Genomic DNA, 576,716 nt, shown 5'->3' with positions numbered 1-576,716 from the left:
ATCAGCATATAAACTGACGTTTGTTGCTAAGCCGGTGGATCAATGGAGGGGACTGGCGCCCATAGCCGAAGCTTTGTAGGCATCTAAATTTGTTTATATCAGTTTGTTACACCCTACACGAATTTTAATGCATTGCGCTATTTAATTTTGTAAGAATTAAAATGCACATTCAGATTGGGATGATTTAATTCGGTGATTTTATGATCCACTTAACTTTTTAGGGCTAATTAATAAGTCTACAGACCGAATATTGACATACTCATCTTAATAATTAGAAGACCGTGAAGCAATTGCCATAAATGAATAGGAGATGTGGTGAGAAAAAAGAACGAGGAAATAATGCTGAATAATAAATATATACAACGTTTTCAGAACATGTATTCACAGAAACAGCTGAAAACTGTGATAGAGCTTTCTGCATATTGTATATTGAAAATGTTTATGCTTGATATACTTTTCCGAGAAAATGTATTCCGTGTTCTTAATATCCTCGCCATAAATACGCCTGCATTGTGTACCGCGAGAGCTTCGAGTCTAAAAAGCAGATCTATCCAACTGCAAAACTTTGTTCATAGTTATTTAGTAATAGACTAGGGGAGAATCAACTCATGTCTTTGGAAGAAGACATCTTCGTAATAGATAACGCTACTGGACAGTCTGTGTTTAATTGTAATATATCTCAATTAATGTACCGTAATATTGATCAGGTAATGCGTTGGATCCCAGTAATTACACGAAGTGGTATCCTATACCGTAATTGTGCTAAACATCACAATGTAATAATATAGCGTGTTTTATAATACTGATGGAACACCTAAGTGGGTGGAAATTTTTGCAGAGATGCATTTGTAGAGAATTTAATTATAGTGTCAATGTGATCAGCTGTGCAGCTGGCAATACGTAGAATGCTTGCATTCTTAGCGTTAATGTAGGCTGCTGATAAAGCATGGATGGGTGCTGTCTGACACGCTTTTTAACTGCCGATGTAATTTGTATTATTACGTGACAACAGTAATGAATTTTACCATCTGACACCATTGATTTTATATTGCCTAGCAATATTACAAATACTGATGTGAAACAGATGATGGTCCATGGACATAAACTGTTTGTTCAGTAAAGATATTTTATTGGGGCCTCTCTGCGGCAAATCATGACATTGTTCCTTAGTCTTCATCGATTTATTTATTGACCCAGCATCGCCTTTTCATTATCACGGAGACGTATTTCAGATAACACTCCTGCAAAGCCATTTCCTAAGACAGTTGTATGATTCTCTGAAGAAAATGAGGAAAACAAATTTTTATTTAATTCAGTCACTATATTTAGAAAGATATTGTTAAGTAGTGTACATATATTGACTTATCAGCAAAAAAAATTACTACTTACTGAATTTATTTCCTCGAACTTAGGTTGCTGGCCAGGCACTTCCTTCAGGACTGAGCATATGGTTCTAACTTTATCCTGAAAATTGGCTACTGAATTTACATACCACTTGTTTTTGCGTACCTAATAACATTTAAGCATCTTACAGTACTGTTTGCAGCAGGTTACTGCACCTCTATCGTGACTATTTATAACAAATTACTACTTACTGAATTTATTTACTCGAACTTAGGTTGCTGACCAGACACTTCCTTCAGGATTGACCATATGGTTTTAAATTTATCCTGAAAATTCGCTATTGTATATACACACTACTTGTTTCTGCCGACCTAATAACATTTAAGCGTCTTACAGTACTGTTTGCAACAGGTTACTGCACCGCTATCGTGACTATTTCTAACATTTTCATGTAACTCCTACTTTGTTCTATATGCCATCCTAATCATATCAGCCAGCCACCGAGAATACCTGTGGGCTTTAGTATCCTGTTACAAAAGTTCTAGAGGAAAGAAACTACCAGAGAGCATAAGATATGTGTTAAGGAATACATTATACATATTATCTACGTTATTAGTATATTCTGCCACCCGTGTTCTTTAATGAGATTAGGTCTCTGTTGCTATTGGGTTATCATTTCAAAATAGTTTTTAATTACATCCATGCATATTATAAAAATGGATATACGTATGTATGTATTTTCTACGTCTCATCCTAAACCACTGGACCGATTTCAACCGAACATGGTACGCACATCACTTACTGTCTCGAAAAAAATCACTGTAGTGGTCAGAACCATTTACCTGTCAAACGTGTGGGACTGAGAGTGAAAGATCATTGTAGCCCAAGATGCACGAATACCAATATTACAGTTGTCCAGTATTTGACAATGAGAGCACTTAGTTACTTGCTACAAACTTTACACATAATTTCAGACCTTTACGAACCTTCTTGCTGTAAACCACCAAAAAATGATGAAAGGAAGAATAGTCTATCACTTGCTACAAGTTTCGCTGGTCATGCAGTTAAACTGCCGCATGAAGCATGACATTTGAAGTTATTACTTCTTTCCCTAACTGTATTCGCGACACATTTTTCAGACAGTATTCTCATATACCACTGAATTAACCTACAAAATAAGTCATTGTGCGACGCACAGTTTAGAAGAATGAGTAAAAACTGCCGCATCTTGCATGACGTTTAGATTTATTTTATTTATTTTGTTACTTCTTTGCTACTAAATCTATTCACTACACATTTCGCAGACAGTAGGCACGTTAATGTCATGTAACTGTCAGGTCCACTGATTAGCTTATCTGAAGACGGCATACGCCAAAGCCCGTCAATTTGGGTCAGCAAAGTAATTTCGTATTCAGTTAATGACTTATTACCTTGCGACCCACTCAGCTCTCTACAGACTACATATATTGTTTACCATGGTCGCTATCCTCCTTCGTGACTTTGTGTCAAGGCTTTTAATATACCACTGGATGTACCTCCAACATTACATCATGGTTCAGCACTTAGCTATGGAGCTACGACGTCATAAACATTGAGCTGCATGAAATTCGCCAGGGATCCAGGTGAAATATGCGTACAAATACGTGTCAAATATGTTAAACAAACATAAAATGTATACGACATGTGGATACATAGGTAAGACCACTCATGAACAGCTCGTCCTAAACCACTAGAACTATTTCAAACAAAATTGGTACACATACGATTATTAGTAAGATCTGGAAGGAAATAATGTGGGGATAAGAACTACCAGTTCTCCTACCGTGGTGAGCGTGATAATGGGGAGAGAGAAGGGGGGAGCAGATGATGGAGTGACAGCGAGGGGGAAGGAGGAGATGGACACAGATAGGGTGGAGAAAGAGATGGACAGAGAGAGGGAAAGGAAAGGGAAGGAGATGGAACAGACAGTAGGAGGAAGAGACAGACAGATAGAGTGAGGAAAAGAAGATGAACAGAGAGAAGGGTAGTAGGTAATGGATTAGAAAGGGAAGGAGATGGACATAGTAAGGGGAGAGAAGGAGACGGACAGAGAAACGAAAGAGGAGGAGATGAATATGGAGAGGGGGAAGAAGAGATGCACAAAGAGAATGGTGAGGAGGAGATGAACGTAGAGGGGGGGGGGGGAGGAGGAGATGGACCGAGGGGAAAGAAGTAGGTGCTCAGAGGTGGGGGGGGGGGGGGGGAGAGCAGATGGACAGAGATGGTGTGAATGGGGAGATGCCAACTGAACACACGTTAGTCTATCCATGACACTCTCTCCCCCGCTTCGCGATAATAGAAAACTCCACTTTTTTGAATAAATACATGCTGAAGCATTTTCGAAACATCTAAGTTTATCAACTGTTCGCATGTAGCCCAGATTAAAGCATAGCGTGCATGGCAAACTGGTACTATCCAAAACCGTCACCCAGTAACTGTGGTGCACCACAGTGGTGAATGACGTCTGTGAAGACGTGTTCGGGCGAATAGATGTGCAACTGTTGAAAAACTGACGGCCCAGAAGAATCAAGAGGGTATCAACAGTGTCTCCTCAACGATTGTTCAGCGAACGTTGCTACTTTTGGGTCTCCGCAACAGGCGTCTGTTTCATGGTTCAAATGGCTCTAAGAACTATGAGACTTAACATCTGAGGTCATCAGTCCCCGTGACTTAGAACTACTTAAACCTAACTAACCTAAGGACATCACACACATCCATGCCCAAGGCAGGATTCGAACCTGCGACCGTAGCAGCAGCGTGGTTCCGGAATGAAGCGCCTAGAACCGCTAGACCACAGTGGCCAGCCGTCTGTTTCATGAATCCACGCTGACTGCTCTTCATCGTCTGGGTGATCTTACCATTCTGGAAGGCACGAGGTTCGAAACAAGTATGCAAAGATCATTGGGATCATGTCTACCCCTACATGCAGTTTGCTCCTCTATGAGAAGGACAATGCAACGTGTCACATAGCTCGCAGTTTACCGTACTCCCCTAGCCAAATTAAAACCCAGTCGGGAATCTGTGGGACCACCTAGAGCGGGCTGTTTCTCAATCGAAAAACATGGAGTCGGCATGGCTTCACATCTCTCTCTTCCTACCCGTCTAGCAGCGGACCGCGCTGCAAAAGGTGTTGTTTCAGGCTTTTGACGGGTGGTCACATTAAGATGAGTGAACAGTGTATAACGCTGCACGAAGCAACACATCTCTCACATACCGGGTGTAAAAGGGCAACTAAGTATGAATGGAGAAACCCTTTCCGACTAGGCGCCTGAACATCCATTCAGGAGCTTCTAACCTATAATTGCACAAGAATCTCTCTATTTTCGCCTGTGATGTAAGGGAAAAGGATTACCCGCTGCCTCTGTATGAGCTCTGCTGTTTTCTTGCACTTACTGACATTGCTCGAATATATGTCGCTGATAGGAGCACAGTTCCGCCAACTGCCGCAAATGCAGCAACCCTGAAATATGTCGGTAGTGCTTCGCGGAGGGGGCGTTTTCTTCCCTCCATACATTCCACTATACGTCCACGGAGCTTATACTGTATTGTGAAAATACAGATGTTGTTCAAAAACAGACACTGACACCATCAATGATGTTCTCTTAATTTATTACGTGTTCAGTTCTTACTATGAAGGTGGACATCAAAAAGTATTTTCAAATTCAGAGGAGAAAGTTGGTGATGAAAATTTCATGAAAAGGTCTAACCGCAACGAAAACCACCGAAGTTTTAATAACTGCCAACTGAACACACGTTAGTCTATCCATGACACTCTCTCCCCCGCTTCGCGATAATAGAAAACTCCACTTTTTTTAAATTTTTCGATGTTCTCCATCAATCCTATCTGGTACCGATGCCGCATCGCGCAGCAGTTCTGCAGAAGAAGACGGTGCACGTTGTGTAAGCAGTCTCTTTAGCAGGCCTGTTTTATCTTTTAAGTGTTTTGCCAATAAAATGAACTCTGTGGTTCGCCCTTCCGACAACATTTTCTATGGAATCGTTCAAGTTTAAGCTGTCCGTAATTGTACTCTGAGATATTTAGTTGAATTTACAGCCTTTAGATTTGTGTGGTTTGTCGTGTAACCGAAAGGTAACGGATTCCTTTTGCTACTCATGTGGAAGACCTCACACTTTTCATTATTTAAACCCAACTGACACTTTTAGCGCCATACAGGTGTATCGCCTAAGTTATTCTATAATTGGTATTGAACTTATTTACCGTCTAGTAAAGTCATTATGAGTGCATCAGCGGGAAACAATAATATACGACGACTGCTGAGATTGTCTCCTAAATCGTATATGTAGCTTACGAGCAGCAGATGGCTTATAACATTTCCTTATTGAACGCCGATATCACTTCTGTTTTATTCGATGATATTCCGTCAGTTAGTCAGTTACTACAAAATTTGACCTTGCTAACAGAGAACGACGAACCCAGTCACACAACTGGGACGGTACTCCACAAGCACGCAAGTTGATTAGAAGACGCTTGTGAGGAACAGTGTCAAAAGCCTCATGCAAATCTGGAAATATGGATTGAATTTAAGATCTTCTGTCGAAAGCACTCATTACTTCATGTTTCGCAAGAACGACATTTTTCGGAGTCGCTACTGACTATGTGTCAATAACAGGCTTCCTTCGAGATAATTCGTATTGTTCGAACACAATATAAGTTCCAAAATCCTACAGCAAATCAATTGAATGATATGAGTCTGTATTTCAGTGTATTACTCCTATTTATTTTCTTGAGTATTGGCGAGACCTGTGGAACTTGCCAGTCTTAACGTACAGATTTTTTCTCGACTGCGCGGTTATGTGTGACTGCTAAGTATGAGGCTATTTATCAGCATAAGGAATAGAATCTAATCCGGAAGACTTGCATCTATTGATTTGAGCTGCGTTGTCACACTGTGGATATCTACTTCTGGGTTACTCAAGTCGGTACCTGTTCTTGAGTCATATTGTGTAATTCCTACTTGGACTTCTTTGGTGAACCAATTTCGGTAAACCGAATTTAGTTACTCCCCTTTAGTGGCACTCTCACTGATAACATTACCATAGCTATTGCGCAGTGAAGGTATTGATTATGTCTTGACGGATGGGTCCATTATTTACGATCAGTGGCTCTTTAGATTTTCTGCCAGATTTCGAGACATACTGTTAAAAGCATCTCCCATTGAAGTCCACACTAAGTTTCGAGCTTCAGTAAAACATCACCTAGTTTGATGATTTTGTGTTGTTTTAGATTTGGCACACTTTTGTCGTTGCTTCTTCTAGAGTGTTAAGACCTTGTTTTTCTACCGTGGGGGATCCGTTGCATCTGTTTCTAATTCATGCGGAATTTAAAAAATAATGGTTCAAATGGCTCTGAGCACTATGGGACTTAACTTCTGAGGTCATCAGTCCCCTAGAACTTAGAACTACTTAAACCTAACTAACCTAAGGACATCACACACATCTATGCCCGAGGCAGGATTCGAACCTGCGACCGTTGCGGTCGCGCGGTTCCAGACTGAAGCACCTAGAACCGCTCGGCCACACTGGCCGACTCATGCGGAATAAATCTCTCAATTGTCGTCGATATTGTTTCTTTGAATCTAAGCCACATCAGATCCACACTTACATAGTTGGTTTGGAAGGAGTGGAGACTGCTTCGTAGGAAAGCGCCAACTGAATTTTTATCTCCTTTTTAAAATATAAATATCTTCCGTTTATTTTTGGTGTATTTGGATGTTTCGGTATTCAGTCTCCCTACAAACTAAGTCACTAAACGGTCTATCCATGATGATGCTCTCTATTGGCTTAGGATTATTTGTTCCTAAAGGTCAAGTATGTTTTCGCAACCACTTACACTTCGACAGGGCTCCAGAAGTAAATGCTCAAAATAATATCCCGAGACAGAATTTGGTAAGGAGCCCGTTTTATGCCTGCCACCGATTTTAGCATGTATTTTCGCCATCACTATAACTGTATGAATGGGGAGACTTTTTGAAATGACTAGTTTTTTGAGTCTTTCAGTAACTATACCATCTGGGACGACGATCGGTAAAAAGTACCATTTATTAACTTATTCAGGTAGTGAAATATAACATGTACCCTCATTAACTCAAAGGAACTATCTACTTTAGTTTCGCTACGAAATAAACTGTATCTAGCGCCAACTCAATATAATCTGTCCTTTGTAATCATTTTGGATCATTTGTAAAAAAATTCTGCTGAAATCAATTTCAGCTTTATCCAGATTTCAGTACCAATAAGGATTTGAATTTCAATGATTTCTACTAGCGCTTGGAGCTCTAATTCTATGCCAATACAGTTACGACAATTTAGAATCAATAGTTCGTTCCTCCTGGTTCTACCTTCATCCTTTGTTTGACCTGCAGTAACTATACAGCCTTTTCACTTTAAACATACAGTAAATCTCCAGTCAATTATTCAAAAACTGTACCCCGTACACTGCGTATGATATAATACTGCACTACAAACACCTTTGACTCAGTCTGACGTTTAATCAGTACCTACTTAGGTCGACCGATCGAGATGGGCCGGTGATTAGCGCGCTTGACTCTGATCACGAAGGAGAGATATTCAAATCACCGTTCGTCGTTTCCCTAAATTGCTTAATGCAAATGAGGGCGTGGTTCATTCTGAAAATGACACGGTCGGTTTCCTACCTTATACCTCCTCCTATCAAAGCTTTTGATCCATCTCTAACGTCTTCCTCGTCGACGGGACGTTAAACACAAATGATCCTCTTTTTTCTTCACTAACGAGTTGCTTTTGTTTAACTCGATCGATGATTAGCCTTTCCGAGGGAACCTTCCCTTCTCTCACCACAGTTCGCAACACTCGTAGAAAGATACAGCAAATGTTTGGCTTCTCTACTGACAGCAGGGATTGTAAGGCGAGAAGGCGAGAGCGCGTAACAGCTAATGTAGTTGGAAATCCATCTCGACGTAAAAGAGATATGTGACAGTCAGCTGAACGGGGCCGGTGATCTAACTGAAACCGATATCAGGGGGATGGAAGGACGAAGAACGGGATGCTGGAGAAAGGGAGGGATAAGGTTTTGTATGTTTCTTTTTGAGTGTGCAGCGAGCAGGGAGATAATAGTGGAAATGACACGAACTGCCTTACTCTTTTCAACCCTGCTTGAAGAAATGGAATCGACTCAGGACTGAACTGCCCATTATACTATACTAACGAACCCGACAACGTTTCGCAATTGCTGAATATGTACGGGGAACGGACATCCATCCTAATTAGGGGTATCCGTGTGAATTGTGCCAGGACGCAAATTTTTATTCTTTCACCCATTTTGATAGTATGGAATTCGAATATAATAAATTGTGTAGAATACAAATTCAATATCTGCTTTCTTTTCGTTTTTGGCTTACGTTATTTTTAACGTTCTTCTTATATTTTGTACACAATATAATTACAATACTTATGAACAAGCAGCAGTTTTCGTTTTTTGGATACTCTGTGGTAAGAGCATGAACTAACATAGTATGAAGTACCGGTTCATGAAAGGGCAACATATAACTGACCATGAAAGAAATTGGTTGCTTAAATGCCCTGCTACCGCAGTTAAAAACGACTGCGAGGAAGAAAACAAAGCATCACATTTTCGCGGAACAATATACAGAGTTCTGTATACAACTGTTGTTTAAAAAATATATAAGCTTTTTCCTAACATTGGATGGCGCACGATAAACAGGCCCCGAACACAGACGGCTTGCCAGTAGCGCACGAATTATAACTCGCCACGAGCAGATACAACAACAAATAGGTAAACATGTTATATAATAAAAAAATACCAGATAAGCTAATGCAAAGGTCCATATTTAATTAACTGATTTTCTCTTTTACATGACACTAGGTGCTGGAAATGATTTATGTCTACTTCATTGCACTTTTGCGAGCGCCCGAACATGTTAATATACACTTGAGTCAAAATCAATACTCAAAATTTTACTACAAACTTCGTGTTTCAAATCTTTTAACGTACTTACGTCACCTATCCGAAAAATTCCACCAAGATTCGCGTATATGCATCAGTGTTCACTGTTGTTTCAAAAATATGGGACTCACAATCAGACTTACTGACACAGTACACCACATTCCTATTTTTTCACCGTCGAAAGATTCCTCATTAATCGTATAGGGATTTCTTGTTGACCAGTGTTTGGTGTTATTGGAGTTCATACATCCAGTCCGATTAAACCAGGCTTCATCATTCATGAAATACAGCAGAGGACCCACCATTCCACTCCTAGCTGTTTAACACAGCCACGTACACTAATTCATTCGTTTTGCCTTATCCTCCTCCTTCAGTTCATGGCCATGCGTCGTTTCGTAACGCTCCATCCCTGTACAGGGAAAAACACATCGACAAGACCTACGTGAAACGTTCACCACTTGCGACAATTTACATGTCGAGTTCTTTGGATTCCGGATCATCAATGATCACAACAATTATAGGAATGAAGAGGGCTCCATTGTTTTTTGAATTTGAAACTGATGAAGTAGTACTGCACTTTGTCCCCTAATCTTCTATTCTGGACTTTGCTGGTATGGAAACGCCAGAAAACTTCCTTGTAAAAATGTACGTCGTTTCATTAAATGAACCGGTATACACTTACGACTCCACTACTGCGATTCTTTCTTGTAGAGGTTACGTCTCTGTGAGACGCACTGACCACACATAACGCAGTCCCCCCAACAGCTTCGAAACGAGAGATGACAACTTGTGGGCGACGATGAGCACTTGGGGCTGGTTTTTCATGTGCCTCCCTGTAGTAGAGGGTATAGTTTTAGCTTTTTGAATACTGCGTGGTAGGAGTTGGTCAAAGGGCACACACAGTTGACCATGGTAAATACTCTCTGGTCGTAGTTCACTTCTAACATTCCCTGTATTGAGTCTCCATTGTTGTTACTGCAAACTAAACCTTCATTCGCTTAAACTGAATGACTAAACCGGTTGGATCACTGGTATACAGCGTAGGAGAGGAAGACACAGCTGCTGGATCTTTGGGATAATCACATAAGTGACTTTTATTCACTTTTTTGCTATATTATTTCAGTTCTTTATCTAGATACAAGGACAGATCAAATGTAGCACACGATTTGGCGTGAATATAACACATAATATTTCAATTAGATTTCAAATGTGTTGAGCATTATGGTCTTTAGAGTGCAGGGAATTTACGTAAAATTTCTAAATCAAAAATAAAATTTTTTAAGAAGAAAAAGAAGTCTACATGTTGCCAGTTGTCTATCTGGCGTACATAAACATGTTTATCGGGAATCCAGAAAGCACACGCTATTGATTTACTGTACTACGCTGCATTGCCGGTTAACACATTTTGTAATATATAGTTCTAGACTCACTACCATACAACAGTACAATACGTAGCGCATCATTATATTACACTTCACAACAGTACCGTACTTGGTATCAGAATCAAGCGAGATTTCTCATGTGCCTGGATAACTAATTCTTGGCGTGCTGAGGCACATCTCAGGATTCATAGTGGCTCTGCTGCTGTGCCTGACAAGCTGTATAAATTGGGAGATTGCTCTCAGGGTGTCAAAAAATCCTTCCTGGATCTACCCGAGGTTGATCTCTTCACTGCTTCCAGAACGTCGTTGTAGGTTGATGCTCTGCCGTGGTGCGTCTTGTAAACTCTTCATAGTCGTCTCTCAGCCATATAGGCTTGCAGTAGTTTATGGGCTGATGTTTTAGCTGTCGTAGGGTTCAGCTTATGCCACAGTTCCCTATTCTCCATTATTTTATTCACTGTTGTGTTACTGAAGACGTCCCTGCCCTAGTCTGTAACATCTTGTCTAATAGCAAGTGTCTAGACGATGTGGTCTGAGGCACAGACAGCTCCACATTCGCAAGTGTCTGTGGAGCGTTGTCGAATTTGCAGTAAGTAGCTGGGATATGGACCACGTCCTTACAGGTGGTGTATAGCTCTCTTGGTCCGAAGGGAATATGACAGTCTGTATCTTTCTTTTATGTTAGGGAGGAACTGGTACGTTCCTGTTTCTGGCCTTACCAGATATCTTGCATGCATGCCTTTCATTCCATATTTTATGTGGCTCTTGTGCTCAGTATCACCTTCACCTTAATATATTCGTCCTTTTTGAGCCAATGGTGCGCACCCATCTTCCTTAAGGCTAGGTGTAGGAATAGCAAGCAGCCCCTGATCGGGTTTGTTCTACTCGCGGTTGTCAGGCTAAGATGTTCAAATGTGTGTGAAATCTTATGGAACTTAACTGCTAAGGTCATCAGTCCCTAAGCTTACACACTACTTAACCTAAATTATCCTAAGGACAAGCGCACACATCCATGCCCCCTCCGCCGGGACCAGCCGCAAAGTCCATGACTGCAGCGCCCAAGACCGCTCGGCTAATCCCGCATGGCGTCAGGCTAAGAGTACACTTCTCTGTGCTCACCGTAGAGCCTGGGCTGTCCTCAACCTTCTGACTCCAAGAGCTCAAACGTTCTACCCTTTGCTTACAATAGCAATTGACAGTCAGTTGTGATACGTTCTTATTGCACTTAGTGGCAACTGAAAACCTTTTTGGCCAGATGTTGCTATTTTGTTCGAGATTTTAATGCCTCTCTGGCAGACGATTTCTGTATTTGCACTTAACGTTTGCTCTTCGTCGGTGTTTATACGAGGTACCTACATACGTCTTTTCTCTTCACAGGTTGGTCGTTTATTCCGATTGTGCGGTTTGTCGATTCTGATGATGTTAATTTTAGTAACTTATAAACTGTTGGTATACTGTTAACGTTATTTTGTTTCTTAGATACATAGTCTTTCAAGAATTACTCTAATTCAGTCATTGTGTTGGCAGATAGGACGATTAGCAGACTGTCTGCGTAGGCGGTGCAGCCACTAACGTTTGCTGTACACTGAAGCTGGTTCAGTAATTGTTCTGCGCCAAAATTCCAGAACTCTCGCCAAAAAACAGAGCCCTGTGGGCAACGCGTTGCTGATACTTTTACAATTTTCGTTCCGGTACATTCTAATTGCACCTGGCTGTCTGTGCTTTAATCTCTTATAGTGACGTCTAGTGCAGTCCATATGCTTCAGTCATTTGAACAGGGCGGGCCCGGCTACATGAATCATTATACCTATGACATACTTGTCGTGTGAGGTATTGACAGTATTCACTGAATGACTTATCGCGTCCTTGGTGGATTTCCCTTTCCTGAAACCGTACTGCAGGGGGCTCATTCCTATTACGTGTCTATGGTTCCTTAGGCGGCGTCGTAGAAACTTTTCCTTTACTTTGGGTAGAATATTTACTGAACAGTAAGATTTCGGTCCTCTTGCGTCTTTGCCTTCCCACTTTTTGGTGTAGTGATATTCGAGATCCTGAGGACCCGTTCCAGCCACGAAACACATCTGCCATAATTCTATCAGACCCTGGTGCGGTTTTGTTCCTTAACTGCAGCCTCATTTCCTCCTGGGAAAATGTGATTGCAACATTATCATTCACAAGCTACTTCAGTAATTCAGAGCGAAGTTTCTGATGCTACTTTGTTTCTGCCATTGTTGTTCCGTCCGCCAACATAGTTCTGAGTAGGTACTGCACTGGTATCTCGCGGCCTCTCGTCATCGTGTCATAGCATCTTTAACGAGCGGAGATCCAGTGAAAAATTTCGCACAGTTTTAGCATTACAAAGTTTCGGACGAATTGTTTTGCATTGTATTACTCTGTTCACGAGCAACGCTTTTTTATAAACCTTCTCTTTCTCCATTTCAACGACGAGAGCAGGCGGTTCGAGATTCCACTCATTAAAAAGGCGCGATTCTATTCAGTCAGTTATGAAACAAGCTGATATGAAGTACCTGGCGTATGCAAGTTGGGGATAAATGGTGGGGGCTTACCAGTGCCGACATACGCCTTACAATGGATTAGAAAATATAGTAACGTGTGTGAATTCCTAAGGTACCAAACTGCTGAGGGCTTCGGTCCCTAGATTTACACATTACTTAAACTAATTTATGCTAAGAACAACATGCATACCCATGTCCGAGGGAGGACTCGAACCTCCGGCGGGGTGGGCCGCGCAATCCGTGACATGGCGCCTCGAACCACGCGGCAAAAGATTAGAACCTCTTCGTTAATTTATTTCTGGAATACTGTCCTTCTTAAAGACGTTGGCCTAGTCCTAAATTTAAAAAAATGCGAGATAATATCGCATCTAAATTGTATGTATGTATAAGTGTTTGAGTCACTTAGATAAGCTGTATGAGTAGGTACATTTTCCTGCACGCAGTAACGTATACAGTGATGTGCAACAAGCACAACTTTATTAATATACCGGCTTTCTGCCAAAACTGACTGCAAAAATGAAAAGAAAATAGCACATTCTTATTTATACAATTTTTGTCTGAACTCGTATACACGAAAACGGCACGTTTTCACAGCACAACATTTTATTTCGATCAGTCGGTGTTAACAATCCGGCTCATTTTAGTTAAAAAATATGAAGCCTATGTACCCTCGAATGTTTATTAGAATATAGCGTTAAAATTAGAGGTAAATCGGTCAAGAACTTTTCAAAATTCTTACTAAAAACGTTTTCCCTCTACCTATATAGTGTGTCCCACCTTTAATGGTCAGCATTCACAGACATGCCAGAAACTATCACTCGAAACAAAAATGTCCATTAAACATGGGGTATAAATACGTACTTTAAGCGGTATGACACTTGTTCATCTTATATTCTGTGAAATACATCTCGTTTGCTGTACATGTGTTCATAGCTCTTAAGGTATGAATTTTAGAGCCCATGTTTACTACACCTTTTTTCTTCGAATGGTCGTTCCTCTCATATCTCTGTAAACTGACCATTTATCCTGGTACATCCTGTATACATTCACATTATATACACACTGCCGGCACAAAAATGGTACACCCTTTTAGACGTTTCCAATAAACTCAAGAATTATAGTTGCAACACTGCTTGTGGAGTACATGAAATGATAACGTTTACAGATCAACAGCACAAGCAGTTATGAGACACCAAGTATCGACCAGTGCTGCAACACCCACATTAGCGCATGATGTAGCCTCCACGGGTGGCAATGCAGCCGCTAACTGGTATCCAGTCGATCGTACCGATCGCGAATACTATCCCAGGATACTTTATGTCACACCTGTTCTACCTGTTCAAGTAGCTCAGTAAGAGTTGTTGGTTGACGAGTCGCACGCCTCACATCTCATCTCATCATATCCCACATGTGCTCGATTGGACACAAGCATGGAGGTCGTGCAGGCCGGGGAAGTTGCTGCACGTCATGTAGAGCACGTTGAGTTTCAGGAGCAGTGTCTAGGGAAGCATTGCCCTGTTGGGAAACACATCACGGGAAAAGAACTGGTTTAACAATATTTTACACGTAGCGAGTGCTGGTTAGCGTCCCCTCAAGAAACAACAAAGGTGATCGAAAGTTGTAGCTCATTGCGCCCCAGATCCTAACCCTGGAGTGAGACCAGTGTGTCTTAAAGGAATACACTCTACGAGACAGTGCTCACCCGGTGAACGTCGTACACGAAAATGACGATCACATGCATGGATGCAGAATCTGCTGTCATTGCTGAAAACCACGGCGCCCCATTCCAACTGGTCCACTGACATGACGCGTCGAATCTGTGCAAGTCGTTGCTACGGTGTGCCTGGAAGACGGGCTAGATGTGTGGGTGCCTGTAGTCCCACCGCTAATAACCGGTTCGCAACAGTTTGTGTTGATATGTCTGGGCTCATAAGCCGTCTTATCAGTGCTGTGGTAGCCGTAAAGTCTGCCGGTGCTGCCCTAACGATACGACCATCCTGGCGATCGTCTGTGCCGTGTAAACGTCCAGAAATTCGTCTACGGTTGTGGGAATGTTCTTGTGAGCATTGATGAAAGCAATGTTGCACAACTGACTCCGAACGTCCAACCTCGTGGTAATTCTCCCAAAGGGCCTTCTCGCTACTTAGAAACCACTGTCTGACCCCATTCAAACTCGCCCAGTTGCCTGTAGGAAGCACGAGTGCGTCTCCAGGGCATGGCTACTGCTTGCTTCACACAGGGCCTTAAGACTGTGAGCATTCCCTATTAAAGGATCACAGGTGATGCTCTGGAATGTAGAGCATTGGAAACTCAGACATTCTGCAATCACTGGCGTCGGATCGCGGAAACGAATCAGTCATGCTAGGTATGTAATATCTTTACCTGTGAGTTCCTTATCTTGAATCCGTGCCAACCATAGTTCATTGACATTGTTTCATGCACTTGTAAAAAGTCTTTGTGAATGATAGTATAAACAAACACGTTCATACTGTACTTCAGAGCAACGTCTGCACACGTTTGTGTCAGGTTTTGTAATAACCAATATAATTTACGGTAGTTACGTAGTTGCTTAACGTGTCCATAAACTTAAATTGTAGTGTCATTGTTCTGCCATCCTTTTGAAGTCTCTAGATCCATAATGTACATATATACATGTTACGTATAAAAAGATGTGGGCGATGGGGATAGTACACACTTGGGATAAAATTGTTTGGTTCTATAACTCAAAACTGATGCATGATAACTTTGTAAACGTTTTTATTCTTTTTCAACAAGAATACAGATCATGTGACGTTCGCTGTTCAATTCAGGTTATGCAAAAACCTTACTTAAAAATTAAGTTTGTTTTGTAATGAACTGCCAAACTGGCAAATGTCCAAAACTATGGAACATGGTGGTGGTGTGTTGGGGCTTATGGGCGCTCAACATCGAGTTCATCAGCGCCCTGACACACATTAAAAGGAACGAATGTGGACAGACCTAAGAAAACTAAAGCACACTCTCAGAGAAAGCAGGAAAAGAAGGAAAATGCTACATAAGAAAGTAAAACATAAGGAAAGGGGAAACATAGCAACAAGAATGTCACAGGAAATTGTTATTGGCTTGCCACTTACACAAAATATGGGAGAGCTTGTCACACAGTGAGCAAATTAATATCCTCTCCCTAAAATCTTTGTAAAAACATTTGACAGGGCACAGAACTCTAAAACTTTAACCACATTCGTCGGAGTGTGGCCTAAAAGAGATGGCAGGTCCGCTGGCAAGTCAGTCGCGACCCGCTGGTCAGAAAATAAAACGCAATCCAATAAAACGTGGCGCACAGTGACCTGGACGCCGCAAGCACCACACATTGGAGGGTCCTCTCGCCGGAGCAGGAAGCCATGCGTCATAGGGCTGTGGCCTATTCTAAGCCGCGTGAGGAGAACCACGTCCCGTCGATGGGGCTGAAAGGAAATACACCACACACGCGTTGTGGGCTTGACTATACGGAGCTTATTGTCAGTCACTTCCAGCCACTCATCCTCCCACCGACGCATGACCCGTGAGCTCAACAGCGAGGTGAGTGCGTGCAAGGGGATAGCACACTGAGATACTTGTGGGGAAGACACGACTCCTTGGCTGCGAGATCTGCCCTTTCATTCCCAGCAATGCCGACATGCCCCGGAACCCAGCAGAAAGCTACAACCTTCCCCAGTCGCTGTAGTTGGAGGAGGGCATCCTGGATGGTCTGGACAATTCTGTCTGCCGGATACAAACGTTGCAATGAGTGAAGGGCACTGAGTGAATCGGAACAGACAAGAAATTTAGGAGAGGAAGAATGTCTCATGTGCTCCAGTGCCCGCAAGATGGCAAACAATTCTGCATCAAAGACAGTAAGAGTCTGAGGCAGTCTGACCTTGAGGACACAATATGGAAAAACAACTGAGCAACCAACAGAATCCCCTTGTTTCGACCCATCCGTAAAAACAGCTACATAGTCGTGGTGCTCAGATAAAACGGCAGAAAATGCTGCACTAAAAACGGTGGCTGGAGTGCAATCTCTCTTGTACTGCGATAAATCTAAAATCACTCCGGGCCTCTTCAGCAACCAGGGTGGCAGGCGGTTAAAACCCTGGATTTGGGGTTGTATAGACTCCACACCGAGGGACTCTAATACACGTTGCACACGGATCCCAAACGGCAATGTAGCCCGGGGACGACGGGAAAAAAGGCGGTCCAGAGGTGGATGGGCAACAAGATGGTGAGCAGGCGAGCTGGGAGCTGCAAGAAACTTACAAGCCCGGCGCACCAGCAGGAGCTGCCGCCGGATGGTAAGTGGCGGTTCGCCAGACTCAGCACAGAGGCTGGGTACGGGACTGGTCCGATAAGCACCCGTGGCCAGTCGGATCCCAGCATGGTGAACAGCGTCAAGAATCCGCAAATAAGATGGCCTCGCTGACCCATATACTGTGCACCCATAGTCCAGCCGTGAACGCACAAAAGCTCCATAAAACTGTAGGAGACGCGCCCTGTCCGCGCCCCAAGACCTGTATGGAACATTCCGTCACCAAGGCTCATCATATGAGTACAAAAATTTCTTCGTCATGTATTTCAACATTCCTTACAAGTTTAAAATTGTACCCACAAGCACTAGAGATCACATAATGTACTTTCTAAAACTGTCAAGCTATTGGTTTTCTCATTATAAATATTTCTATAGTTGAAGTGGCTTATCTTGCTCTCCACCTTGGCACAACTTGTACCAGAATCCACCCCCTATTCCTAGGAATATTTATTCTATTTGACGATGGTGAACCACATGAGGAAGATTCCTTTCGTTCTCGCACAGCTGTAGATCACATGAGGCATTTTGCTTACGAACTGGTAACCCTGCTCCCCAACACAAACATCTACCAGTCTCAAAGTAATTTCCGTCGAAATGTAAGAGTTTACACCAGCGTAGTACATGAAAATATCAGCTGGTGAACTGTAATCTGCTGTTTATGTTTACACTTTTTCAGTCTGCTTATGGCCGCTTGAGTGTTGCAATATATGCCGAAGCGCGGACACTGTAAAGCCCTCCTCACACGGGACAAGACAGGTAACTTTATGTGGAAGCGGGCGGGATATCGGAAAGTCACAAGACACAACTTCTGAGACACGTGGAACGTGATATTTAACGTGCCTTGTTGACTGTAGTGGTCTCCACCAACAACCATCAGCTGTACCTGGCTGGCAAACCACAAAGTTTGTTTATAAAAACAGACGTCGATAAAATTCCTTTGTTGGCCCTATTAATACGCACAGTTCCCCCTTTGTCCATTCGCTTTTTATGCTGTTTTGTCTGTGTAACACGCAAATAAGAGCTTCAATATCTAAGATCGTGTTATAAGAGAAGAAAGCTCCGTGAGCAGTCAGTGAGGACTTCAGGTTATAAAACTTCACGTCAGACAAACTCACCCCTGAGTGCGAGCGGAATTGAATTTACATAACACTAAATATTACAGGAAATAGTTATATTAGTTTACTAAGGAAGTCCCACAAACTTTAAAAGTCGAGAAGGTGAAAAAAAAGTGGATGCCCCAACACACGAACCTGATAAACGTTTTTTCTTAACTAGGCCCTCTACCAGGTATGCTATGTCGAACTTCTACAAGAAATGATCATTTATTTAACGCCAAGATCATCTTGTTCTTCTTCTTCACTTTAGGGAGCAGACTTATAGTCTGTTTCGTCATCGGAAAACCCACCTTTGGTCTTTCTATATCTCTGATTGCTACTGGTCTGTAATCTGTTACATATCTGACTGTACTTTCTGGTCCCTTTCTCTCAATATGCTTCACGCATTTTGTTAACTTGTTTTCTTTCCCTCATTCATATGATCTCTAAGACTACGTCGTTCTTCTTTCCCACAAAATTTCATTACAGCTGACTATATCCTTCTTTGGTCATTCTTAGTTATCGCCCATGTCTCAGTTCCGTAAGTGAGGACAGGTGTTGATTGCCATTACTTTGTAGAGTTTTTCTACCTGTTTTTCTTGATTTTGTTGGCTAATGTTCTATTTAACTTATTGGAGATGTCATTATCGTATTCATAACTTACACCACATACTAACAGCTGATAGTGAGATACCCGTTCAACTCGTTTTCTCACGTAGCATTATTTTAGTTTTATTTTATGATATTTTTGGGTTACAGAGTTTGCATCTTGAGTCCAAACGACACAGAGCAAATAGTAAATCATCCTCCATCTTTCGTAAAATCATGTAATCATCAGCAGACAAAATAGTATTTAAATATGTGTTTCTAGGAACTAATTTTTTTCTTCGTTTAACTTCTTGTTCCCATTGTATAACAATGTTGCCAAAATAAATATATTAATAGTCGAAAGTCGATGATAATCTGCACCTTTGTCGTACTCTTCTATAAACTGCTATTCGATTTGTTCTTTCTTTTTGTGTATTAATTATAATTTCGTTATTTTTCTTTCCATTGTATTCCACAGGATGTACGTATTGACTCTGTCGAAGGCTTTTTCATAACCTACAAGTGCATTATGAGTATCCTGATTATGTTCTCATCTCTTTTCGGTTATCCGCCACACTACTGAAATACTGTCACTGCATGATCGTCCCTTCCTGAAACCATTTTGTTCTTCCGATAAGAAAGCATCAGCCACTCTTTTTAGTCTTTCGTTGATTATTCGTGGTTATAATTCATAGCTAGTGCTCAACAGTCATATTCTTCTGTAATTTACACAAGCATTTCTGTTCCTTTTTTTATAGAGTGATATTACTTCCTCCACTTTCCAAGATTTCTGTATCATCTTTAGTTTAAAACATTCATTTAATAAATGCGACAGTCTCAATTCTAACATTAATGCTCCGTTGCTCGCGCGGATGACACTAGTCATCCACATGAATTTGCCGCTCTATTTCGCCTAACTGGGCTGGACTGAATCAGCGCTATTTTCAATACCTTTCCATTGCCTCAGTTTGTTAGTTTCAGCTATCTTTGGCCTTCATTTACTCAGGGGCGCATTGTTTATCAAACAAAATTATAGCTCGGAGGACATTGGTCATCCATGCAAACACCACTGTCACAATCTGAAACAAAGTAGGGATGTGTTACTTTACAGTTTTCCTAGATTCAATCCAATTTCATGCGCGTGGTTATTTTAGGCAAATAAAACCTAATTACAATCACTTGCTTTTTACCTAGAATTCATAACCAAGATAAGTGAATATTATCTATGCCCTTAGATTGCGGAAAATAGTAGACAAAATAAAAATTAAATGAGGCTAGGAAAGAGTTCAGCAGAGATCCTAATGTAAGGCTGGAATGGTTCTGTGAGCTGGGTGATGAAGATCCTGAGGGTGATATTGCCGAGTGTGGCCTGTGTACGTGGAAGTGCTCATGATTCAGGGGTAGGACAAGAAGTGTCACGAAATTATGAACATGTATCACAGGCAGAGGTAATTCAAGAAGACGTATTTCTTTTAGGAAAAGATGGAATAACTAAATGGAGAAAAAGTAAATATCCTAGTAATGTTAGAATAAGATCTTGTAATATTATTACTCAATTACCTGGACGCAAAAATGAAGCTCCTACTGCAAAGACAGAAATAGGTATTACTAAGTTATTTTTGGATGAGAATATAATACCCATTGTTGTAACACATACTAATATTTACATCGATGAAGTTGGTGATAACTTTTCTAGGGAAAGGAATACTACAGAAACAGATGTTATACATACCAAAGCTTTCATTTCAGACGTTCTAGAAAGAGTCTGTGAGAATTGTGAGATAACTCAAAGGGCAACGCACTTGAATCATACTACATACGCGTAAGTGAAACCTGACTGAGACGTGTGCGGTTTGATAGTAGCCTTGATACAAGTGTTCTCAGAGACAATGGCAAGTAGGCAGCTATCGGAGAGGTACTGCAGCTATTTACGAGCAATTGCTAAAAATACTTATCACCTAGTATTTACCTTACTATATTTAGGTTTTAAGTAGATTATATGTAGTTTCATATAAATCACTCCTAAAGTCATTGATATACGCCGTTCAAGGTGTCCACATACACCGTCTATGTTGTGGATGACACCTGTAATCTGCGCGAGTTATTACTCCAGCAAGCATTTGAAAGTAATGGTGGGTAAAACTTCCATATTACGGTTTTCTGAAGGTTTTAATTCCTCAATAGGTTATTAACTAGAATTCAGAGACAATGAACAATACCAAGAACGACCATTTTTTGATGAAAATTGAATTATTTTCCATTGCCTTAGAGTGGTGTACTTTCATAACACGCGAGCTATATCGCGAAAATAAATAAATACGAAAATTGACTAACAGTCAATATGACGTTTCCCGTAATTTTATTACAAAAAATTGTACCAACAATTACACATTTTCGAGAGATCCTCGGTGTGTTGGTGCGTAGAAATAGCATATACTCACAGGGCGTAATTCATAATATAAAACCCACGATATGTGGGTTTCAACTGAAAACGAAAAAATACAATACGGTGTCTCGCTAGTTTCGCTTGTGAGACAGAGAGCATGTGACTTTCCGTAGCATAGCATTTGTTTTGTCTTTGATGTGAGTCAGTGGGTCTGTAATAACATGAAGAGAAGTTATAAAACTCGTAAAGCCCCACGTCAACGTCAGATAACTCGTCGTGTATGAGGAAGGGTTGGCAGTCTGCTGCGAGACTAAACAAACAACAACATTGGGCGCCCGAGGGATGAAGAGCACTGCGGGGAAACAACCACGTTTCCCTCTCGCAGGGCTGGCAGCGCCCATCTGTGTTCAGTGCTTCTTAGTAAGCAGAACTGATGTATGGTCAACGCGGTCGCCGGTCCCTTCTAGTCTTGTGAAAGTCGAATTCGGAAATCGTGATCGTCGAGGATAAGCCTCTTCACTTATTTCAAAACAAGAAAACAACGAGCAATGCACAACCCAAATCAAAGCAGAGTACACTGAAATGTTGGTAGCTGCCAACTGCGAAACTGCGTGCTGAGGTTGGCAGAGTTGTGAACAAAATAGGTCAGGTCTGACCTAAACCAGTACCCTGCATAACCCCAGTTCATTTCCTCCGGCCCTACGTAAAAAAGTCACATTACTGTTTCCACATAATACACAGTGCTTGAATTCACTTTATTATTCTCCAACGGAGGGTACGAAAGGGGCTGTTCTATTTGCCATGATGCTTTTCAGTAAGTTCTGACCATAAATGTGAACGAAGTCGTGAATTTGATAAATATCCTCATCCTCTGTAATATCGACATAATCATATTCTTTGTGAGACTGTGTTTAACATCAATGATGTTGGTCAGAGAGGTCAATTCATTCTGAAGAAAGCAGCAGTGTATATTTGGCTGTCTGGCAATATATTTGGTTTGAAAAGGATGGAAATTGCCCTTCCGTGTAATGGAGACAGCATTGTTTAATAAGGGATTTGTAATAATACGTTTTAGGGAAAGATATTGAGCAAATATTTATGAAAAAATGACAAAAAACAACTTTTGAGGTAACGCATTTCTTTATTTTTGTAACTGTGTAGCTTCTTATTGTTGGAACATAGTGTATGGTTGAAGACTGCTGCAGCAATTATATAATGCAACGCCAAATAAATCTGGCTAACATCAAAGTTTATATCCGTTGCAAGGTACTGTGATTGTCAGAGTGTATCTGTGAAAATAATTTCATCTCAGTTCGGACGCTTAATACTAGTAAAAGATTTCAATGAGATGGTATATTGTGGATTTTCAAGCAGTCTTATCTGAAATTCAGCTGCGATAATTTTCATGTTCATTTGCTGTGTAATTACAATAACAGTTCTCTTACAACGAATTCATTGCAAGACTGAAGATAAAGGCTAGCAATATTCAGGGCCGAAACTTTTATCTGAGCCATTTTGTTTTGCAATCAGATAGCACACGGAAATTTCATTGAAAACGGATTGCTTGCTGTCTTGCAGACGAATTGTTTGATGTGCAGGCTAGTATGGATTTCGAATCATTAAGTGCGAGCTCCACGAATTTCCGTCCGACATTAAGTTTTCACACAATTCTCTTGCCATGCACTGAAATTTACAGAATTCGAAATCAAAACAAATTTTACACATTTCTCAGATATCAGATTGCTACTTACAAACACGAGTTTGACTGACACTAAACCTTCCCCTGTCGACGTTTTCTGCTAGCAAGCGTATTGATATGTTAGTCTGCTGATTTACCTAGTCAGATAATGATCTGATCTGTGACCACATATACATACTTTGATCAAGCAATAGCATTCTGGCTTTGTGATGCAACAATTTATGTACTCATACACTGTATGCCATTACAGCAACACTGTTTGTTTTGCATATTTACCAGTGAACAATATAGACAAATTTTCTGATGAACAATTACGGTTTGTTTGTGCAGATATAGAGTTTTGTGTTTTCTTGAACACGGATTTTGTGAGAAGTATTTTATTCTGCATTGTGAACTTTTGAAATTCTACAGACTATAGTGCAAGTGAGATTTTCGCATTTTATGCATTTTTTATGTTATAGTGCGGTGAGGATAACTTATTTTGCTATTGATCTTCGCTATTGCTAATTACATAATATCGGATAAAAGTATTCCGTATTTCTAGATTTCCGGAAGGCTTTTGACACTGTACCACGCAAAAGGCTTATAGTGAAATTGCGTACTTAAGGAAAGCCGTCTCAGCTATGTGATTGAATTCGTGATTTCCTGTCTTAGAGGTCATAGTTGACAGTAATTGACGGAAAATCATCGAGCAAAACAGAAGTGATTTCGGCCGTTCTCCAGGGTAGTGTTATAAGCCCTTTGCTGTTCCATACCTACATAAACGATTTAGGAGACAATCTAAGCAGTCGTCTTAGGTTGTCTGCAGATGATGTTATCGTTCATCGTCTAGTAAATTCATCAGAGGATCAAAACAAAATAAAAAAAAACGCTTTAGAAAAGATATATGTGTGGTGCGAAAATCGGCAATTGCCCTAAATAATGAAAAATGTGAGGTCATCCACTTGAGTGCTAGAAGGAATCCGCTAAGCTTCGGTTACACGATAAATCAGTCAAATGCCGTAAATGCAACTAAATACCCAGGAATTAAAATTACGAATGACTTAAATTGGAAATAACACACAGAAAATGTTGTGCGGAAGGTGAACCAAAGACAGCGTTTTACTGGCAGATTACTTAGAAAATGTAACAGGTCTACTAAAGAGATTGTCCTTACTACGCTTGTCCGTCCTCTTTAGAAAAACTGCTGCGCGGACAGGGATTCTTACCAGATAGGATTAACGGAGTGCCGGCCGGGGTAGTCGAGCGGTTCTAGGCGCTACAGTCTGGAACCGCGCGACCGCTACGGTCGCAGGTTCGAATCGTGCCTCGGGCATGGATGTGTGTGGTGTCCTTAGGTTAGTTAGGTTTAAGTAGTTCTAAGTTCTAGGGGACTGATGACCTCAGAAGTTGAGTCCCATAGTGCTCAGAGCCATTTGAACCATTTTGATTAACGGAGTACATCGAGAAAGTTCAAACTTGGGCAGCACATTCTGTATTATTGCGAAACTGAGGAGAGAGTGTCACTGAGATAATAAAGGATTTCGGATGGACATCACTAAAATAATGACCTTTTTCGTTGCAGCGAGATCTTCTCACTAAATTTTAGTCACCAGCTTTCCCCACCGATTGGCAGGTTAATATGTTTGCAAGGACTGAGTTACAAAACATGAAGAAGACATCGGCTGTTTGAAATTTTTATCTTCGTCAAAATCATAACTGCTGCTGAAATTATTGGTCATAGATCAATACTTCTCAGCAAATGGGCAGTCTCTGAAATTATAATGTTACAGTAGACAATGTAGACGATACTTGTGAAGTCGATAGACAAGATTTGTTCCATATCTTACAGTCATTTGCCGCAGTCTTTGTCAACATACGTAGTACCATAAAAATACGAAACTAACAATCCTCAGATATTGAATACTGGTAAAAAAGAGATATGAATTGGCTATTGCAGCTGAATCTGTATACTGTGGGAAAACAGGACGCAATGCAAAGAATGAAAGAGAAATGGTAAGTATGACGTTCACGAAAAAAACGTTCAGAAACCTGCCTAGCCGTCGAGTGTGGGGCGTCTAGGAAACCTGCTTTCTCGGATCGCTAGACAACAGTCAAACAAATCGTATTAATGAGTTTTATTACGAAAAGCAAATGAAAATACTGAACTTTGAATACGAGTATTACACAGATGTGTCGCAAGCAAAGGGCAACACGCTAAATAAACAAGCTTCTTCTTCTTCTTCTTTCGAATAACCCATTTGGAGGGTACGATGAATCAACTTTGGCTACTCTTCATTGTATTAGATTTCTTCAGTTTCCAAATTTCCTTCATCCTTTTAGAGTGTTGTTCCCTTTCTTCTTGAGTCCACTTTCGTCTAGTCATTTTCTTTCTCTCTTGAAATTCTGCCTTTTGAACTGCCTTTCTGAAATGTGTTCTGTTTTCTATTGTGTCTATTGTAACTCCAGCATTTTCAATGTCCTTTTCAGTCTATATGAACCATGCTGGCTTGGATTTGTAGCTATTGAGTAATGTGAATATCCGCTTGGTTAGTCTGTTGTTATCCATTCTGAATATATGTCCCAAAACTGTAGTCTCCTCTTCCTCGTTCCATCAGTTAGTTTCTCCGTTTTCAGATATAGCTCTCTGTTTGGTCTTAACCTGTATTCAGCATTATCGTTTCTTTTAGCTCCCAGTATTTACCTTAAAATTCTTCTTTCGACCTTCTCTAGTTTCTCAAGATCTCCATTTCTTGTTAGTTTAAGTGTTTCTGCCGCATAGAGAGCTTCAGGTCTGGCCACTGTTTGGTAGTGTCTTAATTTCGTGTTCCAGGACAAGGATTTTTTATTATAAACGTTTTTGGTCATATGAAACACTCTTTCCATTTTGTGCACTCTAGTTTCTATAGCTATCTTTTCTTTGGCATTGTATGTAATCCACTCTCCTAGGTATTTAAAGGAATCTGTTTTGTGTATTGTGTTGTTGTCAACTGCAATATTTTGTGGAGCATCACAGATGTTTGTCATAAACTTTGTTTTTTCATACGATATTTGTAGTCCTACTTTGGCTGCTTGTTTTTGTATTTCTCTTATTTGTTCTTGGGCATTGTCTAGTGAATCTGTAATCAATGCCATGTCATCTGCGAAGGCTAAACAGTCGACAGTGATCTTGTTTGGATTTCTCCCTAGTTGAATCCCTTTAGTTTTGATGGCCTTCCTCCATTCTCGAACTACCTTCTCCAAGACACAATTGAAAAGCAGAGGTGACAGACCATCTCCCTGTCGAACACCTGACTTTATTTCAAACGATTTTGAGAGCTCTCCCCTAAATTTTACTTTCGATTTTGTATTTGTCAAAGTACCTTTAGTTATTGCAGTTGTTTTAGCATCGAGTCCCAATTCTTTTAAGATATCAAGCAGTGTATTTCTGTCAATTGAATCATAGGCTTTTTTAAAATCCACAAAAGTAATTACATATTTTAAGTTCCTGATTTTCCTCATTTCTATTATGTTCTTTAAATTTAGTATTTGTTCTGCACATGACCTTCCCTTCCTAAATCCAGCCTGATACTCTCCTAGCTGTTTGTCAAGTATCTCTTCTGCTCTTTTTAAAAGCGCCTTAGTCAAGATCTTGTAGGTCACTGGTAAGAGGGAGATTCCCCTATAATTGCTAGGATCTGTTTTCTTCCCTTTTTTATGTAGTGGATGTATTAATGCAGCTGTCCAGTCCGGTGGTAATCTGTGTGTTGTCCAGATTTCTTTTAGTATTTCTGATAGACACTGTATCATGTTGTCACTAGAGTACTTCCATAGTTCAGCAACTATATTATCCTCTCCCGGGGCTTTATTATTTTTAAGCTCTTTTATAATTTCTTTTATTTCTTCTGTGGTTGGCGGCTTGGAGTCTGGTGGTGTTGGGTTTACAATATTGAAATTAAGTTTTTCTTTCGGTGGATAACAGTTATGTAGTTCTTCAAAATATTCAGCAAGTATTCTACAGTTCTCTATGCTATTGTATGCAGTTTTCTGCGTTTTGGGTCCGTGAAAAATAGACTAGGAGGAGAGTATTTCTTTAAGTTACTTTTGAAAGTTTTGTAAAAGTGCCTAGCATTGTTCTGTTTGAAGTTGGAGTCTATTGATGCTAGTTGGTCTTTTATGTATTGAACTTGGATCTTTTTAAGGCCTTTTGAAGTTTGCTTCCGGGCTTCTTTTAGGGTGTTCCTATTTTTATCATTTTTGTTGGCATTCCAAATGTTCCAAGCTCGTTGTCTTGTTAGGATTAGTTTTCACACTCATCATTCCACCACGCATGTTTCCATTTTTTGGTAAGGAGAATGGTTTCTTCTGCTGTCTGTACTATATCTTTTTGAAGTTGTTCCCATGTTTTAGGTGTTTTCTTTTGCAAAAGTGTCCTGAAATTGTGTTCCTTTGTTAATTTATGAGTGTCAAACTTTCTAGGTTGATATTCTCTCTTTCTTTTATATATTGGTCTAATTTTGAATTTAACGACAGATAGATAGTGATCTGAATCTAAACTTGCACTCTTAGCAACTTTTACATTGAGTATCTCTGATGCAGACAGTCTGCTTATAGCAACATGGTCAAGTTGTTTTTCCCCACAGACTGGATTCGGGGATACCCATGTAGTTTGTTTTCTAGGGAGTTTTTTGAAATATGTAGACTTTAGAGCTATGTCATGTTCTCTGCATAAACTAATAAGTCTTTCTCCATTTGCATTGGTTCTTTTATGTGCAGGGAATTTGCCTACTATGGATTGGTGATGACGTTCTTTGCCAATTTGAGCATTAAAGTCTCCCAACAATATTATTGTGTTTTTGGATGAAATCTGGTCTAAGGTGTTTGACAGTTCCTGCCAAAAGATTTCTGTGTGTTCTTTTTGTGTTCTGTTTTTCTCATTTGTTGGTGCATGTGAGTTTATAATGGTATACAGTTTGTTTACTGATTTGAAGGTTAATGTTGAAAGCCTTTCATTGACAGATTTAAATTCAACTGTCAAGTTTAATATATTTTGGTTTACAATGAATCCTGTTCCAAATTGGGGTACATTCTTCATAACTCTTTTTCCTGGCTTCCCTTTGGAGATTCTGAACCCCTCTGAATCAAATGAATGTTCATCAGTATACCTTGTTTCTTGGAGTGCAGTTATCATTATATTTTTCTGTTTTATAAAATTTATTAACGTTTTAAGTTTTCCTGTTTTTAGAAGTGAGTTTACGTTGAACGTTGCCAAGCAGTTTATATTTTTGTGTTTAATTTTATTTGTTGCTTGCTTAAGGCAGGTTTCAGGATGCTCCCACTCTTCCTTCGCACATTGCTGTAGGCCCCCAGAATCCGAACGCCTTCTTTTAATTTCCTTAGAAATTGGAGATTGGTTACTCCCTGGGGTAAAATCTCTTACAAGGTGCATGTCCATTGTTGATTGTTTGTTGGGTTAGGGGAACAAGTCCCCTAAGGATTCTACTCGAGGTTATTAGCTCCGAGGAATGGTTTTCAGCCGCACCACTGGTGGACAGACGCTGACCACTCAGCCGCTTGTTTCAAGACAGACGCCAAGTGGATTTTTTTTTCTTTGGTTGCCTCTTCCGGTAGTTCCGCCGTACCGAGAACTATTCCCTCCGCCTTCACTACCGTTGAGATCTTCACTGTAGTCCTAGCAAGGAGCCCTTACAAGGTGCTATCACCCAGGCCATGTGAACCTTGGTTTTTTAACGAGGTTGTTACTCCTCCCCCTCCTCCTTCCTCACCTCTTGTATGGTGAGACCCCGGGCTTGGGACTGGCGTAGCGGAGTTCTTCAATATATACAATTCCTAACTTGCTGCTATACCAGTGCCTAATCTTGATGCTGCTATTCGACTAGGCCGCGATGAGTCGGACGCGGCGCTTATGTCCTTCTCACATAGAGGGGACTGCTGTCGCGTTGTCGTCCTGGAGAGGGTTCGTTCTGCGTGCAATTGGCTGACGTCTTCTTCACAGATCTCTCTGCTCTCACGTTCTCGACGCTTGACTTTACGCAATGACATTCCTCCCCCACCCCAAAGTGACGGACCATCGTCGTATAAGGACGCTCTTCTGGACCGGAAGCTGTGGCTGCATGAGGCTTCAGGCTTCCGGTCGTACCCAACGTTACGGCCTTCGCTCTGGCGGAAACGTCCCCCGGAAAACGACCAGAAGAGCACACGTCCACCTCCTGAGGCCCATAACCAGGTGTGGAAGGCGTCGGTTGTAGCGGTGTAGGCGGGTGCTGCTCGGTAGGACGAGAGGAGGCGGAGGAGGCGAGGGCTCTGCCTCCATGGGGTCGTCCTGTGGTGTCGTGATGACACTGTCTGGCGGCTGCTGTGGCCGCGCTCTCCTCGGGATTCGTGAATCTGGAGGAAGGCGCACAGAAGGATCATCGTGCACATGACTGTGGTGAATTCTATTGTGATGTCGGCGTTGTAATCCGTCTGGGCCTGAAATGAGATACATGCATGCGCCAAGTCGACAAAGGATCTCGCCTCGCGCGCACCCTCTGCTGCCTTCCTTCAGCGTCGGATGCTGAGGAGGGTGGAGCAATGTCCTGCGGCGGCGGCCGTGAAGCAGTTCGGCCGCCGATGGTCCATCCCGAGGATGCGAACGATAGGAGGCGAGAAACAGTTGCAGTGCTTGATCCCTGGTGTGTGCGGAGTGAAGTTTGGCCATCTGCTGTTTGAAGGTTCTGACAAAACGTTCCGCTTCGTCGATGGAACAGAGGATGACACGCGTAAAGCTGAAATACTAAACACCTTTTTCCAAAGCTGTTTCACAGAGGAAGACCGCACTGCAGTTCCTTCTCTAAATCCTCGCACAAACGAAAAAATGGCTGACATCGAAATAAGTGTCCAAGGAATAGAAAAGCAACTGGAATCACTCAATAGAGGAAAGTCCACTGGACCTGATGGGATACCAATTCGATTCTACACAGAGTACGCGAAAGAACTTGCCCCCCTTCTAACAGCCGTGTACCACAAGTCTCTAGAGGAACGGAGGGTTCCAAATGATTGGAAAAGAGCACAGGTAGTCCCAGTCTTCAAGAAGGGTCGTCGAGCAGATGCGCAAAACTATAGACCTATATCTCTTACGTCGATCTCTTGTAGAATTTTAGAACATGTTTTTTGCTCGCGTATCATGTCATTTCTGGAAACCCAGAATCTACTATGTAGGAATCAACATGGATTCCGGAAACAGCGATCGTGTGAGACCCAACTCGCTTTATTTGTTCATGAGACCCAGAAAATATTAGATACAGGCTCCCAGGTAGATGCTATTTTTCTTGACTTCCGGAAGGCGTTCGATACAGTTCCGCACTGTCGCCTGATAAACTAAGTAAGGGCCTACGGAATATCAGACCAGCTGTGTGGCTGGATTGAAGAGTTTTTAGCAAACAGAACACAGCATGTTGTTATCAATGGAGAGACGTCTACAGACGTTAAAGTAACCTCTGGCGTGCCACAGGGGAGTGTTATGGGACCATTGCTTTTCACAATATATATAAATGACTTAGTAGATAGTGTCGGAAGTTCCATGCGGCTTTTCGCGGATGATGCTGTAGTATACAGAGAAGTTGCAGCATTAGAAAATTGTAGCGAAATGCAGGAAGATCTGCAGCGGATAGGCACTTGGTGCAGGGAGTGGCAACTGTCCCTTAACATAGACAAATGTAATGTATTGCTAATACATAGAAAGAAGGATCCTTTATTGTATGATTATATGATAGCGGAACAAACACTGGTAGCAGTTATTTCTGTAAAATATCTGGGAGTATGCGTGCGGAACGATTTGAAGTGGAATGATCATATAAAATTAATTGTTGGTAAGGCGGGTACCAGGTTCAGATTCATTGGGAGAGTGCTTAGAAAATGTAGTCCATCAACAAAGGAGGTGGCTTACAAAACACTCGTTCGACCTATACTTGAGTATTGTTCATCAGTGTGGGATCCGTACCAGATCGGTCTGACGGAGGAGATAGAGAAGATCCAAAGAAGAGCGGCGCGTTTCGTCACAGGGTTATTTGGTAACCGTGATAGCGTTACGGAGATGTTTAATAAACTCAAGTGGCAGACTCTGCAAGAGAGGCGCTCTGCATCGCGGTGTAGCTTGCTCGCCAGGTTTCGAGAGGGTGCGTTTCTGGATGAGGTATCGAATGTATTGCTTCCCCCTACTTATACCTCCCGAGGAGATCACGAATGTAAAATTAGAGAGATTAGAGCGCGCACGGAGGCTTTCAGACAGTCGTTCTTCCCGCGAACCATACGCGAGTGGAACAGGAAAGGGAGGTAATGACAGTGGCACGTAAAGTGCCCTCCGCCACACACCGTTGGGTGGCTTGCGGAGTATCAATGTAGATGTAGATGTAGATGGACTGTGGATGGAACGGTGCACTAGTTAGATGCTGTATGCCATTGCGTTCACAGATAGTGTCAAATTCATTTGACGTGAACTGAGGGCAGTTGTCTGACACTATTATTTCAGGTAAACCTTCGAGGCAAAAAATCTATGGCAACACCTGAATTGTGCTACGTGTCATTGTCGGGTTCATTGGCACAGCAAAAGGACGTTTGCTATACGAATCTATCACAATCAACCAACGGTGCTACACAAAGGTCCTGCAAAGTCTATGTGCACACATTGCCATTGTGATTGTGACTTAGGCCAAGCAGAGAATATTTGTGGCGGAGCGGACTATTTTCCGCATATGAGTGGAACTGTGACGTCATCCTTCCTATTTGCGTGTCCATATCCTGCCAAGTACAGTGTCGGCGTGCTAACTGTTTCGTACTGAAAATCCACCAGTGTCCTTGATGAAGTAACTGAAACATTTCTTCTTGCAAAGCTTTGGGGTCAAAACCCGTGACAGTCCACTGTCATTTCGAACACGAATCACACCTTGCTGCATAGCGAGGCTATGCCGAAGTGCCATTTTCCTGTAGTTCAGAGGAAAGAATTAAAGCAATTTAGAATTCTGAGCATCGATGTGACAACAAGATGCTGCAGAAGCGTGAAAGGCTGTATATGGGCCAATCGGAAGACGGGAAAGTACGTCCGCATTACCATGTTTAGCTGTCAGGCAATACAATATTGGTATTGTGACAACAACAAAGCCCATCTCTACAATTTTTGGGAACCTGATTCATCTGATGAAACAAGGACTGCAATGGTTCGTTATCTGTTACTAAATACAATTTTAGGCCATACAAATATTGCTGCAAATTTGTGGCAACATACACATTAGCCAACGCTTCTTTCTCCATTTGGGAATAGTTACACTAGGCTTTGGACAACACTTTAGATGTAGAAGCAATAGGCCTGTCTTCATCACCAAATCAGTACGAAAGCACGGCACCGATTCCTTAAGACGAAGCGTCAATTTACAACACAACTGGCTTGTCAGGATCAAAGCGAACCAAGCAACGGTCACCGAACAACCGAACAACGCATCTTTCATTTTTTGAAAAGTATCTTGGCACTCAGCTATGTAGCTGTCCAAAAGCGATGCAGAGGAGCTACGATCTATGCAGCATTCGCTGTGAGCCGAATACAATAGTTAATTTTCCCTAAACCTGACTGCAGTTTTCTGACACTGCAAGGAACTGGCAGGTCTCGTATGGCTAACACATGTGACTGGGGAGGATGTACACCTTGACTATTTATGACACGATCAAGATACTGCAACTCAGATATTAAAAATCACACTTGTACAGTCTACACTTAAGTTCTGCATCAGAATACATGCTAAACAAAGCACGCAAATTTGCAATGTGTTCTTCAAGTGTACGACTTGCAACGACAATATCGTCTAAATACTTTGAACAGTTTGGTACTTGAGCAGCCCACTATTCCAAGTACCGTTGGAAAATGGCGGGTACGGAAGCACTGCCAAAAGGCAAACGCAAATATTTAAACAAGCGCAAATGAGTGTTCGTAACACAAACTTTTTTAGATTCTTTATTTATTTATTTATTTACACATCATGTTACGTAGGACCAAATTGAGGAGCAAATCTCCAAGTTCATGGAACGTGACAGTACACGAAATTACACAAAAGTAATAACAGATAAAAATACAATGCTTATGAGCCCGAAAAAAGTCAATCCATAAGTTTTTGTAAACGCAATCAACAATACAACAAGAATCAGCTTAATTTTTCAAGGAACTCCTCGACAGAATAGCGGTGACCCATGAGGAAACTCTTCAGTTTCGATTAGAAAGGGCGCGGATTACTGCTAAGATTTTTTAATTCTAGTAGTAGCTTATTGAAAATGGATGCATCAGTATACTGCACACCTCTCTGCAGAAGCGTTAAGGAAATCCGAACCAAATGCAGATCTGATCTCTGTCGAGTATTAACTGAGTGAAAGTTGCTTATTCTTGGAAATAAGCTGATATTGATAACAAGAAATGACAGTAAGGAATATACGACGTTTGATTGGAAAGTTTTAAGGATGGATTAACTACTGCTTACTGGTTTGGCGGGCAGGTACACAGAGGGTGGGGAGTGAGTCACTGCCTTGTCTTTGAACGCCTTCTGAGTTCGTTGTGGCAGCTGGTTGAGTGAGGAAACGAATGAAAATGTTGTGAAAGTTCGTGACTTAACGCGCGCTGATCGTAGATTTACAATTAGGGAGATGGCTGATGATCTTAATTAAAGTTTCTATGCAGTTCAGTCAGTTTTAACTGAAGATCTGAACTTGCGTCGAGTGTTCGCAAAATTCATTCCAAAAGTATTGCCAAGTGACCAGAGAAGTGCGCCAAGAACTGAGTAATCGGACTAATCCGAGGTGACGAATCGTAAGTATATGGATATGATCCTGAAATCAAAGTGCCGTCTTTGCAGTGGAAGGCTCCAGGTTCACCACGATCGAAAAAAGAACAGCAAATTCGGCCGAAGGTGAAGAAAATATTGGTGATTTTTTTCGATTCCACCGGTATTGTGCATCATAAATTTATCCCTGGAAGACAGACAGTTAACCAGGAATACTACAAATGTGTCCTCCTGCGTTTGAGCGAAAAGGTGCGTAAAAAAAGGCCTGCATCGTGTAAAGACAGGAGTTGGGTGCTGCACCATGACAATGCTGCAGCTCGTCGTGCCTTCTCCATAGTTGAATTTTTGACCAAACTCAAAATTCCTTTGCTTCCACAACCGCCGTATTCGCCTGATTTGGCCCTTGTGGACTTCTACCTGTCTCCTAAACTGAAGTTTTTAGTGATAAGGAAGCTATTTGACTCATTGAAGACGTCCAGGCACATACGGAGAGCGTGCTTAACACACTTCACGAAAAAAATTTCGAGGTATGTTTCCAAAAGTGGAAACACCGTTGGAGTCGGCGTGTTCAGTCAGAAGGGGACTATTTTGAAGGAGGTGCATCGTAGTAGCACGTAAGTACCAACCTTGTACAATTAGAAGCCCATTCATAAAACTTTCCAATCAAAATGGTTCAAATGGCTCTGAGCACTATGGGACTCAACTGCTGAGGTCATTAGTCCCCTAGAACTTAGAACTAGTTAAACCTAACTAACCTAAGGACATCACAAACATCCATGCCCGAGGCAGGATTCGAACCTGCGACCGTAGCGGTCTTGCGGTTCCAGACTGCAGCACCTTTAACCGCACGGCCACTTCGGCCGGCCTTTCCAATCACACCTCGTATATAGTGAGAGGCTAATCTCAAAATACCCAGACGCGTGAGCAGGGGTCGACAAGAGGTTCGTGAACTTACACCACTTTTTGCCCGAACCGCCCGTTTCTGAGCCAAAAATATCCATTTAGAATGGGATGAGCTACCCTAAAATATAATATCGTATGACATAAGCGAATGAAAATAAGCAAATTATACTAATTTTCGTGTCGAACGATCACTAACTACAGATACCTTTCGAATAGTAAAAATGGCAACATAAAGTTTTTGAACAAGATCCTGAACGTAGGCTTTCCACGACTGTTTACTATCTATCTGAACACCTAGACATTTGAACTGTTCAGTTTCACTAATCATATGCCCTTTCTGTGAAATTAAAACGTCAGGGTTTGTTGAATTGTGTTTCAGAAACTATAAAAACTGAGTTTTACTGTGATTTAGCGTTAGTTCATATTCTACAAGCCATGAACTTAGGTCACGAATTCCATTGTATGAAACCGAGCCAATGTTGTACAAAACATCCTTTACTACCAAGATAGTGTCATCAGCAAACATAAATATTTTAGAGTTACCCGTAATACTAGAGGGCAAATCATTTATATAAATAAGGAACAGGAGTGACCCCAACACTGATCCCTGGGGCATGCCACACTTAACTGTTCACCGCTCAGACTCCACATCACAGCCATTCTCAACATTGTGAATAATGACCTTATGCTGTCTGTAGCTAAAGTAAGAGGTGAACCAATTGTGAACTACTCCCCATGTTCCATAATGGTCCGACTTCTGGAGCAATATTTTGTGATCAACACAATCAAGCTCCTTAGTTAAATAAGAAAATATGCCTAGCGTTCGAAACCTTTAGTTTAACCCATTCAGTACCTCATTAAGAAAAGAGAATATAGCATTTCAGTTCTTAAACGCCTTCTGAAACCGAACTGTGCAGTTGATAGCAAATTGTGTGATATCTAGTGGTATTTGAAGATACGTACCTTGCAAAACAATTTTTGAGAAGTAACGTCCCGCACCTGATCTGTCCATGAGATCATCTGGACGTCGCCATGGATAAGTATCCACCACAGTTGGTGGGTTGACTGTAGACTTGAAATCAACACAGAGGCGAATGCGACCTGAAGGTTTTTGGAGCAAAACTAGTGTACTTGCCCATTGACTAGCTTGTATGGGCGCTAGAGCTCCGCTATCTTGCAATTTTTTACGTTCTGCCCCTGCAAAGCATTGTCTTTTATAGTAATATGTGCAACAAAATTGTTCGCCTTGCCTAAGCCTTCAGAAAAGAGTTCAGGCAATTCTTTCAACAAGCTAGCTACACTATCTCTAGTATTGAACGCAGTCACTGACAATACATTGTCCTGAATTTGAAAGTCAAACAAATCGAACGAATCAAGGTCAAATATGTTCTTACAATCGCATGAGTGTAGGACAGTGAAAGTCACAGTTCGCGTATGCGAACGATACATGGAAGGCAAAACACATTTACCGAGAACGGGAATTTCTTGTCCAGTATGAGCCGTCAGGTGCGCGCAAGTTATAGACAGGCCTGGGAAGCCTAACAGTTCATATGTGTTATGTGTTACGATTCAGCAATGTAACTGAGGCACCCGTGTACAACTCGAATTCCGCACGTTTTTCACTAATATGCAAGTGAACAAAAAGTTTGTTGGACTGGCGAACTGTTCGCTTGCTAGTTTTGCTAATGCGTGCAGTACGCTTTGAATACACTGCATTGATTACATCGGCCTTGTGATTTTTGTGGCTGGGCAGAATTCTTACGTTTGTTCCATTGCAAACATACGGGTTGTAAGTGACATTTCTTGTCACAAACGTAACACTGTGCTTGTCTGGACGGGCAGTCGTGGTGTTAGTGCTGTGAATAGCACCGAGGGCATGACTTAATTCTGTTCGCCTGTGTAGGGAACTGTTTACGCGGCATGGCGCACGCGGGCTGTCACTGCCTAATGGATCGCCAAATTGATGGCTGCTTAAATTTGTCGGCCTACATCGCAGGTAGGTTAGAAAATTTAAAAAGGGAAATGGATAGGTTGAAGTTAGATATAGTGGGAATTAGTGAAGTTCGGTGGCAGGAGGAACAAGACTTCTGGTTAGGTGACTACAGGGTTATAAACACAAAATCAAATAGGGGTAATGCAGGAGTAGGTTTAATAATGAATAGGAAAATAGGAATGCGGGTAAGCTACTACAAACAGCATAGTGAACGCATTATTGTGGCCAAGACAGATACGAAGCCCACACCTACTACAGTAGTACAAGTTTATATGCCAACTAGCTCTGTGGATGACGAAGAAATTGAAGAAATGTATGATGAAATAAAAGAAATTATTCAGATTGTGAAGGGAGACGAAAATTTAATAGTCATGGGTGACTGGAATTCGAGTGTAGGAAAAAGGAGAGAAGGAAACATAGTAGGCGAATATGGATTGGGGCTAAGAAATGAAAGAGGAAGCCGCCTGGTAGAAATTTGCACAGAGTACAACATAATCATAGCTAACACTTGGTTTAAGAATCATGAAAGAAGGTTGCATACATGGAAGAACCCTGGAGATACTAAAAGGTATCAGATAGATTATACACTCCTGGAAATGTAAAAAAGATCACATTGACACCATTGTGTCAGACCCACCATACTTGCTCCGGACACTGCGAGAGGGCTGTACAAGCAATGATCACACACACGGCACAGCGGACACACCAGGAACCGCGGTGTTGGCCGTCGAATGGCGCTAGCTGCGCAGCATTTGTGCACCGCCGCCGTCAGTGTCAGCCAGTTTGCCGTGGCATACGGAGCTCCATCGCAGTCTTTAACACTGGTAGCATGCCGCGACAGCGTGGACGTGAACCGTATGTGCAGTTGACGGACTTTGAGCGAGGGCGTATAGTGGGCATGCGGGAGGCCGGGTGGGCGTACCGCCGAATTGCTCAACACGTGGGGCGTGAGGTCTCCACAGTACATCGATGTTGTCGCCAGTGGTCGGCGGAAGGTGCACGTGCCCGTCGACCTGGGACCGGACCGCAGCGACGCACGGATGCATGCCAAGACCGTAGGATCCTACGCAGTGCCGTAGGGGACCGCGCCACCACTTCCCAGCAAATTAGGGATACTGTTGCTCCTGGGGTATCGGCGAGGACCATTCGCAACCGTCTCCATGAAGCTGGGCTACGGTCCCGCACACCGTTAGGCCGTCTTCCGCTCAAGCCCCAACATCGTGCAGCCCGCCTCCAGTGGTGTCGCGACAGGCGTGAATGGAGGGACGAATGGAGACGTGTCGTCTTCAGCGATGAGAGTCGCTTCTGCCTTGGTGCCAATGATGGTCGTATGCGTGTTTGGCGCCGTGCAGGTGAGCGCCACAATCAGGACTGCATACGACCGAGGCACACAGGGCCAACACCCGGCATCATGGTGTGGGGAGTGATCTCCTACACTGGCCGTACGCCACTGGTGATCGTCGAGGGGACACTGAATAGTGCATGGTACATCCAAACCGTCATCGAACCCATCGTTCTACCATTCCTAGACCGACAAGGGAACTTGCTGTTCCAACAGGACAATGCACGTCCGCATGTATCCTGTGCCACCCAACGTGCTCTAGAAGGTGTAAGTCAACTACCCTGGCCAGCAAGATCTCCGGATCTGTCCCCCATTGAGCATGTTTGGGACTGGATGAAGCGTCGTCTCACGCGGTCTGCACGTCCAGCACGAACGCTGGTCCAACTGAGGCGCCAGGTGCAAATGGCATGGCAAGCCATTCCACAGGACTACATCCAGCATCTCTACGATCGTCTCCATGGGAGAATAGCAGCCTGCATTGCTGCGAAAGGTGGATATACACTGTACTAGTGCCGACATTGTGCATGCTCTGTAGCCTGTGTCTATGTGCCTGTGGTTCTGTCAGTGTGATCATGTGATGTATCTGACCCCAGGAATGTGTCAATAAAGTTTCCCCTTCCTGGGACAATGAATTCACGGTGTTCTTATTTCAATTTCCAGGAGTGTATAATGGTAAGACAGAGATTTAGGAAGCAGGTTTAAAATTGTAAGACATTTCCAGGGGCAGATGTGGACTCTGACCACAATCTATTGGTTATGACCTGTAGATTAAAACTGAAGAAACTGCAAAAAGGTGGGAATTTAAGGAGATGGGACCTGGATAAACTGAAAGAACCAGAGGTTGTACAGAGTTTCAGGGAGAGCATAAGGGAACAATTGAGAGGAATGGGGGAAAGAAATACAGTAGAAGGAGAATGGGTAGCTTTGAGGGATGAAGTAGCGAAGGCAGCAGAGGATCAAGTAGGTAAAAAGACGAGGGCTAGTAGAAATCCATAGGTAACAGAAGAAATATTGAATTTAATTGATGAAAGGCGAAAATATAAAAATTCTGTAAATGAAGCAGGCAAAAAGGAATACAAACGTCTCAAAAATGTTATCGACAGGAAGTGCCAAATGGCTAAGCAGGGATGGCTAGAGGACAAATGTAAGGATGTAGAGGCCTATCTCACTAGGGGTAAGATAGATACTGCCTACAGGAAACTTAAAGAGACCTTTGGAGAGAAGAGAACGACTTGTATGAATATCAAGAACTCAGATGGAAACCCAGTTCTAAGCAAAGAAGGGAAAGCAGAAAGGTGGAAGGAGTATATAGAGGGTCTATACAAGGGCGATGTACTTGAGGACAATATTATGGAAATGGAAGAGGATGTAGATGAAGATGAAATGGGAGGTATGATACTGCGTGAAGAGTTTGACAGAGTACTGAAAGACCTGAGTCGAAACAAGGGCCCCGGAGTAGACAACATTCCATTGGAACTACTGACGGCCTTGGGAGAGCCAGTCCTGACAAAACTCTACCATCTGGTGAGCAAGATGTATGAAACAGGCGAAATACCCTCAGACTTCAAGAAGAATATAATAATTCCAATCCCAAAGAAAGCAGGTGTTGACAGATGTGAAAATTACCGAACTATTAGTTTAATAAGTCACAGCTGCAAAATACTAACACGAATTCTATACAGACGAATGGAAAAGCTGGTAGAAGCCGACCTCGGGGAAGATCAGTTTGGATTCCGTAGAAACACTGGAACACGTGAGGCAATACTGACCTTACGACTTATCTTAGAAGAAAGATTAAGGAAAGGCAAACCTACGCTTCTAGCATTTGTAGACTTAGAGAAAGCTTTTGACAATGTTGACTGGAATACTCTCTTTCAAATTGTAAAGGTGGCAGGGGTAAAATACAGGGAGCGAAAGGCTATTTACAATTTGTACAGAAACCAGATGGCAGTTATAAGAGTCGAGGGGCATGAAAGGGAAGCAGTGGTTGGGAAAGAAGTGAGACAGGGTTGTAGCCTCTCCCCGATGTTGTTCAATCTGTATATTGAGCAAGCAGTAAAGGAAACAAAAGAAAAATTCGGAGTAGGTATTAAAATTCATGGAGAAGAAATAAAAACTTTGAGGTTCGCCGATGACTTTGTAATTCTGTCAGAGACAGCAAAGGACTTGGAAGAGCAGTTGAATGGAATGGACAGAGTCTTGAAAGGAGGATATAAGATGAACATCAACAGAAGCAAAACAAGGATAATGGAATGTAGTCGAATTAAGTCGGGTGATGCTGAGGGAATTAGATTAGGAAATGAGACACTTAAAGTAGTAAAGGAGTTTTGCTATTTGGGGAGCAAAATAACTGATGATGGTCGAAGTAGAGAGGATATAAAATGTAGACTGGCAATGGCAAGGAAAGCGTTTCTGAAGAAGAGAAATTTGTTAACATCGGGTATATATTTAAGTGTCAGGAAGTCATTTCTGAAAGTATTTGTATGGAGTGTAGCCATGTATGGAAGTGAAACATGGACGGTAAATAGTGTGGACAAGAAGAGAATAGAAGCTTTCGAAATGTGGTGCTACAGAAGAATGCTGAAGATTAGATGGGTAGATCACATAACTAATGAGGAAGTATTGAATAGGATTGGGGAGAAGAGAAGTTTGTGGCACAACTTGACCAGAAGAAGGGATCGGTTGGTAGGACATGTTCTGAGGCATCAAGGGATCACCAATTTAGTATTGGAGGCCAGCATGGAGGGTAAAAATCGTAGATGGAGACCAAGAGATGAATACACTAAGCAGATTCAGAAGGATGTAGGTTGCAGTAGGTACTGGGAGATGAATAAGCTTGGACAGGATAGAGTAGCATGGAGAGCTGCATCTAACCAGTCTCAGGACTGAAGACCACAACAACAACAACAACATCATGGCACCTGAATCGTCCTGATCTACAATTTGCACTAAGTTCTCAAACGATGGAAGAAAGTATTTGAAAATCTATTCTCTAACTGTGACATCAGTAACATTGTACACGGTCGCATCACGCAACATAACATCTGAATATAAAGCACCACAAGCACATTTGAATTTGCATTTCCTTGTCAGACACTGGAGATCTGTTACCCATTCGCGATAAATCTTTTCTGATCGTTTATCGCAATTACACAATTGGTATCTAGCTCCCACCACACTCACTTGTTGGCCATAATAGTTAGAATCTACAACCGGATCATAGGCAAGTTCACTTGGGGTAGCGTCAGGGAACAGTTTCTGAATGAGGCAAAACACTTCACTTCCTAGTGTAATGTAGTTTCGCAGTACCTGTTACGTTGTGGGCTTCGTACTGTTGCAACCACTCAAGCCACTCCTCATCTTATACGTTAAACTGGTGAAAAGGCGGGATGGAACTCGGAAATAAGATGGTTGTCTGTTGCACTGTATTAGTGGGGTAAGTCGTCAGAAGCCGTTGCACGGTGTTCAGCAATTTGCTGAGTCTGAAACTGAAGCATCTGTCTTAGCTGCGTTGCATCTATTGCTTGCAGCTGAGGGCCTGCTCACGGGATAGGAGAGGTGGCCCGTTCATTTGGGAAGTGACTAATGCAATAAACAGACATTGCAAGCAAGAAAAATAAGCGCACGAGCAAAGAAAATTCCGGTAACAACCCACACTGATTAGCAAAAACGCTATAAGAGATACTGTTAAAGCAAATAAACGCATCCCTGCGACGAAAAAGACAAATTAGAATTAAGGCGCCAGCGAAACACGAAAGAAAATCCGTGGCAGCCAGGCACTGCGTTTGCCACCATGGGATCAGTAGGCATTCTCGTCGTCGAATGTTAAATCCTGCCTAGTCGTCGGATGTGGGTTGTTTAGGAAACCTGCTTTCTCGGATCGCTAGACAGCATTTAAACAAATCTTATTCAAGAGTTTTATTACGAAAAGTAAATGATGAGTAACTTTTCAAAACGTGATTATTCCACACATAAAAATTTTATAGGAGAAGCAGTAAACAAATACTATGCAAAGTGGAGGAGTAAATTATGATTTGTGTATGAGAATCTATTAAGATTGAAGAATTTAGGAGAATGGGACTGAGACAAATTTCGCTCTTTATTTAAAGGCAGTGTTGCCAACAGAATTTTTGAAATCTATGGACTTTTCTCGTTTCGCACCAACCAAATGGACGTAATGTGATCTTAAACAAATTTACATAACAAAAAAACAATAATCCAATTTTTGTCTTTTATTTATATCAATAAGAAACAACATAAATGAAACACGAAGGTGTGTCGAGTTGTTGTTGACAGAAAACTATCAAAACTAGTCATTTGATTGAAAGGTTGCTTACTATAAAAGTTTACATATTGCCTTTTGTAAGAAATTTACATAAGTGGTAAACTGTGTTCAGAAAGGATAGATTAAATAAAGTAGACGGTGGCTTGTTTGTGTCTGTTGCTGGCAGTTTATCTTGTAGTGAAGTTGAAATACATAGTTCCTGCTAATTACTATAGGCAGAGGTTACACTGAACAGCCGTACCAAAATAATAATTGGTTACCTCTACGAACCACCCGACTCACATGATATAATAGCTGAACGGTTCAAAGAAAACCTGAATCTCATTACAAATAAGTACCCCACTCTTACAGTTAAATTGGTGGAGACTTCCATCTACCCTCGATTTGTTGGCGTAAATAAATGTTAAAACACGGCGATAGACAGAAAACATCTTCCGAAATTGTACTAAATGCTTTCTGTGAGAAATACTTTGAACAGTTAGTTCATGAGCAAACACGAATTGAAAATGGTTGCAAAAACACACTTGTCCTCTTAGCCACAAATAATCCTGATCTAATAGAGAGCGTCATGACAGATACAGGGATTAGTGAACATAAAACCATTGTAGCGAGGCTCAAAACCATGTCAACTAAATCCACTAAACTTAAACCAAAAATATATGTATTTAAAATAGCAGATTAAAGTTCGCTTGATGCCTTCCTAAGAGAGAGTCTTCATTCCTTCCATGCTAGTTATGTGAGTGTAGGCCAGATATGGCTCATATTCAAAGATACAGTATTGGCAGCAATAGATAGATTCATACCACATAAGTTAATAAGAGATGGGACTGATCCACCATGGTACTCAAAACACGTCAGAACACTGTTGCAGAAGCAACGAAAAAAGCATGCCAAATTGAGAAGAACGCAAAATCTCCAAGACTAGCTAAGTTTCACGGAAGTTCGAAATTCAGTGCGGACGTCAATGCGAGGTGCTTTTAATAGTGTCCACAATGAAACATTGTCTCAAAACATGGTAGAAAACCCAAAGACATTCTGGTCGAATGTAAAGTACACCAGTGGCAAAAACAGTTAATACCGTCACTGCGCGATAGCGATGGAAATGTTACCGATGTTGGTGCCACTAAAGCGGAGTTGCTAAGTACAGTTTTCCGTAATTACTTCACGAAAGAAGACGAAGTAAATATTCCAGAATTCGAAACCAGAACAGCTGTTAGTATGAGTGACGTAAAAGTAGATATCTTAGGCGTTGCGAAACAAATCACTTAAGAAAGGCAAGTCTTCCGGTCCAGATGGTATACCAATCAGGCTCCTTTCAGCGTATGCAGACGCAATAGCGCCTTTCTTAGGAATCATATACAACCGCTCACTTGACGAAAGGCCTGGTCCTAAAGACTGGAAAGTAGCACAGGTTACATCAATATCCAAGAAAGGGAATAGAAGTAACCCATTGAATTACAGACCCATATCACTGACCTCAATTTTCAGTAGGATTTTGGAGCATATACTGTACTCGAACATTATGAATCACCTTGAAGAAAATGACTTATTGATAAATGACGAACACGGATTCAGAAAATATCGTTCTTGTGCAACACATCCAGTGTAGTAATGAGCGCTTTCGACAAGGGATCTCAGATCGATTCCATATTCTTAGATTTCCAGAAGGCTTTTGATGCCGTTCGTCACAATCGTCTCAGTTGTGTGACTGGATTCGTGATTTCCTCTCAGAGAGGTCACATTCGTAGTGATAGACGGTAAATCATGGAGTAGAACAGAAATGATATCTGGCGCTCCGCAAGGTAGTATCATAGGCCCTCTGCTGTTCCTGATTTATATAAATGATCTAGGTGATAATCTGAGCAGCCCCTGTAGATTGTTTTCAGATGACGCTGTAATTTACCGTCTAGTAAAATTATCAGATGATCAGTTCCAATTAAAAAATGATCTAGAGAGAATTTTTGTATGGTGCGAAAAGTGGCAATTGGCACTACACAAAGAAAAGTGCGAGGCCATCCACATGGGTACTAAAATCCGATATATTTTAACCATACTATAAATCGCACGAATATAAGGGCTGTCAATTCGACTAAATACCTAGGAATTACAATTACGAGCAACTTAAATTGGAAAGACCACATAGATAACATTGTGGGGAAGGCGAAACAAAGACTGCGCTTTGTTGACAGAACACTTAGAAGTTGTGACAAACTCTTAACAGGTACGACTGACGGAGGACATCGAAATAGTGCAAAGAGGGGCAGCTCGTTTCGTGTTACAGGACAACAGGGGCGTGAGTGTCACTGATATTATATGCGAATTGGTGTGGCAGTCACTGAAACAAAGGCGGTTTTCTAGGCGTCGAGATCTATTTACGAAATTTCAATCACCAACTTTCTCTTCCGTATGCGAGAATATTTTGTTGACTCACACCTACGTAGGGGGAAATGATGATCATAATAAAATAAAAGAAATCAGAGCTCGAACGGAAAGATTTAGGTGTTCCTCTTTCCCACACGCCATTTGAGAGCGGTATAGTAGAGAAGTAGTATGGAAATGGTTCGATGAACCCTCTGCCAGGCACTTACGTGTGAATTGCAGAGGAACCATGTAGATATAGAGGTAGATGTTGATATAGATGTAGAATACTGTAGTCCTTAATCAATCACTCAAAAGTAAAATTAAGCATGCCATTTTCAAACATTGTTAAAGAGTACAGCCGTAATTTTTATCGAACATCGTTTTTCTCAAAATTATCTAAAACTTTTGTGAGCACTTAAATTGAAACTATTAATTTCACACCTTAGTTAATTCATTATTTTAAAATAATTGTAAAATTAATTTTTACGAGATATTGAAAAGAGAGTCATTATTTGGACATCACTATCGAAAACATCATTTCTGTTTTCCTATTATTTAATTAAAAAATAATGTTCAGAATTTACTGGGTATTACTCTTTCAAACTGTCATCGTAGCATTTGGTTCCTGGTTCCTCCTCCAAGCAATCACACTCTGCATCTTCAGCTTCGTCTTCCACAATGTCTGCCACACAATCTCTCTGAAGTATGTGAAAATAATTTTAAATAATCATCTTCATTCCAACTATTAGAAAATCATTATTTCAGAAGGTAGAATATATCCTTCCTTTTTTCTGACTTTATTGGGTGTAGTAGACTGACAACATATGGGTGACGGATCTGATCTGTTGCTACACGTCTTTTTAGTAAGGTCATATAACTGTTTCATGTATCGTCCACTACAGTCTGGAACCGCGCGACCGCTACGGTCGCAGGTTCGAATCCTGCCTCGGGCATGGATGTGTGTGATGTCCCTAGGTTAGTTAGGTTTAATTAGTTCTAAGTTCTAGGGGACTGATGACCTTAGAAGTTAAGGCCCATAGTGCTCAGAGCCATTTGAACCATTTTTTTGTATCGTCCAAACCATACGAGGACTCCATCCTAAAAACAACAAGGATTCTGTTCCCCCTCAGTTTCGTTTTGAATGTAACCCGTTTGATGTTGCTTACCCCCACTGGCTTCCTCAAATTTTGACAGAGGTCCTTGAAGTTCAGAACATCCCGGTATATTCCTAGTCTTCGAACATTCCCAATTTTCTGATAAATTCTATGATGTTGTTCAGGAGTTATTGTTTCAGATTGCTTCCGAAGGCTATTTTTCCGCATTACCAAACAGTCGGTCTGCAGGTAAGTAGGAGCGACCACGCACTGTAAATCTAGTGCGTAACTCCTTTACTGAGTCTGGAAATTTTTTTAACAGCAACCAGTAGAGAGAATGAACAACTTGCACGATCCTGTTTTGTCCAGCGCAGCCTTCGCAAAACAGTCTCACTGTTGAAGCGTTTACTTCATATCTACGCTTACTCACAGCGTCTATTAAGGCTACTTCATTTCAACCTCTACCAGCCTGGCCTTCAGTCCAGCAGTAAAAGTTTGGAGATTTATTGTCAGTATCTGTAATACGGAGAGCATAAAACGGCAGTTGCCGCGCGTAATAAGCCTCCCCAATAGACAGTTTTGGCCGGGGTTGGACTTGCTCCTGATCAATGCATGAAGACAAGCTGCTGGAAAGTTGCTCTTTCATAATTTTGTAAAACAGTTTAGCTTTCATTTTATGATGAGCAAGCTCTGGTCGCGCCGTTTCTTTTGACCAACTCTTTAGTTACTTTAATTTCATGTTTCTGTTTCATTCTCCAGAAGTAACTACAAAATATCTACTGCAGGATCACCAAACCCTAAATTAAATATTTTTAGAGTATGTTGCTGAAGAACCCTTTTCTGCCGGCCGGAGTGGCCGAGCGGTTCTAGGCACTACAGTCTGGAACTGCGCGACCGCTGCGGTCGCAGGTTCGAATCCTGCCTCGGGCGCCGGCCGCGGTGGCCAAGCGGCTCTAGGCGCGTCAGTCCGGAACCGCGCGACTGCTACGGTCGCAGGTTCGAATCCTGCCTCGGGCATAGATGTGTGTGATGTCCCTAGCTTAGTTAGGTTTAAGTAGTTCTACGTTCTAGATGACCACAGAAGTTAAGTCCCATAGTGCTCAGAGCCATTTGAACCATTTTGAACCTTTTTTAACATTTAAGGAATCAGGGATACTTCCATTATACATTTTAATACGTTTTGTGATATTTAAGTCTGAAGACAGATACAGCAGTTTACTTTTTTGTCTGCTAGAATGACCTTCTCTAGACTTAAATTTGGGATGAATTGTATGACACTATATTTCATTGCAAATTTTTTTCTGCAATCCCCTCCACTTTTTTTTACAAGTGACATTACCAGCAACCACCACCGAGGAAGGGATGCTATTAAGTCGAGTTGTTCCTATACCAAACAGAACTCTAAAAAACGTGGAACACGCAGAAACTTGCATGCTGTCTGCTCTCACCTGAAACTATGTAGTTTGAGTCTTCAGTTTTCCACCCTCTTGCCGCGGACGTCGTGTTTTCGGACTGGAGACAAATATAAATGAAGACAGCCTCCGGTCCTGCTGTAGTTTTTTTAAGTGTCTGTAGACTTTCATCCTGATTAGGTGGTATGCAGGGATAGTACAGCATTTGAGTCTTCCCTCTTTGTGTCCAGAAGGAGGCTCAACCTCCAGCGTTTCAGGGTCCATATCACTGCATGTGAAAGAGTTAAATAGTACACCTTTAAGTGGATTCCTGTCCTGAAATTAAAGCAAAACACGTAGTTAGTATGTGTAGTAAAATCAACTTAGTACACAACCTCACAAAAAATTGTCTTTTAAAACATCTTCCCTCTCCATCTACTCAATCTCCCTTTTCAAAACGACCTTCTGCCGCTTTCTAGATCCAGAGTGGTTCTCTACACATACAACTCCTTCCACGTCAATCATATTTTTCACTGACAGCAGTCTCCCACATAAACAAGATACTGGCCAAATAATCTGTTTCATGTGACAATGCGCTGGCTACAAAAATAAAGGGTATGGGTATACAACAGATATATTGTAGTGAAGATTTAAAACGCTTTCTGTCTTGGCGCCGCAGCTTTTATTTGTCTTACTGAAAAAACTTTCGTTAGCAATTGACAGTAAACGGACTACAAGCGATTTCAACGAATTTGACTGATGGACTTACTGCATTTGGAACCGAAAGTCAAATTTTGTGCCTGATTTAAACGGCTAAAAATATCATTTTGAATGAAAACAACACCATACCTCGATGTAGCACACCTTGTAGAGTAGAAATTCGCTTCAACCTAATGTTTCACCGCGAGTGGATTTAGTGTGTAACATAGTGCTTGTGATGTAGTTGTATTTGTGTGATGAAATGAGATATTGATATCAGCAGTAATGAAGGAATAATATGCACTGAACTATGATTTGTATATAGCAGACGAGATGTTTCAGGAATAAATATTTCAGGTGCCATTTAGTGTAGACGATGATGTTATTTCACTAGTGACGATGTAAGTGGATATTTTTGTGGATTATTATTTTAGGTGGGCAGTGAGGGGTAAAGGAAGATATTTGTCTCAGTAATAATGTTGTACGTGATTTAACGTTAACTTAACACATATACTGTGTAGTACGGAAACAAGAAACAAAATGCATTTAACATTAACATTTTTGTTCAGAACTGTGCTCTGTGTTTAAGTCTTTATGAGGAATTCACTGAAAGATAATATAACTACAGTGTGGCTGATACCTGATCTTTGAATTTTCAAGACACTACACGTTGTTAATGAAGCTATAGTTAACATAATACTGTTTTATCACCGGGATTGACAATGATTTTTTAGTTTTAATGATACCAGTGAATTTGACTTATGCTAAGGTAAAGTTAGATTTTTGCTCAAATAGTGTACCTTAAGAAACTGAATTCAAGTCTTTTCATTTACCTGAGGTAATTTTAAAAATTGAGATACGTTTTCAAGATTAACTATTTGACACCAGATTGATGATTCACAGTTCACTTGCTTATGCCATTGGTTGAAATGACATCAGAACTTTACTGACAAGCCTAGTATGATTTATATGATACCCACGTTATTAAATAATCATTTATACTATATGTACATCAGACAAGGAATTTTGAATAAGGCACATGCACACGAAATTACCATACTTTTCAGGAAAATTTTCTGGCACTAAAATGTATGTAACTAGTTATCTAATTTCTTCATGAATTTTGTTCATGTAATCTCGACATGCATGGGAGATGATCTTGGTTAACATGCATACACAAAGCTTAATGGAAACATCATGCTGTATGGTTTCATTCGATTTTCTGTTCCACTAAGTTGATAAAAACCTTGAGGTTCGCCGATGGCATTGTAATTCTGTCAGAGACAGCATAGGACTTGGAAGAGCAGTTGAACGGAATGGACAGTGTCTTGAAAGGAGAGTATAAGATGAACATCAACTAAAGCAAAACAAGGGTAATGGAATGTAGTCGAATTATGTCAGGTGATGCTGAGGGAAGTAGATTAGGAAATGAGACACTTAAAGTAGTAAAGGAGTTTTGCTATTTGGTTAGCAAAATAACTGATGACGGTTGAAATAGGGAGGACATAAAATGTAGACTGGCAATGACAAGGAGAGCGTTTCTGAAGAAGAGAAAATTGTTAACATCGAGTATAGATTTAAGTGTCAGGAAGTCGTTTCTGAAAGTATTTGTATGGAGTGTAGCCATGTTTGGAACTGAAACATGGACGATAAATAGTTTAGACAAGAAGACGAAGAGGAGTTTGTGGCACAACTTGACCAGAAGAAGGGATCGGTTGGTAGGACATGTTGTGAGGCATCAAGGGACCACCAATATAGTACTGGAGGGCAGCGTGGAGGGTAAAAATAGTAGAGGGAGACCAAGAGATGAATACACTAAGCAGATTCAGAAGGATGTAGGCTGCAGTATGTACTTTGAGATGAAGAAGCTTGCACAGGATAGAGTAGCATGGAGAGCTGCATCAAACCAGTCTCAGGACTGAAGACCACAACAACAACAACAATAAGTTGGGTGTCGGTCTGGCGGTCCAGTTGGTTTGAAAAAGATGGAAGTTGACCTGCTGTGTAGTGGAGGCAGCATTATTTAAAAACGGATTATTTTGGTAATATGTTTTCAGGAAAGATATTGAGCAAATCTTAATGAAAGAATTATAAAATCCAACTTTTAAGGCATTGTTTGAGTACCTGGTGGTCTGGATTTCGCATCGTTTAGCGTGAGTTTCATATATTTCCGTCCAAAATAAAACTTTCAAACAGTTCTGTTTCCTGCACTGAAATTTATATACCTCGATATCAAAATAAGCTCTACACATTTCTCATACATCAACGTGACACTTACAAACACGAGTTTAAGTAAAAGACTAATCTTTCACCTGACGACCTTTTCTGCTAGGATGCGTAATTATATGGTAGTCTGCTGATTTCTACAGGCAGATACCGATTTGTTCCCCACCACATGCTAATGCTTTGATCTAGTATTTGCTTTCAGGCTTTGTGACACAACGGTTGAAGTAGTCAAACAATGCATGTCATTGCCGCAAAACAGCTTCTTTTGCACATTTACCAGTGAACAATATATACTTATTTTCTGAAGAATACTTACAGTTTGTTTGAGCAAGAATGGAGATTTGTGTATCCACTGCCACTATGATCATCGATTTTGTGAGGAGTCCTTTATTCTCTGTTGTGAACTTTTAAAATACTACAGACTGTAGTTCAAGTGAGATACTTTCATTTTATGCATTTTTGTTTTATATTGTGCTTAGAATAAGTTACTTTGCTATTGACCTTTGCTGTTGCTAATGATATACTCCCATTTATAGTACTCTTGCTTCTTGATTCTTGGAATATTATGTGGTTAGACAGGCAGAGATTTTTATAGTATATGGTACCTTGTGTCCTTTACTGAAGTGTAGGTATTTCATTTCATGGTGATACTATCAGAAGCATTGATTTGCATTTATTCAGTGAATTCTTCGGTGGTAGTTTAAATACACTCCTGGAAATTGAAATAAGAACACCGTGAATTCATTGTCCCAGGAAGGGGAAACTTTATTGACACATTCCTGGGGTCAGATACATCACATGATCACACTGACAGAACCACAGGCACATAGACACAGGCTACAGAGCATGTACAATGTCGGCACTAGTACAGTGTATATCCACCTTTCGCACCAATGCAGGCTGCTTTTCTCCCATGGAGACGATCGTAGAGATGCTGGATGTAGTCCTGTGGAACGGCTTGCCATGCCATTTCCACCTGGCGCCTCAGCTGGACCAGCGTTCATGCTGGACGTGCAGACCGCGTGAGACGACGCTTCATCCAGTCCCAAACATGCTCAATGGGGGACAGATCCGGAGATCTTGCTGGCCAGGGTAGTTGACTTACACCTTCTAGAGCACGTTGGGTGGCACGGGATACATGCGGACGTGCATTGTCCTGTTGGAACAGCAAGTTCCCTTGCCGGTCTAGGAATGGTAGAACGATGGGTTCGATGACGGTTTGGATGAACCGTGCACTATTCAGTGTCCCCTCGACGATCACCAGTGGTGTACGGCCAGTGTAGGAGATCGCTCCCCACACCATGATGCCGGGTGTTGGCCCTGTGTGCCTCGGTCGTATGCAGTCCTGATTGTGGCGCTCACCTGCACGGCGCCAAACACGCATACGACCATCATTGGCACCAAGGCAGAAGCGACTCTCATCGCTGAAGACGACACGTCTCCATTCGTCCCTCCATTCACGCCTGTCGCGACACCACTGGAGGCGGGCTGCACGATGTTGGGGCGTGAGCGGAAGACGGCCTAACGGTGTGCGGGACCGTAGCCCAGCTTCATGGAGACGGTTGCGAATGGTCCTCGCCGATACCCCAGGAGCAACGGTGTCCCTAATTTGCTGGGAAGTGGCGGTGTGGTCCCCTACGGCACTGCGTAGGATCCTACGGTCTTGGCGTGCATCCGTGCGTCGCTGCGGTCCGGTCCCAGGTCGACGGGCACGTGCACCTTCCGCCGACCACTGGCAACAACATCGATGTACTGTGGAGACCTCACGCCCCACGTGTTGAGCAATTCGGCGGTACGTCCACCCGGCCTCCCGCATGCCCACTATACGCCCTCGCTCAAAGTCCGTCAACTGCACATACGGTTCACGTCCACGCTGTCGCGGCATGCTACCAGTGTTAAAGACTGCGATGGAGCTCCGTATGCCACGGCAAACTGGCTGACACTGACGGCGGCGGTGCACAAATGCTGCGCAGCTAGCGCCATTCGACGGCCAATACCGCGGTTCCTGGTGTGTCCGCTGTGCCATGCGTGTGATCATTGCTTGTACAGCCCTCTCGCAGTGTCCGGAGCAAGTATGGTGGGTCTGACACACCGGTGTCAATGTGTTCTTTTTTCCATTTCCAGGAGTGTATATTTCCATTTTATTGACATTTGTAGGAAGTGATTTTAGTAGTTCTGTGTGTGAGAGATTTCTTTTTTTTTGTTTTCTGCTTTGCTATGATGCATTAAAATGTCAAATGCTACAAGATCTAGGTTAAAAGCTAGAGCAGCAGCTGATGTTACTTTCGGTATCTCTGTAGACAGAGAAGGGAAATTGGACAGGGATCCTTTCATAATACAGGTTTAACTGAGGAAAATAGGATGGTCCCTGACAGGAATGATTACAATAATTTTTCAGTGTAGAACATGGAACAGGAAAGTGCAACTCAGGATTTTGCTTTGAAAACTGAGTTTGTAGGATGTAATTAGCTACAGTAGCCAGCTCCTGTGTGTTTTGCACGCACAGCTGTTAAACTAAGGCATTCTCTAATCCTTCCAGAAGTAGTGCCGTATGCAATGACATGATTTTTTGCAGATACTATTACCATGGTTTAAAAGCGTTAACGAAGACAAAAGTCTTAAAGAAGAGATTAAAGAATGTTTTAGGGAAGAGGATGGGATGAAACAGATTAGGCAAGATGTACATGAGGAGTTCAGCCCTGTAATAAAAAAGGCACATGTGACAAATGACTCGTTTGTAGATACAGAGAATTTTTTCGTTCATACAATAAAAATCACACATTGTGAGTCCATTAACGCAATAATTTAACAGTGTGAGCCTTTCATCGATGAAAATTAGGAATAGCTGTTACGTGAAACCGATCACATTCCTGTTAATATAGGGACTGTTGGGGACCATTCACTGAACACAAGGGATATTAGTGTTTTTGACTGGGTAACTAATTACATGTCATGGTCAGATGATTGTAGTGAATATGAAACAGATGCACGTCCATAATGGTAGGAAAGATACCAAATGTTATGGTAGTGGATTTTGGTGATACTTTACTAGGAAAATTTTTTATTATCTGCACAGTATAAGAAGCTTTACTTTCCACATGCTGCTATTCCACTGGTATACAGGGAAAGAGTAAAGAATGAGATCCAGTGCAAGTTAGCTCAAAGTGTCGTTGAAGCTGATTTGAGTTCATACAACAGTCCACTTCATGTTGTTGGAAAATGAGTAAAGTAGGTACAGGACCCATTACTCTATAAGGGTACATTAGCTAGCGACTGATACCTCCTCGAGCTGCGTCCTATTCCTTCGTTTTATTCACGGTGCACTCGACTTCTTCTACCTCCCTATTTAGGTAATAAGTGTAATAACTCTCTCCTACTATCCTAGTGAAGGTGTGGTGAAGTAAGTTTCGAGACTGGCTATCCCTTCACTACAAGAAACTATTTTTCTAACAGGTGATAAAGGCAATTTGCTACTAATATTTGGTAGTTTGTGAATGGTGTTTCGGAAGTCTACTCTATTGATGCCATTTATTAGAGGTTTGAAAATAGTTACACGAAGCTAACAGTCCTCACCTATTAACTACTGGTAATACAGAGATATAAACAGACTGTTGCAGCTGAATGTGTATATTGTAAAAAACCGGACACAGTGTAAAGAATGATAGAGAAAGGGTATATATGACTTTTATGGACCTGCTGTGTAGTTGAGACAGATTATTTAAAATGAGATTTTGTAATAATATGTCTTGAGGAAAGATACTGAGCAAATATTAATGGAAGAATTATAAAAGCCTATTTTTAAGGCAGTCCAGATTTTTATATTTGTAGCTGCGTAGCTTCTTATTATTAGAACATTACGTTTGGTTGGAGATCGCTGCAGAAATTCCATAATGCAACATATGATCTTGATTTACAGTTGAAACAAGAGTCAAGGGATGCAATTATGCACATGAGAGCTATTGACAAATATTTCTGCTAACATACCTAATTACGAGAACGTTATGAGAAGGTGTATTCTTGTCATGGCTTAATGAAGCACAGTTAAATTGCAGTCTTTGTTCTCATTCATCAGTAGTTATGTTTATTTTCCCATTTTTATTTACCTTTTGACAGTTTGTACACTCGCAATGCCCATCGCGAGTTGTGTAATGAGAAGCTTTTTCTGAAAATTTGTAAGGTACCTCCTTGCATTGCACATCATAAGTATGGCAAATGAAATTTAATTTTTGACGGTCTTATCACCAGCCTAAAAGTGGCAGGTTGCAGAGAAGATTGGCATTCAGTGTGCACAGGTAGTCCACCAAACTTGATTATCGTCAACGTTCTGTGAGTGTCAGAGTGTATTTGTGAAAATAAGATCATGTCAGTACAGACGCTTAATGCCAGTAGAAGATTTCAGTGAAGTACTGTCTCATGACTTTTCAAGCAGTGTTATCATAAATTTAGGTTTTGCACCAACAGCTGTTAATCAAACTAGGACAGTCTCTACTCCCTTCAGTAGTGGTGCCAAAGATAAAGATAATGATCCTTTGCAGGTACTATTACCAAATTTTAAAATGGTTAAGGGAGACAATAAAAGATTTAAAGAAGAGGTTAAAGAATGTGTTGGGGAGAAGATTAAGTGCTTCAAAGATGAGAAGAAACAGATTAGTCATGATATACGTGAGGAGTTCAACTCTATAACAAATAGGGCCTATGCGGCAAAAGACTCGCTTACCGATGCTGAGAATTCTTCCATTCATACCATAAGAGTCATTCATTGTGAACCCTTTAGTTAACAAAACGAAGAGTATGAGTATATCATTGATTAATATATGGAACAGATCTCAGGAGAAACAGACCATAATCCTGTTACTGTAGAGACTTTTGGGGACCAAGTACCAAACTTAAAGGAAAATGTGTGTGAATTTAAAATCAAGGATCATATGAAGCATTCCGTTCTAATGTATGCTATTGCAATGGTGTCTGGGCGCACAGTAAAGAATCAGATACAGTCCTAGTTAACTCAAGGTCTCGTTGAAGCAGCTGTGAGTTCTTACAAAAGTCCACTTCACGTTGTCGAAAAATGAGTAAACTTGGCAGAGGATCCATCTCTTTGTAATGGTATATCAGCTGGCGACTCATACCCCCTCGAGCTGCGTCCTATTCCTTCGCTTAACTCGTGGTGCACTCCGCTTCTTCTGCTGCCCTATTTAGGTATAAGTGTAAATAACTCTCTCCTACTATCCTAGTGTAAGTGTAGTGAAGTAGGTTTTGAGACTAGCTGACCTTTCACTACAACAAACAATTTTCATAACAGGTGATAAAGACTGTTTGCTACGAATTTTTGGTAATTTGTGGTTGGTGCTTCAGAAGTCTCCTGTAGTTATGCCCTTTATAGGATGTTTTAAGATAGTAATACAAAGCTAACAACCCTCAGCTATTGACGACTGGTTACACATAGCTATTAATTGAAAGTTCCAGTTGAATATGTATGTCATGACAAACAGGACACAGTGTACAGGATGATACAGAAATGGTTAATATGACATTTGCATAAAATAAATACTGAGATAATAGGGTAAGAAATGATGTGCTTATGATGTAGTTGTATTTGTGTGATGAATTAAGGTGTTGGTATTAGGCATTAATGTAAATGGTAGTTATACTTAGCAGTAACGGAGGAATAATGTATATTGAACTATGATTTGTATCTAGGTGAAGGGTGTTTTAGAAATAAGTATTCCAGGAAGCCAATGAGGAGTAAGAGGTAATGTTATTTCAGTACTAATGATGTATGTTGGCGTTTTCATGGATTATTGCTTTAGGTAGCCAGTGAGGAGTAAAGGAGGATTTTTACCACAATAATAATGTTGCATGTGGTTTATGATTATCTTTACAGGTACACTGTGTGGCAGTGAAAACAAGAACCAAAATACATTTAATACGAACTTTTCTTGTTGAGAAATGTGCTCTGCATTTATGTCTTTATGAGTAATTCACTCAAAGTAATATAACTACTTTGTAGCTGATAACTGATCTTTGAATTTTCAAGAACTTGCAGGTTTTTAATGAAACTATAATTTACATATTGCTCTTTATTGCCAGGGATGACAACGATTTTGTAGTTGTAATGATACCAGTAATTTCACGTAGGCTATGGTGATGTTACTCCTCAGATTTCTGCTCAAATAGTGTAAGATATTGACTGACAGATGACCGAAATTAATTGTACTCTGATAAGGTTTTCTATTCTATGAATGTTTACAGAACAATTAGCTCTTTTGATGATCACATCACTTATTCCTGGTATTATCCCACATGAGGTAAGTGGTAATTGTCTTTGTCGCCAAATAGAGATACGTATGTAACTGAAGAAACTGGATCCAAGTCTTTTCATTTATGTGAGGTTACCAGGTTAATGATTAACTGTTCACTTGCTTAAGCATTTGGCTGAAATGACACCAGAACTTTACTGGCAAGTCTTATATTCAATTTATATGATGCCAATATTATAAGATAACCGTTTCTACTGCATGTATATCAGATAAGAATTTTTGAAAAAGGCAGATGTACAGGAAATTACCATGTTTTACAGGGAATTTTATTATGGCACTAAAATGTATGTGACTGGTTATCTAATTCCTACGTAAATTTGTTTCATGTATTCCTGACATGCATGGGAGATGGTCTTGGTTAACATGCACACACAAAGCTTAACGGGAAGATCATGCTGGGTGGTTTCATGCAGTTTTCTGTGGCTGTAAGCTGAGTGTTATGCCATGAGTCTGCTTATGAAAGACAGACCAGTGGAAACACACCTAATTATTACAGTTCTGCAGCAGTGATTGTCACTCTTCAAAGGCTGGGGTGGAGGTTGTGACAAGACACCTCATACTTACTTAGTTTGCTTGGATATCGTAATACAAGTAACAGTTCATACATGCAAACAAGTGTACAAAGTTTCTAGTAATAAGTTATTTTTCGTACTTACCGTAATACAGAATACATGGTATAACCTGATGCTTCCTGTGGTAAATCAGTAATCTAGTTCAGTCAAATGCAGTAACGTATATACACACAGTTTTACAATAAGTATTACAAAGTAGTTCCAATTAGCTATATAAATGTTCAAAAAAGTCTATAACAAGAAATAAGAACTCCGTCAATTCAAATGAACATTGTACAATACTTTGCAAAGTAGTTACATTTGTGTGTTCAAGTATTTAAGAAAATCATATGAAGGCTAGTGAATATTACCGTCAGTTCAAATAAGGCAAGACATATACATTTAAATTCTGGTAAATATACTTAGAATTGTCTCTTCAAAATTATTAAGAAAATCTAAGACTATAAGGTCATGAAATAGGAGGAAAAAAAGTATCACAGCAAAATGTCACTGACACCACTGTTCAGTCACACAAACGCTTATCACAGCTGCGCCAACACGGTAGTGCTAACGCATTGATGGGGCGGACTAAGGTAGCGTAGAACTTCGCCTTCAGTTTCTCTAACGGTAACAATTCACAGCGCTCAAAATAAGTATCATATTCGTATCACGTTTTATCTGTTCTCTGATAATTTGTACGCATTGTCACCCATCCCATGTATTTCTAAACTCATATTTTGTACCATTATTTTGTGATTCTTTCCTTTGGAGAATTTATTGAGTGTCTCCTGCTTTAGTATCAGCAGAATACATTCTGGAATATTGTTTCGTAATACGGGAGAGTTGATGAAAGGGGACTGTCCTATTTGCCATGTTGATTTTTCAGGTACTTTTGGCCATAAATGTAAATGAAGTTGAGAATTTTATAAATATATTTAACGTCTATAATACTGTATTCTTTGATCAATTAGGTTACTTGCCTTGAAGAGAGTAGCAGTGTGTGTTGGACAGTTTGGCTATAGCAAGAGGAAGAGAACAAGATGTCGTCAATAACTGCATACACTGCCAGTTCAGCTTTTATACAATATGCTGACCGAGCTGTTTGTTCTGAACTGTGTAGTAGCACAGAGCGAGTGAGCCTCCCCCTTTCCCGCCCGCCAAAACTGCCAAAGCTACACCTCCCTCTTCTGCCAAAGCACTACTTATTTATAAGTTTTTTTTCCATCGAATTAAAAAAAATTGTAATTTTGTAAGTGAATTTCACAAAAATGAAGCATTCATACAAATATTATTTAAATGACGTACATTTCACACGAAAATCGTAAATAATGTACTAACTCTACAATCTTCCAAAAAGGGTGAAAGTATAATATAATCCTTATGTTTTCACTGTGATATATAACCAAGAAAAGGTTTTATTTGGTTTTATTAGAAATAAGAGAAAAAGGCTGTAATTAAGAGTTCATAAAATATCCATTTCTAGTAAGGAATCTTTTGTTATAATTTTACTTTGAACTTACTTGCTTTGAGCGAAGGAAACGCATCTTTTATGCCACTTAAGTAAGGTTTTACAGATTTGACTTATTCTTTCGACAAGATAGCAAAATTTCACAATTTGCTTTCACCAGTAGCTGACCATAAGCAGTTTATTATCTTTATTTTGCTGAAATTACTTTCACAAGATGATGGAGTCACTGAAATTATCGTAAAAATCTTCAAAGTTATTTAGATGTTTTGATAAGCTTCTCTTTATATGTGCTTCGAGAGAGTCTTCGAAATTAGAAATTGTAAGTGGTGTCAGTGCTTTTCATCCAGATGAAACTTGGATCTATTTCGTTAACAAGCAATGCTTTATCAATAGCTCTGTTCCATTTGGCACTAAAATAAACAGCACTCTTTTGAAGAAAACCTTTCTCGTCAGGTAAAAATGTGCTTCGGGTTCAGCCACTTCTGTATCCCACTCGTCAAACACAGAAATGCTTACTTGTATATGTTGCTGTTCTACATTTTCCGACAAACTCTTAGCGAAATCCACGTTGCTTCAACAGCGGCAATTTCCTTGTAGGGATTTGTTAGTGAAGTCCAATTTTGTTAATGAATCTGACTACACATCTATAATTCAAACAAATTACCAATCTGTTTGTAAGTGCCCGCCTGTTGCCGAGACATTTTTACGTTTCACGTAACATTCTCGTCACGCGATCGGTTGAATGAATGAGTGGAGACAACAAACTGGAAGGACGGATTCCTGACTGGGAATGGACGAGGAACGGTCCTATGAACATGTGTCTGGAAATGCATCGTTGTCAGGGTACACACCACCACGCACCGTCAGGTGGCTTGCGGAGTATGGATGTAGATATAGATGTAGATAGCGCTGACGAATGAAAGTTCCTCTGACCACACGATATTTCAAAACCTTTCCGGGCCTTTGTGTGATCATGGTTCCTTTCATGCTGTGTGATGTGGTTCGTGACTGTGAGGGCACTTGTTTCGGCATAGCCGTGCTGCCTCTCGACCGTTTCCATCTGCTTCGTTGTACAGAAACGCCATTTCGGCTTGATCTCGACGTGAATACCGGGCCATTGTGCTGCTTACAGTTCGCTGCACCGATGACACAGCCTGAAACACACAAGGAACACACGGCACGTGTTCAGAGGAACTTTGATTCATTGGCGCTATCTACCGTGGTAACAATGTTTATCCGGATACGTTCATAGGACCCTATTTCCTCCATGTCCAGTCAGTAATCCGTGCCTGCAGTTTGTCGGCGTTGTTAATGTTCACTAAATACAGACATGATTCCAGAAGGAATTTTTTTCTTGTGTTAACGTGATTAAATACATGACAGAGTTGTGGAATACTTGCGGCCAACACCGTCAGTCACGGCCTTGGAATTGAGTACCTAGCCACTGGCGGAGTATATCCGAAGGCCGCTCGAGATTGCTACAGACGCCAAACATAAAGGTTATCGATGACCGCCACATTAAATGAATATAAGATATAAAAATTAAAAGAGACAGATATGATACGTCATATTCGTGTAGAGACAGAATAGCGCCGATTTTAACTATCAGGAATTTCATAATTGTTAATGGAGTGTAGAATAGTTAGGGAGTTGACGGTATACTCTTGGAAATACAGGATGGCGCAGGTAAAAGTAGCCCATATAGATATAAACGAAATGCAGTGAAATTACAGAAACGATGAGCTGAAATGGAATTGCCATTTATTTACAATGAATAGAGCAGTGAGAAATACATGCTAAAAGTGGCCCCTGCAACGTCAGTGCACAACTCTGCACGTCGAAGCATATTGGTATACACCGGGTTCGGTTATCGACAGCGCAAACATGACGGCAGATGTTATTTTTCTGTTCCGGTATTGTGTGTGTATTTGTTTCATAGACCTTGCTCTTCAAGTGTCCTCATAGGAAAAAAATCACACGTTGTCATTTCCGGCGGACGACAGGAAAAATATCACACGTTGTCAGTTCCGGCGGGCGGCAGGAAAACAATCACGCGTTGTCAGTTCCGGCGGACATGGTGGCCACAATTGTTTGCTGACAGTTCGTTCCTCAGTGAAGACATCATGGACTCGTTTCAGGGATACCTTAAACGTGAGGCATGTTGCCGCCTCTTACTGGAAGAAGCAGTGAGTTGAGAACAAAATGTGTAAAAATTTCCATATATGCAACTGTGTTGCAAGAAATATCGGTCCAATGATGCGCGTTCCTATTACACCACACCACCCTCCCATTTTTTTTCTTCATGGAGTGGTTGCTGACACAAAGTGTTAGGGCTCCGCATTCCCTAGTACTTCGTGTTCTGTTAATTCACATGACCGGAAAGATGAAACCATGTGTCATCACTCATGATGTAATGGATAGAGTCTAAGAAACCTTTGCTGATGTTATTCAAAAGCCACATGCAGTAATCTACACTTTTCCGAGTATAATCCCCCAGTAATTGCTGAACAACCGTCACATTATATGACTTCGAATTAAGACTTTAAATATCCCCTGCCAACGCCTCCTACTTACATGCGCCTATTGGGCCAATTTATGACTAGACTGTTTTCGGCTCTGAATAATGTCTCATTGAATGGCTGCAATAATGTCTGGTGTGCGAACTGGTGGAATTCTCTGTCGTCTTATATTCTGCACAGATCTGAGAAGCGCCAATTTTTGTACAGACTCTATATTGGTCTCTTTGCTGCTAGTCCTCTATCAGGACACTTGACTCCGAAAATTTCGCAAGTTTCCAAAATCTAACCTGTGTTTACATATGCTTCCGCAATTTCAGTTTTTTCTTTTATTGAGAAAGTCATTTTGCAGACCACAAAGAAAGACGTCTTAACTTCACTGATGAAATAAACTGTAATGCGGACAGAAGGACGCAAAAAATTGATTATTTTACAAAATTGTCCAGTGCTGTAGATGTTTACTCTATTTCAGAAGTCCAAATATTACATTCGCATTCAAACGGGAGGAGTGCTGGTTTTAACTGCGCCGCCTCGTGTAACTGTGTTATTATGAATTTCTTTTGAACGTAATGATCTGACTGCCTGTGTGGCGTGGTATATTATGTCTGAGTTTTCCAGTGTAATTCTAATTAATTGAGTCATGACGAATGATTTAGTGAACAGTTTACGAACCGTACTTGATTAATTTTGAGAAGCTGAATTATGCCTTGACTTCTGCGACATTTTCCTAGCGTGTGGTTAAGATAGTAACGTATTACACTCGACTTCTTCTGATTAGTCAGAGCAGTCACGATAGTTTATTGGCAGGGGACTACAGGGTGTTACAAAAAGGTACGGCCGAACTTTCAGGAAACACTCCACACACACAAATAAAGAAAAGATGTTATGTGGACATGTGTCCGGAAACGCTTAATTTCCATGTTAGAGCTCATTTTAGTTTCGTCAGTATGTACTATACTTCCTCGATTCACCGCCAGTTGGCCCAATTGAAGGAAGGTAATGTTGACTTCGGTGCTTCTGTTGACATACGACTCGTTGCTCTACAGTACTAGCATCAAGCACATTAGTACGTAGCATCAACAGGTTAGTGTTCATCACGAACGTGGTTTTGCAGTCAGTGAAATGTTTACAAATGCGGAATTGGCAGATGCCCATTTGATGTATGGATTAGCACGGGGTAATAGGCGTGGAGCGGTACGTTTGTATCGAGACAATTTCCAGAATGAAGGTGTCCCGACAGGAAGACGTTCGAAGCAATTGATCGGCGTCTTAGGGAGCACGGAACATTCCAGCCTATGACTCGCGACTGGGGAAGAACTAGAACGACGAGGACACCTGCAATGGACGAGGCAATTCTTCGTGCAGTTGACGATAACCCTAATGTCAGCGTCAGAGAAGTTGCTGCAGTACAAGGTAACGTTGACCACGTCACTGTGTGGAGAGTGCTACGGGAGTACCAGATGTTTCCGTATCATGTACAGCGTGTGCAGGCACTATCAGCAGTTGATTAGCCTCGAAAGGGTACACTTCTGCTAATGATTCATCCAACAATGTGTCAATCCTCAATTCAGTGCAAATGTTCTCTTTACGGATGAGGCTTCATTCCAACGTGGTGAAATTGTAAATTTTCACAATCAACATGTATGGGCTGACGAGAATCCGCACGCAGTCGTGCAATCACGTCATCAACACAGATTTTCTGTGAACATTTGGGCAGGCATTGTTGGTGATGTCTTGATTGGGCCCCATGTTCTTCCACCTACGCTCAATAGAGCACGTTATCAACGATTTCATACGGGATACTCTACCTGTGCTACTTGAACATGTGCCTTTACAAGTACGGAACAACATGTGGTTTATGCACGATGGAGCTCCTGCACATTTCAGTCGAAGTGTTCGTACGCTTCTCAACAACAGATTCGGTGACCAATGGATTGGTAGAGGCGGACCAATTCCATAGCCTCCACGCTCTCCTGACCTCAACCCTACTGACTTTCACGTATGGGGGCATTTGAAAGTTCTTGTCTTCGCAACCCCGGTACCAAATGTAAAGCCTCTTCGTGCTCGTATTGAGGATGTCTGTGATGCAATACGCCGTTCTCCAGGGCTGCATCAGCGCATCAGGGTTTCCATGCGACGGAGGGTGGATGCATGTATCCTCGCTAACGGAGGACATTTTGAACATTTCCTGTAACAAAGTGTTTGAAGTCACGCTGGTACGTTCTGTTGCTGTGTGTTTCCATTCCATGTTTAATGTGATTTGAAGAGACGTAATAAAATGAGCTCTAACATGGAAAGTAAGCGTTTCCGGACACATGTCCACATAACGTATTTTCTTTCTTTGTGTGTGAGGAATGTTTCCTGAAAGTTTGGCCGTACCTTTTTGTGACACCCTGTATACTTCAGTAGATTAACCTGTAATTGTATGGGTTCCCCATGAGTCGATAATTACAAATAGAAGCCCTTAGGTTTCCAGTAAGTCGGACGAAGGACAGAGCAAGTACTAGCGAAGTAAACAGAAGACCGACTGGTAAGAGAAAACTCAACACTGACGGCTCTCTTTTGTCAGATTCGACTAGGGGACTCATTTTCGAGTAGAAGGTGGGTAGTGCTGTAGCGTCTGGTTGGAGACGGCTGACGGAGAGTATTGACTGCAGGTGCCACCTATAGTGCCTGATGTGCGACGCTGACCGTGCCGAGAGTCTGAGAGCAGCCAGCCGTGAGGAAGGTGGAACAGCAGTATGTGGGCCGCAGCTGCAGGTGAGACAGAACGAACAGTGGTGCTGCAGAGGCGTCGTCGTTCCTGGCGGCGACTTGATCACTCGTCTGGGCGGTCAGATCTACCCTGCACAGTACGGTACAGATACAAGGACACCTGGGCTGTCTTGAATTGTAATAGAGCTAGGCGCTCGAATTATGCGGTTAGCAGCGGCGAGTACGACCCGATCGAGAGCAGCTGGAAGCGAAGCCGCAAGCACAGGTTGTTGACCGTTGTTGTCCACGGCATCAAGAAATCCGCCACAGCAGCGAGCAGTCGTCAGGCGGCGATTGTTGTGGTACGACTTCTTAAGCCAGTCCACCTCTTCACGAGTACATCATTATCATTATCACATCATCATCATCAATATCATCGTCAAGTGACGTGGACTGACGTGCCATATGTTTTAAGGTAAGTAAAGTCGGAAGTTTGCTAAAAAACATTGTGCTTTGTTTAAGGGGTCCGCGATCCCTCACCCCAAGAATAAACACTTTTGTGGCTCACACAAATCGATGGTAGCCCAAACTCATTGGCAAACGCATCTGGCGCTAAGTTAGTTAAGTGTCAGTAGATTTCGAGTTTCTGGTCTGTCGAGTCGGAGTGGAGCCGTGTGCTAAGCGTTGTGTCGTACCGTCGTACCGACTGAGAAAGTCCACATTGCCGTGAGTTGACCCTCAGCAAAACATTACCTATTTGTGACCAATGATATTTATTGACGAGTGTCTTAAATGTGCCGAATATCCGTGTATGGGTGAACAGCAAAAACATGGTTCAAATGGCTCTGAGCACTATGGGACTTAAGAGCTATGGTCATCAGTCCCCTAGAACTTAGAACTACTTAAACCTAACTAACCTAAGGACAGCACACAACACCCAGTCATCACGAGGCAAAGAAAATCCCTGACCCCGCCGGGACTCGAACCCGGGAACCCGGGCGTGGGAAGCGAGAACGCTACCGCACCAGCACGAGCTGCGGACGGTGAACAGCACCGGCAACAGAATGAATTGCAGCGAGGATTGTGTGTGTGTTAACCATTGTTATAGATTGTGACGTAATATCAAAAATATTGGCCTGTGATGAAATTAATTTTAATTACACGTATGACACGAAAGTAATGTCTGCCTGAAAACTGTGTTTGATCAAAAAATATCAATCAAACAGTGTAAAACATCTTGGCATTAGTTACTGTAAGAATTCTTCATCACTGTGCTGTACATTGTTGATCAGCCGCATCCTTTTCCGAAATGACTCTCAAAGCAGATAAATTCTATTAACATCTATCTATTCGGTCAAGGTCACATCAAAATTAAAACTATATTGCTATTTCGGTTAATAAAACACGACTCCATCTTAATCGGGAGTACACGACACCCAGGTTTAAGGCTATTATTAGTTTACTAATCACCATACTAGAAAAATTAGAACCTGATCATATGTTGTTAGTTTCTAACTTAAAGACCCATAAGGGAGGAGTTACAAAAGACATTAAGGATGAATTAAGGGCTATGCCACGTACAATGGAAGCAAATAAATTAAAGATATCCGAACAATGCAAACGTCAAGTTACTGATATAAATAAAGAAACTTTGATAGAGCAAACAAACACTCAGCAAGTTGAGGTTAGAAAAAGTTAATCCACTATTGTCGAAATAGTATCTGATCGGTTAAGCCAGTAATAATCTAAAGTATGTATTCATTTTAGACCTGCATTTAAGACATAGTCAATGAGTAATGATGAACCGGCACTAACCAAGATAATTATATACAGTCCTCTTGGCTGTATACACCCAGTTACGTTCCTCAGATCGTTTGAGAGAAAATTTCCCTATCGTTAGAGTACTTTTAAGAAAATTGAGCTCATTGTTGAACGTTTAAGGCAGGAGGCAGAAATATGAGACACTGAACACCTGGGTAATTGTATAACAGTGGTCGAGTTCTAGGTAGCTATTGTGAGAGAATTCATATGTCCTAGTGAATATACTAAAATTTATGATGCTCGTAAATCTAAGTATTAAAAATATTTACGTTGGAATGAATATGTAATGGAAGAATTACGTTTCGACTTCACAATCTTCAAAGGAAGTAGGCTTTTTACTAGAGATAGTTGAAAGTTTACTGGTTTTAAGCTTTATACTAATAAGCGTGTGAACACTAATGAACACGAGAAGGTGCTTTGAGCTACGGACATGTATATCTTAATATACCGGGTGTCCCAAAATAATGTATATACTCTTTGAAACAGAATATCTCTTTAATTAAAGGAGACAGAATACAATTTTTTTGGTGTAATAATTTAGAAGGAGGTGAAAATCATAATAATGCTTTCTTTTGTTTCACGATTGTCAGAAAACATGGCGCCATCGTTTCAACAAAGGAAATGGGTGCTAAACTGTTACTGGAAAACAGAGAACGTGAGTGCGGTACGCCGACGTTGGAGAGTTGAATTTGGAACACCACCACCGAAAAGAGTAACAATTACAAGAATCAGTTATAAATCTGAAGTCGAAGGAACGGTACACGATGTGGAGAAGGGACATAGAGGACGCAAGAAAAGTTCAAAAGACAATGAGCGTGTTGATGCAGTAATCCAGGCAAACACCTGAAGAAAATGCTCTTGTGAGGCTGGGATCTGCAGAAGCAGTGTTCCTAGAGTTTTGCGCCCTCAGAACTTCAAGCCTTACATTCCAAGACTTCTCCATGCTCTTAACGAGGATGATCCGTATGGGCGAAGCGAATTTTGTGAGTGGTTCATTAACAGATGTGAAGAAGAGCAACGTTTCTAAGATCGAATTCTTTGGTCAGGTGAAGCGACGTTTAAACTTGATGGGTCAATTAACCGCCATAACTGCGTGTACTGGGCGAGGGAGAATCCATACGTAACCGAACAAAGGGATCTTAATCTATCAGGAGTAACAGTTTGGTGTGGTCTGTCTTCTACAGGGTTAATCGGGCCGTAATTCTTTGACAACACTGTCATGGGTGACTCGTACTTGGAAGTGTTGGAAATAATAACTCCTGGTCTTAGCGTTGTGTCTGGAAATGAAGACTATTACTTTCAACAGGATGGGGCACCACCTCCTTTTCACCTGGATGTCAGGGCATTTCTCAATTGTACATTCCCTGCCAGATGGGTAGGACGACGAGGGAGTGGGGAGAATACCACTCTATCTCATGATTTAACTGCTCTAGACTTCTTTCTGTAGGAGACAGTTTATGCTGCAAGACCACACACACTGGATTATCTTAGAGAGCAAATTGAGCAAGCCTGTGATGCTATTCCGTTCTAAACAGTAAAGTTGGCATGTCGCTCAGTCGTAAGTCGTTGTCGACGGTGTATTGCGATGGATGGATACCAGTTTGCGCATCTACCATCTTAAGTCGAACCAAGAGGTACCTAACACCACTAAAATTTTATTTCTAACCCATTTCGTTAAAGAGATGTTCAGTTTCAAAGAGTGTATACATTAGTTTGGGACACCCTGTATTCTGTGAACTATTGTTTGTTGGAAGTATGAAGAGTGGTAGTAGAGTAGGCACAGTAATTTCGTGCATATTACGATTACTAGCTACGACGTATTTATTAGTAAGAAGTGTACCAACTATTTTCACAGTTCAGATGGTGGTCGGGTTATTTTGTGGGGCAAGCATTTGTCATTACAGGTGTGGTCTTCCCACACTACTAGACTACTAGACTAGAATAAAAGCTTTTAATTGAATTATGATTTTAATTAAGATTTTTGTAACGACGTTATTTACTTTCATATATACAATTATTCGTTTGTTATGGAAAAAGAAAATTTGCATTCACTATATATTGACATGATCACGAACGTAAGAAATATTGTCAAAGTTTCCAATTATTTGTTTGTTGTGTATGTTTAACGCGGATTTTCAAAATAATCGCTAATTAACGACAGATTACGACGTTATTTCTAAGCTTAACCTTCATAGATGCAAGAACGTTATTGTGTTTAGCTACGTAATTATATAGCTGAGTTTTAATATTGAATGCAAATATTATTGTTGAGAGAATGCTTTGATAGTGAATAGGGCATGGTTTAGTAGCTGAGTCTACTGAATTGTTTTTTTTTTATTGCAGCATATGTTGTTTGATGGTAACGGCTGGTCATGAAAAAGATGCTATTGTCGATCTTATATAATTACGTGGATGGATTCGCGTTAATTCCTTGTTTGTTTAGTATTATAGGAAGGTTAAATTTTTTTATACTGTGAAAAACAGTTGATGTTTTGTTGTTTTTAGTCAGCTGATGCTGAAGTCTAGTGGAAATGTAATCGCTGGTTAAACAGGAATGTGGCCAAGCATCTGTAGAACCAACATTCTAACAGGGTCCTTTTGCAGACTACGTAGAGAATGGTAGTCATGTTAGCTGATCCGTTAATATGACGAAAGAATAGTGAGCCACTGAAGTGGAGATATTTAATAGACGAGCGCCAAATGAAGTTTTTACAGTGCCAGCCTGATAAATAAAAAATATTAATGTTTTGGGGAGGAGCTCATGTATTTGCGAAAAGGAAAATAGTTATAGTTACACTTATCCTGTGTTACAGGTATACTGTTACAGTAATAGGACTGGCAAATACATGGAGTGTAATTTTAGTGTCCCTACGGGCGTCCAAAGTAAACCAAATAACATTCAGGCACTAAATTATATTAAATGAAAGACAAGGAACCACAATTACCATACTTGTATGATCGGAGCAGAAGATTTATTGCCGTTATCGTCGTGTAATAGCGGTGTGGGAAAACAAGTACGGAAATATTTTTGACCTAAAGGATGATATCTATTAATTTGGAGTCACTTGTGTAAGACACTTAAGTTACGTGGACTTATGGCGAGTGTTTACACCAAAAGAAATGTAATTTAATTTAAATTAATGATTGTTAGTGGTGAATACTATTCAGGCTGAAATACCAATAAGAATATGAATCTAGTATTGATGACGAATTATGAATAGTATTACGAATAGTACTGCTGATGAAACAAGGAAATGAGTGTGAATATAGTATTGATGATGATATTAAATAGTATAATTGTAAGCACGTTATGCAGATGGAGGAATAAAACAGGCGGTCAGCTTGGGGAATATGTATGCTATGAGTATTATAGCTTGTTGAAGTAATAAAAGAATTAATGTTAAAGAAAAGAGCGGCCGTACGAGCCGAAAACATAAGTAGACTATATTTTATGACTTAAATGAAAATATTATTGACCACTTCGTCCATGTCTCTGTAGCTTCAGCTGTATCCAAGTGTTAAACTGACTCTAAACGGTGAGGGACGTAAGAGAGTACCTATTTCCGAGATGTCTTTACGTTTCACGTAACATTATAGTGAAGGGATCGGTTCAAAGAGATTGTGAGAATGTCAGCCGAATATTTAGATATGATCCAATAGGAGAAATTTCATTGTGGTAACGTGATGAAATATGTTACAGAGCGATGAGATACTTGTAGGCGACGAAGGGATTGAGTACGTAGCCACGGGCGGCGTGTAACCGACGGCCGGTCGAGGGTGCTACTCACTCCAAAGATTATCGACGGCAGCCGGTGAAAATTAATACAAAACATTAAAACGAAAAAGAATATTTCTGTTATGACACATTTATCTGGTGATCGAACAGCGTCGAGTTTTCTTTATCGGAACTTTGACTGATGTTAGTAGGTTTCAGTCTAGTTAGGAATTTGACGGCGTACTTGTACGACTTATGTGTAAATATGACCGTGTTTTTATGTATTCCCTTTGCATATGATTTGTAGTTTACATCATACTGATGCGACTGTATGAACTGCCTCATATTTTATGCCAAAGTTTCTCAGTGCGATTCTAATGAGTTGACGCACGGTAAATGAAAATGTGATCAGTTTACAAACTGCATTCGATTTATTCTGAGAAGCTGAATTATTCCTTGACTCTTGCGAAATTTTCCTCGCATGGGGTTGAGATAGCATCGTATTACAATCGACTTCTTCTGGTTAATGTGAGCAGTCACAATTAATAATAAATCGGTTTTTTCCAGGGAATTATATCTTAATAGCTTTCCCTTCAGTCATGTGTGTTCTGCCTGAGGCGATTATTACAACGATAAGCCATCAGGTTTCAAGCAGGTCTGACGGGGGAAGGGGGGGGGGGAGGGACAGAAAACCACTCCCGAAGGAAATGCAAGGTCGACTGGTACAGGAAACGTCACGAGTTTGTCTGAGAAGGATCGTAACATCTGTTGCTGTTTACTCGTTCATTGTCTTTGTTGTTCATATCTTTTAATATTTTGCGTACAGTTGCTAAGTTGTTCCATTAAGTTTCGGGTGTGCAGTCGCAAGAATTCTCCTTCTTCTTCTAGTATTTCGGCTGTATAACGTTCAGCGGACTGAGGTCTGGGGACCTGGGAGGCCAAGCATGACGTAAGTGGCGGCTGAGCACGCGATCATCACTAAACGACGCGCGCAACAGATCTTTCACGCGTCTAGCAATTTATTTTTCGATTCTAATAAAACCCCATGTCATTCCAAGCATGAGTGTCAATTTTTACCTCTCTATCTACATTATTTCATTGTTTATTAATTTTTCAAATCTAAACTGACTTTTTGATCACTCGGTACATAGTTTTGTATCCCGCCTGCATAGGTGGTGCGTGGGTCTGCTCCTGTAAACTGAAGGGTAGGCCGAATGTAGGAAGTGAGTAGGAGCCGGAAAAGATGAAATGCTTAGGTTGTGCGTTTAAATTTAAATCACCTTTACTACAGGAAGAATTAGGTTTACATTAGGCTTACGTAACTTTGGCTGAGATGAGCACGTAGGTGCAAAGCCGTACATCAAGTTACAAAGGCAACATCTGTAGTGGCTCGCCCACTACATAACAGAAACAATATTGCTTGGTCGTCTCCTCGGAATCAACTGGGCTGAATCTGGAACGGCGCTCGTGGAGCTGCACAGCGCCGGCTAGAGGGCGATGTCGTCTGTGTCGGTGTCGCAGTGCCAACCTACGAGCTTGTACCTACGCCGAAAATTTATTTATACGCCGGGTATGGAGCCCGGATCTTCTACTTACAGGGCAGGTGCATTAGCCACTAACCCTTCTTGGCCCAACAATTCACAGAACTGCACTTATTACTCTGGTATACCTTCCTCCTCGATCTAAATTCCCACTGACGACCAATCTACTTCTAATTCCCCCTTACATGCGAACAAAATTGCCGAGGCTCTCCGTGCTCTGGAATAGCAGAAAATGGAGGAGCCAGCCTGAAACTCAGGAGCAGGTACTTCTGCAAATGAAATGACGCTCTCAGCTATTGTCTGTATATATAAAATCACATCTGTTTGAGGTCAGTAAAGTCTCTTCAATTGTGTCATTTAATTTGTATGAATATCCACTCCTGGGTTTCAATATGGATCCCCCATTTACGTTCGATGCTGAGATGCTACTCCAGAACACGGAGGGCCTCGGCAATTCTGTTCGTGTGTAGGTGGGAACTGAAAGTAGACTGGGGCGGCAGTGGGAATTTGGGACAAGGAGGGAGGCGTACCAGGGTAATACGTGCAGTTGTCTGAACTGCTGTGCCAAGTGGCTTAGTGGTTAACGGACCTTTCTAGTAAGCAGGAGACCTGGGTTCGATTTCCGACCTCTGTGCAAACTTTCACTCTCCGCGTCAGTGTCTAAACATAAAGTTTACCATTAAAAAATGAGAAAAATTTTTTTTATTGCCTCATTCCTCCTAGATACATGACGTATGCCCCCACCGGATCTGGCGTTAAATTTTTCACTTAGGTAGCGTTAATTTTTTCAGTTCCTTTGATGAGAGCATAAGTAAAGTTATTATAACATTGCACACACGAAAGTAGCACTTTATATTTCAATCGGTATTTTTTCAAAAAAAAAAAATGGTTCAAATGGCTCTGAGCACTATGGGACTTAACTTCTCAGGTCATCAGTCCCCTAGAACTTAGAACTACTTAAACCTAACTAACCTAAGGACATCACACACATCCATGCCCGAGGCAGGATTCGAACCTGCGACCGTAGCGGTCACGCGGTTCCAAACTGAAGCGCTTAGAACCGCACGGCCACACCGGCCGGCAGGTATTTTTTTCAAAGAACGTAAGTCACTACTTAGCCAAGATCATATATTATGTGGGCAGGTGTATCATTTTTGTTTAAAAGGACGTCTTTAATACATTCGGTTTCCTTGTAAATTGGAACTCAAAATCACTTTTTTTGTAATGGGTGTAAGTCACTGACATGCGCCCTAACTGAACTCTTGGCAATAGTGCAATCATGCATAAGATGAAAAAAAGTCAACCACTTTGGATGTTTATCATGAAGAAACCGGTGGGAAGGATGCCAATTACGTCTGACCCTTTTATTTGATTGTCTGAAATCCATTCCCTGAAATATCATAGAACTTCGACTGTTCTGTTCATGGGGCAGAACAAAAACCAAACGCTCTCTAAAATCCTGTTTCACTGACAGATTCAGGACGTTCCTAACTTATTCAACAGTGTCTCCCAGTGGGACGACACAGAATTTCATCGTGCGTTCGAGTCTTTGGTATCGTTTAAAAGAAGCTTCAACAGAATGAGAGCATATTCGTTGTTCATCAAACAACACAGCACATTCTACAAAGTAGTACAGAACCTGGAACATTACAGTTACAGAAGTTGACACATCTAACAATTTAGATTTTAAAGGATGGTGGACAAAATAATATAAGGAAAGTACAGTTTCTGAAGAAACAAGGAACAAGCCGAAACGTAACGGATATAACTTTGCAGTCACCAGTTTCTTGCGTTTCGAGTGACAGAGTTGGGTTCATCAAAGGTTCGACGTATATCAACGGGTTAGTGAATGACACATTCTTCATGACGCATCAGCGAGAACCTGTTCCTCCACTACAAAACCCGCGCAACTGGCAGAACGGGTGCCAATTAAAGTGCAGAGGAATGAACACAGAAAATATGGATCAGTACATTCCAAGTGACCTTATGCGTTTCTACGAAGAATTATTGAGCTGAACTACTGACAGCACAGTATATGACTAATCAACAGTTCACCAAAAGCGAAAAGACTTAACGTTTTACGTACCTTTTCTAATATTTATATATGTTTCTTTTGCAAGTTAAAAAGTATCGTGTGGGTTTTCTGTGGTTCAGAGTCATTTTCGTAGCATTTAGTTCACTAATGTGGCCAAATATCAACATTTTGTCGTGTCGTCTTCCTATGAGAACAATTTTTAAAAATGGGCGATGTTTTCACACTTTACAAGCCCATAACATTGTACGTACCGGTAATTGTATTTATGTAACAATTAATATATACCCCAAATTAAGGGACACCTATACTACTAGTTCATATAAGCAGGCTTTCTAGTTTACTGATAATTTTCTTCTAAAACAGTTTATTTTTAAATTTCTCACTAAGTTGGTTACCTTGAATTATGGTCTTTTAAAAAAGACCTAATTATTTATACATTCATACTTTAGAAAAATCTTATAGTTTAGGAAAAAAAGTTTTTCTTCTTAAACCAGATACCAGATTATTTATACATTTTCTCTTTGATATTTCATCAGAATTGTGTTATGGTGCTGGAATTTATTCCTTTACTGCTGGACCAGAGAATGTTTATTGGTTGTTAGAGTTTATTTTCTCACTGGACACGGTTTAGCCCTTTTTGATGCGTCAAACTTAAATTGTAAGAATATTGTTTTACAAATGATCCCTATACATTTCATAGTTACTGTTATACCGGAGCCAAGGTAGCCCCTGAGGGCACGTAACCAATATTATATCACAGAGGACGAGGTAGTCTATGTCCAACGCGTACCAACAGCACCATGGTAAACACCGGCTATTTACATAGAAGGTAATGGAAACGGACATTCCGAGCACTGCTTCCTGCAGGGGGAGCTCGAGCCACGGCGTGCAGGAAGTATCACTACGCCAAAACCAGATTGGCTGGAGACAGCTAATTAGGGGCTAGAACAAGCCACTAAGTTCAGTTCACTCCGGATGCCGATCTTGTGTACTTCGACAGTTGAAGATTACGTCTTCGTCTCTGAATTGGACTCTTACTAGTGTATGTGTGTTACGACGAGCCTTTGTGGAAAATTAGAAGCGAACTTCTGTTCACCTCAATTAGGAGACTTTTACTGACATCGTTATTGTTACCTTTAGATTGTTGTTCAGTCATCAACCTTGTGAACTTATATCAATAAAAGTTGTGTTTGTGAAAAATTGCGAATTGTCAGTCTAAGCAGTTACATAAAATTATCTCGTGTTTAGTATCATATTCACAAAATTGGTAATTACATGATGCCGTCGTCCTTTTTCTCACTGAGGCGTTATTATATGTAATTTATCGTCTATATTTCATTTGTAAAAATACTTATGCCTTATTTGTCCACATAGAGGAAGATCGTCTTGCTGGCAATGGAAACGTGTTGTTCGACTTTCAGTAAAATCAATTTATTTGCTCCAGTCGCCCAAACAGCAGTGTTGTCAGCGCGTTGGCTAACGGTATTAAGCATGCAGAGCAAGCCCGTCCGGCTGTATGTCTGCAGTTATCTTGTCTCCTGTAACCATTTCTTCCAAGGAACACGGCGGATCACCTGTGGCCGAACGACCGGAAGAAGACACCAGAAATGGTACATGCAGCCAAAACCTTTATAAGGTAGGTTTACCACGTGATCACAAGCAGTTTTCTAAAGTAACGTTCCTTCTTCTGATAACGGTCGGAATCGTGCTGTCACCCAAGGCACACTTCGTCGTACTCACTTTGTTGATTGTATTACTGAAATCTGTATTCTCTACTGTAAATCAGAAATGTATGAGGATGGAAGTTTGTTGATAATGTTTGGGTAGGGGAGTTATTGACAACTACATAATTTTTGGAACTGGATGTCACATGAGTAATGTAAAATTTTCTAAATACATTGTTTGCACTTCAACAAAATCTTTCTTTTGCTAACCATATGCCTCCTAGTAGTAAGAGTCTATAGCAGTTAGAATCATTTCATTTAGCTGGCTGTAGTTGCTACTAGCTGTAGTTCATGTTCTGAAGCTTTTCTGTGAGGTAAGGGACTTATGAAAAAGAATGAGATTTTCACTATCGGTATTCGTGACTGAAATGAGCTTAGGCAATTAAGAGTTGGAGGTAGTTTCATATCTCTTTAATTTCATATTTTTGGATTTGTATTTTTGTTAGGATTTCTTGTAATTCAGGGCCATTCTTTTGTGTTAATTATTGGAACTCATGTTTTCAATGTATAGCAGTCGGATTGCGTTGGGATTGTATGTTGTGGGTAATAAATGAATAGGTTACGTTTCAGTTGTCTTTGTCACAGAAAATTCCTTTGGACAGTGTTTAATAAACAAATAGTTAAAAAGCTAGTTGCAAACGTATATCATGTAATTCCTTCAGCGTTCATAAGTGTATTACATAAATATGCAAATGATCGCATCTACTTGACATTAGACAGAGTTGGCATTGCTCTATGTTGCAAAATAATTTCTGTTCTGAACTACTAGGCGAACGTTCCTAAGTGGTTGTAGCTCAAGGTTTTCGTGACTTATTGTGTTTATCAGTTCTTACGTAACTCATTTCTCACTGTCACTACAATTACTGATACTTTATGAATAATAAGTATTCACACGTTCTTCGATGGTCCACTTTGCATTAATTTTCACACACATTCACAAATTCACGCGTAAGTGCAGGGTGATTTTTTCTACCGTCTACAAACTCTAGAAACTGATCGATGAGAGGATACAGAACATAAAGGGTCTAATGAACTTATGTCCCGAAATGCATGGTTTCCATGCTAGAGAACATTTGTTCAGTCATACTTTGTAACAGAGACAGCGGTGTAATACGCGCTGTACCCTGAAGCCACAGTTAAAATATGTGAACTTGGGCCTCGGACTCAAGGGATTCCTTGATGTACATGTTAGTTAAGTGCTTACCCTTATCTTCTCTTCTTATGCATATTTACCCTCCGCTTAAAACTAATATTTACATCTGTAAATTTTCTGTATATAACTCTTCTCTCACACCTAGGTCTTTGTCGTAAAGTAAAAAATACATGTTTTGGTGTTGCGTGCCTCCATTTTCCCCTTCGGCCGTCGCCAGGGGATCTAACGCAAGTTTTCCGGTCGTGGCGTCGGGATATCACCGTTATCGTCTAGTATCTCGACTAAATGTACTGTGTGCTCTGGGTTATGCTAGTCTGTGTCCTGGTTGTTACGTAAAACCTGTTCTCGTTGTATAGTTTCTATACCTTGTACTAGATCAGCCCGTTGCTGGTCTGTACTCATTCAGTCAGTTACTAGTCTGTACTCATTACAGGTCGCTGTATTTGTGGTCAGTAGCACCTTACCAGTCATTATACCTACCTCTGTTATTCGAATTTCGTTGGTTCCGGTAGGTTGGTTTATTACCAAGGCCACCTCTATTTTGATAACCATTGTTCCCACGATTACCGAAATTTCTGTACCTATTATCCGAAGATGGCACGTACAGATGCAAACCGTGGTAGTTGTTGTTATTACCAGTTTGATTGTTTTCACTTCTTTGCATTCCAATTCTCCCCTTGACCTCAACTTTTCTCATACTTGAGATCTATAGAGTCCAATACCGAGAGAAAATACTCCTGGTCTGTCTCAGCGACAGTGACTAATTTCTTTCGTAAATTCGGAGGCAATCAACTTTTCAAGAGCTTTAATACGTTTACATGTGTGATAGGATTCATCCAGTATTTCCTTTTATTTATACATTTCTCTAAATACACTCCTGGAAATGGAAAAAAGAACACATTGACACCGGTGTGTCAGACCCACCATACTTGCTCCGGACACTGCGAGAGGGCTGTACAAGCAATGATCACACGCACGGCACAGCGGACACACCAGGAACCGCGGTGTTGGCCGTCGAATGGCGCTAGCTGCGCAGCATTTGTGCACCGCCGCCGTCAGTGTCAGCCAGTTTGCCGTGGCATACGGAGCTCCATCGCAGTCTTTAACACTGGTAGCATGCCGCGACAGCGTGGACGTGAAACGTATGTGCAGTTGACGGACTTTGAGCGAGGGCGTATAGTGGGCATGCGGGAGGCCGGGTGGACGTACCGCCGAATTGCTCAACACGTGGGGCGTGAGGTCTCCACAGTACATCGATGTTGTCACCAGTGGTCGGCGGAAGGTGCACGTGCCCGTCGACCTGGGACCGGACCGCAGCGACGCACGGATGCACGCCAAGACTGTAGGATCCTACGCAGTGCCGTAGGGGACCGCACCGCCACTTCCCAGCAAATTAGGGACACTGTTGCTCCTGGGGTATCGGCGAGGACCATTCGCAACCGTCTCCATGAAGCTGGGCTACGGTCCCGCACACCGTTAGGCCGTCTTCCGCTCACGCCCCAACATCGTGCAGCCCGCCTCCGGTGGTGTCGCGACAGGCGTGAATGGAGGGACGAATGGAGACGTGTCGTCTTCAGCGATGAGAGTGGCTCATGCCTTGGTGCCAATGATGGTCGTATGCGTGTTTGGCGCCGTGCAGGTGAGCGCCACAATCAGGACTGCATACGACCGGGGCACACAGGGCCAACACCCGGCATCATGGTGTGGGGAGCGATCTCCTACACTGGCCGTACACCACTGGTGATCGTCGAGGGGACACTGAATAGTGCACGGTACATCCAAACCGTCATCGAACCCATCGTTCTACCATTCCTAGACCGGCAAGGGAACTTGCTGTTCCAACAGGACAATGCACGTCCGCATGTATCCCTTGCCACCCAACGTGCTCTAGAAGGTGTAAGTCAACTACCCTGGCCAGCAAGATCTCCGGATTTGTCCCCCATTGAGCATGTTTGGGACTGGATGAAGCGTCGTCTCACGCGGTCTGCACGTCCAGCACGAACGCTGGTCCAACTGAGGCGCCAGGTGGAAATGGCATGGCAAGCCGTTCCACAGGACTACATCCAGCATCTCTACGATCGTCTCCATGGGAGAATAGCAGCCTGCATTGGTGCGAAAGGTGGATATACACTGTACTAGTGCCGACATTGTGCATGCTCTGTTGCCTGTGTCTATGTGCCTGTGGTTCTGTCAGTGTGATCATGTGATGTATCTGACCCCAGGAATGTGTCAATAAAGTTTCCCCTTCCTGGGACAATGAATTCACGGTGTTCTTATTTCAATTTCCAGGAGTGTATTTTGGCGATCCATCTTATTTACTGCTGAACGGTTGCGTATCGAACACTTCTCATCGCAGTTGTTCCTGGATACCAGTAGACCAAAAAGTTGTCTAGAAAGTCTTGTTCAAACTTATCATATGTTTGACAACGTTCCGCCACATCCGCTGCCCACTTCCATGTACCTCCTTCAGTGATTTTTATGTAATTCGGTCCCCGTACGTGAGTGTGCGTCACGAAACGCTGTTTTAAGATCTGCTGGCTGGAACGTGTTTGTATCCGTCGAAAAAACGTGCGAGTTTTACATCTACCAGTATTGATCAAAGACAGGGTCCGGTTTCCAACGAGTGTGATACTGGCGGGGGGGTTGTGTAACCCCTTTTGGTCTGGTTTGTCACTGGCGTTGCCGGTTTGATTACACGTGCCGAAAACTCTTTTAGTGAAATGGTGGACCTGCAGAGATGAAATGGTATTTTCTCTTCCTTTTATTAAAGTCTTCTGCATGTTTCCGTGTTTCGTTTGGTTCGAACTAACTCTGCCATTGACCGGTTCCGAACGAATTTATCATTTTCGACGCTGCAACACAACTTTTCCGCGAGTGTGGTGTCCCTGTCGAACGTCCTCATCACCGCGTGGTCGTTCATCTCCATTACGTCAGTCAGCGTCAGCACGTTTTTGTTCTCGTTTCATAAATCCAATCTATCTCTTCCGACAATTTTTTTTCACTTCTTCGGAAAGATGATTGCTAACTGAATGTAGTTTTGAAACATCTGTCTGAATTATGGATACAGTCTAAGCTTACTCGACACGTGCAGTTTACGTGTTGTTTTGCTTTTCGGTTATCTCGTCTAACCTACAAGAAGTTTCCTTTTGTTCTTGGATTAATTGTGACTGTCACTTAGCTATGGTGAGGACACGAGCATTCACTTGATATTTTATACGATTAACATGTAATTAAACTCAGAGATGCATAATTATCACTCTTGAACTTGGGTGCATTCATAAATACTCTTTCTTCAGAATCGCTATTAAGCATTTTTCATAGTCAGTTGCATTAACAGACCAACATTCATTGTAATGATTTGCCTCATGATTGTTGGTGAGAATTTGTGTATGCAAACGTGTTCATAAGCGACGTCGGAGGAACTGCGGTACTCTGTGTGACGCATCGTAACGCATTTGTCTAGGTGAACTATGTACAGTTTGGAACGATGAGCAGACTTGGCTTCACGCTCCTGCAAGTGAAACACATGAGGTGTACTTAGCACACAGACGTTACCAAAGTTTGTGCTATAGCAACTGATATGCAACTGATGAATCCCTATAGTACACTATCCACGTTTTGAAGTGTCACAGAATCACACAGTCATACGCTCGAGTTGCAAGACGCCCGTAAGCGACAACTGTACTATCTGTGTCACTGCTTCACCAGTTCTGTGAAATTCAAATCTCGGCGAGACACCGACGCCAATACTACACTGTTAAATACCCGTACTGTTTGTGTTTCTTTGCTTGTTTTGTTTGGTCACCAGAGTTAATACTCTGTCTAGCAATCGAGAGCAAATGTTTACACACAATACGTAACTGTGTAAAGCAAATAAAAAAAACGGATATTTTCCGAATTGAAAGCTGAAGCCATCATTTTTTTCACAAAAGTTTAAAAAATAGAATGATAACCAAACTAGATCTACTTATGAAATTAATTCATATTACTTTTTGAATTTAATAATGAGTGATATACAAATGAAATGTCATACAGATATTGCCCACTACTCTTAAGAAAACTGACAATCAGTTTATACAGACAAATGTGTTTAGATACCGAAAGAGAAGACACTGATGGATGAAGTAACCCATACTCATTAAAGGCCTCAGAAATTTCGATCGTTCACTATCAAATTTGGAACACGAAAGTTAGATGTAGTTTACACCAGATTCTGACTCGGAATCACACTCCCATGCAGGGGAATCGCAAACATTGATTCTATATAGATGCGGACGAAACGAAGTATGGTTAAATCGAAGTAAGTCGAATGGTGGTGGTGGTGGTGGTTAGTGTTTAACGTCCCGTCGACAACGAGGTCATTAGAGACAGAGCGCAAGCTCGGGTTAGGGAAGGATTGGGGAGGAAATCGGCCGTGGCCTTTCAAAGGAACCATCCCGGCATTTGCCTGAAACGATTTAGGGAAATCACGGAAAACCTAAATCAGGATGGCCGGAGACGGGATTGAACCGTCGTCCTCCCGAATGCGAGTCCAGTTTGCTAACCACTGCGCCACCTCGCTCGGTAAGTCGAATGATGGTGGAAATCGTAGATCGGTAGAAATTCGTCCAAGCAATCCACAGCCCTGTAGCAGTTTGAGGTTGTAATGCTGCATAATATCCACCAATCGTTTGTTGACACACATTCGACATGTCTTGCCACTGCTGTTTCCGAGGCTCTTGACTTCACGTAGGTAATACGTGTTTAGAAATTTGTGGTAAGGTCTTATGGGGCCAAACTGTTAAGGTCATCGGTCCCTAAGATTAAACACTACTTAATCTAACTTACTCTAACTTACGCTCCGGACAACACACGCACCAATGCCCGAAGGGAGGACCCGAACCTCCGAGGGCGGTGGTGGTGGTGGGTGGGGGGGGGGGGGGGGGGGAGCCTCGCGGACCGTGACCAGGCGCCCAAGATCGCTCGGCTACCACGCGCTTCGGTAATCTGTATGCCGTAAATTCGCATCGAGAACAGTCCCTGGAGATGAAGCTAGCTTCGCTGAGACGTCGGCTTCCTGATTATGCGTATGACTGCGTGGGACTGCACCCAGAGCAGAGTGATCGTCTGCCCTCTCCATTTACTGCGAATTTATTGGAGTACCACATCCAAAATATAACGTATGGTAATTTTAGTCCATCTTCGGAGTTAAATACTTTTAAGAACACTTAGGGAGTCGGGCACGACTCATATCTTTTGTAAGGTGTCAGGCAAATCCAACACCTTCCATGAAAACCCTGACATGATAAGCAAATCCAGTAGTATGTCACATAGCTCCGAATCAATCGTGACATTAAATTAACAAAAGTAATACGAGTAACGAGTGAGCAAATGGAATACCACAGACTAACACAATAATGCCTAAATGCATGTCATACCTTCCCACCGTGAGACAGACGCAGTTCCGAGGGGAGAAACGAGAACAGAAACCGAGAGCAGAACCGTGTTAAGCTGGAAGGCCCTACGATAAGGGACGGACACCCACGTCGCCAGCTGACCGCTAGGACCAGCCCCAGCCCATGTTAAAAGCTAGAGCCCTCCAGAAGAACGGTATTGATCTTACGTTAACACTAAAAGGACCACACCAGCAGCAAGTTTTAGTGTGAGACCTTTTCGCGTCTCTGTCACGTTGCAAACTTTAAAAACATTGCCCCACCACGAAATGTTTAACGTTTCTCATTGGATAGACTGAATTTTTGTAGGCAGAGCTTAAGGTTAACATTGAGAACCTGGTTGGTCAAATGAAAACACAGCCAGATAGTTTTTTTTAAAACCAACTTCGGTAAATTGTAGTAAGGAGAAGTTAGAGGAGAGTTGCTTCCGAGACGGCGAGGTGAGCGGAGCTGTGCTGCCAGCCGCCCCCTGACGAACACCGACAAGGTAATGAACGCAGGCGATGCCGCATAACAGCGCATAAAGCTTCACTCAGAACTGCAGAAGTCTCATCTGTTACACCCCCTTTTTGCGCAATACTAGTGTCGATCGTCAATTAAAGCTCATGGTGTTCACATTTGCCACTTGAAGTAAAAATCTGAAACGCGATAATTTTTCTATTATATAGTTATTGAGAAGCCACATCAGCCACTGTAATTTACGACAAGTTAGATAAGTAATTAAAGATAATTGAGGGTCACTGTAGACCATTTTGACAGTTTTCTCTTTTGTGAAACTTAATTTAAACCTAGATTATACACTCCTGGAAATGGAAAAAAGAACACATTGACACCGGTGTGTCAGACCCACCACACTTTCTCCGGACACTGCGAGAGGGCTGTACAAGCAATGATCACACGCACGGCACAGCGGACACACCAGGAACCGCGGTGTTGGCCGTCGAATGGCGCTAGCTGCGCAGCATTTGTGCACCGCCGCCGTCAGTGTCAGCCAGTTTGCCGTGGCATACGGAGCTCCATCGCAGTCTTTAACACTGGTAGCATGCCGCGACAGCGTGGACGTGAACCGTATGTGCAGTTGACGGACTTTGAGCGAGGGCGTATAGTGGGCATGCGGGAGGCCGGGTGGGCGTACCGCCGAATTGCTCAACACGTGGGGCGTGAGGTCTCCACAGTACATCGATGTTGTCGCCAGTAGTCGGCGGAAGGTGCACGTGCCCGTCGACCTGGGACCGGACCGCAGCGACGCACGGATGCACGCCAAGACCGTAGGATCCTACGCAGAGCCGTAGGGGACCGCACCGCCACTTCCCAGCAAATTAGGGACACTGTTGCTCCTGGGGTATCGGCGAGGACCATTCGCAACCGTCTCCATGAAGCTGGCCTACGGTCCCGCACACCGTTAGGCCGTCTTCTGCTCACGCCCCAACATCGTGCTGCCCGCCTCCAGTGGTGTCGCGACAGACCTGAATGGAGGGACGAATGGAGACGTGTCGTCTTCAGCGATGAGAGTCGCTTCTGCCTTGGTGCCAATGATGGTCGTATGCGTGTTTGGCGCCGTGCAGGTGAGCGCCACAATCAGGACTGCATACGATCGAGGCACACAGGGCCAACACCCGGCATCATGGTGTGGGGAGCGATCTCCTACACTGGCCGTACACCACTGGTGATCGTCGAGGGGACACTGAATAGTGCACGGTACATCCAAACCGTCATCGAACCCATCGTTCTACCATTCCTAGACCGGCAAGGGAACTTGCTGTTCCAACAGGACAATGCACGTCCGCATGTATCCCGTGCCACCCAACGTGCTCTAGAAGGTGTAAGTCAACTACCCTGGCCAGCAAGATCTCCGGATCTGTCCCCCATTGAGCATGTTTGGGACTGGATGAAGCGTCGTCTCACGCGGTCTGCACGTCCAGCACGAACGCTGGTCCAACTGAGGCGCCAGGTGGAAATGGCATGGCAAGCCGTTCCACAGGACTACATCCAGCATCTCTACGATCGTCTCCATGGGAGAATAGCAGCCTGCATTGGTGCGAAAGGTGGATATACACTGTACTAGTGCCGACATTGTGCATGCTCTGTTGCCTGTGTCTATGTGCCTGTGGTTCTGTCAGTGTGATCATGTGATGTATCTGACCCCAGGAATGTGTCAATAAAGTTTCTCCTTCCTGGGACAATGAATTCACGGTGTTCTTATTTCAATTTCCAGGAGTGTAGATGTGATATGGCATAGATCATCCTTCGATCCATTGTAGAACTTGGAAACCCATTCAGGGAACATTCGTTCACATTTTTGTTGAACGCAGTTGGTTTTTTCCATTCTGTATTAGAACATGTCTTTTATCAATAGTGCAATTTACAAACAATGTTTTGTGAGTAGAATAAAATTTCCAATGGTAAATTTAACTGCTTTTTCGACGTGATTTTACCAGCTATCTAAAAATTCGAAAGCCTTGAACCCCTTCCACTAAATTTAGTTAGTATTAAGATTCTTTTACAGGGAGTGCAGTGGAGCTGATTCTGAAATCATTATACAGGGTGAGTCATCTAACGTTACCGCTGGATATATTTCGTAACCCACATCAAATACTGACGAATCGATTCCACAGACCGAACGTGAGGAGAGGGGCTAGTGTAACTGCTTAATACAAACCATAACAAAATGCACGGAAGTATGTTTTTTAACAGAAACCTAGGTTTTTTTTTAAATGGCACCCCGTTGGTTTTGTTAGCACATCTGAACATATAAACAAATACGTAATCAGTGCCGTTTGTTGCATTGTAAAATGTTAATTACACCCGGAGATATTGTAACCTAAAGTTGACGCTTGAGTACCACTCCTCCGCTGTTCGATCGTGTGTATCGGAGAGCACCGAATTACGTAGGGATCCAAAGGGAACGGTGATGGACCTTAGGTGCAGAAGAGACTGGAACAGCATATTACGTCCACATGCTAACACCTTTTTATTGGTCTTTTTCACTGACTCACATGTACATTACCATGAAGGTTGAGGTACACGTACACACGTGGTTTCCGTTTTCAATTACGGAGTGGAGTAGAGTGTGTCCCGACATGTGAGGCCAATAGATGTTCAATGTGGTGGCCGTCATTTGCTGCACACAATTGCAATCTCTGGCGTAATGAATGTCGTACACTCCGCAGTACATCTGGTGTAATGTCGCCGCAGGCTGCAACAATACGTTGTTTCATATCCTCTGGGGCTGTACACATTATCCTTTAACGTACCCCACAGAAAGAAGTCCAGAGGTGTAAGATCAGGAGAACGGGCTGGCCAGTTTATGCGTCCTCCACGTCCTATGAAACGCCTGTCGAACATCCTGTCAAGGGTCAGCCTAGTGTTAATTGCGGAGTGTGCAGGTGCACCATCATGCTGATACCACAGACGTCGACGCGTTTCCAGTGGGACATTTTAGAGCAACGTTGGCAGATCATTCTGTAGAAACGCGATGTATGTTGCAGCTGTTTGGGCCCCTGCAATGAAGTGTTTGTTACAACACGCAACTGAACGTCGGATGTTTCAAGCGTCAACTTTAGGTTACAAAATATCCTGATGTAATTAACATTTTACAATGCAACAAACGGCACTGATTACGTATTTGTTTATATGTTCAGATGTGCTAACAAAACTAACGTGGTTCCATTTAAAAACACGTAGGTTTGTGTTAAGAAACATACTTCCATGCATTTTTGTATGGTTTGTATTAAACAATTACACTAGCCCCTCTCCTCACGTTCGGTCTGTGGAATCGGTTCGTCAGTATTTGATGTGGTTTACGAAATATATCCAGCGGTAACGCTAGGTGACTCAACCTGTATATTTTGTTATTATCATCGTTAGTCTCACTGAACTCTTCTGAACTCTACATGTCATGTGTGGTCTGGAGTCTCCTTACCAGCAACAGGTCCCAGGTTCAAACTAGTCAATTCCCTAAAAAACACGCTCAGAGCGTCGTTGCGCGAAAGTGGTAGGGAGACATGATATAGAACAAACAGACACCACGCAGTATGTTAGAGAATGGCGACCCTGCCAGGATGGTAAAATACCATGATTGAAGGGGGACCACATGCCTAACTAGGTCAGAAAAATACCTTTTAAAAAATTTTCGTAATAAAAAAAACTTTTTTTTAAAGGCATAAATAGTTGACAACAGTAGCTGCAGCGATAGATAGTGAGACATTCTAGCAGAGACAATAGCATAATTAGGTTATGAATTTAAAAAATTGTTAGAATTAAGTTTTCTCCTCAATCGCACATCGTTGACAAGTTGGTTCTGAGCCAACAAGTAAGTGAATGGATTGTCAGTCTTGACTATAATAAGTGTCTAGTCGTGTGAACAAAAAGTTTATGAAACGCGTGAGATCGTATGAGCGCACGTTGACTCAAAGTAAGGAGCGTGAATTGCTTTTAAAGCAGAAAATAAGGGATTCGGAAAGAGTAGCAATGGCAAATCGAGACCTTGACCGAATCAAGGTAGAGACCCAGCGTGAAAACGGACAGAGAATAGAGGACAGTACAACAGACGATGCAGTATCGCGAGAAATTGGGCATATAACGCACCATAACGAGGATAATGTACGTCAAGGCATAGAAAACATAAGTCAGCATACGACAGAGGAGCAGGAAAGTAGAGAAACAGTCGATGAAGATTCTAACTTGCGTCTTGAATACATAGAACCCATAGTACAAGTAATCAGAGCTCTCTCACAACAGAGTACAGGGAATGCGAGCAGAAACGTGTCACAGCACAGTTCAGTGCAATCGGTTGCGATCCAAAACTTGGGCGAAAACACAGAGCGTAGGACGTCGGAAGTAAACGGAATAGGACCCACCAATCTGGCAGAATTATTACAACAAATTACGGAAACCATGACAAGGTTGGTTGGTTGGTTGGTTTGGGGAAGGAGACCAGACAGCGTGGTCATCGGTCTCATCGGATTAGGGAAGGATGGGGAAGAAAGTCGGCCGTGCCCTTTCAGAGGAACCATCCCGGCATTTGCTTGGAGTGATTTAGGGAAATCACGGAAAACCTAAATCAGGACGGCCGGACGCGGGATTGAACCGTCGTCCTTCCGAATGCGAGTCCAGTGTGTAACCACTGCGCCACCTCGCTCGGTCACCATGACAAGGCAAAATAAAGACATAACGAACCAAATTCAAATTCAGAATGCAGAAACCACGAGACAAATGCGTGAGATTAAAGAACAAAACAAAACAAAAAATCAGTTACACCTAACTCGTATTGAAGACGAGGCAAAAGAATGTCGAGAAGTGATAAGAAACTTAATAACAGGTCACAATCAATTGAGAACAGACACTGATATGGTACAAGTGGACGTACAAACATTGCGTAATGACATTCAGGACGAGATCAAAACATTGCGTAACAACACCCAGGGAGAAGTCAAGAAACTAGAGAAACAAATAAACGAAATTACTAGACAAGCAGCAGGTACAGCGCGTGAAGTTGTTGGAGACAGTGTGTTACACAAACGTATCACAAAAGCAGCGCTGAAAAGATATGATAACCGCAAAATCAAAATAGAAGCGCAAACGAAGCGACAATTTCAGAAATTGCGAACAGAGTTGTTGCAAACCATCGAAGAGCGTTGTGAACAGGATCGAACAAGCACCGAGTCTGCAACCACATCCGTATCTGTAACAGCACCGGAAAAAAACAAGCAATTTACGAAGATATCATGCATTTGCGATTCCAATCACAGGCGGAAAGTAACATACGTGACAATGGAAAGCCAGGTCGCGAAGAGTACAGTGCAATGCATTCAGCTATACGTTCACAACCGATGGAAGAAAATTATTGCGTACCACTCCAACGATACTACGCAAGGGTAGGCGAAAGTTACAGTGGACAATATCCAATGGATCTACCACAACCGGAAAGAACGACGGGAGAAATGATCAGAAACAAAAGTGGCGAAGAATCGCGAACTTCATATGGAACTATGACGAAGTACGACAATGATAATTTCCTTACAGTCAGAAAATTTCAACACTTTCGAGAAGGAAATTCATTACATACACGAACTTTTATTGATCAATTCTGGGTAGGATTACCAGAACACTGGACGCTAGCACACAAATTAGACTTTATATATGCACACATGACAGGAACAGTCGCAGAAACCATGCAGAATGTTGCAGCGACATGCCGATCGTACAAAGATTTCAGAGAGAAGTTTCTCTCACGACATTGGTCCAGCGAAGCACAGAACAGAGTGAAGTACGAATTGTTACAGAACCCATATTTTGAAAATTCAGGAGAGAAGAGTCCCGTGAAATTTTTCGAATTAATGGCAAAGAAAAATCAATGCTTAGACGTATCATACAGTGACAGAGAATTGATTAAATTATGCGCGATGAAGCTATCATTGAAATGCCAGCAACCATTAGTAGGTCGCGGAGGCAATGACGTCGAAGCATTTAAAGATGTTCTAAGGGAACTAGAGTTCATATTTTCGGAAGATGACGCAAGAAAAAGACGAAGCGCACTTGAAAACGAAAGCAAAAAGCAGTGGAATCCACAAGACACAGTACGAAGAAACAATAATTAGGAACCATGTGCTAACTTCGCACCAAGAAACGACAATAGATTTCAACAAAGAACCGGTTATGGATGTAGAAGAGAATATGGCAATAAATATAATTCACCCAGGAACGGCAACAACTATTACAGAGGGAATAACGACAACCGGAACGGGTACTGGAGAACCAATAGACCGACAAATTATCAAAAAAGGAACGAGTGGGCACACAACCCAACGTATATAATGAAGCAAGTTATGAAGCGGTAATCAGAGCAGTTAGATGCGATTATGTGGAAGTAGCGACGAAGAATGAGAAGATAGACGAGGATGAGGAAAAAGTAGAGGATGTTGAAGAAAGCGTAAATGAGGGAAGAAATAGATAAGAGGAAATAAAAGAGAGAGAAGTAGCAGTCGAAGCTTATCCTACAGGAAGTTCGAATTCACAAGGGAAATTCCTAAAAAGACTCATGTATGATTCAGTAGAGGATTCGTTGATGCAAGAAGAAGAAGAACAGAACCAAACCTTTCAAATTCAACCAATTGTGAAGGCCATGGTAAAGCATATCCCAGTCAATATTGTAATTGATAGCGGAAGTGAACTGACTGCGATCTCAGAAAATTTATTCATGCAGTGTAATGGCAATGAGGAATTGCCAGTTCTGAAAACATGTAAGATTAAAGTAAGAGATCCTATTAGAAACAATGCTGCGGAAGTTACGAGACAAACAAGGTTAACTCTTTCGTGGCAAGGTCAAAAGATCGAAGCCAACTTCGTGATTATACCTAAACTAACTGTAGATTTGATTATAGGTGCATATTTTTTAAATGAGAGACGAGTGATAATAGATATGGGGAAAGGTAGCGTAACATTCGGGAATGTCACACTTCTCTTTGAGCAAAAGCTGAAATTTGAAGAAATACTAGTTATAAACAAACAATTAAGAATGACGCGAGACAAAGAGGATGAAGAATTAGAATGGTATGCACAAAAGGGGGAATCGCCTCAACTCATGTTAGAAGTCCATAAAGAATTCGACGAAAAATTGCAAGAAGTTCAAGGAATTTCGGAACACAGTAAAAGAGAATTAGAGGTTATTTTAAGAGATAAATCAGAGATATTTTTACCTAAGACTGGCAGTATTAAACACTTTTAGTACAAGTTTGAAGTAAAACAGCACAAACCATTTAGAGTGCCACCCTATACAATCCCATTAAGCTACAGGAATAAAGTATTCCAGGAGATATCTAAAATGGTAGATGAAGATATTACTGAACCAGCTACCTCCACATATAACAGCCCGCTCCATATTGTACAAAAACGAGATGGGAGCATCAGGTTAGTGCTTGATTCCAGACAGATCAACACTATCGTAATCACTGAGACAGATCGCCCAGAAAAAATTAGAGGAATTGATATAAAACTTCCACAGTGCTAAGATATTTTCATCAATTGATTTACGGAGTAGTTTCTGGAAAATAGAATTGGCCCCAGAATGTATAAAATTTACAGCATTTATCGTATCCGGTAGATGTTACCAGTTTAAACGATTGCCATTTGGTTTAAACATATCATCAGCAGCGTTTATTAGGGGATTTAATACTATACTCAATCCTGAAATTTTACAAAAGATTACTTGTTATGGTAATGACGTGATTATAGCACAACCCTTTTGGAAACATCACAACGCCACATTAAATCAGTTTTTACAGATCATGAAAGAGCATGGGGTCACAGTAAATATAACAAAATCCAAATTTGGAAGGCGAGAGGTCAAATTTTTAGGACACATAATTTCAGAGAAAGGGGTAATGCCGACCCAGAAAAACTAACGGCAATCAAAGAATTCTGTACTCCATATAATAAGAAAACTCTCAGAGGAGTTTTAGGTCTCACCGGATTCTATAAAAAATTTATTTGGATCGACTCTCTCGCAACACCACGCCTATGTGCATTGACTGGAAAAAACACGCCATGGGTATGGGATCAATAAGCCAATGAAGAATTTTTAAAAGTGAGAAACGCACTAAAAACAGCACCGATTTTAGCACATCCTGATCTAACACAAAAACTTTGTATGGCCACTGATAGCGCGAAAACAGGTTTAGGAGTTGTTTTATTCCAAGAATACGAAGAGGCAGGGCTAAGATCATATAGAACAATTGCATTTGCCAGTCGGGTACTCACAAAAAGCGAGAAAAACTATTCAGTCACGGAGCTGGAAGCATTGGCCATTGTATGGGGCTTCCAACGTTTTCGATACTTCCTATTCGGAAGAAAAACAAAAGTATACACTGACCACAAAGCATTAGAATTTCAGTTATCCGCCAGAGTAACTCATGGGAGGTTAGCCAGATGGATGTTGAAACTACAAGGATTTGACTTCACTATTATACACATACCAGGACCAGCGAATGTATTAGCAGAAGCTTTATCACGATGTCCACAGGGTGAATCCAATAACATAGGTTTGGAAGCATCAGAAGACCAGTTTACAATGTACTATATGAAACAAGTACCTTTCGAAAACTACATTGCGACAGCATTGAAAAACATAGGCAAAGAACAGGACAAGGATCCCGAAATACTAGGAATCAAACACAAGTGGAGAAGTAAGGATTTTCCAGACATTCGACAGCACTATCTCGTAAAAAACAATGTTTTATTTTTTAGACGAAATGTTGCAATGAATGAATGTTTAATTTATATCCCAGATGAACTAATTAATAAGTACATATGGTACACACATTTAAGTAATGGCCACTTTGGACCAAAGAAATGCTTTTTAAAAATAAAACAAACAAGCCATTTTCCTAATATGGAAAGACAAATTAGAACAGTATTAGTCAAATGGCAAAAAAGGTATGAGGGCTAAAAAGTCACTTTCCAAACCAAACCGCCTATGTTTCCAATAATCTCTAAAAGATTAAAACAAATAGCTGCAACAGATTAGACGGGGCCCCTCCCACGCACAAAAACGGATATATTTTCATATTTGTCGTTTTGGAACTTACTACTAAATATGTTACCTTGACACCATTAAAACGGGCAACAGGTCTATAAGTAAAGCATTTAGACAAGATTTTCTCAGACAAGTAGGTCTAGTGGAACGAATAATTTCGGATAATGGCCCACAATACAAATCAGTGCAATGGCAGAACACGTTAAAACAACACAAACTAAAACCCATCTACATATCTAAGTACAAACCTAGCGTAAATCCAGCAGAAGGATCTATGAAGGACATAGCCACTTTATGCCGATTATATGCAGGCAAAAGACACAACACTTGGAATATATAGCTTAAAGATTTTCAAGAAGTAATAAATGAAATGCCACATAGCGCTACACTACTACCTCCAGTTACTGTACTTAAAATATTGAACCCCCAAACATAACAAGAGAAAATGTTAGATTTCCTATTGTACCACGTAGACAGCACAAACAAGTCATAGCAACACCACTCTCCAACATCAGAAAGGCAGCCATTAAAAGAAAAGAAAGAGGAGATAGAACAGCAATTAAAAGAACATTCTCAGTAGGCCAGAAAGTATTTGTAAAAACACACCACCTCTCCAGCAAACAGAAACACAAAATACATAAGTTTTACGCTGCATACAAAGGACCTGTCATAATTAGCCGAATTGCTCATGATAATGCTGTGGAACTAATGAACCCAAAAACGGGCAAAAAGTTTCAAGATTAATTTTATTACTGGTAAATAAATAGGAACATTATTTCAAGATTATGTTGCAGATAAGATCGTCAGGAGAAAGAAGAATGAAGAGAGAGGAAGGTGGGAAAAAGAAAGTAGTTTCAATAAAAACAAAAACAAAAATAACACAAATAGTACCATAGATTAAGGTGAAGGGATAAAGTGTAGATAGTCTAACAGCATGAAATACTAAAATGCTATACACCACGACACCACACAAAAATAAGAAACGAATTTGAGGATTCTTGTAAACGTTAAGACTCAAAATATCTTAGAATTGTAACATGGAAAGGGCGCCGAAATTTGTAAAGCTTTTAAGAAGGCGTAAAACAATGTAGGTACTAGACATATGTTAGATGATTATAACTTTTTGTAAGAATCATTGTAAAAACTCCAGCAAGGACGAGATGCAACGACCCCCAAGTTGCAATGCGAGAAGTATCAAGAAAGGAAAGGACGTAATTAGCAAGTCACGATTCCTACAAGGCTACGATGGAAGCAGGGGTGGTGGGAATGCTATGTCTCCACCATTGGTATAGGGCTCTCGCGCTCTGGAGCATATCTACTACTGCATAGGTGGGTCCTTCCTCATCTGTAGTGATTCCTTAAGCAACCTACAAGCCCTTGACCAGTACTTCTGTGGTGTCACCGCCAGACACCACACTTGCTAGGTGGTAGCCTTTAAATCGGCCGCGGTCCGTTAGTATACGTCGAACCCGCGTGTCGCCACTGTCAGTGATTGCAGACCGAGCGCCGCCACGCGGCAGGTCTAGAGAGACATCCTAGCACTCGCCCCAGTTGTACAGCCGACTTTGCTAGCGATGGTTCACTGACAAATTACGCTCTCATTTGCCGAGACGATAGTTAGCATAGCTTTCAGCTACGTCATTTGCTACGACCTAGCAAGGCGCCATTATCAATTGCTATTTATCTTGTGATGCATGTGCCGTCAGACCAATGTTCACCACTTATGGATTAAAGTTAAGTATTCCAGCAGCTACGTACTTTATTTGCTAGTCTCAATTACTTTACCTGTTCCAGACCTCACGCCAGTCTGCGTGAGCTTAAACGCGTGCCTTTCGGCTTCCTCATAGCGGCTTGGCTGTCTTGCCAAGCCACAACAGTTGGCGACGAGCCAAATCGCGTTCGTAACTATACTGTCCTGATTTACTTGTACAATGGCTTCGCCACAATCTCCAGATGTACTGTCCGAATTTTATCGCTTACAGAATCAGCAGACGCAGGCCTTACTGGATGCCCTTGGACAGCTCGTCCAGGGTCAACGTGCAATGCAAATCGATGCGGCAGCCGCCGCTTCACCGCTACCGCAGCCACAACACGCAGTTGCACCACCTTTTCGTCCTTTTGATGCGGCACTGGAAAGCTGGACGGGGTGGTCACGCCAATTTGTATTCCATCGCGCCGCCTACAGAATTCAAGGTAACGAGCGGCAGCCTTTCTTATTATTGTGCGTCGGAGTGTCCACGTACCTTGTGATAGTCAAATTATTTCCCCGACGTGACGTAGCAACTCTGTCCTACGACGAAATTTTGTCTGTATTAGATGCATATTTCAAAGAATCAGTCAATGTAGTTGCAAAAAGGTATACCTTCTTTCGTACAAAACGTACGGCCGGTCAGACTAATAGGGAGTGGGTTGCAACCTTGCAAGGCCTTACTAGGGATTGTGCTTCTGAGTGTCAATGTGGACTCCCTTATTCAGATACTATGGTGCGTGATGCAATTGCACAGAACGTTTCCGATGTTCGTATACGGGAACAGATTTTGAAACTAGTCAATCCCTCCCTTCAACAAGTGATGGACATATTGGATCGGCAGGACACCCTTGACTTTGCTCAGTAATCATTTGCCACTTCGCCACCCATGTGTCAGGTTAACCGGCCCGCCGGGCGAGCTGCACGGAACAGTAAACAGTCCTCACACCCGGCCGCGCTAAAGCCGCCTGGCTCTCAGCCACGTGTACCGCGCCGGCAAGCAAATGCAGTGAAATCATGCCCGCGGTGTGCTACTAGACATTCGCGTGAGAACTGCCCGTCACACCAGGCTATTTGCTTTTTCTGTTATGAAAAAGGACATGTTCAAAGTGTTTGCCAGAAAAAGCTCAGATCAGACACTCACAACCATTCCAGGCCCTTTGCTTCGGGCCGGAATCGGAATCGAACCAAGGATACTCAGGCTCGTGAAACTTCGCCTATGGAAATTCATATAGTTCATGCCACTCCACCCAGTGCCAATCTCTCTAACAGTGACTGTGTTCGTCCCACAAATCGTGTGTGTCGACGTCGCCGGAAATCCCGTCAAGTCGCAAGTGATTCTGTACCAGTGTCAGTTCATGTTGCACGAGACAGTTGCTCTTGTCGTCAGCAGGACAATAAACTTTTTGTAGACTTGGACATCAACGATAAAGTGATACTATTCCAGCTCGATACCGGAGCTGCAGTTTCATTGATCAATCACGACAGGTACAAACAGCTGGGCACACCTCCGTTGCGTGTCGCAAATGTTAAGCTAACTGCATATTCGGGTCATGGGCTCCCTGTGTTATGTCAGCGCAGCCTTCTTGCAACATACAAGGGACGAACACAACTTGTGTGATTTTATGTCCTTCGTTCTTCTTCTGCAGTGAACTTGTTTGGTCTCGATTTATTTCAGTTGTTTAACTTGTCTATAGTAAATCAGGTCCTATCAGTGAACCAGACTGTGCCTTCAGACAGTGTTTCTCGTCTATGTGAAGAGTTTGCTGACATTTTTGCACCGGGCCTTGGTGTGCTAAGAACTATAAAGCACATTTTGAACTGAAAGTAAATGCGCAACCGAAATTTTTCAGGGCGCGCAATGTTCCACACGCAATGCGTGATGAGGTCGCAAGAACATTACACGATTTGGAATCACAAGGTGTGATTGAACGTGTGCAGGCTTCTCTCTGGGCATCACCCTTAGTAATTTTGCCAAAACCTTCCGGAAAATTGAGACTTTGTGTGGACTTCAAGGCAACAGTGAATCCACAACTAGTGATTGCAACTTTTCCTTTACCCCGCCCAGAAGATCTTTTTGACAAACTGTGCCCGGGTCAATATTTTTGGAAGTTGGACCTAGCAGATGCGTACTTGCAAATACCGGTGGTCGAAGAATCCCAGTGCGTTTTGGTGGTTAACACGCATCTTGATTTGTATCGATTCAAACGACTGCCATTCAGGTGTGCATCCGCCCCTGCGTTGTTTCAGCAATATCTGCAAACAGTTTGTGCGTCGGTCCCTACTGCAGCAAACTATCTGGACGATATTGTGATCTCCGAAAGACATAAGAAAAACATTTAGCCAATCTCAGAACATTATTTCAGATCTTGCGCCAAAATGGTTTTCGCTTGCGGAAGGACATATGTGTGTTTTTTGCTCGTGACTTACCCTACCTGGGACATGTACTCAATGCCCAAGGCATACATCCCAGTCCAGAGCACCTCCGTGCCATACAAGACTTGCCTTCGCCGCAGAATTTGAAGCAGCTACAAAGTGTGCTGGGAAAAATCAATTACTACCATAAATATGTGCCCCTCGCCTCTTCCATTTCAGCTCCGCTTCATCACTTACGCCGTAAGGGTGTTCCGTTCGTCTGGACAACGGAATGCGAACACGCCTTTCGCCAGTTGAAATAGGCGTTGCTTTCCAATACTTGTCTTACGCCATTCGATCCCAGCAAGCCCCTTTTGTTGATGGTGGATCCATCGGATTTCGGGATCGGTGCTGTGCTTGCGCACAAAGATTGTTCGCATGATCGCCCTATTGCCTTTGCGTCCAAATTGCTCTCGTCTGCACAAAGAAATTATTCACTGATCGAGAAAGAAGCTTTGGCTCTCGTATTTGGTGTTACAAAGTTTCATGACTTCTTGTATGGTCGTCCCTTTATCATAATCATAGACCACAAACCTTTGACATAGCTTCTTCATCCGACCACGCCTGTACCTCCACGTACAGCGCAGAAATTCATTCGCAGGTCTATTTTCCTCTCGCAGTACCGCTACGATATCTTGTATCGGTCCACTGCTAAGCACAGAAACGCCGATGCGTTGTCCCGTTTGCCTGTTGCTGAGGATAGCGCATTCGATTCCTCCGAACTTGCTTGCATGTTCATTGATTCGGTAACCGATGGCGTGGTCGAATCGTTTCCGATTGATTTTCGTCGGATAGCTACGGCCACAGCTGCCGACCCTGTCCTTGCTTCCGTTCTGCGTTTTGTTGCTACGCAATGGCCCTTGTCAAAGTCCCGGATCGGGGATGCGTTGGTTCGCCGATTTTTTGCTCATAAGGAGAGACTTTTTGTACGACGTGGTGTTTTGCTGTTGCGTTCTGATAATGATCAGTCCAGGGTCGTGGTCCCACGTTCGTTACAGTCCTCTGTCTTACGGCTTCTCCACCAAGGACATTGGGGTATAGTGCGAACGAAACAACTTGCTCGTCAGCACTGTACTTGGTTCGGAATCGATGCCGCGATTGCGAATATGTGCTCTTCTTGCATGGCATGTGCCGAACAACAATCCGCACCACCGCGGAAATTCGTTGCATGGCCAAAAGCCACTTCCCCTTGGCAACGCTTACACATCGATTTTGCTGGTCGATTCTGGAATGCTCGATGGTTGGTTGTGGTAGATTCATTCAGTAATTTCCCTTGTGTTGTCCGGATGTCTTCCACGACGTCATCTGCCACCATCCAAGCATTATCCGCTATCTTTTGCATTGAAGGTCTTCCACAGACTATTGTTTCCGACAATGGCCCCCAATTCATGTCCGCAGAATTTCAGTCATTCTGCAAGGCCAATGGTATTCAACATCTGACGTCCGCGCCGTTTTCGCCACAGTCAAACGGTGCCGCTGAACGTTTGGTCAAGACTTTCAAGTCACAGATGTGACTGTTCTCCCGCCGGCGACGCCAGCAGTGGACGCGTCGCTGCAACCGCCGGGCGCCTCCCTGGGTCACGCGCCGCCGATCGCTTCCCATGACCCGTTGTCCTCCGCCACGGACTTCTTGCCCGCTCTGGACCATATGTCGTCTTCGCTCGTCGGGTGCCCCGGCCCGATGGAGGTCGACCCTTCGGCCCCTCCTGTTTCTCTACGGGTGCGTACACCGCATGTTGGCGAGCACCCTGAAGCAGGTTTTCAGGAGTTTCCTAGCACCCCTCGGGCCCAATGGCAGGGTGCGGGTGGCACAGCCCCGCCTGTTGTTGGGCTCCCCACCTCGTCGCGTACGCCAACATGGGGTCCTCTCCACGGCGGGCGGAAGCCTTATACCACAACCGTCCGCCGATTTGCGGGGGAGGAATGTGGTGTCACCGCCAGACACCACACTTGCTAGGTGGTAGCCTTTAAATCGGCCGCGGTCCGTTAGTATACGTCGGACCCGCGTGTCGCCACTGTCAGTGATTGCAGACCGAGCGCCGCCACACGGCAGGTCTAGAGAGATTTCCTAGCACTCGCCCCAGTTGTACAGCCGACTTTGCTAGCGATGGTTCACTGACAAATTACGCTCTCATTTGCCGAGACGATAGTTAGCATAGCTTTCAGCTACGTCATTTGCTACGACCTAGCAAGGCGCCATTATCAATTGCTATTTATCTTGTGATGTTCACCAATTATGGATTAAAGTTAAGTATTCCAGCAGCTACGTACTTTATTTGCTAGTCTCAATTACTTTACCTGTTCCATACCTCACGCCAGTCTGCGTGAGCTTAAACGCATGCCTTTCGGTTTCCTCATAGTGGCTTGGCTGTCTTGCTAAGCCACAACAACTTCCATTGCCATATTTTGGTAATGGCTGCTGCAAAGTTTTCGAGATCTGGAACTGAATGACACACATTAAGTACCCCAAACAAATTATGTGATATAAAGGAGAAAACGAATGTGTGGAGGTCATCCAAGCGAGCTACTCGTAGAGACTCCATTGTCCAATACTGGCTCCAAATTGGCAATACTTGCCTGACTCACGGTTATCTACTCCGTCGCTAGGACCCACGCCAGTGTCGATCTGTTCTCGATTGACAGTAGCCCACATCATGTTGGACTGTCCCAAACTAGCCGCACTGAGGCTCTACCTACCGTATGGCGAGAATGTCGCAATATCCGATCTAGTTTTTTAAATTTTATTCGAATGGGGCTTCTATCCCTCTACTAAATGGAGTTCAGCAAAAATATTTTTATTTTCATTGCAGCAGAGGAATAACGTTTTTATTTTGCTACCGACTCAACGTCCCTTTACTACATGTAATAAATCTTCCTCTGTTTGCTGCAAAAGTGCCAAAATTAACACCTTTATTTCCTAATTTTGCATCCGTTGGGATTAATTTCTTCTTTTCGTTGCATGTCTTGCTTTTTCTCAGAACTTGGCTTGCAACTCTGGGATGGATATACTTCATATACAACTGTTCTGTCAGTGCCTGAGCGATATTTTACCTAAACACCAAACATGGAATCTTTCTACACAGCTCACAGTACAGTTTATATGCAGGTACAAAAATTATTTTTGGATAATCTTCCCAGCCAAACAGACATACCCGTCTGCATGGTTCATAAATTCCATATTACCACAAAATAGCACTGAATGTTGATTTAAATGCAGTCCTCTTGCTGTATGGAGGCAAATATGTCTTCTTATCCGTCGTAATTGGAAGCCAGACACAGTTTCCTTGTCTTTCAACAAAGTATCCCAATTCCAGAGGATGACGGTCTGTAATAAAACTCTCCTCTTTTCATTCCCTTAGAAGCTGAAAGGCCTGGTCATAAAAATTTCCTATTAATGCTCATTATGCCACAAACAAACATTTTCTCTAATTTTGCCCTCCAATCATAAAAAAGTAAATAAAAAGGTTATCAAAGGGTTCTCCTCTACATTTGCCGCAAAACATCTTCGAAAAACCTAATATTACCCTAAAACATTATTTTCAAATTCCCTGTCTAAAGCTTCATTTGCTCCTGCATAAAAATCAAAGGCAAGGATGTAGCCCTTCATGCCTAGAGTACGTCACAGTTTGTAATTACGTTGTACAGGCTTCACTGCGTTGTATTGTTTCACGGAATCTCTTCCCTTGACGGAAATGAGTTATCTACTCTTCCTCCTTCTTCTGTAAACTCGACCCTTAGACATCTTTTTACCTTTGAGTGTGATTTCATGTAAGGTGTCACTTATGCCTTGTTTTTCACATTTCCCTATAGTTTCAGGTAAACTGATTTCGAGTTTCAGTGGTGCACTGTCTATCAAAACTCTTTCAAAAACTGGACGGAAATCTACTTTTCAAAAATCTCGGCAAAATGTAAACCTTAAGGATTCTTAGCATTATTTGCATCAGTATCGTTGTCTTCTATATCCGCTGCCTCCGTAATACCAGTATTATCTAGCAAGTATTTTAGAGGAGGTGTAACAATTCCGTCATCTGCTAGTATTACTAATGGCAAAAAAGAGGTACTTTTATGTGAAACGTCATTTTCGATACTGAGAACCGTTCTAGGATTAATATGGTTCTGACACAGCTAGATCGATAAATCTAGTAAAAATCAGGAGAGGTGACAGAAGGTATTCTGAAGTAGCACTTGTTTTCGGCTTATCTCGTAACTAAAAACTACATATTTAACAAAAGAGTGGCACCAGAAGAAAATAGAACTGAATCTTCATCATATCTACGCTAATATACACAAAAATTACTAGCAATTGTATGACAGTAAACGAAACAAACACAATCTCTCCAAGGCAAACCTTCAGTAGTCAATGTTCATACAGAAATACTCTTTGACTTCTAAATGAGATCTAGAAGGCAGTCAGATGTTTCCAACTCGACATAGGCATGTAACTAAACGTACTAACAACTTAGAATGTGGAATGAATGTGTGCAATCGCAATAAACAGTGCTCGAAGGAGGTGGTACTTAGAAGTACCAGCAGACAACAGAAGGTTATGTAACTACTACGATCTTACAATGAAATCAGACGGGCAAAGGTTATGAGGTTAAGACTGATATGGAAACGGAAAAGATTAATTGTGGGATTAAAACATGAACAATTTGTTTTTATCACAGTACCTTTTCCACGAAATTACATGTCTCAGAGCGAATTTCGGCGGGTGTGAACACGCTTACTAAGGGGAAGGAAGAGAGAATGAATAATCTCAACATGCTTCGTAGTTATTCGCCGTGTGGCGTTGCGGCTGCAGACTATGTGTCACAATAACGCGACGCGTTGTGGTTTTGCGGTGCGAGACAGCAGCTCTCAATGGTGTCGCGGCTCTGCAGGGAGGTCCCAGACTGCTAGCTATGGGTTGTATAGCTGAAGCAGCGATATTACGGTGTCGGGAGGCAGATGATAGGCAAGGATATTGCAATGCTCAGTTGAGGGGTTTATTCCGAAGCAATGGCCCACAGAGATTAGCCCACTTAACATGGAACGGGAAAAGAATTAGTCACAAAGTGTAGATGGGAGTACGATCATCTACATCTACATCTACATCTACATGATTACTCTGCAATTCACATTTAAGTGCTTGGCAGAGGGTTCATCGAACTACAACCATACTATCTCCCTACCATTCCACTGCCAAAGAGCGCGCGGGAAAAACGAACACCTAAACCTTTCTGTTCGAGCTCTGATTTCTCTTATTTTATTTTGATGATCATTCCTACCTATGTAGGTTGGGCTCAACAAAATATTTTCGCATTCGGAAGATAAAGTTGGTGACTGAAATTTCGTAAATAGATCTCGCCGCCACGAAAAAGTCTTCGCTTTAATGACTTCCATCCCAACTCGCGTATTATATCTGCCACACTCTCTCCCCTATTACGTGATAATACAAAACGAACTGCCCTATTTTGCACCCTTTCGATGTCCTCCGTCAATCCCACCTGGTAAGGATCCCACACCGCGCAGCAATATTCTAACAGAGGACGAACGAGTGTAGTGTAAGCTGTCTCTTTAGTGGACTTGTTGCATCTTCTAAGTGTCCTGCCAATGAAACGCAACCTTTGGCTCGCCTTCCCCACAATATTATCTATGTGGTCTTTCCAACTGAAGTTGTTCGTAATTTTTATACCCAGGTACTTAGTTGAGTTGACAGCCTTGAGAATTGTACTATTTATCGAGTAATCGAATTCCAACGGATTTCTTTTGGAACTCATGTGGATCACCTCACACGTTTCGTTATTTAGCGTCAACAGCCACCTGCCACACCATACAGCAATCTTTTCTAAATCGCATTGCAACTGATACTGATCTTCGGATGACCTTACTAGACGGTAAATTACAGCATAATCGGCGAACAACTGAAGAGAACTGCTCAGATAGTCACCCAGGTCATTTCTATAGATCATGAACAGCAGAGGTCCCAGGACGCTTCCCTGGGGAACACCTGATATCACTTCAGTTTTAGTCGATGATTTGCCGTCTATTACTACGAACTGCGACCTTCTTGACAGGAAATCACGAATCCAGTCGCACAACTGAGACGATACCCCACAGGCCCGCAGCTTGATTAGAAGTCGCTTGTGAGGAACGGTACCAAAAGCTTTCCGGAAATCTAGAAATACGGAATCAACTTGAGATCCCCTGTCGATAGTGGCCATTACTTCGTGCGAATAAAGAGTTAGCTGCGTTGCACAAGAACGATGTTTTCTGAAACCATGCTGATTGTGTATCAATAGATCGTTCCCTTCGAGGATTCATAATGTTTGAATACAGTATATGCTCCAAAACCCTATTGCAAACCGACGTCAATGATATAGGTCTGTAGTTCGAGGGATTATTCCTACTATCCTTCTTAAACACTGGTGCGACCTGCGCAATTTTCCAATCTGTAGGTACAGATCTTTCGGTGAGCGAGCGGTTGTATATGATTGCTAACTAGGGAACTATTGTATCAGCGTAATCTGAAAGTAACCTAATCGGTATACAATCTGGACCTGAAGACTTGCCCGTATCAAACGATTTGAGTTGCTTCGCAACCCCTAAGGTATCTAATTCTAAGAAACTTATGCTAGCAGCTTTTCGTGTTTCAAATTCTGAAATATTCCATTCGTCTTCCCTGGTGAAGAGATTTCGGGAAACTGCGTTCAATAACTCCGCTTTAGCGGCACAGTCGTCGGTAACAGTACCATCGGCAGATTCAAAGTCGGCGTACTAAGTAGTTGATGGGAGGAGGAGACACCATGTCGTCTTGCTTTCCAGCTGTCTTCTCACTTCTCATCATTTTCTTAGCTCACTGACTCCTTTAATATTTCCTCGTCTCAGCGTAGTCATTGTCTGACTAAACTTACAATGCCACCCAGTGATGATCACCATTTCTTGACCAAGCCTAGAACGGAGCGTCAAGATTTTCAGTCTTGCGCGGGTCCGTGTGAATCTCAGGAACAGGCGTCTTTCCCACTTGTTTACTGTCGTGGTTGTTCCCAGCGTTGGAGGCACCATGGTTCCAATGTTCTTTCTCGTTCCTAAGTTTCTGTAAAACCAGCCACACAATACTTCTTTATAACGGCAATCTCTACGTGAGACCTGTACAGTCTTATGATTGCTCTTCGTTCAAGAATCTGCTGTTGTTCGTGATGTATAAGCAAACTTCTTAATATCCAGCAAATATTTTTAAGCAGGCCGACTTTTCTTCCACATTTCCATAGCTTCGCCTGCCTGTCTATAAGCATTCCTGTTACTTTGTGTCAAAGTTCAGTCTAATATCCAGCAGGTGTCTACGAATCATGCGCAAGTTTCTCGCTTTTCTAAGGCAGCCCTAATCACTTGCTGCCAGCCGATAGCTTCACACACCTTTCTGTGTGCACTGTTTACGCTTTTGTGTCTACAAAATCTCTCGGAGCCTGCAGGAGTCCCTGAATTATATGCACGTCTCTCGGTTTTTAAGGCAAGCGGAAACGGCTGCTGCCAAACAGGAGTTTCACATGCTTCCACGTGTGCGTTCTTGACGCTTTTGTATATAAATTTTCCTTTAGGGGTCCACGAATTATCAGAAAGTTTCTCATTGTCTACCATGCCCTTCTCAAGCCGTTTATTCTTAAGCGAGCTGAGAGCGTACTCCAGCCGACCCTTTGAGTGGGTGCAGAGCGTGCCCATGACCATATCCCTTTCAATAGCTACATGAGGTCCGACACTTTCCTCGTCCTGGCCTGTTGGAACTGTGAGTTGATGAAAGTAGCCTCTGGTGGGGGTATTACAAAGTCCATTGTGGAACATGAACTGCTGTCTAAATCTTTTCTCATCGCTATATTTGTGAGCTGATTTCTCATTTTTGTAAAAAGAAAAATGTATGATTGTCAGCTGTGTCTCTGAACGGAATGTATTAATTGATTCTAACGTTCTAAGGTTTATTGGATGAAGACAGTGGATGATACTGATTAAAAAATTACGTGTATTTTGAGAACGAAGATAGGCTGTTGCTCACATAAATGGATGAGACTTCTATATTGGTGAATAAATGGTTATACAATTATGGGATTTACTCTCAATTGTTTTCAGCTTTACCTGAACATCATGATACCTAGTTCCTTTGCACTGTTAGAGAAGAGTTAATGAGTCTGCATCCAACTGGAGCGCTATAAATTGTGGGTTTTTCAGGATGTGTTATCTATGATTGCTCCTTTCTTGTTGTGTTCCAACGATTGGCCTTAATCTCTAGCAGAAATGTTCTATAGCAGTACTGCACACAGATGATGCCAGTACAATTGGCACAATTCAATCCTAGAAATCAATAGCATAGAATATCGTGTTACAGAGAGAGTGAAATCAAAGTTCACAGCTAATCGGTTGTGTAAGTACTGCAATGAGGCAATGTATGACGATGTTGCGTAGGCCAGAAGGTATAAAAGAATATAAAATAGAAGTATTTGTAAATGACTGATGCGGACTTAGCGGCTAGTACCGTTCTGCAGTAATAGCCCTCATTAAGAGCTTCTGGCAGCTCTCTAAAGTCCGCTCACTGGTCTTTCAAAAATTACAATAAACTGCGTATCAGCTGAAACTTCAAAGATATCATTACGTCAAGTGTGTTAAAGACGTTATTTCATAATGTGCTGTAGTGTTCTCACTGACGCTTGTTAATTATATGTTTTATGTTTTTGTTTTACAGTTCTCTGGTTTGGCTCTAGAGGTATTCGAACTTTTGTGTGTGTGTGTGTGTTTATATTAAATGTTTTTAATTAGATATTCGTACTAAAATTACAAGACGTGGAATCTTATAAGGATCAGAGACAGAAAATGTGCGCTCACACCTCTGCTGACACACTATACTTCAAATTAAAAGGATAAGTCAATATAATATAATTTATTTAGTAATCAGTATAATTTGGGGTTACATACAAGTTTTGTATAATGATATTTATAGTATTAGAACTTATAACAACAATTACAGATATATAATCACGTGTTAATGAGCCCACAAATTTTCCCAACACAGCATGTGCATAAAAATATTAGCATAACAACAACAACAACAAGCATATCGCCATTACACACAAATAACAACGAACAAAATAAACTCGTTCACCGATGTAGAATAGACATTAAATTACAAAAGAAACCTATATGACTCGCATAAAGGCTACAGAATTACAGTTCTGTTCCGTTGTGTTCCTTGAAGGACTGTATAACTGTACAGGTAACCATTACAGTCACTAAGTCGTCTGGAGAGCTAGAAAGTACATCACGACGGTCTTCTCAGTGTTGTCCGGGGTATGGTGCTAGACTTGAGTTTAAAATGATAATTTGAACTATGATGTCACTATATTTGCAAAATTTTGTAACACCCCCCACGAGAAACATGGTTAGTCGTGGAACATGGTATCAATGCTGACTTTAGGTGCGGTTTGATGAGTTGTGATTTACTTGCAAGTTTCGTTTGATGTTTGCATATTGTTCGAAAATAACAGTGTTCAAAAATGTAAAGAGTTTTGAATCAGACATATTTCAATTGTTTTATAGGAATAGTAAAGTTAGACGTAGAATTCTGGGCTGCTAGTTTCCATGATTTGTTTCTTGCTGGTGTATGTCGTTAGAAATTCAGTAGCAGAAGACACATTTTACTCCTTCGCTATATTATACAGGTGTAATTATTAGAAGGATATTTACTATAAAATAACGCAAGAACTGCAGGGGACTAGAAAGGAATCCCAGTTGCCATTAACTTATTATGTATACACCCTACCCGTCTGGTTGAAACTCTACATGAATACCTTAACTTCAGCAAATAAACATTTGTGCATTTGAATGTCATTTGCATACGGTTCACGATTGCTGAACGCTTTTATCCATGACACACACGAAATGTCTTATGAATTGAACAAGGGAGCTATAAAAGTAGTAACCTGAATTTACTGAACGATTATAGGCAGTTTGTTGCTTGAAACAACGGTATTTCGATTTACTGAGTACAGTATTTTGTTGCTCCTGTTAAGATATGCAGCTGTGTGTCACGAATGATATATTCTGCCACGTGCTTTGAACAAATAAGCCCGAAATTTATTTTTCCGCTTCACAACAAATCGCTTGTTGCAGACACAATGCTCCTAAAACAACACGATACACTTTTCGGTAAATTTTTACTCGTCTCCCGAAAATATATGGTCATATCGTTTTATAATCTCTCGCTTAGTTAAACTTTTATTCATAAAAATAATCTGTCACTAAGATACGGACAAACTATCAGTTTTGAATTTGTTTAGGTTAACTACAGTGCACTAGGCTCGTGAGGGACATTCATCCAGAATCGATACTGAGGGAAAACCTCTGTCAACACTATCAACTCCGCCAAATCTTATTGTTTTTCGCAGTTCCATATAATGCCTATAATCCTTTGGTTCATTGCGTGTGAACACTGTAATGAAAGAAATGAAATGACAATGTTTGTACTTATAGGCCACATTTGATTTCAGTTCCCGTTCACATAAATCGAAAAAAGGGATTGTTTGAAAAGTGTCACTGGAAACTTCGTGTGTTCACGTATAGAGCAGCTGAATGACATTAATTCTCAGAACATATTTAAGTATGTGAAATACGCACGTACCCTTTCCTGTGGTCTCCTGTTACAGAAACTTGATTCATTTAGACGATGTTGATTTTAAAAGAAAAATAAACGATTCACTTATACCTGAAATCCTTATGATGTGATTGGTATGAATGTCGGTATTATTAAATAAAAGTTGAGTCGGTAGTGTAATCATAAGCAGGACCAAATAATTTATTGTCAACTGTTTGTCCTTTGATGACCACTTCACTATGGAACTGCTTAGTCTAGAACGCGACAGCTTTACTTGTAGAATTTGTTAATGTTTTCTAGTGACTTGTGTGACGATGTCGAAATACAGAGGAGCTACTGGCAACTACTGTTAAACTCCAAGACTGTCTTTAATTGCGCAGGCAACAGAAAGATTCACAAACAAATACAGAGGTGTTAACAACACTTGAGAAGGTAATTGGAGTAGAAAGACTGCTCGAAACAGTGCTGGCTGAATAAATGCGCGGGAACACTCGTACGTTGTTGTTTCCCTATTCCTTGTTTTATTTGCTCACTTATTCGTTTATCTTTGGTAACTGGCTGTAAACTAGCATAATGAAACACCAAACAAACTACAACGGAAGTTAGTGTTCCCAGTCTATGACTATCATAGAAGTTCTAAGTAACTACACCATCTCAGCAGCAATGAATGGCTGCAAGCGGCTTCCACGCAGTGAAGTGGCGAACAGCTGCCAGTCCTTGAACATAAGTATAGGCAGCGCCACACAGTTCGTAAACATCCAAAGAAATTATTATGTAACCTCATAAGCTACCTAATAAACCTTTATTTTGGAACTGGCCATAGTTCAGTCGTACTGTAGACGCCAATAATAATTATTTGTATGGCAAAATCGCAACAATTTATTAATATGAAATTACCTCTTGTTGTAATCATCGGCCATCTTCAGGTCATAAGGCGGATGTAGCGGTTCGCTCCATGCTCTGCGGACACCACATAAAAATTGTGTATGTTGCAAGATGATGGTGAAATAGACTGAAACTGGTAGCAAATAAAGATCTCTTCGCAAATAATGAAGTATATTTCTGATTAATTGTCTTCTTTTATTTACTAATGACGATAATCCCGAAAGTATTTCACAATAGAGTAAGCAGTTTCGATCAGCCAGTATTCGTCATCGGACGAAAAGCACTTGCTGGAAGCAGTGACGTATCGTTGCCCTTTGATTTACGAACTTAATTATTTCAATTCGACGAAGCAATTGTAACAATGTCAATGCTGTCAGTATCTGCTTACAGTAGGATAAAGATTACTGGATGGTCCATACCCGTAACTGCAACAAGAAAGGCTTTCGTGATTGTTGCCACAAGAAAATGAAAGAAGATGGAGGTTTGCTTGCTGGCAGCTGACAGTGTTATGTAAAAACTACTGTGTTGAGCTTGCGCTCCCAAGACGTATTGTGGGAAGACAGAGCGTGGTTCAGTGTCCGCCGGAGACGCCGACGCGGTAGTCGGTGCCCTCGAGGTGTCGGCGCGTCCACTCCTCGAAGCGCTCGGCCAGCTCGGGCGTCATCTCTGCACGCCAGCCGCCCGCCTCGCCACGGCGCACGAAGCGCAGCTGCCCGTCGCGGTCGTCCATCTGGTTGCGGCGGATCTCCTCTTGCACGTACTTCTCGTTGTTGACGGCCGGGTTGTCCTTCATGTTGCTGAAGCTCAGGTGCTGCGCCAGCTGCTCCACCTGCTGCTCGCTCAGGTGGCGGTCCAGGAAGCGCGCCGTGCGGCGAATCACCCCGGGCAGATCCTGCAAGCAGAGCAGTGGATCTGTGCAGTGACTGACAGTAGAGGTGACACACGTAGAATAATTTAATTTTACTATAGGCCCCTCTCGACCTAAGGATATGCTAAAAAGGAGAGCTCTAGTGAATGAAGAGAGAAGAACATCATGATGCTCAGAATAGAACAGGCATACAGACCACAAGCAAGCGAATTTGCCATGTGATCATTCTTCTCTGGCAGAAAATGTGTAAGTAGGCTGTTTAGGTTTTTATGTTGGTAACGTCACGTAGCGCTCTGTATGAAAATCACTGTCTGTACTGTGTGCAGTCTGTGGCTGGTTGGCATTGTTAGAATATTCGCTATTGTAGTGTTGGGCAGTTGGACGTGAACAGCGCGTAGCGTTGCGCAGTTGGAGGTGAGCCGCCAGCAGTGGCGGATGTGAGGAGAGAGATGGCAGAATTTTTAGAGCCGACGATCTGGACGTGTGTCCATCAGAAGGAATAAATTTTTAATATTGGATATCATGGACTGATATATATATTATGACTTTTGAACACTATTAAGGTAAATACATTGTTTGTTCTCTATCAAAATCTTTCATTTGCTAACTATGCCTATCAGAAGTTAGTGCCTTCAGTAGTTAGAATCTTTTATTTAGCTGGCAGTACTGGCGCTCGCTGTATTGCAGTAGTTCGTCTAACGAAGATTTTTGTGAGGTAAGTGATTCATGAAAGGTATAGGTTATTGTTAGTCAGGGCCATTCTTTTGTAGGGATTATAGAAAGTCAGATTGCGTTGCGCTAAGAATATTGTGTGTTAGTTTAGTGTTGATCAGAATAAGTAAAGGGCGAAATGTCTGAGTACGTTCAGTTCTGCTCAGCTGTTTGAAAACCAAATAACGTAAGAGGTTTATCAGGACAGTCATTCATACATTTTCCAAAGGGGATGTTTCAACTGTAGGATGATATCCCTACAGTAAGGATATCACACAGTTTCCTCCCGAACAATAAGCAAAGCCAGTGAATGAAGCAACTGCTCCATCGACAGGACTGACGTATTTCTCTATCGATCATGGCTCTAGCACCATCTACTGTTATCGAATCAGGAGAGGAACACCTCCGAGTGTGCTTCTGGAGATGAAGGCAGGTCGGAACAGACTATCTGGATACATCCGCTGTATGCAAATGAAGTTGACAATGACAAGCACCAACTAAATTATTAAGTAAGACGTGACATCAGGGAGAAAACATGGCACATTCTGGGTAATACCGCCGACGCCATTGCAAGAAAGTTTTGGGTAGAGCCACATGTTATCTATCAACATCGATTTGATTGCTATAGGTCGCACCGGAAGACCGAAGTGCAACACAGAGAAGACATTCCAGGTCACCAGTTACTGCAGACGGATAGCTAACAGGCCATTCTTGTGAAGAAACACAGAAATTTTAACACAACAGCATCGCAGTCATACGTCCCAAGTCTCGCCACCCGAGGATCCATGATCGGAATGACGTGGGTAGGCATGCCAGAAGCAAGGCCGCTTCTTCAGAATAGTAGAGTAGTCTCCTGCACTCAGGGAGCTAGCAGACAACGGCAGAGACAGATTCCACCACAGTGCCCACCGAAGCGCCCAAGAAACTGGCAGGACGTTCCCACGGACCGAATAGCGATGGAGTGTCTTCTGGAATCTGACACACAAATAACTTGTTACTGCTAAATTGAAATTGTTTATTAATAATTTGTAGTCAACAGAGGTGTCAGACATTAGTGAAATTACTGTGTTTCAATATCAGCCACAACTGTAGGTTTCTGTGGTAGTATGTCCAGTTTTGCAGTAAAGATAGCTATGGTTAGTGCAAGTAGTACTATGTTAACTGTTGGAAAAAGAATGTTGTTTGCCAAGGTTTTCTTTTACAAACCGGTTTTCGGTTATTACTTGATGATCAGATACAAAAATAAATACGTGTTACTGTAAAACATTTGTACGCTCAAAGATTTTAAACTAGTACAGCCGCTGAGTACCTAAGTTCCTTTCCAATGATGATAATTATTAGTGTTCGTTTTAAACTAAAATGAGAGAAATTAGTTGAGTGAAAATGCAATGAATAACTATTGGAGTTAGATAAAATACGTGACACGTTAAATAACGATCAATGTGACAAATTACAACAGTTGTTCTGGAGAAGAAAATAAATCGAACAGTAAACTTTGGTGACGAGTCCCAAATGAGTGGCTGAACAAAATAATGTTGTCTTTAACGGATATAATACTATAAACATGTAAGATATACTGAGATGAAGCAGGTAAGTGATGAAGCCATGATTACAGAAAGTAAAAGCCTTTTAACACAGCAACTGGACTATAGTAGATGGAAGACAGGAAAAGCGGGACTTATGAGGATGAGGGAAGGGTTATTTACGATATGGTCTAACTACTATTATGGGTAGTATCTGCAGTTACAAGCTGTGCGTAAGTGAACTCTGATTATTCAGTACTAATCTAGGGCGAATGAGCATATGTTCATTAACTACCATTATTTCAAGCTAGTTCAGTAACCTCCATTTATTGGTATAATGTAGGACTTCTTGTTGTACCTTGTAACTACGGCCTTCTTTAAAGAGGTGGTCTGCAAAAGTAGAGTCTTCTTTACTAAGTTTTCAAACGGTTGTATATTGCCCTGTCAGACTGACCTAGACAGAATTGGCCAGAATCCAAGTGACTCTATATATTCTAATCTTTTTCAAAGCTGAAGTTTTGTCTTTACCATTGGGCAAAAAGTTACCAATACTATTGTGCACATAAAATTATGTTTTAAGTTCCTGGGTTTAAGCTTTCTGACCACATTCAGGGAAATGTTTCCTAAAAATGATTTCGTGCACCATTTATTGACGTCTTCAGATGGTGGTTCGAGAAAATGTTCAAAAGAAGAGGAGACTTCTCGTTTCTGTTCTTTTAGCCATTATGGAGTCCACCATGTCAGGAGGGTAGCCACTGTCTGGTGCTATTTCACTGTCGTTAATTGGGGTTGTGTAGAAGACAATTTGACATCGAATAAAAGGCACCATTTTTGTAGGTCACTGGAGTGTTCAGAATCGTCATTACAACGTATGGAGTGGTATGTTTCCCGAAAATTTTGAAAGTATGAACGTGACCATTAATATTTATGAAATTATATTGAAATAAGAACTTTGTAGCTGCTTAGAGGCGTTGATAAATATCAACGGGGACAGGTGGAAATGTGTGCCCCGACCGGGACTGGAACCCGGGATCTCCCGCTTACATGGCAGACGCTCTATCCGACTGAGCCACAGAGGATAGTGTTTCTGCAGGGACTTATCTCTGACACACTCCCCGTGAGACCCATATTTCCAACTTATTGTCCACACAATACATCTGTAGTGCCCCTGCCCACTATACTCATTACCCGCGGCAGTCAATCTACTGAATCCCGTAAGAGTTTAAGCAACGTATCTCGTACGTTGAGCATTGGCCGGTAAGCCTCATCTATATGAATATGAATATGTTGGAAATATGGGTCTCACGGGGAGCTTGCCAGAAATAAGTCCCTGCAGTCGCATTATCCTCTGTGTCCTCGATGGTTCAGTCAGACAGAGCATCTGTCGTGGAAGCAGGAGATCCCGGATTCGAGTCCCGGTCAGGGCACACATTTTCAACTGTCCCTGTTGATATTTATCAACGCCTGTAAGCAGCTGCAGAGGTCTGATTTCAGTGTAATTACATTCTTTGAGAGCTGCAAGATCACCAATGGTATGTGTTCTATCGGACACCATATTAACATCCATAGTTAGATCTAAATAATTCATGGAGTTATCCCCAAACTCTATTGAGTATCTCTTACTTATCTGTAATATTGGCTCTGTTGAAGGCAAGGTTATTTTGTTCAGCCAGTCATTTGGAATATTTATCCAAAGTTTATTGTTCAATCTATTTTATTTCAACACAATAGTTGTAATTTGTTAAATAGTTCATTATAAAGGTGTGAAATATTTTGTCTCAATTTAATATTGCTTCATAGAATTTTCAGTGAAGTAATTTCTCTAGTTTCAGTCCTAAATCGAGCAATAACGATTGAAATCCTTGGAAACGAACTGTGTCTAAACTATGGACGACAGGATAAAATATAAGAACAAAATAATAAACAGATGAGTAACTACCAGACTGTCAGAGCAGTAAATGAAGTTATGGCGCGATGTTGATGCATTAGGCGAAACATTATGAGCTAGAAGGGCAACTGGTCGGCTTGATAAGAGTCGAAATGTCATTGCTGGTGTGAGAACGACGGAACTGGAGGAACAGAAACTAGCGGGAAATTATGTACTTGCAAGTAACCTCCAGAAAGAAGCAGAATAGAACTGCAAGATTTGTAAACATCTCGTTTGTTGACCTGTGAACATGTCATGGCTGCTCGGAATTACGGAACCGGCGTAGCACTACTACTGTTTTTTTCCACTGAGATTAATTACTATCGAATTATTTATTTAATGTCGACATATTCTCTAGAGTTTTATACTATCCTTTGATATACCAGATACTGAAGCTGCAATACACTGTACGGTAGTTTCTTAGAGGCAGTTAAGCAGTGCTATGTCCCGTAGGAATGGGTGATGGCCAGAAAAGGACGGTGTTGTGGGTCTTTACACAGTTGCAAGTTATAGTTGCCTCTTGTGGATATGTGGTGCTGATATTCCTGAAATCAGTTGTGACATGTTCCGGGCTCCCTACCAGTCTTCATAATGATACGTTCGTCGTGATAGTCCCGTTTTGTTGTGTAAGTCTTCTCAGGTGGTCCTGTGCAGCACCATCCGACTACTTCCTCTTGTATGCAAACCTTTTCCCCTCAGGGTAGTATTCAAAAAGAACGTCCTCAGTTTTTTGTTGGTTACTCTCAAATTTCGTCCTCTCCAGCACTTTTTGCATTTTTCAGTTCCTTCTAGCACCATACCCTGGCGTCTTAACACATGTCCTATCATCTTGCCCTAATCTACACTGTATTTTGTACTTGTATCTTTCCTTACCGATTCTCCAGGGCACCTCCTCAATTGTTAATTTATTGGGCCAAATATGATTCCGCGCCCTTGTGTAACACGGTATCTCAACCGCTTCTATTTCAATCATTTCTGGTTTTCCAGCAGTCCATGCTTCACTTCCAAACAATGCTGGGCTCCGGACGTACATTTTCAGACATGTTGAATACTGGTAGACTTCCATAACAAGGAATGTCCTCTTTGGCTGTGCTCACCTACTTCTTTTGCTTGAATGCTTCATGAGTCCTGTATCTCGTCTTTTTGCCTGCAATGTAGCATACTTCCAACACTTCATCTTTTCCTCGGACCACAGTTTAAATATTTTTATTGAAAATTGTATTTCTGCCACGCTCATGACTGTCGTCTTTCTTTGGAATACTTTCAATCCAAATTCCACCACCTTTAGATTATTCTTTCCATTCAGATACTATAATTCCCGATCGAATTCACAGAGCATAGCGGTCGCCATCGAATCGTACAACTAATACGTATTATTTCTTGTATTTAATTGAAGTGCTGAAACTTAGTTCAATATCTGTCATCTCTTCTTCGATATACTATTATACAGTAGCGGAGAAAGACTGCAAACCTCCCTTATGTCCTCTTGAACCTGAGCTGTTCTATCTGGGTCTTCTGCCCTTATAGTTCCATAAAAGTTCTTTTACAAATTCCTTACTACCTGTCATGACCTGTCGCATGCATCTATTTTCACACCATATGGGCAAGGCCCTTTTTAACCATAATACAATAAAAAAGTACTATTGGGATCAGAGTGTGGCAATCACATACTATAAAATATATTTCCTCTATATTCCCAATAAAGGATGGACTCTAACATTTCAGTAATCAGATTGAAGTGTTAGAAAAGTCTATATCCTAGCATTTAGTACAAAAGTACTTCTCAAAGCACTGTGGTAGGCAGACAAACATGACAAGTGGTATACTACGTAATTCATTTTGAACATCAGTGAGTTGCACATGTCGCTGTTTGTTTTATCTACATCACTGTGAGACTGTATGCGCATCTCAATTACGATTGAGGCTGTCAAAATTCTCATCGCAGTATTAAAATTCCACTGACTGTTTTTGATCTGTGGACTGTAAATCAACTTAAGCCCTGTTGATCGTGGTGAGTAATTAACCAGTATACCTCGCCATTTATAATACTATTGATATGGCACCTTTCTTTTTGGCAAAACACATGGATTCTACGTCGATGCAGCAGAATGACATCATAAGGAAGGTACTGCAAGTCAGCTAACTAATGATGTGCTGCTACACAAGTACACGTATCCAGAATGCAAAGAGCAGTATTCAGCATACTGACATTGGAGAAGACGCTGCCCAGCGCCTCAGTCAGAGTTGTGACACATTACTGTGTTGACACGACTTGTGAAGGAGTTAGTAATACAGGAAAGCCATGGCAAATATCATGACTTCACAATGATTACGCCCAGCAGCTCCCGTATTTTATGACTTAGAGGTCAAAAATGATGCAGTTTGAGAAACCCCAGTAGTCTGGCTTGTATTGTAAGACGTATGCTTTGCCGGCGATGGGCGAGGAATGACAGAATCTCCTCTCAGAGGAGGAGGAGGAGGAGATTAGTGATTAACGTCCCGTCGACAACGAGGTCATTAGAGACGGAGCGCAAGCTCTGGTGAGGGAAGGATGGGGGAGGAAATCGGCCGTGCCCTTTCAAAGGAACCATCCCGGCATTTGCCTGAAGCGATTTAGGGAAATCACGGAAAACCTAAATCAGGATGGCCGGAGACGGGATTGAACCGTCGTCCTCCCGAATGCGAGTCCAGTGTGCTAACCACTGCGCCACCTCGCTCGGTCACCTCTCAGATAGTAGCTAAGCATACACAGTTCGGATCATACGTAGGCAACACGATGAAACAAATTCACACTACGCGATTTTGTACCCATCATTAATTATTTCTCCTCGTCACATGGAGAGTTTAATCATTGTGTACAATATATTCTGCTAGTTGGCTATAATGATCTTCCTCCGAGTCTCACCTTCTTCATTTCTTCATATGTGTTGAAAAGAATGTTTGGTTCATGGCGTAGACTCCAGTAGTCAAGCACGTGGCTCCAAAATGGACTGAAGAGCACTGTGAAAAAAAAAAAAAAAAGAGCGTTAATAAAAGTTTTCGGCAAACGACATAATAGTTTAAGTACGTGCAAGAGCTGTGGCACTAAACATTTATTTATTTATTAATACACCAGGGTACAATCTGAGCCATTAGGCCCACTTTGACACTTCACCAGGAATTATACATATTTTACGTTACAAACGTTACATCACATACGTTATAGGGGGTCTTACATCTACAAAATTTAATAGTCTCCAATACCCTAAATTAGAGCTAGTATACACAGTGGAAACTGAAAAGCTATACCGGAAAAAGCCATTGTTATATTTCTGTGTGAAAAGCGAAACAACAAATTAATTTTCAGAAAAATAGTTTTTGATGGAGGGCATTCCCGTGTTGTGACTACTTGGAGAAAGAAACTAACGTCTCACGCTGGTAAACGAAAAGATAAAGAAGTCCAGCTTGGAAAAGATGTCACCATTTTATTTCTTGCGTGAAGAATTGAAACGGTATTTTTCAGGGGAAGTTGTGAGAGTGACAAAATAAAGTTCAAAAATGGTTCAAGTGACACTTAGTACTATGGGACTTAACATCTGTGTTCATCAGTCCCCTAGAATGTAGAACTACATAAACCTTACTAACCTAAGGACATCACACACATCCATGCCCGAGACAGGATTCGAACCTGCGACCGTAGCGGTCACGGGGTTACAGACTGAAGCGCCTAGAACCGCACGGCCACAACGCTCGCCCAAAAGAAAGTACCTCATCGTTTTCTTAAAAGTAACAGAACACTCATTTGTTGCAGACTACTTGGTAGATTACTCCAGAAAGGTCAGCAGCAATGCAGTAGGATATAGCGGACATATGTATTTCATAGATAGCCCCAATTTGAGAGCGATTAGGTGGAAAGAGTACATTGAAACCCTCTTTCAGGGACAGGACTTACCGGATGACGTGACAGAAGATGAAATTGTAGACAATATGGAAGACATAAGGGATCCAGTATTAGAGTCAGTATTTAAGAGGGCTCTGGAAACACTGAGATTAAATAGAGACGAAGGAGTAGACAACATTCCATCGGGATTTCTAAAATCATTGTGGGGAAAGTGGCAACCAAATGACTATTCAAGTTTGCATAGAATGTATGAGACTGGCGATGTACCATCTCACTTTCGGAAAATAATCATCCATACAATTCCGAAGATAGCAAATGTAGGTAAGTGCGAAACCTATCGCATAATCATCTTTACAGCTCATGCATCCAAGCTTCTGGCACGTATAACACACAGAAGAATGGAAAAGTTCTGTTAGATGACGATCAGAGAGACAGTTCTTACGTTGCGGCTCATAATGGAAGTAAGACAAGAAGAATCAAGATACTTCCACTGGATATGTCGACCTAGAAAAAGTGTTCCACAACGTGAAATAGAAAAAGATTAAATTCTGAGAAAAATAGGAGTAAGTTACAAGGAATGATAGGTACCCAGCCCAGCGGTCTAAGGCACTGCAGTCATGGACTGTGCGGCTGGTCCCGGCGGAGGTCCGAGTCTTCCCTCGGGCAAGGGTGTGTGTGTTTGTCCTTAGGATAATTTAGTTTAAGTAGTGTGTAAGCTTAGGGACTGATGACCTTAGCAGTTAAGTCCCATAAGATTTCACAAGCATCTGAACATTTTGATGGGTAACCCATATATACTGGGTGAACATTAATAAAAACCGAAAAACTGCAGGATCGGGTTCCTGATTGGAAATGAACGACTCAGGGTCCTATGAACGTGTCCAGAAATGCATCGTTGCCACGGTAGATGGCGCTGACTAATGAAACTTCCTGTGACCACATTCCGTGGGTTCCTTGTGTGTTGCAGGTTGTATGAACGACGTTGTGTTCTGGAAGCAGCATAATGGTCCGGTATTCGTGTCGGGAAAAAGCCAAGATGGTGTTTATATACGACCAAGCAGATGGAAACGGTAGAGAGGCTGAACCCGGTCCTCCAGATCTGGTGTACGCATAGTCTGCCGCCTCCCTACACGTACGTCTGTCTGAAGAGACCCACGATCCCACAAACGGGGCTGAAATGTTGTGTGGTGTGGTTGGCATCTGTGAGGGTACTTATTTTGGTATAGCCGTGCTACCTCTCGACCGTTTCTGTCTGCTTGGCCGTATATAAACTCCGTCTTAGTTTGTTCCCGACATGAATAACAGACCCTTCTGTTGCTTACGGTGCGCTGTGTCAGTGACACAGCCTGCAACACGCATGGTTCAAATGATTCAAATGGCTCTGAGCACTATGGGACTTAACATCTTAGATCATCAGTCCCCTAGACTGACTACTTAAACCTAACTAACCTAAAGACATCACACACATCCATGCCCGAGTCAGGATTCGAACCTGCGACCGTAGCGGTCGCGCGGTTCCAGACTGTAGCGCCTAGAACCGCTCGGCCACTCCGGCCGGCTAACCAGCAAGGAACACACGGCGCGAGGTCATAAGAACTTCAAATCGTCAGGGCCATCTACCGCGGAACCGTTGCATTTCCGGATGCATTTTCGTATAACTTTTTTCCTCAATTTCCAGCCACGAATCCGTCCCTGCAGGTCCCCGGTTTTATTAAAGTTCACCATGTATAAAGAAGGCTGTTTGTTTGTTTGTTTGCAATTCTACATATACATCTACATGAATACTTTGCAAATCCATAAGTAAGTGCCAGACAGAGGGTTCATCGAACCACCGTGCCACCCTCGAATGGCCCCCGGGAAAAAAGAGCTCGTAAGTCTCTCTATGTGACATTTTATTTCTCTTATTTTATCATGATGATCATTTCTCCCTATTTATGTCGCTCCCAGCAAAATGTTTTCACAATCGTAGGAGAAACTTGGTGATTGAAATTTCGAGAGAAGATCCTACAGTTTTTTTTCGATCTTGAGAAATTTTGCACAATTTAGCTTCAAGACATAAGATTTCGTAATGTGACTTGAAACATTTGTGTGTGTAATATACGAAGGGGGAAGGTTGTTACCTAAAATCTTAGGATCGACTTACTTCAAATTTCTACTTTCAAATGAAACAATGAGAAGATTAATGAAGAATTAAACGTCTCGCAGTCGAAATGTATAGTGATAAACACTTTATTTCCTATCACAAGAGTAAAACACAGCTGCAATACACCTCTTGGAGATAGAACCGTCAGAAGTCACCAGATCGCGGGACGAGCGAAAGCTCGAGAATTTGACAGAAACGTAATTGCAAACTCTTATTTATTGATTAGATGCTGTTGTTACATATGACCTATAACCTAGACACTATTTCAGTCCGTGTTTCATAATTTTTTTTTTTTATTAAAATCTACAGTGCCATACAAACGCTACAAAAGTCACTAGATCGTGGCCCGAACAGAAGATCGAACAGAATCCGAGATTTCCGGAACTGTAGCGTAAACCGTCCGAACAGTTCGAGTCGTGCTCAGAGCCCTACTTGCAACAGTGAGAAGTAAGCTTAAGCAATAGAGGACGAAAGCTCCAAAAAAACACAACAAAAAACGCAAATTTGAACAACAGTTAGTGCAGCTAATCATCTTACCATATAGGTGGAAACACATTCAATCACAGTATTCCGTTGACACCCAGTGGTTCAAATATGCCCTTCGATTTAAAGCTATAAGAGTGTCAAATGCGGCTTACATTCGCCATGAGTATGAACAAGGAATAGGGCCTATCACCCCGGGTAGCACCGGGCACTATATGAAGTATATGATATGGACAATGAACAAAAGGGAGTAATAAGATTCGTGGAGCAAGAATAGTGGCGTAACTGAGGTTTTGGAAACGCCTGCAAATACTTTCTAGGGGCCTCGTTTACTAATAAACCTTCAAAGAACAAATATGACAACATCAGACATTCACACACACAGCAGTTCATGTTAAAAGCGAAATGAACTCACAGGTTGAGGCCTTCCTTTGCAGAACAAACACCGACCACACTTTTATCAAAAGAGTTTACACTATAAAGCAAACGTATTTATCCAGTTCTCATACGCTTAGCTATCAAACACTTTTCGACAATGTAATCCAAGTTAAGAAAGTGACAGTTTCATGTTCGGTGCTTAGAACCGCTAAAGCACTTAATATAGAACCGTACATTGAGTTGCTAAGACAGGTTTCGATTAGTTTCAATTTAGAGAGTGGACTTTCTGTCGTAGCAAGTGTAACTAGCAGCGTCAAGTACAACTGAAAACTGTGCATACATCAGCAAGAATAGCTGCAAAAAAATATTGTCAACCAGCATAAATTTTGCGAGATCTTGAACTGACAACATGTTTCTTTTCTTTCCAAATTCTTTTCCGGCTAATGGTTTCAGGTGAAAGATTTATGGTGAAATCTGATTCGCACTTTCTAACCAGCTTTTCTGCTCTTTCTTGAATTAGTTCATTTTCTACCTTAAAAAACTGAACGGGGTATAACAAAGAAAAATAAATTACAGTATACTGAAAAGCATCTCGCTTTAATTTGGATACTAGATAAATACTTTTCAAAATCTTAGTCTGAAATACGAGAAGCAGAACATAAAAATTTTCGTATGTTTAATCATATTAGAGTTTTGTTCCCACTCCGCTTTCTTTTTATTGATACTCTGCATCCATATGGATACTCTGCAATTCACACTTAAGTGCCTGGCAGAGGAGTTATCGCAGAACCTTCACAATAATTCTCTATTATTCAACTCTTGAACAGCATGCGGAAAAAACGACCACCTATGTCTCTCCGCGCGAGCTCTGATTTCTCTTATTTTATTACGACGATCATTTTACCTCCATGTTGTTCGGCGTCAACAAAATGTTTTCGCATTAGGAGGAGAAAGTTAGTGATTGCGATTTCGTGAGACGATCCCGCCGCAACGAGAAACGCTTTGGTTTTAGTGATGTCCATCCCAAATCCTGTATCATATCAGTGACACTCTCTCCTCTATTTCTTATAATACAAAACGTGCTACCCTTCTTTGAACTTTCCCGTTAACCCTGTCTGGTAAGGATCCCACGCCGTGCGGCAGTACTCCAAAAGATGTCGGACAAGCGTAGTACTGGCAGACTCTTAAATAGGTACATTGCATCTGCTAAGTGTTCTGCCACTAAAACTGTAATGGATAGGCACTGCAAAATGTGTAGAAATTCTGTTTGATTGATAACAATGAATCAAATGTGGAAAACCATGTAGTTTCTTCAGAGTCTTTGTAGCGCGTCTGTCAGTCGCAAAAAATTATTTATTTGTTGTCACCGAACAACAGAAGGACTAAAGCAAAAGTAATGCATTGTATATTCACATAAAACTGTTGCAATTCCGCTATATTCAGGACGGAATCATTTAGTACCAAATTTATATTATGTTTTGAACAATGTATAAACTCAGCATTTGGGATCGGTGCTTCAATTCTTGACGGCAAACATAGGTATCTGCCACTCGTAAATGCAGTAGCACCGTATCCAAGAGCGCTGCAAATATCCAGTTGTATATTCATCTTCTCTAACTCAGTTTTTACTATTTACTTTTCAAAGCTCTCAGCACCGTGGCCCCTTACCTCGAGGAATTATGAAAACGATTCCTTAATTTCCAACTCCTTTCTTTCTGGTTTGCTTACATCTGAATGCAAATATCTTACAACACTAAGTACTCTCGTGATATATTGGGGATTGTGTCTACAATAATTAAAAAGAAAGGGCACCGTTAATTTCACCGATAATCCGCTCTACAGCATTTATATCATCAAGTTTTAAATTTGTGGGCAAAAAATTTGGTTTTAGTTTTTTTCAGTTGGAAGGTGTGCCTCAGAAGAGGATCATCATGTCTGTAGAGGAGATCTATTACATTTAAAAGTTTGCCACTTTGTTCTCTTATTTCAAATTCACGATGGCTGCCGAAAATAATTTGATATAGAACTAATGCGCTTGTTGTATCCAATAGAAATTACTGATTGCGTTTGGTCATGTCGTTCGTCAGAAAGTGTATTAATTGTTTTGCCATGTTTCTGAACGCTGTAGGTAATCCACACATTTAAATGTGTAGCCGAAGTTTCATGTACTTACATTTTCTTGCTTAGAACTTGCCAATCAGTAACTTGTAATCACGACGTCTATTTTATCTACCTCTGAATAATCAGCACACTACACAATATACCGCATGTAAAGAAATGAAATAGCAGAATCAAATAACTGAATTTTTTTGACCTGTTTTAGTATGATTTTCATAATGATCGCATCTAAACGATATTTTGTTCGAAGTGTCTCTAGACAAACGACCCTGAGGCTTGCACGGGCTGCTATTTTAATTTTTAGTTTAGCCTCTTTATTCATTTTACCTCGGAATAATCTTCTGTCAGTGCAAAAAAGTGCAGTTCGCTGATTATCTTGAAGTTGAGTAGAACAACCTTTTGTTGATAAAATGGCGTCTATAGCTTGTGGTCCGTTTCCAGATTGTGCTACACCAGTATTTACACACGATTCAATTTCACAAATGGTACAGTGTCCACTATGAACCTGAGACCTGTCAGAGTCTTTCCAGGCTCTGTTACTGTATCCATATTGACCTCCACTTTCAAGCGCTAGATCGTCAGACTTTTCTGAATTCATTTTGGTTACCACTTGTAGTACGGAAGACCAGGGTTATTTGGAATAAGGGGATAGTTGGTACAAAATTGCCACCATGCAATTACTGCGTTGTCATCGTGCTTTTGGGGAGTGAACGTAATTTCAATCTGCTTGGCTGAGTCACGAAGAAACGACCCCCTGTTTAATCGTATATCTGACTGCTGAGTAAATATTTTCGTCGTCAAGGTCTTAGTGCTGAACTCTCAAATTGCTATTATGATTCCGAATTATCAGTATAATTTTTTGATTTTGAGAACAAATGAAAATTTGTGCCGAACCGGGCCTCGAACCCGGTTTTCCCGCTTGCTGTTGCGGGTGCCTTAACCTCTCCAGCTACACGAACATGCTTCCAGAAGTGGCTCAAACCTCCATTTGTCCTGGCGGCTGGTCTCCGTTGTGCTGATACGATATTGCCATGATTGCCGCACAAGATAACACATTGTTTTCTCTCTTCACTACCATGCTATGGCATGAAATACTGTAGTTTAGAGACACATACTGTGTATTAAACACTGCACTACAGTATTTCATGCTACATCAAGGTAATGACGAGAGAAAACAATGTCGAACCATCTGCGGCAATCGCGGTAATACAGTGCAAGATATTAGACACCAGGACAAATGGAGATCATACTTAAATTTTCATAACAGGGATTCACAGTCATGTGAAATTTCTTGAAAGACATCATGTTTACGCCAGTGACTGTTAAACTTTCTATTTCCGCTATTGCAATTTCAGCCTTAGGTCATTATCAAGTGCAGATGTTTTGACTTTAAGCCATGTCTACTTTATATAAGCTGACACATTTATATATCCTTGTCATTTGCTGTTATATACATTCGTAACGCTGCTAAGTAGTGCGAGCACACATGTCCACATATCGTAAAACAGCACAGACTGTACATACATATGTTCGTTCCACCTTCACTAGTAATTTGCACTAAATCACGGCAGTGTACTACCCACCGCTGCCGTGGTTTAGTGCAAAAGTTACTAGTGATGGTGGTGCCTCGTTTCTTCTTTCCAATGAACCAGTCTCCCGCGTTCGTCGATCGGGAGGAATAAACAATCGTCGTGATGGATAATGCCTGTTAGAAAATAGACCCCTGTACAGCCCATCAGCAGCGAGAGCATTGCAACTTACTTCCCGATACACAAGGTGCATGTCAGTGAGTTCTGAGAAACTGTACCGGAACTGCTCCATAGTATTGTACTGTACGTCTGTGAATAGCACTGAATAGTAAATGGGGCTGACGTTAATTCATAGCACGTTCTGTATTGGAACAATGTAAATAAGATACAACAAAGACACCTAATGGACATGGAAAGTAAACAAAACCTGCATCATGACTTCCTAGTAATCAGGCTTGTCCTCTTTATTTTCTTGAAAGAAACAAAGAATGTACATGTAAATAAACAGCACGGTACGTGTAAGGTTGTACGCATTTTAGTTTGCAAATAAGCTCGAAAACAGTAATCCTCGACAAAGCGGTAGACAAATTTATTTCCATATCTCCTTAAGCTGGTTTTCCGACCCAAGGTTCCTTACCTCAAACTGTTCAGTGGCGCTTTCTCTATGTCCTGTTACATTTTTGCACGCTTTTTACAGAGAAACCCAGTATAAGAGACGTCAACGAAGAAACTTTGAACTAACAACTCTAAAAAACAGATGTGCATTCGATCAGTCAGTTTTGAAATGCATTATTATATAGGGGACACCATGGAGCAACATCTGTGAAATAAGGGTTAAAGACATGCTCCACAATGTTTCGAAGAAGAGAATAGTGTGCATAAAGTTTTTCCTGCACACCTGGACAACCGAACAAAAACAATGACCATGGATGTCTGCCCTGACTTGATGGAAATAAAAAACACCGACAATTCATTTGAAAAAATCATCACGGGTGTTATCAATATGAACGCACCAAAGAACCCTTTGACGATGTAACTGACGTTCAAGCCAGTGACGTGCGAGTTGAACTACATCCCAAAAGTTTTACATGTTTCTATGAGCTTCCTGCGCATTTTACTCAAATGGAGAAATACTATTTAAACTACGTGAAGCATTAAAACGACTCTTTTAACTTTTCTCAAAGTCTTACTAATCTAGTGTCAAAACTGCTTCGGTTGATTGGGTATGTAAAAAAAAAAACACATTTAGTGACATGCTTTTGTGGGGGGTGGGGCATCATGTCCCGGTAACCACTTGGAAGTGGATCCATACTGGCACTCATGTCGTGAAGATGTTTTGAACACATGCATTCACGGTTTGTTGACTATAGCAGCATAACACACTCTGACTATGTGCACAGTAACCAGCAAGAGGACATTAAAGCATTAAAACACCCAATTTAATTTAAAATTTATATTATCTTTCCAGTACAAAATGTCAAAATTAATTTACTACCAGCCCTATCTGTGCTGCATTAATAATATCATAAATGCTGCATCCAGAATTTTCTACAATGCTACAATTTCCAGTTGCCTGGGAATCAAATAATCGAACAATGGCGGTTAGTTAGTACCGCAAATATTTTTAAAGGTAGCCTTCGTTGCCGTTACAAATGGCTCTGAGCACTATGGGACCTAGCTTCTGAGGTCATCAGTCCCCTAGAACTTAGAACTACTTAAACCTAACCAACCTAAGGACATCACACACATCCATGCCCGAGACAGGATTCGAACCTGCGACCGTAGCAGCAGCGCGGTTCCAGACTGTAGCGCCTAGAACCTTTCGGCCATACCGACCGGCTGCTGTTACAGCGAGAGTAATTATACTCCTTTTGATTCAAACCAGACCTCAGTAAAGTATGATAAACGTGTCATTTAAATAAGTACGCGTGCGTTGTTGATGGAAATAGGAAACAATGGTAGCTTATCAGTGCATTAGATGCTGGAGATTGGCTAAAATCAATAACTCATCGTAGATACGAAAGTAAACTCGCAGATCGAGCATAATTCGCTGAAAGTGAGCCGTCATATCTATCTCCAGTCACTCGCAACAGCTTGGCAGTAAAATGTTAAAGTGAAAATAAAGTGTTTTCGAAAATGCAGCTCTCGTAACTTCGTTATTTTTGCAACGGCTACCATTCATTGAAATGTTACTGTTGTAATTGATAGAATAGTTTTAAGTCCTCTTACGCCGGCCGCGGTGGTCTAGCGGCTCTAGGCGCGCAGTCTGGAACCGCGCGACTGCTACGGTCGCAGGTTCGAATCCTGCCTCGGGCATGGATGTGTGTGATGTCCTTAGGTTAGTTAGGTTTAAGTAGTTCTAAGTTCTAGGGGACTGATGACCACAGTAGTTAAGTCCCATAGTGCTCAGAACCACTTGAACCATTTAAGTCCTCTTACATTCCTTCGATATTCAGGAGTTGCTTTAATTTTACAAAGTTGTAGATATATGCACTATAACATACTTGTGGCAGTAAATTTGAAAATAAGAAGAAGCATTGGTATACTGATGACGTCTGTATTGTAGTTATTGAATGCTACAAGTCTATCGTGTGATACACCAGACTGATACAAGCACAGCTAGCCCAAAGAAGTCTACGTATCAAATATCGGGCTTCGGAGAATGTACTTTTGGGGAGCAGTATTGCACGGATGTGAATCATGGAATGTGGGGGAACAGGAGAGGTGTACCGATGTGTTTGGTATGTGGCGCTACAGAAGCATGTTGAAAATTAGGTGGGCCACTGAGGTAAGAAAGGAGGAAGTTTTCCGCTGAATTAAAAGAAGGGGTTGGATGGTCGCTGATGTATTAAGGGGATCCGGACTTGAAAATGGCTGAGAAATCGAAAAAAAATTGCCGCCATCTGAAAGACAAATTTCTCCCGTTTCCAAAAATGTATGGTTTATTAACTTTTCAGTTGTTACTATAGTCTTAAACGCTCGTTGAATAAATGTCTGCACACTGGCTTCAGGCAAAGAATATCACCATAAACATTCCATGCCTGCCACAGTCATGGAAACAATAAAGCCAATATACAACGATCTGTAGGATACGAAATTACTTACCAAAAGTCTACATGGCCGTACACAAAACCCTAATGAGAGTTTCAACTGGTGCGTGTGGCAACGAGTACCAAAAACAGTGTTTGTTGGATGGACAGTTCTCAAAATGGGTGTGACGGATGCTGTCATCTGTTTAAATGATGATGTAATCGGCAGGACAAAAGTAATGGATGCATTAGGCATCCAGCCAGGAAATAATATGATAGCTACTCTCACTGCCATAGATCGTCAGCGACTAGTTGAAGCTGAATGGGCTGTGTAAGCCAACACTAAAGAGTCCAGAGTAAGGTCTACAGAGGATAAAGAAGCAGCTGGACAGCTTGATTATGCTGCTGGAATGTTCTGAAAGAGGCATACGGTGAGTCAAAAACACTGTGAACATTCTTTTCTCATTTTCTCGAAACTACATTTTCAGAACATTAGGTACATATAACTTCACAATGGTTTTATCCATGTTCCCCAAATTTCTCTCAAGTGAAGAATGGGATTGTATCTTTGTATTATGCCTAATACATCGCAGAAATGATCTATGTTTGTCATTCTGTATATAATTTTAGTGGTATTTTTTAGACAAAATAGTAATGTGGTACAATAAGGGTTTTTCTGTTTACTAAGATATACTACAACCTACAAAACGAGAGGTATAATGTATTCCTATGAATGATGACAGCAGCCTGCCACGGTTTGAATGCTATTAGACTGATGATGGACCAGAAAATGGTAACAAATGGGAACGTGTATTATAGAAACATCTTTTAGGCAAAAAACTGTAATTCTTAAACTATGACAGATATTGAAATGAATTTCGTTTTACAGCTTGAGTTAATTTCATTCATTGTTTGTAAAACTCCACAACTTCCTCGGCATTGGAAATCAAGAGTAATGTGCACTGAGAGCGAGGTATAAAAATGCAGCCCGTTCACGTCCGGGTTCGCATAAGACATCAGAAACTGCCCACGGTAAAGCTGTAGTACGGGTGCTGGTTGTCGCTGAAGAAAAAACAATTTTCGGTTACACCGGTACTTTTTCTCTCCACTTCAACTGACTTTGAAAACGGCTCAAAATAACTGGTTTCTGAAATAATAGGTTTTCGCTTTTTTATTGCCATTACTTCCAATGACAAACACATACCTCGAACAAAGACTGGAAAATTCTGATGAAGGTGGACTAGGAGATCACGATCGATACGGGATTGACGATGCGACAGAAATCGGTCCCATTGTCCCCAGCAAAGATAACGAAGGTGAAGAACATGAGCGCAGCGATAGCGATAGCGAGAGGTCACAAGTTGACGACTTCCCTGCATCGTCGCTTTTGGATAGTAGGAATTTTTCACCCTGAGGCAACCACATTAATAGGGGTTCAGTTATTATCCATTGTTTGCAGCACGTCAATAACATTACAGGTATATCGTCAAATTTTACCTTCTCTTCCAATGAACGTAGAGGATGTTTTCTTCTTACATGATGTCCCAAGTTTGTTGTGCCTCGCCCCATTCTTAATCTTTTAAGGTCAATAGAGCATTGTAGTCTCTTGTTAACTCACTTCCCAAAATGATTCGACGAACTACGGGTGGTACCATTGCGCAATACAACCGACGTCCGAATACACCAGTGAGAAACTACCTTGTAGACCAGGTAGGTGCAAGTGTCGGTAACTGTACGTACACGAGAACCGTCTAACAGGCCACGCCACTAGGTTTTGCCAGGAGTACGGCTTCAACCAGACGTGTCTGGGTTTCTATGTCCGTGTCCGAACAAATAGGGCCTATATGCGGTCTTTGTTAGGTATTTTAGCGATCAAGTAGAGAAACCACAACTAGGGTCTGTTCCAAGCAAATGACGTAAGTAGGGTAAAAAGTATTAGGAATGCGGGGATATACTAAAGCGATATATAATTATACGCTGGATTGCCTAAGAAACTGGTATAGTCAGTCCTATTCAAATACAGAGATGTGTAAACAGGCTGAATACGGTGCGTCGGTCTGAAACGTCTATGCAAGAAAGTGTCTGGCGCACTTGTTAGATCGGTTACTGCTGCTACAATGTCAAGATTTTGAACGTGGTGTCATAATAGGCCCACGAATGATGGGACACAGCATCTCCGAGGTAGCGACGAAGTGGGGATTTTCTCTGACGACCATTTCCTGAATGAAACGCGAATATCAGGAACCTGGTACAGCATCATATCTCCGACATCGCGGCGGCCGGGACCAACGACGACTAAAGAGAATCGTTCAACGTGACAGAAGTGCAACCCTTCCGCAAATTTCTACAGATTTCAGTGCTGGGCCATCAACAAGTGGAAGCGTGCGAACCATTTAACGAAACATCATCGATATGGGCTTTCGGAGTCGAAGGCCCACTGGTGTACCCTAGATGAGTGCACGACACAAAGCTTTACGCCTGGCCCGGGCCAGTCAGCTGTGACACTGGACTGCTGATGTCTGGAAACATGTTGCCTGGCCGGACGAGTCTCGTTTCAAATTGTATCGAGCGGATGGATGTACACGGCTACGGAGACAACCTCATGAATCCATGGACCCTGCATGTCAGTAGGGGACTGTTCAAGTTGGTGGAGGCTCTGTAGTGGTGTGGGGCGTGTGCAGTTGGAGTGATATATGGCCTCCGATACGTCTAGATACAACACTGACAGGTGACACGTGTGTAAGCATCCTGTTCGATCACCTGCATCCATTAATGCCCGCCCCATTCTGCATTCCGACGGAATTGGGCAATTCCAGCAGGACAATGCAACGCCTTACACGTCCAGAGTTGCTACAGAGTGGCTGCAGGAACACTCTTCTGAGTTTAAATACTTTCTCTGGCCACCAAACTCCGTGGGGATGAACATTATTGAGAATATCTTGGATGCCTTGCAACGTGCTGTTCAGAAGATATCTCCATCCCCTCATACTCTTATGGATTTATGGTCAGCCCTGCGGGATTCGTGGTATCAATTCCCTCCGACTTCAGGCATTAGTCGAGTCCATGCCACGACTTGTTGCAGCACTTCTGTGTGCTCGTGGGGGCCCTACATGATATTAGGCAAATGTATCAGTTTCTTTGGCTCTTCAGTGTAGGAAAAATTGCTATTCTTATGTCTATGTCCTATGTTTTCTTCGTTGGCCAAAGCACGGTGCGCACAGAGCGACCGAGGGAGGTAATATGTGAAAAACATCTGATGCCCACTCGTCCCGGCTCCCGCCACGTTCGCGCGTCGCGGCTTCCCGTATTGAGACACGCAAGTGTATAATGAAGAGTTTTACAACAGTATTTTGCAGTTCCAGGCCATAATGCCAACGTCGAATGGTGTTCTATTTCATAAATGCCCTATGAATAAAAGAACATCATAAGTTGCAAACCGGCACAATCACAAAGAGTTGTTGTTATGTAGCTTAAAATTATCCTTTGAAGAGTCCCGAACAATGATTTTCTGGAAATAAACTGGGTTCAAATGAGATATGCTAATAATTAACTAGTTATTCCCGATATATTTTATAAGCCTACTTGAAATAAAAGTTATTGAATATCTTTTCACTTTGTGACCCAGAGGAACGTACAATTGTTTATTTTGCTCACTGAAGAACTTTAAGATTATTTTTACGCACACCTTAGGAAGAAAAAAGAAATTAAGAAGACTGAGCGCTTAGTTGCTACCATAATTGCCAAGTTATAAGGACGTTTACTGATATTTTTCCAGTTTAGGCAACTTTAAGTTTATTACTTAACGATTGAAACTATCTAAATGACATTATTTCTATTTAAAATAGGTAGTCCGTCATTTAGGGCAAAAAGTCTAGCTGAACGTAACACCAAGTCTGGCTTTTCTGTTTTTGGGAGCTGCCAATTCTACACACCACACTGCAAGATGTACAGTATTGTCTCTGCCATAATTTACCAATTTACCTATTGTTATGTCATGTGTACGTTGCTATTTCTAACTGTAGACATTGTTATTAAAATAGTGCTAATCAGTTTTCCTATTTCTATAATAATCGATTATTTCAAAGCAATGGAAATTTTACTAATGAACATCTCTCGTTTGTTAATAAAAATTCTCCAGAATGAAATTTTCGCTGTGAAACTAGTGTGAGCTGATAAGAAACTTCTTGGCAGATTAAAACTGTGTGCCGGAGCGAGACTCGAACTCGGGGCCTGTGCATTTCGCGAGCAAGTGCTCTACCAACACTTGCCAGCGAAAGGCAAAGGTTCCTAGTTCTAGTCTCGACACATAGTTTCAATCTGTCAGGAAGTTTCGTATCAGAGCACACTCAGCTGCAGAGTGAAAGTTTCATTCTGGAAACATCTCCCTGGCTGTGGCTAAGCCATGTCTCAGCAGTATCCTTTCTCCCAGAAGCGCTAGTCTTGCACGGTTCGCAGGAGAGCTTCTGTGAAGTTTGAGAGGTAGGAGACAACGTACTGGCGGAAGTAAAGCTATGAGAATGCGGCGTGAGTCGTGCTTGGGTAGCTTATTTGGTAGAGCACTTGCCCGTGGAAAACGCGAAGTTCCTGATTTCGGGTCTCGGTCCGGCACACAGTTTTTATCTGCCATGAAATTTCAATAAAAATTCTGTTTACTAACCAAACATTTTAACACTTCTGATGTGGTAAATTGATGTGCCTTTTATAAACCCTATTATTAGTAAAAAATTAAAATAAATCTTGTACTACCGAAGCCAAATAAATACCAAAAAAACACCGGTTATTCAGGACTAAAATACCGGCATCGGTTTTAACTGGTCGGTTTTCCCATGACTTAGTTGTAGAGGGTAAAAGCTATAGTGGACCAAAGGGCGAAACGGAGCTTTTTGTACATTCAACAAATACTTGAGAATTTTGTGCGTAAATGCTATTCCGTTTTGAAAACGTTGGCTGCATTGAAATAATCAGAAGCCTCAGGAACAAAAATAAAAAAGACGCCATATAGTTACTTTCTTTATGCTAATGAAGCCAATGCAACTAAAATTTTTCGTCGTTGTTTTGTTTGTTACGTCGTTGCATTGGTCGGCAGTGGAACAATGAAAAGGGAATTACGTTGTTATTGCAAGCCTTGGGACTGCAGCTGTAAGGATTAAACTGAGTGATGTCGGCAGAAAGGCAGGAGGTGAATCAAAGATGTGAGAGGGGGAGGGGGGGTGGAGTGGAGGCGTGTGCGACGTTGAACTTTGAACTGGGTGCCTGTTACCTTACCCTAGCTACACCACTGTGTGAATATAGTGAACGATAGGGACCTGCAGGGAATTTCTTTTCGAGGGTGGCACCGACATATTATGGGCCTTTTCAACATTCTAAGGTTTTTACCATAAATTGATATATGCGGTTGGGTTACTATGCATTAGCCGATATAAAACTTTTCCACTTTTCTAGGAAATTTCAAATATTTAGCTCTCGTAGCATATAGAATGGGAGAAACCATCCGCACATCACTATACATCTCTGAGAAATTGTTTACACTGTTATGTGGGAGATACACATACAAGAAGATCTAAACTATTATCGTTTTTCAAGCGGAAATTAGTAGACATTCCTCCGTTTGTTTGCAGCGGCCAACGTTTCAGGATGCGGTATGCTTTTATTATGCGGTGTCTGATTCCATTAATTTTCTAGTGCTATTTCCAGCGTCGTACGATAGCTCGCCCGATACTGCTCACCATAATTATATTTTGCTCCAGACCTCTTTACAGGATTCATTTACGATGATGGTTTGGTAAGGTATGTTTGTCTCTCTGATCTTAGATTCACGTCTCGAAAATCATCGAGATCGTTCTCCTCTGTGACAAGCGCATATAAAGAACAATGCTGCTGAGAAGTAATCGTATTTAAGCCTTCTAAGTTGTTACCACCCTACTCGAAATACAATTCATCACGGAACTGCAGAAAGATGAATTACCGAGATTCTCATTGTCAAAAGATAAATAGTTTTTTGTCTACTGTACTGTGCCTGTACTTATGCCCAATAATCTGCCATATACGAAGCTTCCTGTCGTGACTCTGTCCTCTGTCACGGTGTTCTCCACAAACTCTTTAGAGCATCAGTTGTGCAACTTTGTGCAGGATATCAGCTGTTTCAAACATTTTAATTGCATCAATCGATAAGGCGTCCATTAGGAATGTTGTTTTCTGACTTCAACTGCATCTGGTCTATATAACTGACATTAATATATGTGCTGTTGAAACTTCGTAACTATCTTCAGTATACTGAAAAAAACTATGTCACAGAAACCAGGGATACTGCTTTCTGAATTTCGTTGTATTTGTTTTGTGAATTTGGCAGAAACTGATATGGCATCGAAATTCTGTATTTTGCATTAACACCGTGCGAAAAGTATGGCAAATAAAACAATTATTATTTCATTTGTGTGATACATGACTCCAAAGGAAACATTGTTTCTTGTCAGAGTTTTTGATGAGGGTGCTAAATCAAATTGTATATGATTTTTGAAGGTATATCGGGTAGCGAAAAGAAAGTTTATTGAACGGTTTCGGAACTTTGTGTTGTGACGTGGCACACATATTGATTGTTGAACACTAGGCACAAGTTCAGTTACACGAATTACAAGACCGATGCGCAGAATCGAGTCCACGGGTAGTCAAGGGGAAATAGCAAACGAGAATCCGGCCAACACAAAGATCTGTAGCAGTTCTTGGGGATAAGAAGGATTTATCGTCGGTGATATGGTCGGAGCGTAGCGAAATCGGTGGTGTCTCACATTATCCAAAAAGCCGAGCATAAAAATGTGATTCTCATAACTCTGGTTCTGTTGGTGATAGGAACGTAGGGCCAAGTGTTTCAGATAGGCGTGGGGATAGCGACCATTTGTATACCAAATAGAAGGACCATCATTGTGTCACTACCCTACAGTATAGGGAGAAAGTGTGAATGTTATACATTTTCTCCCCTTAGCTAAATGGAGCAAATCGGTCAATTCCTTTTGCAGTGGGTGTGTCCTACGATGTGCCTTAAGGGGCTTATAGAGGCACAAGTAATCATAGGCGCTTCCTTAGAAAACCCTGAAATGATTTTCCTTTTACCATTTTTTTCCAAAATATAGTTTCGGGTACCAAAACGGTTAAGTACAGCGAATAGCAGACATATTTACGATAAATTTCTAAGATGCTCATCTCCAACAGCCTTGAAAGTCTTCTAGGCATCTTCGTCCGTTTCCGGGATACAGAGGTTCAAAGTTGTCCTACACCTTCACGTAAATTACGCATGTAAAACCCGCTGTGAGGTAAAAAAGTAAAGTAACGTAGCACGCAGAAAAATGCTGTTAAGTGTTTCCTTTGTCATCAGAAGCCTTCTGGGAAATCTATGTTATAGTACACATAAAATGCGGTCAGAATGTACAATTAATTTTGCGTTATTTCAATTTCGCACAAGTAAACTACCACAATCTCACTGACGCCAAAAAGTTTTTTCATATGTGTGACATGCCCTTCTGTGGCATGGAAAAGAAAGGAACCAACGAAAAAATCTCCTGCCGGATGATAAAAAAAGGCGAGTATGGTCCAGTTTAAAAGACTAACCGAAAAGTGGCGTGGAACATAGTTGACAGTGATAGAACAGTACTAGAAAAAGAGGGAAGAAGACAGTACCAGTCGGACAAGAATAAAGAGAAGTGGGAAGTGAAAGTGAGTGAGTGACACTGATAATGGGGCAGACACAACGAAGAAGTGTGAGATAGTGATAGTGAGAAGATACAGCAGCAATGGGGAGGAACGAATGAGGTAGTAGCAGTAAGAGAGAACTTGAAGAAGCAGTAACAATGAGTGGAGACAATAATTGCAGGAAAGAACGAAGGAGACGGCGGCTGTGGGACAGAAGTCAGTGAGAGTTAGTAATGCCTCACAATGTTTTACGTGAGAACTCTGAAAGCTTTTTAAATAAAACAACCGTAACTAACTTTCTACATTTTTATCCTCTATGTCTACTATTTGCAGCACTCTGCCGCTAAAGAGCTCCGAGGTGTAGCATGCAACATGGTTGTGTGTAATGTAACTATGTTGGTGCGAGAAAAATAGCGTGAGATGTTCGAGGTTCTAACCATCCACACGTGGAGCATCCTACCCTTCAGCATGTCCATGCCAGGCCACACACGAGCGCTGCGACATAAGCAATAATCAGACGCCTGGTGTTCACTGTCATCGATCGTCATGCATAAATCCCCGACTTGGTCTCATCCAATTTTCATCTGTTTCCAAAAATTAAAGAACATGTTCCACGATTTCACTTTGAAATGATGAAGCGTGCGAGCAGATGTGAGATTGTGGCTCCAGCAACAAAGTCACTGTACAGTGATAGTATTAACAAGCTGATCTCTCGCTGTATTTGTTGCCACGGAGATTCTGTTGAAAAATAAATATGTAGACACGAAGAATAAAGATGCAGAATGTTAAAAAAAACGTTATTTAAGAAGTTTTAAGAGTTTTCTGAGGCATTACTTTTCAGCATGTCGTCGTAATAGTGGAGGACGAAATTGAAAATTTGTGCTGAGCTCTTATGGGACCAAACTGCTAAGGTCATCGGTCCCTAAGCTTACGCACTACTTAATCTAACTTAAACTAACTTACACAAGGACAACACACAAACCCATGTCCGAGGGAGGACTCGAACCTCCGACGGAGGGTGGAGGAAGTGCAGCCTTCCAGTGCTGAAATCAATTACTATGGGGCCTCTCACAAGCGACAACAAGTGGGATGTGATCCATGCTGTGTTTCGGTTTGTGCTACTGTTGCAAGGCAGGAGTACTGTTAATGCGCTACACGAAGCAGTCAGTACTATTTCTCTGCGTTCAAAATTGGTAGCAGCGAATACTGTCGGCTGATTGTAGTTGCTGAAGAACGAAATGACTTTTGTTGATGTCGAAGAAGCGTATTGTGAAGAAAGTGCCGGTAATATAGCGGTAGGTGACGAGACTAATGAGTCTGAAATCAGTAGTTATATTTTTGATGTGTCCAGTCGCAAACGAGCCATGCCTTATCAGTTCCGGGTGAGTATTATGAATCGGTTGACGAACGATCAAACTACGGAGCTATACCCGTCGAAGTAAAGGTAAATGCGGTAGCGTTAGCTAGAAAACATACAAATTGGAACTCAGAAACATTGCATAAGAATAGAGCAGCAAAGGCCCTGGGAAGGAAGATGGATTTAAAATTCTGCGAAAATGATATCGTTGAAGGCGGGACAAGATACGACAAACACCAGACGATAAATAAATGAATATTCGAACGATTTGTCGAACCTATTCAGCTTGACGAGGACGTACGAACAGTGGGCCGCAGCTGCAGCGTTTCAGTGTAGGACCAACGGAGATTTTACATTTGCTGTATCATTATCTAGAGCAAAGCATGTTTCTACTGGAGTATAAAAGCCAGCCGGTGTGGCCGTGCGGTTCTAAGCGCTTCAGTTTGGAACCGCGCGACCGCTACGGTCGCAGGTTCGAATCCTGCCTCGGGCATGGATGTGTGTGATGTCCTTAGGTTAGTTAGGTTTAAGTAGTTCTAAGCTCTAGGTGACTGATGACCTCAGCAGTTAAGTCCCATAGTGCTCAGAGCCATTTTGAGTATAAAAATCGTCAACGGCACGTCACGAAATAAGTCTGACACAAGGAGACAGAAAATATCGAAGTTACACGGAGACTAGCAGTGCTTACCAACATGCTTGCAATGTCGCTTATTGCTGGGTTTAATCGTGAGTATGCGATCAACACCGACCAAAGACGATGAGAGTATCGGACGAACATTCGATGGCAGTTGTCGTACGAGGGGGAAAAACGAGCCCTCGTCGCAGTTGGTAATACAAACAAAGTAACGTATTCGCACATGGCGTAATATTCAATCAAAGCGTCTGAAACATTATTGTCTAAGGTTTCCTCAGCTTTCAAGAAACTAATGATAATTTAGGACCTCGGGTTGTAGAAGAGTTCAATCGTTTAACTGACTAATTGAAAATTATTTATGTCGCTTGCTCCGAATCTGAAAATTTTAGTAATTTGGTTCAGAAACTGAACATTTGACAAATTCGGTTCACAAAACATGATGTATCGGCAAATGTGCCAACACCTTGTAGATAGAGGAGGCCGAAATGCACGGTATCTAACGCAGACGGGCGTGAATTCTGGAACAGGATAAGTAGTGAATTCTAATAAGAAAAGTATGCAGCTCCTCGAATACTTAACTTTTATCTATCCTTGTTGGTTTACAACGTTCTTGATGAGACATTTCATACGATAACTATCAAACTATGTAAGGCTAATGCCGCCTTGCTGGGTCATAGCCATGGACTTAGCTGAAGGCTATTCTGTCTCTCGGCAAATGAGAGAAAGGCTTCGTCAGTGTAGTCGCTAGCAAAGTCGTCGTACAACTGGGACGAGTGCTATTCCGTATCTCGAGACCTGCCTTGGGGTGGCGCTCGGTCTGCGATCACACAGTGGCGACACGCGGGTCCGACATGTACTAAATGGACCGCGGCCGATTTAAGCTACCACCTAGCAAGTGTGGTGTCTGGCGGTGACACCACAAAACATACCTTAAGAACGTTTTAAAATTGTACATTGTCGATTAAGCTTTGTCCGAAATTGGATTTCTTGGGTGGATAAACGAATGGTACCCTCTTTATTGATCACGAGGGTCAATTGACCTGAACGGTAATACTCGCCTATCGAGAAAAGTAAAATTGTCGTTTCCCCCTTCCCACCCAATAAATAATCCTAAGTGCGAGATGGCGGACGCTACTAGCACTTCCCCTGCTATCACCCGCAGCAAGACTGCAACACAAGAGGCGCGAGGATCGACTGCACCCGCCGAAACTCGCGCCCCGCCCGCTACCGAAGGCAAGGGAGCGGCTGGCGACGCTCGACAGCTTGGCGCGAAAGCGCAAAAGCAGCTCGAGTCGCGCCGGCTAATCACCGAACTTTTCGGGGCGGACGTATCTACCACCAAGACAACTACACTTAACAACACTTTACACTCACCTGTCACTGGACAGTCATGTACCATTCTCCCACCGGCGCCGCAGCCTCAAGAGACCGAGGGTGCGGCGGCGGATGTGGATACAGAAAACCACTACACAGAGCCCTGGCAGGTGGAGGGCCCAAAACGCAGACCCAAAAAAACACCAGCACAAACAGCTCTATCCTATGCTCAACAGGCGTAGCACACTGAACAGAAGGGTGTCGAGGTCCATGTACATGACACTTATCCTGCCCCTGATGACGTACGAAGCTCCTGTCTGGGGATACGCTGCGCCTACACGCCTGCGCCGTCTGCAGCTCATACAAAACAAAGTACTCAAAATCATAAGCAATGCTCCACGATACACACGCATCGCGGACCTTCACCGGGAATACCGACTTGAGACTCTCACGGAGGTAATCCACAAACTCACCACAAGACTATACAGAAACTCCAGACATTCGCAGAACCCGTTTATTCTGAATCTGGGGAACTACGACCACAACCATAGATGGAAACATAAAAGACCAAAAGACATACTTGCAAGGACATAACATCTCTGGCCAAGCATACGCAAACATAACGGCACAGGCGAGCCCCTGTTAATCAGACGCCATTACTGGATATCCAGCTGGAATACACTGTCGAATAACTGGCACCACACAGGGAAGCCGTACCGTACACTGCATGCAAACAAGCTCCACACATCCCCCACACAGTGAGATGATCTATGGCCGATCTCCCACTACTGTATAACAATCTTGATTGTTCCAGGAATGTAGCAGCAGCAACAACTGAGACACATCGCCATCGCTTGTCATGGTAATGATGCATGATACCTATACTAACAAATCCAACCTTGCATGAGCTATCGCAGCTAGTAAGCCACTATTGCTCTTACTACCCATCCCACTGTCGCAGAGGTTTTTCTCCCACGGCACGAGCCATGGCACTTTTTTCCCTCTGCTCTTCAAATTGCTACCCTCACTCGCGTTTCGTCCACTATCTATCACCTGATGGACCGTGTTAATGCGTAGCCTTACCCAGACGCACGGACAACATCACAGCCCAGCATCCTGTGATCCACTTACTAGACAACTAACATGTTTACGGAGGTGACAGTAGAACTTTTGGTTTGGTCACCACGTTGGTGCGGGCGTGGAGGGGCCCCATCTCTATTTTATTGTTGTGTGCCAGCTGCGTGTCATTTATTTTTATCGCGAAGTTAAAAACTTTATTTTGCGGCTTCAAACCAGCAATGTGCATCTGGAAACCCAGTAAGAATTGCACAGCTGCCACTTGGTTTACAATCAAAAATATTTCTTATTACTTGATGGGGGCGGTGTTGAGCCAGAATATCCTACATTCTTTCATTTTAGGTTGTACACAAGCAAAACTGTTCATATACGAGCCAAAGCGGTTGGCCTCGCCCTTGTTATCGCGCCGCTGTTGGTGGAAGCCAGCCCAGCGCCGCTTGTGATGTGATCTCGCGACCATGTTGTCCATTTCATTCTTTACAGCTCGCCCGATTTATATTGTTGTCGCCCTAGACACAACATTTCAGAGGAAGTAATTAAGAATCAGTCAACAGTACATGGCAGAGAGTGAGCGCTAGTCAATGGAAGGGTGTTAAAGAACATATACGCGGTCAAGTCACGTTAATGTTACCACCGTCTATGTTCTACTTCATCTTGCAATTACCTCTCACAAACGGTAGGTGCCTGCTCTAGAAGTGGACAGTATATGAAGCGTGTCGGGGAGGGGGCGGGGGTTACGGAAGAATACACTGTAGGCGTGGTCGTTACGGGAAAACGGAGAGATTTTAATGAGATGCAAAAGGACGTGATCATCGGCTTCTGGGCCAGAGGTGAAGCATTGCCGAAACGGCTAAATCTGTGAAATGCTCGCATACCCCGTTGTTAAATCTCACCCACCATACATGGCAAAATAGCGCTATCCAAAACCGGTGCCGAGGCAACTGTGGTCAACCGCGGGCCATAGATAAGAGTTGAACGACGGCTGCGGAGATGTGTACGGGTGATTATTCGTGCAACTGTTAACAACTGACCGCTCAGATAGGGACTATCGTCAGTATCTCGTCAAGACCGTTCAGCGAGCATTGTTGCATATGGTTCTCCGCAGCAGAGTGCTGCTTGTCAAAGTGGTCCGCCTCAGTCAAGAAACCTGGTTCATGGCCCTATACTGATTGCCGTTCATCGGCGACGGAGGCGCGCCAATACCGAAAATGGACGCCTACTAAGTGGAGACAGGTAAGCTTTTCAGATGAATCGCATTTTATGCTCCATCGGAAGAGTGGCCGTGGCATGTACGGCGTGAAACAACCACCCTACGACAATCATTGGAACGCTCCAGTTCGAGGGAGGGAACATGTTCTCTGGAGAGATTTTCGTTGCATTCCCTGAGAGATCTTGTCATTCAGGAAGACACATTTTATCAGCACAAATATGTATCTCTTCTAGGGGAACATGTAAGCACAATGCACCACACAGTTCGCAGTGTACTTGCATGGTTCGAAGAGCACAAGGATGAGTTTACCGTACTCCTCTGGTCATCAGACGCCCTGTATTCAAACTCAATCGAGAATCTGTGGGACCACCTAGATTGGCTATATGCGCCATCGATCCTCAACCGAGAAGGGCATTTGGCCACAGCACTGGTGTCGGCTTGGCACCGCAGCCCTGTGGGTAACATCCAGAGATTCTCTTCCTGCACTTCTAGCAGCAGTCCGTGCTGCAAAAGATCGTTATTCAGGCTTTTGATAGGTGGTCATATGAAAGTGGCTGGACAGTGCAAAAAGTTTTGAGTTGCTCATTATAGGAAGTACAAATACATCGTAAAGGTTATCTTTCATATCTTTCTTTTGCTGAGCATCCTCTGTCTTGAATGTAATTTGATCACGAAAAGTAACGTAAGTCCATCGGACAGACTGTGCTTTCAGTGTCAGGACTAGACATTTCGATCAGGGGAAGCAGTCTGAGCCCGGGATAGAACAACTATACCCCAAGTCTTAAATTGTGATGGGTTATCTGAAACTGACAAAAGAACCTGTCCCTCACAACTTTTAAACAGTTCTAACAGCTGTTAAATTTTAACCATGCGACACCGTTATATGTTGCTGTAACGAAACAATGTAAATTTATGTCTGTCTCTGAGAACTACAACCTTCGGTTATCATTGCATGACGTTTATTATATTCAGTTAATGCACATGTACCTAGTTTATCACCTCATAAACATAGTCCTGAATGTATTTTAAGGTCATATGGGCGGTGGTGGGCCGGCCTCTGTGGCCGAGCGGTTCTAGGCGCTTCAGTCTGGAACCGCGCGACCGCTACGGTCGCAGGTTCGAATCCTGCGTCGGGCATAGATGTGTGTGATGTCCTTAGGTTAGTTAGGTTTAAGCAGTTCTAAGTTCGAAGGGACTGATGACCTCAGATGTTAAGTCCCATAGTGGTCAGAGCCATTTGAATCATTTTTTTGGCGGTTGTGTGAGTCAGCCATGACCCCGTGTCCTACTGAGCGCGCCTTCGAATCTGCTGAGACGGATATACGCAGCTCGAATCGAGCTCCTTCCAAACTCATACTGTTGCGGACGGTTACTGAACGGACGCAGATGGACCGCCATGCGCGCACAGCAACAGTTCAACTGCATTGTGAAATCCCTACCCGACCAGCAAATTTCGCCTCTAAATCATTGCGAAAGTGTGAATCATTCAACTACTCGTCTTCTATACACAGTATAAAAGGCAATTAAAGGTGTATACTGAAACTGATTCCAGAAAGCACCTGTAGCTGTACTAGATAAAAACACAGTTCCTTCTTAACAAATCCATAAGGAGCAGCATCGGACGACAAAATAATTTTCAAAGCACGTCATGATCAGGGTCCTACAGGAAGATTAACACGTAGAGTGCAGCTTGTCGAAGTGGTCCGCCTCAGTCAAGAAACCTGCACATACAACTTACCCAAGTCGTCGAGGAAAGCGTCCATGAACTCGTTGAAGGTGCCTGTGTATCCGCTCCAGAGTCTGTGGTGGTGGTAGTACGACACCGCTGCATCCTTCGGATCACGAGACACGTAGATGATCTGCAAAAAAGCGCGTTCGTTGTGGTACTGAATTGGAGAATTTAATCGCTAAAGGTAAGAACATAATAACATGCACGATGTAAGCTGAATGAAATTTTGAAATACACTTCTATGCGAGTTACCAAGTCACCACAAATGCCGCTCCTGTATTTCTGTAGCCGGCCGCGGTGGCCGAGTGGTTCTAGGCACTTCAGTCCGGAACTGCGCGTCTTCTACGATAGCAGGTTCGAATCCTGCCTCGGGCATGGATGTGTGTGATGTCCTTAGGTTAGTTAGGATTAAGTAGTTCTAAGTTCTAGGGGACTAATGATCTAAGATGTTAAGTTCCATACTCCTCAGAGCCATTTTTTGTTGTGTTTCTGTACTACTGACCAACGTACAATTTCGGTATCTCACTAACAACCTTCAGGACCGTCAGATGCCATTTATTGCCGTTTTTAGATCTGCGTTTGTTAGATTACTGGGATCAGTTAGTTAACCAGCTCGTTAGATAATTCCAGTTGTATAGATTCGTGGCATATTTCTAACGAAATGGTAGAAAATGAATCAGATTACAGACTAAGAGCGAATGAATCATTTATTTGAATCGATAAATGGTAATCATATTACAGGTTACTGAAGAACAAAATATTTTTCATGTAGAAAAAGAAACACGGTAGTCTTAACTCATATTATCATTGAGATATGCGTACACCTGACAACTTAACTAACCAACTTAGTCTTCTAAGTTACACATGTAATTATTTTTTATTTAAAAACTTAACTATAAAATAGAAAGTACAGTCTCGATTTAACGACTTCAGTTTTGATTTAAAATCTACCGGACCATGTGTCAGAAATTTTGTTGTTGCTGAATACTGAAAGCCATTCTGAGCCACCAATTTTAGTCACAAGTATGGAAGGACATGTAATTCTTGTGATGCTGTAGTTATGAATATTACTAATCATCTTAGATTTGAAACTCTCTTTTGTCCGTGTTGGCTTTAACAATACATATGTTTTTGGATGGAGTTTGACTTTACCAAAGCACAATTTTGTTTTTTGTCCCAAACATGTTACACTGCAGTTGCAGCATCATTAGTGTGCTTCTATTTTATGTCTGTTAAACTTACGGAACGTTCTTTACTGTTTGTATACATGCAAATATTAGTTTTTAAATTGTAATTACAGATTTTCGAAGAAACACACAAAATTATGTATTCAAATCTTTTTACTACGTTGTGTGTGCATGTGTGTAAAGGGAGAGAGAGAGAGGGAGAGAAAGAGAAGGTTTGAGAGTTTTTCATTATATATACAGGGTGAGTCACCTAACGTTACCGCTGGATATATTTCGTAAACCACATCAAATACTGACGAATCGATTCAACAGACCGAACGTGAGGAGAGGGGCTAGTGTAATTGTTTAATACAAACCATAACAAAATGCACGGAAGTATGCCTTTTAGCACAAACCTACGTTTTTTTTAAATGGAACACCGTTAGTTTTGTTAGCACATCTGAACATATAAACAAGTACGTAATCAGTGCCGTTTGTTGCATTGTAAAATGTTAATTACATCCGGAGATATTGTAACCTAAAGTTGACGCTTGAGTACCACTCCTCCGCTATAAGATCGTGTGTATCGGAGAGCACCGAATTACGTAGGGATCCTCAGGGAACGGTGATGGACCTTAGGTACAGAAGAGACTGGAACAGCACATTACGTCCTCATGCTAACACCTTTTTATTGGTCTTTTTCACTGACGCACATGTACATTACCATGAGGGGTGAGATACACGTACACACGTGGTTTCCGTTTTCAATTACTGAGTCGAATAGAGTATGTCCCGACATGTCAGGCCAATAGCTGTTCAACGTGGTGGCCATCATTTGCTGCACACAATTGCAATCTCTGGCGTAATGAATGTCGTACACGCCGCAGTACATCTGGTGTAATGTCGCCGCAGGCTGCCACAATACATTGTTTCATATCCTCTGGGGTTGTAGGCACATCACGGTACACATTCTCCTTTAACGTACCCCACAGAAAGAAGTCCAGAGGTGTAAGATCAGGAGAACGGGCTGGCCAATTTATGCGTCCTCCACATCCTATGAAACGCCCTTCGAACGTGTACCTCACCCCTCATGGTAATGTACATGTGCGTCAGTGAAAAAGACCAATAAAAATGTGTTAGCATGTGGACGTACTGTGCTGTTCCAGTCTCTTCTGTACCTAAGGTCCATCACCGTTCCCTCTGGATCCCTACGTAATTCGGTGCTCTCCGATACACACGATCGAACAGCGGAGGAGTGGTACTCAAGCGTCGACTTTAGGTTACAATATCTCCGGATGTAATTAACATTTTACAATGCAACAAACGGCACTGATTACGTATTTGTTTATATGTTCAGATGTGCTAACAAAACTAACGGGGTTCCATTTTAAAAAAACGTAGGTTTGTGTTAAAAAAACATACTTCCGTGCATTTTTTTATGGTTTGTATTAACCAATTACACTAGCCCCTCTCCTCACGTTCGGTCTGTGGAATCGATTCGTCAGTATTTGATGTGGTTTACGAAATATATCCAGCAGTAATGTTAGGTGACACCCTGTATAATGGAAGACCCTCAAACCTACGCTCTCTCTCTCTCTCGCTCTCTCTCTCTCTCTCTCTCTCTCTCTCTCTCTCTCTCTCTCTATATATATATATATATATATATATATATATATATATATATATATATATATATATCACAAAAGCTTCCACATAGAATTAATTAATTTCAGGCATACCCATAACAGTCTCCAAATCGTAATTTTTCCTTAAATAATTTTGTCTACACTAAGTTGTATGTGGTTGCAGATGGCAAGCTGTGAAAGAAATCAGTCACTGTGAAAACATAACACATCAGGAAAACCTCACCATGCGGTAAAAAGGTATGAATTCATAATTTTGTGTGTTTCTTCGAGAATCTGTAATTACGATTTAAAAACTAGTATTTGCATGTATACAAACAGTAAAGAACGTTTCTTAAGTTTAACAGACATAAAATAGAAGCACACTAATGACGCTGCAACTGCTATGAAATACGTTTGGGACAAAAAACATAATAGTCTTTTGCTAAAGGCGGACCTCATCCAGAAACATATGTTTGAATTTTAGTACTTAGCACAGCGACTTAAAAGTCGTCACCTACAAGAGGCTTCACGCTAGTGCCATGGATCATAGTCTCTATCCTCGGTCATGGCCTCAAATCGTTCACAGTTTTCTTTAGGTAGGCCGCATCCAGCCGAAGCTATTCATCGATAATTAGATCCCATAGAACTACCAAACTACTTGGATGTTCATTGCTACGTTTCATCCATTGTTACAAATAGACCCACCCTCCAAAACCACCCGACCACCAATTTGCTGCTGTCCACTTTTGTATTGTTTTTCGTACTGAAGAGTTGCAACACTGTGCGCTGCTGTAAGCTATAGCATTTTACGAGGTGTCTTTTTAAATGTTCTCAAAGAAACTGAGCGACTTGGACATCCATTCACTGACAGTAGGAAGTCCTGTCAGATTTGAAACCAAGCGTCAGTGAGTGGTCCCTATCATCCATTATTCTTTTTTACCGCTTTGCAATGTTGTCTGGCTGCTTGTGATACACTATTCCTTGCACAAAGACTGATCAGTCTTCGTTGACACATTAACAAATCCGAACATACCAAACCATGGTGTGGTGATTGGTGCGTCCAGGTACGATAGTTCTTTCCCGGCATTCTGTAATGTCTTCATGTCGATCCATCTAACTGCGGTCATATACATCTACATCTACATCCATACTCCGTAAGCCACCTGACAGTGTGCGGCGGAGGGTACCTTGAGTACCTCTATCGGTTCTCCCTTCTATTCCACTCTCGTATTGTTCGTGGAAAGAAGGATTGTCGGTATGCCTCAGTGCGGCTCTAATCTGTTTGATTTTATCCTAATGGTCTCTTCGCGAGATATAAGTAGGGGGGCGCAATATACTGCTTGACTCCTCGGTGAAGGTATGTTCTCGAAACTTCAACAAAAGCCCTTACCGAGCTACTGAGCGTCTCTCCTGCAGAGTCTTCCACTTTCGCGATTACTAAATGATCCTGTAACGAAGCGCGCTGCTCTCCGTTGGATCTTCTCTGTCTCTTCTATCAACCCTATCTGGTACGGTTCCCACACTGCTGAGCAGTATTCAAGCAGTGGGCGAACAAGCGTACTGTAACCTACGTCCTTTGTTTTCAGATTGCATTTCCTTAGGATTCTTCCAATGAATCTCAGTCCGGCATCTGCTTTACCGACGATCAACTTTATATGATCATTCCATTTTAAATCACTCCTAATGCGTACTCCCAGATAATTTATGGAATTAACTGCTTCCAGTTGCTGATCTGCTATATTGTAGCTAAATGATAAGAGATCTTTCTTTCCATGTATTCGCAGCACATTACACTTGTCTACATTGAGATTCAATTGCCATTCCCTGCACCATGCATCAATTCGCTGTAGATCCTCCTGCATTTCAGTACAATTTTCCATTGTTACAACCTCTCGATATACCACTGCATCATCTGCAAAAAACCTCAGTGAACTTCCGATGTCATCCACAAGATCATTTATGTATATTGTGAATAGCAACGGTCCTACGACACTCCCCTGCGGCACACCTGAAGTCACTCTTACTTCGGAAGACTTCTCTCCATTGAGAATGACACGCTGCGTTCTGTTATCTAGGAACTCTTCAATCCAATCACACAATTGGTCTGATAGTCCATATGCTCTTACTTTGTTCATTAAACGACTGTGGGGAACTGTATCGAACGCCTTGCGGAAGTCAAGAAACACGGCATCTACCTGTGAACCCGTATCTATGGCTCTGTGAGTCTCGTGGACGAATAGCGGGAGATGGGTTTCACACGACCGTCTTATTCGAAACCCATGCTGATTCCTACAGAGTAGATTTCTAGTCTCCAGAAAAGTCATTATACTCGAACATAATACGTGTTCCAAAATTCTACAACTCATCGACGTTAGAGATATAGGTCTATAGTTCTGCACATCTGTTCGACGTCCCTTCTTGAAAACGGGGATGACCTGTGCCCTTTCCCAATACTTTGGAACGCTACGCTCTTCTAGAGACCTACGGTACACCGCTGCAAGAAGGGGGGCAAGTTCCTTCGCGTACTCTGTGTAAAATCGAACTGGTATCCCATCAGGTCCAACGGCCTATCCTCTTTTGAGCGATTTTAATTGTTTCTCTATCCTTCTGTCGTCTATTTCGATATCTACCATTTTGTCATCTGTGAGACAATCTAGAGAAAGAACTACAGTGCAGTCTTCCTCGGTGAAACAGCTTGGGAAAAATTCAGTATTTCGGCCTTTAGTCTGTCATCCTCTATTTCAGTACCATTTTGGTCACAGAGTGTCTGGACATTTTGTTTTGATCCACCTACCGCTTTAACATAAGACGAAAATTACTTAGAATTTTCTGCCAAGTCAGTACATAGAACTTTACTTTCGAATTCATTGAACGCCTCTCGCGTAGCCTTCCTCGTACTACATTTCTCTTCGCGTAGTTTTTTTTGTCTGCACGGCTGCCGGCTGTGGTGGCCGTGCGGTTCTAGGCGCTGCAGTCCAGAACCGCGGGACTGCTACGGTCGCAGGTTCGAATCCTGCCTCGGGCATGGATGTGTGTGATGTCCTTAGGTTAGTTAGGTTTAATTAGTTCTAAGTTCTAAGCTACTGATGACCTCAGAAGTTAAGTCGCATATGGTCAGAGCCATTTGAACCATTTTCTGCACGGCTTCGGCTATGTTTATGTTTGCTGTGAAGTTCCCTTTGCTTCCGCAGCAGTTTTCAAACCCAGTTGTTGTACCACGGTGGCTCTATTCCATCATTCCATGCAACTGACTGGCGTATTCACACCACTTCACTGCCATGAGTGATGTGAGCGTTGGAGTGTCAGACGCCCGTCTGGTGCCAGTTCTATACTATCTACGCCTCTCCAAAGTGGCCAGAGTGCATTGGGGACTAGTACTTTGTCTTGGGAGCTCATTTTAACAATGGCTCTGAGCACTATGGGACTCAACATCTGAGGTCATCACTGCCCTAGAACTTAGAACTACTTAAACCTAACTAACCGAAAGACATCACACACATCCATGCCCGAGGCAGGATTCGAACCTGCGACCGTAGCGGTCACGTGGTTCCGGACTGAAGCGCCTAGAACCGCTGGGCCACAACGGCCGGCGTTCATTTTAAAAGTTTTGTATATTACTTATGGTGAATTTTAGAAGCAAATATATACACTCATGAGCAACTGAATGAGAACAACCACTTAGCTAGTTTTGATGACGCTTTGCTTCGAGAATCACGCTAAACACGAAATATTGCGGGGCGATGTGATACATGAACACTCAGTCTCTGGTGTATTGCAAGGCTGCCACTGCACAGTTCGATAACCACACTTCCGTCTTTGTTTAGCAGACCAGGGGCGACCCCTACCTTCTCGAGGTTGTTAGAAAATAGAAAAAGCAAGGCACTGTATACAGTCGAGCAGGCAGCAGCTGCCACAGCGCCCCGTGGCGCCAGCTTCGCCACCACGTCGTGGCGTGTGAGTCGCGGCAAATAGCGCTGCGATCGGCGGGCACTATTTTACGTTCGCACGGTCGTGTGTTCATGAGGTGCCGCGCAGAATCCTTTCTCAAGAGGCTACATAGTCAAGCTTCAAGTCACCACAGCGGACATCGCCTGCCGTGACCGCTGCCCGTTGAGTTGTGCCGTCTTCGCAGTGACCCACAAACGCCGCTGCGTTTCCAACAGCCGCTCACGAGTCACGGCTTCGCCGTGGTTACCACTGGCTCCATACGAGCTCCTTCCCTCGCAGGACCGAGATGTACTCTTCTTTCCTACTTCTCAGGCTACACTTTTTCAGTTATCATGTTGTGAACATATTCTCTCGCAGAAGTGTACTATTTTTTACTTCCTGTAACAAACAGTTGTCATTTGAAAGTGTGTCTCATCGATTCTTAACAGAGAATAGAACACAACCGCCTTCCGCAACACATAGTAGTTTGTAGGACTCAAGAGGCGCTCCATAGGCTCCATACGCGCTCAAAAGATTTAGTGCTGATTTCAGGTGATCTTATGAAACCCCAAGAGTATCCTCACTTTCAGGGAATGTTCATCAGCGCACTCTGCTTCAAAGAAGGAGAAATAGAGTTGTGCGCTGCCTTGATCACATTACAGGTCGCTTGTCTGCCAACAACAGATGCACGTTGTCGGACACTAAGTTCGTGAATCTCTCTACAGTAGTAGACGGCAGATGAATGAGTAGTACCATTTCATTCCATGTGAATACCTACTGGAAAGAGTGATGTTCTACTCATACCCTGGCCCCACTGGGTAATTACGTATAAAGCGACTTATATGCTTTGAGCGTCCATGGGCGGGTTTTCAGGCGCCATGCGTACTGTTCGCTCTGTGAGCAGAGATGAACCAGTGGAGCCGTCAGCTGCGTGTCCTCGAGATCTGGTCGCTACAACCGTCTACCGTTTGTTTTCATCCGGAATTTAAACAGCCAGTGACTTGCATCACAGTAGTCTATCTATCACTAATTCTTTAGAATAAAAGAAAATCAGCGGTTTAGTAAAAATTCTTTGAAAATGGATTAAAAACAGTCTTGACCGCAATTAAATATTTATTCGTAGTGTCCGGTTTCGGTCAGAATGAGACCATCTTCAGTGATGTGGCTCCACGAACGTGTAAGCAGTTGAAGTTCGCCACCACATACCATCGTTACAAAAGTGGTCTGAAAATTGTCACATTCTGACCGAAACCGCTCATATTGAAAAAAAATATTTTATTTCTGTCAAGACTGTTTGATAGCCTAGCTGTCAAGTATTTGATTTATCTATTCATTCTAGACGACTCTCTTGATAACAGTGGACTTTTGCACGTCAAATTACATTTACGTGACTCATTGATGACAGTTACTTGTAGTCTGCTTTGTTTCTACACTTAACCTTGAATAATTTATAGCATTTGTGATATTACTATTTCGTTATTTCTGTTTTATTATGCTGTTATCTCTATCATTTCGACGAATATTCATTAACCGTTCCTCTTTTAGTTTTCCTATGACCTCTTTTCCTGCTCTCCGTCGGGTATTGCTTTCCTGTCACAGGAAGATAGCAATAAGATTTCATCATGTTCACTTTGTCTCAAATAATATTGCTCTTAGCTGTGTCACCTATTGCTATTAGTGCTATTATAACTATGTTTTATATCATTGCACTCATAAAATTTTCACTAGAAACTGAAAAAGAGACATAGGTTTTGATATTACTGGGTTGTATAGTTTCTCTGGTTTCTGCGTGTACTGGATACCGAACCGCTAATGCTGTGAGGGCCAGCAGTACCTCGCTGCCTCCTGAACGTACGGCGACGGATCAAGGGACACTACTAATCTTTCACTGAGAAGGACTGAGTTCCTCGTCCTTCTCGGGTACTCCTGCACGCAGTATTGTTTATCTACCGTCATCATCTACGCGAGTAGACAACGATCTACCTCGTCAGCACGCTGTTGCTCACAGACTCTGGCCACGGTGTTTTCCGTATGCAGCAAGCAACTCGCTTGCAGTCGCAATTCTTCTCTCTACTTTTCAGCCGACTTTCGTTACATTGGCTGATAGACTATGAACTTGACACGTCGAACTACACTCCTGGAAATGGAAAAAAGAACACATTGACACCGGTGTGTCAGACCCACCATACTTGCTCCGGACACTGCGAGAGGGCTGTACAAGCAATGATCACACTCACGGCACAGCGGACACACCAGGAACCGCGGTGTTGGCCGTCGAATGGCGATAGCTGCGCAGCATTTGTGCACCGCCGCCGTCAGTGTCAGCCAGTTTGCCGTGGCATACGGAGCTCCATCGCAATCTTTAACACTGGTAGCATGCCGCGACAGCGTGGACGTGAACCGTATGTGCAGTTGACGGACTTTGAGCGAGGGCGTATAGTGGGCATGCGGGAGGCCGAGTGGACGTACCGCCGAATTGCTCAACACGTGGGGCGTGAGGTCTCCACAGTACATCGATGTTGTTGCCAGTGGTCGGCGGAAGGTGCACGTGCCCGTCGACCTGGGACCGTACCGCAGCGACGCACGGATGCACGCCAAGACCGTAGGATCCTACGCAGTGCCGTAGGGGACCGCACCGCCACTTCCCAGCAAATTAGGGACACTGTTGCTCCTGGGGTATCGGCGAGGACCATTCGCAACCGTCTCCATGAAGCTGGGCTACGGTCCCGCACACCGTTAGGCCGTCTTCCGCTCACGCCCCAATATCGTGCAGCCCGCCTCCAGTGGTGTCGCGACAGGCGTGAATGGAGGGACGAATGGAGACGTGTCGTCTTCAGCGATGAGAGTCGCTTCTGCCTTGGTGCCAATGATGGTCGTATGCGTGTTTGGCGCCGTGCAGGTGAGCGCCACAATCAGGACTGCATACGACCGAGGCACACAGGGCCAACACCCGGCATCATGGTGTGGGGAGCGATATCCTACACTGGCCGTACACCACTGGTGATCGTCGAGGGGACACTGAATAGTGCACAGTACATCCAAACCGTCATCGAACCCATCGTTCTACCATTCCTAGACCGGCAAGGGAACTTGCTGTTCCAACACGACAATGCACGTCCGCATGTATCCCGTGCCACCCAACGTGCTCTAGAAGGTGTAAGTCAACTACCCTGGCCAGCAAGATCTCCGGATCTGTCCCCCATTGAGCATGTTTGGGACTGGATGAAGCGTCGTCTCACGCGGTCTGCACGTCCAGCACGAACGCTGGTCCAACTGAGGCGCCAGGTGGAAATGGCATGGCAAGCCGTTCCACAGGACTACATCCAGCATCTCTACGATCGTCTCCATGGGAGAATAGCAGCCTGCATTGCTGCGAAAGGCGGATATACACTGTACTAGTGCCGACATTGTGCATGCTCTGTTGCCTGTGTCTATGTGCCTGTGGTTCTGTCAGTGTGATCATGTGATATATCTGACCCCAGGAATGTGTCAATAAAGTTTCCCCTTCCTGGGACAATGAATTCACGGTGTTCTTATTTCAATTTCCAGGAGTGTATTATGTAATTGAAAGTGGCGAGGGGAAGAAAGCAAAGGAAAGGGAAGGAACTAATGATAAGAGGTACAAAAGGAATTTGTGCATAATCAGCGTCGACGATTGAAAATGTGTGCCGGTCTGGGACTCGACCCCTGGATATTCTACTTAGTAGGCAGATGCGTTAACCACTGCCCCCCCCCCCCTCCCGGCCAATCCACCAATTCACATTCCCACCTAGCGCCACCTATCCATAGTTCTCATTCATGTCTACATCTACATCTACATTTATACTCGGCAAGCCACCCAACGGTGTGTGGCGGAGGGCACTTTACGTGCCACTGTCATTACCTCCCTTTCCTGTTCCAGTCGCGTATGGTTCGCGGGAAGAACGACTGTCTGAAAGCCTCCGTGCGCGCTCTAATCTCTCTAATTTTACATTCGTGATCTCCTCGCGAGGTATAAGTAGGGGGAAGCAATATATTCGATACCTCATCCAGAAACGCACCCTCTCGAAACCTGGCGAGCATGCTACACCGCGATGCAGAGCGCCTCTCTTGCAGAGTCTGCCACTTGAGTTTATTAAACATCTCCGTAACGCTATCACGGTTACCAAATAACCCTGTGACGAAACGCGCCGCTCTTCTTTGGATCTTCTCTATCTCCTCCGTCAAACCGATCTGGTCCGGATCCCACACTGATGAGCAATACTCAAGTATAGGTCGAACGAGTGTTTTGTAAGCCACCTCCTTTGTTGATGACCTACATTTTCTAAGCACTCTTCCAATGAATCTCAACCTGGTACCCGCCCTACCAACAATTAATTTTATATGATCATTCCACTTCAAATCGTTCCGCACGCATACTCCCAGATATTTTACAGAAGTAACTGCTACCAGTGTTTGTTCCGCTATCATATAATCATACAATAAAGGATCCTTCTTTCTATGTATTCGCAATACATTACATTTGTCTATGTTAAGGGTCAGTTGCCACTCCCTGCACCAAGTGCCTATCCGCTGCAGATCTTCCTGCATTTCGCTAGAATTTTCTAATGCTGCAACTTCTCTATATATTACAGCATCATCCGCGAAAAGCCGCATGGAATTTCCGACACTATCTACTAGGTCATTTATATATATTGTGAAAAGCAATGGTCCCATAACACTCCCCTGTGGCACGCCAGAGGTTACTTTAACGTCTGTAGACGTCTCTCCATTGATAACAACATGCTGTGTTCTGTTTGCTAAAAACTCTTCAATCCAGCCACACAGCTGGTCTGATATTCCGTAGGCTCTTACTTTGTTTATCAGGCGACAGTGCGGAACTGTATCGAACGCCTTCCGGAAGTCAAGAAAAATAGCATCTACCTGGGAGCCTGTATCTAATATTTTCTGGGTCTCATGAACAAATAAGGCGAGTTGGGTCTCACACGATCGCTGTTTCCGGAATCCATGTTGATTCCTACATAGTAGATTCTGGGTTTCCAGAAATGACATGATACGCGAGCAAAAAACATGTTCTAAAATTCTACAACAGATCGACGTAAGAGATATAGGTCTATAGTTTTGCGCATCTGCTCGACGACCCTTCTTAAAGACTGGGACTATCTGTGCTCTTTTCCAATCATTTGGAACCCTCCGTTCCTCTAGAGACTTGCGGTACACGGCTGTTAGAAGGGGGGCAAGTTCTTTCGCGTAATCTCTGTAGAATCGAATTGGTATCCCGTCAGGTCCAGTGGACTTTCCTCTATTGAGTGATTCCAGTTGCTTTTCTATTCCTTGGACACTTACTTCGATATCAGCCATTTTTTCGTTTGTGCGAGGATTTAGAGAAGGAACTGCAGTGCGGTCTTCCTCTGTGAAACAGCTTTGGAAAAATAGTATTTCAGCTCTACGAGTGTCATCCTCTGTTTCAATGCCATCATCATCCCGTAGTGTCTGGATATGCTGTTTCGAGCCACTTACTGATTTAACGTAAGACCAGAACTTCCTAGGATTTTCTGTCAAGTCGGTACATAGAATTTTACTTTCGAATTCACTGAACGCTTCACGCATAGCCCTCCTTACGCTAACTTTGACATCGTTTAGCTTCGGTTTGTCTGAGAGGTTTTGGCTGCGTTTAAACTTGGAGTGGAGCTCTCTTTGCTTTCGCAGTAGTTTCCTAACTTTGTTGTTGTACCACGGTGGGTTTTTCCCGTCCCTCACAGTTTTACTCGGCACGTACCTGTCTAAAACGCATTTTACGATTGCCTTGAACTTTTTCCACAAACACTCAACATTGTCAGTGTCGGAACAGAAATTTTCGTTTTGATCTGTTAGGTAGTCTGAAATCTGCCTTCTATTAGTCGTGCTAAACAGATAAACCTTCCTCCCTTTTTTTATATTCCTATTAACTTCCATATTCGGGGATGCTGCAACGGCCTTATGATCACTGATTCCCTGTTCTGTACATACAGAGTCGAAAAGTTCGGGTCTGTTTGTTATCAGTAGGTCCAAGATGTTATCTACACGAGTCGGTTCTCTGTTTAATTGCTCGAGGTAATTTTCGGATGTGCACTCAGTATAATGTCACTCGATGCTCTGTCCCTACCACCCGTCCTAAGCATCTGAGTGTCCCAGTCTATATCTGGTAAATTGAAATCTCCACCTAAGACTATAACATGCTGAGAAAATTTATGTGAAATGTATTCCAAATTTTCTCTCAGTTGTTCTGCCACTAATGCTGCTGAGTCGGGAGGTCGGTAAAAGGAGCCAATTATTAACGTAGTTCAGTTGTTGAGTGTAACCTCCACCCATAATAATTCACAGGAACTATTCACTTCTACTTCACTACAGGATAAACTACTACTAACAGCGACGAACACTCCACCACCGGTTGCATGCAATCTATCCTTTCTAAACACCGTCTGTACCTTTGTAAAAATTTCGGCAGAATTTATCTCTGGCTTAAGCCAGCTTTCTGTACCTATAACGATTTCGGCTTCGGTGCTTTCTATCAGCGCTTGAAGTTCCGGTACTTTACCAACGCAGCTTCGACAGTTTACAATTACAATACCGATTGTTGCTTGGTACCCGCATGTCCTGACTTTGCCCCGCACCCGTTGAGGCTGTTGCCCTTTCTGTACTAGCCCAAGGCCATCTAACCTAAAAAACCGCCCAGCCCACGCCACACAACCCCTGCTACCAGTGTAGCCGCTTGTTGCGTGTAGTGGACTCCTGACCTATCCAGCGGAACCCGAAACCCCACCACCCTATGACGCAAGTCGAGGAATCTGCAGCCCACACGGTCGCAGAACCGTCTCAGCCTCTGATTCAGACCCTCCACTCGGCTCTGTACCAAAGGTCCGCAGTCAGTCCTGTCAACGATGCTGCAGATGGTGAGCTCTGCTTTCATCCCGCTAGCGAGACTGGCAGTCTTCACCAAATCAGATAGCCGCCGGAAGCCAGAGAGGATTTCCTCCGATCCATAGCGACACACATCATTGGTGCCGACATGAGCGACCACCTGCAGATGGGTACGCCCTGTACCCTTCATGGCATCCGGAAGGACCCTTTCCACTTCTGGAATGACTCCCCTCGGTATGCCCACGGAGTGCACATTGGTTTCCTTCCCCCCTCTTGCTGCCATGTCCCTAAGGGGCCCCATTACTCGCCTGACGTTGGAGCTCCCGACTACCAGTAAGCCCACCCTCTGCGACTGCCCGGATCTTGCAGACTGAGGGGCAGCCTCTGGAACAGTACAAGCAGCCATGTCGGGCCGATGATTAGTATCAGCCTGAGACAGAGCCTGAAACCGGTTCGTCAGACAAACTGGAGGGGCTTTCCGTTCAGCCCTCCGGAATGTCTTTCGCCCCCTGCCACACCTTGAGACGACCTCCCACTCTACCACAGGTGAGGGATCAGCCTCAATGCGGGCAGTATCCCGGGCAACCACAGTCGTAGTCCGATCAGGGGATGCGTGGGACGAGCTGGCCGTCCCCGACAAACCCCCATCCGGACACCCACAGTGATGGCCATTGGCAACAGCCTCAAGCTGTGTGACCGAAGCCAACACTGCCTGAAGCTGGGAGCGAAGGGATGCCAACTCAGCCTGCATCCGAACACAGCAGTTGCAGTGCCTATCCATGCTAAAAACTGTTTTGCAAAGAACGTCTGAACTAATCTACAGAGAGCGCAAACAAATCGACAAAATTTAAACGGTTATTAAAATACAAGATTGCCTAGTAAATGCAGTAATGCTGCTACTTGCGCACTGCTGACACTGCTCGGCGGCGGAAGGAGACTACGAGAATTTACACTATTTAGGTAATAAAACGCGATGCTACACTCTCAAATACTATAATACGCCCGAAATTTATGAATTAAACAATGCAAGAACCAAAAACACGCAAAGAAATTAAGAATTAAACTATGTAACAAATGAGTGAGCTAGGAGTATACGACTTGCTGCTGCAGCTGCTTATCCAACGGCGGCAGGGAGCACACCATCACTAATTTTAGATTTTCGTTGTAGGTCGAACGTTATGTGCATCCGCACTGAAGGCTGTGGATACAATGTTCATCGAGGCGAATCAGTTATATGGGCGCGTGCTGTCTGGTTTTCGGACATGTCCGAAATAACAGATACCACGCATTCATATAACGTTTAGCTATAGATTACACAGTGCAGATGGCTAGGATCATTTACCAATTGGGGTACTTTTTCAATTATTCACTTGCGTATAAACTTCGAAAACACTGCTGGAATGTTTAACTCCAGGGAGAATAGTCAGAAAACCTCTCTGGGTGTGATTCTTGCCATTTTGCAATAAATACTTTCTTTCTAAGTTGCCATTTTATACACTTCTTGGACGACATAATTTTCCTACATGATGCTGTATTTAATTTGAAATAAAGACTTCATTACAAAAATGAGTGTTAGTTAATATTACCACCTTGGACATCATCAACCTTTTAGTGATAAGACCAATAACAAATGTTTACGGCAGCTTGAACTGAGACAAGATTAAATAAAAGACAGAAATAAGGATACATTAGAAAATACACGCCCTTGTTTCGTTGATATTCTTTTGACATTTATTATTCTCGTTTTACTTAGTGCAGCACTTAACATTCCGTCGTTCATATGACGAAGCAGCTTGATAGTGCCTAAGCGACCGTATTAAAGGTAATCGCTAATAATTTTGTAAAGGATTTATTTCAGACTAAACAACAGCCATATGCAGGAGAATGACTTCTTTCAAGAAATGTATGGTTAAGAAAAATGGCTCTGAGCACTATGGGACTTGGCATCTGAGGTCTTCAGTCCCCTAGAAGCGCCTAGAACCGCTTGGCCACAACGGCCGGCAAATGTATTGTAGATACGAAGTAACATATAGAAGTTAATAAGATGTTTATGGATGAAAATATGAAAATCTTGTTAAGATCCTTTTGCGTTCGATTATATAACTAACTTGTATTGAATATTTTTGTGAAATGTATACGAAAAACCAAATCAAATATTTCTCTACCGACTCAATCCTGTTCATTTCCTAAATTAATCGTTGGTGTAATTGAACTTGTAGGAGAGAAGTGAATCTATTCTTACGTATTGAAAATACGCGGGATTAGCCCAGCGCTCTGTGGCGCTGCAGTCATGGACTGTGCGGCTCGTCCCGGGAGAGGCTCGAGTCCTCTATCGGGCATAGGGGTGTGTGTGTGTCATTTGGGTCATTTAGGTTAAATAGTGTGTAAGCTGGGATTGATTACCTTAGCAGTTAAGTCCCATAAGATTTCACACACACATAAAGCAGTCACGGTTGCAAATTTATTTTAATTTAAAAATAGCGCTTTTTGCCATGGTGAGGCATCATTACATTATGTAAAACTGACAATTAAAATTCACTGCGCCGACTACCAAAGCTCTACGTCAGCCACATACAAATAAATCCGTCTCGATGAAAATGCGGTCTTCAGAATAACTAAAACAAACTGTGGGAACCTCTGACGGTCAGACAGCTCAGCTGTTTGGCATCCAGGCCGACACGTACCCCTGGCTTTACGCTGTGCTCTACTTGACGCTGTAACAGTTCAAATGTTCCCATAGTTTCCTTTGTTTATTCTGACGACCAGATTTTCATCCAAACGGTTTTAAGTGTATGTGGCTGACGTAGAGCTTTGGGAGCCGGTGCAGTGATCTTAATTTGGCAGTTTTACATAATCTGATGAGGTCAAACTACGATTAAAGGCGTTATCTTTAAATAAAAATAACTTCGCGAATGGGACTGCTTGATTCTCATTATGTAACAATGAAAACCGATTGTTACATCAATAGACAACGATGGAAACATATGGGTACTACCATGAATATATTGCTTTGTTTTCTTTTTTTTTTCTCTGTCGTTCTTTTAATGTAATGGGGTTACAGTTTGCAGAAAACTGTTTAATTACTCTTTGATAAACATTGTTAACAATTTTCCCTCCACAGTAACTTTAGCTGTGCATGACATATAGGAAACTGTACTGGGCTTAAAATTTATGTTTATGATATCAAGCTTAGAAACGAAAAAATAACGGAGTAGGGTGAACATTCCTCGAAGAATGGTCACTGATATTGGAGCTGAAGCTCTGATTGTAGGATGATGGGGAAGGAAATCTCTCATGTCCATTTTCAGTGAAACAAGACGACATATGCATTCATTTTACCGTCTCAGTTCCACTGACTTTCATCGCATGCATACTTTCGATCTATATTTGATCGTCTTCAGTTCTGTTTAGTCGCGTTAGCAACGAGTCGCCCTCAGATGAAACTACACGTCAGAATGCTGTACAGTCATCTCACAAAAATAAATGTACAAATGTGAAACTTAAGTAAAGAATACATTTTGAATTATTGTTAAACTAACAAAATTTCTGATATTATTTGCTGTGTTCTTTGCAGAGCAATGTAGAGAAAGGATTTTGCCCAATAAGTACTTTGTTTACACGACATGTAGCAACAGTGTTTCTGTTTTGTATGTTAAAGCAGTGCGTGAAAGTTTTGGATTACCTTTTACTGAATGCACGTAAAAGCTTTGTGAAAATGGCAGTTTCGTTTGCATTCTTCCTTCAATATTACGAACCATAACAACGGTCCGGCCATAGTGGCCAAGCGGCTCTAGGCGCTTCAGTCTGGAACCGCGTGACCGCTGCGGTCGCAGGTTCGAATCCTGCCTCGGGCATGTATATGTGTGATGTCCTTAGGTTAGTTAGGTTTAAGTAGTTCTAGGTTCTAGGGGACTGATGACCTAAGATGTTAAGTCCCATAGTGCTCAGAGCCATAATAACGGTTTTTTCGTTTTGAGAACCTTACGTACTTTCTTATTTGCCTTGGAAGATGGAAAACCTGCCAGACACTGATCGAACACACGCGTTTATACTTCTCAACTTTACTGCACAAAATTCTTTTCTGCATGATGTTTTCTTTACAAATTTTTATTACAATCTTTCCTTTGTCCATTTCACATGTCGATTATAATGTTCCTCTGACGCTTGAGGTTCTCCCAATATGATTGATAACGTTAAAAACCATTCAAAAGCCAAGACCGCACAAAATACTTGTTATTCAAGAAAACCGCTTTCAACAGTCTTAGCTGTCATCTTCAGGTCTTAAATACTTTTCTTTCTAGCAAACCATGTTGCTACCAAAAAAAAAGATTCAGACTCGAAGACGACAGCTAAGACTGTTGAAACCCGTCCTTTGATAAAAAAAATATTTTGAGTGATCTTTGCTTTCGAATGGTTTTTAACGATTAAAACAGAACTCCCTTCGATACACTCATAATGAGAAAATTTAATGATCGCTAGAAGACATATTTGAGGGTGCGAAGATAGATTTACATTACACATTTTTGCTCAATATTTTCTCCACTGATCTAGCCGATTACATGAGATCCTGTGTGTGATAATCATGGACACGATCCGTAACTGTATTCCGACCTACCTCTCTCTAGATGCCAAAATATGACAAATGTACTTAAGTTGTTTTCGGATGGGATGAAAATTAAAACAGGCAGTTGATTCAGGCACCGAAAAGAGGAACAAACTATCTAATCGAGAGACGAGCTTAAAATGGAATACTGAAATTTTTCCCATAGAGTGTCATTTATAAGTTGATACTTATAAACAGGATACCACGGGGACGCGCTGAAAAGTAAGGCCTCCGAATTTTCTCTGTGAAAGCTCTTAACGCTTTTTAAATGAAATGAACTTTATTAACATTTTAGAACTTTATTATTTATGTTACGTATTTATTTCTCGACGTAGTCACAATGGCGATGAACACTTTCCTCCCTGTTTTTAGGTACCGTCACTGTAGAATGTGAACCTAAAGCGTTGAAGTGTTGCAGATGTCGCAGCGTTCGTGAGTGGTCTGGTTATCATGCTGAAGGAGACGGTGCTTCATGTCTGTACGAACTCTTAGAAGCTGAAATCGAGTACACTAAGTTGTTTCTCATGCACCGGCATAGTTATCTACATCTACATCTACATTGATACTCGGCAAGCCACCCAGCGGTGTGTGGCGGAGGGCACTTTACGTGCCACTGTCATTACCTCCCTTTCCTGTTCCAGTCGGGTATGGTTCGCGGGAAGAACGACTGTCTGAAAGCCTCCGTGCGCGCTCTAATCTCTCTAATTTTACATTCGTGATCTCCTCGGGAAGTATAAGTAGGGGGAAGCAATATATTCGATACCTCATCCAGAAACGCACCCTCTCGAAACCTGGCGAGCAAGCTACACCGCGATGCAGAGCGCCTCTCTTACAGAGTCTGCCACTTGAGTTTATTAAACATCTCCGTAACGCTATCACGGTTACCAAATAACCCGGTGACGAAACGCGCCGCTCTTCTTTGGATCTTCTCTATCTCCTCCGTCAACCCGACCTGGTACGGATCCCACACTGATGAGCAATACTCAAGTATAGGTCGAACGAGTGTTTTGTAAGCCACCTCCTTTGTTGATGGACTACATTTTCTAAGCACTCTCCCAATGAATCTCAACCTGGTACCCGCCTTACCAACAATTAATTTTATATGATCATTCCACTTCAAATCGTTCCGTACGCATACTCCCAGATATTTTACAGAAGTAACTGCTACCAGTGTTTGTTCCACTATCATATAATCATACAATAAAGGATCCTTCTTTCTATGTATTCGCAATACATTACATTTGTCTATGTTAAGGGTCAGTTGCCACTCCCTGCACCAAGTGCCTATCCGCTGCAGATCTTCCTGTATTTCGCTACAATATTCTAATGCAGCAACTTCTCTGTATACTACAGCATCATCCGCGAAAAGCCGCATGGAACTTCCGACACTATCTACTAAGTCATTTATATATATTGTGAAAAGCAATGGTCCCATAACACTCCCCTGTGGCACGCCAGAGGTTACTTTAACGTCTGTAGACGTCTCTCCATTGATAACAACATGCTGTGTTCTGTTTGCTAAAAACTCTTCAATCCAGCCACACAGCTGGTCTGATATTCCGTAGGCTCTTACTTTGTTTATCAGGCGACAGTGCGGAACTGTATCGAACGCCTTCCGGAAGTCAAGAAAAATAGCATCTACCTGGGAGCCTGTATCTAATATTTTCTGGGTCTCATGAACAAATAAGGCGAGTTGGGTCTCACACGATCGCTGTTTCCGGAATCCATGTTGATTCCTACATAGTAGATTCTGGGTTTCCAGAAATGACATGATACGCGAGCAAAAAACATGTTCTAAAATTCTACAACAGATCGACGTAAGAGATATAGGTCTATAGTTTTGCGCATCTGCTCGACGACCCTTCTTGAAGACTGGGACTATCTGTGCTCTTTTCCAATTATTTGGAACCCTCCGTTCCTCTAGAGACTTGCGGTACACGGCTGTTAGAAGGGGGGCAAGTTCTTTCGCGTACTCTGTGTAGAATCGAATTGGTATCCCGTCAGGTCCAGTGGACTTTCCTCTATTGAGTGATTCCAGTTGCTTTCCTATTCCTTGGACACTTATTTCGATGTCAGCCATTTTTTCGTTTGTGCGAGGATTTAGAGAAGGAACTGCAGTGCGGTCTTCCTCTGTGAAACAGCTTTGGAAAAATAGTATTTCAGCTCTACGAGTGTCATCCTCTGTTTCAATGCCATCATCATCCCGTAGTGTCTGGATATGCTGTTTCGAGCCACTTACTGATTTAACGTAAGACCAGAACTTCCTAGGATTTTCTGTCAAGTCGGTACATAGAATTTTACTTTCGAATTCAATGAACGCTTCACGCATAGCCCTCCTTACGCTAACTTTGACATCGTTCAGCTTCTGTTTTTCTGAGAGGTTTTGGCTGCGTTTAAACTTGGAGTGGAGCTCTCTTTGCTTTCGCAGTAGTTTCCTAACTTTGTTGTTGTACCACGGTGGGTTTTTCCCGTCCCTCACAGTTTTACTCGGCACGTACCTGTCTAAAACGCATTTTACGATTGCCTTGAACTTTTTCCATAAACACCCAACATTGTCAGTGTCGGAACAGAAATTTTCGTTTTGATCTGTTAGGTAGTCTGAAATCTGCCTTCTATTACTCTTGCTAAACAGATAAACCTTCCTCCCTTTTTTTATATTCCTATTAACTTCCATATTCAGGGATGCTGCAACGGCCTTATGATCACTGATTCCCTGTTCTGTACATACAGAGTCGACAAGTTCGGGTCTGTTTGTCATCAGTAGGTCCAATATGTTATCTCCACGAGTCGGTTCTCTGTTTAATTGCTCGAGGTAATTTTCGGATAGTGCTCTCAGTATAATGTCACTCGATGCTCTGTCCCTACCACCCGTCCTAAACATCTGAGTGTCCCAGTCTATATCTGGTAAATTGAAATCTCCACCTAAGACTATAACATGCTGAGAAAATTTACGTGAAATGTATTCCAAATTTTCTCTCAGTTGTTCTGCCACTAATGCTGCTGAGTCGGGAGGTCGGTAAAAGGAGCCAATTATTAACCTAGTTCGGTTGTTTAGTGTAACCTCCACCCATAATAATTCACAGGAACTATCCACTTCTACTTCACTACAGGATAAACTACTACTAACAGCGATGAACACTCCACCACCGGTTGCATGCAATCTATCCTTTCTAAACACCGTCTGTACCTTTGTAAAAATTTCGGCAGAATTTATCTCTGGCTTAAGCCAGCTTTCTGTACCTATAACGATATCAGCTTCGGTGCTTTCTATCAGCGCTTGAAGTTCCGGTACTTTACCAATGCAGCTTCGACAGTTGACAATTACAATACCGATTGCTGCTTGGTCCCCGCATGTCCTGACTTTGCCCCGCACCCGTTGAGGCTGTTGCCCTTTCTTTACTTGCCCAAGGCCATCTAACCTAAAAAACCGCCCAGCCCACGCCACACAACCCCTGCTACCCGTATAGCCGCTTGTTGCGTGTAGTGGACTCCTGACCTATCCAGCGGAACCCGAAACCCCACCACCCTATGGCGCAAGTCGAGGAATCTGCAGCCCACACGGTCGCAGAACCGTCTCAGCCTCTGATTCAGACCCTCCACTCGGCTCTGTACCAAAGGTCCGCAGTCAGTCCTGTCGACGATGCTGCAGATGGTGAGCTCTGCTTTCATCCCGCTAGCGAGACTGGCAGTCTTCACCAAATCAGATAGCCGCCGGAAGCCAGAGAGGATTTCCTCCGATCCATAGCGACACACATCATTGGTGCCGACATGAGCGACCACCTGCAGATGGGTACACCCTGTACCCTTCATGGCATCCGGAAGGACCCTTTCCACGTCTGGAATGACTCCCCCCGGTATGCACACGGAGTGCACATTGGTTTTCTTCCCCTCTCTTGCTGCCATTTCCCTAAGGGGCCCCATTACGCGCCTGACGTTGGAGCTCCCAACTACCAGTAAGCCCACCCTCTGCGACTGCCCGGATCTTGCAGACTGAGGGGCAACCTCTGGAACAGGACAAGCAGCCATGTCAGGCCGAAGATCAGTATCAGCCTGAGACAGAGCCTGAAACCGGTTCGTCAGACAAACTGGAGAGGCTTTCCGTTCAGCCCTCTGGAATGTCTTTCGCCCCCTGCCACACTTTGAAACGACCTCCCACTCTACCACAGGTGAGGGATCAGCCTCAAAGCGGGCAGTATCCCGGGCAACCACAGTCGTAGTCCGATCAGGGGATGCGTGGGACGAGCTGGCCGTCCCCGACAAACCCCCATCCGGACCCCCACAGTGATGCCCATTGGCAACAGCCTCAAGCTGTGTGACCGAAGCCAACACTGCCTGAAGCTGGGAGCAAAGGGATGCCAACTCAGCCTGCATCCGAACACAGCAGTTGCAGTCCCTATCCATGCTAAAAACTGTTTTGCAAAGAACGTCTGAACTAATCTACAGAGAGCGCAAACAAGTCGACAAAATTTAAACGGTTATTAAAATACAAGATTGCCTAGTAAATGCAGTAATGCTGCTACTTGTGCACTGCTGACACTGCTCGGCGGCGGAAGGAGACTAAGCGAAATTACACTATTCAGGTACTAAAACGCGATGCTACACTCTCAAATACTATAATACGCCCGAAATTTATGAATTAAACAATGCAAGAACCAAAAACACGCAAAGAAATTAAGAATTAAACTATGTAACAAATGAGTGAGCTAGGAGTATACGACTTGCTGCTCAGCTGCTTATCCAACGGCGGCAGGGAGCACACTGACTGCGACCAACCGACACTGGCCGTTCAAAACAAAACAGTAGACAAACGACTACGCGAATTTACACTATTCAGGTACTAAAACGAGATGCTACAACTCTCAAATACTATAATACGCCCGAAATTTATGAATTAAACAGTGCAAGTACCAAAAACACGCAAAGAAATTAGGAATTAAACTATGTAACAAATGAGTGAGCTAGGAGTATACGACTTGCTGCTGCAGCTGCTTATCCAACGGCGGCAGGGAGCATACTACTACGATATACGCCACAATTTGGAGCACTCTACCGGCAAAGGGCTGCAATTATGTAGACATGGAGAATAAAAATGTAGAACGTTAATATACGTTTGTTTTATTTAAAAAGATTTGGGAGTTTTCACATTAAACGTTCGTACACAATACTTTTCGCACGCCCTTGTATCTATCAGCATCATAGATACACAAACACCGGACGTATTTTATGAGCTACCATTTGAAGCGATTCGCTTCCATGTAATTTAACAATTTGAGAAGCATTAGTTACTGAGAATTCATTAAACGATAAACGCAAGGAGCAAATATTTAAGTGCTCCCTTCATTGCTAAGCTGCCGGAAACGTTTTAATAATTTCATTTCGAGGGCTCTTTTATTTCACGCACCAGTTGAGCATCTCAAATTTCCACCGTCCGCTAAGATTAGTAATTCATTAGCATGTATTATGCACGTTAATAAGAGTCTTCTGCAGTTGGCCTGTTACCCCGCATTGATAAAAGCTAAGTGGTTTACTGCTTTTACGTAATTTGCGGGACCGTCAGAACGGAACCGACGCTTTTTCCGCTTAGCTGGCTTCCCGAGGGGCTGACATGTTCCATGAAAATATAACATTATCATTTAACTCGTTATTAGGTGACCTTACTTACGTACTGCATGACAACACAGTACTGATAAAAGAACCTAGTCAAAGTTAAATGCTCCAATAAAAGCTGCAGGGCGACAGAAGTGCCCGGATACCGAACTAAGAGTTTTTTTCGAAATAGCTTCTTTCTTCCTTCTAGCGTTGCTGTCGTATAAATTGGTCGAAGGAATTACTGGGTACCTGGTGGATGTTGAGCAGAGATTTGACGACTACTCTTGTTGTTAGCCACTGCAGCACGACTGTAGTAGTTAATAGTTGACCACAATATTACTGCACCAGTGAGTGAGAGCACTTCGTTCGGCATATCCTGAACCTGTGCGTAGTCGTGGCTGATAATATTTGCGTAGTCGTGGCTGATAATATATGCACATCTGACGTGAAAGAGTTGACAGTGTGATGCGTTTTCCTTAGTCATCGCGGTACTTGTTTGCTGTAATGTCATCGCGGTTTTCCGATAATGGTGAAGAGTCTAATGTAGCAGTATACGTACAGTACTGAAGGGTCACGGAATATAATCCCGTCTCTACTCTCAATCCTACAATGAAATAGAAGTTGCATATTGTTTTCATGTCTCCATGCAAGGTGCTACACAACTGGTGTATCGGAATGCTTTCCAGTACGACTGCGCATTTCATTTCATTTACCTCAAATATCTTAATAGATTAGCCAATAATTCTTAGTTTATTGACTTAGCTTTACGTTTCCATTGATGAATTTCACTGGAGAATATCTCTCTTATAGTAAACACGGCATTCTTTGGAGTTCTGTGGGACTTTTCCGTATTCCTGTGATTTTTCATAGATGAAGAATTTATTTATTTACAAAGAAAAGAAATTTGTAATTCTCTAATACGTACCTACAGAGGGTAAAGCTGCTCAAGTCGTATCCCTTAAGGAACAATTATTATATTTGTTGGCGTAATTTAAATAACAGAACTTGTTTTCTGTACATTGTACCTTTAGTTTTTAAGCTTTCAATCAGCTTCCAGACAATACAAAAATATTTCCTCAAAATGAGTTTTCAACCTTTTTCAGATCTGGATTATCGCTATGATTAAGACGCCTGGTTTCACAATCCCACAATCCGTCCCCCTTTGTAGCCTGAGTCGTGCTTAGGAGAATTAGTCAGTAACGACATAATAATAAATCTATAGAATAATTTAACAGAATGTCACAATAACAAACTACAAGCTATAAACGATAACTTACTCACAAAGTTACACGTAATGAAATTACACATAGAAAACAGAACATAAATTCTTAGCAAAGTAAATTACTTAACTTTGTGTATCGAAAATCAATTTGTTTGAATACAGATATCACAGAAATATTTCTTAATTTTACTTTCCATGCCAGCCTATGGGTCACGCACCCAACCCCCACATTTCATTCACAGAATCATGTCTTCTTCTCGATCTTCTACACAACTGACATAACCAATTCGTTCTGTAATTTATTTTTTTCTTCTTCTTAAAGTTTTTATCTATTTGTGTCCTTTTTAAAAGTTTCTGTTCGGTTTCTTCCTTTCATTTGATTTTTCTATGGCTTCTATTCCCTTTCTGTTAGTAGTTGACATGAAAATGGTGTTGTAAGATTAGACAGCCTTCCATACTTCCGCGTTGTTGCATCAATTCCATCAGCCGATCCTTGGTCTGATAAATCAACAAGTAGCTACAAAGTCCTCTTCTTTGACGACATTTCTATTACTTGTCCAGATGCCTGCCGCCTTAAAACCGTTTAGTGCTGTGTCTATACAAATTGATCTAGGGTAAGAATTACCCAGGAACTCGGCGATGTTAACTTATTCTCTGACAATGCCAGGATTTGAACTTAGCGAGGAAGACGTTTTAAAGAATAATCTGTCCAGTGGCTGTAAACGATAAGTCATGTGAGCGGGAAATGACAGCATTATTATATCATCATCACGAGCCAACTGAAATGCCTCTAAATTTTTGATCTGCGTGCTATGTCCATGCAGAAAAATTTCTTTCTGGTCCCTTTTTTCCAGTTTTGTACATTTTATGAAATGTTCTAGTCATCGGAAAACTGTTCTGATGTGTCGAACATCCAAATGCTTTGTTTGGTGGAGCTCCCTTTTTCAAGAAGCTCCTCATTCTGCTGCACTTAGATACCAACATCTGATGTATGAACTCACCTGCTGCATTCATTGCACATACTCAAGTCGTTGTAAGATACCTTTCCCCCGCTTGTAATTGCATCCACTTGTTGTTTGCCTTTTTGAGGTAATTACTTTAGACTGTTTCCACCATGTTATACAGTATATTCGGTCAGCAGTAAACTTAATTTCACCTAGTATTTCTTCATATTTACCAAAACACTCATTAACTCGCCCTTTACTGAGGCCCTTCTCATGTGCCATCGAAATTGCTTCGGGTACTCTCAAGGGAAAAGTGGGATGATCCTTAATACATCTGTAATATATTTTTTTACGGGCTATTCTTTTATTCAAGTGATGCAGTAGATGATATGTCTCAGCGATTTGGTAGGCAAGTTCCCATCATTCAGTAGTAGCTACTCAGAGGAAGTTTGGAGATTTGTGGTAAGATCTTACGGGACCAAACTACTGAGGTCATCGGTCCCTAAGCTTACACACTATTTAGTCTAACATAAACTAACTTACGCTAAGGACAACACACACACAGAGACACACTCGTGCCCGAGAGAGGACTAGAACCTCCAACGGAGGGAGCCGCGCGGACCGTGACAAGGCGCCCTAGACCGCGCGGCTACCCCACGCGGCTTACTCAGAGGAAACTAGACTCTAAAGTAATTATATGCTGTGCTAATTTGTCTTAAATCTCTGCTGTCACATCAACAGGTCTTCCAGATTTTGACGTTTTATTTATGCCTTTCAAACGACGACTCACTGTCGACGACTTCGTTATAATATATGTTCCACGTGTTTCGTTAAATCCAGTTTCACCATTCAGATGGTTCAGTAGAGCTTCCATCACATTATCCAGGTTCCACTTATTGCAAGCTCTCTTCGTCATATTGATCAGCTAAACAGACAACTTTCAGTCGGTAAGTAATTTCCATTAATGCCTAAGTCGTACCGGCAAGATTAACGAATTCTCCGCAGGTACGACTTAGGCAGTGAAATCTCTACCGTTTCAGGTCAGAACTAAGTCAGAACTAACCGCATATTCTCAATGTTTTCTACTGTTTCATTATGCTTAAATGTATAGCATAGCGCACGACAATAGACATGATACAAAACAGTTACTTAACGTCACATTGGTCTCTGAAATTGCTTCCATATGTGCGAGAGAGTGTAATAAAAACAGACTTTCATGTTAATTATTTTTCTATCACGACAGCTATCGGTCCGCTCACATGTTTATGCTTACAAGCCTAGCTATTGCACTTTAGAAACGTGGGATCATATATTACAGGAGTTCGACTTAGGCTGTGGTACGACTAACGCAACTTTACCCTACATACTTCCATTTCTTCGGGATGATAGTACACCCCCAAATCGTATGTACAGCATTAGTAATATCCGATATTCTACTTCTGCCTCTCCTGCACTTTTGTATGGACAATTTTATTAACTTGTCAGATGACAAATGTTCTTCCTTACCAGGATACACGTTTGTGCTGTTGAGTTTGGTGTGGCTTGGCTAGTACTGGCACAAAGGTTACTGCGGACAAATTTTTACCTTATGTCTAGTGTCTGTATCAGAAATTATTCTTTCACTTTGCCGTGTAACTCACTGATTAACATAATCTATGACTTGAGCAATGTGTAATTGAACTAGTCTACCCTGAGCGGAACCCAGTCGCCAACAAATTACAGGAACCAATATGAAGGTCTAAAGGCTGACATGATTTCATCCTCCCCGTCCACAAGATTTCAGTCTATTTAATAAACGACTCTATTCATCTGTTTGTTTAGATGTTCACCGACATAGTTTCTCTCTTCTTGACTTCAAGATTACATCTCCCGGTTACTAGTTCTCTCACCACAATGATTCCACACAGCCCTCCCCAACCCCCTACCCTTTTCTTTCTAACGCTGTCTTCCTCTGTGGACGAAAGGATCGTTAGAAAAAAACCCGATCTCTACTCCGCGGGTTCAAGTAGTAAATTGTGTGTTATTCTTTCCTACATCTGGTCTCTTGCTGGGCTTTTAGTGATCTTCAAGCAGGAGTGCAAACATCACTTCATCTAATAACATAAGTAGGGTACCTCATAAAGATAAATTCTTTGCTTGTTTTAATCAAATTATCGTCACATAAATGCTAATACATGTGCCAATTGTAACATAATGCATCCGATATCAAAATCTTCCTGCCAACGAAATTTAGTAAAGTTTTGTATTGTACAGAACGTATTTTGTTGTTATATGGGCGCGCGCATACACACACATACACACACACACACACTACACACACACACACACACACACACACACACATACACACACACACATGCATGCATGCATGCACACGTAAATAACATGTTCCCGAACACACGCACTTAAACAACTCACTGAAGAAAAACGTGTGAGACAGGATTAATTCATTAGGAAGAATCAGTAAACATTATTCATCTACATAAATATTCACCAAAATGGCATTCTGATACATGTCATTCTTTGACAACTACAAGTGCAATTTGTAAATATTAAACTACCAGTATTAGATGAACAACTACTATTTAATATACATTTTGTGAATGTTAAACTACAAGTTTAGATAAATATCTGCTAATTACAATTCTAAGGCATCACAAAATTTTATGGAAGTAGTAACTCCTCTGAAAATTTTCCGCTGTTCATTTCAGTCTGTTTAAATATAAAGTTGTTGTTTCCTGATAGTTAACCATTACTGAAGTATACCGAATTGGTTTGCATTTGACAGAAACGATTTCTTATTGTTATTTTAATTCATGAGATTATCTTCAGAAAAGTCTCAGGGAATGTATGAATGAAGTACTGGTAATATTTAACGGAGTGAAGAGAGAGAATAAAGGAACTACATAATGAAATTTAGGACGCAATGAATCACTTCGTGTTGAGGAGGCATTTTATATCGCTCTGCATTGCTGTGAATCGGTATCATGTTGATCGTAAAAGTCAAAGTGATATTTTTATATATAAGTAATGATCAAAAACTTTCCGTTAGAAGGTCGTATAACACTTAATTGATATGTGAACCATGCAAAATTGTCGTGAGCACTGAGCCAAATATCCCACCGACGCACCAAGTTGAAATACCCGTTTGGTAAAACGCCTAGTCCTGTTGCATGAAGAAGTCTGTAACTGACCGCTGCATGTCCTTATTTGACAGGAATCTTTTTTTGTTATGGTTTTAGGGCGAAAAACTGCTACGGTCATTAGTGCCCGGTCTGTGACTCAGGAAAAGGTAAAAAAAACCAAACTGGAAACCAGCAGCAATGGGAGCGAATCTCAAAAAGAGTGGGGAAACTAAAAACAGAAGGAAAGCTTAAAAAACCACTACAGAAGGGGGATTGTTTGCCCCAAAAACAGCTTCAAATGACTGACGTCATCTCACTGACACTAATAAACTCGAGAACGCGATCGGCTGAGCGCGTGTCATCTGCTAAAATGGAAGATAGATCAGGCGACAGCTGTAGACAGGCGCGTAACAAATAGGGGCACTCAAGTAAAAGGTGTCTCACCGTCCACAGTTGAGAGCAGTGGGAACAAAGCAGGGGAGGATCGCCACATAAAAGAGGCGATGGCTAAAAAGACAGTGCCCTATCCAGAGTATAGTTAAAATTACCTCCTCCCGACGACGAGTTCTGGAGGAAGAGATCCAAGCAGAGGGAAGAGCTTTCACGTCCCGCAATTTATTATTTGGAAGTGTCGATCAATGTATGTGCCATAAAAGAGCAACACGACGACATAAAAGACTCCGTAGATCGACGAAGGGAACCATGCGAACAGCAGTCTGAAGAAGAGAGACTGCAGCCTTGGCCGCTATATCGGCCGCCTCGTTTCCACAGATACCAACATGTCCTGGGATCCAGAGGAACGCCACAGAGACGCCCCACAAGTGGAGCAATTGGAGGCAGTCCTGAATCCCGTGGACCAGAGGGTGGACAGGTTAGAGAGCTTGGAGAGTGAGGAGAGAGTTGAGCGAATCTGAGCATATAATACACTGTATCCGCTGATGGCGACGGATGTTTTGGACAGGCTGGAGAACAGCGTAAATCTCCGCAGTAAAAACCAAACACTGGTTGGGAAGTCGAAATCGATTAGGGGTGTCTCCAACAATACAGGCACTCCCAACACCAAATGATGTTTTTGAGCCATCAGTATAAATAAATGTGGCAGCCTTCATTTGTGCGCATAGAGCAGCAAATGCCCGACGATAAACAAGAGAAGGGGTACCATCCTTGGAGAACTGACAAAGGTCACGGAGCAGGTAGGTCCGGGGCCGGAGCCAAGGCGGTTCTGTAGCCCAAGTTGTCAAGTAAGTTTTAGGCAAGTGGAAGGAAAGAGAACGTAGCAGTTGACGGAAGCGGAGTCCCGGTGGTAGTACAGAGGAAAGGCCTGCATACCCTAAATCCAAAGAGGCGTCGAAAAAAATGTCATAGGCCGGATTAGCGGGCATGGAAGACAGATGGCTAGCATAAAGACTCAGAAGGACAGCGCGCCGATTGGACAGCGGATGTTCAGCAGTCTCAGCATAAAGGCGTTCCACTGGGCTGGTATAAAAAATCTCCAGACGCTAAACGTAATCCACGGTGGTGGACAGTGTCGAGACGCCGAAGAATAGACGGCCGAGCAGAGGAGTAAACTATGCTTCCATAGTCAAATTTCGAGCGCACTAAGGTGCGATAGAGGCGGAGAAGGACCACTCGGTCGGCTCCCCAAGAGATACCATTCGCATCACGGAGGGTGTTGAGGGATCGCAGACAGCGAGCCGAAAGATAGGAAACGTGGGAGGACCAGCACAGTTTTCTGTCAAACATATGACCCAAAAATTTAGCGACGTCCGAGAACGGAAGGTTGACAGGGCCTAGATGTAAGGAAGGCGGGAGAAACTCCGTACGATGCCAAAAATTGACACAAACGGTCTACTGGGAGAAAAGCGGAAGCCAGTTTCGATGCTCAAAGAGTGAAGGCGATCGAGACATTCTTGAAGACGTCGTTCAAGAAGGATGGTCCGTTGAGAGCTGTAGTAGATCACAAAATCGTCCACAAAGGGGGAGCCCGAGGCATCGGGAAGGAGACAATCCATGATTGGATTTACGGCAATGGCAAACAGTACAACACTTAGCACGGAGCCCTGGGGTACCCCGTTTCATTGGGAGAAAGTACGGGAGAATGTAGTGTTCACCCGCACTTTAAATCTGCGCTCTGCCATAAATTCACGAAGAAAAAGGGGCAGCCGACCTCGAAAGCCCCAAGAGAACAGTGTGCGGAGGATGCCTGACCTCCAATAGGTATCGTATGCTCTCTCCAGATCAAAAAATATTGCTACTGTTTGGCGTTTCCTGAGAAAATTGTTCATGATATAAGTGGAGAGAGCAACAAGATGGTCAACAGCAGAACGATGCTTTCGGAGACCGCATTGGGCAGGTGTTAAAAGACTTCGGGACTCCAGCCACCAGGCTAAACGGCAATTCACCATACGCTCCAAAACCTTACAGACACTACTCGTGAGAGAAATGGGGCGATTGCTAGAGGGGACGTGTTTGTCCTTTCCAAGTTTCGGAACAGGAACGACGCTAGCTTTCCGCCATCTTCTGGGAAAGGTACTGCCGGTCCAAATTCGATTATAAAGCCGAAGTAGGTAGCGCAGACTGTGGTATGATAAATTCAGCAACATTTGAATGTGGATACCATCCGGTCCTGGGGCGGAAGAGCGAGAAGAAGAGAGTGCATGTTGGAATTCCCGCATGGAGAAAACAGTATTATAGCTTTCGCGATTCTGAGAGGAGAAAGCAAGAGGTCGCAAAGTGTTGACCCAATGAGTAATTAATGGCGACGGGGTCCACTAAGGTATCATGCGCAACAGTGAGCCCAGAGACCGGGGAGAAACTACGCGCGCCAGATAACCGTCGAATCCGACTCCAAACTTCCGAGGAGGGAGTGAAGGTGTTAAATGAGCTAGTAAAGAAGTTCCAGCTTGCCTTCTTGCTATCGCGGATGATGCGACGGCATCGCTCACGGAACTGCTTATAGCGGGTACAGTTGGTCAAAGTAGGATGGTGGCGGAAAACGAGAAGAGCACGTCGCCGCTCACGTATTGCGTCACGGCATGCATCGTTTCAACAAGGAACTGGGGGGCGCCGGGGCAAATCGGAGGTGCGAGGTATTGAATGTTCCGCAGCTGTAAGAATAACTTCTGTAATATGAGTGACCTCATCGTCGACGCTAGGAAAGTGACGGTCATCGAATGTCGCTAGAGATGAGAAAAGGGTCCAATCGGCCTGGGCAAACTTCCAGCGTCTCGGGAACATATATGGAAAATGTGGATGCAGTCTAAGGACACAGGGAAAGTGGTCACTGGAGTGTATATCAGCAAGAGCGAACCATTCAAAGCGCCGAGCTAGCGGAACAGTACCGACCGAAAGGTCCAAATGAGAGAAATTTGTCGTGGAGGCAGACAAAAATGTGGGGTCCCCAGTGTTGAGGCAAACAAGATCCGCTTGGTGGAAGACATCTGTCAATAGTGAGCCACGCGGACAGTGACGCGTAGATCCCCAAGGCGGGTGGTCGGCACTGAAGTCCCCAACCAGCAAATAGGGGGGCGGAAGCTGACCAAGAAGATGAAGGAGATCAGCTCTTGCCATTGGTGTGGAAGATGAAATGTATACAGTACAAAGAGAGAAGGTGTATCCAGAAAGGGAAAGACAGACAATAGCAGCTTGGAAGGAACTGTTTAAGGGAATTGGGTGATAACGGACAGTGGAGAAGAATTGTGAGTCCTCCATGTGCCGGAGTGCCATCAACAGAGGGGAGATCAAATCGGACTGACTGAAATTGAGGGAAAACAAAGCGATCTTGGGGACACAGCTTTGTTTCCAGAAGACAGAAGATGACCGGCGAGTAGGATCGTAAGAGGATCGACAATTCATCCTGATTGGCTCGAATGCCGCGGATATTCCAATGGATAATGGATATAGGGTGGACAGAAAAGGGAGGATGTGACCAAGGTTGCCCTTAACTCAACGACTGCTCAGAGCCGGCGGCCGACAGCGTGTAACGGCATTCAGCCAAAGGCAGAAGATCCTGATCCATAGGTTGTTCGGGAGCAGCTCCTGCCACCAGCGATCGTCCAGTTGAGCTGCCGCCAGCAGTGCGCCTTGGCGACATAGAACACAGCCGAGGGCGGTTACCGACAGGTGGTGCTGTAGATGAGGCACACCGTGGCGGAGAAGGAGAGGAACTGGGTTTTGTATTAGCCTTCTTGGAAACAGGACGTTGAGATGAGGGAGGAATCGATGGTTGTGAAGTCAGGGTGTGTAAAAAATCTTCACGAGTAGGCTCTTCTTTGGAAGTCCAGGTGTCTGATTTTGGGGCTTGTGATTTAGCAGAACCTGATGAAAGGTGAGCTATAAAGTGAGCTGGTGATAGTGGGGAGGTTGAATGGGTGAATTGAGCTGGCCGATATGACCCTGGCACTAAAGGTGAGATCACAAATGTGCGTGGCTGCCTCCTTTGTAGGCCGAGGAGAGGCAAGGACAGTGCTGTATTTACCTGCGTGAGGCACAGTGGGCTTTCGACTGGCGAATAATTTTCGAGCAGCAAAGGTCGACACCTTTTCCTTCACTCTGATTTCCTGAATGAGCGGTTCGTGTTAGAAAATGGGGCAATCTCTAGAGGAAGCAGCGTGGTCACCCATACAGTTGATGCAACGAGGGAATGGAGGTGGACAAGCACCCTCATGGGCATCCTTGCCACGCATAACGCATTTGGCCGGATTGGAACATGACTGGCTGGTATGGTTGAACCGCTGACACCGATAGCAACGCGTAGGGTTTGGGATGTAAGGGCGAACGGAAATTATCTCATATCCCGCTTTTATGTTCGATGGAAGTTTGCCAAATGTCAAGAAAACAGTACAGGTTGGAACCAAGTCCTTATCAACCCTTTTCATGACTCGATGAACAGCTGTTACGCCTTGGTCAGACAGGTAGTTTTGAATTTCCTCGTCGGACAATCCGTCGAGGGAGCGTGTATAAACCACCCCACATGATGAATTTAAAGTGCAGAGCGCTTCCACCCGGACAGGGAAGGTGTGTAGCAGCGACATACACAGCAATTTTTGTGCCTGGAGGGCACTGACTATTTCTAACAACAAGTTGCCATTTCGTAATCGGGAACAATACTTCACAGGACCAGCAATTGCGTCGACACCTTTCTGACTAATGAAAGTGTTGACTGTGGAGAAGTCTTGACCTTCGTCCGACCGAGAAACCACAAGGAACTGTGGCACTGATGGAAGAATTGTCCGCAGCTGAGACTTATTTAACTTTCGCTTGTGAGCAGACATAGTAGATGATGAGGAAACCATTGCAGAAGTATCCCCCATGATTACCGGCGTCTCCGACGGGGGTCCTCTCTGAGGGCACTCCTGCCTTAGGTTATTGTTCACACCTCAGGTCACACCTCCCAAGAAACGGACGGAGGGACCAATCGGCACATTCGGAAGCTACCAGCTAGGATAATCATCCCTCCCTGGGCCTGGCCGTTAACAGGGGGTTCGTACGTGTCCTACCTGTCTACCGGGATGGGGTATTACGCATTACCCTGTCACCGGCTACACGTAGGAATGCGTGGGTCGGCCATCAGACACGCACAGAGAGGAAAAAAGAGAAAGGGATGGACAAAGAAAAGGAAAGGAATGAAGAGAGGTCTCAAACGCCGCAGTGGAGAAGAGGGTAAAGAGTAGAGGTAAGGACAAAGAAAGGACAGAGACTTGCCAGCAGAGAAAGAGAAGAAGAGAGACTGTTTTACAGTTTCGAGCGTCCGTCTCCGGATGTAGGCACTAAACATACTCCCAGAGGGGGAGAAAGAGAAGGGAAGAGGCGGAGGTGAGGGGGGTGGGAAAGATGGGGGATGGGGAAGGATGTGGAAAAGGAAGGTAAGCAGCCTGGAAAGGAAAGAGGGCCACACTAGTTTGGGGTCCCGTGCTCGCTACGCACGTATCCACAAAAGAGTTGTGGACCCCCTGGGGGGTCGACAGGAAACGTGAACGCTTTAGGTCACTTTTTAAGGGAACTGGAACAATCACATAGACAATGAGTGAGGAAAGCAAAACAAAGACGGCAATCTTCTGACAGAACACTTAGAAAATGTAACAGGGTTGCTAAAGATACTGGTGACACTACCGTTGTCCGCCCTCTTGTGGAATAATGTTGTGTGGTATGGAATCCATATCGGATAGGATTAGCTGAGGACATAGAAAACGTTCGAAGAACGGCCGCTCGTTTCTAACTATCGAGAAATAGGAGAGAGAGTGCCAATCTTATGATAAATGAGATACACGAAATGGGATGGCAGTAATTAAAAGAAAGGCGTTTTTTGCTGCAGCATGACTTTCTTATGAAATTTCAGTCACCAGCTTTCTATTCAGAGTGTGAAAATATTTTGTTTGCGCGCACCCACACAAAGAGAAATTATCACCATAATAAAGGAAGAGAAATCTGAGCTCGCATGGAAAGATTTAAGTATTTGTTTCTCCCGCGCCCTTTTCGAGTGTGGAACTTTTGAGAAGAAGTTTAAAGGTTGTTCGATGAACCTGCTGCCAGACACTTAATTGTGAACTGCGAAGTAATCATGTAGATGTATGTAGGTGGGACTGAAGGCATGATAATTACATGGTTAGGGGCCATGACTGTACGGCGTGTGCTCGACTGTCTCCCACTTGAGTTAGCCGACTTCTGCGTTACGACGTTTGCTGAATGCGGATGTGCGTATCACGAAGTGACAACAGACTTTGGCGCACCATTTCACAACGGTGGTTTTAGATAGAGAGACTGCCTCATACACATTCTTCATTCTTCACTATCAGGGTTTGTCCTTCTGCAGCCAAGAATTGAACAACGACACGTTTGTTCTATTTGGTAATAACTTCGCCATTGCTCAAGTTTCCGCATTTACCGCAAGCGTATCGGTCAGACACGAATGCTAGACTGATCCCTGGCCTACATATCTGTGCTTATGTACCCGCATCGGATTCGCATTACTTTGCACACACGCTGAAGCAATGGAAATTTTTTCTCGTCCTTCGTACATTACACATCAGAAGATCGATACCAGTCAGAGACGTTCATATTTTGTAGAATAGCTGGGCTTATCCGATGTGCATTTTATTATCTTGTTTACGAGTTCTATTAAGTACAGCAGTGACAAATACGTAACAGGAACTTAGGCACATTTTATGACTTCAACTGAGATTGTGAAATACAAGTTTTGGCTTAAATGTCATTTTATGGTTTGGACAAGACTCTGAAGTATGCTAATATAGAATGGAGGATTGACCAATGAGGTTTCTGCGCCATATAACGTGCGGTGAATTGAGGTACGCTTCATTCACGTACTCGATACGCTACCGTGTAGCCGATGGCAGAGGGCATCTTGTGCACAGAAACTTTATCCCTTCATCATTCGTTGGCAAATGGACCGAGAGAAAATTGGCTGCTTGTAATTCTTTGCGGACGTGTTGATCACCATTACTTTGTTCTTTGGTTCTCATGAAAAACTCATATTCTTCCCTTGAGGAATTCCCTTGCAAAGCTCTTGCTAATCAAAGCGGACAGCTAAAAATCTGTCAGAAAGCCTCTGAATCGGTTCTATGTTTTCCTTTAATCGGACCAGGTAACGTTCCCAAAGACTCTAGGAGTAGCAGAATGGGCCCGCATAAGTGTCCTGTACACGATCTTCTTTATAGTTCCACCATATTTTCCTGGCAGCTCCCACAGAAAGTTGTCGTAAGCCATTTGCCTTCCCTACCTTCGGCCTCATATACTTGTTTCATTTCACGTCGTTTTGAAACGTGTCCCGTAGACAAGAGCGAAGCCAGCCATGAACAGAGGAGGGTAGCTGCCATCCGCAGTGTCGCTGATCGTTCCTTTACAGTACAGCAGAACACTTACCTCTGATTGCATACCGCGAGCAATGTGACCTTAACTGGTCTCTAAGTACTCGTTAAGCTGATGTTCCGCGGGAGTATACAGCGAATGGACCGTAAGCTACTCTAACCGGTGCCTTCGCTGGTGGTAGTTGAAACAGCTTCGAATTCTGCACTAATGCTTGCCATTATTAATGGGAGATGCGAATATGTCATACACACGTGACATTCACCTCTCCCCACCTCCATCTTCATAATAAAACATCAACGGATACTGAACTTGCTTACTGTCCCATCAAATAAACAGACATTTTAATTCAATAGCAGTTTGAAAACCAAAGGAACACATTTAGGACACTGATTGGTAACAAGTGTAGGCAAGTCATTTCTCGTGAAACCTGAGAACTGTTTCGTCGCTGACAACAACTAACTTGAGTTACGCCGCACCTCCTCGTCAAAAATTAGGCCCCGGGTTTGTCAGTACCTGCACATAATTAATCAACGTAAAAGAGTAGTCAAACAGTCAACAGAGTAGTCAAACACAAATCCCTACCGGAATCTTTCTGCTACACATCTGCAATAACATACATCTGCATTTAACGTTGGCTGCAATTCATTCAAATGCTTCAAATCGCTCCAAGCACTATGGGACTTAACACCTGAGGTCACCAGTCCCCTAGACTTAGAACCACTTAAACTTAACTACCCTAAGGACGTAACACACATCCATGCCGGAGGCAGGATGCAGGATTCGAACCTGCGACCGTAGCAGCAGCGCGGTTCCGGATTGAAAAGCCTAGAACCAATCGGCCACAGCGGGCGGCTGCCATTCATACCAGTGACTAGAAGTTTTAATCAAGTTATCCTGGTTCGCATAGGGGCATTCAACAGTGACACTTCCCGGTATACAACAGCTCCATCAGTACTCTGTCCAACCAATCCACTCGGATTCGGGAGGACGACGGTTCAATCCCGCGTCCGGCCATCCTGATTTAGGTTTTCCGTGATTTCCCTAAATCGCTCCAGGCACATGCCGGGATGGTTCCTTTCAAAGGGCACGGCCGACTTCCTTCCCCGTCCTTCCCTAATCCGATGAGACCGATGACCTCGCCGTCTGGTCTCCTTCCCCGAAACAACCAACCAACCAACTAATCCGGTGAATTTTGTACCCCATAGTGAGGAGTTTGTAGTCCAGCACCGAATTAACGTCCGATTTGACGCTCTGTAGCTGGTCAATCATCAGGATTGGGATGGGAATACAGAATGGGCTTTCAGGTTTGTGAGTGGCTCGAAGATTTTCCAAGCAGCACGTTGTAGTCGACAGCGGCTGCTCACCACAGACGATATCGAGAGCAGTGCCCCAGGGAAGTGTGATAGGACCACCCTTGTTTTCTATATAAATGAAAGATCTGACGGATACAGTCAGCAGACATCTGCGACTGCATGCTAATCACGCTCTAGTATGTGGGAAAAAGCTACGCCGTTGAATGAATGTAGAAGCACACAGGGTGACTGGGACAGAATTTATGTATGTTGCGATGAATGGTAGCTCGTTCTAAATGTGGAAAATCTAATTCAATGCAAATTTGTGGGAAAAACGATCTTCTAAGCCTCGAATACAGTATTAGTGTTCTGCTGCTTAACACAGTCACGTCGATTAGATACCTAGTCGCAACGGTGTAACGCGACGTTACATGGAAGGAGAGCGTAAAAGTGGTAGTAGAGAAGGCAAATGGTCGGCTTCGGTTTTTTGGGAGAATTTTAGGTACGTGAAGCTCATCTATAAAGTACACCGTATATGAAACACTAGTGCAATCATTCTTGATTTCTGCTCGAGTGTTTGGCATCGCCACTGACTCTAATTAAAGGAAGGCATGGAAGCAATTCAGAGGCGTGCTGCAAGATACGTTATTGGTAGGTTCTATCAACTTGCGAGTATTATGGAAGCACGCAGTGAACTCAGATGGGAATCAGCCTTTTTCTACACGAAAGACTATTCAGAAATTTTAAAAAAATTACAGTTACTTGCTAGAGACTGCAGAACGCCTGAACAACCACCAACGTACATCTCCGGTAAGGCCCTGGAATTCGAGATAGCCAAATCAGGGCTCGTAGTTTAGCGTAAAGACCAGTGGTAGACAAAAGTGCGGCCTGCAGTCCACATGATGCTCGCGTAAGTACACGTGTCGCCCGCGGTTGTATTTTATAACAATATTAGTATCACCTGTGGTCGAAATTCAACCTACTGTATCAGTTGACCTGATCTGTGATAGCAAATGTCGTGTATCTTAAAGCATATGAAATTTTAGCCGCAGAACTGGTCTGTGGCAAATCCTGCATTGTAGTTACGTGTATTCTTGAAATGATTCATTGATTTCTCTTTAATTGTTCGATCATTTGAAGTGAGTCCTCGAAACACTGTGTTGAAAAATAGATTTTGTGTTACTGACGGCAAATTAACTTTACCCTTATGACAACACAATGTGAATCCGTTGTGTCGCGTAAAGTCGCTTCACGAAGTCCGCACTGTCAATTCTTTGAAACGCAATTACAGCTATGCGGATTATTTGCAATTATATTCAGTGCACATTTAAATGTATCTTTCAGAATAACAGTAGAATTATCGTTATCAACATCTACACCATTCCTGTTACTTTCTCTAAGCAAACATTGTGTGTCTCCTCGTCTTTCTGTCCGACCTGTTAATGTTCTTCTTCGAGACATAGCCTACATCAAATATAGTTTCCTTATAATACGGGACGTTGTAGCTGCTCAAAATGAAGATACTGAAAATTAGGAACATACAAAATTTTCTGTCGACGGCGGCAAATGAACACATAGCTAATTCCGTTTACTGTTAGACGAAAGCACGTGAAGAAATGACGCTAATGAACGACGTTTGTTGTCCCCAACGGCTTCGTTACTATGTTTCGTTTTCCACTGCTCACAACATCAACTAAGTAGCAGTCGCGGCTTTATAGCTGTCTGGTTGCTTGTTACTGCAAATGAACTATATGCAGCATTTAAAAATGAACGTCCCTAGAATACAACTTCACGAAACGTTGTTACTGTCGTGCGTCGTTTCTGCCATAGCACTTGATTGTTACACGTCGTAAAATTTGGTAGCAATGTGAGAGACAAAGAAAAATTTCTCACATGTGTGTGTCTCTTTCCCTTTAGCTACCCTAATGGCTGTGTGTATAAATGATTCTTTTTTCTTTTGTGCACATCTAAAGCAAAGTACCTTTGGAATTATATAAGCTTCATTCACCTCCTTGTATAATTATTATTATTATTATTATTTTAAAACTCGGTATTTCAGTTTTATTGCCTCACATGTTAATATTATGATAGTTAAACAAAACAGATTCATTATAATTACGAATATCCCTATTGCTATACTTTCTCTACGCAAAAACTGAGCCTCTCTAGCTCTGCGTCTTTCATTATGACGCGTTAGCATTCTTCTTCTGGGCATACCATACAACAAATACAGGTTCCACATAATAAGCGAAGTCAGAAGTCGTAGTCATTCAGAATGAAGCAATTAAAAATCAGGAAGTTACGTCAAGTTTACTTGTTGTGGCAGCAAACGACCACACAGTTATTCTTACAGAAAAGTAAGCGAAATAACCACGCCATTATTCAAAGTTATTTATAGACTTTGGTACTATGATATGTTAATTTTCGCTGTTAACAACATCATTGATCTAGCAGTAGTCGCATTGTAGATGCCAGATATGCATGTTTTACTGCAAATGTACAATGCAAACATGAACGCCCCTACAATGTGATTTCACGAAATGTTGTTACTGTCGTGTGTTATTTCTGCCCTAGCACTTGATCGGTGCGCACGGCAGAGGTTGATAGTTCTTCAATTTTCGATGTTCAGGTACTGTATATTGTAATGGCTCTGACCACTATGGGACTAAACTTCTGAGGTCATCAGTCCCCTAGAACTTAGAACTACTTAAACCTAACTAACCTAAGGACATCACACACATCCATTCCCGAGGCAGGATTCGAACCTGCGACCGTAGCGGTCTCGCGGTTCCAGACTGTAGCGCCTAGAACCGCACGGTAACTCCGGCCGGCTTTATGTATATTTTAATAAGTGATAGCGAATTAAACATCAGTTTTATGGGTGTGAAAGCTTCTACTCCCTTTTACCACTCTCAACGGCTACATACACAGATTATTTTTTTTCTCTGTGCACATTTATAGCAAAATAACTTTCCAATTACATACGGATCATTGGCCTCCCTGTACTTACTATGAAACTCAGTACTTCAGTTTATGTGTTCACGTATTACTATTACGATGGATGTAGCAACTAACGGCTGAATTCAGAAACGTCAACTAACGTTTTGAGATTCTTAAGAGTGTAGATTTCCTGTTTAGTAACGAAGAAAAATTTGCAGGGACAGTAATGTTTTAAGATGTGTTTAATTTCAATTAGCGTTTGTGTATTCAGCCGGGAATTATGTGTAATTGGCCGCTTACCTACATTGGCAGAGGTGTAAGTAGCGCGGCCACTCTGGGTTAGAGAGTATAACAGGGGGAATGTTTAATTATTTGTCTTCCAGTACTGACAACTCACGGACGTGCACGACTCATGCCGATAAGCGGCCACAGTATAAATTTTGGTATGGAAATAACGTGGATTCGTGAGTGCTTATTACAGAGACGCTTATCTTCAAATGCATTTCATATTTGTAGCAAGGAATATGAAATTTAATGCAGGCTGTTGTAATGTAACACAACGAATAGAAAAAAGGTACAGTTAAAACATTTAGTTAACATTTGGATCCTGTCTCATATTGCAGGATGCATTTAAAGATAAGTAGAGGTATTATTATTAACAAATTAACTCGGTTCATTTGCACAAAAGCCTGTTTATTGCTCTCAGACCATGAACTGAAAGGAAAACGATGCACGTTCACGCTTGACGATAACCACTTTGCTAACAATGGTGGCTGCCGGTAAGTGGCACAATGAAAGGTGTCTAATGGGTCCGTTGTTCGTTTTCCTCATATCGGATTTGTCAGGAACACTTTTACTTCTCGGTTGTTTTCATTTCTGCAATCGCCAGCGATCTAGTAGCTGTAGTGTCCTAATTGCGTAGTGAAGTTAAGGTTTACAGTTTGTGTTGGTAACGCCGACTGCCGATTACGTTAATCAGTTTCAAGAAATTTTTTTGAAGAATGCCAATATGAAGAAATAGCACACTAGTTGCGTTAAAAATTAGTGTGCTATTTTTTCATATCGAATATCTTGTTATTCCATTCACACCTCCTCCCGGAGTGCAATCGGACTTCTTTGTGCTATACTTCCTTCGCAAAGTCAAAGAGGAGGACTGGAAGTGATGAAAGCTAAAAAAGTAGTAAGACTCCTTTACACAGCGAAAGTAAAATCATGTTCTTCTAGAATTTCAAAAGAACAACTTCAAATATTTATCGGAAAATGTGAAAAAAATAGAACATAAAAATATGGGCACTCTATATATCCATTTCGATACCAATGTCGATGCTAAAAGTATCGCCGATGTATGTTGACGTGTTTGGAAAAATATCAATGTATGGATGTGTTGTAGTTTTATCAACAGCCCTACGAGGTACCCTCCAAGAAGCACTATGTCGTGGCATGCGGAGTGTAGTATGTAAATGTATGATGTAGCTGTAGTGGTGGTTATCCCCGTACGTTACATTTTAAAGGTGGGGAATGCAAGAGTCAATGCCTGCACGAACTGGGGAGGAAAATTCTCTCATTTATCTTGTTGAGAGTGATATCGAAAAATCACAAAAACATGTATAGAAGTTCCACAATGACGGTAAAATAAACGACGCAGGACACACGATACGAAAGATACGTAAAAATGTATATTTGGCACGGAGACTCATGCAAAATGCGACCTCGCTGTTAGATATTTGCAACTTGATTCTTACATGGAGAAACTTTCCGTTTCTATCAACTGAGTGATATGTTTCTGAAATACCAAAGGAACAATCATTAAATCTATTAATACTTAATTCTTTGCCGTTAAATATATCGCTAAACCTAAAAAGCGTTGCCGTGTATCGCAACGGTTTTTTTCAACGTCTGTATGACCTCACGTCAATCATAGCCGAGGAAGGCCTTTGCCGCTATAAGGCCGTAATCACTGTGAACCAGAGGCTGTTGTCCAAGGTGGGAAGTGATGAGCTAAGGGAAAGTGGAAACGTGACTCACCTTGGGTTTTTTGGTCCATATCTGCTTGGGTAGCAGGTCCCTGGGCAGGTGCGTCTTAAAGTAGCGAGGCCGTTTGATGTTGCCGCTGTAGGCGCCCTTCAGAGCCTCGTCCGTGATCTCCGGCGGCAGTTCCAGCACCGTCATCATCCTGAAAATTCAAGTCTTACGTTACCGGGGTAGACTCCTAAAGTGCATCTCCACAAAAAAATCAAGTTTTTTTCAGGTAGACCCAAAATAATCTAAGAAAAACTGGAAAAGACGTGTGAATTTTAAGGGTTTCTAGACATGACTGACTAACGTCATAACATTTGATGTCGGATATAGTAATACATTCCATTTTTTACTAAGTATTTTCACGTCCAAGCTAATCGTCTTCTGCGCGTGTTGCAATTGAATTAATTACGACGTGCCACTCTGTATTCAGTCAAAGGCTAGAAGACAAGCAATCAATTTAAATTTCAGTTCATTATCAGCCTTTTTCTTGGAATAAGTGCTAGTGAGAACTTGGCATGTATTGCTGATACATAACCGTAAGTTACACACACACACACACACAAAATGTGGAAATGTACGTGAAATCTTATGGGACTAAACTGCTAAGGTCATCAGTCTCTAAGTTTCCACACTACTTAATCTAAATTATCCTAAGGATAAACACACACACCTATGCCCGAGGGCGGACTCGAACCTCCGCCGGGATCAGCCGCACAGTCCATGACTGCAGCGCCTTAGACCGCTCGGCTGATCATGCGCGACAGACACACACACACACACACACACACACACATATATATATATATATATATATATATATATATATATATGTTATTTTTTGTGAAAATCTGTGGATGGAACTATTAACTTCAGCTATGAATCAAAAGCCATAATCCACGAGTCCTACATGGAAGTGTAACTTCAGTTCAGGCTAAACTCCACTTAAGTTCATAAAATATCGCCAGTTCGAACAGCTCTAACCTCACTGAAATCCTTAAGTACTAGCCAAAGACTTTAGTAACGATAGCTCACAAGACGTCGAGTCTTTCGGAAATGTGTTCCGGAAAATGTTATGCGAATTCACGTATATTACAATATTTTCGATACTTGACGTGCACGAAAATTTGTAACTGCGAGACGTCGAGTAACTTATAACTTCAAAAGGTAGCGAACTCTCTGCCCATAAGCAATTCATTTCTCAAACAGATCATTTATATTTGATCTTATAACCTAATTTTTACATAGCAACTAAAAATACAAGCTTAGGTGTATTGGAATACTGCATCTAACGACATCAAAAACTGGACAGATACGGCCTTTAAACTACGCTTAATTGGTGCTCTAATATTTTTGTCATTACTAGCGTGTTTTTACGAGTAACACTTCAGATGTTCAAATGTGTGTGAAATCTTATGGGACTTTACTGCTATGGTAATCAGTCCCTAAGTTTATACACTACTTAACCTAAATTAGCCAAGGACAAACACAAACACCCATGCCCGAGAGAGGTCTCCAACATCCGCCAGGAGCAGCCGCACAGTCTATGACTGCAGAGCCCCAGACCGTTCGGCTAATCCCGCGCGGCATTAACACTTCAACAAACGTTGACACATCATATGAAATAACAATTTCATTGGATTTCTCCACTTTTATTCCGTACTGCCCGTTAATTATTGATAATAATTCAGCTTTTCTGACTTTGTTACTGTTAAATCTCGTGAAACACACTAATAATAACCTATATAGATTCATTCAAGTTCTTTCTTCACTTGTGTCTGATGGTAGTTAGTCATTAATGATAATTACTGGAAAAATGAGCCTGGTGTGTAAATGGAAATAGTGATGAATAATTAGAGTACGTCATTCCATCGGTCTCGTGTGGTGGTGAGCTTGTCTGACTGCCGTGCCGACGAACGTGGGTTCAATTCTAGATACTGTCAGGGCTTTTTCTCATGGTGTGCGGACGGACATAGCCCACCCAGTTCCGTAATGTCTACCGTTGACGTATTTTCATGGGAAGTAGAGGCTTGAAGGCCTTTGGGAGGGAGGTGTACTACCCCTTGCCCCTCTGCACCGCATCCGATTTTTGGTATATTGCAGACAATGACACGGCGGCATGTCAGGATCGTTGGGTCCTCTTGGCCTGATCGCGGAATTTAGCTTATCTTTGTTAAATCCTTCATATGATGGAGATTGAGACGCTTGTTACATCAATACTTCTCGGGCTTTCTTAGTCTCGTAGTTTGGCGGTTATTAATATTTGTATATATGGTAATTTTATTGAACTTCTATTCGCTGGTTCTTACTAACTACTGTTTCGTCAGAATGTGCGGGAAACTCATTTATTCAGGCTTGGAATTCTCTTTCAGAGAATGGTGTTGTTTATTAAATATCTGTTATGGTTAAGTTTCTAATTCGTCATTTTTATTCTAGCAGCTATGAAATTTCCCCACTCTTATGTGTTAAAGTGTAGCGACAGTTGCTGTCTGCGAGAGCCGCTAGCAGTCCACATTTTGCGCGGTGTTCACACACATTTCATCGTGGCTACATTACTGACATGTACACGGAGAAAGAGCGCCTTCTGACAGCCGTCATCGTCTCCACGCTACCTCATACAGTGGTTTGTCTACATCTGCCAGAGCTCGCCGAGCGTACCTTCGCTTGGACACACTCGCGTCTCTCTGTCGCTAGGAAGAGCACATCATGTCACATCTGATGGCTCTATTGTCTAGAAATACACCAGACTAAAAGCTGCGATCCGTCGCTGACTGGTGTTTCCTTTCGTTGTTTCTAGTTTAGTGCAAAATAATTTATCGTGAAAAATATTTTATTGTAAAGTGGGGAAATAAAAAAAAATACATGTCTTGGGAAATCTGAGAGGAGACTTCAATAAGTTGATTGATTACTATCACTTGGTGTATTACTTTCTCTGGCGAGCTGTAGCATCTTACAGCGATTTCCAGATTGTCCGTAAGTTTAGCCCTATGTTATAAATTCAAATAAATTGAAAAAATTTTGTAATTTTTTATTTTGCCAGTCTCAGTTGCTTGCATGTATAATTTTTGGTGCGGGTGGTTACACGTGGTTACATGTCTCAAACCATACACCTTGTTATTAACCGCCGGGCGCGGTGGTCTAGCGGTTCTAGGCGCTCAGTCCGGAACCGCGCGACTGCTACGGTCGCAGGTTCGAATCCTGCCTCGGGCATGGATGTTTGTGATGTCCTTAGGTTAGTTAGGTTTAAGTAGTTCTAAGTTCTAGGGGACTGATGACCTCAGATGTTAAGTCCCATAGTGCTCAGAGCCATATGAACCATTTTTGTTATTAACCGTTAGCAGTCATACAACATGGCGCCAAAGGGCACGAATAACTTGTGTACAGAAAATCAAACTGTGGGCGACAAGTACTCTCATTGATAAGTTAGCCTCTGTGTCATACTGTTACACCTGAACGATGTGTCGTTAAATTATCAAATTTCCTCAGTACGAAACGTTGTCGGCCTGCCATCCTGAGGCAGTACGTCTCGAATCAGCGAAAGAAAAGGCTATAGAAATGGAAATTGTAAAGGCAGCTAAAATGACAGATACAGGAGAGAAGGCATTGTACCCTCTAAGGTTTTGAGAACAAACTCAGGGGAGCTGGTTCAACAATAAAGCAGGGCCGAATCAATAAAGATCGATCGACATAAATATCGCTGAATGATTAGAATCAGCAATTTGAAGTACTTGCAATTTCGTGACATCAAAAGTGAGCATGTTGTAAGGTGTCAGGCAAATCCAACACCTTCCATGAAAACCCTGACATGATAAGCAAATCCAGTAGTTTGTCACATAGCTCCGAATAAATCGTGACATTAAATTAACCAAAGTAAAACGAGTAACGAGTGAGCGAATGGAATACCACAGACTAACACAAGATCGCCTAAATTGCATGTCATACCTTCCCACCGTGAGACAAACGCAGTTCCGAGGGGAGAAACGAGAACAGAAGCCGAGAACAGAACCTTGTTAAGCTGGAAGGCCCTACGATAAGGGACGGACACCCACGTCGCCAGCTAACCACCTGGACCACCCCCCAGCCCATGTTAAAAGATAGAGCCCTCCAGAAGAACAGTATAGATCTTACGATAACACAAAAAGAACCACACCTGCTGCAAGTTTTAGCGTGAGACTTTTTCGCGTCTCTGTTACGTTGCAAACTTTAAAAACATTGCCCCACCACGAAAAGTATAACGTTTCTCATTGGATAGACAGAATTTTTGTAGGCGGAGCTTAAGGTTAACATTGAGACCCTGATTGGTCAGATGAAAACACAGCCAGATAGTTTTTTTAAACCAACTTCGGTAAATTGTAGTAAGGAGAAGTTAGGTGAGAATTGCTTCCGAGACGGCGAGGTGAGCGGAGCTGTGCTGTCCACCGTCCCCTGACGAACACCGACAAGGTAATGAACGCACGTGATGCCGCGTAACAGCGCATAAAGCTTCACTCAGAACTGCAGAAGTCTCATCTGTTACACCCCCTTTTTGCGTAATACTAGTGTCGATCGTCAATTAAAGCTCATGGCGTTCACATTTGCCACTTGAAGTAAAAATCGATGATTTTTCTGTTATATAGTTATTGAGAAGCCACATCAGCCACTGTAATTTACAAGTTAGATAAGTAATTAAAGATAGTTGAGGGTCACTGTAGACCACTTTGATAGTTTTCTCTTTTGTGAAACTCAATTTAAACCTAGATTATAGATGTGATATGGCATAGGTCATCCTTCGATTCTTTGTAGAACTTGGAAAGCCATTCAGGGAATACTCGTTCACATTTTTGTTGAACGCAGTTGGTTTTTACCATCCTGTATTAAAACATTTCCTTTTATGAAAAGTGCAATTTACAAACGATGTTTTGTGAGTAGAATAAAATTTCCAATGGTAAACTTAACTCCTTTTCCGACGTTATTTTACCAGCTAACTAAAAATAGGGAAGCCTTGAACCCCTTCCACTAAATTTAGTTAGTATTAAGATTCTTTTACAGGGAGTGCAGTGGAGCTGACGCTGAAGTCATTAAGTATTTGGTTACATCATCGCTAGTCTCACTGAACTCTTCTGAACTCTACATGTCATGTGTGGTCTGACGTCTCCTTACCAGCAACAGGTCCCAGGTTCAAACTAGTCAATTCCCTAAAAAACACGCTCAGAGCGTCGTTGCGCGAAAGTGGTAGGGAGACACGATATAGAACAAACAGACACCACGCAGAATGTTAGAATGTAAGTCGCTTATGTTAGGAGCGGCAGTGCAAACGATACAGAGGTATGAACTAGCATGTCGTTAATTTTTACGATGTCCTAATCGGGCACTAGTAGTATATTCAAGGCTCTGAAAATTTGGAAATTTGTGGTAAGGTCTTACGGGACCAAACTGCTGTGGTCATCGGTCCCTAAGCTTACACACTACTTAGTCTAACTTACGCTAAGGACAACACACACACCCATGCTCGAGGGAGAACTCGAACCTCCGACGGGGGGCAGCCGCACGGACCATGACAAGGCGCCTTAGACAGGGGCTGTCCAGCGCGGCAAGGCTATGAAGGAACTGTCGATAAGCTGAATGTAAATTTGCGATAAAAGGTCAATGAGCGTTTTGTTTTTCGTCACGGAGCAACAGTATTTCTACAAGGTGAGCCAGAACGCCACGACAAACTTTCAGAGGTCGTTCATGAATACCTTTTCAGTAATTTAGTGTGAGGGACCCACGGTCTTCGGCAGCTCGTTACATCACCCTTGTTTCTGTGAAAAATAACTTCACAACAATGAAGATGCCTGTAATATGCTATCACCAAAACGTACTACACGCAACTAAGAGTAATGCAACAAACAACAGACGAAACTCATGCAACTGCCGTCGGTGGGAGGAAAGCTCAGCATCGTGCTGCTGCGCCGGTCGTCCTTTGTATTCAGCGAACTCATACACGAGCTGCACCACGGCCTACTCTTCATCAGTAAAGCTACCCGTAGCACTGCTGTGCGTCACTGTTAACGTACAACTAACGTTACAGGGATACAAAACTCTAGACCTTAGCGACAAGTACTGAAAGCACATCTGAGCGCCATGAGTTTGGGAGGAAATTTTTGTTGTCTTAAAGTTGGTATCGTGAACGAAAGGAAGCAAAACATACAGCACATAACGTCGGCATTTTAACCGTTGTACAATCGGTAACTATGCACCAAAGGCTGTGGGTCCCTGATACTAAAATAAATTATTCCTGAACCATCTCTGAAAGTTTTTCAGTACAGTTCTAGTTGACCCTGCATACTCCTTTATCCTACAGATGTGGGAAAATTCCATCTTTTACAACTGAATGTTTTATTTGTGTGTACCAAACATGTTTCACATTTTCTTGCAAGACATCAACAGTGATCTACGCGGTCTTCACAATTCATGTTACACACTTCTATACGTTGTAGAGGGGACTCAATAGATCAGGTTTTACATGACCGGAAATGTCAGGCGACGATGTGACAGAACGTCAAACTTATAGGCACCGGCACCAGCAATTGTACGTTCATACAGGGCAATTTTCTGACGATGTTACAAACTTTCTACTTTGATACAGAAGGATAAATATATCAAACTGGGGTAAGGGCCCATGTGCTGGAAATGAACGAGTCGAAAGTAGTGAGGGAAAACCGTTCTGATACCTCTGACAGTGGAACGCATGTACCGCTGCTGTTGTTGCTAAGAATGTAGGCTACGCAACTTCGAGAGGTAGCAGTATGGCCAAAACAAGAAAAAAATGTCCAGTAAACATGGTCTCTATAATTCATACCTGAGGCGCTATGAGCACTTGTACATCTTCGCTAGGGTAAAATACTTCTGCTGTACTGAGCAAGTGCTCATAGCTCTTAAGGTATGCATTTTAAAGACGATTTTTATAAAAAAATCTTCTTGTTTAGATCCGTACTGCCACCTCTGAAAGTTACCTTCCGTGTAATCCTAATAACGACAGTATCAGGACGTGCATTCCATTGTCACAGATATGAGAACGGTTTTCGCCATTAACTTTCGACTCGTTCGCTTCTAGTCAAGGAACCATGACGTGAAATTGATACATTTACCCTTCTCAATCATACTTGAAAGTATGTAACGTCATCACGGAATCTCTCTGTATATACATACATTTTCAAGCGCCGACGCCTATAGCTCTGCCGCTCTGTAGTGTCGTTGTATAACATTTCCGGACATGGCTTCCCAAGTAAATGCTGATCTACGATGTCCCGTCTACAGCCTCTACAAGCTAGTAACACGAATTGTGAAACACCCTATATAATCTTAAGAAAACTACTTAATTGTACACTTTTGATAGGAGATCTGTAGTGATTCTTGGCAGCTCATTTAAATTATCTAACTGTTTTAAAATATAGGCCTTTACACGTACTTTCATTTCGATATTCTTTGTTATTTTTGTTTATACGTGTGTTCTTCTGTATGTACAAGTACAGTACTAGTACAATACAAGTTTCTTCGAACTGATAGGTCAGATTTAAGAATCTCACCTATTCCGTAGCACACTGCACAAGGTCTTTCTCGCATGCTTAAGGCTGAAATTTTTATTTACTGCATTATTTTTTAGGTTTTTTTAAATTTTCGCCATGTTGTTGTTGTGGTCTTCAGTCCTGAGACTGGTTTGATGCAGCTCTCCATGCTACTCTATCCTGTGCAAGCTTCTTCATCTCCCAGTACTTATTTTCACCATACCGCTCACGTATCCCACAACCACCATCGCACCTCGTACTGCCTTGTATGCACCAGGCGGCCAGTCGGAACAAGGATAAGGCCTAATCAAATAGTGGTGTTTCCTTTACTTTGTATGTTTAATTTTTTATGGTGAACTGTGAATTACTTTTAATATTATTCTTACGGTCGTTGAGAATATTTTCAGTGTTTTTTATGGCTTCTGTATGCAACTTTTTTTCAGGAGGGCCAGAATTACTTTGCCTTTGTTGTTACAGCGTAAGATTTAGATATTCTGAGTAAGTTGAGAGGGTACCTTCATTTTTCAGTGCCCTTATGCATCCTTGTAGGTAATATTAAAATTTATGCCAGTCATCTCAATATATTTAAAGTTATAGTAATTATATATTAACGCACATATTACGAAACTGCCATATTTATTCTTCCCTACCGTCCTCGTTTTTAATTTCGCTTCTGATGTGATATTTTCCTTGAAGAATATATTAATTTTATGTTTTTTGAAGACGTTACTAATTTTATATGTGAGTTGGTTGTGGCATGGTAGGGAGTGCCGTTTTTGCTTATGTTGAGGGATGAGTTTTCTGATGTGTTTTTCCATCGTGTGTTACTACCCAGTCTTCGAATATCTGGACCTCTCTTAATCCTGTTCTATTCTGTTTGCACTTGCATTTTTCCAAAGAGGTATTCTACGTAGTCGATGTACTACATTCGTGACAGCTGCCGCTTTTTGTGAATGTGGATGGTTCGATTGCAATTTTTCTCATTGTATCTGCAAGTGTTTCCTTTCTGAAAATGTTGAAGCTGGGGAGCGACGAAGATGACCTGAGTTTATGGATGGCTGAGATATACTAGATTCTACGCCAATGTGGAAAGACACACACTGGACAAACGTTGTGCACCATCAAAGACTGACGCCTCCAACACCTGGGAACATTCTGCGAAACTATCATAACATGTCAGACGTCGCAGAGCACTCCTTGTCCGAGACTCACGTTATGGAATACAAATGCACCAGGTATTTAGCACAAATATCGAAGTAACAGGCGCCAGGGACAATGAAAAGGAACAGCAGCTGTAGGCTCAGTAAGGACTGGGAAGCAGCGCTGGGCCTACATAACAAGATACTCTGCAAACAACGACGAGCTGGCGTCCAGGGCGGATTGATTGCCTACATGCACGCTACTGCAGTCAAGGTGCGCCCTCGAGCATCAGCCGCCACAGACGCCGATATTATCGCATCTTTGGCCGCCAACGTGCGCCCTTGGGCGTGGACCGCATAAGGAGTGGCCCACAGAGACAGCGGAATTAAGTCGTAAGCGCGGCCCCATGAGGTCCGTCAGTCGGTACACTTGACGATGGTGACATCTCATCAGAGAAATACTGGGCCTCTTGGAAACTATGAAGCGGCAGTGCACCCGGGGATATTCTGTCAACTAATACGCCAGGAGAGACGGAAGGATCTCAACAACGGCGAATGTTTATGTTTGCGACACTTCTTATTGAGAACAGCAGCGAGAACATTTCTTTTAATAACGGATTATTGCACTGAAATAACGGCGTAAAACCTTCCGTGATGCATCAGTTATGATGACAGTTAAATCAATTTGAATAACCCACGGGTAACTCCATCTTGTGAAATATGGTTTTCATCCGGTAATCCGCGCCATGCTTCACGATATTCTGATCGAGTAACTCGTAATCTGCGTCGTTTGCTCCCTAAAGCTGAACGCGGGTTACATGCAGAAAACCCCATTTTCCAAGATGTAACGCCTCACCGGGAAATCCTGAAGATCTACACGTATGGGTAATAATTGACATAAGGCTACGTCAAAACAAGCGATGATCCCTATTTTCATGAAGCTGCTGCCAGACGAATTCTTCTCCTGTATATGAAGATAGTAACTGTTCTCTAAAGAACAGATACTATTGATGACCGTGCAGCTACTCCAGAATACATGATAATTAATTGAAACCCTCAGCTGTCGACAGGTGTTGTTGATACACCTCGATGGGGACAGCTGAAAATGTGTGCCCCGGCCTGGACTCGAACCCGGGATCTCCTGATTATATGGCAGAGCTCTATCCATCGTCTATTCTAGAGAAGCTACCTGGTCATCAATGGTATCTGTTCTTTCGAGAGCAGTTACAATCCTTATATACAGTTAAAGGCTACCCAGCCATTGACCTTCGTCCGTGCGAATGCGCACATGTTGCCCGGACCCATACGGGAATCGTCACCTTAGTGTGCGCGAGTAATGAGTGGATGGGCAAGTATCTATTAGGTACATTACGTATGTAGATTGTAGACAATCGGGAATGTGGTTCTCACGGGATGCGTGCAAGGGATAAGTCCTGGCAGTCGTGCTATTCATCTGTAACCTCGGTGGGTCAGATGGACAGAGCGTCTGCTATGTAAGCAGGAGATCCCGGATTCGAATCCAGGTCGGGGCACACATTTTCAGCTGTCCCCATCGAGGTATATCAACAAAACCTGTCGGCAGCTGAGGGTTTCAATTAATTGTCGTCAATTCTTCTCCACTTTTAATATGCTCCTGGTACCTGTGTGCCATTTCTTCTACATATAATAGAGGATTCCAGTTTGTATGTAGTAGTTCAAGTCATTTCCATTCTGCTTCTACGAAATTATAATTAATTTTATTCTAGGCCACATCAGACTTTTTCCATGATATATTTCAAGTATCTTTACGTGTTTCTGTCATCCATTCTGATTTAAGATGTTTATACCTTCTGTTAATTCCTGGGTCACCTATGGCTTGATTGCCTCTTCTACAGCTGTACTTACCTCTTTGTTTCAGGCCCTAAATCTTTATCATATTCCACTCCATTTCTAGTTAGTCTATTATTCACTCCCACACAACAGAATGACACAATGTGAAAATTTTCTAGGTACTGAATATTCGATTTCATTGCATATCCTTTATTATCCATCCTATCTAATTTGTAACTGTTGTCCATGTGAACCAAATTACGAACTTAATCTTGCTGCGGAACTTGCTATACTTGAGAGTTTAGAATTATTGTTTCTAAATTTTTGCCTAACCATGTAGCATACCAAGTGATACGTATCATCCTGCTGTTTCTGGTCTTCGTCAAATATACCTTCTTCTCTTGTGATTTGGGATCGGAGTATTAAATACAAGTATAGAGGAAATGTAGAATCTTCCCTCTGGCTACATTCCTTTTCAATAGCTCAAATTTTCAAGTAATCCTACATTCAATTTTTTCCCCTGCAGTCTCTATGACAATAAAATCTTAATCCCCATTCACATTCATCACCAATTACTATACTTTCTCACGACCCTCACTGTTTAATTACGGTAATCATTAAAAAAAGCCAACCCCAAGCACAAGAAAATGCCCTGAACCTTTGTCCGCTCCTCTGCCCTCTTTGACAAGGCCATTGGCAGAATGAGGGTGCCTTATCATTCTTCGGCCGCCAATGCTGGTTTTTAATCAAAATTTGATAATTTTGGATTATTGGAACCCAAAATATCTTGGTGTCATCCGGGCCGTACACTATGCTTCAAAAACCTTCTTAACTTAGCTCAAACGTTGGGGACTCGAAACAACATCCTCCATAAGCTATGAGGAACTACCTGGGGATTTTCAGCAACCGCCCTGCGATCTTCAGCTCTGGGTTTGGTGTACTCAAGTGCTGTTTGGTTGTACAGTCATCATACAAGGCTTGTTGACACCCAGCTGAATGCATAATATTGGCTTCCACTGTTAACTGGTATAATGCCTACTGATCTATGCAGATGTACTGCCCTTATGAGGGAATTCCACAAGATCTCGAAGAATTCTAATCTACCTGTGCATAGCGACCTACCACTTTTAAGTCGTAGGAGACTGAAATCACACAATCCTACTACACTCCTGGAAATGGAAAAAAGAACACATTGACACCGGTGTGTCAGACCCACCATACTTGCTCCGGACACTGCGAGAGGGCTGTAGAAGCAATGATCACACGCACGGCACAGCGGACACACCAGGAACCGCGGTGTTGGCCGTCGAATGGCGCTAGCTGCGCAGCATTTGTGCACCGCCGCCGTCAGTGTCAGCCAGTTTGCCGTGGCATACGGAGCTCCATCGCAGTCTTTAACACTGGTAGCATGCCGCGACAGCGTGGACGTGAACCGTATGTGCAGTTGACGGACTTTGAGCGAGGGCGTATAGTGGGCATGCGGGAGGCCGGGTGGACGTACCGCCGAATTGCTCAACACATGGGGCGTGAGGTCTCCACAGTACATCGATGTTGTCGCCAGTGGTCGGCGGAAGGTGCACGTGCCCGTCGACCTGGGACCGGACCGCAGCGACGCACGGATGCACGCCAAGACCGTAGGATCCTACGCAGTGCCGTAGGGGACCGCACCGCCACTTCCCAGCAAATTAGGGACACTGTTGCTCCTGGGGTATCGGCGAGGACCATTCGCAACCGTCTCCATGAAGCTGGGCTACGGTCCCGCACACCGTTAGGCCGTCTTCCGCTCACGCCCCAACATCGTGCAGCCCGCCTCCAGTGGTGTCGCGACAGGCGTGAATGGAGGGACGAATGGAGACATGTCGTCTTCAGCGATGAGAGTCGCTTCTGCCTTGGTGCCAATGATGGTCGTATGCGTGTTTGGCGCCGTGCAGGTGAGCGCCACAATGAGGACTGCATACGACCCAGGTACACAGGGCCAACACCCGGCATCATGGTGTGGGGAGCGATCTCCTACACTGGCCGTACACCACTGGTGATCGTCGAGGGGACGCTGAATAGTGCACGGTACATCCAAACCGTCATCGAACCCATCGTTCTACCACTCCTAGACCGACAAGGGAACTTGCTGTTCCAACAGGACAATGCACGTCCGCATGTATCCCGTGCCACCCAACGTGCTCTAGAAGGTGTACGTCAACTACCCTGGCCAGCAAGATCTCCGGATCTGTCCCCCATTGAGCATGTTTGGGACTGGATGAAGCGTCGTCTCACGCGGTCTGCACGTCCAGCACGAACGCTGGTCCAACTGAGGCGCCAGGTGGAAATGGCATGGCAAGCCGTTCCACAGGACTACATCCAGCATCTCTACGATCCTCTCCATGGGAGAATAGCAGCCTGCATTGCTGCGAAAGGTGGATATACACTGTACTAGTGCCGACATTGTGCATGCTCTGTTGCCTGTGTCTATGTGCCTGTGGTTCTGTCAGTGTGATCATGTGATGTATCTGACCCCAGGTATGTGTCAATAAAGTTTCCCCTTCCTGGGTCAATGAATTCACGGTGTTCTTATTTCAATCTCCATGGGAGAATAGCAGCCTGCATTGCTGCGAAAGGTGGATATACACTGTACTAGTGCCGACATTGTGCATGCTCTGTTGCCTGTGTCTATGTGCCTGTGGTTCTGTCAGTGTGATCATGTGATGTATCTGACCCCAGGTATGTGTCAATAAAGTTTCCCCTTCCTGGGACAATGAATTCACGGTGTTCTTATTTCAATTTCCAGGAGTGTATGTGCGATACTGCTGACATGGCTGCTAAGGATTTCAAACCCATTGAAGAATGGAAAGGTCATTGGGAAGCAGTGATAGATGAGTGCCTGCGTAACATCTTCTCAGGTGCTAATCTTCCAAGTGGTTTCGACCTACCACGCAAGACCTAGACTTCTCTCAACAGAATCCGTACCGGCCATGGCCGATGCGGGGATGCTCTCTGTGAGTGGAAGAAGCTGCCTAATCCCGCCTGTGACTGCGGGACTCCATACCAGACTGTACACCACATTGACAGTGAGTGCAGGATTCGAGCCTATCACGGTGCTGAAGAGGACTTCCTGCTAGCACTTCCAGGTGCAGTGCGCTGGATTGAAGGACTGGATATTCAGTTGTAAAGCCCAGCTTAAGTTTCTTGTGCGTAAATATGTACATACGTATATGTAATTTAATTTTATGTTCTGTCTGTATTAGCCATACGCTAAATAATAAAATTATAACAAATAAATAAAATCTCCTGCAATAAATTATCCAGATACTGGGCAGATCGTGGAATATGATCCGCAAGAAATTCGAAAACTATTCACCAATCTTGGGGTTCTTCACAATAGCACAATGACGATCGTTTAAATAGTTTCCAAAATCCATGAGCCCTATGACGCCACCTCCAAATAAATAATGAATCTCGTACCTATGATCCAAGTGACAGCGTTGTGTTTCGTCCTCGAATAATAAACAGCGTCCGGAGAGAGGAGAGTGCTGGAATGGAAATAAGCGGGCGACGTCCATAAAAAGACAGCCAAATTTGACGCACAAAATACAAAATCCCTTCCGTTGGCCCACATTGTAGCCGGTGATCGTCCGTATCCTCGACGTTGCAATTTACATATAAAGGCGAAGCTGCAAGATGGATCCTATGGAGTCTCTCTACAGTAATTTGTTTTTTGTTTATTATCAAGTACCTGGTCGAACATACGTCTACATCTAGCGCTACCCCGTTGGCAGTGCGACATACTACGTTCCAATGCACAGTAGGACATGTCACTTTGACGACGTTAGGCGACTGGCGGCGTAGAAGTGCGTAATAGATGTCACTGGACGTTGGTAAGCAAGAGACAGGGAGAACGTCCCGTAGGTAGCTATACTCCAGATAAAACCTCCCAAAATGGGAAAAGGTCACCGGTATCTCAGTAAGCGCCAATGGAGGGTGAAGGGTGCGTGCCGGAGCGTCCATCAGTAGCCTGTAAGACTGGTCGGGCATCGTTGCCAAGGCTCGGGGTGCATATTACCGCATAGAGACACTGCTCGATCATGAACATTGACAAGGCCAAGTCCGCTCCGTTCTTTAAGAAGAGTGAGGGAGTCGTATTGAACCTTAAGTATCTTTCCAGCGCTGACAAAGGGACCGCATGCCTCCACGATGTTCTGAGCTACGTGTTTAGGCATCGGTAGTGTTTGACCTTCATGCGGAATTCGTGATGGCTGATAGACATTAATAAATACGGTCCGTTGATGAAGGTCCAAAGAGCAAAGACGACAATACACAAGGTCAGCACGGATGTGTAGCAAGAACCTCCTATAATTAAGGGTTGTCATGCGTGAGATGTCGTCCTCGATGCCTAGACAGGGGATTTTATCGCACAGGCTGAGTGGGGTGACGCTTGTAGGTGTCATCCCAGTGATAATATCAAGGCTATCGATTTATGTACATTTATACGGCTCCCTGAAGCTGCACCGTAAGTGGCTAATCAACTCAGTGCTCTGCGTACATGTTCGTCACGAAGAGTCAACATCAGATCATCTTCATACGCAGTGCACCTATAAACGAAGCCAGCAAGAGACAAACCTTGAGGCAGTGTCGCAAACCGCACAACAAAGGTACTAACGCTAAAGCGTACAGTATTGTCAATAATAGGCATCCTTGTCTAACAGAGTGGCGAATTTCGAAGTTGTTCGACAGTGTACCGTTGACAACCACTTTCGATGCTGTGCCAAATAGGAACGCAGTACCACCTCGACGAAAGCGCCCGGGTAATGGATATTCTGAAGAACAGCAGTTAAGTACATACCGTTGACGCGATCATATGCTTGACTGAAATCTATCGCAGCAAGCGCTCCCGGTACATGACGCATCTTAGCGAGGCAATCAGGTCCTTGTAGGGGCACAGGGCAGCGTGAATTCTATGTTTCCCACCCATCGATGCCTGATCCACTGATACGATACTAGATGTCATACGCCGAATTCGAGCTGCCAGTAAACTTGTGAAGATTTTCATATCACAGTACGACAAAGTAAAGGGTCGTTAGTCCGTAATATGTGATTCTTCACAATGGTTTACGGTTTGGAATGATGATACCTTTCACAAATGCAGTCGGGAGTTGCACCACTGGTGTCATGAGCTCTTGATATAAAGTTGTCCAATAGGGCACCAATAGTCTCTGGACCGTCCTATAAACCGCCCTGTCCTGGTGACTTATTGGGTGCCCCTGTCCCTATGGCACCCAAAACTTCTTCTTCAGTCATCGGTTGTAGCAGTTCCTGTCGGAGTTCCGGAGTGACCGTTGCATGTGTCAATCCAGCGACAGCGGTAATAATCTCTGATCAGATCTCTTCTCCGCGTGCCGGTCAGTGTGGCCGAGCGGTTCTAGGCGCTTCAGTCTGGAACCGCGAGATCGCTACGGTTGCAGGTTCGAATCCTGCCTCGGGCATGGATGTGTGTGATGTCCTTAGGTTAGTTAGGTTTAAGTAGTTCTAAGCTCTAGGGGACTGATGACCTCAGATGTTAAGTCCCATAGTGCTCAGAGCCATTTGAACCATCTTCTCCGCGTACAGGTGAGAATAACAGGTAAAGTTTGCATTGCTTATGTCTCTTTCTGCAACGTCTAGGACCCATCTTCTGTCGTCACCTCATGTATCAATGTCCTCTGACTGCGCTTTGTTTCCGTGGCTATATGATATACGGTGGGCCGTTCGTTGACGATTCCGACCATCTGACGTGCACGAATGATGGTCAAGTGTTAACGTGTCAACGTCAAAATCTTCGATTTTACTCGGTTGATAGTCATCGGGAGAGACGGCGATTGGGGGTTTATGGAACACTCTCTGAGGATGGCGTATTAGAACTGTAAAGCTGCACCTCCATGCCGCAGCTTCCCTACTAAAAGTCTTAACTATGTCGTAGGTTCGTCTTTGCAGAGTCCAGCCACCATTGTAAAACAGATGTATACGCTTCTCGTCGTCCTAGGCACAGTCTCCACGTGTCTCCCACTGCCGCTTGATATTCCAGTGAGGTCAGGTGGGCGGTGTTAATTTTCCATGGCTGCAGCTGCGCCACATTTGTCGGCGTTGAAGAGTGATGGTAGAGATTGAGCAGTGTGGTCAGTAAATGCTGCTGCCCACAACTCGCCTGGCATGACCGCATGCTTTAGAGAGCTGGAGGTATATATCCTATCAATTCTGCTAGACGAATGTTCCGTAAAGTGTGAAACCCCATCTGTCAGCATAGATGATATCCCAAGTGTCTACCAAACCGAACTTGCTTGTGCTGGACATGGTGAATGCTGAGGAATTTGGTTCTTGGGAGATTGTGTACAATTAAAACCGATCCCGATAACCATATCATTTACCCGGCCTTCGCATAACTGTGTTAATTCCACAGTAAAAAATAGCGAACGTCTACGCCTCCTGCTGGATCACGATTGACAAGGTGTATCACCTGGACCATTGCCATTCGGTAGGTAACGTGTATCGGTGGCTGTTAAACATTCTTTGAGAAGTATTGCGACTTCACTGCCCGTATCCGACGCGTGCGATGTTTATGTCGTGTACCCGGAGATGTCCTGGAACCCAATAACGTATACCTCTTGCAATAAGGCCACGTCAGTGTTGGTCGCAGAAAGTGAGTCGCGTAACAGTGATAGCTTCTCGCGCAACCAGAGGATACTGATGTTAATCGTCATCGGTGTAGGCAGTGGCGACGAGCTTCGTCACTCCCATGCCACTCTGTCGTCTCTATTATCATGCCGTCCGCAGGAGATCGGGAGGATTGTGTAACTTCCTCTCTTCTGCAAGTGATGTGGCCGCCAAAGTTTTCCAAGTCGTCCGCCCACGAGTCACTGGAGAGAGGCTATCGGTGTGGTTCATCGGCTACCCAAAAGGCTTTTTTTGTGATTCCTCGCGGCTGCGACGATGTTCCATCGCTCCCTCCATCCCCGGACGAGTGTCAAGGAGAAGGAGACTCCATCGCCTCAGTTTCTAAAGAGGGAGCATTGTCGATCGAAGCCTGTGTAGAAGGAGTGTCCCCGGCAGTGTCGAAATCGATACGATCGTGTGTATCTGTCCGCAAGAGCAGTCATCAGATTGCGTCTGTCGGCGTTTCTTGTGCTTGCGGGGCGAACATTTCATCCGGACGTGCGTCTCCGTGTCAGAACGTGGGTGTAAATCCGACTCCTTTGCGCCTTTCGAGAGGAAAGCGTAGGTTGGCACGACTCGAGCGTCAACATCTATCCGCTCGTTGTTCTGTGGCAGCTGCTATTCAGGTTTATCCAGTTACTCCTTCTGCAGAAAAGACTGCAATTTCAGCCTTAGGCCATTATCAAGTGCAGATTTAAGCCATGTCAATATAAAATGAGCTGATACATTTATATGTCGTTGTCGTTACTATTAAATACATTCGTGTCCGCCTGTCTGCAGTGTTAACCTATTCCGATCCCCACCGCCCGACGTCGCAGGTGCCACCACTTGTGTTCCAGAGGTCGTAAATACCGTCACTTATGCGCCAGACGTAAGTACCGTCACGTGTGCATAAGTAACTGGTAGAATCGATGGGGGAACACGTTGTACCAGTTCTCCTCATGGAATTTGGGTGATCCACCGCTATAAACAATCAGAGCGAGCATGACCCTCCTGTCCATGTCCTGAGCACGTTGCATGGGGGCTTAATTAAATATTTATAATTGAAAATGATTTTTTTTGTTTTAGTATGTCTGTCCGATTACGCAGTCTCGTAATCGGCTGGCCCTGACTAGAATTATTACGCAATCTGACTGCAACAAACAATGTAAGAAGATTTTCGTAAACACAGTTAATTAATTAAGTCCCCAGCAACTATAAAAATCTACGAAGCCAACAAGCACAAGAGTAACTGTTCTGTATGTGGGAGTGTGACTCAACGTCCACATCTGGCACGGTTCTTTTCCAACAAGACAAGAATTTTTTAAATACCAACTATGCTGACTTGACAAAAGAAATTTAGAAAAACTGTAATTGCGTAAGAAAACCAGAATTCACTCTAATACAAGAACACAAGCCAGATGCTTTGTTGACTGAACCTGTAGTGACGCATTATTTCAGATACACAATTAATAAAAGAACATTGTAGTGTTTACCTTCATATATATTGACGAAATGCACTCATTACAATAACATCTGCTATCTCTCCCATCAAATAACTGCATAAGACATGGAACAACACTCTTTACTACAACATCTTACTCCGACTTCACGACACGACAAGCACTGACTTCTACGATCTCTCGACAACCACTGACTGCCATGAACTCTAAACACACACTGCCTGCTACGAACTCTAAACACGCACTGTCGAGGCGGCTTAATAGTACTCTTTGGCGCAATCTCTGGCGCAGTGGCACAGTGTAGCCACCTTTCAACGTGCGCGGACGTCCATCGTAGATCATAATTGCACGACAACCGGCTTGATGATTTCGATTTTGACCTGTATTACTCCGTCGAGTATGGGATACGTTGTAGAAACCTGCCACTTCTCAACCATGAGGCTAATGACAGTCCCGTACGGCTTAAGAGCGGAGATAATGGACTCGACGGGTACCTCAAAAGGTAGCTCGAATACCCGAAGGGTCCTCTGGTCTAGGCCTGCGTGTTCAAATGGTAAAAGCGCCGATGTGTTCATCTCAGTGCCTAAACTGGAGTTTCGTGGCCGCGCCGTAACCGCCTTCGTGCATCCTAATATTTGCACTGGCCGTGATCTAAGTGAGTAGCAGTTATATCCTGTGGATCTACAAGTAGTTCATCACGCAAGAAGTTTTCTACTTCAGATGCTTGCGGTCTTGCATATTCAGCTTGGAACGTGATCTTGATAGCGTTCTTCCTATATGAGTTCGTTATGTTACTTCAATAAGCTTGTAGTAAGCGACTCCCAGTCGCGGGAAGTAAACAAACTCGCGTACACCACTAGACCGGTGGGATGGCAAGCACACGTCCTTGCTGCTCCGGCTCCAATGGTCAACTGCTCCTAGACCACTGGTGCAACATTTCGTTGCCCTCTCCCACGGAAGTCGAGCTAATAGCTTCCACAACAACTTTCATCTAATACCGTAATACATGACCTGTCGAATGCATACAGAGCGCTTGTTTCCAGTCTTTGCTGCCGTTAACACGACCCACCTTATCTATTTCCTTTCACTCTCATTGGTCTTGTGCACGGTGGCAACTGTCGTTTGTTCCGTAACAGTTGTAGTTGTCCGTTAGCAAGTGTCTTAGTAAGAGTCAGTTGTTCCTTAGCGATTGCTAAGCAGTGTTTATTTTTTTTCTCTTTTGTTTACTCTCACCAACATATAAATGACCATCCAAGCACATGGACGTAAAGTGCAGAGTGGTGACTTAGATGCAGATGTAGCTTGTCATGTTGGCATGTAAACTTATACAGTGGTGGTTGAGACTGTCTGAGGTTGAATCCTTATAACTAAAATCAAGCCACTAAATTCTTTCTAGTAAGGCACAATGATACCTTCTTTCTGTCCACAATGATGTTGGCTCTGAGCACTATGGGACTTAACATCTGTGGTCATCAGTCCCCTAGAACTTAGAACTACTTAAACCTAACTAATCTAAGGACATCACACACACCCATGCCCGAGGCAGGATTCGAACCTGCGACCGTAGCGGTCACGCTGTTCCAAACCGAAGCGCTTAGAACCGCACGGCCACAACGGCCGGCTCACAATGATGTTACGACACTTCAGTACTCACTGATGACATTGATATAACTCTATCATTATATGATCGTATATTTCCGACATCTACCCATTTAACTACAGAACTCCCTGCAAAGTTTAACAGCAGCATGCTCAACTCTCTTTTTACAGTTTCTTCGCTTTCCCGAAACGTTTTGGCTTCTAATCCGTCATGCTGCTGTTTGTACAACGTTTGTCCTGTACGTGCCCCCTTGGTACCCGTCTTAGAAATTCCCCACCAGAGATACAAAGTGAAGAACTAACTTATCTTTAGAGTTCTCTATGAAGGAAGTAGCTACCATGAGTTTATTTCTGAAATAGTGGGTTCTTCTGAATCCACAATTTTAGTCTAATACATTGGTTCCTGTTCCCTTTTGCATCCTCAATTTGTTGATCAGTGGCGGTCTTTCCTCCTTTGGTGGCAGATTCCCATTTCAAAAGCAAGGGTGTGCTCCGAACCTTTACCTATTGCGTCACCCGCCGAGGCAGTTGACCATGAAGGACAATAGCGGGCCTAGAATATCCTCGACGTACCACTGTGCTGTAACGGAGCCGCTGATGACAACCAAAGGTGCAGGATCTCACCGCTGACTGGGGCGTCTCCACACACGTCTTCACCACTCATCAGGGCCTGGAATCTCAGTGAATGGAGTAGAACTGTCTTCAGTGATGAGTACCACTTCAAACTGAGACCCGATGAACAGGGAAGATGTGCCTGGCGACGCTCCGGCTGACAGTGGGATGTCAACCTGACTCTTTATACAGCTTGACAACCATGGGTGATGGTCAGGAGCAACATTTAATTTCGCAGCAGGACTCCAGACCCTTACAGAACGGCAGTAAGTCAACGGTATCCTACACCCACTTCTGCTCCTGTTTATGACAGGCCATTCTGGGCTTACGTTTCAGGAAGACAATGCCCTTCAGCACACGGCGAGAGTTTTTGCTGCTTTTCTTCGTGATTGCCAAAATTCTACCTTGGTCAGCAAGTTCACCAGATCATTTCCAGATTGAGAGCTTTGTAACCTTATGGGCAGGTCATTCAAACACCTTGACATTTTGTCAACGTAACGCGCCAATTGGACATAATATGGCACGATATCCCTCAGGACATACAACAACTGTAACAATCAGTGCTAAGCCCAATAACTGCTTGCTTAAGAGCCCGAGGTGGACCAATGCATTATCGACTTGCTCAGTTCGTGAACATCTTTATCTGGAACTATCATCCATTTCTTTCGAAACTGTAATCATTCGTCTATACCTGTACGCCGCACTGCCCATTTCCGTCCCATCCAAATAATTTCTCCGTGGTGCGTCCTAAGTAGAAACAAACTTTTTAAATTACTCCATTATTGGTTCAAATGGTTCAAATGGCTCTAAGCACTAAGTGACTTAACATCTGTGGTCATCAGTCCCCTAGAACTTAGAACTACTTAAACCTAACTAACCTAAGGACATCACACACATCTATGCCTTAGGCAGGATTCGAACCGGCGACCGTAGCAGTCTCGTTGTTCCGGACTGAGCGCCTAGAACCGCTAGACCACCGCGGCCGGCTACTCCATTATTGAATATTTTTCCAGTCATACAAACAATGTTCTGTAATAAATTCACTTGCTTAAAAACGCTACAAATTAAGCAATTTAATACTCTCATACTATAAATCTGTGTTTATGATATTCTGTACTTCAAGAGTGCAGTGTCTTGAGAGTAATCATTGTATATGAAACACCACGTTCACCTAACAGGCTCTTGATTCTTTGTCCATTTAGAGACGGGTGGTAGAGAATAAAAGCTAAGCAACGTATTTGTTTGTGTTCTGTGTTCCCCCAGCTAGAAATAGATTAAGCACTTCCACTGTGCTTATATTACAGTTTTTGTTGTACTATTTAAATAACCGAAAGACAGCATGGTGAAATATATGTAGTATGTTTTATTCTGATTAGAGTAGACATTTAGCATCCAAAATGAACTACAAACATCCAGAAGAAACACCTCATTCGAAAAAAATGCATCTTATGATGACATACGGTCACTTGAAGTTCGCAACTGCCGAAACGTGCCTTGGTAAGCTATAATTAGAACTAAAAGCGAATGAAGAAAATCTGTAAAGTTCTTAAGGCAGTCAGATATCTACATCAATTTCAGTATGATATGTGGAAATTTAAGAATAACGTACACCGCAGTTTTTGTTGTCATAACTTTATCACATAGTCATGTATTATTCCAGAAGTACTTCATTATATTGAGGTCGGTGTTTCTTTTCTCTACATCAGTACTTTGGCCACCTATGATTAATCAAATTGCGTCTTTGCACTAGTCATGACCATTTCACTTTGATGCGGTATCGCTGCAGGTCCGCACCTGATAATACCAATGCACTCTTTGATGAAAAACATGTTCTTAATTTGAAAACGAAGTTAGTGAGGCCGTACGACTTGGAGGCAAACATTGTTGCTGGCATGTAGAGTGGAACAAACTGCATGCTACTAAGTGAAATACATGAACATGTGGGCGGTGTAGTAGCAGAAACACCTTTGCCTGGATTCGGGAAATTTTATCAGTTATCCTGATTGCTTGAAGGCGAGACAAAAAATAGAGCGCTGTAATACTAGAAACACGAAAGAAATAGTGATATAAGAAGGAAGATTGAGATAATCTGGAAAGTTCGAGAACTTTTTTCGTCTGCCTTTCATACAGCCTTGTATCAGTGGGAGGATGAACAATATTGACACAATATAGCCCTACTCGAAGGAAGGTGCTATCGTAGCCTTCGGGTTCATTAATTCCATAACAAGCTGTGCAAATTGTGTTTCATTCATGGTACTACCTAACATACATTTTCATTCATTATCATATGAAACGAATATTATATCTCAAACATTTTTCGACGAATTTTCTGCCTTTTCTGCGGTTCCTAACGCGCTAGTACTCGATGCAAAAACGGTTTAATTTGTTATGAAACTGAAAGCACATTTAGAGCGACAAGATACAGGATAAAGGAATTTTATCTTTCGACTGAAATTTGGAAGACTGGAAAGCCTAGCACATCGGGCGTGGGGGCTTTCGAAAATAACAACATTAGAGCAACAAGTCGTCCAATTAATTGTTTAACGCCGTGATCTTACGTTCAGCTGAAGTTCAGATAACTTATATTTCCACATGTGACGGCGAGCAGGAACCCAAAAAAGAACATTCTGTTGGGCAACACAGAACCAAAGGATAGTGTCATATACAGGGTGAGTCACCTAAAATTACCGCTGGATATATTTTGTAAACCACATCAAATACTGACGAATCGATTCCACAGACCGAACGTGAGGAGAGGGGCTAGTGTAATTGGTTAATACAAACCATAAAAAATGCACGGAAGTATGTTTTTTAACACAAACCTAGGTTTTTTTAAAAATGGAACCCCGTTAGTTTTGTTAGCACATCTGAACATATAAACAAATACGTAATCAGTGCCGTTTGTTGCATTGTAAAATGTTAATTACATCTGGAGATATTGTAACCTAAATTTGACGCTAGAGTACCACTCTTCCGCTGTTCGATCGTGTGTATCGGAGAGCACCGAATTACGTAGGGATCCAAAGGGAACGGTGATGGACCTTAGGTACAGAAGAGACTGGAACAGCACATTACGTCCACATGCTAACACCTTTTTATTGGTCTTTTTCACTGACGCACATGTACATTACCATGAGGGGTGAGGTACACGTGCACACGTGGATTCCGTTTTCAATTACGGAGTGGAATAGAGTATGTCCCGACATGTCAGGCCAATAGGTGTTCAACGTGGTGGCCATCTTTTGCTGCACACAATTGCAATCTCTGGCGCAATGAATGTTGTACACGCCACAGTACATCTGGTGTAATGTCGCCGCAGGCTGCCACAATACATTGTTTCATATCCTCTGGGGTTGTAGACACATCACGGTACACATTCTCCTTTAACGTACCCCACAGAAAGAACTCCAGAGGTGTAAGATCAGGAGAACGGGGTGGCCAATTTATGCGTCCAGCACGTCTTATGAAACGCCCGTCGAACATCCTAGCAAGGGTCAGCCTAGTGTTAATTGCGGAATATGCAGGTGCACCATCATGCTGATACCACATACGTCGACGTGTTTCCAGTGGAACATTTTCGAGCAACGTTGGCAGATCATTCTGTAGAAACGCGATGTATGTTGCAGCTGTTTGGGCCCCTGCAATGAAGTGAGGACCAATGAGGTGGTCGCCAATGATTCCGCATCATACATTTACAGTCCACGGTCGCTGTCGCTCTACCTGTCTGAGCCAGCGAGGATTGTCTACGGACTAGTAATGCATGTTCCGTAGATTCACTGCCCCGTTGGTTGTGAAACCCGCTTCATCGGTAAACAGGTAGAACTGCAACGCATTCTCTGTTAATACCCATTGACAGAATTGCACCGAGCGAGGTGGCGCAGTGGTTAGACACTGGACTCGCATTCGGGAGGACGACGGTTCAATCCCCCGTCCGGCCATCCTGATTTAGGTTTTCCGTGATTTCCCTTAATCGCTCCAGGCAAATTCCGGGATGGTTCCTTTGAAAGGGCACGGCCGACTTCCTTCCCCGTCCTTCCCTACCTTCCCTAATCAGATGAGACCGTTGACCTCGCTGTTTGCTCTCCTACCCCAAAACAACCCAACAGAATTGCACTCGATGATTAAAGTCATCACCATGTAATTGCTGATGTAGCGACACATGAAACGGGTGAAAGCGGTGACGATGCAGTATGCGCATGACACTACTTTGACTCAGTCCACCGGCTCTCGCAATGTCCCGTGTACTCATGTGTGGGTTCATGGCAACAGCAACTAACACACCAACGGCACCCGCTTCTCCTGTGACGGGCCTGTTACGGACCCGTTTGCGTGCTACGACCATACCTGTTGCATACAGTTGGCGGTAGATGTTTTGCAATGTGCGGCACGTTGGATGCTCTCTGTCCGGGTACCGTTCTGCATACACCCTGCAGGCTTCAGCTGCATTTCGTCGACACTCGCTGTAGATGAGTATCATCTCCGCCTTTTAAGAGTTCGAATACACCATGGCCACAGTTCCCACAACACTACACTATCACAGACGTCTGGTAACACGGTGTACGGCAGTTGGTCTGCGTGCGGAGACGAATTCAGAATAACAATAGCGGCAAGCGCTACATGCGGACACTGCGACAGCTAGACCAAACCACAACAGTGCACTACAGCCACACTCGTAAACACGGTCGTCATCGTAAACATGTTCCTGCAGATGCTGCTCGCCGACAGTGGCCCGTGTTTGTTACAACACGCAACTGAACGTCGGAGGTTTCAAGCGTCAACTTTAGGTTACAATATCTCCAGATGTAATTAACATTTTACAATGCTACAAAGGGCACTGATTACGTCTTTGTTTATGTGTTCAGATGTGCTAACAAAACTAACGTGGTTCCATTTAAAAAAAGGTAGGTTTGTGTTAAAAAACATACTTCCGTGCATTTTTGTATGGTTTGTATTAAACAATTACACTAGCCCCTCTCCTCTCTTTCGGTCTGTGAAATCGGTTCGTCAGTATTTGATGTGGTGTACGAAATATATCCAGCGGTAACGTTAGGTGACTCACCCTGTATACGTGAAGGACTGATATTTGGAACTCAATGTCCAATACCTTTTAGAAATTAGGTGAAGCTGTATCGAAGCACGTCTCGTTTCAGCCTTTTTTTTCTATATAAAAAAAGAGTATAATACCATAACGATAACAACTCTTTTAACAGGAGGCTCGGTGATATAGCTTACAGCTTACATATTTATTCATTACATTTGTTAATCAAACATTTGTTTTTTCACTTAGGTTGCGGTTTAATAAAGAGACATTAAGACCTCTGACAAGAAATGAATTTCCACAGCGGATAAAAGTTTGTGCAGAATATCTAATGCATCATGTACCTCGATGAAATTTTTACAATTAAAATGTAAAAAAGCGCTGCGTATTGACGGCAAAAATATAGAGCGTTGGAAAATAACAGATCGTTTATTCCTTTCTCTGGAATAGTTACTTTAATACGCATTCGTCAGGATTGTGCTTCCGAAAAATTTCCTATCCTTTTGACAGTACAAATTTTATACGTCACAGTGTTTTTTGTGCCAAATAAGATGAGAAATCTCGTTTATTATCTTCAATAAACGTCCGGTATAGTTTGAACAGGAAAAGATGCTAGGGAATGATCCTAGGAGAATTTTGCGCTTCTAAGAACACGGAATATATAATGGGGAGACAAAACTCATACTTCAAAGGATGGTTCAAGCAGAGGATAATAATATCTAATTCACGAACGGGCTGTGCTATTTCAGAATAATGGTGGGGTGCCATTCTGTTTCCATTAACTGTCCATTGCGTCAGAAGTGTTTATGGAAACTCAGAATTCCGGGATTCAAGTGATTATCGTTAGCGTCTAACCTCGTTTAACGTGCTTCTGATAATTCAATATGTCACTAGGGTGATGTTCTACTGACATTCTGATTCTCCTTCTAACTATCTAAAGTATGCTAGGAGCGTTCAACTATAATCATCAATGAAACCATTCTTCATTACGTTATGCTTGTTACCTGATTGATACAGGAAATAAGCCAATAGGGACGAAAGCTGATATTTTACACTAAATGCTCAGAATGATAGAGTGTCAAGAATTGAAGAAGAAAATGATTAAATGCATCGTAAATGTAGACTTGACTGTGTAAAGAGAGGCTATTGCTAGAGCCAGCATAAATAAGATCTTCTCTACATTTTTTACGTACACTGACGAAACAAGAAAAATTGGCAGTAGTCGAGATGTTCATGACTATTTTCACTTTTTTCATTGCCGAATGAGGCAATCTTTGGAAAAATAAGGAGGAATGTTGACAGAATACCGCTTCTCCAGCAATTCTTTCTGCATGATTGTAATGCGGACCGACTGCCTTACGATTCTTGAGTGTTCGCCTCACACAAGTTTAAAATGTATTTAGAGCACCGAATCTTTCAGCTAGGTACTAACCGAACACTCAGTTGGGCGATCGTGCATCCGAGAAGGACAGTGCGAGTAGCTAGATGGGTGAGGAGGGCACCCATGTTTCATCTTAAGCTTAAACATATGCGAGGGACAGAGAACGTTTTTACATAAGGTCTGCGCCGTCCTACGGCTAGTGATTCACATCGACCAGCTGAAGCGTTGTTTTGACGGGACTTCTTCCTCATGCTTTTAAGGACGTCGCTCACAAATAAGGTTCAGACGCCGAGTTGGCTCTCATTAAAGAGTGTTTGTGAAAGGGAGAGACAGTGAGGCCTTCTGTCATGAGGGGGATTTTTTCGTGTTGTCTGGCATGGGGACGCCCCTTGGGGATAAAAATGGCTTGTTTAAGTATTAACATGAAACATCTATAGGGGGGCCTTTATGTAAGACCAGGATTAAGAATCACAGGAATGAGCAAGTAGATCTGTAAGTTGGTACAGTTCTGTAAGGCTTGTGGGACCCCCGAGAAGTCGCACTGAACTCCGACATTGTTCAGGTCCCGATTCACAAAATGTGCACTGATCACGTCGGCCCACTTCATAGGTCAAAGGAGAGGTACCAATTTGCGCTGTGGCATAGTTGTGTGTACGGATTTTAGTTGGGTACTCCACTCAAGGAACTTTAATGCGCTGACCGTTATGAAATGGCCGAAGAATGATTGTGGAATGTTAGGACGGTGTAGGACCCTAACGTCAGATAATGCAACAGTTTTTGCGTCAGTGGCGTTTAGAAACTTTGCCTTCGAGATATTAATATTACTACAGCATCTTACTATCAGAACATTTCTTTTTCAGAGCATGTTAACCGAAATATAAATGCAGCTATTGTCACCATCCGTCTCAATGCCCACACCAAGCGCTATGCGACTTCGTCTTGGTTGAACAACGTATTAATAACGCTGTCCATGAAGCAAACAAGGACATCCCGAGCAATCTTATATTTCCAGTCAAGAGTGATTCACCGCTTTCCAGTCTGTGGTTCGTGAATGCTTTATGCCGGAAAACATTGACACTGTGCAAATCTAAGACTTCTGGAAATACTAAAGGAAAAATTTAAGAATGAATAATGAATGAACTGCTTAGTGCTATAATGGGTGGTACAATGTGGGAGATGTCACACGTCATTGAAGCCAGGGGATCAGATTTTTGCTGAAAATCTTGGTGCAGTGAGTAAAGGCACCTATAATGTAACGAGCAACCTTTCGAACCAAAGAATCCGTATCTTCCAGGGTAAGTAATATCCGAGGGTGACAGTTTCTTAATGTTAGTAATTATAAGATGCAACTAGCTAATTTTTATTGCAAATTTACTTTTTTTGTCCTGTGACCTTGACCGTTTACCCTACTGTTTTGTTAAAAACAAGATCTATAATGAGTCAATTTGACGGTTGTATGTAATGTAAAAGTTGCGTGAACTGTTGACCTTAGGGCATCATTAATGTTAGAAGAGTGTCCTGTCCGAAAAGTGTAGGTACGTCACGTGCTGCGCTGTTTGCTATCGGCCAGTCTTTTCCTGGAAACCAAGAATTTGGGCAGCGTCTTGGCCTGTGTGGTTTTGTAGTCATACAGCGCTTCCCTGATTCCATGCGTAAGTTGTTGTTAACTCCCTCCATTAGACGACCGATATCATGTAATAGGAAAACTGAGGCACAGTTATTCGCGTCCACGCAGGTTTTTAGTCGGTGGACGAGCTCTGTTTATTACTGCGTGGCTGCTAAGTATTTTTTGTAACAGATTATCTTTCGTTCTGAGTACTTGCATTACAATCACTTCCGTCCAGTTGTGCAGTAGTATCTTGTGATCCACCGGGGTATGTTGGTTCAAATGGCTCTGAGCACTACTGGACTTAACTGCTGCGGTCATCAGTCCCCTAGAACTTAGAACTACTTAAACCTAACTAACCTAAGGACATCACACACACCCATGCACGAGGCAGGATTCGAACCTGCGACCGTAGCGGTCGCGCGGTTCCAGACTGTAACGCCTAGAACCGCTCGGCCACCCCGGCCGGCCTGGGCGATGTTATTGCACCTTTGCCAGGTGATGTTAACACATCGAAGTAAAGTAAATCCATGGCATTTTTGGTGCTTTCGATTTAGTGTTTTTGTAATCACCACTCTGCTTCATTTGCAATGGGATGAGTTATGAGCGTTGTATATTCTTGTTGATGTTCTTCTCCATAATGCCGCTTCGGAGTACAAGGGCTAAAACTACTTTTGGAACATATTTGGAAATGTTTTTTCATTCTGTTGCCTAATTTTGAGTTCTAACCAAATCCTTATGCCTTGTTATATTTCTGATTTATTGTCACAGTGTAATTTGGTGTAGTATTTTTGGGGCCCATTACATGTTCCTGGATTTCACTTAATTATAACGGTTCTTAAGTTTTGCATTGATTGAGACGGCATTAGTCTATTAGTGAATATCTTACCATTTACAGTGTATGGTTACCCATTACGCTGTTACACCATTACCGATCATTCATTACCTGTTACACTGTTACTCGTCACCCAGGATGCATTACAAATTACCTGCTACACCATTACTCTGTTACACCGTTACAATTTTACTCTTTACTTGGTTACACCGAAAAATAGCTCCCTATAGCTGACACCCCTTAGTAGCTGATACCCCTAGTGTTAATAAATTGTACAGTGCTTCCAGAACAACTGTAACATATAAAATGTCTGCAAAATATCCAGGTCAAACGCAATAGTTCCCACCGTAGTAATAATTTCGTGTGGCACATGTACCAGCAGCACGTGCAGAGTTTTCAACTGCAACATAAAATTAATACCCCAGCTAGTTTTCACTATGATATTTGGCTGACGTCGGTAGCAGTTTTAGACACGAAGTTTTGGCAAAATTAGATATGGGAATAACGTTCTTTACTTTGATTATTCTTGTCGACAAGTGCGCTTTGAGCTGTAAGTTATATTGGCAGTAATAGCCATGTGAGTTTGAATGCGACTTGCGTGCAACGTTACAGTGAGCCGACAGTCAAATGTATTGCATGTCAACAAGACATTGCATGTTTATTTATTTACACGTCAAATTCCCAACTGAGGAGCAAATCTCCAAGGACATGGATCGTGTCAGTACATGAAATTACAACATAAAAGTAATAACAGATAAAAATAAAATGTTTATTAACCCGAAAAAAAATCAGTCCATAAGTTTAAGTAGACGCAATCGACAACACAATAAGAATCAGCTTCATTTTTCAAAGAACTCCTCGACAGAATAGGAGTGACCCATGAGGCAACTCTTCGGTTTCAATTTGAAAGTGCGTAGATTATTGCTAAGATGTTTGAATTCGAGAGGTGGCTTACTGAAAATGGATGCAGCGGTATACTGCACACCTTTCTGCACAAGAGTTAAGGAAGTCCGTTCCAAATGCAGTTTTGATTTTTGCCGAGTATTAACCGAGTGAAACCTGCTTATTTTAGGGAATAAGATAATACTGTTAACAAGAAATGACAATAAGGAATATACATATTGAGAGGCCAATGTCAAAATACCCAGACTAGTGAACAGGGGTTGACAAGAGGTTCGTGAACTTCCACCTCTTATTGCCCGAACCGCCCGTTTCTGAGACAACTGCTCAGTAAGTAAGGTCAGTCTTTCCCACGCCTGCCTTCCTGCCCTGTGATTAGCATCGTAGAACAAGTTAGATGTGCAAAAAAATTAATCTGATACTCCAGTGTGGCTTACTGAATCTATGGTACAGAAATAGAATTTTTCACTTTCGCAAATACTGCGTTACGTAATGTTTTAGGATAAGTGCTTTTGAACACGATGCAAAAAAGAAATGTAAAGAAAAACTCAGAATATTCCAGGAATTCTGAATACCCACAAGACGGCTAGGTTGTGTGTGTATGTGTGTGTGTGTGTGTGTGTGTGTGTGTTTGTAGGTACGAAATTGTTAAATAATCGAATACTTTTGAAAGTGGCTGCCAGAGAAGCTTGTGGAAATGCTGTAGTATATCTGTATACTTTCTGGAACGGCCTATACATACTCGTACGCAAAATATACAACACTGTCACTGCCAGCTCCATTTTACCTTCTTTAAGCGCTGCTAGTGGGCGAAATGTATTTCTCGCCAGTGCCATCTTGCGTTCTTCAAATTTACCAGTATTCACCATCTTAGATTTTTAACAATCCAGTCATCATTCATCATTAATTATTAAATCTCGTTCCATCCTTCATCTAGAATTTCTGGCTTTTTCGCCTCGGTCATTCAGGATTTTTTGTCGACTGCGGTGATTCACACCGCCCAAAGTATTCCTACTATAATACATTCAGCAAAGACTTCCTACAAGTTTAATTTAAGATAGATGTTAACAAATATTTCTTTCTCAGAAACGCTTTTCGTGCTGCTGTCAGTGTGAATATCTTCTCTACCTGACCCATGGTCCTTTATCTTGATGCCCAAAAAGTAAAACTCATATATTACTTTCAGTGGTTGGTTTGATAACCTAATCCCTTCAGCATCACCTGATTTCATTCGACTACACTCCATTACCCTCGTTTTACTTTCGTTAATGTTCATCTTATAACTTCTTTTCAAAATAACCGATTTAAACAAGCCATCACAACATCTACTCGATTAGAATGCCATTAAATGATGCAGGGGTATTCTGAGTAGATGAGTACTTATTACAGGCATTCCGTAGCACGTCATAAACCAGTGAGTAACCCGCCGTCTGTAGCAGCGCCCCAACATTCTGCTCAAAGCAGCGATACCCTTTTCACCGACGTTACATTTAGAGGTGGACGCTGGTCAGCCCGTGCAGACGTACGTTTCAAAGTCGACTACCCACGACTTGCACGTGCGGGACGGCCTTTGGGGACCTTAATCACATGAGGCGGCAGAGGCACATTCGTGTAGGTGGAACGTTCACCAACGCTCAAAGACCGTAACTTGATAATGCGGCGTCCTTTGGTGTCGATGTGGCGTACTGACATCCCAGGCAAAGCAAGTGGCTAGCAGACCACCGTTAGCAACGTCCAGCGCTTTCGAAATTCCTTTTGTATATTTGTTTGACCACTCAGACCACTCAGAGGGCTCTCTGAGGCCTACAGTTGCTGCTTTTCCTCCGCTGGGATTTCAAAGCCAGCAAGTAGATATAAAATTCTTAACAAACGATATTAAGTATTTTACCAGTACCATTGATGAATATCTTGTGAAAACTCGAGAAATGAGTAGACCTCAGCAGAAACAACAGCAGGGGAAGAATGCTGTTTCCGTAATAACACAAAGAAAGTAACAGCAGTTCATGTATTCCACTGCTATTTGTGCCAAACAGCAGCACGTCTCGGAGTAATTCTAGGAACATTACAGTGAGACATATTTGAAACTGACTCTACCCCATGTTGGTGTTTGTTAACGATTGAAGGGAAGTTATTAAATAAGTTATTAAATAAAATTAACATAAAGAGTGGTAACTACCTCCAAACTATTCTTTGTTAGCTGTATTAATGGAAATTAAATGGTTCTGAAGTCGGATCTTGGACGCGTATGCTCATACATTCATAATAATTAGCTCCCATCTAGTGTTCCTATATTGATTCATGGAATTTTATTGTTACCAATGACATCGGACGAACCTGTGGAGTGGTATATCTATCGGAAAGCGTGATTCTTGCACCGCTTTGGTTCAGTTTTGGAAAATACATGATAGAATGTCATAAACTTTTGATAAATGTAGTCACTAATAAGCGACCGGTTTCCGCCGAAGATCATTTTTCAGACCAGGTAGGATTATCAGTGAAAGTTGCATTAGAATGCAATGACGTCAAAAGAGGAGTAGATTATCAATGCAGCGACCAGTCAGGTTTCATCATTTTCTGCATTTCTTATGCCATTGCATTAGAGATAGAATTTTCCTGTTAACCCAAGCTGTGCCCGGAAATGTCTTTGACATAATCCGGTTGAAGAACAATTTCAACGGCAACTTTCGGTGTTACGTGATGCTGTTTCTTTAAGCTTATGACCGCTGTGCAGCCAAATCAGCAGAAAATATTTTGCTCTTCTCAAAATTTCCATACATTAATCGTGATTTTGTTACTAGGTCTCTGCGTTAAGTGACCTATTTTACATTTTTCGGTAGACATGGACGAGTATCACACACCCACATAAGCCTTTAATCTTCAAACAGGTGCCTGTGGTCCAGACACAGACTGAGTCAAGGGTCCCTGTAGCAAAACAGAAGGTCGTTTACTTGTATGATTACGAGACGAAATTTCTTAGAGCATAAAGGCATTGTAAAAGAATTTCTTGCGCGTTTATTCCATTATGCAACCGTCTAAACAGCTCCAAACGTAACTAAAAAAATTCGCAAACACCTAAAGGTTTCCGTTAGGTGTCACCTGGAGGCACGCAGAGCGTGTTACCTCCTCTGAACTTTCCTTCCTTTAGATGTCGTATATGTGCCAAGTCTGATTGAAAGTGCCGAGAAATTAGAGACTTGCTAATGCTACCCCAAAGGCTTTCATGGGTGTCACGAGCCCTGAACAGTTTTTCCGGTTATTATAAGAAATAAGCTACATTTGGTTATGGTTGCGGTGGGAGATATACAATAGATACAGTTCACCATTTACATACACATACGTGATTGAACGTGATCGTAAGAACACTTAAGGTTTGACTCGTCTGAAAGGAGCGTCGAGGATTGGATGGCAACATTCATGATAATGTGGTAGAAGACCGTCGAAATGCAATTGGTGAGACTGTCAAGGTGATAGGAACCCCATATGTGTGGGTACGTAATGAAGTTCCTTATACATGGAAGAAAAATGGACGTTTGGAGCCCCATTCCTCGACTTCACGCCAAAGAATACTGAAGGTGTGATAGCTCGAACAGTGATTGGAAATTCCAAAGCATTATTTCACTTTCAGCATCATCTTGTGACTGTAAATCCATCATTACGTTCTAGGCACCACACTGCAATCAGAACACTGTTTTAACGAATACGGAAAAAAACTCGTTACGACTAGTTTTTCAGACTTGTCTGTTATCAGCATGATTATTTATTGAGCAAAATGTAAAATAGCGTCACATTCCTCTTATACGTTATTGCTGGATGGCTTTATTATAGAGTTGAAAGAAAGTGACCAAAAATATGGTCTTGCAGTAGGATAATGAATAGCCTCATTCACCAGCCTCTGCGATGTTCCTCTAAGATGTTCCTAATTTTTGACCAGCGCAACTTTAGGTTTTGAAACACAAAAAAACCTGTTTGGAGGAAAGAACTTTCATCAGAAAAGAGGTTACCTATAGTGTAAGTAAAACTTAGGCCAACTCATATTCAAATTTGTGAGGCCAAAGACTGTGTTTATGTGTGAAACAGAGGTCTGGTTGCGAGCGGCGTTTGAATGGCATGCGCTCCATGACGTAGAGGCTGGCCGTGGTTGCGGCTGGGCTTGTGTGTGAGTCGGCTGCAGCGCTGGATTTGGTCCGTACTCTAACTCGTGTTGTCCACATTTCAACGGTCCGATGGCTGCGCCATGCGTATCCATCAAAGTTGAAATATACGGCCGTGACGTCAGCTCAGCCGCTGAACCCACTAAGGCAGCTGACTATTCTGAGCGTTCGCGCTTATACAAAGCAAACAGTTAATCATAAAACTGAGAGCGATACGTTATATCAAAGAGAGGAGCACCACGATTCTGCCAGCGTGCAGATCCTGTTTGTAATCATTGTGCGTAAAAAGACACAATATCGAAAAGTCTTACCGCAACCGCCAATCAGTAAAAGTATAATAATTTCTTTGCTAATTAATATACAATGAAGACCCGACAGTCAATTTGTTGGGCGAGGTGCTTTTACTGGTACATTCACACGATTTATGATTTTGCCGTAGATTTTATATCAATTTTCAACTAAAGTCCAATTAAAATGTGTCCAATTGCTGAATTAATTAATTAGTTGAAAATTGATATAAAATCTACCGCAAAACACATACAGCAGGGAAGAATGCGTTGGCGGAGGTCGTAGCACAAAACTTACAATAATTAGTTGTTAAGATCTTCAATTTTTATTGTATGTGTGTTTGTTTGTTTATAATTTTGCGTATTTTAGTCCATAACTAATGAAATATTGCAGATATGTAAATTTGAGTAGTTTCCTTAAAATTGGTTCTATCTGAAATTGTTCGTGATCCAGGCCCTAAGCCGTTAGTTGTTCTAAGTGTTATGTGTGGCTTTCAAATGGTTCAAATGGCTCTGAGCACTATGCGACTTAACTTCTGAGGTCATCAGTCGTCTATAACTTAGAACTAATTAAACCTAACTAACGTAAGGACATCACACACATCCATGCCCGAGGCAGGATTCGAACCTGCGACCGTTGCGGTCGCTCGGTTCCAGACTGTAGCACCTACAACCGCACGTCCACTCCGCCCGGCGTGTGGCTTTCAGCCGAGGATTTACGTCAACTCCTTTTAATAAGGCTTTCAGTCATGTGTATTCTTTAAAGGAAAATGTTTAGATTGTGTACAATTAAAATCGCATTAATTAATTAACGATTGTAATAATATTTAATGGCACAAACTGAAATAATCCTTTTCGAGCATCGTAATGAAGTTTACAATTAGTCAGCTTTAATCATTGGGCGAACTGTTACATGTACAACTTAATAAAATATATCGTATTATATTATAATTTCAGCTCACAGCTAACGGTGCAGTAAAATCAGTCTAAGTACCCTGTATAGATGATGTAAATGAGGCTGCATAAGTGCGATGGCCATCATGATGTGGGGAGAATTCGATACGATCTGGTTGGTGTGTGCTCTGAGCGAGCTCGTTGAAGCAATATCTTGATCAGGCTGAGCGTTGATTCCAGCCACACGCACTTTAGGAAGAGGAAGCCTTACAGTTAGTCCAGTAGTTAGATTATTTCCTATCAAGTGACCATCCGGACGACTATCGTGTGAAGTAGATTTCGGACTCCTTTTCTGATATTTGGACCTTGTCTCAGTTTTACTTGTGATGAACTCTTATGATTTTTGCTACAAATCGGCGCTTAGAATTTACCTTCGTTTGTCGGTTTGATTCTAATTAGGTGCGAGTTATTTTGCGGTTTATTTTCCTTTAATGATTAGCAATGAACGTAGTTAATGTGTTTCAGCAGTTTTTCAGTTTATTAAATTTTATGTTACGAGCTTATCTTCTGGTATATTGAGAGCTCGAGTCACTTTTAACCACTCAGTGAAACAGTTGGTTTTAACAGTCTTTGAGGTTGTGTGAAAATTTTGAAGAGAATAAACTTTTACTAATGAAAATTGAAACATTGTAGTCGCAGGTCGCCATTTCAAGTAATTTGCACCTGGGTAATTCTAGTGATTAACTGTCTTACTGGTTGATAGCATAAGACTGATTTAATTTCATCATTTCAATTACTAATGCGCGTGGGAAAGGGATGACAAGGAAAACAAACGGATTCTAATTTACAGTACAGAATCGGCTTTTTCACATTTTCCCCGTACCGTCACAAATTTCTGTTAGATGTTAAAAAATTGTGTGTTAGTCTAGCTGCGAGTGGCACTTGAGAAACACATTCTTGCCCGCTAAAAGAAACTTTTTCCCATATTTTGCAACCAACTTTCGTAAAAAGCGAACAGAAAGAACAAAAAACAAAAAAAAAAACGCTGTGAATTTCGGTATGAAAAATTCAGATGCATGAAAAGTCGCGGTTGCAAGTGCCGATTGTCTCATAACAAATATGAGCATAAACGTATGTCAGTGTGCTTCTGCTTCTTCATGCCCACTGTGTGTATACGAAACGACATCTGTGGAAAAAGGTCCATAAATATTTCAGATCTGCAACGGGAAGCACGATGCGCAACCAAGCCGAATTTTGTAGCTCGTGATCTTTCGTAACGCGGCGCGTACCAAACAGGAGGAGATGACTACTGCAGCTTTCCTTACGGGCATCCCACTAAATGGGAGGGAGGCAGTTAGTGCTAACTTTCGCAGAGTGCAGTTACCGGCATGAGTGACCCATTAACGTGTTCACCAAGTTTTGATTTACGGGCAATCCTCGGTCCTCTTAAGCATTTCTCCCTAACACGTCGCCAGCACACCTCACGCCATTAACCGCAAGCGGAGTCTCACTCAGTCTACAGAGAACCCAGAGAGCGCGAGCGTCTGTAGGACTTCTGTTTTATAGGTACTCACTCAAAAAACGGTACTCGGTCGTTCAGAGTCTTCTCCTTGGCAGTTTTAAAGTCGCAATCGTTTGCAATCAGCCAGACCATCTCCTGTGTCCATGTTGTTCCTGTAACAAGAATTTGATGAATGTTAAAAAATTTAAAAAACGCATTTATAATTAACATTTAATCTAGACATTCTTCCATTTTTGCATTGTTCAGGCAGTGATTAGAATTGAGAAATGAATTAATGTGCATTAGTTACAATAATAATAATAATAATAATATTGATTTGTCATCAATGGGTACAACACTGTTGTCTTTTTTTGTCATGGAGAACAGAGGTTATTCTTCAAATACTAGAACCAACTTCAGCTTCATCTTGAGACAGTTCGCCAGAGTTATCAATGTGATATACCGCCGCAAGGACATCCTGTTAATATAGCGCAGCATCCTGTAGTGTCATGTCAAAACTATGTGAATGTAAAGTTGAAAAGAAAAGACATTGTTACATCACTAAGGGATGCTGGGATACAATGAGAGGATATACCTGCAGTAGCGTGTCACACCGAAGCAACGGTAATGTGGTAATATAGCAGCATTTGCTACCCATAACAATACATTTCACAGCTGACCTCCAGAATTTCCAGCACTACAGAAGCAACAATATTTTCTTCAAACGTGAGAGATGGATTCTGCATTTCCACAAGAAACCAACCTATCATTCAGAAATTGGAACATTCAGGAAAACATAAATTATGATTTCAGGGTGCGACAGTGAACTGAGTCCCTCAGTCAAATACAAATCACACAAAATCGCACAACGGAATAAGAGAAGGTACTTCGATCTCTAAATCATTTGATTCACTTAAATTAGTTTGATGATTCTGAAATCTAATTGCAAGAGGCAACGCGTGCTCCCCCGTTCCTTGTTTTCACTGACGGAAATATTTCGTAATTCCCGCGTGGAAACACCCACATCACATCAGTCATTTATTTGTCATTTATTTGTGCCATCTAATTGAAAAGAATCGCCTTGACTTAAGGGTATAATCAAGTAACAGTCAACCTCGTCGGGAGAACAAGATCAAATTTATGTACGTTGAAATTTTCTGCCAACTACACTATGTTATCAAAAGTATTCGAACACCTGGCTGATAATGTCTCACAAGTTTGTGGCGCCCTCCGTCGGTAATGCTGGAATTCAATATGGTGTCGGCCCACCCTTAGCCTTGACGACAGCTTCCATTTTTGCAGGCATACGTTCAATCTGCTGTTGGAAGATATCTTGGGAAATGGATCTTGGGAAATGGCACCCCATTCTTCACGGAGTGCTGCACTGAGTAGAGGTATCGATGTCGGTCGGTGAGCGCTGGCACGAAGTCGGCGTTCCAAAACATCTCATAGCTATTCCATAGGATTCAGGTCAGGAATCTCTGCTGGCCAGTCCATTAGGGATGTTATTGTCGTGTAATCACTCCGACACAGGCCGTGCATTATGAACAGGTAATCAATGGATCGTGTTGAAAGATGCAATCGCCATCCCCGAATTGCTCAGCAACATTGGGAAGCAAGTAGGTGCTTAGAACATCAGTGTAGGCTTGTGCTGTGACAGTGTCACGCAAAACAACAAGAGCTGCATGATCTCCTCCATGCAAAACACGACCACCCCATAATACCAAAGTCTTCGAATTTTACTGCTTGCACTACACACGCCGGCCGCTGTGGCCGAGCGGTTCTAGGCGCTTCAGTCAGGAACCGCGCAACCGCTACGGTCGCAGTTTCGAATCCTGCCTCGGGCACGGATGTGTGTGATGTCTTTAGGTTAGTTAGGTTTAAGTAGTTCTAAGTTCTAGGGGACTGATGCCCTCAGATGTTAAGTTCCATAGTGCTCAGAGCCATTTGAACCATTTGCACTACACATGCTGGCAGAAGATGTTCACCGGGAATTCAACATACCCACACCCTCCCCTACAGGGAAGTTAAAGTCCAAGGATAGTGTCTATCTTCGAGTAGAATATACAGGGTGTTACAAAAAGGTACGGCCAAACTTTCAGGAAACATTCCTCACACACAAAGAAAGAAAATATGTTATGTGGACATGTGTCCGGAAACGCTTAGTTTCCGTGTTAGAGTTCGTTTTAGTTTCGTCCACCTACGCTCAATGGAGCACGTTATCATGATTTCATACGGGATACTCTACCTGTGCTGCTAGAACATGTGCCTTTACAAGTACGACACATGTGGTTCATCCACGATGGAGTTCCTGCACATTTCAGTCGAAGTGTTCGTACGCTTCTCAACAACAGATTCGGTGACCGATGAATTGGTAGAGGCGGACCAATTCCATGGCCTCCACGCTCTCCTGACCTCAACCCTCTTGACTTTCATTTATGGGGGCATTTGAAAGCTCTTGTCTACGCAACCACGGTACCAAATGTAGAGACTCTTCGTGCTCGTGTGGCGGACGGCTGTATTACAATATGCCAGTCTCCAGGGCTGGATCAGCGCATCAGGGATTCCATGCGACGGAGGGTGGATGCATGTATCCTCGCTAACGGAGGACATTTTGAACATTTCCTGTAACAAAGTGTTTGAAGTAACGCTGGTACGTTCTGTTGCTGTGTGTTTCCATTCCATGATTAATGTGATTTGAAGAGAAGTAATAAAATGAGCTCTAACATGGAAAGTAAGCGTATCCGGACACATGTGCACATAACATATTTTCTTTCTTTGTGTGTGAGGAATGTTTCCTGAAAGTTTGGCCGCGCCTTTTTGTAACACCCTGTGTAGACTTTCGAAATCAGATGAAATTTATTTAAATAACGTGCATGGTTATGAATCTGCAAAAAGTGACGCAGCAAAAATAAAAGGAGAAAATGTTCCCTGCCGACAGCAATTCTGATATCGAATTAAAAGGACTCATTTAGAAATCTAAATTTGTACGAGGAAAAATCAGGAGGGAGAGACGGTAAACACAACTGAAACGAATGAGTTTTTCATCTCAGGAGCTATCAGACGAGGATCCTCAGTCTGAATGCGGGTTGGAGCTGTGACGAAAGCGGAGCGCTTTAAGCGGGCCCTAAGCGCCGGCAATTAACTAACATCAGCTCCAATTAAAAGACGACTCCAGCTCTCCAGCGGCAGTCATACGAGGGAGAGATGGTCGCAGTTTCCCACACAACGCTGTGTCGGACGTGAATTTAAATAACTTGTAGCGAAAGAGAGATCTGTACCATGATTTGAAATATCATAAAATTTGCAACTATTATCAATGTCAACTAGTAATTTTGTGTTGTTACTACTGCAAGTAAACTGAAGTGTAATCTACTGTCAAAAACAATTGTCTTTTCGTATCATGTCCATCCAGTTTTCAAGGACGTGATAGCACCAGTTTCCAGAGCTTCCAGGTTGCTTTCCTTAAAAGTCACTACCCGTGAAGGATCAGTGACAAAATCACACGGTATTTCTGAACAGAGATAGTTTTCGTGACTCTGTATTACTGTGAAGGAAAGGTCCAGAGATGACTGAAAAGTAAAGAACACAAGGAAATATGTCTGCATAGAGAATGTGACTCTAGATGTTACGAGTACATCATAAATAAAAATCTGTGTTATAAAATAATCAGCTACGAAACTAATGGAAAGGAGGGGACTTCAAAATGTAAATCATAGATTTTTTTGTAAGTGGCGATATGCCATGGTGTTTAGCTTAACAAGGAGCGACTTTATTTGCTAAGTCTATGACCTGATTCAATTTCTAACACGAGTGCGAATCTTACAGTGGCTTTTTTTAGGAGATCTAAATATCTGTCATACCACTGTTTCCCTTGTAAACCAGCTTTTCGCAGAAAAATCAGAATGGGCAAATAAGAGCAAAATATTTATAAATAAACTGAGAAAAAGCATTCGGACACATATTCACGCACTACTACTTTTCGCAATTGACTCTTGGATGTTAGGAGAGGCGAATCGGCAAGTGTAAAGTGAGGTGGGGGGTGTGCTGTCAGTAGAGAAGCAGTAACAGCGGACTGTGTTGCTCGGGAGAGCTTATGTAATGTTAACCGGGGCCTGGAAACGACGGAGAGGCTCCGCCCCCGCCACAGTCGCAGCGGTCCGCAGCCCCATGACGACTACCGCAGTCCACTTCACCCCTCCGCCGCCCCACACCGAACCCAGGGTTATTGTGCGGTTCGGCCCCCGGTGGACCCCCCAGGGAACGTCTCACACCAGACGAGTGTAACCCCTATTTTTGCGTGGTGGAGTAATGGTGGTGTACACGTACGTGGAGAACTTGTTTGCGCAGCAATCACCGACATAGTGTAGCTGAGGCGGAATAAGGGGACCCAACCCGATTTGCCGAGGCAGATGGAAAACCGCCTAAAAACCATCCACAGACTGGCCGGCTCACCGGACCTCGACGCAAATCCGCCGGGCGGATTCGTGCCTAGGATCAGCGCTCCTTCCTTCCCGGAAAGCCGTGCGCTAGACCGCACGGCCAACCGGGCGGGCCCGGGGGAGCTTACTGACTTTGAAAGTGATCTAGTCAACTTTTGTCACATCAGTAACAGATCCATCAGTGAAATTTCAGGCTTTGTAAAGCTACCCAAGTCGACGGTCTTTGGCGTGATTGTGAAGTGGAAACGCTAAGGAACAGCCACAGTCAAACCAATATCATCAGACTTCATTTACGGGGACCGTTAAGGTGGGTGTTTGTAAATAATAGCATGAAACCAGAGGACAGAATCTCCCATGAGTTCCACAGTGCTAACAGCACAACATGTAGCGCAATGACTGTACGTAAGAGTTAAAAAGGGTGGCTACGACGGCTGAGCAGCTCTGCATAAGACAGAGGTTACTGTTGTCCATGCCAAACGACACTTGAGTTGGTGCAATGAATAGAAACTAGTGATCTATCACTCTATACACTGCGTGAATAGCATGGAAAGGGTTGAGTTTGGCGATTGCGTGGAGTTCGTTATTTGTCATCACGTGTAGTGGCAAAATGGAACTAAGTGGTTTTAACGATATGGTGGTGTTTCTCGTGGTTAAGATATTGTCCCCTTAGTAGGTTTAACGAAATGGTAAATGCGGAAGGACACTGTGCAACGAGTGTGCATATTTGTCTCGTTAATACTTCTCTAATTCATGCAGCCAGAGGCTGTAAAAAAATGGAAAATAAAGAAATAAACGCTCTAGGTAAGCTGATTTTACCGCAACTCTCTATCAACAATTCGTTCGCCATACGTCCAGAGTCATACCGGACTCTTACTACATTCTGCAGCATTTGAGACTTCTGATTTTGGATAATCTGTCTCAGCAAAGTAAACGCAACAGAAACGCTAAAATTCGGGGTGACCACGTAATGATGAACCTATATTCTTTACTTCAGCATACATGTCAGACGTATTTGACATGTTCGCTCCGTAGAAGGAATGGCAATCGTGATCATCTCGATTGACAAGGAATTAAGCTTTCATGAATCATTAATTCACAAAAAAGTGAATTCTGGCAAGACCATTATCAACTCATTCATTGATCAATCGTAACTGCTATAGGCCCATACTTTTTACGAGATACGACAATAACGACAGCCTGCATAACTATCAGCATTGGAAAGCTTTGTTATAGATAAGGATTATGATTCACTTGATGATGGGTTTATCGTCAGACCCAAGCGTTGGAGTATGAGATTAAAGGTGAAATGCAACAGGTGAGGACTGTACATTCTTTGCTTCATGGGAGTCTACGTTGTCTTGTTTCTTTCTTTCTGTATACTCGTGTTTATACACGTAGTTCGTGGCGGAAACGTCTTATTGTTATTGTTTGAGACAGATTAATTTTGATAATAGCACAATGTCCAGTGAGATTAAAGTGAGCACCTGCCAAAAGATTGAATAACCACCTTCTACAAGAGGTAGCTGCCTTAGCATCACCTGATTTAATTCTACTACATTCTATTATCCTTGTTTTGCTTTTGTTGATGTTCGTTTTATTTCCTCTTTCAAGACACTGCCCATTCTGCTTAACTGCTCTTCCAAGCCCTTTACTGTCACTGGGAGAATTACCATGTCGTCGGCAAACCTCGTTGATTGTAATTGTTCTCCCTGAACTTAATTCCTGTTCATATTTTTTTCTTCTTTCTCTTCACTGCTTCCTCAACGTACAGATTGAATAACATCTGGGATAAGCTACAACCCTTTCTCACACCCTTCTTAATCACTATTCCCTTTCATGCCCCTCTTCTCTTATATCTGCCGGTTGGTTTCTGTACAAGCTATAAAAAGTCTTTCACTCCTGTAATTTACCCCTACCTTCAGAAATTCAAAGGGCGTATTCCAGTCAACATTGTCAAACTCTAGCTCTAGGCCTGCAAATGTTATAAACCTAGGTTTGCCTTTTCTCAGCCTACCTTCTGCGATAGGTCTTACGGTCAGTACCGCCTTGCATGTTCCTACATTTCTCTTGAAATAATAAAGCATTATTTTTATTTATTTTTTTTATTGTCTTTTTCAAGAAACAAAAGAAAACACAACATAGTTGCTTAGTTTAGTGACTACAAGTAAATTTTAAGTACTTTATATCTGTATATAAAACTACAAATTCATTATTTGAGGTCAGAGATTTACAGCCAAATTTTAATGGTAACGCGCTATTAACCAGTTAATTATGCGGTTGCTGTCACTCATTAGAGCTTTAATACTTGTTTCAGTTCCAAATTTAATTATTTCTTTAATTGTGATTACTTCTGCAACTTAAACGATACTTCATTGTGACAATGAAAACATTTTAGCTACCCGCAACCTATGGCAATGATATACAGAAGCAGTTCATTCAGGTGTTTTGTATCCATCAATATACACGTGCAAAAACTGGTTATTCGCTTTCCATTATTAGATAATTATTAGCATTAAATTTTTGACCCAATGTGACTGGTAAATATAAGGCTTCAGGTTTAGTGACTGTTGTTTCGTATTCTCTACTGAACACTGGTAACATTCGGACTTTCCGTGTCAAAAGATTTGCTTGCTCTCTTATGAGCACCCCCTTTCTTTCAAACACAATGACAGGACTCTTAATTGCTACTTACCGTTGAAGCAGAAGCTTTTAGCAAGTGGTTCTCTATGTATGTCAAGCATATTTTGCCGCCCCTACCGTGTCTCATTTATATAAACTCCATGAAATTTTAACATACACCGCTTTGTAAACCCTGTGGTTCGCACGAGACATATCTTCTTCTTTTCCTTCAGCGTTTTTCCCGCGTTCCTGCGGGATCCGCTACATGAGTGTCTCCATTTCGCTTTGTCACGGGCAGCATCAGCATGGATGTTCACGCATTTAAGGTCTTTATGAGTTTTATCAGCCCAACGTTGCTTAGGTCGTCTTTTGGGTCTACTGCCAACTACTTCAAGTGTGTAATCCGCCTTGGCAGTAGAGTCTTCACCGGCCCGTAAAACATGCCCACAGCGTCGAAGACGACTCTCACGCATCTTGTCTTGGATCGGTGCAACACCAAACTTTTCTAAAGCTGTCATTAGGAACATGATCTAAGTTAGTGAGGCTCTCTGTCCACTTTAGTATCTTCGTTTCCATTACACTTAGGCGGCATTCTGTCTCAACTGTAGTCGGCCAGCACCCACAACCATACAATGCGACTGGTCGGATGACAGTGCGATAGATCATTGATTTTAAATTATCTATCATCCTGCGGTCGCAAGTGATTCACGTTGTTGTTCGCCACTTCATCTAGGCTGTCTGAGTTATGGTGTTGACCTCTTCGGTGAGTCGGCCGTCAACGAAGTAAGAGGTATGTGCTGCCTGCGATATGTAAGCTATAAGAGAATCTGAAACCAAAGAGCAGTGTTGACTGCAGTACGAACTGTGTAGTAGTAGCAGTAAGTTGTTGCTAGCGAGCAGTCGTCTGTCTGTGTCTGTCAGTTCTGTCTGGTGTATCATGTTGGCTGGGCCGGTCGCGGTGCAGCGATGCCGGAGCCTGAGTATTATTGTATAAGGTAAAAAAGCAGCCTCGCGCATATCTAGAAGTATTATGTAAACTCACATGTAAATCTTTTAAAAATGTCGTAATAATAATCTTTGTCTAATTTCTAACAAGCATTCATTTCAATTTAAAGAAAAATCATTTGCTTCCTTTCATAAATAACAAATGTATAGGTCAGCATTGCACAGAGCTGTGCCGGAAAAGAGCTATTGTAAGAGCAGATAGTTGCCGACTTTACCGAGGTGAGAATTTTTTCTTTTTATTCAGAATGATCTTACAGGGCCATGACGCAGCACTGCTGTCGTCCAAATTTTACCAGGTTACTGAATTTATTTTTTTATTACGAGGTTTAGGAATTTTTCTGTTTCGAGCTTATATTAAATGAGAAAAGAATTTTGTGGGTACATTAAATGGGAACCAATTTTGTTCAGAGGTTACACAAAAAAAATAAAATCATATTATTATTATTATTAATTAAGTTTTTTTGTGAGGTTACACAAAAACTAGAATCATTAAACAAATAATAATAGTTTAAATTATTTCGTGTGGGGAGGTTACAACGATTATCGTGGAATCAAGGTACTTAAACTTACTCACACGAGTCACATCTTCACCATTAATCGTGATGGTTCCCACTTCATTTGTATCTGACGTCATGTTCTCGGTTTTCTTCAAATTAAGGCGCAGACCGTGTTGCGCCAATCGATCACTTCATTCTTGAGTTAGGTTCTACAGATAAAGTTTGTTTTGTGCTGCCAGCATCATGTCGTCAGCGTAAAGTAGGGTCCATGGTAATGGCCGGTGCATATCAGATTTCATGGTGTCCATTATGAGAATGAACAGAAATGGTGATAATGCAGAACCTTGACGGACACCAACTATGATGGGGAAGTCCTTGGTTAGTCCTGAGGTTGTACAGACATAATTTCTCGGCTGTACATAAAGTAACTGCTGCCAGTTAATAAGCTGCTCCGGCACATCATACTGTCGAAGTGCTAGCCAGATGACACTGTGTGGCATCCGATCAAAGACCTTTTAGAGATCCGGGAATGCTAGATGCAGCGGCTTGGCTTTCTCACGATGTTTCTCGGCTAAGAGTCTTGCAGCATGAATCGCATCAATTGTGCCGCAGTTCTTCACACTTCCAGCTTGGTTTCTGGCCCTAGCCCTTGTACCGGATCCAGAAGACAAAATTCCATAAACATGTGACAAAATTTTTTACGGTCGGCTCGTCACATAGCCTGTCACCAAGCATTTTAGAGCTACTGCCACTAGTAGTCGCACGAGACATATAACTAACGTATATTTTACATTATCGATGCTGATTTTATATTAACTGAAATTAAAGGCACTACAATTTACAGTTTGTCAGCAAAAGTATATGAATGTCACACACATAAAACAGCATCGCACTACTGAAGACTGCAATTTTTTAAGAAGCAAATGCCGGTTATAACAATAAGAACAAGAAAGGACCTGTTGTTAGCTGGAACTTTGGAATCGGTATCTTAGCACACCACCACAGCGCCAATAATATGGGAGTATCAAATGGAACGTCGGTTCCCGAATGCTGAGTTAGCGTCTGGATTCAGCGCCGTTATAACGTTTTCCGAAAACATTTCTCGTTGCTTTGTAAGGAGCATTCGTATATTAAGCGATGAAGCACCTTCCAATACACAGCAGCTCGTGAATAATGCAGCTGCCTGAATCCCAGTGAGTGCAGTAAAATAAGAAAGCTCTTAGAAAACACGTATCATACACTACTAGCGAGCCAGCCCGCCGTCGCACGGGTAGCATTAAGTATCTAAGAACATACGACTTCACTGGTGGAGTGTATTTACTCTTTTGGCCGCGAAAAAAAAAATCAGAGTACAACGTTACTTAGCTGAACACCAGCACTTCCATATAATTTACGAGATGTAAGCAGCACATGCCAGGAAAGATATCTGGAGGCGTGAATCTTATGTGTTCATATTCAATGGGCGTTTGGAGTGATATGTCATGACAATCATGGGCACACATCGTGATGTAAACAGTACTTCTACAACCTGTGTAAATATTGTATGCGAATCATGGTTGTATGTGTGTGTGGGTGAATGACTCAATATCTGACTGAATGAGCTGGCACAAACAAAAGATAAAATATGAAAAAACACGCATGCTCTACATGTTTATGTCGTCTTCGTCACTCATGTCTTGAAGCTTAGTATGCGCTGTGTTCCATTGTTGAGACTCATTGCCGTAATTCATTGCAGTGGACTCTTTATGGCAGACTTCTTCACCGTGCCACGCAAAGAATCATCTGGCCTTAATTCAAGGGAAGCAGAAAGTTGAAAGTAGGTTCATCCTCTCCACTGCTGCAGAACATTCTCTATATAAACGAAGTAAAGTTGCGTCACACGCTGCGCTTTAGTCTAAGCACAAATAATTGTAAACCACGGTTTTGGAGGCGCATGTTTCTTCCATAGAGTACAAATATCTCTGGAATGACCATTCAGATGCGCACAATTGGTTTTCGGTTGTCATCAAACATTGCCGTCTTGGCCACTTGATTTTGCGACGAAATACGAGTATGTTTGGCCGTAATGCATCCCATAAATTTAGAATATCGTCATATCGCTAGTACAGACATATTCCCTCCATAGGTGCTGTGGTTTTGCTACAAGCGTTTTGTAGACACCATAACGATTTGCGTTAGATACATAAACTAAACAATTCTCGTAATTTTTATGAGCAAAATGAATGGGTATCACGTCACGAAACCGTCACGACAGCATGTATTCACACTTTCCGTTACGTCATTTCACGTCAGTTCGTTTAGGCCAGTACGGAAAGGCGAAAGTGATGTTACGACCGGAAACAAAATGTGAGATTATAGTATCGGAATTGAGGAACTAACAACGACAAATATTATTAATGTCCAAAGCAAACTTCAAAACGTGTGTTTATTGATCAGTTTTTTTTATTTTTATTTTTTTTATAAAGAACTGAGAAGTGAAACAACATTTCAAAACATTTGCCAGCGGAAGTATATACGTACAAACACGTCAGAAAATAGCTGTAGAAGAGTAAATGGAGCCTTTGAAAGTTAGACGTTAATACTTATTTGCAAATTTGACCAATGATTCTGCGGTGGTGTGCATGCACAAACTTTGGTATTAATTGAGAATTCTTGTAATTTGTCTTTTTGTTGCATGTAGTAATTGCTAACTTGCGCACCAGAGGGATTTTGACAGATTTTTGTATGCGTACGTTGAGAGTAATATTCGTATTTTTGCTGTGGCCAGAGACGTGTTTATTAATTATAGACTTAGTGGAATAATTAAGATCTGTGTAAAGTTTGTCTGTGTTTAAATGATCGATTTTGCCAATATAGTAAAATAAGGTCTTTATTGATTTCTTTAATTTGTTTATACCGTTTAAGGCTAATTGACCAAACCCGTTCTGATCCTTCAATCTATCTATAAAAATTGCAGTAGTTATTGCAGTGATTGTGACCATGTATTGCACTCTGCGTGGATCACACTGTTGCCTTTGAAATATTTTTAGCATTTTGCTGATCACGCAGTTGCAGAGGCAAGACAAGGTAGTTTGACATTGCGTACAGGAGCATTGTAGAACAGTTACTAAGAGTTTTTACTGCATATTTCAAAACTTGCAGTCAGATACTTGAGAAATGATTCATTTTTGATTTGTATGAAGATAAAATAATTTCGGTTTTTTTTTTCTCAGTCAAAATTCTATTATAGTCCGAGATATAACGTCACATATTTCCATACGTCTTTCAGCAGAACAAACCATATTTACAAATATGGCTTTAAAAATACGCTTCTAGGCGCTACAGTTCGGAACCGCGCGACCGCTACGGTCGCAGGTTCGAATTCTGCCTCGGGCATGGATGTGTGTGATGTCCTTAGGTTAGTTAGGTTTAAGTAGTTCTAAGTTATAGGGGACTGATGACCTCAGAAGTTATGTCCCATAGTGCTCAGAGCCATTTGAAACATTTAAAAATACGGCTTTAAAAATAATTACGAAGTGGTTTCAACTGTTTCCCTCGTCAATTTTTTTCTTGAACAATTAATAACCTCATAAAGAACTGTATTTTGTCTCCTTCGTTAAAACTGACCTTTTCACTTATAATGTTACGTAATATAATTACTTTGTCAACTTGTGTCATACTTTTATAAATTCCGGGTGCTAGGTTTGTTGTTTAATTGTAAAGCCTAAATAATTTTTGGCTTTCAGATATCCGACTTCGCTCAATGAAAAAGTATCAAAGTCTTCATAGAACATTTGTTGTTTGCCACTAAAACAAAGAATAATAATAAAGTAAGGATTGAGAAGATTAAGAAACTCAAAATCCACTAGTATAACGCGGCAAAAATAGTTTAAGTTACGATGCAAGCAAACTAAAATACCGTCAAAACTTTCATCCAGAGAAGTTTAGTGCTGTGACGTGATGTGACAGTCTATTGACGTGCTGTATGAATGCTGCCATTTGAAACGCATTGTGGAATGTTTTGAAGCGATGTGACGCCCACTGTGAATTGACCTGAATCCAAAAGTGTCGCCCAGAGATCGTGTGACAGTTCCAAGTTAATGTTGACAACATGCGCAGAATGGGATTCTGACTCCAGAGATAATTCTTCTCTACAGTTTTTCGATATGCAGTTGTTCTGTAACAACTGCAATCAATTTACGTTACTTAGCTGACTTGCATATGACTAACCAGTCATCCAGCTGAGGAAAGCTGAGCTACAGTGTAACATGGAAACCGAGACACGTTTCGTTTCTGGTTAATCTCTACATCACTAGGGGGGGTGACTTAGGTTAAAAGGCACAGATACACAAAGGGACCCTACCAGGATTCGATCCAAAAGCATTACAGCATCCAGCCAAACACTCTACCACTTTTACTAACAAAATAAGTTTAATAATATATTCGTTTACAATATAACGTACGTCAGAGTGAACCCAACGCTAAATTAAAGACAAAAGATTTCTTATAAGTTTTGTCAGTATTCATTTGGACGCTAGATCTAGTTGACAGCAGGCATCCATAAATGTATTTTGGAACTCTTCAGCGCATCTATAATTTGCTATCACAACTAAACTGAATACATGCTACAATAATCATTTTTGGAAACTCTGTGATACTAATGCTCTCGACACACACAAATATTAATGCGTGATACTAATGCTCTCTACATATTCAAAAAATTAATTTTTTAAATTAATTTACAACTTTAAAGTTCAACCCGATTGCTGAGTGGTCAGGGTGACGCATTGCCGTCCTACGAGCCCGGGTTCGATTCTCGGCTGCGTCGGAGATTTTCTCCGCCCAGGGACTGGGTGTTGTGTTGTCTTCGTCATCATTTCATCCCCGCCCGCATGTCGCACAATGTAGCGTCGAATGTAATAAGACCTGCACCGAGGCGGCCGGACCTGCCCCGCAAGGGGCCTCCCGGCCAATGACGCCAAGCGCTCATTTTTCATTTCCACAACATTAAACTCTTAAATCAGACAGTTTATTGGCCCAACAGCATCGTGAATCTTGTGAGCCTGGACCACAATTGTCAAGTATTAGTCACTTGAAGAAAACGCTTTCACATGAAGGGGTTATTGTTTACAGCATAGTATACAAATGAAGCTGATATAATAACTTGTTTATAATGGAAAAGAGACTTAGCAGTCACATCATACGTATAAAGAGATAACGTATGTGACTGTGCAGCGACCATCAAAGTTTCTTTCTTTGAATCACAAATTCAAAATTATAGTAAGAAATTGCAACTGACCAAGAAAAACATATTAAATTTAATGTTTCCAAATTAAGTGCTTAATTCCATGAAATAGAGCTCTGTGGGTTGCATTTGAAAGACCCAGTACAAAGTGTGATCCACTTTCTTACTTTTCTTGCACTGTAAATTATGTTCATTGACGAGGGATACTTTTGAGTATGTACCTCTGGTGCTACAACTTTCCAATTATAAAGCAAACATCGCCTTACCATAACACCGTGTCGTATATGGTATCCTTATTGTTTTTACTGCCTATAATAATTACACTGTATTCTCATTCAGTGGCTATCCAAATACTCCCTGGTTCACGGCAGTAAAAAAAAAGAAAAAAAATATAAAAAAAAGAGTAACTGAGCCTAATGTACCGACCTGAAATGAACACAGTTTAGCAGCAGAGAGATCATGCACAAGTTCAGTAAATAATCAGAAAAATTAAAAATATGTATTTTATTTGCAAACGTATTTTTACATCTTAGCATCATCTTCACAGCATTTTTCGTAATACATGTTTTGAAGGGGTATTGTCTTTGGTGAGCTAACTTGAAAAGAATAGCATTTAAAAAGACATACAAAACATTTTCAGTATACTTAATGAGAAAGGAAGGAGTTGTCAGATGTAATCATGCCTACCGATTGAAGTGAATTACGAGTGGAATCTGTGTACGAACTTGGTAAATGCTTCGCAACTACTTCAGCTATTTAATATTGCTGCGTTCTCAACATTTAGATTCAAAGTGCCCTGTTCCCTCTATCGAAAAAGTATTCCTGGACTTTCAATCATTTATGGAATCTGGATTTGCTCTAAACATGGAAGCTATCTATGTAAAAAGCAGTTAATGAAGACGACAGATATTGAGTACTAACTATACTTGCAAAAATAAGCTTAGTGTTCAGTACTGTACATCCATATTTTATTTATGGAATGAACTACCGCATACTCATATACACCTTTATGCATTAAGCATATCACCAATCACAGATAAAGAAAATGACTGTTTTATATATATGTTATCACTGGTATAAAATCATGAATAAAAATATTTTCATAACATTTAAACAGATCTTCATAATACACAATTATCATGCCTCAATTTCTGCCTAGACTTTTGAGTTTAAGCTGTCTAGATCTTAACATCAATGAACTTCAGTGCTGTCTGCAACTTCCCCTTGATCATGCACCAAAGCTCGAAGGCCCTTGAAAATCTGGTTTACATGCAGTATATCACCCCCTGCTGATGAGTGACTTGTTCTTGCTCTTCTGTAAGATGCAATAACTTCCATCTTGCAGTTGGGCTTGTTGTCTTTCTGAACTATGTTGCCAGGATTCGAGCACAGATATCCTGCTCACTAGATGCACTAACCACCATGTCACCCTTGCACAGTGGCGCTGCACAGCTACATGGCCTATCCTAGCATCTCCTTCCTTAATCCAAATTCCCATTCATGCCTCATCCCACTTAGTATTTGTTGGAAAGCTGCTGCAATACTGTTCGAGTTTAGGGGATATGCCGAGTGGGCTAAGGCATGAATGGGGATTTGGACTGAGGAGGGAGGTGTGCTAGGGCAGGCTGTGCAGTTGTTCAAAGCCACTGCACTAGGATGATGTACGGGTTAATGCATCTCTCTATGAGCTGGAGACCGGTTGGTAACCCGGCCTTGGTACCTGGCCTTGACGCAAATTTTCATTCGTCACTGCACTCTGCATATGTGTACATCATATCTGATTGAGATTTGAAAAGGTCACTGGAACCATAACGTTTCATATTATAACTGTTTCAACTAGTCAGAAAAGCGATCTTCTCCAAATGGATTTGCAAGCCCAGAATCGTCACAAACCCTCTCCATTTGCTCTTTTTCGTTTTTAGCAGGGCTTTCTGTGTCTCTAGAAACTTGTTAAGAGCTGTAGTGAATTCATCCGACATGAGTTATTTTTGCATCTTTCCCTGTCTCTGTTTAGTTTGTGGAGCTGGAGGCGATAATCCTGCAAGTTCCCTTCAATTTCAAGTAGTGTCTTAATGAGAGGCCTTGTGTAGCGTTGTAAATGCTTATGTAAATCCTTAGAAACGATGCGTCCTCAGTTGTTTAACCGTCTACTTTATGAGTCATCAGTGTTCTGACTGGTTTCATGAAGCCCACAAGGATTCCTCTTCTGAGGCATCATTTTCATCTCAGTTTATCAATTGCAACGTACATCTTCAATAAATTGATACATGTGTTCCAATTCCTGTTTTTTCCCTTTGCAGCTATTGAAGTTATTACCTGACGGTTAAACAGATGTCCCACCATCGTATTCCTTCTTCTTAGTGTTTCTCATACGTTCCTTTCCTCGCCGATTATGTGGAGAACCTCCTCATTCCTTACCTTACCAGTCAACATAATTTGCGGCATTCTACTGTAGAGCCAAATCTCAAAGTCTTCGATACGCTTCTGTTCCAGTTTTCTCATAGTCCATGTGTCACTACTACACAGTACTGTGCTCGAGACGTGCATTCTCAGAAATTTGCCCACGAGATAATTAACATGTAACAGGCCATTGGATCATCACACCAGATGCTAATGTCACCATGTGTTCTACTGCCGCAAGGCACTACTGCTGTCTCGAAATAAGGGCCTGTGTGTTAGGTGCCAGTGGCATCGCTTAGACGAATCAATTTTAATACATCATAATTCAGAATATTTGTACGTAATATTTGTAAATTAAATATAGAAACCTTCCTGGTGAATCAGTTTATCTACTAGTCAAAAGTGGATCAAAATTCCTTAGCCCGCACATAAAGTTGCACACAAAAAGGGGACTTCAATTTATTTGCAAGGAAATCTCGTTGTTATTTCTTTAGGAAGAGATGGGCAAAGATATGGATTATAAATATTAGCTGACGAAGTATTGGAATTTGTGAGCATAACATAACATGCCCATAAAATCTTCTCGGGTTGACAGCCGAGTCAGTTCGTTGTTCTCCGGCAGCGTTTCAGCGAAGATGGCAAGTAAGAAACTTGCTGAAACGTTGCCGGACAGCAACGAATTGACTCGGCTGTCAGCCCGAGCAGATTTGATCATCAAGATTCGCCAAGAAAACCTGTATTGTAACACATCACGTCACAAAACCGATTTTCTGTCTGAAGTAATTTATTGACACATCTGAAAACCAAGCGGTAAAGACTACAGCAATCATTCGGAAATAACATTTATTGAAAATCCATATTTAGATCACTGTATGGCCATTTTCAGTGCAGCTAATGTAAGTTAAGACATTATAGCCACCAACATATTCATGTCAAAGGTTGAGACTGTGTGTGTATACACATTGATCATTCGGAACATTATGACCGCCGACCTACTATCGATGTAAGCCCGCACAGACGATAACAGCGTCACCTGGCGAGGAAAGAAGGCTAGTCAGAAACACGCACGGTGCATGTAATATCAGCGAGCGTGCTGTCCGTGTGTAGAATTGGGAAGGCGCACGATCCATCTGAGTTTGACCGAGGTCAGATTGTGATGGCCCGGAGTCTCGGCACGAGCATTTAGGAAATTGCACGACTTGTTGGGTGCTTGAAGAGTCCTGTAGTGAGTTTCTTCAACACCTGGCGAAACCAAGGTGAAATCATGTCCAGTCGACGAGGGTTGAGCAGCCACCCCTCATTACAGACGTCGGACGTCGTATGTTGGGCAGACTCGTAAAACAGGACAGGAGCCGAACTGTGGCCGAAATAGCGTCAAGCTTTAACGCTGGTTATAGGACAAGTGTGTCCCAACACACTGTTCACCGAACACTCCTAACGGTGGGCCTGTGCAGCCGACCACCATAGGTCGTGCTAATGTTAACACCACGACATCAGCAACTACGACTGAAATGGGCATTGGACGTTGGCGCAGTGGCAGAGCGTTGCATGGTCTGATGAACCTCGATAAGTTCTTCATCATGCCGATCGGAGAGCGCGAATCCGTCGTCTTCCGGGGGAACAGCTCCTTGACACATGTACTGCGGGACGAAGGGAAGCTGGCTGTGGCTCCATTATGCTCTGGGAAACATTCACGTGGGCATCCATGGGTCCAGTGCAGCTCGTCAAGGGCATCATGACAGCAAAGGAGTGTCGTAGACTGGTGGCAGACCACATACACCCCTTCATGACGATTATGTTTCCCGTCGGCAGTGGCATTTTTCAACATGATAATTCGCCATTTCACAAGGCCACAAGTGTGATGGAGTGGTTCGAGGAACACAGTGACGAATTTCAATTGATGTGGTGCCCCCAAACCACCCCCCTCCCCCCAATCGCCAGATCTGAAACCAATCAAACATGTCTAGAACGTGATTGAACATACCGTCAGAGCTCATTGCCCCCCGCCCCCTTTCCCAAAATTTACGGGAATTGGGTGCTTGTGCATTCAGATGTGGTGCCAACTTCCTACAGCGACCTACCAAGGCCTCATTGCTTCCATACCACGAGTGTCACTGCTGTTGTCCGTGACAAAGGTGGACATACTGGCGATTAGGTAGCTTTTCATAAAGTTCTGGCTGGTTCAATGTAAGTAGTTACACTGTTTTACATTTGTTGCAATGAAGATTATCACACAGTGACCGAAATCTAGATTTACAATAACTTTATTTGCGACTGACTGCTGCACTCTTTGCCACTTGGCGTAAATACAATCGCTGGACACATCTATTTCTAGATGGAATCAGACGTCTCTGAAAATGTTCGATTGTTCGCCATTTTGTTGTGATTAAGATTTACTACTGTTTTAAAAAGTAACTTTTATTACAGTGTTGTCTGTTGTAAAGCTCCCAGACTGTAGCTGACCATAATTTCTCAAAAGGAAAAAAATGTGGAATACATTGAACCACTCTTTTGGAACAGCTATGACGGAAACGGTAGAACAGCGAGGATACGGTTTAGTGTGAGTAATACATGATGGTGGGTAACAACATTAGCAAAATCCGATATTCGCTGTAACGACTGACCATGAAACCACACATGGCAAAATCAGTTACGAGCTATAAGCGAAAACTACTTTTAATTTTCCACAGACAGAAAACAACCAAGCAGCAAACTGTTTATGTACCCCACATTAATAAAATGTACAACTGGTAGATATTTTTGTTGCCTTTTGTTTGCGTTTTGAGGACTGGAGGCAATTGTAATCGTTTAAGGTTTCAGTACATCGTACCTGAGATAACGATTATCAATAATTACATTCGTTTTACATTAGACGGAAGGCAAGTTAGTATAGTGACTTATGTCAATAGTTTGAAAAACGAGACCAAATTTGGTTCTATATAGAATTCACAATCGTAATAATTTCAAACAGGCACAAAGATAAAATAAAAATTTATATTGTTTGGGGTGGACTGCAATGAAACTGGAAATATTCTGTCAGTCGACTATACTACAACGGAAATAAAATCTTTATTGCAAGAGATTAATCAGACAAACCGACTAAGACGTCTTGAAATTCAGTCAAGAGGAAGTATAGTGGTGCGAGATCGTATGCATGAGCTAACGTCAGAGTTATTAATCTGTACTACGACTTCTCTCTTGGTGTTTGAAGGTTCAAAAGTGAAGTTGATAATTTAATTTCGAAATAAACTTTGGCGACATTAACTAGGTGGACAGTTACACACAACAACTGCAAGCACATCATTATTAGAGTATTCGAAATTAACTGAATAAAGAGACTATTGTTCTCAGAGATTATAGCTGATTTTTGTGTTGAAACTTTGTAAAAGTATTCCTGCATTAAAACTGAGTTACGCTTTCGTATGAAGCAGCTGCACAATGATTGGAATCCGCGATATCCAGTTTTATGGCACTTTACGATAAGTTCGTTGATTTGAAAAAAGCGTATGGTTTCTGAAGAGGGCAAAATGAGTTGCCGAAACTGGATGCTTTCAGAATAAAATAAAATATCTTAATGTGTACTGCTGTTGGTAAAGTTTATTGAATTGGAAAGTACATACCAGCCGATGTCCGCTGGCCACAATGGACCAACAGAGACACCTACATTACGTCGTGAGACAAAATATCATCACCGGTAATCGTAAGGGAGCACGATCTACTGGTTATGCAAACATCGTCCGATAGCCCTGAGTATCAGAGTGGTGAGCACCACACTGACCTACTTTTTATTGATATCAAAGAGACTTTAAAATGTCTCGCCTTTACGTAAATCACATCTAAAAAATAGTGAGTAGAGGCAACAAGATGGAATATACCAGACCGTAACTGTAGGTAGGACTATGAAACAAAGTACCCTCATCAAACAGATACAACTATTTTGAAATACCCTACTACAATAATGCTTGTTCTTGTGGTACAATTTGCTTTTTCGTATCTTACTTTACAAATCACTGCAAACTTAACAGATCTTGCGACTAATTAGTACATGACACAGACATTCATGCACATTTAAAATTGTGTGAAATACAGCGGAATAAATATTGTTACGCTTTATGGAACTGCGTTTGCTAAATACAATCAGTTTGTCGTTGTTCTCTCGGCTCATTTCCTAAATGCTGCTTTGCCTGCGGACACTGCTTGATAAATTTTGACTGACGTGTTTCGAGATTAACAGCAGCCAATAATGTGATCAGTTTGATTACAGACTTTGGCATCGCGTCACACGAGGCAAACCTGTGCTTTCAAACGTTAACACGCAATCTGGAGTGATTTACACGCGTCAGCTGCTATTATGAGACAGGGGGCAGCCTGTCGTGGTTTACTATTAGATTAAGCGACTAATTCACAACGTATTCTAGGGCAAATAAGCCGAATATTTTTTCTCATTTGGCTAATGTAAGCAAAGACATAGAAAACAATTGGACACACACACACACAGAGAGAGAGAGAGAGAGAGAGACAGAGAGAGAGAGCGTTGTATTGGAAGCCAGCGACAGACCAGCCTTCAACAGCTTTATAAATCAGCAGCAGCTACACACTGAATTTCCACTATCCATTGCATGGGCTACGGAAAACTTAAGATGCTGGCCACGGTCTCATCCTACGGAGATTCAGTGGACTAGGAAGATGTGTAAATGACTATTTGCAGACAACCTGCTCAACCGAGACCACAGTTTCTGTATCGACATATTACGTGAAACCCTCATTTCAAGTCTGCGCTCTCAAAGCAAATATTCTAAGTCTTCATGCCATCCATAATTAGCAACAGCATACATCTTAAAAACTGTGGATTCGCTAATTCTGCGGTTGCTTTGTTTTACACATCGAGTTCAATCTGTTTAGTGTAGAAATAACTCTGGAATGAGCATTGCGTTGTGTGCACGTTGTCATTATTAAACTGGAATTTTCATTTGATCTCCGGAATATGTTCTTTGTTTTAAGGCCAATCCACAATGGCCACCATGTCAATTCGATTCACATCAAAATATTTCACAAAGCGTTTCAAATGGCAGCACGCACCCAGGCTGTCAACGGACCGTCACGTCACATCACGGAACGTCGAGGTTTGCGAGAAGGAAGTTTTGACAACATTTTCGTCTGCTAACTGTGTAAGCTAGCCTACTTTCACCGTGCTTTCCCATTACATAGTTGCAAATTTTGTGCATTTCTGTCTTCTTAATCTTCGTCTATTATTTTGTTTTCATGACAAATTGCAAATGTTCCATGAAGACGTGGCTGTTTTTTCTATGCATTGTTCTTACACAATCGATGTCAGATATCTGACAGCAAGAAATTGTTTATGTTTTATACTCACAGAATAGAGCTGATATTCGCAATGTGTGTAAATAAGAACGTAAGTTAAAGAGGCAATCTCCATTAAATAACGTTTTAAGTGAGAAAGACCGCTTTAATTAAGGAGAAAAATACAGCCGTTTTGGCGTTATTAGTTAAGTAAGGGAAAAAACCATTATGGAGAAGGTAATCAGGCTCCATTTATTCTTTTACAGGTAATTTTTGAGGTGTCTGTTTTGTATATAGATTCCCCAGCAAATAAATGTCGATGTTTCAAAATTTTATGTAACTTCTCAGTTCTTTAACAAACAAAATTGCTTATGAAGTTTGCTTTGGCCATTAGTAAACGTTTTCGTTGTTAACTCCTCAATTCAGACTCAATAATCCGATTTTTGCATCGCGGATAGTGATTCATAACCTCCCATTCGCAGTTCGATACTGGGCTAAGCGAACTGACGTGTCTTGACGTGATGGGCAGTGTATATACACGCTGACACAACGATGCCGATACGTGATGCTCGTTATTTTGCTCTTCAAGCCTAAAAACCCACTTAATGGCAGGTATCAAGTGCTAAGTGTTATAGTGTTTACATTCCGCCCATTCCAAATTCACAGCACCTACGAAGGGAATCTGTTTATTGTGTCGATATAATGACGTCCAAAATTTATACGTCCCATTACTGACAAACCATCGCCGTCCCGAGATAACGTGACCACGGTGGCTATGAATTTTGACAACACAAAATCAGTTCTGTGCATCTGAAGGCTAACTCCAGAGAAGTTTCTGCTCTACGTAATTTGTGACTGACGCTCTTCATACCTACAGTGTTATCTCTGACGCATGAGCATTTACTCCATAGTTCGTAAAGTGACTTACAAACGACCCGTCTTGAGAATGGTTGAAAAGTTGTCAGCCGAAATACCGGAACACGAATTGAAAACAAGGCATACGCACACCCGGAAAACGAGGCAATATTCGATCCGCCGGGGAAACTTCAACAAATGTAATTTCCTTTCTTGTTAGTACAATGCAGGAAGTAATAATTGGAAATGGCAAGACAGAGGTTATGACGACGGCAGAATCACTGCTTAGCATAGTTTCATACGGGAAAAACTAAAACCAACACAATTTGCAGTGAAGATTAAATGCCTTAGCTAAACGTATTAGAAATATCATAAAAATCTTTTAGAATGCACGGTGTATTGTAATGCAGTCTTGGAGATTAAATGTAATATGAGAGAATGTGATGCTATAAATAGACAATAAATATTGATATAAGTCGTCTTGTGCATTTTTCAAAGATGTTTTTCCAAGTTTACTTCACAAAATATTTTTCTCAAGAATATTGTCTTCTGTCATGGACAGCTTCATTTCATTTTCCTCTGCGTAAATAAGATGAGACGTCTTCTTCAGTGCGAAGACATAATTTCAGTATTCACAGTGAGGTTTATTTCATTCTCTTTTTCTTCGTGTTTCTCACAATACAAGCGCTTAACGACAGGCCCTATAACTCTTCCAGGGTTAGTACTAAAGTTCTTCCTATATCAGCTTCGCGGAAAAGGATTTGTAACAGTGACTCAGACCAGACCGGCCTCTTAACCATTCTGAAACGGCCCAACGGTGCAAAGTTGTTTCTATAGTTTAAAGATTCACCGATAATTTGAAGGAAGTCTTTCGCATTTCCTGTTTACACCATAATACACACATCAAAAAACGTTTTGCATCATTCCGGTTCCCATATCTCCTGAAGATAGACGTTGACTGTGGATATTGTTTCACAGACATAGGCCCTTTGACTGTTCAGAGATGTCACTAAACCCGCTCAAAGATGTAAACAACCATGCAAGAGCAGCGCCTATTAGACGAAGGGGGTCAGACAGCCGATTAGTTCCAGTCGTTCCACCAGGAACGAGGTACACGGCACGGTCAGTACCGTGGTCCGATCGCGTCCGCATTGGTCATTTGTGCCAGGAAGGGCTCTCAACAAGGGAAGTCTCCTGGCGTCTCGAAGTGAACCAAAGCGATGTCGTTCGGACATTGAGGAGATACAGAGAGAGACAGGAACTGTCGATGAAAAGCCTCGCTCAGGCCGCCCAAGGGCTACTACTGCAGTGGATGACCGCTACCTACGGATTATGGCTCGGAGGAACCCTGACAGCGGCGCCACCATCTTGAATAATGCTTTTCGTGCAGTCACAGGACGTCGTGTTACAACTCAAGCTGTGCGCAGTAGGCTGCATGATGGGCAACTTCACTCCCGACGTCCCTGGCGAGGTCCATCTTTGCAACCACGACACCATGCAGCGCTGTATGGATGGGCCCAATAACATGCCGAATGGACACATCAGAATTGGCAACCCTGTCAGGCTAAACGCCTTAGACACCATCCAGCGAGTGCAGAAACGTGGGAGGTTTCCTGCTGTTTTGGGGTGGCATTATGTGGAGCCGACGTACGCCGCTGGTGGTCATGTAAGGCGCCATAACTGCTGTACGATACGTGAAGCCCATCTTCCGACCGATAGTGTGCAACCATATCGACAGTATATTGGCGACGGACTCGTATTCATGGACTGCAATTCACGCTCCCATGATGCACATCTTGTGAATGACTTCCTTCAGCATAACGACATCGCTCAACTACAGTGGCCAGCATGTTCTCCAGACATGAACTCTATCGACCATGCCTGGGATAGATTGAAAAGGGCTGTTTATGGACGACGTGCTCCACCAACCACTCTGAGACATCTACGCCGAATCGCCGTTTGGAGTGGGACAATCTGGACCAACAGTGCCTTGATGGACCAATGGATAGTATGCCACAACGAATACAGCCATGCATCAATGCAAAACGACGTGCTACTGGGTATTAGAGGTACCGGTATCTATAGCAGTCTGGACCACCACCTCTGAAGGTCACGCTGTACGGGAGTACAACATGCAGTGTGTGGTTTTCGTGAGCAATAGAATGGGCGGAACTGATGTTTATGTTGATATCTATTCCAATTTTCTGTACACGTTACGGAACTCTGGGACCAAGATGATGCAAAACTGTTTTCGATGTTTGTATAATGGGACGCTCCATCGACTTTTAATTTTAGATTAGGTGACTTGATGTGTACTTAGGTCCCTGTTTGTAGTGATATGCCAGTATGTAACACAATTACTTAATTTTGTGAAATCTTTTAGTTTGTCAGTATTAATATTACATACATTATTCCACAATAAATTAATTTTCAGATTTCTCATGAATATACTCTCTAATGGAATAGGAGGTGGTACTCAACAGACATTTATTTTAATTTTCCTACTTAATTGCACTATATAAATGAAGAAATATGTAATATTCGATGATACCCAGGGTGTGGCAGCTAAGTCAGGCCATCCCTAAATGTGCCCAGGACGAGGATTAGTTGTCTCTATGGTCTACTAGGAAATGTGACGAGTTATCTGTGTGAGCAACAAATTTTTAGCGATCATAGAAGCTAAATGATGTCACCGAGCTCGTCATTTTTTATAATGATATTTATTTCTGTGGTGTGGGAAAGAAGAATGAGATCACACTACTCTCTCCCGATAAACACAGTCAGCGGTGTCACAAAATTTGCATTTTGCATAATATATTCCCGCAGGTGATAAAAGATTTAGAAATCATCAAGGCATCGATGTTCTCTTGCAACAATAAGTTTTTATTACAACGAAACTCTTAGTGCATGTATAGTATTCCAGTATCACGTACGTCTCATTAATTCCATGGTTGTTTTGACTCCCTTTTGCATTTGGAATTCATTCTTAAGGACTCAGCCTTGAATTCCAAATGCACGACGCCTTGGACAACCCACAATACTTAGAGCACGACTTTTCCTGCTGATGACACGGTTTTAAACTTTTTCGGCGTAGGTGAACCACTGTGGCGTAACTCCATTGATGTTCTATTGTTTTCGGGTTAGAAATGTTTGAACTAGCTTTTATCACCTGTCACTATGCTCAAAAGGCAGAAAATTTTTTATTTTAATAACACAAGTATCAGCATTCTACATATCTGACCTAAAGGTAGCATGTCATGAATGAATATTCGAAGCACGCACTGTCCACATAATTTTCTGTACTGCAGTTCTGCAATGATGGCTTGTTGACGCTCTCGTGTTATGCCACACTTATCTGAGATCTGTGTCTGCGTTATCCGACGATTTCCTCTGATGAGTTCACCAGCATAATTGCGATGAGTCTCGTCGTATGCCGTAGTCGGTTATCCACTACGAACTCTTTCATACAATTTGAGATTAGCTCCACAATTTCCATCGTTACGAGCACCAACAGCCCATCGTCGCCTATCAGTGATATCGATACAGTCGTCACCGAACACACGCTTCATTTTTTAAGCATTTCAGTTGGAGCCCTCAGGGCACATCATTCGTATGCTAGGTACGGGCTTTGAGATCCAAGGGTACCTGAGCAATGGAATTATAAGCTCTGCCAGTCCACTGCCACCGTAAACTCTGGGCATGCTCCAGCGACCACTGTACATCGTGGCAGTGGGACGTTATGTGCCACAGGAGACGGTGATCTTTGCTGGACCGCCTGGATCTCGAGGGTGGTAAAAACCTCTACAAGAAAGCCCTCAATCTCAAGATGTGCTGCGCTGTGATGAGATGCAGGGCGGTTGAGGTGGAACAGTCGTTAGCGGGCAATCTGTGTGATCATGCCGCACTTGTATAAGGTTTACCTAAGCAGTTGGGGCTTTGTCTAGATGGACTTTTATTTCCGCAGCTGGTCGTGGAACCCCCTCCCTGCGGAAAGGGTGTGCCACGGCTAGGTACTAACACCTCGGTACTAATACCAAACAAATAGCGCTCGTGTAGTCAGTCCTCCTGACTCAGGAGTAAAGTCCAAAATTTTACTAACAGAGCACATGGTGGCAGCCAGAATTTGTTTTTAGTAGTAAAAAGTGAAGAGCACAGCTTTGAGAGAGTTTGCCCTTTCAATATTCAAAGAGAAGGCACTGTTGGCGGTTTAAAATGAGTTAAGCGACTGCGTAATGGGACGCTGTTGATGGAAACATCTAGTTCCCAACAAGTTGAGAACCTATAGAAAGCTCAATGCATTGGGGAATATTCCATAGAAACTGACCTGCACATCTCCTTGAATTATAGCCAAGATGTTGTTACGTGCAGGGATGTGGTGGGCAATCCCCAGGGAGGACTGAAAGATGAATGGGTTCCAGAAGGTATAATTGGTGTGAAAAATACCATGAAGACGGTGGATATGGAGATCTTGTGAAGTCTGACTCGTTTATCCTGGTGTATAAAAGCACAACTTCGTAAGCACGTTAAAACACGTTTCCTTTGCCTATGTTGTGGCCTTATGTCCCCACCCGAATGCGTGTATTCAAATGCCAGCGCTCTGGGCATAGTACTCTTGAGTGTCACGGAGAAGCTACATATGGCAAGTGTGCCACGGCCACCCATGAAGATGTCCCTCGTCTTCTCCGCTGAGTTTTCTGAATTGCCAAGCAGCTCACCCTGCCTGGAGTCGGGACTGCAGCGTGTTTCTCGAAGAACGGAAGAAACAAAAGTTTATGACTAAAAAGTTCATTCTGTAAGGTGAGGCCAAAATATGTCGGGAGCCATGCTGCCACCAACGTTCGCTGTCTCGTTTGATTCAATTCTTAAACAGCCAGTGCAAGAAGTTGATGCTATTACACAGAGATTACGTGTTTGTATATGCACGTGTGCTGCTGCAGTCATTTCGAAGCCTGTCCTTCCCCCAGAACTTCAGAAAAGGCCACGGTTGCTGACATAGTGGATCCTCTCCAAAGATTCAGTTTGGGACGCCGTAAAGTGCCGCCACAATCAGAGTCGTAGTCGTGGCACCAAAGCCTTCCCACGGAAGAAAACAAAAGCAAAGCGTACACCACTGATTGAATCAGGAATTAAAAAATTTGACGACGTCAACGTCATCCTCGCCGACGTCTCTCTCGATTCTTCTTTAGAGGCGATGGAACTCGATGTCAAACTAGGGTAATCATCTCTCTCCAAGACTGAACCATTTTGGGTTCCCTTTCACGGCAGAAAGTGCGGATTAAAGTGCTACCCCTAAGCTTGATGTCTCCTATCCTGTAATGGAACGCTGATGGGCTCAGCACACGTACTGTGCTTATGGTTGCAGGAAATTAATTTCAAAGCGTCTGATGCCCTATTCTTTGGGACTATACCCTGTATTTCACGAATGGCCTAACTCAGGAAAGGGCCAAGGAACTAGTCGCCCTGGTTTGTCAATAAAGCGTATCTCTCCTCTGCTCTCCCCCTAACTAATGAGCTGCAAGCAGTTGCAGCTGCTGTTAATGTATTTCAGAGGATAACAGTTTGTTCGCTATATTTACCTCTACGCTCTGAGGGTCTAATAGGTGCTATAGCACCACTGTCCCGACCATTTCTCCTACAGGGACTGCCCATCATATATTGTGGGGTTCAATTTATACGTGCCCTCGCTGTCATGTTTTGGAGAGAATCATGATGTCTCACGTACCGTGAATTCTCAACAGAAGCACTTCCACTCATTTCTGTGCTGCTACAGGTTCATTGTCAGCGATCAGGATCTAGTTTTCCTCCTCAGCCCTCACGTCCTTTGTTCATTGGGAAGTCAGTGATTACCTTCGTTACAGTGATCATTTCCCACTCCACATTCGTCTCATGGATTGAGCGTTACTTTCACAGAAGCTCCAAAATGTATTTTCAGTGGGGCTAACTAGAAACTGTGCAGCAAGTTAGCTGTGTTTGAACACCACGGCAGCATCCAGAAATGCATGGACAACGCCACACACGTCATCCATCATGCCGCTGACTTATCGATCCCAGAGTCTTCAGGTCGTCTTAGGAGGCATCCTGTTCCTTGATGGACCACTGATTGTCTAGTACCTTCCGCCGCGGAAGTCGAACACGCGCCAGAACAAATGGGCATGGTCAGCCCGTAGAGGGCTCTCGAGCAGCGAGGGCGCCACCGCTACGCCACGTGCAGACAGCGGCCAATGGCCGCTCCCTCCGGTTTCGTATATAGGGACCCGCTCTGCCCTACTCCAGTCAGTCTGGTACTCGCTCTGGATTTCGTTTCTATCTCGGCGGTACTGCGTTCTGGTCGTTGCTCGTTGTTGACATTTGCCTGGCTATGAATCTGAGTGGATTTACTGTTGGTGTTTGGTGTTGTGGTTTCCACAAGCCTCCGTTGTCTATTTCTTCTTTGTTGTGTCGGTCATAGTCGGTCGTGGTCGGTTGTTGTCAGTTGTCGTTGGTCTGTTGCCCGACTCGTCCTGTGTTTACCCGGTGGTGCGTGCTCCACCGCCGGCGGCTTCCCCGCCTGGCGGCTCCGATCCGCAGCCCAAGGCGTTCCCGCAGTTGGTTTTGCTTACTACAGATTGCTGCTCTGCAAACTGGGACGGGAGTGCGGCTCTTTGACGGTTTAAGTACAGCCCAAGATCAGACAACCTCACAAAGTTTCGGATCGCGAGAGCCAATGCTCAATGTACAATTAAGGAACGCAAGAAAAGGTCACCGCAAAGGTTTCTAGGCTCAATCATCCGTTCCACGTAAGCATAGGAAACCGTCAAGAGGATTTCCGGTAAACTCAACCGTTTACCAATAGGAGCAGTGCTGAAACAGGGGTATCTGGAAACAACAACCGGAGACATCGATTAGTTGGTGGCAGAGCATTTTGCAGCGACTACTGCCGATGCCATCCAGTATCCAGCGTTTCGCCGTGGCCATGCGACTGCAGAGAGGGCCAAGTTCGACTTCAGATCCCCCAATTCTGAATCTTACAACTGCCCTTTCTCCATGCTGGAGCTGGAATCGGCACTGTCGGAGACGCATAATACTGCACCCAGTCACGACCAAATCCAGTACTGCATGCTTCGACATTTGCCAACAGCGTCAAAAGAAATATCAATTTTGTATGGCAGAGAGGCAACTTTCCCAACTCGTGGACAGTGGCAATTCTGATAACTCTCCTCAAACCAGGAAATGACAGCACGACTGCCAGTAATTACCGGAGCGTCCCCTTAACGACCTGTGTAGAAAAGACCCTGGAGTGAATGGTTAACCTCTCCAGGTCTGGTCGTCAGAGACCAGGAAACTCCTCAGCCGCTCACAGTGTGGCTTTCGGAGATTTCGGTTCACTATCGACAACCTGACCCTATTGTTCAGCAGGCTTTCCTACGTAAATATCACTATCTTCGCACATTCATCGATACTAGTAAGGCGTATGACACTACTTGGGGACACAATATTCTCGTGCAACTCCATCAATAACGCTTTTGTGGCCACCTCCACACTTTCATATGGTACATCCTGCCTAAGCGCTTTTTTAGATCTCGAGTTGGTGACGAGCTGTCGTTTTGAGTAGGAGAATGGTGATCTTCATTGTAGCATTTTAAGTGTTACCCTCTTTGTCACAGTTATAAGGAGTAACTCGTGTACAGCACGGAGACCCTTACAGTGCTCCTTATCTGTTGATGATTTTGCTGTTTTCTGTTTCTCCTCCAGTGTTGCGACAGCAACCCATCAGTTGCAACTTTCAGTGCAGAGGTTAGAGGAGTGATGTGCGTGGACGGGTTTTCAGTTCTCTTCAGATAGTGTGTGTGTGTCTGTGTGTGTGTGTGTGTGTGTGTTCATTTTAATTGCACTCGTAGTATTTTTAATTTACATGATTTGCTTATGAGGGACACCACTCCACATTTCAGAGACTCAATGAGGTTTCTGGACCTCATTTTCTACTCCAACGTGTCATGATTGCCACGCCTGAGACACCTGAAAGCAAGAACGCTGAACGCACCGAACATTATAAAGTATCTAAGTCACAGGTCTTGGGTAACTGACAGGCCGAGTCTACTGCAGTTTTATAGAGCTTTCTGCGAATAACTATTGCAGCCTACATCCTTCCCATTCTGCTTACTGTATTCATTTCTTTGTCTCCCTCTGCTATCCTTCCCCCCCCCCCCCCCCCCTTCCACACTTCCCTTTTATACAAATTTGTTGATCTCTTAATGTTTCAGGATACCGGTCAACAGATCCCTTCTTTTGCTAAAGCTGTCCACACATTTCTTGTCGTATGCTTTTATCTGACAGTAACCCTTGGAAACGGATAATACGAAAGAGAGAGTTCACCAATCTCACTTTTCACCCTTTAGCTATGACAGTTCGGAACGCCCAAATATTCGAATGATCATCGCTTAAAATGTGATTTTTGAACAGGGATTTAAGAAACTAGAGTCGGTAGGAGTATACTGGTGAATTTTTTTGTAGTGTCGAAGCTGTTAGTTCTTTCCGAGAATGCAGCTAATGGTGGAGGTTCTGCGTTTTCTCTTATTTACGTATTTTGTTTTATATTTTGGTTCTAAGTTTTTTGAAAGGTACAATGCAAAGTCTGACAGAGCCTTGGAATTTTCCATATTTGGTTTACGTTGGAAATCATAGAAACAAAAAGTCGGAAATAGGTTACTTCAAAAATGTTACTTTCAGCGTTTTTAACAGGTTGTAACAATCCGGAGAAGAAAAAAACCGGTTCTTTCAGCGACAACCACCATTGCTAACGCGGAGGTCGGAGGCATGTCCACTCTGTTGGGGGGTTGGGTTGATTTGGGGAAAGGGACGATACAGCGAGATCATCGGTCTCATCGGATTTGGGAAGGATGGGGAAGTAAGTCGGCCGTGCCCTGTCAAAGGAACCATCCCGGCATTTGCCTGATTTAGGGAAATCACGGATGGCCGGACATGGGATTGAACCGTCGTCCTCCCAAATGCGAGTCCAGTATGCTAACCACCGCGCCACCTCTGTTGTCCGTTTTCTGATCAGGACAGGTAGCAATCTGTGGCAGATACGACGACCGAGCACAATGGTCTTGTGGGCACAATAACTTAGGAGCTCACTGATCAGCCCACAATGTTGAACATGAGGCTCTGCAACAAAACACCCTTACCTTTTCGCATGCTGACCGATCGACACCGTCACTTACGATAGCATTGTAACGGGTTCATCGAGACTAAACTGTAGATGAATGGAAACGTGGCACCTGGTCCAATGTATCACGTTTTTTGGACATCACATAGATGTTCGTGTCCGGACACATATTGTACTTTCGTTTGTTTGTCTCCAGTCTAAAAAAATTGTTCTAATGGCTCTAAGCATTATGGTACTTAACATCTGAGGTCGTCAGTCCCCTAGACATAGAACTACATAAACCTAACTAACCTAAGGACACCACACACATCCATGCCCGAGGCCGGATTCGAACCTGCAACCGTAGCAGCCTCGTGGTTCCAGAATTATGCGCCTACAACCACTCGACCACAGCAGCCGGCTATCTCCAGTCTCCCGCCTGGTCTGATGTGGTGTGCCGCAAATCCCCCACCCTTGCTAACCTCTTCGTTTCAGACTAGCACTTGAACACAAAGTCCACAATTATTTGTTGGATGTACTCCAGTCGGCCTTCCCGTGTATTTTTTGCCTTCTGCTCCGTTTTTCCCACTGTCCATGATTCACTACCGTAAAATACCGAGCTCCAGACGTAAATACTCTGATATTTCTTCCTGAGATTAACGCCTATGTTTGGCACCAGTAGACTTCTCTTGGCTACGAATGCCCTCTTTACCTCTACTGGTCAACTTTTATGTCTTGCTTGCTTCGTCCGCCATGGGTTATTTTGATTCCAAGGTAGCAGAATTCCTTAACTTCATCTACTTCGCGAGAAACTTTAAAACAAAACTGATGATTATCAACATCTGTTTAATTTGATTCTTACATTTCTCGCTATTCTTATTTCTGCTACTTCTCTGTACTTTTAACCTCTTTCAGATTACCCTCAAGCAGCTGTTTCCTCTATTCAACAGATCCTGTAATCTTCTTCACTTCCATTTCAGATATCGATGTCATGTGGGAATCATCACTGATATCCTTTCACTTCATTTTTTAACCTCTCTCTTGAACCTTTTTTTTATTTCCGTCATTTCTTCATCGATGTATACACTGAACAACAGAGATGAACGGCTGCCTCCCTGTCATACACCCCTTTTATTCCGAGCACTTCGTTCTAGGTCTTCCAAACGTATTTGATCGTGTTTTATACATTGTGTTTTACCTCCCTTTCCCTATAACTTACATCTGTTTTTCTCAGAATTTCAAACATTTTGCAGCATTTTACACTGGCGAATAATTCCTTCCATGAGGTCAAATCTTTTGGAAGCTTCTAGATTTTTCTTGAGTTTCGTTTCCTCTATCAGGCGCTATCTCAAAACTCCCTCTCCAGTGCGTTTGTCTTTCCTAAAACCAAACTGATCGTCAGCTGCAAGATCGTATGCTCTGTTTTCCACTCTTCTTTATCTTAATCTCATCATCAGCTTTAATAAACGTGGTGTTAAGCTAACTGTGTGATAGCTCTATTACTTAGATCCCCTTGCTGGCTTCAGAATTGTTTGAATGATGTTTTTCGGAAAGTCTAGAACTTCAGTATCCCACTTCATTCCACTATAGTTCGTCCCCAAGATCCTCTTGAATTTAAATCCACCATTAGTATATGTGCACCTAGGTACACCTTATCTGATTCCGGAATTTAGTCTGACCATGATGTAATCCAGCTAGCATTTTTTAGTGTCTCTGGGTCTTTGTGCGTAAACTTTGGCTCTTTAGTTTCCTGAACGGAGTATTCGGTATTACGGTCTGAAGTTTGTAGTGGAGCAGTTCTCTTCCTTGTTAGCCGCGCGGGGTACCCAATGGGGGTACCAGCGCGGTCTAAGGCGTCATTCCACAGTTCCGGCGGCTCATCCCGTCGGAGGCTCGAGTCCTCCCTCGGACACGGGTGTGTGTGTCTGTTGTTCTTAGCGTCAGTTAGATTAGGTAGTGTGTAAGCCTAGGGACCGCTGACCTCAGCAGTTTGGTCCCATACGAACTTACCACAAAATTTTTTCCTTGTTACTACCGAAAAACCTACATTCTCCCATAACACTTTCTTCCGTTTCTTCCCTTACATTCTCTCTCATTATTAGATTTTAATCTCGCTTTACACAGTAAATTACCAGTTGAATATCTTCATATACTTTCCCTATATCTTCATGTTTGCTTGGGATCTTGGCATGTATGCCTATACTTGTTGTGGCGTACCTATTAGCGCCGGAACGAAGACGACGAACGTAAGACCAGAGAAGGCGGTGAGGAAACGTCAGCCAATAGCCCGCTGACAAGGATCGCGCCACGACAGGAGCTCACTCTATCCCAAGTGAATATAAGCACCGCTCTTGCAAGCCTGGGCCGGACATTAGCGCTCAGATCGGCTCAGTATATGGACATCAGTGGACGGTTGTCTAGAAATAAAATTACTAATGTTATTTGCTTGAATTGTTGTATAGAATTCCGAGAACGCAGCATCCCTTAGGCACCCTATACACCGCCCCAATGAGATGGAAGCATCCTCTCTCCGAAGTTTCAGCGGCGGGTGTACTTAAGTTGGAACATTCATGTACTGTTCCCATTTTGTGTGTTTGGCAGTTGAATAATATTTACAGACTTTCACAGTCACCAGGACTCGACGCCTTCTGAATAGACATCATACTGAAGAGTGACGGATTTATAAATGTTTGGCATCTGTATATATTTCGACATTCAAACCTACTGTTAGCAACTGACGCTGCAAATATAGCAACGAAGTTGTATATTATTTATACTATTTCGTATTAGATATAGAATAAATAAAAATCTGAAATCTCTATTCATGAAGGGCATCTGTTCCTAGCTCCTGTACTCACTAAAGAACCACACAGTCTGCAAAGGAAGACACAATACTTTCCTATACCAACGAATCGTACTCCCGTATACAATTTCCTGCTGCTGTTAATACTACCCCATATCCGTCTCATCGGAAATTTCCTCATCTTTGCATTTCACTTTACTAATCCCTATAAGATGTAGACTGAGTCTTTGCATTTTCGTTTCCAGACTTTCCGGCTTTCCTACCATATTCAGATTTTTCACGTTCCGTGCTACGTCTCATACAATGCTATCCCATCGTTGGTTAGTCCATCTTTTTCTCATGGTCGCCTCCCTCTTGAGAGTTCTCTCGCGTGGATCCAAATGGGGTCTAGTGCCGAATCTACTGCCAATGGAGAGATCATCATTGCACTTTTTCACGTACAGGCCACATTTCGTGTGGACCCACGTTATGTCATTCAGTTCCATAGCTTTCTTCATCCTCGTGTTGTTAACACTACTGAGTTATCCGCCTTTTAGGGGCAGATTCACAACCCAACGGTAAGAGAGTGACCCTGAATCTCTGTCAATTCCTCCGCGCACTGTGAGAAGGCCGTTGGCAGAACGAGAGTGATTCCTCATGCCGGTAGTTCTTGTCCGTCATTGTTGATGACTTTTATTTAAAATTTAAACATTCCATGTGTTCCAAACCTGGACCGAAATACACTATCCCTAGGGCGAAGGTCAATTCTGTACTTTAGGGGACATTTATTTGTTCTCCCATGGTTCCTGTGGTAGTTATCGGATGCACTTTGACCAGTGCGGATTCCGTGATCATTGTTGTGAACAATGCTGCGATTGATAACTGTCCGTGTCACAAGGCCACCAGAATCGTGCTACAGTGGCCTTAGGATAGTGAACTGTCTTTGATTTGCTGGCTACCAAATGCACCTGATGGTATAACTATGTAACGCTGTCGGGTGCAAAATCCTGGCCAACAAATCGTCGGTCCGTAAATCACATGAACTGCTTGACCTGTGAGTTGACATCTGGTGTCACATAGCTCCTGGAACCTATCAAGTACAACTGGAATAATTATAAGCAGCTGGAATCATTCTAAGCAGCAGCGCTGCTGTACAGCGATCCAAATGCGTTACAACACGCTATCAACCAGGTTGAAATATACGAGGATAATAAGGCAATTGCCACAACCTGATTTCCCATCTACTTCGCTCAGTAGAAGAGGAGTCACAATAACTTAACACGTGTCTCGGCTGTTCCGTAGATACTTGACCGTTTCTGAGAAGACGACGGTAAATTTTTCGCCGCATTTTCTGTGCTTTTAGCGCGCGTTACTTTCAGTAATAATAGTGGTACAGTGGCTATCGTTGCAAATTCTCAAGTTCGATCCTCGTGTTCGAAATCTTGTTATTGTTTTTATTTGGTTTATTTTATTTTATTTCCATTTGTCTACCCATGTCCATAGAAGGTTACTGCAGAATGTTTCCTATCAAGATGGGGAATACATGGGCGATATATGAATTGTAAAATTTTAGATGGATTTCATTATAAGTGTCATACTTATATAAGTGTGGGTTGTATTTTGAGGGATTACAATCTTTTTATATTTTAATATCATTCTTATATCAATTCTTATATTAATTATTATACACAGCCGGAAAAAAAATTAGTACACCTGGAAAGACGACGTCAATTTTGATCCGATGTCGGCGTATGAAATCTGGTGGATACTGATAATGACTTCAACGTCGTCCGCCTACAGGTAGTGTAGTGGCACAGCTACCAGAGCGCCATCTGTGTCTATCTTTTAGCAGCGAATGCTCGCAGCCAGAAGGCTGGAACCATGCCACGGAGACGCACTCGTTTTTCCTGCTGAACGAGTTTGAAATGTGTCGAACTGTGGGATGGCCCTTACGGAGAACTGCCACACAAGTTGTATGTTCTGTGTGAATTCTGAAACGATCCTAGTATCAGTGGTCACGTGAACGTTCTCACACACGCAGACGAGATTGTGGATGTCCACGCAGCACAGGCACCAGCCAGGAGCGTCGTCTTGCAAGGACAATAAGTGACAGACCGCACAGTTACCACTGCACAGGCACGAGGGCCCTTGAGCCCAGACCTGTCAACATGAACTGTTGCGAACCGGTTACTGGCAGTGGGACTACGGGCAGACACATCTGTATCCCGTCATCCCCTCACGCCGCAGCATCAACGACCCCGGCTCGTCTGATGCCGTCAGAGGATCGCTTGAGAGATAGAATGGCGCGCTGTGGTCTTCAGCTATGAAAGCAGATTCTACCTACAGGCAAATGATGGTCGTTTGCGAGTACGACGCAGACCTGATGAGAGCTTTCTCGTAGAACGCATTTCTCCAAGACATACTCGTCCGATCCCAGGCGTTATGGTCTGGTGTGCGATAAGCTACAACTCATTTGGTCTCTCTGAAGGGGACGCTAAGCAGTACGTTGTTAGATGCGTTCTTTTGCCGTTCGTGCATCGTGAAGGTGGTGTGTTTTTTGCATCGGGATAAAGCTCTGCCACGTACTGTCCGTGAAACGCAACGTGCTCTGGAAGATGTGCAGCACCTTTCCTGGCCAGCACGATGTGGGATATGATGGGATGAGAAGTGACACGTGTCACTCGTCAACCAACAACTCTCACACAACTGCCTGAACAGTTTGATCAGGCAGTGCTTAACGTATGTCAGAACAACATTCGTCATCTGTACGATCGACTGGATGCCAGAGTCCACGCCTGCATTGTCGCCAGTGGCTGCTACACCAAGTACTAATATGAGTGTTCCAGCATGGATTGATATCTGGTACCTCATAACAGCTTGTGCTATTTGTCTGTAGATGTAATTGTTTCACGTACTCCAGAAGCACTGTTAAAAGGATTTAGAGTGATTTGTATACCTCTAAAAGTATATAACAATTTCTGTCCCGGCAGTGTATTTTAATCTTATGTTTATTCTTCAGGAAGATCTGGTGCATGGTCTTAAATGACACCGATCGAAGAAGCGTTCGAAACATAGAAATTCCAAACACCACGAGCATCACGTGAGGGCAGATTTAGTACAGCGATATTTCTACGTATAATCTCCTCTTAGGAATAAGTGCCGTTTACACTGCTGAAGGTTTCCAGCATTGGCAGTAATTTCGCGGGAGACCATCACTTCACGGGAAACTGGCGACTGTAGTTGTCTACGAAACAAGATACACAGATACCTACAGAAATTTCACTGAAAAGAGTTGTAAGTAAATTTATCAATTATTTATTGTTTTTTGTTTAGTTGATTCACTAGACTTAAAGCTGGTAGGTGAATAAAGACAACGTTATTTCAATATACACTGGACAATATTCGTGTAGTAATCTTCTACGGATACTGGTACGTAAGCTGAAAAGATAACTAAAATTAATAATCTGGGTTCGAACATGGTAAGCAAAAATCGTGAAGCCTCGACGCTGTCTGTGCAACCGCTCAGCTTGAAATACGTATTAGCTAAAAGGTAGAAAAAGTGCCTCGAAAACTTTGAACGTCGTTTTCTGAGAAATGCTTGAGGGCCTATTGACAAACGGAGACACGTGTTCGCATACTTTGACCCCCTCCTGCATTGAGTAAACATTTCGGGTAATGGGGTTATGGAACTTGCCATGGTCTTCTCGTTAGCAGAATAGAGACAACAATTTAAGGACGGACGCAAATGCCTGTAGCAGGAAGCATAGACATTGTGTAGTGAACAGTCCGAAGAAACCTACCGCATTTGGGGTAGGAGGCGATCCAGAGGTCGTCTTCGTAGATGTCGAAGTCCCTGAGGGCCTGCGCGTGCTGCGGGTAGAGGTCGGTGACGATGCAGCCGCTGGGCCGCACGCGGTAGGCGCCCGGCGGGTACACCCTGCTGCGGCAGGCGGCGGCCAGGCGCAGCGCCGCCGGCTCCGCCAGCTGCTCCAGCTTCAGCGACATAGCGCGCCTGCCGGCAGACAACCAGCGCACAGTTATGCACACACACTCCCCTTCCCAGCCGAAGCACAACACCTCAGCGGCTGCTCCTATACGCCTGGAAAATGATATCAAAAGTGACTGACAAACGAATACAGTTGAGCATACAAAGTGCCAATGCTGTCCGCTCCTTTTAATGCACTTACTATGGTTATGTCTTTTAAGGAATTTAACGAGATGGGACCTGGATAAACTGACTAAACCAGACGTTGTACAGAGTTTCAGGGAGAGCATAAGGGAACAATTGACAGGAATGGGGGACGGAAATACAGTAGAAGAAGAATGGGTAGCTCTGATGGATGAAGTAGTGAACGCAGCAGAGGATCAAGTAGGTAAAAAGACGAGGTCTAGCAGAAATCCTTGGGTAACAGAAGAGATATTGAATTTCATTGATGAAAGGAGAAAATATAAAAATGCAGTAAATGAAGCAGGCAAAAAGGAATACAAACGTCTAGAAAATGAAATCGACAGGAAGTGCAAAATGGCGAAGCAGGGAAGGCAAGAGGACAAATGTAAGGATGTAGAGGTTTATCTCACTAGGGGTAAGACAGATACTGCCTACAGGAAAATTAAAGAGACCTTTGGAGAAAAGAGAGCCACTTGTATGAATATCAAGAGCTCAGATGGAAACCCAGTTCCAAGCAAAGAAGGGAAAGCAGAAAGGTGGAAGGATATTACAGAGGGTCTACCCAGGGGCGATATACTTGAGGATAATATTATGGAAATGGAAGCGGATTTAGATGAGGATGAAATGGGAGATATGATACTGCGTGAAGAGTTTGACAGAGCACTGAAAGACCTGAATCGGAACAAGGCCCCGGGAGTAGACCACATTCCATTAGAACTACTGACAGCCTTGGGAGAGCCAGTCCTGACAAAACTCTACCGTCTGGTGAGCAAAATGTATGAGACAGGCGAAATACCCTCAGACTTCAAGAAGAATATAATAATTCCAATCGCAAAGAAAGCGGGTGTTAACAGATGTGAAAATTACTGAACTATCAGTTTAATAAGTCACGTCTGCAAAATACTAATGCGAATTCTTTACAGACGAATGGGAAAACTGGTAGAAGCCGACCTCGGGGAAGATCAGTTTCGATTCGTTAGAAATGTTGGAACACGTGAGGCAATACTGACCTTACAAATTATCTTATAAGAAAGGTTAAGGGAAGGCAAACCTCCGTTTCTAGAATTTCTAGACTTAGAGGAAGCTTTTGACAATGATGACTGGAATACTCTCTTTCAAATTCTGAAGGTGGAAGGGGTAAAATACAAGGAGCGAAAGGGTATGTACAATTTGTACAGAAACCAGATGGCAGTTATAAGAGTCGAGGGACATGAAAGGGAAGCAGTGGTTGGGAACGGAGAGAGACAGGGTTGTAGCCTCTCCCCGATGTTATTCAATCTGTATATTGAGCAAGCAGTAAAGAAAACAAAAGAAAAATTCGGAGTAGGTATTAAAATCCATGGAGATGAAATTAAAACTTTGAGGTCCGCCGATGACATTGTAATTCTGTCATAGACAGCGAAGGACCTGGAAGAGCAGTTGAACGGGATTGACAGTGTCTTGAAAGGAGGATATATAATGAACATCAACAGAAGAAAAACGAGGATAATGGAATGTAGTCGAATTAAGTCGGATGATGCTGAGGGAATTAGATTAGGAAATGAGACACTTAAAGTAGTAAAGGAATTTTGCTATTTGGGGAGCAAAATAACTGATGATGGTCGAAGTAGAGAGGATATAAAATGTAGACTGGCAATGGCAAGGAAAGCGTCTCTGAAGAAGAGAAATTTGCTAACATCGAGTAAAGGTTTGAGTATCAGAAAGTCGTTTCTCAAAGTATTTGTATATAGTGTAGCCATGTATGGAAGTGAAACATGTACCATAAATAGTTTGGACAGGAAGAGAATAGAAGCTTTTGAAATGTGGTGCTACAGAAGAACGCTGAAGACTAGATGGGTAGATCACGTAACTAATGAGGAAGTATTGAATAGGATTGGGGAGGAGTTTGTGACACAACTTGACCAGAAGAAGGGATTGGTTGGTAGGACATGTTCTGAGGCATCAAGTGATCACCAATTTAGCATTGGAGGGCAGCGTGGAGGGTAAAAATCGTAGAGGGAGACCAGGAGATGAATACACTAAGCAGATTCAGAATACTGTAGGTTGCAGTATGTACTGGGAGATGAAGAAGCTTGCACAGGATAGAGTAGCATGGAGAGCTGCATCAAACAGTCTCAGAACTAAAGACCACAACAACAACATGGTTATGCCGTATGCCTAGAACGGCACAGAAATTTGAGTCTTAAGCGCCGTTACTTCTTCTCTAACATGAATAATTGTAACAGCGGCGTTGATAATCTCTAAAGTGTATAATATTGTCAAGACGTTGTGGTAGTGGTTCAGAAACACCTTTAGCTACAGCAATCGTTATGGAATTTTGAGAAATTAACAGACAATACAAGGTGCTCGGAAATTTCCGTTACAACGTTGTAAGACTTGTAGAGGGAAGCTAGTACATCATACAGGAGCAGTTCATTAATAATGCACTCTTTCTTTTTTACTCAGACTTTTTTTTATCTCCTTACAGTCGTTCAATATAGTCTCCATGCATCTCTATGATTGATTCGAAACGTCTCGAAAGCTCTGTTATTTCACCCAAGACGCCACTTCTGTTCATCTGTCAGATGGCTCGGGTAATGGTGGTAGAAAGCACTTCCACGGAAACATAACAAAGTCCACGATTAAGTTCTTTCAACTTCGGGAACAAGTCGAAGGCTGGTGGACTCATGTATGGGCTGTAGAGAGGAAGAAGCAACACTTCCCATCCGTATTAGCCCAGATTTTGGACTACAACAGTGCCGATGTAGGGGGGGAGAATTGTCGAGGAGAAATAGTGGCCCAGTATCGAGCAGCTGGGGCAGTATTTTGGGCATTTTTCTGCGCAGATTTAGCGTCAAGTTACAATACACTGCTGTGATACTTGTTCCACACAGGACTCCATTTGTCACAATGATTCCTTGTTGATTATAAGAAAAAATCATCATTAACGTGAGATTTGATTGAGAGAATCAAAATGTTTCTGGACGGGGAAAATTTGAAGTTCTCCATTCATTGGACTCTGATTTCAACTCCAAATTCTTTAATCCATGTTTCATCAATAGCGCAATTCGACACAACAGTCCTTAACCCTCATGGTCCAATCGTTGTTTGAGTGTGGTTGTAATATCCACGCGTTTCTGCTTTTCTTCAGCCGTCAAACAGTGTGGGACCCACCTTGCACCAGTTGTTCTCTTCTTCAAATCATTTGTCAAAATACGGCATACTGATGTTGGGGGCAATTCCCGTGGCCTGAGAGAGCTTCACAAGTAGCACTACGATCTTCTTCAAGAGCGTCTGCCACAAGTTTCGCACTTCATTCATCTGTTGACATTTTTGGCCTTCCGGACCTTGCACTATCGTTTATACGATAAACACGAGAACGATTCACCAGCTTGAAACAGTACTAAGTTAAACTCACCACAAACTTCACTTAACGCACTGAGCATTTCTGCCGGGATTTTGCTGTCTTAAACACTGATAGTACCCGATACTTCTTCAGGGTCCACTACTTCCTCCCGCCAATTTTATGTTAGAGTATACAGCGAACAAACAAAAACACGTGCTTCTTCCTCAAGACCCCATATATATCTCACGTAATTTTCATTATTGTTGCATCAAACAATCCACAGTAATAGCAGCCGGTGCATTATTTACTAAATGTCCCTCGTATTTTGAACAGGAACCTATGTCAGGAAACATACCGTTTCCGTTCGACGACAGTTTCTATTCAGATTTGTAGTGCATCGACGTCTGCTGAAGGAAAGAGAAATACCTCAGAGTTTATTGACCTGGTATGCAGTAGCGTAGACAGGATCACGTGTACTACACCAGACGGTCACCTGAACTGGGGTCGCATGTAAAGTTTAATTTGAGAGACTCCTGTAGAGACAGAAGGAGTTCTACCGTCGCGAGTTGTGGGCGCTGCACTAGAAACTGAAGAGACACCGGGTGGGACGGAGACTGCGACCATAACATGGTTCGTAAATACAATGTCTGGAACAAGGTATGTGGTCGACACAGAGAGCCTTTGTTGTAATGCATCAGTACTGTTCTGTACGTATTGTATGCTGGGTCTTTTTTTGGCCTGGAATAATTTAAACATGTAATGATTTAGTGTTAATACAAACGAATGTGATTAAACGATAAATAGATATTTCATTAATTGTTACACAACAATTGTTCTGCGTCACGCCTAATTCAATTCCTAAAACAGAAGTGGATGAGTTAAACATCTTAAGTGAAATCCTATTCAAACCTTTATGTACTCACTCATCTGTACAAGTTCAGAAAGTTTGTAACGACAATTTCCGAACACTCCATATAAAATAAGGTATGTTTTGTATTTTGTAAAGAATACTCATTCGACGTCACACCATATCAGCAATTGGTGATGAAAGTACTTGATCGCATACACACTACAACAAAGCTAGAATATGTAGAGACCATCAGGTTTAACTGAACATGAAGAAGTAATGTCTGCTTTAAGTTGATTTGCAAACATTTCAGATTATTTCTCTCCACTATCTCTTCCTGGAAGGTGATAAAGAAAAAGTATTAATATAGTGCATATGTCGTTACCGTTTTCCCAAAAGTTTAGTAAACACAACATATACACATAAGCAGAGACTTTGGTCATCGATGATATAGTATCTTCACTATCTAAAAGTCTGTCAACGTCGGAGTAACTTTTAGATTGAGCGAATGTATCAATCACGCGGTTTTGAGGTGAAGAACTCATCGAGCGATGTTCGCGTATCTTCATCCTGAAAGGAGGTTCCTTGAAAGTTGTTCGATACAGAGCGGAAAAGTGAAAATATGACAGCGTAAGATGGGTTCGAAGTGACTTCCCAACTCAACTCCTGTATAGTGTTTTTATCAGTCTAGCAGAATGCATGCGGGCGATATTTGGAGTAGCATCACTTGACGCAGTCTTCCTGGTCGGCTTTTATGGATTGCGTCTGCAACGTCTTTGTTCTTGACAATAAACGTTAGCGGTGATGGATACATCTCTGGGAAGCAATTCGTAGGACACTACGCCGTTGCTGTTCCACTAGATGCATAACAAATTTTGTGGATGGAGTTGCTGCTTTCTTTGGGCTCAACCATTCCATTCTTTTCCTTACGGCAGCCCAACCACACATTTTTTCGTCACTACTAACTACACAGGATAGGAATGGAAGGTGGTTCTAGCGAGCCAACTGATGACGAGCAAGCAGAAAGGCACATAGGCACATAGGCACATGTAGCCACCTGCTCATTTTTTGGATATGGCTTATAGCGTGCGGTTCCCATACACTTGATTCTTTAGTGTCCCCCATTACATTAGCACGATGGTGGGATGAACACAGTTCATAACATTGGCCAATTCTCGAGTACACTGACGTGAATCGTTGTGGACTAAGCGTTTAAACGATCTTCATCAAACCCCGAAGTTCTTACTGGACGCGAAGAGTGACTAATGTCAAAACGATCCTCTTTAAAACGAGAAAACCATATTCTTGCCGTGCCTTGTGCAATAGCTTTATCCAATACATGGCGCAAATGTTTTTGGTTACCTACACTGCTGTCACTCCTCTAATTAAAAGCAGAAGAATATATCGGAAATGTTCCGTTTTCTCCACTTGGCACTCAGTTTTCTAGTTCCACTCACTATCTCCCAATGACAAAATGATAATATGTAAACTCAAGCAGCAACAGCGGACTACAAATAAAAAAATAACAACTGATACAATAGCCCATAGCGAACGGAATATCAGGATGGAAAACCACAATCACTACGAACTTCTGCACCAACCTAACAATAAGGTTTACTGAACTGTTGGTAACATACGATTCACGGTTTTCATTTTTCTATGTCACGTCATTCCACCCATCACTTACAATCCTTTGTGTGAAATTATGCTTTGTTCGCCACCGCTGTTTATGTACGCTGTCGGTAGCACAAACTGTTCTTTCACGCAGAGAACATACTGCCAGTATCTTCGATAACAATTCATTTGGCAGCAAATTACATTCAAAATGGTTCAAATGGCTCTGAACACTATCGGACTTAACATCTGAGGTCATCAGTCCCCTAGGCTTAGAACTACTTAAACCTAAATAACCTGCGGATATCACACACATTCATGAACGAGGCAGAATTCGAACCTGCGACCGTAGCGGTCGCGCGGTTCCAGACTGAAGCGCCTAGAACCGCTCGGCCACACAGGCCGGCAATTACATTCAACACATGACATGAATGCAGGTAGCGCACCAATAGCAAAGCTAAAAATGATGTATATCACTATTTACGACGGCAGCAACTTATTTCATTATATCCAAATGGGGTTCCCAACTACTCTGTATTTCCCGGGAAATCCCGTATTTTGGATTTTTTTTTTTTTTGTTCCAGCTCTAGTTCCGTATTATTTGGCATTCAACCGGTGGTAGTCAAAGTAATTTATTTCGCCCGACACGTCACTGCTTTTCCTACGCTCTCTGGTTATGGGATGGAAAAGTAAACAAGCAGACCGGCAACAGCGTTTACTTCATGAGTATGCTCTGCCGGCCGGCAAGCCGGTAATCTGGAGTAAGGACCACATTACTCTAAACTAAAGGACGTGAGCCTTGTAGCGATGAAGATAACACGAAATCTCCCCCGAGGAAAAACAACTAAAAGCGTTTGTATTTACCATTCATGTTGGGAATAAACATATTCCAGGCTTTGTTCTGTGAAAGATAATTGTTTTAAAGCCTGCTGTTTTATATGCAAACAGGAATTTAGTGTGGCATAAAGCGGAAATACCGACTGTTTGGAGCATACAAAAACTACGGGTAAGCCGTAACTAATTTTGTACTAACATTATTTTATTTTGTTTGGTGCAATTTAAAATTACGTAAACATGAATCTGTAATATATAAAATTTCCGTATTATTACAGACTCTCACTTTATCTTGTACACATTGGTAACTCTTTCTTCCTTGTTTCAGCAGGAATCCGTATACACAAACATTGTTGCATGACCGAAATTTGAAGTAAGCGTCTAGCGCAAGTGGATTTTGTGCGGGTTGATAACAAGCTATTGAAAATGGTAGCAGCAGTCTGACGCAATACGTATTAGGCAGATCCCATCAAACCATATGACTGAAGAATTAACTGACAGAATGATGCCTACCAGTCAGGCTTCTTAATTATCGTAATACTGCTCATTACTAACACATTGATCATGACCAAATAAATGAAACTGGCAATACAAATGTTTTATTAGTACAAAGACGGTAAATATGCACTGTCTATGACATCCAGAAACTATTGTGATCAGAAGCATGTCGAATTTGTTGGCAGTTCCGAGGCGGCAACGCCTATGGGCATGAAGATGACACGAACTAAGTATAGTTTACTTCCGATCTTTGGGGACAAAGAGAAAATCTTCTTATGATTTTTTAATGGAAGGACTGGATATTAGAGTTAACACGTCCGCACCCTGGAAGGAGAAAGGGTTGAAATGGTTCATATGGCTCTGAGCACTATGGGACTCAACTTCTGAGGTCATTAGTCCCCTAGAACTTAGAACTGGTTAAACCTAACTAGCCTAAGTACATCACATACATCCATGCCCGAGGCAGGAGTCGAACCTGCGACCGTAGCGGTCTCGCGGTTCCAGACTCCAGCGCCTAGAACCGCTCGGCCACTTCGGCAGGCTGGAGAAAAGGGGTTTAGAGGTTATCGTCCCTCCGATGGCAAATCCTCATTATTGGAACATAAGTTTCAGTGTGACAGGAATGAGGCGAGAATTCGACCACAGCTTGTTCCAACGTATCATCGACGAGCTCGGTCTAAGTGATTTGGGTGAAACGCAAGGAACCTAAATCTTGATTTATAGACAAAATGTTGAAGGCCACTCCTTTCCACTGTTTAAGTGCAATAAAGTAGCAACTGCTCCATTGGTAGCTAGTCCAGCTCAGTACCACTGGATAAGAATGGAGACTGAATCTTGATAGATGTACCATTGTGACACTCCCATGAAGTGGCTGAGGGAAATCGCTATACCTTAGACAAGTATAACCTAATGCAGATCAACATATATGCTTCCAAGAGGACTCTTAATAACTATGCCAGGTAACTAAGTGGGATGTCATTTACTGTAAACCATGGTCCTAAGTATCTGATATGCAAAAAGTCTTGGTTTCAGGAGATACTATCCTTGAAACAAACGTATCTAAAGGAACATTTTCTTTGTTCTAAAGAGTTTGCAAGAAATTACTAAACGAATCTCCATTTTGTTATGATAACCTGCAAGTCTAGGAATTCACATGACTGATTTACTGCACTAATAGTTCCAAATATGAATAATAGTAGACCTTTTGGCTGACAGCATCAGGAAATGCTGCACCAATGATGCAACGGTTGAGACCAGACGCATTGTATTGCTTCGACTTCAAAAGTGTTGCGGCTAATCGCAAATTCACTAGCTTCTGACAAAAGAGGTGCTTCTGCAGGTCGACAGTCAGCAAAAGTTGACGCTGCCACAACTTACTGTGCTGGGACATGGCGTCTTCCAATCGGCCTTTGACAGATGATTTCTCATTCTTCTGTTATTTGACCGCTGTTTCTTTTCTTCCGTTTTTCCACTGTCTGTAGAATTACAACAGTTTCCTTTTCGCAGAATCCTATGTCCCAGCTTCCCAGAGCGCCGAAAGTAATTCCGAAAATGCAGGGAACGTAATGACGACATTACATTTACCACGTATCAAAAATATTTTAGGAGTTTTGGATATATGTGTACGTATCTTCTATTAAGGCCAAGATTTTTTTTTAAATTTTTTTAAAAGTCTTACAAGAAATTGGAGAGTACCCGGAATGCGCTGAGATGCCACTTAAAATCTTGTTTTCCTTTGCTTCTTTATTTCAAAGATACTGTTTGAGCAGTGCTTACTCGGAAGGCTTGCAGTATTCCCGTTGGATATCTATATCTGGCGTTTGTGGTAACTTTTCTTTTATGCTTGAGGGGCAGATCGATCAGTCGTTTATCATTTTGGGTGACATTATTGAGTCGTGAGCGAAACTGATGTTTTGTGATGACTACTACCAACTCGCTTCGAAAAAGAAAAGAAATTTTGGGTGGTATCTATTATATGATGTCGACTGGTAATAGGAATTTCACAATAAACACCTCGTACTACGTCGCAAACGAAATTAAATGTTGCTGTTTATATTTGATTAAATTCAATTATGTCATGTGTGCGCAATCGTACACTGATAACACACGAACTGACGCTAAACTATAAAATGCGTAGATTTGTTCAAACGATTTGCACGCCACCGACTGTAAAATAGATATAGTAGTTCAGAAACCTTAGCGGACGTCAAACAACTACTCAACAAATGTTTTAACTATCAGATGAATGCTATAAGAACACGAACGTGACATAGAAAGAAATATTCATTTTATGTAGATAAGCATCAAGAATTCAAAGCACATAAAAATGTATTATGTCGGCTGCAGAGTGTAGGGTTACCATTTATGATTTTCCTATAGTCTTTCACATATCAATCTACTACAAAACGCAGTAATATGTCATGGTCTACAACAATACGGTGCTTACAGTTATTAAATAACGACCCGAACTTCACAAACGCAGCGAGCGTAGTTCATTCTGGAATCTATATTTCTATCATATTGGCAACACCAACAAAATTACGTTATTTAAGCTTGTGTGGGATACTGTCGCCGTCAAACATCCAATTTACAACAAAATGACATTAAATATTATACTTAATTTAAAATAAAGGAAACATTATTATTCTAATGCTAGTGTGGACGAAAGAATGTTGTACATTATGCCACGTACAATGACACAAAGACTGTGTTGTGACAAAAGTACATGAAGGGCTTATTTCAACAGTGATACAAGCAGATTCAGAAGGATGTAGGTTGCAGTAGGTACTGGGAGATGAAAAAGCTTGCACAGGATAGAGTAGCATGGAGAGCTGCATCAAACCAGTCTCAGGACTGAAGACCACAACAACAAACAACAACAAGTACATTACCTCCACTTTTCTGTCTGTAATGCTTCTGAAATTAATGAGCCAAACAAGCAGGAAGAAAGGTTCATCTCTAGCAAGAAGCCATACGCTTGAATATTTCTGGTATTTCGACTGCAGATTTTCCAGCGCTAATTTAACTTTAGGACTCAGTATCTCAATATGAACAAAAATGGACTTGTACCATTACTGAAATAAGCCATTCACATAATGACTAACATTTTTCAGAAAAAAATTGTCAAGAAAAGCGTAACAAATCTTGTGTTCCTCTCATCAGTACTACAAATATTATCATACTGGAAAAATACCTCTATGATAAATTACCCGTAATCAATTGACTGAACCTAACACACAGACATGTGGGCTGTCGTCTGTATTAATACTCGTATGTTTCATGAAAGAAGCAAACACACAGAAACGTCTTCTCATTTACTTAAATGTTTACAATCAGATGTCTTGGCATAAATTTACCTAGTGTAAAGTGTTAGCCAATTCGCAGTCGTATTGATGATTTCGCTATTCAAATGGCTCTGAGCACTATGGGACTCAACTGCTGAGGTCATTAGTCCCCTAGAACTTAGGACTAGTTAAACCTAACTAACCTAAAGAGATCACAAACATCCATGCCCGAGGCAGGATTCGAACCTGCGACCGTAGCGGTCTTGCGGTTCCAGACGATTTCGCTATTCGTGTGAGTTCTTAAACCGTATAGATGTGGTATGACTGTTGACCTTCGTAAGCTGTCAAGAAAGGAACATCGCACATAATTAGACGTATTTCATGTATCGCCGGCATCATCACAGTCCCATATTTTTTCGCATTGACAGCACGAACGTATAGGAAAGTCAGTTATCTTACAAAATGGAAACTAAGAATAAGTGAAGAGCTTACAAAGGCGGAAGACAATGGGATTCCTAAGTTAGTCCGAAGCATAAAATTATTTTTCCTTCTACTTTTCTCGACTGCGAAATTCTGTTCATTTCAGATTCATTGAAACTTCTTTGTAGAGTAGCGCCAAACAACGAATGCAGATATCTTTAATGATGAGGGTCATACGTGAGCTAGGCCATTTACGGTAACAACTACATGGTCATTGGCTCATCAGAAGCGTAAAACAATTTGCAGCTCTCGCTCTTTGATCAGACATCCGTGCGTATGGATAAGTTTTTCCTAGTATGCCACCACTCTACATACAAATTAATACTCCACAGGCCACCTGTCGATGTGTGGCGGAGCGTACTTCTGGCAGCACTGACTGATTCTCCCCGTACCCTGTTCACTCACGTATAGCGCGTGGGGAGAGTGATGGTCTGTAAGCCTTGTATTAGCTCTAATTCTCGAGTTTTCTAGTTTCGTGAGACGTTTAAGGGTGAAAGTAATGTGTTGTCGGACTTCTTTCGGGAAGTTTCAATAGTGACCCTCTCTTGCAGCGTCTGCCACTGCAGTTTGTTGAGCATTTCCGTCCCGCTCTCTCGCCGACTACGCAAGCCAGGGACGAATGCACCACCGTTCATAGATCTTCTCTATCTCTTCTGTCTGCCTTACCTGGCAGGAAAACCATACTGATGAATAGTACTCAAGAATCGGTGTGACAAGCGCCTTATGAACAACTTCTTTCGTGGTGAGTCACATTTCCTTAAGACTCTTTCTATGACTCTCAATCAGGCATCTGATTTTCCTGCTATTTGTTTTATTTGGTCATTCCACTTAATGTCGCACTGGATAGTTACTCCTAGTCATTTTACGGCGCATATTGTTTCCAGCAGTTTGTCATCAGTAGTGTAATTATACAGTATATGATTTCTGTTCCTGTTTATGCACTACATGTTACATTTATTTACTTTCTGGGTCAGCTGCTAGAGCCTTCCGCACTCATCAGTCCTCAGTATCGATACTGTCTTCTAGCATTTCAACTCCCTTACAGAAAACCACATCGTCTGCGAGCAGCCTGAAAGAGCTTCCGACGCTCTCTACTCGTTCGTTTATGCGCACTGTAAACATTGACGGTCCTGTCGTAGTTCCTTGGGGTACTCCAGAAATTATCTTTACATCAGTCGATGTTGCTGAGAGAGACGTGTAAACATGAGTCCAGTCGCAAAGCTGGTCTGATACTCGAAGAAACTCGTAATGTTTTTCACTAAACGGCAGTGCAGGAGGGTGTAAAATGCTTTCCTGACGTCAAGGAAACCTACGATGAACCTGAGAGCCGTTGTCTGCAGCGCTCATGCAAGATCCGAGTAGAGCTGAGTTTCTCAGGTTCTCTGTTTGCAGAAACCATGTAGATTCTTATGGAGGAGATTTTGGTTCTCTAGAAAAGTCGTAATTGTTGAACATAGAAGGTATTCCATGCTACAACAAAATGACGTCACAGGTACAAATCAATGATAATACGCGTTTATCCTACGACCCTCCTTCAAAAACTGAACGACATGCGCTTTTTTCTAATCCCTAGGTATCTTCGTTGCTCCAGCGAATTACGATAAACTGCTCCTAGAATGGGAGCATGATCTTTCTCATAATCTTTGTAGAAACTCACACATATCTCATCCGGTCCTGATGCATTTTTCCTACTAAGTGTTTTTAGTTTCATTCGTACTCCGTGATTGGTATCTCAGTATCTGCCATTAGTTTCTATTGTAGGCAGGCACCATATTAAGATCTTCAGCGGAGAAATATTTTCCGATACCGAATTCAGCATTTCCCTCTTCTCTTTGTCAGTTTCCGTTACGGTGCCGTTTTGCTCAGTGAGTGGCTGAATAAAGGACTTCGAACAGCTTACAGATTTTATGTAAGACGAAAATCTCTTAGGTTTTCAGTAAGATCGGTAGACAAAATTTTACTTTCAAAGTTATTTAACGCTTCATTTAAAATTTCCGGGCTGAGAGGCAGCGGTCGATGTATAAAATTTCCACCTAACGTTTCGTCTCCATCTGCGGGAGACATTTTTTGAGGTCGTCCGGACGACCTCAGAAGATGTCTCCCGCAGATGGAGACGAAACGTTAGGTGGAAATTTTATAGATCGACCACGGCCTCTCAGCCCGTAAGTCTTAAATAAAGACAACGCCGGCCGTGACAGCCTACATTGTATGATTATTTAACGCTTGTCTCATTTCTCTCCTTATAGTCATTCTCGCTTCATTCAGCTTATTTATCAGTTGTATTTTGACTTATCTTGACTCCGTGATGCAGCTCTCATTGTTCACGTATCCAATTTCTAGCACGGCTGTTAAATGACGGCGTGTCTGTCTCATTACTTAAAACATTGCTCGGACGATGCTTTTGAATTATTTTCAATTGGTGTTACACACCTTCGTCCTCAGCAGAGAATATACGAAGTTTCATACTCAGATGGTCTGCAAATTCTAGCTCATCACTCTTGCTGAGCTAAAATATTTTCCTACCTATCTTGACATTCCTTCTAATATCAGTAGTCGTAGTTACTATCATAGCCTTATGATCACTGATAATTCCCTTAATGTTAACTAATTCGATACGTTCAGCTGTGTTTGTTGCTAGGAGGTCTAAGACGTTACATTTTCTGGTTATGCAATCGACGTCATTTTCGGACTACACATCGAGCTTAATGTCACACGAATCCCTGCCGCCGGCACCAGTTTTGACAGCGGTACTCTCCCGATCTATACTTGGCAAGTCGAAGTCACTCCTATTACAACTACATGATCAAGGAAGTTACTAACGATATTCTGCAAGTTCCCTCTTAGGGGCTCTATCACAACATTACCTGATCCAGGCAGTCTGTAAAATCATCCGACTTACCATTTTCAACCGATTTCAACCAGATTAATGCTTCAGAATCCTTTACAAACCTGTCTAGAAATTATCAGATTCCTTACTGCAGGAAATACTCCGCCAACTATGGCGCGTAACCTATTCTTACAACAGATATTCCAATATAAACTTAGGATTTCGTTGGTATTCACATCCGGTTCCAACTAAAGTTCTGCCCCTAATACTAAGTGGGCATTATAGCTTTCAATAAGCAATACTAATTCTGTGATCTTTCTTTGGATGCTCCTGAAGTTTATTGATATTGTATATCCCTTCTCTATAACCTATCTGCGAGGACGACCGTTCTGTGAAAACAGTGTGGCTTCCTTTCTTCTTTTATTTAAGTTCGGCCTTTTGCCCATTTTCAAGTGGAGCTGTAAAAGATACAAAATTAAAAAATTAAGCACAAATTTTGTATGTAGAAGTGGACAAATATGTTATACAGTCTGTAGCACAATACAAAAGTGGTGAAAATAATACATCACTTACATTTTTTCAGTGTTCTACTGTCCATGTACCATGTTTGTGAAGTTCTATACATATACTCTGTGCTTCGTTTTTATATTCTTTTAGCTATGATATGAACGAAAGGCTGAGATTATAGTTGTAAAATAAATCAAATAAATCGCTTCCTCATTTCCTTGGTCAACAGGGACTAAGATGCCCATTAAAAAACCTACATGTGTGTGAATCCCAGAACTTTAGGATTTAATTTGATGTATCTTATTTTGGCACGCTATTCGTCTCTGATCCACTACTCTTATAGCCGCTTGCTGCACATACTGCAGGTCTGGTCTATTAAGGCGAATCATACTCTTTTTCACCGGACAGTGGAGATCGAGGCATTCCCATCTGGTACGGTTACAGAATCGTCTGAGCCTCTGGTTGAGACCTTCCGCACTGGTCCAAACAATAGGACCGCGGTCGACCCTGGGAACGATGCTACAAATAGTGAGATAAGCCTGCACCCCGCCTATGCTATTACTTGCCTTTACCCAATCAGCGATCCACCAAAAGGAACCGAGTATGGCCTCAGAACCAAGCGGCAGGCGTTATTCGTGTCGTCGACATGTGCCACTAATTGCTGCCTCTTGCACTCACTGTGCTCCACAGCCGCCAGCAGAGCATCCTCCACGTTTCCGACGAGAAGCCACCCCTCCTCTACACTCCCCCCCCCCCCCCCCCCCGCCCTCCCCAGGCAAAAATACCGAGCACACTTTGGCATTCTTTCCCACCGTGCCTGCTATTTCCCTCCAGCCATATGGAAAACAGACTCGATGTGCAAGAGCGAGTAACAGCCGCGCGTGTTCACAGCGCACACGCGGCGACAAAATCGCGCAGCAGTACTGGATTGGAACATAATTGGACGTAGGCATAAGAAAGCGGGCAGTATCGCTGCTACAGAATAAATCAGTGAGTGAACTGAGCAGACTTAGTTTAAACTGTTATTATGGGCTGAAAATTTAAACACATTCAGAAGAAAAATGTACCGGTTAGGACTTTTTCAGGCCCTCATTCGAGCAAAATCGCCACCACTAGACCAAAAAGTAGTTTAACAGTTATACTTGCCCACATCCGTTCTCTCCTGATCCGCTCCCGCTGTAACCCCCGCACAAAACCTAACTCACAGTTGAAACAATGCAGTATTCTTCTTAATGTTAACGTGGTATTCCTTGTGTCTTGCGTCCCATTTTTTTCCGGGGATTACTTCAATACATCCGTAAAATGTTTCACATCCGAGGTGGCAGTATCCATTAGAGACCGACGGCAAATGTTGCTAGGTCTGAGAACACATGCGCAGTAGTCAACTGACCTGCTGCTGCGTTGCGGGTATCAGCGAGTTCGGTGCGAAGCAGCGGTGGTTAACGAGCACAAACTTCGTAGCTCCATTGCTGTAGTGTGCGTGGCTCCATTGTACCACACGGATTGCTAAAAAGAGCTACCAATAGTAAATCACTCTTGTTCATCGAGCCTTAAGCTAGTTTTACTCGAGCGACTTGCTGGTAATAATCGTTCCTACTTGTAACTCAGCAGCGAACCACGTCGCGAGTGTGTCTGTGACGTCGGTGGTGTATAGACTGTGCTGAGCATGAAGTTCTAAATTACGGCTTGTGCTGCACACTACGGATGCGCACGAACAAGGACATGTTGAGGACTGTGTTAACATCGGTAGTTACTCTAGTCTGATCGAGTTCACTCCCATTATACAAATGGATTTTGTGCTTTAGTGTCTTCTTAATCTTTGTTGTGTACTTTTCTTTGTTTTAGTGCCACAACGGAAAGGGTTGCAAGAGATCGTGGTATTTTCCATTCTGATATTCTCCTACAAGAAATACGAAATATGTGAAGGCAAGGAAGTGTTTACGTTTGACAGAGAAAAAGCCTGCGCTATCCATAAATAAGAACATAAATAAACAACCGTGATTTAATGACAATTCTTTTTAAGGTGGAAAAATCAGTATTATTGCCAATACGAGTAAAATGCATCAGACATTTTGATCATATGTAAAATCTCTAAGTGGGTCAAAAACATCTATTCAGCCGCTCAGAGAGTGAAACAACACCAAAACAGAAAATGACTAAGAAAAGTCCGAAATATTCAATTCGATCTTCATAAATTGTCTCATGACGGAAGATCGCAATACAGTCCCTCGTTTCAATCATCGTACGAACATCGAAATGACAGATATTGAGATGAACGATCGCGGAATAAAAAAGAAACTACAATTGCGTAGTAATCGAAAGGCATCAGGACCAGATGAGAAATCTGTAAGATTCTGCACACGCTATGAGAAATAAATAGGACCCAATCGCTAGAATGAATTATTTTGTAGTTCGCAGGAGCAACGAAAGTAACTGCCACTGGAAAAAAGCGTAGGTCGTTTCTCTTTATGGCAAATGCATATAATTATAGGAAAATACCGTTTATGAAACTTCCTGCCAGATTAAAACTGTATGCCAGACGGAGACTCGAACTCGGGACCTATCCCATTCGCGAGCAAGTTTCTGTGCAGTTTGTGGGGTTGAGGGGGGGGGGGGGGAGGGTAGAAGACGAGTTACTGGCGGAACTGAAGCTGTGCGGACGGGTCGTGGGTCGTGCGTTGTGCGTGGGTAGCTCAGAGCTCAGTTGGCAGTCTGCTGCTGCAGTCGTGCGGCTCGGACGTCTGTTTATGTCCCTGCCGCGAAGCTTCGTGCACACGTGTTTGTTTACTTCGTGTTAGCCTTCACTTGTGCTTGCACTTTCTAACTAAAATGGCTCATTCGTACCGACATTCTGCTATCAAGATCAACTTTAATAATGAATTTGTACGACCGAATGCATTTGAAGTAGAAAGATTTGTACTTGAAGAAAATAATATTGAACAACGATATATGATTGGTATCCACTTCTCCATCACAACCAGTGTGGTCTACGTCAAACTGATCAACAGCACGAAGTGTCATAAGATCATACGCGACCATAAAGGTGGACCTAAATTTAAACACTCTCACGGCCATGTCGGAACGGTATCTATTGATCATGCGGGCCTTATAATCGAATCAGAACTGTCAGAGTATTCGAGCTACCATTTGAGGTTCCAGCTGAGATCGTGGTTAACGCGCTACAACCCTATGGTCGGGTACTAAGTTACACATACCCGGTACTTAATGGTGTGCGACAAATATGGATCGAGCTATCAGAACATGTACCGTCTTATCTCACAATTGGAGGCTGCAGAACGATAGTCATTTACGGTGGTCAGACGAAAACTTGCTCAAGTTATGGTCAGGAATGCTATGTTCGCTCAGCGTCCCTCAACGAATAATTGTACAAATACCGACGGGTGAAGATGTAGCAACACCTACGGCGCCGTCTCTTCCTCTCACATGTGCAGATTTGTTCCGGTAGGATGGACCAATGAACAGTGACAGCTCCCAACAGTTGGATAGGCCAGTGGAAAAGCCGACGACGGCGGATGATGACACGAGCATGATGACGGCGGCGATGCCCTCCACCGAGCAGCACCGACCGATACCACCACCAGTGGCGTCAGACTGCAGTGGCGACAGAGACACTCGTCCACATTCGGATACAGAAACGCACACGCGTATGTAGCGGTCTCCGAAGGGGCGCAAGAACGTCTAACCCCGTCGGACGACTCCTTAATACGTATGCAGGGCGACGATCAAGAAACGACCAAGGGCGACGGCCGCCTTTCAGAAGGTCCCGAGACTCCCCATACAGAACACTACCGCCTTTACAGCAGTATACGTCCAGAGAGAACGGAAAAACTTGGCAACGCATGGCAACCAGCAATCCACTGCCACTCACAAGTTGTAGAAGAGACACGGAGAGACGGGGCTGGCGAGTCCCGACCGACGGAAAATTTGTCCCATGGAGACTGGGCAGATGATTTTGAAGGGGATCCACCGATAGTCACAACAAGAGGCACGGCAGGAGCGGCGCCCCTCTGAAGTTAACCTTGTAACCAACGACGGCGGGCAGGACGGGGTTACGTAACGTGCCCGAACAACAGCAACGGCCCAAGCTCCCACCGCCAATATACATGCGACGGGACGAAGACGACCATATTGGCTTGCTTCTATCGATATCAATAACATGAGGTCGCAGATTAAGATGTCCTTACTCTAAGGTATGCTACAAGCAACGGACATCGACACCGTCCTCCTACAAGAAGTTTACGTCGATGAATTTCCTATTATGTCGAATCCTACATATTAGACGCCTCCGCAACTGGCAGCGGCATAGCAATACTTCTTAAAGAATGCATCACGGCAGGGGATGTACTGTACCTACCGTCGGCACGGGGATTAGCAATGACAGTACTTGACGTACGACTCAACATCTACGCACCGTCCGGTAGAAATAGGAGGCGAGGGCGTTCCCGTTTCTTCGCAGATGAAGTTGCCCCTCTCTTCCAAGTTTGACAACATCGATTAACCCTAGGCGGCGATTTTGATTGTGTACATGCACAGAGAGATCAGTTTCCTGGATATACCCCTTGCCCGGAACTACGGACGTTGGTACAGAGTGTGCATCTGTTTGACATCTGGGAGCGCGTTCATGGCCTTCGTTGTGGATACACCCATACAACGAGTCATTCCGCTAGCCGTCTCGGCCGAATATATATTACACTCAATCTTAACGCTAACGTCCTGGAACTGGAGCTGTGGCCTACAGCCTATACAGAGGCGGTGCAACGAGCAAAGGCCAAAATTATGTCCATCATTCAACGCCACCTCGAAGGTACAGTCGTGGACAAAACGAGCGAGACCCTTCGCCTTTTCGTTATGCTGATCCGCACAGCTTTAAAGTCTGCTACACAGCATAACAGGCAAGGAGACGAAATGCTACCAACATACTATGCACAGGCGTGAAATTGAAAAACCATCTGAACTGTTTTCAATCATGTGTAAGGCTATATTAATGCTGATTAGTGTGTTAAACACAACAAGTAAATATAAGATATAAATAAAAGAAGAAACGCTAATTAGTATGAACTGTGCTAATGAAAATGAATTTCAGCTTATCGAGATAACATAACTGTTTTATTAACACAAAGTACCCCGGATCGTTACGAATTAGCAAAATAATATGCGCATGCGGCCGCCAAACGGTCTGAGCCAACGTTCAGACCAGTCATACTGGATTACCGTTGCTTACCTACCATGAAAGTGTGCAAATTTAGCAATGCGTGAAGATTCATAACGAAATTCAGTTAAAAATCATTCAGTGCCACACTTAAGTCGATTCAGTTATTGACAGAAGAGGAAAAAGTAGGCGGTAACAAGTATGAAATTCTACGAGAGTTTCATATTGACATCCACAGGGCGCCGCTACAAAACAAAGGTAGCAATAAAACGTATTGGGCGTGCGAGAATTTCTTAAAATTGCTTTACTGATAGTGTAAGAGTGGAACGGTAGAGAAATAGTCCGAAGTTTGTTCGATGAACCCTCTGCCAGGCACGCAAGTCTGGATTGCAAAGGAATCCTGTAGATGTAGTCATGTAGATTTAACAACGAAATTATGTTGTAATTGCGACATGAGTTACATGTGATTTGAACATCAAAGTTGTTTGCTGTTTATTTACTTTTTGTTCATTATTTTCAGCCACAGACGAACAGCTAGGTGCGTTAAATTGAGACTGAAATAATGTGTCATGCATGGACCAATAACAATAAACTCTTAGCTACTTGATATAGTACTGTAGTATCTGCCAGCGTCTTCAGAAGTGGATATCGCATACGACGTTCCTAGGGTGTTTATAAGTGGCTATTGCAGAAGACTTCGAACAAAATTTGAATGTAGCTTCGTAAAAGTCCCGCGATCAAACGATCTGAGTTGCTGGCGAATACAGTTTAGCCTCACAAGACAGTATATATTATCATTATACATGAGGCGAAAAGAGTTTAGCCGGGTGCGGTGGCCGAGCGGTTCTTTTTTTCCATCTTGTTTGTTGTGTTTAGTCGTCGCGGACGTCACAAGACATCCGTTAAAGTTCGTGTGTTGATCCTTCCATGCAGTCTTTTTTTAATTACAGAGGCTAACCAGTTCTCTGACCGAACACGCTCAGCTACCGTGCCGGCGTTCTAGGCGCTTCAGTCACGAACTGCGCGGCTGCTTCACTCGCAGGTTGGAATCCTATCACGGGCATGGATGTGTGTGATGTCCTTAGGTTAGGTGGGTTTAAGTAGTTCTAGGTCTAGTGGACTGATGACCTAAGCAGTTTGGTCGCATAGTTCTTAGAGCCATTTTTTGTGCTTTCGCGTAAATTTTCTTCACATAAACGGCCGTATCTTTAGATTGCGTTCACACAGAAGCTCGCTTTTTTACACCACGAAGGGACCATATACCGCAAGAAGTGTGATACATTTCCGCTTATTATGTCTACCCGTTCGAAATAAAGAGGTTTTAAGGGTTGGGTAGACAGATAGACGGTCAAGAAAGTGAGACTAGTAGGGTTCCACTTTTACCGATTTAGGTGACGAAAATAGCTACGACAGTTACTGACGATGACGGCCGCGTCAATAAGTACCCCTACTCTTTATTCGAAATGTTCTAGTTGCAGTCGATACCTCAGCATATTACTCGTAGCTACGCTTTCGATGCAAATCACGTTTACAGGAATGCAAATAAAAACCATTTGCCTACACACGTGGTAATTCAGATCCCAATATTAATGCCACCGCGTTTGAGAAGTGCGAGCATTCCCATTGCTAGCTAGCTTAAAAAACACTTGGCTAATGAACGTTTTCTGGTTTGGCGATTGTAATGGAAAATTCGAAACCTTGTGTAACACATTTGGCAGCTTTGTAGCCGTTTATTTCCTGGAGTGGTGCAGAATTATCCTACTAAATTCACTCGCTAATAACAGTATTTTGTTATTTCGATAAATATCCGAATGATTGTCACATAAGCGGTGACATAAAGGTAGAAAATTCACGTTTTTGAGGCCAGAAAGCTCTATGCAACAGAAACTGCAGATCATTTTGCCATTTTCATTGCGAAACTGCCGACTTATTCATGTCTGGGGTAATAATAGAGGGCTGTTTGCCTGGGTTGTCTGCTAGCGTAGTGAAAGGTGTCTTCTGCTGCAAGGGAGGTCTGGTTTGTTTTCGGTTCTAATCTCGACGGAGGCAGATAGACTATGAGTAAAGCAATTTTAAGAAATTATCGCGCCCTCCAATGCCTTTTATTGCTACCTTTATTCTGTACCGGCGCCGTGTGGAAGTCAATAGGAATTGAATTTCGTTATGAATCTTCACGCATTGCTAAATTTTCACACTTTCATGGTAGGTCAGCAACGGTAATCCAGTATGTCTGGTCTGAACGTCGACACAGACCGTTTCGCGGCCGAATGAGCATATTATATTCCTAATTCGTAGCGATCTGGGTACTTTGTATTACTAAAACAGTTATGTTATCTCGATAAGATGAAGTTCATTTTTATTAGTACAGTTCATACTAATTAGCGTTTTTTCTTTCATTTATATCTTATATTTACGTGTTACGTTTAACACACTAATCAGCATTAATAGAGTCTTACACATGACTGAAAACAGTTTGACATAGTTCGGATAGTTTTTCAATTTCACGCCTGTGCGTAGTATTTTGGTAGCACTTCGTCTCCTTGCCTATTATGCTGTGTAGCAGACCTTAAAGCTGTGCGGATCATCATAACAAAAAGCCAGGGGGTCTCTCTCGTTTTGTCCACGACTGTACAATGGTCCGGGCGCGGACACTAGACCTGGTTCCAGGATAACGCATATCTATGTATCACATTATCAACGAAAACAAACGACGACGAAGAACCCTACAACATGCTGTGGACACGGACGATGACAGGCACCTAACATCGCATTGCCTTTCCAGAACATTACACTCAACTTTACACCGAAATGGATACCGATATGCTGGCCATTAACAAAGTTACACATAGAATTTTAGGAATCACTGAACCAGAGGCGGAAGCACAACTGATGGAGGAGATTACAGAGGAGGAACTGACGGAGGCCATTGGTAGGGGAGCGGCGAACAAATCGCCGGGACCAGATGGCCTCCCTCTGGAATTCTACACGACCTTCAGCTATGTAATAGCACAACGATGCACTACTATCTGCCGCGAATTAATATTCCTCACCTCCACTTTCTGCCGGCTTTTGTGGAGGGGCTTATTATCCCGATACACAAACCGTAGACTGGTACACTGACATGGGACTACTGACCACTGAAGATCTTCAACAGCGGCTTTAAAATATTCACCAGATTATTAACAGCACGCCTCCGGAAAGTATTGCGCTCTCACTCAATCAATCTTCGCTCGTCGGGGAGAACAACATCCAGACGGCGCTTGTTGAATATCGAGATTTGATCGCCCTAGCAAAGACGTTCCGCCTCCGTGCAGCACTAGCGTCAATAGAGTTTGTTTGATCAAGCCTTTGATAGAGTAAGCCACAACTATCTTGCAGAAGTCCTGACACACATGCGATTTCCACGTCTATTTATCACCGTCGTGATGCCCCTACCCAGCGATGCCTCCTCCAAAGTGCTCGTCAATGGACATACGACATAGGCTCTCGCCATAGCGAGATCGGTCAGACGAGGATGTCCCATATCAGTGGCATGATATGCACTGGCTCTCGATCAGTAACTCTGCGTCCTACAGCACCGCTTGACAGGACTGACCTTGCGAGGATATTTACGTGCAAGTCGTATGCGGATGACCTGGTGCTGATAATACGGAATGAAAACGATATGAGTGCATCTTTGGATTGGATACGCAAATGTGGAACGGCCACAGGCAGCCGTATAAGTATGGACGTCTGTCGCTATGAATATTGGCGTTGGACTACCGGAGGAATGTGTAGCACCCTTAAGGCTCATGGATACCTTGAAAATTCTAAGTATTGTTTTTACCAATGACATACGTCGCACAGCAGCATACAACTACAAGATACTATGAGAGTCAGTCCGGACGGGCATTAGAGAGAACATCACGCTGGCATGAGGCATGATCCAGCGGGCCACACATGTTAACACATACCTGGAGTCATTTTGCTCACGTACTCCCAGTGATGGTGATGACAGCATCACGGATACTGGCGGCGTTCGGTTATTTTGTGAGGGCAGGTCTACTGTTAACAGTAAGATATGACGCATTTACCTTCCCTATTAGTAGGAGTGGGCATGCTCTTGCGCATGTTGGTGATCGAGCACCAGCACTATATATCAGCACAATGTTTAAACTGTGGAGACGACATCAGACTTGTCTGACAGGGATCGTAATAGAAGAACTAGCACCAGTTTATCGAATGGCACCAGAGGCGGTCCAGCATATTTTCCAGTCACTCCAGCATATACGCAGACGGCTCTGTCGGCACCCAGACCTGCAAAGGCGCGTGACATTCGTCGTATACTAACGACCGGACGACACAGAAATCCTATTGAGAGGAAGCATCCACATATCAATTGGCAAGTACACTACTGGCGATTTAAATGGCTACACCACGAATATGACGTGCTACAGACGTGAAATTTAACCGGCAGGAAGAAGATGCCGTGATATGCAAATGATTATCTTTTCAGAGCATTCACACAAGGTTGGCGCCGGTGGCGACACCTACAACGTGCTCACATGAGGAAAAAAAAAATGGCTCTGAGCACTATGGGACTTAACATCTGTGGTCATCAGTCCCCTAGAACTTAGAACTACTTAAACCTAACCAACCTAAGGACATCACACACATCAATGCCCGAGGCAGGATTCGAACCTGCGACCGTAGCGGTCACGACAGTATTTCTCTAACTTCCCATGGAGTGCATTTCAAGAGCCCCTTCATAGTTGGAATGTACAGGACAGTAGAAGTTAAATCATCGATGCCAAGAAACAATGAACGGAAGATAGAATCGGTGGATACCATATACTTACGAGAAGACACACACGGATGACAGAACAGCGGAGGGGATTCGAAACACGGTTCTCCATTGTGACATGTTTCTTTCTTCATGTAATGTCAGAATAATTTTCAGTTTACTAGCTATCAAGCAATAAAGTAATATTATTTGTGAGATGACAATGAAATGGTTGTTGCCGAAATTTAACACTTAAATGTTATATGTGAACCAGGATTTGCTTTAATTTGTGAAAGATATTCACTGAAATTTGAAACATAGTTGGAGATTTCTTTTTGATATAATTTTATTCTGTTTCTGATTTCTGACGCATGTCTAACTTTCCAAAGCTTATTACTTATTACAATGTTAATTTTAGGCCAATCTGGCTTATTGTCAATCTCATTTTGTAATTCCAACAAGAAGGTAATTTTTTCTATTGTTCCTGTTTAAATTTAAAAAACAGATGGTACAGCACTTGCCTCAAAAAGAAAAATGTTAAATTTTAGAGATAGGGTTTGCCGTCTGTTGCTGGGTACGGGAACTAAAAAGAAAAACTTAGTCTGACAGGAAGTTTCATATCAGCGCACACTCCGCTACAGAATGAAAATCTGATTGTATACCGATTACGTCAGTCCTTTTGTAGAATAATGTAACATGCTTTATGTTCAAGAATTATGGCATTTTTTGGAGAGTAAAAATGTCCTTCGTTAAAAGTTAACATGGATTCTGCAAACAGAGATCCATCGTGCGAAACTCAGCTCGCTCTGTTCCACCATTAGATCTACGCTGCTGTAGACATCGGTGCTCAAGTTGTCGGCACGCTTCCTCACCTTCACGAAGGCATTTGACACCGTCCCGCAATGCTGTTTTGTGAAAACGTTACGTGCTTGCCGAATATCGGGTCAGCCTGGCGACTGAATTCAAGAGTTCCTTGCTAATGTAAATAACACGTCGCTCGTAACATGAAGACATCGGCAAATGTAATTTCCGGAGTACCACCGGGAAATGTGATGACTATTACTGTTTACAATGTATACAAATTATCTAGTAGAAAGCGTCGGAAGCCCTTTAAAACTGTTCGTGGATTCTATGGTTGTTTGTAAGAAACTAGCGACGTCAGAATACATTTCCGATTTATAGAATGGCATACAGAGAATTGATGAATGACGCAGACTCTGGCAGTGGACCGTAAAAATCCATAAATATAATATATTGCGCATACTTGGGAAAAGAAATCCACTACGGTACGACTACAGTAATGATGACAGATTGCTGGAAACTATATCTACCGCAAAACATCAAGGAGTAACTATGCAGAGCGAGTTTATGAGGAATGATAAAATAAAGCAAAGAGTAGGAAAAGCACACGCGGGGTTGAGATTCACAGAAACAGTAATTCATCCAAGGAATAATTAGCTTATAAAGCGCTTGCTAGACCGGTTCTATCCGTCAATGTGGTATTCTTACCAGATAGGACTGACAGAAGAGGTGGAGAAGATCCAACTAAGAGTCGCGAGATTTGTTAAGGCATCGTTTACCCGGCAAGAAAGCGTTACCGAAATGTTCAACAATCTCAATTGGCAGACGGTACAAGAGAGGCGTTGTAAATCATGAAGGTGTTTACTGTTGAAATCTCGAGACAAAAAGGTTCATATGGCTCTGAGCACTATGGGACTTAACATCTGAGGTCATCAGTCCCCTAGATCTTAGAACTACTTAAACCTAACCAACTTAAGGACATCACACACATCCATGGCCGAGGCAGGATTCGAACCTGCGACCGTAGCAGTCGCGCGGCTCCGGACTGAAGGATCTCGAGACAGCAGTTTCAGGGAAGAATGGGAAAATATATTATTTCGTCCTACGCACATCTCGCGAAATGACCAAGGAGAAAATTCGAGAAACATTCATCTTCTGAATTTACACCTCTTGTTCTTTTTCCGTGTTTGCAGCTGAAATTATTAGATATGGATTTCACCTTTTATGCAAAACAGTTTTTTCTTGGTATCCAAACATGTTTCGGCACCTCTGTGCAATCATCAGTGGGTTTTGTTTATTGAAAAACTGTAAATAGAGAACACACAGTAGGTTGTAACTTAACTAACAGAATAAGTCCTAAAGACAGTTTTAGTTCGTTTTTGTTCTTACTTAATTGGACGTTTTACGGTTTAGCAGGATCATCTGTATGGTGTCCTGCACTGATAACGTGTCAACTGCAAACCTAAAGATGTAAATATGAATTTTATTAACAAGTTAACATTTGCCTTGACTTTTGAAAACATGATTTTGTTGTGGTAAAAGGCTCTTCACTTCGCAAAACGAGTTGTAAACGATGTTGTGCGTCCTAGCACCGTCGGCGTTCATTTGTTCCCGAGTGAGTTTGGCATCGAACTTGAATTTTGTTTATTTTTATCTCTCTTTCTGTGTGTGTGTGTGTGTGTGTGTGTGTGTGTGTGTGTGTTTAGCTTTTTGTGTTACTTTTTCTGTAAATTTCCTATAAAGTATTAAGTAATTTGCTGTTACAGAGTGCAGTGTATACATTTAGAACTTGTTTGTTTTCTGTCATTGATGTCTGTGTGTGGAAGATCTATTCTGCTGTTAGCTTAGGGTATAGGCTATGGCTGGATTTCCGTATTTTTAAGTCTGTTGCTATTGTAGTTGTGTGGTGGCTGTGGACTATTAGGTTGTCAGAAAATGTGCTATGGGAGCTGTTACTATTTAGGGCTCTGAGCAGGTGTGAGTATCTTGTTTTAAAATTCTTGCTTGTTTATCCTACGTACACTGATTAGCAAAGGTTGCATGTGAGTTCATATATTCCTAATCTATTAAATATATCTGTCGATGTTTCCTGTGTTCTGAGTTTTCTCTGGGTTGTCCATCCTGGTTTCTTCATTATGTTGCCTATTCTGTGGACAGTTTTGTTACTGTAGGTGTGTGTGTCCCATTTTGTTTTGTGTGTGTGTGTGTGTGTGTGTGTATGTGTGTGTGTGTGTGTGTGTGTGTGTGTGTGTGTGAGCGCGTGTGTGTACGCTTGCGCGTGTGTGTGCGTTTGCGCGTGTGTATGTATGTGTGTTGATGTGTGTGGTTCATCTGTCAGGCATATTATGTCATCGATGTAACGGTATCAGTATATAACTTCGTATTTTTTTGGTTTTATTATGTGTTTGAAGATCTTGTTCTGCAATTTATTCATGAATATATTGGCTAGGATATCACTAATTGGTGATCCCATTGTCAGTCCTTCATGTTGGGAATAAAATGGTCTTTATTATGGTTGCTATTTTATTAATGTGTGGGTCTGGCGTGTTTCCTTGCTGGTTTAGTCTCTGATGATGATATTCATTGTTTCATTTATCGGAAAGCAAGTGAAGAATGATGTAACATCAAATGATATAAGGTTTGCTGTCTCTGGTATGTGTACGTTCTTGATTCTCTTTATTAGTTCCATTCAGTATTCTAGATTCCTTTTGTTTTAAAGTGTATATTGTCTTTAGCAGTGTCAGTGTATGTTGGGCTAGGTGGTATGATGGCGCATTTCTGCAGTTGATGACGACTCTTAAGGGAATATGTTCCTCGTCCATCCTTGGTAGTTATTTTAGAGTGGGTGTTTTTGGATTTTTATATCCTTCTTTTTATGTGACCTTTTAAGAAAATATATTTTTGATGCGTGTCTGCTCAATGTTTCTCAGATACTTTGCTGTTGGGTCACTGGTCAGTTTGGTGATGTTGTTGTCCTTCAGAAAAAGTAATGTTTTACCTAAGTTTTACATTTTATTCATAATCACAGTAATGTTCCCTTTGTCTACCCTTGTTTGTGCGGCATTTTTTGTTTTAGTTATTGTTTTAGCTTGGTGGCTGTTGTTTGATCTGGTGTTTTCTCATTAGAGATTATGGTGGATTTGTGTGTCCCTATTATCCCTATTATCTGCGTTATTTCTGGAGCAACTAGTTCTCTCGTTAAGTTTGCATTAATATTTTGTGTACTCAGTCTATCTCGTCCTTTTATAATATGTTGTGATTCTATTATGAAATCTTCTATTGTTTTGTGCGATATGTGTGTATTAATGTTGTGTTTTGGTCCTTCTTGCAGTAGGATTTTTTCTTGTTTAGTGAGATTAATGTCAGCTAAACTTTACAGAAAAGGCAACACAAACAGCTATAGGAGCTTACACACACACACACACACACACACACACACACACACACACAGAAAAAGTAAACTCGAATTCGGTGCCAAATTCACTCGAGAATAAATGAACGCCGACGAGGTTGGGAGACACAACATCGTTTACACCGCGTCTTGCGAAGTGAAAAGGCGTTCATTAAACAACAATTAAGGAGAGTACATTTAATATGTGTGTGCAGTGCTCTTAGAACGCGAAAGAAGAAGGATCTGCCACATCAAAACTTGAGTAATAACAGGTTCATACGTAAGATATTTTGCCACACCAAAATCACGTATTTAAAAATCAAAGTATTTGGTAACTCGATGATATTTACATCCTTTGGTTCGAAGATGACAAGCTCTCAGTGCAGGATGGTGCTGAAAAACCACATAACGTAAAATCAAGGTAAGAACAAAAGCGAACAAAAGCCTGATTGTGTTACATTAGTTATAACCTAAAATATGTTCACTATTTAGTTTTTTAATAAACAATACTCACTGATGATGGCACAGAGGTCCCGAAACATTTTTGGGTAACAAGAAAAATCAGTGGTTTGCATAAAAGACGGAACCTGTATCCAGTAATTTCGAGAAATTAGAACTGATACACTTACCGACAATATATGTTACATCACGCCATTCGCAAGTTGGGCATGGTAGGGGTAATGAGTGATACGAGAAGTACCCTTCGCCACACACACAGTTAGGTGGCATGTGAAGAATGATGTAGATGTAAATTTGATGAGAAAAGTAACTTTCGATGTTGTTTGGCACTTAACAAGAAAACAAGATACAATGGATAAATTAAATAGGCGATATTTATTACTTTATATACGTTGTTTGATGTGTTCGGAAGTATATGTTTTCTCGTCGAAATAAATGTACATGTTCTGAAGTATTAGAACCGCAAGTGACTCCCATGTAGCGGGCCCGGGTTCCATTCCTGGTCGGGAAATGGAGATTTTCTCCGTTCGTGGACTGGGTGTTGTGTTGTCCTCGTCATCATTTCATCCTCATTACCAACACGCAAGTCGCCCAATTTGGCGCCAACTGCAATAAGACTCGGCGGCCGAACTTCCCAGGACGGGGCTTCCCGGTCAACAATGCCATACGACCATTCTCATTGTTTGTTAGTCTATGCTGTTACTATATTGCCATTTTCACCGTTCAGATACTAAACTGCACAGCTGACGAGTCTTACAACGCACGAAATTTTGGCACCGACGTCTAAGCGAAAATGACCACTCGAGACAGATGAGCCAGAGCAGGAATAAAACGCCAGAAGCGCTGCAGTAGACTCACTTGTCGCGATTTGTCAGTTGAAAGAAGAAGGTCGATTGTGTAGAAAGGGCTTTAAAGATTGGCGGGGATAATATCCGTGTACCAGGCAGTTGCATTGTCAGCGCTTGCTAGTTCGGGGGTTGCAGTGATGATGGCCGTTGGCCTGCTGTCGAAACTAATTCCCGGTCCAGAATCGAACGCGGCACTTCCTATCTTGTTGATGAATCCCCCTCCAGGCCGATCTTGAAATACAACAGTTGTGTTCCTTTGTGGAGCCACGGTTTGATTCGGAAATGTGCTTGTGTTTTGCTGTTGTTAAGACTATGGCTTTACTTAGTGGAAAATAAAATGACTAGTGGAGGTGTGAGGTACTCATACCAGCCGTAAGCGTACTGCGGAGTATCGATGTAGATGTAGATATAGATTTACTGATTTGACTTAAAGTTCGTTGCAGGTGTGACATTTTCTCTCTACTACATTTTAGCCCTCAGGCTTAGTGTTGGCCTTGGTTTGCAAACTGTACATGGTCCGTGGTTGTGCGTCAGGCTATGACACAAAACTTGTGCCAATCTCTAATCCTATTTACATATCACAAAAGTGCAACTATTTTTTGTAATTTAGAATCGAGACAACCCGTTGGAAGACAAGTGACATGTTAATGGGTGCAGATGAAGCGCCACCACTCTTTTTACAGTGGTAAGATAGTTTGACGTCTTGCGCAGACCTGCGTGATATGAGCCGGGTAAGTAATCAGAACTGTTTTTGTACTCGTAAAGCGGAGACAAAGAACAGCGAGTGCACTTTCATCCGATGTAGCATCATGTGTGGTGTCCTGCTTTAACATTCAGATGGACATTTATTTAAATTTACTACTGAAGTGGGCCACTAAAGACGCTACGGGACGTGCTACTAATCTCGTTGACTAATGGAGTGCAATTAGGCGCTACGCTAAGCACCCACAGTGTGGCACACTAAACAGGCAAGTCTGTGACATCCACCTTAAGCATAGCACAAACTGCTGCTCTGCTTATTATGATCTTCATTTTCTCTGCATTCACCTATACCTTTCGCTTTTCATGATAACTTTCTCGGAACTTTCGTTGTCAGAATTTATTTATCTACGTAGTCCCTGTAGATACGCCATTACAACCATATTACAGCTGAATTTCCTAACTTTTTACTACTTATCATTTCATTTTGGCATCTGTGCAACACATAGTGTAATAACAAAACAATTCCCACTCCATCTGGCACACCGGTGCAGCAAGCACATAAAGATTATTTTTTAATAAAAACGTTTTGGTTGCGGAAAATATTGCTTTAATGACGAGTTCCGCCTTTGCTGGACATCATCAGATTATCTACAAAAAGACTACAAGGAAAATAATACTTGCAGTTTGGTCCTATGATGCATGGCTGCAATAACATATCTGTGGTATTTTCTTAGATGTCCTATTACAGTCGTGCACTATTATTTTAACACTTTTAGTTGGCTCACATATTTGAATCTGTTATATGTGTTTTAAGGCGCCAAGTATATGTCGTATAGAAGCGTTCGGTGCTTGCGTTACCCAAGTGTATGTCGTGCCGCGTCCAGACTAGTGGGCGACGCCGGTGTTTGAATGCTATCTCCCGATGTACTGTTGTAGAGCGGGCCTATTGTGTACTGCTGAAGCAGCAGCTCTCTGTAGTATTATGAAATTGCTACTTTGTGTACTTAATGCAGTCCTGAGATATCTAATAAAATCTGCTATTGCTACGAATGGGTCTTGCGAAATTAGCCAAGCGTTCTGGGGCGCTGCAGTCATGGACTGTGCGGCTGGTCCCTGCAGAGGCTCGAGTCCTCCCTCGGGCATGGGTGTGTGTGTTTGGATAATTTAGATTAAGTAGTGTGTAAGACTAAGGACTGATGACCTTAGCAGTTAAGTCCCATAAGATTTCACACAAATTTGAACATTTTTGCTACGAATGGCGTTTAATTTCGTATTTCCCAGTCCCTCCACTTTGCAAGCAACCACTAAACAGCTGGTCTGGCCAAGTATCAGAACTGTCATGGCTAACCGATTCGGCATATCTTAGCCAAGTCGCCTGCGCATCACGTAAAATGAAAGACTATGATATATTTAGACGTTCTGGTTTTCGAAATGAAGAATTCCCGGGATTGAAAATTTTGGATTTATCGACGAATAATTAGGGTCTGCAAGTGCATATTTTCGAGAAACCTAGAAACGAAGTTTTACGACTGCTACTTATGTATTCAATGAAATCGACGCTGACTGATCGACCAAGGGAGACCAGAGGTGTAATTCTAGATTCCGATATACAATACGCATTTTTGTCGTATGGATTTTTCGCCGTATGTAAAGTGGTAGGAATAGGACACTTGGTAGGGTAAATAAATCAACAAGGAATAATACAAAATAGGCAAATACATTTATCATCAACTTGGATTAAATGAGAATTGTAATTTCAAAGCTCGTTTTATGGTAACAACAAGGACGCGTCTAAATTCTTCACGAGTGGCCACGAACAGCTGACTATGCGACGTCTTGTTTATTGCTGAGGTTGGCACAGAATGCTCTCAGGTACAGAATTCCAGTGTTATCCTCGTAGCCTGTGCGTCACTGGATAGATCTTAATTTCGATGAATGATGCTTACCAGCAGTTACGTTATATATGAGAATCGGAGGCCGCTGTTCATCAATAGTTTGTTGCAATCATCGAGTCTACTTGTAGTGCATTTTTATCGCATATCTGCAGAATAAAATGTGTTTTGTGAAAAATATCGTTAGTAATGTATGCCTCGTGCAGTACGTAATTGTTTCTAAATCACATTTTTGTTTATGTTGTAATGTCAAGCTGTTTATTCTGATTATTCAGTTGCACAATTTACATCCTGTTAGATGCACAACTTTTGAACAGAAGAAGTTGCAGAAGAAATCAATCAGAAATTAACCAACACTGTGTTTGAATACACTTCCGCCTGTCTCTGCACTTTCTTGCAAATGGGAGCTTACGTCATCAAATTTTTGGTAATACACTTCCGCATGTGCCCTGCAACTTCTGTTACAAGATGGTGCACCATAACACTGTGGGCAATTTATTCGTCAGTTGTTAGATGAGACATTTCCACAGATGCATCGGTAGAGACAGTCCAATGTCATGGCGACACGTTCAATCACATTAACCTGTGATGAATTTTTGTGTGATTTTATTAAACCGTTCAGGTCATCAGTTCCTGATGTGCAAATTCTTGCGGCAGGAATGCAAGATGCCGTACAGGCGGTGACGGAAGAGACGTTGAGAAAGACGTTGGGTACACATTAATTGTTTCAGTCTGAGCACTGTCTACAGAAATATCAACCAGTGTTCTCCCATCTTGTTGCACATGAGATGGAAAAAAATGGTTCAAATGGCTCTGAGCACTATGGGACTTAACATCTATGGTCATCAGTCCCCTAGAACTTAGAACTACGTAAACCTAACTAACCTAAGGACATCACACACATCCATGCCCGAGGCAGGATTTGAACCTGCGACCGTAGCGGTCGCGCGGTTCCGGACTGAGCGCATAGAACCGCTAGACCACCGCGGCCGGCTGAGATGGAAAATTGGCTACTGAAATTATACTGAATCACGCAAATAAAGATGCTAGTTTAATTTTGCTACACGTATCTTATAATAAATCTAAATTGAAATCCCCACGAACTACTGACTGTTTCTTCTTGTCTGACAGTTAGGTCAGAAATGCATCTGGATTTCTCATAAACTGTTGAAAGTTTCCCAGAAAGGATTTGTAGACAGTTACAACTACCAGAGAAGTCTTCTACTGAAAGAAGTCACAAGCACATTAGGTTCTCATCAGCATAAAATGCTTCTGTCTCAGTATTTTCGACTTCGAGTACAACTTTTACATATGTTTCAATTACTCCTTTTTCCATGTTAATTCTGCATGAAAATGAATCTGATACCTGATGTTTAACTTCTCCGTCCCTATGGTTACGTGGTGTTCAGAGAGGCGCAGAACGTTTATCACTTCAGAATTATCCACATCTACTAGTAGTAAAAGAAGCTTCTCTATCTTGTTTATAAACCGCCAATGTTATGGCGAAACAGATTACTTTTATTTTTCTTGAAGCTTTTGCATATATTATGGTCCTTTTCTGATTTAATTTCTTTCCAACACTGTCTCCATAACTTGACTCTAACCTAAAAAATGTGCCCCTGTCTCCTGTAATTACATGGATTGATTCTTTTGTGCTTGTGGTCCCCCTCTCTCTTTCTGCAACGTGCCCAGCTAATCTTTCTCCTTGTACTCAGGTGCAGCAACAGGCACAGCACAGGTATGAAAAATTCCTTTCAAACAAAAGCAATCCTAAAATCTCAGCCGTCTTAACCCAGGTCTCGTCACGGAGTCGAATGAGACAACGATAATACTTCGGCAATGGTATGTAATTGCATTTCCTGAGTATACGAAGAAAGATACATACGAAAAAAAGTAGAATCGGACATAAGTCCTCTGCTATCCAGGTAGGGGCTTTCGTCGCTTGGCTACTGCCCCATCCGTTGACGTACGTCAAATATATGAGTACATTTGCGGCAGTTCTCGATTTCTCGGAAAATTTGTGTTTGCGGACATAATGAAACTTCGGGTACCAATTTGTTGGTTTAAGTTAAGAACTCAAATGTGGGATTGAAAACATCAGAAGAAAGAATATTAAAATGAAAATTAAAATTGAGGAAGTAAAATTAATAAACTTACACTCTGTTTGGTTTATACCACTTGCCGTGTGCCTATTCTCCGGCCCCCGCTCCCTTCTCCACAGCTGGTGCTTGAGAGTTTGACTTCGATCAACTGAAATGCCGATCCCCTACAAGAGCTTCGAAAACCTTGTGAATTTGTGTGAAATCGGATTATTTGCAGCTACACACACAATATGTCGTCGATAAGTTGGCCTGTGACAGTTGGGAGTGGGAGGAAGGAGGTGGGAAAAGGGGAGGGAGGCGGGATCTTCGATTATCGGCGGTTTCCCATTGCTCTCAGTAAAGAGGTATGGAAGATATGTGTACAGGAGGGCCTCTAAGTTTGGGTGCTGCTGGTTTTTGAATATAAAACGACCGAAACTACCTACGCGCCAGTACTCATTCAGTAAATTTTAACCAAGATTTATTGAAAATCTGTTTATTTCCATCAGCCGAAGTTCTTCACACATGTTACAGTGCCTTTAGTGTTGCGTGTGATTCCTTATGCATATGCATCTGCAGATAACATCTTGGTAAATAAGACATGATGAACGCATATACAGATCGTTCTTGTTATGTTATAGAAATAATACTTAATATGTGGACAGATGTAATAGTGCTTTTATTGTTGTATGTTAAAGGCTTGGTGGGTAACTATCACTATATCGGAAGTTACAGATTTATGTCCGTTCTTAGCTTGGTGGGTTTCGTTCTTAAATGCTGTTGTCCTGCATTATGTCACTCTTTAGAGTCTGTTATGTCCTACTGAGTTGGTGCCATGGATTGTGGCTGTAGTACCAGTAGTAGTAGTTTTGTACATCCGTAGATTTCTTTTACAAGGATATTGAACTTATCACTGTATTACAATTTAAGAATCACAAAAATAAAGTAGCTCACATATACAGACATTAAATAAAGTAACTCACACATACATACATGTAAATAAAGTAACTCACATACATTTACAGACTAGAAGTTTAGTTTGACAAGGATATTGGAGGTGGTTGGCTTTGGCCCCGTGTCCTCGTGATAGAATCAGCCCAGCATTTGCCTGAAACTATTTAGGAAACCTACGAAAAATCTAAATCAGGATGGATGGAAGACTGGAGCCATCATTGCCCGAAATACAAGGCATTTTGTTTAAAATAGTGTTACATCATTCGGATTATCTCTAGTGTACAATCGTAATTGCTGCTACACTGATAATTCATTTCTCACTCCCTTAGTAGAAACTGCTGTTTTGAGTTTTATGTTTAGTCTAGATTTTATTGCATGATCACGAAAAAGCTGCTTGTACAGTAATTATCAATGTTATTGTATATACGTGATGTCTCTTGTTTAGGACATGTCCAAAAGGAGACACACACACACACACACACACACACACACACGCAAACACGCAAGCACACATACATACACACACATGCACCACTCACGCAAACTCATCCACATACATACACACAAACACACACACATATAAAAAAATTAAGGCGAAACGACGAATGAGTTCTTCAATGCATATGTACGTGAGGCTCGAATTCTTATGGGAATGTGTGAAGTTCTGCGAGTAATGAGGATAATGGGCCAGCGGCACAACATTTGTCGTGTGTGGATAAAACGAGAATTTGCATCTGATGGGAGGTGTGCTATGGGTGGTCCGCTCAGTTGCAATGATCACTGTCTACATCTGGTTCAGTGGTCAGAGCATCTGCCTAGTAAGTAGGAGGCTCAGGTTCGAGTATCAGTCCAGCATAAATTTTCATCCTTACCCATTGATTTCAATCAATCCCTGCTCGCAGCCAAGGTCTGTATTTCCTAACAATGTTACTTTCGTTGTGTGCGATAGAGTAGTAAATGTGTTCACATGGTGCAGTACAATACGCAGAGTTTTGAACAAACCTTTGCAATGATCTCGACTACTGTTTTTGGTTGTTATTCTAATGGCCATTTTCTGAAATTTGAAAATAGTATTCATACACTGTGCATTTGTTCCACAGAAAAGGATGTCGTAGCTATGAAGTGATTGTACGTTTGAATAGTATGTAAATCAAATAGTTCAAATGGCCCTGAGCACTATGGGACTTAACTTCTGAGGTCATCAGTCCCCTAGAACTTAGAACTACTGAAACCTAACTAACCTAAGGACATCACACACATCCATGCCCGGGGCAGGATTCGAATCTGCGACCGTAGCGGTCGCGCGGTTCCAGACTATAGCGCCTATAACCGCTCAGCCACCCCGGCCGGCAGTACTATGTAAATAAATGGACTCTAAAATGCTGATGACATTCTGTTTGAAAATATCTTTGTGTGTTAAGATTAGGTCAACTGCTAATCAATACTCGTGCCTAGGAATAGAGCATTTGTTACAAAGCGTATAGTGGCGCCATCAACATTAAATTGAACAGTGTTTTCAAACTAAAATTTCTACCGCTTTCTTGCTTATTTACCAACTGTAAATTTCCTTGAGGGTTTCGTTTGCTTTCTTTGCAGGAGTTCTGTTGTCGTGTCAGTGATTGTAATATTGCTGTCATCAGCAAAGATAATTTTTTCCCTGTGACTAGCGCTACTGGGAAAGTTATTAATGTTTATCAAAACAGTATTGGTCTTGACTGCTACCATGGGTGGGCTTCTATGGCTCCGATAAGCGTTACACAACAACTTTAAAATTAGACTCTTTGTGCCCTGTCTGTTAGGTATGATAGTAACTAGTCATTTGCTACCTCTCTATTTCCTAATGCTTGCAACTTATTCAGGAGAATCTTACAGTCAACACTATCAAAACCTTATAAAAATCTAAGAGTATGCCTCTAACATATTCATATTTGTTAAGAGCAACAAGAATCATTTTCGTGAATTCTACTATGTTTGGTTCTGTATTTCTGCTACCTTGAAAAGCAAACTGTTATTCACTTAAAAGTAACTTATTAATCTGTCTTTTGTAATTGATTTTATTAGCTTTGAGAATGGAGAAAGGATGGAAATGGGCCAGATATTTTCTGTTTCCTATATTACGGTACTCCAGCAGAGCTACAATTCTTGCCTCATTTTAATTAGTTGCAAATTTCCGTAATGAGAAGGGTTCGTTTATTACGTTTGTTAAGGGAACTTATATACTCTTGATACATTGTTGCAACACACACATATACTCTTGATACATTGTTGCAACACACACATTGGTACTTCATCTAAGCTTACTGACTACTTATCTTATACGTTTTGAACATTTCTACAGATTTCATGCTCTTTGGTTGGTAAGAACACTATTACATTTAGTGCATAATTATTTACTGATGTTATAATTGTTTTGGGAAATTTTTGCTGTAACTTCTCTGCAATACTTGAAAATACTCATTCACATAGTTTGATAGGTGGTGTGGATAATTTATTACTTTATCCTCCTCTCGTATCAGTATGTTGTTATGCCTTTTTTGTCTCTCCCTGGTTCTGTTTTTGTAACTTCCCAGAGTTCCTTGATTTCATTCTCTGCATTGAATATTATATTGTCATTAAATGACAGCGATCAGCGCCTTCCTATAACTTTTTTGTACCCATTATAGTAATTTAAGAACCTTGGCTTGTTATGTATCTTTCTCATAGAAAAGAGTTATATAAGGGCTGTGGAAACTTCTTGATAACTGCTATTTTCGATTTGCTTTCGTGAGACTTTAATACTGATGTGGGTATTTTGGAAATGTGATTCCAAAGTTTAATTTAAATAATTTTGTAACTTTAGAGAATTTCACATTTACATTGATTTCTCTATACACTTCATCCCAGCTTTGGTTTCCTTGTTCTTAGACCTAGCGTAGATCAAGTATTTTGATGTCTAATATGTCTTTTGTAAGCTTGCAGTTTTGTGAATTTGGTCATTCTCGATTTTACAGTTATTATTTTGCATGAATAATCCGATAGTCTAAGATATTTTACAACTACGTTACTCATTTCCCTGTCCGTCTTTGTGGCTATATGGTCAATTACTGATGCAGTCACTGTAATAACCCTTGTTGCACTGTTGAGGAACAGGAACATACGAGAACTCAAGAGGATATATCTGAGGGTGCTACTAGTTTCATTTATGCTATCTGTTTTTATGTTTATGTCTCTAAATAAAATTACCTTAACTTTCGCACAACTATGGTTAATTTATTGAAAAAAATATCCAGACCAACTCCGGGAAGTGGATACACACATAAAATGTTTAATTTCATGTTATTAAGTCCTGTTAATTTAAGAGATGATATGTCAATGTGTTTGTCTGCATTTACTGCACTTGGGTCCTGTCTTGATTTGAACTGTGTCCCTTTTCTGATACAAAAGTATTCTTTTAAGTAATCCTACAGTAAGGGTCTGTACTTTCGTACAATGGTAATGCTACACGTACAATTTCTGTGTCTCTATCAGTGCTCAGTGACACAAAGTAAAGTGCATTTCAAAGACTGGAGATCGACTTCAAATTGCTGCGTTTTATTTCTTGTTGACTAAATGTTTTGATGAAGGATTACTTAGTCGGTGAAATATCCCTTGTTGCTTTCTCCACGGTTTCCTTTCCTTAATAATATGTAGTATGCGTGTAATTTGATGTGTTGGAATCTTCCTTGTGAGTAATAGTTTCACAATTTTGAAACTGCTAGAGCTACTCTTTAAGCAGAAACCCGTTGTCTGTATTTATCCTAAAAAAGACCTACTTCTCCTACCCTTGACAGCAGGCATTTGGCTATGTGTGACTTCAGAATAGTCGCTATATATATATATATATATATATATATATATATATATATATATATATATATATATATATATATTTGTGTGTGTGTGTGTGTGTCAGTGTGGGGGGTGGGGGGGGGGGGTAACTGGGTGCATTTCTCTCTCGTCCAGGTACGGTATGGAGCAGTATTTGCTGTTAGGGGATCCGGGATGTGGGGTGGGTTTGAGTAAGACTTTGCCGTGTTCAGTTCTATTGTGTGCGGTTTATTGCATGGTATTGCATTAATACTTAGATTTCCTATTTTCTCTATGATTAGGCGTCAGAAGATCCTCTTACTGATGATATGGTTGCAGTACCTCGCTCTCGCCCTTGTCAGTCTCGTTTGTAAGTGTTCAGTTCTAGCTATCCGGTAGACTTCAAATTCAAATGGTTCAAATGGCTCTGAGCACTATGGAACTTAACTTCTGAGGTCATCAGTCCCCTAGAACTTAGAACTACTTAAACCTAACTAACCTAAGGACGGCACACACATCAATACCCGAGGCAGGATTCAAGCCTGCGACCGTAGCGGCACGCGGTTCCAGACTGTAGCGCCCAGAACCGCTCGGCCACCCCGGCCGGCCGGTAGACTTCATTGCTGCATGTTATGGCTGGTAGTTTAGTGATGTTGTGAAGCAGCTTCCTTGAAGATTAGTGTACTCTTTCTGTTATAATTGATTGTAGGCCTCCCAGGGTGGCGGCGAAGGGGTTGCTGCTGCATTTTCTAGTACGGGTCTGAGATACGAGTATGTCTTGTAGGCGCGTAGTGCAGTTTAGACATTGCAGCTGTGGAATCAGTCTTGAATTCGTCTTACCAGATTTTGTCGTACTCTTGTTTTATTTAATAGGTATGGTTCAAATGGCTCTGAGCACTGTGGGACTTAACATCTATGGTCATCAGTCCCCTAGAACTTAAAACCTAACTAACCTAAGGACGTCACACAACACCCAGTCATCACGAGGCAGAGATATTTAATAGGTATGTCAGGTGAGTCTTCCAGTACGATAATTATCTAGGTTTACTGTGAGGTATCTTGCAAGGGCACTGAGTCTCAGTGGGATGTACCATAGCGTTAGTTGTATGTCTTCGACTTTTTGCTGTCGCTTTTTAGTTAGGTCTCTGTGTAGAAAGGGAACAGTCTGATTTAGTCGTGTTAGTTTCGATATGCCACTAAGCCATCCAGTTTTGAAAGCATAGATGGTCAAGTAATATAGTGATACAGTAGTACACTAATTCAGTCCACCAGTATGCCGTGTCGTGTGTATGACGTCAGATTGGTTACCGTCTGTGAAGTTACCTCTGGTGTGTCATCTGTGTACATTGTACTGCCGTCAGCCATTACAATTTCTCACGACTTCTCAGTCTCGTGACACTGATACGGTTCATTCGATTGGCGTTTGGAACGTGCTCTCTGTGGTGTCTGGAACGCTATGTCCTGTCTCTCTCTCGGTACACACATTCTCTCTCTCTCTTTCTCTTTCTCCAACAAAGCGGTTACCTCTTACTTGCTCATACGCGTATAAAGGTACACATGCATATTTTTTGCTAAAAGCGAACTTTTATAAAAGTCTGTTCTGACCGCCTATCCTGAGCATTAACTACAAATCTCCGGATAAGGTTAAAGACTGTGTTATATGTATATGTATGGGTGTGTGGTTGGGAGGGGGACTGTTTGAGTGTGCGCGCTCATGTGCATCTGCTCTGCGTCAGATACTTGTATACGCTAGCTGGGATGTCCAGCGAAACGAAATCAATACAAGTTATATAAATCTAAAGGAAACACTGGTGCCCCAAATCCTTACGTCATTGCAAATGAATTCTTTTGAAATGCTCGGACGCGAAGTTTAGTAGCTCTGTATACCTTCCTCACAAAAATATCTCTCTAATGGTGACGCTGGATTATACCCATACCTTGCTTGATAGCTAGCCTGGAAAATACGCCAGAAAACACGTGAGAAAATAAGTGCTTCTGTTAAAGCTCCCAATTGCCAAAGAGTAGGAAAAAAAAGAGATTTCTGCGAGCGCACGCTATTACTCATGCATGCCGCACCGCGACGAACAAAAAACTGTTTCATGCAAACGTCCCTAGCGATATTTCATAATCCTTTGTTTCAGACGAACTGACGTTGTTCGTGAAGCGACCTGCGCCTCTGTAATATATTAACTACTCTGTTTTGTCCAATGTCTGGAATCTAGGGTCGAATAAGAACCCCGATTCTCCTTTGACAAATCAGATTACGAACGGAACTCAAAATTATCTCTTCTTGGTAACGTAATACTTAGAGTGTCGTTTCTGTAATGAAAGCCACTCTCTGCCAGTACCGGAGCGGAGCGCTTTTTTCGACGTGCCACAAATCACAAAAACAGTGAAATTGTGCCAATAGCACGGACAGTATCCATGGTGGTCCCTATGTAATTCCGTACACTATCTAATCAAAACTGGTCGCACACCCATATATAATTTGGAATCGAACAGTAGGCATCACAAGAGACGGATCTGCCAGTATAAAATGATGCTGGGAGTATTATGTTCTCAGCAGAGACGCAGTAACAAAAGTATGGGCTGGCCAGGTGAGTTCAGTGGCTTCGAACGTGAACCACTTATCCGATGTTACTGAATAAGTAACTCATCACGGACATATCAACCATTCTGCAGGTGCCCTAGTCGAGTGTCGGCGATTTTACATGAAAGCAGAAATGCCAAGGAACAGTTAAAACTAAGACAAGACGAAACAGACCTCATGTACTGACGGAAGGGGGCCATTGGAGCATTTCAGAGGGTGCTTGTAAAAAATCGCATGAAATCAGTGGAAGGATTCACTCTTGAGGTCCAAACTAATACCGGTATTCTACCTAGCACAATGACTGTGCGCATTGAAATGGAAATGAGCGTTTGGCGTCATTGACCGGGAAGCCCCTTACGGGGCAGGTCCGGCAGCCTTGGTGCAGGTCTTATTACATTCGACGCCACATTGGGCGACTTCCGCGCCGGATAGGGATGAAATAATTACACAACACCCAGTCCCTGAACGTAGAAAATCCCCGACCCAGCCGGGAATAGAACCCGGACCCCTTAGAACGGTAGTCCGCCACGCTGACCATTTTTTTTCTTTTTTAAGTGCCATACCATCTTTTTTTCTTTTTTTTCCAAAGATGAAAAAACACCTATAACATGAGCACAAGTTGCAGGTAAGGGGAAAACAAATACAAACCTCTTGTGTATGAAAATAAAAGACGACGTTCTTCATAAAATAACACAATATTCTTTGAAAAACGTAAAACATAAAAGGTAGCTATATTTACGCAACAGCCTTTTTTTTTAAACATAAATGAGTATACAGTCTCACCATCATCAGCAACCCAATTTTTTTATGTTATTTTTATAGGGGGAGCACAGGAGAAAGAAAACAAATAGGCTGCAGATAGAGAGCTATGCGTGAAAAAGATAAACATGTGTAAGGGGAAAAAACTTAGAAGATGAGGAGTAAAGAGAAGTGAAATAAAATAGGAATACTTTCCGCGCCATGCTCCACTTAGGCGCGCCATCAGAACAAAATGCTGTCTATGATTGACCATTAAAGGGGAACGTGGGATCGTCCAGTCTTGGCCGGCACGGTTCGTTGAGATTACAGCTTTAAGGTAGGTTGGTGAAAATACTGTGTAAATAGTTCGCGAAAGTGGCCCGATAGTGTCGATGTCGGCGAAGGGTGTGGTGATGTACTTGGAGGCGTGTCCAAAAGTCCGCTGGATTGACGATGTCGTCCCGGAAGAGGTAGTTGACAGCCATGCCACTGATCCATGTGATGGCGTGCCACTTAGCCGATGGAAAGCAGGTCGTGTCGGGATATGTCATCATGGTAGGAGAAACGTGATGTGGTGGTACACGGAGGTAGAAAGCCACAATCTTCTGTACGAGGGTCCAGACAGCTGCTGCTGGCCCACACTGAAAACGATGTAAATCTGTATCTTCGATATTGCACTTGAGGCACAGGGGTGAGTCCACCAACGCGATGCGATGCAGTTTCTGTCTTGTAGTATACTTGCCGTTGACGAGAACGTACCACACCCGGAGTGGTGTCAGTGGTGTGATATGGTTGGTGGATCGTTTTCCAAACTGTAGGCCATGAAACCTGGGGGTGATGTGTTTAGGCGGGGTTGTGGGGTGGAGACTTTCGGAGAAGGCAATAGATGTCGCGGATGATCGTCTTCCTGGTCCTGGGGAGCACGGTGCACATATAGCTGTGCTCCAAAAAGAAACGGTCGATATGTGACATCGGAGGTGGGATGTGTGCCAGAGATGTCGGTGGGCGTCTCGAAACAGGTGCGAGTTCGGTGGTCAACATTCCAGTAAAACTAGCAGTTTGGCTTTTCCGTAACCGGAGCATAGTATTGGTGTAAAGTTCCGTAGTCCTAGCTCTCAGATTACCCAGATCGAGGCCACGGTCCCGCTGCTGTATGGTGAGAGCTTCATACTGGGTTTTGAAGGTGTGTCCAGAACAAAAAAAAGTAGCCGAAATCCGCCTGTAATCTGGCCGCCATTGTCGCAGTGATGGGCAGATTCTGCGCTATGTGGGGTATCCGGGCTGCCAGATGGGTATTGACGAAGGTGACTCTCTGGCACATATTCGACGGGCTTAGTATGTGATTTTGTAGGATGGCCCGGATGCGTTGCAGCAGCGCCCGAAAATTGATCGCCGAGGTGCGGCGAATGTCTCGCGTGTACACTAATCCGAGACAGCGAAGGGTGTCCACGAGTTGAAATGGGACTACGCTGTCTGCGGTAAGGCCGCGGCCGATCTTCATGGCGCATGATTTTTCCACGTTCATAGCGCTCCCTGCCCCTGCACTGTAACGGGTAATCCACTGCATCGCAGCTTGTACGTCGGCCGCTGAACGTACGACGAGGGCCAAGTCACCCGCGTAGCCATTCAGCTGTCGGGTTGGACCGACTGTGCGCAGTAAGGTAGGTATACTAAGGTCGAGAAGCTCCTCAAAAGCCACACATTTCTGCAGTCAATGTTAAGCGAAGCTTGAGTTGTTGTACAGAGCGACAATAGTGGACAGTAGATGAATGGATAGGAGTTATTTGGAGCGATGAATCACGCTATATCCCGTGGCAAACCGATGGAAGAGACTGGCCTTGACGAATGCGTGCAGAACGTTACCAGCCAACAAACGTCATCAGTGAGTTATGCAGAAAGAGGCGTTTGCGTGTGTGGGTATTTCCCGTGACTGGAGTGTGGTCCGTTTATTGCGCTTAATGAAACGGTAAATGCGAAAGCATTTGACGGCATTGTGTACTATTTACAGTACAGGAAGATATCGGAAAAGATAACTTTATGAGCATAGAATGTACACTGTCTTAAGGCAGAATCTGTAAGGCAACGGTTTGTAAAAAATAACATTCCTGAAACCCACTGAAGTACCCAGAGCCCCGACCTGTCCTAATGCGCCTATTTCGCTTCAGATCCCAGCGTCCAACATTACTACCTTCTTTGGTTTTACATGAAATGTATTCGCCGGTAGGAATATGAACAACCATCAGTTATATATCGGAATGACGAAAGTGAAAATTTGTTCCGGATCGGGACTATAACCCGGATTTCCCGCATTACGCGAGCGGTGCCCTTGACCGGTTTGGGTATTCATGCACGACTCACAGGCACAACCAAACTTCCCTACGTCGTGGCTCCTGGTCGCAACCGGTACTCGTACACTCGTTATATAGTTAGTGTGCAGGGGAAGACATTTTAATTGAAACTCGCTGCCTGGTATCAGCAGATAAAAACGTTATTGCGCTGCCTGTGTTGATAAGAAGAACGATGCAATATTGCTTCGCACATGCAAACATGTACAAAGAAACATCAAATCGCCATTCTTAACAACAGAGGCACTGCAATATCGCATTGTTTGGTTTTGGCTCATAATGAAGATTAGGTTTTTATTCCTTCACAAACTTACAGGCACGTCATTGATTGTGTCCCCAACAGAGGTGTCACAGAGTGAAAGGGTGGACTCATCACATATTAATGTCCACTAACCAGCGTCTGAATACTTTTCAGCAGATAGTGTATGTAGTCATGTAGTTTGGACTGATTGAGAAACATAATTAGTTGCATTTTCAGATTCAGTCCTCAACAACACCTTATTTCTAATAGTCGCACTAAAATTTCTGAACACCTGCGGTATGTTCGAATAGCTTTACTATCGTTATTAATATTTTGGCCAGCCGTTGTGGCCGAGCGGTTCTAGGCGCTTCAGTCCGGAACCGCGCTGCTGCTACGGTCGCAGGTTCGAATCCTGCATCGGGCATGGATGTGTGTAATGTCCTTATGTTAGTTAGGTTTAAGTAGTTCTAAGTCTAGGGGACTGATGACCTCATATATTAATCCCATAGTGCTCAGAGCCATTTGAACCATTTTATTAGTATTTTGGAGGACATTTCCTTTTGGGCTTCAGTTTGGAAGGCAGCATCTACTGCATCGATATGATACAAGATGGACCGGTTTAACATGGCCTGTAGCTTCGCTTCGAAAATCATCCGACCTCAGTCATCTAGATTTATTTATTTTACACATCTAGTTCAAATGGCTCTGAGCACTATGGGACTTAACATCTGAGGTCATCAGTCCCCTAGAACTTAGAACTACACTCCTGGAAATGGAAAAAAGAACACATTGACACCGGTGTGTCAGACCCACCATACTTGCTCCGGACACTGCGAGAGGGCTGTACAAGCAATGATCACACGCACGGCACAGCGGACACACCAGGAACCGCGGTGTTGGCCGTCAAATGGCGCTAGCTGCGCAGCATTTGTGCACCGCCGCCATCAGTGTCAGCCAGTTTGCCGTGGCATACGGAGCTCCATCGCAGTCTTTAACACTGGTAGCATGCCGCGACAGCGTGGACGTGAACCGTATGTGCAGTTGACGGACTTTGAGCGAGGGCGTATAGTGGGCATGCGGGAGGCCGGGTGGACGTACCGCCGAATTGCTCAACACGTGGGGCGTGAGGTCTCCACAGTACATCGATGTTGTCGCCAGTGGTCGGCGGAAGGTGCACGTGCCCGTCGACCTGGGACCGGACCGCAGCGACGCACGGATGCACGCCAAGACCTTAGGATCCTACGCAGTGCCGTAGGGGACCGCACCGCCACTTACCAGCAAATTAGGGACACTGTTGCTCCTGTGGTATCGGCGAGGACCATTCGCAACCGTCTCCATGAAGCTGGGCTACGGTCCCGCACACCGTTAGGCCGTCTTCCGCTCACGCCCCAACATCGTGCAGCCCGCCTCCAGTGGTGTCGCGACAGGCGTGAATGGAGGGACGAATGGAGACGTGTCGTCTTCAGCGATGAGAGTCGCTTCTGCCTTGGTGCCATTGATGGTCGTATGCGTGTTTGGCGCCGTGCAGGTGAGCGCCACAATCAGGACTGCATATGACCGAGGCACGCAGGGCCAACACCCGGCATCATGGTGTGGGGAGCGATCTCCTACACTGGCCGTACACCACTGGTGATCGTCGAGGGGACACTCAATAGTGCACGATACATCCAAACCGTCATCGAACCCATCGTTCTACCATTCCTAGACCGGCAAGTGAACTTGCTGTTCCAACAGAACAATGCACGTCCGCATGTATCCCGTGCCACCCAACGTGCTCTAGAAGGTGTAAGTCAACTACCCTGGCCAGCAAGATCTCCGGATCTGTCCCCCATTGAGCATGTTTGGGACTGGATGAAGCGTCGTCTCACGCTGTCTGCACGTCCAGCACGAACGCTGGTCCAACTGAGGCGCCAGGTGGAAATGGCATGGCAAGCCGTTCCACAGGACTACATCCAGCATCTCTACGATCGTCTCCATGGGAGAATAGCAGCCTGCATTGCTGCTAAAGGTGGATATACACTGTACTAGTGCCGACATTGTGCATGCTCTGTTGCCTGTGTCTATGTGCCTGTGGTTCTGTCAGTGTGTCAATAAAGTTTCCCCTTCCTGGGACAATGAATTCACGGTGTTCTTATTTCAATTTCCAGGAGTGTACTTAAACCTAACTAACCTAAGGACATCACACACATCCATGCCCGAGGCAGGATTCGAACCTGCGACCGTAGCGGTCACGCGGTTCCAGAATGCAGCACCTAGAACCGCTCGGCCACAACGGCAGGCTACACTTCTAGTTCCGTTGGACCAAATTGAGCAGCAAATCTCTATGGTCATGGAACGTGTCAGTACAAAAGTGTTTATCAATAATAAAAAGATGTAAAGCTATAAATATATGTAAACGCAATACATAATGTAACACATCAATCGGCATAATTTTTCAAGGAACTCGTCGACGTAAAAGAAGAAGAAGGCCGTGAGGAAATTCCTGTTACGATCTGAAAGCTCGTGGATTAATTTTTGAGTTCTAAGGGTATCTTGTCCGCAGCTCGTGGTCTTGCGGTAGCGTTCTCGCTTCCCCTCGCACGGGGTCCCGGGTTCGATTCCGGGTGGGACCAGAGATTTTTTTCCTGCCTCGAGATGACTGGGTGTTGTTGCACCGTTTTCACCATCATCATTTATCCCCATTGCGGTCGGAGGAAGGCAATGGCAAACCACCTCCACTAGGGCCTTGCCTAGTACAGCGGTGCGGGTCTCCCGCATCGTCGCCTACGCTCCTCGGCGTATGGGACCTCATTATCATCATCAATGGTATCTTACTGATAATGGATGCAACAGGATACTGCATGCCTTTCTGCACAATAGTCAAAGTTGTTCGATCCAAATGCAGATCATGTTTCTGCCTAGTATTAAATCCGTGAAATCTGCAAATTTTTTGGAATAAGTTGATATTGTTAACGGGAAACGATGTGAAGAATATATATATATTGAGGGACCAATGTCACAATACCCAGATTAATGAACAGATGTCGACACGAAGTTCGCGAACTTACACCACTTATTGCCCGAAACAAAAATATCCTTTGAGTGTGGGGAGAGGTACCCCAAAATATAATACCATACGCCAGAAGCGAATGAAAACAAGGAAAGTAGACGAATTTTCGTGTGAAACTCTCACCTACTTCTAATAGTAAAAATGGCAGCATTAAATCTTTGAAAAAGATCCTAAACATGGGCTTTCAACGACAGTTCACTTTCTGTTTAAACACCTAGAAATTTTAACTGTCAGTCTCACTGATCATATGCCCATTTTGTGCAATTAGGACGTAAGGTTTTATTGAATTGTTTCCAGAAACTGTAAACACTGAGTCTTACTGTGATTTAGCGTAAGTTTATTTTCTACAAGACATGAACTTGCGTCCTGAGCTGCACTAATTGAAGAAGTGCCAAAGTTGCACACAACATCTTTTCCCTCTAAGCTAGTGTCATCAGCAAACATAAATATTTTGAAATCACGTGAAATACTAGAAGGCAAATCATTTATATGAATAAGCAACAGGAGTGGCCCCAACACTGATTCCTGGAGCAGCCCCCCGACCCCCTCCCATCCCTTCAACGCGCCTTTAACCGTGCCACACTCGGATACCACATCGTAGTCATTCATAGTACAGTGGGAAAATGGATTTTGCTGACTGTTCTTAAAGTAAGAGGTGAATAAGAGGTGAACCAGTTGTGAACTACTCCCCGTATTCCTTAATGGTCCAACTTCTGTAGCAACATCTAATCAGCACAAACAAACGCCTTAAATCAATAAAGGTGCCTAGCGTTCGAAATCTTTTGTATAATCCATCCAGTACCTCACATAAAAAGAGAATAAATCATTTTCAGTTGTTAAATCACTTTTAAAACCGAACTGTACATTTGACAGCAACTTAGGTGAAATGAAATGATCAACTATCCTTACAGACACAGCGTTTTCAAAAACTTTAGCAAACACTGATGTCGAGAAATGGTCTAAAGTTGTCTACATTATTCCTTTCTCCCTTTTTGTAAAGCGGCTGTACTACTGAGTACTTTAATCGCTCAGGAAACCGACCATCAATAAAGGAAAAATTACAAATATGGCTACGTACAGCGCTAACTTGAGCAGCACAGTGCTTTAGTGTTCTGCTAGATACTCCGTCTCACCCATGAGAGTCCTTAGTCTTCAGTGATGTAATTATTGACTCAGTCTCCCCCTTTTCAGTATTACAGAGGCATATTTCAGATATCAGTCTCGGAAAGGCATTTGCGAAGAGAGTTATATGATTCCTGTAGAAGCTACGTTTTAACTTAATTCACCAGCTCTATTCAAAACGTTATTGTACAATACTGTACATATATCTGACATATCAGCAACAGAAGCATTTTTACTACGCATTGACTTTATATCCTCGACCTTGTGCTGCTGACCAGACATTTTCTTCATGACTGACCATATGGTTTTAATTTTATCCTTACAATTAGCTACTCTGTTTGCATACCGCATACCCTATGCCTCCCTAATAACGTTTTAAGCACCTTGCCGTACTGTTTGTAATAGGCTACTGAAGATCGATTGTGTGAGATATAATTTCCACCTCGTTCTACATAATATCCTTATCCATCAATTCAGCCACCGAGGCTGTCTTTTACAATTAATACCCTGTTTTGAACGTTCCAATGGAACGCCACTTTCAAAGAGCATGAGATATGTGTTCAGGAAAGCATTATATTCGTCATCTATGTTATCAACACTAGAAACACCCTATGTCTTGTTTCCCTTAACGAGGTTTAAAAAACTCTCCATTGCCGTTGGATTAGATTTTCTACACAGTTTGTAAGTATATACAACAATTTTTTGAGAACGAAAACCTTTTAGTGTTAAAATTTGTGCATCGTGGTTTGAAAGTCCATTCACGCGTTTACTAACAGAAAGCCCATCTAGTAATGAAGAATGAATGAAAATATCGTCTATGGTCGTGTTACTGCTACCCTGCACCCTGGTAAGGAAAAATACAGACTGCATCAGATCTGTCTGAGATCTCAAAATTGAAGTGTACAGCACTCCAGTTGATAGAGTTGAAGAACTGAAGTAACGAGTAGTACAGATCTGTCAAAATTTTACGAAGTTATCGAAAGGTGTTAGAGTGAATTCGTAGCGCAGAAACGAGTGCAGGTTTGGATTATAAAGCGAGGATGACACCTTTAAATGAGTGCTTATTATAACGAGTAGCTTACTGAAGCAATATTGTATTTTCTGCTAAAGAAGCCTTAGCTGAAATTTGTGCACAGTTTGGAGGGAACATAATGCATAAGTTTACATTGTGAATACATTTGTTCTAACTAGGACAATATTTCAGTATGACGTCGTTGGCCGCGCGGGATTAACCGAGCGGCATAAGGGGCAGCAATCACGGACTGTGCGGCTGATTCCGGCGGAGGTTCGAGTCCTCCCTCGGGCATGGGTGTGTGTGTTTGTCCTTAGGACAATTTAGGTTAAGTAGTGTGTAAGCGTATGGACTGATGACCATAGCAGTTAAGCCCAATAAGATTTCACAAACATTTGAACATTTTTGAACGTCATTGGCGGCTCGCAACGAGTCGTTCAGAATCTTTTCGCCGAAAGCTAGTTTGTGGATTCATATTTACTGCAATGGTTTTGTTTGTGTTATCGTATGCTTTCACCAGTGTCAGTTGGCTCAAATGGCTCTGAGCACTATGGGACTCAACTGCTGAGGTCATTAGTCCCCTAGAACTTAGAACTAGTTAAACCTAACTAACCTAAGGACATCACAAACATCCATGCCCGAGGCAGGATTCGAACCTGCGACCGTAGCGACCAGTGTCAGTTTTCGTTATTAAGTATCATACATTTTGTGACGTTGATGCCACATCCCCGCCCCAGTTTATTACATTTTTGTTGCTATGTTTTAATGCACAGTGTGGCAAGAGTTGGTTATGGGAATCTAGCAAGTAGGTATCATTACAAGGAAGAAACATCGAACGAGGTGCCAGGTGGTTACATAGCACAAAAACGGCAGTTCGAAGAAAACCCGTATCGTACTGGGAGATAGATACATTGGGAATTCACCTACAACGCTTAGGGCCAAGATGGGGATCTTGCATTACTTATATTGGCTGTTCAAATGTTAATATACGGCTCTAAGTGCTGACGAAGTTACGTGCACTGAGAACAGTAATTGCAATGTCACTCAATTCATGAGGAAATTATCATATAAATTTTAGTTAGTGTCAGTACTTACCGCTAGGAAGGACGGACCAATCGCAAGTGAGCGCTGACAGAGCATGCACCAAACTACTAACACAGTTCACTATTAGCCTATGATCGGTCCCCGAGAAGATAATACATTAATCAGTGTATAAAATCTTATCTCCTGTAAAGACGGATTAGTTTGTTGAAATATTGACTTGGATTACGTACTTGTGCGATGTTGCGTTAATTCAAGACAGTGTACGATCGGTTTTCGTGATGGCAACACACGAACAAGTGTGTGAAATGTAACTCGGCGTGAAAACGGAATTCATTGTTAAAGTAGCCACGGGAAACATATCTGAGCTATCTCATGTGGATTCTAAGGTCGTGTGGAGCATTTTATGACTTTAGCTGTTCTCGGAAACTAATGATTAATAATCGGGAATCTCGTTATGAATGTTAACGACAGACTATCCTTGATGTCGTTTTGCTAATATTACGGTTTTGCAAATAAAACAAAATTAGTTGTCATTCTTATATTTAACGATTATTACTATCTTTTGCATCTAAGCGTACTCAGTTGTGACATTAATACGTACTGTTTATTGCACAAGCGCTAGAGCTCGCGACCAACAGAGAAGAAACTAACTGGTGCGACGTCTACGAAATGCGAGCTAAGCAATTTGATTACAATTCAGTTACGAGAAAAGGAGGGCGGACTATCTGGACTTTGATATGTAAATCACACGTAGCATTACTTTATTTACCCTTTATGTATTGTGGCAGGCGATATTTCTAACTTTCATTTGCCTGTGTTCTGTGATAATCTTACTACCCTCTAAGTTGATCATTGTATCTACTGCTGGGTTTATAATAATGTAACCCAACGCTATTTGAAGTTACCGCATTACAGTCGAATTTCAGCGCATGTGAACGAGACCGTAGCAGTTCCGTATTGATATATAGCGAACGAAATTGCAAATTTCAACCTCGTTATAAAGCGTTACGACTGACCCCGTAGTTTGATGGAATGACACGTCGAAAGTCAACTTCTGTAGTCGATGTATGCAACTGGAGCGTGTATTACTGTCTTGGTGTATGGGATTAGAAACAGATTTGTGAATTCCCAGTCATGCACGACCGTGCTTTGATCTGCGAGCGGCGCAATTGCACGATGGGTTTTTGCAGTGCAGATGACCGAACTGAAGAGCTCGGCGCAGGCTTCAGCTTCAGCGACAGTGCACGTACGAGTACGTGGCGCGCTGCAACTAACGGCACGCTTGCGGCTGTGCCACAAAAACGGAGGCAGTGCCGCGGCGCGCTCTGCCGTGCGGCGCGATATCGATTGCACGAGAGGCTTCCGCGGGCAACAGCTGCGGCTGGCCTGTGACGGCTCCACTTTAAAGCGGCGGCCGAGTGCTCCTTAGTGACAACACAGCGCCCGCTAACAGCCTGCGACGCCGCGCCACTCCCACTGCCCTGGAAGCGGTTAATGACGCGAGACACTCTTTTTGGCTAGCAGTCGACCTACAGTAGTGATCATTAACGGAACGTCCTGCACAATTCGCCACTTCTCGACAGTAACTTTTGTCTCTTAAGCAGAGCTTCTGGTTCACCTCGTCTCTCATCCACCTCCCCTCCCCCCTCCCGACACAAGTGCTCTGACAAGTGGGAACCGAAACCCGAAGAACGTGTAGCCACACAACTCGATCATACATAGAGGCGTGTATCGAGCAACCAGTTTCAATATCGATTAAGGAAAGCTTATCTCGAGGAAGTAGGTGAACAGGAAGGGCCGGCCGATGTGGCCGTGTGGTTCTAGGCGCTTCAGTCTGGAACCGCGTGACCGCTACGGTCGCAGGTTCGAATCCTGCCTCGGGCATGGATGTGTGTGATGTCCTTAGATTAGTTAGGTTTAAGTAGTTCTAAGTTCTAGGGGACTGATGACCACAGATGTTAAGTCCCATAGTGCTCAGAGCCATTTGAACAGGAAGGGCTGCACAATGATAACGATAAGAGGGGTCCCAATTCGACCCATTAATTGAAATGTATCATGCAAACAGGGAAACGAATATCAAGAACTGAAAGCTGGTATTCAGACAGGTTTCACATGTAATCATCCATCATGCAAAGCGTAAGTATGTATGTGCAGGATGTCTTCCCAAACCCCTGGATCGATTTCAACTGAATCTGGCCCAGAAACAACAGCTCTCTTGTTGCCAGAATGAGATTTTCACTCTGCAGCGGAGTGAGCGCTGATATGAAACTTCCTGGCAGATTAAAACGAGGTACTGGCAGCAGTAAAGCTGTTAGGACGGGGCGTGGGTCGTGCTTGGGTAGCTCAGATGGTAGAGCACTTGCCCGCGAAAGGCAAAGGTCCCGAGTTCGAGTCTCGGTCCGGCACACAGTTTTAATCTCCCAGGAAGTTTCAGCCCTCTTGTTGTTACAAGCACTGTGGTGTCTATAGCCTCCTAGCTCCCATAGGATTGGAAATACAGGAAAAATTGCGTTTTCTCCAGCCTCTTGCATATAGGCTGCACTACATTACAGGAATGTTGTATGGAAATAGTAATGGACTGTAAAATGAACCTGCTTTTCAGGTAACTCACTAAGTGAGGTGGCGCTGTGGTTAGCACACTGGACTCGCATTCGGGAGGACGACGATTCAATCCCGCGTCCGGACATCCTGATTTAGGTTTTCCGTGATTTCCCTATATCGCCCCAGGTAAATGCCGGGATGGTTCCTTTGAAAGGGCACGGTCGAATTCCTTCCCCGTCCTTCCCTAATCTGATAAGACCGATGACCTCGCTGCCTGGTCTCCTCCCCAAAAAACAACCCAACTCAGGTAACTCAACATGTCAGGGTACTTCAAAAGTTACGGCGATGAGATCTGTCTCAGGCAGCGACCGCGACTCAAGTGTCATCATGAATGTATCCACACGGCTGCAACGCGGGGCCTTCGTTAACCCGTCTCCTCCAAATCCTTTGCCTCAACCTAAGATATCTCCTTCACCAGTGCACATAACGTGAGCAATGGTCACGTTGTGTTTAGTTCGACAGTCACTTATTTTACTGAGCACAGCTAATATAACATCTTTGGCCAATCTTAGAAGCGCGATGAGCTGAAACCTCCCTCTCGGCTCGCGCTTGCCAAATACACGAGGGACTAACACTAAAATATCACATTCTTAAGCTGTTATTGAGTCTTAAATAATTTCAACATTTCGCCTCCCTGTCAGCAACTGTATAACTATTAATTTTAATTTTAAAAACCAACAGCCTCAGGTGCTGAGTTCCAGTACAGCACTCGTGTCTGCCGCATCGCGGTTGCGAAGTGGGGCCGAGGCAGTTTCAGATAAGTTTTTAAAAGTCTGACGATAATTTATGGAATTGTAGTTTTAGCTCGACGATGTCCACTTTGGGCAAAGGATAGTTACTTTTATTCCGAAGAAGGTTGGGTTATCCCGACTCAAACCTAGGTAAATCATGGTAAACTTTGCAACTGAGGCTGTTGGTTTTTAAAATTAAAATTGTTATTGAGTCCGTCTCACTTAGCAGGGCCTTTAAACTCTTACGCATGAGCTGTGAAGCTAATTGGTTGATAGTTCTCACATTTATCTGTCCTTGTTGTTTTTGGGAGAACTGCCTACCCCTTCTACCTTTCTCCGAAGGCGAATTGGTCACACAAAGATTTTCTTACCGCATGCCTCATTTTGTTTAAGCATCTTTCGTGTATTACTTGCGTTTCCTGAACATATTTCTAATTATTTCTTTCGTCGATTAATACGGTATAATTTTGCCATCTTCAGTTTCATCCCACCTGCCCTTTTTTTAACTTTTTGTTTCCTCATTTGCACATATTATACTTGTCGGTACATATTCTTTGATTACCTTTGCCAGAGGTGTCATTTCAGCCTCAGTTGAACTACATAATGTAGTATTACTCGTTTGCAATGAGTTTCTCCTAAAGTAATTTAATATATCAGATGTTCGCTTCAGTAAAGTCGTGTCCAATAAATCCATCGGCGGATTATCACCGAAGGACGAGAGGGGGAAAAGTGCACCGTCAAACAAAATACCTTGTAGGAGGTTCGAGCAGATGTAATTTTGATGTATTGCTCATGCGCTGCTGCGATATGCAAGGTATAAGAGAATCTCTGACCAGAGAGCAGTGTTGACTGCAGTACGAACTGTGTAGCTGTAGCAGTAAGTTGTTGCTAGTCTGCAGTCTGCTCTAGTCTGCTCTGGTGTATCGTGTTGGGTGGCTGGTCCCGGTGCAGCGATGCCGGAGCCTGAGTGTTATTGTATAAGGTAAAAAGCAGCCTCGTGCATATGTAGTAATGTCATCTCAAGTCCCATGTAAACGTTTTAAAAATCTCGTAATAATAATCTTTCTTATAAAAAGTAACTTTTAACAACCATTCATTTCAATTTAAAGAATTTACTAATTTCTCCCATCCATGTTCATCCCGATTGTTGCAAAAGAAAAATCAGTTGTTTCCCTTTCATAAATGACAGATCTATCGGCCAGCATTGCACAGGGCTGTGCCAGAAAAATTTATTGCAAGAGCAGATATATATGCGTTATCCGGCGACTTCATTGAGGTAAGAATTTTTCTTTTTTTTTATTTGGAATGATCTTTCAGGGACATGACGCAGCACTGCTGACGTCCAAAATTTACCAGGTTAAATTCGCAGTAAGTTGTAAGTGAGTGACAATTTGATTGAGAGGTTAGCTACATTATATTTTTTACCAGGTTGCTGAATTTAATTTTTTTTGTTAGGAAGTTACACTGAATGTGAACGACATAATTATAATTTTTACTGTTGAGAGGTTTAGGAATTTTTCTGTTTTGAGGTTACGCTAAATGGGAACGAATTTTGGTGGGGAATATTATTCATATTATTTATTTAAAATTTTGTGGGGAGGTTACAAAGGAGAAAGAATTTTTGTGGGGAGGTTACACTTGGCGACAACCGGCCAGGATCGTATTTTCTTTGTGAATTTCTGAAAAGTAGTCATATATCTGCTCTTATTTACTTAAATGTAGTTTGCATCTGGCGCAACGCATTTACTAATTTGTCACTCTTTCTTTCACAGACCATCGGCAAATTATTGTAACTGTGTTTGTTCCGTTTCTTTTCGTCTCTGTTTTATTTTTGTGCTTAATTTTGATTTGCGAAAAATGCCGCGAAAAACTGTTAACAATACATCGCGATGAGTGAAATAGCCGACTCGAATAATTTGACAGATAATACTAGAGACACTCAGTCTAATAGTGATAATCCCCTAATTACAGATAATCAGTGCGTGCCGATCACTAGTATTGAGTTAAATCCTAATGATGGGCAAACAAATTCAATATATCCACAGTAAATTTAACAATTGATGACGCGGCACGTTCCGTTACAATGAACGCTGCTCAGTTTGACACACCTAATTTGCAAAATTTACGTAACGAACAGATAATTGTTTCTAACGAAGGTGAACAATGTACTCAAAATATGTCAGATTTGTTTAATTCCGATGTAGTGACCAATAGTGTACATCCAATTGGCAAACCCTTTCAAGAATCAGAGAATGACCAAATGGTTACACAAAACGTGACAAATGCAGATACGCGATCAAACAGCACAGAAAATAGAGTCGCTAATTTTGGCTGGTATCAAGTTATGGCGTTATTGCTACAACTTAATGAAAAAAAAGACAACAATTCCAAACAGTCGAATGAAAAACAAGACGACAATTTCAAACGACTTAATGAATCGAACAAACAACTTATTGAAAATCAAGACAACCTTAATGAAAATTTCAAACAACTTAATGAACAGAACAAACAACTTAGTGAACCAATTACAGCCGTAGCCGTGCAATGTCATGATACCAAAGAACAATTACGTGAGGAAATTAAGGCTTGTGCTAGGAACAGTAGTGAAGAAATTAGATCTGTGGCACAAGAATTAAGTAATACACATGCAGCCACAACTAAATTACTTAGAGATGAAATTAGTGGAGTCGCTAAACAATGCTCTGAAAACGCAACACAGTTACGCGACGAGTTTAAGTTAATGTCAGCAGAACTTTCACGCACACTGGATGCGAAAGTAGACGCGAAATTTGACCAACAGAACAGCCAAATTGACGAACGTTTTAATCACCACCTACACAACAGTGAAACGCGTTACAGTAAATCTATACAGGAACAGAATAAAGTAAAACAACAAGTCATGGAAACAATTACTGCACAGAGACAGGAAGATAAGCGTAAATTGTTTACGAAAGCAAAAACATACGTAGACAACAATATTGCTACAGTATCAGACGAAATCAAACAGTTGGACACCGAATTGCATGATGAAATCTCCGATCTTAAAAAAAAACAGACACACACACATTAGACATTCAGACAATGACCAACAGACTTGAAAAGTTGGAACTAATACAGGATTCCGATGCCATCAAAGCAGACGTTAAAAAATTGAACAAAACCACTCGTAAAATACTAAAACAAATTAATGCTTGTGATACTAAAAACGATGATCCGGTAAAAGCACTGACTGAAAAATATGATGAATTGGCCAGTCGTATTTATGTTATCGAAAATAACAATGACACCAAATCAGACGATACGTCACCAGTTTCGTTTAATCAAACACACGAACTCCAAAATTTACAGCATACAATCAGTGAGATAGGTTCTTGCAATAATACATTACGTAGAAAATTGACATCTTTACAACAAAACGTGACGGACATGAAAAATATTTCAGCCTTTAACACATCACAGCATATGCCACTCTCCGAACATTTGTCAGACTCACACAGCCAGTACAATTTAGATAATTTACAGAGAGTGCGTGACTTAGATGCCAAGCAGTCACAGACAAACAGATTAGCATACAATCCTGAACCTGTTCAGACATTCCGAGACGATAATTTTGATTACAAGCACTTTTTATCCGTTAGGAAATTTAAAGTATTGAAAAATGACAGATTCAGATGTCAGATTCACCCCTTGGATTGGATACAACAATTTAGCTTTGCTTTTCCACCAACTTGGCCCGTAACACACTAACTTGAATTTATTTGCAGTTTTTTGGAAGGCGAACCGGCAACTCGTATGAGACCGATCGCGAGACAATGCTACTCCGTAGAATAATTTCAGAATGCTTTTCTGTCAGCGTATTGGTCGAAGACGCCACAGCTCGGAATCAAGGATAAATTAATTAGTTTACCGAATTATGAGAACTCAAATTTTTCCACTGTCACGCAATTTTTTGAACACATGGTCCAACAAAATCAGTACTTACGTGAGCCATACAATGAATCTGCACTTATCCAATTATGTATTTCTAAATTACCACGATCGTTAAGAGTATCACTTTTAACAGGACAGCAGAAAGAAAATATTTCGGCATTCAGAGATCCGTTACAGCTTTTGGAAGTTCAGCAATCAGATTATTCCTTCATAAACAAAAATTTTTCACATCATAACCAAGGCCAACCAACATACAGTAATTACGATCAGCCACGCTATTTCAATAGCAAAGGTAAAAGACGCTCCAGGAACGACAACCACCAGAACTTCATTAACAGACAAAATTTTAATTATCAGTATTGCCAAAATTATCAGCAAGAGCATCCAAATTTTGGTAACAATAGAGGTTTTTCCCAACAACAGCAGCAAAACCAGCCGGTTAGCATACCTAACCAACAATGTAATGTGCAAGGTCAACCAAACTTTAATGTTTCGCCGCCTACACATATAGCGTCTGCTCCGCCAAATAGTAACGTACAGCAACAAGGAAATAACTACGTACAGAAAACACATCATTTTAACTCGTACCGCAACACGCCGTATAGAAATGACTATCATGACAGATGTAAAAGTAATGAGCACGACTTTCAGCGTACGTTTAATAACAGTCGGTCTTACCAGCAGCAGAATCATCCGCAACAACAGATTATCATGAATGAACAAGACAGTAGATATCATCTCGAACGTAATACGTCAGGACGAAATAACAGAACAGTACAAATTGTCGAAATGCCACAGCATCCTCCCGCAAATAATAGCACGTCAGAAAGAATTTGACTAGATACAGTACAGGTTGCATCTTCCAGCAACGCAAGCAATACTTTTGACACAGAGAATCTTGTTCACTAAAATGTTATTAGTTTTGACGACATCCGATACACACTTTTGCATTAAAGACAGAATCACAACGTATGTAGACGACATTCTTATTGCAGAAGCTAACTGGTCTGAACACAATCTGATTCTTGAACAACAGTTACAAACTTTTCGTGCACAAGGACTCACAGTTAATCTTAGCAAATCGCACTTAGGCAAAACTTCAATAAAATTTATTGGACATGTAATTTCAGCAGAAGGGATTGCGCCTGACGCGGTAAATCTTCAAGCATTACATGACATTAGTGTTCAAAAAATGGTTCAAATGGCTCTGAGCACTATGGGACTCAACTGCTGAGGTCATTAGTCCCCTAGAACTTAGAACTAGTTAAACCTAACTAACCTAAGGACATCACAAACATCCATGCCCGAGGCAGGATTCAAACCTGCGACCGTAGCGGTCTTGCGGTTCCATACTGCAGTGTTCAAAAAATGGTTCAAATGGCTCTGAGCACTATGGGACTCAACTGCTGAGGTCATTAGTCCCCTAGAACTTAGAACTAGTTAAACCTAACTAACCTAAGGACATCACAAACATCCATGCCCGAGGCAGGATTCAAACCTGCGACCGTAGCGGTCTTGCGGTTCCACACTGCAGCGCCTTTAACCGCACGGCAACTTCGGCCGGCGACATTAGTGTTCCCACGACGAAGAAACAATTACGCAGCTTTCTGGGATTAATGAACTTTTTTCGTAAATTTATTCATTACTCTGCTTTAGACACCCCTAGATTATGTCAATTGACAGGTAAAAACGCTATTTGGTCATGGGATAGCCAAGCACATTCTGAATTTGCTAATCTAAAACAAGCTTTGTTGAACGCACCTCATTTATCACACCCAGATCTAACTAGAAATTTTTCCATTGCCACCGACAGTTCTAACACAGCTTTAGGCGTACACATTTTTCAGGAAATTGAAGAAGACGGTAATACAGTAATTAAAAATATCGCCTTTGCGAGTCGCATTCTGTCACCTGCTAAACGCAATTATTCTGTTACAGAACTTGAAATATTATGTGTTGTATGGGCATTTACGAGATTTAGGCATTTTCCTTATGGAAGATATACGACCGTTTACACAGATCATAGAGCGATACAGTTTTTACTTTCAGCAAAATTTACACATGACAGGTTAAGCAGATGGAAACTTTATTTACAGGAATTTAATTTTACAATTGTTCACATTCCCGGTACACAAAATATTGTAGCAGACGCACTATCCCGTTCTCTCAGCAACAATCAGCAAGACATCGCAACCAACTTCTGCCAAGTAAATTTTAGCGTCATGTTCATTCAACAAGTTGCATTTGAAAATTTCATTTCGGCGTCATTACGAGACATAGCACAGGAGCAGAGTAAAGACAACGTGTGGAAATAAATTAAACACCTTTGGGAAGATAGGAATAATGTTACCATCAGAAACCATTACACTGTACGCAATAATATTCTGTGTCACCGCTCTCACCCTGACAGCAACAACTGGTTATTATGTATTCCTGACGAGCTTGTTAACAAATTAATTTGGTATACTCATTTAAGTTACGCACATTATGGAGCCAGAAAACGGTTTCTTATACTGAGACAGAACTGTTATTCTGCCAACATGGAGAAACGTATTCGACGAGTTTTAGCGTCATGTAAAATCTGCCAGAAAGCTAAGTCAGACACGACTTCACATATTGCACCGTTACATCCCATTGTGCCTGTTAAATTGAGACACGTGGCAGCTGTACACATTTTTGGTCCGATTCCCAGAACTAATAGAGGTTTTTGCTACATCTTTGTCGCTGTTGAACTCACTTCAAAATTTGTAACCTTCACTCCGTTACGCAAAGCTACTGCTAAATCGATTTCGAATGCATTTGTAAAACATTTTTTATTTCATGTGGGGCATGTATTGAAAGTAATTTCCGACAATGGACCACAGTTTCGATCTGCTATATGGACACATATGTTACGAGCAAGAAACATTTCTCCGATCTATATATCCAGGTACCACGCTTCTTCGAACCCTTGTGAACGTCTAATGAAAGAAATTGGTAAACTATGTAGAATATACTACCATAAAAAACGTATTGATTGGGACACACACATACTCTCATTCCACGATGTAATTAACTCCATACCAAATGAATCTGTTATGCTATCTCCGACTGTTATACTGAAAAATGTTGAACCACCTAACAAAATTAAAGAATTAGTATCCTTTCCTACCTCTCGTCGACTACGACACCATGAAATAATTGACATTGCACTCAGCAACATCAAACGTGTCGCAGAGTGCCATAGAAGACAGCAAAAACAGGTTTGTACACGCCGTGACTTTCACATAGGACAGAAGATATTAGTACGTACACACTATTTATCCAACAGAGGAAAGAGTAGATGCAGTAAATTTGAGCTTCTATACGCAGGTCCATATCGAATTCACAGCATTCCTCACCCCAACGTAGTACACGTCGAAACTTTGAGAACCAAAAAAAGCAAAGGCAATCACCATGTCTCCAATATTAAACCCTTTATTGAATGAACATACTTTATAATTTATCACACTGTAATGCCAATTCCTGATTTTTATATGACCACTTATGCAATTATATTTATATGAACACTTACTGATGATTATCATATTTTTTCTTGGCAAGTGCTCGGCAAGGTAAGGTTAGCAGGTCGCTTTTCTTGTCGTTATATATCAGACCGTGCACATTTTCCATTTTTCGTGTATGCATGATTGTTTTCCTATTTTGTCTGTATGCACTATGAAATGTTTAAGATGTAACAAACACCAGTTGACTTTGACATTTTTCCTTATGATATCTCAATATCTTGACTATTTTACATTTTTTTTTGCTTCTACATTATGATACTCTGTGTACTTTTTTTTCACTTGAAAACTGTCTATGTTTTTGACAATACATTTCTGTCATGCTATGCTGTACGTTTAATTATATCACTAGAAACAAATTTTTTATTTAATGAGTATACGATTTAAATTCAAGATATTAATCCTTATTCATCATTTTCAGAAAGCAATATAGTTTAAAAGAAATAAATTAAACAAACCACAGTGGATTACTGTGAAATGGGAATTTCACCTTCGGAATGAACGAAAGAAAATGCAATATCATGTCATGAAGAGTAAATGGATCAGAATTAACAAGCATTAACAAGAAAATACTATACACATCGTATGATAGCAGTCTTAACTAATTATTTTTCTTTCAGAATACGAGGCGATTGATGCAAGCTGTCAGACAGAACTACACATCTTAGTTTTAGTGATGAAATATGCTAGAAATAAGAAACTCTATACTATGAATAGTTGTATGAAGTAAATAGTAATATGAATGTGAATAATGAAGTGTCTATTTTTTGCAGATGATAATGAATGATGATGAATAGTTATATGAAGAATATGCTAATATGAATAATGAGGTTTTTCTTTGCAGCTGATGATAGTGATGAAGTTATGGTAATATGAATAATGAACTTTTTCTTTGCAGATGAGGATAATGATGAAATTTGTATATTCACTATTAGTTAAGAAATGCTATGTAGTTATTTAAGTATTTGTTGCAGTTCGTTTTGACAGCATGTTTTATGTCACACGGTATAATGACTGAATGTTTTGGAAAGGACAGTAGAGTACATACATATTGAGTAAACGTTTCATTACCTGTTAATTCGAAGTTCACTGCTTTCCAGCATAATATGCGTTTCTTCTTTCAGCTCAATAATCCATTTTGCATTTTTTCCAGGAGAAACTATTCATGAAATTAATGTGCTATAAATAGTTAGTCATTAAACCTGTTCTAGTACTTGCATTTTTTTACCCATTTGTGTGTGTCATTCATGAATGTGATCACATATACTCTACTTGTTTCATAACCTTGCTACAGCTGACTCATGACGAATGATGTTACTAATCCTTATATCCAGAAATAAGTCAAAAGCAAATATTTTCATGCCCCAGCAATTAATTATTGATCCCAACACAATGCATTGCTACCACTAAAAAGAAAATTTTACCAGTCCCAGCTATTAGCAGTATACAACCAAATAATGCTACTAGTTTAAGAGATATTTCTAGTTCTAAATATAATGCAAATTTCTCAGCTTATTTATTATTGGACCACAGACCTTGAGTAATAGTTACAGTGCGTTACATTTTAAATATGTCCTATGTCACTTGAATGATGAGTTCTGAGTAATACTGAATGATGTTTTCTAACCACAGACGTTGAGTTATAGTTACAGTGTGTTACATTTTAAATATATCCTATGTCACTTGAATGATGAGTTCTGAGTAATACTGAATGATGTTTTGTAATAATGGATAAATGCTATGCCAATAATTTCTGTAAATAGTATTTTTGTTATGTCACTTGAACGATGACTTCTGAATAATACTGAATAATGTTTTATAAAACGATATGAATACTTTTGTAAGTAGACTGTTTAGGTTTTTATATTGGTAACGCCATGTAGCGCTCTGTATGAAAATCACTGGCTGTGCTGTGTGCAGTCTGTGGCTAGTTTGCATTCTTGTCTGCCATTGTAGTGTTGGGCAGCGGCAGCTGGATGTGAACAGCGCGTAGCGTTGTGCAGTTGGAGGTGAGCCAAAAGCAGTGGTGGATGTGGGGAGAGAAATGGCGGAGTTTGGAAATTTGTTAGACTGGATGTCATGAACTGCTATATACATTATGACTTTTGAACACTATTGAGGTAAATACATTGTTTGTTCTCTATCAAAATCTTTCATTTGCTAACTATGCCTATTAGTAGTTAGTGCCTTCAGTAGTTTGAATCTTTTATTTAGCTGGCAGTAGTGGCGCTCGCTGTATTGCAGTAGCTTGAGTAACGAAGATTTTTGTGAGGTAAGTGATTTGTGAAAGGTATAGTGTAATGTTAGTCAGGGCCATTCTTTTGTAGGGATTATTGAAAGTCAGATTGCGTTGCGCTAAAAATATTGTGTGTCAGTTTGAGCACAGTCATGTATAATTGATCAAAAGAAGACATTTCATATGGCGACCCTTAGCCAAGGATACCTCACTGGAATCTTCTGACTTTTTTCTTGTAGTTTGTGTAATTAGTGTAGATTTTGTTTATTGCTAGCGCGTAATTGTAGAGAGAATCTCCTTTGTAGTTGCAGTCTTTCATTGTTGTACAGTAAAACAGGTGTGGCACACATGTAAATTTGCACCAAGTATTTCGCAGCTTGCAATTAACTAGATATTATTTTCAGCGCTATGTTAATGTGTTCTCTTATTTTCTGTGTTATCGTGTGAAATATTGTGACAATAATGGCGTCTGAAAAACGTAACACTAAGCTCCAAAGTAAACAGAGAAATAATAGTGATGACGAGCGTAGCTTACCAGCACCGCTGTGTAATGAATTAACAGACATTCAAAGTAGTAATTTGGTAGCTGTGCATAGGGAAATGGAGCGGGCGTCAAATAATGGTGTAGACAGTGAAACAGTTAGTGAACAGGGAAGCATTATCGATCGATCGGTCGGCAACAGCTCGTCTCAGGAATCGAGAATGACAAAACACAATACTGCAAATACTGTAGACTCAGGTTTTGGGTTCTCACCGTTTTCTCAAATGAGTCAAGACTCATTTTCCGCTTGTCAAAATGTGAATGTTGCCGGTGCAAATTCACTGCCGAAAAGCACTGAGGAACATGTTTCAGGCACCAGTGCATTGTTATTACAGTTAATGCAACAAATGGGACAAAAGCTTCAAAAGTTAGACACAATGGAACAAAATCAGAGACAAACACAGCAAAAGCTTCAAAAGTTAGACACAATGGAACAAAATCTTCAAAAGTTAGACATAATGGAACAACACCAGAGACAAACACAGCAACAGTTAGGCGCAATGGAACAAAATCTTCACACCACGCTTGAACAAACACATGAAGATTTAACTACTGAGTTACATAAAATCGAATCGAAATGTCAAAAAGTCTGTAACGACGTAAAAACACAAATTTGTGAGCATTTTCAACCTATTTTTTCGCTGCATGAAAATGCATTACAGAACCATGAAGCAGCCATAAAAGAACTGCAAATTATTGTTCATGAAAATCATGAGACCTTGCAAGCTAAAATTGACTCAGTTGCATCTCCCGATTCGGTTATGCAACTTGCAAAAACTCAGCAAAACTTAAAGGACACAGTAGAAAGACACATGGAGGAAATTCGTTCATTATCAGAGAAAGTAGTTGAACTTTCGGATCAGCTAAATAATTTATCTATGAAGGTAGATGATAATCTGAATGACACAAAACCGGTATCTTTAATGACACAGAAGAGTGTGAACAAATTAGGAAATTCAAACAAAATCAGAATCAAATTAATACGCAACACCAAAGAGAAATCCGGAAAGTACAAGATCAGCTGACACAGGTAATACAAGAATTACGTATATCAGAGGCCACTCGCGCTCCAATACGGGAAGAGGGACATAGAAATACGGAACAGCCACAAAATAATAACTCAGGGCACTTCGGAAATTATGAAAGACATTAGCAAGGTACACCGAATTTTGAGATGGAACCGCCGAAACGACGTAACAATGACCGACACGTGACTCGCCGACATGATGATTTTGACTATAAGTTTTTCATTACTACACGTAAATTCAAAACATTTAAGAATTCTGGCAACGACATTCATCCACAAGCATGGCTCCATCAATTCTCTCATTGTTTTCCTCCCAACTGGTCATTAGAGCACAGATTAGAATTTATGTGTGGCTACTTAGAGAATGAACCAGCTGTAAGAATGCGATCGGTCATTCACGATTGTCACAGTGAAGGAGAATTTTATCATGCTTTCCTCTCAGCATATTGGTCTCAAGCTACAAAAGACCGAGTAAAACATAGCATCATAATGATGAAACATTCCGAACAATCTGAACTCTCCAGTCTTGTGAAATATTTTGAAGACATGTTGCACAAGAATCAGTACCTGTCAAACCCATACAGCCCCTCAGAACTCGTCTGCATTTGCTTAATCAAATTACCTGAACATTTACGACATATTATTTTGGCAGGACGTTGCAAAGACGACAATGAAGCTTTTCAGGGACTCTTACAAGAATTAGAAATTGACACTGACAATCGGAACGTGAAAACAGGAACACAACAATTACAGGTCACATCCGTCGCAATTCCGCAATGAAAGAAATAATAACTGGACACGACAAGGCTATTCTCACAACACAAATCGTGACCCAAACAGACACCACCCGTATGACAACCGTTGGTAGAGTAGTAATAATTACAGGGAAAGATCACCTCTCCGCAGTAATGACTATCACAGAGATAATCAGAGGAACAGACAATATGGGAACCAAAATAAATATTATCAGAGGAGACAGAATAACTTTAGACGCAATGGTCTACCGTGCAGTGATAATTCAGGGAGAAATTCTCCACCACTTAACTGACAAGAAAGAAACTACAGGAACTACCGACATGATGACAGACGATATAATCATAACGACAGACCTGAACTTCATCAGAACTGGCGGGATTCAAACAGAACAGGGCACTCTCGACAAGGTGAATTTGTAGAAGTTAGTTCTCCAAATCCCAATAACGACACACGCCAACAAAGAGATAGCAGACAATGACTCGCACCGCAGGCAGCCACGTGCGCCAGCTGGCTCAGAGGAAAATCACATAGACGCTAACCTTGAGAAAAATTCCAGTATTCTTTACCGACGTATACTGCATGATAATTGCGTTCAGGTTGAAACTCGCATACTAGGTAGAGTAAAGGATTGCACCACATTTCACATGTAAAACCGTTTATTGAATGATAATCTGCTTTTTAACTTTGTCTTTGCCATAAAACTTTTCACTTCACATTTCTAGTATGCTTTGTCAGACTTAAGAAACTGTTAACATGCAACAACGTTTGAAGTTAAATATCCTGTCTAGAACCTAGGGAACATTTTTAAACAGAAATTACGAATGCATTGTTATAGTGAACAGACGACACAGTGTTGTATTTGTACATTCTTGCTTGTTAGTTGCACGATTACATAACGACTATCAGGCTTACATACTTAGGACATACACTGGTACTGCTAATGAGATTTTAATGCAACATTTTGGTTTATTTGAAAATACATTCTGGATTTAAAGTACTTTCAGTGAGATACCAGATGACATAGTGGTTAGTTTATGTGACAACTACACGATTTTGTCACAACACTACTAATGAGTGACAATTTACAATGTGTTTCTGTTTTATATCTGCACAGTTTTCTGTTTTATTCTGGAAAGTAAAACATGTTTTAGTAGTAACTTTTGTGGTATAGCTACAATGAGACAGCCTTTTCCGTAGCACAACAATACGTTACAGCACAGTACTTTCTTCATCACGGCAATAAGCGTAATAATTAAGATATCTATACGCAAGGGATTTCACTTTTGTTTATCATGAGGTAAGTACATTGGCTTCTGCAGAACTTAGCTTACGGAGGACAATAACTACGACAGTTCCACAGAGATTATCTTACAGCAAGACGCACATTTAGCGCTACAGTACACGTATTTGAGTGATTAATTTCGCACTTAAAACATTTATTTTTTAAGATATTTGAAGTACAATGGTACAAGGGTTTTCCATGATACATTTCATTCCATTGCTGTAATCTGTAAAACCTGAGGGTATAATTACATTAATCCTCAGGGGGATACATGCCTACTTTGTGTACCATGTGTTTGGCAAGCACAAGGAACCATAGCTAATATGGTATTTGCTTATACAACTTTACACTTCGGTACCATATTTCTCTAACACATAAATTACACAGCTATCTGATCATTTAACTGGGAGAGACAAACATTTATTTTATTGCATCAGTGACAGATGTTTACGCAATTACACAGTTGAATAACTTCACTCTTACGAAATTGTATTCTGTCTGTACTTTGTGAACTGTTCATATTTTTTCGGAACCATTGTGATACTATGAGAGCTTTGAATGATATATTTGAGATGGGATCATGATTTTTATAGTACGTTTGAGGTAGATGACACTATTTAAATGAGCAGAGAATTTTTTTAGGTTTTGAAATTACTGGAGGAAGCTACGACGATTTTGAGATGTGATTGATCTGTTATGATGTTATTATTACGACGACGACGTGTATTATGCTTTCGACGTATGTTTATGATCAATAAGCTAATGCTATATGAGGAATTTGATTATGCTACGTATTTCTTATGATGAAATATTGAAGAAGTGTCGACGAATATGTACATGTGTAATAAGGTAAGGAATAAGGAGTAGTGGTTAGGTACTCTGATTTGTGGAAAAGGATTTTGGAAACCAAGAATCGTACTTTAGAATTACGAAATGTGTGTACATGTGTGAATGTATCACAATGCCACTGAAAATTTTTTGGGTACTGTGGTATTTATAGGATTTTGTTTCTACACATTTGTAACGCAAATTCTCGACCTGTGAAATTTTTTATATGAGACTGCCACTGTAGCAGAAACTGCTGTTGTAAATATTTTGGTAAGAAAGTTAAGTGACCACCTGCACGTAATGCGTCGTGGGCACCCAGCTGCGCGACAACCGCCTGGAAAAAAGCCATTTGTGTGTACCTTTCAGAGGCACAGGTGAATAAAAAAAAGGAGGCCATTATCCTCACTATTGACATTCCTTTGTAGAAAGCATCACAAATACGACACGCTCAAACTTGAAAACATACGATTATACTGTGAAGCTCTTAATTTATGATATTTACTAAAATGCCTAATGAAATGATGAGAAACATTTCACGGCTGTTGTCTTGCTAGTTGAGAGAAATGCCATATGTCTTGCTTTATGTATTTATTTACTCATTTTATTAATATCTAGTTTCTAGCTGCACTGCAGCATTGGTTAAAATAAAATTTAATGTATATACTAATATAGTTATTTTATGCCTACAGATCCAGTCAATAAGAAATTTAAGCTCTACTTCCAAGAAAACGAGGGCACATAAATAGACATTTCCCTTCACCGGAATTGCATAAATAAGTTTTTTACGATTTGCTAACTTATCTGCTAGTGTAAGTTCTCCTGATGCATCACTATAGTGTTAAGATGTGACATAGGTGTTAAACATGGCCATTTTTACTGTAATATTTTTTCTGCTTGAGCTATGTCATGTTTAGATATAAGTTATTGCCTTTGCTGCTGCTGTCTGCCAGGCATAGTGCTACTAAATTTCACTTTGTATTACTCGGTTAAGCTAGTTTTACTACTGATTTATTTTTCTTGTTTGCTGCTCAGTGCCTTATATTAGTCATAATATTGCAATTGATTTGCCAATGTCCATTGCTGTTTGTGTTAATTGTTTTGTGCTGCTGCATTGCCTCGTCCCTTAGTTTAGCATATGAGGTCAGTAGCTTTAAGTTAGCTTAAGAGGGGGTAGACTATATAAAAGAATGAGTTGTGATGAATTGGAAGAAATGCATTGAGAAGCTATAAGAAAATGGTTTGGCCAAAAAAGTATTTTGAAAGAGGATATGAACAAAAAAAGTAGGGTTTAGGGACAACAGGTTCAGGTCGGAATTTCTTGGAAATAAATGATAAGATAATGGAAAATAAATAATGAGGTAAGAAATGTGTGAACATATAAATACAGAAAGCATGCTTGGATAGAATTTTTTTGGTGGAAACAAATGTTGAAATAAGAGGAAAGATATATGGAATGGGGTGGACTGCAGTACCAAATGTCACACTGAAAACAAACCCTGCCCTGTATTTTTGTGTTATTACACTATGTGAATTTGTGTTTTTCCTGTCTTAATGTGTTTAGCTAATAAGATTTATGTTGTAGAATTTTTCTGATAGTATGTTATTTTCTTTGTAAAGATGTTTAGACATTATTTATTCTGTTCTGTTTTAATGCTCATGTGTGAAGTTGATGTTTCGAAAGTTATTCTGATCTTTTATGTATGTAATGTCATAATTCCAGTAACACTGATGTATATGATATTTCGATTCTTTTGTAAAGCCGGCACTGCAAATGTTATCTGTATTGTTATGTTCTTTAATGATGTATTTTGTACCTTTGTAATTGTATTCTTACGTTATAAAATTGTAATTGACACCAGTTCATCAAATTAAGTAACTTGTAAGTTACATTTCACTGCACACATTTCTGTTGGTCATAATATATGCACAGTATGTGAGAAGTTGGGACCGTTAGTGCTTGCACGTGTGTTGATAATTCAGCAAGGGACTTATGGTTGCTGGCCGTCTCTACAAGGACTACAGTGGGTCTGCATCTTTGATGACTCACCAATACCATAATTTCTACAAGGACTGCACTGGGTCTGCACCTTTGATGACTCACCAATACTGTAATCTCTACCAGGACTACAGTGAGTCTACTCTGTGATGACCTACCTACCAATATTCTTCAAAATGTCGTATGACTCTGTTGTGGGTTTGCTCTGTTGTGGCCCATTATCTGTCTGCATGTCAAGAGTCAGCACTGTCTTTCCGTTGCAAGGACAACACTACTTCTTCAAGTCTGCATGGAAATCCATTACTTCTGTGTGTATTTTCTTTTACTGCTCAGACTTTGAAAAAAAAACACTGCAATTATACTGTGATGAATGATCAGGACTTTCTTTATGGACTGTTAGAAAATTTTAGCTTTTGACCAACATTGTATCAATAAGTGTGTGCATTTGATATCTTTGTTATTGTAATTATGAAAAATTTTATCAAATCATTATTGGCCACTGCCCAAAACAATTTGTAAAATTTTTTGTGGGGAGCATGGGGGCTATGTATGTAGGCTGTTTAGGTTTTTATATCAGTAACGCCACGTAGCGCTCTGTATGAAAATCACTGGCTGTGCTGTGTGCAGTCTGTGGCTAGTTTGCACTGTTGTCTGCCATTGTAGTGTTGGGCAGCTGGATGTTAACAGCGCGTAGCGTTGCGCAGTTGGAGGTGAGCCGCCAGCAGTGGTGGATGTGGGGAGAGAAATGGTGGAGTTTGGAAATTTGTTAGACTGGATGTGATGAGTTGCTATATACATTATGACTTTTGAACACTATTGAGATAAATACATTGTTTGTTCTCTATCAAAATCTTTCATTTGCTAACTATGCCTATCAGTAGTTAGTGCCATCAGTAGTTTGAGTCTTTTATTTAGCTGGCAGTAGTGGCGCTCACTGTATTGCAGTAGCTTGAGTAATGAAGATTTTTGTGATGTAAGTGATTTGTAAAAGGTATAGTTTAATGTTAGTCAGGGCCATTCTTTTGTAGGGATTACTGAAAGTCAGATTGTGTGGCGCTAAGAATATTGTGTGTCAGTTTAAGCACAGTCATGTATAATTTTTCTAAGGGGACGTTTCACTTTGTAACTGGCCAATGAGTGCCAATAATTATTTTAAATATGTCGTATGTCACTTGGATGATGAAAAATGTTTTGTAATATTCAATACTTGCTATATGTTTAGTAACTGTCAGTGAATGCCACTGTTTCTTATATTTTAAATTTGTCTTATGTCACTCACATGATATCATATACAAATACCAGTAGCTTGATGCTACACTCATTAGCTCCTGTTTTGAATGATGACTTCTGAACAGTGCATAAAAATGGTTTGTAACTGGCCAATGAATGCCAATGATTACTATAATTAGATGAATTATGTAAATGCTATACCATTAATTAACTCTTGCTTTGAATGATCACTTCTGAATAATGCATAAAACCGATTTGTAAGTGGCCAATGAATGCCAATGAATACTATAATTAGATAAATTATGTAAATGCTATGCCATTAATTAACTCTTGTTTTGAATGATCACTTCTGAATAATGCATAAAAAATGGTTTGTAACTGGCCAATGAGTGCCAATATTTACTGTCATCAGATGACTTATGAATAATGTTCTGTAATACTCCATACATAGCACAGAAATGTTTAGTAACTAGGCAATGAGTGCCAACAATTACTCAAACCGGTTGACAGACTAGTGTAGTTCTCAATGATGACTAGCATATGACTTAATGTCCTTCACCTTCTGACCTAATTACCAGAAATTACTGCAATATCCAATTTGTCCTGTCCATTCTCATGATCATGGAGCACTATATTTGGTTTTTGCACTAATTCTACGTTGGTGAAAGAGTATGGATTCTACAAGAATGTGGTGTTGACACATCATGTTGTCCACCACCTTGAACGATGGAGATGTTATTACGGTCCCACTGTTTGGTGTACCTAATGTACTACCAAAATGATAACATTGAATATTAATACGACATTTCAGTGTCTTAGCTACACTGATTAATACTTCAGGGAAGAGAACTTCAGATTGTCTCAGTTGTTGTTGTGCTTCTGTAGAAAGATATGGACTTTCAGTGCAGCTACGTGCAACCTACTGTGCTACAACCATGATGCAATCCTTCCCTTTCCTATTCTAGCTCTTGTAAAATGGTAAAAAAAAATAGATACAGTGCGTGTGCACTTTATGTCATTTGTTAATATGTTTTGTACTCAATGTGTATACATTTTGTCATTTCTTGATATGTTCTGTACTCAGTGCATGTGCACTCTATTTCATTTCATGTTCTGCACTTATATATATATATATATATATATATATATATATATATATATATATATATACTCTGTGACTGTAGACTTAGTTAATTAAGTATATTATAGAAAAATTTGTTGCTCATGGCAAGTCCAATTGACTCACCATCGCTGCCAAATTTTTGCCCCCCCCCCCCCCCCCCCAGTGGAGGGTTATGTAAGCGGCCCGAGCAGATGTAATTTCGATGTATTGCTCATGCGCTGCGTGCAATATGCAAGGTATAAGAGAATCTCTGACCAGAGAGCAGTGTTAACTGCAGTACGAACCGTGTAGCTGTAGCAGTAAGTTGTTGTTAGTCTGCAGTCTGCTCTTGTCTGCTCTGCTGTATCGTGTTGGGTGGCCGGTCCCGGTGCAGCGATGCCGGAGCCTAAGTGTTATTGTATAAGGTAAAAAGGAGCCTCATGCATATGTAGTAATGTCATCTCAAGTCCCATGTAAATGTTTTAAAAATATCGTAATAATAATCTTTCTCATAAAAAGTAACTTTTAACAACCATTCATTTCAATTTAAAGAATTTACTAATTTCTCCAATCCATGTTCATCCCGATTGTTGCAAAAGAAAAATCAGTTGTTTCCCTTTCATAAATGACATATCTATCGGCCAGCATTGCACAGGGCTGTGCCAGAAAAATGTATTGCAAGAGCAGATATATATGCGTTATCCGGCGACTTCATTGAGGTAAGAATTTTTCTTTTTTTTTATTCGGAATGATCTTTCAGGGACATGACGCAGCACTGCTGAGGTCCAAAATTTACCAGGTTAAATTTACAGTCAATTGTTGAAATGTTGTAAGTTAGTGACAATTTGATTGAGAGGTTAGTTACATCATATTTTTACCAGGTTGCTGAATTTAATTTTTTTTGTTGGGACGTTAATCTGAATGTGAACGACATAATTATAATTTTTACTGTTGAGAGGTTTAGGAATTTTTCTGTTTTGAGGGTACGCTAAATGGGAACGAACTTTGGTGGGGAATATTATTCATATTATTTATTTAAAATTTTGTGGGAAGGTTACACTGGAGAAAGAATTTTTGTGGGGAGGTTCCAACCTGCTGCTAAACTACATGTCGATGAAGAGCATATTCAGTCATTTCCCACTTACATCGCACATTACAGCAAGATTCAGAACTCTAACAAATAATACCTCCCTGGAAGCCTCAATATTTCTATAATGTACCAACTTTACAGAGATATGTGTGTGGAAAGAAATGAAGACTCTGTGAAGGAATGGACATACCGGCATGTTTTCAGCATCCGTTTAAATTTGGGTTTTCACCGTCCTAGCACTGATACATGCAATAAATGTGAAGAGTATAATATTTTGTTGCTCAACTTTGACCCTAATAGTGATGAAGCAAAAGATGTGCATCGAGAACACTTGCTCCATCACCGCAAGGGCGAAAGTGCTCGAGAAGAAAAGAATTCCGACAAAGAAAGAGCATCAAACCAAAATAATTTTGTGGTGATGTGTTTTGATTTACAGAAAACTTTGCCATGTCCACGCTTTTCTACTAACAAAATGTACTGTCTTCGTCAGTTCTGGACTTATAATCATGGCATTCACAACATAATGTCTGGCGAGGCCAATATGTGTATGTGGAATGAAAGCACTGCACGCAGAGGTTCACAGGATATCGGTTCTTGTTTCTTTAAATTTGTAAAATCTTTGGATTGTGAAGTTAAGCGGGTCATAACTTATTCCGATTGTTGTTCTGAACAAAATCTCAAAGTAAATATTATCAAATATTGGATGCATATCGTTTATCATAAAGTCTTAGAACCTGAGCACATGTTCATCGCGTGTAATCAAGATTTTGGTCTTATTGAGAAACGCAAGAGGAATGAAACTCTTGTGTACGTGCCTCAGGATTGGGTACACGTCGTTAAAAGGTCCAGCAAACAATTCACCGTTACTAAAATGAATCAGGCAGATTTTGCAGCTATCGCAAATATGAAACTCTTGAACAAGGTATCCGATCCAGGAGATACCGAAGGGAATGCATTGGCCTGGAGGTCAATTAAGTGGATTCACGTAAAAAAGCAATGTCCATTCATCACGAATTTTAAGATTTCTTTCAATGAGGATGCTGAATTTTATACAGCTGACTTCTCCAAAATAGTACGTGGGAGACCCCCACAGATTACACTGAATACACTGTACAGTGCTAATTTACACATAGCGTTTGCAAAGTGAAAGAACCTGAAAGAGCTGAAATGGTTCGTTCCCCCTAATCACCGCGCTTTCTTTGACAATTTGAAGTACGAGGAACAATCTTTAAGTAAAAGCAGCTCAGGATGTCCAGGACGACGAGGAGGGGCAGGACGACATGGAGAGGCAGAACGTCGTGATGACGAAGAAGAATGTGTTTGTAGGCCTAGGAATGTAGCAACAGGAACGGAAGATATAACAGATGTTGCTAGTCACATTCCGGACAGTGACTACGACTAAATGTTACCGTGCGTTATTTAAAATGTTCAAAAGTGTAACAGTTACTATATAATAAAATTATTAATGTGTTTACTTTCACCTGTATTACTTTACCGCTAAACCTTTTCCATATCAAAATAATATAAGTGGTTTCAACTTGCCGTCCTTTGACTGCAGAGCACATAAATTCTATAGTATATCTCCGTAAAGTTAAAATGTTGTGCTATCGTAACTGATTTTCTTCAAAGCCATTTTTCTCAAAAATACCTTAATTGCATTTGTATCACTTTGCTTCGGACCTCATCAATTACAGGGACGACAAATTTAAGTGTTCGTGTCCGCTTGGTCAATTCACGTGAAGAGGACGACAGCATTCGCGCTGCAAATCTAATGAACCTGTTCTCACTGTAAATTTTCGTGCAAGTTGGACATTTCCGGGAAACGACTCGAAACTCGCACGGACTTGTTAATTAACTTCAGGAAGTCACACATTCACACCGTTCCCTGAAATGGCTCTAACGTTATAACTGAATGAGCCTCTCCTACGGGTTGTCGTGAAAACTGATGTCAAGTAGTACCGTTTTACGTGTAAAATGAAACGTTTTCGGCAGTGTGAACGCACACGACGCCCGTGTTATTACGTGGTTGCACCTGCTAACAGCGCACTGTTATCCGAACCTGGCGGTGAGTATAGGTTGTGTGATCAGCTTCCCGCTGGAAAGACAAAAGAATGTAAAGCAATCGCAGCGTGCAGTGATGGGCCAATCAGCGCCCGAAACAATCGATAGTAGCGCCCGGCAGCTGCTCTGTTTACTCGCGCTGTGCGCGGAAAAGTTTACCGATGGAGAAAATGAAACTTCATGAGACTCATCCGGGAACAACAACGCCGCCCTTTAACCAGAAATGAAACGCCATTTCATTACCCGAGCTTTTCCTGTCCCTTTCGCGCTCGCTGAAGACTACTTTGTGTTACTTCCCATCGCTGCCGGATGGAGGGTATGACGCGGGATACATCGCTCTCGCTGTATATAAGACGGCAGCGCCAGTCACGTACTACCTGGTGTTTCTGAGGCAAATGAAAACCGTTGATTTCAGTTGTCGGTCTAACTGCATAGTAAAACTGCGGAAATGAAGCACTGAGCGAATATCCGGAATATTGGGTTGGTCAGCATTCGTTAAAGGTTTGTCCAGTACGATACAAAGGTATTTGAGTTGGCGCCGCACATGAACGAGAAAAATATGACCCAGCTTTCTAGCCTAGAAGTGTGTTTCCAGTAGAACTTAAAAAAACCGTGCACAGGTAAAAAAAATTACCTGAATATACAGAAAACAATTTTACTGCCTCTAATTTCTTAGTATTTATCTTAATTTATATCTCAAAATGTGTTGTTTTCTTCAATTAGTCCTAATTTCCTGCACGCTCGATTATTAAGTACTTGATTACGAGTATTACTATAATAATTATTATCATCAACTCCGATGGGTATGGTTAGCATGTTGAGTTGAAGTATCACACGCTTATGAATACAAAATCATTTGAGGTCGGCAGTTGTCTTTCCCTTCAGTCTCAGAACTTATTGGTACTCCGTGTTATACAATAACACAGCATCCAAATAAATGTGAGGTTCTTTGGTGCACTCAAGGTAACATTTAAACCTCGGATTTCGGATACTACTGCACGAAACCTTCTTGAGCGTAACATTATATGTGTATGGCGTCTGTTCTTTCGGTGGATGGAGACAGCCATGGAGAATGAAATTTCAATGAATTACAAACACCAGCTGTGTACGCGACATTGATAGGAATCAACAGGGAGAGTTGAAAATGTGCTGACCCTGTTTTGACCCTGGTATGTCCCGTTTCCTAGGCACGTGCTCTAACCCACAAGCCACCGAGGACTCAGGAATTTGCGCGGCTGCGCGGACTTATCCCAACCAAGCCGCATATCCCCCCCTCCCCCCCCCCCCCCCATCAACAGACCTACATTCTCAACTTATTCCACACGCAACGAAAGCAGTGCTTCCTGGTCATTAATCTCAGTGATCGTGGCAAGGCCTATTCCCGCATGAGATTGAGCATATGCGTGCATCAGCACAGAAACAATCATTGGCTTGTAATCGCCGTAATTATATGTGTATGATGGTTGTTCTTTCCGACACATCCGAGCTAACAGGGAGCACTACTTTCGCAGTGTGTGGAGTAAGTTGAGAACGCGGATATTCTGTGTGGGGGGGGGGGGGGCAGGCTTGTTGTAAGTGGCTAATTCCTGTGTCCTCGGTGGCTTAAGGGTTACCCTCTGTAATAACAATAAAACTAATGAACGGATCAACGAAAAACCTGAACGGCCCCGAACAAATTCAACGATCAATATAGAACAAAATGAGATAAGAAAGGATTAGAGTGCCTGTCTAGTAGGCAGGAGATCCCGGGTTCTAATCCCGGTTGGGCACACATTTTCAGCTCTCCCTGTTGAATCGTACCAACGAGCTGTACTCATTTGCTATTCGTAATTCATTGAAATTTCAATTTTAATGGTAACTTTGTCGTTGTGTTATTGCAAACAATTATTTGTCCGTTCTGTGCTTGTAGTTACACTCTAACCAGAATGACATTTTTACTCTGCAGCGGAGTGCCCGCTGATACGAAACTTCGTGGCAGTTTAAAAACTGTGTGCGTGGCTGAGCTTCGAACTCAGGACCTTTGCATTTCTCGGACCGACCTTTCAGTTTCTAGCTACCGTCACGTTAGGAGAACATTTTTAGTGTGCTCAGTTACGCTGTATCAAAACCTGTTGTTACAGTCCAGTATGAACATGTTCGGCTTTGTCGTGGAATGTGTGTAAATCGAAACGGATCTCCATTACTTTTACTGCGGGAAATAAAATGCACTGAGCAAAATTTTTCGCCGGCGCTCCCAATATGCGATCTGGCCGAACATACCGAAGTCCTTTTTTAAATTTTTTTGATTTTAATCATCAGTGTCCTAACTGGTTCGATGCGGCCAGCCGCTAACTCCCCTCCTGTGCCAACCTCTTCACCTCTCAAATATTTCTTGGACATATTCCAACCTCTGTCATACCCTATGGTTTTTACTTTCTACAGCTCCCTCTAATATTAGGAAAGTTATTCCATGATGTCGTAACATATGTCCTATAACCGTGTCCCTACTTCTTCTCAATGTTTGCCATGTCTTCCTTTCTTCGCTGATTCTCAAGAGAATCTCCTCATTCCTTACGAGTTTACCTAATATTCAGCATTCAACCATATCTCAAGGGCTTCAGTTCTCTTCTGTTCCGGTTTCTCCACAGTCCGTGTTTCGCTACAGTATAATGCCGTTCTCGAAACGTACTTTGCCGGCCGGAGTGGCCGAGCGGTTCTAGGCGCTACAGTCTGGAACTGTGCGACCACTACGGTCGCAGGTTCTAATCCTGCCTCGGGCATGGGTGTGTGTGATGTCCTTAGGTTAGTTAGGTTTAAGTAGTTCTAAGTTCTAGGGGACTGATGACCTGAAAAGTTAAGTCCCATCGTGCTCAGATCCATTTGAAACGTACTCTCTCAGATATTTCTTCGTCACATTAAGACCTATGTTTGATACTACTATACTTCTTTGGCCAAGAATGCCTTATTTGTCTATGCTAGTCTGTCGAAAGAATGTAGCTGACAGTAAGTAGTTACAAACGCTGCAACTGAAGCCGTAGCTGTGAGCATTCACTGTCACATTTTATTAGGTTGGCAAAACTGATCTTTGACAGTGGTGCCTCCGTACTGTAAATTATAGCTGTTATGGAAAGATGTTCGGCGCTCAAGCTCTTTTTGAGATGTCACCGGAGGCGGGATTAAAGCCTCGTATGAGAAAAATACTGGAAGGACGACCGGTAACCGTTTTAAGTACCATTCCGGCATCCACATGAAATTATTTTAGCTTGCTGCAAAATATGATCATGTATGACAGGCCAAGGTTGCTGCCCAATTGCTAAGTGTTTCATAGAACAAGGAATCAGCTGCTTTATTAAGGGCTTCGGTAATGATTCTAGCCTCGTTAAAAGCCCTTAATATGTTACGTAATTTCTCCCTCCATTTAAAGTACAGAAAACACTGGATGGATATGTAAAGTACAGAAAACACTCGATTGACGTGTGACGAACTTTACCAAAAAGAAACAGAGTAACTGCAAATTCTTACTGATAAATCTTATTTCAACATTATTTATATTCCACAAATAATAGAGCGCCTACCATCTGTTACCACGCTTCCGAAGGGAATTACATACAAAGCGATAAAGATATATTTGAAGATACCAGGGACAAACGTTCACTATTTCTGGGTTATCGTCTTGTTATCTTGTAACAGGTCTCCAGCGCAACTGCCCACACACTAGGAAACACAGTATGTGACCGATAAACAGGGTGACCAGTGTTTTAAGCCGCGCTTCGAAACCGTACTCGTAGTATTTGTTTACCCACTCGGGAGCTGACATCGGAGTTTGAAACAAACGCAATCAATACTATCAGCTCCCTCTTGATGAAAGCTTAAACCGAACTGGGTTACTAGAAAGAAACCTTCTAAGGAGAACAATAATTTGTGACCAAATTAGCGCTTCCAGGTCTGTAGGAAAGGTTATTTCGGCAACGAAATGGTCATAGCTTGAGAAAGCATGTAAAATTATTATTGGGTACCTGTTCGCTTCTTTTTCTCTTTGACGTATACACTGAGGTGACAAAAGTCATGGGAAAGCAATGTGCACGTATACAGAAGGTCGTTGTATCACGTACACAAGGCATAAAAAGGCAATGTATTAGCGGAACTGTCACTTGTATCACGCGATTAATGTGGAAAGGTTTCCGACGTGATTATGGCCGCACGACGGGCATTAGCAGAGTTTGAATTCGGAATGGTAGTTGGAGCCAGAAGCATGGCACATTCCATTTCGGATATCTTTAGGGAACTCAATACTCCGATATCCACAGTGTCAACAGTATACCGAGAACATCACATTTCATGTATTACCATTCACCTCGGACAGTATAGTGGCCGACAGCCTTCACTTAACGACTGAGTGAAGTGGCGTTTGCTTAGAGTTTCCATTGCTAACAGACAAGCAGCACTGCGAGATATAACTACAGAAATCAACCTAGAAAGTACGACGGACGTATCCGTTGCGACAGTACGGCGAAACTAGGCGGTAATGGGCTGTGGCAGCAGATGAACGACGTGAGTGCCTTTGCTAACAGCAAGACATCGCCTGCAGCACTTCTCCTGCGCTCGCAGACCATATCTGTTGGACGCTGGACGACTGGAAAACCGTGGCCTGATCAGGTGAGTCCCGGTTTTAGTTGGTAAAAGCTGATGGTAGGGTTCGAGTGTGGCACATATCCCAAGAAGCCATCGACCCAAGTTATCAACAAGGCACTGTGTAAGCTCGTGATGGCTCCAAAATGGTGTGCACTGGGTTTACATGGAATGTAGTTGACCTTCTAGTACAACTGAGCTGATCATTGAATGGAAATGGTTATGTTCGACTATCTGGAGATCGTTTGAAGCCATTCACTTTCCAGAACAACGATGGAATTTTGGTGGGTCACAATGTGCCATGTCACTGGGCCACAGTTGATCGAAGACCACTCTGGACAATTCGAGCAAATGATTGGGCCACCCACGTTTCCCGACATGAATCCCATCGAACATTTGTGGGAAATAATCGAGAGGTCAGTTCGCGCACAGCATCCTTGACCGCCAGCACTTTCGCTATTATGAACTGCTATACAGGTCGCGCGGCTCAGTGTTTCTGCAGGGAACTTCCAACGACTCTTTGAGTCCATCCCACGTCGAGTAGCCGCACTATGTCACCACGATATTAACAGGTATCCCATCACTTTTGTAACCTCAGCGTATAGATTTGGGGGGGGGGGGGGGGCAGTGCGAAGAGCTGGTAAGGATGTTGCAGGATAGGTTGTGGAGACGAGTAATTGATAAGAAAACAATAGATAGGTTTTGCATTTTCTAAGTTACTTATCACTGGAGTTAACAAACCGGGCCATTGCGCGGCGAAATTTAAGCGGCCCGCCTGAGACGATGTCACCAAATGTGTTCTTTATTTGATTTCCTAAAATCGAACAAGAGAGCGATACAAACACTGAACATGGGACGGTAGTAAATATCGAGCCCGATTCAAAGGCTGAATAGTCTCCAGCGCAATCGCCTACGCTATGAGAAAAGCTGAACAAATTGTACCTGGCAGGCTGCTTGATTTTTCGCTCACAATGCTAATTAACCCGGAAACGGCGCAACGTATTGAATTTTTTCTCAGCTATTATTTTCAGCATTACTTACTGGGCAAAACCCCTACAAGCTTTTCAGACGATTTCTGACCTCCCTTTACAAACAACAGTTGAACATGGTTGTTATTTCATTCTGATCTTAGAACAAACACACTCTACAAATTTTATCTGTGTTATATGCACGTTTCGGAACGTTGCATTCCATTCTCAAGTGCTTATAAATAGTGATGGCGTTGTAAACTATACTGTACATAAGACAGTCATAGATCCGTCATTTGCATGATGAGTTGCCCTCTCACTATTTGTGTGTATTTGAACGTGGAATGTAATATTCCAAGACGGTTTCGGCAATGGGGTGAAATCCTTACTTAATGGGGCCTGCGGAGGAAGATTTATTCGAGTTCCTTTTAATAACAGCGTGGAGCTATTCATCGTATGTATGAAAACTGAAAACAACGCTAGAAAGATTTCTGTACAGCTGGTGTGTTATAGAAAACAATAGATGAATGTGGGCGCGATGCAGCAGGTCTGAACACTCTTCTGCACTTACTGAAATCTCCTTATGAAAGAGTGGTCGCTATTTTTCTCTCACCTACTACAGTCGATAGAAAATCTGCAATTCGATCTTGGCAAGCGTAAGGCTTTGTGCAAGTTTCAGTATGGTCTGTCCAGTTTCCGTCGTTTATCACCCAGCTACAGAGCAATTTATGAGACGTATGAATGGTTCTCGTCAGATCACTGAAGTTAAGCGCTTTCATACTGGGCTAGCACTTGGATGGTGACCATCGATCTGCTGGGCGCTGTTGGCTAGCGCGGTGCACTCAGTCCTGGTGAGGCGAACTGAGGAGCTACTTGATTGAGAAGCAGCGGCTTCGGTCTCGTAAACTGACATACGGCTGGGAGAGCGCTGTGCTGACCTCATGCGCCTCCCTACCCGCATCCAGTGACGCCATATGGTTGGGGATGACAGGGCTGCCGGTCGATATCTTTGGGCCTTCGTGGTCTGTTCGGGCGGAGTTTAGTTTTACTATAAATCTTCTAGCTGTGTATTTCTTCCGGTACGTGAAATATTATCTAGAAAGAAAGTGCGGAAAATTATGAAACGTGTTTGAAATATTCTTCAGAAAAAAATACGTGCTTATTTTAACAATACTCGTTTCGTTTTACTGATTTAAAAATGTCACCAGTGCTGCACAGTCGATTGTCGCTTACATCTGACAGTGTCGTCTGCTTGAATATTTTTCACATATTTCTCCTTATAGCACTGATTTTGGCCTAATTTCACTACGGTTTTCAGTATCAAACATTTCATGACGTAAAACACGACAATATAACAGTCCAGTAACGTACTCACGATATCATTGACACAGTCGCTTACTCAGAGCTCACACAGATACACTCTCTCTCTCTCTCTCTCTCTCTCTCTCTCTCTCTCTCTCTCTCTATCACACACACACACACACACACACACACACACACACACACACACACACACACAGAGAGAGAGAGAGAGAGAGAGAGAGAGAGAGAGAGATACACCTTTGGAAGACATTCACTGAGAACTAAATTATCAAGCCAGCGCATCGGAAGAACTCATGAATATAGAAATTGTTTTTCCGGTTTCTCAGCTCTTTTACTTCAAGCGGGAGCTGTCAGTCATGTTTTGTGAGAGTATATAGAGTGAATCACTTAAAACTTCACCGCCAATATTGCGGACATGGAAAGAGCTATTGATCTGCGATTTACACAGAATGGATTGTCCGTCAGGGACTCGTATTGTTAGCCAATCAAGAGATTGTAATAAAACCTGGAAATTATTTTTTGTGCAAACATACACTTTTTAAATGGGACGATGCCTGCAGCCATTAACAAACTAAAAGTCGGGTGAAATGGAATATCAGCGTTGTCTGATGCAGAATTCTAGAGCGAGTATTTTGAAAAGCTCCCACAGCGACAATTGTACAATATCTCAAGTAGCACACACTGAAGAGTAAGGGTATACACTAGTTATGTGGATTCTCAGCAGTACGGAGACAACTGACCATCACAGGTTTTGTTCAAAATGACTATCAGCAGCGGAAATACACGATTCTAATCTGGTACGGAATGACCGCTGCACACCTGCTAGCGTTTCAGCGGAGATGTCCGAACAGGCTGCTGCAATACGACATTGCATGCCTTAGTGTGTGTTAGCATATCCTTGTAGACAACGCCTTTCAGCTTTCCCCACATAAGAAAGTCCACAGGCGTCAAATCGGGGGAACGATCCAACCGGGCATCCAATCCAAAGATTTGGGAACAATTCGTGAAGACATGTTCTAGCACTCCGTGCACTATGGCCGGACAGCCATCACGTTGGCACCACAGGTTCCTTCTAGTCAGCAGAGGAACATCTTCTAGAGACCGTGGAAGGCGCTGTGTTAGGAGGCTGCGCTTCAGTATTATGTCCATAAAACACGGGCCTAAGAGCTGATGACTCACTATCCCACACCAAACGTTTACACTCCATGGACGCTGACCTTCCACCTGACGAGACCAACGGGGAATATCAACAGACGAACAGTGCATATTTCGGAGTTTTATCTGGCCCGACTGGAAAATGTGGCTTCATCGCTAAACAAGATACATGATACATCTGGACTATCCTGTCTTAATGCCTACAAACAGAAAGTAACACGATTCTGATAATCGTTTTCATGCCACTTCCTCGTGTGATTACGCGGGAGATAACGTGTGGATGAACTGCACAGCGGCAACAACATTAATTTCCCCTTTTCTGTCGTCGATTGTTTCCTTCTGTCAAACTGTCTATGTGTTACAATATCACTTCCACGTAGATGGTCGAGGATGTTGATAAATAATTGCCGAGATGGTTGACATTTATTAAAATATGTTACCGCAGCCACCGTACATGTACGAACTACATTCTTCCCTCAGTCTCCATACCCCATGAGCATGTCGGATTTTTCGCATTGGTAAATCCCATTAGCCACTCACGAACTACTGCTTGGACTGTTATACACTAAGCCGGCCGGAGCGGCCGAGAGGTTCTAGGCGCTTCAGTCTGGAACCGCGAGACCGCTACGGTCGCTACACACACATAACTCTTACTCGGCTGGCCGTTGTGGCCGAGCGGTTCTAGGCGCTTCAGTCTGGAACCGCGAGGCCACTACGTTCACTGGTTCGAATCCTGCCTTGGGCATGGATGTGTGTGATGTCCTTAGGTTGGTTAGGTTTAAGTAGTTCTAAGTTCTAGGGGACTGATGACCCCAGATGTTAAGTCCCATAGTGCTCAGAGCCATTTGAATCGTTTGTTACACACTAACTGACTAGCAGTCGCAATGCACTCAAGGAACACACAAGCACAGTGTAAGAAAACATAGCAACATCGTAGGTAACATATATGCAGGTTGAATGACACAAACAAGTGTCGGCTTGGAAACTTTTCAAAATACGGTATCTCGTAAACGACTCGCAACTCAGTCTTCTAGAATCCTGCAACAAACCCCACTAAAAAATTTACTCTGCTTTTAGTTTGTCAGTGTTAATAAGCATTGTTACATTTAAAACTGTGTATGTTTGCACAAAAAGTACACTTTATAAATATTGTTACTGTTGTTGATTGGCTAGCGATACAGGCCCCTGACTTCCTTAGACTGACTCGAATAATTAAACGTTTTAAAACTTCACGCACGACGAGACAATTTTGAACGTAACTCAGTGTTTATTGCGTCATAGTTATTGAACTCTGTATAATTCAATGCTATATTTGTGTTTTTTACATTCAGCGGCTTACGTGGATACTGCCTGCGAAATGTATTGCCAATAGTGTTAGTAACACAGAAGCAATATATTTAAACTACCTGCATGATGCAAAAAATTTTCACGCAAGTCAGTATTTGAAACTAAACTCCGCCCGAAAAGGCCATGAAGGCCCCAATGGTATCGACCGGCAGCCGTGTCATCCTCAGTTCACAAGCGTCACCAGATGCGGATATGGAGGGGCATGCGGTCAGCACACCGCTCTCCCGGCCGTATGTCAGTTTACGAGACCGGAGCCGCCACTTCTCAATCAAGCAGCTCCTCAGTTTGCCTCACGAGGGCTGAGTGCACACCGCTTGCCAACAGCGCTCGGCAGACAGGATAGTCATCCATCCAAGTGCTAGCCCAGCCCGTCAGCGCTTAACTTCGGCGATCTCACGAGAACCGGTGTTAACATTGCGGCAAGACCGTTGGAAAGTCGTTATTTAGGACGTCGTATTTCCCGAACTGTGAGATGTGTGTGGTAATTAATCCCACAGCAGACAATAAGGGATACATCTTCCAAGTTTGGATGTAATCGGCCTAGTAGTTTAGGAGGAGATATGGAACATGCACACATATATGTATCCATCTTTAATATACTTCTGAATTCCGTGCTGTGAACAGTAGGTAGAGAACGCCCAATGGAAAAAAATCAGAGGGCTCTTGATGTAAGGAATATACTGATATGATGCTTCTGATGGTTTGTAGTGTAACTTTACGCAACAAGAGACTACGAACGGTACTAAATACTAAGGTCAACCCCTCTTATAGATCGTACGATCCATGTGATTATTTGTGGTCTGTAAGTCAGGTAGGAAATCAAGTGGAACTGAAACTTAACAAAACAAAACAAAAGTCATACCTCTCTGCAGTGTATCTCTTTTTTTAATGTTATCGTATGATTTTAGTGGGCGTTGGCATTGACCATATATCAGAAAACCCACCATATTTCCATACAGTCAAGAAGCATTAACGCTATTTCAAAATGTGTGAAAGAGATTAATGCATTCATCCTTTTCGAAACCTGTATTATCCCACGTGGAACACTGTGTAGTATTAGTAAGCAATGTAACCTAATAACCTGATTTGTCGAAGGGTCAATGGCAATTTTGGAGCACATATTTATGTCTTACTATACTGACTCCACAGAGAGACTCGTATAGATGGAACGACGTCACACTAGAAGAAAGTCTTGTGTCGGCTTGTTCAGGACTTGGATCATTTGTTTTTATTATTTAACTTTACAGCGGGATACTCTTCCCGAAGCCAAAATCGTTAACGTCACCTATGGTAGGGAAGTCGTGTTAGCCACTTGTCTCTTAATTGCTTAACCATTGTTCACTGAGTTATCGTATTTTAACTGTTTCTGTATCGTATTATCTGAGGCATTAGTTGGCAAGCAGCCTAGTATTCGCCGAAACGATCGTGGGAAAGCAACTAGAAACCACACTCAGGCTTGCCCTGTGTATCGATTCACAGTCATTAATGCACCATGCTGATTCGATGTGGATCTGGGTCACCTCCCTATCTCTCCAGCTAGTGGACTACGAATGACGAATATAAGGGCAAGTCGATTCTCTCCAGAAGGTTATTGTGTTAATATAATGATGTCATATACTGAGGTACATGCTATCGTACAACAGAAACATCGTAACAAGCATGTTAGTATGTACAGATAGTAAAGAATAAAACTAAAAAGTAGGGAGGCACTCTAAACACTGTCGAAATTAAACCATATTAAATGCATGAGGAGAACTCCGTATTATATAGTATTGTACTAGCTGTAACTACGTATTGATGAAAACTTATTACCGTCAAACTACACGGACCAGTCTCATTAACGTGATAACGGCCTATTTTAGTCGTCAACTAGCAATAACAGACAGCAGGCGGCAGCACAGGCAGTGGAGGGTATATAAGTCGCGTCCTGGACACGCGGGTATAGTACGGTCATTGCCGTAATACAGAAACGGAGTGATTTACCTGACTTTCAAAAGCGTCTTTGAAAAGCCTAAGTCTGTAAACTGTACGCTTGTCTTTGTGGATGCAATTTATCGTACGTAGCAAAGTGGCGCTATCTAGAATCGGCGCCGATGCAACTGTGGTCCACCATGGCCCACAGATGGCAGGAGTGTACCACAGCTGCGGAGAAGTGTGAGTGAAATGACGATCAGCTGTTGAGCAGCTGACCGCCCAGATGAACAATGGCTACCAACAGTGTCCCCTCAACGTCCGTTCAGCAAACAATAGTGTGTGTGGGTCTCCGCAGCAGGCTCCTGGTTCATGAATCCATCATGCTGACTGTTGTTCATCGGGGACGAAGGCTGGAATTTTCACGCCATTACCGCAACTAGACGTCCGTCGACTGTCGACAGGTGCTCCTTTCAGATAAATCATCTGTCATGCTCCATCGGACAGAAGCCGTAGGCGTGTACGGCGTGAAACGTTTGAAAGCAAACACTCTGCAATAATCGCCGGAAAGATCCAGTCCAGAGGAGGGAGCGTTACTGTCTGAGGAATGTATTTGTGACATTCCTTGAGTGATCTCGTCTTCCCGCAAAACGCAGTGGATCTATCCTTGGGAAATAAGTCCACCCCTATATGCAATTTGTACAAGGCTATTACAAATGATTGGAGCGATTTCATAAATTCACTGTAGCTCCATTCATTGACATATGGTCACGACACACAACAGATACGTAGAAAAACTCATAAAGTTTTGTTCGGCTGAAGTCGCACTTCAGGTTTCTGCCGCCAGAGCGCTCGAGAGCGCAGTGAGACAAAATGGCGACAGGGGCCGAGAAAGCGTATGTCGTGCTTGAGATGCACACACATCAGTCAGTCATAACAGTGCAACGACACTTCAGGACGAAGTTCAACAAAGATCCACCAACTGCTAACTCCATTCGGCGATGGTATGCGCAGTTTAAAGCTTCTGGATGTCTCTGTAAGGGGAAATCAACGGGTCGGCCTGCAGTGAGCGAAGAAACGGTTGATCGCGTTACAGAACACGTGTATCTGGACATGCTGGAAAATTGGCTCATGCCACAACTGGAGACCGACAGCGCCGACCTCATCTTTCAACAGGATGGTGCTCCACCGCACTTCCATCATGATGTTCGGCATTTCTTAAACAGGTGATTGGAAAACCGATGGATCGGTCGTGGTGGAGATCATGATCAGCAATTCATGTCATGGCCTCCACGCTCTCCCGACTTAACTCCATGCGATTTCTTTCTGTGGGGTTATGTGAAAGATTCAGTGTTTAAACCTCCTCTACCAAGAAACGTGCCAGAACTGCGAGCTCGCATCAACGATGCTTTCGAACCCATTGAGGAGGGCATGCTGCGCCGAGTGTGGGAGGAACTTGATTATCGGCTCGATGCCTGCCGAATCACTAAAGGCCTAAAAAAACTTTTTGAGTTTTTGTATATGTGTGCAAAGCATTGTGAAAATATCTCAAATAATAAAGTTATTGTAGAGCTGTGAAATCGCTTCAATCATTTGTAATAACACTGTATTGTCGTCGACACTGCGGCTTCTACCAACACGGCTATGCAACGTGTCACGCAGCTTGCAGTGTACTGTACATGCGTGGTTCTAAGAGCAGCAAGACGAGTTTACTGTACTCCCTTGGCACAAAAGTCTCCAGATTAAAACCGAAACGACAATCTGTGGGACTATTTCGATCGAGCTGCAAGCGCCGTGGATCCTCAGCTGAGAAACCTAGCGTAGCCGGCAGCAGCACTGGAGCCGGCATGGCTCCACTCCCCCGTCGGTACCTTCCAGAACCTCACCGACTCTCTCACCGCACGTCTTGCAGCAATCCGCGCTGCAAAAAGTGGTCGTTCAGGTTTTTGCCAGGTGATCACATTAGTGTGACTGGTCAGTGTGTTTTAGAAGCGTGGTGTGCGTCCTGTAAGACCTTCAGTACACACTCCATCAGATCATTTGACTTGTCGCTCTAACGAAGTAGGCGAGTGTCAGCAATATGTCTCGTGGTCTTATCGTGGCGTGTTTATCTTCTGCCGTTAGGTCAGACGACAGAAATGCTACTTGCACACTTAGTGTAGCAGATTGACGGTGACCAACTTTAAAGAGAACTTGATTAATTCTTACACACATTAATTAAAATAATAACAAACATAAAAATAACTTACCTTGGTTCTGGATGCTATTTACAATTGACAATCTGAAGTTCCTTTGGTATTGGTAAGTTCATCTTATTCTCACATATATCTCTGATACTTGACAAAAGTGTCAATGCTCTGCACAGGAGTATGGTAATGTTATTAGGCGCAGACTGAAACTTGACTATAGACTGGTACAGACAAATGTAGAGTGGTACTGACTGGTGCAGACAAACAAAGACTGACTAATCGGAGGTCTCTACACTCGTTATAATACATCGCGCGTTCATGTATCACTGCGCGAGTGTGATCCGCGAGGAAAAAAGGTTCTACGTTAGCAGCAATCTCATTGGCTGCGTTACATATTAATACGCGGACCCGTAGTGCGGAGACGGACGAGCGCTGCGTCTGCGCTGTTGTGTTAGCGGAGCGCGCTCTAGTGGGAAAGTTGTGTACGCGCTGACTACGCGGAACTATGTACACAACAAAAAGCTCAACGGAAGCCTTTATGTTTCTCGACAACGCTCAAGTAATCGCGTACCGACGTGGGTGACTAGTTACTTTGTAAGAAAATGAACCTAAAAATAATGAAATCCGTCAGTTTAATTCACGCTAAAGAGGACGCATTTATAATTCCTGTTCCAGTCCGATATTACTGTTATATTACTGGGTTACAATAAGCTTTACTCGCCAACAATGACTTCTTGCACAGAGTGGCGCACATAAAACCATCCCAACCGGACTGCAAACGCGCGTGAGTAGCATTACTAGCTTGTCAGTTTCATTGCCGCCTTCCAACAGCAGTAGCGTGTGAGTACTTCATAGGGAAAATAGCCGTTATAAACCGCGTAATTGATTGTCATACCTTACTCCATTGAACAATGTTTGTTCATTGTTGAAGAATACGAACGGTCTGAATCCATTAAAGTTTTTCGTGACACTTTTCATGAAAAGTTTCCTGAAATAACATTCCTGCAAAGTCAACGATTCAGGATCTAGTGAGAAAGTGGCGTTCGACAGGCAATCTTGTTAATTCGATGAGAAATAATTCACCGACTGTACGTACACCTGAAGTTCTGGCAACGTGACGGCACACATAGAAAGAAGTCCTTACAAGTCAACACGACGATTATCACAGCAATGTGGAATATCTCGCAGGTCATGTTAACGTATCCTTCATGGCTTAAAAATGGAACCTTAAAGTGTGAGTGTTGTCCAGCAAATAAAAGAAGGGGACAAGGGTAACGGTACACATAACTGTAATTGGTTGCTGGAAAATGTCGCTGGGGGACATCTTGATCCGTTGCTCCTTTTTTCGACGGATGGAGCTTAGTTTCATCTGTAGGGTTACGTTAATTCACAAGACACTGGGCTACAGAGAATCCCCATGGCATACTGCAAAAGCCGTTACACCATTTAAAAATTGGTGTATGGTATGTTGTATGTGGTGACAGAATTATCGGGCCATTGATCTGCAACGAAACTGTCAACACACATGTTTACTTGCAACTCTACAATGAATTTTCGGCTCAGTTAACTCCAAACGAAAAATGTTGTGCATATTTCCAGCAAGATGGGGCAACTTCACATACTTCGGATTCGTCCTTACCTCGTATATATACTGACTTTACAGAAGAGAGGACCAATAGTAAGGGCTTGTGGCAACCCCGCTCTCCCGACCTGTCACCATGTGACTTTTTCCTCTGGGGATTTCTGAAGGCTAGAGTCTACCGCAACAATCCTAGAACACTTCACACATTAAAAAAACAACATTTCAAACATTCCTCAGAATACTGAAAAGTATTTTCCTTAAATTCTTCGACGTGCACAGCTTTGCTTGGATGTTGGTGGAGAACATTTTGAACACAGACTTTAAATTCCTTTCTAAAACATGCTTATGAAACTAATAAAAGTAAATCTGTTACTTAAACTGTTAATTACATAGTTAAAAATGAAACTGTACAATAAAAATTTAAGAAAGCGATGATGTACGTTGATTTTATTCAATCATATTCCTTTCAGCGCAGGGGCCGGTTTTATGTGCGCCACTCTGCAGCATAGCAAAGCACCTAAAGTCCTGCACATTTTCCTTTAAAACTGATATGTCTATTGAACTAAACATATCCGTAAATCTTTTCAAAATGGTTCAAATAGCTCTGAGCACTATGGTACTTAACTGCTGTGGTCATCAGTCCCCTAGAACTTAGAACTACTTAAACCTAACTAACCTAAGGACATCACACACATCCATGCCCGAGGTAGGATTCGAACCTGCGACCGTAGCGGTCACACGGTTCCAGACTGAAGCGCCTAGAACCACTCGGCCACATCGGCCGGCTAAATCTTTTCCCAACCATCAATGCACATTAATAAGATAGTCGTTCCTACCGAAATGAACAAGTGGCCTAGGAAACATTTTTCTTTCCTTGTTTTGAGATGACTCTTCTGATATTTTATAGCTGTCATACACTCTTTACTCTTGTCCTTGATAAGTTCAGTTTTAGCTTTGAGAGACAATAATTTAAAAAATATTAACATTAGTTGCATAGAGTGTATAATGTTTAATCATCATGATGATGTCCCATACTCCTTCATAGAGCGTAGGGGAACGATGCGGGAGATTCGCACCGCAGGTTGCCATTGCCTTCCTCCGACCGTCATGGGGATGAATGATGATGCTGAAGACGACACAACAACACCCCGTCACCTGGAGGCAGGTTAAAATCCTTGACCCCGCCGGGAATCGAGCCCGGGACCACGGGCTCAGGAAGCGAGAACGCTACCGCGAGACCACGAGCTGCGGACATAAAGTTTATGGAGGGAGTCAAATGAAAACGAGACAGACGGAAAAAAGGAAGTAAACTATTGATAATTCCAAAAGGAATCGCCATAATTGCTAATGCATTTGGCTCACTGTAGACAAATCGGTCAATGTCTCCATGGGAAAATATTTGCGATTACGTACGGTCGATTATTGTGACCTGTCCTGCACCTCCTCCTCCAGAGCAAATAGATGCCCAGGAACGTATGGTTTGACATCAGGACGGTACGCAGGTTTTTGCAAGAGTTTTCCAGCAAAACTTCAGCAGGGTTTTCGAAACAGCGTCATTCTGTTGTGTTCTCCCACATATTGCGACTATGCTGTGTAAGTTTCGCTGGCAAGCCCTTATACTGCCTCCACACAGTCCCCGATTCCCATCACGCCATTTTCACATTTTTACAGCCTCAAGTAAGACACTTGTGTCCGTCGATTTGCTTCGCACGATGAGTTAACTGCTGTATACAATTATGGTTCCGTAGGAAACCGCAAACGCTTTTCCAAGAAGGCCGTCCTGTCCCACAGTGGGATAAAAGCATCAACATTTATGACTATTACTTTTGAAATAATAAACTGCTTACTTACATTTTGCGTGTGACTCGTTTTCATTTTACGGTGTATTATATATAATGTGCAGTCAGGTGTCAGATTGACCGTATTCTTCTCTCTTCCTGTAAAACTGGTATATTTCACAACTCTTACAAGGAAAATAATTCCTCCGCTTTAAGATACTGCTATATGTCTCATCTACACAAGATGTCTTACAAGGAATTCTTTGAGTGCGAGGTCGCGAAAACCCAATGATGTTTACGAGAGTCAACGCCACAACATTGGCTGCTTATGGCAACAGGGAGCGATACTGGAGGTATTCAATGGTGATTACATCATGAGGCTGCACACAATAGTTGAACTGCTTAGTCGACGAGTAACTCACAAGTGTGCTACAGTCCTAGTGGTGTTGATACAAAGCAGTCCAATGGCAACGGTAATAAATAAATAAATAAAATCTCCACCATATTTGCAACAACAGTTGCCGAAATTGACATTTGTCAGAAAGGAACCCAAGAAATTTCGCAGAGTGAGAAACAAGTGCCACAAGAAACGTTAACATTTCTGAGTCAGTGGAATGTGTGGCGTTTACGCTCTACTGTGCAGACAATACACATGAGGAGCACGGTGATGACAATACGTGCTTAACAAACCTAAGTGATACTGAAACAAGTGTTGAGCCATGTAGTTCATGATTCTTGTCAGACAGGGAGTCACAAATCCCGTCTAAAGTGACGTAGTACGAGGTGCATTCAAGTTCTAAGGCCTCCGATTTTTTTTCTCCGGACTGGAAAGAGATAGAAACATGCGCATTGTTTTAAAATGAGGCTGCATTCACTGTCAATAAGTCCCAGCGATGGCAGCACCGTACGGCAGATGGAATTTTACCGCCAGCGGCGAGAATGAGAACTGTTTTAAATACTTAAAATGGCGACGTTTTCCTTACTTGAACAGCGTGCAATCATCCGTTTTCTGAATTTGCGTGGTGTGAAACCAATTGAAATTCATCGAAAGTTGAAGGAGACATGTGGTGATGGAGTTATGGATGTGTCAAAAGTGCGTTCGTGGGTGCGACAGTTTAATGAAGGCAGAACATCGTGTGACAACAAACCGAAACAACCTCGGGCTCGCACAAGCTGGTCTGACGACATGATCGAGAAAGTGGAGATAATTGTTTTGGGGGATCGCCGAATGACTGTTGAACAGATTGCCTCCAGAGTTGGCATTTCTGTGGGTTCTGTGCACACAATCCTGCATGACGACCTGAAAATGCGAAAAGTGTCATCCAGGTGGGTGCCACAAATGCTGATGGACGACCACATGGCTGCCCGTGTGGCATGTTGCCAAGCAATGTTGACGCGCAACGACAGCATGAATGGGACTTCCTTTTCGTCGGTTGTGACAATGGATGAGACGTCGATGCCATTTTTCAATCCAGAAACAAAGCGCCAGTCAGCTCAATGGAAGCACACAGATTCAACACCACCAAAAAAAAATTCGGGTAACCGCCAGTGCTGAAAAAATGATGGTGTCCATGATCTGGGACAACGAGGGCGTAATCCTTACCCATTGTATTCCAAAGGGCACTACGGTAACAGGTACATCCTACAAAAATGTTTTGAAGAACAAATTCGTTCCTGCACTGCAACAAAAACGTCCGGGAAGGGCTGCGCGTGTGCTGTTTCACCAAGACAACGCACCCGCACATCGAGCTAACGTTACGCAACAGTTTCTTCGTGATAACAACTTTGAAGTGATTCCTCAAGCTCCCTACTCACCTGACCTGGCTCCTAGTGACTTTTGGCTTTTTCCAACAATGAAAGACACCGTGGCCGCACATTCACCAGCCGTGCTGCTATTGCCTCAGCGATTTTCCAGTGGTCAAAACAGATTCCTAAAGAAGCCATCGCCGCTGCCATGGAATCATGGCGTCAGCGTTGTGAAAAATGTGTACGTCTGCAGGGCGATTACGTCGAAAAGTAACGCAAGTTTCATCGATTTCGGGTAAGTAGTTAATTAGAAAAGAAATCGGAGGCCTTAGAACTTGAATGCACCTCGTAGAGGACAACCATTATCTAAGGAGCGCGTACTAAATACAGTTACGTACAAGTAAGACCATCCGTAGCATAGTAAAAAACCTTCGTAAATACAAATCAACCTATTCTTAACGAACTGTGCCGGCCGGAGTGGCCGTGCGGTTCTCTGCGCCACAGACTGGAACCGGGCGACCGCTACGGTCGCAGGTTCGAATCCTGTCTCGGGCATGGATGTGTGTGATGTCCTTAGGTTAGTTAGGTTTAATTAGTTCTATGTTCTAGGCGACTGATGACCTCAGAAGTTAAATCGCATAATACTCAGAGCCATTTTTAACGAACTGTTTTTCGATCTAAAAAGCACATCAAAATGTAAATTAAAAACCACTGATGATGCTTAACTTCAATAAAGCGAAACGCGTCTGCAGAAAAAATCACACATTTTTGTAGTTGCAACGACGGATCAAAAATACCCTCATGAATAGTAAAAAGCCAATAGTGAACAGATTTCAAATAAGACCGCAGCAATATGACCGTGTAGTGCATACAAAAACTACGGATGTTCAAAGGAGGACCCGGCGCACTTGTTACAAAAACTGGTGTTGGCGCGTTTCACGGACGCTCGATACAATTTACAGGAAGTACGTCATAGTGACCTACTACGTTATGCACATCAAATTGCGCACCACATAGATTACAGTGATTTCAAGGAAATCAGTGGATGGTGACATAACTTCACACAATGCTACAGAATTTAAGATAACGAAATTTTAAACAAAGCGTCAACTTGACGATGCACAGCAAACTGCCGAATGGTCCCGAAAATTTGTCGATGAGATAAACAAACTTATCCCATCGTTTCAGCAAGGCATTCGTTTTCAATTCCGACGAACCGGGATTTGGAGACGAAATGCGTATGAAAGGAACCCTGGAAATCAGAGGTACCAAGAGAGTGTTATCAAGAGAACAACTAACACAAATGTCATAACGCGTTCGTATACAGTTATGCCGACTGTTAATCTGGATGTTAAATTGGCTGGAAAGATATTTATTGTGCTGCGAGAAGTTGGAGGTGCTCTGCTGCCTCAGATTCTTTTTTGTGTGCGCGATCTTGCAAGGGCAGTAGGGAATATTTACGTCACAGCAAGTAAGAGCAGGAAAGTGGGCGTAAAAGAACTACGAATATGATTTGAGCACTGCTTTTGGTAAATAGATAGTCAAAATAACTTGCTTTTGTTTGAATCCTGCTTTGTGTATAAAAATTATACTCCCTTAGAGCAAACTATCCCTCCTGAAAATTGTTTGATGTTGCTGTTCATCCGAGTGTCTGTCTTCTCTGTGCCTATATAACATTATCGCACTATCTGCAGATAAGCCTTACAGGATAGCCAGTTTCACGATACGCTCCACGACGCACTGTTTCGCATTTGGTTGCATGCCATCACATTCCATCAGTCCGCATCGCTCTGTTACAACAATATGATTCCATAACATTTGTTTAAGTGTGTATATCTAGCCGATCGTCGCCTTCGATCTTGATGGTGCGAACTGTGGCATGCCATTTTTCATTTGGCGTTCATAGTGCAAGCTAATCGTTAGTTTTGAACATTTCTTGAATGTCGATGATTCCCATTTTGTGAAGTGTAATACATACATTCCATAGAAGATTGTTCTCTGCACTTCCTGCACATTCATTTTCTGTCAGTAGTGCGTCATTAGCAGCTAATATTTTGCTGTCATAATTATTAATAAAAACTTTCACATGAGTCTTACTAAAGATTGAACTCATGACATCACACTAAAGGGGTTCCTTGCTCTATGACGCTTGTTACCTGTCACAGGTACGCAATGAACTGACAATGCATGAACGTATGTTCACCAAATGCGTTCATAGCAGCTGAAATCTTTATGATACTGTGATAAAAAGTTACCGTGTCGAAAATAAAGATAAATTTATAATAAGTGCATCACCGTCTCATGAAACGGAGTATCTTTTTTCCCATAATTAACACTTCAACAGTAAGCGCTCATATTGAAATTCAAACTGTTTCAGGATTTCGCCGGACATATCTGAATGAGTGCATTAAATAGTGTTATGCGAGGTACAAGCATATACGTCGACAGTTGTTCTACTTCCAAGAGTTCAAAGTTTTTTACCAACAAATGAGATTCAGGATTGAGCTTGACGTATTCCCTATGTAATACAGAAAGTCGTTTGTTCCAGTCTAGATTTCCCAACAGGAGCTATCGACACTTTTTCAATGCTCTCAAAACGGTTGCGTGACTTGGGCCTAAAGCAGTGTTCCTGAAGATAAGAAAATTCAAGCATCTACCAAAGGACGCTCAAAACTCGTTGTCCTCACAAATCGCCTTGAATTGGCTTGTTCTCGGCTTTAAGACATCTTTGATAAAATGCCACTTGTTTACTATCGTGCGGAAGTATCATCATCAGCACCATCATCATCATCACTTGAGACTGATTATGCATTTCAGCGTTCAGTCTGGAGCATAGTCCCCCTTATAAAATTCGTCCATGATCCCCTATTCAGTGCTAACATTGGTGCCTCTTCTGATGTTAAGCCTATTACTTCAAAATCATTCTTAACCGAATCCAGGTACGTTCTCCTTGGTCTGCCCCGACTCCTCCTACCCTCTACTACTGAACCCATGAGTCTCTTGGGTAACCTTGCTTCTCCCATGCGCGTAACATGACCCCACCATCTAAGCCTGTTTGCCCTGACTGCTACATCTATAGAGTTCTTTCCCAGTTTTTCTTTGATTTCCTCATTGTGGACACCCTCCTGCCATTGTTCCCATCTACTAGTACCTGCAATCATCGTAGCTACTTTCATATCCGTAACCTCAACCTTATTGATAAGGTAACCTGAATCCACCCAGTTTTCGCTCTCATACAACAAAGTTGGTCGAAAGATTGAGCGGTTCACAGATAACTTAGTCTTGGTACTGACTTCCTTCTTGCAGAAGTGAGTAGATCGTAGCTGAGCACTCACTGCATTAGCTTTGCTACACCTCGCTTCCAGTTCTTTCACTATGTTGCCATCCTGTGAGAATATGCATCCTAAGTACTTGATGAATGTCCTCCTGTTCTTTGTTCCTCCTATTTGGCACTCAATCCGTTTATATCTCTTTCCCACTGACATTACTTTCGTTTTGGAGATGCTAATCTTCATACTATAGTCCTTACATTTCTGATCTAGCTCTGAAATAGGATGTATCCTTATGTGAAAATCATTGGTCATAGGCATGACACCCTTCCGTGGGCTCATCGTAACACGACGTAGTCACTGCTGGATCAGGTCTCTCAGAGGTACAGAACAACATCTGGTAAGAGGCATAGCAGGAATGAACTTATTGGCGACAGTACCATGCGAGAAGCAATCGTACGTGGAGCTCGGATAGCTCAATCGGTAAGAGCTTTGTCCACAAAAGGTAAGATCTTAGTGTCTCTGTCTACCAGCGGTTTCAATCTCCCACGACGTTACAAGGAAAAGGAAGATAGTAATACAACGTTCCTTCTTGGACGTCCTTACAGATGGAGCACAGGTGCAGAAGGGGAAGGGCGGGGAAGGAAATCGTCCGCATCCTTCATAATTCTAGAGTGTACCCGATCTGCAGTTGTGTCTCCCTGTTTCTCAGATATTGACATTGTTTGGAAACGTAGTAGATATTATCGGCGCAACCAGCGTGACTTACCTGCAACCCTCGGAAAGACTTCCTTGGCCACTGCTGCGGGTCGATGCTTAGCGCCCTATTGCCAAAGCTACGCAGGTCAGGTTCAGCTGCTGGCATCCAGCCGGCGACAAACGCGAAGGTCAGGCGGTGTGGCGGTCAGCCGTCCCGCAGCTGTGCCACGGCTGGCACTGTGCCCGCCCCAGGCTGCCAGGTGGCGCAGCGAGGCAGCAGCTAGAGGACCGCCGACGCTTGGACCCCCTTCACGAATGCTACACCCTACACTAACTACCAGACCGCTTCACCGCCTATTTGTTCGATAGGTAGTACTCAGTATTTTAAATGTAAACCAGCTCATTTTATTTAATCAAAACAATCATCTACATCTACATAGCCCGCAAGCTGTGGGCGGACCATGCAGCACTACCAGTAATTTCCTTTCCTGTTTCACTCACAAATACAGCCAGGGATGAACGACTTCTTAAGTAATAGAACCCAGTACGTTGTCCTCGATGGTGAGTGTTCATCGCAGGTGAGGTTATCATCTGGTGTGCCCCAGGGAAGTGTGGTAGGTCCGCTGTTGTTTTCTGTCTACATAAATGATCTTTTCCATAGGGTGGATAGCAATGTGCAGCTGTTTGCTGATGATGCTGCGGTGTACGGGAAGGTGTCGTCGTTGAGTGACTGTAGCAGGATACAAAATGATTTAGACAGGATTTGTGATTGGTGTAAAGAATGGCAGCTAACTCTAAATATAGATAAATGTAAATTAATGCAGATGAATAGGAAAAAAAATCCCGCAATGTTTAAATACTCGATTACTAGTGTAGCGCTTGACACAGCCACGTCGATTAAATATTTGGGCGTAACATTGCAGAGCGAGCATGTAATGGCAGTTGTGGGGAAGGCGGATAGTCGTCTTCGGTTCATTGGTAGAATTTTGGGAAGATGTGGTTCATCTGTAAAGGAGACCGCTTATAAAACACTAATACGACCTATTCTTGAGTACTGCTCGAGCGTTTGGATACCTATCGGGTCGGATTGATGGAGGATACAGAAGCTATTCAGAGGCGGGCTGCTAGATTTGTTACTGGTAGGTTTGATCATCACGCGAGTGTTACGGAAATGCTTCAGGAACTCGGGTGGGAGTCTCAGGAGGAAAGGAGGCGTTCTTTTCGTGAATCGCTACGGAGGAAATTTAGAGAACCAGCATTTGAGGCTGACTGCAGTACAATTTTACTGCCGCCAACTTATATTTCGCGGAAAGACCACAAAGATAAGATAACAGAGATTATGGCTCGTACAGAGGCATATGGGCAGTCATTTTTCCCTCGTTCTGTTTAGGAGTGTAACAGGGAGAGAAGATGCTAGTTGTGGTACGAGGTACCCTCCGCCACGCACCGTATGGTGGATTGCGGAGTATGTATGCAAATGTAGATGTAGATGTAGAAATGAGTGTTTATATGCCCCGGTATGAGCTCTGATTTCTCGTATCTTATTTTCGTCGTCATTACGCAAAGTGTATGTTGGTGGCGTTAGAATCTTTCTGCAGTCAGCTTCAAATGCCGATCCTCTAGATTTTTCACAAAGTATGCCTCGAAGAGATCGTCGCCTTCACTGTAGGGAATCCCATATAAGTTCACGAAGCATCTCCGTAAATCTTGCCTGTTGTTCGAACATACTGGTAACAAATCTAGCGGTCTATCACTGAATGGCTTCGATGCCTTCCTTTAATGCGACGTGGTGTGGATCACAAACCCTCGAGCAGTGCTCGAGAATGGTACGAACTTGTGTTCCATATGCAATCACCCTAACAGAAGGACCATACTTTACCATAATCCTTCCAATACCCCGAAGTCGACCATTCGTCTTCCCTATCACAACGCTCACATGCTCGTTCCATTTCATAACGCTTTTCAACTTTACACTCAGATATTTAAAAGATGTACCTTGTAATGGTACTTGAATTGCGTAACCATTACGGCACCTCAACTCAACCTCTCGATACCAGCAATATTCTACTGTGTTTCTGTAATGTAGTTAACATATTTCTGAGACAACATTCAGATTCGATTTCATTAATGTAGAGGTACTTTGATACATCGATATGTCTGTATTGCAATGATATTATTCTTATGTGTATTCTTTCTTTTGTCACTATGATCTTTGTCGTACTTGTAACTCTGAGTTTTGGGCGCGTGAGCGATTATTAGTTAGTTAGAGAGTCGGACCGTGAAAAAAGTCTTGGACGTCATGTTGGAAAGACGCACATTGTAGACAGCTTATAAAATGTGAACTTTAACAGCGAGGAAAATGTTTTCAAGTATGTTTTTTATTGTGAAGTGATGTTTTGTGTGTTACGTGATACTGCAACAAAAGCAATAAAAAAGAAGTGTAACTTAAATTCGGAGTGCTGATTACTTTTTTACATCACCATTGTCCTGCAAAAGTGTGATCTTCAAGAATGGTTTGTGAAGCCCATCTACCAAACTTTTGAATATAGCAGAATAAAACCTAGGCCTCTTTGCATCCGAGCTTGGAATCATCACCACCTAGATTTTCGACGATTGAGCCATGATTTTACAACGAGACCACCGTGGAAAACACGAAAAGATGAGTGCCTGGTTTATTCATTATTACACGAAATGACTTTATTAACTGTGCTCTAATGACACCCGCCACTTAATAACTTTGTTGTTGCCCGAAAATGCAGTATTTAGCAGCGTGAGCAACAACACAATCATTATTAAATTTTGACCTTTGTTGTGGTAGGGTTGTTAGAACCTGTATCAAGTAAGACATTACTAATGCTGTATCTGAACATTATCTGTTTGTTTTCGCAACTCATTAACTATAAGTCACATTTTTCTACATTTAGAGCTAGCTGCCATTCATCACACCAACTAGAAAATTTGTCTACTTCATCTTGTATCTAACTATAGTCACTCAACGACGACGCCTTCCAGTACAGCACTTCATCATCAGCAAACAATCGCAGACTAGTACCCATCATGTAGACGATATTATTTATGTATATAGAGAATAATGGTGGTCCTATCACACTTCACTGGGAAACGCTAGCGATACTGTTGTCTCCGATAAACACTCGCCGTCGAGAACAACGTACTGGGTTCTGTTTCTTAATAGTTGTCGAGCTATTCACATATCTGGGAATCTTTTCACACGCTCGTGCCTTCGTTAACAGTCTGCAATGGGGCACTGTCTCAAATGGTTTTCGGAAATCTAGAAATATGGAATTTGCCTGTTACCCATCATCCATAGTTCTCAGTGTATCATGAGAAGAAAGGAAAAGCTGAGCTTCGTACGAGCGACGCTTTACAGAAAACGTGCTGATTCGTCGACAGAAGTTTTTCGGTCTCAAGGAAACTTTGAATATTTTAACATAGCATGTGTTCAAAAACTCTGCAGCAAACCGACGCTAGAGATAATCGTCTGCAATTTTGCAGGTCCCTTCTTTTGACCTTTTTATGTACAGAAGTGACCTGCTCTTTTTTCCAGTCTCAGACCTGACGACTTATTTGTTTTCAACTTTTTCAGTTCTCTTACGGCGTCATCCATACGGGAGTCTGTCCGATGTTGAAACGACGGTGTTTTTCTACGATTCGCCTGTTCGATTGATTGATATGTCATACTGGAGGGGAAACAGATTTTGGCCTGTTTCATAACTTCATGTTATACACTATCTAGCTTTGCGTTTCACGCAAATTTCCCTGTACTATTGTTTCAATGACTTTATTAATCTCTCAAGATCTGATATGAAACTAAGAATCTACAACCGCTACAGTGGATAGTTTAAGGACTGGCCGGATGCTCTTTCCATCGCCACCTCACTATCCCCCCCCCCCCCCTTGGGTATCAGTATTCACTGAGCACGATGTGGGAAACCGCCTAAAAGCCACATTCAGGATGACTTACACAGCAACTTCGTCGCTAATCCGTCGGGTGACGATCTGATAGAGGCGACCTGAAACGGCACTCTAACACGCGCAGCTACGCGGGCAGGTTTAGTTAAAATAGAACTAATGGTTGTGTGACTCACTTTTATTTTGTTCCACGACGCGTCTCGCGGGCCTACATCCGCATCATCTGGTGGTTCTGTGGCTTATATGTCTTTTTCTCCTGGATGTACACTCTCTTAAACTACTGACCCACCTGAAGATGGTATTGCCCACCAAAAAGCGCCTTTAAAGGAAAAATAAGTGGCAGACATTGATGATTGTTTTAATCTGTTATATGATATGATGTCGCACTCTTCTGATCACTGCCCAACACGGACTAATTCATGTCCCAAACACTCATCAAACCATTTACCAGAGCTATCATTTGGCCAGCTGGAGACATTCGTCGTATCACAGTCGTAGTAACTCTTTACTGGAGGGATATTGCCATCCTTTAAACTTAGTTTTCGGTTGCACAAAACGATATATGGAGTCGGATAGAACTTCATTTTCCTGGAGATTTATTGAGTCTTATCTTTATGCTGGATAAGGAGAGAAGCTAAGGTGATGAACTGAAACTTGGGCCAGGACCAGGACTTGAACCGAAGTCTCCGGCTTACTAGGCAGACGTGTTGTCCGCTACATGAACATGACATTGGGGCTTCCAAAACTGCACACACACCCTATTACAATGCCCTTGCTAGCACAAACTTCAAACCACACATCAGCCCATCTCGATTTTCCCTTTCTTAAGTCTTCAGTATTGCTGAGGTACAGGCAAGTTTTCTCCATTAGTTCAATGCTGGTGTGGCATTGCAGTATCAGAGAGCCTTGGCAGTACTGTTTCCGGTGCAAGACACTTCGAAGATATATGAAGTGTGAGTGAATACTTTGATCCTAAACTTTAAGTAACTCAAGGTTGTGAGTGCTTACATTTAATAGACATACTCTGTGAAATGCTAGAACAAAAACGATGATAAATTAACTATTCTTAATGAAGAAATTTCTCCATTTCAGTCTTCGTGGGGATAAGATATGTTCCATTGTCGAAGTGTGACCTCACTTATGAAATGAATAGCTTCTGATGGTTTTGGATATAAATAAAATGATCACTTCATTACGAACAAGTAGTAACATTGTCAAATTTGAAGTGTTATATGTGTAGTGACGTACATCATTTAGAGTTCCACAGATGCTAGAAGAAACGCTCAGTGTATAGTGTCATATTGGATGATGATGATGATGATGATGACGATGATGATACGTGGTTTGTGGGGAGCTCAAGTGTGCGGTCATCAGCGCCCGTACAAATTCACAAACTGTACACAGCCCAATCCTGAAGCTTTCATGAATGATGATGGAATGACGATGGTATGATGAGGACAACACAAACACCCAGTCCCCGGGCAGAGAAAAATCCCTAACCTGGCCGGGAATCGAACCTCGGACCCCGTGATCCAGAGGTAGAAATGGTAGCACCATATTGGGGATCTCTGACAGAAAATGTATGTCTCACTATCACCAAGTCACTTTGTATATGCAAGGCTCTACAGATGAAGTACAGTGCTCGGTTAGCGGATCAGTGTATAACAGTTGACCAGTTACTTTTCTTGATTGCATCATGCTCAAATCGTTACCATAGCTATCCATCTGTTTTCAACACTAAAAGGGACTTGCGTTATTGAAGACAGGAGCCACATGCGTATTAATGTATGAAGCACGTTTAATTTGATACTTATGATGTCTTTGTACTGCCATCGTTACAGTAAATGAATAATCGTACTGTATTTCGGTAGGGATACAAGGTAACCAAATTTTGAGCTTGTTTTTCACAAGCAGTACACTATAAAGCACACTCGTAATACCGGGCTTTCGTCCGATTCACAAACCTATATCCTTTTACGCATGTTGACTAACGCTGATCTAGATATTTTGGTGCAAGACAATTTCAACATATATGAAGTTTGAATGAATACTTTGATCCTAAAAGTTTAGTAACCCTAGGCAGTGTGTGCTTACATTTAACAGATAAACCATGTGAAATCGTATCGCTTTTTTTAAACAAAATTCATTACATGTTTCTAATTTCATTCATGTAGAAGGAATGGCCTTGTTAAATCGGTTGTATTATTTTTAAACAGCCTATACATTTCGGTAGGCATTCTTGACATCGAGATTTCTGCTTGTACAATGTCTATATCTCACGACCAACAGACCATATAACAGTTTTGTGTGTGTGTGTGTGTGTGTGTGTGTGTATGTGTGGGTGCCACATCTTCTCCTAAAGCAATAGAGTGATTTCAACCAAACTTGGTACCCATATCTTTACTGTCAGACAATAAACGTTGTGGGGTAACAACCACTCACCTGACACAGTTCAGGATATATGACATCATAAACAATGAGATGCGTGGAAAACTGCCGCATCAGGCTTGAGGTTCAATACTGTAGTATTACGTCTCTGCTACCAACTCTATTTACATTTTATTTCACAGGCAGTATCCACATGACGCAATAAAAAGGGAATTGCGTGAAAAGGTGTCGCAGCATGCATGAAGTTTTAACACAATTATTTATTCGAGTGTAATTATTGAAATCCTTGACACCGGGCAGCGCTTTTGACAGCTTTCAATCGCGAAGCCCAATCGGCTGCGGGCGAAAACAGTAGCCATCTATAGAGCTATGAAAAGACGTTGACATATAGACGTTTACAAATTCGCTTTGTAGACAAGCGAAGCAGCTGCGCCCAGCGTAAAGAAAATGTCGGGGTCATATTTCCTAATCTGGATACATTTGTACATTATGAATATTTCTTGTAAGACTGTTCCGTGATTTCCAACATCTTTTCATGAAAACATGGAACTGAAATTTTTTCGATGTCTCACTGCAAACACAGTTCAATTTTGTTTTAGTTTCTAACAGAAGTTGGAAAAATGAATTTCCGGGAAATGCAAGGTTTGTCATCTAGTTGCCACTAAAGTAGCGTAATTATACCACATATCGCCTAATAATCACTGTTTCTGTACTGAAGCATTTTATCAGAATGCTTAATGACATCGGTATGGAGCTTCCCTCTATTCACGGTCTCTTTTCGTGACGCATGTGTCTTACTATCATTAGCTGTCAGTGTCGTTGGCAGCTTTCAAAGAAACTATGCGCATAAGTTAACAAACAAGCATCTGTATCACATCTTTTGTAGGCTATGACTGGTGGTACAGGTAAACAACACACTGTTTTCCCTCCACGTCTGTCAATAATAGATCCTACACCTATTGAGTTGGAGGTTCACGGACTGAGGTTTTGCAAAGTTGCAATTCTCTGGCGACCTATATGTACGGAAAGGTCAGTGGTCTTTTATGGGCAGTCGATTCAGAAAAAATGCGCATGATTGTGCTACACCTACTGCATATTAAATACCTGTAACAGGATTTATTATTCAAGGTTGCTCTCACATGAAAGAGACACTCTGTTACGAAGGTAAGCTAGAATATTAGACAGACGTTCTGAAACTGGGTCACAAGACCGCTATGAGAATGGAGAAAGGATCTAGAGATAATGTATAAATGTGTAATAGGATCTAGAGATAATGCATAAATATATAACAGATTATGGTTGTTGACCCCAGCGTGCTTATCTGTGTTTCTTGTACCAAAGTTACTACAAAAATTTAATCGAAACTTTCGACATGCGATCAGCCTTATCTCCCTACATGGTCGACTCTGTCTGAAGGTTGGCTCTATTTCGGCGTTCCAGACCAGCTAGCCTGTAATCATCATACAAATCAAGATTGTAAGCTCTGTTGGTGATTTAGAAGTGAAAACATAATCCTACAAAGGGTACGAAACGAGAAACTATGTGCAATTGAGTTGTAACCTGGTTGGTGCTAGAGAGGCAGCTACCTGGCACAATATCAGTTCAAAAGTTTTCTGTGTCGTATACAAGGGAACAACGAATTTGTAACCCTTCTTTGCTAGTATAGCAACACGGCTTAACTTATTACCGTAAATCTTATTTGCTTTTGGTGTGTCTGTAGGCATCCTTTACTAGATATTACCCAACAAACACTCTTTCAGCCCCAACACCGGAAGGCCTACCCTGGTCACCACTGTGGAAAATATCACACGGGTGTGGTGGGGCCTGAGGGAGTTGCTCGACGATAGAAGTAATCGTAATAGCAGTCATACATAAATAATGGTGGTTGTTAATATACAGCTAGCGTTCAGATGGGGGTAACGTGTAAGATGGCACTGTTACAATTCTGCAGGAAAATCATTCGAGATAGCGCGACAGTTCTCTTAATTACGTCACAGTTAGCTTCCTTCAGATCCTCGTCCGAGTTGATGCTCAATTTTTAATGATGTAGTATCGAGGCGATGGTAAATACTAGTTTGGAACCATTTCTGAACGTCAAAATTATGCACCTGATCACTTATGAGACGTTCTCACCCACTTTCTGCTACGGCATCAATATGGGCCGGCCATTGTGGCCGAGCGGTTCTAGGCGCTTAAGTCCGGAACCGCGCTGCTGCTACGGTCGCAGTTTCGAATTCTGCCTCGGGCATGGATGTGTGTGATGTCCTTAGGTTAGTTCAGTTTAAGTAGTTATAAGTCTAGGGGACTGATGACCTCATATGTTAGGTCCCATAGTGCTCAGAGCCATTTGAACCATTTGAGCCATTAAGATGGAAGTAAATATTTGTATCTGGAAGTGTGTTGATCACAGTGAGACGACATCTGAGGCATCACGAACTACCAAACTGGCGACTGTTCTTGCTGCTTCATCTGAAGCGGCAGCAGAGTTTTGCACCTACAATGGCGTGCTCAGCAACGCTGAATACATGAGAGGCGCCTGGTATGAAAAGCACTGGTACAGGCTTAGTTATGTACGTAGACTGTTTACCCACACAGGTAATAAAGAATTTTGACGATTTTAGTCTGTTGTCGATATTGATATTGGCAAGCTTTCGGTCCCGGGAATTCCCAGACTTTCGAGAATGTTTTAATTTTATGTCTGAAATCGGATAAAAATAAGAAAAGAAATATTGTTCAGACTTACAATTTTCTGATTTTTTTCTTTTACTTGTAGAGTGAAACCTTGCTTCTTTCCAAATATCATGATTTTTAGGTCACTTTACGTTTTGATGAATGAATTTTCGAGTACCAAAATACGTGACATAAATAACCGTATCTTTTGTTTACATTAACTTAGAAGTTTTAGTTTTTTGTACCTCCAAGGAACAGTAGTCCTTAGTATCTGATATAAATATCAGTTTGATACGTGTACCTGCTCCTGAGAAGGAGGACTTTTAACAGTCTGACAGACAGAAAGGTAGACGGACAACAGACTGATCCTCTTATTACGATTTTGCAGTACCTGTTTTGTTAAGAAGAAAAAAGCGCCTTTGTTCTTAACAACACACTCACTGCAATATTCTGTTTACCCGCCGATACCGGGAAGCAACTTTCAGTTAAAATGTACTCCCCTGTACGGACAGCGGTTAAAGCGACCGCTCGCGTAAAGCGGGAATTCAGATCTGGCACAAATTTTCAACGTCGTCATCCCCACACGCAGCAGGTGATCCACATCTGCGAATACATTTCATTATCCGTTTTTACCAATTGAGGTACAGAACCCTAAAATCAAATCATTAGACACCTCACTGTGATTAAAGTCGTAGACTGGCTAACGGAGTCGTTGAAGAACATAGCTGACCCTTGAAACTGCAATGTTATTAAGACGGTTTGTAACAAGACTTTTGTCGTGGAGTGCACTATATGCTTTTGTATGTAAACGAGTAGCGATTCAGTGGAAATGTACGAAGGAGAAACGTCGAGGACCACGTGTATGAAATCGATAGTGTTAGGATGGTGACATACTGAGGCTGCTGTTTATTGCCACGCGATGTTGCTGCTTGCGTGGTAGGATTCCCACGACTCTCGTGGGAGTACGGAATTTATGGGTGCAGATGGGATGTACTGAATACCACGTATGATACAAACGACTCTATGCTACTAGCGCCCGAGAAAAGCAATATGTTTATTCGCCGTGCAGGACCGTATATCTACGCCACGTATCTTTAGGCAGGAAACGAGTTTGTTGTAAGACAAGTATTCATGTGGATAGTACGACTATGTTGTAGCACCGACTGGAAGAACGGCAACCATTGTTGGGGTTTCAATTGACGCGGCAGTTGGGGGAGTTGCGCCGATAACGGTGCGTTAAACAACACTTGAAAGAAGAGAGGCACCACAATCATTTTTGAAAATTGCAGTCAGATGAGACGCGACGCGAAAATTTCCAGAATCAGCAATCTTTGGTTTATGAAAATCTAACCTATGGATTTTTTACGGTTTTGGTCGTATTTCTCTCGGACTATTCACATTAGTCGCGGATCAGTGCAAGTTTTCGCGATCGGCGAATGCGTTTGTGGAGGCTACGAAAAGAACGTAGTGGGGCTGCGTTTGTCGTCGAAATGCCGGCCGAGCAACGGGCATGATGGTATGGGGTGCCATTCTGTACGCAACAAGATCACCTACGGTTCACGTATCCAATAATTTGGGCAGCTGCTGGTACATACCTGACATGGTGTAGCAGGTGGTTGTGACGTACTTTCGAGATCTCCGTGACATTGACTTTCGACATGATAACACAGGACCATATATTTCCCGTGCTGCGCTAACCTACCTCGACACAAAGGGTGTTGGAGTGTTGCCCTGGTATGCAAGTTCACCCATTGGAGACATATGATAAATTGTTACTCGGAACTGGCACGCCACCCATTACGATGGATGAGTGACACACCGTTATCCGCCGGAACGGTCTATTCTGCACGATGACCAGAAGGCTTAGAGCCAGATGTGGTACCTCTGTGTACACAATTGCTCATATTGTATGTCCCAAATCAGTTACGATTTTAATCATGTTCTCCTCCAGTAGGTAGTGTACAGAGGGTGGACAGAAATATAGAGGCTCCAAAAACATGAAACATTACCACGTCTCATATGGTATAGGAGTACCGTTGGCATTCAAAACAGCTTCCCGTCGTCGGAGTGTCTTTCATTGGGATCTTGTACCATCGTTTCCGCAAAACAGTGGAAAGTTCAAAGTAGACTGCAAACGCTTGATAATGTTGAGATCTGGTGTCTGCGGTGGCTAGGGAAGTTGCGAAAATTCGTTTTCGTGCTTCCATAACCGGTCTTGGACGACGTGTGCGATATAAACAGGGCCTGTGTCATCTTGGAGCACATCATCAGCACTGAGGAACAAATAATGTACCATGGATGGCACGGATCTCATCTGCTAAGATGATCACATAATCCGTGGCAGTAATGCAAAGTAACCAAGGTGACCACTAAATACTACGGTATGGCGGTCGAAAGCATCAGCGAACCATCGCAATGTTTCACTCCTGGTACGTGAACAGGCCAGAAATTTGAAACAGTGTGAAAAAAAGAGCCATCTGAACAAATGACTTTCTTCCGTTGCTCCTTAGTCCAGGTTTTATCGCTTCGGCACGACATTTTCCATTTACGGACATCTCAATCACTGATGGTTGGTCTTAGAATTCCAGCTCGCCCTGTAATTCTCTCTTTATGGAGCCCCCTTCGTTTTGTTTTGTTGCTGACAGGTTCAAATGGCTCTGAGCACTATAGGACTTAACTTCTGAGGTCATCAGTCCCCTAGAACTTAGAACTACTTAAACCCAACTAACCTAAGGACATCACACACATCCATGCCCGATGCAGGATTCGAACCTGCGACCGTAGCGGTCGCGCGGTTCCAGACTGTAGCGCCTAGAACCGCTTGGCCACCCCGCCCGGCTTGCTGACGGGTTTCGCGAGTGTGACATTCGGTTCTGCACTGACGTCTGCAGCTGTCGTCCCCTCCTTTATCTTTTGTGACAATCCTTCTGAATGACCATCTGTCTCGGTCACTCAATATATACTTTATTCTGCTGTGTGAGAGGGTGTTTTTCCGTATTCCCTGTACGCGGCATAAATTTTCTGTATGGTGTCTCTTGAAACACCAGACACTTCAGTTGACTTGATTACGGTAACACACTTATACGAGCACCAACAATTTGCCCGCGTCCGAAATCACTTAGCTCCGACATAAGGCACTCACAAATACTCATAACACCTTTCTGGCTGTGACTGATACTTGTAACATACTAAGGACATTGCACAGTTGTCGTTCGTGGTCGAATGCAAGAACGCCTCCTGCAGCCTCAGCTGGAACACGCGTTAGTTTTAAAGTACGCATATCTCTGGGTATTTCCATATCTTTGACCAATAACGGTGCAAAATTTTGTCTTCTGCTCTCGTTGTTGATGTTGTTGCTTTCACGGCCAGCAATGCAAATGAACTCGTTTCCAGTATGACGTGTCGTAATTACTGGATATATCCTCAAGCAGTCTGAGGCCTTATGCAGAGTCTGTACCGAATTCCTCCCTGATTCATCTGACCCACGTAGGCCAGTGCGAGTTGTTACCAAGCGCGGTGAAATGATACGGCCACTCTCGCTTTCTGTCTACTATCAGGCGGCGCTCCAATAAAGAATTGAGGTCACGTACTGTTGGGCTCCCGGAGGGGAGAGGCGCGGGCGGAGGGAGGAAGCTGGGCTGTTGTGACGACTGCTGCGTTTCTCGGCTGCCACCGCCGCCGCCGCTATCGCCGACCGGGGTCGAGAGGCGTGCTCTGCAAGATACGGGCCGCGCTCAACTGCCCCCAATAATGGGACGCCGCGTCAGCAGAGCCCGAGAGATGCTGCCGTATCTACAGCGGAACTGTGCCTTTGGGACAGCACATAACTCTCTCACCTTTATGTGCTGCCGCTGTGGCTCTCAGTTGCATTTCTGTAGTTGTAAACCGGCAGAAGTGCACCGCAGACAGAACTCTACACGTGTGGAAAAAAAATTACGTACGGCCAACTGAGGCGTCAGTAATTGGTATGTTGAGCGGAATGGTAATATTGTCGAAATCATCCGTTGCATAAATAAAAACGTTTTGCATCGTCTCCAATTCCATAATTCCTTTTTTTAAACGATGCTTTAACAAATTTATTTCCAGATACAATCACCTTTTTCGCACACATTGGTTGATTTTGACAAACGCTGGCCACCTACAGATGTGATAAGCGGCGTTCGAAAACAATTTTTATACGCACATCTCATAATCGTCATAATCATTTGACTAATTCTGGATACGATATTACAGCATGCTCCTAATCCAGTTTTAACATGAACTGTGATGGTCGAAATCGAGTAGTTGTGAACAGTTAAATGTGGCCGTGTTTGGCAGCGACATAGTGAAAAGGTGGATATACAGTGTGGGGCAAATAAAAGTGGCCCGGAGAAAAGAGTTTCAAGGTATAAAGAAACACAGAAGAGGAAAGGAAATACAGCACTAACCTGACTATAGCAGATGTTGAACGTGACCACTTTTCATTACTTAGCACTTTTGGGGCCTGGTCAGCAAACTGCGGAAGGTGGTCCGAAAGTGGGCTGTAGGAACTGCTGCAATCTCATCAGAAATTTTCTGCTGCAGTTCTTGAAGACTATTGGGGATGTTGCGATACACCTTAGACTTGAGGACTCTCCACACAAAGTAATCGCACACTGACAGATCGAATGACCTTGGGTGGCCAGCTAGGGCCGCGACCAGACAAACGTCTGCCAAAAACTCTGTCAGGTGTGAAAAGTGTGTAAATGTACTGCAAGGTTCGGCCGGCTGTATGGGCAGTTCCTCCATCCTGCTGGAAGTAACTGTACATCTTTTCCTCCTCCGTTGATGCTGCTACAAATAGTTTCAAAATGTTAGCAATGTAACGCGCCGAAGTCACCGTCTGATGAAAGACGATGGGACCAATAATGCGGCGTGCAGACACAGCACACCAAACCCTAACCTCCTGAAAAGCAATGGTGTTTCGTGGAAGCTACGCGGATTCTCCGCTGCCCTGAACTCGTGATTCTGTGAGTTGACATAACCACTCAGGTGAATCCAGGTTTCATCAGACGTAAAGAACACGTCCATATTCAAGGCATACATTGTTATCTCAGAGAACAGCCTCTCACAAAACTGGAGGCTCTGAGATGCTCCTGCTGGTTTTAATACGTGAACAACAGACTCTCGGTAGGGATGCATTGCCGGTCCAGGTGGAATATTCGTCCCCACTAACGACGTGATGTGCCGGTCTCTTGCGACAGGCGTAGGGTTGATTTGGTAAGGCTCTCACGCATTTTCTGATGAACTGTTCGTGTTCGGGCAAGTTTCGGAATGTTTTTTATCTTGTTCTAAACAGGTCATGTCTGATTCCAATTTCGGACTAAGTGTTGCTGGCACTTTGACATCGTTAAACGTCTCAACAAACAATTGACCATAGCATTTCCACGACTTCCTTGTCACATAACTTTTCACAACGAACACCCGCTGCTCCTCTGTGAGTACTATCTTCCCTTTCGCACAGCTCCACTCACAATGACACAGCTCGCGCTAGGCTTTCAATTGGTGTGTATCACGTACACGTTATATGCATATATTCAAGCCTATTCGTATCCGTTCGTCAGGGCCACTTCTATTGGCCCCGCCCTGTAGTACTGATAATTTGATTTGTGGTAAGGTATTATGCCACCAAATTGCTGAGGTCTTCGGCCTTAAGCCTACACACTACTTAATCTAATTTAAACTTACTTACGCTATGGAAAATACACACACCCATTCCCGAGGGAGGACTCGAACCTCAGACGGGGGAAGCCGCACGGACCGTGACAAGACGCCTCAGACTGCGAGGCTATCCCGCGCGCCCTGAAGTACTGATTTGGAAGAATTAACCATTTATTGCTAATTCAGTGGCTTATTTTAGCTCTCCGTTCTTCCACATTAAACACATCGAGCCATAAGCATTTCTTCAATTTACCGTACGTTAGAATATTGGACTTCGTTCATTGCTATTTCTTCTCCTCTACCAATCTCTTGGTCCCAAAATAACGATTAAATACAATTTCCTCAATTGTTAATTTCATATTTTCCCGTCTGTCTCGCTTGATAACTTTCACTCTCTGCGGCACAGTCTAGTATATCTAAAGTAATCCAGTATGGAAAGTAATCCCGTAATCTAGTAATAGATTAACATATGTCATATCATCGCATGCCTTATTTTAGTCAGTACTTTCCATATACTTTACACACGGATTTTCAGAAGAACCGCATTTCTTTTCAGTCCGCTTAATTCTCAGCCTCCTCCTTTAACATCATATATGAAACACTTCAGTTCTTTATCTTTCCCATTTTTCATGATTTTCTGTCAAACCATCATGCGTTGCAGACGTATTTCTCCAGGAATTTCTTTCTCAAATCGAGATTTTTTACACTGGACAATTCGCTTTCTGGGGAGGACTGCTCTTATTGCCTCTGCCAGACTACGTTTGATCTCTTTACTGCTTTGTACGTGACGTGTTACTGTGCCTCTGACACAGCACAGTTCTTACATTTTGTCGACTACATTGTCTTCAAGTTTTATATTAAACATATCGCTTGCCTCATTTTTGTTGCACCTCGTTCTCTTTCCTTTCCTTGGTTTAGTCTCTTTCCGTATTCTGTGCTCAGTTATCCATTCAACACCTTATCTTATTCTTTCTCTTTATCATCGTGAATAGTAATATCCTCAGCGAATTTTCTCATTGATACCCCTTCGCCTTGAAATTTAATTGAAATTTTGAACTTTTCACTTATCTCAATGCATCTTCGATATATATAGAGGGAACAACAGGAGAAAATGACTGTCTAGGGTCCTGTTTAATCTGAGGACTTCTCTCTTGGTCTTTTATTCCTATTTTCACCTCTTGTATGTTGTAATTATTGAAAATTACTCACCTTCCCCATAGCGGATAGCTATGGTCCCGACAGCTTCAAACTAATTTACTTCTTTTGGACCAACAGATCCTTGATTTACCGAAGCCCTTCTTCTAATGGCATTCGTAGGTTTAGAACTCCCTGTAATGCTTTAATTTTTCCTAATGTCCAGCTCATCTTCATGTAACACAACCTCAACTTCTTTTTCGTATTTTTGTATATTATTATGATAAGTAACATGGATGCATGAGCTTTCAAGCCGATTGTATGATAGTTCTCTCATTAAGCATCTCTGTATATCTTAAAGATTATTTGGAACATATTCTTCTTAAGGTCCGAGCGGAGGTGTCATAAGTCGCACAATCGTTTGGTTGCAAGGTCCTCCAATGATTTTGTAATATTCGAAGGAATGGTATCAACCTCTCCTGACTTGGTTAATCGCAATCCCTGCAAGGTTTCATTCAAACTCTCTCTAATTTTTGATCCATCTGTCCTGTAAATCGATAATTATTTCAGCTTTATTACGTTATCAGTCTTGACAGAGGTCTCCTTTGTATTTAAGGGAAGTATTCATCTGCAATGTTAATCCCTTTACTTCTAAATTCTCAGAAGGTTGTTTCCACATCCGTATGTTCTGAATCAGTGATACCAAAGACCAGTTCTCATTCTGTCAATTAATGTTCTTCCTGGAGCAGCTTCACGTTAATTTCTTGGAACGAACTACTGATTTCGTTTTTTCGTACCTTGCACTGTTGTATTAATTTTCTGTCCAGATCATTTTTGGATTTACTGATTTCATAAATCAGTTGACCTGTTCAAGAAAATCTTTGGAGGTATGTTCCTCAGAGATAAATTTGCAGTCACAAGACATGTTATTATACCTTTTATACCCTTCCCCCTGAGTTGAACTACAGGCTATGGTATACACTGTCGTAGAAATTATCATGTCTTAATGGTACCGCGTCCCACTTCCTCGTGCGTTTACCCTATTTCATGACTCTCTTAAGCTACTGCCTACTCTTTCATCATTACGAAATCATGATATGAGTCTATATCTGCTCCTAGGTATGCCTTATAAATCTGATTTAAGTATCTCTGTCTTAGCTTGAAGTAATTCAGTTAGTATCGTCCTTTGTCTCTGCATCGACATCTGCACTCTACCAGCTGCTTTGTGGTATGTGGTGGAGGGTATTTCTGGTCTCCTTCGTTGATTTAACTTCCAATGGAGTGTGAGAAGGACTCCAGGAAAGCCTTCGGGTGAGCACAAATTGCTGAATTTGTCGTCTCGGTCATATCACGAGACCTATGTGGGAGGAAGCAGTATGCTGTGCGACTATTCTTGAATTGTACCATCTCGGAATTTCTACAGTAAACCTACCGGTGATCACAACACCCCCTTTGTTGTGCCGTCGCTGGGGCCTGATGGGAATCTCCATAAACACTCTCGCACTTGCTAAACGCTCTCGTGACAAAACGTGCCTCTTTTTATTTGATCTTACCTATGTAACTGATTGTCGGAGACTCGTAGTGTTATGGTTATCATTGTTGACTCTCGGTGACAGGGTTTCGGGTTCGAGTGCGCGCGCGTGTGTGTGTGTGTGTGTGTGTGTGTGTGTGTGTGTGTGTGTGTGTGTTTTTTTTTTTTCTCATCATTATTTTACGATCGCCGCCCAAGTGGACGAAGTGACGTGAAATAAATAATAAAACAAAATTTCAAAAATGAGCTTGCACCAGGCAATCTAACGTCCCATTTGGGACTCCCGGTCAATAGTGCCACATGCACATTCCATTTAACTCATTAATTCAACCTCGTAAACCTCCCCGACTGATGATTTGTACTCATGGATCGGTTGAACAAGTCTTTCGTAAGCTACTTATTTCATGGATGAATTATTTACTTATGATTCTTTCCTCACGAATCTCAGCTATTCGTACGGATAGTTTTATAGGCTATTTCACTTCAGGTGCCACTTGATGGTTGTTCTTGGTATTTTAGAGTGATCTTTGTTTCCTGTTTTCCATCGCCAACAGCTGAGTTGAAAAGCGATATATCCCTGAACCTATTTATGCTCAATGCGTTACATTTATTTAATACATAATGTCGTTATGTTTCTTTTATTTTTATCCAACCTGTCACCATAGGCTCTTTTGTGGCTTTTTTATTTATTTTAATTTTATCTTGTATATCATTTTGACACATGTTTGGGCATTCTCGGTACCTGTAATCAAATACATAATTTTCACCTTTTTTATGGTGTGGCGACGTACCTTTAACAATCATCTGTTCACTAACGTATTATGTATTCACCACTTGCTAACGTTCGGGCTTGTCAGTCACTTCTTACGCTGTTCGCCACTAGTGGACACCACTTTCCCTTATAGCATGACGGTCGCTATTTATCGTGCGCGACTCTCTTCTAGCACCGCCTCACATCGTATCTCGGCTTCACGAGTGGCTGTCATCTGCTCGCAGCATAGTGTGCACAATGTGAGGCGGCCGTACGCCTTACGGCTAACGATGTAAGTTATCTTACCTCGTTCATTGATATTCCCTTAGTATTTCTGTCTGACACGTGGCGCAGTTGGCGCCAGTCGCTTCTCTGTATTCCTTTAAGATCTGTGCGATCGACTATGTATCGCTTGGCCGTGGTCTTCCTCTTTGTCGCTTTTCGGCTATTCAAGCGCACGTCGCTGTGGGGAGAGAGCTGGTTGTGGTCGGTTTGTTGGTGCTCCGGTGTGCTGTCTGGTTATCGGCGGTCGCTCTTCGCCCATGCTCTGCTTCTTTCTGTCACGTGGACAGTGTTGATGAGGACGGACACGTGCCTCCAGTCGGCGTGTGTGTATTGTGTCTAGTGAGAGAGCAATGGTCTCGTCTGTGCTGCTAAACAATGTGAACTTGTGAAAGTGGCTTTGGAATGCATGAATCGGCAACAGGATACGTTACAGAATCAAACGGTGGGAATTATTCAGGTTCTTAAATTCCTGGTGTATATACGTACTTTGAATTTCGTGCTATTTGCAGTTAACGGCTCTCCCAGTCTTTGGACGCTTATGTTATCTGTTGACCACTGGTGCACAACGTATTGAACAGCGGTTACCTGTGTGAATGAGGTTTGCCTTTTTTGGACGCACTTGAGATACGGGCAAGGAGTGTATATCTAAGTGCGTATCTGTGCACTCCGAAGTTACCACAGGTTCGATTTTCTGACTGTCTGCTGGTATTTAGGTAATGCTGGGCTCTGAGCACTATGGGACTTAACTACTGTGGTCATCAGTCCCCTAGAACTTAGAACTACTTAAACCTAACTAACCTAAGGACATCACACACATCCATGCGCCAGGCAGGATTCGAACCTGCGACCGTAGCAGTCGCGCGGTTCCGGACTGCGCGCCTAGAACCGCTAGACCACCGCGGCCGGCTTTAGGTAATGTGTTCAGAATCAAACAATCAGGGGCTTAATGATGAAAAGTTGGTTGTGTGCTAGAGCACTGTCATATTGTAATTATTGAGTGTGGGTTTACTGAATGTATATATAATGTAATTAATCGGCTCAGGGGTTATGAGTTACGAGTGCGTGATTTAGCACTCTGACCAGCTTCTTATCTTATATTTGAGTATATTATCACTTCCTGCTCTGGCAGTAATAAGCCTGTCTGCACATATCATTAATGACAAGGTAGTGCAGATATTTATAGTGGTTAATTTTGAATGTGAATGGCTTGTGGGTTCCTTGTGACCGTATTCTTGTTTTGAAATTTTTCTGGTGTTGAAGGCTTGTGGTACTCTGGATACTGTCTAGTTGCTGTGTGGTTTCATGTTGTTGTTTCAGTGGTATCATCAGCGGTGCGCGTCGTCCGTTGTAGCTGGTCGTTTAACTGGGGACGACGCCTTGGCAGCGGCCATTTTGAATTATAACCAATACCGCGGTCGCTGGGTTTATCAGCAAACTGAAGTTCTTCGGCGATTAAAGTTGAGTTTTTTATTATTTGTTCCTGATGGCAGTGACGCGCCCATCTCTCCTTCTTCACCGTTCCTTTCAGCTTTCATTCAGTCTCGATCTGAGTAGTAGTTTCCACGCATCTCTAATGTGCCATTACTTGTCACAGAAATTTTGTAATACCTGAAAGATGCCTTTCATTATACGGAGGTTTTAATATCTTATTCAGAAGGAGAAATTATGAGCTATTTCTGCTGTAATATCTTGAAAAGCGTCCTGCTTCTGTGAAAGTTTTTCTCAGTAAACCATTTATTGTTTGTGTGATTCTATAGATTTATGTAAACAGGGTTTTTAAATTATTTATTGTTTGGGGTGGGTTTGCCACCCATAGCCATTTTGACAGTTTAGTCATGTTTCAAATGCTAGGGGAATTATGTATATTATTCTGAGGTAAAAGCAGTTTGTTGTTGTCATGCAATTGTTAAATAAAATGTGTTGGAAATTACAAGCCGGTGTTTGTGTTTGATTGGTAATTATTGCATTGTCTTTATTGAGTTGAAGTATCCTTGAGCGTGTGTCCCACGTCACACTGTCACTTTTTCTTTCTTTGACCGCTCATTTTCCTTAGGCCATTTTGCGGCTGTCAGTGGCGATATCCGCGTTTTCATTCCAACTAACCTGACAGTATCAATTTCATATTTTTAAGAAGGCTATTGGGAAAGTCCCCCCCATGAACCATGGACCTTGCCGTTGGTGGGGAGGCTTGCGTGCCTCAGCGATACAGATAGCCGTACCGTAGGTGCAACCACAACGGAGGGGTATCTGTTGAGAGGCCAGACAAACGTGTGGTTCCTGAAGAGGGGCAGCAGCCTTTTCAGTAGTTGCAAGGGCAACAGTCTGGATGATTGACTGATCTGGCCTTGTAACAATAACCAAAACGGCCTTGCTGTGCTGGTACTGCGAACGGCTGAAAGCAAGGGGAAATTACAGCCGTAATTATTCCCGAGGGCATGCAGCTTTACTGTATGATTACATGATGATGGCGTCCTCTTGGGTAAAATATTCCGGAGGTAAAATAGTCCCCCATTAGGATCTCCGGGCGGGGACTACTCAAGAGGATGTCGTTATCAGGAGAAAGAAAACTGGCGTTCTACGGATCGGAGGGTGGAATGTCAGATCCCTTAATCGGGCAGGTAGGTTAGAAAATTTAAAAAGGGAAATGGATAGGTTGAAGTTAGATATAGTGGGAATTAGTGAAGTTCGGTGGCAGAAGGAACAAGACTTCTGGTCAGGTGACTACAGGGTTATAAACACAAAATCAAATAGGGGTAATGCAGGAGTAGGTTTAATAATGAATAGGAAAATAGGAATGCGGGTAAGCTACTACAAACAGCATAGTGAACACATTATTGTGGCCAAGATAGATACGAAGCCCACGCCTACTCCAGTAGTACAAGTTTATATGCCAACTAGCTCTGCAGATGACGAAGAAATTGAAGAAATGTATGATGAAATAAAGGAAATTATTCAGATTGTGAAGGGAGACGAAAATTTGGTAGTCATGGGTGACTGGAATTCGAGTGTAGGAAAAGGGAGAGAAGGAAACATAGTAGGTGAATATGGATTGGGGGACAGAAATGAAAGAGGAAGCCGCCTGGTCGAATTTTGCACAGAGCACAACATAATCATAACTAACACTTGGTTTAAGAATCATGAAAGAAGGTTGTATACATGGAAGAACCCTGGAGATACTAAAAGGTATCAGATAGATTATATAATGGTAAGACAGAGATTTAGGAACCAGGTTTTAAATTGTAAGACATTTCCAGGGGGCAGATGTGGACTCTGACCACAATCTATTGGTTATGACCTGTAGATTAAAACTGAAGAAACTGCAAAAAGGTGGGAATTTAAGGAGATGGGACCTGGATAAACTAAAAGAACCAGAGGTTGTACAGAGATTCAGGGAGAGCATAAGGGAGCAATTGACAGGAATGGGGGAAATAAATACAGTAGAAGAAGAATGGGTAGCTTTGAGGGATGAAGTAGTGAAGGCAGCAGAGGATCAAGTAGGTAAAAAGACGAGGGCTAGTAGAAATCCTTGGGTAACAGAAGAAACATTGAATTTAATTGATGAAAGGAGAAAATATAAAAATGCAGTAAGTGAAACAGGCAAAAAGGAATACAAACGTCTCAAAAATGAGATCGACAGGAAGTGCAAAATGGCTAAGCAGGGACGGCAAGAGGACAAATGTAAGGATGTAGAAGCCTATCTCACTAGGGGTAAGATAGATACCGCCTACAGGAAAATTAAAGAGACCTTTGGAGATAAGAGAACGACTTCTATGAATATCAAGAGCTCAGATGGAAACCCAGTTCTAAGCAAAGAAGGGAAAGCAGAAAGGTGGAAGGAGTATATAGAGGGTCTATACAAGGGCGATTTACTTGAGGACAATATTATGGAAATGGAAGAGGATGTAGATGAAGATGAAATGGGAGATATGATACTGCGTGAAGAGTTTGACAGAGCACTGAAAGACCTGAATCGGAACAAGGCCCCGGGAGTAGACCACATTCCATTAGAACTACTGACAGCCTTGGGAGAGCCAGTCCTGACAAAACTCTACCGTCTGGTGAGCAAAATGTATGAGACAGGCGAAATACCCTCAGACTTCAAGAAGAATATAATAATTCCAATCGCAAAGAAAGCGGGTGTTAACAGATGTGAAAATTACTGAACTATCAGTTTAATAAGTCACGTCTGCAAAATACTAATGCGAATTCTTTACAGACGAATGGGAAAACTGGTAGAAGCCGACCTCGGGGAAGATCAGTTTCGATTCGTTAGAAATGTTGGAACACGTGAGGCAATACTGACCTTACAAATTATCTTATAAGAAAGGTTAAGGGAAGGCAAACCTCCGTTTCTAGAATTTCTAGACTTAGAGGAAGCTTTTGACAATGTTGACTGGAATACTCTCTTTCAAATTCTAAAGGTGGCAGGGGTAAAATACAGGGAGCGAAAGGCTATGTACAATTTGTACAGAAACCAGATGGCAGTTATAAGAGTCGAGGGACGTGAAAGGGAAGCAGTGGTTGGGAAGGGAGTAAGACAGGGTTGTAGCCTCTCCCCGATGTTGTTCAATCTGTATATTGAGCAAGCGGTAAAGGAAACAAAAGAAAAATTCGGAGTAGGTATTAAAATTCATGGAGAAGAAATAAAAACTTTGAGGTTCGCCGATGACATTGTAATTCTGTCAGAGACAGCCAAGGACTTGGAAGAGCAGTTGAATGGAATGGACAGTGTCTTGAAAGGAGGAAATAAGATGAACATCAACAAAAGCAAAACAAGGATCATGAAAGGTAGTCTAATTAAGTCGGGTGATGCTGAGGGAATTAGATTAGGAAATGAGGCACTTAAAGTAGTAAGGGAGTTTTGCTATTTGGGGAGCAAAATAACTGATGATGGTCGAAGTAGAGAGGATATAAAATGTAGGCTGGCAATGGCAAGGAAAGCGTTTCTGAAGAAGAGAAGTTTGTTAACATCCAGTATAGATTTAAGGGTCAGGAAGTCATTTCTGAAAGTATTCGTATGGAGTGTAGCCATGTATGGAAGTGAAACATGGACGGTAAATAGTTTGGACAAGAAGAGAATATAAGCTTTCGAAATGTGGTGCTACAGAAGAATGCTGAAGATTAGATGGGTAGATCACATAACTAATGAGGAAGTATTGAATAGGATTGGGGAGAAGAGAAGTTTGTGGCACAACTTGACCAGAAGAAGGGATCGGTTGGTAGGACATGTTCTGAGGCATCAAGGGATCACCAATTTAGTATTGGAGGGCAGCGCGGAGGGTAAAAATCGTAGAGGGAGACCAAGAGATGAATACACTAAGCAGATTCAGAAGGATGTAGGTTGCAGTAGGTACTGGGAGATGAAAATGCTTGCACAGGATAGAGTAGCATGGAGAGCTGCATCAAACCAGTTTCAGGACTGAAGACCACAACAACAACAACAACAACATTGGGAAAGTAAGGCTGATCACCCCCGATATCGAAACCACAGAGAAAATCAAAAATATTATCTTTGCAACAGTTTACTGCACCTTCCAGCTACTTCTCTGCGAAGTCGCCTCTCCAACTTTGACACTTGTCTTAGCGTCGTACCAACTTCTCTATAGCGTCGTCATAGGAGACAGCCTCTTGCGCTTACTGCCACTTCTGTACACTGGTCTCCAGTTCGTTGTCTGGGCCAAAGTGTTGTCTTCGTAGCCAGGTGTTCATGAGGGGTTGCATGAAATCAGGCAGCCAGCTGGAGTAGCTGAGCGGTTCTAGGCGCTACAGTCTGGAGCCGAGCGACCACTACGGTCGCAGGTTCGAATCCTGCCTCGGGCATGGATGTGTGTGATGTCCTTTGGTTAGTTAGGTTTAAGTAGTTCTAAGTTGTAGGGACTGATGACCTCAGAAGTTACGTCCCATAGTGCTCAGAGCCATTTGAACCATTATGAATCAGGGGACCAGCCCGGTATGCGCCTAATGGCATGTGGAAAACCGCCTAAAACCACATCCAGGCTGGCCAGCACATCGGCCCACGTCGTTAATCCGCCGGGCTGATTCTATTCGGGCCCGGCGCACATACCCCCGTCCAGGAAGCAGCGCATTAGCGCTCTCGGAAAACCTGGCGGGTCATTGGCGACTAACTTATTTTACGATAAATATACCAATCCAAACTTAGGGTTTCGTTGTCATTAACGTCCGGCTTTAACAAACTTTCTATTCCTAAATCATAGGAGACGATGGTCCCATTTCCCTTAAAAGATTTGGTGATAGAACTAGAAACGTGTATTTCGACGGTAGGTCTCTGTGGGAATTCCAGTGCTCTCGAAGCGAATCTAGTCAGCCTTATATCCGCTGCGGAACCTCACTTGGTGATAATATCATGAGCCTGTCATGATATTCACAGTGTCCTGCAAATGAATATACACACCTCTGTTCCTCTGATGGATACAGTGAAGAAAGACCAAGCTGCTTAAAGCAAGAAGTCAGGAGTTACCTGCCGGCCGGAGTGGCCGTGCGGTTCTAGGCGCTACAGTCTGGAGCCGAGCGACTGCTACGATCGCAGATTCGAAACCTGCCTCGGGCATGGATGTGTGTGATGTCCTTAGGTTAGTTAGGTTTAATTAGTTCTACGTTCTAGGCGACTAATGGCCTCAGACGTTAAGTCCCATAGTGCTCAGAGCCATTTGAACTATTTTGAACCCAGGAGTTACCACAGTTTCAAATGTGCATGAGGATGGATTCTAACAAATGGAAAGATTTATCATTTACTCTGTGTACCAATTTAGTGCATCTTTAGACAAAGAATCTCGCAAGAAACTCTGCCAGGACATTGGAAGGATGATGTGTTGGACATCTGATTCTTTGTGACACTTGTCAACGATTAACGAGATGTGAGTGGGAGATATACTCATGTAGCATAACGCACAGAGCGCTAGGTGACTTGACAGGGAGGTGCGTCGTAACCGGATCGAATAGGTGCAGCGGATTTACGCCGGTTGGTCAGGTATATGCGTCATCCATTAAGCACAAACAGTGAAAATAAAACAACATACAGGTGGCGCTCACAATTTCCCTCCCTTAGGTTAACTAACGGCTATGGCGACAGGAAGAGTACCCAGCCACAAAGCTAAAATGAAATAAAATTGACTGAATCATAAGAACAATGTATGCCGTGCGATGGGACAAGAGCTAAGAAACAGCGGGAAGAGGAGGTAACTAGAACCATCAACAAGATGTTCTGTGATATTCCAATTTAATACAGAGACTTTGAATGCCTACCTTTCGGACACGAGGTGAATTCGTTAGCCTGCAGTGTATGCGGCAGCTGGGTACCCTCCACAGCTGCTCTGTTAACAATGTAAGAGAAAATTCCGTAAGAATTCGCAAGAGAGTGACTTTATCACCATTGTCTGCCATTGACGTACCAAGAGATGTGTCAAGTCAGCCACGAAAACTTACAGTCAGATGTGATAATTACATATACAAACTGTTTCAAAGTCTTTGCGCCAAACGTGCACCATATCATGTGGAACAACTTGAATTAGAGACAAAGTGTTCGCTGAAGCTTCCTGAGGATTCTGTATTATTGATTCTACCCTGAGACGTGACAGGGTATAGAAACCCTGCGGTGTGCCTACAGAATGTGTGTTGTCTATAACCCAATCAGCTGCTCTGCATGAAAGGAAATAAGTGTAGCAAAATGACAGTTCTTGATTCGCTTCTAAAATATCTTTCTCTGCTTGAAGACACTCATTCTTAAGGTGTTCATCTTGAAAATCTGCAGACGCTGCACAACTTGTCAGTTGACCCTGCCAGCTCGGTGATATGTCGTCGTCCTAAGGCCGGGGAAGTCAGTAAAAAGACGCCTAGCTTCGCCGAGGAGCGTCAGCAAACACATTTTGTCTCTAACAAAAGTTGTTGCCCATGATATGATCTATCACCCGTAGACGTTTGACGAAAATACTTTGAAACACTCTGTATAGAGCTCACAAAAAATTGCAACTATTGTGGAAATCTGTGACAAGATGCAAAATGTCAACCACGGATGTCCGCACTTGCCTTAGCGTAGATGACACAGTGTGTCCCTCCAAAAAATACCGTACATTAGGGAACTCTCCTATCGGAGAACACGAGTTAGAGCTGTGTTTACTGTTGTGGTGAGTTGCAGTTTGGTATCGAAGCTGACAGTAGCCACATTCAGAATCATTAATATCATTGCATCCATGTAGTTTCCAGCGGAACGCACGTGAGCACACTATGTCCCCGCCGACAGTCGTCGTAGACGAACTGTATCCCTGAAGATGGTAGTTCTAGGTTATTACCAAAACAGACGACAGGTTATAGATACAAAATACCAGTTGGTACTTCGTTATGGGGGACGCAACGTCATAGTCGTCAGTGTCGAATATAAATTTATTCTCACAGGGACAGATTATGGTACATTTTTGAAAACAAAGCGAACTTCTTAAATTTGGGTAACAAGACATAAAAAAATAAAAAATACATGTAACTTGCGTAGTACTCCAGTGATTACCCGTGAAATGTTGTAACATGACTCCTCAGTATCTCTGCCTTTATTCGTCTACAGAACTACTCTATAACTAGCTAATGAACAGACTTGGGAGCTCTGACTAGGCAATCACGTAACGACAGTAGATAAAAACTCTCATTGGTGGTCACATAGGAAAACAGTGCTGTAATGAGCAATTTGAGACTCCATGTCATGATGCAACTTTTGAACAGAGAACTCCGACTTAATCATCTCATATACCATTTTCCATGCCTCTTTCGTAACCTGTGGCTGAACTTGACTCTGACCTTGTGTCGTCCGCGGGATGTTTCTGTAGTGAAGGACGAAAAGAACTGGAGTTCCCCCAAGGATAGCAACTTCAGCAGTCCCTTACGAGTTGCCAAGTTTTATGTTTCCACAAGATGTGCGCCTCCACTTCCATTATTTCGCTAGGCCCAGTTTATAACGGCAAATTCTGTATATCGTTTTCGTCACTCATGTTACCGTATTCGCCGCTATGCACGTAAAACCAAACTACTCGTAAGTATAGATACAGGCGATATTCTATTTAGTGCGGGGTCCAACATATACTAAGTGTATCATGGTATTCCTACAGACAAAATCACTTTCAAATTTTATGTTGTGGCTTAGTTATAAGACACGGACTATCACTTGGCACGTGGGCCATTGTATTTGGTTTTCTGCGAATCCTCAAAATCATTTATTATCAACGATGGGATAGTATCGTCGAAAATGAACGGCCGGTTTGCTACCTATCTTTATCCACATAGAAACTGTGTTTGGGCTATGTTTATCTCGTTATGTAGAGGACCATAAGACCTCTAACTTCTTCTAAACTTTCTCTTTCAGGCAAAATTGTTGTGATTAGCAGTTAGGATTCGTATTCACGATGATCGGTTCAAATCTACTTCTTGGCATTCTGAGATGCTTTTTTCAGAGAGTCCCAAAATTATTTTGCTGTCGACTTACTTCGCCATCCTTGTCGTTTCCAGGTAAATGCTCCACCATTAACGATTTGGTCGTCACTGGGTGTTACACGCGTAGCTTCTTACCTTTCCTTAACTGGTGATGATAGCTTCTTACCTTTCCTTAACTGGTGTTGCTAGGGGATTTCGTTTCGAAAAAGCATGTTGCTAGCCTTACGAATGTCCGGGGCTCTGTGACACAAAGAGGTGAATATGTTCTTGAAATAAAATCTTACCTGATATCGCTTTATAACTTCCTCATAATCGTTTATTACAGATGAAGTTTTGCCTCAGTGGATTTTCTTCGCTGATGGCATTTCATATCTGCATTGGCTTTGTCAAATAATCTTTACAGAAGAGGTCGTCAGACTGCCACGTGAACTAGGTATAGCCAACTTGAATCTCAATGGCACAAAATATGAGGGTCGTTCAATAAGTAATACGACACATTTTTTGGTTTTATTCAGCATTGTTAACCAATCTTTTGGCGCCAAACGGTGTTTTTTAAACATAATCTCCGTTCAATGCGACAGCTTTACGCTACCTTACCTGTTGGAAGGGTCTGTATGCCCGCATTGTACCACTCTACTGGTCGATGTCGCAGCCAACGTCTTGCACCATCAGTAACATACCAATCATCCACGTATTGCTTCCCGCGGAGTGCATCCTTCGTTGGGCAAAAGAGATGGAAGTCGGAAGCTGCGAAATGCGGGCTGTGTGATGGATGGGGAAGAACAGTCCAACGAAGTTTTGTGTGCTTGTCTCGGTTGCACGGAAGGAGAATTCGTTTGCATTTTTGTAACGACGAACACGTTGAAGTCGTTTCTTCAATTTCCTGGGGATAACTCTTCCAAGTTGACCGTTGCTCCATGGGGGAGGACATCAAACAGACGAACGTCGCAACGACTGTATCAGCTGAGACCGCGGATGTAAACATTTTCTACGGAGGAGAGATGGTATGGAGCCACTTGATGGATTGCCGTTTTGTTTGGCACCGAAGTGGTGAACCCATGATCCATCGCCTGTGACGATGTTCAACAAAAAATCCTCATGACCAGCCCTGTAAATAGCAAGCAATTCCGTACAGATGGTTCTTCGTCGCTCATTATGGTCTTCTGTTAGGCGGCGAGGAATACAGCGGGCACAATCCTTTGAGTAGCCCAATTGGATGACAAGGGTGCCAGAAGTCACATTGAGCAGCAAGGTGTTGCATTGTGATCCGTCGATCACCGCGATTGAGAGTGTCCGCTTGTTTCAACATTGTAGGAATCACAGCTGAGTATGGCCAGCCGGCACATGCGAGATTCAACAGGTTTGCGTGACTTTGTTGCGATGATGACAGACGCCTCGCCCAACGAGTCACCGTGATTTTGTTCACTGTCAGCTCTCCGTAGATATTCTGCATGCTCTGCGATGCTCTGATTTTCCGCCGAGAGAAACTCAGCGACAGCTCTCTGCCTGGAAGGCACCTTCGTTACAGGCGCTATTTCGAAGGATACGTATAAAGCCGCCACCTATCGGAACTTCATTATACTGTACGGCTGAAACGTTAATATTCCGCGGTGTCCTAAACAAATTCCACTGTCTTTCAACCAAAATTGTCTTGGAAAAAATGTGTTGAAAATGTGTTGCGTCGTATTGGACTGCAAGTGCTTCAGAGCTGGCAGCTTCGAGTTGGAAGTCACTTGAATTTCGGTTGCCTTTCGAGATTCAGTGTGTTGATTTAATGGGTGAAGAATAATTTATCCCATCGATGTATAAGTTCCTCGTGTCGTCTTTTAATTTACAATCTAAGACAAAGAAAAAGAAATAACGCACCCATTATGCAAGCAATTATTCAGGTTGACATTGATGATAGAGTTGCTGGGTGTCTTCCTGAGAGACATCGTGCCAAATTCTGCCAAGTGTCGCCTTCGATCGTCAAAATACCGAGATGGTTTGAGATCCCTGCTCACAATGATCGAAACGTTCTCATTTGGGGAGAGGTCCGGCGACTTTTCTGGCCAAAGTAGGGTTTGACAAGCACGAAGACAAGCAGTAGAAACTCTCGCCGTGCGCGGGCCAGCATTATGTTGCTCAAATGTAACCACAGGGCAGCTTTATATGATGGGCAACAGAACGGGGTGTAGAATATCGTCGATGCAGTGTGTACCGCGGGTGACAAAAAAAGGGGTCTTGATATGAAGAGAAATGGCAACCTGAACCATCACTCTTAATTGTCGGGCCGTATTGTGGGCGACAGTCAGGATGGTATCCAAACGCTGCCAGGGCATTTCCAGACGCGTCTTCGCTTGCCGTCGGGGATGATTTCGAAGAAGGACTCACCACGGAAGACAGTTCTCGTCCAGACACTGACATTTCTACCTTAATGTGCCAGAAATCTCTGTAAACGGCCTTGTTTGAGTACACAGGCCAGTGGTAATCGGCACAAGGATCACCGTGAGCCGAGCCCCATTCCTGTGAGCGGGCTATTTGTGGTTCTTGTGGCCACTGAAGTACCTCTTGCACATCATATCGCTGATAATAATGAACCTGCGACTCTGAGTGCCTCTCTGACGATAACTCGGTCCTTACGTCGTGTCGTCACTCTAGATCGACCGCTTCCTTCTTGACGCCGTGTTCTGCCATGGTTCACTCATTCCTCCCAACATCGTCGATTACTAACCTATTCAAATATCGAGTCCTGATTGTTTCAACCGTCTTCTCCGAGCCCATATATACTTCCTCTGTCAAACTCTGACATCTATTCGTATATATCATGATGATGAGGTCCAATACTCCGAGGAACGTAGGGGGACGATGCGGGAGACCCGCACCGCCGACTAGGCAAGGTCCTAGCGGAGGTGGTTTTCCATTGCCTTCCTCCGACCGTAATGCGGATGAATGATGATGACGATGAAGACGACACAACAACACCAAGTCATCTCGAGGCAGGGAAAATCCCTGACCCGGCCGGGAATCGAACCCGGGACCCCGTGCGCGGGAAACGAGAACGCTACCGCAAGACCACGAGCTGCGGACACTCAGATATATTGTTCACGCACCTGTCTGCGGGGTATAGTTACTATCCAGCTGAGTACACGGAATGAAAGCTGCAAAGACTATATGCGTCCCCCAGTTTACTACCCTTCCTAGTTGCGTGGTGAAAATGCCCTGAAACCCAACGTTTGGATTTTCTGTCGATTCCTATATGGATATTTATTTATTTATTTATTTATGCATTTATTTTACCTGGCAAGATTAGGGCCTTCAGGCCCTCTCTTACACCTAACCAGGCATACTCAGATTCAACAAATTTCAGTGTCTACAGAAAATTAGGACATATAACATGTTATACAGTATTAATGTTAAAGAAAAAAAATAGAGATTATAAAAGTAGTACAATGATAATTATAACAATCAAAAAATAATTATAACAATCAAGAATAATAAAAATAATAATAATAATGATAATAATAATAATAATAATGACTATCAGTTTGTAACCAGTTTGTATAGCTCATTCGTGATGCGTCGTTTTTTCTGTCCTCACGTGGAATTTACTATTAAAATTGCAGAGCAGAGTCACAGTCGTGAGCAAAATTACTTTGTTGGCAAAAAGTGGCTTGATAAATAACACATGTTCTGACGAATTCTGTGGGATCTTTTACTGTCCTTATCACTCTGTGGCGGGTACAAAAGTCTACTGCCGTTCAAACGAAGTTGTCGCCCTCTAATATCGTGTCGAACCTAATTTTTCCCAATGTAATTCATTAAACCGACGTGGCTTGGACTCAAAAAATCGTTGGAAGTCTCCTTAGAAATACTGAGCCATGTTGCCTCTATAGCCGTCCATAGCCGCGAAAGTGTTGCCGGTGCAGGATTTTCTGCACGAATTGACCTCTCACTTATGTTCCATAAACGTTCGATGGGATTCATGTTGCGCTATGTGGGTGGCCAAACCATTCGCTCGAACTGTCCAGAATGTTCTTCAAACGAATCGCGAACAACAGTGGCCCAGTTACATGGAGCACTGTCATCCATAAAAAATCCATCGTTGTTTGGGACATGAAGTCCATGAGTGGCTGCAAATGGTCTAGAGGTAGCCTAGCATAAACATTTCAAGTCAATGACCGTTTCAGTTGAACCGAGTACCCAATCCATTGCGTGTAAACACAGCCCACACCATTATGGGGCCACTGTCGGCTTGCACAGTGCCCTATTGACAACTTGTGTCCATGGCTTTATGGGGTCTGTGCCCCTCTTGACTCCTACCATCAGCTGTTACCAAACGAAATAGGACTCATCTGACCAGGCCAGGGTTCTTCAGTCGTCTAGGGTCCAATCAGTAAGGTCACGAGCAGAAGAGAGGCGCTGCAGAAGATTTCGTGCTGTTAGCAAAGGCACTAACATCGGTCGTCTGCTGCCATAGCCCATTAACGCCAGATTTCGTGGTATTGTCCTAACGGATACATTAGTCGTACGTCCCGTATTGGTTTTGGAAAGCTTTCCTCACGAATAATCTAAGTTAAAATGACTGCTGCACTAATGCACTGCCGTTTTGTACGTTGTGTACACGATAAAACCACAATTTGTACACATGTGTATCACTATTCTATGACTTTTTTCAGCTCAGTGTGTATCATGTTTCTAGGGTCACTTGGCTGCATTTATTGCGTGTAGTGAGTATAATTTCTTTACCAACGGTGTTACGTAATTACGTTATTTTTAACCGACATTGTACCGAGCAGTCCATGACTGACACTGTTATAGTTTTCGACTAACTGAGAAGAGAAATAGCAAATGAAACACATCGGTGAGTGGCAGGACTAACAACTGGGAAGCGAGCGCGACCTTATGTTCAACTGTGAGCAGGCGGTTTAAAGTGCACAAAGCGAGTCTAGTCCTGTCGGGATCTTACTGTCAGCGTGTAATATATTGGACTGTTTGAAGTCGCTTTCTGTTGCTCTTTCAAATGTGTGATGAGATTCTCGTTCACATAGCACAGATTCGGGTAATATTATAAGAATTATTTAAGAATCTGTAAAATGCATTTATCTACATTCAACCTTAACCTTCATTCTTTAGCAAGATGGTCAGTTTTCTAGGCAGACTATACTATACAGAATCGAGTTCCCATTAGTACATCCGTATACTAACGCTCTTAAGCACACCACGCTTTTATCTAGTAAAATATTTTCACCATTTTCTAATGCATATGACATTCTCCTAACTAAGTATTTTTTCTGTGCTGCCACATCATACAGCACTTTCCCACGCACGGATAACTGTACGCTGTATTGTAAAAATGACAATGTTTTATAGATGAAATTATATTCATAGATTATGAGGTTCACTCATATTTCCGTGCCACTATCTGATCTGTGATTAAAGATTCTATTACTTTTGCGATACTGAGTGCAAGTTGTAACCTGATTCGAGCTAGATCACACAGATTTACAGACTTTCTGCCTTAGGTAAAAATACCAGTCACAGTGACCGACTGTTAGAGTCAGTGTATTCATCTTTCAAATCTACAATTAGCAGAATGCTCCTGCAATTTCTTTGCATGCTTCTCAGTCCAGATGTCAAGTTATCGCACGGTGATTCAAAGCTGGCTGTAAATCATCTTATATGCGACACGATTACTGTATGTCCTTATTCAAATTTTAATGTAGAGAAGGTTAGTTTATCAAACTGAACAATGCATGCCCATAGCATTCAACTTGCCTACAAGGTGTGTTATGTACAAGTTCTTGAAACCAGATTATAAACTTATTGCGACAGAGTGTGAACACATAATTCATTCAAATATTCGTTCATGCCCACTATTTTTTCTTTACGCGAAGTAACTTGTATCTACCTTCCAATATGTTCCTTTCCTTTTAAATCACAGAAAAATAGCGTTACAAGTCATTCTTGGGTCTAAACTTCACGTAGAGGAGGATATTTACTGAGGACACATTTCTGAGCCGTAAGTGAGGAAAAATATTCCGAGGACAGCAGGCTGCTATGCGCAACAAGCAGCGGCCCATAGTTAATTTTGTTCTTCTTGACGTATAGTGAACATAAAACAAAATAAACAGTTAACCATTTAGCGAGAAACCGACAAACCCCACGATCAAGAAGTATTGTTCACCCACAGGTGCGTCACATGACACACTAATGACGTGATTTGTATCTGCCGGTGTTTGAAAGATACGAGAAAGAAACAATCCTACCGTAGTGTATATGGAATTGCATCAGAACTTATGAACTACACATTGCCGGCGGTGACAGGATGCACAGTCTCTTGGCAAGGAATTTTCCTTGTAAGCGGAAAGAGCGGTCTTGGCGGGAGGAAAACCACGGCAAGCATAATGTGTTTAAAACAGCACTGCACTGTTCGCTCTAGCCGATACTCGCGGAGCCAACAGCTGCTAACGGACACGTCGCAGTGTTACTACCATGGCAAATATAACAAACCAGGAATACACCGATATCCACCCAATCTATGGGCTTGACTATGGAAGAGCAGAGGTTGCAAGACTACTGTACCATGAGAGGTTTCCTGATCGGCGCCTTCCATACGCAAAAATATTTTACTCTGCGGATAGACGCTTGAGAGAACATGGTACAAGTGTTTCACCTCCAGGATTGAGAGGCCGGGACGATCATCGACGGACGGTGAGGATGGCGAAGAGAATTTGTTACAAACTGTAGCGGACGGCCGCAGAATAAGCACAAGTTCTCTCGGAAAGTCACAATATTGTGATATGCGAGCATTGCACAGAAACCATTACCATCATTTTGGCTTGCAGAAGGCACATGCATTGTTGCTGGGAGACAACCAGGAGAGGATGGACTTGTCATAATGCTACGACGTCACAGGCACGAGCTGCAATTTTTATGAAAAATACTGTTCACCGAAGAAGTCTTTTCCACGAAGGGGGGAATAGTGAACTGACATAATTGGCTTAACTGTCTAGATGAAAACCCTCAGGGCACAATGGTACGAGGGAGGCAGCAACGATGCGGTGTCAATATCTAGTGTGATATTATCGCACGGCATCTCATAGTGCCACATGTGCTACCATCAAGCCTGACAGGAGAGCGAAATGGGCGTTATCTTGATGCAAAGTTACCGTAATTGTTGGTAATGCTAGTTTTACGTCTCTTAGAAACCCGTGATACATGAATGATGGAGCCCCGCTCACTGCAGTGGCACAGTGCGACGCCACCTGGACAGGTCTTTCCATTCCCGATGAAGTGGTCGAGGAGGCCGTGCAGCATGGTCAGATAGACGGCCAGACCTTAATCCACTGGATTCATTTTTGTGGGGCCATCTGAAATATGTCGTTTATGAAGGAGGGACTGTTGATGTCAACAACCTTCAAAGCAGAATACAACATGCCTGTGATATAACATGAAGAGACTAAAACGTGATAATCGTGCTTAGCAATCATTTCTGCGAAGAATCGAGCTTCGCGACAAACACAGTGGTCGTCATTTCGAACAAAACCCACGAAACGGCACTGCAGCTTCTGGTCACGTGTTTCTGTGTTAGTTCAGATTTGTAAAGCTGTACTGCATTCATTTGAATTAACCATGGCATAAATGAGTAGAACTCTTTTGTTTTCTGAGTCTGTGTACTTGTTCCTTAAGATTAAACCAAATAATAAAACATGCATACCCAACAATACAGTTCATCCCCCCTTTCCTTTCCCTATGATAACTAGCCACGATACATAATACTGACTGGCGAAAATAGAACGAGATAGACGTGGACGCTGTCACTGCTCACATTGTGACACCTGTCACCGCTTGACACCGCATGCCTCGTTTTCTAAGCGGGGGTGTTGACCACCTACAGCACTCGTATGTTGTGTGGTGTTGCTGATTTTTTCAATTGACCTAGGTCTGCGTACAGAAACACCCAAAAGCCCGCTTTACATTTATCGATCTTATAATGCTCAATTGCATTGTCATTTAGTGCCATAGTTACATGAGGAAAACGAATTTATGTTTATAATCCAATGTTTGACACTGTACCTCTCATCTCCGACACAAAGACCGTCCAAAAAGTTCCGAGACTGAATTTATTCCTGGCTTGTAAGGGACGTGAACGCAGTAACTATGGTGGCAGCTAGAACTGACAGCCATAAACAACATGTGCAAGAGACCAGTTAGTTGAGAGTGGGCAGTGTTATGCAGTGGACTCACAGCCTTAGTGTGTCAACATTATTGCGTAGCAAATAGCAGTGGAATAACGAATCAAATGCCTCTAAACCGAGTGATCATGACACGGTCTAGAATGTATCAAAGAAGAGAAGAGTGTGAGCAAAGTTTGTCACTCATCGATTGGCTCCTGGACAAAAGCAGATGCGTGGACGCCTAAAGCTACCAAATTGAACTGAAAAGCTTGGACAGTTGTTTTCTTGAAAAAATCGTCGCGGGTAACGAGACTTGGTGTTATCAACGCAAAACGAAAATAGTGCAGAAGGGGTTTCTGATGGTTCATCAAAACCGAAGAAGTTGCGAATGTGACGCGCAAGTTGAGCAACTTCCAAAGGAGGACGTTTCTGGCAGTTTCTCATGGATGTATGAACGTTTTGTCCGTTGTAATCAAGTGTGGGGAGACTATGTAGAACACCTGATGCATTACAACCATCATCTTAACTTTTTCCTATATTTTGTTAATCTAGTCTCGTAACTTTTGGACTGGCGATAGATTTTGATGCACTCCGAATATGAGAGGTACTTTACAACGTCAGTAGTGAACATTACCTTTTTTGTCGAGGGGATGGAAACCTTAGCTGATGTGTCTTATAGTTTTCAGCAATAAAAGGAAACTATACGGGTCACTATACATTTTTGTAACCGTTCAATATCTGTTTTTTCCTGGTGTGTTTGTCTACTGAGATAACTCACTTAAAAATGATGCGGGTAATTACCCATCCACTCTCGGTTAAATTAAACTCCGTCCGAAAACGCGTTGCACACGGCAGGGCTTCAGTTCTAATCTACGCAGCTACATTCTTTTGGGTAAACTGCATTTTGTGACGTTGGTTCTAATGACTATCAGTTCACCATAACGAAACCGGTAATAACGAATATAAGTTAAACAGTCGATGTCTTCCTTAATTTTATGAACTTTGGCGATGACTTTCCAATGTATCATTTCTTCTTATGAACTACTACGGAATTTAGCACCTAACTAAATCAGGACGAACGTAATGAAGCTAACGGTTTATAATCGAAATTTTGGAAAGCTCCATAAGAAGTGAAGGGCTTTCGCTATCCGTGATACAGGGTACCAAAAAAAAAACAACAATCGAAATCAAGCAGACAAGCGAAGATATTATTGAAAAGATGGAAAATATCCCTCAGTAAAAGTGTTTTATCGATAAAATATACAAAAAGAAAATTGATCAAATCTCCGCGAAGCAATACGTCTGCAGTAAGGCATTGCACAAAAGTGAAATTGCGGACAGTGAGGAAAGCAACTAAGTTGGAAAGCAAGGCAAGGAGAACACGTTACAGTTACGAACAGAACAATAAACATCTAATATTGAAAGTACTAGCAAGCAATAATTAACACTGACAGTGTGAAAGGATGTACGTAATATTACCCAAAGATTATACTACAGCTTTAAGAGAAGCAGCGGAAAACTTTGCTCTTTAAAGCAAAGAAATGATTATAAAGGGAGCAATGAAATAGCTTAGAACGACAAGGACTCCGAGAAGGAGCTGGTTTAGGGGAAAAAAGTTTATTTGCTGTGATAAAAGGCTACAAATGAAAGTGTAAGGACTCTGGAACCGTATGGCTCTGACGCAGAGATAACGGAACTATTACCTGAGGCCTGTGTGCGTGCGTTTGTGTGTGCGTAAAACAGTTTCCGTAAAGGGAAATATATTTTACTTTCTTCTCTTTCAATACTAAAGCAAAATTAAACGGAGAAATGTAGAGTATTGACCCTGAAGCGACGCGGAGATATCTGCGCTCAGCAGATGACCCATCACTGTGGCAAAGAGCAAACATGATCCGGAGAAAAACAGATGACGATACTAACTGCCAGATGTGCTCTTCATGGAGGGTACCACAAACAAACCACAACTAATTTTGTAAACTAATCGATGTCGCCAGTGTCACTTGCAGAAGTAAAGTATCATGCTGTCGCAGCAATCAAATGCAATTAGAAAAGACCTTAAATGATTATGCAGTATGCGAAGAGCGGTTTCATTTGAAATATTGAAACAAATACAGAAAAAAATATGTCTTAGTATTTGATAAAATCTTTATGGGAATAGGAGATCAGTGTAACTCTCGGTAGTTAACATAATTAAACTTCATGAGACGTGGTGCCACGTGTGAATGTTGCTGTTGAAAGAAGTTACCTGTGATCTCTGTTACTAAACGGCCAACCGGCGCACGGTACACGGTCCTAGTAGCAGGTTGCCTATTAAACGGCTTCCACGGACAACAAGAATTAGATTTTTAATATTTTATATAATTATCATCGAATTTAATAATTTAAAATGCTCTCATAATCTACTCGTTAAGAGATATAGTCTTGCGTTAAAGTTTTAACGCAGTAAGACAATTAAGGCCCTAAGACAACTAACTACGTGTGTGTCATGAGGCAGCTTCATTCACAGCATGCAAATTGATGCAGTAAGGCTTCAGCATCGGACATAACGTTATAATTTATTATTTCTACACTACTAACTTTATCCACAACGAGTTTTGCAGTCATTATCCACGTACACCAATGAATATCTTTGCAAAATTATATCATTGTACATCAGATAGTCAGGAGATACGACGTCATAAACATTGAGATGCGTAAAAAACTGGTATGCATTTTACCAACACTACACTCATCTATTGTTTGATAACGAGAGCGCTTAGCGACATACAACTAACGTTAAACTTAATTTCAAACGTTTTGTAAACGTCTTCTCGCACACATGCTTAACTTCAAATATTTAACATATTAACTCAGTTGTAAAGTAATCACATTCTTAAAGCTGTTTTACGCATCGGGGTCCGACTCTTAAAGGGATGGGTGTGGCGGTGTAGTGGTATATACCAAACAGGAGTTGTTGAGCAGCGAAATATCGGTTCACTCCAGCGCTCGTTTTACGGATGGCATCATTTCGATGATTGTTCGAAACTGGTCAGTGAACATCCTGTTCAGTTACTCCATCTGTAAGGTGAACATTATCGGTGAAACGTTGGATTACGGATAAAACCAGTTCTCTTTATTTCTAACCTGCTGGGTAACAAAAAGAAATCATATTCTGTCGTTTCGCTTGTAGTAGTAAAGTGAAGTATTTATGACGCAGTACCTGTGGCACACGTGCGAAACGGCTTTCAAACTTGTAACGGCAAGAAATTCGTAGTTCTCGAACAGATCGACGTTGAGGGTGTGAGTTAAGATGTGAAAAGATCCAAAATTATATTCGGATTATACATGGTGTAACCGGCACAATTGCAGGCATTTCTGTTGGTGACTGAGGGCGATGTACAGATCAACGTTACATCTGTAGTTACGGTATTTGCAGACTAGTAGTTATGGCCACTAAAAGTTTTATGTTTTAAGGTGGGTAGTACCTCCAAGTACACGCGAGGTGGCGCAGTGGCTAACCCACTGGACTCACCTTCGGGCGGACGACAGTTCAAACCCACGTCCGGCCATCCTGATTTAGGTTTTCCGTGATTTCCCTAAATCGTTTAAAGCAAAACCGGTACGGTTTCTTCGAAAGAGTACGGTCAATTTCCTTGTCCATCCTTCCATAATCCTAGCTTGTACCCTGTCACTAATGACCTCGTTGTCGGTGGGACGTTCAACAGTAATCTCCTCTTCCTCCGTGTGGCAACAGCAAACCATCAATGCTTATTTTCCCCTGGGCGGCAGGTCAGGTGGTGAAGTGCTGCCACTTGGATGTAAAATGGTTATGTATACTAACAGCTGTGGTCCACTTAGCGCTGCAGTTACGACCGTGCAGAAAATAGGAGGCAATAAATTATGTGACGTGTCCTTGGGAAGACTGTCCGATACAGAGAAAAAAGGCAAAAACACACTGATGTGCACACATATTAAGGTATCAGGTATAAAATATCTGTAATTACACTCGCTACACGCTGTATTTTAAGAAGTGTTGCTAAAGCCTCCCGTCGGGTAGGCCAGTGGCCTGATGCAAGTCTTTTACGCACAATACTTTCTAGCTAACGCCACTTCAGCGACTTGTGTGTCGATGAGGATGATATGATGATGGAGATAACATAACTCACTCCCCGAGCAGAGAAAAATCTCCAACGCAGCCGGAAATCGAATCTTGGCCCCTCGCATGGCATTCTGCCGCACTGAGCAGTCAGCTATGGAGATGGAGGTGGACGTTATTACAGTACTTTCTCTTGTAAATAAACCTCGTAAAAATCTTACATTATAGTGAGTTGTTGTATTTACTTCAACTGATACATTGTACAGCGTGATTTTAAATTCTCGCTAAACAATACGTAATGAGGGACACAGATGCCGCATAAGTGGCTAACTTTGTCGCCCCTTGACTCGATCAGATATTGAAACACTCCAAGTTGAAGTAAATAAACGAATTTCTTGAAGCTAGAATGAAATAAAAACGACAAAAAGAGAAGCCACAATGTTACTAGTAAACATTGTGCACGATTGCAAACAATGAGCCAACACTGAATTCAACCAATGTATCCCAAAACATAAGACATGTACAAATTTAGTCAACTTCTGTAACACTGTCTACATCATCACACATACTATCGAATCTTTCTGTCATCAAACAGAACAACGTGAGTCGAAAACAGAACATTTTAAAAAAGTTAGTAATACAACGACAAATACACTAGCGTATAGGACTCGCATTCGGGAGGACGACGGTTCAATCCCGTCTCCAGCCATCCTGATTTAGGTTTTCCGTGATTTCCCTAAATCGTTTCAGGCAAATGCCGGGATGGTTCCTTTGAAAGGGCACGGCCGATTTCCTTCCCAATCCTTCCCTAACCAGATCTTGCACTCCGTCTCTAATGACCTCGTTGTCGACGGGACTTTAAGCACTAACCACCACCACCACCACACTAGCGTATAAAGATTCACTGAATTGTGCCCTCGTATTAAGTGTCCGCATGTGTTGGTAGAACACTATAAATGTCAGTCAAAGGTTTTTGCCTAAGCGTTCTTAAGCCACAGACAAAAGTTTTGGGTACGTCCAGGATACTGCCAAATGTGGCATAAACTAATTTTGAATAAAATGAGAAAAAAGTAGTTCCTTGGATGTTCAGAGTGACGAAATGAGTTTCGAGCGTCACTATCTTCAGTAAGTTGTAGATCTAACTGTAAGAGACACCAGGGGACAATATAGAAATATCAACATGGTTAGCAGATCTCCGAGAGGTCACTTATTAATAAATAATAACATTAGTTTAGCATACGAATTTCAAGCAACGTGCAAGACATTCGAAAAACACATACCTGTAGGGTGAGCGAATACAATGACGCAAGAGAGGGAGTGAGGCACAACGTCCCCTGAGGAAGATCCAGAAGCAGTTTCCGAAACGACAGTCCAGCTGTCTCCTCTCACTGAAGTCGTCTGCGCGGATGTTGGTTCCCCACACAGTTCCTGCAGCGGACGCGAGAGTCTTTTGGCGCCGGTAGCGTGAGGCGATGGTGCTGGAGAACGGCGGCGGTTGTGGCAGGCGTCGTGTTGTACTGGGACCGTGGTAGGCTGTCGGAGCGCGAACTGGCAGTGGGCGCACCGCGTTCTCGGCCGTCTGTAATCGCGAGCGTCCTTGTACTGCTATCGCGCGTCGAGTTCCCCCACCTCATCTCGTCCCCTCCCGCCCGGCAGTCCCAATTAAGTGCCACACTCGCACTGGGTCGCTGTGTTGACAAACGCCAGATGCACGCGGTGTTGATCGTGTTACTGGCACCCTAATTGTCGCACCACTTATGCGTCCGTTGTCAGCAAGCTGCTGGTCGTAACGCAGCACTTTGCACTATCCTGTATCAAAATCAGCTATGTTTGTAAACCAGCGGCAAAATGCTCCTGTTGGAGCACCAACAAGGCGAATGTGTTCCTGTTTAAATGACTCCAACAGAAAAGTGGAATACTAGATTCCTCAATCTTCATTCCACCTTCTTCAGCAAAAACTTGTGTATGTGAACATATTCGAGCTCTTTTAACAAACAGCGTTCTAGATCGTAATGATATTGGAATCTATATGATCCCGTTGTGCGCAGCGATCGTTGAGAGTAGATAATGGATAAAAGAACAGTAATCGATAGCGAAATCCGTCGTTATATTAAAGCAGATCATCTTGAGTGCCTGTAACAACTGTCGACATTAGTCCAAAGTGTCACGTAGTAAACATTGTTGCTGGTGTAGAGCGTACAGGAGTTTGAGTTCATGTTAAGATTCCTGTAGGCTCCGGTTTACTACCTGACACTGGATTAACGTCAGCCATTGCTATATGCACTGAAGTTGCCCTTGTAATATTGGAAATCTAGATTTGCTTAATAAAAGACTTAATTTGTGATCGGTTGATTATCGTTTCTTCACTGTCTATTCTAGATTCTTTTATCCTTTAAGCCTTCATATTCAGCATCACCCTCTCACTGCCACTGTATATGTATATCTCACTCCCACAGTCTCCACTCTCTCACACTGATTTACAGTGTAGCCCTCTACAACAGTTTCCTCTCTCACTTACACTGTCTTCTTTTGTCTTTGTTTCTCACTGCCACTGTCTGCATCATTCCTCGGCAGCTCAAAATCACTTTTTCCCCAATGCATTTAAAATTTCGGTTCAAAATGTACCCTCCCTGATACCTATTTGTTACAGTTCGCCGATCTGGAAGGTTCCAGACGCCGCCAATTCTATATACTGGCTACCATTCACTTGATTTTTCATATCCATTGACTCCTCTCTATTTTGTTCCCACTGATTCTTGCGCCATCGATCACTCTTTCTCTTTTACCGCCACAGTCTCTCACTGACTGTCACTATCTCCTCTCTCTTTATTTCTCACTGCTGTCGTCTTCACCATCTATCATCATCTTTCACTGCCACTTTATCTCCCCCACCATCACTCTCTCCTCTCTCTTTCTTTCTCACTGGCATTTATCCTCTCTCTTCAACATCACTGTGTCTTTGCTACTCTCTTTCAGCACAAAATAACCAATGAGTTCGCATGCTAAAATTTTTATGAGGAAGGCGGAACGAAAACTGAGAAAACTGGCTCTCTTCGTTTCTGTCAGTCTTTTGGAGGGACGTTTTCACCTTTTCTGTGCTCAGACCGGAGCATTTCTTTCGCTGGTTGTCTTCTTTTGGGTGTACAGTAGGGTGTTCCACTTACATAAAAAGAATTTTGTAGGCAAGAAGAGTTTTGACAGTTTATTTATGTACATCGGCACATTATATACATTTGCTGATCGATCACAATTCTTCCAAAATTATGATTTGAATCTTAAAAGGGTAAAAATGCTATTAGAAGTATTTTACTCAGTTTGCAGTCTTTAAACTTTACATACTTTTTTGCAGTCATTTTACCTTATTTTCAGGGATGTAAAGATTCTTTTTAGCCCTTTTTTGTCACTACAGTACCACTATGGGCATCTTTGGATAGACATTTTTATCCATATACGTCCTGTCAACATGTTCTAGTGGTGAATAAACTAACCACACTTTGGCTTCCTCAGAACCTTTACGATGATCTTGAACCATTGTCATGTGTTCACTACATCAGTTAAAACTACATTTACACCTCAGACCGGATATTCAGTACATATTTTATGTGCATAAATACGGTAAATCTGAACCTAGGGAACTCGGCAACAGATAATGATACCGAATGCAGTTTCGAAGCTCCCGAGAACATTATCTTAAGAGCATACGACAAAAATTTTTACGATCTGCCACAAATAAAAATTATAAAACTGGCCATACCCACAATTGGTACTCTTCGCACCTAAAAATCCGGCTTTTTTCCGGAACTGCCTTCGAACAAATTATGCTTTTGTACGCCGCCTGAGGTTAACCCTAGACCACACCTAATGCCAAAGAAACAATCGATTCGCTCAATTTTCCTGGGCTGGAGGAAGAACGTAGTGATTACGTATTGACCCCGTACTGTAGGATAGCTACTTGTTTCTCTCACAATTACAAAAATTTTCGCTAGGCCAAGGGCTATCCTAAACCCTCTAAAATCACAGTTTCGCCCGCAGCTTTTCCAAACATGTTGACTCTGTGAATTGTCGTTCACGGACCAATTTCCCCTGTTATGTTCATAGCGAGTTAGATGCCGTGTCATTCTAGTTCAGTGTCTAAAGCAGAAAAAGATGAAATTATGGTTTCACTGTGTTCGTCCGTCAATCATAAATAAAGCTGCAAATTCACGTAGTAACATCCTCGTATGAAGAAGATATTTTAAAATATTTTGTGGTCATTTTGTGAAAGATGATTCAAATGGCTCTGAGCACTATGGGACTTAACATCTGAGGTCATCAATCCCCTAGAACTTACAACTACTTAAACGTATCTAACCTAAGGACATCACACACATATATGCCCGAGGCAGGATTCAAACTGCGACTTTGTGGAAGAGCTGGTCCTGTCATCCTGCACGTCTTCCATACTCTACCCGTCTTTAAAGCAGAACACTGGAATTAATTGGCGAGACAGCAGTGCTATATAAAATAAAGTAAAAAGTACGATCATTATTGAGGCCAAGGACAGGTGCATAGAGCGCTGGCTGAAACACTGAAATTAACAGATGTATTTTAGGTTTCTTTAAATAGTGTAGCTAGTGAGGAGCTTGGTGTGGTAAGATGCAAGGACACAAAAAACATCACTTCATCTAGAAACGATAATTTACTAATATTTTCCTGTAAAGATTTTATGAATTTTCTTTTTGAGGCTTTAAATTGGACAAATTCAAGGAAATGAACGAATGTTTCCACTGAATCATTAATATTTGAAATTTAAACAATTTTCAATTAAGGTTTCAAAACGTGGCATTGGGTTGACCATTTGTCAGAATAATTTCAACAAGACACAACCTGAAAATTCAGCCTTTATTAGAGCACACAGAAAATTTTCGGTCAACGCATGTTCCCACACACAGAAAATTGTCAGTTGACACACGTTCCAAAGAACAACAAATCAATAGTCAACACAACTGAGATCTGTATAAAACTTTCTCGGACTTCTAGACGAATCAGTTCAGGGAAAATCCTCGAGCTTCCGACGATTACCTCGATCGTCTTCGCCAGGAGCTGCTGTGGTGGCCTTATATAGCCCTTATATGGCTCTTGACTGGTCGGTAATTCCGCACTGCTGTCAGAGATGGTGTCAACGTCCGCGCTGTTGGCGCTACCGCTCCCGTAGTAGCGTATACTTTGCAACGAATGTCTCTGCTTCTTCTCTGCATCGACAGCTCGCTTCCATGCACTGCTAAGACTGTATCCGCTGAAGTTGTTCTCGTATGTTCTTATTTCTACAGCAGCTATAATTACAGAATTCAGTACGTGGAAGCATGGAACAAAACTTTAGTTTTATCGAAATGTGTGTTTGTAAATAAGGTTGGGCACCTGCTAAAGAAGATGCTACTCCCTGTTAAGGATACCTGGGATTTATAACATCCCTCGTAAATGCGGAAACAATTACATCGGTGAGTCCATTCGTACTGTTTTTGACTGCTGTGCAGAACATCAACGGCATATTAAAAATCGAGAACTGGAGAATTGTGCAGTTGCTGAGCACAGCCGTATGAACAAACACAAAATACCAGATTCATGCTTCTACATACTGGGATTCTGTAATTAAAGAGGCTGTGTAAATACGACTGTGCGAGAAGAAATCAAGCAAATATAATGTTAGCGGTGCCTGGAAGCGAGTTCTCGATGCAGACAAGAGATAGAAATACTGGCCGCGATGTTTACGCTACTGCGTGAGCGGTGGCGCCACCACCGCAGAGGTTGACATCATCTGCGACCACATTGCGGGTAATTATAGACCAATCCAAAATCCTATGTGGGCTATACAAGGCCACCACAGAAGCAGTACAGACAGTCTGTTGCTCCTGACAAAGAAGATGAAGGTAATCGAAGGAAGTTCAAGTTTCAACCCGAACTGACGCGGAAAAAAGTAATACAATGTTTTATACGTACATCAGTGCCATCGCGAAGGACTTCGTTCTTAAAACAGAAATCTGTAAGCTCAGAAAATGAAACAACCTATAGACATACATAACGTATGGATCTTAGCTAAATAGAACAAATAAAACTTGAACCCTTTTACACAAAACACGCAAATGACTCAGATTGGTTGCATAAAAGGCTGCATAAGTAAAACTTGGACAATAACGCCCACATCACTTGAACTATAACAACAAGCAAGTAAATGACTCCTGAGTACCATATTAAATAAAGCAAAAGCAGCATAGATATCGGTAAGTTAAGAACTGAGCTCAAAGCCATTAAATAAGGATAACTGTGCCATTAACGGACCAAAGCTTTAGCACTACAGGTTTATCATCGGTAAAGAATCAATTTAATTCAAACCTAAAACAAACAATGTAGTAATCCCTACAACACAGCGGATATTTCAGAATGCCCCTACAGTCTACAAACTACTGTCCTCACCAAGCTAATCCAATGGGTGACAATGACTACGACTCAATAATTACAATTTGCTGCTGCTCTCGGTAGCCATAAGCAGCAGATTAAATTCCTGTGCCGTCATCCACAAAATCCGAGCGCTGGGCTTCTCGGAAGAAATAAATTGATAAAATCGAGCCACCCACTCGCTCGAAATAATACTTTGTTCCAGGAATTTCTCACAGCGTCTATGTCGCACAAGAGTGTCTGCCATTGCTCTTGGGTGACCATCTCCAACCATCTGTGGTAAACGACAGTGAGATGATCCGGACCACCGTTAAGTGGGCGTCGAAGAGCCGTGCATGCTACTTGGCGAGCTGTGATCCATGCCGATGCTTAGCTATTGTCGCTTTTGTTTGTATTTTAAAGAAGCGCACTGGTCATTATTTAACGTCGATTATATAACAGATTATAAAATTTAATTCAACTTGCGACAGAGTGCGAATGTCCTCAGCAAATAAACATCTTCGCGCTGTGTTTGGCAGTAGTATTCCATAATTTATTTTATTATTTTACTTATATATTTTACGTGTAAAGCACTTAAATAATGCGAAATAGTAAAAATAACAAAAAAAATCTGTCGCGCACTGCTGATTTTCTGCTATACGAACTGTATGCTCAAGAATTCCAGTGGTGTTGATGGCCTTATTACTTGCAAGGATCCGGCGGTGCAAGGATCAGGCAGGTTGTTGTAGATCAGGAGATGTGGGTCCTGCAGGTCTCCACACTCACAGGGCTCGTCTTCCGTCATGAAGGTCTACGTTCTGAGGTTCGCCTCGTCTTTCATCGTGACACTCCTGTCCGCAGTCGGTTTGGTGCCTTCCATATCACATACGGCAGATGAAAGCCTGCGGCAGGGTGCTCTTTGATGTGCACCTCAATACTTTTGGTTAATGATTTTTTTCAGAGCTCTCTTAGGCGAGTCGCAGGATCTTACAGAATTATTGACATTGTAGGCATGACTCTGATCTTTGACATCAGTAGGTTTCTGTGGATTATATCCAAACAGGTGGTGCCTGGGATTGATTAAGGGCTTCTTTTTTCTCCTTTTCCGCGACTAGTCAGCGGATACCAGATCGCGTTATACCCATAATTTAATCAATTTTGATGATAAAAGTTGGTCGTAGGCGGGTAGTCACAATGCGTCCAAGTTTTATAATAGTATTTTAACGCTTATGAATCACCAAGTAATCTATAGTCGTTTGCTTACTCTGAAATGCACATCCTCTAATTATTCTATTCTCCTTCTTCTAATGCGTCTTCTTACCACGTCCATTCTTATTCCCTCACTAATTTTTCTCTTGATGACGATGTTATGGAAAATGAGAGGGGGGACAACATTAAGGATTACCTGAACCGTAATTCATGAAAAAAAAAAAAAAAAGATTGAGATCCTTAGCCAACAGTGGGTATCCAATGGCTGATAACGCTGATACTGGAGAAGACCTAGTCGTGCAGGAAATCAATGTCGCATGCGGAAGCAATTATTAAAGGCGGCTTATGTGGACGAAAGAAGCTGATTACAAAATGCTGATTCAAACGGTTCTTGAGAATTGTCCCTCAGCCTGGAGCTCTTGTCAGGTGTTGTTCACAGATGAGATAAAGAAGGTCGAACAAAGAGTGGCCTGTTTTCTCGATGCGAGACAATTGCGGGAAAGGTCAACAAATTTCAGTGGCACACGGTACGAGAGACGCTTGTGCATCACGGAGATGTTTAGTGTTGAAATTCCTGAGCTAGCTTTACAAGAAGACTGCGTCAACGTATTACGTCCTTCTGCAAAAGTCTCACGAAATGACCATAACGAGATAATCAGAGCGCAAGAAGGCTCCGTCAACATATTACATCCTTCTACATACGTCTCCCGAAATGACCATGACGAGAAAATCAAAGCACAAGAAGTCTGCAGCAACAGCGTCCTTCCACATACATCTCGCGAAATGACCATGACGAGAAATTCAGAGAAAATAGAGCTCAAAGGGAGGTTTCTCGATAGTTATCCTTTCCACGTGCAGTTGCTGAATGGAATGGGAAACCGACAGTGGTACCAGAAATTTTCTCCACCGCATACCATAAGGCCAGTAGCGCAATAAAGATGCAGTAGGAAAACAGGAGGGGAACATGCAAAAACTCTAGTATTTTATTCGATAAAATGGAACATAATATGAGAGAAGACATACGTAGTATTTTCTCCATATTAAGTACTGTAGTTACTCAAAAGAACATCTATACAAATTTTGTGGATCCATTGTCACCTCATATGTAGATCTGAAATGTAATCGAAAATAAATTAGTGAAAATACCTTTTCCCGATTAGAAATTATTCAGAGTTATCATCGTTTGTTTGTTTAATCCCTAGAAAATGTAATTAGCGTAAACGGAACAGAGAATTTTCTTGTATCCATAATGATTCCGTGTACAACAGCCACAGAAACATGTGGTTACTAATTAAGTATACCTCAGGCTGCAAATTCAATATCGGACCGTGTACCCTTGAGTTGTAATGTAGCCTTTGATTACTAATTGCAAGACGTACCTTCTTTAACAGCTGGTTATTTTTAATAATTTGTAATGAAGCAGAGGACACGTATTTATTCAACACCGTGTTAACGCAACATATATCGGTAGGTGTTTACACATTAAGAGCGAGTGAAGTAACAAGAAGCTTCTGTTGTTGTTTATATTGGTGTCCTTCTTATCAAAAAATATTTTTCGTTGGGTACCGATGTGTCGATGAAACAAGACATCAGACTTCTTCTGTCTGCCACAACGACATGACAGACAGGCGGACTCTTGCAGACACGTTACAGCTTGGGTCACAAGCAGCTCAACAGATACATCTCTGAGATCACAAGCGGACCGATTAGGTAAGGCGACTGTCAGCTAAGGCCGGTATTACACTATAAAATTTCTTTGTCAAAGATGTGATCAAATATTCCGTCAAATATATTTGACAAAGATCTTTGACGTAGCGCTAGAAGGGGTATTACACTATCGTCATAGTTTTCGTCAAAGTTCAAGATGGCTGACAACAACAACTGGTTATTAACCGCAGCAGTTGCATGTACCACAATTGCACTATGTGCACATGCGGAAGAGAAGCTGGGGAAAAAAAGGAAACACACCTGGGTGAAGCCGTGGGTTTTACGACGACACGATAAAAGCAGTCAACAAAACTTGTTACGTGAACTTATAGTGGAGGACGTCAAGTCGTACATCAATTACTTAAGAACGGATGAGCATACGTTTATGTATGTGCTCAATGAAGTGTATCCTCATATCACAAAGCACAATATTCACTTAAGAACTGCAACATCTGCAGAAGACAGGCTCACTGTAACACTCAGATTCCTTGCTACAGGAGAGGGTTAGGTTAGGTTAGGTTAGGTCTCCGATCTTCGTAATCTATTTTTGTATTCAGCGTGCCTCACGTTGTAAAGCGCCTCACCAGCTTCATACATCTCTATTAATTTTGTAGTTGTCGGCACACACCAATTGCATTTACTGGCAGTGTTTATAAAAACACTACAAACGACAGAATGCAGCTATGCTAGCGCTCCATGTGGTAACATGTCACATTGCAGTGAACAGAAGACAAGCGACTTTTTTGATCAAATGTACAGGGAGGCCCTAGATTTGATCAAATTTTTGACGACATTTGACAAAGTTCCCTATTACACCATCAAATATCTTTAACAAAGATATTGGACAAAGATATTTGACAAAGAAATTTGATAGTGTAATACCGGCCTAAAAGGCGCTTCCGGCAGTGACGACGTGCACTGCCTCAGTTGCGGTAGTCAACCAATTTGTAGGCCATAGAGCTAAGGACGGACCGAGAGATCAGTAGTCGTTAATGGCCGTGGCACACATTCTCAGAGTGGCCGTGAGCGGAGAGCCGATCGGCTGGGTGAAGGTCGTTTCATTCATGTAGACCTGCCATCTGAGTGAGTCACGCTATAATACGCGTCGTCTCCATACGTCGTTAATCCCGCCCGCTTACGGGCAGCGACCAGGAAACGGTGACTATGGAAGACAACGAGATCTGCATCTGCACTGCTCGGCACACAGTATGATGTGTATTAGCGGCTACATAGCGTACTTTTTGATCTGAGTCAGTCTGTTAAACGGCTCCTGGTGGAATATTTTGAGCGTTTCTACAGGTTACTCTTCATCTCAAACTGCTGCTTGAGTTGTAACCAATCACACATTTGTGACACATACAACTGATAAGGTACATGGAGGTAACAAATGCTTAATTTGTTCTTCTGAGTAGCTTACCATAGTAAAAGGGTTCTCCATTTTGAGTATCTCAACAGTCTCGTTGGTTATCGAGGCACAAACGACACAAGATTAATGCCACGATAGCAGTAGGAGAGCAGTGAATGTTCCGGCCATAACTGATGACATCAGCATCGGTAACTCTGGAACTGATTATATCAGCATCAGCATTCGCAAAAGCTCTGATGCCAGCATCTAGTGCTCAAGCAGCTTTGCTTGTTGTATCTCACTCACACCAGCATAAATATTCCCCGAATTGATAACATCAGCATCAGAATTCCCAGAATTCCCTGCCCCACCTCTGCGTCCACAGCTCTGCCCATCATTACAGCTTTCATCAACGTCATTGTGCTGTCTACCAATAACGTGCGAGGTCACCCCTCCCCTCAACCTTAGAGAATTTTTAATTTTTATCACTCGACATCTTGGCAGCATAATTTGTAGTCTGTACTTTGCCCAGTATAAAGTGGCGCAAGGAGCAGCAGCACTCAGCTGGAAAGAAGGAGACTATCGGCAAGTATTTTGTTCATCCATCTCTATTTATTATTATCATTCCTAATGTTAATGTGTTTATTACGCTATAGCTAGGTTTTATTATTTTTATAGGCGAGGACATGCAGATGTTCCTGGCTCAATCACTGTGGCATCAGTAAGAGCAGTCACTGTCCACAGGGTCATTCCCCAACCTTTCAGACCTGGTGTCACTGGATTATGCCATAGCATAGTTGCAACTTGAGTATGAGCTAAGTGCTAGTAGAATACTGCTATTCACGAAAACATAAAGTTTTACTGTAAGTGGATATAAAACTGTAGATAAAGGCCTAGCACCCCAGGGGGACTTCGATGTGGTGATTGAGTTAGAGAACGATCAGTGTCTTGGAACTAGAGTTCAGTATGTGAAGCATTAACAGGACTATCTGTGTAGCACGTTAGAGCTCAAAGAGAGAAAAATGACTATTGAAGACAATCGATAACATTCTCGTATTAACATTGCATGTTGAAGTGTGAGGTTTCAATTGTCAATATGTAAGGAGGGGTAGTGTTTGAGTTAAAATCTGAAGGTATAGTGATATATATTAAAAATTCAAGAATTATGTATTTAAACAACCTGTACAATGCTTTATTGACTGTGGCAGAGACACGCAGTCGTTGGTGTCCTCATATCAGGCATTCTGCACGTGCACATTGCGAATACAAATCAATTAGGAGAGTGTATGGATGTCTACGTTTATACAACACAAAAACATGCATCTGAAGACAATATAAGTGCAAAATCCGTGAAGGCTGAATTTACTGAAGGAATGCCTGCATATGTAAATTTTGGAAAACAGTTACAAGTCATTTTCAACTTCCCGCTGCATAATGAACAGTCCATTAAATTTCGGGCATGCATAGGCGCAAATAAAATTTCCTCCAGTGATATTTCATCCGCGAATCGTCCGGCCATCCGCAGTGTGAGTCACAAGACTCACGACCAGATGCCAAGCGCGGCCTTATATGCTCCACCAAGGCGGTACTGCACAAACAACAAGCACCGTTCAAGAGAGATGTGTGGAGCATCGAAGATACACACGTTTATCACAGCCAAACAAGTCTGATGTGGCAGAACATTGTACTGAAACAGGGCATTTCATGAATTACAGTGATGTGAATCTGTCTTCAAGGAAGTTATAGAGATTAGATTAGATAATAATTTAATAAATAGAGATAATGGTTTTAATTTGGACAGAGCTTGGAATCCGGCTCTTGGGGTATTTAAACTGCAGAGAATTCGTCATGGTGTCATAGCCTCCGATCGTACATCGATAATCGAATCGAGTGTCTGTACGCTTTCGCCACAAGCGGCGCATGTGCAAACGTATTTCTTTGTCGCCGATCAGCATCTGTGAGCCGCATGTGCTGGTGGGGCATATAAGGCTGCATGCCCGAAGTGTAATGGACTAGTTAGAAGTCACATTTTTTAAAAATATTTTATGTTGGTATCGATCATCAAATTAATAAGAGCATCAATAGAATATGTAGCATTAAATATTGCATTAAAACGGACTGGCAGCTCTAAAGATTAAACTGGGTGTAGTGTAGTACTTAAGTTTAAAGTACGGTAGTAAATGATGACACTGACAGCACCAAAGATGAAATTATAATATATTAAATTTCATATATGGCGCTGTTAGTGTCATCATTTACTACTGTACTTTAAACCAACTTCAAATGACGGTTTATGTGCTATAGCATAGCCAGCTTAATGTATAGAGCTGTCAACCAACTTTAAACTGTACATTATAATGGTGCTCTTGTTCATTTGAAGAGTGAACCCATATATAAAAAATACAAAGTGCGGCTTTTGGCTGTTTTCAAAACCTTACTTTTAACATTCTCTCCCCCACTGGCAATGCCTGCTGTTGGCTGTATATGTAATTACACCTATAGTCCAGAGCACACTACAGGCTTAATTCAGGGCATGTAGAAAAGAATTATTTGGACAACAATGTAAAACTGAGAGCTGTATTGATAATTTTATATATATATATATATATATATAAAAATTACGAATACTTTTTCAAAGGAACTTACAATATTTAATGCTTGTATTCAGACATACATCACACTAATCCAACTTGTTGTTTTACAGATGACTAGCATCATTTGACTGCTGCATGTAAATATACATCATAATAATAGAAGTCACAGATTTTTACAATCTTAATACATGTGACAGCAGCTGATTGCTGAGATCGACAATATTGCTACTACCTCTACCACAAAGTTTTATATATAATATTTGCACTGTATGGGGACTAACAGCCACAGGTGAGGAAGAAAGAACCACAAATACATCCATTAACATGCACATGTACAAGCACAAATGGTGTAATAATATACATTATTGAAGCACACATAGTGTTCAGTGACTTACATCCATACACATAAACACACAACTATGACAAACACATCATCAATACAGGGTGAACATCAATAAAACCAACACCCTGCAGGGATGGATTCCTGATTGGAAATGGAAGAAGAGAGGTGCTATGAACATGTGTCCAGAAATGGATGGTGTGTGGAATGACAACAAATCATCTCAAAACTCGTTACAGAGCTTCATTGCAACCACGCCACAAGAGATGTTCATAGTGGCATCCATGGTACGGGTTCTCATTTACGAAACACATAATAATTCTTTGGCTTACACCTAGAGCTTTTACTAGGCTTTGCGTCAATATCATATCGAACCTGGTCCTTCAGATGTAGTGTACACACAGTCTCCCACCTCCCTGCACATTTGTCTATGTGACAGGACCCATGATCACACAAATACTCAAAAAGGGATTGAAAAGTTGAGTGACGTGGTTGGTGTCTGTGTGTGTGTACTAGGTTTGGTATAGCCATGCTGTCTATCGACCGTTTCCATCCACTTGGCCATACACAAACACCATCGTGGTTTGTTCCCGACACAAATACTGGACCATTCTGCTGCTTACAGTAGACCGTAACAGCCTGCAACACACAAAGAACATATGGAACATGGTCAGAGGAGCTCTACTTCGTCATTGCCATCTACTGTGGCAACGATGCATTTCCAGACATGTGTCCATAGGACTGGAACTTTTTTCCTCCACTTACAGTCAGGAACCTGTTCTGGCAGTTTTTTGGCTTTATTAATATCCACCCTGTATATTACACACATACACACACAGAGACTTTAATAAACACTTGCTGCACCATATGTAGAGATGTTTCACATCTGCACCGACAGGCCTGAGCCTGCATGATGCACGCCTTTAGCCTGCCTCTGAGTGGCACCTCCATCTGTACAGTATGCAAAAATTTTTGATCTCAGCCCCAAAAACTCACAATCTCCTAGCAGTTTACCTCGTTTTTCTTCAGACTGATAACCTTCTTGTTCAGAGTTCTTAAGCTGTAAGAATTATCAGCCACATATCCAGACATTTCAATTTCCTTGGAACTGCATTAAATAAATTCATATGGATTGCAAACTTTTAGCCAGTAGATGAAGTTGTTCCATATACCCTTATAAAGTAATTTGGGATTGGCGGAGTTTGGTTTTACAAACTCGTGGAGGAATCGTTATATGTGGAGTTTGGAGGGCCCAGAATACACAAACCGATACAGCCAGGCGACGTGAACTCCCATGAAACCCTAACCATCTCCCCAGCAACTGTACCTTCAGTGAAGATTGTGGCCTGCTTAAAATTTTAGCTGCCGTTTTAAAGTGTTGCACGGTAACAGTAAACGAAATTAATTTCGGGCTGGTTTCTAACATCCTTCGTGGTTTTTGCCGAAATTTGAATTACTTTTAAATTCATATATTTTTTAAGTATTACACATCATGAGAGACCTCTTTTTGGTATTGACATTAGTGTACTCCTTCAACCTCTGATGCTGCTTGAACGTTTCTACAGTGTTGAACGTATCTCTGCTTATTCCCCACTGTTGCCATCAGCTTGGGGAAAGGATTATTTCGCGGTACTAAATGCCCTGGCCATGGCGCCAAATTTCTTTGCACATCATTCAAGTAGATGGGATACTACAGGTCAGCCTCCGGGACATATCCCTCGTCAGCGTCAGCCACATCCTGAGTCTCATCTGTAAGTCTGACGACTTGATCTCTGGAGAACCTTTAGAACCCTTCAAGCAGCTGACTTCGCAGCATGACATGCCCGTAGAGCAAGTAGAAGACGTAGCTCAAATCGTCAGATGGCCTGTTCTCTTACTGACTCATTTGTGAGTTATACTCCTTGGCATGCCCGTATACGCACTGCCAACATCCCCCACGAATCCTATATTCGAAAGAGAGCATCTTATCAAAAGTTTAATGCATTACCGTTGTGCCACATTAACTCACTAGTATGACTTAGCAGAAGGTGGATCCAGAGAGTATGTGACTGGGCACATACTTTGGAATTTCTCAAACATCTATGGGAGCAAGTTCTCAGCTGTCTCCATGTATTATTTAACATATCCCTCTAAATCAGAGATGATGAACTCCTGCCAAACATTCACCACATGCCTATACTCTGCGTCCACTGTGTCAGAACCAGTGAATTTGCTGATGAAAGTGGTTATATCGGGCAAAGTGGTTTCACAAGGTCTCTCCATCACACTCGCGTATTTGCATGGGATTTTCTCCTTCCTAAAACGTTTAAACTTTTCGTCATTGGCTATATTACTCTGGTGATATGAATATCCTCTTGATGCATTGTTTCAGAAGGCCCTAAGCCTAAAGAGATGCATGCATGAATCGTAATGAATCCAGGAAAAGGAACACTGTTCTTAATGAGATTCGTTTCCAGAATGAAATGTACTTTCCTGCATTGTCAGGTACGACACTCACCTTATCATTCTTCAACCCAAAATCACCCAAGAGCTCAGGCATCAGTGAGCATCATAACGATTATGGAAGAAGATGGGTATGTGTTGCGGCAGATGGTATTTCATGCTGCATGCATTGTGAGCTGTGTGGTGGAACTTCTTTATGTGGAGTTCTCGCTTTTATATCCAGTGGTAGTCCACGAATTTGACATGCAGCTCCCTGCTTATATAAGACATCGTTCTCCTGCGATTTGATCGCTGGAATGTTTTTTCCATGAGGAACATCAAGTTTTTAAGCTCAGAGAATAACCATTTCAAATAATTATTCACAGAATAGGATTAGAATTTGGTGAGACTGTAGTTGTTAGAGCGTACTGTACATGTCATTTTATGAAAGTGGGATTACATTCACAACACACCACAGGAATTAGTAAGCATTCAAAGTTAGTCAGCACGTACAACCAAGAGACTACATTCTAGGTGGTGGCCTTTCATAAGCGATTTTAAGAATTTCTTATCCTCAGTGGGCATTTCCACATGTACCAGTTCCTGGCTTGAGCAATTCTCAAACTTAGGAGTTAAGGTGTATATGGCAAAAATGTCTTCCGCCAAACTGTTTTGACAACTGAGAGGAATGAGGGTGGTACGTGTTCTTGATCCAGATATTGTGATGCTTCTCATCACTGAACGGTAGTAGTAAATCTGTGGGCTGTGGCACTGGCTGGTTGCTTTGGAAAAGTAGAGAGGTCAAGCTACTTTATGCCTCACATCCCCGGCTTGCTGTTTGTCTCATCTACACCCAGACCGTAAACATGAATTATAAGATCAGGATTCTGTATTTTTACTTTTGGGAATGTTGTAGGATACCAGGGGCTGAAGTTATAATGCCCACAAATGTCAGTTGTTTCATATGTATCCGCAAGAAAAGTGTGTTTATGGCAATTTCTATTGGAAGCCAAAGGGGCCTTTGCAAAGCAAGATTCATCCCCGTTTTAAGTAATCTGGGCATTGGTACAAGCCTTTTTAGCAGCAATATTTCCCAGAAGAGGGATGAAACATCACCCTACCCCCCTTACTGGGATCAAAAGCGTGTTTACATATCGAGGCGGAATACACAGTCGTATGCAGCGTATTGCCATACCTTCTTTCCCGCATATTAGAAAAAGGAACAGAATTACACTCTCATTAAAATTTCCACACAATTCTGGGATTTACTCGCCCCGCGATATCAGACTATCCTTCATTTAATTGCGAGAATGCTGTCCTGTGCAGCATTACTGCTCTATCTGCGGGGAGGGGAGGGGTGGGGTGGTGGTGCATCATCTCACAGTGCAGATTTGCTTTCCACCTGGTAGCGCTGGTCGCTCATGATCTCCGCTCCCTTTCCAACACTGCTTGGCAAGCACAAAGGAAGATAGCCGCAAGTCGATATCCTGCATTAGTGAAATCAGTGTGGGATTGCAAGATCCTATCCCTATAACTACCACCAACCACAGAGTAGCCTAATGCAGTTGCGTGATGGATCAGGTGTTCATTAGCAAGATGGTCTTTGTGACTTTTACTGCTGTTAGGCCCACAATGTTAACATCTTGATCAACCACAGAGTGAAAATAGCAAGTGTGGCGTTCTAGACCGGGGTGACAGGGTAACTACAGAAAATGTACTGCAGAAGATAGTCCATGCCAGTCTGATGACCCAGGCTGGGATGATGAAGTAGCATCACACTGAATTGGTATCTGCAGTGATGATGTAGGTACAGTGACAAGGCTATACAAGTGTTGCTTACAGCACAGCTTAGGCTGGGGTGATGTTGATGAGCACAATGATATCGGCCGTGTGGTAACACCACCTCCAGATGGCTCCAATTCTTATGCAAAGGAAGGAGTGAAAATGATAAGTATTGTGCATGTTGACACACACACACACACACACTCACACACACACACACACACACACACACACACACACACACACGCAATAGACATATACATCCATGAATAATTTCTGATACTTACGCTACAATTGACCGATACTAAAAAGTGATTTTAGACATACCTTGTCTCCACCATTCAGTATGTTACACATACTTTCCTGTATTTTTCCATTCAATAATTGACATCTGTGTCTATGTTGTCATAAAAGTGCATCTAAAATGAAAAGGAAAATTCATTATAACCACCGTATGTAGGTATAAATTATTATTATTCTTTGTAGAAAAATTAGTAATTATCATGTATCTCCCTCTCAACGTCCAGCGTCATCCTCCCATGAGCTCAGACTCGAAAGTGGTAACTTGATGTCGGTAACACCTATAGAAAAAAAAAAAAAAACACAACCACAGCTTGCGAGCGTAAAGAAGAAATTAACACTCACACTCATATAAATATATGTAATTAAGCTCGTTATTCTGAAAATCTTGCATTAGGAAAGCTAAGCTTTATCGTCAAAATGTAGTGACACCAGGCTACTGTCCTGCTTCCATATATTTATAGGGCAATCACATAACATAGCGAAAGGAAAGCATCTTATAAGTATTGTGTACAGTATTTTTTAAATTATGCATATCAGATGAATACTTACAGTCCTGTGAATAATTCAGGGGGAAAACCATATTTTGACCATCACGGAACAGTAAGAGTATGCCATCATCGCCTGAAAAGTGAGGAAGCTTTCCCACACCATCATCATTAGCGCTGCCAATGCTTCAAATTCGCGCTTTAGTCTTCGAGGACAATCATACCGAAGGGACAACAGATGACTCAGAATGACTTATTTATATCTACCATCTGCAGGTTTGTCCCAACTTGCTTATGCTGATAAAGTAACTGATAGCTTGCGCATAACAAATGGTTCAAATGGCTCTGAGCACTATGGGACTCAACTGCTGTGGTCATCAGTCCCCTAGAACTTAGAACTACTTAAACCTAACGAACCTAAGGACATCACACACATCCATGCCCGAGGCAGGATTCGAAACTGCGACCGCAGCTGTCGCGCGGTTCCGGACTGCGCGCCTAGAACCGCGAGACCACCGCGGCCGGCTTGCGCATAACACTGGCGTGTTTATGACACATACCGACAGGCCAGTTCGGCAAAAAGAAGCATGACTACAGGGTGGTATTTCACAGTATGGCACTGTACATATGCGTAATTTTCGGAAACGCAAATTATGTCACAACATACTTTGCAGTATGAAGAGTGCAGAGAATTCACGCATGTGCATATGCATATGCGTAATTTGGAGAGCTCAGTTAGTGTCACAATATTATCACGCATGTTCTCGCAATGTATGCAGTATCGTCTGAGGACGTGGGGCCTAAGCGTAGTTGGCCATTGAAACTCACCCTCATCATACATTATCTTCAGTTGGGCCTGGCAGAGCAGAGCATGGAGGCTAAGAAAAGAGTCGACTTTTCAGATGAGCTGAGTACATCAACTTATTCAATGATTGGGAACTTACCCTTTATAGAGAGGCCCACATTGGAATGCGGCAGCAGGCTTCCATTTCCAGTATAATAAAGATGAAGTCTCTTAAATTGTTTTTCCAATTCTTTGTGAGCAGCGTAAGCAACATATGTTAAGCTCTAACCTTAAGCCTGTGAGATAGGCGGCGGAATGTATGAAGCGCATAAATGGATACTAACCATTTTATACAAGAAAATAATTTAATGATAATCAAACTTAAAAGTAATTTTACATTTCTTGAAGCGCACATATGACAGCAGCTGTTGTTGTCACCATACATTTGCTTGAATCTTCGAACTGTTGAGCAATTGCACTCCTCGAGATTACATTTTGGTCCGCTCTTGAAGAAATGCAGCCACAACACTTTTTCATTGCCTTTGACGTAAACTATACTATTTCTGTGACAGTAGATGCATAGCGATGTCACCCTGTTCTCATACGACAGCCCCTCGTCATTACACCGTTTCTCGTAACAATAGCAAGTAAGACATGCAATGCACAATGTACTGTACTAAATGGTTTGGGTGAACCAACGATTGTGGAATACTTCGTTAATACTTGTCCTGAGTTGGAGAATGCAGTAGGTACAACATCTTGAAACAGGAATGGTTCACACTCCTAAAGACCCTGTCCATTGTCATTGATATTTGCACTCTGCGTGTTTTGAGATATGATTCATTTGGTGGGATGCATCTACATTTATACTACACATTGTTCTACCTGTGAGAGGTGAGTAACTTATGATAAGGTTGTGTACCAATAATAAATATGCTGCAGTGCCTGTAGGGACGTTTTGTGATGATTCATATTCAATACGCTCATCTACAGCTCCACTTTTAAGGCGTCATTTAGATTAGAGCAATTAATCACCACTGTGAGTTCCACTTTTTTAAACTTCTTAGGACTGAGCAAGCAGCCAAATTCATCACCTTCATTGTAACAAGAGCGAAATTTTGGGAACATAACGTACAGCAGACAGACGTTGTTATTATCCCAGTCAAGGTGTAAGTTATCTTATGGAAAATACTCTGTATTTAGGTACACTTTATCCTTGGTTAATTTACATTTGTCGAATACCTTGAATACTTTTTCCGATTCTCCCTCGTGTCTGTTCACCACGTTACAACAATAAAACGAAGCATTTGGATTCGAAAAGATGTCTTTATTATTCACGATGGTTTAGAAGCCTCTAGAAGAAATGGATACTCCTAAGGTTCCAATAATTAGAAAGTTAACTGCAGCTGAGCACCACGTGCAACAGGTGCAAAAGTTTCAAGCGTCTTTCGTTTGCTGTTGATAAATGGGGTAATGACTTTTCATGCTTTCCGGACGGGTCTATTGCAAACCGTCTTCTTGAGTTTGCTGTCGGATCATATGGTGCCAATCTCACAGTGTTTCATTCGTACATCTGATAGCTGTGATAGCACAGGCAATTCTGAAACTTCCTCGTGTCACTGAAAAAGAGATTAGGAGGGACACAAGCCGAATTTTAATCTGAGTCCCCCCAAAAAATATTTTATGTCTGTTCAGCAGAAAGGAAGGCTCTACGATACTTAATAGATGACAAAGTCCTCGTTATTTTACCTGCCAATAAGGGAAATACCTGACATCGTGGGGCGAGTAAGTTGCAGGGTGATACGGAACTTTTACTGAGTATCATTCTGAGCCATTTTTCTGACATGGAGAAAAGAAGTTTTGTTAATGCACTAGGGTGTCTATTTCATCTTGATATGTACACCCTTTTTTTATTCCGGTAATGAGGGAAGCTCCAGTTTCATTTCTTTTCGGATAATTATTGCTGCTGCAAAAGCACGTATTTATGTCTAGAATACCAAAAAGAGGATTGAATATTGCTTTGGAAGATTACATCTGGCTTGCGATATAAATTACCTTCTCCACGAGGTGAATACAACCGCAAGATAGAGGCACTGCTCGACGATCCTGCTTATCGCAAGCTAAGAGACGATCCGACTGGCAAGAATCGGAGAAGAGCTTTAGGGCTTCTCAAGACGATTTTCGGTCTGTCCAAAATCATTAAGGGCCTGCTCCAGCAAGCTGCAGTTCCCCCAATACTACACAGCCTACTGAAGATACGGGGAGACAGTTACTGAACTGTATGAAAAAAAAAACATGTACACACTTTGTTCCACTTGTAAACGTCACTATAAGTATTAACATTAAGGTTATGACATATTCGATATGCCTGCCATCATTGGTCATGACGTGGTGCTGACGTATGGCGAATTTCTACATGACCCGCTGAAGTGTTGGAAAATCGATGCTGTCGATGACCTCCTGAATGGCTGTTTTCAGCTCAGCAGTGGTTTCGGGGCTATTTCTGTACACCTTGTCTTTAATATAGCCCCACAAAAAGGAGTCGTATGTATTCAGATCTGCACAATATGACGGCCAATCGAGGCCTACGCCAGTGGACTCTGGGTACCGCAGAGCCAGGATGCGAACCCCAAAGTGCTCCTCCAGGAAATCAAACACTCTCCTATTTCGATGGGCTTGAGCTCCGTCTTGCATGAAATGCGTCATGTCCAAGCCAGGCTCACTTTCGATATCTTTCAAAACCTTCTCTTAGCGTTCGGTGCCATCAAGGAATATCGCACCGATTATTCCATGACTTGGCATTGCACGCCACACAATCACCCCTTGAGGATGAAAAGACTTCCGGATCGCTAAATGCGGATTCTCAGTTCTCCGAATGCATCAGTTTTGTTTATTAACGAACCCATCCAAATGAATGTGGGCTTCGGCGCTAAACCAAAGTGTACTAATTCCCATCATGCCCAGCGGCCAACCGTGCCGTTTGAACGTCCTAGCGCAAACCGTTCAGAAGTTATGAAGATTTTATTCCATATAGTTTAATAATTGTCACCCTCTATATAGGGATGGGTTTCCTCTTTACCCAATAGTGAGCAACATTGGTGCCTCAACTTATTTTCTGACTAAACGTCTTACTTCGTTGTTGGGGCCTCTCTTAAGGCATATGTGACCATGAAAGTATCTAATCAACACTGTATCCTTTTATTCTGTGAAAGTATCAGTGATGAGATTAATTATTCAGCAAACCTGCATCTGACTGCGTCCTTGAACTTGTTCCTTGCACTCCTCCATTATGCCAGAAATGCAACATGTATTTGACTCAGCAATCAATTATATCTTCTCTCATTTACGTGCTAAAGTTTGGTCAGGGGCAGCGACCTACCTTAACGCTGCCACCACACGTCTGCTTCCTCCGGGCACTAGCTGCGACTCCCCCCTTAAAGCTGTCTGCACACGTCTGCTTCCTCCAGGAACGTACCTGCGACTCCTCGGTTTTTTACTGCACGCGCCCGGCTCTCTTAACCATCAAAGTTCCTCCTACTCAAAGATATTATACACGCTCCACCTTGCGGTTGGCAACTACCGACCATTTTCTGGAGCAACCCTGATCAGACCTTAGCACATACCTTTCAACCATCTTATTCGGAATCGGAATACTTTATCGGACGCTTGAAAACCCTTCAGCTACAACTGTCGGACGTTTTCCTTAGCTTTAACGCTGTATCTTTCTTTACGGTAGTAGTTCTGCAGGACTAAGAGTTTCTCAGCAACACATGTAAGAAAAACATTGTGGCATTACTTAAACGTAAACTTACCTATTCTCATTGAATAACTAGTATTTTGAAAACTGGACGATGATGGAAAGTCCTCTGACTCCCATGATGGGCAAGTATTTTAAGGAAGACTTGAGGAAAACGCCTTGCTGCCGCCATGTCTCCAACCTTTCTGCTTCGGACGGTATTTAGACGTTACTTTTGTGGTGTGCTACACGGGATAGAGATATTAATTTTGTTTCTACATAATTTCAACTCGATCCAGCCGAATATACGGAAGTGGAAAAAAGATGATATTTTATCATTCCTGGATGTCATACTAGCAATAAAACTCGACGGTACACTAGCACATAGAATCTACCGCAGACCAACTCAGAGTTGCATTTTCAGGACTGAAGCCGTCGTCATCCTGCGTAATATGCTCTTTGATACATGTCTGGTCAGCTACAAAACCTAAGAACAATGTCCCAGTAGAACGTTTATTCTGACAGATACGTCATGCATTCTGTTCTAAGAAAGTTAAAAGCCGGGACGTAAATGAAGATGCTCAAACACTCATTGCAATGGCTCTCTTGCCGTATCTTGGCGGTACGTCTTCAAGAACAGAAAAAGACCTCAAGAGACCTGACACCAACTGTATTTTTCGGCCACGAGCAAAATTAAGGAATATGTTCTTGCGGTCAAAGACGATCTTGGCCTTAGTAAACGTAGCGCATACTGAGTGTTTGGAAATTCTCGTTACAAACCTCCAGGATTTGCAGAGGAGAAAGAGTATGTAGTATTTAGAATTGGAAGCAATGTCCAGAAACGTACCGTTTCTGTGCTACAGTCATTTGAAAACATATTGGTATATGGACCACAGTTGCTAGTAATTGGTTAAGTATGACTGAGTACATCATTTGTTATACAATTCCACTCATTAATAGGAGCCGCGCGGGATTAGCCGTGCGGTCTAAGGCGCTGTAGTCTTGGACTGTGCGGCTGGTCACGGCGGAGGTTCGAGTCCTCCCTCGGGCATGGGTGTGTGTGTTTGTCCTTAGGATAATTTAGGTTAAGTACTGTGTAAGCTTAGGGACTGATGACCTTAGCAGTTAAGTCCCATAAGATTTCACACACATTTGAACATTTTTTTCATTAATAGCCAAATAAATAGAAAGTGTACTCGTTAATAGATTCTCTTCCACGTGATGAACCATTTCCTCTTATAGCCTGCTGACGGTGAAGGTACCGTGGCTCGAAGCTATTACATAACTGTGGCGAAAATGGTGTGCGGTGGAGTTTGACATTGTGGAATACGATGTAGATAAAGGCGACGAGAAACGCTTGCATTACCGTGAGCTTTGACATAACACTCTCACGTTCCTGAATGAGGCTCGAAACAGGTGGGAGAGGTAGGACAGGAATTAAATAACAACAGCCGATCCTCCGCAACCACCCCACTACATGACTGCCCTGTTGCATACCTAACTAGGAAACGTAGTTTTTTCAAACGGCTGTAGCACGGAAACGGTACCTTCCCGCACTCGGATTCCTATAAACGTGATATACTCACTCCCCTCTACAAGTCCTAGAAGGTTGTAACGGGAATTTCCGAACACCCTGTATAATATCCCATACTAATACGGGAAATGTGATATTAGACAGACTTGCTGAATCACGCCAGGACATTGTATTGAACACCATCATCATACACGCCAGGAACAATTTCGTAAATTAACTGTATTGGAGCACTGATTGGACGTGGGTAGCGCATTTTCTACGAGAAGGAAGTTTTTATCCTCGGCGCAGTCTTTCTGGGACTTTGTTCGTACGGAGGCCATACATGTCCAAGCGAGGGACAACCTTATCAACAGAGGCAGATTTTCAATTAAGCGCTGCCTGATATCCAGCTTTGGCTGCTATTAAATTTAGACAGGAAAAACAAGAAATTCCGATTCGTGACTCGACGCAGCGCACTGCTGGAATTTAATTCAGCTTTTAATCACAGGGTCGTCCGGAACTGCAGTCGTTGCCCAAAGCACACGCACGGAAGGCCTTTCTGCGGCTCCCGGCAGTCGACACTATGAGCGCCGCTTTCCACCAGATGCGGGAGTCTTCCCCGCACATGCGTGCCGGCCCTGTTCCCGTAAATTTTGTTGCCGCCACGGGATTATCAACCGCGTCTTGCAGCACTGACAGAAGCATCTGTCAACAACATGAAGATGTCTAACACACATATCGAAGGAATATTGTGGGATCTCCACAATGTGATCCGGCCGCAAACCCCAGAAGGCTGTTTGCAGATAGTGTACTACGACCAGTCGCTTACTTAAGACCCTTGGGACAAGATGGTTTCATCCACTCGGCCATGATGACGAATGTCATTTGTATTGTATATAGAAGGTTTTATAGAGAAATAAGTAACACATACATAACTATATTTTGACTGAAGTTCAGTCTTGATCACACCATTTATGTTTCAATGAGATAGGTAACCGGTTTCGGTTATTTTTACATAACCATCATCAGACCTGTGGATTAATTTTAGGAAATACTAGAAACCAGTCTTTAAATAAAATGAAAGTGTCTAATGACGTCAAATCTTTACCAAGATAAAATAAAATTAATTATACCCATGGCTCCCTTAGGATGGTAGGCGGAGCTCTTCTCGCTGCTACGAAGTCAACTGATGGTTATGAGTGCTGAGCACGAGCTTAAATATGCAGAGGCTCCGCCTACTTCCTGTCTCATTACTTCACAACTGCCAATCAGCGTTCGTAATATGACGCCATCGTCAAAGTATAAAAGTAGGAAATACACTAATAACATAAAATTGATTCATTTAAAATGTCTGATTAACAGATGGTTAGTATGTGTACAGCTTATTTATATTTTAGATAAAAACAGTAAACTACGATGTGTAATAGTTGTGCCCTCTATGGGCAACCTTAATACTATTACAAGGTCAGTTACATCAAAGATGTGAAAGTCCTTGGAGTTGTGGTATATATCGATTATACTGAGTCGCTTACATCACAATTGCATCTTTGTTGGATGTTGCAGAATCGTCTTACTTTAACTGTAGTTTTCGTAGCAATAGACTTTATAGTAGTAGGGTAGCTGCCAAGAGTACGTTCCGCAATGATGTATGTCTGAATAACTGATGAGACCGCTGATTAAATTTTGAGAACTCATCGATCTAATAGTTTTTATAATAATCAATGTCAATTTAATATTTTTTTATATGTTGTACAGCGTATTTTACATACATAACTTTTACCATGGGTATAACTAGTCTTATATTTTAAAACAAAAGAGTAGGTGCTTTTATTATAAAATTTCGTCAAAAAGGTCGTAAAAATATTTTTCGCGAAACTCTAATTGTTCATTGAAAGCATTCTATATATATGACAGCAATTTCAGTATAAAAAACAGTTATGAACTAGCACAACAAATCCATAATATAGACATTCCAACTAGTGCAAGTTTCGCCTCATTAGATATTAAAAATTTGTATACAAATATACCCATTAATAAGACGATTAATATCATTAGGGATAACTTATTACAATACAAAAATATGGCTAAAGACGAAATAATCGAATTTATAGAACTGCTTGAATGCACTTTAGATTACAATTATTTCTCTTTTAATACTAAAATCTGTTGTCAGAAAGATGGCTTAGCAAAGGGCAATTCTTTGGCTGGGACAGTTGCAGACATTTTCGTGAACCACACTGAGACGCAATTCCTGAAGAATAACCCTGATATCGCAAATAAAATCATATATTACAAGCGATATGTAGATGATACATTATTGCTTTATAATGGTTCAAAAGGTGAAATTGAGAAGCTTGCTGTAAAATTAAACTCTACGCATCCAATGTTACAATTTACGGTTGAGCATGAAAAAAGAAAATCTATCAACTACCTAGATCTCACTATAACTAATAACAATGGGAAACATTTCTTCACAATATACAGGAAACCGGCAACCACTGATGTTATTATTAATGCCACATCATGTCATCCTGACAAGTATAAAAAAGCATTTTTTAAGTCTATGATACACCGAATACTAAAATTACCGCTAGAAGCTAATGAGACCAAAAAAGAAAGGACCATCTTAAAACAAATTGCAAAAACCAACTCTTTCGACACACGACAGGTAGATATCATTTTTAATAACGTACAACAATCACAAAGTACTCCACTAATAGGTAATCCAAAATATATGAAGATGACATATATGGGAAACATATAAGATAGAATTACAAATTTATTCAAAAATCCTGGATTAACAATAGCATTTACAACTGACAATACTTTACAACAAAAATTAAGACATACCGTAAGTAAAGATAATGGAAAATTTACCAGATCAGGAGTGTACAAGATCCAATGTAGAGACTGTGAGAAAATATGCATCGACCAAACATTCGAAATTTTGCAGTAAGGTACAAAGAACATACGTCGATTACCTCACGAACAAAGTCTGTATTCAGCCATCATATAGCATTCAATAATTATGCTGAGGGGACGGTAGAGCAGAATTTACAAGTTCTTCATTATGCAAATAAAGGCTTACTTATGAATATCTTAGAAGAAATCGAGATATATGCTCATTTGGAAACCAAATCATCAATGCTGCTCAATGAACAATTAGATTTTCGTGAAAAATATTTTTACAACCTTTTGATGAAATTTTATAATAAAAGCACCTACTCTTTTGTTTTAAAATATAAGACTAGTTATACCCATGGCAAAAGCTATGTATGTAAAATATGCTGTACAACATATATAAAAAAATTTATTAAATTGACATTGATTATTATAAAAACTATTAGATCGATGAGTTCTCAAAATTTAATCAGCGGTCTCATCAGTTATTCAGACATACATAATGCGGAACGTACTCTTGGCAGCTACCCTACTATTATAAAGAATATTGCTACGAAAACTACAGTTAATGTAAGACGATTCTGCAACATCCAACAAAGATGCAATTGTGATGTAAGCGACTCGGTATAATCGATATATACCACAACCCCAAGGACTTTCACATCTTTGATGTAACTGACACTGTAATAGTATTAATGTTGCCCATCGAGGGCATAACTATTACACATCATAGTTTACTGTTATTATCTAAAATATAAATAAGCTGTACACATACTAACCATCTGTTAATCAGACATTTTAAATGAATCAATTTTATGTTATTAGTGTATTTCCTACTTTTATACTTTGACGATGGCGTCATATCATGAACACTGATTGGCAGTTGTGAAGTAATGTGACAGGAAGTAGGCGGAGCCTCTGCATATTTAAGCTCGTGCTCAGCACTCATAACCATCAGTTGACTTCGTAGCAGCGAGAAGAGCTCCGCCTACCATCCTAAGGGAGCCATGGGTATAATTTATTTTATTTTATCTTGGTAAAGATTTGACGTCATTAGACACTTTCATTTTATTTAAAGATTGGTTTCTAGTATTTCCTAAAATTAATCCACAGGTCTGATGATGGTTATGTAAAAATAACCGAAACCGGTTACCTATCTCATTGAAACATAAATGGTGTGATCAAGACTGAACTTTAGTCAAAATATAATAATTTATTGATCACTGTTTTCCAAAAATGTTTACCAAAATTGTACATACATAACCCTTACTCGGTCAGTTGTTGTGGCCGAGCGGTTCTAGGCGCTTCAGTCTGGAACCGCGCGGCCGCTACGGTCGCTGGTTCCAATCCTGCATCGGGCATGGATGTGTGTGATGTCCTTAGGTTAGTTAGGTTAAGTGGTTCTAAGTTCTAGGGGGCTGATGCCCACAGCAGTTAAGTCCCATAGTGCTCAGAGCCATTTGAACGATTTTTAATTTGAGGAAGAAATTTCTGAGAATGTACGTCTGCAGTACAGTATTGTATGGTAGTGAAACATGGACTGTGGAGAAAACTGCAACAGACGAGTATCGAAGCATTTGAGATGTGGTGCTACAGACGAATGATGAAAAGTAGGTGTACTGATAAGGTAAGGAATGAGGAGGTTCTACGCAGAATCGGAGAGGAAAGCAATATGTGGAAAACACTGATAAGAAGGGACAGGATGGTAGGACATCTTTTAAGACATGAGGGAATGACTTCCATGGTACAAGAGGGAGTCGTAGAGGGTAAAACTGTAGACGAAGACAGAGACTGGAATAGATCCAGCAAATAATTAAGGACGTAGGTTACAAGTGCTACTCTGAGATGAAGAGGTTAGCAAAGGAGAGGAATTCGTGGCGGGTCGCAGTCAGAAGACTGAAAAAAAATAATAAAAATAAAAATAAATGTTGTGAAGTGATGTCGATATCTCGCATCACGTCTGGTGGATGGCGCGGCTGTTCCTGTTTCGTGAAATGCACGCAAATCAGCAGGAAATCGCGGTGGCTGGCGCATGCATCATATTCGATATTGCTCACAGCTGGCTTGTGTGCGTCTGTCATTAAGTGGGCCTGTGGTCTACTATATACATTTTATGTAGGAGCAGCTACAGAATTCTCAATATTCATGTATTGGCTGTCTAAATATTGCAGTGCAATCGGGTATTTTAATGTAAATGCACATCTGCAAGAATGAATGTATTTAGACAAGCATCAATTCGTTTTTGTCTGGTACATCTGCATTTTGGTCTCTTCTACCTATTTGGTGTTTTACCAATTTACTATTTTTGCAACCAGTTCTACCAATTTCCTCAATTTACATTCTAGCAAATTACAATTTTTACAGATAATTCTGTCAAATTCAGCTTTAGTATGCTACCAAATTGCCATTGAAGTCAATTTACAGAGTTGATGTCCTATCAAATTGTCAATTCTGAAATTCCGTACTAATTTGAGAAACGTTCAGACTGTTACTAGACCGTTCTGTTGAAAGTGTAATTGTTGGCACATTATAAACTGTGTGTGCTCCTATTGTTTGATAAGGTTGAAAATAAAGCATTTCTACGGGATATATTTATTTATTAACAAAAATCACAGTAATAGCAAATCTTTTTCATGCTATATTCATCCTGATTGTTCGGATGTCAAGGTAATCTCATACTTGTGACAAAGGCAAAGCAGATGAAGAGAATAAAGATCCCCAGATAAGGTAAAACTGTGTTACATACTACGAGAAGCATTAATCTCGATCTTAATGGATATAGTGCTATTGCAATTGATGGCTGGTCCGTCACGTCATGAGTTCTGTGATTGTGGTGGCAATCACTCAAAAAAAAAAAAAAAAAAAAAGAAAATGCTGAACAAGTCTCTTGTTTTATTCATTTTAGTTGTCTATTTCTAAGTGCTCTGTTGTGCAGTTTGCAGTTTGTGTGGATCTCACTTCGGTTCGTTAGAAAAATTGTATTTTTTTTACTGCTTTGCCAAAAAGGAGCGCTGTACGCATAATACATGTAGAGAACCAGCTTATCTCCATGTGTGAAACAAAGTACGTAGAAAGGTATCTGTCAGTAGTAACTATTCTATATAAAAAATAAAAATAAAAAAAATAACTCGACAAATCTCGTCGTGTCTTCAAGAAATTTGACAACGGCTACAATTTTTTAAGCGTCACCCCTAGCGTAACAGTAAGGACCCTTTTTATATGCAGTCAGCAATGGAGAATTCATCGTAGCCTTTGTGTGCTCTGCCAAGCATTATCTCTCCGTTGGATTTTACGAAAAGAAGCTCTTGATGTTAGCAATACTGATCGATGCTGTCTCAGTTTTGATAAAAATTTGAGAAAATGTGGTTGTAGAATTCAGCCTCCTGTATGATAAAACCCAAAACCTAGCAGATATTACAGGAAGCATCATTCAAGCAACCAGCATCACACATCAACAAGTTGACAGGGCCCACGTTGTTCCACCAACTAAAGAAATATATTTGTAGGTCAATGGCTTTATGCCTATTCTGATGTAGAAAACAGATTCTAGAAACATGGTCCCAGTTCCTACAATAGCAATACACTTCTTCTAAAAGTCTTCTCATCTCCAACGAAGTCCATTGGTGAACGATGAGAGCTGCAAAAGTCACGAAAGTGGCTGCATCTCTAATCAGAAGGCAAAGATCAAGCTGTGGGTCGCAAAATGGAAAGGGAATGTACAAGCAAAAGGCTTTGGCCAGGATGTTTGAAGTTTTGCACTCCAGGAATTTTCCCTTCAATTAGCTCGATGATACTAGTCCTTTCTTCTCTTCCCATGTCGGCTACAAATGCAGAAACATCTTCCTTAACACTAAAAGTCATTAAGACATGTTAGAGAAACAGTTGCGAGGAAAACCACATAACAAATCTTGGTTTGTTGTATGTCTGTAGGGACACCATTATTAGCAAAGAAAAGATTATGGGTAGGTAAATTGAGAAGGACGGGAAGAATCGAAAAGAATATAGTTTCTTAAGTACAGATAATTTAATGCCAGTTATTCTTCTGTGCTGTAAAAAGACAGAAAACTGGCATCCACACACTTAGTTACTCTTTACAATTTTTTATAAAATTTGGAATATGCAAATCAGATAGTAATATGCATAGCAAATGAAAAATATAGACATAATAATTTTTTGTAGCAATGTTTCCTATACCAGACTTTAACCACTCTTTATGCATCTGTAACGATGTAATATTTTTCACTATTTTCATTGTATGTCTTTGGAGGTTTTACTCCCAAATATATTGCTGTACTAATACAATTAAGTTGGACATTGCATTTTTATTCCAACTATGTTTGTTTGAAAATGAATATCATTGGTAACTCAATTGAAAATAAATATTAGAAAAAATATTTCAATTCCTATTCAAGACAACACGAGTATTATTTTAAAAATAAAAGTACACGGTGATTATAATTATACTTTCAAAACGCTGTAGAAGTAACATCGCTGGTCGGAATCACGTCAAAATTATCGGAGAAGGACGAAAACCTATGGCAGAAGAAAAAGCTAGTGTGAAAATTGATCAATAGATGCCTGCGCTGTATGTGTCAGAATAGATAAAGGAAAGCACCTGTCATGCGCACGAACCATTGAAGTTGTCATAAGAACGCCGGGTACACGGGTTTTCCTCCTTCCGCTTCTGCGACTTTCGCCGTGACTGTTTCAATGCAGGATCTCGCTCTGCTTGTAAAACTGTATTACAAGAAAGACGACTGTGCACACGTCGCTCTGCAGAACTTCCGGACACTGAAGTGTTTGAAAAAGGGCTTTGGTCCGACGACTGCCGTGGGTCTGGAGAAAATAATTAGGAAATTCGAAAAGGCGGGTTCTTTTGGTGTGCAAAGAGGGAGGAAACGAATTGATTCGACGTCAGTGGAAGCTGTGACTACAGCAATGCAGGAGGAAAAGAGGGGTGGTGTGCGAACGTGTAGTGCACGGAGAATTGCCCGAATATTGGACATACCCGTGACAACGGTGCGTAAAATATTACGAAACATCCTTCTTGGCTATCCATTCAAAATTACTCATGTGCACGAGTTACTTCCTGTTGACCTGCACGGCAAGAGAGATCTTCGTTTAGAATTTTTTGCTCGCATGGAAGTGGTCAACGATTGGCCGCGGAAGATTTTGTGGACAGATGAAGCTCACTTCCGTCTGACAGGATATGTCAGTACACAGAATTGTCGAATATGGGCAACGGAAAATACACATGCAAATCAATAGTAACACTTCATCCTGAAAAGGTCACTGTGTGGTGCGGGTTTCAAAATGGTTCAAATGGCTCTGAGCACTATGGGACTTAACTTCTAAGGTCATCAGTCCCCTAGAACTTAGAACTACTTAAACCTAACTAACCTAAGGACATCACACACATCCACGCCCGAGGCATGATTCGAACCATCGACCGTAGCGGTCGCGCGGTTCCAGACTGTAGCGCCTAGAACCGCTCGGCTACTCCGGCCGGCTGGTGCGGGTTTACGGCATCATTCATCATAGGGCCATATGTATTAGAAGAGATAGATGCTTACGATCCTGTTACCTGTACCGTCACTGGTAAACGCTATGAGTATCTTTTGCCCAACAACGTCATTCCAGCTCTCCAAAAACGTGGAATGTGGATGGGATCATTTTTATGCAAGATGGGCACCTCCGTACATTGCAAATCCAGTTAAGCAGCTACTGAGGCGCCATTTCGGAAAATGCTGGAATTATCAGCCGTCATTTCTCTACAACCTGGCTGTCCCAATCATCTGATCTTCATCCGTGTGACTTCTGACTGTGGGGCTATCTGAAAGATGTTGTGTTCAGTGTTCCGATTGCTAACTTAGCTGCATTGAAGGCACGCATTGCGCAATACATTCCGAAAGTGGCCGCGGAAACACTTCAGTCAATTGTGGACCATGCTGTTTCTCGATTTCTGCTTGTTGCAGAAAACGGTGGACAGCATATTGAAAATGTTTTGCGCCAGTCACACGGAAATTAATAATCCAATTTGATTTTGATTGATGCTTTTTATGCGGTTTATGACCTCAGGACAGTTAAGAACCGACGTGATTGATGCTTTTTATGCGGCTTTTGCCCTCAGGACATTTTAAAACCGATGTGAGTGATGCTTTTTATGTGATTTTTGGTCTCAGGACAATTAAAAACCGATTTTTCCCATTTGATGTGATGTGAGTTTGATGTGGAGGATGGGTTTACGTAACTAACAGTAACTCATCTATACAACCATGCACACTGAGTAGTACAGTTTGTTTAATGTCAAACGTGCTCCTTATTCGTTGTTGTAAGATTAATTTGTCATTTGTAATCGACCACTATTAAATTATGGTGCTTACATCGCCATCTATTGCTACATTTTGTAAATACTTATTTTTCTTCTGCTATACGTTTTCCCCCTTATGAGATAACATTCTGTTGCAATTTGACATAATTCTGACCAGTGGTGTAATTTCTACAGTTGTTTGTAAGTTTAACTTTAATTATAATCACCCTGTACATATATTTATGGAATAAACTGGCAGAAATGTAACTGTCGACAAATTTAAAAAGAATGACTCTGAGCACTATGGGACTTAACTGTTGAGGTCATCAGTCCCCTAGAACTTAGAACTACTTAAACCTAACTAACCTAAGGACATCACACACATCTGTATACATATGACACCTATATAGTGCCTTCATCTGTTTGTACTCATTTCACAGCCTACCAACCTGGAGGAAGGACCTATGTTGGCCTATCGTCTGTTAGTGGAGACCATCTTGGAACTCTGATGGAACAACGAGTCCTACCACGAGGAATTTGCCGGTGCAAACCTCAATGCTGCAGTTGGAGTCAAGACTGATGTGTAGCTGTGGGCGACATTCATCATCAGTCCCTGTGGAAGCCTAACTGGTGGGGCCAGGGAGTAATCGACAGTCGAAACTAGGAAGAAGCTAGCCGCAGCTACCGCCCACCTTCTGTTCCTGTAGACGTACTCTGATGCTGTGGGCTTCCCTCCAGTCAGAGGGTGCCATGTGAGCCACCTCGACATCGCTCACTTACTGCAGGGTCAGTGGATTGTTACACTAGCCAACAGTGGAATTGTAACTTGGATGAAATATACACTACTGGCCATTAAAACTGCTGCACCAAGAAGAAATGCAGATGATAAACGGGTATTCATTGGACAAATATGTTATACTGGAACTGACATGTGATTACATTTTCACACAATTCGGGTGCATAGATCCTGAGAAATCAGTACCCAAAACAACCACCACTGGTCATAATAATGGCCTCGACACGCCTGGGCATTGAGTCAAACAGAGCTTGGATGGCATGTTCAGGTACAGCTGCCCATGCAGCTTCAACACGATACCACAGATCATCCAGAGTAGTGACTGGCGTATTGTGACGAGCCAGTTGCTCGGCCACCATTCACCAGACGTTTTGAATTGGTGAGAGATCTGGAGAATGTGCTGGCCAGGGCAGCAGTCGAACATTTTCTGTATCCAGAAAGGCCCGTACAGGACCTGCGGTCGTGCACTGTCCTGCTCAAATACACAGTTTCGCAGGGATCGAATGAAGGGTAGAGCTACGGGTCGTAACACATCTGAAACGTAACGTCCACTGTTGAAAGTGCCGTCAATGCGAACAAGAGGTGACCGAGACGTGTAACCAATGACACCCCATACCATCACACCGGGAGATAAGCCAGTATGGAGATGACCAATACACGCTTCCAATTTGCGATCACCGCGATGTCGCCAAACACGGATACAACCATCATGATGCTGCACACAGAACCTGGATTCATCCACAAAAATGACGTTTTGCCATTCGGGCACCCAGGTTCGTCGTTGAGTACACAATCGCAGGCGCTCCTGTCTGTGATGCAGCGTCGAGGGTAACAGCAAACATGGTCTCCGAGCTGATAATCCATGCTGCTGCAAACGTCGTCGAACTGTTCGTGCAGATGGTTGTTGTCTTGCAAACGCCCCAATCTGTTGACTCAGGGATTGAGACGTGGCTGCACGATCCGTTACAGCTATGCGGATAAGATGCCTGTCATCTCGACTGCTAGTGATACGAGGCCGTCTGGATCCAGCACGGCGTTCCGTGTTACCCTCCTGGACCCACCGATTCCATATTCTGCTAACACTCTTTGGGTCTCGACCAACACGAGAAGCAATGTCGCGATACGATAAACCGGAATCGCGATAGGCTACAATCCGACCTTTATCAAAGTCGGAAACGTGATGGTACGTATTTCACCTTCTTACACGACGCATCACAACAACGTTTCACCAGGCAACGCCGGTCAACTGCTGTTTGTGTACGAGAAGTCGGTTGGAAGCTTTCCTCATGTCATCATGTTGTAGGTGTCGCCACCGGCGCTAACGTGGTGTGAATGCTTTGAAAAGCTAATCATTTGCATATCACAGCATCTTCTTCCTGTCGGTTAAATTTCGCGTCTGTAGCACGTCATCTTCGTATTGCGTCAATTTTGATGGCCAGTAGTGTATGTTTGTTGGCTATATCGATCACGCCAGTAACGAAAACGAGAATGAGAAACTCCTTTAAGTTTATGGTGGAGGGGCGGTTATCATTAATCATACTTATTAGCATTCTTATCAATCCCTTCCCATATAGCCTTCGAAATCCCGGTGGTGGTAGACAGTGTGACGAAGTTTCATGCAACAAGATTTGTGTACATTTTGCCTTTAATTTTAGCCCGTGCTAGTAGTAACAAGGGGGAGGGAAAGAGGAAGGGAGGAACGGAGCATATTTCATTCAGGTGTAGTTTCAGTTCGTTACAAGCTGTATTCTGTTCTTGTGCTGGAAGACGTGTCACTGAAATGTAGTTAGTGCATGTGGTTATTATCATTCTTTGCAAATATGTGCGGATAAGAGATCATTTTACTTGATTTCTGGTTTTGGCATTTCACATACGTAAATGCATCCACGCTGCTTTACGTATGGAGTGAACAGTAGGTTCCCACATTGGCTAGCAGAGGCCGTTGGCCATCAGGCGCTTTCAGAAAGAGGGGATCAGGGACCGATGGAGAAAGCGCTCATGACCTCAGCAAAGAGAAACGTAGGTAAAGTACATTTATTCTGGAGCGAATCAAGTGATTGTTATGAATAAAGTTTTCCTAACAAAAGTTGCCTTTTAACACTCAGACATTAGGAGGAGCCTATAGGTCATAAATACACTCCTGGAAATGGAAAAAAGAACACATTGACACCGGTGTGTCAGACCCACCATACTTGCTCCGGACACTGCGAGAGGGCTATACAAGCAATGATCACACGCACGGCACAGCGGACACACCAGGAACCGCGGTGTTGGCCGTCGAATGGCGCTAGCTGCGCAGCATTTGTGCACCGCCGCCGTCAGTGTCAGCCAGTTTGCCGTGGCATACGGAGCTCCATCGCAGTCTTTAACACTGGTAGCATGCCGCGACAGCGTGGACGTGAACCGTATGTGCAGTTGACGGACTTTGAGCGAGGGCGTATAGTGGGCATGCGGGAGGCCGGGTGGACGTACCGCCGAATTGCTCAACACGTGGGGCATGAGGTCTCCACAGTACATCGATGTTGTCGCCAGTGGTCGGCGGAAGGTGCACGTGCCCGTCGACCTGGGACCGGACCGCAGCGACGCACGGATGCACGCCAAGACCGTAGGATCCTACGCAGTGCCGTAGGGGACCGCACCGCCACTTCCCAGCAAATTAGGGACACTGTTGCTCCTGGGGTATCGGCGAGGACCATTCGCAACCGTCTCCATAAAGCTGGGCTACGGTCCCGCACACCGTTAGGCCGTCTTCCGCTCACGCCCCAACATCGTGCAGCCCGCCTCCAGTGGTGTCACGACAGGCGTGAATGGAGGGACGAATGGAGACGTGTCGTCTTCAGCGATGAGAGTCGCTTCTGCCTTGGTGCCAATGATGGTCGTATGCGTGTTTGGCGCCCTGCAGGTGAGCGCCACAATCAGGACTGCATACGACCGAGGCACACAGGGCCAACACCCGGCATCATGGTGTGGGGAGCGATCTCCTACACTGGCCGTACACCACTGGTGATCGTCGAGGGGACACTGAATAGTGCACGGTACATCCAAACCGTCATCGAACCCATCGTTCTACCATTCCTAGACCGGCAAGGGAACTTGCTGTTCCAACAGGACAATGCACGTCCGCATGTATCCCGTGCCACCCAACGTGCTCTAGAAGGTGTAAGTCAACTACCCTGGCCAACAAGATCTCCGGATCTGTCCCCCATTGAGCATGTTTGGGAATGGATGAAGCGTCGTCTCACGCGGTCTGCACGTCCAGCACGAACGCTGGTCCAACTGAGGCGCCAGGTGGAAATGGCATGGCAAGCCGTTCCACAGGACTACATCCAGCATCTCTACGATCGTGTCCATGGGAGAATAGCAGCCTGCATTGCTGCGAAAGGTGGATATACACTGTACTAGTGCCGACATTGTGCATGCTCTGTTGCCTGTGTCTATGTGCCTGTGGTTCTGTCAGTGTGATCATGTGATGTATCTGACCCCAGGAATGTGTCAATAAAGTTTCCCCTTCCTGGGACAATGAATTCACGGTGTTCTTATTTCAATTTCCAGGGGTGTAGTATCTGTCAGTGATTTCACAATGCTAGAAAACTTTTATATAAATAAATAAATGAATAACTTTGGCATAACTGAAGGTGTACGATCTTGTACCAATTATAACGATTGTACGTTCAAGTTACAGACTGTGGGCCACAGTCGGCGATCGTCGATAGGATGTCTTTCGATCTAGTCGTGCGGTAGGCCATGCTCTCGTACCGTTAATTGCCAGCTTATAAACAGTGTGAACAAGTTCATTTCACCACAATGAAATTCGCTTTAAAAATTATTTGCACAAGATACTTCATCCTACTCCGTTACGTAAAAGATAGACAGTAGTTATGCACTTTCAGAATCCAACGACGCTCCTAGGAAATCACCTCCACATAATAGCTGGGAAGGATTCCTACACGGCGGCTCATTAAGTCAGTTCTAGGGCGGAGTGGTTTAAATGTCGCAAAACGCCTTCAGGAAGGCGTGTCAAGTTGTAAACTGAACGCCCCGTATACCACCATCTACGGTATCACTTGCTGATCTGGGACATTACTGGAGGTTTACTACGAGTGGGGTTCTTGCATTTGGCATCCGTTGAGGAGAGGTGAATTTATCGCATATTTTTATGGAATACAATGGATGCGTCTTGCACGTTGTTGCAATTTGGGTAATTTGCAGTGGATTTGTCTTCCACGTACCATTTTGTGAGTGACATACAGCTGTAGAAAAATAACTTGCGGCGAAAAAAACTGTTTATTACAAATTTATGTGCAAAATAGGAAGTGACATTTCGATGCAGAATGCGACGAGAAATGAAGCGGGAAGTGAACAATAACTATTAGAAGTTATTACAATTAGAACTGTTTGAGTTAAGTAATGCAGGAAGTTTGCTACGTAAAGTGATAAGTTTAATAGCATAAGTAAGAAAATAAGAACGTCCAACGTGGTAAGGCAAGTCGCGTAACCAGTGGAAACAAAGCGAAGCGACGGCATCGCATGGACCGCAATTCTGCACAAGACAACAACAGAGAAGGGGTGCGCTGCGGGCTCTGTAGCTGAGTTGCTGAGTTCGACGCATGCCGAGGCAGCGTAGCATTACTGCGCCCAGTAAAAGACAAAACTTTCATAGTAATGTAAAGTGATAGACTTCTGTCGCATATAGTTTATGTTGCTTATAAGCATAAGGACAACTGAAAGTGAAATGAGCCAGCCAAATATTAGTCAGAGTATGGCTGAGGAGACCTCTAACTTTTCAGAGACACGTGATTTCAGCTTGCAAATCGAAAGAAGGCCCTGTGGTGAAGTTGAATGATATTGTAGGAAACGAGGGGCCACAGAAAATGCTGCTGGGTCAGACACTCAGACTGTGGTTAAGAAAAATCTGAGACAGCAAATGAACCTAACGAAATTAATAGTTCAGGACGTAATATTGAAGCCATGTTTTCAGCCATGCTACAGAAACCAAACAATTAAGACAAGAACTGGAAACGACGATAGCAAAACAGAAGAAACTGCTACAGCAACTAACAAGAAACTAGAGAAAATAACCAAAAAATCGAAGCAACTAATAAGATAATAGTGTAACATACTAGAGACACTAAAGAACGGTTGTTAAAAATAATGCAAGAAATGAACAAGAGCATAGCTAATAGGCCGGACACATATATTAGGGATACGAACCGAAATTTCCAACTAGTTGATGAAAAAATTCAGATTATAATTAAGTAACAGCTCGCAGTGGCTCAAACTTTGTAAAAACGGACCACCACTGGAAATTATCCTTAGTATACCACAGTATTTATTAAAGAATCTCAGCAGATTGTTAAAATTTTAGATGATAGTTTTCTTTAGGAGACTAAAAAATGTAATCATCGATCTCCAATGTAATGAGAAAGTAGATGAAACTGAGACAGCTTTGTCTAACGAAATATCTCCAATAGAAACAAATACAAAAGAGATATTCAGTGATTTTATTAGCAGAGGCACTGACATCTTTGGCAGAAGGTTTGAAAAGAAAATATATTCATAATCAAAATATATTATTGCTGTACATAATAGTGAAAACAGATGAAGTTCGCTATTTAAAAGTTTGTAATTTACATAATTTTTCGGCAAAAGGGAAACTTCATCCTAAAGCATTTATGAAACAGTTTCAAGGTCTATCACCACAAAAATGGGACGAGAAGAGGAAAATAGGATATGTTACGAGTAGAATTAGAGGAAAAGCTCTTTCATGAGGAATGAAAGCTGGCGAATCGTGTCGGATATATGACGAATTTATCAAAAAAGTCTTCTACAGGTACTGGTCTCACAGTACTCAGTGCAATATTAGAAATAGCATCTTCCACGGGAGAAATTTAGTAGCCGGTGGGTATGACAGCTACAAAGATTATTTTCAAAGTTTCGGCCAGAATAACTTGTATTTAGATAACCCACTTAGTGAGCTTGACCTATTCCTTTAGTACTGGTCAAAATAACAGGCAGTGTTCAGGAAAAATTAACTGGGATATCGGCAAAGAAAACCGAAGATATTTTAGAAGCTTTAGATCAGCTGGATTGAATTTCAGCGGAGGAAACATTAAGTAATGTCTGGAGAGAAGTAAATTGGAGATCGAGAGAAAGTGGTAATCTGAAGGAACAAAGCAGGACCCATAACGAGCAGAGGGACCATCAAGATGGGAGAGACGGTGAGGGACATGGCAATGGGTTCAACAGATGTGGCAGAGGAGGCTGGAACCTGAATGTAATAATAATCACAGCAACAGTTGACGTCAAGAATAAAATGGGAAACGTAATAATGACAGGACAGAAAGAAATCTCAACAAGGGAGACCAGGAAACGGAAAGCTAGACGTGAGTTTCTGTGAGGTCTGAACACAAGATCAGATAAGTGATGAAGCATTGACTATGTAGAGGTCAATAAGGAAAAGTTCTGGGAATACTACAGACATTGTTTTTGAAGGAGATGAAATAAATTTAGTAAAGAGGAATACCAACTGGTTGTAGACACGTAAATTAATGCGATTATAGTAACTGCTGTTACTGATACAGGTAATGAGTTATCTGCTGTGGCATAGGGGCTCTATGACAAAATAAGGTGTAGAAGTGAGGTACCAGTATTGCTGTTACAAGGAGTTAGAATTATAGCTGCAGCAGGAGGAAAAAGTCAGAAAATAAAGAATCGGATGTTACTAGAGGAAAATGTTCAACGAATGTTGTTGGAGATTTGTGCTATCGAGGTTCTAAAGCTTTGTACTAGATTGACAATAGGGACAGGTTTGTTGGTGGACCATGCAGCAATTATGTATTTGGGAAAAAGGTAATATGACCCAAACAGTAGATGGTTCTCAGAGACAAATTAAATTTGATAATGTGGCTAGTACCAAGCATGATAAGCGCTACATAAGCACAATGCATGAGTGTTTTAGTGAGATGTGGATAAAGAGGAAGATATTCCACAGAGAAATGGGAATCAGAATCAGAGTGCAGAGTGACGTTTGTAAAGAGTGTTGATGTTATTGATGCAGATGGAAAAAAGAGAGCTAGAAAATGTGTTGGTAAAATACAAAGAAGCATTTTTTGATTGACCAGGATTAATGGAAAATCTTATGAATTGAAAGTCAAGCCACATCAGATCTTTATATTGAGAACACATGTAATGCCAGCATCAAAAACGGAGGCCATAACAGAGAAATACAGAGTATTATTTTTACAGATTACAGAGTGATGAACCAGTCAGTACTGTAACCCATAGTATATATTACCAAAACAGAGGGTTCAGTACTAGTCACACAGGGCATTAGGGTACTACATGAGGTAATAAAATCTGAGAACGATAGATTGGAAGAAATAATACAGAAATTTGAGGGTGCTAGTAAAATATCTAGTCTTGACCTAACTGTAGCTATTGGCAGATAAAACTGGTTGAAAGTTGTAGAAAATTTACAACTTTCATACATAAGGCCAGATGCTATCAGTTTAAGGAATTGCCTTTTAAACTAAATATTTCAGTAGCCAAATTAACACCAGCCTTAGATTGCATTCTTGGAGAGGAGCTATTATCTAAACCCAAGCTGTATATGAATGACATTTTAACTGCAGCCAGCAGTTGAATGCTGGACGAAGAACTGAGGTCTTTCAAAGAGGTACTGCCACACTTAACTAAGTCAAATCCGAATTTGGAAAAAGGAGAATTCAATTTTTGGGGCATATTACATCAGCAGAAGACTTTAACCAGAATCTTGCTAAACTGGAAGCTACCAAAGGATTCCCACCACCAAGCAACAAGAAACAACTAAAGTCTTACCTCAGTCTCTGTAAATTGTATTACAAGTCTGTGAATGAACAGGCACTAAATGTGACAGCTATACTAAATTAAACTGTGAAGAATGACCCATGATTCATGGACAAACAGCGTCAGAAAGAATTTGATAATATGAAGGAGGCTTTCTATAAAGGTGGAATAACGTTTCACTCAAAGTTAGATAAGGAGCTTTGTGTATCTGTTTTCAGTTCTGATTTAGGAATTGGAGCACATCCATTCCAAGTAATTTGGACTGGGAATGATGTGGAACAGAGATCAGTTAGTTCTGCTAGCATAATGTCAACAAAATGTGAATGTAACTACACGGTTGCTGAAAAAGAAACATTAGTAATTGTGTGGGCCTTGAAAAAGCTGCGATGCTATTTGATAGGGAGGAAAGTAAACATATACATAGACCATCTGGCACTGTCGTTTATTACGAGTTGCCGATGGACACATGGTAGACTTGCCAGATAGGCCAGTGCTCTTCAAGAATTCAAGTTTGATATACATTTTAGTCATGCAAAGACACTTTGGTGTCAGATGCAGTGTCACAATACCCATTAGGAATGGAACAAGGAGAAAAGAGCGAATCAGATTCCAGAGAAATAAGTTTGTTTTCCATTAAAGGGGACAGAGCACAAAAGTGGGGTTTGGAAAATCTTGAGAAACATCACCAACGAACAAGACAAAGATTCTATTTGGGCTATGTTAAAGAAAAAGGGGGAAGAAAAACAGGGGCCCAAAGTAAGAGATATTATTTTGTTAAAAAAGGCGTAGTGTACCAGAGAACTAATTTATTATGGAAAAATTGGAAGTTATCTTTACCTGAACATCCCATTGAGGAATCCATATGGTATATACATATGAGCTATTGTCATTTTGGACCCAAAACGTCTGCAGAATTGTTGAGAGAAACTTGCCTTTTAAACAGATTGTAAACCGGTCTAGAAAAATATTGAAAGATGTGAAAAGTGTCAAAAAACGAAAACATGTACAACCATCAGTAATGGCTAAATGTATTGTATTATACCAAAAGAGGTAGGTGAACTAGCAGCAGCTGATGTGTTCGGGCATCTCCCAACCACCAGAGGATGTTTTAAATATATGTTGGAAGTAATGGACATGTTTTCTAAATTTTTAAGATTGTACCCTATGAGGACATGTGCCAGAAAAGTTATAGTAATAAATTCGAGCAAGATAATGTGCATACAGCATGCAGACATAAACAAATACTTGGTGATAATGGGTCCCAGTTTTTATCAAAATCTCGCAAGAATATGTTGAACAGTCTGGATATAAAACTTGTATATGTACGTCCAGGTTGCATCTGTCTTTGAACCCCATGGAGAGAGTTATGAAAGAGCTAGGAAGACTATATAGGACTTTTTACTATGAGCACCGCACTACTTGGGGAATGTACAATAAAGAGACTGGGGAGATACTTAATGAGATTCCACTCTCAAACAGAACCCTATGAATTTTTGATGGGCAAAAGACCTGAAAGTATGATCGGATACTTAGTAAAATTCCCAAAAAGAACTGACGTTGATATATATATAATAAAGTTTATATTCTCGCAGTCAGAAAAGTTCTGTACAGGACAAAGTGCATAAGTGACGAGATAAAATACACGTTCAAATGCCATTCCCTTTCTAACGGTTATGTTATAGACTACTGTTACATAATTTCAGTCACATTTCAGACGGGTGACAAGTTGGTGCAGATCGAAATTCTTTTAGAGATCTTTTGAAATAAAACAGACGGATATACACTCTGCTCTTTGTTACTTAGTTAGTAAGTGTAGTTTGGCGCTGAGCATTTACTAATCTGTGTCAATTATACCTAACAGTTCAACGACAAATTGCTCTTCATGTCTTATCTAATTGTTTGTTCTTCCACTGTATTTGTGCATCATGCCGCGTAAAACGGTTAATAGTACTACGCATAGCTCAGTCACGGCCAATGCCGAAAATACTGATTTCAGATAACTCTGTTGCAATGAATGACAATTCTGAGAATACTGCATTGACGGCAGTGCGTCACAAGCCAGTCAATGAAAGTGTACCTTCAATTCCAAACAGTCAAATTATCTTGAATTTTTCTTTGCCTACTGATGTCACAATTAATCTGACGGCACATTCCACAAATGTGGAAGCCACTGTAAACACACTTCCCGTTGGCAAAATTTGCACCCTGCTCATTTACATTTAGACTCCAATCAAAATGACAATACTCAAACCTCAACAGACATATCAAATGCTGACACTGTTGAACAATTTACGCAAAGTACTTTAAACATTGATGGTCAGTTATCGAATAATGTCATTATGATGATGTTTTAACAATTCATGGATCGGAATAAAAACGAACGTTTAACTCAAATTAGTGACACGATGGGCCAACAGACACTAAAACGCAGTGACGAAGTTAATAAACTCTCACATAAAAGAAGAGGAACTGACACACAGTGTAAAACAAAAAAGTAACAAATGTTTTGAACAACAAGAAACGCGACTTACTGAGCTCTACAATCAGCGCATAGAGGCATGTAATCAATTTTAAGACCAAGCTACACTTACAGTCCAAGAGCAAACTGAGACTATTCACCAACAACACAAAAAAATCGAACAGATACCCGAAAGGCTCGTTCACGAGCAACATGAAATCAGCAAAAATGTAGTAGCTCACGTAGAAAAATACGTAGGAATTCGTACAGTAAGGTTTTCTGTGCTCTTAAAACCGCACAAGACACGAACACATAGCTTCAAAACGATTTTACAGAGCATAAAATACAAGTAGAAACTCGTTTCAGTCAACAACACGAAAAACAGCAAGAAATCATACAAACTATCACCAGTAGATTTGAACAACTAGAACTTGATACTGATTCTACCGTAGTGAAATCTGACATACGCAAACTTATAAGTGTTCAAAGAAACTGCTGAAACAGATCGACGAAAAAGACACTCAAATTTCATCACTCCCGAAAAACTTGATGACCTTCCTAAAAGAGTAGAAATACTAAATCTGAAGAGACGTTGCTGCTCCTTTCGTTGTGAGTGATTTCAATCTGTGAACCGAGCTATTAATGAGCTGAACTCACATAGCAATGCGCTGAATCGTAACGTTAATAGTTTCCACCTGGAAATTCAACCTCACACAATCAAGAACATAGTAGCCTCCTATATAATCAGACAGAACAGTTTGTCACTACACCGCTAGAGCACAATCTTAGAAGATTACGACGTGTGATACAAAGGCGCGGAATAATGATCGCAAAACACATACTTTCACAGTAATGAACCGACACAAAATTTCCGAGACGGTGGTTTAGATTTCTTGACCGTACGTAAGTTCAAAGTATTCCGCAATAACGAAACAGACCTCCATCTCTCAGACTGGGTACAACAGATTTCATTGCAGCTTTTTGGAGGGTAAGCCCGCCACCAGGGTGCGTACCACTGCAAGACAATGCTACTCAACAGAAGAATTTCAAACTGCCTTTTTGTCAGCTTATTGGTAGAAAATTACACAACCGGGAATTAAAGATCAGTTAATCAGTTTACCGTACTTTGAAAATTCAACTTCCCATCCATTATGCAATTTCTTGAACACATGGTTCTACAAAATCAGCACCTTACTCAGCCATATAGTCAGTCCTTGTTAATGAGGCAACAAAAAGGAAGCATTCCTCCGTTTCGCGATCTTTTACAACTTTTGGAGGCACAACATTCTGACTGTTCCTTTGTCAATAAAAATTTCTCGCGAAACAGCAACAATAATAACATGTATGGATATCAAAACTCGCCAGGTAATTTTAATGACAGACGTCATAAGAGGTTTGTAAATGGCAACAACTTTCAGAATAGTTTTCACAGACGTCAAAATTTTAATAACTGATATTCACAAAACCAGCAACAGTAGAAACATTTTGGTAGCAACAACCAGAATTTTCAACCACAGTTCTGGTTGTTGCTACCAAACTGTTGGTACTGCTGTCCAACAAAACCAGCAAGATGGTAATTCCAGGCAGTAATATGTCTACAAGGTTAACCAGATTTTAATGGTTCGCACCAAACTTTCGTGAACACGCAACAGCATATCAGTAATACCTCACCACAAGGCAATAATTTCGTGTATAGAAACCAGACATCGCATTTCAACCGTAATGTTCCGTATCAGACTAATTACATCGACAAAGAGGCCATAAGAAGAATTTTCGGCATAATTCTGGCAATAACAATTTTTTCCAGAATCAAGGACAATTTCAGCAACAACCCCCACTTATTCTGAATGAACCTGGCGTTCGTTTACGTCCATCTCAAAACCCTAAAGACCACAATATCTGAACCGCACTAATTTGTGAGATTCTGCAAGAAGCTTCATGAAGTAATCAAAATGCGAATACTATGTGACTACAGGGCAGCCCCATTGCTTTAGCCTGCAACGACAATCAGCAATTAGAACCTCACGAAACAGTAACTGGACATATAATCACTTTCGATATCATGAGAGAAACGCTTTTGCTAGAAAAGAATCAGACGAAGAAAACAGCTTCACTCCCCATCATTGAAATACAAATAGGTATTCATAAATTTACTGCTGTGATAAGATTCAGGTTCTCCTGTTACTGTGATAAGTGATGCAGCATTGAATAAATGTAACCACGATGATTCCTGCCCGAATTTTCCACTGAGCAATACAAAAGTACGTGGCGCAATTTCTAGCAAAGGCACTGAGGTAAAACTTCAAACACTTTTACCTTCCTGTGTACACTGTCACACATTTTATTCAAATTTTTGGATTGTTCCCTTACTCGCCACCGTCTTAATGTTAGGTATTGAATTTCTGATCAAACATGAAGCTATTTTCGATTACAAAACCTCGTACCTCATATTAAATGGAAATGACAACCAGATTTCTTTGGAATTTCACCAAACTTGGTTATCTGAGGAAGGAAACGTCAATAGAATTACTTCTGTTACCAAAAATACGCATTTGCTGTGGCGTCGATAGTTAGGATGCCACAACGAAGGTGCACGCTCTCGTAAGTTGGCACTACGAGAGAAGACTAACTACGCCGACCACAGCGCCCTCTGACCGACGCTGTGGAGCTCAGCGAGTACCGTCTTGATTTTTGTCCCCATTTCATCAAGAGCAGACGGCCTGGAAATATCGCTTCTACTACCGAGTGGGCCAGCTTGTTATTGAGAATTTATATTAGTTACGTTCAGTTAAAGTTTGGACAGCAACGAGTATTTATTAGCTTTGAGATTATACAGATAAGTCACCCTAACTTCACAGGATTAGACACTGACTACGGTTTCACACCTAAGTGCTCATCCTAGGCAAAGTTATGTATGCATTTGATAATTGAGTGTGTTTTTGACTCTATCAAAAATGCTAAAGTTACATGCAGTACCGAAGTGCTTCACCTCTCCTGCTCCTACTCGTTTCCTCCACTCTCGGCCTGTATTAGAGAAGCAGTTCACAGGAGCAGACCCACGCGGCACCTATCCAGGCGAGATACAAGTGGCAACGAGGAAGTGATGAATTTTTTTCTCGTCTTCCCTATGTTTTTTTGCTCGGTACTGCTCTATCTTTTTTGTGCTATCTCCTTGTGACTGAGTGAATGTGCATCCCACCCTTCGCTCTAAGAGATCGTTTTGTGTCAACGAAGGCTTCGCAAGGAACAGGCTTCACTGTCAGATACTGTACGGTTTCACGCTCAGCAAATGACGCAGCTGCTTGCTGCTGTGAATGAACTTGTGACACTGCAAACTGCAGCGGCCTCGGCGCCTCGAACGTCCCCGACTGTGCCGCAGACTCAGAACGCTGGCCGGACTGTATTGCTCAGATCGAGGACCACCTCGCCGCATTCAATATACCTGGTACAGAGCGGCTTGCCTTTCTCATTTCCAACGCCGTTGTTGTGTTATATCGTGTGCTCATAATATTGTTTCCCACCACCCGCCCAGAAACTAAAACTTACGCCTAAGTGATAGACGCTTTAAACTCCACTTCCGTGATAGTGTAAACGTGGTAGCAGCACGCTACAAATTTTTCCGTCTCCGGCGTGGTCCTACTCAGTACGATAAGTCACGGTTAGATGACCTTCAGGGACTAACATGTGATTGTGACTTTAATTGCTCCTGTGGACTCTCCTATGCAGATACCGTCATTAGGGACGCTATAGTGCAGAATGTGGTGGATAACCGCATCCGCGAGCAACTCCTAAGTTTTAAAAACCCGTCTTTGCAGGTAGTAGTAGACTCGCTAGGCAGACAAGATACATTAGATGTGGCTACTTCCGCATTCGACATGACCTCGGGTGTGTGTACTGTTAGCGAGGCACAACATGTGCTCTCCCGTCCTGCCGGTGCACGGGGAGTCACGCCGCACTGCTCGCGCGCAGGTAAACAATTTTTCATCCAGGCACCCACTAAGAAACTGAAATGTGCGAACTGCTTTCATGCCCATCTATGGGACAGTTGCCCATCCCGTCACGCACAGTGTCATTTATGCAGTAAGAAAGGATATGTGCAAGCTGTGTGTAGTAAGAAACACTCTAATTCTCAGACTGTTTCATGTTCGCGTGACTTGCATGGGCGTCACCGCAACGGAAACCAACATGATCATCGTTCCCATCGTCAGCATATGGACATTAATGCCATTTTTTCGAAGCCTTCTTCTTGACGTGCTTCTACAGCTCGTAGTGTGCATGAACAAGTTTTGCCAGACGCTTCCTCTCGCATTCAGTGCGATGAGACTAAACTTTATGTGACTTTGAACATTTGTGGACTTTCTGTTCGCATGCAGCTAGACACTGGTGCGTCTGTTTCTTTACTCAACAGAGCTACATATGACTTGCTTGGTTCACCCTCGCTTCGTCGTTCGCATTCCCTACCGACTGCATTTACTGGACAGGAAATCTCAATGCTGGGCGTGTGTAGTTTACAAGCCACGTATGGTGCAACGACGGAAACCGTGTCTTTTCATGGGCTCCACTCTAGTAATGCTCCGAACATTTTTGGCATCGATGCATTTGAACCTTTTGGCCTCGCAATTCAGCATAATGTACTCTGTGTCAACGCTTGTGACCGTGCAGAAAGTTTGGCTGCACTATGCGATGATTTTGCTGAACCCTTTTCTGATGCCAGCAGGAGTGGCCGTGCGGTTCTAGGCGCTAAAGTCTGGAGCCGAGCGACCGCTACGGTCGCAGGTTCGAATCCTGCCTCGGGAATGGATGTGTGTGATGTCCTTAGGTTAGTTAGGTTTAATTAGTTCTAAGTTCTAGGTGATTGATGACCTCAGAAGTTAAGTCGCATAGTGCTCCGAGCCATTTGAACCAACCATTTCTGATGGCCTTGGTTGTGCCACAGACTTTGCAGCGCACGTTGCAGTTTGAGACAACGCCATGCCTATTTTGAGGCGCGCACGCCCTGTACTGCATTCCCAGTGCGACGCCGTAGCTGCTGAACTTCAGCATTTGCGAGACAGTGGTGTCTTTGAACCTGCTTCACCTAAAGTGTGTGTGTGAAAAAACTAAACTGTCGGCTCCGTATTTACGCTGACTTTAAGTCTACAGTCAATCCCCAGACGGTGGTAGCTACGTTTCCCTTACCGCACGACATTTTCCACGATTGACTTGCGCGATGCATACTTTCAAATTCCGCTCAACACACAGTCGCGGCGATATTTTGCGATCATCGCCCACCTTGTACTGTTCAAGTTTCACCGCCTTCCGTTCGGCAGTGCCTCGGCTCCTGCTATTTCTCAGTCTTACTTGCAGCAGTTGTATGCCACTGTCCCTGGTTGTTCCAATTATCTGGACGATATTGTGATATCAGGTCGCACCCCTGATGAATATCTGCAGAATTTGCGTGCCTCATTTACTGTACTTTTGCAGGCAGAACTCACGTGTAACAGAGACAGGTGCAAATTTTTCAAACTGAGATTCTGTATTTAGGACATTTGATTTATGGATAGGGTATCCGCCCCTCACCATCGCATCCCCGTGCGATTAGGGACTTTCCAGCACCCAGGAACTTGAAAGAACTTCAGTCTGTGTTAGGCAAAAGTACATATTATGCTCGGTTTATACCAAATGCAGCGTATATTGCAGAGCCTTTGCATCGCCTTCTGCGTAAGACCGTTCCTTTACTTTGGTCTTTGGCATGTCACGCTGCTTTCCACAAGCTCATATCTGCTTTAATGAATGATCCCTGTTTGACTCCTTTAGATTCCTCCAAACCAGTTATTTTGGCTGTTGATGCGCCTTCTCACGGCTTCGGAGTGGTTCTCTCGCACCGCATTACTTATGTCGATCTACCAATTGCTTTTGCGTCTAAATTGCTCTACTCTGCCCAGCAAAACTATTCTCAAATCGAGAAAGAGGCTTTTGCTATTGTTTATGGAGTGACAAAGTATCATGATTCTTTTTACGGTCGCAAGTTCTATTTGGTCACTGACCATAAGCATCTGACATCGTTGTTTCACCCGTCCAAGCCAGTTACAGCCCATATTGCAAAAAAGTTGCAACGTTGGTCTTTGTTTCCATCTAACTACAATTATGAAATTTTGTTTTGGCCTATGGCCCAGCATGGCAATGCCTATGTTTTGTCTCGTCTACCTATCTGTCCTGACGAAGTGTTTAATTCTTCTGAATTGTCATGCAGGTTCATTGGTTCGCAAGATAAAGATTTTGCTGATGGTTTTCCGGTGGATTTTCGTCGCATTGTTTCCGCGACAGCCGCCGATGCTACTTTGCATATTGTTTTGCAGTATATTTGTACTCAATGGCCTCCATCTGTTACGCACATCAGTGATCCCCTTGTTCGACGTTACTTTGCGCAACGTCACAACTTGTCTGAACACCACGGTGTTATTTTGTTACGAACTGACACTGGTCAGTCTCGTGTAGTTGTACCACGGTCATTGCAGTCAGAAATCCTCCACTACTGAACGCTGGTCATTGGGGTATAGTGCGGACGAAGCAATTAGCGCGTCGTCACTGCACTTGGGTCGGTATTGATAAACAAATTTAGAATTTGCTTGCTAATTGTCTCTCTTAAGCGGAGCACCTATCTGTTCCGTCCAGCGCTTGTTTGTGTGGGCGACTCCTACTGCGCCTAGGCAGCGCGTTCATATTGATTTCGCAGGTCCTCTCTGGGACACCCGCTGGTTGATAGTCATTGATGCTTATAGCAACTTTCCTTTTGTTGTACCTGTGTCTTCTACCACATCTGCCAGAAATATTCGGACCTTGACGTCTATTCTTTGCATTGAGGGCCTTGCTGAAGTCCTTGTCTCTGATAATGGACCCCAATTTGAAGGGTTCTGTGCTGCTCACGGCATTCGCCATCTGACCTCAGCTCCGTTCCACCCCCAGTCGAACGGCGAGGCTGAACGCTTTGTGTGTACGTTTAGTTCCCAGACGAACAAGTTGCGCGCCACGAACTCTGACGAGTGCGCGCTATGAACTTTCCTTGCTTCATATCGCTCAGAGCCGCGCGGCGCCCGTTCCCAGCGGAACTGCAACATGGGCGCGCACAGCGGTCGCTATTGCAGCTGTTGCACCCGCCCTGCACGCTGCCGCCGCTTCGCCTCGTTCTGGCTTGGCGCAGCAAGATTTGGTGTTCAGTCGTGTTTTCTCTGGCAGGCAGCGCTGGGAGCAGGGGCGCATTCTTCGCCAGCGTGGCTGCGCCTTTGAAACCTGGTAGTCAACGGAAGGCAGGGTTCGGTTACGGTTGTGGACGGGGCCGTAATCAGTTACTATTGGTTCCCTATTGCTTCTACACACATTTATTTTAAAATGGTAATAAATAAAGATATTGCACGTTATTAATGAAGGAAACAACTGTGTAATTCAAAAATGTTCAAATGTGTGTGAAATCTTATGGGACTTAACTGCTAAGGTCATCAGTCCCTAAGCTTACACACTACTTAACCTAAATTAGCCTAAGGAGAAACACACATCCATACCCGAGGGAGGACTCGAACCTCCTCCGGGATCAGCCACACAGTCCATGACTGCAGCGCCTTAGACCGCGCGGCAAACTGTATAATTAATTGTGCTTTCAGTGCGTTACAATTTACCAAATGAGCAGAAAATACAAACACAGGAAATAATGATTTAAAAACAAGCCAATGTGATCCCAGTTAGAATATGAAGGAAAGTAACCACAGTCATGGCTGAAGGCCTTTAACGACAAGAACGGCAATTATAAAAAAAAAAAAAAAAATGTAACGAGCATATTGTAAAGGAGCAATGTAATAGCAAAGGTTAAGTTAAAAAGACAGGCAACTGTTCACCAAACGTGTGAAGCAAATGATGGTAAACTTCGTAGCACAACCATTTAAACCTGCTGTAACGCCAAGAATGGCAAATATATAAAAAATTCAAAAACATACAATAAAACAGAAAATACAATAACAAAACACAAGGGCCAGTAACAGACAGTGCACCAGGAATCGACCTCTGAGTACGTCTGGCAAACAACACATTCGCGAGCGTTGAGATACACGGCCACGAGTTGCATTCACTTCACAAGATAGTAACTCAGACTAGTGGCAGTTCAACGAATGACTAATGATAATTTTGCTGAGGCTACCTGACGTCCAACAAAACAAATGCAAAGATGTAAAAATACGGCAAAGCCAGTACCTGCAGTCTCGGTTCCACCCACAGAATACTGTGCTTACAGCTCCCGGAAAGAGAAAGGAATCACTACCACCAGAGTAGAAGAATCGCCAACCAACCTATAATCAAGAAAGCTGTCAAAACTACACGCCTCACCAGATAGCAGCGGCAAGGTGAGGAAATGTACACTGCCGTTACATACTCTAACCCCCAAGGCAGGTAAATGGGGCGTTAGTGGCGACAAGACAGGAAAAATACCGCTGGTTGAACTTAACAAATAGTAATACACTGAATTCAATAAATAGTAATTAGAGGTCCAGAAAAACTAACCAGATTATCCTTCCCCGAGCACTCCACTCGCTTTTCTTCGCCTAGGCAATACTACGAGCAGCTACACAAAACCTAGTTACTGGAGAGTCGCAAGATCTCACAATGTTGGAGGTTTCTCTACTTGAATCCAAATGAACTCAAAGGTAGCAGGATCCGGTTTACAATGAGGTCGTGCACCCTCGTCACCACAGGCCTTCGATCCGGCAGTCCAAGCGCGCCGCCCACGGTCCCGGCGTGTTTTAGCACTGCGCGCAACTGGCTCCTCCTGAGTCCCCCTACCGATCTGCCCACTGACACGACCCTGAAAAGCCCGAAAGATAGGGCCACAGTTACTACATATCGATAACCGCCGCTGCTTCCGCTAGTGGACATGCAACGCTTGCGAAACCAAGTGGTGCCAGTCAACACGAGAAGAAGACAATCAACCGCAACCATATCAACTAAACGATACGGTCTGGCCTCCCACAGAGGACAGAAACCTACAAACAGCACCAGTGCGATCCACAGCACGGCTCAGCCTTGTTTTTAATTTCTGGTCCCTCCGGCACTGTCAAGCGACACCAGAACCAGATCCGTTTGTGCCGTCCTCGGTTTCCTGCCGCTGGTTCTTTTCCGGCAGAACTGGATGCTTCGAAGCTTCCGCCGCCACAGCCCACGACTACACTGACGGTGCGGGCGCCCCTGCCTGCGCCACTGGTGCGGTCTGCTGAGCCAGCGGGCGCCTCGGGTCGTCGCCCCGGCCCCACCTCCAGCTGCCGTCGCCGTCGTGTACCTCCGCGTTGCCAGAGCCGATGGACGCTGAGGCTCACGTCACACCGCCGCCGCTGTCGCTCATGGAGATTGTTGCTCTGTCTCTTCGTCTGAGCATTCCCAGTGGTGGTGCACGTCTCGGGCAGGTTTTGCAAGTGGCGATTTCCTCGCCCCCTCCCGAGCAATTCGGGGACGAGGGTGGGCAGAACGTCCTGCCAGTTCAGCTGTCCTCCACCTCAATTGCGCAGCCCCTGGGTCCCTTCCCCCACCGTCAGAAGCCCTATTCTACGACGGTGCGCCGTTTCAGGAGGTAGGGATGTGGCGTCGATAGTTACGATGCCACAACATAGGTGCACGCTCTCGTAGGTTGGTACTACGAGAGAAGACTAACTACGCCGACTATAGCGCCATCTGGCTGACGCTGTCGAACTCGGCGATTGCCGTCTTGATTTTTGCCCCCATTTCATCAAGAGCAGACGGCCTGGAAAAATAGCTTCTACTACCGAGTGGCAAAAATGGCTCTGAGCACTATGCGACTTAACTTCAGAGGTCATCAGTCGCCTAGATCTTAGAACTAATTAAACCTAACTCACCTAAGGACATCACACACATCCATGCCCGAGGCAGGATTCGAACCTGCGACCGTAGCGGTCGTTCGGCTCCAGACTGCAGCGCCTAGAACCGCACGGCCACTCCGGCCGGCCTACCGAGTGGACTAGCTTGCTATTGAGACTTTGTATTAGTTATGTTCAGTTAATGTTTGGACAGCAACGAGTATTTGTTAGCTTTGAGATTTATTTGTGTTTTTAACTCTATCAAAAGTGTTAAAGTGACATGCAGTACCGGAGTGCTTCACCTCTACTGCTCCTACTCACTTCCTCCACTCTCGGCCTATATTACAGTAGCAGTTCACAGGAGCAGACCCACATGCCGCCTATCCAGGTGGAATACAAAATTTGCATACATCTTTTTACACTGAAACTTGCTTTCTTTATAATAATGTACCAGACAATATGGAATACGTCATTGAACAAACCAGGAAGATAAGTGAAAGCCAAGGAACAACTGATGACAAATGGCGAAGTCTCTGATATCACTCCAAGTACTATGTCAGGTTCTTTATATGAATGTCAGGTCTAACCTCACGATTCTTTCAAATCTAAAAATTATTCCATACCACATATTTATAGAGAACACGTCAAACAGGTACTTCAAACCGTTCTCGACCAAGGAACTACAGAACTAGCTGTTAGGCAGAACATAATTCCTTAAAAAGCCTTGACCTCGATTCACGCCAGACCAACGACATTACAGTAATGGAAACTTATCGACCACAGACTTTAGACGACCTTCTACAGAAATTTCACGGTATATCTGTTTAGTCAACACTAGATCTAAAATGGGGCTTTTGACAGATCGAAATTCACCCCAAGTATAGAAAATAAACGGCATTTTTCTGTTTTGGCAGTTTCTATCAGTTTTGTAAACTGCCATTTGGTTTGACAATATCTTCTCCAGCACTCATACGAGGTATGAACACACTAATACCCGCTGAATTTAAACACAAAATAATCACGTATGTTGACGACATTTGAATTGCGGAATCCACCTGGTCTGACCATAACAATACTCTTCAAGCTTACTTCAGATATTTCTTCAGCAAGACCTCACAGTTACTCCGAGGACACCCCTCTTTGGTAAAGCTTGTATTCAATTTCTAGGTCACGTCATGTCTGCCGACAGCATAGCGCTCGATCCAGAAAAACGTCAGGCGACTTGTTATCTCTCTCCGTAATATCACATTACACCATTTAAATTACGTCACATGGCTGCCGTGGATATCTATGTATCAATATCCAGAAGCAAAAGGGAGTTTAGTAGAACTAACTTCAAAATTTCTAGCAGTGACACCGTTATGTTAGGCTACAGCCAAAACTATTTAAACAGCTTTTAAAAAACATTTCTTACCCATTGTTGGTCACGTACAAAACGTCATTCTGATAATGCATCACAATTCGGATCAGCTATATGGACACGTACTCTGCAAGCTAGGAAGGTTACACCTGTATACATATTCGATTACCATGCTTCATCAAACGCATCTGAACGCATTATGGAAGGAAGTGGTAAGATTTGTCTACTATCCTGTCATAAGATACAAGCCAATTAGGATAAATATCTCTACATACTTCAAGAAACTATTAACTCCATTCCAAATGAATCTAAATTGTTATCTCCGTACATGGTATTAAAGAACGATGAACTGCCGAACAAAATTAAGGAATTATTAACATTTCCTACTTCACGAGGACTGCGTCACCATGAATTATCGCCATTGCAATCATCAATATTAGGCGTGCAGATAAACAAAGAAAGAAACAACAAAAAGAGGTAAGTCATCTCCGGTAGTTTAAAATCCGTCAAAAAGTGTTAGTAGTATTCATCAACTTTCCAACAAATCCAAAAATACACTACAGGCTCAAAAGTATCCGGACACCCCAAAAACATGCATTTTTCATATTAGGTGCATTGTGCTGCCACCTACTGTCAGATAGTCCATATCAGCGACCTCAGTAGTCATTACACACCGTGAGAGAGCAGAATGGGGTGCTCCGCGGAACTCACGGACTTCGAAAGTGGTCAGGAGATTGGGTGTCACCTGTCTCATACGTCTGTAAGCGAGATTTCCACACTCTGCAACATCCGTAGGTCCATCGCTTCCGATGTGACAGTGAAGTGGAACGTGAAGGAACACGTACAGCACAAAAGCGTACAAGCTGACCTCGTCTGTTGACTGACAGAGACCGCCGACACTTGAAGAGGATCGTAATGGGACGACATCTTGAAAGGTGGCTACACTGAGTCACAGCGCCAGATATTGCGCCAAAGATTATTATTCCGCCGTCCACTGGTTCAGTAGTAGTTCAGATGATGTCGCGGGCAGTTATTGTTCTGTTGGGCGAGAGAGTAGATGCTGCTCGGTTGGTGTAATGTATAGATGGAAGAAGTTGCAATTGTCAGAGTGTATTTGAGGAGATAGGCTTTTGATTTATGATGCTGGTGTAATGGAAAATTTCGTCAATATATAATGAGGTAAAAAGGTATTACAGTTTTCTTTAATGACAATGCCTCCTGCTCACAGGTACAGTCAACAAGGCATCGGGCTCGTGTTCATTTATTAGACTTGTAATTCTGGTTTCTACACTCCTGGAAATGGAAAAAAGAACACATTGACACCGGTGTGTCAGACCCACCATACTTGCTCCGGACACTGCGAGAGGGCTGTACAAGCAATGATCACACGCACGGCACAGCGGACACACCAGAAACCGCGGTGTTGGCCGTCGAATGGAGCTAGCTGCGCAGCATTTGTGCACCGCCGCCGTCAGTGTCAGCCAGTTTGCCGTGGCATACGGAGCTCCATCGCAGTCTTTAACACTGGTAGCATGCCGCGACAGCGTGGACGTGAACCGTATGTGCAGTTGACGGACTTTGAGCGAGGGCGTATAGTGGGCATGCGGGAGGCCGGGTGGACGTACCGCCGAATTGCTCAACACGTGGGGCGTGAGGTCTCCACAGTACATCGATGTTGTCGCCAGTGGTCGGCGGAAGGTGCACGTGCCCGTCGACCTGGGACCGGACCGCAGCGACGCACGGATGCACGCCAAGACCGTAGGATCCTACGCAGTGCCGTAGGGGACCGCACCGCCACTTCCCAGCAAATTAGGGACACTGTTGCTCCTGGGGTATCGGCGAGGACCATTCGCAACCGTCTCCATGAAGCTGGGCTACGGTCCCGCACACCGTTAGGCCGTCTTCCGCTCACGCCCCAACATCGTGCAGCCCGCCTCCAGTGGTGTCGCGACAGGCGTGAATGGAGGGACGAATGGAGACGTGTCGTCTTCAGCGATGCGAGTCGCTTCTGCCTTGGTGCCAATGATGGTCGTATGCGTGTTTGGCGCCCTGCAGGTGAGCGCCACAATCAGGACTGCATACGACCGAGGCACACAGGGCCAACACCTGGCATCATGGTGTGGGGAGCGATCTCCTACACTGGCCGTACACCACTGGTGATCGTCGAGGGGACACTGAATAGTGCACGGTACATCCAAACCGTCATCGAACCCATCGTTCTACCATTCCTAGACCGGCAAGGGAACTTGCTGTTCCAACAGGACAATGCACGTCCGCATGTATCCCGTGCCACCCAACGTGCTCTAGAAGGTGTAAGTCAACTACCCTGGCCTGCAAGATCTCCGGATCTGTCCCCCATTGAGCATGTTTGGGACTGGATGAAGCGTCGTCTCACGCGGTCTGCACGTCCAGCACGAACGCTGGTCCAACTGAGGCGCCAGGTGGAAATGGCATGGCAAGCCGTTCCACAGGACTACATCCAGCATCTCTACGATCGTCTCCATGGGAGAATAGCAGCCTGCATTGCTGCGAAAGATGGATATACACTGTACTAGTGCCGACATTGTGCATGCTCTGTTGCCTGTGTCTATGTGCCTGTGGTTCTGTCAGTGTGATCATGTGATGTATCTGACCCCAGGAATGTGTCAATAAAGTTTCCCCTTCCTGGGACAATGAATTCACGGTGTTCTTATTTCAATTTCCAGGATTGTATATGCAGTTATAGTATTTCTGGTTTTTCAATTAGTTCATTTTAAATGGTGTTTAAAATATTTGGTGTTATTGAGAAAGAACCGAGACAGATACATGTACGTTGAGTCACACTACCACACACAGAACAGTTACACTTGTGCTTTGTTGTTTCGTAGCTTTTATAGTTGCAGGGGACTTAATTAATCAATTATGTTAATGGAAATTCCTTGTCATTCTTTATTTTTATTTTATGCAGTCAGATTGCGTGCTAATACTAGTCAGGGCCAACCGGTTACGAGACTTCGCAACCAGTCACACAGCTACTAAAATTATTGCATTTATTCTTTTAATTAAGCCCGCATGCAATCTATACAGACCACCACACACAGGAATTCCAGACTGCATCAGGATCCACTGCAAGTACTATGATAGTTAGGCGTGGGGTGAGAAAACTTTGATTTCATGGTCGAGCGGCTTCTCATAAGCCACACATCACGCCGGTAAGTGTCAAAGCCGTGCGGGGTAGCCGCGCGGTCTGGGGTGTCTTGTCACCGTCAGCGCGGCTCCCCCCGTCGGAGGTTCGAGTCGTCCCTCGGGCATAGGTGTGTGTGTTCTCCTTAGCGTAAGTTAGTCTTAGATTAAGCATTGCGTAAGCTTAGGGACCGATGACCTCAGCAGTTTCCATTTGACTTTACAACAATTTCCAAAATGCCAAACGATGCCTCGCTTGGTGTTATGAGCGTAAACATTGGACGACTGAGCACTGAGAAAACGTTGTGTGGAGTGACGAGTGGTGATCCGATAGCAGGGTGTGAGTATGGCGAACGCTCGGGGAAATTCGTCTACCATTGTGTGTGGTGTCAACAGTAAATTTCGGAGAAAGTTGTAGCAAATAGTTCAGATTTGAGTCTAAAACATACTCTATGTACCACAGTGTTAGATTATGAACTATGAACAAAATTTCTCACTTAGATATTGATAAATAACGCAACTGTTACCTGCATAAATATACGATTTTGTATTAATATCCACTACAGTCATACTTTGAAATCTTAAAAGCATTTCATGGGTCTAAAACTCCCCATTTTCTGTTTATGCCGGTGTCCTTCTGTACCTTATCCACTTAGATGGTCATAATACACAAAGTTGTTTAATTGGCTGCAATAATATAATTAAATGCAAGCCAGCTGATGCCGACGATAATACACTAGGATTGAAAGAGCTGTAATGACACCATTCGTTGCGCTCACGACTTTGCTAGGAAACAATATATAACTGTCTGAGTTGTCATTGGGTCTATATCTACTGCTAGCACCATTACGTCTGCTCACTGCCAAGTCTCACTAATTTGATATACGTAGTGATGTTCAAAAAATATTCAAGATAACATGACCCGATTTTCAGACAATCCAGACTGTAGCATTAGCTCAACCGGAACTTTATCCTTGCCTTTTTCACTCTTTACTTTATATTTTATACTCATGACATAGCTACACTAAGCTTTGTAACAACGTCTATGATTAGTCATATCTATGAATATAAGCCTTATAAATGGACACTTCTTCTCACATGATAGTGCACATAAGCACTACATTTCTGAAAAAGTTTTTAAATACTGAGTAATGTTTCTGTATAACTCTGTATTGAACAACTCAGGTTGTTTTCATTCCCATGTAATTTGTTAAGAGCGAGCTGCTCATACTGTTGTGTTTTTCTTAGATATTACGTTACATTTTAAAGTTTCATACTTCACATGAGCACTATCATACCTGACTATTTGTTCATTCATCATTGGTAACCACAGATCTTGGTTGGTAAAAGAAAATGCTTCACAAATTAACCATGATACTTTTATGCTATTCAAAGAGACAGTTGATGACGAATATTTGCATTTCTTTGTTAATTAGCACTTTTATGCTATATTCCCAACTTTTACTCTCCGATACGTACTGGTACATTGTGAAAGACGTAAACATGACCATGGAATGCTTTGTAAATAGTAATTCTATTTAACATCAAAGAGAGAAAGTAGTTTTAAGTATTTGAAAATAATGTATGTTCAGTTTATGTGTCTGTGACCAAAAGACAGTGGTTGAATGAACGTCGAGAGAACGTGGTGTGCTGGCATGTAGTGACCTCAGCAAGGCCATTACAAGATGGCACAGACAGCGAGAAGGTAATGACTTACGCAAAGGACAGATGGACACGCCAGGTGATTATATGGAGTAGTTATTATTAAAGAATCAGTTAAGCAAACAATAAAGTAGGAGGGTAGGAACTTAAACAGTGGCAACTATTTATTCACAACAGATACAAAATAGTTACATGTTTGCACCTGTTACTGTCCTTCAAAGTAGGATATTGACTAGTATTTTGTTATGGCAGTAGTGAGTAATAGCTTTGATTGTCACTTTGCAAAGCTATAACTTGCCTTTTCAGCTGATCTATGTTACTGGTTAGCCGTTGCTTCCATTCCGGACGATTGTGGCTGAACGCTCGTCTGATTTCGCCTTATTCACTGGTTAAAGTGCCACCAGAAGTACCAGGATAGGTTAGGATTTCTGCTGTGGCGGATTTAACTGCACCTTTTAGATCAGAGTGTACCTTACTCTCAATGTATTGTTCCTTGGATTGTATCCGATTTTCAAATTCCCTATTAAGTGTGGTGCTTATTCCTGCGGTGACCTCTTCGATCCTTTTGTCAATATTGACAATGAACATTCGCTGAGCGAGGTTTTCTACTCGCTCGCCAATGTGGCTGACACCTTCTGTCAATTGGACTACTCTTTTTGAAAGATCATTGTAGTGTTTCAAAGAGTCACTCGCTGTTGATTTACACACATCGACTTGGTCTGCAAATCTGTAAACATTCTACCAATGATGGTATCGGCGGAAACCACCATGGAAAGAACACTGTCTATTTTTCATGTACTCTTGTGTTTAGCGTGTTTGCGTAAGTAGTGGTAATGGCTTTAATTTTTTCCTCCATGGTGTCATTCGAACTTTTGATTTGTGTTTGGATGTCGCTAATAGCAGAATTTATATTGGTCATTCGCACTTGAGTGTCCTGTAGCCTCAGTTCTAAACTGTTGAACCTGCTGTCTACAGCTCTGTTCTGTTCCTGTAATCTGGCATCAACATCCGCTATTTGGCTTCTAAGATTACCCATGTGAACTTCAACAATGTCACTTTTGTTTGTTAACTTACTGACCTGCATTTCAATATTGGCACTTTTGTTTGTTAAGTGTCCCATGTGTGCATCAAAACTGGTTTTCATATCAGCAAACAATTTTAGTGCATCAGACAACGAGCATTCAGGCGGTTGCGACGCGGATGTGGCGCCGACATCTCGCGTGTCGCTTCGTCGTCTGTAGTTCCTTCACTACCAGATTCAAGTTTGTTTACACCTGCGCGCGGTCGAAGCTGTCTGGGTTGCTCATCGGCCATCTTAAATTTATAGTAGTTACACCAAACGAGCCAAAAAAGATAGTTTATAATTATGATTTTCACTTGTCAGCCGCGTCAATGATTTCGTGTCCTGATTTCTCAGACATTGATTGAACGTTATGAACAATGGAAACTCTAGCACACGAAGATGCCGATATGGCAACTGGAGGGATAAAATTAATGAAAAACACTTATACACCACTGAAACTGGTTTAGATAGTGGCCTTTTTGATCCACTATAATTTACAACAATGGAAATTTTGGTTATTTCTAATTATTTTAAGCGAAATTATGTAAAAGAGGCAGATCAAACAGCTAAAGGAAGGAGAAATTTGGAAATTAAATAGCGCGAGGAAAAGGAAAGAAACGTAGAGAGTGAATGTTCACTAGCCGATTGAATGCTCGGTACGCAAAGCTTCAAACGTAATGAAAAGTCGTACTCACTTTAGTTGGCTGGCGCGCTGCTATTTACCGCTGTTGTGTATTCGTGCTGCGGTTTTCTGCACGTACGTCCTTTTTTGCTGGTTCTTTTGCCGTGCGCTTCCAAATTTCCTCCGAAAAATAAAAAGAACCGATTAGTCTTTAGTCAAGTCCGTGTTCGGGCGCCACATCTGGAGTTAGGAACTTGATTTATTCTGTGTGGGAAACAGTAGTAAATAATAATAGTGACGCTGTCACTGTTGATTGGTAATATTTACTGGCAAAATGCAACCTAATGCTAGATTGCGTACTTACGGCTATCCTGTGTGGCGGTTTTTTAAGTACGACTTAAAAAGAGCGAGGGATTATTAATTGATCACCGATGCGCCGTCTCGATTATGTTCAGGAGACGTACGGATTGATTAGGCGAAGGGGTTTTCTTAATTGACCTTTTGACCTGGATTGCCTTCACGCAATCAGAATCTTCGATGAAATACCATTTGACCTATTTGAATACAAAAATGGAAATGAAAGCAAATTAGTGGAATTTCGTAAGAGAAAGATTAACAGATTGGAAGCTGAACACATTAGTGGTCTCCCAAATACAATCGAGACACCGCGATAAAGAGCGATCCTGTAACAAAGCTCATATACAATTTGAACATCATTTTTGGTTAGTGAAAGAAAAGAATAAGAAGAAAATTACTGCATCGTAAAATATTGATATATTTTGAAAAAAATGGCTATAAACTTCTGGACATTGACAAATATATAATAAATACATGACTTACATCTGATATTTCTTTTGTACATGGCGCAGTCCAATAATCGCTGGTTTATCAGTCCGTTCCTTCTTAAAAATTAAATTTCCTTGCGTGCGCGTAAGTACATCATATCTTCCCCCGTGTTACCGAAATGTTTGTTCGTCGTTTCACACAGTTTTTACACAAAATAAAAATACAACTTATGGCAGTGCTCTGTAGCACATCTCAACATGTCGTGACCGAAAGTACAAGGGATAATGAAGTCTCTAGAATATTTCTTAACAAAAGATAGATTGTTCTTTCTTCTGTTTCACAGCTTGTTGCAAACAAGCGTTGCGGCAATGGTTTTAAATATCTACGCCCAGCGGGTCATAGGGTTTATTTAGAGTATTTAAACGCTGGACGCGCTGGTATAGGCGCACATAAAAAAAAAATATTTCCTCTCTTTACTCTCGCGCTGTGATGCTTAGCATATTTACGAACTACAGCTCGTTGGCTGTCCTTTTCTTTTAAGACAAATATCTCATACGCAAAGTATCTGAAATCCAATAATATTACACCCACAGTCGGCAGTCGTCGATAGCATGTCTTTCGATCTAGTCGTGCGGTACACCATGCACTCGTACCGTTAATTGTTAGCTTATAATCAGTGTGAATAAGTTCATTTTACCTTGTTTCTTAAGTAAACGTGCCATAATGGCATCCTCTGTAAATGTTATTTGCACAAGAAACTTCTTCCTGCTTCATTATGTAAAACATAGACCGTAGTATTACTCTTTCAGAATGCAACGGCGCTGCTACGACCCTGCAAGAGGAAATAAAATTGCGAGAGTGTCTCCAAATAACAGGTAAGAAGAATTGCTACGCAGTGTCTCACTAAGTCAGTTCACGGACAGATTTGCTTAATTACCGCAAAACTCTGGTGGGAAAGCGTGACCAGTACTGTGCGCCTCTTATACCACCACCTAAGGGCTCACCGGCTAAACTGAGACATTTCTGGAGGTTTAGTACAAGTGGGGATTTCCTGAATCCTGTGTGTATTTATAAAACGCCGAAAATTGGACATCCTGGGAGTGCAGACCAACTAGGTACACCTCCAGGACGTGGAATATGCTGTAATAAGATCGCAAATGTCCACCACCGTAGCTCAGTGGAGAGCACGCCAGCTTCCCATGCAGGGGAATCCGGATTCGATTCCCGGCTGGGCTGGAGATTTTCTGCGCTCAGGGACTGGGTGTTTGTGTCGTCTTTGTCATCGTCCTCTCATCCTCATCGACGCGTAAGTTGCCCAAGTGGCGTCACCTCAAAAGACTAGCACCAGGCGATGGGGTCTACCCGGCGGGAGGCCCCCGTCACACGACATTTCATTTCAGATCGCAAATCGTAGGTTGAAAAAAGTAGTAATTTAATCTCACGAAAATGATCTAAATCTACATATGTACATATATACTCCACTAGCCACCAAGCGGTGTGTGGTGGAAGCCACAATTCGCGCCAAAATCATATTTCCTCCCCTCTTTTCCACTCGCAGATCGCGCACGGGAAAAACGAGTGTCTGAACGCCTCAGTACGAGCTCTTATTTCCCTTATCTTTGAATGGTGATCATTGTGCGATTTGAAAGTTGGTGGTCATAATATATGCTCTACATCTTCGGTGAAGATCGGATTTCGGAATTTAGTGAGCAGTCCCTTCGGTTTAGCGCGCCGTCGGTCTGCAAGTGTGTCCCACTTCAAACTTTCTATGAGATTTGTAACGCTCTCGCGATGGCTAAATGTACCAGTCACGCATCTTGCCGCTTGGCTTTGGACCTTCTCAATCTCTTGAATCAGACCCAACTGGTAAGGGTCCCATACAGACGAACAATAGTCCAAGACTGGACGAACTGACGTATTGTGAGCTATTTCCTTTGTTGAAGGACTGCGTCGGTTGAGCATTCTACCAACAAAACGCAGTCTAGAGGTCGCCTTACCCAAAAAAAAGATATTTTTCGCTTGACGACAAGAATACGGCAAAAAATGTAATAATAAATCCGTAATTATTGTACAATGCAATTATTACATACAGAAACAAGCCCATATTAAAGGTCACTGCAGTTGACCCAGAAATAAATAACATGGCACAATAGAAGCAGTTTTTCGCTTAGCTGCATTTGACGAACCGCAGCTCCAAGAATAACGAAGCGTATAAGGAACGACTAAAAAAAAATTCGATATTCCCGTCTGTATGTTTGACTGATGGTTTCGTCATAATAAGCTGACAGATTCTGTATCTTAGGACGATCTAGATAGAGTGTGTAAGCGTGGAATGTCGTTTCTTGAGTGTTCCGAACATGTTGAAGAAAGGTAAGCTTAAAAATGTAGTCACCATTTCCATACTTGTTATACACCGTAAAAGGTACGCCGTCAGAAGTTGGACTATCGTTTGTTTTGGTACCTGTAATAAAACGAAACGAAATTAACAAAAACAAATTTTGATTTTATTTAATCGTTGACACATAGAAACTTAAATTTTAGCCCTGTCTTATAATTCCTCCGCAATTCAGAACAGTCTTCCAGATATGTTTCGTTCCTAAAAGTAGTAAAATGGTTTGAAAATGACACTAATTCCTGGAGAAGCTATGATAACACCACGCATTTCTGTTTGGTTTTCTTCGAACAACTTGCGGTAATCCTGGCCACACTTTATCAGTACTAAATATTCTGTTGACGTGTACTTCTCTCTTCAGTCCTTCTTGAAGTGACGCCTGACTAAACGCTTACCACTTGCAGGTTCAAATAAATGACTGTTCACATTTACTACATAACTGAATGTTATATTGTTCATCGTGAAAACTGAAAAACCATGAAGAAATCATTATATGTAAATGACATATAGACCTCATACTATCTGTGAGGTGTGAGATGCCAATATTTTGAGATATTCGTAACGTTGCAGGCAATCCACAGGCAAGTATAGGTACAGAATACTGGTCAGTGCAATAAGATGAACATGGAGAAATGGTCATTATATTACTTTATCAGTTACAGTGGAGATGTGGAACACATCATTTTAAATTATAAAGTCTACCAGAGCTTGAATTCAATTGCAGAAACTAGTTTCAGCGTAACAACGATTTTAGCTACTTTGTGCTGGTGAATATAAAAATGTCTTTTATAAAACCAAAAAACATTTTAACAGTAACATTTAAGTTGGTTCGTGGAGTGACTACGAGAGTTCAGAAGCATGCAAACGCACCGAATTTAAAGACATCGTTTCTCCTTGTTTAACGCGAATTGACTTAATCACAAAAGATTCGTATTTCCGAAAAAGAGGTCATGAATCAAATTACTGCTGTCGTTTAATAAATATGAAACCACTACCATGCATGCAACTATTTGCGACGGAACTCATACATTAACGTAGTTAGTACAACTTTGAAATATTACTTAATGAAATTAATTAAAATCTAAGTTATTTATAAAAGTATAGTTAGTAGATTTTCTACTGTTAGCAGATTACGAAAGGCCGTGATAAAGAGTGAGGTAAAGAATGAGATTAATTTATATCTTTGCTCAACAGTTCAACACTTTAAGTCTTTTCACATATTTTTTACTCTACGTTGTTGCTGAGGTCTTTAGTCCGAAAACTGATTTGATCTTATACGAGCCTCTTCACCTCCAAATAATTGCTACAACCTACATCCATTTGATTCTGCTTACCGTATTCTCCCTCTGCTATTTTTCCCTTCGCCCCCTTTCATATACCCCTCTCATGCTGAACTGATGTTTCCTTATTGTTTCAGAATGTGTCCTTTCCACCGATCCCTTCTTTTAGTGAAGTTCTGTGACAAACTTCTTTTCTCCCCAGTTCTATTCAGTACCTCCTCATTAGGTATGAGATCTACACGTCTGATCTTCATAGCAATTGAGTAGCACCTCGTTTCAGAAGCTTCTGTTCCCTTTGTGTCTGAACTGCTTATCATCCACGTTTCATAACTGATTGACCATTCATACATTGTAACACAGGTGTTTACATATAGCTGTCGAAACTATTAAATATAAAACTGAATGAAAAGTCCAACTGGCCTCAATAGCTGCGTTTACTGAAGTCGATTAGAGACTTTCAGCACCTGTTTCACAAGTCTGAGTTGCAGCTTCTGGTTTATATCTGTACATACTTTGATGATGAGTAAATGAAGCGATGGGATATTTTAGAGCACTGAGTGAATGTATATACAGGGTGTCCCAAAATAACGTATACACACACTGAAACTGAACATTTCTTTAGTGAAAGCGGCTAGAAAAATAATTTTAGTGGTGTTAGGTGCCTCATGGTTGGAATTGAGGTGGTAAACGTTCAAACTAGTAGCCGTCAATTGCAATACACCGTCGACAACGACTTGCGACTGAGCGACATTCCAACTCTATTGTTTACAACGGAATAGCATCACAGGCTTGCTCAATTTGCTCTCTAAGATCATCCAGTATGTGTGGCCTCGCAGTGTAAACTGTTTTCTTGGGAGTACCCCACAGAAAGAAGTCTAGAGGAGTTAAATCTGGAGATCTAGCGGGATACTCCACACTCGCTCTTCGTCCGATCCATCTGGCAGGGAATGTACGATTGAGAAGTGCCCTCACATCCAGGTGAAAGGGAGGTGGCGCCCCATCCTGTTGAAAGTAATAATCTTCATTTCCAAACACAACGCTAAGACAAGAAGTTATCATTTCCATCATTTCCAACTACGAGTCGCCCGTGACAGTGTTGTCAAAGAAGTACAGCCCGATTAACCCTCTAGAAGACAGACCACACCAGACTGTTACTCCTGATAGATTAACATGCCTTTGCTCTGTTACGTATGGATTCCCCCTTGCCCAGTACACACAATTATGGCTGTTAATTATTCCTTCAAGTTTAAACGTCGCTTCATCTGACCAAAGAATTCTATGTTGGTAACGTTGCTCTTCTTCACATCTGTTAATGAATCACTCACAAAACTCGCTTCGCCGATCAGGATCATTCTCGTTAAGAGCATTGAGAAGTATTGGAATGTAAGGCTTAAAGTTCTGAGATAGAAAAATTCTATGAACACTGTTTCTGCAGATCCCAGTCTCACGAGGGCATTACCTCATAGATTTCTTCGGGGATCGTGTGTATGCCAGGATTACTACATCAATACTCTCATTGTCTGTTGAACTTCTCTTTCATCCGCTATGTCCGTTCTTTAAATCGTGCACCGTTGTTCGGCTTCAAACCTATCTCTGATTCTTGTAATTTTTACTCTTGTCGGTGGTGGTGTTCTAAATTCAACTCTCCAACGTCGGCGTATCGCACTAACATTCTCTGTTTTCCTGTAACACTTTAGCACCCATTTTCGTTGATCAAACGATAACGCCATGTTTGCTGACAATCCTGAAACAAAACGAAGCGTTGTTATGTTTTTCACCGTCTCCTAAATTATTACCTATAAAAATTGTATTTCTGCCTCCTTTAATTAAAGAGATATTGTGTTTCAAAGAGTGTATACATTATTTTGGAACACCCTGCATATATAAAGAAGGAAGAAAATATCATACATCTAGTTTCAAAACTAGGTGTGTAACTCTTATGCCCCATGAACAACAGTGCTATTTTTATATAATAAATAAGACTTGTAATTTTCATACCAGAAGATATACCTACAGGGAGCTATTATAGTCTGCAGCAGAGTAACAGTTGGTGTGACAAGGCAAACTCCTCAGCCTTCTTCAATTGGTAACAAACTGTCATTAACGATGAATGTCCAATCAATAAAAGCGATGGAATGGAATTATGAATCAGAAACTGATCCTTGACTAAAAAACAGTGAAGCAGTAAGTAAAATGTGAAAGAGATGGCTAAAGTCCCATGTAACGTGGAACAACTGACAAAACTGTGGCTTAACTGTGTTAAAATCATAAAGACCCGTCATCACTTGACCGACTGAAACACGTTCCTGTAGGCCTGTATCGATCAGCGGACGGTGCCCCATGTAAATAGTATGAACAAAAATAATGGGTCCTGGAGTGAATTAAGAATAAAAATACAGTTAGTGGTAAAAACCAATAAAATTAATGTAGAAAAATACATCGAGTGAAATTATTTTTAACGTATTTTTGGGGGCCACCAGTGATCGAGAGGAAGGAGATTGTGCGGGAGGTCAGACTTATTTGTGTATGTCACCAACAATACAGTAATCGCAGGAGCTGACAGCACAAGCTACGAGATGTCCAGTGTATTGCCGGACGGTGAGCGGCGGCTGCTGCCCGTGTACCGAAGCGGTTAAGGAAATCGAACTAAAGCGGCCAACACGTAAGAAAATAGAAGCGTGATGCTAGTGCTGTGCTGAGGAACTGCGATCGCTATGCGCACTATTAGACTCGGCATCCATCGTATTGTGTCAGAATATAATGCGTGTGATACAAATATAATAACGTTACTAAGGTGAATTTTTTTAATATTTAGCTGTAGATGCCCTAGCTTTAAAGTTATCTGCGTCCACGTTTCACTACCGTACAAAGCAACAATCCAGATTAATATCTTCAGAATTTGAATTCGATGATACCCAGTTTCCCTTCTTCAGGAACACTTCTCATGCCACTGCCAATCTGCGTTCTATACATTCTGTACTTCTGTCATCTGCACCTATTTTACTGTCCGAATAGTGACAGTTATCTACAGCTTTTAGTGTCTCATTCCCTAATCTTATACCTTTAGTGCGGCCGGATTCCAAACCCGCACAGGAATCGAACCCGGGAATCCGTCAGAGGCAGTAACGCTAACCACTAGACCGGGAGCTCCGGACCCGTGACTCCAATGCAGGTATATAAGCACTGACATGTACACAGAGGGTTACTATGGCCTCAGAAAGATAACTTTTTGATCGGCACTTACACAATGTTACCGGCAGACCTTAAGGTTTTTATTTCTTCTTCCACAACTTTAATTCCTTTTCTAACTTTTTTTTGTTTACTTTACTGCCTACTCAATGTACAAATTGAATATCATCGTTGTTAGGTTCAAATCCTTTCTCTTTTCTTTTTCAACCACTGGCTCCTTTTCATGCCCTTCGACTCTCACTCTGAGGTGACAAAGCTCTTGGGATATTGATTGTGTCGGACCTCATATTGGTCGGCGTCGTGCAGAAACACGATTTGGCATGAGATCAATAAGTCGTTGGAAGTCTCCTGCAGAAATATTGAGCCATGCCGCCTCTATAGCCGTCCACATTGCGAAAATGTTGCCGACGCAGAATTTTGTGCACGAAATGACCTCTCGATTATGACACATAAATGTTCGATAAAAGATTCATATCGGTCGATCTGGGTGGGCAAATGGTTCAAATGGCTCTGAGCACTATGGGACTTAACATCTATGGTCATCAGTCCCCTAGAACTTAGAACTACTTAAACCTAACTAACCTAAGGACAGCACACAACACCCAGCCATCACGAGGCAGAGAAAATCCCTGACCCCGCCGGGAATCGAACCCGGGAACCCGGGCGTGGGAAGCGAGAACGCTACCGCACGACCACGAGATGCGGGCAGGTGGGCAAATCATTCGTTCGAACTGTGCAGAATGTTCTTCAAACCATTCGCAAACGATTATGGTCTGATGACATGGTACATTGTCATCCATAAAACTTCCATTGTTGCATGGGAACATGATGTCTAAGAGTGGCTGCAAATGGTCTCCAAGTAGTCGAACATAGCCATTTCCAGTGAATGATCGTTTCACTTGCTTCAGCGGGACCTGTCCATTCCATGTAAACACAGCCCACACCGTCATGGAGCCACCGCTAGCTTGCAGATTGTTTTGTTGACAACTTGTGTCCATGGCCTTTGTGGAGTCTGCGCCACAATCGAACCCTACCATTAACACTTACCAACTGAAATCAGGACTCATCTGACCAAGCCACGGTTTTCCAGTCATCTAGCGTCCAATTGAATTCGTCAGGAGCACAGGAGATGCGCTGCAGGCGATGTTGTGCTGTTAGTACAGGCACTCTCGTCAGTCGTCGGCTGCCATAGTTCATTAACACCAATCTACTCCGCACTGACTAATGGAGATGTTCGCCGCACATCCCACCTGTACTTGTGCGGCTATTTCACGCAGTGCTGCTTGTGTGTTAACCTTGATTACTGTACTCAAACGCAGATGCTCTCAGCCGTTAAGTGAAGATCGTCGGTCACTGCGCTGTCCGTGGTAAGAGGTAATTTATTTACTTCATTTATTTATTCTTCAAGAAAAACTAAAATAATCCGGATAAATCACGTTTGCGTGTGTAGTAACGAATTTATATACCATCTATTTATTGCTGATGATTAATAAGTTTTTTCACGTCTACCAACACAAAGCTACAATTAAACCCTTAACATGTTACCCAAATACTGATTCCATTATAAGTCTTACAGAATGTGTTCTCTTTTTATTCATTTATTTTGGTGAATTTAACTTTTAGGCTGTTGTTTCTGCTACTGGATCCGCCCTCATACTACTCTGGTCAACAGCCATTGATTGCGGGATTCCTTGGGCGTTGGACAGCACGTCAGCAGCATTTCCATTAGCAAGCAATTCCAACCATCACTACTGCACCTTCAACTCAACACTTCCGTGATCACTTGCACCAACGAAATGCATATTCTTGGAAAATTATATCATTCGGTGGTCGCCGACCTCAGTTAGGTTCTCTCTGTCTGTCTTATGGTTGAGTGCCTCGTGAAGTCTTCCTTGGGCTTCCTGGATACTGTGGCTGCATTGTCGCCAAAGAATCGCCAAGTCAACTCGTTCCTTAGCAGGGACCCATAATCATTAGTAGCTGACCTCCATTGCCCGCCTCGTCTTCATAGAGCGCGCTGTTCGACAATGTGAGTTCTGGTGTGCCCACACTGCTGCAGGCGCTGCTGTCATTCATCTGCCTTGGACTATGGACAGTTAGGGAATGTACCCATACACTCGACGGATGAAGAAATCTCATTGTTAATCCCCCCTGATGTCAGGGAGAAATTCGTATGTTCACCTGCATGTGCCTGAAGTGTCCCATTCATTTTGTTACAGTTGTAATACGTGATCTTTTACTACCGTTTTCGAACTGCCCTCTGATCCCAGCACCCTTCGAACTTCCATTTCACTGCCTTTATTTAACCCACAAAAGGCTCTCCTTTTCCTAATTTCCAAGTGCAGTGGGTATAGTCCTAGAGTTACTAATGAAGCATCATTCGATGTGGCGCAACCGTTGGCGCCCGTTAATCTTAGTAGCACTCCTCGTTGAGCTCTCCTCACTAATGAGGCTGGTTTCACTAGCTGCAGTCTATTATCCTAAACGCTCGCACCATATCCTAGACCGATGCTAATTTAGACTGGCAATATACTCCGACTGTTTTCAAGGGAAACCGAAATTGCCTATTTGCAGCGGTTATAATTTTATTCATCACGTTTGTACCTTTTCTGCCTGCTTCCTCTATATGAAGTACAAAGTTACGACGTTCGTTCAGAAATACCCATAGATATCTCGTTACTGCACTTCTCCTAATCGTTACCTGATTTAATTTTGTTTCTCAGTTTTTTACTAGGCTCCCTTTCAGCAGGAAGTTCGTGATTTGTGACGTGCTAATGACAATTTAACGTTTCGACACCAACCCTCAAGTTCGCGGATCGCCGCATTATATTTTGTGTTCTATAATTAAATTATTCTGAAATTTGGTATTCTCGGCACACTCTTGACACTGTGGATCCCGGAATATTGCATTTCCTAAAGATTTCCGGAATGGTATGTCCAATGCTTCTAGCTACAATTACCATTCATCGTTCGAAGTTTGTTCATTCCCGTCGTGCAGCACCATCAAGTCGGAAATGCCCTTTTATACATAGTATAGGCGATACTACCGCCGTTTGTGTATATGCATATAGTTATCCCCAGGATTTTTGTCGTCGCAGTCGGCTTTCAGCCGTGTTACCGTGCGGACGAGCTCGGCGCGCCGGGCAGTGCTCCGCAGGTGTTGTTGTTTACCCGCTAGCGCGCGGTCGCGTCGTTGTCTTGCCGTATAGTACGTGTACCGACCCGACATGGCGTTCTCATATCGAAAAGCTACAATCAAACTAACGTTCAACGTAACGGGGAAGAATGCCAGTGTGCACTCGGTGTGCTTGCCGGGGGGTCTCGTCCGTAATGTGGAGGAGGCCCTTCCGGCAGCTATTGAACGCACTGGGTGTGACCGGCTGCAGATAGTAGCACATGTCGGAACGAATGACGCCTGCCGCTTGGGTTCTGAGGCCATCCTTGGTTCCTTCCGGCGGCTGGCTGATTTGGTGAAGACAACCAGCATCGCACGCGGAGTGCAAGCTGAGCTTAATATCTGCAGCATAGTGCCCAGAGTCGATCGCGGTCCTCTGGTTTGGAGCCGTGTGGAGGGTCTAAACCAGAGGCTCAGACGACTCTGCGACTATAATGGTTGCAAATTCATCGACCTCCGTTATTGGGTGGAGAACTGTAGGGCCCCCCTAGACAGGTCAGGCGTGCACTACACACCGGAAGCAGCTACTAGGGTAGCAGAGTACGTGTGGCGTGCACACGGGGGTCTTTTAGGTTAGAGGGACCCCCCCTTGGGCGAAACGATAAAATACCTGACGGCATACCAGAGAGGACATTATCATCGTTGATAAAGAACGTCCGTCCTCAGAGACCAAAAACAGGAAAAGTTAACGTAATATTGGTAAACTGCAGGAGTATCCAGGGCAAGGTTCCTGAATTAGTATCTCTTATTGAAGGAAATAGTGCGGATATAGTATTAGGAACGGAAAGTTGGTTAAAACCGGAAGTGAACAGTAACGAAATCCTAGACACAGAATGGAATATATACCGCAAGGATAGGATAAACGCCAATGGTGGAGGAGTATTTATAGCAGTAAAGAATTCAATAATATCCAGTGAAGTTATTAGCGAATGCGAATGTGAAATAATCTGGGTTAAGTTAAGTATCAAAGGTGGGTCAGATATGATAGTCAGATGCTTCTATAGACCACCTGCATCAGCAACCGTAGTAGTTGAGCGCCTCAGAGAGAACCTGCAGAACGTCGTGAAGAAGTTTCGTGATCATACTATTGTAATAGAGGGAGACTTCAATCTACCAGGTATAGAATGGGATAGTCACACAATCAGAACTGGAGCCAGGGACAGAGACTCTTGTGACATTATCCTGACTGCCTTGTCCGAGAATTACTTCGAGCAGATAGTTAGAGAACCAACTCGTGAAGCTAACGTTTTAGACCTCATAGCAACAAATAGACCGGAACTTTTCGACTCCGTAAATGTAGAAGAGGGTATCAGTGATCATAAGTCAGTGGTTGCATCAATGACTACAAGTGTAATAAGAAATGCCAAGAAAGGAAGGAAAATATATTTGCTTAACAAGAGTGATAGGGCACAAATCGCAGAATATCTGAGTGACCACCATCAAACGTTCATTTCTGAGGAAGAGGATGTGGAACAAAAATGGAAAAAATTCAGAAACATCGTCCAGTACGCCTTAGATAAGTTCGTACCGACTAAGGTCCAAAGCGAGGGGAAAGATCCACCGTGGTATAACAATCATGTACGAAAGGTACTACGGAAACAAAGAAAGCTTCATCATAGGTTTAAGAGTAGTCGAATCATAGCTGATAAGGAAAAGCTGAACGAAGCGAAAAAGAGCGTAAAGAGAGCAATGAGAGAAGCATTCAACGAATTCGAACATAAAACATTGGCAAACAATCTAAACAAGAACCCTAAAAAGTTTTGGTCATATGTAAAATCGGTAAGAGGATCTAAATCCCCTATTCAGTCACTCGTTGACCACGATGGCACCGAAACAGAGGACGACCGAAGAAAGGCAGAAATACTGAATTCAGTGTTCCGAAACTGTTTCACTGCGGAAAATCGTAACACGGTCCCTGACTTCAGCCGTCGCACGGACGCCAAAATGGAAAATATTGAAATAAACGATATCGGAATTGAAAAACAACTGCTATCACTTAGTAGCGGAAAAGCATCCGGACCAGACGAGATACCCTTAAGATTCTACAGTGATTATGCTAAAGAACTTGCCCCCTTTCTATCAGCAATTTATCGTAGATCGCTGGAAGAACGTAAAGTACCTAGCGACTGGAAGAAAGCGCAGGTCGTTCCCATTTTCAAGAAGGGTCATAAATCAGATGCGAATAATTATAGGCTTATTTCGCTTACGTCAATCTGTTGTAGAATAATGGAACATGTTTTGTGTTCTCGTATTATGACGTTCTTAGATAATACAAATCTCCTTCATCATAACCAACATGGATTCCGCAAACAGAGATCATGTGAAACTCAGCTCGCCCTATTTGCCCAAGAAATTCACAGTGCCGTAGACACTGGCGAGCAGATTGATGCCGTATTCCTGGACTTCAGGAAGGCATTTGATACGGTTCCGCACTTACGTTTAGTGAAAAAAATACGAGCTTACGGAATATCGGACCAGGTTTGTGATTGGATTCAGGAATTCCTAGAAGAAAGAACACAATATGTCATTCTTAACGGTTCAAAATCTGCAGATGTAGAGGTAATTTCGGGAGTACCGCAGGGAAGCGTGATAGGACCTTTATTGTTTACAATATACATAAATGACTTAGTTGACAACATCGGTAGCTCCGTGAGGCTATTTGCAGATGACACGGTTGTCTACAAGAAAGTAGCAACATCAGAAGACTCGTACGTACTCCAGGAGGACCTGCAGAGGATTAATGCATGGTGCGACAGCTGGCAGCTTTCCCTAAACGTAGATAAATGTAATATAATGCGCATACATAGGGGCAGAAATCCATTCCAGTACGATTATGCCATAGGTGGTAAATCATTGGAAGCGGTAACGACCGTAAAATACTTAGGAGTTACTATCCGGAGCGATCTGAAGTGGAATGATCACATAAAACAAATAGTGGGAAAAGCAGGCGCCAGGTTGAGATTCATAGGAAGAATTCTAAGAAAATGTGACTCATCGACGAAAGAAGTAGCTTACAAAACGCTTGTTCGTCCGATTCTTGAGTATTGCTCATCAGTATGGGACCCTTACCAGGTTGGATTAATAGAAGAGGTAGACATGATCCAGCGAAAAGCAGCGCGATTCGTCATGGGGACATTTAGTCAGCGCGAGAGCGTTACGGAGATGCTGAACAAGCTCCAGTGGCGGACACTTCAAGAAAGGCGTTACGCAATACGGAGAGGTTTATTATCGAAATTAGGAGAGAGCACATTCCGGGAAGAGATGGGCAACATATTACTACCGCCCACATACATCTCGCGTAATGATCACAAAGAAAAGATCGGAGAAATTAGAGCAAATACGGAGACTTACAAGCAGTCGTTCCTCCCACGCACAATTCGTGAATGGAACAGGGAAGGGGGGATCAGATAGTGGTACAATAAGTACCCTCCGCCACACACCGTAAGGTGGCTCGCGGAGTATAGATGTAGATGGACACGAGACCGAAGGCCCATGAAATTGAACGGTTTCTACATCATGCACATCGAACCACAAGAACTGATAGGAATTCATCTGTCTATTGTAACCAGCACAGTGTACCTCAAACTGATTGACGAAGCGGCCTGCGACAGATTACTCCAACGATCTGCAAACGGCTTTCGCTTCTGTCACGCAGACGGTAACGTGATCGTGGTAGGAGTTGACCATGCTGGTCTGGGGGTGCGTACCGTGCGCATATTTGAACTACCGTTCGAAGTCCCTGCCAACCTAGTCGTTGATGCGCTGCGGCCATACGGCACAGTTCTGAGCCACACAGAGGAGAAATGGAACACATTCGAAACGTACCCTGTCCTTAACGGGATACGACAAGTGCGCATAGAACTTAAGAAGCACGTTCCATCGTATGTTTTCGTTGGTGGCTGCCGCGCAATTGTTATATATGATGGACAACCGAGGACCTGCTCGGGCTGCGGCCAGGAGGGCCATGTTAGAACTGAGTGTCTGCAGCGCCGCCTCGTTCAGGTGCCCCGCAATGAACTTCCCCAACGATCCACTATGACCTCTCTCCCGCTAACGTATGAGGAGGCGGCACGACATGATGTGATGGATGATCAAAACCTGCTATCTCCTCAAGCCGCTGCCAGCTCCGTTGGAGAGTCAGCGCCGTCGACGACGCCGCAGCCCAACGGTGCAGAGGTTCTTACAGCCTCCGCCCACCGCAGCGTCGTGGGCACCCAGCCACCGTCACTGTCGGGATCAGACACAGGGGTTCCTAGCGACCGAGACTGTGTCGAGCCCCGCCCTCCAGTGGATGTCGAATCTCGGACCCGAAAGCAAAAATCACCCAAGCGACACAAGAAGAGGCGATTGTCAGCTGACGAACAGGACAGGAATGTGAAGCCGGCGGAAGACATCGACTTCGTTGACTCGCCCACAATTGCAACGGACTCTAGTGGCATCATTCACCAGAAGGTGCCTGAAGACAAGGAACACTCTCCTAAATCTGGTGGCCCAGAAAACGAGGCGCAGTGCGTCGACTCCCGAAATGTGGGCTCCTGTGAAAGCGTCCAGCCCCCAATGACATCACAATCGTCTCTTGGTGATTGGGCAGACGATATGGAGGCAGATGATGCACAGCAAACATCGATATCTCCACCAGAGCCCATGGCTGACAATGAGCCCGGAGGGCTCTGCCAGTCAGGGACTTCTACGGCACAGTAATGCACAGCATGCAGGTGGATCGCTGTGTGGTGTGTGATGTGTGACATCACTGGGATTGCTCCGGCACACTGCCTCCGCCACTTGATATGTCTCAGTCATACCGTGTGGGAACAGTCAACGTAAATGGTGTCCACTCCACTGTCAAGACCCGCATGTTACACGACATGATCAGAGCGGCAGACTTGGACATTGCCCTTCTCCAGGAGGTCCGTCCCGAGCTGTGTTTAGACCTATATGGCTACACCACGTACAGCCTACCCGTAGGTGATGGCGCAGGAGGAACGGCCATACTTCTCCGAGATGGCATAGACGCGACGGACGCGACGTACTTGCCGAACGGGCGAGGCATCGCACTCACACTTGGCGCAGTGCGCCTCATTAACGTCTACGCTCCCTCCGGTAATTCGCTCCGTGGTGACAGGCATGTCTTCTATTCGGAGGAGTTAGCCCCACTTTTGCAAGGAAATATGGACCATTACATAGTGGGCGGCGATTTTAACAGTGTTCTGCGGCCCGAGGACCAGATACCGCATTACGTCCCATGCCCCGCTCTACAAGCATTGATACGTGACCTCGCGCTCCACGACACATGGCTCTTGCATCATGGGACCCAGAGTGGATATACGCACTTTACCAGCCATTCTGCCAGTCGTCTGGACCGGATATACGTCTCGCGTGCCCTCCGCACAGCAACCCGTGATGCAGAACTCTGGCCGACGGCCTTCACGGACCATCTCGCGTACATCTGCACTGTCACCTTGCCCCGACAACTCACAAGACGCAGCAGGGGCCCGTGGACGCTGAACGTCTCCCTCCTTCGCGAGGAAGCGTGTCGGCGAGCAGTCACTGACACGTGGCGTCGATGTATCAGGCGCCTGCCTATGTATGCTTCCACGTTGCTGTGGTGGCTGGGATGTGTCAAACCTTCCCTCCGAAAGACCTTGATGGCCTACGGGCGTGACAGATCGAACTGGCAAAGGGCAACATCGGAATTTTACTATACAGCGTTACGTGAGCTGGCGACGCAACCGCCGTCTCCCGAACGTCAGATGTCCGTACAACACATCAAAGCTCGTCTACTTCGCATCAGGACAGAGCAGCTAGTTGGTGTCCGCATCCGTGCGCGAGTGCAAGACTGTATCCCCAACGAAACAGCGTCAGTGTATCACATTGTGCGCGAGAGGCGCCACCGCAAACGTCAGCTCATTACGGCGGTAAACACGGAGGACGGCGGGCGCGCAGTGACACAAACGGACATCGCGCACACGTTCGCCAGACACTATGGGACCTTGTACATGGAAGATCCGCGAAATGTACGTGATTATGACGGGCTGTTGCACGATTTTCCCGCCCCTCGGGACGTGGCACCCGCTGATAGTCTGCTGTTGCCCATTACACCAGACGAGCTGACGTCGGCCTTGGCACGCGGCGCCCCGAACAAGTCGCCTGGACCGGACGGTTTACCCCTGGAATTCTACCGCACTTTTTACCACCTTATGGGTGACAAGTGGCTCCAAATGTTTCAAGACCTGATCCGCCCTGATTTCACTGTCCCCACAGAATTCACAGAAGGCATCTTGATCCCAGTTCCGAAACCGAATGGTGGTTGTAGGTGGCAGGATTTTCGCCCACTCACACTCCTCAACAACGACTACAAGATCTTCGCCCGTATCCTCCGCGCGCGTCTCCACACCGCTATCGGGAAAGCCATCCACACCGATCAGACATGTTTAGGTGGTGTCAGCAACATTCATACGGCGTTAGGAGCATACCGCGACGTAATTGCTTTGACGGCGGCCTGCAAAATACGAGGCGCCCTTGTCGCCGTAGATTTTGACCACGCATTCGACCGCGTCGATCTCGGCTTCTTATGCGCAGTTTTGCATCGCATGGGCCTCTCTCCGGCGTCTGCACAGGTGGTCCTTCGACTGGTCCACGGAGCGCGCTCCCGCATGATGGTCAACGGTTATCAGTCTGGTCACATTGTTGTTGGACGGTCAGTGCGACAAGGGTGCCCCCTGTCGGGCATATTATTTGCTGCAGCACTTGAACCCGCTTTACATGGTCTACGGCAGCGATTAACTGGTATCTCCTTGCGGGACGTGACCTTTTGTTGTGGTGCATTCGCCGATGACGTGGTGTTCCTGGCCAGATCAGAGGATGAAATGCATATGGCGCTACAGTGGCTACGCCAGTACGGGGCGGTCGCTGGGAGCGTCATCAACGTGAAGAAGACAAAATACATGGATGTCGGAGGGGGGATTTCCCACACAACGGCGGTGCCCTTTGACAAGGTGCCCGTACTCAAGTGTTTAGGAGTGCAATTCTATAGCAATGTCCGCCGCACGGCGGCGGCTACGTACCGCCGGCTCCTACACCAGACACGTGCTCTGCTGCAGGACAACAAACTGCGTCGCTTGGATATGCTCCTCAGAACACGTTATGCCAACACCTATCTTGTCTCAAAACTGAACTATTTTGCGCATGTCCTTCCCTTGACAGCTACAATGGCTGACAGATTTCAAGCAGCATATGGACATTTCGTAAGCACCGGTCTGGTTTTTAAAGTCCGATACGCCACCCTGACACTGCCGCAGCGGGCGGGCGTTATCGGTTTAATTCACGTATATAACCGTGCGCGATCGCTTTATCTCAACACTATGCGTCGCACGTGGACCTCTGCCCACGCCACTCTGACGGGCACCCTGATAGCGGAAGTGGCACCACACACTCTGCATCCGCCGGTTTCTGTAGGACACATTTCACCGGCACTCACCCACATCAGAGACTTCTTTATTGACTTCAGCTACTTACGTTCAGAACTTACGACGACACGGAAGCCCAGCACAAAAGACTATTATCGCCTCTATCAGCAGCGGCAACCTGTAAATACGGTCACCCACAGACACCCTGAAGTTGCCTGGAACACGGTGTGGCGAGCGGTACACACGCCTTTTCTACCTACGACGGTACGTTCATTGTGGTACGTAGTTGTGAATGGGAAGTTCGCTATTCGTCAGAGGTTACATTCCATACATCTGACGGACGACCCCTTGTGTCCGACATGCTCAGTCGCTGACTCGGATGCACACCGTCTGACGTGTGCCGCGACCAGCGAGTGCTGGCTACTGACGCAGCGCATGCTGGCATTACTCTTGCGGCGATTGCCGGAGTCTATCTCCTCTGATGACGTATTGCGCCCCGACGTCGTATACTTTCCATCAACCAGAACGAACGCCGTTAACTGGCTAAAAGGCATGGCCGTTTACTACATATTTTGCGATGCTCCCAAAGGCACACTCGACTTTTGGTCCCTATTGATGACGACACATGCAGCTTTCAGCCGCCACCCGAAGTACAGAACTCGTTTCGCAAATTATTTTGGTTCATTATTTGCGGATCCTCCTGCTCACTGGGGCGTTCCGGGTATGAGACGCTGAAAATGAAGAAGAATCCTGGAGCATACTGATCCTCTACGGACGGAATAGGGGGGAACCCCTCCCAACAGACGAGAAGACGACTCGGACGCTCGGCTACGGCAGTTGTAGGATCTTTCTTTGTAATGAAACAAAAATAAATCTATAATACAAAAAAAAATGTTATAAAAATTAAAGAAATAAATAAATAAAAAGAACAACATCGACAAACCCACTCCATCCTCTTCCTGATCCTTCGATACTCGAACTCGAACACGTTGCTTGGGCGTGGCGGCGGGATGGCCAGGCTTCGGGTGTCGACCCCTGCCCTACCCGTCGTCCTGCTCCTGCAGCGGTTCACTAGGAAAAAAAAAAAAAAAAAAAAAAAAAAAAAAAAAAAAAAAAAAAAAAAAAAAGGGTAGCGTCTTTGATTCATAATCAAAACGTCTTCGGTCCCGGGTTCGATGCCCGCAACTGCTTTCATTTTGATAAATAATCAGTATTGGCGGCAGAAGACTTCTGGCATAAGAAGTCAGCCTCATTCTGCCAACGGCCTTGTCAAAGAGGGTGGAGGAGCGGATAGAGGATCCAGGGCACTCTCTTGTCCTAGGGGTGGGAAATTGCCCCTAAAGGCGGAAGAATCTGCAATGATCAACGACATGAGGATGCAGAAGGCAATGGAAACCACTGCATTAAAGACACGTAACGTGTATCCACAGGACATGTGGCCTGTATTTGAAGAAGTATCATGATGATCTCTCCATTGGCAAAAGATTCTGGAATAATCCCCCATTCGGATCTCCGGGAGGGGACTGCCAAGGGGGAGGTTACCATGGGAAAAAGACTGAATAATCAACGAAAGGATAACGTTTTACGAGTTAGGGCGTGGAATGTCAGATGCTTGAACGTGGTAGGGAGACTAGCAAATCTGAAAATGGAAATGCAAAGGCTCAATCTAGATATAGTAGGGGTCAGTGAAGTGAAGTGGAAGGAAGACAATGATTTCTGGTCAGATGAGTATCGGGTAATATCAACAGCGGCAGAAAATGGTATAACAGGTGTAGGATTCGTTATGAATAGGAAGGTAGGACAGAGGGTGTGTTACTGTGAACAGTTCAGTGACCGGGTTGCTCTAATCAGAATCGACAGCAGACCAACACCGACAACGATAGTTCAGGTATACATGCCGACGTCGCAAGCTGAAGATGAACAGGTAGAGAAAGTGTATGAGGATATTGAAAGGGTAATGCAGTATGTAAAGGGGAACGAAAATCTGATAGTCATGGGCGACTGGAGTGCAGTTGTAGGGGAAGTAGTAGAAGAAAAGGTTACAGGTGAATATGGGCTTGGGACAAGGAATGAAAGAGGAGAAAGACTAATTGAGTTCTGTAACAAGTTTTAACTAGTAATAGCGAATACCCTGTTCAAGAATCACAAGAGGAGGAGGTATACTTGGAAAAGGCCGGGAGATACGGGAAGATTTCAATTAGATTACATCATGGTCAGACAGAGATTCCGAAATCAGATACTGGGTTTTAAGGCGTACCCAGGAGCAGATATAGACTCAGATCACAATATAGTAGCGATGAAGAGTAGGCTGAAGTTAAAGACATTAGTCAGGAAGAATCAATACGCAAAGAAGTAGGATACGGAAGTACTAAGGAATGACGAGATACGTTTGAAGTTCTCTAACGCTATAGATACAGCAATAAGGAATAGCGTAGTAGGCAGTACAGTTGAAGAGGAATGGACATCTCTAAAAAGGGCCATCACAGAAGTTGGGAAGGAAAACATAGGTACAAAGAAGGTAGCTGCGAAGAAACCATGGGTAACAGAAGAAATACTTCAGTTAATTGATGAAAGGAGGAAGTACAAACATGTTCCGGGAAAATCAGGAATACAGAAATACAAGTCGCTGAGGAACGAAATAAACAGGAAGTGCAGGGAAGCTAAGACGAAATGGCTGCAGGAAAAATGTGAAGACATCGAAAAAGATATGATTGTCGGAAGGACAGACTCAGCATACAGGAAAGTCAAAACAACCTTAGGTGACATTAAAAGCAACGGTGGTAACGTTAAGAGTGCAACGGGAATTCCAGTGTTAAATGCAGAGGAGAGAGCAGATAGGTGGAAAGAATACATTGAAAGCCTTTATGAGGGTGAAGATTTGTCCGATGTGATAGAAGAAGAAACAGGAGTCGTTTTAGAAGAGATAGGGGATCCAGTATTAGAATCGAAATTTAAAAGAGCTTTGGAGGACTTACGGTCAAATAAGGCAGAAGGGATAGATAACATTCCATCAGAATTTCTAAAATCATTGGGGGAAGTGGCAACAAAACGACTATTCACGTTGGTGTGTAGAATATATGAGTCTGGCGACATACCATCTGACTTTCGGAAAAGCATCATACACACAATTCCGAAGACGGCAAGAGCTGACAAGTGCGAGAATTATCGCACACTCAGCTTAACAGCTCATGCATCGAAGCTGCTTACAAGAATACTATACAGAAGAATGGAAAAGAAAATTGAGAATGCGCTAGGTGACGATCAGTTTGGCTTTAGGAAAAGTGAAGGGACGAGAGACGCAATTCTGACGTTACGGCTAATAATGGAAGCAAGGGTAAAGAAAAATCAAGACACTTTCATAGGATTTGTCGACCTGGAAAAAGCGTTCGACAATATAAAATGGTGCAAGCTGTTCGAGATTCTGAAAAAAGTAGGGGTAAGCTATAGGGAGAGACGGGTCATATACAATATGTACAACATCCAAGAGGGAATAATAAGAGTGGACGATCAAGAACGAAGTGCTCGTATTAAGAAGGGTGTAAGACAAGGCTGTAGCCTTTCGCCCCTACTCTTCAATCTGTACATCGAGGAAGCAATGATGGAAATAAAAGAAAGGTTCAGGAGTGGAATTAAAGTACAAGGTGAAGGGATATCAGTGATACGATTCGCTGTGACATTGCTATCCTGAGTGAAAGTGAAGAAGAATTAAATGATCTGCTGAACGGAATGAACAGTCTAATGAGTACACAGTATGGTTTGAGAGTAAATCGGAGAAAGACGAAGGTAATGAGAGGTATTAGAAATGAGAACAGCGAGAAACTTAACATCAGGATTGATGGTCACGAAGTCAACGAAGTTAAGGAATTCTGCTACCTCGGCAGTAAAATAACCAATGACGGACGGAGCAAGGAGGACGTCAAAAGCAGACTAGCTATGGCAAAAAACGCATTTCTGGCCAAGAGAAGTCTACTAATATCAAATACCGGCCTTAATTTGAGGAAGAAATTTCTGAGGATGTACGTCTGGAGTACAGCATTGTATGGTAGTGAAACATGGACTGTGGGAAAACCGGAACAGAAGAGAATCGAAGCATTTGAGATGTGGTGCTATAGACGAATGTTGAAAATTAGGTGGACTGATAAGGTAAGGAATGAGGAGGTTCTACGCAGAATCGGAGAGGAAAGGAATATGTGGAAAACGCTGATAAGGAGAAGGGACAGGATGATAGGACATCTGCTAAGACATGAGGGAATGACTTCCATGGTACTAGAGGGAGCTGTAGAGGGCAAAAACTGTAGAGGAAGACAGAAATTGGAATACGTCAAGCAAATGATTGAGGACGTAGGTTGCTACTCTGAGATGAAGAGGTTAGCACAGGTAAGGATTTCGTGGCGGGCCGCATCAAACCAGTCAGTAGACTGATGACCAAAAAAAAAAAGGGTATATCCACCGTCTAGTATCTGTACAAATTGTATATAACCTATTGCTCCCTATGCACTATCTCGGCCACCTTCAGAATTTCTGGGAGTGTACTCTAATGGACATTGCCAGAATCTTAGTCTATGTCCACTAATACCCTAAACGTAGGTTTGCCTTTCGTTAAGCTTCTGAGAGAAGTGTAGGATCAGTATTGCCTCGGCCTATATTTCTCCCTGAACCAAAGTGGTCTCCTCCAAGGTCGGCTTCTACGAGTTTTTTTCATTCTTCTATAATTAACTGGTATCAGTATTTGGCAACTACGATTTATTAAACTCAAACCTCGGTAATACACCTTATGGGGTATTCATTCTTCTATAATTAACTGGTATCAGTATTTGGCCACTATGATTTATTAAACTCAAACCTCGGTAATACACCTTATGGGGCCTGTTTTCTTTGGAACTGGAAGTATGGGATTCTTCTTGAAGTCTGAAGGCATTTCCGCTGTCGCATATGTCCATCACACAAGATGGAATAGCTTTGTGAAGGTTGGATCTCCTAAGCATATCAATAGTTTTGAGTTGTTAAAATGTAGTTCTTTCAGTGCTCTGTTAGTTTCTTCTGGCAGTATCATATCTCCTATCTCATCCCCCTCTACTTCCTCTTTTCATTCTATAATACTGCCTTCCGGTTCAGTCCCCTTGTGTAGCGTCTTTATATATTCCTCCCACCTCTCGGTTTTCCCTTCTATTGTTAGAACTGTTTTCCTTATGAGCTCTCAGTAGTCATATAGCTGCCTCTCTTCAACTTTCCTGTAAGAAGTATCTTTCCCGTAGTTAAACACGGTTCTGTAGATTTGCCTTTGTTCGTCGAGCCATTCCGGCTTAGACATTTTGTACTCTCTGTCAGTTTAATTTTTAGACGTCTATATTCCTTTTCGCCTGCCCCATTTGCTGCGTTTTTAATTTTCTCCTTTCGCCAATTAAATTCAGTATTTCATAGCCAAGGATTTCTTCTAGAATTTGACTTTCTACCTATCTGATCCTCTGATTCCTTCACAAGTTCATCTTTCAAAGCTATGCATTTGCCTTCTTTTGAATTCCTGTCCCCAGCTTCAGTCCATCGTTACTTAATGCCCCCTTTGAAAGTCTAAAAAGCCTCTGCCTCTTTCAACTTATGCAGGTCTAATTTCCTAAATTCAGTGGCTGTTGGCTGTTTCTAAAATTTTAATCTACACCTCGTAACTAATAAATTATGGAAACAGTTCATGTATACCCTTCGGGTTATCTCTTGCAGTTTAAAATCCGATTCCAAATTCTCCATTTTGTCATAATACAATCAGTCTGAAACCTCACTTCCACTATGAAATAGAAAAAATTTCCATTCGTCAATAGCAATGAAACTACCGAAAGCTTCGTTTACATAACTAAAATTAGTACAAGCTGCTACAATAATGTAAAATAACCGCGGTTCAGTTTCGTTATTTGTTTAATGCCTCAGACACTTCCTGTGTTGCTACTGCTGTGTATCTGTTATTCTGCAGCTGATAAGTGATTCACATCCAGCCTGTAAATAGTGAGTATCATGTTTGTATATTCAGTTATTCAGTGATCGACTGTGTAAGCATGTAGTACACCACCTACATGATTCGTTTCGCTGTGTTGCTTCAGCTGTGGTTAACTGTGCCGGAACAATTGGTCCGAAAAATAAAAGCATGGCTGTAGCATCAGTAAAGCTCTTCTTCCCCAAACATAAATTTTTTTCCACTATTAAGTAATGGATGACTCCTGTCGGAAGGGAACGTAAAAATCCAATGTATACGACTTTAAGTAAGCGTAGTTACAACGTTATTTTTAGACAAAGCTTTTGGGAAAGGACTGTAGTTATTTTCGAACTCATATGGCCGTATTACTGCCGTACAAATCATGAAATACTGACGTTTGTACTTCTAACTTGACTCTGAAGACGGAAAAACAACGTTTGCTGAACAGTAGGTCAGTTGTCGTTTCTTGTTTCTCTTTAGCATGTGTGGCAGTTTCGTCAACGCTCAAGCAAGCACTCGCACTCGCTATTTTATACCGGCTTTTTCGATGACGCACACTCCTTTTTCTGTTTATGTTTTGAAAAAACATTTCCTGTTGTATGGAAATGTAGGAAACGTTACTCTTTCTCCGAACAACTTGCTTTAGCTGTTCGTCATCTGCATTGTTACGAAACACGGTCACGTTTGGACAGAAGTAGGGTGATTATTTCCTTACTCTATTCTCCATGAGAATTCTCTGTCCGCTGTGCGGCCCTCAACAAACCAAGTAATTTAATCAAACTACACACACACACACACACATACACACACGCATATATCAGATAGGTTATTGACGTCAAATAAGAAATAAAGTGTAAATCTGTCATCAGCTGCATGTTTAGTTTAAACACTACTATGCTTTAATAGGCATGGTCCTGATGAAGATGGTGTTCCGTAACCTTCCTCCGACCTTTTAACTGACTTGCCCAACCGCAGAAGGAGCTATAGTTTAACACATGTCCTTATCAAAACCGCAATGAATGGCTGCGTCAACAAAGACATATTCGATTACCGCAGACAGATTCAGATGCTACGTCTAAGACCGTGACGAATTTCTGTGACTGAACATTTATAGTAAAAACACTTCACACAACTAAGCACTACAGTGGTTTGGATGGTCGTTCAGATAACATAGTGCAGTATATTCATCCGATGAAGCATCATGTTCCAAGTAAGATGAAGACAAAACTTCACATTTCAGTTCTTAACAATGCGCCTTATCTGAATGCGAGGAATTATGTTTACCACCCAGGAAAATAATAACATGTTCCAGACAACATTGCATAAATATAATTTTTTTATTGAGGGTGACTTATTGCAATTGACCCCAGGTTCAGAATATACATTACAATTCGGTTTCTCTTAATATATTGGCCTGCGAGAGCTATAATTGGATTCAGAGTTACTCCGGAGTTTTAGTTTCGCTCACAGTGGCACTGTTCGCAATTCACTACTGTAGCTTTTCTGTGAATACTAGATCTAAAGGATCTGTAAATTTTCTTTCTCACCCAGTTTTATCCTCTGTTTCGTTCTAAATGACAATACACTTATGTTGTTGAAATACTGTGACGATGCTACATAAAATAGCCTGCATTCTCATTATTGTTCTAAATTTGTGCATCACTTTATACCTAAAATTAAAAGTTTCTTTCGTAGTGACAAAATATAATGACGTAAAAAATCGCGACACCAAAAAAGAAACTTCAACATAAATGAAAGGAGGTATGCGTGTTTCTACATCTGAAAAATGATAACTCAAATTGCTCGTCAGTCGCATAAGAGTGGCGCTAGTTTTGCCACTATGGGGATTCAAATCAAATTTGTTTTAAATAGACTCTGTAATGGTCGCGAGCGTCGGTGACCTTTGAGACTGGACGTAGTGAGTTGATGTCAGTAAAATATGCCGTTAAGCGGACAAAGACGAAATTAGCGACATCTCACTGAGTCTGAACGAAGCCTTGTATTAGGTCTGTGAGAAGATAGATATTCCTTCTGCGATACTGTAGAAAAACTAGGCAGCAATGTAGCCACAATATGTGAGTGCAGGCAGCGGTGGTCATAAGAATTCTTGCAAGAAGAAATGGCTCTGGACGTCCATTTGCCGCCACCGAGAGGGAGTACCATGGTGTTTACCATATTAGCTCTGGTGCATCGTATTGCATCTGCAGGAGCAATTTGAGCAGCAGTTGACACCACAGTGACACAAGGAACTGTAACAATTCGGTTACTTCAAGAACAGCTCGGAACCAGAAACTCTGTCGCCTGAGTTCCACAGACCCCAAACACCGCTAATTACTACTTCGATGGTGTCAAGCGAAAGCTCGTTGGAGGGCAGGATGGTGGTCTGTTATGTTTTCTGATGACAGCTGGTTCTGCTACGTTGCCAGTAATGGCCGGTTGTTAGTTAGAGGGAGGACAGTTGAGAGCGTCCAACTAACCTATCTGCACGCCAGACACAGTGATCCTACGGCTGCAGTTATGGTCTGCGATGTGCTTTCGTATGACAGTAGGAGCGCTGTCGTGGTTATCCCACGCATCCTGAATGCGAACTTATACGGCAGTTTGGTGATTCAAACTGTTGCGTTGCCATTCATGAACAGCATTCCAGGGTGTGTATTCCAACAGGATATCTCTCCCCTACGTACCGCTGTTGTAATCCAACTTGCTATATGGAAGTCCGACACGTTGTCTTGGCCTGCACGATTACTAGATTAGTCTGCAATTAAGCATGTATGGGACTTCACTGGACGACAACTCCAGCGTCAGCTACAAACAACATTAACTGTCCCTGTACTGAGTGACCAAGTGCAACATGTACTAAAATTCGTCCCACTAACTCACACCCGACGTATGTAAAACACAAAGGATACACATCTGCAAGCTTGCATTCAACGTTCTGGCGGTTACACCACTTATTAATATATTATCATTTCACATTTGGAACGGTTTATATCGACCTTACATTAACCTGGGATCTTGCAATGCTAATCACTGAAATACGTTACTTAGGCGAATGTATTCCAGAAACTTCGTTACTCTACATTAATTATTTTTTTATGGTACAAATTTTTACCGTCAGTGTGCTTAAGAATTAGGTGTCTGTTAATTGCTTAGCGCACCGGAACGGTAGTAAGATTTAGAGCTAACGTGTAATTGTCGTTTTGCTGGCACTCGCACTGTTTGCATTTCTTACTGTGACGCATTCGAATACAATTACGCCGACTGTTAATATGGATGGTAAATTGGATGGAAATTTATTAATTGTACTTCAAGAAATTGGAGGAGCTCTGTCCTCTACGAGTTTTTCACGTGTACGTGATCTTCTAAGAGCAGTACGGATTATATACGTCACAGCAACCACGAGTTGGAAAATGGACGTAAGAAAACTACCACTATGGTATGAGCACTGCTTTTGGCCAACAGCTGGTCAAAATAATTTGCTTTTGCATGATTCCTGGTCTGTGTATAAAAATCATACTCCTGTAGACCAAACCACCCTTCTGAAAAGAGTGACATTGCAGTTCATCTTACCTGGAACTACTAGAGAGATTCAGCCTCTGGGTGTTTGCTTTTTCCGTGGCTCTAAATGTATGATCGCATAATCTGCAGCTACACCATAAAGGACAGCCAGCTTCACGATAAGCTCCAAGACAGATTGTTTCATATTCGGTTGAATGCCACCTCATTCTATTAGTTCTCATCACCCCGTTACCCCGTTACTCTTAAAGAGTGGGTACCTAGCTGAACGTCCCGCACGGTTTATAACAGCCAAGGAGCTCACCTCCGAGCTTGACAGTGCGATCCTTTGTGATCACTTTGGAGCGCCACTTTTCATTCGATGTTATAGGTGCAAGTTAATGGTTTATTTTAAATATTTCCAGAATGTCGACGACGTCCACTTTATGATGTGTAATACATACAACACATGAAAGATTGATCTGTTCACGTCCCGGACACTCCTTTTCTATCGCCAGCCTGCAGCTAATATTTTTCGTGTCGTATTTGTTAACACAAGATTTTCAAATGAGTCATACTAAAGACTGAACTTGCGACCTAGCACTCAAGCTGTTCCTTGTTAGCAGAATAAAGCGAATGTAGACTATTTTGTGTAGCATCATCACAAGGTTTCAACAACGTAAGTGTGTTTTCTTTTGCAACGAATCAGAGGAGAGAACTAGGTGCGAATGAAAATTTAGAGATCCTTAAAATGTGTAAAATGCCTTAAATGTAGCATTCACAGAAAAGTTACAGTAATGGAATTTCGTTACTTACACGCTGCTAATTTTTACCGTCAATGGGCATAAGAATTGGGTGTCTCTTAATTGCCTACCCCACCAGACAACTGATAGGATTTAGAGTTACTCGGGAATTTTCGTTTTACTGACACTGGCACTGTTCGCATTTAAAAGTAAAATTTTCTTTGGCATATGACTATATACGTTAAAGGGTGCCGTAGTTTGCCTTTGATATAAACAATAATATTTTTAATTCACGGCTTGTAATTTATTTTATAAAATGTTTGCTTTTTCAAACGGAATGACACACATAGAAAATTTTCTGCTTAGGTTTACTGAATGACTGAAGCAGCTTTGTGTTTATCATACGAATTACAGAAGAACATGGTCTTTGAATGGTTTCATCAGCTTTAGTTAGACAATTTCATATACCTGTAGACTAACGATTGTGATGGAGAAATCATCTCGTTAATGGTCTCACAGAAACCTACACCAAACAAGTTATATCACGTAGCCCGAAGCGCCAGTCGTTCAATTAGCGTCTGCTACGAAGCCTTAGAGCAGACCATGCGTTAGAGGTGTAAGTATACGGCAGTGATGGGCGTAATGTTTCAGTCGACGTTTTAACGTGTATCAAATACGTCTGCTTGTTTTTCTGTGCAGGATAATAACGCCAGCAACAACTCCCTCGAGTAACCTTAATTATGATCTGATGTGAACTTCTCACAAACCTGGCAACTTGCCGGGGCTACCTAGCGATGCGAATCACAGACTGGATTCTCGGAGGCCAACAACGACCGGTTTTAGTAACTTTTGACCTTCTTTCTCGGAAAGATGATGAGTTTCCACTTTTTGTCGAAATGGTTTCATTTGCTGTCATCATTTGGTGGGGAATGAGGGATAAAAATACAAACTGCAAAGTTACTTAAAATTAAAAAGAAATGATCAGGTGCGATTAGGACTCGCGGACTGGGGTTTCCATGCTAACTTATGTATGTGGACAGGTCACGCAATACGGGAATGAGAATCTCAACGATATTCACCTGTTATCGACATTCATTCTGCAAGATATCAGTCCCAAGGATTCCAAGACAATGTTTTAATTGGAAGTTTGAAATCGGATAACAAATTACAAAAGAATATTTTTTCGTCTGATATAATTACAAATTAACAATTTACTGACGTTTTTCATTTACTTGCACTTTAAAAACTTTCTTTTTGCCAAATTTCATGATTCTTCGTAAAGGGGTAGTACCCTACAGGTTATAATGAGATAGTTCCATTAAGTTTCGGGTGTGCAGCCGCAAGAAATCTCCTTCTTCTTCTAATATTTCGGCTGTATAGCGTTCAGCCACCTTCAGAGTGAGCCGCAAGACTGCCGTTCCAGTTTTTTTTTTTTTACTTTATTGATTTTCAATTCCCCCCCCCCCCCCCCCCCCCCCCAAGGCGGTGGGCTGGCAGCAGCTTAGTACGCTGTTCTACAGACTACAGACTTTTTTACAAAACGGAAGAAGAAAGAAACAAGAAAAACAGGCGATAAGACGGTGACTTAAAGTGTAAAATGACGGAAATATGTGGAAAGTTAAAACAGAAAGCAAAAGGGGGTTGGCAATATTAATAAAATACACAGGAATCAGACAAGTAACATAGTAGACACACAATTAAAAAACATGGCGACAGTCTGGTTTCTGTTCGCAAGAAATAACAAAAGCACACACAGCGACAGTATGATGACAGTTCGCAACACTTCACAAAAGACACAACACGGAACACTCACTGTAAAAACACTCACTGTAAAACACTGCACTAAAATGGCGGCACAAAGATGACACTCCCGAGCCAAAGGCAGATGGGGGGGGGGACCTGGAGGAGGGGGAAAAAACAAGGAGGGAGGAGAGGAAAACACGAAAAGGGGGGAGGGAACCAAGGAGGGAGAGGACTCATAAGGGGGGAGAGGGGCAGGGTAGACGCAAGAGGGAATGAGAAGAGGCAGAGGAGGGAACTGCAAAAGGACTTGGGGAGAGAAGGGGGCAGAGAGAGGAGAGGTGGGGAAAGAAGAGGATGGAAGGGAGGGGAGAGGGAGCCCAGGTAAAGGACAGAGGAAAGAGGAGGAGTGAGGATCAGAGTTGATATGAGGGATAAATGGAGGGAGAGAGGGCATCATCCGGGAGGGGGAGTCGATGGACGCCACCTCGGGAAAAGAGATGAAGGGTGTACAGATGGAGGGTACGGGGGACACAACAGTGAAGACGTGGCAGGGGGCGGGTATGGGAGAGGAGAGGAGCAACCTGGGGTGAGGGGGATCTAGGTGGCGGGAGGTGTAGAGGATGTGGATATGTTCGATGAATAGGAGCAGATGGGGGAAAGGGATGAGGTCATAGAGGATCCGCGTGGGGGATGGGAGGCATATACGGAAGGCGAGGTGGAGTGCAAGATGCTCAAGGATCTGGAGGGACATAGAATTTGGGGGGGGGGCAGATATCCAAGCAGGACTAACATAACAGGGGATGGGATGGATTAAGGATTTGTAGGTGTGGAGGATGGTAGAGGGGAGCAAACCCCTTGTCTGACCAGAGAGGAGTTTGAGGAGTCAGAGGCGGTTGTCGGCTTTGGACTGGATGGAGTGGAGATGAGGGATCCAGGTGAGGTGATGGTCAATGGTGAGGCCAAGGTAGGTGAGGGAGGGGGTGAGGCGGACAGGATGGGTGCAGACAGTAAGGGAGAAATCCAGGAGCCGGAAGGAGTGAGTGGTACGACCTACAATGATTGCCTGGGTCTTGGGAGGGTTGATTTTCAGGAGCCTCTGGTTACACCATGCAGCAAAAAGGTCAAGGTGATTCTGGAGAAGGCGTTGGGACCGTTGGAGGGTAGGAGCAAGTGCGAGGAGTGCGGTGACATCAACATATTGCAAGAGATGTACTGGAGGTGGGGTTGGGGCATATCTGCCGTGTACAGGAGGTAGAGGAGGGGGGAGAGGACAGAGCCATGGGGCACACCTGCAGAGGGGTAGAAGGTGTTGGAATTGGCATTATGGATGGTAACATAGGAGGGGCGGCGGAAGAGGAATGAGGCCATCAGACGGATGTAGTTGATAGGAAGGGCGTAGGTTTGGAGTTTAAACAGGAGACCGGGATGCCAGACATGATCGTATGTCTTTTCGAGGTCGAGGGAGACAAAAATGGCGGAGCGATGGGAGTTAAGCTGGAGGAAGAGGAGTTGAGTGAGGCGGAGGAGTTGGTCATTGGCAGAGAAGGAAGGTCGAAAGTCACATTGGGTGTTGGGAAGCAGGTGGTTTAGGTGAACGTGGTGATGGATGCGCTGTTAAAGGATGGATTTCAAGAGCTTGCTGAACACTGATGTGAGACATATAGCTGGCCAGAGTGGCCGAGCGGTTCTAGGCGCTACAGTCTTGAACCATGCGACCGCTACGGTCGCAGGTTCGGATCCTGCTGCGGGCATGATGTGTGTGATGTTCTTAGGTTAGTTAGGTTTAAGTAGTTCTAAGTTCTAGGGGACTGATGACCTCAGAAGTTAAGTCCCATAGTGCTCAGAGCCATTTGAACCATTTTTTTGAGACAGATAGGACGATAGGAAGAGGCATCTCATGGAGGCTTGTTGGGTTTGGAGAATATCGGGATACGGGAGGTTTTCCACAGGTCAGGATAGAAGCCAGTGGCAAGGATGACATTGTAGAGGGTGTCAAGGACTGAAAGGAAGGAGGGAGGGCAGTGTTTGAGGTAACGGTAGATAATGCAGTCGTGGCTGGGAGCAGCGTTGCGTTTAGTGCGGAGTGTGAGGCTGATGTCCTGTGTAGTGATGGGAGTGTTGAGTTCAGATGGTGGTGTGTGGCCCAAGTACTGGAAGCTAGGAGCAAGGGGAGGAACAGAGGTATTTGTACGCTCCATGACGTCAGGAAAGAGGGAATAATCGAAGTGGGGATCATCTGAGATGGAAAAAACATCTGAGAGGTGAGAGGCAAAGTGGTTGGCCTTACTGAGGTTGTCAGGAAAGGGACGGTCGTCAAGGAGGAGAGGGTACTGGGGGGTGGGGCGGTTCCCAGTAAGGCGGTGGAAAGCAGACCAATACTTGGAAGAGTTTATGGGGAGCGTGGTGTTGAGTTGTGTACACGTCTGGCGCCAGGCACGGCGTTTCTTCGCAGTAAGCAGGTTGAGGATGTGTCGTTGTAATTGCCGATGGCGGGTAAGTGTATCCCGGTCACAAGTTCGGAGAAAAGAGCAGTAGAGGCGGCGGGACTCTCGAAGGAGAAGGACGGCCTGTGGAGGCAGGGCGGGGCGGTAAGGGTGGATGGCGTTACTGGAGATATGGGTGGCGATGGCGTCAGACAAGGTCTGGTGCAGGAAGGCAACAGTGCGAGAGATGTCAGCAGGAGATTGGAGAGTAAGGTCGTGGCCGTCAACCTGGGTGTGAATGGAGTCCCGGTAGGTATCCCAGTTGGCGTGGTAGTAATCATGGACAAGTTTAGGATGGACGTCGGGGCGAGGAGCGTTGCGGGGATGGCGACCATTAGAGATAGTGAGGTGAACAGAAGCATGGTCACTGCCAATGAGGTCAAGGACATCTGCGGTGATGCGCCCAAGGAGGTTGGGGCCGTTCCAGTGCTCGCTTCGTCCCTTTATACTGTTGTACCGCGCGACTGCGCATGCGGCCACACATGGAAATGCGCCAGAGACTTTAGTCGGCGGCAGAGACGTGCATAATGCACGAGTTGTATCTATGACTCCGCAGTTGATCTGTGTTGGAATATCGATATATCATTTTGAGCTGCGCTGTGACGACCTCTTTGCAAGTTTATTACAGCAAGTGCCGGATTCCATGATTTATCAAGATTGAAACCACTATCTCTATTAATTAAATTCGTCGTCAAGCGAATTTCAATTGCCTCCTTCACTATCGAGTCCCAAAAGGATGATGTAGTTGCCAAAATTTCGACGTTGTCATAAAACATACTGTGACCATTATCAATACAGTGCTCTGCCACTGCCGACTTGTTAGGTTGTAAAGGTCGTGTACACTTCTGGTGTTCTGTACATCTTTCTTGGACAGTACGAGTGATTGCCCAATGTAAGAAAGGCCACATTCACATGGAATTTTGTAAACTCCAGATTTTCGGAGCAGCAAATCATCTTTGACAGAGTCCACGAGTGCAACTGTCTTGGGTGGAGGACGAAAAATCACTTTTACTTTGTGTCTGCCGAGAATGCGTCCTATTATTGATGAGAGGCTACCCACATATGGCAGGAAGGCCATCGATTTAAAGGTTTCTTCTGCCTTCTTTGTGGCCTCTTACGGTTTCATTTTCAGTGCCCTCTGTATTTGTTGTGGAGAGTACCCATTGTCTTCAAACACTCTTTGTAAGTGGGAAAGTTCATCTTGCAGACTGCTATCGTCAGAAATAATATGCGCTCTGTGAGTAAAAGTTCGGAGAACACTCATTATTTGGGCAGGATGGAGGCAGCTATTTGCACGTAAATACAGATCGGTGTGCGTCGGCTTCCTATACACTTCATGTCCCAAAGTGCCATCCTCTCTGCGCCGAACCAAAACATCCAAGAATGGAAGGCTTCCTACCTTTTCAATTTCCATTGTGAATTTTATTTGATCGTGGAGGGAATTCAGATGTCTTAAGAAGTCTTGCAATTTGTCTTCACCATGGGGTCAAACTACAAAGTGTCATAAACATACCTCCAGAATACCAAGGGTTTCAAGTCAGCAGATTCAAGTGCCTTCTACTCGAAGTCCTCCATAAGTAAATTGGCCACCAGAGGGGATAACGGACTACCCATGGCGACTCCGCCAGTCTGTTCAAAAAATTCGTTGTTAAATAAGAAATATGTGGAGGTCTGGACATGTTTAAATAAAGCTGAAATCTCTTTGTCAAAACTTCTTTCAGTAAGTTGTAGAGATTCTGGAAGGGGAACCTTTGTAAATAAAGCCACCACATCAAAACTAACTAATATATCAAACGGATTCATTTTCAATGATTTCAGTTTACGAATGACGTCAGCCGAGTTTCTTATGTGGTGAGTACATTTTCCACAAGAGGCCTCAACAATGATGCCAGATGTTTGGCAACGTCATTGAAAATGAATCCGTCTGATATATAAGTTAGTTTTGATGTGGTGGCTTTATTTACAAAGTTTACCGTTCCAGAATCTTTACAACTTATTGAAAGAAGTTTTGACAAAAAGATTTCAGCTTTATTTAAACGTGTCCTGACCTCCACATATCCCTTATTTAACAACGAATTTTTGAACAGACTGGAGGAGTCGCCACGGGTAGTCCCTTATCCCCTCTGGTGGCCAATTTATTTATGGATGACTTCGAGTAGAAGGCGCTTGAATCTACTGACTTGAAACCCTCTGTATTCTGGAGAAATGTTTATGACACCTTTGTAGTTTGACCCCGTGGTGAAGACAACTTGCAAGTCTTCTTAATACATCTGAACTCCCTCCACGATCAAATAAAGTTCACAATGGAAATTGAAAAGGGGGGATGCCTTCCATTCTTGGATGTTTTGGTTCGGCGCAGGGAGGATGGCACTTTGGGACATGAAGTGTATAGGAAGCCGACGCACACCGATCTGTATTTACGTGCAAACAGCTGCCTCCATCCTGCCCTAACAATGAGTGTTCTCCGAACTTTTACTCACAGAGAGCGTATTATTTCTGACGAAAGCAGTCTGCAAGATGAGCTTTCCCACTTACAAAGAGTGTTTGAAGACAATGGGCACTCTCCACAACAAATAAAGAGGGCACTGAAAAGGAAACCGAAAGAGACCACAAAGAAAGCAGAAGAATATCAAGAAACCTTGAAAACAATGGCCTTCATGCCATGTGTGGGTAGCCTCTCATTAAAAATAGGACGCATTCTCGGCAGACACAAAGTAAAAGTAATTTTTCGTCCTCCACCCAAGACTGTTGCACTCTTGGGCTCCGTCAAAGATGATTTGCTGCTCCGAAAATCTGGAGTTTACAAAATTCCATGTGAATGTGGCCTTTCTTACATCGGACAAACAACCCGTACTGTCCAAGAAAGAAGTACAGAACACCGGAAGTGTACACGACTTTTACAACCTAACAAGTCGGCAGTGGCAGAGCACTGTATTGATAATGGTCACAGTATGTTGTATGACAACGTCGAAATTTTGGCAACTATTTCATCCTTTTGGGACTCGATAGTGAAGGAGGCAATTGAAATTCGCTTGACGACGAGTTTAATTAATAGAGATAGTGGTTTCAATCTTGATAAATCATGGAATCCGGCACTTGCTGTAATAAACTCGCAAAGAGGTCGTCACAGCGCAACTCAAAATGATGTATCGATATACCAACACAGATCAACTGCGGAGTCATAGATACAACTCGTGCATTATGCACGTCTCTGCCGCCGACCAACGTCTCTGGCGCATTTGCATGTGTGGCCGCATGCGCAGTCGCGCGGTACAACAGTATAAAGGGACGAAGCGAGCACTGGAACGCCCCCCCCCCCCCCATCGAGTCCTTTTGTTTCCCCTCCTCTGCCTACCCCACTCCCTGTCGCGTCTGCCCAGCGCCCCCCACCCCTCTTATGGGTCCTTACCCTCCATCAGCTACTTTCCCGGCTCCCCCACTTCGCTTTTACTCTCCTTTCCCCCCTTTTTTTATTTTCTCAACATCTGTCCAGTTTCCCCCTACCCGCTATCGGCTGTGGTATGTCACATTTGCCAACTTTTTAGTGCAGTGTTCCAGTGACTGTTCAGTGTTGTTCGTCTTTCTCATGTTGCGAACAGAAACCATGCTGTCTCTAGGTGTGAATTTTATGTCTTTTGTGAACAGAAACCAGACTGTCGCCGAGTTGTTTTAATTGTCTGACTATTGTTTTACCTGTCTGCTTCGTATGTATTTTATTATCATCGTCATCCCTCTGTTCTTTGTTTTAAGTTCCACGATTTCTTTTCGCCATGTTACTCTTTAAGTCTCCGATTTTATCGCCTGTTTTTATTATTTCTTCTCTTCATCTTTCTAACAAAGTCTGTAGGCTGAAGAGCGGCATACTAAGCTGCTGCCAGCCCGCCCCCTTCGGGGGAATTGAAATTCAATAAAGGAGAAAAAAAACTGGAACGGCAGTCTTGCGGCTGACTCTGAAAATGGCTGAAAGTTATACAGCCGAAATATTAGAAGAAGAAGGAGAATTCTTGCGGCTGCGCACCCGAAACTTAATGGAACAGTCTTTGCGCCCCCAAAACCTGAAGATTCATATAATGAGATAGTTTGCAAAAAAAAAAAGTGACATAAATGGCCGTATCTTTTGATTGCACTGACTTAGAAGCTTCCCTTTTCCACACCGCCATGGATCAATCGACCTTAATAAGTGACATAAATGTCAACTTGATAGTCTACCCATTCCTGAGAAAAAGGATTTTGAAAAGTTGGACAGACTGACAGATAGACGTACAACAGATCAACACTACAAGGGTTCTGTGTTCACAGATTTAGCCACGGAACGCTAAAATAAGTTTTTCTCCGAATCTGAAGAAAAGTACTTATCGAATTCAGATATCGCTTCCAATTTATGTCAGATGGACGCTTTTTACGTTTGGTCATTCGATCTCTAAACTCTCTGAACATGTGTTGTTTCTTGCCTCATACTGACTTTCATTTACTTGATGAAATACTTCGAACCATTGGGATAGGTTTATAATAGTATTATGAAATTTTAACCATCACTTTTCAGACTGTAAAATTTAATGTAGGTCCACAGGTAAAGGCTCCCATGTTGTCAGAATGTACACATGTGTGAGTTTCTAAATGCTGACATGCATTACCTTCAGCTGTGTATTTTGGTGTACGTTTTCGTCTAAAGCTAACAACAGTAAATATATATATATATATATATATATATATATATATATATATATATATATATATAGACTGAAGCGATGAATGAAAATTTCCATCGTCACTTCAGTCTGCACATATGCACCATAGATGTTTCAGGCTTGAAAAGTACTCTAGTACAACATAGATTCATCTGATTAAAAGCACCTATGCCTGTTTTTCAGGCAGGATTCCCCGTTTCATTCGGTGCTAAAGTGCTATTTCAATGCAGTTGGAGAGCCTCTGCAATGCTGTTCGACTTTAGGGAGTATACTTGAGGCGTCAATGGGAATTTGGATTCAGGAAGGAGGCGTGCTAGGGCAGTCCGTGCAATTGCGCAAAAGCTACGGTGCCAGGGTGACGTAGTGGTTAGCACTTCTGCCTAGTGCACAACAGAGGCCCTTTCAAATTCCAGCATTGCGAAAAATTTTCATTCGCTGCTTCACGCTACAAATGTAGAAATTAAATAAAACTGAAAGGAAGGAATAAATGATTACCTGCCTATTTTTCTTTTAGCAACACAAATTATTTGCTCCATTATCAGTCGATCGTTGTAGAAATGATACCGACTCAGCGTTAACAGTTTTGATTATACCCTCTTCATGTTGTATACGAGGGCGATTCAGAAAGTAACCTTCGATTGGTCACAGTGCGGGTTGTGGGGGGAGTAGCGACGCCATCTGTGCATTCACGCACTCAACAGGTCAGTCGGCATCAAGCCGTGGTCGAGTGAACGTCGTACCTGCGCTAGTTTAGTTTTTGTGGCAGTTTGAAATGTGTGCTGCAATAGAAAACCCCGCCAAATGTGAAGTGCGTGCTGTCATAAGGTTTTTTACAGCCAAAGGATATCCTGCAGCAGCTATTCATCGTGAGCTTTGTGCCGTGTACGGACCAAGAGTTATGAGTGAAGGAGTCGTCCGTGAATGGGTACGTTTATTTAAAAGTGGACGAGAAAACGTTCATGATGATGAGAGGAGTGGTAGACCATCATTGGTGACTGACGAACTCGTTCAGACAGTTGATGCAAAAGTTCGTGAAAATCGACGTTTCTCAATGTCGGAGTTGTCTACTGGTTTTCCACAGATTTCTAAGACTCTCTTGTACGAGATAGTGACAGCAAGATTGGGTTACCGTAAGTTCTGTGCACGATGGGTGCCCAAAATTTTTACCGACCACCACAAAACTCAAAGAATGGCCTCTGTATTAGACTTTCTGTCACGTTATGAGGACGAAGGAGAACCATTGTTAAACAGAATCGTGACCGGTGACGAAACCTGGATTAAGTACGTGAACCCTGAGACAAAAGAACAATCAAAGATGTGGGCACTTTCAAATTCGCCTACCAAACCAAGAAAAGCCTCGCTAGATTTTTCTGCCAGAAAACCGATGGCAACGGTGTTTTGGGATGCCAAAGGGGTGTTGTTGGTTGAATTCATGGAACGTGGTACGACCATTAATCAAGACGTGTACTGTGAAACAATAAAAAAGTTACGACGGGCTATACAGAACAAACGCCGTGGTATGCTGACTTCCGGTATCGTTTTTTTGCACGATAACGCCCGTCCTCACTCTGCTCGCAGAACAACGGCCCTTCTTGAGTCCTTCAAGTGGGACGTTATCAACCATCCACCTTACAGCCCAGACCTGGCGCCAAGTGATTGTCACCTCTTCATGCATTTGAAGAAATGGCTCGGGTCACAGCGGTTTGATGACGACGAAGAGCTCAAAGATGCGGTCACAGGCTGGCTCCAGGCACAAGCGGGTGATTTTTATGCAGAAGGAATTTCAAAGCTTGTGAAGAGATACGATAAGTTCCTCAATCGCTATGGAGACTATGTAGAAAAATAGTGCAAAGATGTAGTTGTAAGATGTATATATTAAAATATTTTTATTTAACCTGGTGTATTTTTTTAAATCAACCGGAGGTTACTTTCTGAACGGCCCTCGTATAACGGATTCGTTAGAAAGATTTGCAACCTCTTCAATGACAGAATACAATGATATAACTGAAATTATTTAATGTCAGAGCTGAATTAAATGTCTTCGGACTGATGACCACCACCACAAAAACAACAAGTAGCATGCAGGCACATGGAAACGTAGATGTTCAATATCCACTCCATGCACGAACTGCATCGATCTCACTCCGATTAGTGATGTGGCGTTTTAGTCGCAGAAATCCAAGGCGCTAACCAGCTACGTCTGCAGGCCACTTGTGGCACACATCAGTTGTACTGTCATCAGGTTACCGTGAACCTACTCACCTGTACCTCAGATTGAAGTTTGAGAACTAGCATGAACTTAAAAAAATATTTACATTTCTGGCAGAGGTGGCGTTAATATTGTCTCTCGTGATGAGTTGACATGTACAATACGTGATCGTGACCAACGGACATATATCTTAGGCACCAGACACGCGGTACGAGCCGGCCGGAGTGGCCGTGCGGTTCTACGCGCTACAGTCTGGAGCCGAGCGACCGCTACGGTCGCAGGTTCGAATCCTGCCTCGGGCATGGATGTGTGTGATGTCCTTAGGTTAGTTAGGTTTAATTAGTTCTAAGTTCTAGGCGACTGATGACCTCAGAAATTAAGTCGCATAGTGCTCAGAGCCATTTGAACGCGGTACGATGTACTTCGTACTTTGTGTTTTCACATGTTATAAGGCGATATGAAACTATCTTCTTTTTCTGATAAATATGTGGGTAAAGTTTATCTTATTGTGAGTACTGTTTAGATCGTTTCGTTGGTGTGTATTTCAGTGCAGCGTGTTTATTTTACGTTTTGTTACCACTATATCTTTGGTAAAACAACCACGCCTGAATAATTCAGGTAAACAATTTTGAATCTACTGAAAATTTTCGTTTTCTGGGCAATTTCAAATCGCTTTCTACAATGCGAGATACAAACAACGTTATCCAGCGATAAGGAGACATGGTTTCTATTTTTCTTCAGAGAATAACAAAATATCTATTTTCGTGTGTGTAATGTTAATGAATTCTAAATGGACATAACGACAGGCAGAAAGAGGAACGATAAGCTATAACGTTCTGTCGACGTCAAAATTGTAAGACGAAAAAGAAAGTTATGCGTTATCCTTCTCTTGACATCGTGGTCATCGGAGATGAAGCTTAATCTCGGATTCGGGAGGGATCTGAATATATAGATATACAACACATTAGCCACTGTACAACTGAAAATTGTCTACGTCATGTTTGTAATTATTATTGCTCTGGTGAAAGACGTACTGAAATGTGTAAAGCTGTATCTCTGACGATATTAGTATTGTCATTGAGAAGAAAAAGAAAACAGACTTTATTGTATGTGAGTGCAATTATATAAATGTTCTCTAATATTTCATAACAATTAATACAATAATGCTCCTGCACACAACAGACAATTAACTCGTCTTGCCACTGCAACTGCGTGAGTATTCTGTATCCAGCAGCATGCTAAAATGACTGAAAAGAAACATTGTCATCCATGGAGAATGCAGTGCGTGGTTACAACTACTGACACAAATACTGCCCATTTTTTAATGCAGAAACTGAATGGTAGAAGGGATTTGGTCAACAAGCCTTAGCGGAGTAAAAGTTGAAAGGAACCAATAAAATCTCCTAATATACTATACTCAAAAAAAATGACGATTTAAACACTGACAAACTTTACTGGGACCTTTCCTTGTCTTCGACTGTTTAATTAGCAACAACTTTAATTATTTCACAACGTCTAATGAATAATCACTTATCTGATCAATACAAAGATTAGAATTTTGCTCTCAATGTATGCATACACAAATCTGACAAAATCCCTCCAGTGTGCAAGCAAGCAACAACTATGTGCATCAAAAAGGTAATCACCAAAAATCATCAAATCATTCCAAAGTCTCGTCTGGTCCTGCTAGCATGGTCATGGCAGGCTGCGACATCATCTGTCACGCGTCGCGTCCGCACTGCAGGCTACGTCTGACTACTATCAATAACTCACGATGATAATATCTCAGATTCAGAGTTTGTGTATGCGCACCATAACAAAATCAGTGGCCAACTTTCCAAAGAACTGTTATCGTCCAACTTTCATAGCCACCACCCTCACTTTTAAGACTTTTGTAAGGTGATTCTTGCCTAACATGTTGGCAAGGAGCAAACGCAAAATTCATGCAAAATGAAACTGACAAAAATAGCGTAAATGCTTTACAAAACTGGTAAAATACATAAAAATAAGCATAAGAGTATATAAGTTATGTACATAATAGGAAATTAATAAGTAAATAATTAGTATGTAAAAAGAAAATTTGTCATCTGCAAGCGCTTGTGTTTCATAGAGGTAAACGTTCTGTGTTTTCTGGAGTTTACAATGTATGTAGCAGGTGTGATTGGTATTTCAAACTGTAATTCGTGTTCTTTCCATAATCGATAGCTCTTAACGTCACAATACATCTTTTTCAGTAGCAACAAAACTTCAGTATTACTGTCCTTTAAGAAATCCATTCACAGCAAACTACATCTCCCTTGGAAATATCAGTGTGACTCTGCCTTTGAACAAAGTGTATAAACAGAACCTCCATGTACCTAGTAAAGCTGTAAGTTGTTTCGCTCAAAGCTTGTACATTCCTTAGTATGTCTTGTTCGATAACTAGCTACAAAGGAAAAAAAAAAAAATGCTTCCTCACTAAATCATATGTAATGCCTAGTGTGTTCTCTTCAGAACAACGTATTTCATTAACCTTCAGATAGTGTCTTACGAATCATAATCTACTTCACATAATATACCATAATTGTACCATTAGATGCCATGGTTGCACTATAATATATCTCACATAGTACATTGGGCATACAACAGGGATCAGTTATCACACAGGAAATGGGGTCGCAAAGGCCATATGGGTCTACTAAAAAGAGTTGCTGTTATTTAGTCACAGGCTATAAATCGATGCGCACAACAAGATAAGGTCAAAGTTTTGTCCAGATGCATCGATACACACCTGACATTGACGCTGCATTGAATGGCTCACCGTCTCAAAAAACCTGCCGTATCTCGAAACATCCTGCTGCCGCCACAATCCTGTCCACTAGGTCCTCCATAGATGTAGCAGGGGTTTCATACACAAGGCTCACAGCAAAAAATCGGTTGTGGACAGATTGGGAGATCGTGGGGGCCATGCGACTGGGTCACCATGACCAATCCAGTAGCTGGGAAAGGTTGACTGTAAATATGCCTCTCTTATTGGCTGAAGTGTGCTGCGGTTCTGAGCAGTTTAATACTGTTCATTTCACGCCAGTCTGCATTGTTGCCAAATATATTCAGGATCGTGGCCCTCCTTTGGTGGTCCCCCTCTCCCCCCTATCTTGGGTGGTAGATGTCACAACATTGCATTGTTGACATCACCACTTCCACTCCTCACATCTCTAATACTCTCACCCCCTTCCCCCCTTCCCCACTTGGTAATTTATGGGAAAAGAACTCAATCTGTGCTGAGCTGCTGGAGAGGAAGTTTGTAAGGTACATCTTTATTCATTTATTTTATTTATTTTTGAGGGTGCCATCCTGCTGCTGGACTTCACTGCAGCTGCATCCACACTCCACTGCACCTCTCTCCCCCTTACCTCCCACTCCACCATTCTCCCACACCCTCTTCCCCTCCCTTCCCCCCACGTAGGAATTGCTGGGAAAAATAGTAACCCCACACAGAGCTGGTAGAGAGGAAGGATGTAAGATACTGTCTCTATTTTTTGCATTATTTATTTTTGACTGCGTTATCCTGCTCCTGGATTGTCTTCAGTTACTTCTGCACTCCATTGCCACCAATCCCCACTTCTTTCTCTCACGTAAATATATGTTTGCCGACTGCTCTAGTCCTCAATACTGCCACCAAAGAGTACTCAAAATAGCTCTTCAGCCACATCCCACCCGTTTCCACTTCCCTCCATCCCCTCCCACCCCCCCGCCCTCACTATTGCTGATCATGTATATGTATATGTTAACCTTGCTGTGTACCCTAGTCCACAATACCACTCGAAATTGGCAGGGAACTGTCATAAAGCTGCTAGCAGACGAATTACCTCCTTCTAATTTACAAATAGCTGCTGAGTGAGTTGCACACAGAAATATGGTACAAAGAGACAGAGAAGCAAACTAAAGTGAAGTGTAGGAAGAGATGTCTCCTGCCGATCTACAATTTTAATAGGTGCACACAATTGCATGGTAATGAGGGATAGGCCAGCAAATTATCATTGAAGTATAGAAAGGCCAACACACACAACCACAACTGACAGAAAATGCATAACTGCTCTTATTACGCATCGAAATTGTCATGAAAAACCAACACTTGTAAACAACGTGTCGTAATGCAACACATGTGCTGAAAATTGAGAAATATCGTTGTAATAACGCACATCTACTTAAAAAACGGATCCCTAAAAATCTAGCCTGGAAAGAGTGCCGACAGCTACAAGCGTGTTCACCTCAGTGTAAGGATACAGACTGTAGCTTGGAACCAGTCATTACTCCCTCCTACCTCACCTACCCCCTCCCTTTCTTCACCTGGTAGGTAGGAATATTGGTTTTCCAGGCCTGTCCTAACGTGTCCGTGATGGCACTCGAAGATATCCATTTTTTGGCAATGATACACTGCTTCCAGTCAGCAGAAGTCGGTCATAGATGGACGAAGTGCTCTTCCTGCAAACCAGTAAATATATTTCTCGGTGGGTCTGGCCCCTGGAACAATAGCGAAGTACTTGGCTATCCATCATGGATGAGGAACTGAATCGTCAACAGCGGCATGCTTTCATACGTTCTGGATGTGGTGGTACTATTTTGAAATCATCCTAGGCTAAGTAATATTAGTGTAATTTAGGAAAAACATTGTAGTAATATGACACACGTAAATGAGATTTCAACTACATTTATAATAGGCATTTCACTGTGCAGTGATGCGTCCTTTCTGCTCTTGCTAACCACCAACACTGCATACAGCTATAACATATAATCACTCGTGTTTATTCTACTTCTTCAGGTAAACTGTCTGCTTGGTTGAGCTTTAAGACGCTCCACTGCACTGAATAACAGATGTGTGTGTGTGTGTGTGTGTGAGATGGTGGAGGATTTACACAGATCATTGGCTGTTCATTGACTAATACACTGATTGCCTGGCTAAAGTGTTGATGTTAATAGCACATCAGCTGTTTTAATGTCAGCTCATTTATTTAAAAAAGTGACTAAATTACCATGAACACTCAATTGCTGCACAAAGTGACAGTATATCCTCCATGTGTGATTCTTATGCTTGCTACAACGAATATTGCACCGACACATCTTACCTCACATCGTCTGAACGGTGTAGTCTTACACTTATAAAACGAATACTATGATGGCAACAGTGAAAATAGTGAATATAGTAATAAAATCAATGACATCCCCTATTAAATAAGTAGAAACTCACTCACATAGTATGAACTTATGCTTGCTATAATGAATATTAAACCAAGAACATTGAAACTTGCGTTGAATATACTGCAAAATAATCATGTAACACAATCCCTCAGTCCTTAAAAATACATTCTGCTAGCAACTTCACACACAATGGCGAGAAGAGGCTCCTACAGTGACATAATGCCAGTAGCGCCAAACAAGAATACAATAACCAATATTTAGTGAGCATTCCAGGATGGATAGACATGTTTTTCTTGTGAGTGGTAGCAATGTGACTTAGGAGGAGAGAGACGTAATCCTCTTATAAGCGAACAACTATTTAAAACAAAAAAGCCGTAATAGCTACAATTATGTCACACTGCGAGTGCATCCCGATCTTGGTTCTACAGGAAGACATAGTACTGTAATAACATCGCACAACTATCGAAAACCAGAACAGTGCATGTGTCTCCACCTCAATGTATGGATAGAGATCAAGCATCTTAGAACCGGTCTTACCTCCACTCCCAACTCCCCTCCTCCCTTCTTCTTCTCCCCCGTAGGTAGTGGTTCTCATTTCCCATGCCTGATCTAGCCTCTCGCTGATGGTACACAAAGAGATCCATCCCATGGCAAAGACCTGCCTTGGTCGGACTTGTGTTAAAAATTATATTCACTACCTGGAATTCTATGCGTGTGCTGCTCTCCATCGATTCAACAAGAAATAATAAAATTACTTTGTGGTTGGATGAAAAATAAATCAGTTTTTGGTTTTACCTCACAATCTGCGCACTTTTTTCAGACTTCGTTTGTGTCCATGGTTCTCCTCAAGCACAGGTGAGGGAAGAGGCTGCTCCAGGGACTGCATTCGCCAGAGGGGACTGTTGAGGTCGCTGTTTAAAGTGCTGGCCCCAACCACCCTCGCTGCTGCCAGCCACTTACAGAAACCTCCTGTAGCCTGTGCGCTTCCCAAGCCTTTAAGGCCCCAAAGTTAGTATATGTGGAGGTCTTGTAAATAAATTGTCACGACTGTGGACATTATATGCATTTCAGATGCACAAATATCAGTGGAGAAGAGCGGCTGTCACACAATCTATTCGCATGGTCAGCTAACGGCCTGCTAACCTCACTGCTAATTGCATTAATATATTAATGTTGACCCCTGCTTTATGAATAAATCAAATGCTGAACATTTACTCCATATTCGTTTCAGATACCACGAATAAAGTAACGTGAATTTCTTATACATTAATTATGAGAGACTAAGTTATTTTAGCTAGCAGATTTTGAGAATTATTGACAGTATAATCTTTCCCTTTACAATTGCAGAACTGCTATAGAAACTAAATTAATATGTTTTAACTACACCTAATTTTACGTGATGCGTATCTGCTAATTCACATCTTTACCATTTGGTCGAACGGATACTGTGCTTGTTATGTCCCTACAACATTTTTAAACTTTTTAGTTACTTCAAACTAAAACTACCTGACGTACTTGCCGTCTCAATGAAAGCCAGTGCTAGCAGAATGTATATCTATGGATATGATTCATGAGTAGAAATTAGACTAGTAACGTTACAAATTAATTTAAACTGGGACAGATAGTGTATCTCTACGTAAAAAAGAATACATGCGTATATTAATAAGTCAGAACGACGGTCACATGTTGCAACTCCTGCAAAATCACACGGTGCCCACATATTGCATGATGTTTTGTCGTTTAATATTTTACATCACTTTAACATACTATGCTTTATGAATATACTAAATGTTAATCATCGTGACGCCGCATGTAATTTACGTCTTATATCTCAGTTTCAATAAAAAATCGCACGTCTCCTGTAAAAACACATAGTTACCCTAATTCAATAACACGAGCGTTCACACTTCTCGTACGAGTTGTCACTGTGAGGGTCCTTGACGAGTCCATTACAGGAAGATTTCTCAGTCAGTCACTAAAAGCTTCATATGACGATACGCAAAATCCGTTTACTGGGCCAAGTTCAGAAAGACATCACAAGTTCGTTTCATCATCAGGCAGTAAACACTCATTTTCTTCTAATTCCCTTTCGTACCACTTTTTCTGCTCTACTTTGCTCATTTAGTGTAAAAGCTTCTTCTTTTCCTTTTACTTATGCTCCCTTTCGTTCTTTTGCTCCACCTGAATTCGTCTTATAAGATATCACCTGAGTTATCTACTGCGAAGCAGTCGTACAGCGGTCTTATGAATCAGCACTGAAAATGTTACGCTCCAGTTGTCGAAAATACATACACATGTTATTCATTTTTGAGAAATGGAGCACAAAATTTTCAGTAATAATTCAAATATAATCATTTTGCTGGAAACACTACGGGAACCGCATCAACGACGAAGTTGCTTCCGGGGCAGTCAGCCGCACGATTGTGATTCTGTTTTCGCTCTGTTCCTTCTCCGTTTCCATGTGGCTGGACACTCTTTTCAGACAAATAAGTAGTTTGATGTGCTCATCGTAGCTTTTGCTTATGTCACGTCAGAGGACGTCTAATACCGAGTACGACCGCAGCGCCTCTTTTATCGCGAGCATAGTACCAAACCGATGAAAGTCTCGTGTCTCATTGTACGGCTTGCTCGCAACGCAGGAACAAACGGTTCTTTGAAAATCCACAGTAATCACTCTATATTAAGTAAGCTTTTACACCACTGATCTTTTTGTTCTTGTCAAGACTAGCTTGTTTTTTAATTCCGACGAGACTGAGTCTGTATCTTTCTCTGTTGTTTAGCATTACTTAAAGTCAGGAGTATGATTGAGTAAAATAAGCTATATTAATTTTTCTCTTCTCATTTGTAGTTATTGCACCACGATGACACTACAAAGGTGTGTTAATAGAATAACTTCTACTAACCTGTGCAAACGGAGAGACTGTTCAGAGTCGCGCGGAGTGACCGCGCGGTTTTGGCATCATGTCACGGATTGCGCTTCCCCTCCCGCCGGAGATTCGAGTCCTCCCTCAGGCATGGGTGTGTGTGTGTGTCTGTTGTTCTTAGCATAAGTTAGTTTAAGTTAGTTTAAGTAGCATGTACGCCTAGAGACCCATGATTTGAACATTTGAACAGACTTTTCAGACACTAATAAGTATGACATGCTCCGCCAACAGTAACAAAGGTCGAACCATTACATGATTTAACTGAAATATTTAAAAATCATTTTCTCTAGAATAACTTAGTTTAGCAATGAATTTCGGGTAGTAATAATAATAGTGAATTCCCTGTTAAAGAATCATAACAGGACAGGGTGTAGTTGTAAAAGATTCAGGGACACGGGAAGACTCCACATAGACCACGTCCTGGCCAGACAAAGATTCCGAAATCAAATACTGGGTTGCCAGACGTATCCAGGAGCAGATACAGACTCAGATCAAAATCTAATGATGATGAAAAATAGACAGAGGCTTAATAGAATCTTCCGGAAGAACCAGAGTGAAAGTAAGTGGGATACCGAAGTACTGAGGAATGATGAGACGAAACTGGAACTCGACAAGGAAACGGATATTACGATTAGGAATACGACAGTAGGCATTTCAGTTGAAGAGGAGTGAATATCTCTAAAGATGGCTATCAGGTGGACAGTTAAAGACTAGTACAAGGAAAGTAAGTTCAACGAAATCTTGGTACCAGAAGAAATAAACCCGTTCATCGACAAAAGAAAGAAGAACAAAGCTGCTAAGGGAAAGAAAGGAATAAAGCAATACAAATCATTTAGGAATAAAAGAAATACGATGTGTATAGAAGCGAACTAATAGTGTGCAGGAATTATATGAACAAATCGAAAGAGAAATAATCGTGGGAAGGACTTACGCAGCATACAGCAAAGTGAAACCAACATTGAGTGAAATTAAGTGCAGCAGTGGTAACATTATGAGTGCAATGATAATTCCAGTACTGACGCAGAGGAAAGAACGAATAGGTGAAAAGAGTTTACTGAAGGCCTCTAAGAGGGGGAAGGATTTGTCTGATGAGTCGATGGAAGAATAAATAGAAGTCAATCAAGAAGACATTGGGGATCAGTACGAGAGTCAGTATTTAATATACCATAAAGAAGGCAAACGGGTGGACAACATTCCATTGCAATTTATAAAACCATTGGGAGAAGTGCAGCCAAATAACTGTTGAAGTTTCTATGTAGAATCTGTGTCATTGGCGACATATCATCCCTATAATTCCGAAAATAGCATAAATGGATAAGATACGAGAACTATCACATAATCTGCTTAACAGCTTCTATATACAAACTGTTGACAAGAAAAATGCAGAAAGGAATGGAAAAGAAACTTGAGGATCAGATATATGACGCTCTGTTTGGGTTTAGAACAGGTAAAGGCACCAGAGAGAAAGTTCTGACTTGGCGCTCGATAATGGAACAAAAACTGAAGAAAAATTGTTGATCTGGAAAAAGCTTCCAAAATGTAAAATGGTGCTTGTTATTTTAAATTCTGAGAAAAATAGGGGTAAAGTGTAGGGAAAGGAAGGTGATATACAGTATGTACAAGAACCAAGCGTTAACAATAAGACTGGAAGACCAAAATAGAAGTGCGTGGATTGAAAAGGGCGTAAGACATGGATGCCGCCTTTCGCCCCTAGTATTCAATCTACACGTCGGAGAAGTAATGACAGAAATAAAAGAAAGGATCAAAGATGGCATTAAAAATCGGAATGGAAGGAAAGCAATGATTAGGTTTGACAACGACATTACTGTCCTCAGAGAAATGGAGAGCAGTTACTGCATCCAATGAATGGAATGAACGTTCTATTGAGTACTTACTATGGGATGAGAATAAACGTGTGGCCACGCGGTTAAAGGCGCTTCAGTCTGGAACCGCGCAACCGCTACGGTCGCAGGTTCGAATCTTGCCTCGGGCATGGATGTGTGTGATGTCTAGGTTAGTTAGGTTTAAGTAGTTCTAAGTTCTAGGGGACTCATGACCTCAGATGTTGTCCCATAGTGCTCAGAGCCATTTGAGAATAAACCTGGGAAATACTGAAGAAACGAGAAACAACAGAAATGAAACTAGCGAGAAACATACAATTACAACTGGTGATCGTAAGGAAGACGAACTTAAGGGATTCTGCTGCCTTGGAAGCAAAATAACCCATGACGGACGAAGCATGGACGACGTGAAAAGAACACTAGCACAGACATAAAGTGCATTCCAAGAGAACTCTACTAATATCAAAAGTAAGCTTTAATTAGGAGGGTGTACATATGGAGCACAGCATTTTATGGTAGTGTGTCATAGGCAGTGGAAATACCGGGATATAAGACAATCGAGGTATTTCAGATGTGGTACTGCAGAAGAATGTTGATAATCAGGTAGCCTGATAAGACACGGAAAGAGGAGGTTCTCCGCAGAATCGGCGAAGAAAGGAACATGCGGCAAACCCATGAAGAAGAAGGGAGAGGATGATGAGACATGTGTTGGAGATCAGGGAATAGCCTTGTTTGTACGTTTGTACGAGAGGCAGCTGTGGAGGCTATACAGCGAAGAAATAAGGACGTAAGATGCAAGGGCTGCTGTGAGATGAAGAAGTTGGCACAGGAGAGGAATTCACGGTGGGCTGTATTAAACCAGTCACAAGACTGATGAGTCAATGAATTTCTTTTTAATAATTTCGAATAAAGCTTCTTTTATTCATGTGACATTAGAGTAGCCACTTTTACAGATACTGTATATTTTCACACAGGTTTAGACATATTACTGTTCATATTACAAGCGACTATTGAAGTTCTTCCGCAATTAACTTTTTAATTAAAACGCGATATATTATTAATTAGGGAAAAATATGTTAGGTATATTACAAGCAGGCCGTGTTAGGAATTTCGGAGTATTATGTGCATAACAAGATTAAGATTAAACAAACTAACTTTCCTCTGCAGATTTTATAGTAAATGTTCAATTTATTTTTATGATAAACAGAGGTTTCAAAATTTACATGGTCTGCCAACGTTGTCAGTTCCGTCACGGCATATATTTTATCTCAAAAAAATTGTAAGGAAATAGTATTGCATATGACTAGTGCATAGTTATACTAAGTATAACATAAGAAAGAGTTTATAATGTATGTTTATTGAATGGGGACAGTATTAGGGAAAGATCTGTAAGCAAAGCGATGACGTCAATTATGAAAGAGAAAAATCAGCTAATAAAAGGATGTCTCTGCTCAGTAAAGTGGAAGGTGAAGTGCTGGTTATGAGTAAAACAAAGAAAAGAGAGTAGGTAATCAATTACAAGAATTTATGGTATGAAGAGAACAGCCAAGTTCAAAATATAACAGATGAATTGGGTCTAGAAGTAATGCACATACTGGATATGGAGGAGATATCACTACCCATAAAAGTAAGGTGGAGGACCAAAATAATGTAAATAAAAACATTTTGAAAGTTCCTCTTTGTCATGATACCTTAGTTATATACCATGTGTTTGACAAATGTAATAGACTGAAACGTTTCACAATACAAAGGAGTAATCTCATTGGCAAAAAGGTCGGAATCACAGTACAAATTATTTGTATGCTCTGTAGATCATTCGTTTGATGTTTATTTAAATGGTTCGGATTGAATACGTTGATGGCATAGATATATATGATTTGTTTCTGAGTAAGTGCGTAATTTCTGAGTAGAACCCCAGCTTAAATTTAAGAAGCATGGTCACAGTAGTCTTGAAAACTATTCATATAGCTAATTTTTGTTTTAATTGCATCTGTGAAGTATGATTAGGCACTTGCTTTCATCTCTTTTTTCATTCGATAGCATTCCTTCATTCTCTGACTAACTCTTGGCCGCCCTCCCTCCGAGAGTATTCTTCGTGTTGTTGTAGCTTCGTTGTCTGATACATTCACCATTCCTGCTGTTTTGCATCTGAAAGTCGAAATTACATAATTTTTACTGATCTATGAGACGAGTAACTTTCTGTTGTCTTGGTAATCCAGTGTCTTACTTAAAACGCCTTCTAGTTTGACTCATTTCGTCCTTCTTACCTTTACTGTGGTGGAGATCAGCAGTTACTTCCGTGGCCCTCGGAACCTCATTGCGTATTTTCTTTCTTTTTCCACATAATTTCTAAGAGTCCCTTCCTTACAGTTATCTCTCTTATTTACAAACACTCAGGTTGGAATATGGTACTGTAGAAACTGCATGAGGTAGTAATACACATTTGTACACTGATAAAATAAATTGTCCCGAAGAAATAATTTCAGGCAGGATTTATAATTTGTTTTACCTTCTGGCAGACATTTATGTTTTAGTAGAAATGATCAAGAAATATTGTGGCAGCACATAGAGTGTCTCTGTGAGGCGCTGAAAGCTTTAGCAATGAGCAATAACGGTTTTCTTTTCTTCTAGAGGTACCGGCCTTCTTAGCACTGAAATCATGCTAAGAATTTGAATACAAAGCTCTACATGAGATTTATACACTCCTGGAAATGGAAAAAAGAACACATTGACACCGGTGTGTCAGACCCACCATACTTGCTCCGGACACTGCGAGAGGGCTGTACAAGCAATGATCACACGCACGGCACAGCGGACACACCAGGAACCGTGGTGTTGGCCGTCGATTGGCGCTAGCTGCGCAGCATTTGTGCACCGCCGCCATCAGTGTCAGCCAGTTTGCCGTGGCATACGGAGCTCCGCCGAATTGCTCAACACGTGGGGCGTGAGGTCTCCACAGTACATCGATGTTGTCGCCAGTGGTCGGCGGAAGGTACACGTGCCCGTCGACCTGGGACCGGACCGCAGCGACGCACGGATGCACGCCAAGACCGTAGGATCCTACGCAGTGCCGTAGGGGACCGCACCGCCACTTCCCAGCAAATTAGGGACACTGTTGCTCCTGGGGTATCGGCGAGGACCATTCGCAACCGTCTCCATGAAGCTGGGCTACGGTCCCGCACACCGTTAGGCCGTCTTCCGCTCACGCCCCAACATCGTGCAGCCCGCCTCCAGTGGTGTCGCGACAGGCGTGAATGGAGGGACGAATGGAGACGTGTCGTCTTCAGCGATGAGAGTCGCTTCTGCCTTGGTGCCAATGATGGTCGAATGCGTGTTTGGCGCCGTGCACGTGAGCGCCACAATCAGGACTGCATACGACCGAGGCACACAGGGCCAACACCCGGCATCATGGTGTGGGGAGCGATCTCCTACACTGGCCGTACACCACTGGTGATCGTCGAGGGGACACTGAATAGTGCACGGTACATCCAAACCGTCATCGAACCCATCGTTCTACCATTCCTAGACCGGCAAGGGAACTTGCTGTTCCAACAGGACAATGCACGTCCGCATGTATCCCGTGCCACCCAACGTGCTCTAGAAGGTGTACGTCAACTACCCTGGCCAGCAAGATCTCCGGATCTGTCCCTCATTGAGCATGTTTGGGACTGGATGAAGCGTCGTCTCACGCGGTCTGCACGTCCAGCACGAACGCTGGTCCAACTGAGGCGCCAGGTGGAAATGGCATGGCAAGCCGTTCCACAGGACTACATCCAGCATCTCTACGATCGTGTCCATGGGAGAATAGCAGCCTGCATTGCTGCGAAAGGTGGATATACACTGTACTAGTGCCGACATTGTGCATGCTCTGTTGCCTGTGTCTATGTGCCTGTGGTTCTGTCAGTGTGATCATGTGATGTATCTGACCCCAGGAATGTGTCAATAAAGTTTCCCCTTCCTGGGACAATGAATTCACGGTGTTCTTATTTCAATTTCCAGGAGTGTATGTCTCTTAAACTTATCTAAGAAAGGATGCGACATTTCGATTAGAATGGCTTCCTGCGTGTGTGTGATTTCGCCATTGTCACTGACACTAGTTGTGCGTGCCGCTAAAGTGACGCAGCGCATCTCCACCAGTTCTGGCCGCTGGTGCTCACGAACCGTCTCGCCCTCCGAAGCTGCAATAGTGCTTGCAGATTTTATGCTGGTAAGAGAGCTGCCTTTAACAATACAGTTAGAAAAATATTGTGAGATGCCGAGCATATATGTGTAAACATTGTTGTGAAAACTAATGAGTGCAACTGATAGCATATAAGGGAAAAATTTGACTATTGTTTAAGATTTAATATACAGCGCTACGGTAACTTTATTATATTTTTGAATAAAGAGATTCAGACTATGTTCTAACAATCAGATTTTCTGTGGAACATTTTATGTACATTGTTACATAATCGACAGAGAGTGGGAAAGCATCAGTTGCCATCCAAGCACTTTGATTAGGCAATACTAAGCTTCTTGGTAGTGCTCCTTTCAAACAAAATTTCTAATCGCTTACTATAGGAAAGATAAACACAGGAGAGGCACTGTTCCCACAGGCATCCACGGCCCAGATCCTCAAGTTTCTTTTCCATTCCTTTCTGCATTTTTCTTGTCAACAGTTTGTATATAGAAGCTGTTAAGCAGATTATGTGATAGTTCTCGTACCTTATCCATTTATGCTATGAAGTAACGTGGGCAGCTTGTTTTTCACTTCGTGCAGCAAGAGATCATGGCGGATTGTTCACAGTACATACAATAGTCTCACACAATTGCACATCGAGCTACAATGGAATTGAAGACAATAGCTGCCAGAGGCATTGATTAATATCAGTGAGGTTGAAAATTTGTGCCGGACTGGGATTCGAACTTTGCTTACTAGGCAGACGCCATCCGGAAACAGTGGTCACCCCAACTGCAAGGGCTACCCTAGCAACAACCGTCATAAGACCCAAATTCTCAACATATTCTACACACTATTGATGTAGTGCCCTTGTTCATTAGCCTTGTTACTCGCAGCATTTCACCGGTTCCCCTAAGAGTCCGAGCTGTGTGCGCATCTGCACTAAAGGTATCATTGTACACCATCACCAAAATTATAAAAGCGACACCATTTTGATCCTGCACCCTGCAGTCCCTTCAGTGCAGATACACGCCAGACAGAGTGCCAATCGAGATGCCACGAGTAACGAAGCTAATGAGCAGGACTACTACATGAGCAGTGTGTGATACAAAACGAGAATTAGGGTTAGGCAGGAGGCGTGCCGCGGTAGCCCGTGCAGTTGCGGTGACCACTGTGTCTGCGCAGTGATCAGCGCATCTGCTTAGTAAACAGGAGACCTTAGTTCGAAACCCGGTCCAGGACAAATTTTCAGTTTATCCCATTGTTATCATTCAGTGCCTACTCGGAGCTAACAGCTTCAATAGCTTTGTGTCTTGATTCAAAGTGACTGCAGGATCAAAATGGTACCTGTTCTTTTGGAAATGTCCGTAGAATATGCACCACATATAGAATTACAGAGGTGACGCCAATGGTTACTTCAATGCAGATGCACACCAGTCTCGAACTCTTACGGGAATCGGCATATGCTGCGAGTAACAAGGCTAATGAGCAAGGGCGCTACATCACTAGTGTGTGGAATAAGTTGAAAACTTGGCTCTAACAGGGGCGCACTGTTGACACATCAGCCATTTTATGGTTAGATCTAGTCTTTTAAAGTGGCAACTAGCCACTGTGTTTAAAAAAAAACTACTACTAGTGTTCCTAGTCATTTTTTGATACAATCTAGCCATTTCGAGCCATTTAAATTGTTCGATAGTGTTGACAATTAAACTCAAAATTAAGACTACTTTTACTTTATTACGAATGTGTTTGTATTTTTCAATGTTCCGTTTTCTTCCTGGTACCACAGATACTACACATAGGTCATGTGTTAACACTGGACACCGCTGTACATGCCCACCCATACAGTGACATCAAAATCTTCACTGTGTTGTCTATAGTATCACGTCACATCTAACTTGGTGATTCTCCTGCTCGTAGAAAGCCTTACACCAGAGCTATCAGCTAAAGATCTAATAGCTTCCACTAACGCTGTTGCGCTTGCTTTGAAACCTAGTACCAGCTACAACAGTGTTTTGTAAAGTTTCTCGTTTATAAAGTGAGTGAGCAAAGAATGTAGAAAAAACATATTGCACTTTCTATTTGTGATACTTAATTATCACATCATGTCGAAACAATACATACAAACTTATAGAAAGATGTGGGAAAATGTGTTGCACGTTAAGGAGTTCATACAACCAGTTGTAATAGAGGCAAATTAATTATTTCTTTTAGGTTTCACAAAGCAGAAACAAGATCCAAATTATGTGATTCAAAACATTTCTAAGAAAATAACATTTCAACATGTTAGCAAGAACGTTGAATCTAGATTGGTATTGTACATTGCAACACAATCATCGATAGCAGTAAAAACGTCTATCATTGTCTGCATTGAACAAAATGTAAGGGAATAATAGCGTGAATATGGTTGCCCCGCACATTTTTATTAATAATATATATAGGCGGACAGAAATTCACTCTTGTTATAGATGAATCGACTGATATATCATATCCAAATCATTAGCATGAACGAAACAGCCTCCATATTTATTGGCATTGTTGTGCTAGAAAAATATGATGTTGCGTTTGTACTATCGGGAAAAACAACGTTTGCTGAATTTGGAACTTGATCTTAAAAAGTGCAGGGGATAATGACAGGCGTGATGTGCAGTATTCAAAATGTGGTTTATGTTCGGGTGAAAAAGAAACTGGAAACAGATTCTATTGTTTTCATGTGTTGCGTCTGTCATTCACTTCAGCTCGCACTTTCTCAAGATACAAAGCAAACTCTGTCCAGAAACATTGAAATTTTGTTCGTGAAACCCATAAATGGTTTTCGTTTTCTTCTCAGCACAGCTTAGAATATAGGGACGTATACGGCAGAAATAATTCCGAAGAAGGTGAACGTGATACGCGAAACGTGCCATGAACTGTGTTGTGTTGGCAGAAGAGCCAACACCGTGTTACTAGAGGAGGCCGAAATGCACGCGTGTTAGCTCACGCAAGCTGTCGTGAGGAGGGAAGAGCTAAACTGACGTGAGGTCTGGAACATGACAAGGAATTAGAATTCAGAAAGCGGACATAATTAGTTTGGTAGTTAACTTTAATCCATTAATGAAGAACGTCGCTCTTGACAGTACATGAGTCACAATATTATCTGTTCAGAAGACATAGTAACTGAATATGGCGCCTTGCTAGGTCGTTGCAAATGACGTAGCTGAAGGCTATGCTAAACTGTCGTCTCTGCAAATAAGAGCGTATGTAGTCAGTGAACCATCGCCAGCAAAGTCGGCTGTACAACTGGGACGAGTGCTAGGGAGTCTTTCTAGACTAGACCTGCCGTGTGGCGGCGCTCGGTCTGCAATCACTGATAGTGGCGACACGCGGGTCCGACGTATACTACCGGACCGCGGCCCATTTAAAGGCTATCACCTAGCAAGTGTGGTGTCTGGCTGTGACACCACAAATTGTTTCGCTGAATTTCCACTGAACCCGCTGTTTATAGAATATTAGAACAGTATGCTGAACTAACATTACAGTCTCAGTTATCTCACTGTATCCACACCGCTTTAGTGAAAACTTTTGTACAGTATGTAGAAGGATCCAGCCAATAAGACGCACCTATGCTCTATCCAGAATATTCCGACTGAACTACGAAAAAACCTACTTTCTGATTAGGCGACAGAATCCCACCGTTATGTAGTTTGGGCAGCTTAGTTCGATCCATGAGAGGCGGAAAAAAAAATTCATGCGCTACAGCTGAACTCTTCAAGAGCACCATTGATAATGATATTGATCTGTCCCCACATCTCTGCTAAAACAATGGACTAAAATTCCCCAGTCTGTCCTATGAGGCAAGGAAAACATTAGGGGACACATGCGTAAATTTCATAAAAAAAGGTGGTTCAGAAGCTCCAGACTTGACTTCCAGGGAATTTTGAAATACTCTACCAAATACCGTTGCTACGTATGAAAAAACGTTGAAAACAGCTAAACAATGTATTACTGGTGTGGTGTTAGCTATAGGATTTGAGCAAAATGCCGACAAAATGTAAAGCCATTGGCGAAATCTTATTTAATTAATATGGATATATCAAACGTCCTCTCCCTAAAACCAGCGGCGATCATCTTTGTACAGAATTAGTCTCACCAGCATTTTCAGAGTTAACCCCACCACACCCCAGCGCTGAAGTGGAGAGGAATTTTAGCCAGGTTAAGCTCATAAAAACAAACTCAGAAAAAGACTTAAAAGAATAAACTCTCTGCTCTTCTGTAAGGTTCGTATTGAGACCCCATCTTAAGTGTTGTTATTCATACGAAGTCCCAGAACAGATACTAAAGCATGTCGGTACGGTGCAAATGCCACATACACGAAGAAGACAGGGAAACCTGCAGCACTAGCAAAGGAAATGAGGCATAGGAGGATATTTATTTCTGCTATGTGAGTAATTTTTTTCATGTTTTCAATTTTTTTATAGATTAAACGCAAACATTATAACATAGCCATTTCTGGCATTTTTGTAAAACAGTTTTGCTGTTTTCAGTTAGTGATATTTTGCAACCCTTGGTACGCCCCCTAGGGTAGTCCATCTACATCTACATCTACATCTACATCCATACTCCTCAAGCCACCTGACGGTGTGTGGCGGAGGATACCTTGAGTACCTCTATCGGTTCTCCGTTCTATTCCTGTCTCGTATTGTTCGTGGAAAGAATGATTGTCGGTATGCCTCTGTGTGGGCTCCAATCTCTCTGATTTTATCCTCATGGTCTTTTCGCGAGATATACATAGGAGGGAGCAATATACTGCTTGACTCCTCGGTGAAGGTATGTTCCCGAAACTTCAACAAAAGCCCGTACCGAGCTACAGAGCGTCTCTCCAGCAGAGTCTTTCATTGGAGTTTATCTATCATCTCCGTAACGCTTTTGCGATTACTAAATGATCCTGTAACGAAGCGTGCTGCTCTCCGTTGGATCTTCTCTATCTCTTCTATCAACCCTATCTGGTACGGATCCCACACTGCTGAGCAGTATTCAAGCAGTGGGCGAACAAGCGTACTGTAACCTACCTCCTTTGTTTTCGGATTGCATTTCCTTAGGATTCTTCCAATGAATCTCAGTCTGGCATCTGCTTTACCGACGATCAACTTTATATGATCATTCCATTTTAAATCACTCCTAATGCATACTCCCAGATAATTTATGGAATTAACTGATTCCAGTTGCTGACCTGCTATATTGTAGCTAAATGATAAGGGATCTTTCTTTCTATGTATTCGCAGCACATTACACTTGTCTACATTGAGATTCAATTGCCATTCCCTGCACCATGCGTCAATTCGTTGCAGATCCTCCTGCATTTCAGTACAATTTTCCATTGTTACAACCTCTCGATATACCACAGCATCATCCGCAAAAAGCCTCAGTGAACTTTCAATGTCATCCACAAGGTCATTTATGTATAATGTGAATAGCAACGGCCCTACGACACTCCCCTGCGGTACACCTGAAATCACTCTTACTTCGGAAGACTTCTCTCCATTGAGAATGACATGCTGCGTTCTGTTATCTAGGAACTCTTCAATCCAATCACACAATTGGCCTGATAGTCCATATGCTCTTCTTTTGTTCATTAAACGACTGTGGGGAACTGTATCGAACGCCTTGCGGAAGTCAAGAAACACGGCATCTACCTGGGATCCCGTGTCTATGGCCCTCTGAGCCTCGTGGACGAATAGCGCGAGCTGGGTTTCACACGATCGTCTTTTTCGAAACCCATGCTGATTCCTACAGAGTAGATTTCTAGTCTCCAGAAAAGTCATTATACATCTACTCCGCAAGCCACCCAACGGTGTGTGGCGGAGGGCACTTTACGTACCACTGTCATTACCTCTGTTTTCTTTTCCAGTCGCGCATGATTCGCGGGAAGAACGACTGTCTGAAAGCCTCCGTGCGCGCTCGAATCTCTCTAATTTTACATTCGTGATCTCCTCGGGAGGTATAAGTAGCGGGAAGCAATATATTCGATACCTCATCCAGAAACGCAGCCTCTCGAAACCTGACAAGCAAGCTACACCACGATGCTGAGCGCCTCTCTTGCAGAGTCTGCCACTTGAGTTTGCTAAACATCTCCGTAACGCTATCATGGTTACCAAATAACCCTGTGACGAAACGCGCCGCTCTTCTTTGGATCTTCTCTATCTCCTCCGTCAACCCGATCTGGTACGGATCCCAACTGATGAGCAATACTCAAGTATAGGTCGAACGACTGTTTTGTAAGTCACCTCCTTTGTTGATGGACTACATTTTCTAAGGACTCTCCCAATGAATCTCAACCTGGTACCCGCCTTACCAACAGTTAATTTTATATGATCATTCCACTTCAAATCGTTCCGCACGCATACTCCCAGATATTTTACAGAAGTAACTGCTACCAGTGCTTGTTCCGCTATCATATAATCATACAATAAAGGATCCTTCTTTCTATGTATTCGCAATACATTACATTTGCCTATGTTAAGGGCCAGTTGCCACTCCCTGCACCAAGTGCCTATCCGCTGCAGATCTTCCTGCATTTCGCTACTATTTTCAAATGCTGCAACTTCTCTGTATATTACAGCATCATCCGCGTAAAGCCGCATGATACTTCCGACACTATCTACTAGGTCATTTATATATATTGTGAAAAGCAATGGTCCCATAACACTCCCCTGTGGCACGCCAGAGGCTACTTTAACGTCTGTAGACGTCTCTCCATTGGTAACCACATGCTGTGTTCTGTTTGCTAAAAACTCTTCAATCCAGCCACACAGCTGGTCAGATATTCCGTAGGCTCCTACTTTGTTTATCAGGCGACACTGCGGAACTGTATCAAACGCCTTCCGGAAATCAAGGTAAATAGCATCTACCTGGGAGCCTGTATCTAATATTTTCTGGGTCTCATGAACAAATAAAGCGAGTTGGGTCTCACATGATCTCTGTTTCCGGAATCCATGTTGATTCCTACAGAGTAGATTCTGGGTTTCCAAAAACGACATGATACGCGAGAAAAAAACATGTTCTAAAATTCTACAACAGATCGACGTCAGAGATATAGGTCTATAGTTTCGCGCATCTGCTCGACGACCCTTATTTGAGACTACCTGTTCTGCGTACTCGCGTACTCTGTGTAGAATCGAATTGGTATCCCGTCAGGTCCAGTGGACTTTGCTCTGTTGAGTGATTCCAGTTGCTTTTCTATTCCTTGGACACTTATTTCGATGTCAGCCATTTTTTCGTTTGTGCGAGGATTTACAGAAAGAACTGCAGTGCGGTCTTCCTCTGTGAAACAGCTTTGGAGAAAGGTGTTTAGTATTTCAGCTTTACGCGTGTCATCCTCTGTATCAATGCCATCATCATCCCGGAGTGTCTAGATATGCTGTTTCGAACCACTTATTGATTTAACGTAAGACCAGAACTTCCTAGGATTTTCTGTCAAGTCGGTACATAGCATTTTACTCTCGAACTCACTGATTGCTTCACGTGTAGCCCTCCTTACGCTACTTTGACATCGTTTAGCTTCTGTTTGTCTGAGAGGTTTTGGCTGCGTTTAAACTTGGAGTGAAGCTCTCTTTGCTTTCGCAGTAGTTTCCTAACTTTGTTGTTGAACCACGGTGGGTTTTTCCCGTCCCTCACAGTTTTACTCGGCACGTACCTGTCTAAAACGCATTTTACGATTGCCTTGAACTTTTTCCATAAGCACTCAAAATTGTCAGTGTCGGAACAGAAATTTTCGTTTTGATCTGTTTGGTAGTCTGAAATCTGCCTTCTGTTACTCTTGCTAAACAGATAAACGTTCCTCCCTTTTTTTGTATTCGTATTAACTTCCATATTCAGGGATGCTGCAACGGCCTTATGATCACTGATTCCCTGTTCTGCACTTACAGAGTCGAGAAGTTCGGGTCTGTTTGTTATCAGTAGGTCCAAGATGTTATCTCCACGAGTCGGTTCTCTGTTTAATTGCTCGAGGTAATTTTCGGATAGTGCACTCAGTATAATGTCACTCGATGCTCTGTCCCTAGCACCCGTCCTAACTATACTCGAACATGATACGTGTTCCAAAATTCTACAACTGATAGACGTTAGAGATATAGGTCTATAGTTCTGCACATCTGTTCGACGCTGCTTCTTGAAAACGGGGATGACCTGTGCCCTTTTCCAATCCTTTGGAACGCTACGCTCTTCTAGAGTCCTACGGTACACCGCTGCAAGAAGGGGGGCAAGTTCCTTCGCGTACTCTGTGTAAAATCGAACTGGTTTCCCATCAGGTCCAGCGGCCTTTCCTCTTTTGAGCGATTTTAATTGTTTCTCTATCCCTCTGTCGTCTATTTCGATATCTGCCGTTTTGTCATCTGAGCGACAATCTAGAGAAGGAACTACAGTGCAGTCTTCCTCTGTGAAACAGCTTTGGAAAAAGACATTTAGTATTTCGGCCTTTAGTCTGTCATCCTCTGTTTCAGTACCATTTTGGCGACAGAGTGTCTAGATATTTTGTTTTGATCCCTACCGCTTTGACATAAGACTAAATTTGTTACGATTTTCTGCCAAGTCAGTACATGACCGCTGAGGATTTCGCCGCACATCATCGCATCAGCCACTCATATTTTCCTATTCAGTTGAACTCACATGGCCGAGGAACCTGCATTTCAGTGTACTGCATATTTGCAGTACTACCTAGAACTCAGTTCATCTGACTGGTTATCAGCAGAAACGTCTCAATTTACATACGTCATCCAATAAATAAGATTTACCTAATATATTACACTATCCTCGTCATAATAGAGAAGAGATTTTTCCACATTTATTGCAGTTAGATGTTTTGGTAAATTTCTTATTCCTGCCACCTCTCTTATACTTTTCTCTCCTTGAAGAAATCATCTTCACAGCATCAGAGATGAAATCAATTATCATTGGTAATTTACCTGCATTCATTTTATTCTGTTTATGATGAGAATGCTATGACAGAATGATAGTATTAATTCACTCTAAGCATCCATGTTAGCAGAAAACAGCTGTAGTTGATTAAAGGTGGCAACTGCACATTAAGTTTATGAAGAGAATACATACTTTGGCAAGATGGCACTGGAACAGAAATACAGCCAAAAAATGAAATAAAAAACAGAGCGTTTTATTAAGATTATGTTACATAATGGTGCTTCACATTGCTACAGTTTGATGTGTGGCCCTTGATATCCTATACCTAATGCAATGAAATCTAAATAAATGTGCTCTCTCTTGGCAGTCCATAATATTATCACCGCACGAGTAATCGATACTAATGATGCAGACACTTTTGATAATTCTATTACTCCATAAATAGTGACTTCTAAGCCGGAAGCTATTTTTCAGTGAACTGTACTGAGCTGGTTGCAGGCACTCAACTTAATGTTTAACTGCTGGTTGGCAACTATCTGAGGGTCTGTAACGCTGGAAATGCATATCCTCCTATTTCCATCTATTATACTATACATTTTTTCCTTATTTTGTCACCTGAAGATATGACAAATCTGTCTCTTTGTATATTGTAATTGTTTTACTATTTGTATATATATATATATATATATATATATATATATATACATTTATGTCAATGTATTATTGGTTTGTTTTGTAAATATTATTTGTATTTTTACACTGGATCTGGCGTAGGGAAAACTATGCTATCGAGCTATTACATCGATAGGTCGTGTGGAGAACCAAAGTGTTTAGGATCTTTGGTAGTGTTAACTGTGCCACGTGGAGCGCGGGCACAGAGAGTCTGGCTGGGGTAGGGCGGTGGAGCAGGTGTGTTGTGTGACGCTCCCCCGAGTTGCCGCGCTTTCAGGGTTGGCAGCAAGTAATTGCGCTGGACTTGCTATGATAGTTTCTGACACGGTGCCGCGGATGGGAAGCATTAGCTGGCGCACATCAAGAGCCCGTTTCGCCTGGTGATCGTGTCGAGAAGAAGGCGCGCCAACATCCGGCTTCTGCAACAGCGACGGCCGACAATGAGTGACTGTCGCCACCTCCTCGACCGACGACTTCAAACCTTCAATCAACCATCAAGGAAGACTGGAAGCACGTAAAGTTTTAGAACTGTATGGCAGACCTCAGCTTTTCGAACTGTTCAAATCACAAAATTACAGCAACGTAGCATGAACCTTTGCTGCTCATTGTCCCAGTTGCACTACCAAGCAGGGTCCCTTCCTTTTCCGGAATGAACCCGAGTGTCGTTGAAATTCAAACGTCAGCATTAAAGTATTATCATTCCATGTCACTGATTTAATTTCAAAGTTCAGTTAAAGTATTCATAGCTGGCTACAATATTTAGAATACACAAGCACAAATTAAGAGTGCGAGTTTTGTTAGCATATTTTAGCTTACCTGTGACTGCAGCTCAGCTGGGTACGCACTAAATGTTACTATTGTTAATTGTCCAGAATCATTTAATTCAAGTTCAAAGTTAAATCTCTTATTTCTAAATTGCGTAGATTCAAGTAGCTTTTGAAATGATTGTTGAGGTAGCCCAAGACTAACCTTATTTTACTGAATTTCGTACTGCTTCAGAAACAAATCTCACTATTAATTTCAGTCACTAAATTAACTTTCAATTTTCCGGTTTTATTAATTCTTTTGCTAAATTAAGTCAGAGTGTAGCGAAATTTATTACTTCTGAGCCGGCCGCGGTGGCCGAGCGGTTATAGGCGCTTCAGTCCGGAACCGCGCGACTGCTACGGTCGCAGGTTCGAATCCTGCCAGGGGCATGGATGTTTGTGATGTCCTTAGGTTAGTTAGGTTTAAGTAGTCCTCAGTTCTGGGGGACTGATGACCTCAGATGTTAAGTCCCATAGTGCTCAGAGCCATTTGAACCATTTTACTTCTGACAAACTTTCAGTTTTCACACAACACGTGTCAACCTTCAGTTGCCACGCTTTTAGTGCTAATTATATGTGCAATAAAACCTTTCTTTTTCAGTTATTATAGTAGTTGTCCACAGGACTGGCGACCGTAATTTTCCCCAAATCTCAAATACCTAATTAACGCCAATAAATTGTTAACGTGACGACCGCACATTTACTTTCTTTATTAATTTTACCCTTTTCTCAAAATTAATTTCCACCAATTTCATTTGCATTTTTCCTTTCGTTTAGATGTAACCCTTTTCTCCCTCTTTACCGACAAATTAACTTCGGTGACGATTGCTTTTCCCAAATTTCCAATAGGTACACGTGGTTTAATTTTTCACTGTCATTCAGGTCGATAAGTGAGGGGGAGATTACAGGTCCACATAGCATCTTGTTCTGCGCCTGGTGTCGGAAGAAATTCCACGCCTGCTAGTGGGACGTGGAAGCAATGAAGAACACACGTGACGGTTCTCTTGGGCAGCCATCCACACTATCAGCGGGCGAGTATAGCGCACAAGTAGATGTGGTGCATAAACAGAAAACAGTGCCATCTGGAGGCTTCTGTTAGAAAATGAGCGGCGCCAGGTGAGTGGTTGAGTCTTTGTGTTTGCGGTCAGTTGCTCAATAGTTGCGCACCTTTTTGGACCGCATACATTTCCACATCCGTCGTTCACCCCTGTCCTGTATGGCGCAATCTTCACCGCAGTTGCACCGGCCTCGGGCTTGGATAGCGCAGTTTTACCATGCATTGTGACCTTTAATCATGATTCATGTTTCAACTGTTATGTACTTTGCCGTTTCGGAAATTCTCCACCCTTGGCCCAAAAGTCAAATGATCATACCCTTTTAGACGTTAGCTAAATCGCATTATTTCAGCATTACCACAATAACTGAACTGTTCTCCATGTTCCCTGACATGCTTTATACCATCCATTGCTACTGCCATCACCTACCGTCTGTGAGTGGTGATTCCACGTTGATGTAAAACGTCGGCGCTGGCTACATTTATGTTAGTGGACCTTACGTCACTGTGCGAATGAACTATAGACGTACGTCAGGTCACGTTCAGACTTTAGTGTCAGCAGGCCAAGATGGCCGCATTTTCTGTTATGGGTTTATCTTTCCACAGCCAGTTAGGTGGAGTGAGTTAGATGGAGTCAGTTACTTACAAGTTAATGTGCAGTCAGTTGTCACAAGGATCGACCATTTGGTGCATGCATGATTGCTTTTCCATACCACAGCTTGTCAATTTAGTGAATTTATCCTATTCTTTTGCAGAGTATTGAGCTGTTATTTGAGTGTACTAGCTTAAGATGGCGAGGTACCTTTGTCAGCCAGTGGATTTTCTACCAACTGCTGTTTCTGAAAATGTTGAATCAGTCAGTCGTCACTAATCAGGCGCTGGTATTGAAAACCACTTGCCGTGAAACAATTGGCAGTTGTTAGAAGTTTGCTGGTTTAATAAATGAAAGTAAACTAAAATTTTCATTTTCATGTCATGTAACAGAATCCTGTAAGAATGTTTTTTGATGCCTTTGTTTTATTTAAATTGTCATGTGGTGCAGAGTTTACTAAACCTGGATAGTTCTAGTAAAGTAAAAGGTCACTGGCTGTGCACTGTTGTTCTTGAATATCAAGTTGCGTTTCATATAAACCGCTGCTCAAGTAAATTGGAGTAATTCAGTAATACATGCCGACAATTTTTAGTAGCTCTAAATTCCTAAGGGTTTTTGGCGATTTGAAGTTACTTAGCCAAGATTATGCAAGCCTGTGCCTATTTTTTAAAACACATTGTTTTATAACTCAATGAATGTGTAAAAGCTGCCAGTCGTTCATAAATTGTACCATTATAGCAAGATATTTATTTTTGGAAGATTTTGGAAGGCCAGTGGCCGATGCTTTCGTAATTTTTTCAGTTACGAAGTATCTGTTGACATCATTTGGTTCTGTGCTTAAAGAAACAACGTGCATTGTATGTGGAACTGTTCTCAGCAAATAAAAATTGTTTAATGTTGTTTGATGAGTTCGGCCCAACGGCTTCCCATAGATGAATGCTTTATCCAACTTGTACGTCTCGTTGGAAATGTCTGATGCCACATATCTCTGGGACACTACAAAGTTCTATCTAATCTACGCCAGACGGAATCGCTGATATATTGCTCTCGAAAGGTGTACATTTTTTTCCGCCACGAATTCCTCTGCTGTACCTAATTATTCATCTCAGAGTATGATGCAACCTACACCCTCGATGATTTGCTGCACCTAATCCTTCTTTGTCTTCCTCTACAGTTTCTGCGCCTTACAACTACCTCTGGTACCATGGAAATCATTCCCCGATGCCTTAACAGATCTCCTATCCTCCTGTCCCTTCTCCTTGTCAGTGTTTTGCACATATTCCTTTCCTCTCCGATTCTGCGCAGAACCCCCTCATTCGTTACATTATCATTCAATCTAATTTTCAACCTTCGTCTGTAGTATCACATCTCAAATGCTTCGATTGTCTTCTGTTCCTGTTTTCCCACAGTCAATGTTTCACTAACACCTAATGCTGTGCTCCAAATGTACATTCTCAAAAAATTTCTTCTTAAAATTAAGCCTTAGGTTTCACACTTCTCTTGCACAGGAGCCGGCCGGGGTGGCCGAGAGGTTCTAGGCGCTTCAGTCTGGAACCGCGCGACCGCTACGGTCGCAGGTTCGAATCCTGCCTCGGGCATGGATGTTTGTGATGTCCTTCGGTTAGTTAGGTTTAAGTATTTCTAAGTTCTAGGGGACTGCTGACCTCAGTTGTTAAGTCCCATAGTGCTCAGAGCCATTTGAACCATTTTTTGTTAAGTTACTCGCCGTTCTCATTTCTGATTCCCCTCATTACATTTGTCTTCCTTCGATTTACTCTCAATCCATATTCCATACTCATTAGCCGGTTCATTACATTCAGCAGATCATATAATTCTTCTTCACTTTCACTCAGTACAGCAATATCGTCAGGAAACCCTGTCATTGACATCCTTTCACTTTTAATTTTAATTCAACTCCTGAACCTTCCTTTTACTTCCATCATTGTTTCTTCGATGTACAGTTTGAGCAGTAGGGGCGAAAGACTACATCAATGTTTTACATTATTATTAATCCTAGCACTTTCTTCGTCGTCCAGTTTTATTATTCTCTTTAATTTCATCGAAAATTATTTTGACTTTCCTATATTTGAGTTAGTCCTTCCAACAATCATTCCATTTTCGATTTCTTCACATTTTTCATGTAGCCATTTCGTCTCAGCTTCGCTGCACTTTCTGTTTAGTTCATTCCCCAGCAACTTCTCTTTCTATACTCCTAAATTTCACTGAAAATATTTGTACTTCCTTCTTTCGTCGATCAACTGAAGCATTTCTTCTGTTACCCACGGTTTTTACCCAGTTACGTTTTTGCTACAAAAATTTTTCCTTTCACATTCTGCGATTGCCCATTTTAGAGACGCCCACTCCTCTTCCACTGTACTGCCCACTGAGCTACTACTTATTGTCATACCTATAGCCTTAGAGAACTTCAATCCTATTTCGCCATTTATTAGTACTTCCGTATCCCACTTCTTTGCGTACTGATTCTTCCTGATTAATCTCTTAAACTTCATCCTGTATTCATCACCACTAAATTGTGATCTTAGTTTATATCTTCTCCTGGGTACGCCTTACAATCTGATTTCTGTATCTCTGGCAGACCATGCTGTAATCTAACTGAAATCATCCCGCATCATCCGGTCTTTTGCAAGTGTACCTACTCCACTTGTTATTCTTGAACAGAATATTCGCTATTACTAGATGAAATTTATTACAGAATTCAATTAGTCTTTCTCCTCTCTTATTTCTTGTCCCAATCCCTCATTCCTTGTAAACTTTATCTTCTACTCCTTGCCCTATTACTGCATTCCAGTCCTCCATGTCTATTAGATTTTCATGTCCCTTTCAATACCCTCATATGCTTTGTCTATCTCTTCATCTTCAGCTTGCGGCGTCGGCAATTGTACCTGAATTAACGTTGTCGGAGTTGGTTTGCTATCGATTCTGATAAGAATAAGACTATAACTGAACTGTTCACAGTAACAAATTCTCTGCCCTACCTCCCTATTCATAAAGTATCCTACTCCACTTATGGCGTTTACTGCTGCTGTTGACATTACCCTGTATTCATCTGACCAGTAATCCTTGTCTTCTTTCCATTTCATTTCATTGACCCCTACTATATCTAGATTGAACATTTGCATTTCTTTATTCAGGTTTTCTGATTTCCCCACCACGATCAAGCATCTGACATTTCCACGCTCCACCTCGTGTAATGTTATCCTCTCGTCGGTTATTCAGTCTTGTTCTCACGGTCAACTGTGCTATTGGAGTCCGCTCCTGGATATCCGAAAGGAGCACTACTGCTCAAATGTTCAAATGTGTGTGTAATCATCAGTCCCTAAGCTTACACACTACTTAACCTAAATTATCCTAAGGACAAACACACACACCCATGCCCGAAGGAGGACTCGAACCTCCGCCGGGACCAGTCGCACAGTCCATAACTGCAGCGCCTAGACCGCTCGGCTAATCCCGTGCGGCTGGAAGACTACTCTTGAAATATTTTACCAGTGGAGAGATCATCTCTTTCACTTACGGGCCACAAATCCTGTAGACACACGTCATGTGTCTTTCAAAGAGTGGTTTCCATTGCCTTCTACATCCTCATGTCATTGATCATTACTGATTCTTCCGCCTTTAGATGCAGTTTTCCACCCCAAGGACAAGAGAGTGCCCTGAACATCAATCCGCCCCTCTTCCCTCTTTGACAAGGCTGTTAACAGAGTGAGGGTGACTTCTTGTGTCGGAAGCTTTGGCCGTCAACGCTGATTATTCTATTCTATTCTATTCTAAGCGGTGGCAGGTTTCGAAGGTAGAACCGAGGTCGTTTTGATAACTACTCGAAGACGCTACCCCTAGACCACGTTACGTGGACAGTGTTCCAAGGAAATGTTTGGAAACGTTAGTGCTATTGTCGATATCGTGGCCACAAACTGTCAGAAATTCCCAGCAATATAGCCGTGTGGCCTGGAAACATTGCAGAGGGAACAGGTTGTAGTAGGTAGTGGCTGCGGTATGGCCGAGGTGTTTCCGTTGTTCTGCACTGAGGGTCAAGTATAATTCGTTTGCCTGGGTCATATTTACCTATTCCTTTGGGTTTAAATGCTTCCCTTTCACTCTTACAAGGGGAGGCCACGACGTTTGGAATGCAGATTTACTGCAAAGTTCGTACACTCGTAGTGCTCCACGAGGACAAGAAAATGTGTAAACAGTAGCGCGTACTTCTCAAGCGTTATTGAGAAAATCGCAAGATACTTTCGGTCGTCAAATATGTACCTGTGCGTGGCCGTTATTATCACAAGGCGGTGGCCGTTATTAACACGAAGCGGCGGCGGCAGAGTGGTTAGCGTCCAAGCTCCGTAATCGACGGACGCTGGATCGAGTCCTGCTCGTCACTTTTGTCTTTTCGTTAACACGCTCATGTTCTTTAATGTTTATATTACAGTTGATATAACGGGAAAAATACGTGTAATCAGATGAACTTTTATTAAATTTACAATGTTATTTGGCAGTCTACAAAGTTTTATTATCACAAATAATGCAATATTCATAACTACCGACTAGTAAGCGACCAACGAGGGGAGGGCCAGGCTCGAACCGGGGCAGAACGGGGATCATTCGACGGTTAACTCACACAGCGGTGAGACCTTGCTTAGGTAGCAGGAAGAAATAACGTACGTGCGAATTGTTCGTGAAGTATAAAACCTTACATCGTGACTAGAAAAATGGAAGTGACACCCGGTTCGTCAAGAACTGCGGACGAGGAATGTCATGAATATTCAATCCATAGTTCAGTTGCGAAACGTCGTTTGAAAGATGCGTTCGTATATTGTGAGAGTCTTCTTCAAGAAGCAGACGTCTTTGTTACAGAAGCATCAGAAACGATTTCTGCCGATGCAACGGTGATTGGAGAAGAACTGTATCGGCCTACCATGGAAATGTTGGGAGAAAAAATACTCATCATTGAAGAGGACCTTATTCATTTTGATGAAGTAGACAAAGATTATCAATTCCGTGAAGTCGAAGAAAATTCGTCCGACGATGAAAATTATGAGCCAGCAGAAAAGGCGTCAAAAGGTGAATATGTTCCGTTGGGGACCAAAATAAAGGTTGTTAAACTAGGGAAAAAACACCCCAAATGGAGTCTTCGAACTCTCCAGATAAAAGGGTCTAGAAGTTTGAAAAGAAAATACGAATTGAAGAGATGGGAAGGAAACATAAAATCTGGAGGATCAACGATCGACAAATATTCGGTAATTGATTCGTGGACCTATTACCGTTTCGTGGAGTCTCACCAAAATTATTAGCAAGAAAATGTTCATTTTTATCACTCTACATCGAATTTTGTATATCTTCAACAACGACATTCGAAGAACTGATTATATTAATAAAATGAAACTTCGATTTTACTTTTCAAATAACAACCAGAAACCTACAGCATTGAGATCTGGCTCATGCAGACCAATTCCAATCGGAGGACTTCATCTTCGAAGCATCGCTTTCATGGATAAAAAAATTCAAACTACGGCGCAGAATTCGGCAGGGGAAGATCACGCAGTATGTGAGTTTGAGGGAATGTGTTGTAAGTAGGCTGTTTACATTTTCTTATTGGCAACGTTACGTAGCGCTCTGTATCAAAATCACTGGCTGTGCTGTGTGCAGTCTGTGGCTAGTTTGCATTGTTGTCTGCCATTGTAGTGTTGGGCAGCTGAATGTGAACAGCGCGTAGCGTTGCGCAGTTGGAGGTGAGCCGCCAGCAGTGGTGGATTTGGGGAGAGAAATGGCGGAGTTTGGAAATTTGTAAGACTGGATGTCATGAACTGCTGTGTATATTATGATTTATCAACACTGTTAAGGTAAATACATTGTTTGTTCTCTATCAAAATCCTTCACTTGCTAACTATGCCTATTAGTAGTTAGTGCCTTCCGTAGTTTGAATCTTTTATTTAGCTGGCAGTAGTGGCGCTCGTTGTATTGCAGTAGTTCGAGTAACCAAGATTTTTGTGAGGTAAGTGATCTGTGAAACGTATAGGTTAATGCTAGTCAGGGCCATTCTTTTGTATGGATTTTTGAAAGTCAGATTGCGTTGCGCTAAAAATATTGTGTGTCAGTTTAAGCACAGTCTTGTACAATTTTTCTAAGGGGACGTTTCAGTGTGTCTGCAGAAGAAACGCTGGAAGCCGCGAGAAAGTTCCAATTGCAGACGAGGGCAGTCATCCGGAATTTCGAAAAACATTTGTTATCAATACAGACCAGACAGGTTGCCAGTACCAGTCGACATACAACAGAACTCTCGCCGAACGAAATTTGAAGGCCGTGTTTGTCAGAAGGCGCGACATGATTAAGGTGACGCACTCGAACACGGCACCATAAGTGATAACATTGTGTGGCGAATTGTTGCCACACGTGTTTCTTTGTTTGCGAGAAGCCACGGGGAAATTTGGACCAAAGGTTCAGAACACCTTTGAGAAATTAATGAAAGATCTTCCGAATGTCGTCGTAACAAGTTCGAAATCCGAGAAATTTACCACGCAATTATATTGTAATTTTTATCTAGCGTCATGCTTCCCTACATGAAGAAAGAAAAATTCTTATTAATAATAGATTTTTTTGGAGGGTCAAATGAATCCTGGTTTGTACGACGAAAGTTTCACCGATGACGAAGGACTTGGAACATGTACGGTTAAAGTCGTACCTTCGAAATGCACACCATTTTCCCAACCGTGCGATGTTTATTACTACAGGCAACTTAAGCATTTCATTAAGTGTCTTCAAAAGTGTTCTTATTTAATCGAAAGAGAACGAGAAATTGCTTCTCGGGAAGACACTACTAAAATTCACTCGATACTACATGACCAATTATCAGCGCCGATATTTAAGGAAATGCTGTGTTATGCATGGTTTGCTTCCAAATTATCGGATGAGAGAGAGGTTCTTAAAAATGTTAGCGAGGTTTGTTTTTCCATGGAAAGCCTCATAAGACCTAGCGTATGTGGAAACATAGCATTTATTCAATGCAGCTGGTGCCGTTGATCTTTATGTTTTCCATGTTTTTACGAAAACTACCATCCTGCAGCTTGTAGCCGTAATGTTGAAAGCGACGATTAGTTGTACATCTTTAGAAAGCTGTCAGTTGCAGTCAAAACTTGCAGGTAACATGTAGTTTCGGGCTCCTTCCAGGTATAAGGGATTTCTCAAATCACGGCCAAGGAAACATTTTCAGTATCACTTTATGCGTTTATATGGTTTATATGGTGCGGAGATGTGGACATTGAGGAAGGAAGATGAAAGAAGATTGGAGGCACTAGAGATGTGGATATGGAGAAGACTAGAAAAAGTGAAATGGGAAGACCGAGTAAGAAATGAAGAAGTATTAAGAAGGGTTGGAGAAGAAAGAGACATGCTGAAAGTTATCAGAAAGAGAAAACAGAACTGGATTGGACATTGTTTCAGGAGGGACTGTTTATTGAAGGAAGGAATAGAACGAATGGTGGAGGGAAAAAGGGAAGAAGAAGAAGAAGAAGAAGATATTAAATGCTAGACAATATCAAAGGAGACAAATATTCAGAAATGAAAAGACTGGCTATGGACAGACAAAAGTGGAAGAGGCTTAACCCATGACAAGACCTACCGTAAGGCAGAATACCATACTAGTATTACTTACGCGTTTGGTTGTTTACTAGTCAGTAGTTATGAATATTATATTATTTAAGATGATAAAAAATTGTAGACTGCCAAATAACATTCTAAATTTAATAAAAGTTCATCTGATTACACGTATTTTTACCGTTATATCAATTGTAACATAAATAGTAAAGAATATGACTGTGTTGTAAAAAAAAGAAAAGGTACTGAACGGGACTCGATCCAGCGATCAACTAAGTACAATTACGGGGCTTGAACCCTAGCCACTTTTTTTTAAATCTCATTTTGTTCTATATTGTTCGTTGAATTTGTTCGGGGCGGACGTCCGATGACACCCGTTCAGGTTCATTGTTGATCCGTTCCGCAGTTTTTTTTTATTACAGAGGGTAGCTAATCCTCCGACCGAGCACACTTCTTTTTTTGTTTTTGATTGATCTCATTTTGTTCTATATTGTTCGTTGAATGTGTCATTTTAGTACAGACATGTAGTACCTTCAGAGTGTAGTAGGAGACCCTTCGCTAGGTCTTTACTAGATACAATTAATCACCAAACTCTTCATTTTTTGTGTTATAATGCTTCGCATGGTAAGATTAAATATGGTGCGGTTTCATTCCCCTCACAACATAGTGTACACTTATGGGCTTCATCAATATTAGCTTGCCACGTTTTTATTTTTGGATCTTAGTTGCCACCAGTTTCTCTTTCCCAAGGATATATCAGTGGCTTCCCTTCCCTTAGATGCTAAGGCCTCAGGAGCTGATGATTACTGAAGCAGTAGTACATCAGATATTATTGGTGAAGAGTGGATTTGATAAGATGGCTTCGCATCGACTTGTAATGAAATGAAATATTAGAGAATTAGAAATAATTCAACGACAGTTGTTACTTGGTGCGTCTTCTGTAATTTCTTCAAAAACTCTTTTAGCACAATTCTTGAATGGGACTAGGTGATTAAATCCATAGACACTCAGGTTTGGTAACAATGACTGACCACCACTTCATACTATACGAGTAATCTACTGGTGCGGTGTTGATGTATATCAATTCACAACTTTCAAAGTTAGCTGCTGCTTTGGACTTCACTTGAAACGTTTGTGAACACTAACCGATGAATTCGTTCACAGCCTATTTCTCCAACACAAATGGTCAGTAACTTTCATAATACAGTCTATAGCACTGACATAATTCACTCTCTCTCCACAAACGAAATAAAGTTGACAACTATTCAGTACACTGCCTCGACAAGTGCACCATATACTTATGTTTTGTGATAACTACTGGTTCTTTCCCATACTTTCGATGTCCTTACATTATTCTTGTTCTAAGTGTTCTGTCGAATTTTGTCACACTGAATCTTTTTTCTTAGTCTTTCCTTTCTTATAGCAACACCATTTTTGTATCCCTTTCTTAGTTGAAAAATTCAAAATATGAGTCTTTTCTTAAAATATAGTACTTTACTGCCACGGTGGTACAGTGACACCTTTGTGGGAATTTCTCCATTACGGTCTCCTCTTCATCCAGTTTACAACTATAGTTCTCTTCTTCATATAAAACCTTCGTTCTTCCACTACAAAGAAAGTGCTTTCCTTTCCTAGATACCATCAGTGTTTTCACTAATTTTACGTATCGCCATTGTCTGTCCGTCATTACGTTACTGAACACCAGTACGACTGACTCGTTTCATTTTTCGCACATTCAAGCATTCTGGACAGATTACATTTTTCCTACGGACCAAAGTGTTTTCTTTACATGTGTATTACACATAAACACAGTTACTTGAAATATCACAACATATCTAGAGAGTACTTCACATTTCATTTACTCTTAAATACAAATAAAATAGTTAACGACGAACAAATTATATACAACTGCTGTTACATATACGATAAATCATTGAAAATATACACCGTCGTTTGTATCAGAGAAAATGTCTTTTATATGACTTCTTTAAGAGCATTAAATTGCTCAGTAGCTGAAGACTGTAAGTCGATGACCTAGGTATAGTCCGCCTCCGTAGCGTAGTGGTAACGTTACCGCCTACCACGCAGGGGTCCCGGGTTCGATTTCCGGCAGGGCACTGGGTGTTGTGTGTCCTTCATTATCATTGACTCGCAGGTCGCCGATGTGGCGTCAAATAGAGGACTTGCAATATGGGGCCGAACTCCCCGAATGGGGCCTGCTAGCCTACATTGCCATACGATAATTTCATTTACCTAGGTATAAATTTAGGTAAAAGCTCGATTCAGTTCTAGGTACCAAAACCAAAGCAAAGGTGAATACTGACACGGAATGGTAACACTTGTCCGAAAACATTAACAAAGTATATTTTGCATATTTCAGTGGCTAATGGCTCTGTCCCATACACTACAGTCATGTGTAGACTAGTGATATATCGTGCGGTATTACACTTCTCTATCATTTCATCTAGACACTCGATCAGTTTCCATTCACATTATCATGTTGAAAATTGATGTGTCGGTTACAACTCTCAGTTCCTCATACTTTATCCTCTGTGAAGGGCTATTACTTAAATCAGTCACACCCAATTCAAAATTCTGCAGATCATCTGATGTAACGATTCGTTCTTTGACAAATATACGGGGTATGCGTGAAACAAAAGTGGCTCATGTAACCGTACCTCATTTCGATACTTAACATTGTTTATTAGTACTGGTTTATCGCTAAAACTTCGAAAATCTTACCTCATATTCCAAACAAATCTGTTCTACGTTAGTTCCTCTTGTTGCTGTGGTCTTCAGTTCGAAGGTTGGGCTGATTCATTCCTTCACGTTACTCTATGCTAGCAAGACGTTTCATCTCAGAATAACTGTGTAACGTCCCCTTTGAACAATTCTACAGGACTGTGCTTAAACTGACACACAATGTTTTTAGCGCAACGCAATCTGACTTTCAAAATTCCCTACAAAAGAATGGCCCTGACTAACATTAAACTATACCTTTCACAAATCACTTACCTCACAAAAATCTTCGCTGCTCAAGCTACTGCAATACAGCGAGCGCCACTACTGCCAGCTAAATAAAAGATTCAAACTATGGAAGGCACTAACTACTGATAGGGATAGTTAGCAAATGAAAGATATTAATAGAGAACAAACAATGTATTTGCCTTGATACCATCATATATAAATATAGCAGTTCATGACAAATTTCAAAACTCCGCCATCTCTCTCCCCACATCCACCACTGCTGGCGGCTCACTCACCTCCAACTGCGCAACGCTACGCGCTGTTCACATCCAGCTGCCGCTGCCCAACACTACAATGGCAGACAACAATGCAAACAAGCCACAGACTGCACACAGCACAGCCAGTGATTTTCATATTGAGCGCTACGTAACGTTGCCAATAAGAAAACATAAACAGCCTACTTACATAGAGAAAACATAAACAGCCTACTTACATAGCCCCCATGCTCCCCACAAAAATTTTTACAAATTGGAGTGGGCAGTGGCCAATACAGATTTGAAAAAAAATTTTCATAATTACAATAACAAAGCCATCAAATGCACACACTTATTGATACAATGTTGGTCAAAAGCTAAAAATTTCTCACAGTCCATAAAGACAGTCCAGATTGTTCATCACAGTAAAAATGCAGAGTTTTTCTCAAAGTCTGAGCAGTAAAAGAAAATGCACACAGAAGTAGTGGATTTCCATGCAGTCTTGAAGAAGTAGTGTTGTCCTTCCAACGGAAAGACAGTGCTGACTCCTGACATGCATACAGGTAATGGGCCACAACAGAGCAAACCCACAGCAGAGTCAGTCGAAATTTTGAAGAGTATTGGTAGGTAGGTCATCACAGAGCAGACCCACTGTAGTCCTGGTAGAGATTACGATATTGGTGGGCCACCAGAGGTGCAGACCCACTGCAGTCCTTGTAGAAATAATGGTATTGATGGATCATCAAAGATGTAGACCCACTGTAGTCCTTGTAGAGATAATGGTATTGGTGGGCCACCAGAGGTGCAGACCCACTGTAGTCCTTGTAAAGACGGCCAGCAGCCATCTGTTGCGATTGTGCAGGTGCACATTCACCATCGAAGAGTCTTGCGGGTAATATAGCAAGTCCATAAACCACCACTTGTGCACTCACAAAGTTTTTGGAATTGTCCTTAGAACCAGCAATGCTGTTATCCAGTCCCTTGCTGAATTATTAACACATGTGCAAACACTAACAGTCCCTACTTCTCACATATTGTCCATATACTATGACCAACAGAAACGTGTGCAGTGAAATGTAACTTAATTTGAAGAACTGGTGTCTGTACAATTTTATAACATTAGAATACAATTACAAAGGTACAAAATACATTATTAAAGAACATAACAATACAGATAACATGTGTAGTACAGGCTTTACAACAGAATAGAAATAAACATATACATCAATGTTACAGGAATTATGAGATAAGTAGATACATAAAAGATCAGAATAACTTTTGGAACATCAACTTTACACATGAGCATTAAAACAAAACAGAATAAATAATGTCTAACATCTTTACAAAGTAAATAACATATTATTAATGCCAATTATATTCGAGGATAACAGTATTCCTCATCATAGTGAATGTAACTTAGTATTAGAAGAGAAAAAAGTTCTATGAAACAGTACACAGAGACAGGAAGAAAACAAATACACAAGGGTACACAAACACATAGTGGGATAACACCAATGGGAAAGGACAGGGTTCGTTTTCAGTGTAACATGTGGTACTGCAGTCCAACCCAAAACTTCATATATCTTTCCTCTTATTTCATCCTTTGTTTCCACCAAAAAAATTCTATCTAAGCATGCTTTCTGTATTTATATGTTCACACATTTCTTACCTCAACATTTATTTCCAAGAAAATCCTACCTAAACCTGTTTTCTCAATGCATTTCTTCCAATTCATCGCAACTCATTCTCTTAGAGGCTACCCCCTCTTAAGCTAACTTAAATCTACTGAGCTCAGATATTAAACTAAGGGACGAGGTAATGCAGCAGCACAAAACAATTAACACAAACAGCAAAGATAAAAAAATACAAATGCCAAAGCAAGCAGCATAAATTATCAGAGCAACTGCAATATTACAACTAATATAAGGCAATGTGCTGCAAACAATAAAAATAAATCAGTAGTAAATCAGTAGTCAAATTCAGTAACACTTTGCCTGGCAAACAGCAGCTTATATCTAAACATGACATAGCTCAAGCAGAAAAAATAGTACACTAAAGATAACAATGCAGATAAGGGAAATGGATAATCACATCTTAATGTCGAAGTAATTAAAGTGGTACACCACAACAACTGATTGTAAAAGGAAATATTACCATGTACTTGAAAAGAAAATCATGTGTTACTGTTACTAGTTCCTTCTTATTGTTCTTTCCTTTCCAAGTGCTCCTTTTTTAAAGAATGTGGATCATAAAATAATTATTTAATAGATCTGTTGACAGAAAGTGTTCACATTAGCAAATGCATTTAATTTTATTTTATGAAACCAATGCTGCAACACAGCTGGAAAACAGATGTCAAATGAAATAAGCAATTACGCAAACCAAAGCTTAAAAATATCATTCAATAGTCATGTGGCATTTCATAAGTCAGTAGCTCTCAACTCTCGTAGAAAGACACTTGTCATAATCAGGTGTGCAGATGTACGAATATTTCCCATCAATTCACAAGCATTTCAGTAATTAGCACAAAGTATGAGTAATCATATGTTTTCAGGTAATGAGCGTGTAATATTTGCGATGCTTTCTACAATGGCCTCCCCTTTCTTTTTTTCTACCTGTGCTTCTGACGAGGCACTCACTAATGACTTGTTCTCCCGGCGTCTGACACAGCTGCGTGCCCACGACGCATTACGTGCAGGTGGTCACTTAACTTTCTTACGGAAATATTTACGACAGCAGTTTCCGCTACAGTGACAGTCTCATATACAAAATTTCACGGGTCGAGAATTTGCGTTGCAAATGTGTAGAAACAAAACCCTATAAATATAACAGTGTCCAAAAATTTTCGCCGGCATTGTGATACATTCACGCATATAGACACATTTCATAACTCTTAAAGTACGATTCTTGGTTTCCAACAACCTTTTTCACAAATCAGAGTCCCTAATCACTATTCATTACTCCTTACCTTATTACACATATACGTATCCATCGACACTCGTCAATATTTCGTCATTATAAATATGAAGCATAATCAAATAACTCATATAGCCTCAGCCTATTAATCGTAAACATACCTCAGCAGCATAATACACATCGTCGTCGTAAAAATAACATCATAACACCTCAGTCAAATCTCAAAATCGTCGTAGCTTCCTCCAATAATTAAAAAAATTCTCTGCTCATGTCAAAAGTGTCATCTGCCTCAAACGTACTTTAAAAATCATGAATCCATACCAAATACATCATTCAAAGCTCTCATAGTATCACAATGGTTCCGAATAAATATGAGCATGTCACAAAGTACAGACAAAATACAATTTCATAAGTGTGAAGTTATCCAACTGTGTAATTGCGTAAACATCTGTCACTGATGTAATAAAAAGAATGTTTGTTTCTCTGTCAAATAATCAGATAGCTGTGTAATTCTGTGTTAGAGAAATATGGTACCGAAGTGTAAAGTTGTATAAGCAAATACCATTAGCTAGGGCTCTTTGTGCTTGCCAAACACATGGTACACAAAGTAAGCGTGTACCCCCCTGAGGATTATTGTAATTATACCCTCAGGTGTTACAGATTACAGCAATGAAATGAAATGTATCACTGAAAACCTTTGTATCATTGTACTTCAAATATCTTTAAAAATAAATGTTTTAAGTACAAAATTAATCACTCAAATGCGTGTCCTGTAGCGCTAAATGTGCGTCTTGCTGTAAGATAATTCTGTGGAAGTGTCGTACTTATCGTCCTCCGAAAGCTAAGTTCTGCTGAAGTCAATGTACTTACCTCATGATAAACAAAAGTGAAATGCTTTATGTATAGATATCTTAGTTATTGCGCTTATTGCCATGATGAAGAAAGTACTGTGCTGTAACGTATTGTTGTGCTACGGAAAAGGCAGTCTCATTGTAGCTATACCACAAAAGTTACTACTAAAACATGTTTTACTTTCCAGAATAAAACAGAAAAACTGTGCAGATATAAAACAGAAACACCGCAAAAGCAACATTGTATATTGTCACTCATTAGTAGTGTCGTGATAAAATCGTGTAGCTGTCACATAAACTAACCACTGTGTCATCTGGTATCTCACAGAAAGTACTTTAAATCCAGAATATATTTTCAAGTAAACCAAAATGTTGCATTAAAATCTCATTAGCAGTACTGGTAAATGTTCTAAGTATGTGAGCCTTATAGTCGTTACGTAATCGTGCAACTAACAAGCAAGAATGTACAAATACAACACTGTGTCGTCTGTTCACTATAACAATGCATTCGTAATTTCTGTTTAAAAATGTTCTCTAGGTTCTAGACTGGATATTTAACTTCAAACATTATTGTATGTTAACAGTTTCTTAAGTCTGACACAGCATACTAGTAATGTAAAGTGAAAAGTTATATGGCAAAGACAAAGTTAAAAAGCAGATTATCTTTCAATAAACGGTTTTACATGTGAAATGAGGTGTAAACCTTTACTCTTCCTAGTGCACAGAGTTTCAACTTCAAAGAATTATCATGTTGTATACATCGGTAAAGAATGCTAAAATTTTTCTCAAGGCTAGCGTCTTATGTTATTTTTCTCGGAGCCAGCGTGCGCACGCGGCTGCCTGCGGTGCGAGTCATTGTCTGTTCCTTTGTTGGCGCGTGTCGTTATTGGGATTAGGAGACCTAACTTCTACAAATTCGCCTTGCCGAGAGGGCCTAGCTCTGTTAAAATCCCGCCAGTTCTGATGAAATTCACGTCTGTCGTTTTGTCGGTAGTTTACATAGTTTCTTGTTTGTCGGTCATGTGGTGGAGAGTTTCTCCCTGAATCGTAACTCTGCGCCGAACTGTGGCGTCTGAAGTTATTCTGCCTCCCTTGATAATAATTGTTTTGGTTCCCATATTGTCTGTTTCTCTGATTGTCTCTGTGATAGTCATTACTACGGAAATGCGATCTTTCTCTGTAACTATTATTACTCTGCCAACGGTTGTCGTACGGGTGGCGTCTATTTTGGTCACGATTTGCGTTGTAAGAATAGACCAGTCGTGTCCGGTTATTGTTTCTGTCGTCACGGAATTGTGACGGATGTGACCTGTAATTGTTGTGTCCTTGTTTTCGCGTTCCGCGATTATCAGTGTCAATTTCTAGTTCTTGTAACAGTCCCTGAAAAGCATCAATGTCGTCTTTGCAACGTCCTGCTAAAATAATATGCCGTAAATGTTTAGGTAATTTGATTAAGCAAATGCGGATGAGTTCTGAGGGGCTGTATGGGTTTCACAGGTACTGATTCTTGTGCAACATGTCTTCAAAATATTTCACAAGACTGGAGAATTCAGATTGTTCGAAATGTTTCATCATTATGATACCATGTTTTACTCGGTCTTGTGTGGCTTGAGACCAATATGCTGAGAGGAAGGCATGGTAAAATTCACCTTCACTGTGGCAATCGTGAATGACCGATCGCATTCTTACAGCTGGTTCATTCTCTAAGTAGCCACACATAAATTCTAATCTGTGTTCCAACGACCAGTTGGGAGGAAAACAATGAAAGAATTGATGGAGCCATGCTTGTGGATGAATGTCGTTGCCAGAATTCTTAAATGTTTTGAATTTACGTGTAGTGATGAACAGCTTATAGTCAAAATCATCATGTCGCTGAGTCGCATATCGGTCATTGCATTGTTAGGTCGTGTCGGCCGTTCCATCTCAAAATTCGGTGCACATTGCCAATTTCTTTCATAACTTCCGAAATGCCCTGTGTTATTATTTTGCGGCTTTTCCGTATTTCTAAGTCCCTCTTCCCGTGTTGGAGCGCGAGTGTCCTCTGAAATACGTAATTCTTGTATTACCTGTGTCAGCTGATCTTGTACTTCCCGGATTTCTCTTTGGTGTTGTGTATTAATTTGATTCTGATTTTGTTTGAATTTCCTAATTTGTTCGTTCTCTTCTGTGTCATTAAAGACTACCGGTCTTGCGTCAATCAGATTATCATCTACCTTCGTAGATAAATTAGTGAACTGATCCAAAAGTTCGGCTACTTTCTCCGATAGTGTACTTATTTCCTCAGTGTGTTTTTCTGAACCAAGTTTCAGAGTATCTACTGTGTCCTTAAAGTTTTCCTGAGTTTTTGCAAGTTGCGTAACCGAATCGGTAGATGCAACTGAGTCAAATTTAGCTTGCAAGGTCTCATGATTTTCATGAACAATAATTTGCAGTTCTTTTATGGCTGCTTCGTGATTCTGTAATGCATTTTCATGCCGCAAAAAAATAGGTTGAAAATGCTCACAAATTTGTGTTTTTACGTCATTACAGACTTTTTGACATTTCGATTCAATGTTATGTAACTCAGTAGTTAAATCTTCACGTGTTTGTTCAAGTGGTTGTTCCAATGAGTCTAACTTTTTAAGATTTTGTTCCACTGTGTCTAACTTTTGAAGCTTTTGCTGTGTTTGTCTCTGATTTTGTTCCATTGTGTCTAACTGTTGCTGTGTTTGTCTCTGATGTTGTTCCATTGTGTCTAACTTTTCAAGCTTTTGTCCCATTTGTTGCATTAATTGTAATAACAATGCACTGGTGTCTGAAACATGTTCCTCAGTGCTTTTCGGCAGTGAAGTTGCACCGGCAACATTCACATTTTGACAAGTGGAAAATGTGTCTTGACTCATTTGAGAAAACGGTGGGAACCCAAAACCTGAGTCTACAGTATTTGCGAGATTGTTTCCTGTCATTTCGGATTCCTGAGGCGAGCTGTTGCCGACCAATCGATCGATAACGCTTCCCTGTTCACTACCTGTTTCACTGTCTACACCATTGTTTGCCGCCCGCTCCGTTTCCCTATGCGCAATTACCAAATTACTGCTTTGAACATTAGTTAATTCATTACTCTGCGGCGCTAACACACTGCTTTCGTCTTCACTGTCATTTCTCAGTTTACTTTGGAGCCTAGTATTACGTTTTTCACACGCCATTATTGTCACAGTATTTCACACGATAACACAGAAAAGCGCAATTTGAAGAGCAAAACAAAATAACATAGCAATGGAAATAATGTCTACTTAATTGCCAGCGCAGCTGCGAAATACTTGATGCAAATCTACATGCATGCCACAACTGTTTTACTGTACAACAATGAAAGGCTACAACTACAAAGGAGATTCTCTCTACAATTACGCGCTAGCAATAAACAATAGCTACACTAATTACACAAACTACAAGAAAAAATCAGAAGATTCCAGTGAGGTATCCTCGGCTAAGGGTCGACATATGAAACATCCCCTTTTGAACAATTTATATATGACTGTGCTTAAACTGACACACAATGTTTTTAGCGCAACGCAATCTGAATTTCAAAATTCCCTACAAAAGAATGGCCCTGACTAACATTAAACTATACCTTTCACAAATCACTTACCTCACAAAAATCTTCGCTGCTCAAGCTACTGCAATACAGCGAGCGCCATTACTGCCAGCTAAATAAAAGATTCAAACTATGGAAGGCACTAACTACTGATAGGGATAGTTAGCAAATGAAAGATATTAATAGAGAACAAACAATGTATTTACCTTGATATCATCATATATAAATATAGCAGTTCATGACAAATTTCAAAACTCCGCCATCTCTCTCCCCACATCCACCACTGCTGGCGGCTCACCTCCAAATGCGCAACGCTATGCGCTGTTCACATCCAGCTGCCGCTGCCCAACACTACAATGGCAGACAACAATGCAAACTAGCCACAGACTGCACACAGCACAGCCAGTGATTTTCATATTGAGCGCTACGTAACGTTGCCAATAAGAAAACATAAACAGCCTACTTATATAGAGAAAACATAAACAGCCTACTTACAACTGCTGCAACATACACCCGTTTGACCCCGCTTACTGCACTCGCATCTTGGTCTCCTTCTGCCATTTTTTCGCCCCACACCTTCCGTGAACTACTAGACTGACAATTAAGTTGTATCAGAAAGCGTCTTGTCAAGTAACGCCACACATTTCTTTTTTTCCCAGTTCTACTCGGTAGCCTCTCCCCTTCCTAACACTCAAATTTGTATTCAGTACCAATAAATTTCTCTTCCCTAGGAAAGAGTTTGTTGCCATTGCTAATCAACATTTTACATCAATGGCTCTGAGCACTATGGGACTTAACTGCTGAGGTCATCAGTCCCCTGAACATTTTACATCCTTTCTGCTTCGGTCGCCACCAGTTATTTCACTGGCCAAATAGGAAACTTATCTACTAATTTTAGTGTCCCATTTTCTAATCTAATTTCCTCGCGATCGACTAACCGAATTTGACTGCAAACTGTTACCTCTTGTTTTGGATTTGTTAATGTTATCTTATATCACACATTTAAACAGACTTCCCACGCCGGCCGCGGTGGTCTAGCGGTTCTAGGCGCTCAGTCCGGAACCGCGCGACTGCTACGGTCGGAGGTTCGAATCCTGCCTCGGGCATGGATGTGGGTGATGTCCTTAGGTTAGTTAGGTTCAAGTAGTTCTAAGTTCTATGGGACTGATGACCACAGATGTTAAGTCCCATAGTGCTCAGAGCCATTTGAACCATTTTTAGACTTTCCACTCCATTGAACTGCATTTAAGATCGGTTGCCTTTCTTTCTGCTCTCTGATAGAATTAATAAGCCATAGACAATCATCTATTATTTTGACTTTTACTGTCTGAAATTTAATTCCTTCCTCATATAAATTGGTTTCTGTTACTGATTGTTCAACATAAAGATCGAATAACATCGGGACAGGCTAAAACCAAGTCTCTGTCCTTTCTCAGCCACTGTATAACCTAATGGCCTTCGGCTCTTACAACTTGTTTCTGTACAAGTTGCACATAATCGTTCACTCCCAGTATTTTAAACCTGATACCATCAGCATTTGAGACCATCTTTCAGTTAACATTGTCAAAAGATTTCCCTAAGTCTTCCAAAGCCGAAAATCTTTATTTGCCTTACTTTCTCCTATTTTCTGACACAATTCTGACGGTCAGTATTGCCTCGCGAGTTCCAATATTTTTCAGGAACCCAAAACAGTCTCTCCTGAGATCGTGTTCCTCCATTTTTTGCATTCTCCTCTTAATAATTCGTGTCAATATTTTGTAGCAGTGACTTATTAAAACTGATAGTTCCCTAATATTCAAAACTACCTACACTTGCTTTGTTTCGAATTGGTATTATTGCATTATTCTTGAAGTCTGAGAATATTTCCGCTGTCCCATAAATCTTGCATACCAGGTGCAATAATTTAATCATGATGATTAATCTCTCAATGATATCAGTAGTTCCGAGAGAATGATGTCTAGTTCTGGGGCCTTGATTTGTCTTAACTGTTTCAGTGCTTTGTCATATTTTCTCACAGTATCTCCCATCACGTCTTCAACTACTTCTCTTTCTACAACGTTGCTTTCTAGTTAATTTGCCTTGTATGTCCCTTCTACATATTCCTCCCACCTTTCCCTTCTGTGCTTGGTAATGGTTTCCCATCTGAACGTTTGAAATTCATGCAGCTGCTCTTTGTTTCTCGTAAAGCCGCTGGCTTCCCTGTAGACGGTAGCTATCTGACCCCCAGATATGCATGCCTCAATGGACTTACTTCAATCTTCTAGCAATTCCTGTTCAGCCATTTTGCACTTTCCCCCAGTGTCATTTTCAAGACGTTCATATTGTCTTTCGCCAGCTTCTTTTCTGCATTTTTATATCTCTCCCATCATCAATTGAGTTCAACATATTCTGTGGTATCCATGGATTTCTGACAGTACTTGATTTTTTACCTACACTACGTAATCAAAAGTATCCGGACACCTGGCTGATAATGACTTACAAGTTTGTGGCGCGCTCCATCAGTAATGCTGGAATTCAATAAGGTGTTGGCCCAACCTTAGCCTTAATGACAGCTTCCACTCTCGCAGGCATACGTTCAGTCAGATGCTAGAAGCTTTCTTGGGGAAAGGCAGCACATGCTTCACGGAGTGCTGCACTGAGGAGAGGTATGGAGTCGGTCGGTGAGGCCTGGCACAAAGTCGGCCTTCTAAAATTCCCCAAAGGTGTCCTGTAGGATTCAAGTCAGAACTGTATGCAGAACAGACCATTACAGGGACGTTATTGTCGTGTAACCACTCCGCCACAGGCCGTGCATTATGAACAGATGATCGACTGCGTTGAAAGGTGCAAGCGCCATCCCCGAATCGCTCTTCAGCAGTGGGAAGCAAGAAGGTGCTTAAAATATAAATGTAGGCCTGTGCTGTGATAGTTCCACACAAAACAACAAGGAGTGCAAGCCCCCTCCATGAAAAACACGACCACACCATAACAACACCGCCTCAGAATTTTACTGTTGACACTACACACGCTGGAAAATGACGTTCACCGAGCATTCGCCATACCCACACCCTGCAATCGCATCGCCGTATTGTGTACCATGATTCGTCACTCCACACGACGTTTTTCCACTGTTCAATCGTTCGCGTCGTTTGGCATTCAACGGCGTGATGTGTAGCTTTTGACGAGCCTCTAGACAATGAAATTTGCGTTTTCTCACCTCCCGTTGTAGCGCCGGAAATGCATATCCTCCCATTTCCATCTATTGTACCATATATTTTTTCCTTAGTTTGTTACCTGAAGGTAGGACATTTCTGTGTCTTTATATATTGTTACTGTTTTACTATTTGTATATATATATATATATATATATATATATATATATGTATTTATGTCGATGTATAATTGGTTAGTTTTGTAAATACCATTTGTATTGTTACGCTGGGTTTTGCCTAGGGAAAACAGTTTTGTGTTGATCAGAATAAGTAAAGAGAGTAATGTCTGAGAACGTTCAGTTTTGCTCAACTGTTTGAAAAACAAATAACGTAAGAGGTTTATCAGCACAGTAATTCATTAATTTTTCTATGGGGACGTTTCTGGTAGTGTTAACTCTGCCGCAGGGAGCGCGGGCAGAGGGAGTCTGGCTGGAGTAGGGCGGTGGCGCAGGTGTGTTGAGTGACGCTCCCGCGAGTTGCCGCGCTTTCGGGGTTTGGCAGCATGTAATTGCTATGATGGTTTCTGACACGGTGTCGCGGACGGGAAGCATTAGCTGGCGCACATCAGGAGCCCGTTTCGCCTGGTGACCGTGTCGAGAAGAAGGCGCGCCAACGTCCAGCTTCTGCAACAGCTACGGCCGACAATGAGTGATTGTCGCCACCTCCTCGATCGACGACTTCAAACCTTCAATCAGCCAACAAGGAAGACTGAAAGCACGAAAAGTTTTAGAACTGTATGACAGACCTCAACTTTTCAAACTATTCCATTAGAAAAATACAGCAACATAGCATGAAACTTTGTTGCTCATTGTCCCAATTGCATAACCAAGCAGGGTCCCTTCCTTTTCCGGAATGAACCTGAGTGTCGTTGAAATTCAAACGCCAGCATTCAAGTAATATCATTCCATTTCACTGCTTTAATTTCAAAGTTCAGTTAAAGTATATTTAGATTACACAGGCACAAATTAAGAATGCGAGTTTTGTTACCATATTATAGCTTAACCTGTGACTGCAGCTGAGCTTGGTACGAACTAAATTTTACTATTGTTAATTGTTAATCAGAATCATTTAATTCAAGTTCAAAGTTAAATCTCTTATTTCTAAATTGCGTACATTCAAGTAGCTTTTGAAACAATTGTTGAGGTAGCCCAAGACTAACCTTATTTTATTGAATGTCGTTCTGCTTAAGAAACTAAGTTCACTATCAATTTCAGTCACTAAATTAACTTTCAATTTACGGTTTTATTAATTCTTTTGCTAAATTAAGTCAGAGTGTAGCGAAATTTATTACTTCTGACAAACATTCAGTTTTCACACAACACGTGTCAACCTTCAGTTGCCACGCTTTTAGTGCTAATTATATGTGCATTAATCTTTCATTTTCAGTTCTTACAGTAGTTGTCCATAGGACTGGCGACCTTAATTTTCCCAAAATCTCAAATATCTAATTAACGCCAATTAATGGTTAACGTAACGACCGCACATTTACTCTGTTTATTAATTTTATCCTTTTCTCAAAATTAATTTCCACCAGTTTCATTTGCATTTTTCCATTCATTTAGATGTAACCCTTTCCTCCCTCTTTACCGACAGATTAACTTCAGTGACGATTGCTATTCCCAAATTTGAATTAGGTGCACGCAGTTTAATTTTTCACTGTCACTATGGTCGATAAGTGAGGGGGAGGTTGCACGTGGCGTCCTGGTGACAGGACAATCTTCGGATTTGAGCTGGTTCCGGACACGAATTTTTCATTGTGCAAATCTGGTATCAAAGTACTGGTTACGAATAGGTCGTTACGTCAGCGAGAGTAAGTAGTGGGAGGAATCCTAATTAGATTTGAGATTTGGCATTGATATTGGAAACTGGTGAAATGAGTGAAGGCAACAATTACCAAAATTTGGTAGACTTGGATACGGAACAATCGGTCGAACAGTGGGAAACGCGCATCGCGGGACCCATTGTTCAGGGGCAGGCGGCTAGCATGAAAGACCCGACCGCCTAAACGCAACAAAGAGTAGAAATGGAATTCCAAACTTTAGAAAATGTTTCGGAATCGGAAGTGAGACTCCAATCTGAACCCCTTGATGACGAATACGGGGGGACAATTAAAGAGGCACCCGCTATGGAAGTAAAACCGCTGGTTTCCGGGAATTTAACTGATTTATTGAATGTTTTGATTAACGAAATCAAGGCTCAGTCTAGCAAGATACAAAATCAATCAGCAGAAATTAAAGCTCAGTCTGCCAAGCAAGAAGCTCAATCTGGAAAAATTTACAGGAAGCTAGACTATCAGAACAAAGCTATTAATGTAGTTAACAACAATGTTGGAGATGTTGAAACAAAAGTTAATAAAATCAAAGAAGATATTGTTGTGATTAATACTGAAATCGGTAATCTTAAACAGGAAATGATAGGCGTTCAGGCGGAAATTGCGAGCATGAATACTCGTTTTGATTCCGAAATAAGCAGAATCGAGAAAAGTGTAGGAGAAGCAGTTGCTCCGATCATCGAGAATAAGGTGACGGAACAAATTCAGTTAGTGAAAAAAGAGGATCAACAGAAGGTAGAAACTTTAAAGGATTTAGTATCCGAAGTAGATACTAAAGTGAGGAAGCAGGCTAGTACCTGCGAAGAGAAAAAGAGGGAAGTGGAAACGCTTGCGACAACCACTTTCCAAGTAATTACGAGAGTGTCGGAATTAGAAAAGAAACTTGACGAAAAACAGAGCTATGTGCCAATCTGTGCACATAGTTCGGAAATGTTGACGAAAGAGGAGCGGTTCGACCCCTTGAAAAAAGGCGGTATACAGGCGACGGATTTCATTAAAAATTGTGAAAGAGTTTTACCCAGATCATGGACTAATGAGAGAAAAATTAATGCGGTTATTGACGTGTTGGCTGGTGATGCCAAGTGTTGGGGCTTAAACCTCAACATTACCAACCTGACTTTTGACTAGTTTAAAAATTTGTTTCTGGCTGAATACTGGTCAGAGCAAAAACAACAAAGTGTCTGGCGCAAATTTGTTGTATCGAGGCCTTTCCATGCGAATTCGCGTGCCTCGATAAAGAAGTTTTGTGAGGGCTGGATCCGCAAATTGGAATATTTGCGTGATCGCCGCACGGAATCGAAATAGTCTGGGAATTCTACAAGAAGCTTCCAGATGATACGAAATGCTACGTAGGAAGCAATTACATGACAATCAATGATTTCCTGGAAAGAGTTGAGGACGTGGACAGTTGGCGCAATAATCGCGACAGTGGTAGAGGCCATGGTAACAACAACGGGTACCACGACAACCACAACTACAATAACCATGGGAATAATGCATAGCGCAACGATGTCAGCAATAACAACAATGGTTCGGACCGTAATAACAATCGGTACAATGCAAACAATAATAGGAATGACGGAAACCAGTATCATACTAACGCGATATGGGCTTCACAAAATAGTAATAACGCCAGAGGGTGTGATAAGCCGCCTCAGCAGCATCCGGGGAGCACATCTGCTGGGACGAGACAGGGAAACCATTAGCCGCGCCGGTGAGGGGCGTGGAGTAATTTTGGCGGCCCAATAACAGGAGAAAACCCAGGTGTCGTCGTTATGAAAATTCCGTATGGAATAATCAACGGCGGGAGAGTGTGCCAGTGTTAGGAGAAAGGAGTGCGCCCACAAGTAGCAGATCAGCTGTAGACACGGCAGTAGAAAATACATTCACTGTCAGTGAGAACAATTTAAGTAGTGTTCCGGAAATCGATTATAGAGTGACAGCTGTAACACACACAGCGGAACTGAAGATTGAGTTTAAGAATGATTCGCAAGTGTTGAGAGAAGATCAGATGTCGGATAACACGTCCGTCATCGAGCGAGGCGATGCAGAGAGGGGAGGTCTGGTTAAGGCAGTTCGGTCGCTTATACGACGAACTAAGAGATTATAGGGGCCTGTATGGGAGTAGTGTTCATGGGGAGCGATTTGCCTCGTCTCGTCCCGCAGGAAGATAGTGTTTGTGATGTGATAGAAAGTTCTGGCCCTAACCGGCAGACTTTACCAGAAATAGTTGATGTTAATGGAGAGCACGAGCAAGATTCACCGTGTTTCGTCCCGCAGGAGTTGGATGTTGAAGTAGTAACGGAAAGTTCTGGCCCTGACCGGCAGACTTTACCGAAAGTTGTAGTGGTAGAAGTGGCCGACCCATCCGACGCAAAACTCCAGTTTAAACATTGCGAAAGTATTAAGGAGAAAGATTACAAGACTTTTAGTGATAGCTGGACACGATTGGTAGAAAATCACGTAGATTACAGCGTGTATGAGGTTAGAGCTGACGTTATACGATCGGACGGTAGCAGTGTGGGTTGCGCAGATGCAGAGGAAGTAATTGCAGATACTACTGGGCACATTCCTCCAGGTAAATTGGCAGATGATATCAATCGGACCAAAGAGGAATCAACGAAGGTGACAATTAGGAATTGATAGCAAAGCAACTCTCACTAGTTGACGAGTTACAGGAAAAGGTTTCTGTATTGGAGGCGAAGCTACAGACTAAGCCTCAGGACAAATGTGTTGAAATTAAGACTGTATGTGAACAGAGGCTGAAAAAGCCGCCAGATAAGCCGGATTTAGGATAAAAGCCAGATGGTCTTTTCTGGAATGACCTGCATATAGACGAGGATTTATTGTGGGAAAATAAAGAAACAGTCGAGGATAAGTGTAGACAGATGGTAGTGTCTGTTAATATGCACGGCCTACAACTAAACGTGTTGATTGACAGCGGTGCAGAATTGAGTGCTGTATCTGGGAAAATATTTCAGTTACTGAAAGACAGATCTAGTACCTTAGTTATGCCAGTAACAGGAGTGAAAATTATAGGTGCTACTGGGAAGGCCAGTAAACGGGTCACAAAACAGATTTTGGTCAACTTCGAGATATGTGGGGCACGATTTGAACAAGAGTTTGTCGTCGTGCCAGACTTAACTACGGAAGTAATTATCACGTTAGATTGGCTATTAAAGTACCGTGCAGTGATTAATTGCGAAAACAAAACTTTGACATGTACGTCACAAGATAAAACAATAGTAGTTAGTTTTGACGAGGCAGGAGATGGTGTGCATAGGCAATACCAGCCTATACACATTGTTAACTGGCCGGATGCCATTGACGTAGGAATGAATTTGAACTACTGTAACGTGAGGAATCACGGCATCGACGCTAGTGTAGAAAGTGAATTGGAAAGTATTGTAGACCGTGTGTCAAACGTAACACACGAACAAAGACGAGGCCTGTATGAAGTAATAATGAGGAATAAGAGTGTGTTTCCAGACAAACCGGGACTTGTGGAAGGATATAAATGCAAGTTGCATGTAATTCCACACGAACCATTCTTCGTGAGACCGTATGTTATACCGCTGTCCAAAAAGGAAGCAGTGCAACGGGAGATAGATGAGATGATCGAATAGGGAGTGATTGAATGAAGTACGAGTCCATACAATAACGGTTTGGTCATTGTAGCAAAACGGGATGGTAGTGAGCGTATTGTGATTGACGCACGCACGTTGAATAGGGTCGTTCAACGCGAAACAGACAGACCAGAGAGTATGGAGGAGATTTTGCAACGGTTTCATGACTTTAAGTTCATGACTAGCCTCGATCTGACGGCTAGTTACAGGCAAATAGAACTCGAAGAAGAATCTAGGCCACACCGCCTTCTTGTTTGCGGGCAGGTGTTATCAGTATAGAGTACAGCCGTTTGGACTTAATATATCTGTGTCCGTATTCATCAGGGTCCTAGATAAAGTGCTAGACCCGGTTTTGAGTTCAAGATTAACTGTATATGTTGACGACCTATTCTTCGCCAATGCCATTTGGCATGGCCATTGCGCCGTGGCGGAATGACTCTAAAGGTAAAGAAATGTGAATTTGTGAAGCAGGAACTGAAATTTTTGGGGCATGTAATTACCACTGCTGGTATTACGAAAGACCCAGAGAAACTAGAGGCAATAAGGAATTGTCCTCCACCCAAGTCTAGGAAACAGTTAAAAAGTTTTCTAGGGCTAACAAGATTTTACCGTAAATTTTTAAAAGGACAGGTGTTTAATGATGAAAATTTGAATAACCTCTTACGTAAAAATGTTCCGTTTTTGTGGACTGACGGGTGTCAGGCCGCTTTCAAGAGATTAAAACGCGAGTTGTTAAGATCTAACATACTATTTCATCCAGATTTATCGCTACTCTTCCATCTGGGGACGGATTCGTCGAATTACGGGGTGGGGGTAGAACTGTTCCAAGAAGTTGGTGAAGGAGAGGATAGGGAACACCGGACGAAAGCGTTCGCGAGTCGGACTTTATCAAAAAGTGAGCGAAACTACACCATTTCTGAGAAGGGGTATCTCGCTGTCGTGTGGGGATTCAAGAAGTTCAAGGGTTACCTATGGGACCGTAAGGTGATAATTCATACGGACCATAAAGCGCTCAATAATCTGAAGGATTGTAAACTACTTTACGAAAGACTGACTAAGTGGTCGCTGTATTTACAGCAATTTAACTATGAAATCTGTTACGTAAAAGGGACCGACAATTGCGTAGCGGATGCGCTATCGCGGTTGCCCGAGTCTAATCAAGATGTATTGGAAGATGAGTCAGATGGCGTGATCAAATTATACTATTTTAAAGAAGTTGAGGGACGTAAATTAATAGTGAACATCTGTAAGACTCTACGTCGTCATCAGAACGAGGACGGTTGTTTAAATATGGTGAAAACCCGCTATGACGAAAGGAATCCAGAAGGAGAGAAATTAAGGAAGTATTACAAGATATACGATCATATCTTGTACATACGTAAGGGTGAGGATAATAATATTTGGCGGGTATGCTGGCCCACCAGATACGTCACGGAAATAATAGACTACTACCATTTGGCGTATGGTCACTGTGGACCAAAGAAATGTATGGGAAAGCTGAGTGAAGAAGTGCATTTTAAGAACATGTTAAAACGCGTTACTGACACAGTGAAAACTTGCGATTTATGTCAGAAGGTGAAGGTTACCAACTGTACGAGTCGCGGTCCTATGCAAAGTATAAGGCCTAACGACACCTTTGAATTACTATGCGTGGACTTGTACGGACCTTTGCCCAAGTCATCAGGAAACTTTGCCTACATTTTAGTAGTGCTAGAAGCTTTTTCCAAGTTCATCAAACTATACACGATTAGAAAAGCTACAGCCAAAGTGGTCTATAGCAAGCTTGTGAACGTTTAGTTTGTTCATATTAGTAAGCCCAAGGCGATTCTATCAGACAATGGGGCACAATTTACTTCTAAGTTGTTGAATGAAGGTATGGCAAGTAATGGGGTCGAGGTGATCCATATGTCAGCTTATTGTCCAGCTGGAAATCCCGCTGAGAGGTATATGCGCGAGCTAGGCCGACTTTGGCGTACCTATTGCCACCACAACCATAGGGCATGGGGCAAATATGCTGCAGAATTTGAGAGAATTATGAACACCTTGAGACATGAGTCTACGGGATTTTCTCCAGAGTAATTCCGTCCACGGATAGACATTAGTGTTGGTGTGAAAAAAGATCCTTTGCGAGGAATAATGAAGCTAAAAGTAGATGCTCGCATACGTCGTCATGACGCTAAAGAGCGTTTTGCTAAGTTTGCAATCGGAGACTTAGTACTTGTAAAAGCTCATGAGAAATCGAGCGAGCTAAACAGTGAAATCTCTAAATTTAAGTTTGTTTATAATGGACCCTATAAAGTCATTGGTATACTTCACACAAATGCTTATTGCTTAGAGTATCCAAGCTCTGGAAAGCTATTAGGTATACGGAACATTGTAGACTTGAAATTGTACAAACCTAGGATTGATTAATACCACAGAATCGGTAATTTGTACAGAGTGTAAATATAGAGTGTAAGATTTAAGGATATGCTAGATTGCCATTCATTTGCGTGACCAAGAAGACATTAAAGAAGTTGTAACTAATAACTAATTAATTTTGATTAAATGATTTAAGAGTAACTGATTAATAATCAATTGAAAAATCCAACCTGCTAGTTTAAGTTTTCAGCTGAGTCACAGTAGATTAAGGAATGTAAATATGATTTTGTAACTAGCTGTAAGATTTCATGAATGTGTGTTTTACTAGTCATTGCCCATGTACTTAGACGCTGTTTTAAGATTCAGGCCAGTACATACGTGTGATGATGGACAGTGTTGAGTTATCCACAGTGATAGTATTAATGGACTCCTTGAGATTACTCGGGAGTGAGTTTTTCCGAAAGAATTCAGTGAAACGGACGTTCTGGAAATGCCGTTACACAGGCGAGTGAGATCAAGCGTGCCGCACAGGCGAACGCTACAATGCTGGTGAGGCAGAGCCGCTGTCGGCTCTTGTGCCGCTCTCGGCATTCTTTGTACTTGCGGGTACGGAAGGCGGAGTTGTTTTTCTTCCCGGACAGCTGATGTGAAGGAATTCTGCTGTCAATATATTTTTTTTCGATCTGATGAATATTATTATCTCGTTTAGTGTTAAGTGCACTCTCATGACGAGAATATTAATTATGAAAAGGTTACATAAAAATGTGTATTGTATGTAACTAATTATTAATTTGCGTATGTAGATCTACCTGTTTTTATGACCATGTACTCTGAATAATTTTGTAAATAGTATTTCATTTCTGGATACTGTTAGGAATTTTGCTGATTTTAGAATAGCTAAACCATTTTCTATGTTTTCTATGAATTTTACTATGTTGTCAGCCTGTTTTCTTTTGTATAAGATGACAGAGTGGAACAAGGTTAGGAGTGTCTCCACTCAATTATTATGGTCTAAAAATTGGTTTATTGTTAATTGGCCTACTGCTAAATTTTGTTGATGTTTTGAGCATATGCAATTCCGCTGTTTTTTCCTTTTTGGAACATTTACTGAGTCTGTTTAGGTTACACGAACATCCTCAGACAATGGGGGCACGTGTAACGCCGGAAGTGCATATCCTCCTACTTCCATCTATTGTACTATAAATTTTTTCCTTATTTTGTTACCTGAAGGTATGACATTTCTGTGTCTTTATATATTGTTATTGTTTTACTATTTATATATATATATATATATATATATATATATATATATATATATATTGTAAGTAGGCTGTTTAGATTTTATATTGGTAACGCCATGTAGCGCTCTGTATGGAAATCACTGGCTGTGCTGTGTGCAGTCTGTGTCTGGTTGGCATTGTTGTAATACTCGCCATTGTAGTGTTGGGCTGTTGGCTGTTAACAGCGTGTAGCGTTGCGCAGTTGGAAGTGAGCCGCCAGCAGTGGTTGATGTGGGGAAGTGAGATGGCGGATTTTTGAGAGCGGATGATCTGGACGTGTGTCCATCAGAAACAGCACATTTGTACGAATGGATGTCATGAACTGCTATATATATATTAAGACTTTTGAACACTGTTAAGGTAAATACATTGTTCTCTACCAAAATGTTTCATTTGCTAACTATGCCTATCAGTAGTTAGTGCCTTCAGTAGTTTGAATCTTTTATTTAGCTGGCAGTAGTAGCGCTCGCTATATTGCAGTAGTTCGAGTAACGAAGATTTTTGTGAGGTAAGTGATTTGTGAAAGGTATAGTTTAATGTTAGTCAGGTCCATTCTTTTGTAGGGATTATTAAAAGTCAGATTGCGTTGCGCTAAAAATATTGTGTTATAGTTTAGTGTTGATCAGAATAAGTAAAGAGAGTAATGTCTGAGAACGTTCAGTTTTGCTCAGTTGTTTTAAAAGCAAATAACGTAAGAGGTTTATCAGCACAGTAATTCATTAATTTATCTATGGGGACGTTTCATAACACAAGCTTGGCACTGGTGGCTACACTTACAACGTGCTGACATGAGGAAAGTTTCCAACCGATATCTCATACACAAACAGCAGCTGACCGGTGTTGGCTGGTGAAACGTTGTTGTGATGCCTCGTGTAAGGAGGAGAAATGCATACCATCACGTTCCCGACTTTGATAAAAGTCGGATTGTAGCCTATCGCGATTGCTGTTTGTCGTATCGCGACGTTGCTGCTCGCGTTGGTCGAGATCCAATGACTGTTAGCAGAATATGGAATCGGTGGGTTCAGGAGGGTAATACGGAACGGCGTGCTGGATCCCTACGGCCTCGTATCACTAGCAGTCGAGATGACAGGTATCTTATCCGCGTGGCTGTAACGGATCGTGCAGCCACGTCTCGATCCCTGAGTCAACAGTTGGGGACGTTTGCAAGGAGACAGTTATCCGGTCGTAAGTTCTACGACAATCAGCTCGGAGACAGTGGCTGCGGTTACCCTTGACGCAGCATCACAGACAGGAGCGCCTGCGATGATGTACTCAACGTCGAACCTGGGTGCACGAATGGCAAAACGTCATTTTCTTCATATGAATCCAGGTTATGTTTACAGCATCATGATGGTCGCATACGTGTTTGGCGACATCGTGGTGAACGCACATTGGAAGCGTGTGTTTCTTCATCGCCATACTGGCGTATCAGCCTGCATGGTGGTTTGGGGTGCCATTGGTTACACGTCTCGGTCACCTCTTGTTGGCATTGACGGCACTTTGAACACTTGACGTTACATTGCAGGTATGTTACGACCCGTGGCTCTACCCTTCATTCGATCCCTGTGAAGCCCTACATTTCAGCAGGATAATGCACGACCACATGTTGCAGGTCCTGTACGAACCTTTCTGGATACAGAAAATGTTCGACTGCTGCCCTGGCCAGCTCATTCTCCAGATCTCTCACCAATTGAAAACGTCTGGTCAATGGTGGCCGAGCAACTGGCTCGTCACAATATGCCAGTCACAGCTCTTGATGAACTGTACACGCCATCCTAGTTCTGGTTGACTCAATGCCCAGGCATATCAAGGCCGTTATTACGGCCAGAGGTGGTTTTCTGGGGACTGATTTCTCAGGATCTATGCACCCAACGTGCGTGAAAATTTAATCACATGTCAGTTCTAGTATAATATATTTGTCCAATGAATACCCGTTTATCATCTTCATTTCTTCTTGGTGTAGCAATTTTAATGGCCAGTAGTGTAGATCAAATACCAACACATTACGACACGTCCCTCCATCGGTTGTATCAGTATGCTACAGTAAATGAAAATGGGCTTGGAAAATACGTGTTATTTCGTAATATCCAGTGAGATAAAACGTTGGGAGTACCGCCAAAACGTTAATATTCTAGATTGGAACTGTTCTTTACGTCAAATGACATATTATACATGTACAAAAAATTTATGTTGCTATTTAGCGTAAAGACACACACACACACACACACACACACACACACACACACACACACACACACACACACACACATACACACATACACACGCACACACACACACACACACACACACACACACAAACACACACACACACAGATCATAATAATCTGGTATTTTCCAGGTATTAAGGCACCCACCCACCTACACACACACACACACACAAACACACACACACATATGATAATAATACGGTATTTTCCTGGTATTAATGCGTGTGTACAGCTGCACTTACGCAAATTGTTTGTCTGGAAACACTGAGCTTCTCTGCGTTATTTCATAACATCTTGCTGTGTGAAAGTTCGGAATGCAGTCAAACTTTATCCTACAAACCGATTGCATTCACTTACTGTCCTTTAGTCCCCCATGAGAATTGTAATCTTTTGGTTTGATTACACCTTCATACAGCTGCAAACTAATCAAATTTCTGCATTTTTTTGGTATTAGCAAACGTCAACTTTTCTACTATCCCTCACAGTTAACCTTTCGCCATTCGACGTCGAGCTGTCTGCGGACATCTACGGGGAGCGTGTCCTGTTATCAGTAAGAAACGCTGCCATCCGACATCCTGTGAACACGCAGACCATTCCTTGTGCTAAAATGTCTCCTCTCTCTAGCGTGCGAGTAAAATCTAAGCAATCTGTAAACAGAAAGCCATGCCCTAAACACACGACGCTATCCAGAATAATCTCACTGCGTAAAGATATGCACGGATGAATGATATGATAACACTGAAATGATTCTGGTGGGACACTCTTAGTCATAACGCTGTTTCGCGATCATCTTTTGGTGTGGGTAGCATCAGCCTCTTTAGAGACGTCTGTACTATGACAGCAGAAGTTGCACCGAGTCACCAAACTATTGTAAACAGTGAAATGATGTCTCTTCGAAAACGGAATGTATTATTAAATACTGAGCACCTCTCCTTCGGAAACGGTCCTAGTTTATCGGACTTCCATCATCCATCTTTTGCCAGTAAGAAACACCGCCTCTGATTCGTGATGTAAGAGCCGTTAATCTCGTGACGTGTAGCTTTCAGTGTTAATTCCTATTTATACATCAACGTCTAAATAGAGAATGTATGGTGGTGTAAAACAGTGCATCAATACGCTTACGGAACTACCACTCACAAGAACTCTCTATTGGTGTTCTTCCAGTACAGGTTGTAGAGCTACAACGATGAAAATTAATATTACGACGATGTCAAACCTTATTTTCATGATTTAAAGAAGTATTCATGATATTAGAAATGTAATTATAATTTTATTATTTTCATTTTTGTGCTCAGTGTATCAAATACTTTCTAGTGCACGGAATAAATTAGCATTGTTTGTACTACGAAACTATATATGATTGTTAAGGGTTAAGCATGTAATAATTCGATGTAAGACTTTTGTGCAGTCTGAATTTTGTTCTCGTACTGGTCGGTAGAGAAGGAGAAGTTCCTTAACTGATGTGAAGGTAGAAAGGCTGTAAAAAAGAGAGAGAGAGAAGGTAAATACAAGTTATTCAAAACAAATATCTCCCAAGTGTCATTTCCTATAACTAAAAGTTGCAAAGTCTAATCTGAGCCTGTCCTGAATAACAGCGAAGAACATTTACGTTATCATATATTTTCTTCGTTTGATCACGGTAGTGATTCGCATGTTTTTTTTTTTGTTACGCGCCGTGTTATGAATATTTTCATTATACGCGCAAAAGTGCACACAGCTTTAATCGAACCTGCGTCTTTCGGAAACGATAACTTTTAATCAGTACAATTACGCTAATACCGTCTAAATCGCAACAGTGATCGCAAAAGTGTTTCCTGGACCAAATAATTTTCATAAAATGTGTATTCTCCAAAGCGAGCAGCATTGGACTATCGCAGACTCGCAACAATCGAAAGAGTAAACAAAACGGTGCTTAAATAAAATTGCCACCTTGTAATAATTATTATTATCCCATTAAATAAATAAATAGCAATTCAGTGGCTATCCAATCAATAAACAGAGGGGGCAATTCAGTGGCAACCTATTGACAGAACTAGCTTATATGTGTGTGCTAATGAGTGTTTCTTCTATTTTCTTGATGCTGTAATGAGCGGAAATCTACGACGACCCTAAGCACGATATTTTTGCTGTACCATTCCATCCCAGCGGCAGCAGAACGAAGCACTGCGTAAGGTAGGCACAATATCTTCTTCAACCTGGTGCTGTATCATACAAAAAAAAAAAAAAAAAAAAAAAAAAAAAAAAAAAAAAAAAAAAAAAAATTACATTTTGAAAATGTGTCCTCTTAGGAAGCTACAAGAGTCAATTATATTTAAATAACTGCGAGAAGGATCAGTAAAATACAGCATCAAGTGTTTTCAGTAGAGGTTAACTGAACGAGATTGGAACTGAATTTTAATCAAACGAAAGTGAACATTGATAGTACTGATTCCAATGTGGTGCAGTGTAGTAATTATTTTATGTTTTGTGTGACAGAATAATTGTTGTGTTGCGTGTGACGTTTTCCCGATTAGACTTGCACCCAAACATTTGCAAACATGGTGAAAACAATGCGACGTGTAAGAAAAGCTACACAGCAGGAAGTAACTGTAGAGCATTCAGAGGAGGAAGGAATAACTAGTGATGTAGAAATTGATAATATTTTTTCAGATCAGACAGAGGATATAGAACAGGACACTAATATTAAAGTCAGTGATCCATCTGCTGTAGAGCACTCAGGCAGAATACAGACGATAGTTCAAGTGTATATTGAAGCAGTACAACAAGAAACACCAGTTACTGTCGATTTACCAGCGGTAGAGCCAACACAAACAGTAATGGATCCAGTTTCTCTCTTAATGATAAAAATGAAACAAATGTTTAAAATACAGGAACAATCACAGATACAGCGTGCAACTGAGATTAATAATAATTTAGATAAACGTATTTGCAGAGTAGATGAACGGTTTAGGACCTTGGATGAACGCTTGAGTCAATTAGACGAGCGTATGCAGTTAAGCTTTTCACAGTTCTCAAAAGAGATAGATCAAAAGCTTGAAAACCGGTTAAAAGAACACGATCGCCAGCTGCGACAGCAAATAGATGCCCAGTTGTCTGCTATACAGAACAACATTTCAAGTATGCAACAAACATACCATGACTTACCACAGAATGTAAAGCAAGTAACCCAGGATGTGTACAAATTACAACAAACTCACACTTCTTTGGAAGCAGAAATACGCAACATAAGTACACGTATAGAAAACTGTACGGTTGATAATCAAAACGAAATAGAACAAAAATGTAAAGAAAAAGAAAAATGCGTTGTGACCACATTCAACACATGGATAAATGACAAAGACAAACAAATTAGTACTGTCATACAGAAGGAACTACCTGTGATGTTACAACGAGCAGGAACACAACTGATACATGAAAACAACACAAAGATTCATGACCTCCAGAATGAATTACAAAACGTGCAGAAATTGCTTAATGAAACATGTATGCAAACACCTCATAACAGTTCACCGGAGTGTGTTAGTATCACTGAAACAGACCCTGATCATTATGAAACGCCTTTAACTGAAAGTAGGGGGCAGACGGGCAATAATTTCAATCCAACACGTGGAGTGACATCCGTTTATCAAGACCATACACAATCATAAGTGACTCAGGATGCTTTAGTGAAGAATTCACAGTTTCATAAGTTTACCAATGATAAGAACGGACCCCATCCAATTGTGTTTATCAAAGGGATCCGCGGAATAATGCCAAAAAGCTGGAACAAAAGGGAGAAAATTGTCTTAACATTACCCATACTCAATGTGAGCCAGCGTTGTTCGCAACACAGAAAGCTTAACAATGCAGCTCCTTCGATGAATTTGAACAAGCTTTTCTAAACAAGAATTGGTCGCGTGGGGTACAGGAACGATTAAGAAAAGAAGTTTATAGTCCTGAGTCATTTAATAGAATAGGCGGTACTTTGCGGAAATATTTCGAAAAGTATCTGGACAAAGTGAAATATTTATCCCCACCAATTCCTGAGTGTGATGTTTTAAGGATATTAAAGAAGAAGTTACCGCGTGATCTAAAGGAGAAATTGTTTCACATTCCTGAAGACAACGTGGAACATTTTCTATCTGTACTGGACTCTTTAGATTTGGTTATCGAAGAGGACAGACACCATTTTGGGAATAATTCGTCAAATAATGGTAATGGTAATGGCAACGGGCGAAACCACAAAAATAATAGTAGTAGAAACACCTACTATGGGAATCAAAATCATTGGAATAGTCCGAATTATTCAGGATGGCAGAACCACAATATGAACACAAATGGACAGTACAGTAATGCACCGAATCACAATTATCATCCACAGAACAATAGTGGACAAAACAATAACGGAAACTTTTCAAAGAAACGGAAACGAGATTTTAGAGCTAACGCCAATTACAATAACGGTAATTTTTTAAATAATCAGCAAAACATGCAACCACCACATAACTGGTCAACACAGAATTATGCACAACAGCAATGGCAGCTGCCTAGGCCACCGCAATATCACAACAACAATCATGTACAACCTCCGTACAATACAAATATGTCAAATAACATGCAGCAGCATATGAATGCGCAGCCATGGCAATCAACGAATCAAAACATCAAGATCATTGAGGTAAGTGAACCGCAACCATCAACCAGTACCAGTCAGTCAAACTAGATGCGACGAAATTCTGCTCCCGTGTGTCAATCGCAGGGTGTCTAGGGGGCACTTGCATGAATGATGTTAGAAATAACGAGCAACCAAGCGTGCAGACAACCAGCTGTAGTAACAATGAGAATGTGGGTCGCATAGAATCAGCAGCGATCGGGTCGAACGACGCAAAAGATGCAGTGCGTAGGAATAATTCTGTTGATGTTGCTCAGCAACGTAGTTCAACTATGCAGATGTTAAGATATAACGACGGAGTCGATATACGAGAGGAATTATGCCAAGATTTTCGGAAGATGTGTAATTTGTTTGAACGGGAAGTTGTACAAGCACCTATAGTTTGTGATATTTATGGTATTCAAACTACGGTGAATTTAGATACTGGAGTATATGTTTCTGTGCTGAATGAATCGTTCTTTCTTAACTTACAGAAGATTAGAAAGATTCCGGTTTTTCCAGTCACTAATTGTCGAGTTACAGGAGCCATTAGTCAGAAAGCCCAACTAGTTCGGGAACAGACACGGATTTGTATTAATTTTGGAATGGGAGCCAAAGAGTGCACCTTCCTTATTGTAAAGAATTTAACCATGAACTGTCTCCTCGGATTAGATATTTTGCGAGAGACGGAAACTATAATCGATCTCGCAAAGGGTGAATGCAGCATGTGTTTTGGTGACACGAGAGTCAGGTTAGACTTGGTAAAGAGCAAAGACTTGCATGGCAAATACTGTCAAATTTTAAAGATAGAACCGATTCGCGCACATTTACGGCGGCTTCAAGATAGTTTCAATTGCAGTACATTCCCGATCATGGAAGATGTGAAGGACGAGGAGAATATCCACCTCTCTGAAATAGAAGAAAAAGTACAACAATCGTCTGGTCTTGACAGTCTGCAACAAAAGCAATTATTAGACACACTTACTAATTATCGTAAAGTATTTCTGAAAAAACCTGGACTAATTAAAGGTTACGTGTACGACATGCAAGTGTTTCCCCATGAAATTTACTGTCATCAAACGTACTCAATGCCCAGCGCGAAAAGGGAAGCAGTAACAAAAGAAATTAGACGAATCTGGAATGGGGAATTATTGAGACCGCGTTATCACCGTATAGTAACCCACTTTTACCGGTAATGAATTCCGATGGAAGCGTAAGGTTGGTTCCCGACGCTCGCCGGATTAATCAAATTATTATGCCTGTCAGGACGCGGCCTGAGAATGTAGAAAAACTATTACAGAAGTTCCACAGGATAAAGTATCTATCAAGGCTTGACCTCCGCGAGTCATACTGGCAGGGGGTCTTCACGCCAAGTTCTACAAAATGTACAGCATTTATTTATAGAGTGTAAGGGTACAGTACCGCCCGACATTGAAAATAGGTACAACATACTTCATTATTTTTGTCAGAACAACACATTATTTTGTAAAATAACTCAATTTCAATTAATACAGTGAAGCTGGATACCAGTGTAGGAAAGAATGACAATTTATTTATTTAATTGATCACATGTGCACTCCCACAAAATAGATCCCTACATCCAGTTTGGTGAGATCTGTGAAATGAATGAATGTATGGTCGTCTGCTAACCGCAGATAGTGCATGTGAATATATGATCATCTTTGAGACGATCCTTTGGCCACCTTTGGTAGGACCAAAGAGATGAAATTTACCTGAGCTTTGAGCACCTGAAATGTGGCTGACCAATACTATAGCAAGGTGCTCCCCCACTTCAACAGAGGTGCGATAGGACCTGGAGAACGGCCATGTTTCAGCAATCTGCCGCTGGATCTTGTGCTGTTAAGACCTGTTTTAGTTGTGCTCCGTAAAGACAAAAGAGTGGAGACATGGTATGCATGTGGAATATTTAAGAGTAGTTTGAAATAATAATTTCTCTATTTCACGAACTTTTGTGGGGAGTGTTAAATGTCAGGCACGTAATATTAATGGGATTGTAGTAATCTTCGGAAGTGACCAACGGTCACAATGAAACCACGTGTAGCAATAAGTTGAAATACTTCCGTGTGCTTAAGTTAAGCTGAATTACTAGCGTGTGTACAATAAGTTGAAATATTTAAGAAATAGCGTGTGTACCATAAGTTGAAATATTTAAGAAATGGCGTGTGCAGGACTTGAAATTAGAGATGAGTACTTCCACGTGGTGAGTACTGTGTGAGTCTCAAACTGTGTATGAGACAAAAGATAAAGAGAAGTACTCGTCCATGGTATCAGTTGAGGACTCGCGTGTGTGATGAATACGTTCTTAATATTACTTTGCGTGATATGATTCCGTGTGACGCTAGATTCAAACTCTGAGAGAGAAGCAAGGTGAGTCAGCCGTCTATCCAGCAACGCCACTTGGCTTGCATTGCACAGGAAGACGTGCATATATCTCCAGAGTTCATAGTAGGAAAGTAGAATTACGAAGTGAGACAGTGTCGTGTGAAACTGGGATAAATATTAATTGAAGTGGGAAAGCTGAAAGTGATAGTGTTGTGACTATTTAGTGTTTTGTATTTCATATTGTAGTGTGATGTATGTCATGTAATTTGGGTATGTGTGGTTTGCATGGGAGAGTAGCAAGGTAGTTTCAAAAGATTAGTGGGTTATGCATGTTCCTTCTGTACTGCTCAGTCTGAAGGATAGTTTCGTGATGATGATTGTGAGAGTCAAAGTGTGAGAAATAATAAAAGATCCACCATCCTATCCAGAAAGTGCACTGTAGTGTTAAATAATTACGAGACCATAATATAGAGATTCACCAATGTAAAGCCATGCACACTGGGCGGAATTTCTCATTTGCTATTGTTGTAGGTTATAGAATTTGTGTGTTTAGGTTAGAGAATTTATCGGAATAAATACGATAGTGAAAAGAAAAAGATTGGTGGACTTTTCCTTCAAATTGTATGTTGTCATAATGTCCCAAATTTATAGTGTGTGCGCCATTCATATTCAGTGCGGTGGCCACGTGTTGACAAAAGCCGTTAAATAAAAAAAACGAAAGAAAATGTGGTATTGCCAGTGCGTAGTGTACAGTCAGAGTTCTGTATATTACTGATAGTCAGATGCGTGTTTCTGTTGCGTATTAATCATATAGGAGGATAACTTGTAATTTAAGTGTGAGTACTAGAGTTCATGTTACTCGACAAATAAGAACGAATCAACTCGCATGGCAGACCACTCATCTTGCAGGCCTGACTGCTTGATGCCACAGTATGAGCAAGGCATGTGGGTGCCTCTCATAATTTCGACCCTGCCAGGATATTTTGCTGTTAGGGTTTGCTGTTAAGATTTTTTTTTCTTTTGATGGAATATATTGTGATAGCGCTAAGAAGTAAAATTTCTTTTGTTTGCAATTTCTTTCTGGATTGGTGAGGATCTTTTATTTTTTTTATGTAATTAATTGCCATATCGTCCAAGGCTGGAAGATCGTTGTATAATTTTTTTGCGTAATATCCGTAGTAACTAGGTCGCAATCGAAAAGTGTAGTCAACATGGAGAATAGCGATTCTGGGGTGAACGTAGCAGTGCAGCAGGAAGTAGGTGTCGACCATGGGCTAATGAGCGGGAATGGCAAACACTCGGAAGGGGCTCAATTGTTCAGTGGACCGCTGCTAAGTGATCCGTTGAGCGGCGGGCTTTGTTCACAATCGGGGGCTTTTCCTGACGACACGGATGAGCCGGGACTAGGTCAGGTATGCAGTGAAGGTGCAGCTACCCTTAGCAAAGCTACGGTTTCTCAGGCAAACGAGGTGAACGCACCAAAAGTAGCAAATGACAGTGTGCTACTGCAGTTTTTACAGAGGATGGATATAGATAATAAGGAAAGATTAGAAGCGATGAGTAGAGATAATAAGGAGAGAGATAGGGAGAATAAGGAAAGATCTGAAGCAACTACAGAAAGACTGGAGGCAATGGATAAGGGAAATAAAGAGGCAATGAGGAAGCTACACACAGTTATCGATGAGCGTCTGTCCACAGTTAATAATCGGTTACATGAGGGGGAGAAGAATCTGGGTGCGATGAAGCAAGTATGTGATGCCGTGAAAGAAAGAGCCAATAATTTGGAGGTACGAATAAGTGCAATAGACAGCGATATTACAGAACATAGGGGCGTGTGGCCGGATGAGCGAATCAAAGAGATAGTGGAGGACTTACTTGCAGATAAACAAGGGGCATTAGACAGCGTGGAAGCTCAACTCACACGGCAGGAAGTGGCGCTAAATAAACACAGGGATGAAGTTGCGGAGGTAGTGGTCAGAATGAATACGATTAGCACAGATGTAGAAAAGATCAGTATAAGAGGCGAAACAGGCTCTGACAGTACGCAGCGAGAGGTTTATGCCGACCAGGAGGAGATACAATCACTATTACAGTTTAAAGAGGCACAATTAGAAACAAATAGGAAACATAGGGAAGAACTAGCACAGTTGCAATTAGCGTGCAGAAGCGAAGGTGAAACACCACCAGGTAGACTGCAGAGTGAGAGTGAGATAAATTCAAAAAACCAAAATAGGCAGAAAGAGGAAGACGAACTCAGAGAGTTAGAAGAACGGTTGTGTCGGATAAATCAGGTGGCAAACCCAACTGGGTATAGTCCAAGGTCGGAAAACATAAATGCAGAAGAAGAATGTAGGAGGCACTTCGTGTTGGTACAAATGTACACTTGTTTTCCAGATCCTGATAATTACCTACATCCATGCCTGTGGCTGTCTCAATTTCAAGATTCATTACCTTCATCATGGGGACCGCTCCTCAAAATGAAGTTTGTGTGTAACCATTTGAGGGATGAGGCTAGAGCGAAAATGCAGGAAGTTATTAAAGACTGTAGTAGCTACAAGATATTTTGTGACAAGTTTTTAAATGAATTCTGGTCGAAAGGGAAGCAGGACCAGGTTAAGCAAAGCATATTGATGATGCCAAATTGTAACGAAGGTGGTATAAGAGATCCAGTGTCGTGCTATCAGGAAATGCTGAGACGAAATAGGTATTTGGATGTGCCATACGAAACTAGGGAGCTCATTAGAATCTGTATAACGAAGTTGCCAGTGAGATTGCGCAGAGATATAGTGACAGCAGGCAGAAGCTTAGACGATTCTGCGTCATTTCAGCACTTGTTACAGGAACTGGGTAATGAGAGCAATATTGTGAACGGTGATACGACTCATAGGTCAGACAGAGTCGAGGACAGGAACAGCAGAAACTATCAGAATGACAGGAGAGCATGGAATCAGAGGAATGACGGAAATGGGAGATGGCGAGGAAATAGGGGGCAGAATTCATGGGGATATCGAGCAGCAAACCGGGAAAATAGAAGATGGGACAGAGATGGAAGAAGAAGGGAAAATGAAAATGATGGGCGAAGAGAGGATAGGCAGTCATTGGGTTCACGACAGGACAATCACTGTCACAGTGACGGAGGGACAAGAAGGTGACTACATGATAGACAGGTACAAACCAGGACTATTAATGATGTAAATATTAGGTATATCGATTACGGAAAACTAAGGGAGAATCTGTCAGAGGAGGTAGGAGATGTGGGGAGTGAAGTCCACCCAATAATTAGCGTAGAAATAAATATTATAATCGTACCTTGTGTCATCGACACAGGCAGTGTAATGAGTGTTTTGAGGGAAGATGTGTTTAAGTGTTGTAGTCTTACAAAACCATGGCCAACGTTGCCATTGCAAAGGACAACAGTGAGAGGGGCAATTACAGGAAAGGGAATTGAGGTGAAGTTACAAGCGCAGGTAGACTTTGTGTGCCAGGCGAAGAGGTTTAGTACAGTGTTCATGATTGTGTCATCTCTAACTGTTGAAGGGATATTAGGCTTTAATTTTTTGAACCAATATAAAGCAGTCGTTAACATGAGAAATGGTTCGACGGAGTTGAAACGAGATTCGGAGGAAATTACATTAAGATTCGACGATTGCTTATATGCTAAAGATAACGCACACTTAGCATTATGTCTGGCGGTAAAGTCCGGTAGACAGGCACAGAATACGGGGTTAGAACAAGAGAAGAAGGAAATTCATACATGTTTGGAGGAGGAGATCAGGGAGAAAATCTGGCATTTACGAGGGACCACGGTCTACGGGGAATTGCAGAAAATTTTATACAAGAATAGAAAGGTATTTAAACATGCTGCGGGTACAATAAAAAATTTTGTGTATAGATTCAAGGTCAAGCCACATAAACAGTTTAGGGCCCAAGTGTACCCGATACCTGTTGTGTACAAAGAAAGAGTGGAAGCTGAGATCGAAAGCATGCTACAACAAGGGATTATCGAACCAGCATCCAGTCCGTACAACAGCCCTTTAGTTTGTGTTAAAAACAAGGATGGGTCAATTAGATTAGTTTTGGATGCAAGAAGGATTAATAAGATAATAGAGCCAGAGACAGATCGGCCGCTGACACTTGACGAATTGCTACAAAAGTTCCACGGGATCAGAGTTCTCAGCTCAGTTGATTTTGTAACCTCCCTACCGTAATTTTTTTAAAGGAAAAAGACAATACTTAATAGAAATGCGAGCCAAGTGTAACTTCCCTAGCAATTAAATTTAATGACAATAATAATGAGAATCGCGATCTGACTCAAGTATAAGTTCTTCATAAAAAATTAAAGTCCATTCAGTGATAAGAAAATCTCAGTGATAATAATGATTCAATTAAACCGAAATATCGGTCTTTGGCCCTGTGCAAAAAATCAAAATTAAATTCTTACCTCATTGGAACACCTAGTCAAATTTCTGCTCTTGTTGTTGCGCACCGCTTGGAGGAACTGCATTGCAAATAATAATATTCCCTTTTTTTTTCTTTTGTAATCTAATTGAAAACTGAAACTTTTGTTTAGGGGAAGTGGAACGAAATAGTTACTTCAATTAAATGAAAATTTTATGTAAAATTGCTTTTGAAATCAAAGTTATTATTGGGGGCACTTGTTGAAAATTAGTTACAATAATTAAACTTTACATTATCCAATGATTATCTTAATTAACAGTATACCTCATTCAGCATCTTGACCAGTGATGTCGCCAGACCACATCACGCAATCCCACTGGACTGCTACCACTGACCGACCACTCTGCATGACGACTACTAGCGTACTGCACGCCACTGAACAGAGCTACTGCTCGCGACGACTACTGACAGACTACTGCCCTCAACTGGACAGAGCTACAGACTCGCAACGACTGACTGACAGACTCGCAACGACTGACTGACAGACTCGCAACGACCGACTGACAGACTGAGAACCGCTCGCAACACTCGCGCGGTCAAGCGCATACTCTCTGGTCACAGATGCTACAATGCCTCGCCATCGCTGCTATGTTACATACGTGTTTCATAACCCTCCACTGGGGGGGCAAAAATTTGGCAGCGATGGTGAGTCATTTGGACTTGCCAAGCGCGGCAAAATTTTTCTTTGATAAACAAAATTCTACAACTTACAGAATATTTAAATGTTGTGCACACGCACTAAGTACACAATATATCAGACAAAGACAAAATGTGAGTACAAAACATAGTAGCAAATCAGAAAAATGTATATACAAATTATTTGACAGATAACAAAGTGCACAGGCACTGAAAAAAAAAATTCTTTAGCATATTCAGAACAAATAAACAGACTGGCAAAAAATATTATGGTGACAAGTGACATGAGTGCACATGCACTGCAGTTGAGAACATATCAGTAATTGATGAAATGTATGTACAATTAGTAACAAATGACATAAGTGCATACGCATTAAAGTATTGAATATACAGAATAGTAGAAATCATATTGAAAAATGAGAAAAGTGTACAGGCACTGAAGTTCAGTAGAAAACATATTAACACCTAACAGAAGTGCTCATGCACTGTAGTTCAGAAAATAAAAAATGTATATACAATATAAAAGACAAAAGTGCACATATACTGTACTTCAGAACAAATCAAAAAAATCTCTTTAGCATTTTGGCAATAAATAAACATAATAGCAAAAAAAAAATCATGTCGACCAGTGACATAAGTGTAGTCGCACTGGAGTTTAGCGAATTGAAAAAATGTATAGCCATGAACATAAATAATGTTAGCAAAAATGATTTTCACTATGTGACAAGAATTAGGATAGGAAAGGGAAGGATTGCATCATGGTTGTAGCACTTTAGATTGCACACAGCTGTTCTGAAAGTCCATATCTTTCCACAGAAGTACAACACCAAGTGACACAACTTGAAGTTCTTTTCCCCTCAGAATTTATCAGCGTAGCCAAGACACTGAACTGTCCTAGTAATATTCCATTTTTTTTTTTATTTTGGCAGTATATTAGGTACACCAAACAGTGGGACCATAATAACGTCTTCATCGCTCACGGTGGTGGACAGCATGTCGTGTCAACACCACGCTCTTACACGGCACATCAACGTAGAATTAGTGCAAAACCAAATATAGTGCTCCATGATCACTAGGATAAACAGGACAAATGGACATCGCAGTAATTCAGGGTAGTTAGCTCATAAGGTGAAGGACATTAAGTCACATAATATTGTCAATTACAGTATTAGTTTGCGGCATTCATAGCCCAGTTATTGAACATTTCTGTACCATGTATGTAGTATTACAGAAAAATGTTCATTAATTGTTTTACATAGAATCAGTAATCTTCTTTTCCTAGTTACAAAGAATTATTAAATAATCGCATTCTTTTCCAGTTACAAAGTATAGCATAGGTAATTAATCATTTGTCATTTCAATATAGTATTAATCATTAACCTTCTCCTAATTACAAAGCATCATGAAACAATCGCATTCTTTTCCAGTTACAAAGTATGGCATATTTAATTAATCATTTGTCATTTCAATATAGTGATAATCATTAGCTTTTTCCTAATTACAAAGCATTATTAAACAGTCACATTCATTTCCAATTATAAAGTATAGCATAATTAATTAATCATTTGTCTTCCAATAGTAATAATCATTAGCTTTTTCCTAATCACAAAGCATTATGAAACAATAGCATAGTTAATTAATTATGTGTCATTCCAATCTAGTAAGAATCATTAGCCTTCTTCTAATTACAAAGCATTATTAAACAGTCACATTCATTTCCAATTACAAAGTATGAACATTGAAAACAAGAGCTAATTAATGACATAATTAATAACAATTCATTAAGTGACACTAATTATTGGCACTCAGTGGCCATCAGGTATCGAATAGTATAAAGCATTGTTCCTCATTCAGTATTATTCAGATCATTACAAAGTCGTTATTAAAAATCAGTTAATTATAGTCATAGCATTAATAATCATGGGGATTATAAGTAGTCTCATTACAATAACAGTGGCAATTACTAGCCAGTTACTAAGCATTATTTTATATATATGTGTATTTTTGTTGTCTCATTAAGAAGTCATTACTCAAGTGTCATACTATTCAGAGCTAATCAGTATTATTCAGAATTTTCTCAAACTGGTATCACTATTTGGGGCTGTTAATACATTTTTTTGTTAGCAATGCATTGCGTTGGGATCGATAATTAATTGCTGAGGCATAACACATTTTGCTTTTGACCTATTGCTGCAAATGAGGATAGGTAACGTCATTCGTCATGAGTCAGCTGTAGCAAGGTTATGTAACAAGGCAGTATATGTGATTACACATATAAATGATAGACACAAATGGGTAAAAAAAAATGCAAGTACTAGAACAGGTATAATAAGTAACAGTTTTAGTAAGTATCATGCCAAGCATCTCCTGGAAAAAATACAAAATGGATTATTGACCTGAAAGAAGAAACGCACACTATGCTGAAAAGTAGTGAACTTCGAATTAACAAGTAGTGAAATGTGTATAAAATGTGTTCCATAGCTGTCCTTTCCAAAACTTTCCGTCATCCTACTATGCAATATAACACCTGCTGTCAAAACAAACTGCAACAAATACTTAAATAACTACATAGCATAAATATAAAACTCCAACATTATCCTCATCTGTAAAGAAAAAAACTTCATTATCAATCACTTCATTATCCATATTATCATAACTTCACTATTATCATCACCTGTAAAGAAAAACTTCATTATTCATAATACTATATCCTTCATCATTATTCATCAGTTTTCATTATCATCTGCAAAAAATCACTTCATTACTCATTATATAACTATTCCTTATCTCTAGCATATTTCATCACTAAAACTAATATGTGTAGTTCAGTCTGACAGCCTGCATCAATCACCTTGTATTCTGAAAGAAATAATTAGTTAAGACTGCTATTCTACGATGAGTATAGTATATTCTTGTTAATGCTTGTTAATCCTGATCCATTTACTCTTCCTCATAAAGTTATTGCATCTTCTTTCGTTTATTCCGTAGGTGAAATTCCCATTTCTGTTGAATTTATTTCTTACACGCATCATTTCTTTCTGAAATTGATGAACAATGATTAATGTCCTGCATTTAAATCATATACCCACTAAATAATGACTGGTTTATGGTGACACAATTAAGCATACAGCATAACATGACAGAAAACGTAATATGTCAAAGACATTGACAGTGTTCAGATGCAAAAATGTACACAGAATAATACAATGCAGCAGCAAAATGTAAAACAGTCACGATGTTGATATGTCATAAGGCAAAAAAAAAAAAAATGTCAAAGTCAACTGGTGTGTGTTATATCTTAACTATTTCACAATGCATATAAACAAAACTGGAATACAATCATATACACAAAAAAATGGAAAATGTGCACGGTCTGATGTGTAACGACAAGAAAAGCGACCTGCTAACCTTACCTTGCTGGGCACTTGCCAAGAAAAAATACGATAATCATCAGTAATTAGTCAAGTGAAATAATTGCATTAATAAATGACATCATAGTGTGTTGAATCATAAAGTGTCTTCATTCAATAAACGGTTTAATGTTTGAGATATGGTGGTTGCCTTTCGATTTTCTAGTTCTCAAAGTTTCGACGTGTACAACATTGGGGTGAGGGATGCTGCGAATCCGATATGGACCTGCGTATAGAAGTTCAAATTTACTGCACTTACCTTTTAATTTACTGGATAAATAATGTGTACGTACTAATATTTTCTGTCCAACGTGAAAGTCTCGGCGTGTACAAACCTGTTTTTGCTGTCTTCTCCGGCGCTCTGCGGCACGTTTGATGTTGTTCAGCGCAATGTCAATTATTTCGTGGTGTCTTAGTCGACGACATTTAGGGAAGTTTACTAATTCTTTAATTTTGTTTGGTGGTTCAACGTTTTTCAGTATAATAGACGGAGATAGCATAGTGGATTCATTTGGAATGGAATTAATTACGTCTTGGAATGAGAGTATGTGTGTATCCCAATCAATATGTCTTCTGTGGCAGTATACTCTACACAGTTTACCAATTTCTTTCATTAATCTTTCACAGGAGTTCGAAGAAGCGTGGTACTTGGATATATAGATCGGAGAAATGTTTCTAGCTCGTAACATGCGTGTCCATACGCTACTACGAAATTGAGATCCATTGTCGGAAATTACTTTCATCACATGCCCTACATGAAATAGAAAATGTTTTACAAATGCTTTCGAAACAGTTTTAGCAGTAGCTTTACGTAACGGAGTGAAAGTAACAAATTTTGAAGTGAGCTCAACAGCGACAAAGATGTAGCAAAAACCTCTGTTAGTTCTCGGAATCGGACCAAAAATATCTACTGCGGCCATGTGTCTTAATTTAACAGGTATAATGGGATATAATGGAGGAATATGTGAAGTGGTGTCTGATTTAGCTTTCTGGCAAATTTTACAAGACGCTAAAACTCGTCGTATACGTTTCTCCATGTTAGTAAAATAAGAGTTCTGTCTCAGTATAAGAAAACATTTTCGTGCTCCGTAATGTGCGTAACTTAAATGAGTGTACCAAATTAATTTGTTAACCAGTTCGTCAGGAATGCATAATAACCAATTGTTGCTGTCAGGATGAGAGCGGCGAAACAGAATGTCATTGCGTACAGTGTAGTGGTTCCTAATCGTAACATTTTTCCTATCTTGCCAAAGGTGTTTAATTTCTTTCCACACATTGTCTTTATTTTGCTCTTGTGCTATGTCCTGTAATGACGATGAAATAAAGTTTTCAAATGCAACTTGCTGAATGTACATGACACTGAAATTTGTTTTGCAGAAGTTGGTTGCTACGTCTTGCTGATTGTTGCCGAGAGAACGCGATAGTGCGTCTGCTATTACATTTTGTGTGCCGGGAATGTGAACAATCGTAAAATTAAATTCTTGCAAATAAAGTTTCCATCTGCTTAATCTGTCGTGAGTGAATTTAGCTGAAAGCAAAAATTGTATTGCTGTGTGGTCTGTGTAGACGGTGGTATGTCTGCCATAAAGAAAGTGCCTAAATCTCGTAAAAGCCCATACAACACATAATGTTTCAAGTTCTGTAACGGAATAATTTCGTTCAGCAGGTGACAGAATGCGGCTTGCAAATGCGATGTTTTTAATTATAGTAGAACCATCTTCTTCAATTTCCTGGAAAATATGTACGCCTAAAGCGGTGTTAGAACTGTCGGTGGCAATGGAAAAATTTCTAGTAAGATCGGGGTGCGATAAAAGTGGAGCATTCAACAAAGCATGCTGCAGGTTCACAAATTCAGAATGTGCTTGCTTATCCCAAGACCAAATACTGTTTTTACCTGTTAATTGGCATAGTCTAGGCGTGTCTAAAGCGGAATAATGAATAAATTTACGAAAAAAGTTAATTAAGCCCAAAAAACTGCGTAGTTGTTTCTTTGTCGTAGGAACAGTAATGTCACGTAGAGCCTGAAGTTTTTCCGGATCAGGTGCAATGCCTTCTGCTGAAATTACGTGTCCAAGAAATTTTATGGAAGTTTTGCCAAAGTGCGATTTACTAAGATTAACTGTAAGTCCTTGTGCATGGAAAGTTTGTAACAGTTGTTCAAGAATCAGATTGTGTTCAGACCAGTTAGCTTCTGCGATAAGAATATCGTCTACATACGTCGTAATTCTGTCCTTAAGTTCTGTCGGAAGTATTGTGTTCAAACCGCGAATAAAAGCTGCAGAAGAAATAGTTAAGCCGAACGGTAATTTGCAAAATTGATAACAGTCGCCAAAACA

General features: G+C 42.1%; 1 protein-coding gene across 1 annotated transcript; it reads right to left on the bottom strand.

The window, feature by feature from the left end:
* Positions 1–103,958: 103,958 nt before the first annotated feature.
* LOC126474089 (luciferin sulfotransferase-like) lies at positions 103,959–399,516 on the bottom strand. The gene is made up of 7 exons (XM_050101502.1): positions 399,213–399,516; positions 258,761–258,972; positions 220,785–220,884; positions 183,323–183,470; positions 140,171–140,291; positions 114,503–114,597; positions 103,959–107,460 (listed from the first exon to the last, which is right to left on the bottom strand). Exons 2-7 carry the CDS (start codon positions 258,963–258,965, stop codon positions 107,140–107,142), a joined length of 990 nt encoding a protein of 329 aa, XP_049957459.1. The 5' UTR covers positions 258,966–258,972; positions 399,213–399,516; the 3' UTR covers positions 103,959–107,139.
* Positions 399,517–576,716: the final 177,200 nt, after the last annotated feature.

The sequence above is a fragment of the Schistocerca serialis genome, chromosome 4, assembly GCF_023864345.2.
Source record: "Schistocerca serialis cubense isolate TAMUIC-IGC-003099 chromosome 4, iqSchSeri2.2, whole genome shotgun sequence".
In the NCBI taxonomy this organism is placed as follows: Eukaryota; Metazoa; Arthropoda; class Insecta; order Orthoptera; family Acrididae; genus Schistocerca; species Schistocerca serialis.
Note: the sequence above shows the minus strand (reverse complement) of the source record. Positions and strands in the feature narration are given on the sequence as shown.

Bases quoted from the DNA above. Each gene is read 5' to 3' on its own strand.
- LOC126474089 (XM_050101502.1), bottom strand. From the start codon at position 258,965: ATGTCGCTGAAGCTGGAGCAGCTGGCGGAGCCGGCGGCGCTGCGCCTG. The intron at 220,885-258,760 runs GTAGGTTTCTTC...TTCTTGTTACAG, and splicing joins CGCCTCCTACCCCAAATGCG to GAACAACATGGACACAGGAG. The intron at 114,598-140,170 runs GTAAGTTGTATG...TTTTTTTCACAG, and splicing joins CGCTTTCCTCGACGACTTGG to TGCTCTTCAGTCCATTTTGG.